At 39.8% G+C, this 576,716-nt stretch overlaps 1 protein-coding gene and 7 pseudogenes across 3 annotated transcripts; 7 read left to right on the top strand and 1 right to left on the bottom strand.

Moving 5' to 3' along the window:
- Positions 1–75,528: 75,528 nt before the first annotated feature.
- LOC149222723 (putative alkaline/neutral invertase B pseudogene) lies at positions 75,529–113,038 on the bottom strand (annotated as a pseudogene).
- Positions 86,436–87,506, top strand: LOC149222729 (glutathione gamma-glutamylcysteinyltransferase 1-like; annotated as a pseudogene).
- LOC149222728 (glutathione gamma-glutamylcysteinyltransferase 2-like) lies at positions 90,697–93,036 on the top strand (annotated as a pseudogene).
- Positions 95,729–96,643, top strand: LOC149222727 (glutathione gamma-glutamylcysteinyltransferase 1 pseudogene; annotated as a pseudogene).
- On the top strand, positions 99,986–102,325 carry LOC149222726 (glutathione gamma-glutamylcysteinyltransferase 2-like; annotated as a pseudogene).
- Positions 104,629–106,083, top strand: LOC149222725 (glutathione gamma-glutamylcysteinyltransferase 1 pseudogene; annotated as a pseudogene).
- LOC149222724 (glutathione gamma-glutamylcysteinyltransferase 1-like) lies at positions 109,659–110,726 on the top strand (annotated as a pseudogene).
- A 21,865-nt stretch (positions 113,039–134,903) lies between the features above and the next one.
- Positions 134,904–414,731, top strand: LOC149222722 (tRNA/rRNA methyltransferase (SpoU) family protein). Of its 3 annotated transcripts, XR_016249442.1 has the most exons (7): positions 134,904–135,453; positions 170,334–170,937; positions 171,627–171,765; positions 252,244–252,305; positions 276,837–276,975; positions 395,799–396,114; positions 414,383–414,425. XR_016249442.1 is itself a non-coding variant. In XM_089385603.1 (6 exons), exons 1-6 carry the CDS (start codon positions 135,090–135,092, stop codon positions 410,940–410,942), a joined length of 1,329 nt encoding a protein of 442 aa, XP_089241729.1. In that variant the 5' UTR covers positions 134,904–135,089; the 3' UTR covers positions 410,943–411,510. The 3 variants fall into 3 exon arrangements, 2 of the variants coding, with proteins under 2 accessions (XP_089241729.1, XP_089241728.1); XM_089385603.1 differs by lacking the exons at positions 395,799–396,114; positions 414,383–414,425 and adding an exon at positions 410,922–411,510; XM_089385602.1 differs by lacking the exon at positions 395,799–396,114 and having other exon boundaries at positions 134,907–135,453; positions 414,383–414,731.
- Positions 414,732–576,716: the final 161,985 nt, after the last annotated feature.

Genomic DNA, 576,716 nt, shown 5'->3' with positions numbered 1-576,716 from the left:
TAGACATGATGACAGTTACGCTAGATCTCGGCTGAGGAGATCTACGTGTCTCTGGCAACGCAGTTAATAGCATAGGATTCAGTTAGTTAGTTTCAGCACTTTTTCATTATAAATAATGCGTTGATGAACGCTGTGTAGAAGCTTTTTGCAATGTAATTTTTGAACTGTTGCTATTATCACCCCACTGTACTCTGTTTTATATATTTTGTTGCTGCTTTAATACATGAGAAGACTACTTTCCTGAGTTCATTCTTGTGACTGTTCGTTGACTGGCTGAGGTGGCAGAGGGCCCCTTCGCACTAAAGCCCTGTATAGTTTTTTTTTTATTTTATTATATTTCTGTTTTCATAATCATTAGCTTGTATATAACATGTTGTTTTGATGTTTTTAATTCACTGTTGTTTACATTTTCACTTCTGTTTTCTTATAGCTGTCAGCTGATCAATGCTTTTCTACAGGTTTTCTTAGGCAGCCCGGGCGAATTTTTTATCTTTTTGATAACTATTGACATATGAGATCATCTTGTCCTTCCTGCTAATTTTCATTTTCTGAAGTTTAATTCCAGCACTATCCTTTTTCAAATTGTGTTTTGCTTATTTATTTTCTGCTACTTAGACATCATACTACTCATTTGTTTATGGTTTCTTTCTATAGTCAAGTGACTCTATTAGTAAGGAATCAGAATATTATTTATTGTAGTGTGATTTAGTTATCATATTGCTTAAACTTGTTCATGATTGCTTCCCACAAGGTAGATTGAGCTGAAGGGTAAAGGATCAGAAGAGTTGAAGTAGTGTGATTAGTTTCCTTTATGCAATTTAATTTCTTGCCATTTAGATATCATATTGCTTAAACTTGTTCATGATTGCTTCCCACAAGGTAGATTGAGCTGAAGGGTAAAGGATCAAAAGAGTTGAAGTCGTGTGATTAGTTTCCTTTATGCAATTTAATTTCTTGCCATTTAGATATCATATTGCTTAAACTTGTTCATGATTGATTCCCACAAGGTAGATTGAGCTGAAGGGTAAAGGATCAGAAGAGTTGAAGTAGTGTGATTAGTTTCCTTTATGCAATTTAATTTCTTGCCATTTAGATATCATATTGCTTAACTTGTTCATGATTGCTTCCCACAAGGTAGATTGAGCTGAAGGGTAAAGGATCAGAAGAGTTGAAGTAGTGTGAATTAGTTGCTTTGCTTTTAGTTTGAGTTGCTTTAAGTTCAGTTTTTACTTTCTTTTTCATTCAGCAGCAAGGATACTGGGCCATTGTCATTAGTTCACTGTTTGATACATTTACTTCCTCTTAAGAATTGATTTCATTACAGTTGTTTTAAAGCTTTCTTTTTGAACACTTTTAAGTTTGGGAAAATCACTGTAGAAATCACCATTACCATCCATACTTAACTTTCATTTTCACCATCACACATTAGGGAAAGATAAATCCAAAAACAAACTAAAAAACTCAAAAACGACAAAAGACTAAGGAAATGGTTATCTTGTACATATAGTACACTTCACTTCGTCAGTTTACGAATCCCGGATTGACATTTTAAATAGAAATTTAGAACACACTAAATTGACCAAACATTTTGGCGCCGTTGCCGGGGAAGTGAAATTAGGTAGCCAATTTCTTAAAAAAAAAAACAAGAAAATTTCAAGGAAGGAAAATTGATAACCTCTCAAAGTATGCTCTCCTCTTGCACTTAGTGTGAACTGGAGGATCAGAAAAGAGAAAGTTATTGGTTTAATAGTTTCTTGGGTATGCTCTCTTCTTGCACCTAGAGTGACCTGGAAGATCAGAAAGAGAATTATTAGCCCGACTTGAAGAAAAATAAAAAAAATGACATGCATAAAGCAAGAGATTCTAGGGGAAGGTTTTTAGCTAGAGCTAAGAGTTCGATTTTTACAACTCCTTCTACCTCAAGGAATAGACAAGAGACACCTCCATCATCTCCAACCTACACTCCTAGCCCTAGGATTCCTGGAATTCAAGAGACAGTAGTTGAGTTAGGAGACTCTTCCTCACCATCCATCGAATCTGAATTAGGAAAAGATCCTTTCTTTTCTTCTACTGGGAGACACATTGTAATTGAAGAAGTAGAATCACCTGAGGAAGAAGAGGGAGAAATTCCTCCTCGTTCGCCATTAGTAGAGGAACCAGAGGACTCTGAAATCTCTGAGAAAACTACCATGACAGAAGAGGGAGTTAACGGATTTGGTAGAGGTAGAGGTAGAGGAGGGGGAGGAGGAAATAATGGAGGAGGTAGGGGTAACAATGGGGGAAATAGGGATGGAGATAACTCATTTGGATTTCCTATAGTCGAAGAGGATTCTCGAGCAACAATGAAAAATATTTCACCATCTGTCCTCCCAAACTTTCATGGGTTAAGAAATGAAGATCCTGAAACATTTCTATTTGAGTTTGAGGTCGTAGGTCGAACCTATGATTATCTGGAAGACTCTCAAAAACTCAAACTGTTTCCTTCAACATTGAAAGGAGCTGCTTTGAAATGGTTCATGGGATTACTCACTCAATCCATTAGGACTTGGAATGATATGAAACAAACATTTTTGGATAGATACATGGATTATTGTATGCCTACCAACCACAAGGATGAAGTATTTAAAATGGTACAAAAAGAAGATGAAAACTTGGAGGATTTACTTGAAAGATTCCAATATAATCTGAAAAGAGCAAAAATGAGTAACTTAGATGAGGAGACCTTGAAAACCCTTCTATTAAAAGCCATTAGAGATGAATGGATAGATATTTTGAACATGATGGGAAAAGGAGACATATCTCAACTTCCACTTCATGACATAGCAGAACTGTGTGTCCATCTCTCAAGAGGGAAATCTAAAACTGGAAAAGGGCCTAGAGATCCTTCTCTCATCAGAGCAAACAAATCTGCAACTGGATCAGTAAGTAGAGCTGAGATTGGCAATATGCTTGATGAATTCAAAACTGATATCTTAGGGAGTCTTAGTGAGCAACTAGACACTCTTAAGATCCACAATAAGCAGAAAGCAGAAGCTGAAGCTTTAGCCATCTTTTGCCCAAAATGTAGAAAAAAACATGCTCTCAGGGAATGTCCCTTGGATGAAAAAGTTGTAGAAACATGTGCGATTTGTTCAGAGAATCATGAGACCAAGGATTGTCCTTCAATTCCTGGGCTCAAAGCTGTCTTTCAAGAAGATCCAAACACAGTTGAGTCTCTCTATTTTGTTGCAAGGAGACCTTGGCAAGGGCAACAAAATCAAGGGTTTAACAACTCTATGAACGTTCAACCCCCACCAAATTGGAATCCTTGGCAACAACCTTGGTCCCAACCTCAAAATCGTTTTCAATCATGGGGACAAGGTATGCAAAATCCTGATGGGAGATTTGCTCAATTTTATCAATATCCTCCATCTTTTCAAAACCAACAAGCTCCACAACTTCCAAATCAAAACCCACAACTATCATTGCCATTTCAACAACAACAACCCTCTCAACAAAACCCAAATTCTCAACTCTTTCTTCCATTCCAACAGAAGTCAAATCAACTTCCTTCTCAGCCATTGCCAAACCCCAATAATAAAAACCCTCAAAATGCTTACATGATAGAAGGTCAACAATTTCCTGCCTATATGATTGTTTCTCTCAATGATGTACAACTCAGATCTGGTAGAGTTCTAGATAAACCTTCTATAGATGCCCAAAATCAAAGCATTTATGAGGAAGAATATCTTGAAGCCAATAAGGGTTCTGAAGCATCTCTTCAAAACCCAAACACTCAGAAAGGAAAAGAAAAAGAACTAACCCCTACAACTCCTATAGTTGAGCAACCTGCATCTTCATCCACACCTCCTTTTCCTGAAAGATTACAAATTGACAAAGGGGTGGAAAAACAAATCTTGTTGCCTGAGTATGATTTTCTAGATGAATTGAAGAATGTCTGTATCAAGATTCCCTTGTTACAAGCCATTAAAGAGATTCCTATTCTAGCAAAAACAATAAAGGAGTTGAGTCTTAAAAGACCAGGAAGGAAACATAGAGACACAAGAAGAATCCACCTGGTAGGGAAAATTGCAGACATCATGATGGGAAAAATTACTATGCAGAAGTATGTAGATCCCGGTAGTCCAATTGTCAAAACACATATCAATGGGGTTGAAATTCCAAATACTTTGATTGGTTTAGGGGCTGCTATCAACATTATGAGTAGACAGACTATGGAACAGCTGAAACTTCCTAATCTTCTCTTTACACCTACTTTACTGCAACTTGCAGATCGATCAATTATTAAACCAGATGGTGTATTAGAAGACATTTCAGTCTCCTTAGACTCTTGGGAATATCCAGTGGATTTCATGATTTTAACTCCCAAGAGTAATTTAGGAGGACATCCTCTCATCTTAGGAAAACCTTGGCTAGCCACAACCGATGCTTTCATCAGTTGTAGGTTCGGGGATATGTATATTTCTGATGGTAATTCGACAAAGAAATTCAATCTGTATCCTCCAACAAAATAAATTACAGAAATAGGAGATAATGAGTGGATTGATGATGAAGATACTATACAACCTGTCTTTACCATTTCTGAAGTTAGTGAAGATAGTCAAATTCTGAACACATTAGAAAATTTTGAAACATCTTCAGAATATGACCACACACAATTTCAGTTAGATTCCGACATTGAGTATCTATCATCTAGACAAATGTCTCTTTTCTCTATGGAAGAATTTGGTAGTTCCGCCATTGAGATCTTTCCAGGAAAAACATTGAATATCAACAAAAATTTGGAAAGATCACAACAAGAAGAACTAACCAAAATCTTGCAAAAGCATTCTACTGCATTTTCATGGGAGTATACCGATATGAAAGGTATTGACCCTAAGACTTGCATTCATCACATTTACATTGAGGAAAACAGTAGACCAATCAGACAACCTCAGAGAAGGATGAATCCAAACCTTAGGGAGATAGTGAAAGAAGAGCTCCAAAAGTTACTTAATGTAAACTTCATTTATCCAATTTCAGATAGCCGATGGGTTTCTCCTTTGGTTATAGTACCTAAAAAGAATGGTAAATGGAGGGTATGCATTGATTACAGAGAATTGAACAAAGCAACTTTGAAGGATCACTTTCCTTTACCCTTTATCGATCAGGTATTAGATCCTTTAGCAGGCAAAAAGTATTTTTCATTTTTGGATGGTTTTAGTGGTTACAATCAGATTCAGGTAGCACCTGAAGATCAGGACAAGACCACATTTACCTGTCCATGGGGAACTTTTACTTATCGAGTACTTCCTTTTGGATTATGTAATGCACCCCCAACATTTCAAAGGGCAGTACTAGGAATATTTTCCGATCTAATCCATGATTGTGTAGAGGTTTATATGGATGATTTTACAGTTTATGGTAATTCGTTTGAAGAGGCATTAGAGAATTTGGAAAAAGTCCTTATAAGATGTAAAGAAACAAACCTATCATTAAGTCATGAAAAATGCTTTATGATGTTTACTGAATGGATTGTTTTAGGACATCATATTTCAGGAGATGGGATTAAAGTTGATAGATCAAAAGTTGAATTCATCTCCAAGTTGCCTATTCCAAATTGTCAAAAAGATGTTAGAAGTTTTCTTGGATTTACTGTATACTATAGAAGATTTATTGAAAACTTCACCAAAATAGCATCTCCACTCTTCAAATTACTTACAAAAGATTGTGAATTCAAATGGGATCCTGATTGTCAATCTGCATTTGAAACTTTGAAAACAAGAATATCTGAAGCACCCATTTTGAGAGGTCCAAATTGAAAACTTCCTTTCCATATTTCCACAGATGCTTCAGATACAGCTCTAGGAGCTGTGTTGGGACAAAAGGATTTAGTTCCTTATGCCATTTACTACACCAGTAAAAATTTGACTCCCACTGAGTTAAACTATACTGTGACTGAGAAAGAGTTCTTAGCTGTTGTTCATGCAATCAATAAGTTTAGACACTATATAACCGGCTATGAAACTTTTGTCCATACTGATCATTCTGCAATTAGATATCTCATGAATAAACCTGTTACTAATGGCAAAGTTACAAGATGGCTCTTACTTTTACAAGAATTCAATATTACTGTGTTGGATAGACCAGGGAAACAAAATACAGTAGCTGATTTCTTGTCTAGAATCCAAAATACTAACGAAGATTCTCTTGTAGAGGATAAGTTTCCAGATGAATATTTGTTTGCAGTAACTACTAAGACTCCTTGGTATGCAGATATTGCTAACTATTTGGTTACAGGGAAGCTACCTCCACATCTATTTCCTGGTGAAAAAGAAAAATTATTCAGGAGAGGTCAAGTTATTCATGGATTTCTAATGAATTGTTTAAAACAGGGCTAGATTGTGTGATCAGAAGATGTGTTCGGGAAGATGAAATGCCTGACATCCTCAAGGCATGTCATGATGAACCATGCAGTGGATACTTTGCTGACAAAAGGACGGCCTATAAAATCCTTTCTTTAGGATATTATTGGCCTTCCTTTTTCAAAGATTCAAAACAATATGTCAGAAGGTGTGACAGCTGCCAAAGAGTTGGGAGACCGACTCTTTCAAATGAAATGCCATTACAACCACAGGTACTCATCGAACCCTTTGAAAAATGGGCTTTAGATTTCATTGGACCCATTAATCCACCATCTAAACAAAAGAAGTATATATTGGTATGCACTGATTGTGTCACTAAATGGGTAGAAGCCAAAGCATTGCCTTCTGCCACTGAAAATTCAATTGTTCAATTTCTTTTTGAGGTTATTTTTACTCGTTTTTGTGTCCCAAGAGAAATTGTGACAGATCAGGGAAGTCAATTTACATCTAACTTGATGGAAAAGCTGATGGAAGAATATAAAATCAAGCACAGAAAATCTACTCCTTACCATCCGCAAGCAAATGGCCAAGTGGAGTCTACAAACAAAGTTCTTGAAAGCATCATCACCAAAACTGTTCATCTACACAGAAAAGATTGGGCAGAAAGGCTTCCTGAAGCCTTATGGGCCTACAGAACTACATGGAGGAACACAAGAGGACATTCTCCCTATGAACTTGTTTATGGGAAAGAGGTCCTGCTCCCCATTTAGTTTCAAGTCAAGACTTTCAAGATGGCAGTCCAGTTGGGGATGAATCTATCAGAAGCCCAAAAGCACAGAATGGAGCAGCTGAATGAGCTAGATGAGATCAGACAAGATGCGATTTTAAGGACTGATCTAGTTCAAAATCAAAGAGCTAAGTGGCATGACAGATACATCAAAGAGAGAAAGTTTCAAGAGGGAGATTGGGCGTTACTGTTTGATTCCAAGTTTAAAGACTTCAAAGGAAAATTTTAGACTCATTGGCTTGGGCCATATGAGATTGACAAAGTCTTTAACAATGGAGCGGTAAGAATCAAGACTATTGATGAATTTCAAACTCCTCTCATTGTGAATGGCCACCGATTGAAAATTTATCATAAGCCACTCTCACAAGAGGAATTTGTCAAAATGTTCCAGGAGAATTCTGCAATAAGGCTGGTGGAGAAGAATCCTTCTCCCCCATCAGCCTAGTCTTTGTTTCTTTCAGTGAAAAAAAAAAAAAAAAAAAAACGTATAAGCCTGAAACCAATCATAGATTGGTGATCTTATACAGAAAATGTAGAGTGAAAATCAGGGACACCTGACACTCTATATTTTCCAAAAAAAAAATCTTCTCTCCTTCTCTTTCCATCTTCACTCCATCTCATTTGCCATTTCACTTCACCTCCATCTCATTCTCATTTCCATTTCACTTCACTCCACTTCATTTTCATTTCATTCCACTCATTCCATTTCATTTCATCAATAAAAGTCCCTTTCAGGACTATTTTCATTCAGTTAGTTCTTCTCTAACTATCTTTGTGCAGTTAAGGGGGTGCTGTCTCAGTTTTCGCAGCTGGAAACCGTTTCCGCAGCCAGAAGCAGTTTCCGCAGCCAGAAGCAGTTTCCGCAGCCAGAAACAATTTCCGTAGCCAACATCACTCTGTTTTCAAATTTACAGTCAACTGTTAGTACAATAATCATGAAATGCAGGTGTAATTGAGCTAAAGACATGGGACATCTCCAAGACATCAAGGAAGAGCAATTGGTTAGAAGCCTTGAGCAAGAAATGACAAAGTTTCCAAAGGTATGATCAAAAATCCTTATCAAATAACAATTCAAGTCATAATTACGCATAGTTATCAAACCATAACAAGTTCTACTATGTGCAATGATTTGATACGATAGCTCCACTACCACTCCTATTCCACAATATCACTCCACACACCTTGCATTCATTTCTCCAACGGTCTCATGATTATTCCGAGTTTAAACTCAAGACTGACTGCACTTCCATTTATTACCCGTACTCTTGAGACGTGACCTATTGTGTTACGGTTCTTCTTAGCCGTAATTTCCGCAACCGTTTGTTGAGACGTGTAAAAATTTCATACACAGTCATCTGATTCAAAAAAACCCGACGTTACTCCATTCGTTTACCACTCCACTAATACCATACTCCTCGCATGCATCCGCATTTTGTTTTGAACTTGTTTACTGCTGCTCACCCTCTGTTCCTCCGGTAATTCAGGTACTTCCATTCCCTGTTCTCCATTTTCGACTGCAGCCACTACAGTTTGTTCTAAACCCCGACTGTAGTCACTACAGTTGTTCTAAACCCCGATTGTAGCCACTACAGTCTATCCTAAATCCTGTAACCGAGCCATTTTTTTCTGAACCCTCACACGCAGAAGAACTCTCAGTTGGAATTTAAAACAGAGGATGGGAAAATTACTGAGAGCCGAGCCGGAAGGACCGAAATACTTGGAAGGTTATCCTCAAACTAAGGAATTGCTTAAGAAAGCCAGATGGCTATGATTTATCCAAAAGTTTAAAGGCCATAACAAGGAGGTGACCAAAGCTTTTGCACGGTCTTTTGACGGAAAAACAGTGGAGATTGGAGACTTGAAGTTCACAGTGACTGAGGCCACCGTAGCAGCTGCCACAGGCCTACCTCAAGAAGGTGAAAGGTGGTTTAAAAATAGAAGTGTGGACGATAAGATATGGAGAATCATGCTACAAAACCAAGGTATGGATACCACCGTATTTACAAGAGGCATCCCTGTTCATGCACTAAAAGAGGAACGGTCTAGTCTACTGTTAGTCATCCAGAAATTTATCACGTGTGAAGGTCGTTTTGGTTCTATGTATATGTATCATGCTAGACTGATGATGAATTTCCTAGAGGGTCAGATTCTTAATTTGCCTCATTTTCTGCTATTGAGTCTGAAAAAGATGAGTGTTACAGTTCAAAAACACATAGGCAACATTGAACCTCATCTCTACCATCATGGACTCATAAAAATTCTTATTGAGGACTAGTTGAAGAAAACTAAAGATACTTGGGAGCAATTCTTGACAAGAAACTACTTCCAAGAGCCATCTGAGGCCTCTGGAAGCAGTCCACCAAAGATTCCAAGGAAAAGTAGGAGGAAAGAAAAGAACATTACAGTCCAAGACCCCCCTACAATAGAAACTCAAGAAACTGTCCAAAAAGAAGAAGAAGATAGAGCTAAAAATAAGAAACAGAAGAAAGAAAAAGGCAAAAGAACCATTCAAGAAGTCTATCCATCCCCTGAGCAATCCATAGAGGAGGATTATCAACCACTATCAGAAAGACTAGTACATCTTCAGGCTGCTGCTATAGCAAAGAAAAAGAAAAAAGGAAAACGGAGTGCACAAGAAAAGAGTACTAGTCCATACTTAAGGAGGAGCACTAGGCTAAAAGGAAAGGTGAATAAAACCCAAGGAAAACAACCTCACTTTATTGATTTAGGTGAAGAGACACTTGAGAAATCTCCAGCTCAGCCAAGCATTGAACCAAGTCCTCCACATGATGAAAGCCCTTTTTGGCCGGAAAGAGAGAGCAGTCCTCCTCCTCCACCAGATTTTGAGCTTAGTCCGAAAAATACACCTGAGGTAGATCCTAATCAGCAAGAGGTATATAACTACCTGGAATCCCTAGAACAATCAGTTGCAGGACCGAGTACCACTCTACCACTAGATGCACAAGTTCAGTCTTTGAAACAGGAAGTATTTGAATTAGAAGTCCTAAATAGGCATATCAAACAGGAAAATGAAGCACTCAAAGAGCAGAGCAAGGTAGACAAGATTGTCCATGATAACACTATGCTCCATATAGGACTGTGGCAAAAGAAAAACAGGAAACTAAAGAAAAAGTGCAAAAAGTTAAGCAGAGCATTGATTAATCTCAAGTTCAAATGTCTAGTCAGGAAACCCAGGATGATGTTAGCATCAAAGAAGAAGAAAAGAGGGCTAGATGTCCTAGCAGAAGCCTCAGAACATATGGATTAGAGGGAAATAACTAAATTTTGGTTGCATGAGGACATGCAACACCTTCACAGTGGGGGTATGTTGAGCCTCAAACCTGCACCTTCCTATACACCCTCTCAGCCTTCTTTTTCCACTTACTTCATCCATCAAGCTGTTAAATCATTGCATTATAGTCTAAAAAGAGCTTCTGACATGGTTTTCTAACTATGCTTATGACTGTTGTTTGGTTTAGATTTTTGTTCAGGTAGCTGCGGAAACTTGTCAGTTTCCGCAGCCAGCACAGGTTTCCGCAGCCAGCACAGGATTCCGCAGCCATTTTGTTAAAGGCTATGCTACAGGTGTCCTATGAAGAAACGAGCCACATGGGCAAGCTACAGGTGACGGGTACATGGAATGTGTCCCTTCAGATCAGCCAAATCATCCATAGAAGGTCACGGTCAATAAGGGTCAAAGGCAAAGCCAACCAAGGAATTTAGTGGTGGCACGTCTCTGTTTTGAGCACGTGAAAGTTTACGTGGCACAGTTCTCAGCCCACGGAGACATCGGCACACCTGGAGATCATCCCTGTAACCTGAATCCAACAGCTACCACTCCGAAGATTTAATAGACATGATGACCGTTACGCTAGATCTTGGCTGAGGAGATCTACGTGTCTCTGGCAACGCAGTTCATAGCATAGGATTCAGCTAGTTAGTTTCAGCACTTTTTCATTATAAATAACGCGTTGATGAATGCTGTGTAGAAGCTTTTTGCGATGTAATTTTTGAACTGTTGCTATTATCACCCCACTGTACTTTGTTTTATATATTTTGCTGCTGCTTTAATACATGAGAAGACTACTTTCCTGAGTTCATTCTTGTGACTGTTCATTGACTGGCTGAGGTGGCAGAGGGCCCCTGCGCACTAAAGCCCTGTATAGTTTTCATTTGATTTTATTATATTTCTGTTTTCATAATCATTAGCTTGTATACAACATGTTGTTTTGATGTTTTTAATTCACTGATGTTTACATTTTCACTTCTGTTTTCTTATAGCTGTCAGCTGATCAATGCTTTTCTACAGGTTTTCTTAGGCAGCCCAGGCGAATTTTTTATCTTTTTGATAACTATTGACATATGAGATCATCTTGTCCTTCCTACTAATTTTCATTTTCTGAAGTTTAATTCCAGCACTGTCCTTTTTCAAATTGTGTTTTGCTTATTTATTTTCTGCTACTTAGACATCATACTACTCATTTGTTTATGGTTTCTTTCTATAGTCAAGTGACTCTATTAGTAAGGAATCGGAATATTATTTATTGTAGTGTGATTTAGTTATCATATTGCTTAAACTTGTTCATGATTGCTTCCCACAAGGTAGATTGAGTTGAAGGGTAAAGGATCAGAAGAGTTGAAGTAGTGTGATTAGTTTCCTTTATGCAATTTAATTTCTTGCCATTTAGATATCATATTGCTTAAACTTGTTCATGATTGCCTCCCACAAGGTAGATTGAGCTGAAGAGTAAAGGATCAAAAGAGTTGAAGTAGTGTGATTAGTTTCCTTTATGCAATTTAATTTCTTGCCATTTAGATATCATATTGCTTAACTTGTTCATGATTGCTTCCCACAAGGTAGATTGAGCTGAAGGGTAAAGGATCAGAAGAGTTGAAGTAGTGTGAATTAGTTTCTTTGCTTTTAGTTTGAGTTGCTTTAAGTTCAATTTTTACTTTCTTTTTCATTCAGCAGCAAGGATACTGGGCCATTGTCATTAGTTCACTGTTTGATACATTTACTTCCTCTTAAGAATTGATTTCATTACAGTTGTTTTAAAGCTTTCTTTTTGAACACTTTTAAGTTTGGGAAAATCACTGTAGAAATCACCATTACCATCCATACTTAACTTTCATTTTCACCATCACACATTAGGGAAAGATAAATCCAAAAACAAACTAAAAAGCTCAAAAACGAAAAAAGACTAAGGAAATGGTTATCTTGTACATATAGTACACTTCACTTCGTCAGTTTACGAATCCCGGATTGACATTTTAAATAGCAATTTAGAACACACTAAATTGACCAAACAAAGGCTATGTCGGAAATTGAAAGAAACCGCAAATAGGGAGGCCCAGAGCACTACTCCTGAGGTAGTCACTATAGCCACACAAACAGAAATATGTGAGGCAGGGCAACAGAAACCTAGATTGAACCTATTTCTACTCAGCCAGTAGACACCCAAACAAATTTGCATGCAGACTTAATGGATACAGTAGTTCAGATGGAGGGTTGGTCCTCCCATAATAAAAGAACTCAGACCGAGAGTATACCCTCTCATAGCACAGGCACCCAGACAGAAGAAATAATCAATAACGCTCCATCATGCAGTGATCATATTCTTTCAGAATTACAAGAGGAGCTGGCACAAGCCCAGCTTGCTTTAGAGCAATGTCAGATGGAGACAGTTCCTCTACAAAGGTATCAGGAGTTGCAGAAGCAATGCAGAGAATTGACCATAACTGAGAATGAAAATTTTGATAAGTTCAGCAGGAGGAAGAAAAGCAGAGGAAAATAAAAGCCAAGCTAGATAAGGTCGTGGGCCAGGTCGATGCTATATGCTCTTTATACTCTGATGTCTTATCTTGCAGGTCTCCTGCAACAAATTATGGTCTGTTTTTATTAGAAAGATATTTGATGTTGAAGATTAAAGTTGTTAAGGCTGACAAGTCAGTTGAATTGAAGACAACTGACGAATTCATAAATTGCTGTAAGGAGCATGGGACAAAGGTCCAACGTCTCCTCTGTGAATTCTATTTGCACAATTTTGTATTAGAAGGGGAGGTGGATAATAATCCTAGTCCTTTTGTTGGGGATATTCAGTTCCAGGCGTTTGTTTCTTTTGCAGTAAACCAACTCAAGTGGTTTAAGGCTTATAACGCCTTTCAAAGAAAAGAACATGGAATGGATGTGTGGGTAAGAATTAAACCTACACACCCCTTGCAACTTTTTATTAAACACAAAAGGCTCATGACATAGGAGGGTGTAACTAAGATTATGGGGCCTATACATAAAGAAATCATGCAAACGAGAAGGGAGTATTTCCTATCCATTCAAGAAATATCCTTGATTGCATCCAAGCGGAGATGGACAATCTCAACCAATAGTGTCAAGGACAGAGAACTGTTTAATTACAGGAATTTTAAAGTTGTCGCAGGTCATTTTGTCACTTACAACAATATTATCTTGAGGGAAGGACCATATTGGTTGGGATGTCGATTTAGGAGTCCTATTATTTGGTACCCACCTGAAGGATGTCGTTCTGATTATGAGTTGCCTGAAGGTCATGAAGGGATAGCTTTTGTAGATTTAATACAAAATCACAGTTTTAGGTCAGATAAAGAAAAAGTCTTTCCTGCTTACTCTTTAACTACATTACATAATAACTATTTATGTTCACGAGGACGTGAAACAAGGTAAGTAGGGGAGAATGTTGGGTTGTGCAACAGGTATAAATTTACCCTTGATTACACTATCTTTTTCCTCCTTTTTATGCATTTTGTGCCATGACATAATAAGGTTTTGATAATATTTCGATAGAAAATGAATGCAACTGCTTTTGATGCGATTTGACTAACAAAACTAACTTTCGTTGTTTATTATGCAGAAATTGGCGAAGGGAACAATTGTTGTTCAAAAGATTGAACAACAAAGGCTAAACAGAGGAAACAGTGCGCGTCTTGTGCGGTCAAATCGAGAAGCAGATCAGGAGGATCAGCGCAAGATAGAAAGACTATCTGATAATAGCATTTAGTTGCGAATTCCTCAGGATCTCCTGATCCTGAGGAATCGCATTTATCTCTTTTCCTCTTTGGCTATAAGAAGGGAAAGATGCATAGAATAAGGGAGAACTTTTCACCTTTTTACTTCAGTTGTAATTTTAATATACAGAGCGTTATTCTAAAAGACATTGTGCTGTAATGACATTTGGATTTGATGAATAATATATAATTCGCGTTGCTGTTCATTTACGAGATTCTGAAGTAATCAAGCAGTATTCGCTGGCGGCTTGGGCCCAGTCACTGGTGGATTTCACTGTTGTTCCCTGTTTTATAGTTTACCTTTCTGTAGTTTAATTACTCTGTTTTATAGTTTTATGATTGATTTACTTTCACTAGTGTTGAGTTTGTATGTTCATTGCATTGGTTCTTATTCCTGTTGATTATTTCATTTATTTAATATCATGGATTGAGTTGATTAAGAATCATTTCTTGTTAATTGAATGCTAGAGTTTTATTGATTATATCAGATGTATTCCTTTTATGTAGAAGCCTAGATTCAGCTAAAAGAGCTCTGTTATCACTACGATGCACTCAGTTGATGTAATTGCAGTTAGAACTTTCGGTTAAGATTGGATTGTGATCTCGCTTAAGATTGAGTTTTGATGTTTGAATGAGTTAATTTCCTTGAAGTTACAAATTGGTAGTTTATGGTTTGATCCGTTTACTCTTGTATTGAAATCAATAAGTTATTTTAAAGCATTACTCTCTGTAGATTCAACGATTTACATCACTTGCACATATTGTGTACACTCTTGAAACAAAAAGACTTACCCAGGTTGATAATTAATGTGAGGCATTTAAGAGTTCTAAAAGACACTTTATTTGCCCCCAACAAAAGTCTTCCCCTTGGATATCCCCAGCAAAGATCTACTCATTGACAAATTGTAGATGGCATCTTCTAATGGGAAAACCAACAGAAAAAGAAGATCGATCATTCAAAAACAAATTAGACACATTCAGTGAGGCCTTCGAAACTGTGATCAATATGGAGAAATCTCAAATTTTCTTTTTTAACACTCCTTGCGCCATTTAGCTCCACATCTCATGTATTCTTGGTTTCGAAAAGAGCTCCCTTTCATCCAAATACCTTATTTCCCCCCTGACAAGAAATCCTCTCTGAGTGAAAGCATGGGAGGATCTCCTTTTGAATTTCGAAGCCAAGCTATCCAATTGGACATTCAGGGTCTTAAAATTTGCTCGGCACTTTACGTTGTTGTAATTCTTGCTCTAATCTTAGTCAACATGCCTATTGTCTGCCCTAGCTACTCCCAAATCTATTCTCATCAAATTGCGCAATATTCAAAGAAATTTTCTTTGGGGAGGAGCCTCTTTGGAAAAAAAGTGGGCTCTTGTCGCCTGGGATAAAGTATGTCACCCAAAATCTATGGGAGGTATAGGGATCACACACCTAGAAATTCTAAGTAAAGCCCTTAATGCTAAAACCTGGTGGCATTGGCTCAAAAACCCCTTAGCGCTTTGGAGCAGAATGTGGATTAATAAATACACTCTTGAACTTTCCCCCTCTCAAATCATCAGGTTGTTAGTAGAGCTAAAAGGTTCGCACTTGTGGAATGAGGTCTGGAGTAACAAAGCATTGATCCAAGATCATTGTTTCTGGGAAATTTGTAATGGCCAATCGGCTCTCTTTTGGGAAGACACTTGGAATTAGTGGCCCAAGATTTCAACCCTTCCAAACTCCTTACCTTATAGGTATCATCTCCATTAGCAGGACCCAATAAATGTATCTCATTATTGGCATCCAGAAACTCAGGCAACACATTGGCGGACATGGAAAAATCTCACTCTAAACAAGGGAGCAGTCTTCACTGATCATTCTCAACTTCTCAAACAAGATTTGGATTCAAGAAAAATAAAAATAAACTCATACCTGGATGTGTTCAAATGGGGCTATAGCCTAACTGGAACCTTCAATCTAAAATAGGCCTGAATTTTTTTATCTTCGGCTCCACTAGAGACAAAAACCTCAATATGGAATCATCTGTGGAAGTTCAAGAACTGCCTAAAATCTCAATTTTCCAATGGATTCTCCTAAAAGGTAGAATACTCACATGGGAAAAACTCCAAAGGCGAGTTTTTATTGGCCCATCCTTCTGTTATTTGTGCAAATATCAAGTAGAAGATATGAATCACCTCTTTCTCAATTGTGCCTTCTCCTCTGCAATCTGGGCTCAACTAGCAACCATTTTCAAACACTCCAACATAATGCCACCCTCAATCAGAAGCACTCTAGAAAATTGTATGGATCAACCTTTTCACATCCAAATCAACAACAGGGCATGACATCTACTTCCAGGCTTCATTGTTTGGAACATTTGGAAAGAGAAAAATGCAAGAATCTTCAAAGATCAATCAACGTCCATGGGAGATCTATGGAATCAAATAATATTGCAGCTCCAAGAGACAATGGCTTCTTTCCATTAGAGTCCCCAAGACTGGGATTTCCCTCAGGAGGAGAAATCCATTTTGTCCTCCTTGGTCCTCACTCCTAATCTCATCCCTACCCCTAACACTCTGGCAACCCATGTAGCTCGTAGCCCTAAGTTCCGGTATCCTCCCCCATATGGCTTCACAAATTTGAATTTTGATGGGGCTTCCAGAGGTAATCCAGGGCCGAAAAGTTATGGAGGGGCTCTTAGAGGTAGTGATGAAAAAAATCTCTATATTTATGCAAGAAAAGTAGGCATTACTTCCAACAATGAGGCTGAACTCTGGGGCCTCCAACAGGGCTTACAAGTGGCTTTGAAAGCAGGACTGCAACCAACTTCTTATTGAAGGTGATATACTTCTCATTATATCCATCTTGAATAGAAACCAAAATGGAACTTCAACTTCTAAAGTTTACAGAAGCTGTAGAATTGAATCTCACATTCAAAAAGTCGTTACCCTCATGCAAAATATTCAAGCTCTGGTTCTCTCTCATGTTCGTTGCTCAGGGAATAAACAAGTTGATCACCTAGAAAACTATGCTCTAGATTCGTATAGTCCAGCTTTTGAAATTTCTTGGACTCAATCTATTCCTAATCAATTGTAGACAAATTGTGAGGTCTTAGCCTCTCACGGTTTCTCCCCCACAGTGGGTGAGCAACCTCTGTGAAATCATGGAAATCAAGAATACAAGCCATCGAGCCTGCTATTTGGCCCTTCACATCAGTGCACACAAGTCATAGAATATGGCCATCACAATGGCATTAAGGAGGAAAATTTCCCACACCTTCCTTTTTCTAGATAATGATTGCTCTGATAGTCTGTGTAGCAATCTACCCATGGCAAGAATCATGAATGGCTCGCGCAACCCAATTCTATGGAGTCAACGTGTTTATAACCAGAAGGGAGAAATGGCCAACTGAAGGTACTTGACCAACCTTATAATCATAGAATCGAAAGTCACAAGTGGCTCAATCGAAAGGAAGTGGCTCTGGTCAATAGGTAGTGAAGGTGCAGATGAAAAAGGAGGGACGTTGAATGTTCAAATCGCGCAGGGAGTTAAATCAACAGTGTCAAGAAATCGAATTCACTCCACCTTTGACATTGACAAGCAAGAAAAGTTTCAAGTATTATTCTCTTCCAGGACCGACATCTAGGCTTATTCCTCAATGTCCAAAACTTATGAATTTTGCAGTAGCCATAGTTATGGAGTTTAATTCACTCATTCTCAAATGCATACAGATAGTTTTGACTTAAGGAAAAATATTAAGGCATTAGATTTGTGTTATTGGTCGGGTTTCCCATCGGTCCAACCATTAAGACATAGTTGTATTGGTTTTAACATCTTCCTAATATAATACTCAGTGGAACATTCACAATATATATATATATATATATATATATATAACAAGACATTTAACCATGGATATTTACCCCCATTTGTAAATAGGTTTTGTTACAATATCATGGGTCATTACCATGGCTTATCAATACCACTTTCCCAAAAGCCATAACTCATTTCAAAATCAAAATATCTTATTTTAATTTTATTTTATAACATTTGCATACCTACCCTAGGTAGGTTAATTTTTAATTTTATTTTTTATTTTTGGTCACAAAAAACTTTGACTATCAATTAGTTTTGAAAATTTTAAATAGATTCTATGAAGTTTATTAAGCTCTTATTATATTAAATTTTTATATTATTTTTTCATATTATATTAATTTAACATTATATTAAAGTATGTTTCATTTTTAAATGTGTTATTATTGTAACCAATGTACTTAATTATTTTATTGAACTCTATGGTCTCACATCATTATTGAACTATGGAGTCTCACTCACTATTGAACTCTGTTGTCTCCTTTGAGGTCTTTGTGGCTCGTAACTATGTCGTGTATTAATCCTAGTCTTTGTGGTTTTAACCTTGTGGTATTCAGGAAACAATTTTTCGGGTCTGTGGTGAAATCAATTCAAATTCAAATTTTACTCTGTGATGATACATACTTTGCGGTCATTGTGTTTCACACATTGAACTTTGTGGTATGCGGTGATAATTTATATTTGCAGTGTGTTCTGAGGCCGAAGCGATTATTGAACTAAAGTCTTTATGGTGCGAGCCAACAATGCATATGTTCCTAGTATATACACATATATTTGGCTTACAAACACTATATATTCTACCACATTGACACATAGCTCTCTACAATTGTGAAGTATGCAACATATACAAATATCTCTCTATGGTTCTCTCTCTACGGTGCAACATCCAAGGATTCATTCGGGCTTGGGGCTAGTCTCTTTTGGGTGTTGGGTTGGTTTCTCTCGAGTTTGTGATAACATTTATATGGTCTCTGCTAATTCTGCAAACTTGATGGCACTCAATATAACTCTGCTAGGAGCATATGTTCCCTCTTTCCTTCTTATTGTTAATTTTAGTTTATTGAAATTATGAGTACTTCTCCTGATATTTCTAAGCCCCCCTCTAGCAAAGGGAGGCCAAGCAAAATTTCCCTGGAGAGTCTTTATGAGTACATTTAATCTTTAGAAAAACAAAGAGAAGGAAGTCTTTATTAGCACACTGAATATCTAGAAAAACGATGGGAAGAAAGAGAAAACTAATTTAAATTAGAATTATTTACAATGCTTGACAACAACCACAAATCGTTAGCAAAACAAAAAATAGCGCTTGAGACTAAACTGCAAGGAATGAAAGATAGGCTACAAGAAATACAACACAAAAAACAATTAATGGTTGAAGAAAATGACACCTTGAGAGACAAGATTAAAAATCTAGAAGAAAACTAAATAATAACTTAGCCCTAAATAACACAGAAAATAAATTAGATTCAAACCCATAAAAGAGGAAATTAACAAACTAATTGAACTTGACCATGACTGTCATAAAAGAGCCTTAAACCTTGTAATTGTAGGTATAGAAGAGAAAAACAATGAGGACACATCAGAAATAGTAAAAGAACAATTGAAAATGAAATCTGAAATTTAAACAACTTATCTCACAGAAGCAAAAAGGATGGGAAAGATACTTGAGCATAAACACAGACTGATCAGTGTTAAGGTAAGTTGTAATGACCATAAATTAGATATACTTAGGAAATCCCCAAGCCTAAAAGGATCAAGAAATCTTTATAAATGAATATCTTATTCTAGAAGACCAAGTTGAACTTAGGAAAGAGGTCCAAAAGGTCGAGGCAAGAAAAGAAAGGAAATGGGAAATCATTAGGAATAGGAAAGCTATCATTAGAGATAGAGTCCAAAATAAGAGTGATAAATAAGGATTAGGATCACTCTCGATCCTCTTCTGAAACTATCATGGTTTTCCATGGTGTAAAGGTCATATGTTAAGTTGGATCCTGAGTGATATCGATCTTATTTTCTTAGTTGAAACTTGGGAGCATGATGAATCTAGGTGATCAAGTGCTCAAAAATTATGCTAAAAAATCAAAGTGTCAAAATATTGTTAAACTCGGCTTGAAATCGAAGAGCTCATCATTCTAAATCCAACGGTGCGAATGACACTCAAATCTAAGCTCGTTTGCAGAAGTTAGAGCAAGTTAAAGTTCAAGTTTGACTTGTCTACATGGCAGGATTGGATGACATGGCAAATCCCTTCAACAAATGAGGAGGCGTCAAGTGGTAGTCCGCCATTGGCCCCCACATTTCACAAATCACAAGTCGTAGGGAGAAAAGGTGTTACAAATCGTCCCTCGACAGGTTCAGGGTTGCGATGTGATCGAATATCGCATATCACAAACATGTCAGAATCGGCCTCGATAGGTACCAGGTTACAATGCAATGCGATGGATCACGGATTGCAATCGCATATCGCAGGTAAACACAAGTTTCACTTAAGACTGTTATTGGTTCTCCCCTCATTGTGAAATATGATAAGTCTCAGACGCGAGATGTTATGAGCCGCAATTTAATATATCGTTGGGTCCGTCGATATCGCAATTGCAACATCCCCGCCATGTTAACAAGACCTTCAGCCCACTAAACTTCGTCGATTACGATTTGTGATACAGACAACAGGTTATGGCCCATGGCGTGGTGAAATATTCACTTGGTTAGTGGATTTTGGAGCAAAAATGTGGGTTTTTGCTGGTTTTGGAGCAATTTGTGGAACAAATAGTGGGAGAACTATGAGAAGTCATAACTTCTTTAGTTCTTATCTAAATGGGATGCAAAAAGAGGCTAGATAGCCATTTTTTAGTATTATGAACTCATTGAGATAGGTTTCAGAGGCATTTGAGCATTGTAAACACACTTTTGTTATAATTTTGAGCATAATAGAGAGGCCCAAGAATTGGAAGCTGGACCAAGGAGACGTAGCCTAGGAGGGGTGAACTCCTCATCAAATATTTGTGTTGTGTGTTATATTTTGATGTTCTTTGTTGTTATTTTGTTGTTGTTCAACATATGTTTTATGTTAAATTGTTTATAACATTTACATAAGAAATTCTCATTGGAATCAGTTAATTAAGCAAACATGGTGAATCCCTAAGCACTTGATAAGAAAATGATAAGAATCTTGGGTTTTATTCTTAATGGGGAATTAGCACGAGATTACTAATTTGCTCCATTTTAGATCAAGTTGGTATCAGAGCACTGGTTTTTTCTTATTATATTAGCTTGTGCAAAGAAGGAGTATTGTTTGCTAGTTTTGTGTCATGCTATCAATGTTAAAACTCAAAAGAGGAGAAGAGAAGATGGTTGAAAGCCTTATAGTTGGCTCAAGGGGAAGAAGAGAAGTGTTTCCAAATTCCTCTACACCAGTACATCCTCAAGTTGCAGAAGTTGTAGCTGAGTCTTCAGAGACCATGTCTTGTGAAGGAGAACCTATCATGAGAGAAGATGAGAAGGCCTCCAGAAAGGATTTCTTTGAGATGACATACATGGTGAAGGTCCTCTATGAAGCGAGGAATAGCATATTGCAAGGAGGAAGTTCCAAACCTCCCAAAGGAGAAGGCTCTTCAGGAGGAGGTAATGGAAAAGTGGGTAATGGGAATGGAGACAAGCCTCCACCCTCTCCACCATCTTCTTCATCTTCTACTTCACAAGCATATTCACACTCTTCCACTGATACAACCCTTACTCATACTCATCATCATTTTGCAAAAGGAACTGGTAAATCACCTTTTCTAAAGCTTGATGTTAAATTCAAGTTGCCTATGTACAATGGAGAAGTTAATGCAGAAAAGTTGGATAACTGGATTCGTCAGTTGGAGGTGTACTATAGAATTCAAAACCTTCAAGAGGATGATATCAAAATTCAGTTGGCTTCATTGAGAATGGAGGGTGCAACACTCATTTGGTGGGAAGAAAGGACTCAAGACGAGATCAAAAGCATGGTAAGATCTCTATTACTTGGTTTGATTTCATTGCTGCTATAAAAAGATAATTCTACCCTTTAGTCCATATGCAAAAATCTATCATGAATTGGAAAAATCTTAGACAGTTAAAAGGTCTAAAATGTGCAAGAGTATACTCAAGAGTTTAGGAGAAGAGCTATTATGCTAGGAGTAGACTTGCAGTCACAAGATACTTTGCTAAAATATATAGGAGGTTTGCATAGCTATCTTCGACACACCATTATTATGTTTAATCCCACGAATCTTAATGAGGTTTGTGTTCAAGCTACACATCTCGAAGCAAGAGGGCAAAATGTACAAGAAGAAGGTAAGAAGAAGCCATTCCAAAGTGGTGAAAAAGGAAATAATTTTAAAGGAAAGAAGAATAAAAATGCTTCTGTTAAGGAAGAAGGGGAGAAACCCATGTGCAAGAATTTTTCCAAAGAGGGCCATGATGAAGCGCGTTGCTGGAAGCTTCATCCTGAATTAAGACCAAATAAATTTAACAATAAAGGGAAACATAATACCAACGTTGTTGTTGACTTGGGTTCTAACTCAGGTGATGAAACCAAGATTGCAACCATAGTCACTAAGGGAAAAGTCATGGAAAAAGCAAGCAAAGAGAAAGTTGCGGCAAGCACCAGCACAACAAATAACTCCAACAATGTTTCGAATGAGGAAAATAGAATTGAGTTGTTTTGCATCCGAGTTATTTCCAAACACACCAAGATTGATACGTTGTTTGAAACTGGATCCTAGGCAAATTTAATTTCTGCGGATTTGGTCAAGAAATTGAATCTGGAAACCACGCCTCATCATAAACTGTATATGTTGGGTTGGATAACCAAGGATGCCAATCTTCAAGTCACGCTTCAATGTGTTTTCAGGTTTGCAATTACTGCCAATTTCATTGATGAAGTCAAATTAGATGTGGTGCCGCTGGATATTTCTGGAATTGTGTCTATATGACAGGAAAGCCGTTTTCCATAGATTTGAGAACAAATATCATTTGTTCAAATATGAAGTGGAGTATATTGTGAGAGCCCATCGTAGAAAGTTTAATATGTTTTTAGCAAGCGCAGGGCAAATGAAGCGACTGGTCAATTCTAGCAAGAGATTTGTGCTCCTTATGATCAAGCAAAAGAATGACACAGAGCGTGAATCCTTTGTAGGCTGTGACGTGAAGTTGAAAGCTGAATTAGTTGATGTGGTCAATCAATATGGATATGTCTTTCAAGAACCAAATGGATTGCCACCAAAAAGGGGAATTCATCACAAAATTCAGCTACAACAAGACTGTCCACTCCCAAATATCGGTATGTATCGAATGTCAATTCTGGAAAAGTTTAGAAATTAAGAAACAAGTTGAGGAATTGTTAGATAAAGCTATAATTCATCCCTCTACTTTGCCATGTTGTTTACCAATTGTTTTGGTACCCAAGAAATATGGAACCTAGAGCATGTGTGTAGATTATCAATCTTTGAACAAAATTACCATAAAGAATAGATACCCACTCCCAGAATAGATGATTTGCTAAATCAGTTGAAAAATGCAAAATATTTCACTAAATTAGACTTGAGAAGTGGATATCTTCAAATTAGAATAGCTAAGGATGATAATTGGAAGACTCCTTATAAAACCAAACATGGATTGTTTGAGTGGCTGGTTATGCCTTTTGGTCTTTGCAACACTCAAACCACATTCATGAGAGTTATGAATGATGTTTTAAGATCCTTTCTTGATGTATTTGTAATTTTATTTGGATGATATTTTGATATTCAACAAATCACGAGAAGAACATGTCAAGCATGTGAGGAAAGTGTTGGATGTCTTGAAAAAAGAACAGTTATTTCTGAAGATGTCTATATGTGAATTTGGGAAAACTTCGTTAGTGTATTTGGGCCACATAGTTGGAGGAGGTAAGTTGAAGATTGACCCCTCTAAAGTTTCGGTCATTGTGAATTGGCCAATACCCAAATCAATCACAGAAGTAAGGAGTTTTCTGGGAGCAGCACAATACTGGAGGAAGTTCATTGCCAATTTCTCTTAAATAGCATCTCCACTACATGCTTTGACCAACGTGAAGGTCGTCTTCCAGTGGGGAGGAAAACAACCAAAAACATTTGATGCTTTAAAACAAAAGATCATCTCAGCCCCAGTTTTAGCATTGTCGGATTTGAAACAACCATTTGAAATACAAATAGGTGCAAGTGACTATGCCATGGGTGTAGTTCTTTTACAACATGGTAAGCCCATTTCATTTCATTCTGAGATTTTTAATGGTACTGTTATTAACTATCCTAAATATGATAAATATCTTTACGCATTGGTGCAAAATGTGAAGAAATGGAAGCATTACTTGATGGGAAAAGAAACCATTATTCACATTGATCATCAACCTTTGCAATATCTGCAATCTCAAACAAAATTGCAGTAATCAAGGCACTTTCATTGGATGGGATTCTTACAACAATTCCACTTGGTAATCAGGTATAAGACATGTATTTATAATAGAGTTGTTGATATGCTTTCTAGACCGGTTGTTGATGTAGCCATTTTACTCAAGAATCATTTTGTTTTGCCTTAAAGTTATGTTGAAAAATACACAAATGATGTTGACTTTCAAGAGGTATCTTCAAACTTGAGTCAAGGCCACCAAGTTGAGGAATTAGACTACCATGTACATGATAATTTGTTGTATCATTTGGAAAACTTTGTGTTCCACAGGGAGAGAGAGTAAATGTCAGAAGGGGAGCACGCACTTCTCTTATTGTTGGACATTCCGGTGTAAGTAAAACAATGGCAAATCTTCAGAGGTATTTTTATTGGCCTCGTATGTTTGAAAGTATGTCACATTTTATCAGAGGTTGTTCATTGTGTGCAGTCAGTAAGCCTAGTAATAGGAAACTAAGATTGTACACACCACTTCCAGTTCCTTTGCGTCCATGGGAGAGTGTTTCTATGGATTTTGTATGAGGTCTTCCTTTATCAAGGAAAGTTCATGATTATTTGTACGTATTTGTGGATAGGTTCAACAAGATGTGCATATTAATGCCTTGTAAGAAAAAAAATTACAGCTAAACAAACAACTCAACTTTTCTTTCAAAATATATGGGTTTATTTTGGATTACCTTCTTCTATTGTAAGTGATCGTGATTCCCGATTTGTTGGGAATTTTTGGTCAAGTTTATGGAACTTGATGGACACCAAGTTGAAGAAAAGTACAGCCTTCCATCCACAAACAGATGGTCAAACTGAAGTGGTTAATAGGACAGTTAATCATTTTCTAAGAGGATATTGCAGCAAACATCCTAAGATGTGGGATGAGCAGTTTCATTATATTCAACATGCTTACAACTGAACAAAACACTCTTCTACTCTAACTTCGCATTTTGAGGCATGTCTACATGATTCCTCAAAATGCCACTAGGAGAAGTTATAACTTCTTCAGTTCTTATTCAAATGGGATGCAAAAAGAGGCTTGATAGCCATTTTTGAGTATTTTGAAATCACTGAGACAATTTTCAGAGGCATTTGAGCATTTTAAACACACTTTTGCTGTAATTTTGAGCATAATAGAGAGGCCCAAGCATTGGAAGCTAGACCAAGGAGCCCAGGAGGGGTGAACTCCTCATCAAATATTTGTGTTGTGTGTTGTATTTTGATGTTCTTTGTTGTTATTTATTGTTGTTCAAGATATGTTTTATGCTAAATTGTTTATAACATTTACATAAGAAACTCTCATGGCAATCAATTAATTAAGCAAACATGGTGAATCCTTAAGCACTTGATAAGCAAATGATAAGCATCTTGGATTTTATTCTGAATGGGGAATTAGCACAGCATTACTAATTTTCTCCATTTCAGATCACTAGGGTCCCTCACCTTGATGGATTCATTCTCCGATCAACTTGGAATAGGAAATCCTCTCGTAGGGTTTTTGGTGGTATAGATTGTTATATAATGAACATTGTTTCTTATCACATTTGTCTTCATAAAATCAACCTCTTCAATTGGTACATTTGGATCGAGATCTCTGATTCTACCACCAATAGGATTTTTCTTACAATCTGTTATTTCGCTCCTATCAACTCTACCTCCTATAAGAAAAACAACTTGGATAAGAACTACCCTTTCAATACCTTAGAACAAGACATCCACAACCTAAGGAATGAAGGTAATATCCTTTTTCTTGGGGACTTCAATGCTAGAACTACTACTAACCAAGTTATTATATTAAGTAACAACTCTAAGCTTGACCCCTTATGGCTTGATGAATATGGTGACTTAGCTAATAGATTCAAAAGAAACTTTGAAGATATAACTGAGAACCTATTCGGTACCGAGCTCCTCAAGCTTTGTAGTTCCCAAGACATCATAATTTGTAATGAAATTAACAAATTGCCTTCCTCCGACCAGATGACTTGTATCCATGGGCTTGACAGTAGTGTTGTAGACTATGTGATATCTGACACCCATGTTCTTAATCATATTGCAAACTTTGAGTTGCTTAACAATTACAAGCCTAACTCTAACCACAGCCTATGTCCTTAACTCTCAATCTTGTCATGCATACCAGCCACAAGCAAGAGAACTATGAAACTCAAATTCACACTTGTTTTGGTAAGAGTAATATAGACCTCTTCCTAAAGGATTTAAAGAGCGATTTATGATTCCTGACAATTTATAATAATAAAATTGATCAAATCTATTACAATTTTACTACTACCCTTTCCACTACCATTAACAAATTCTCTATCGAGGTGTCATATAAAAAGAATAACAAAACTTCCAATCCTTGGTATGATAAAAACTGTAAAATTGCCAGGAAAGTGATCAGAGATGCTCCTAACGAAATTGTAAAGCTCAAAAATATAAGTATATACAAAGATCTTATCAAAAGGAAGAAGAGGTCATATATTAATAAGAGACAAGAGCATCTTCTTCACCTTTCTAAAGTTGCGCCCAGAAAGTTTTGGCAAAATGTGCTTGTTCGTAAAACAAAAGATAATCATTTGATCCCCTTAGAGAATTTGGACATCTATATTAAGAAGTTGTATGACTCCACAAACACCGCAGACATCATCTTAAACACTACTATTAAGGAGGATATCTTTTCTTTAGAAGATGTGGAGCTTGGGATTAAAAAGCTCACTAATGGGAAAGATAAAGATATTGAAGGATACCAAGCTAAAATCTTCAAAATGGGAAGGTTTATCCTCATCCCTCATCTCCACAAGCTTCTCAATTTGGCGTTAAAGCATGGTTTCCCTAAGCTTTGGACGCAAAGTCTTATTGTGCCTATCTTTAAAAGTGGGGACAAAAACATTCCCTCTAACTACAGGACCATTATGATTAGCCACATTTTAGCCAAACTATATGGGCTCATTTTGGAAAAGAATATTAGCCTCTAGCTTGAAAGCCATGGTAAAAGAGCTAAAGGGAAAGTTGGTTTTAAGATACATCACTCGACTATCAACCATCTTGTCACTCTTAGGATCATTGTCGAGGAGTGTCACAATAGTAAAACTGATATGTTCTATTGTTTTGTTGACTTTAGAAAATATTTTGACATTGTTCCTTGAGATAAGATTAACACCAATGAAGGGTTGTCTAAAGAAATTAAATGCAATATCAGGGTTAAGCAAGGATGTCCCCTATCGCCTACCCTTTTTGGCATTTACATCGATAAGCTAGAGAAGTGTTCAGAAACTGTGGATCGCAATGGTCACGAGCTTGTTGGTATAGTCATTACTCTTCTCCTTTATGCTGGCGATATCGTTCTTCGTTCCAGAAGCCATGATGACCTCGATAAGAAACTTAAGACTCTTCATGATTACTATTCCAAGATGGGTATGACAGTTAATACTGACAAGACTAAAGTTATGATAATTAAATACAAAAAGATCAACCATGGTAATTTTGTCTATGATAACAATTACTTGGAGCAGGTTTCTTCTTACAAATATTTAGGTATTGACATTCATCATCAACTCAACTAGAATTATAGCATTGAGAAAAGGATTATTAGAGGCTGGAAAGCTTATTATGAGCTTGAAAACAATTGTAAGTCGACTAATATTTGGATTTGGAGTAAAAAAAGGTTCCTCTTTGAGACTCTCACCACCCTTGTTATTTTATATGGATGTGAAGTTTGGGGTTGCAATATATCCAAAGAGTCGTGGAGAAAGATCGAGATGATTCAAAAGCAATTTATAACCTACAACCTCAAGATCAAAGGAAATATTCCCTATCATATCCTCTTGATCGAAGTTGGCCTGCCCACTTTGAAAGCATGGCTATGTTTAGGTATTTGATGTATAAGAAGAAGCTTTACAACATGGAATCCAAGAGGCTTCCCAAAATTACTTCTAACTCTAGCCAAAACTCCCACCTCTACCTCAAGCGTGGATGGCATAAGGATGCCCAGTCTTGGCTCAATCACTAGGGGATAAAGGAGGATGTTATCCTACAGAAAAATAGTATCAAAAATATTATTACCTCCAAATTTAAGGATAAATTGTGAGATGATAAGGAACTAGAGGGAAAAAGGAAGCTAAGGTATTATAAGGAGATGATAAACCCCACCCTTGCTAACCAAAATTATCTCTTTGTCTTGACCAATACTAAGAAAAAACAAAACATTGTTAGGATAAGAATTGATTCTCATGAGCTTTGAAGTGAAACTGGGTGGTGGTCTATTCCCAAAATTGCCAGGGACGAAAGAATCTGTCACTTGTGCGATAATAAGAAGGTGGAAGATGAAAAACACTTTCGCTTAGATTTCCTGACTCTTACTCACATACGCTCTCATTTACAAAACATTTACCACACTTCCAATCTTCTTGATTTGTTAAGTCAGCCTAACTATAGTGATATTGGAATGCTCCTTTCCCTTTTTTTAACCATGGAAATAAAATTTTAAAGAGTCACAATTAATTTCTTTCTTTCTTAAGGTGCGATAGATTGCATTGGTCTTAGTGAACGTTAATCATCATCATGATCATATAAAATTATCAATAAAATTATTATTATTATTTAAAATTATCAATTACTTTTTGCATAAGAGGCAGTTACTAAACAACAATGTTGCATATTATGCTTGTTTTAAATTGGAAAATTTAAAATTTAAACTACTTTATCCAATATTGATATTTATCATTATAATTTTTTTTCACAAGTGGGAAAACCTATCATAACTCAGTTGTCAAACCAGTAGTGAGGATAGCCATCTTTAGTTGTTATCTACAAATGCAGGCTGACTCATCACCGTTATTGAAGGAAAACCATGCCCCCTGGAATACCATGTTGGTGGTCCATAAGGGGGCCTTTAAGCTTTAGGTCGTTAACCTGTTTCCTTACATCCGAGAAAAACGAGCTCTCAACCAAACAAAAACAGTTTTAAAACATACTCCACGCCTAATATTTATCATTATATTTATAATAACTAAAATATTATTTTATTTACCAATTTATTATTATATTATATTTATAATAATCTAGTTTTAATTTAAAGTATTACATTATTTAACTAAACACCAAAAAAAAAAAATTAAGATATATATATATATATATTATTATTATTTTAGAATTTAATTGGATTTATTATAGATACTCACTTCGCTTTTTGTAACTATACGTATTTTTAAGATAAATTCTTAGCATGAAATAACTCTGGTAAGGGAATATTTAATTGAGTTTGACTCTTAAATATATTGTTCAACCTTTTGTGGGGATTTATAACAAATGGTTGTATGCAAATTTATTTATTTTATATTTTCATCATTTTGATTAATAGAGTGTTAATAAAATTGAAAAAACATAGAAAAATAACTTTATTGGTGTATATTTAAATTAAATAAATTTATATGGTTTTATTTTATTATTATCTCGCAAATATGTTTTAATTTTAATGTGATGTGATATGGTTTTTTTTTTTTAATTAAAGTTGTTTTTATTAATTAGAAAGATTTTTATAATGTTTATATTTTTTCAAAGATCGGTTGGTCTTATTGTTACCAGATTTATTGGTTATTAGATAAATCTTTAAATAAATAGGTAAATGTCTAAATGTTTTAAATAGCCAAAGCTTAACAAAATATACATACTAAAAGGTGTTCAAAATTAAGATACATCTAACAAACATTATGCACCCGAGGAATTAACTGGAGGTAGGTGATCAGGACCAGATCCCGGAGATGGAGGCGGTCTGAAATCACAATGAACGTGTTTTTCCATGTGAGCAAGCTTTCCTTCATGACGCTCCATATTTTCTTGCAATCTCCCTTGTCCTCTCTGAATACTCGCCATGTGGTCTTACATGTGCCATTGGTTGTGTTGTAGATCATTCATGAAGCTAATAATAGTATTGTGATCCTCATGTCAATCCTCACCAAGTTGTTGCAACAGATGAGTAACTTTATTATGTTGATTTTCTAAATATTCCAAGGAAGGGGGATGAATAACGTTCCTTGGTGTTTGAGAGGGATGGCAGTCGAACGCCTTGCCATGGTCACAACCACCCAACTCATCTTCGCCCAGATGGCCAGTTTCCCCCATACCCCTCATGGCCTGCCCATGGTGACGAGGCATGGCTAATTCCCCAACAATTCTACAAACCCATAATAAAACCTTTACGCCTGTGGTCGCATTGCCAGTAACTTTGGAACCACACATCCTTCTTTCCAGAATATCACACAACAATGTGAAATGGGAGTCAATGACGAGGACACAATGGCGTGTCTAGAAAACTAGGACAAAACACCTCTGCCTAGAGCTTTGGATCGCATCGACAAGCAACCAACAACAACTTACAAGCTCCCCACATTGAGGTTGGGTCACATAATTAGCACTTCTTAAGATGACTCTGGACTCCCTAGACTGTCATCCAACTAATCCAGGTGTAGAAAATTTCCAAGCTTGAAATGAACCACTCCCTTAGAGAATTACAATAAGACCCCTTTGGGAATACCCAACCTTGAGGTAGTTGGCTTGGGGGATGAGCTTCCCTAGCTTACCCCTAGTGAACCCCCACCAAAAATAGAAGAATAACCCAAACTTAACACAGGCAATTATGAACCCTCACTGATAGAGGAAATCGCCAGTACTGAGAGGACATAAAAATAGTAACCCAACAAAGAAAGTGAAGTTTCTTACTGGAAAAATCAAAACCAAGCCTAGCAGGCCAAGATACATGCACCAAACCTCACATTGTTGAACCACCTCCCAAACTCCACATAGTGAAGTCGAGCAAGTGTCTAAAATACCAACGTCTGAAATGAGGTGTCTGCTTTCTCACATAATGCCTAGTAGTGCATCACTAAGACCTGATTGTGCCTCGTACAACACACATTTGAACTCCACAATGGGCATAACTCCATGTGCAGGGATTGCAGATGTTCCCCTTACAAGCTACACTCCCATACCACCTGCGAACTCACAAAATGTGATAACAATCCAGACTAAAAACCATATCATTTTACCTCCCACCAACTCCATCAACTTAACACAAACATGCTTAATTGCAACGCGCGTGTGCATGCATGAAGGCTGACACGCCACCCCTACAAATTGTGAGGCAGGTCGGTGGGATAGTGGTCACCCTCATCGATCCCAAGGTTCCTCGCGTCTTTCACCCCCATCAGGGAAATGTGATGTGATATATTATCACAAATGAAAATTGGTGAGAATATAAAATATTATTTGGTTTGCAATTCTCAATCAATGTGTTATGGTATGGTGCAATGTGTTGTAGAGATGGAAAGTTTGAGAAGATGCAATATATTGCAAGGGTAAAAAAAAATTATACTTTATGATATGACATAACGTTCAAAAGATTGGATTAATGCCATATGTTTAAGCCAAAAACATTTTAGGTATGCTACACACACTTATCTTCATGTACCCCCTTTAAAAATGTTATGTTCCTTTATGTATTGTACAAAACAAAACTTTGGTGTTGTGCGCTATTTAGTAGAGATAAAAAGTTTAAAGAGATTTGATATATTGCAACATAATTCTTTTCAAAATTTTCCCTTTGTTGTGATGAAGGAAAGTGCAATTTTTATTGCACATAAAAAGAATTTGACATGATGTGTTATGTCATGAAAAAAGAAAGTTTTAAGTGATACACTATGTCATGATGTCGTACAAAAAGAAAAACTTTGGCACAATTTGTTATGTCACACGAAATGAAATTTTTGGTTGGTGCAATATGGCACTATTAGGCATAGTTTACATCTATGTGAAATGCCATGAATAGAGAAAATTTATTTTAATGTCTATCATGTCACACCAAAACTTTGAAATATAAAGGCACATAACACAGAGTTTCATAATGCACATATGACAAAATGTTATTAAATCAACTTGTTACACCCAAGCTTAAAATAAATGTGATACACATGAAACGAAAGGTTCTTTTAGTGTGATATGTATAATCCAAAAGTGTTTTTTACAAGAAACTATGGAAAAGACAAAATTCCTTTCGAACAATCAATATAAGACAAAAACTTAACACCAAATACTTTTTAAATACAATACATATTGTATTACACACGATATTTTACACTCAAAATTAGTTTGATCATGAAATATCACATCATGTCTTATTTGTACCACATATCACATTTTCTCAAACATTACTTTAATGTGAGTAAAGAATATTCTTAAACTTTCCTTCATATAATCACCACATTCTTAGTTTACTTAACCAATTTCAAAAAAACAACTTCTAAACCTTTTCACCATATAATAACATATATCTTACACCTTCCTAAATAATTAATAATTTATATCATCATTTTTAATTTAATTCTTTTATTTCTTTCTTAAAAAAAATAACTTTCCTTCCTACAATCACCGTGTTCTTAATTTACTCAACCCATTTCAAAAAACAATTATAGACATTTTCAACTCAGCAGTGCTTAATTTACTCAAAACCCATTTCAAACCACAATTATGGACCTTTTCAACTCAACATATATTTTAGGTCTTATTCGTGATCTTTCCACAATAATCTGAATTCAACCAATCATAAACATATTTAGTGAGTTTGAACTCCCATCGTTGCTAAAACCAAGAATTAATATATTTGGGTCTATTTATATTTTTGGCAAAAGATTTATTTTTTGAGAGCGGGGAGGGTGCTTTGGTTATTTCTTGTGTGTGGCCTCAGTGCGTAGATTCTAGGTTTTGTTTTGGCCTAGACCAATAACCTTGAATCCCAATGCTCATCCTTCAATGTCCACGCTCCTCTATTTCGATGTCCCTGTCATTTAAAATAACTTTTTCACAATTTATTTTTTACTCGGATCCATAACAGTAAAATCAACATAGCGAAAATTGAATATGGATTAAGTGATAATGGGTGGTTTTTTAGACTGCGGGGTCTTGTGGACGTCATTAAAAAAATTAATTTTTCATTCATTTACTACATGTTTATGTTGTTCTTGGACCCGTGATTTGGTTTGCGCTCCTCTTGTTCTCGGCTTATAATATTTCAACATAATTAAAAATTTGGGGATGAATTCTTTGGGGAACATCTCCATAAGCCATTACTATTATGTTAGATTGCCTTATTAATGCTTATTATCCATTGCTTTCTTAGTGCTTATTATTCTTGATGTAGGTAGTAGGATATTGCATTGAGTTTTTGGTCAAACCCATATTAGTTTGGGGTTGATAAAAAGAAAGTAAAATTTCCATAGTTTAATTTTACATATTGAAATTTAATATTTTTGGATAATATTTTAATTTATTTTTCTGCAATCTGATTGGCTATGGGATCGAACATGTTATTGCTCAATGTATAGATTAATGAACTAAAGGTACAAAAGTCCCATGATGGATTAGTGATCCTTTGTTGATAGTAAAATACAATTGCAGTCCACACATGAAATGACAAATAATGCTTTTATCCTATACGAACATTATACCTTAATGTAAAATAAAAGCAACAACAAAAGAATGGACAGAAACATATGCTTTTCCAAGGAATGCTAACTCTAAGTCATTTATGTCTATAAATTTCAGGTCTACGCTTTTCCACGGAATGCTAACTCTAAGTTCTGCAAACATGGCGAGCTAAATGAAACGTAACTCTGTTTTAATTTTAAGAGGAGATAAATAAACCAGAGCCACATGGTGGCATGTTATTGCGTATTTGTATACATGAACTTTGTGCATATAGTTTTAGTTTTTTAGTTTATTTGAATGAAATGATGTGTGAAAATAAAATTATTTGAAATAAAATAACTTCACTGAAAATGTATATATTTAAAATTTTGATTATGTTGTTATTTTAAAATTTCAATTATATTTTTATATTAAAATGAAATGATAAATTCAAAGAAGTTTTTAACTATAATTGAGTTAGAAATGTTGTTATTTTTTAAATAATGATAAATTTAATGTATATTAAATATATATTAAAAAGTAAAACTATATTAATTATTATAAGATAATGTGATGATTAATATGGTTATTTAAGATATTTTACTTTACTTTGAAATTATTTACGAGTATAAGTTTTTTCAATAATAAATATTAGATATATATCTATATTTAACAAGAGTCATGTGGTGGTATGTCATTGTTTATTTGAATACATGAATTATGTGCATTTAGTTATTTGGTTGAAATGATATGTGTGAACGTAAAATTATTTGAATTAAAAAGGCTTGATTGAAAATTTATATATTTAAAATTTCAATTATATTTTTATTTTAAGAGTGTCTATAACTTTATAATAATTGTCCTCGATCAGGGTGCGAAACAGTTGGTGGTTCACCTTGGGATCGAGGTAATGATTAATGAGTTTAGATTTGGGGTGTGTGGGCGGCCCTCCCTAAGCCCACACACGCTCCCTGTAATCAAACACTGGCAGGGTAGTATCCTCGCGATAGTTTAAGACTTGAGTGGCGGCAAGGTAAGGTTCCAGGTGGTGAGTGTGGTTATATGCATGCCAATAGAAGTAAGATACCTCATTTGGTATTCCAAGAACAAGAGTAGTATATCTTACCCGTCCGAGGTGTTGGTAAAGAGGGCATGAGCGAATGCAAAGGGTAACTACGACGAGGATCTCATGACAGGGATGTGGTGTGTTTCTTAGGCTTACCTTATCTGTGAAATGAGGGCTTCGATTCTGAATTGTGAATGGATGTTGCATTGGACTGTTGTGATGTTAGATAATAACAAATTCTCTGAGTTTGTTATGTCAATTTCAATTTTCTATGGCACGTTGCTTGCTAGAATGGGAATGTATCAAAAATTCTGGGTAGTCATGAAATCGTTAAATGTGAAACTTGCTTGGGGAGTTTGTTCTCTTTGGATTTCATTGTCAAGCTCAGCCCAGGGAAGCTTAATGGTGGAGGGCACTGATTATGGCCTCTTTGGCAAAGTAGAGGTCTTAGATTATAATGGGTTGGATGTGGTCTTAATGGTGGTACCCGACGATATTCACAGTCTCTGTTTTGGGAAAAAGAAAAGGAATGCATGCTGGGCAAAGGAAGGAAATAAGTGGAGGTTGGTAACTTCACTGACATTATTTCGCTGGGAAACTACATTTAATGGTCTGTTTGTCTGCATGCAATCTCCAGGTCTGCCTAAACTGCCTTTCCCTTCGGCTCCTACACGGTGGGTCTTACCTTTGGTGTGGGGACGAGCGGTCTCGCAGTTCATGGGTGGTCCTGCAAACGACAGTGCCAGCATGGTGAAGGTTGTGTCAAGGAATGGAGTGAATGGGCATGGAGGTCGTGGTAAGAGGATACCAAGAGGAAAAGGGAAGGAATCGTGGCCATCGACGAGCAAGCCAATGCGGCCACGAGGCAGGAAATCTGATGCAGAAAATTTGCAAAACACTCTGCATGCTTACAGTGTCGGGACCCCGACACAAATAAAGAAAATGATCACGACTTGGGAGAATGAATTGAATTCCAAGGTCGAGACAGGGGTCCAGGCTGAGGAATGGATGGACATGATTCCCGACCCTAGTCATACCAGAGGTCGGCTTATCATTTTCAAGCAATCGGTGCACCTCTATTGGCTCATGAAATGCCTCATGGCGAGAGAAACCACAACCACGCTTAACACATTTGGAACTCCAAAGCCAGAACCGAGCCTTGCTGACATCTAGAAGGAAATTCGTGCAGTGCAGATACATTTGTACCATCAAAATGTCCGCCTAGGGCGTTTGGAGAAACAATTGCAGAGTTTGGCTCAAATTGAGATGTCGGGGTCAAGTGCTAAAGACCCCACTCCAATAGAGTTGTTTGATGACTAACTGCTGGAATGATTTCATTTGATAATTTTGGTTTTGTTGTTAAACATGTTGGATAGCATTTACATTTATAGTCTTTTTTTTAAGTGGTCTACAGACTATAAGGCCTATAAAACCTAGCTGGATAGATTAAAACTTTTTATGTTTTGGATGGCATACAATGCAGTCCGGTGGCCAACGGACATGGTTTCCTTTGGGCAAGTTGAGGCCACCAAGCATATCTCATGGATTTTACATGTATGTTTTATGAATGAATGAATGGAAAGGTACTGCCAATCTTACATATTAAAAAAAAAATAACCTTTAAAATAATTGATTTTAAATAACACAACATACTCTACCTATTTGTATTTTCACTATCGTACTCAATTCATTTCCCAATCGATCATATATTTACTTATTGTTGCTAGGTTTGATCTAGGAGATGCTCCCAATTTGAATTCCAACAATGTTACTCTTTAATCTTATTGACCTAATTCTGTAATCATTTATTGGACATAAATAAAATTATCTTAAACTTAAAACCCTAACCACCCTAGGAAATGTCTCTACTATTTTGACCCTGTCAGTTTAGTATTCCTGCCTGACATTCCCCATCTCTGCTAATTCCATCTACTCATGTTTCATTCTCGTGCCATAGTTTCATGCTTCAACTCTACCCACAACTCAATGCTCTCCTCATAAACACTCAATATGACTTGAACTTAGAAATTGTAGACTCACGTACATCTTACCTCTCCAACATTATCCATAGCCTTCTGTTGATGGTGTTGGACCCACCAACATTCAGGGGATATCCTCGGTATGAAGTCCCAACTAGACCTCACACTGTTTGGTGTAGGAGTCCCATCTAGTATGATGGACTGGTTTCCATTATCTTAAAGTTTTGCCTTAGCTCTTGCTTGTCAACACATGAGAGTGATCTGCTTTATCTTTGAACTGCGAGGTTCACGTGCCTGGTGAGTGCTAGTTTTACTTGTGTCAAGGTTCTTTCACCGCAGAGGGAGAGAGTGGGAGTGAGTCTCCAGTCGAAAGGGAAGATTCCCAACTCTGTCAGAGACACACAACACAACAGGACATGTGCAGCTTCTGGCGGATTAGTTCACACGTATGCGGCAGTTACAACACACAAGAAGGGATAGCACGTACAACACTCAATGGAGTAGTCTGCGCGAGTGCGACAGTCATTATAACAAGTTTATGGGAAAGGTTTTGTCTGATGTCCGGTGAGGAAGGCCACATGGGAAAGACAACGTTAACAACTTATACAACACATTTTCATAATTCAACTGTTTTAACACAGGTTAAAGCAACATGCATTACAAGTGTTCAAAGATTAGTCTTACAAATAGTTACAATACATCTGTGAAAACGTGTTGGCCTGTTATCATGCTTCTGAATTAAGCGAAAGTTCCAAGACACATCGGTACAACCTACATCACTAACCCTGATAGCGGGGCGATGGAGCCACTACTCGCTCCTCAAAGAAAAGACTATAGACTCTCAAGGCTATGTGGGAGGAGACAAGGAGAAAAATTCCATTGCATGTACAAATGAGGGGTATTTATAGCCAAGGGTAAAATTGGCCCTTGTGACTGTTTGACTTCCCTCATGAATGTTTCACTTACATGACTCTTCAACTTTACATAACTCTTCAGATTTACATGTGGATCTCTTGGACTTCCACGTTACATTACATTGATTACAACAGTGTGGCCCACAGTAGTGATGTGGCCGAGATGACTCATGACATGACTCGACACGACAGAGCTGGTGTGTTCATGCTACTAGTGTTGTGCATGTCGAGTTGTAGTGTTGTTGAGTGATGGATGTCCTCTTGGTGTATCATAACTTTACCACTGCATGGAAAGGTGTGAGAAGTCTTCGATGGTCTTGGTGTTTGCTAAATGTTGCATGTGCACGTCTCTCCTTCGCTTTTACTTTGACATGCTTCATGTGTTCGTCCGTTCGCGAACAAATCTCCTCACATGCTCTACTTGTTCATCTCGTTCGTCGTTGTGTCATGTCTCATCCATGTACCTGTATCTACTATCACTCATGATGAGACAACATCAAATACATAAACCTCCTAGTCTACCATGATGCATTGTCATTCTCTTTCGGATGTAGCTGACCGAGAACAAGGCTCTGAAACTACGCAAGGAAGATTTCAAGCTGGGATGCGGGCTCTGGGCACTGCTAGTTAAAATTGCACAGAATTCACTGAGAGACTGAGATGGACAATCCGGATCAGCAGTGACTGTCCACAGGATCTGGCTCGGCTGGAGGGAAGATATGCACAATTTTTTCAGGGAGGCATTGCAGCCAGCAGAGGGGGAATGGCAGTAAAAACTGCATAATTTCTCCACGGGGATGGCAGCAGGCTGCATGAGTGTTGTTGGAAAAAACTACACAATGTTGGGAGTTTGGCCTGTTGGACATCCTTGCACAGTTTCTGAGCTAAGCGGGATGCTGGGCAGGGGGGCACTGCTCATGAAAACTGTGCAGCTTTCCGGGCGAGCAGCAGGTCGGCTGACTGGCTAGAAAAACTGCGCAATTTTTAGAGGGAGACAGTGACGGACACAAGGTGTATGTCCAGCATGTCTGCAAGTTTCTTCAGTCAGCAGAGCGGGCATGATTTTCAAATTTTGCGCAATTTTTTAGGTGAGTGAGTCTTGGGATCACTTCCCAGTCAAACTCTCTGGTTGACCAACTGGAGGCTTGGTTGATGTGCGCTCAATGCATATTGAAATGGCTTGCTAAACAACTTTTGCATTATTCTAGATGAGAGTAAGTCTGGTCGATTCCATGATTGTGCAGTGCAGGATGCCTGGGGGACAACCTCAAGCTCTTACAATTCTAGGCAGAAGTACATGATCACTAAGCGTTGAAACTGCGCAATGCCGCTCAACGGATGTCTAGTTGTTGGAGGATGGTATAATCGACAAGGCTTCGATAAAATGACCAAGTGTGTGAATGAGTGACTTCGTACATGCATGACCTTGTGAACACACACTCAACATGACTTGACGACCAAACACCTCGAACCAACGAGACAACATACACTCAGTGTGACTGACCGATGGTGTGAGCAACAAGCGCAACACTTGTGATAGATCATCAAACGACTGTGATGACGCTTGCATGACAGTGCATACATCTTCGTGTGTGAGTGTGACGGATGTTTACATAGCAGATACAACTTGTACACACGAAGCGGGACCTTGTGCATGGCCATAATATGGTTGCAAGCATGGCATTGTGACCAACATGCTAAAAGATGTCTGTTAACATTCAAGCGAGGAGGGTGCAAAGACTCAACACGAGCTCACGAGATGAGCCCGAGTTCTTTCGAACATCAACTAAAAACCCAAGGAAGGCTCTAAAATTGGATGCAGGCCAAAATTTGGAGGGCGTTGCAACCGCTACAACACTTGGCGACACATTGGTTGAACTCCAACTTCTCTGTTTTGGTTCATTGACAGCACAGGGCCTTGGTCTTTCAAGGAGTATTGAATCATTGTGCGGGTTACTTTGGCTTCCCCACTTACCCCATGGACATACATGGTTCACCTTTCTCCAACTCAGTCAAACACAACAACAAGTTTCAGCTTGATCACAGTGTTTCAAAATCGGGAAGGGTAGTTTGGCTCGCGAGTTAAAAAAATTTCAGAGTATAAGTTTTCATCTCTAGTGTTGCTCCACTACCAGCAGGCCTGGACAATACCCCAGTGGAGTCACACAGGAAAACATGCATTGCTCCACTACCAGCAAGCCTTGTCAGTACCCCAGTGGAGTTGCATGCTTCACCTTTCTGCACAGGAAGCCTTTCTCTTCTTTCGCCTTTGTATTTTTTAAGAGGACTGTGCATAGGCACTTTTTTTTTGGGGGGGCGAAAGAGGGATCCTGACTTATTGAGAGTAGCAAGGGTTGTTCCTTCAGAGAAGCATGTAAGACCTCTAACATAGGTTTGCTCATTTAGATTTTCCCCTTCTTCGTTTCTACTAGTTGGATGAGCTTGAACACATAGAGCAGAAGGTTGAGTGCATGCATCGGGTTTCACAGTGTGGACATAGGTTGGTGGTTGGACCCAAGATTCCCTTGCAGACGGCTAGTATTTTCTGTCAAGACTTCATTGGTTGAAGGTTACAACCAAGCACAGAGAAGATAGGTGCAGGACAGGCCAAGTGTCGTAGTGTCACAAGACTCTTTTAGATCTTAGCCACATACTCATTCAAAAGCCAGAACTCAGTAAACGAAAGCAATTATTTACAAAACCAAAAATAGAAGGATACTAAACAGACCAAACAAAATGAGACAAAAAAAGTAAGCAAAGCGAAAAAACAACAATCAGTAAACAGAGTATGTACATGGCGCAGGGCACGGCCCGGCCTATTGAAAACAAAGTTTGAGATTTTGGTCGTTGACAAGAAGTTTGTCAACCCTCCTGTCAAGTTATTGCAGATGGTACATGTGTGAGCCAAGCTTCTCTTGAACCAGCATCAAACTATCAGGTTCCGCTACTAGAATCTGGTGGTATCTAGAAAGATCATCAAGCAAAGACAACATTCCTACTCCAGATACTATGTGTAACATAGGTTCTGATGATGGCACGGGGTAGTTGTTTTGGTTCCGGGAGCGGTTCAAGTTTCGGAAATCAATGCATAAGCGGATTCCCCCAGGTTTATTACATACAAAACTTAAATTAGGAACCCTTGTGAAATAAAAAACTCTGTAATTGATCCAAGCATCCAACAACTCAGTAAGTTTTTTTTGTATAAGGGTTTCAAGCGATAGATGTATTTTACCCAGTTTTTTCTGCAATGGCTTGACTCTCTCTTTTATTGGAATCTCATGTTGGATTATTCGCATGTCGTATGTACTCAGGCCATCATATGTCCATGCGAACACATCTTGGTACTATTTGAACAAGCACACAGAAACTTCTCACTCCTGCGGTGTGCAACATGTACCGAGACTAACAAACTTTGGATCGTGGTCTATTCCCAGGTTCATCTGTATGTTCATCATGGTGGAACTATGGGTTTATTGTTTCTTGACCCTTGAAAGCAGTTCTGCAAATCATAGAGCCTTTTTATATAAACCACACCCTTGGGGATGAGGTTGCCTTTCTTGACATCAACTGCAGCTTGCAGGGACTACTCGTGCTCATCTTCATCGGTTGTTGCATCCTTGAAGGCATCAACGTTGTCCATGAAGTGCAGTATATGTTGATCATTATCAAAAATGTGTAGATTAGTTATGTTATCATGGATGGAATTCTTGTACAAAATTTCAACAATGAATCTATCCCTAAGTGGTGGCATGCTAGCATCTGCATTTGCTAAGGTATCGGGCGCTGCATTACGCTTTCTTGGCACAACAATGATATTGAATTCTTGGAAGTTAGAGATTAGTTGTCATACCTCCTTCTGGTAACTTTTGAGATGAAGTGATAAACAATGCATGGTGTTACGTACTTGTCGTACCATGATTTCTGCATCACCTACCAATTTGAATGCGACCACGTTGAGGCTAATGGCCTTTTGCAAGCCCAACATGAGTGCTTCGTATTCAGAAATTTTGTTCGTGCACTTGAACTCCAATCGATTTTTTATTTCAGGTGTTTCCTTTTCTTTGGGTCAATCAAGACACACCCAGCTCTAGAGCCATCATGTGTCTTTGATCAGTCAAAGTACATGGTCCATAGCTAATCTGTACATGGACCGTTCGATGCGCTTGTACTAATGCTACTGCTACTGCTACTAATGTTACAATGTGTTGTACAGGTTTCATTTCCATCAATTGGGCAAGGAAGGATACCCAACTTCATGTTTGGTGGGGTTGAAGATGGCTGTGCGAGATAACACCCCAGCGTTTTTCCAAGAGGCAATTGTCGAACATGAGCTCTGCGAAGGCCAACGATTTGTTCTCATCATTGATAGGAGTGACGTTATGCATCATGTATCTCTCTGATAACACCTGGATTTGATTTATTTTTCCCTTATACGGAAGTCACAAGTGTTACCAGTCTGTAGCAAAGTACCCATTCAATTTGATAAACCAGTCTCTGCTGAGTAGTAAGCCATATGCTTGCGGTATGTCCACAACAACAATTTTTATGCACTGGTGAACTTGGTCGTCATGATATAGTCGAATGATCACATCCCAAAGTTAACCAATGGATGGTACGCATGTTCGATCGAGTTAGATGATCTACGCGGATGTCTTTCTCCATTGCGCATTGATCATCTTGGCAATGGAGAGTGGCATGATGCTGGCTGAAACACCTGAATAAAACAAATAGTTGTGAACATTACAGTTAAAGATTTCAAATGAAAGCGAAAATGGAGGCAAAACACAATTTGCTTCTTCCATTCGGAGTGTGTTGAGCATAGTTGTGAGTGATCCGAGAGATGTGCTTTCTCCCTTGATGGTAGAGATTACGTTGTCTGTAGATGTTTTCCCCAGTGCATGCAACAGAATATCCTTCTGACCTTGGATCTTAGACAACTCGAAAAAACTTATGTTTGTGCGATTTTTTTTCATGTCTTCCACAATATTGTAATCCAAAGTGGGTAGACTCACTGAGATGTCCGGGGTGAGACTGGTGTTCATGTTGTCATTCAGAGTGTTCTGCATTTTGCTGCTCATGGACGTACTCTTGTCCGCCGCTGTCTTCCCGGGCTTGCTTTGTGTTTCCTGCTTTCGAACAGCTGGTGTATCAAACTTCCTCATCAGTTCAAGACTTGCTCACATTTCCCCAATTGGAGGGGGATCCCCTTGACTTCTAAGATTATAGCAACCAATTTTTTTGGGGGTTGCTTCTTGGTGTTTGTCTTATGCGCTGCTTGCGAGCACTGATACATGTTGATCACCTGCCTAGTGCTTGATGTCTCATCAAGCGCAACATCTTCGTCATCATCTGTATCTCCCAGTTGTCCCTGTGTACTGCTCACTACGTCTAGTGCGTGGTTGCATACTGAGCCTGCAACTCGTTTCCAATCCAAACAAGACCCTTTTGGGTGATCATCTTCATGGAATGAGCAAAATTTGTTGTTCGCGCACTGTTCTATCTGGAACACTAAGCTAGAGCTTTGCGCAGTTTCAGTCGGGAAGTGATTGTTGCCTAATGAAATGCTTCCTTGTCTTTATCTGGGTGACCGACTGCTCGCAGATGTGTCAATTGTCCGTTGTTTAAGCTCAGATGCTTCCATTGTCAAATTCTCGACAAGACGAGTAAGGGTTTCAATGTCACTTGTTTCCTTGCCTTTACCCTTGCTCATCGCAGCCTGAGGCTTCCTTCTCGCATATCTAGAGTCCTTCACTGGTTCATCATCCTTGATGACTCCAATCACATGGAGGTCCTTCTCTACAGCGATTGCCTCTTCGCAGTTTCCTAATAATGTTGGTTTCACAACTCGCTTGACGAACTGCACAATGTTGGTTGGTAGTGCGGACATGTAGTAGTCGATAGTGATGGAGTCATGAGGCTTCATGTCTGTTGCAAACTTATTCAATATGCATAGAAACCTCTGATTGAAATCTTTTACCTTTTCTTTCCCCTCCATCTTCAGGATTCCCAACACTTTGAGCAACATCGCTGGGGTCTTGTCATCAACAAACTTTTCCAGAAACATGTGTTTTTGATCTGATAATCACCCTATGAGTGACCTCAATTTGAAAATTTATTAACAATAGGTATTACAGACTCATGTGCTAGTGTGTGTGTTCTGTGTTATTGAAACAACGGATCAATCAGATTGCCAATACACAGAAAATAAGTGGAAAGACAGCAGAGAAACACAGTAAGCAACACAAAGACACAAGAATTTTTAATAAGGAGCTCACCCTATTCTCGAGGGCTACATCTCCAGTCCAGCTCTCAGTGGTGGCCTTGTTTTATTGTGTCTTTAAGCAGAGTATTACACATACAGGGACTCAATGCGAGTTCTCCTTAAGTAGGTTTGCTTGGTAGGGTGGTTCTTGGATTCCCCAAGCCACTCAGAGTACAAAGACTCTTGTTCGTCCTACCAACTCTGTGACCCTTGGTCTACAGTGGAAAGAGCCAACTGTGATGCTCAATCCAGACAGATTCCTCTATGTGAAGGCTTGAATCTTCAAGCTCTCTAGTGCTCGATGCTGCCTATGGTTAGCTCAGCCCTCTGTCTCCTCTTCTTGGCTTTACTGCTCTTTATGTTCACTGTCTCTCTTAGTTACTTGGACTCCTCTCAATTCAGGTTTCTAATTAACTCTTCTCTTCTCTCTTTGTCTGTTTCCTTTTTTCCTGACTATCTCTGTTCATGGCTTTAGTCATTCAATCCCTATGCCTATTCGGTTCCTCTCCCGCCTGCAGCGATTCACCTTCTACAGCTGTGCTTGGAATTCCTTGTTCGGCGTCGGCACGAACGCTCAGGCAATGGCCATGTGTCTCCATCTAACTGGTGCCAGCACACTCCGTCGGTTCGTTTCTTCCGTTACGTCGTGTATGCATTCTTTCTCCACCATGGTAGTCAAACAGACTCCAAATCTCTTTAGAACTCGACTTAATCCCTTGTCAATTCTGCTTCCTCCATCGGGCGCAATCTCAGCCGTCTGATCTGGGCTCCTCCATATCCAACGTCATACGCACGTCGAGCGCGATTGACTTGCTTGACCGATAGCGTGCGATCAACGGCGGTTTTTCTCTCACCTCCGCTGCCATGCGTCGATCACTGAGTGGGATCGCTCCGCTCTCCTCCAAAACCTCTTACCGTTCAAGGGCGCCCCGATCAATACCACCAGTTTTCCAGAGCACGGGTCCCGCCTTTGTCCTTTAGTGCTTTTTTATTTCTTTGCCCACGGTTCTCAGTCTCCCATCGCGACCGAGTGCTTAAGGCTCTTCCACTTTGGCCTTGTTTGCCCAGCGATGCGCGATTAGCACTAATCGCGCATCAAAATCACCTCCTTTTCCCGATCCGGGGCTCCCAGGGGCTGCTTTGACCTCCTACGCAGTCTCCATGGGCCTCGGTCAGCATGCTTTGACCGAGGTCCTCATCGTTCTATGTTGGCGGCCATTGCCACTAGTTCAAGGCGTCTTTGATCGCTGTTTTGGAATTTTCAAGGATTTGTTCAACTTGATACAGTCAAGGTTCTCGACAGTCTTTTGTGGATCCAATTCGGATCACGGCCTTCTCACTGAAAAAGCTTTTGGACCACCAAAAGTTGGTTTTCTTCAAGCATCGACTAAGTGAGGAAACTACTGTCTCACTTGTCCAATCTCAATCCACTTCGCACTGCTCGGCTTCGAACCTTTAAGCCCAATCCTGAGGTATTCCACTTGTCCACTGCGCGTCGTCCTTACCTTCTTATCCAGCACTGTATCTTCCTGCAATTCATTAAGATATTCAGGTAGCAGGTCGTCAACAGAAGGTAATTGACTCTGCTCTTCGAGGTCCTCAATCATTGAAGGTTCAAACAACCTCAAACAGTCTGCATTTATGACTGAATAGATGTGCATGTAAGCTAGTAGCTCAAGGCGGAAGGAATTTTCACCAACCTTCTCAAGTATCCTGAAGGGTCGATACCTGATAGGTTTTAGCTTTTGACCTTCACCTTGTATCCTCTCCTTTCTAATATACGGCCAGACTTGGTCTCCAACTTGAAAACTATGCTCCATCTGATGCTTATCATTCCTAGCCTTGTACTTGGCCTGGCTCTTTTCCAGTTGTTCCTGTACTGCCTGGTGGATCTCCTGGATCTGTTCAATGAACCTAGTTGCCTTGTCCACATCACTGTGTCTATCAACCATGGTATCTTTACCAAAGACAAAATCCAAAGGAGACCTCGGTACGAAACCAAAGCAGGTCTCAAAAGGAGATCTCTGTGTAGAAGAGTGTTTGGCTTTATTGTAAGCATGCTGCACATAACACAAGTGTTCATCCCAAAGCTTAGGGTGTTTGCTGAAATATCCTCTCAGTAACTGGATCACTGTCCTGTTAACTACTTCTGTCTGGCCATCTATTTCTGGGTGAAAAGTTATGCTTTTCTTTAACTTGGTGTCCATTAGTTCCCATAGACTTGACCAAAACTTCCCCACAAATCGAGTGTCTCGATCAGATACAACAGAAGTGGGTAATCCGAAATGAACCCATACATGTTCAGATAATAATTTTGCAGTTTGTTCAGCTGTAATCTGTTTACTATAGGGTATCAAAATACACATTTTGTTGAATCTATCCACAACAACATACAGATAATCATGAACTTTCCTAGATTTGGGCAATCCTCCAACAAAATCCATGGAAATGCTTTCCCAAGGGTGAGAAGGAACTGGTAATGGAGTGTATAAGCCTAGTTTTCTGTTGCTGGGCTTGCTTTTTGCACACATAGCACACCCCTTTACATATCTAGAAACTGTTTCATTCATTTTCAGCCAATAACAGAACCTTTGCAGTTGTGCAACTGTTTTACTTACCCCAAAGTGACCTAATATCAGAGAAGTGTGGGCTTCCCTAATTATCTTTACTCTCTCAGTTTGTGGAATGCAGAGTTTCCCACAATGATATAAGAGTTGGTCCTTCACATGATAGTCCAATTCTTCTACTCTTTTGCCTTGACTCAAAGTTGCATATACATCTTGAAATTCCATGTCCTGAGCATAATGTTCTATGTAGCTTTCATGCAGCACAAAATTATGCTTAAGTATGGTAGATGCATTTATAATGGGTCTCGATAACATATCTGCAACCTTGTTACATATGCCCTTTTTATATTTGATGACTAAATGGAACTGTTGTAGAAAACCCATCCATCTGTAATGTCTTGATTGTTGCAACTTAGTTTGGGAGTGTAGATATTGAAGTGGCTGATGATCAGTGTGTATTATTGTTTCTTTGCCCATTAAGTAATGTTTCCACTTTTTCACACTCTGAACTAATGCATACAATTCTTTATCATAGGTAGGATAGTTAATTACTGCAGGATTAAAAGTCTTAGAATGATAACATATGGGTTTACCATGTTGTGTCAACACTGCTCCCATGGCATAGTCACTGGCATCAGTTTGGATCTCAAATGGTCTTTGTAGATCTGGAAGTGCTAGTACAGGTGTTGTACTAATCTTTTCTTTCAAGGTGTCGAAGGATTTCTGTTGTTTGCCTCCCCACTGGAAAACCTTGTTCAATCCTGTCAAAGCATGTAAGGGAGCTGCAATTGACGAAAATTTTGAAATGAAATTCCTCCAATATTGTGCTGCTCCTAAGAAGCTTCTCACTTCTGTAGTAGACTGGGGTTTAGGCCAGTTTACAATGACTGCCACTTTAGAGGGATCTATTTTCAATTTACCTCCCCCTACTATGTGACCCAAATAATTTAGAGAGGTTTTTCCAAATTCACATTTGGAGAGTTTAACATAAAGTTTTTCTCTTCCTAAAACATCTAATGTCTGTTTCACATGCTTTAAATGTTCTTCCCATGTTTTACTAAAAATCAGAATGTCATCCAGATACACAATAACAAAATCATCAAGAAAAGGTCTAAGTACATCATTCATTAATATCATGAAAGTAGCAGGAGCATTAGTTAGGCCAATGGCATAGCCAGCCATTCATACAATCCCTGCTTTGTTTTGAAAGAAGTCTTCCATGAATCTTGCTCTGTAACTCTAACCTAATGGTATCCACTGTGCAAATCCAGCTTGGTGAAATAAACAGCTTCCTTCAATTGATCTAAAAGATCATCTATGCGAGGAAGGGGATAACGATTTTTTATTGTTATCTTATTCAGTGCTCGGTAGTCAATGCACATTCTCCACGAGCCATCTTTCTTTCTCACCAAGATGATGGGTGACCCACATGGTGATGTGCTAGGCCTGATGAACCCTTTCTCGAGAAACTCCTGCACCTGCTTCTTGATTTCAGCATTCTCTAAAGCAGACAACCTTTTATACCTGTGGCTGCAATGATTGTTTCATCTCCCAAGTCTAACCCCAAATCTTTCTGAATAGCTACAGCAGTCTTCTTCTTCTTGCCCTCGGACTTCTTAGGTCTCAGTTCTAGATGCAGAATCCAACAGTGCTCATCATCATGCCCCTCCTTTTTACAATGAGTGCATGAAGCTTTGCCTTTTTGTGCAGTGTTAGCCTTCCTTTCTTTCCACTTCTGCTTCCTCTTCTCCTTGCTCTTGCTTACAGTGGGTTGGGATGGTCCCCCAACTTCTGGATTTCCATTCTTTCCTCTGGCTTCTAGATGAGTAGCTTGCACAGATACCTCATCTATACTAGTGGGATTAAACATGAGGATGGTATGCCTCATGTAGCTGTGTAGACTACCAATGTACTTCAAAAGAGTCTCTAGTGAGTCTAATGAGATACCCAACATCAATGCTCTCTTTCTGAACTCTTGAGTATACCCTTGTACACTTTGCCCTTTCAACTGTCGAAGAGTTTTCCAACTCATCATGGCTTGTTGCATGTATGCCAATGGATAGAACTACTTTTTGATGGCAGCAACAAATTCACTCCAGACAGAGATGGTCTTACCATGCTTCTGCATATCAGCTTGGGTTCTGCCTTCCAACCAAACCAAGGTAGTGCCTCCTAGGCGTAGGCTTTCCAGCTGAATCTTACTCTTGATTGAGTCTATGTTTTGTACCCTGCAATACACATCAATTTGTCTTATCCAATTGTCCAACTTTTCAGCATTTAGCTCTCCATCATATATAGGAAAATCAAATTTAACATCTAACTTAATCAAAGATGCTTTCTTATTATGCATAGGGCTATTAGGAGGTGTGAGAAAGCTTTCCTCTTTCCCCTTTCCTTTGGAGTGGTCATGGAAATGAGACTCATCTTTTTCTTTATCTTGTTTAGAGCCTGATGAATCTTCATCCCTATGCTTTCTAAAGTCCCTATACATTTCTTCTACCATAGAATTTATAGCTAGGAAACTTTCTATGAATTGAGGGTCTGGCCCTATAGAACCTTCCTCTGACATTGTCTTCCGAGAATAGACTCTCCCAATTTCAGGATTAGTTTCCACCAACTCTCCTTCTCCTAACTTGAGCTTTGATCTAGTGAGCATTCACAGCTAAACCAACACAAGCTTGTCTAACCTTACGGCCTAGAGCTTTGATACCACTTGATCTGATAATCACCCTATGAGTGACCTCAGTTTGAAAATTTATTAACAATAGGTATTACAGACTCATGTGCTGGTGTGTGTATTTTGTGTTATTGAAACAACGGATCGATCAGATTGCCAATACACAGAAAATAAGTGGAAAGACAGCAGAGAAACACAGTAAGCAACACAAAGACACAAGAATTTTTAATAAGGAGTTCACCCTATTCTCGAGGGCTACATCTCTGGTCCAACTCTTAGTGGTGGCCTTGTTTTATTGTGTCTTTAAGCAGAGTATTACACATACAGGGACTCAATGTGAGTTCTCCTGAACTACGTTTTCTTGGCAGGGTGGTTCTTGGATTCCCCAAGCCACTCGGAGTACACAGACTCTTGTTCGTCCTACCAGCTATGTGACCCTTGGTCTACAATGGAAAAAGCCAACTGTGATGCTCGATCCAGACAAATTCCTCTATGGGAAGGCTTGAATATTCAATCTCTCTAGTGCTCGATGCTGCCTGTGGTCAGCTCGGCCCTCTGTCTCCTCTGCTTGGCTTTACTGCTTTCTGTGTTCACTGTCTCTCTTAGTTGCTTGGACTCCTCTCAATTCGGGTTTCCAATTAACTCTTCTCTTCTCTCTTTGTCTGTCTCCTTTTTTCCTGACTGTCTCTATTCATGGCTTTAGTCATTCGATCCCTATGCCTATTCGGTTCCTCTCCCGCCTGCAGCGATTCACCTTCTGCAGCTGCGCTTGGAATTCCTTGTTCGGCATCAGCATGAACGCTCAGGCAGTGGCCATGTGTCTCCATCTAACTGGTGCCAGCACGCTCCGTCGGTTTGTTTCTTCCATTACGTCATGTATGTGTTCTTTCTCCACCGTGGCGGTCAAACGGACTCCAAATCTCTTTAGAACTTAGCTTAATCCCCTGTCGATTCTGCTTCCTCCATCGGGCGCAATCTCAGCCGTCTGATCTGGGCTCCTCCAGATCCAACGTCATACGCACGTCGAGCGCGATTGACTTGCTTGACCGATAGAGCGCGATCAACAGTGGTTTTTCTCTCACCTCCGCTGCCACGCGTTGATTGCTGAGTGGGATCACTTCGCTCTCCTCCAAAACCTCTTACCGTTCAAGGGCGCCCTGATCAATACCACCGGTTTTCTAGAGCGTGGGTCCCGCCTTTTTCCTTTAGCACTTTTTTGTTTCTCCGCCCGCGGTTCTGCGGCTCCCAACGCGATCGAGTGCTTAAGGCTCTTCCACTTTGGCCCTGTTTGCCCAGTGATGTGCGATTAGCACTAAGCGTTAATCACACATCACAATCGCCTCCTTTTCCCGATCTAGGGCTCCCAGGGGTTGCTTTGACCTCCTATGCAATCTCCATGGGCCTCGGTCAGCGCGCTTTGACCGAGGTCCTCGTCGTTCTACATTGGCGGCCATTGCCACTGGTTCAAGGTGTCTTTGATCGTTGTTTTGGAATTTTCAAGGATTTGTTCAACTCGATATAGTCAAGGTTCTTGACAGTCTTTTGTGGATCCAATTCGGATCAGTTTTAGCGTACCCCAATTATGGATGGAGTTGACAAGGAGGCAAAGATACCATACTGTTGCGCGACCATCCAAGGTACACGAGAACAGTCTGCATGCAACGTCATCATACCGTACGTCGAGTGTCTACAGCTACAGGTATAAGTTGTCCAAGTGATCTTTTGTCTTCACTGCTCTGTCACGGTCATACTTTGTGAGCATTCTCTTCGAACGCTTTGGAATCTTGTGCAAAGCACCCGTGAGAGCCAATGGTCCCTGAGTCATCCATTCCAAGTTTTGGTCAGCCATGTCTTCTTCTTCTTCATCATCCTCCTCCTCTTCTTCAGAATCTGATGATTACGGCTCTAAGTCTATTAGTTCGTCTTCGCCTCTGCCTCCTATACTGGAATCTGAGCCCAAGATCACAAGGGTGTCTCGTTCTCCCTATTGGAAGACTGGAGGTTCCTCTCCTTCTCAACATCTTTTGCCAGACCTTTAAGTTTGGAAAGAAATTCTTCTTCCGCTGATGATACAACAACTCCCGTGGGAGTGGTTTTTGGCTTTCTTGAGGTGTATGGAAGATGTTATATTCCTAGGATCAGTCTAACTGCTTTCACAAATTGACAGGTGATGGGACGGACGAAGCAAAGGTTCTGATACAAAATTTCGTGTTCACGTCTGGGAGGTGAGGAGTAACCAACTTTAGAGTCGCATGTAGGTGAGAGGGAGTGCGAGCTACTGCCTTATCCAGATGATTGATGAGTGGGGGTGAGAGGACATTCAAACATAAACAATTTGCGGCCCTCCTTCTACCCTAGAAATATTGACGGTGCTGGACCTGCCAACATTCTGGGGATCTCCCCAGTATGAAGTCCCAACTAGACCTCACACCTTTTGGTGTAGAAGTCCCATCTGGTATGATGGTCTGGTTTCCATCAGCTTAAAGTTTTGCCTTAGCTCTTGCTTGTCAACACATGAGAGTGATCTTCTTTGTCTTCGAACAACGAGGTTCGCATGCCTAGTGAGTGATAGTGTTACTTGTGTCAAGGTTCTTTCACTGTAGAGGGAGAGAGTGGAAGTGAGTCTCTAGTCAAAAGGGAAGAGTCCCAACTCTGTCAGAGACACACAACACAATAGGACATGTGCAACTTCTGGCGGAGTAATCTACACAGATGTAGCAGTCACAACACACAAGAAGGGATAACACGTACAACACTCAATAGAGTAGTCCATGTGAGTGTGATAGTTGTTATAACGATTTTATGGGAAAGGTTGTGTCTGATGTCTTGTGAGGCAACCCACACAGGCCAGACAACGTTAACAACTTATACAACACATTTTCATAAACATATGTGTGTTCAAATATTAGACTTACAAACAGTTACAATACATGTGTGAAAACGTGTTGGCCTATTATCAGGCTTCTAAATTAAGCAAAAGTTCCAAGAAACATCGGTACACCGTACATCACTAACCCCAATAGCGGGGCATTGGAGCCACTTCTCGCTCCTCAAAGAAAAGGCTATAGACTCTCAAGGCTATGTGGGAGGAGCCAAGGTAAAAAAGTTTGTTTCACGTACAAATGAGGGGTATTTATAGCCAAGGGTAAAACTATCCCTTGTGACTGTTCGACTTCCCTCATGACTGTTTGAATTACATGACTCTTCAACTTTACATGACTCTTCAGATTTACATGTGGGTCTCTTGGATTTCCACGTTACATTACATTGATTACAACAGTGTGGCCCACAGTAGTGATGTGGCTGAGACGACTCATGACATGACTCGACACGACAGAGTTCGTGTGTTCATGCTGCTGTTGGTGTGCATGTCGAGCTGCAGTGGTGCTGAGTGACGGATGTCCTCTTGGTGTATCATAGCTTCATCTCCACATGGCAAGGTGTGCGAAGTCTTCGATGGTCTTGGTGTTCGCTTGATGTTGCATGTGCATGTCACTCCTTCGCTTGTACTTTTGCATGCTTCATGTGTCTGTGCATTCACGAACAAATATCCTTGCATGAATTCCTCGTTCGTCCATTCGCAAAACAATCTCCTCGCATGCATTCCTCGTTTGTCCATTCATGAACAAATATCCTTGCATGCTCTCCTTGTTCATCTCGTTCATCGTCGCCTCATGTCTCATCCATGTACCTATATATTTAATCACTCATGATGAAACAACATCAAATCCATAAATATCCTAGTTTACCATGATGTATTGTCATCCGCTTTTGGATGCAAGTGACCGGGAGAGAGGACAAGGCTCTGAAACTGCGCAAGGCAGAGTTCAAGCCGGGATGCGGGCTCCAAGCACTGCCAGTGAAAATTACACAGAGGTCACTGGGAGACTAAGATGGACAATCTGGATCAACAGTGACTGTCCACGGGATCTGGCTCATCTGGACGGCAGTTCTGCACAATTTTTTCAAGGAGGCAGTGCAGGCAGCAGAAGTGGGAGTGGTAGCAAAAACTGCGTAATTTCTCGAGGGGGTTAGAAGCAAGCTACAGGAGTGCTGCTAGCAAAAAACTGCGCAATTCTAGGAGGCTGGCCTGTTGGACATCCTTGTGTAGTTTTTGATCTGAGTGGGATTTTGGGCAGTTGGGGAACTACTCATGAAAACTACATAGCTTTTTAGGTGAGCAGCAGGTGGGCTGACTAGGTGACTGGCTAGAAAAACTACACAATTTTTAGAGGGAGATAGTGATGGACACAGAGTGTCTGTCTGGCATGTTTGCGCAGTTTCTTCAGTCATCGAAGCGGGCATACTTTGTAGTTTTTTGTGCAATTTTTTAGGGGAGTGAGTCTCAGAGTCACTGCCTGATAAAACTCTTTGGTTGACCAGCTGGAGGCTTGGTTGATGTGATTGTGGGAAACGCAGATTGAAATGGCTTGCTAAGAAACTTATGCGTTGTTCTAGATGACAGTCAGTCTGGTTGATTCCAGGATTGCACAGTGCAGGCTGCCTGGGGGACAGCCTCAACTTTGCACAATTCTAGGCAGTAGTACATGACCATTGAGGGTTGAAACAGCGCAATGCAGCTCAACATATGTTCAGCTGTTGGAGGATGGTTCGGTCGATAGGGCTTCGAAAAAATGACCAAGTGTGTGAACAAGTGACTTCTTACATGCATGACCTTGCGAACACACACTCAACATGGCTTGACGACCAGACACCTCGAACCAACAAGACAGCATACACTCAATTTGGCTGACTGACGGTGTGAGCGACAAGCGCAACACTTGTGATAGATCGTCAAACAACCGCGATGACGCTTACACGACAGTGCATAAAACTTCATGTGTGAGTGCGACAGATGTTTACATAGCGGATACAACTTGTACAAACGAAGTGGGACCTTGTGCATGGCCAAAATATGGTTGCAAGCATGGCATTGTGACCAACATGCTAAAATATGTTCGTTGAACGGTCAAGTGAGGAGGGTGCAAAGACTCAACATGAGCTCACAGGATGAGCCCGAGTACTTGCAAACATCAAGGAAAACCCCAAGGAATGCTCTGAAATTGGATGCAAGCCAAAATTTGGAGGGTGTTGCAGCTGCTACAACACCATCCTAACAAAAATTTCACCATTTCCATCAATTTGCTACATCTCGTGTCCAACAACCTCGCAGGCTCCCTGGTGCCCAAACTTTGGTCCACAAACCCTCAATCCCATTAAAGCTTGCCTAGTCAAGAATTCCATTAGGAAAGAATTTACTATGAGTGTGGGATTTGGACGATTGAATTGAGTTCCTAGGCATCGATGGAGGCACGTGAAACCAAGGTTGGCAAGTTCAATACAAGGGGAACAAATGGGACTATGAAAAAATTTAAGTTTTTTATGGTTCCACATTATCTTATCCTGGTTGGATTTGCATTGTTGAGGAGTATGACCTTGTGCACTACCTAGTGGTAACACTTGTTGGTTTCTGAAGAAGTTGAAACCCTAAATAATTTACATGCCCATCTGTAGATTTGAGTGCCCAACACATAGCTCATGGCTCTAGGAGAGCTCGATTTCATTCCTTTTTGTGTATGTATATGATAAAGGGGGTGTATCATTTTTACTATGAAATCACTATCTTGGCTTATATATGAGCTATCAAAGAAAGAACTACGATGTACAACATTGTGTAGCTACATCTTATATCTTGTCGTGGTAGGGGAGCTTGTGTCATTTGTTATGTGTGTGCACATAGTGCCATTATTTATCATCTGTAAACAAGGGTGCATCATATTATTATTGCTATGATTTTGATTATCTATTTCTCATGTTGTAATCTTATCAAATCAAAGCATCATCGACCCCCTTATCGAGTTGCTGTCCACGTGGAGGATATTAGCTTTTGATCTTTATCCTTGTGAGCATTGTGGAAATATTTTCATCTTTTCACCTTGTATTTGGAAGAGGGAATATTATTAGTGATTGGTAGTCAAACTTCAAGTTTTGAAGGCCTATCAATCAAGCATAAATAAGCAAGTCAAAGCCACAGCCAGAATCAAAGCCAGTAGTCAGAGTTAATGCCACAATCATGATTCAATTTTGTAGTCTTCTTGAAACCACCATTTAGTATAAAACTTGCAATTTTTGCTAGACATTAGTTTGTGGTCATCTTCAAATTTCCATTTACAAAGCACTTCTAATTAGCAAAAAACACCAACTTCTAGATAAATTTGGACACGTTCTTGGAATTATTGAGCCTTACAGTCGAGTACTCTTCAGAGAAAAAATAATATATATCACCTGAAATGGGATACAGGCAGAAAGCAAGACGCTTTGAGACACCAATATCGAGCCCACTAGAATGTTGGGCTTATAATTTTATGTATTTCGATGGGATTTTACATCAGGCGATAAAACTTTAAGAGTCCCATGTTCATATAACATGATGACCATTTTGCGACAGACACAGGTAGTTGGGTGAATAACTTTTTCTTGTCCTCCAATTCTTGTAACCAACCACCTATAAATAAAAATAAATGCAATGTACTCCTTAATGGGAAAAATTAGTAGCTTTGCGAAAATATCCACTTTAAAGTTATAATATATTCTTTCAATATATTAATGTTAGGAAGACAACTGGTTCACAATTTACTTATCATTATGTAACCTAGGAAAATAATACAAGGACCTCCTCTAATAACTTAGGCAATGTCTTTACCTTATACCTTACATTATGATAAGAATATAAAGCCACAGCCTCTAACTATGATAATTTTACACCAATCAAAATTAGAAATTACCACATACATAGATAATAACTTTGACCTTAAACCTTCCTCAATGGGGGTGACAAATCGATGGATATATGGCCTGATAGGTCGGCATACAATGCATGCCTGGCATCTACGCACTCAAGGCCAAATGTTTAAGTTTCATTATGGTGGTAGAAGATAGGTGTTAATGCCAGGCATGTGAGCTCTTTGTTCGCAGACGTCAGTATTATAAATTCGGTATCCCTTGAGGTTCCACACAGTGAATTGCCATGGGCAATGAAGGTTCGTCGTATTGTGTATTGGAGGGTCAAGATCTAGAGAGCCGAGCAGCATGGATGGCTCTGGGATGGCGAGGGGGAGGAGGAATGGTTTGAGTTGGCTTGCAGCATGCCTCCTCTTTGGGGCGGCCCATGGAATCCTACGACATTGCTCACAGTCAAGGATAAGCTCTACGATCGGAGTGCTTGCCTCCTCATCTCTAGTTTCTTGTCTTGGAGGGAGGAATTGGCTCGGTCGTGGCTCTCTTTCTACTAGGAATTGGGAGAGGGGAAATCTCAGAATAACTCTGGGGGTGTTGACGTTCTGGTGCTCAATCTCTGGGTCTCTGGCTACTCCCTGGGGTCAAATTTTTTAGCATCTCTCACTTCTCTCCTCTCGAGCAAGGTCTTTGTGCAGAGGTTGGGAAGTGGCATAAAATACAAAAGGCACTTGATAGCCCACGTCCTTGGGTTTGTGGTGATAATATCTGGTATCGGTTTTCCCTCTCCCTTGCCTATTCGTATTTGGTTTTTCTTGCCTTTGAGCACCCTCTGCAAGTTCAATGAGAAGCCTTGGGGGCTCGGGCCCGTGCACACGGTTCAGGTTAGCCATTTTTGGGTCGATAGTATGCCCCATCAGAGGGGTCATCCGTGGCGTGGGGGAGGGGCTTCTCACCCTGAAGGTTGTCAAGCCAATGATTTTGACAATCAATCCTCTTTAGATACAAGTCAGGACTCTGTGGAAGTAGTGGACAATTCGTCAGTGCGCTCGCTAGGATGAATTGTTTCTCTGGCCACCCTACACTCAATCACTAATCAACTGTACATTATACAACTGAATATCGACATTATCAAGGATCAGAGCTACGAGGACCGAAATGAGCTAGTGGCCTACATCAACAATGTACATCATGTTCAAACTAAAATCTTTGGCAATCTAGAAATTATGCATCGCCACCACTGCGGCACCAACGAGCATCTTCGCTCCCTAGGGGCACGAGTTGAGCACATCGACTTCCATATGCATGAACAGGCTGTCATATTTTTTCCACCAAAACAACCTCCTTGAGAGGTGTCTTTTCTTGGTTATGTATTTCAATTTTGATGTTAGTATGGTATGGCCTTTAGGCCTAACATAAATAAATGTAAATGGTGATTATAATTAGTTTCTCCCTGGCTCTCAAGTGAAAAAACAAAAAAACAAAAAACAAAACAAAAAACAAACAAAAAAAAACTTTGACCTTAAACCTCAAAAATATTTTTGTATAAGAGACGATCAATCAAGACATTCACAAAAAAAAGAATGACAAAGAAGAAATTAAGGAAAAGAAAACTATACTCAAAAGAAAAATTGCATAAGAATAACAGACTTGTCCTTTCTATAAAAAAATACATGCACAATGAGATTATACCTTTATTTACTTATATGAGGTTAGTGAAAGCCAAAGTGAAGAACCTTCCACTTGATTTGGTAATCACAAATAGATAATGATATCTCAGAAACAATGGTGTCTACGAAAATGTGAAACAAGAGACCCAGGTTGAGAAAATAAGAAAATTCTCTAAATTGTTATCAAAATCAAATTCTATTTGTACAAATAGGTCACTTGGAGTGACACATAGCTAAAGTACAAAGAAGAAAGTTGGGTTCGTTATTACGTGAGGAAGTAAGGAACCCGACCCTAACTAGTCAGAGGTCGGGCCTCTAGCTTTGTTGACTGTGCTAAAGGGAGGAATAAACTCTGACCCTGACCCAAATTCAAGTGAATATCAGTATGTGGGAGAAAGGGAAAAGGTAAAGAAAGGTCGACCTCTTGGCCTCATTTAGGTGGACCCTACGGCGGTGAACCAAGGTGCGGGAACTTTGATTTAGGGAGGTAATTAGATGGTTTTTCAATTGTTATGTCACTACTTGCATAGTGACATAGAGGATCGCCTCTAGCCTATTAATCTAGAACGTGCCGTGAAATTTTTTCGAATTTGCTAAGTTAACTTTTGCTTTTGATCTTTTTATAATTGGTGACAATGTTGTATCCCCAACTACTGATTTCGAGGATGAACATATTCTATATGACATCATATGGTTACCATTAAATATTGCAAACCCTGTTGTATGTTGACAAATATACATTTCAAAATGGTTGTCAGATGTCCCAAACACATAATGGAATTAAAGATAACCATTAAAGTCCATTCTGGAGTTGGTAGAAGAAAGTTTCGTTACGTCTTCGTCCAAGTTATGAGAACGCGCTGAAGGATTGAAAGTGGTTCCAATCTATTGTTCAAATAAGCTTGAGAACTTGTTCAAGTCCCGAAGGACTAAGGCATAATACAATGTTGCACAGTTGGCAGTAGATTAGTTTCCTATGAGTTGAGGTAAATCATGAACGAAGGTAGCATGCATAGCGGAATGTATTTGTGAAGTGAGGCTAGAAGAAGCCATATTGAAATTATCACATTGTGTCAATTCCATGCGCAAAGAGAAAGCAAGAGGAGGAACAAAAGAAGCTTTGCATGCAATATAAGTGACTTTGTGGATTTGTAAGACTTCTCTCTGAATATCATATTGATGTATAATTTGGTTTAAGGGGAAAAGATAGTGCACGTGTGTTTTTTTTGTTCTTTAGTCCTAGTCTGGTGAGATCTAGAGGAGATTTTCATCCTAACAACTGCAGGTAAATTGGTGTTAACCTCCCATGCCACCGTTGGTTCTATAAGTTCCAGCATCGAGTAAGAAACATGTCTTTACAATGTTATGTAACTTGAGGGAGATGCTTAATTTTTCCATGAAAACTTGGGAGGAAAGGTGGGAGAAAATTTTGGTGGGTGGACTTCAAATAGTTGGAGATTCGTGGGGAAAAAACTCGAAGTTCCGACTTTGGTAGGGCCAGTCGGCTCCAAAAAGCATTCAACTTGTTAGTTACAGAAGAGCACAAGGAACCCGATCCCGACTCTTCGGAGGTCAGACCATTGGATATTAAGTCACAATGGAGGTGTGAAGATAGGTTCTGACCTCTGACCATACATCAGGAAAAAAACCCCCCGACCAGCTCTAGTGGGGGCCCACATTGATATGCATATGTGATAATCGTTGGTTTGGAATTTTAAGGAGGTTTTTCTTAAACGATAATGTATTAATACGTTTTTTTATTTGTGGTCATATCAAACTAAATGTAGGGAAGTCTTTAGTTAATTATTATTGATTTTTTTTCATTATTATAATAATAATTCATAGTTATTATTTATTAAAATTAATTTCAATGTATTGAAAGTATAGTAATTATGCATTATTTCTGGGGGAAGTGGGAGTGCTCTCTGATCTCTGCAAGTAGGGTTTCATTCTTCTAGCATGTTACAGAGGACATTGTAGCAGGAAAGAACAAGGAGCCTAAAATTTCATTCTTCACTAAGCTCACTAACTACAATGCCTTTCACTCTTCCAAAACAGCTAAATCTAAGAGAAAAGAAAAGAAAACAAATGGAAAAGATGTGGAAGAAAATTCTGCAAATGGGACCATCCCAAAAAAAGCTTCAACCTCGCGGGAAAGAATGGTAGCAGATCTTGAAAATACCCAGTTGGACCAGCCCCAAAGAATAAAGTCAAAAACCAATAACAACTGCAACCCCAAAGCCAAAAAAATCTCGGTGCTGGAAATCCAGGACCCAGATGTAGCAACCTACAGAGATTACATGCAAGAGCATGTAGTCATCTGCAAATTCATGGGAATCTAGCCCACTAAAAAATCCTTGAACTAGTGGATTCAAACAAAATGGAAACCAAAAGGAGTGTTCAGGTTGTGTTGGGTCCCTATAATACTAGTAATTACCCCACTACTATTGTAGTTGCATCCATTATTAATATTGTTGTGCCCCTATTATCCCCATATTGTTATTACTGTGCCCCATAGAATCCCTCTATTGTTATTTTTGTGGCTTTATATTATTATTGTTAGGTCGGCTGGGTTATATTGTGACTCCTTAGACTCCTATATATAGAAAGGAGGTTTTGTCATTTGAATCATCCAAGAGTTGTTCATTTATGTAATGTAAAGGAGGTTGCCCCCTCTAAGAGGCTAAATTCTAAGGCATTGATCTATCTTTTCTATCTTTTCTTGAGCTGGTTTCATAACATTTGGTATCAGAGCTTTGGATTCTAGGGTTTCGTTGCTCCAAACAGGTCATCGTGGCATTTTTGCTATAACTTTTTTTCTGCGACATTTCAGAAGTTGCAAAAAAATACCATTTGAGAAGAAATCACGCTGAACCTCAGGTTCAAATTTCAGAGCTTTTCGCGCTATATTTGCAGAGATATGATCTAAGAAAGTTGGTCTTTTTGCAGACTCCTGAATTACATTCCAAATAGGTGACCTGGGGAAAATCATCATAACTTTCTCTCTAGGGATTGGATTGAAATTTCGTAAGAAGGTACAGAAAGAGGACGGACTTTAGTTTCTTGTATGCATTTTTCAGATCCAAAGGTCGAAACAGTGACTTGTGGCACGTCGTACAAATTCGCTCTACTGAACTAGTCTATAATCAAGTCACTGTGGGAGATTTCGCATAACTCTTCCTTGGAGAATCCAATTTGGGTCAGACTTGTGGCATTGGAAAGAGGACACAGAGGGCTACTACAGGTCACCAATTCAGAACTATATGATCGGAAAGTACATAGATACATCAGAGGCAATATCGAGCTCCTACAAAGTGAAAAAAAGTGTGTAGATTTTCTTAAATTTTTGCTTAAGCTTGGTTTGAAAATTTATTTTGAAGGAATTCAAAGGGCATAGTAGAGCATTATTATCGATAACTAATGCCCCGAGGAAAGAAAATTCAAACACCTAGTAAGGAACCTGAAAGCTCTAGCATGACTCATGAAGAAGAGGAAGAAATGCTACATGATATATCAAAATTACAAGAACAAGTGCAACAAATGTCACTGTCACAAAAGCTAATAGAAGCTAAGATAAATGGCATGGAAGCTAAGATGAATGGCATGGAAGCTAAGATGGACAACTTGAAGATAGATTTGAACACAAATTTGAAGACAGGCATGGCAGATTTGAAGACAGATTTGATAAATTTTCTACAAGAAATACTTACCAATGGTGAAAAGGTAGTAAAGGAAACTCATGATGCGAACAAAAGAAATGTTAATCATGATTTCTTAGACTCTAATGTGGGATCGAAAACCCACCATATTCCAAAATCGATATGAGGAAGTTTGATGCAAGGATCCCGCAACATGGATATTACAAATGGAGCAATTTTTCGATCTCAATAATGTGAAAAACACACAAAAGGTACGTATTGCAAATTTATATTTGGAACCAAATCAGTTTGTATGGTATCAATGGCTTTGCTCTCATAAACAAATTATCACTTGGGCAATTTTTATGGAAGAATTGATAGTACATTATGAGGATACAAAAAGCAACACTTTTTTTAGCCAATCGATAAGTCTCAAACAAAAGGGTTCAATAACGGAGCACAATGAGGAGTTCCAAAAATTGAACATAAGGGTAAAAGATATTCCAGAGGAGCATAGGATTGATGTGTTCATAGGGACTTTAAAGGATAATATCCAACATGATGTTCGCCTTTGGGAACCTAATTCATTAGAGAAGGCATTCAGGTTAGCAAGAAAAATGGAAAGCAAAATTATGGCAACCAGGAAGCATACCACTCACAACTATAAAGATGGAAGTGTGGTTGCTCCTAGTCTTCCACAACCTATAAGGTTGACACCACAAAAATTGGAAGAAAAAAGAGCAAAAGGGCTTTGTTACATTTGTGATAAAAAAATACACTAAAGGTCATAAGTGTGCTAAGAAGAAATTATTCTACATAGATTGTGAAGAGGAAGAAGAAAAGGAGCAAGAAAGGTCAAAAGAAGAGGATATACTCCAGAAACAAAGCCTAGATAAAGAAGAAATGAATCCGACCATATCTTGTAATGCATTGGCGGGAATTACCACTCCTCAAACCATCAAGATAGAAGGACAAATCAAGAAGAAAAAGGTACTAGTGTTGATTGATTCAGAAAGTACCCACAATTTTATTCATTGTAAGGTAGCAAAAGAATTGAATTACTTCTTATACCCAACACCAGAGTGTCAAGTGATGGTTGCAAATGGAGGAACAATAAATTTCTCTGGAAAGTGCCATAATATCAAGCTATCAATGGGAGAATATGTATTGACTAGCCCAATGCTTTCCATTCCAATGGGAGGTGCTGATGTTGTACTAGGAGTACAATGGCTACAATCCTTGGGTACAATAGCTTTCAATTTTCAAGAACTTTTCATGAAATTTTTTGTGGAAGGAAAGGAAGTTGAATTAAGGGGTATTGCAGGGAAACCAGGAAAGATAATTAGCTCTAATGGTATGACAAATCTTCTAAAAAAGTAACAAAGGGGTGTAATTGCACAATTATGTTCGCTAGATGTTTCCACATTGCAATCATCTATTTCTCCAGATCTCCAAAAAGTCTTGGACAATCATTCCAAGGTATTTGAGACTCCCAAAGGTCTCCCACCTATTCGTGATCATGATCATGCTATTCATTTGATTCCAGGAAGTGTTCCTCCAAACATCAGGTCGTACAGATATCCCTATGCCCAAAAGAGTGAAATTGAACGTATGGTTGCAGAAATGCTAGAGGCTGGTATAATTCAACCGAGTCAAAGTTCTTTCTCTGCTCCAGTAGTATTAGTGCACAAGAAGGATGGATCATGGCGCGTGTGTCCGGATTATAGGGAGCTCAACAAGCTCACTATTAAAGATAAGTTTCCCATTCCTGTCATTGATGAATTACTGGATGAATTGCATGGATCAATTTACTTCACCAAGTTGGATCTTCGTTCAAGATATCATCAAATCAGAATGAAGACTGAAGACATTCTGAAAACATCATTTAGAACTCATGAGGGTCATTATGAATTTTTGGTCATGCCTTTTGGCCTTACCAATGCACCTTCAACATTTCAAGGTTTGATGAATTCCATTTTCAAACCATTCCTTAGAAAATTTGTGTTAGTATTTTTTGATGATATACTAATCTACAGCAAATCTTGGAAGGATCATGTTGAACATGTTGACAGGGTGCTACAACTATTGGAGGAGAAACAATTATATGCAAAAAGATCCAAATGTTTCTTTTGAGTACAAGAGGTGGAATATCTAGGTCATATTGTATCTCATGAAGGAGTTAAGGTAGACCCTAGCAAAATTAAAGCCATTAAGGAATGGAAAATCCCCACATCCATAAAGCGTCTGCGAGGATTTATCGGGTTGACAGGGTATTATCACAAGTTTGTTAAGAATTATGGGAGAATAGCAGCACCTCTAACAACATTATTGAAGAAAGATGCATTTTCATGGACTCCAGAAGCAACAAAGGCCTTCGAACATCTTAAAGAGGCAATGTGCCAAGCACTGGTCTTAGCTACACCAGACTTCACAAAAACCTTTATTGTGGAATGCGATGCTTCAGGAAATGGAATTGGTGTTGTTTTAATGCAAGATGAAAGACCCATTGCTTTTGAAAGTCGTCCAATCAAGGGAAAGTTTTTACACAAAGCTATTTATGAGAAGGAAATGTTGGCAATACTCCATGCACTTAAGAAATGGCGACCCTACCTAATGGGAAGACACTTCAAGGTAAAAACGGATCATGATAACCTTAAATACTTTTTAGAACAAAGATTATCCTCTGAAGAGCAACAAAAGTGGGTCACAAAGATGTTGGGTTATGACTTTGAAATCATCTACAAAAAAGGGAAGCAAAATGTGGTGGCATATGCACTCTCAAGAAAGGATGAGGATGTGGAAGCATTGTTGTGCGCCATTTCTATTATCCAACCAAATTGGATAAATGAAGCAAGGGAGGAATGGAAGAATGACGAAGAAGTATGGGCACTTATTCGAAAGTTACAACAAGATTCCAGTACGTCTGATACATTTAGCTGGCAAAATGATTCTTTATGGTACAAAGATCGCTTATACCTCTGTAAGAATTCCCAACTAAAATAAAAGATTCTTATGGAATTGCACACTTCTCCCTTAGGAGGGCACTCAGGATTTTTAAAAACTTACCACAGGGTTAAGAAGGAATTTTTTTGGGATGGCCTTAAATCGGATATTCAAAAATTTGTGGCGGAATGTTTGGTTTGCCAACAAAATAAAGTTGAAACAATTAAGACACCGGGTCTATTACAACCTTTATCCATTCCAAGCCAATGTTGGGAGGAGGTTTCAATGGATTTTATCACAGGTTTATGCAAGTCTGAGAGAAAGAGTGTCATCATGGTGGTAGTTGACAGACTTACCAAGTATGCACACTTTTGTGCATTATCACATCCATTTAAAGCTAGTACGGTTTCTACTGCATTTATGGAAACAATTCAAAAGCTACATGGAAACCCAAAGATTATTGTAAGTGACAGAGATCCCATTTTCACTGGAAATTTTTGGACAGAATTATTTTCTTTTCTTGGTACTCAGTTAGCTCATAGCTCATCTTATCATCCTCAATCTGATGGGAAAACTGAGATAGTAAACAAATGTTTGGAAGGATATCTTCGTTGCTTTGTATCTGATAAACAGACACAATGGGTCAAATGGTTACCTCTGGCTGAATGGTGGTATAACACTTCCTTCCATACAGCAACAAAAATGACCCCATTTATGGCACTTTATGGATATCAGCCACCATCCATCACATCATATTTAAGAGAAAATTCTAAGGTTCAAGCAATAAAACATCACATCGAACATCAACAACAAGTCCTCCAACTCTTAAAGGATAACCTCGTGTTGGCACATAATAGAATGAAACAACAGGCAGATCAACATCGCAGCGAAATAAGTTTTGATGTAGGTGATTGGGTATTCCTACGGCTACAACCATATAAGCAAATGTCCCTCAAGCAAGCTAAGAAGGATAATAAATTATCACCAAAGTATTATGGTTCATACAAGGTGTTGCAAAAGATTGGTACTATGGCATACAAATTGGAGCTTCCTGCAACTTCTCGATTGCACCCAGTTTTCCATGTTTCATGTTTAAAGAAGGTTACAGGCGACAAGCTCCCAGTTCAAACAATATTGCCAGAACTTGATGAGGAAGGAAAAATTATATTGGAACCGGAAGCAGTCACAGAAACAGGAACTCGACAGCTACGAAATCGATCAATCTCAAAGTATCTTATCAAGTGGAAGAATTTATCCGCTGAAGATTCCACATGGGAGGATGAGAATTTTATACAGAAGCATCCAGAACTACTCAAGTGTTGAGGACAACACTTTTTTGAAGGAGAGGGGCATGTTGGGTCCCTATAATACTAGTAATTACCCCATTACTATTGTAGTTGCATCCCTTATTAATATCGTTGTGCCCCTATTATCCCCATATTGTTATTACTGTGCCCCATAGAATCCCTCTATTGTTATTTTTGTGGCTTTATATTATTATTGTTAGGTCGGTTGGGTTATATTGTGACTCCTTAGACTCGTATATATAGAAAGGAGGTTTTGTCATTTGAATCATCCAAGAATTGTTCATTTATGTAACGTAAAGGAGGTTGCCCCCTCGAAGAGGCTAAATTCTAAGGCGTTGATCTATCTTTTCTATCTTTTCTTGAGTTGGTTTCATGATAGGTTGCAACTGGGATCAAAAGGATTCTTCACAATCATTTTTGACCTCCTTGAAGACAGAGATCGAATTTTTGAAGGAGGCCCTTACTTCTTCAACTCGGATGGGCTCTACATGAGATACTGGAAGGAAAATTTCACCCCAGAAAATGAAGATTTCACTAGAGTCTCGGTTTGGGTTAGGCTCTACTCGCTGCCAACTGACTATTGGTCACCATCAGTGCTTAAAGGCATTAGGGATGAACTAGGGGAATACATAAAAATGTTAGAGGGAACCAAAAATGGCTATTATGTCTCTTACGCAAGAATATGTGTCTACATGGATGTCTCAAGTGCCCTACCAGAGACAATAAAGCTATTCTTCAGAGATGAGGTTTGGCTCCAAAATATTGACTATGAGAATATACCATTTAGATGCAGAAAATTCCATGAACACGAACACCTATTCAGATAATCTCCCTAAAACAAGGCTCAACAAAACAAGGCTTAAGATAAATAAATCAGATGAGCAAGGTTTCACGAGAGTAGGACAAAAAAACAGGCACAACATGAAGCCACAAGGAAAACAAGATCAACACCAAGTAGCCAGTAAATCAAATGTGAAGCCCTACAGAAATACCAAGAAGACCCAATCTAAGATGGAAAGAATGAGGAAGAAAATACGAGGGGAATCCAAAACACAACAAATCAGACGCAAGTGGAGAATCATTCAGAACATTTCAAAATATAGTAGGATTATATATCGGAAGACATCGATATGGAACCAACAACGATAGAAACTTCCCCTGAAGAAAATGCAATAGAGGAAGCCCTTGAAGGAGTTGATCTTATCTCCATAGAAGAAGAATGGAAAAAATATTTTGGCAGTTATACCAGCAGAGCATATACAGAGAATAGAAGGAGCATACATTCTACAAGAAGAAATAAAACAGGGCACACTCCAAAAATTACCAGATGACCCAGCAAACAAAGGAATACTGGAAAACATGACAGTAGAGCAGCACAACCCCAAAGGACCCAATAGAAAAAGAGGAAGGAAAACCACAGGGCAGCTCCTCCAGGAACTCGGAGCAAGACTTCTCAATGAGGGAAAGGTAAAAGCTCTCACTCTTACCCCACATATTTATCAATGAATTGTATTTCATGGAATATAAGAGGCCTAAATGGTCCAGGAAAAAAAAGTCTTAAAAAATAAACTCATTACATACAAACATGACATTGTTCTCATTTAAGAGACTAATATTGCTATGGAGAACCTCAACATCCTCCAAAAGAATTTCTTCAAAAATTATAGATACACATCTAATTCCGCAATGGGAACTGTTGGCGAGCTTTTGATACTATGGAAAATCTCACTTTATGAGTTATCTTCCTCCGTAGCAACGAGGCACTCCATCACCATTGTTCTAAATATCATTGGTTCCAATGAAATCATATGTGTTACTAATATTTACCTTCCACATAGGGTAGCTGAAATAATTCAAATGCTTCAGACTGTCAGAAAATCATGGAGACCATTCCTCTACTATTCAAAATTATTGTATGGGATTTCAATATGATCCTAAACCTTGAGGGAAAAAAAGGGGGGATTTGCAAGTTGGATAAAGACTTAGAAGTGTTCCAATGAACAATTGATGAGTTAAGTCTGATAGATATCCCCACAACCAATGGAACCTTCACCTGGAACAACAGATTGCATCTAGACACGATTGTTTCCTACTATCATAATCCATTTACATGACCTCCTGGGAAATGGAGGCTCGCATCCTCCCCCAAATGAGTTTATACCATTAGCCAATTTCTTTGAAAGTACAAATTTCCTCTGGCCCCAAAAACTGACCCTTCCGATTTGAATCATTCTAGCTCAAGCACCCCTTTACTAAAAATATGAAGGATTGGTAGAAAGGCCTAATGCCCCAATCAGGTACCAAAATGTATCAATTCTAGCAAGAATTAATCTCATCAAAAACAAAATTAAAATCTGGAACAAAGAGGTCTTCGACAACATATTTAAATACAAAAAAGATCTAGAACAGAGAATGGAAAATCTCCAACAAAGAATCATCAACAATGGAATCAATGATCAAATGAAGCAAGAAGAACTAAGCCTCCACAATAATTGGGAAGAAAGAGTCTTATAGGAGAAAAAATTATGGCAACAAAAGTTTTGAATCAATTGTCGTAAGTGCGGAGAACGCAACTCCTCCTCCTTCCATCGTTCCATGATTCAGCATAGGAGACACAACGGAATCCTAGGCCTTAAACCCATAGAAGGGAGTATGGTTCATAACCATGAGGATATAGAAAATGAACTAAATGAGTACTTCAACAATCTTTTAGAAGATCCCAGGGTTGATAGAGCTAGAGAAATAAGGGAAATCACCAACAACATCCCTGTAATCCTCAATCAGACCATAACAGAATGCTTCTGAGAAAAGTAACGATGCAAGAAGTATAGGAGGTCGTAATGTCAATGCCCAACGGGAAAGCCTCTGGACCTTATGGTTTCACAATTGACTTCTATAAAGCCTGTTGGCCATTCATAAAAGAGGATGTTCATGCTCTGGTGGAAGACTTCAAAGTTAACAAATCTATTCTAAAAGCCCTCAATGATGCTTTCCTCACTCTCATTCCCAAAGAGGAAGGTGTCGACACTTCAAATAGGTTATGTCCTATTTCCCTGTGTAATGTAATCTGCAAAATCATCTCAAAGGTCCTTGCCAACAGAATCAAGGTTGTGTTTCCCCTCTTTATATCCTCAAACTAGTCGGGATATGTGGAGGGAAGACAAATAATGGACAGCATAATCCTCTCCCATGAAATGATTCACTCACTAAAATTTAAAAAGAAACCTGGTATGATGATGCAGATCGACATGTCGAAGGCCTTTGACAAAATACGTTGGGACTACATGAAGGAAGATCTAAAGGATTTTGGTTTCAATCAGGACTACATCAAATGGATTATGGAAATGGTCTCAGGGGCCTTCTTCTCCATTCTGTGGCTCCCCCTTCATGCCTTTCTAACCCTCCAGAGGCATAAGAGAGGGAGACCCCCTGTTGCCCTTCCTCTTTGTTATCATGGCCGAAGTTCTCAGTCGATCCCTAAAGGCTGTAAATATTAACAACCCCCTTGTTGGCCTCAATCTTCATGACAATGCCCCCCCCCCCCCGCCCCCCCCGCCCTGCCCCCCCGCCTTCAACCCATCAACAATTTGTAGATGACACCCTGCTAATGGGCTTACCTACTGTTAAGGAAGTTACATATTTCAAAGAAATTCTCATCGGGTTTTCAGAGGCCTTGGGTACCTCCATTAACCTCAAGAAATCCAAATTTTTCTTCTTCAATACTCCTATAGACATTCAAAGAAATGTAACCCGACAATTGGGCTTTCAAAGATGTTATATCCCGTTTAGATATCTGGGGGCCCCTCTAATTGATAAACCTTCAAAATATCCAACTGGGAGGACCTTCTAAACAAACTTGGCAAAATGTTGGCCAATTGGACTTTTTGCTCCCTCAACTTGGAAGGGAGGCTGGTCCTGGTCAAATCAGTGTTGCAATTCATTCCTCTATATATGTTCTTTACTCTAGCGCCCCTAAATCAATCACCAATACCATCAGATGCATCCAAAAAAACTTTTTATGGAGGGACATAGACACTAAAAATAAATGGGCTCTTGTAGCCTCGGAAAATGTGTGCAGACCAAAAAATGTTGGAGGTTTGGGTTTGAGGGATCTAGAAATTCTTGGAAAAACCCTAGGGGCCAAAACTTGGCGGTGTTGGAAAGACAACCCACAAACACCATGGGGCCTCATCTAGAAGGAAAAATATGTGTAAAATCATTCAAATGACGATCTCATCAGGCTCACCGACGACATCAAAGGTTCGACGATATGGAATCAACCTTAGGAAAATAAGGTTGTCAGTCACAAGCATAGCTTCTGGGAGATTGAAAATGGAGAAAAAACTCTTTTCTAGGAAGATGCATGGCAACAACTACCTGACCTAAACAGGGAACAATTCACCCAACTTCACAATGCAATGAAAGGAAAAGGAAAACACAGGGTGGCCCATTACTGGAAGCCCAACAACAGAAGGGAAAAATGGCGAGAATGTCTAGAAGAGAGAGAATGGGAACCTCTGCTTGTTGGATTTGATTGGAGCACTTTTGCTAACACAATTCAAGAAAGACAAATTCAATTCGACAAAGGGGAAGACAAGATCAGATGGGGAAAACATTGCAAGCCATTTCAGACTCAAGGAATCTTATGGCTATATGGAAAACCATGATCAAATTCAGCCTAAAAAAAATGGAAAACTTTGTGGGGTAGAAAAATGTGGCCAAGAATCAACCTCTTTCTGTGGCTAACCATGCATAGGAAGATCCTAACCTAGGACAATTTAAGTAGAAGAGGATTCAACGGACCCTCAAGATTCCCTCTCTATGAAAAGAGTGAAGAAACAACAAACCACCTCCTGAACAAATGTGACTATTCCAACAAATTATCTCTAGGAGTGGGCAGAGATGGTTTCTAGAGCTTCTACCAAGGACAAGGTTTCCATCCTCAATACTCTTGAAAATTAGAAAACCTCCCTCTCCTCACACCCCATGGTTGACAGGGCCTGGAATATCATCCTGGGTATCATATGTTGGGTTGTTTGGAAAGAAGGAAATGCTCAAATTTTCAGAGATGAAAAAAAAGCCAAAAGAGGACATCCTCACCTTCATAAAACAAATAATTCAGGAATTTGTAGCCATCTCTAAACTTTTCGATCTTCAATGATCCTCCTCGCCATGTTGATTAGAGGATCCTTAATCTCCTCGAGCTACATTCCCCCCCCCCCAAAACATTCTAACTCTAGCGACAACAAACCAGGAGGTGCCCTACCACTAACACCCTCCTGACAAAGATGTCCTCAAATTAAATTATAATGGAGCAGCGAAAGGAAATCCTGGAGCTGCAAGTTTTGGGGGAGTCTTCAGAAACTCACAAGGGGATATAATATGGCTTTACGCGAGCAATCTGGGTACAACTACCAACAATGTTGTTGAAATCCAAGCTCTAAAGCATATTCTGCACATTGCCAAATCCCAGAGATTCTAGCCGCTCATAGTGGAAAGAGACTCAACTCTCGCCACCTAGGCCTGTAGGAAGCTTCAGCAAGGAACGACGGTCACCAAGGTAACAGACAACTGGAAGCTCAAAAAAACCTTGCATTGCATCAACCGACACATTGGAGAGCTAAGTGGCTCCACTTCTAGGTTGTAAGAAGGAACGAAAACAACTTGGCTGACAGACTCGTGAATGAAGGAACAACTGGCAGCATAATAATTTGCTCCCTTGCATGGAGGGACCTAGAGGAGTGACATCTCCGTCAGGACTGTGAAACAATAAATAACATTGATACAAGGAGTATGGGTCTCTCTCAATAACGAGATCGCATGTCATTCTCCAAAAAAGGAATGGTACATTTCCCGCATCACCTCATTATGATTTCCTCAGACTACAGTCATCCCAATTCTTCGCATGAAGTAGGATTTAACTAGTTTTCAGTGTTCCCTCAGAGCTGACACCATTTAGACGCTTCGACCAGTACCGATACTTTCTCCCTCATGACAATGTTGTACCTACTACTGGAAACATTCAATGGCTTTTTCATGCGAGCCCTCCCCACCTTGCTCGCCCACTCCACCTATGAATACCCATCCAGCTCGCTCTTCCCTTCTATTATTTTCGCCCTAGCACTATCGCTCTCATTACCTTTGTCCAGAACTCACCCCTTGACCCCCTTTCCTTCCAAAGTATGGCCTCTTGGTGCAGCTCTGACCTTGTTCCCTGGCGCAACCTTGATCGCAGCCGAAATAACTCCAGGTGGGACAACCCAAGAAAGCAACCTAGCACCAGGGCGAAGGCTCCGGCAAGACGAGACGCTCTTAATTGCGTAGTTTCAGTCAACCCTGGAACTCAAGATCTTATTCATAACCTGGAGCTTTATGCACGTAACAAAAGATGGAGAGTCACCACAGAAGCAGTTGATGCTGAATTTGAATGGATTCCTGACCTGGGCCTCACCCGTGCCAGGGAAAATTTGTACAGTGGCACCATTGAACTTTCTTGGCAGCTCAAGATAATTCTCGGGTTAACATTACAAGAACAATCAGAAAACATGAAAGTTGTGGAGGATAAGTTAGATACTCTGAGTGATAAATTCACTGTCTATATGGAATGACTCCACCATTGTCACTTTGTCATGAGGGACTCACCTTATTATGCTCCGCTCAAGCACCGCATGGCTACAATGCATGTCAGTGGAGGGGTCTTTCTGAGCATCAAGAAAGAAACTCCAAGAGCCTCCACTAGTCACCAGGCCACGATAGATGCTCACGCCGACAACGCTTCGGAGAAACCCATTACTCTAGAGGACGAGCCCTTGGAAGACACTTCTTAATAGTAAATTGTTTGATGCTTTTTCCAAGTTTTTGGAAGGTTCCTTTTATCTACAGCACCCTTGACATCAATGCCACTCTCGGCATTTTGGTTTTTTCAATCATACCCAATTCTCGCCCTTTCGGTTCAAGGGGATTTTTTAAGAACAAATTGCAACTCTCCTTCTATCCTCCATCTATCTTCTCAGCTCAAAAGAAAGAGTTCTTTTGTATGCCCTTATAAAAGAAATTTCAGGGGATGTAAGAGAGACCTTTTTTGTAATTATTGTAAAAGGAAAGACAGGCTCGAGTACTTGAGCATCCCACTCACGCCATCCCACTCTAATTGTAAATACCATCTTTCGTATTAATAGATATTATCTTACTTAAAAAAAATCAATGTGTTGAACATTTATAAAAGAAGAAGACAAGGATGGGACTACGAGGGAATTCCCTCCGACCACAAGTCACGTCGGCTCCAAATATAGGTTTTCTTGTTAGTTACGAAAGAGCGCGAGGAACTTGACTTCGACTAGTCAGAGGTTTCGACCTCCAACCATGCGTCACGTTAAAACCACTGACCAGCTCCAACAGGGGCCCACGTTGATATATGCAAATGTACTAATACAATTTTTTTATGTGTTCATATCAAAATAAATATATGGAAGTTTTTAATTAATAATTATTGAATTATATTTTTTTTTCAGTGTTACAATAATAATTAATAGTTGTTACTTATTAAAATTAATTTCAATGTATTGAACCATAATAAAACAATAAGATGAGGATGAGACTACGAGGGAACTCCCTCCCAACCACAAGTAGTGTCTGATCTCCCAGACCGCTCTCGTAAGAACTTATGACCTCATAAATTTCATCATTTATGAACACTACAATTATAGGTATCACCGAGTTAAATGAAAATTCCATTAAATCCAATGCTTATGTACTAATTATACTATGCATTTCAAATTCCATTTGCTACTCCTATTAATTGACATGTTCCAAAATCACATTAAAAAAGTTGTGGATCTCCACACTTTACATTTAAACATATTTGAAATTAATATTAACAAAAAAGGAAATGCAACAATTGACAAGTTGTGGATCTCTTTCAGTTTGGTGAGATTTTAAGGGTGAAATCTTTTCCACAATGGTGTATTTGTTAAATTTCAACAAAGTTTATCATCCAACCATTTTTTTAATATTTTAATTATTAAATTTAAATAAATTTTAAAACATAAATTTAATTTATAAACTATTTTAATTAGTAAAATAATTAAAATATAAATTTATATAATTTATAGTCAAAATTTTAGATATATAAAAAGAGATAAAATTTTATATATGTAAAACGAGAATATGGTTAATTATGATGATAGTGGTTAACGTCCACTGAGACCAAATTGGTCTATCGGACCTATAATTTTCTTAGTTTTTAATTGTCTGGCTCCTCGTCTTTCTTGGCAAGATTGGTGTTGTAGCTTTCTTTTTTTTCTCTACGGTCTTCCAACTTCATGTATCTTGCTGTTCTCCTTCATCTCTTCTGGTTCTTGGGACATTGGTGTCTTAGCTTCGCGATCTATTGTGTTCGTCCTCTTGAAGATAGACAGAGAAGAAGTTTGGTCTGGGAGATCTGCGTTGCTGTTAAATAAAGATTTATTTTGTGCAGTATCCGAATCCTCATAACTGTTGATGCTTGAGGGGTTGTCGAGTTCACTTTTTTGTTGTTGGGCGGGGCTTTCTTCCTGCTTGTCTTGAGAGTTGTTTCTTTCTTGTGATTCAGAGTTTTCTCTAGAGTATTCTTCTTTGATGAAAATGTAGTTTTCTTTTTGTGCTCCTTCCCACCATGTAGATCTGTGGTGGTTTTTTCTAGCAGAATTTCTCTGGGAGGCATTTGGGCAATTTTTGGCTAGATGGTCCGTCTCAAAGCAAGATCGACATCTGAAGAGGACACTTTCATAATCGAGTTTCTGGTTCCACACATAGTCTTTACTTGTTAGGTTTATTTCAGCTGGGAATCTGGCACTGAAGGTTTATTTCAGTTGGGAATCCGACCCATATAAAAAAGGATATTATTAAATATTTTATTAAGATTTTTTTAGTCTAAATATTTTAGAATATTAAAATTTAATTATTAAATGATAAATTAATATTTTTCGGGATAAGCATGAAATATTGTTAAATAGGTCAAGTAAAACAAAACTAATAATTAAAAGTAATGAATGAAAGGTTAGTTTTATAACATTATTAGAACTTTCAAGTGACTAATTTAGAGAAGTTGCAAAAACTAAAGTAAGATGCAATTTTGATTATTAATTTAAAAGTAAAGGTAATGATATTTTTATGTTAAAGTTTTAAAAGATTTCAAAAATAATAATTTACTAACAACTAATTAAAAAGAAATAAAAAGTCTTTATTAAAAGCTTGAAATAAATATCTTTTATTAAAAAAATTAAAAAAAATATTAATTTTTCAATAAATATATTGTTAATAATTTTTTTAATAAAAAATTGTTTTATTTTAAATAATTTCATTTTCACATATATTATTTCAACTAATTAAAACTAAATTCACATAATTCATATATGTAAATAAGAAGTGACATGTCACCAAATAGCTCTTGTTTATATGCACAACATACTATCAAAGAAAATTATCACAATTAAGTCGACTCATACAAAGGTCAGTCTCTTGGTTGAAACGAACAAACCAATGTGGCCAAATCCCCTGACCTTTGGTGACGCCAGTCAATGGTCGGGTATGAAAGCGGTCAAGGACATCATATAAAATAGCACGGTGATAGCAAGAGTCAAAAGTCTGACCTCTGACCTTCAAATCAGAGTCAACCCCGACCCCTAATTTTGCAATTATGTGATTCAAAGGGAGGATATAGAAGGAGGATTTCGTTTCACAGGAAGAGCCATTTCCATAGTTTGAGAAGAGGGTAACAAAGAATATGGGTAAATAATAGGGCTTGGTATAATTCTGAGAAATAAATTGTGGGGATTGTTGTCAACTGGTAAGAATCAGTTCATATGCCAAGTAATGAACTTTGGTTGTCAATACATCTTTTTCTTGAGGCGATCAACCATACAACAAATATCAACACAAAGGAGTGTGGGAAACGTGTCAAAGCCCTCTGAAAGGCATAATGTCAGCATAAGCCTCATTCCTCGTTAAGAGTTAGGAATATCTGCTAGTGAATGATCTCCAGTAGACTTTGTGTATGCACGCAATAGGATGATCCACCAAAATTCAGAATCAAGAGGAGAAACTTTCCCTATTGCACTCTCCTGAAAATCTGCAATCATCGTATCAGTATTGTGAACTGGATCATGAAGTACTTTGAAACTAGCAGGCATGACCCCTTCTCCTAATGTGAAATGATCTATCTGTTTCTCCCATGCTTGAATTCGAAGAGTCTTCAAGAGGAAATTCTTTACTATACCTGGTTCACCATTGATCAAAAATGCCAAAGCACTTGGAATAAAGGCCCTCACAAATCCTTGATATTGTGGCAAGGAATCAGATACATGCTTGAAACCGAATCACTAATAGCCATCAAACTCACCCATAATTAAAAGGGAAAACAAGTATTCATCATTGAAATGTTTGGTTTTCACAACTTAAAAATATTGGTTAGCTCTTAAAACTAAACATAGATGATTGATCAATGCTACAAAATCAACAATCAAGCCAAATTTCATGAACCACCACCAAAGTTGGAATTCAATCTACAAGAAGACAAAGGACAAATAATGACTCCTCGAAGGGTAGCAAGGAGAAAGGACCAAGAAGGACGAAGTAGGAATTCCATCACCAGGAAGGCAGAAGGCCAATAACAGCCCCTCAATATTAGTAAGGATTTGTGATGTCTATGTTTTAGTGCCCTTAACCATTTTGTACAAACTTTGTCCCATGTGAGTGGCACTTGACATCCTTTTCATTGACATATTATGATAAATGGACGAAACAATTATTTTTTAGAAATTAAGAATGAAATATCCAGACATCATGAAAAATTGGTATATCTTTAAATATTATGTAGTAAAAAATGCATACACATCTGTAATTTTTTCCTATATCATCTCGAGCCAAAATAACAATGGAAACATCAGCGAAAAATGAAACTAACAAATTCTTCCAAGGACACTTGTAATCACATTTCTTCTTGAGAAGGGTAAAAAGTTAAAAGAGTAATATGAGTGCATAGTCAGAATAAATTTCACGGGAAACATGTATGAAACTTTGAACTCTAGAACAGCAGTGCAAAATTAGAGTAGATTTTCTCCTAGGCTAGTTATTAAATTTCGGCGAATAATGAGAAGATTTTATTAGAAAATATTAGTACAAGAACCTACTTAAAATTAGTTAAAATTTTGACCAAAAAATAGTTGAACAAACTCATGGTAGAAGGCAAAAAGTATGATCCAATTATATTAGAAAAGAAGGAATTAAGATATTGACAAGAATCACGTAAATTGTCCCATGAATAATGCTCGGCAAAAATCAGATACAAATTAAATTGAATAATGCATTTATACTTAGGAAGGCCTTGCAAATAGAAAACAAATTCTTGTACCTTATTATAATTTAGTAATTCCTCTGAATGATCCATGGCAGCAATGGTTCCTACTGGTTTCTGTTAAGCTCCATCTCCCATAACGGCCGCTGACTATCTGGAATCTGTCTTCCGCCGAATTAGCTCCCTTTGCCGCCAATTTATTATGGAAACCGTCTGCCAACCGATTCCATTAATTTAGGAAACTATGTGCAGTTAAATTAATTTCTGGTTAGGAGCTTCTGAAGTGGTCCATTACTCCATCTGGAGTTGTCTACCATGATCTGTGGAACATCTGACACAAAGCCAACAGAAGCTTAATGGAAGCTTGGCTATATATGTTTCTGTTTGGTCCCCAAGTTTGCATCTCAATCCCCTTCAGCTTTACACCATCAAGTTGAGAGAGCAGAGCTTGGAAGTGCCTTCCAGATTATCTGTGTTCTTTTATTTTCTGCTTGCGTGAGGTGTGATCGCTGATATTGTTCGATTGTGGACAGCTTGCTTGCTGTTCGTTTTTCATGCATCGCCTTTGCGAATGCTGCCTTTTCGATATTGGTATTTGTGATGGAATATAATATAGTTGTATACCTTCATTATTAAACTATAGAAGTGCCCAATCAGAAATATGTTATTGGGATTTTGTTCTACAAATTCTATCCCCGAGTCCTCGGGCCCAATGTCATTATTATTCATGCGTATCATCCATCTGATTTTTTTTTTTAATTTTAAGGCAAGGTCGTAGCTTCAGGCAGGTGAAGGGTACCTTGTGAATCGAAGGCCCGACTCCATGTTTATTAACAGATTTGTAGGAGGAGCTATACAAAGACGCAGACATTGTACGCAGTTGAGATCCCAAGTTGAGTGCTCGTCTTCTTCTTGAAAATTGCATTGACTTAGTTTGAGCTACGTTTATTCTCTGGGCCGCTTTCACTTCAAGAGCTAGGAATGTTGTGTGTTGAAAAGACAGAAGGGAAGGTTTGAACTCAGATAAACAGTAGCAAAGTGTGAGCAGCATCAATGGCCGGAGGTATTTTTCTTGGGCATTAAAGTTTTATTTTAGATTCTTTTTAATGAATTCCGCATATTTAAGAATCGTTGTTTATGCTATTATTTGGTATCAGGGCCTTAATTTATCTCTGCCTTGATGTGTATAAATTTATAACTGTGCTCTATTTAATTTGCGTAAAGCAGTGCTTTAATTTTAATTTTAATTTTATTTATCTTGTGAGGAATTATTACCGTCATTTACCGTAATGCTGACGTTTATGGCAGTCATTTACCGTAATGCTGACGTTTATGGCAGTTTTTACGAGAAACAGTTATATGGAGTTTGTTTAAAATGTCATTTTGACTTACTCCTTTCACGAAACATTATTTTTACTCTGGTTAAGATTTGTTTATAATTTTATAAGTAAATTTTTATGTGTTTCGTCAGTGCGGTAATTGTTTCCGTTTTTTATATATTTTTTAAGTTGCTTCATATTAAACTGTGTATACGCCATTTACTCAGCATGAAATGTGAAGTATTGTGTATAGTTTTGTTTATGCAATTTATGTAAAAAATAATGTTTAGTGATCCATATCATTTTAATTAATTAGAGAATAGCCACAGCATCTCTAATTAAATAAAATTATATATTATGATTGGTTAGGATCACATAAAGATTATTTAGACATTAAATTGTAATTAATTATACTAAATATAATAAATTTTATCCCACAGGAATTTTTATTATATTTATGTAATTAATTAGGATAAAATTTCATAACTTACCCACAGGAGTTATGAATTAATAGTTTTATCATAAAGTTCAAAACTATGAATAATTTAAAAATTGAATCTGCTTGAATTAAAAATTTAGCCCACAGGCAATTTTTATGTCATTAGATTCAATTTTGAGCATGATTTACATTGGTAAAACATGAAATTTATTTAAGCCTCAATTTTAACATAAGCATGTGATTTTTCAATTTTGATGCAGTTGCACAACCTGCAAATTTCTCTGAAATTCGTTGTGATATCCCTTAACTTAAGGGAGATAACTATAAGGTCTGGAAGGAAAGGATTCTCCTTCATTTGGGGTGGATGGACATAGACTATGCTATTAGGAAAGATGAACCACCAGCACTCACTAATACCAGCACTGCAGTAGACATCACGCTTTATGAATGATGGGAGCGATCTAATCGCCTAAGCATGATGTTCATTAAGACTAAAATTTCAGCTGGTATTTGTGGTTCTGTTGATTAGCATGAAAAGGTCCAAGACTTGCTAAGGGCCATTGATGATCAATTCGTCACTTCAGACAAGGCACTAGCAAGCACCCTAATCATGAAGTTCTCATCCCTAAGGCTCACCAGTGTGAAAGGTGTGCGCAAGCACATCATGCAGATGAGGGACACTGTGGCTCAATTGAAGAAACTCGAGGTTGAAATATCGGAGTCTTTCCTGATGCACTACATCCTGAACACCCTTCCACACCAATACGGACCTTTCAAAATCTCATACAACACACATAAGGATAAATGGTCAATTAATGAACTCATGACCATGTGTGTTCAAGAGGAAGAGAGACTGGTGATGGAACTGAGAGAAAGTGCAATGCTGGCAACGTGTGGAAAGGGAAAATCTCAAGCCAATCGGAAAGGGAAAGGTAAAGTACCTCCCCAAGCTGATATCAAGAAGGATTCCAAGTGTTTCTTCTGTAAAAAGAAGGGACACATGAAGAAGGAATGCGCCAAATTTCAGAAATGGCTTGCGGAAAAAGGTAATGCAATCTCGTTTGTTTGTTATGAATCTAATATGGTTAATGTCAATATTAACACATGGTGGATTGATTCTGGATCAACAATTCACATTTCGAATTCCTTGCAGGGTTTGCAAAACCTAAGGAAGCCGGTGGGAAGTGAGCAAAGCATCTTATCAGGAAACAAGATGGGCTCGCATGTGGAAGCTATAGGAACATGTTATTTAACTTTAAGTAGTGGCTTTGTTTTAGAATTAGAAAAGACCTTTTATGTTCCAAGTTTTTCTAGAAACTTGATTTCAATTTCAAGGCTTGTACCTTTTGGATATTCCTTTAACTTTTCAGAAAAATCCTTCAGTCTATTTTATAAATCTGATTATGTTGGGAATGGTATTTTGTCTAATGGTCTTTACTGCATTAATTTACAAAACAATGTCACTTATGATTCAATGCATGTTCACACTGGCACTAAAAGATGTGTTATTAATGAAGATTCCTCTAAATTATGGCACCGGAGACTAGGTCATATCTCCATAGAAAGAATTAAAAGATTGGTAAATGAAGGGGTACTTAATACTTTGGATTTTACTGATTTTGAGCCTTGTGTGGACTGCATAAAGGGAAAGCAGACCAACAAGTCAAAGAAAGGTGCAAATAGGAGTTCAAACATATTAGAGATCATACATACTGATATATGTAGTCCAGACATGGATTCACATGGTCAGAAATACTTCATCTCCTTTATAGATGATTACTCACGATATATGTATCTCTACATGCTTCATAAAAAGAGAAAAGCATTAGATGCCTTTAAGATCTTTAAGTCTGAAGTAGAGAAACAATGCGGCAAGCAAACTAAGATCGTGAGATTAGATAGAGGTGGAGAATATTATGGTAGATACACAGAAGATGGACAAGCACCTCGACCATTCGCTAAATTTCTTCAAGAGCATGGGATTGTTGCCCAATACACCATGCCTGGTTCACCTGACCAGAATGGTGTAGCAGAAAGAAGAAACCGAACATTATTGGACATGGTGCGGAGTATGCCTAGCAGCTCCAATCTTCCTAAATCCTTGTGGACTGAAGCACTTAAGACAGCAGTGTATATATTAAACTGAGTTCCAACCAAGGTTGTTCATAAAACGCCATTTGAATTATGGAAAGGTTGGAAACCGAGTTTGCGACATATGCGCGTTTGGGGATGCCCGTCTGAAGTGAGAATATATAATCCATAAGAGAAGAAGCTGGACCCAAGGACCATTAGTGGGTATTTCATTGGATATGCTAAAAGGTCTAAAGGTTACAGATTTTATTGTCCATCTCACAGCACTAGGATTGTGGAATCAAGAAATGCAAAGTTTCTTGAAAATGACTTGATCAGTGGGAGCGATCAAACCAGGAACATAGTTTTTCAGAAGGATCATTCAGAATCTCAACCTTCCACCTCAAGTCATAGATTGGTTACTGTTCATAGCACCCCTCAAGTTCAAACTGGTGTTGAACAACCAATTGTTGAAGTTCCACAAGCTGCTGATGACATTCTAGTAGATCAGGTAGTTCAAGAGTTGCCAAGAACTTTTGAACAACAAGTTGAACCACATACTTCTCAGGAAGATGATGGTACAACATTAAGAATATCTACTAGACCAAAGATATCAGCAATTCCTGATGATTATGTTGTGTATTTGCAAGAATCTGACTACAACATTGGAGCCGAAAAATGATCCTGAGTCCTTTTCACAAGCCATGAGTTGTAAAGAATCAGAATTATGGTACGATGCCATAATAGAAGAGATGAATTCCATAAAGAGTAACAAAGTCTGGGATCTTGTTGATTTGCCTAATGGTGCAAAAGCCATTGGATGTAAATGGGTCTTTAAGACAAAGAAAGACTCATTGGGCAACATTGAGAGATACAAGGCAAGACTTGTTGCTAAGGGATTCACTCAGAAAGAAGGAATCGACTACACAGAGACTTTTTCTCCTATATCTAAGAAAGATTCCTTGCGCGTTATTATGGCATTAGTAGCCCATTTCGACTTGGAGTTACAACAAATGGATGTGAAAACGACTTTTCTCAATGGAGATCTAGAGGAGGAGGTTTACATGAAACAACCTGAAGGATTCCCCTCTAGTGATGGTGAGTAATTGGTTTGCAAGCTCAAGAAGTCATTATATGGTTTAAAACAAGCATCCCACCAATGGTATTTGAAATTCCATAACGTAATTTCTTCTTTCGGTTTTGTAGAAAACATTATGGATCAATGTATATACCTAAAAGTTAGTGGGAGTAAAATTTGTTTTCTTGTTTTATATGTGGATGAAATTTTGCTAGCAACCAATGATAAAGGTTTGTTACATGAGGTGAAACAATTCCTCTCTAAAAATTTTGATATGAAGGATATGGGTGAGGCATCTTATGTCATTGGCATTAAGATCCATAGAGACAGATTTCGAGGCATCTTGGGTCTGTCTCAGGAAACCTATATTAATAAAATTTTAGAGAGATTTCGGATGAAGGATTGTTCACCAAGTGTAGCTCCCATTGTGAAGGGTGATAGGTTCAATTTGAACCAATGCCCGAAGAACGACTTTGAAAGGGAACAAGGAAGAAAATTCCATATGCTTCTGCTATCGGAAGCCTAATGTATGCTCAAGTCTGCACAAGACCTGACATTGCATTTGTTGTGGGAATGTTGGGACGATATCAGAGTGATCCAGTTTAGACCACTGGAGAGCTGCAAAGAAAGTAATGAGGCAACTTCAAGGAACCAAAGACTACATGCTTATGTATAGACGGAGAGACAACTTGGAAGTAATTGGCTACTCAGATTCTGACTTTGCTGGATGTGTTGATTCACGCAAATCAACATCAAGATACATTTTTATGATGGCCGGTGGAGCTGTATCATGGAGGAGTGCCAAGCAGACCTTGATTGCCACTTCCACTATGGAATCCGAGTTCATCTCCTGTTTTGAGGCTACTTTACATGGTGTATGGCTTAAGAGTTTCATTTCTGGGCTTAGAATTATGGATTCTATCTCTAAGCCATTGAGAATATATTGCGACAATTCGACTGTTGTTTTTATGGCTAAAAACAACAAAAGTGGGAGTCGAAATAAACACATCAACATTAAGTATTTAGCTATAAGGGAACGTGTTAAAGAAAAGAAAGTGGTCATTGAGCACGTCAACACTGAGTTGATGATCGTTGATCCTTTGACTAAGGGCATGCCACCGTTTAAATTCAAGGATCATGTAATAAATATGGGACTTGGTTCCATTATGTATTTTCTCATTGTATGGACAATGTTATTTTAATGAAATTCTTAATTATTGTGATGTTTTTCTCATATTTATGTGCACCTTAATTTGATTAGAGAAAATTCATCTGTGTAGGACCAAGAATAAACATAGGGTTTATTCATTAAGAAATTGTTGCGACATAAATTATAATAAGAATAAATACATAGTAATACATGGAAGATAATACTCGTCATTAGAGGACTTATCACCATGATTCATGTATCTATTACTTGATACAGATTATCAATGGGTTTTAAGATCAGACATTAAGATTGGAAGTATGGACCAAGTGGGAGACTGTTAAGCTCCATCTCCCATAATGGCCGTTGACTATCTAGAATCTGTCTGCCACCAAATTAGCTCCCTTTGCCGCCGATTTATTATGGAAACCGTCTGCCAACCGATTCCATTAATTTAGGAAACTATGTGCAATTAAATTAATTTCTGGTTAGGAGCTTCTGAAGTGGTCCATTACTCCATTTGGAGTTGTTTACCATGATCTGTGGAACACCTAACACATAGCCAACAGAAGCTTGATGGAAGCTTGGCTATATATGTTTCGTTTGGTCCCCAAGTTTGCATCTCAATCCCCTTCAGTTTTAGACCATCAAGTTGAGAGAGCAGAGCTTGGAAGTGCCTTCCAGATTATCTGTGTTCTTTTATTTTATGCTTGCGTGAGGTGTGATCGCTGATACTGTTCGATTGTGGATAGCTTGCTTGTTGTTCGTTTTTCATGCATCGCCTTTGCGAATGTTGCCTTTTCGATACCGGTATTTGTGATGGCATATAATATAGTTGTATACCTTCGTTATTAAACTATAGAAGTGCCCAATCAGAAATTTGTTATTGGGATTTTGTTCTACAAATTCTATCCCCGAGTCCCCGTGCCCAATGTCATTATTATTCATGCGTATCATCCATCTGGTTTTTTAATTTTAAGGCAAGGTCGTAACTTCAAGCGGGTGAAGGGTACCTTGTGAATCGAAGGCCCGACTCCATGTTTATTGACAGATTTGTAGGAGGAGCTATACAAAGACGCGGACATTGTAAGCAGTTGAGATCCCAAGTTGAGTGCTCGCCTTCTTCTTAAAAATTGCATTGACTTAGTTTGAGCTACGTTTATTCTCTGGGCCGCTTTCACTTCAAGAGCCAAGAACATTGTGTGTTGAAAAGACAGAAGGGAAGGTTTGAACTCAGATAAACAGTAGCAAAGTGTGAGCAGCATCAATGGCCGGAGGTATTTTTCTTGGGCATTAAAGTTTTATTTTAGATTCTTTTTAATGAATTCCGCATGTTAGACTCCGTCTCATGTCAGAGATTGATTCTTCTTCAAAACCCTGTTTTGAAGAAGAAATCATTAAATGTGTTGTTTTAGATTATGTAGTTTATCTCCAGCTCTTCAAAAGGCAGCAGCGACTTCAAGCTCCTATCCCTGCACAAACAAAAGAAACAAAACATCATCAGCAATCATGTCCATTTGTTTGATCTGGTCTAGAAGTTGTCTTCAGTTGTCATTTGGTTATATAGCTCTCCATACATTTGGTTGCTCAAATCTGGTTACTTAGCAAAGGAATTGCTGGAATGAAAGGCATACTTTAGTCCATCATTGGATGCAAGCAATCAAGCCCTGCTCCCTCATGTATAAAAATAAGGAGAAAAGGTCACCATAGCAATAAACAATCCTGTCAGTAAATTGATGTGGCATTCTGTGATGTTTAAGGAGAAAATGCATTACATAAATCAGTTTGTTGATGGGCCTGTTGGCATTATGTTTTCTGGTATGACTGTACGTTACAGATGTTGTACTTGATGGCAACTCCAGTGGTAAGGTTCTCAGTTTGTTGAAAATTAAGAAGGACGCAGGCAATCGGTTCAGAAAGTGCGTCCCCGCAGGTATACCATGCAGAACCCGCGTCCAGGGACGCCGGCCAGCCGTTCAGGGGGTGCGTCTACCCAGTGCACACATTTCAAGGCAGAGAAAAGCACGTGGGGGTTTCTTGTGTGATATCTAGCCGACGGTTTTGTGTTTCTATGGTGTCGGCTCGTGGTATTGTTCCATGTTTTGGGGAGGAGCTTGCCTATATAAAGCAAAGGAGTTCATTTGGATTGAGCAATGGTCTTGGGTTGAATATCTTATTTGGTGAGATCTAGTCCAGATATAAGAGGGCGAATCTTCTAATGGACTGTGATCTCTATGGCGCATGATCATATCTGTAGATCTGACTGATTGGGTTTGTCCTAAAGCCTTCATATCATTTATATCAGAAGGGTCGCAGGTTCAGTGAAGGGAAAGTGCGCCGGGACGCAGGTACTGTAAAGAGCAAGTGCGCCGAGACGCAGCACAGTAGAGAGAGACCTGCGTGGGGACGCAGGGCGATCAAGGTTCAGGTGCGTCTCTGAATCAGAAGGACGCGGCGCGATAGCGTTTTCAGGTGCGTCTCTGTAGAGAAAGACGCGGCGCGATAATATCTTTGGGTGCATCCCTGAAGCAACAGAACGCAGAGCAGTCAAAGGAACAGTGCGTGGGCACGCAGCAGAGCAGAAGGATATCTGCGTGTGGACGCAGAGTAGTAGAAGGTTAACGGCGTCTGGTCGCAGGCCACAGAAAGAAAAACTGCGTCTTTGTTTTAAGATGTTCTGTTGATTGAATTTCTCTGTTGATAAGGTGTTCTGGGTTGGTTCTGTCATTGCTGATCTGATATCTGTAGTGGTCTATATCTGTTATGTACTTGTTGATCATCTGATGCTTTATAAAAAGAAGTAGGGGGTTGTAGCTCCCTTCCAGGAGTAGACTGGAAAACGAGAAAGAGAGAGAGTTGTAGCTCTCTGCAGGTTGCAGCCTGCGTACTGGTAAAGGACTGCACCAGTACAAAATCATTGTAAAAGAAGTTTCTAAATTGAAAGAAGATAGAGACATATTGCAGCAGGTGGTTTTCACCCACATTGGGTTTCCACCTTACATCTTGTGTTCTTTGGTGTGACTATCTGTTTTTTCATGCTCATTATTTTATGGTACTGACATGCAAAAATAATTCAAAGATCAAATAAGGAAGATTTATTAAATTGCTTGATAATACTGATTCACCCCCCCTCTCAGTATTATTTCCAACAGGGCCAATACAGGACTGCAATAAAACAATTGTGTATATCTCTAACTGATTGATTCAAGGCACCTTTTGAGCAAAACATTGGCAAAGAGCTGGGATGTCTATGCGCGGAGTGCGGTAGTTGAGTATGCGCAACAATGTGGAGGAGGGAGTTTCAGCTCAAGATTTGGTGCATGGGAGAGTTGTGCAAATGCTTGATAATGGCGTACTCAAATGATGGAATGAACTCATTTGTGGGGCTCTACAAAATGGGACCATGGAGGGATTCTTTGAACTCATTTCATATTTCCAAACACAATCTGAACCTGCCTACTGTGGATTGGCTACTCTTGCAGTTGTTCTCAATGCTCGTGCAATTGATCCTGGAAGAAAATGGAAGGGCATGCCTTGAAGTCGCATACTTTAGTTCATGTTTTTTGAGGCGCTGAATCGATGCTGGACTGTTGTGAACCTTTGGAAAAGGTGAAAGTTGAGGGCATGCCTAGTTAATTGTTCTGGAGCTAAGGTTGAAGCTTTCCGCTCCAATCAAAGTTCTATTGATGAATTCCGGAGATTTGTAGCAAAATGTGCTTCTTCTGAAGATTTGCCATGTGATTACATCATATCATAGAGCTCCACTAAAGCAGACAGGATCTGGCCATTTTTCACCGATTGGTGGATACCATGCTGGAAAAGACATGGCACTTGTTTTAGATGTCGCTCGATTCAAGTATCCTCCCCATTGGGTTCCACTTTCACTTCTTTGGGAGGCAATGAATACCATAGACGAAACGATTCAAAAATACAGGGGGTTTATGCTAATCTTGAAGCACCGGCAGGGTCCATCCTTACTTTATACTTTGGTTCTGCAGCTTCTGAAAGCAGAAGGTTTTGACAGTGTAGAAAAAATCCTTTCTGTAGTTTTTTAATCATTACCTGCAAATCTTACAGATTTCATCAAGTGGATTAACGAAGTTAGAGGGTTGGACAGCTCTGCGAAAACTATAGATTAGGAAGAAGCTGAGCGAATTGCTATCAAGGGAGAATTATTGCAACAAATAAAGGAAACAGAAATTTACAAGGTTGCGGATAAGTGGTCTTCATCTGCAACCTCGTGTCTTCATCTGCAACCTCGTGCTGCGCTTTATCATGGTCTACTGAAGATAATTCGTTGGAGATAATTGAAAATGTTTGCTGCCAAAGGGAAGTCACCCAATGTGAACTGATTGGTGTATCAAAAGAGTGTTTTTGTAATAAAGCTTGTATGCTAATGAGCAAGTATAATGCAGTGGATGTATGTATATTGTTATTGAGATGTATTAAGCAGAGATAAAGCTTTATCATGCAAGGAGCGTTGTTAAAGTCTGCGCACAAGACATATGGCATATCTTTTCTCGGGTTTGAGCATTGACTTGACAACAAAGATATGGAGTGTGAAAGCAACATACGTGTCTACATGATCTCAAGGACGTGTCTACATGATTTCAAGAAGCACACGAAGGAAATCCATGCCGTCAAGTGGAGCCCCACTGGTCCGTGTACAAATAATCCTAATGAACAATTAAATATTGGCCAGACTCTTCAATCAGGGGATCCTTATTGCAGTGTAATCGATACTGTAACCACTCAGAGCAAACTTCATAAACTGAAGGGTGTTGAGACTGCTGTTGTTGATTATGTAGCTGCGATTGGAACAAAGTCAAAGGATCCTTTACAAAAGGTAAAAATACGGGTACGCTGCAGCCGAAATCCAATCATTGGTGACAAATTCAGTAGCCGCCATGGACAAAGGGGTGTTTGCTCACAGTTATGGCCTGATGTTGATATGCCGTTTTCAGCAGTTACAGGAATGCGTCCAGATCTTATAATTAATCCACATGCGTTTCCATCTAGAATGACTATTGGAACATTTTTGGAGTCTATAGCTGCTAAGGGTGGTAGTCTCCAGGGAAAGTTTGTTGACACAACTCCATTTGCAAGGTCGAGGTTCTCTACAGTGGCACCCTTGGTACAGAGCTTACTTGGGAAATATTCATTGGTCCAGTTTACTATCAACGACTTTTGTCATATGGTTTCAGATAAATTTCAGGTCCGTTCCTTGGGTTCTATTAATCCAGTTACTAGACAACCAATTTCAGGAAGCAATTTCCTACAGCCAAGATCTTGTAGCAAATACACAGTTTTCGCTTCAATTATTCACAAGATATGTATGCGCTGATATTGGAAACTATATAGTGCTATTCAAAGGCAGAGTCAAGTCAAACCCAAATTAAACCCAGATTACCAACCGCAACAGAAAAATAGGAACCAATTTCCTATTTCAAGGCCTCAGAAATCAAAAAGATCTGCGCTCCATGTTTATTAGTTATCAGAGGATTTTTTGAGGGACATTGTATTATTTTAGAATAGAAGGCTGTGCTCTTTTCTATTATTGTAAATTGCAGTTCAAACAACGCCCTGATTGTGGGGTCGATCTGTTGTTTTTGTTTTAGAATAGTTTATAAAAATAATCATTTTGTAATAAAAAAAGGAGTTGGAGAGTTAGTAAGTAAGAGAAGAGAGAAGAGAATTAGAAGAAAATTCTGAATGCTGGAGGAGAACAGAGCTTTCAGTGTATAGTTTTTGATAGATTTTTTTAATGAAATTTCACAGCTCTGACTTCTGAGATTCCTGTGGTATGATAAGTTAGCATTAGTTTTCCTCTTGTTTCATATGTAATCTGTTATGTTCCATTTCACTACATGATCATTTCTAACTGAACAAATGAAGTGTTTAGGTAAGAATTCATGCCTGCCATGCTCTGCCTATAAGTTTGTTCATGTTTAATGTTTTCTACTATTTAAGGAGGATTCAAAGTCATTGTTTGCCCTCCTTAGCTCCTCACCAGTCTTGCCATCCCATTTAAAATCTAGATTTGATGCTAAATTTCTTGCCTACCTTGCCTCAGTCGGTATTCTGTGTTGTTCATTATATTTCTCTGTTCAAGCTGTGATTTTGCCCGTACAGCCCAGAAAAACCCCGTTATTTAATTAAAAAACCCCAAAATCAATCTTTCTAATCAGTTTACTAGCCTAATATCAGTGTTACCCGTTTGGTCATCTCATCAATTGAAGATCTACCGAGACTAACCGGAGAGAGCCTTCTCCTGCCCCGTAGGGCTAGCTACGGGGCTGAATGGTTTGATGTTGCCTTGAGGTTTACCTTTCTCAGCCTGAGGTGAAATCTCAAGCGCTAACATACTGGCGACCATACTGGGGAGAACATTCGACTTGTTGATTGTCTTGTCCCAGTACATGCAATCAAGGTGCAGATCTGATGCTGATGGTGGACAGCAGTCAGACACATATGCAGGCTGAACCATTCACCTGGCGACTCCAATTCGATCCAAACATTCCAACGCTTGCTGATCCATTCATGCAATGGAAGAGTATGTGGCAAACCCTACCCTGTGTGAAGCTGTAGAAGAAATAAGAAAGAAGTTAGCAGATACTGAATTCGATGAAGATGTTTTCAGTGCCTTGCTACAATGCTCGAAATCTCTTAAGGTCTTCAAAACTAAATTGTATGAGTTAATTGTTGAAAGAATCGAAAAGGAGATTCAGTGTCTCGATGAGAAAATTCAGTCATATGATTTCCAAGACCCTAAAAAGTTCTTGGAAATCCTTCCTCATTCGAAAAAAGATATCATAGAATTGCCTACAGTCGTTTACATTGACAATGTGCAGCTAGAAGTATGCATTGCAGAGTTGGGGCAGCCAACAGAGTCTGGCTTCCGTGATCCTATTGCGGCATACATGGACACATTTTTCAGTTTGATTGACAGATCAGGCTGTCTTTTCCGTGACCAGGGTCATTACTTACATGAAGGGCTCCCAACAATTGCATCTGTGTCCTGGCGGAAGCATTCTCGAGCGGCATCATTTTCAGGTTTACTTGAATGGCTAATCTGGCATTTTAGTATTACCTAATCTAGTGTTTGTACAGCAAAGTAGGGTAGCTTTGTAAATAAATAAGCACCCATAAGGGCAGCATCTTGTTTTAGTTTGCTTGAAGATTGTTTGAGTTCAGTTTCAGTTTGAAAATAAGTCAAGAGTTGTGTTGATGATGACTCCATTGCCCAATGGGTGGAGGCACTGTCTGCTCTCCCAAAGTTCTACGGTTCTTGGCACCTCCACGGAGCGGCAGCTGCCATCCCAAGTGGAGCCGATGTTAGACTCCGTCTCATGTCAAAGATTGATTCTTCTTCAAAACCCTGTTTTGAAGAAGAAATCATTAAATGTGTTGTTTTAGATTATGTAGTTTATATCCAGCTCTTCAAAAGGCAGCAGCGACTTCAAGCTCCTATCCCTGCAAAAAAACAAAAGAAACAAAACATCATCAGCAATCATGTCCATTTGTTTGATCTGGTCTAGAAGTTGTCTTCAGTTCTCATTTGGTTATATAGCTCTCCATACATTTGGTTGCTCAAATCTGGTTACTTAGCAAAGGAATTGCTGGAATGAAAGGCATACTTTAGTCCATCATTGGATGCAAGCAATCAAGCCCTGCTCCCTCATGTATAAAAATAAGGAGAAAAGGTCACCATAGCAATAAACAATCCTGTCAGTAAATTGATGTGGCATTCTGTGATGTTTAAGGAGAAAATGCATTACATAAATCAGTTTGTTGATGGGCCAATACAGGACTGCAATAAAACAATTGTGTATATCTCTAACTGATTGATTCAAGGCACCTTTTGAGCAAAACATTGGCAAAGAGCTGGGATGTCTATGCGCGGAGTGCGGTAGTTGAGTATGCGCAACAATGTGGAGGAGGGAGTTTCAGCTCAAGATTTGGTGCATGGGAGAGTTGTGCAAATGCTTGATAATGGCATACTCAAATGATGGAATGAACTCATTTGTGGGGCTCTACAAAATGGGACCATGGAGGGATTCTTTGAACTCATTTCATATTTCCAAACACAATCTGAACCTGCCTACTGTGGATTGGCTACTCTTGCAGTTGTTCTCAATGCTCTTGCAATTGATCCTGGAAGAAAATGGAAGGGCATGCCTTGAAGTCGCATACTTTAGTTCATGTTTTTTGAGGCGCTGAATCGATGCTGGACTGTTGTGAACCTTTGGAAAAGGTGAAAGTTGAGGGCATGCCTAGTTAATTGTTCTGGAGCTAAGGTTGAAGCTTTCCGCTCCAATCAAAGTTCTATTGATGAATTCCGGAGATTTGTAGCAAAGTGTGCTTCTTCTGAAGATTTGCCATGTGATTACATCATATCATAGAGCTCCACTAAAGCAGACAGGATCTGGCCATTTTTCACCGATTGGTGGATACCATGCTGGAAAAGACATGGCACTTGTTTTAGATGTCGCTCGATTCAAGTATCCTCCCCACTGGGTTCCACTTTCACTTCTTTGGGAGGCAATGAATACCATAGACGAAACGATTCAAAAATACAGGGGGTTTATGCTAATCTTGAAGCACCGGCAGGGTCCGTCCTTACTTTATACTTTGGTTCTGCAGCTTCTGAAAGCAGAAGGTTTTGACAGTGTAGGAAAAATCCTCACTGTAGTTTTTTAATCATTACCTGCAAATCTTACAGATTTCATCAAGTGGATTAACGAAGTTAGAAGGTTGGACAACTCTGCGAAAACTATAGATTAGGAAGAAGCTGAGCGAATTGCTATCAAGGGAGAATTATTGCAACGAATAAAGGAAACAGAAATTTACAAGGTTGTGGATAAGTGGTCTTCATCTGCAACCTCGTGTCTTCATCTGCAACCTCGTGCTGCGCTTTATCATGGTCTACTGAAGATAATTCGTTGGAAATAATTGAAAATGTTTGCTGCCAAAGGGAAGTCACCCAATGTGAACTGATTGGTGTATCAAAAGAGTGTTTTTGTAATAAAGCTTGTATGCTAGTGAGCAAGTATAATGCAGTGGATGTATGTATATTGTTATTGAGATGTATTAAGCAGAAATAAAGCTTTATCATGCAAGGAGCGTTGTTAAAGTCTGCGCACAAGACATATGGCATATCTTTTCTCGGGTTTGAGCATTGACTTGACAACAAAGATATGGAGTGGGAAAGCAACATACGTGTCTTCATGATCTCAAGGACGTGTCTACATGATTTCAAGAAGCACACGAAGGAAATCCATGACGTCAAGTGGAGCCCCACTGGTCCGTGTATAAATAATCCTAATGAACAATTAAATATTGGCCAGACTCTTCAATCAGGGGATCCTTATTGCAGTGTAATCGATACTGTAACCACTCAGAGCAAACTTCATAAACTGAAGGGTGCTGAGACTGCTGTTGTAGATTATGTAGCTGCGATTGGAACAAAGTCAAAGGATCCTTTACAAAAGGTAAAAATATGGGTACGCTGCAGCCGAAATCCAATCATTGGTGACAAATTCAGTAGCCGCCATGGACAAAGGGGTGTTTGCTCACAGTTATGGCCTGATGTTGATATTCCGTTTTCAGCAGTTACAGGAATGCGTCCAGATCTTATAATTAATCCACATGCGTTTCCATCTAGAACGACTATTGGAACATTTTTGGAGTCTATAGCTGCTAAGGGTGGTAGTCTCCAGGGAAAGTTTGTTGATGCAACTCCATTTGCAAGATCGAGGTTCTCTACAGTGGCACCCTTGGTACAGAGCTTTCTTGGGAAATATTCATTGGTCCAGTTTACTATCAACGACTTTCGTCATATGGTTTCAGATAAATTTCAGGTCCGTTCCTTGGGTTCTATTAATCTAGTTACTAGACAACCAATTTCAGGAAGCAATTTCCTACAGCCAAGATCTTGTAGCAAATACACAGTTTTCGCTTCAATTATTCACAAGATATGTATGCGCTGATATTGGAAACTATATAGCGCTATTCAAAGGCAGAGTCAAGTCAAACCCAAATTAAACCCAGATTACCAACCGCAACAGAAAAATAGGAACCAATTTCCTATTTCAAGGCCTCAGAAATAAAAAAGATCTGCGCTCCATGTTTATTAGTTATCAGAGGATTTTTTGAGGGACATTGTATTATTTTAGAATAGAAGGCTGTGCTCTTTTCTATTATTGTAAATTGCAGTTCAAACAGCGCCCTGATTGTGGGGTCGATCTGTTGTTTTTGTTTTAGAATAGTTTATAAAAATAATCATTTTGTAATAAAAAAAGGAGTTGGAGAGTTAGTAAGTAAGAGAAGAGAGAAGAGAATTAGAAGAAAATTCTAAGTGCTGGAGGAGAACAGAGCTTTCAGTGTACAGTTTTTGATAGAGTTTTTTAATGAAATTTCACAGCTCTGACTTCTGAGATTCTTGTGGCATGATAAGTTAGCATTAGTTTTCCTCTTGTTTCATATGTAATCTGTTATGTTCCATTTCACTACATGATCATTTCTAACTGAACAAATGAAGTGTTTAGGTAAGAATTCATGCCTGCCATGCTCTGCCTATAAGTTTGTTCATGTTTAATGTTTTCTACTGTTTAAGGAGGATTCAAAGTCATTGTTTGCCCTCCTTAGCTCCTCACCAGTCTTGCCATCCCATTTAAAATCTAGATTTGATGCTAAATTTCTTGCCTACCTTGCCTCAGTCGGTATTCTGTGTTGTTCATTATATTTCTCTGTTCAAGCTGTGATTTTGCCCGTACAGCCCAGAAAAACCCCGTTATTTAATTAAAAAACCCCAAGATCAATCTTTTTAATCAGTTTACTAGCCTAATATCAGTGTTACCCGTTTGGTCATCTCATCAATTGAAGATCTACCGAGACTGACCGGAGAGAGCCTTCTCCTGCCCCGTAGGGCTAGCTACGGGGCTGAATGGTTTGATGTTGCCTTGAGGTTTACCTTTCTCAGCCTGAGGTGAAATCTCAAGCGCTAACATACTGGCGACCATACTGGGGAGAACATTCGACTTGTTGATTGTCTTGTCCCAGTACATGCAATCAAGGTGCAGATCTGATGCTGATGGTGGACAGCAGTCAGACACATATGCAGGCTGAACCATTCACCTGGCGACTCCAATTCGATCCAAACATTCCAACGCTTGCTGATCCATTCATGCAATGGAAGAGTATGTGGCAAACCCTACCCTGTGTGAAGCTGTAGAAGAAATAAGAAAGAAGTTAGCAGATATTGAATTCGATGAAGATGTTTTCAGTGCCTTGCTACAATGCTCGAAATCTCTTAAGGTCTTCAAAACTAAATTGTATGAGTTAATTGTTGAAAGAATCGAAAAGGAGATTCAGTGTCTCGATGAGCAAATTCAGTCATATGATTTCCAAGACCCTAAAAAGTTCTTGGAAATCCTTCCTCATTCGAAAAAAGATATCATAGAATTGCCTACAGTCGTTTACATTGACAATGTGCAGCTAGAAGTATGTATTGCAGAGTTGGGGCAGCCAACAGAGTCTGGCTTCCGTGATCCTATTGCGGCATACATGGACACATTTTTCAGTTTGATTGACAGATCAGGCTGTCTTTTCCGTGACCAGGGTCATTACTTACATGAAGGGCTCCCAACAATTGCATCTGTGTCCTGGCGGAAGCATTCTCGAGCGGCATCATTTTCAGGTTTACTTCAATGGCTAATCTGGCATTTTAGTATTACCTGATCTAGTGTTTGTACAGCAAAGTAGGGTAGCTTTGTAAATAAATAAGCAACCATAAGGGCAGCATCTTATTTTAGTTTGCTTGAAGATTGTTTGAGTTCAGTTTCAGTTTGAAAATAAGTCAAGAGTTGTGTTGATGATGACTCCATTGCCCAATGGGTGGAGGCACTGTCTGCTCTCCCAAAGTTCTGCGGTTCTTGGCACCTCCACGGAGCGGCAGCTGCCATCCCAAGTGGAGCCGATGTTAGACTCCGTCTCATGTCAGAGATTGATTCTTCTTCAAAACCCTGTTTTGAAGAAGAAATCATTAAATGTGTTGTTTTAGATTATGTAGTTTATCTCCAGCTCTTCAAAAGGCAGCAGCGACTTCAAGCTCCTATCCCTGCAAAAAAACAAAAGAAACAAAACATCATCAGCAATCATGTCCATTTTTTTGATCTGGTCTAGAAGTTGTCTTCAGTTGTCATTTGGTTATATAGCTCTCCATACATTTGGTTTCTCAAATCTGGTTACTTAGCAAAGGAATTGCTGGAATGAAAGGCATACTTTAGTCCATCATTGGATGCAAGCAATCAAGCCCTGCTCCCTCATGTATAAAAATAAGGAGAAAAGGTCACCATAGCAATAAACAATCCTGTCAGTAAATTGATGTGGCATTCTGTGATGTTTAAGGAGAAAATGCATTACATAAATCAGTTTGTTGATGGGCCAATACAGGACTGCAATAAAACAATTGTGTATATCTCTAACTGATTGATTCAAGGCACCTTTGGATTAAAACATTGGCAAAGAGCTGGGATGTCTATGCACAGAGTGCGGTAGTTGAGTATGCGCAACAATGTGGAGGAGGGAGTTTCAGCTCAAGATTTGGTGCATGGGAGAGTTGTGCAAATGCTTGATAATGGCGTACTCAAATGATGGAATGAACTCATTTGTGGGGCTCTACAAAATGGGACCATGGAGGGATTCTTTGAACTCATTTCATATTTCCAAACACAATCTGAACCTGCCTACTGTGGATTGGCTACTCTTGCAGTTGTTCTCAATGCTCGTGCAATTGATCCTGGAAGAAAATGGAAGGGCATGCCTTGAAGTCGCATACTTTAGTTCATGTTTTTTGAGGCGCTGAATCGATGCTGGACTGTTGTGAACCTTTGGAAAAGGTGAAAGTTGAGGGCATGCCTAGTTAATTGTTCTGGAGCTAAGGTTGAAGCTTTCCGCTCCAATCAAAGTTCTATTGATGAATTCCGGATATTTGTAGCAAAATGTGCTTCTTCTGAAGATTTGCCATGTGATTACATCATATCATAGAGCTCCACTAAAGCAGACAGGATCTGGCCATTTTTCACCGATTGGTGGATACCATGCTGGAAAAACATGGCACTTGTTTTAGATGTCGCTCGATTCAAGTATCCTCCCCATTGGGTTCCACTTTCACTTCTTTGGGAGGCAATGAATACCATAGACGAAACGATTCAAAAATACAGGGGGTTTATGCTAATCTTGAAGCACCGGCAGGGTCCGTCCTTACTTTATACTTTGGTTCTGCAGCTTCTGAAAGCAGAAGGTTTTGACAGTGTAGGAAAAATCCTCTCTGTAGTTTTTTAATCATTACCTGCAAATCTTACAGATTTCATCAAGTGGATTAACGAAGTTAGAAGGTTGGACAACTCTGCGAAAACTATAGATTAGGAAGAAGCTGAGCGAATTGCTATCAAGGGAGAATTATTGCAACGAATAAAGGAAACAGAAATTTACAAGGTTGCGGATAAGTGGTCTTCATCTGCAACCTCGTGTCTTCATCTGCAACCTCGTGCTGCGCTTTATCATGGTCTACTGAAGATAATTCGTTGGAAATAATTGAAAATGTTTGTTGCCAAAGGGAAGTCACCCAATGTGAACTGATTGGTGTATCAAAAGAGTGTTTTTGTAATAAAGCTTGTATGCTAGTGAGCAAGTATAATGCAGTGGATGTATGTATATTGTTATTGAGATGTATTAAGCAGAAATAAAGCTTTATCATGCAAGGAGCGTTGTTAAAGTCTGCGCACAAGACATATGGCATATCTTTTCTCGGGTTTGAGCATTGACTTGACAACAAAGATATGGAGTGGGAAAGCAACATACGTGTCTACATGATCTCAAGGACGTGTCTACATGATTTCAAGAAGCACACGAAGGAAATCCATGCCGTCAAGTGGAGCCCCACTGGTCCATGTATAAATAATCCTAATGAACAATTAAATATTGGCCAGACTCTTCAATCAGGGGATCCTTATTGCAGTGTAATCGATATTGTAACCACTCAGAGCAAACTTCATAAACTGAAGGGTGCTGAGACTGCTGTTGTTGATTATGTAGCTGCGATTGGAACAAAGTCAAAGGATCCTTTACAAAAGGTAAAAATACGGGTACGCTGCAGCCGAAATCCAATCATTGGTGACAAATTCAGTAGCCGCCATGGACAAAGGGGTGTTTGCTCAAAGTTATGGCCTGATGTTGATATGCCGTTTTCAGCAGTTACAGGAATGCGTCCAGATCTTATAATTAATCCACATGCGTTTCCATCTAGAACGACTATTGGAACACTTTTGGAGTCTATAGCTGCTAAGGGTGGTAGTCTCCAGGGAAAGTTTGTTGATGCAACTCCATTTGCAAGATCGAGGTTCTCTACAGTGGCACCCTTGGTACAGAGCTTACTTGTGAAATATTCATTGGTCCAGTTTACTATCAACGACTTTCGTCATATGGTTTCAGATAAATTTCAGGTCCGTTCCTTGGGTTCTATTAATCTAGTTACTAGACAACCAATTTCAGGAAGCAATTTCCTACAACCAAGATCTTGTAGCAAATACACAGTTTTCGCTTCAATTATTCACAAGATATGTATGCGCTGATATTGGAAACTATATAGCGCTATTCAAAGGCAGAGTCAAGTCAAACCCAAATTAAACCCAGATTACCAACCGCAACAGAAAAATAGGAACCAATTTCCTATTTCAAGGCCTCAGAAATCAAAAAGATCTGCGCTCCATGTTTATTAGTTATCAGAGGATTTTTTGAGGGACATTGTATTATTTTAGAATAGAAGGCTGTGCTCTTTTCTATTATTGTAAATTGCAGTTCAAACAGCGCCCTGATTGTGGGGTCGATCTGTTGTTTTTGTTTTAGAATAGTTTATAAAAATAATCATTTTGTAATAAAAAAAGGAGTTGGAGAGTTAGTAAGTAAGAGAAGAGAGAAGAGAATTAGAAGAAAATTCTAAGTGCTGGAGGAGAACAGAGCTTTCAGTGTACAGTTTTTGACAGAGTTTTTTAATGAAATTTCACAGCTCTGACTTCTGAGATTCCTGTGGCATGATAAGTTAGCATTAGTTTTCCTCTTGTTTCATATGTAATCTGTTATGTTCCATTTCACTACATGATCATTTCTAACTGAACAAATGAAGTGTTTAGGTAAGAATTCATGCCTGCCATGCTCTGCCTATAAGTTTGTTCATGTTTAATGTTTTCTACTGTTTAAGGAGGATTCAAAGTCATTGTTTGCCCTCCTTAGCTCCTCACCAGTCTTGCCATCCCATTTAAAATCTAGATTTGATGCTAAATTTCTTGCCTACCTTGCCTCAGTCGGTATTCTATGTTGTTCATTATATTTCTCCGTTCAAGCTGTGATTTTGCCCGTACAGCCCAGAAAAACCCCGTTATTTAATTAAAAAACCCCAAAATCAATCTTTCTAATCAGTTTACTAGCCTAATATCAGTGTTACCCGTTTGGTCATCTCATCAATTGAAGATCTACCGAGATTGACCGGAGAGAGCCTTCTCCTGCCCCGTAGGGCTAGCTACGGGGCTGAATGGTTTGATGTTGCCTTGAGGTTTACCTTTCTCAGCCTGAGGTGAAATCTCAAGCGCTAACATACTGGCGACCATACTGGGGAGAACATTCAACTTGTTGATTGTCTTGTCCCAGTACATGCAATCAAGGTGCAGATCTGATGCTGATGGTGGACAGCAGTCAGACACATATGCAGGCTGAACCATTCACCTGGCGACTCCAATTCGATCCAGACATTCCAACGCTTGCTGATCCATTCATGCAATGGAAGGGTATGTGGCAAACCCTACCCTGTGTGAAGCTGTAGAAGAAATAAGAAAGAAGTTAGCAGATACTGAATTTGATGAAGATGTTTTCAGTGCCTTGCTTCAATGCTCGAAATCTCTTAAGGTCTTCAAAACTAAATTGTATGAGTTAATTGTTGAAAGAATCGAAAAGGAGATTCAGTGTCTCGATGAGCAAATTCGGTCATATGATTTCCAAGACCCTAAAAAGTTCTTGGAAATCCTTCCTCATTCGAAAAAAGATATCATAGAATTGCCTACAGTCGTTTGCATTGACAATGTGCAGCTGGAATTATGTATTGCAGAGTTGGGGCAGCCAACAGAGTCTGGCTTCCGTGATCCTATTGCGGCATACATGGACACATTTTTCAGTTTGATTGACAGATCAGGCTGTCTTTTCCGTGACCAGGGTCATTACTTACATGAAGGGCTACCAACAATTGCATCTGTGTCCTGGCGGAAGCATTCTCGAGCGGCATCATTTTCAGGTTTACTTGAATGGCTAATCTGGCATTTTAGTATTACTTGATCTAGTGTTTGTACAGCAAAGTAGGGTAGCTTTGTAAATAAATAAGCACCCATAAGGGCAGCATCTTGTTTTAGTTTGCTTGAAGATTGTTTGAGTTCAGTTTCAGTTTGAAAATAAGTCAAGAGTTGCGTTGATGATGACTCCATTGCCCAATGGGTGGAGGCACTGTCTGCTCTCCCAAAGTTCTGCGGTTCTTGGCACCTCCATGGAGCGGCAGCTGCCATCCCAAGTGGAGCCGATGTTAGACTCTGTCTCATGTCAGAGATTGATTCTTCTTCAAAACCCTGTTTTGAAGAAGAAATCATTAAATGTGTTGTTTTAGATTATGTAGTTTATCTCCAGCTCTTCAAAAGGCAGCAGCGACTTCAAGCTCCTATCCCTGCAAAAAAACAAAAGAAACAAAACATCATCAGCAATCATGTCCATTTGTTTGATCTGGTCTAGAAGTTGTCTTCAGTTGTCATTTGGTTATATAGCTCTCCATACATTTGGTTGCTCAAATCTGGTTACTTAGCAAAGGAATTGTTGGAATGAAAGGCATACTTTAGTCCATCATTGGATGCAAGCAATCAAGCCCTGCTCCCTCATGTATAAAAATAAGGAGAAAAGGTCACCATAGCAATGAACAATCCTGTCAGTAAATTGATGTGGCATTTTGTGATGTGTAAGGAGAAAATGCATTACATAAATCAGTTTGTTGATGGGCCAATACAGGACTGCAATAAAACAATTGTGTATATCTCTAACTGATTGATTCAAGGCACCTTTTGAGCAAAACATTGGCAAAGAGCTGGGATGTCTGTGCGCGGAGTGCGGTAGTTGAGTATGCGCAACAATGTGGAGGAGGGAGTTTCAGCTCAAGATTTGGTGCATGGGAGAGTTGTGCAAATGCTTGATAATGGCGTACTCAAATGATGAAATGAACTCATTTGTGGGGCTCTACAAAATGGGACCATGGAGGGATTCTTTGAACTCATTTCATACTTCCAAACACAATCTGAACCTGCCTACTGTGGATTGGCTACTCTTGCAGTTGTTCTCAATGCTCTTGCAATTGATCCTGGAAAAAAATGGAAGGGCATGCCTTGAAGTCGCATACTTTAGTTCATGTTTTTTGAGGCGCTGAATCGATGCTGGACTGTTGTGAACCTTTGGAAAAGGTGAAAGTTGAGGGCATGCCTAGCTAATTGTTCTGGAGCTAAGGTTGAAGCTTTCCGCTCCAATCAAAGTTCTATTGATGAATTCCGGAGATTTGTAGCAAAGTGTGCTTCTTCTGAAGATTTGCCATGTGATTACATCATATCATAGAGCTCCACTAAAGCAGACAGGATCTGGCCATTTTTCACCGATTGGTGGATACCATGCTGGAAAAGACATGGCACTTGTTTTAGATGTCGCTCGATTCAAGTATCCTCCCCACTGGGTTCCACTTTCACTTCTTTGGGAGGCAATGAATACCATAGACGAAACGATTCAAAAATACAGGGGGTTTATGCTAATCTTGAAGCACCGGCAGGGTCCGTCCTTACTTTATACTTTGGTTCTGCAGCTTCTGAAAGCAGAAGTTTTTGACAGTGTAGGAAAAATCCTCTCTGTAGTTTTTTAATCATTACCTGCAAATCTTACAGATTTCATCAAGTGGATTAACGAAGTTAGAAGGTTGGACAACTCTGCGAAAACTATAGATTAGGAAGAAGCTGAGCGAATTGCTATCAAGGGAGAATTATTGCAACGAATAAAGGAAACAGAAATTTACAAGGTTGCGGATAAGTGGTCTTCATCTGCAACCTCGTGTCTTCATCTGCAACCTCGTGCTGCGCTTTATCATGGTCGACTGAAGATAATTCGTTGGAAATAATTGAAAATGTTTGCTGCCAAAGGGAAGTCACCCAATGTGAACTGATTGGTGTATCAAAAGAGTGTTTTTGTAATAAAGCTTGTATGCTAGTGAGCAAGTATAATGCAGTGGATGTATGTATATTGTTATTGAGATGTATTAAGCAGAAATAAAGCTTTATCATGCAAGGAGCGTTGTTAAAGTTTGCGCACAAGACATATGGCATATCTTTTCTCGGGTTTGAGCATTGACTTGACAACAAAGATATGGAGTGGGAAAGCAACATACGTGTCTACATGATCTCAAGGACGTGTCTACATGATTTCAAGAATCACACGAAGGAAATCCATGCCGTCAAGTGGAGCCCCACTGGTCCATGTATAAATAATCCTAATGAACAATTAAATATTGGCCAGACTCTTCAATCAGGGGTTCCTTATTGCAGTGTAATCGATACTGTAACCACTCAGAGCAAACTTCATAAACTGAAGGGTGCTGAGACTGTTGTTGTTGATTATGTAGCTGCGATTGGAACAAAGTCAAAGGATCCTTTACAAAAGGTAAAAATACGGGTACGCTGCAGCCGAAATCCAATCATTGGTGACAAATTCAGTAGCCGCCATGGACAAAGGGGTGTTTGCTCACAGTTATGGCCTGATGTTGATATGCCGTTTTCAGCAGTTACAGGAACGCGTCCAGATCTTATAATTAATCCACATGCGTTTCCATCTAGAACGACTATTGGAACATTTTTGGAGTCTATAGCTGCTAAGGGTGGTAGTCTTCAGGGAAAGTTTGTTGATGCAACTCCATTTGCAAGATCGAGGTTCTCTACAGTGGCACCCTTGGTACAGAGCTTACTTGTGAAATATTCATTGGTCCAGTTTACTATCAACGACTTTCGTCATATGGTTTCAGATAAATTTCAGGTCCGTTCCTTGGGTTCTATTAATCCAGTTACTAGACAACCAATTTCAGGAAGCAATTTCCTACAGCCAAGATCTTGTAGCAAATACACAGTTTTCGCTTCAATTATTCACAAGATATGTATGCGCTGATATTGGAAACTATATAGCGCTATTCAAAGGCAGAGTCAAGTCAAACCCAAATTAAACCCAGATTACCAACCGCAACAGAAAAATAGGAACCAATTTCCTATTTCAAGGCCTCAGAAATCAAAAAGATCTGCGCTCCATGTTTATTAGTTATCAGAGGATTTTTTGAGGGACATTGTATTATTTTAGAATAGAAGGCTGTGCTCTTTTCTATTATTGTAAATTGCACTTCAAACAGCGCCTTGATTGTGGGGTCGATTTGTTGTTTTTGTTTTAGAATAGTTTATAAAAATAATCATTTTGTAATAAAAAAGGAGTTGGAGAGTTAGTAAGTAAGAGAAGAGAGAAGAGAATTAGAAGAAAATTCTGAGTGCTGGAGGAGAACAGAGCTTTCAGTGTACAGTTTTTGACAGAGTTTTTTAATGAAATTTCATAGCTCTGACTTCTGAGATTCCTGTGGCATGATAAGTTAGCATTAGTTTTCCTCTTGTTTCATATGTAATTTGTTATGTTCCATTTCACTACATGATCATTTCTAACTGAACAAATGAAGTGTTTAGGTAAGAATTCATGCCTGCCATGCTCTGCCTATAAGTTTTTTCATGTTTAATGTTTTCTACTGTTTAAGGAGGATTCAAAGTCATTGTTTGCCCTCCTTAGCTCCTCACCAGTCTTGCCATCCCATTTAAAATCTAGATTTGATGCTAAATTTCTTGCCTACCTTGCCTCAGTCGGTATTCTGTGTTGTTCATTATATTTCTCTGTTCAAGCTGTGATTTTGCCCGTACAGCCCAGAAAAACCCCGTTATTTAATTAAAAAACCCCAAAATCAATCTTTCTAATCAGTTTACTAGCCTAATATCAGTGTTACCCGTTTGGTCATCTCATTAATTGAAGATCTACCGAGACTGACCGGAGAGAGCCTTCTCCTGCCCCGTAGGGCTAGCTACAGGGCTGAATGGTTTGATGTTGCCTTGAGGTTTACCTTTCTCAGCCTGAGGTGAAATCTCAAGCGCTAACATACTGGCGACCATACTGGGGAGAACATTCGACTTGTTGATTGTCTTGTCCCAGTACATGCAATCAAGGTGCAGATCTGATGCTGATGGTGGACAACAGTCAGACACATATGCAGGCTGAACCATTCACCTGGCGACTCCAATTCGATCCAAACATTCCAACGCTTGCTGATCCATTCATGCAATGGAAGAGTATGTGGCAAACCCTACCCTGTGTGAAGCTGTAGAATAAATAAGAAAGAAGTTAGCAGATACTGAATTCGATGAAGATGTTTTCAGTGCCTTGCTACAATGCTCGAAATCTCTTAAGGTCTTCAAAACTAAATTGTATGAGTTAATTGTTGAAAGAATCGAAAAGGAGATTCAGTGTCTCGATGAGCAAATTCGGTCATATGATTTCCAAGACCCTAAAAAGTTCTTGGAAATCCTTCCTCATTCGAAAAAAGATATCATAGAATTGCCTACAGTCGTTTACATTGACAATGTGCAGCTGGAAGTATGTATTGCAGAGTTGGGGCAGCCAACAGAGTCTGGCTTCCGTGATCCTATTGCGGCATACATGGACACATTTTTCAGTTTGATTGACAGATCAGGCTGTCTTTTCCGTGACCAGGGTCATTACTTACATGAAGGGCTCCCAACAATTGCATCTGTGTCCTGGCGGAAGCATTCTCGAGCGGCATCATTTTCAGGTTTACTTGAATGGCTAATCTGGCATTTTAGTATTACCTGATCTAGTGTTTGTACAACAAAGTAGGGTAGCTTTGTAAATAAATAAGCAGCCATAAGGGCAGCATCTTGTTTTAGTTTGCTTGAAGATTGTTTGAGTTCAGTTTCAGTTTGAAAATAAGTCAAGAGTTGCGTTGATGATGACTCCATTGCCCAATGGGTGGAGGCACTATCTGCTCTCCCAATGTTCTGCGGTTCTTGGCACCTCCACGGAGCGGCAGCTGCCATCCCAAGTGGAGCCGATGTTAGACTCCGTCTCATGTCAGAGATTGATTCTTCTTCAAAACCCTGTTTTGAAGAAGAAATCATTAAATGTGTTGTTTTAGATTATGTAGTTTATCTCCAGCTCTTCAAAAGGCAGCAGCGACTTCAAGCTCCTATCCCTGCAAAAAACAAAAGAAACGAAACATCATCAGCAATCATGTCCATTTGTTTGATCTGGTCTAGAAGTTGTCTTCAGTTGTCATTTGGTTATATAGCTCTCCATACATTTGGTTGCTCAAATCTGGTTACTTAGCAAAGGAATTGCTGGAATGAAAGGCATACTTTAGTCCATCATTGGATGCAAGCAATCAAGCCCTGCTCCCTCATGTATAAAAATAAGGAGAAAAGGTCACCATAGCAATAAACAATCCTGTCAGTAAATTGATGTGGCATTCTGTGATGTTTAAGGAGAAAATGCATTACATAAATCAGTTTGTTGATGGGCCAATACAGGACTGCAATAAAACAATTGTGTATATCTCTAACTGATTGATTCAAGGCACCTTTTGAGCAAAACATTGGGAAAGAGCTGGGATGTCTATGCGCGGAGTGCGGTAGTTGAGTATGCGCAACAATGTGGAGGAGGGAGTTTCAGCTCAAGATTTGGTGCATGGGAGAGTTGTGCAAATGCTTGATAATGGCGTACTCAAATGATGGAATGAACTCATTTGTGGGGCTCTACAAAATGGGACCATGGAGGGATTCTTTGAACTCATTTCATATTTCCAAACACAATCTGAACCTGCCTACTGTGGATTGGCTACTCTTGCAGTTGTTCTCAATGCTCGTGCAATTGATCCTGGAAGAAAATGGAAGGGCATGCCTTGAAGTCGCATACTTTAGTTCATGTTTTTTGAGGCGCTGAATCGATGCTGGACTGTTGTGAACCTTTGGAAAAGGTGAAAGTTGAGGGCATGCCTAGTTAATTGTTCTGGAGCTAAGGTTGAAGCTTTCCGCTCCAATCAAAGTTCTATTGATGAATTCCGGAGATTTGTAGCAAAATGTGCTTCTTCTGAAGATTTTCCATGTGATTACATCATATCATAGAGCTCCACTAAAGCAGACAGGATCTGGCCATTTTTCACCGATTGGTGGATACCATGCTGGAAAAGACATGGCACTTGTTTTAGATGTCGCTCGATTCAAGTATCCTCCCCACTGGGTTCCACTTTCACTTCTTTGGGAGGCAATGAATACCATAGACGAAACGATTCAAAAATACAGGGGGTTTATGCTAATCTTGAAGCACCGGCAGGGTCCGTCCTTACTTTATACTTTGGTTCTGCAGCTTCTGAAAGCAGAAGGTTTTGACAGTGTAGGAAAAATCCTCTCTGTAGTTTTTTAATCATTACCTGCAAATCTTACAGATTTCATCAAGTGGATTAACGAAGTTAGAAGGTTGGACAACTCTGCGAAAACTATAGATTAGGAAGAAGCTGAGCGAATTGCTATCAAGGGAGAATTATTGCAACGAATAAAGGAAACAGAAATTTACAAGGTTGCGGATAAGTGGTCTTCATCTGCAACCTCGTGTCTTCATCTGCAACCTCGTGCTGCGCTTTATCATGGTCTACTGAAGATAATTTGTTGGAAATAATTGAAAATGGTTGCTGCCAAAGGGAAGTCACCCAATGTGAACTGATTGGTGTATCAAAAGAGTGTTTTTGTAATAAAGCTTGTATGCTAGTGAGCAAGTATAATGCAGTGGATGTATGTATATTGTTATTGAGATGTATTAAGCAGAAATAAAGCTTTATCATGCAAGGAGCGTTGTTAAAGTCTGCGCACAAGACATATGGCATATCTTTTCTCGGGTTTGAGCATTGACTTGACAACAAAGATATGGAGTGGGAAAGCAACATACGTGTCTACATGATCTCAAGGACGTGTCTACATGATTTCAAGAAGCACACGAAGGAAATCCATGCCGTCAAGTGGAGCCCCACTGGTCCGTGTACAAATAATCCTAATGAACAATTAAATATTGGCCAGACTCTTCAATCAGGGGATCCTTATTGCAGTGTAATCGATACTGTAACCACTCAGAGCAAACTTCATAAACTGAAGGGTGCTGAGACTGCTGTTGTTGATTATGTAGCTGCGATTGGAACAAAGTCAAAGGATCCTTTACAAAAGGTAAAAATACGGGTACGCTGCAGCCGAAATCCAATCATTGGTGACAAATTCAGTAGCCGCCATGGACAAAGGGGTGTTTGCTCACAGTTATGGCCTGATGTTGATATGTCGTTTTCAGCAGTTACAGGAATGCGTCCAGATCTTATAATTAATCCACATGCGTTTCCATCTAGAACGACTATTGGAACGTTTTTGGAGTCTATAGCTGCTAAGGGTGGTAGTCTCCAGGGAAAGTTTGTTGATGCAACTCCATTTGCAAGATCGAGGTTCTCTACAGTGGCACCCTTGGTACAGAGCTTACTTGTGAAATATTCATTGGTCCAGTTTACTATCAACGACTTTCGTCATATGGTTTCAGATAAATTTCAGGTCCGTTCCTTGGGTTCTATTAATCCAGTTACTAGACAACCAATTTCAGGAAGCAATTTCCTACAGCCAAGATCTTGTAGCAAATACACAGTTTTCGCTTCAATTATTCACAAGATATGTATGCGCTGATATTGGAAACTATATAGCGCTATTCAAAGGCAGAGTCAAGTCAAACCCAAATTAAACCCAGATTACCAACCGCAACAGAAAAATAGGAACCAATTTCCTATTTCAAGGCCTCAGAAATCAAAAATATCTGCGCTCCATGTTTATTAGTTATCAGAGGATTTTTTGAGGGACATTGTATTATTTTAGAATAGAAGGCTGTGCTCTTTTCTATTATTGTAAATTGCAGTTCAAACAGCGCCCTGATTGTGGGGTCGATTTGTTGTTTTTGTTTTAGAATAGTTTATAAAAATAATCATTTTGTAATAAAAAAGGAGTTGGAGAGTTAGTAAGTAAGAGAAGAGAGAAGAGAATTAGAAGAAAATTCTGAGTGTTGGAGGAGAACAAAGCTTTCAGTGTACAGTTTTTGACAGAGTTTTTTAATGAAATTTCACAGCTCTAACTTCTGAGATTCCTGTGGCATGATAAGTTAGCATTAGTTTTCCTCTTGTTTCATATGTAATCTGTTATGTTCCATTTCACTACATGATCATTTCTAACTGAACAAATGAAGTGTTTAGGTAAGAATTCATGCCTACCATGCTCTGCCTATAAGTTTGTTCATGTTTAATGTTTTCTACTGTTTAAGGAGGATTCAAAGTCATTGTTTTCCCTCCTTAGCTCCTCACCAGTCTTGCCATCCCATTTAAAATCTAGATTTGATGCTAAATTTCTTGCCTACCTTGCCTTAGTCGGTATTCTGTGTTGTTCATTATATTTCTCTGTTCAAGCTGTAATTTTTCCCGTACAGCCCAGAAAAACCCCGTTATTTAATTAAAAAACCCCAAAATCAATCTTTCTAATAAGTTTACTAGCCTAATATCAGTGTTACCCGTTTGGTCATCTCATTAATTGAAGATCTACCGAGACTGACCGGAGAGAGCCTTCTCCTGCCCCGTAGGGCTAGCTACGGGGCTGAATGGTTTGATGTTGCCTTGAGGTTTACCTTTCTCAGCCTGAGGTGAAATCTCAAGCGCTAACATACTGGCGACCATACTGGGGAGAACATTCGACTTGTTGATTGTCTTGTCCCAGTACATGCAATCAAGGTGCAGATCTGATGCTGATGGTGGACAGAAGTCAGACACATATGCAGGCTGAACCATTCACCTGGCGACTCCAATTCGATCCAAACATTCCAACGCTTGCTGATCCATTCATGCAATGGAAGAGTATGTGGCAAACCCTACCCTGTGTGAAGTTGTAGAAGAAATAAGAAAGAAGTTAGCAGATACTGAATTCGATGAAGATGTTTTCAGTGCCTTGCTACAATGCTCGAAATCTTTTAAGGTCTTCAAAACTAAATTGTATGAGTTAATTGTTGAAAGAATCGAAAAGGAGATTCAGTGTCTCGATGAGCAAATTCGGTCATATGATTTCCAAGACCCTAAAAAGTTCTTGGAAATCCTTCCTCATTCGAAAAAAGATATCATAGAATTGCCTACAGTCGTTTACATTGACAATGTGCAGCTGGAAGTATGTATTGCAGAGTTGGGGCAGCCAACAGAGTCTGGCTTCCGTGATCCTATTGCGGCATACATGGACACATTTTTCAGTTTGATTGACAGATCAGGCTGTCTTTTCCGTGACCAGGGTCATTACTTACATGAAGGGCTCCCAACAATTGCATCTGTGTCCTGGCGGAAGCATTCTCGAGCGGCATCATTTTCAGGTTTACTTGAATGGCTAATTTGGCATTTTAGTATTACCTGATCTAGTGTTTGTACAGCAAAGTAGGGTAGCTTTGTAAATAAATAAGCAGCCATAAGGGCAGCATCTTGTTTTAGTTTGCTTGAAGATTGTTTGAGTTCAGTTTCAGTTTGAAAATAAGTCAAGAGTTGCGTTGATGATGACTCCATTTCCCAATGGGTGGAGGCACTGTCTGCTCTCCCAAAGTTCTGCGGTTCTTGGCACCTCCACGGATCGGCAGCTACCATCCTAAGTGGAGCCGATGTTAGACTCCGTCTCATGTCAGAGATTGATTCTTCTTCAAAACCCTGTTTTGAAGAAGAAATCATTAAATGTGTTGTTTTAGATTATGTAGTTTATCTCCAGCTCTTCAAAAGGCAGCAGCGACTTCAAGCTCCTATCCCTGCAAAAAACAAAAGAAACAAAACATCATCAGCGATCATGTCCATTTGTTTGATCTGGTCTAGAAGTTGTCTTCAGTTGTCATTTGGTTATATAGCTCTCCATACATTTGGTTGCTCAAATCTGGTTACTTAGCAAAGGAATTGCTGGAATGAAAGGCATACTTTAGTCCATCATTGGATGCAAGCAATCAAGCCCTGCTCCCTCATGTATAAAAATAAGGAGAAAAGGTCACCATAGCAATAAACAATCCTGTCAGTAAATTGATGTGGCATTCTGTGATGTTTAAGGAGAAAATGCATTACATAAATCAGTTTGTTGATGGGCCAATACAGGACTTCAATAAAACAATTGTGTATATCTCTAACTGATTGATTCAAGGCACCTTTTGAGCAAAACATTGGCAAAGAGCTGGGATGTCTATGCGCGGAGTGCGGTAGTTGAGTATGCGCAACAATGTGGAGGAGGGAGTTTCAGCTCAAGATTTGGTGCATGGGAGAGTTGTGCAAATGCTTGATAATGGCGTACTCAAATGATGGAATGAACTCATTTGTGGGGCTCTACAAAATGGGACCATGGAGGGATTCTTTGAACTCATTTCATATTTCCAAACACAATCTGAACCTGCCTACTGTGGATTGGCTACTCTTGCAGTTGTTCTCAATGCTCGTGCAATTGATCCTGGAAGAAAATGGAAGGGCATGCCTTGAAGTCGCATACTTTAGTTCATGTTTTTTGAGGCGCTGAATCGATGCTGGACTGTTGTGAACCTTTGGAAAAGGTGAAAGTTGAGGGCATGCATAGTTAATTGTTCTGGAGCTAAGGTTGAAGCTTTCCGCTCCAATCAAAGTTCTATTGATGAATTCCGGAGATTTGTAGCAAAATGTGCTTCTTCTGAAGATTTGCCATGTGATTACATCATATCATAGAGCTCCACTAAAGCAGACAGGATCTGGCCATTTTTCACCGATTGGTGGATACCATGCTGGAAAAGACATGGCACTTGTTTTAGATGTCGCTCGATTCAAGTATCCTCCCCACTGGGTTCCACTTTCACTTCTTTGGGAGGCAATGAATACCATAGACGAAACGATTCAAAAATACAGGGGGTTTATGCTAATCTTGAAGCACCGGCAGGGTCCGTCCTTACTTTATACTTTGGTTCTGCAGCTTCTGAAAGCAGAAGGTTTTGACAGTGTAGGAAAAATCCTCTCTGTAGTTTTTTAATCATTACCTGCAAATCTTACAGATTTCATCAAGTGGATTAACGAAGTTAGAAGGTTGGACAACTCTGCGAAAACTATAGATTAGGAAGAAGCTGAGCGAATTGCTATCAAGGGAGAATTATTGCAACGAATAAAGGAAACATAAATTTACAAGGTTGCGGATAAGTGGTCTTCATCTGCAACCTCGTGTCTTCATCTGCAACCTCGTGCTGCGCTTTATCATGGTCTACTGAAGATAATTCGTTGGAAATAATTGAAAATGTTTGCTGCCAAAGGGAAGTCACCCAATGTGAACTGATTGGTGTATCAAAAGAGTGTTTTTGTAATAAAGCTTGTATGCTAGTGAGCAAGTATAATGCAGTGGATGTATGTATATTGTTATTGAGATGTATTAAGCAGAAATAAAGCTTTATCATGCAAGGAGCGTTGTTAAAGTCTACGCACAAGACAAATGGCATATCTTTTCTCGGGTTTGAGCATTGACTTGACAACAAAGATATGGAGTGTGAAAGCAACATACGTGTCTACATGATCTCAAGGACGTGTCTACATGATTTCAAGAAGCACACGAAGGAAATCCATGCCGTCAAGTGGAGCCCCACTGGTCCGTGTATAAATAATCCTAATGAACAATTAAATATTGGCCAGACTCTTCAATCAGGGGATCCTTATTGCAGTGTAATCGATACTGTAACCACTCAGAGCAAACTTCATAAACTGAAGGGTGCTGAGACTGCTGTTGTTGATTATGTAGCTGCGATTGGAACAAAGTCAAAGGATCCTTTACAAAAGGTAAAAATACGGGTACGCTGCACCCGAAATCCAATCATTGGTGACAAATTCAGTAGCCGCCATGGACAAAGGGGTGTTTGCTCACAGTTATGGCCTAATGTTGATATGCCGTTTTCAGCAGTTACAGGAATGCGTCCAGATCTTATAATTAATCCACATGCGTTTCCATCTAGAACGACTATTGGAACATTTTTGGAGTCTATAGCTGCTAAGGGTGGTAGTCTCCAGGGAAAGTTTGTTGATGCAACTCCATTTGCAAGATCGAGGTTCTCTACAGTGGCACCCTTGGTACAGAGCTTACTTGTGAAATATTCATTGGTCCAGTTTACTATCAACGACTTTCGTCATATGGTTTCAGATAAATTTCAGGTCCGTTCCTTGGGTTCTATTAATCCAGTTACTAGACAACCAATTTCAGGAAGCAATTTCCTACAGCCAAGATCTTGTAGCAAATACACAGTTTTCGCTTCAATTATTCCCAAGATATGTATGCGCTGATATTGGAAACTATATAGCGCTATTCAAAGGCAGAGTCAAGTCAAACCCAAATTAAACCCAGATTACCAACCGCAACAGAAAAATAGGAACCAATTTCCTATTTCAAGGCCTCAGAAATCAAAAATATCTGCGCTCCATGTTTATTAGTTATCAGAGGATTTTTTGAGGGACATTGTATTATTTTAGAATAGAAGGCTGTGCTCTTTTCTATTATTGTAAATTGCAGTTCAAACAGCGCCCTGATTATGGGGTCGATCTGTTGTTTTTGTTTTAGAATAGTTTATAAAAATAATCATTTTGTAATAAAAAAAGGAGTTGGAGAGTTAGTAAGTAAGAGAAGAGAGAAGAGAATTAGAAGAAAATTCTGAGTGCTGGAGGAGAACAGAGCTTTCAGTGTACAGTTTTTGACAGAGTTTTTTAATGAAATTTCACAGCTCTGACTTCTGAGATTCCTGTGGCATGATAAGTTAGCATTAGTTTTCCTCTTGTTTCATATGTAATCTGTTATGTTCCATTTCACTACATGATCATTTCTAACTGAACAAATGAAGTGTTTAGGTAAGAATTCATGCCTGCCATGCTCTGCCTATAAGTTTGTTCATGTTTAATGTTTTCTACTGTTTAAAGAGGATCAAAGTCATTGTTTGCCCTCCTTAGCTCCTCACCAGTCTTGCCATCCCATTTAAAATCTAGATTTGATGCTAAATTTCTTGCCTACCTTGCCTCAGTCGGTATTCTGTGTTGTTCATTATATTTCTCTGTTCAAGCTGTGATTTTGCCCGTACAGCCCAGAAAAACCCCGTTATTTAATTAAAAAACCCCAAAATCAATCTTTCTAATCAGTTTACTAGCCTAATATCAGTGTTACCCGTTTGGTCATCTCATCAATTGAAGATCTACCGAGACTGACCGGAGAGAGCCTTCTCCTGCCCCGTAGGGCTAGCTACGGGGCTGAATGGTTTGATGTTGCCTTGAGGTTTACCTTTCTCAGCCTGAGGTGAAATCTCAAGCGCTAACACCGCATATTTAAGAATCGTTGTTTATGCTATTAGTTTCCCTCTAAGATATACCAATGATCGTCACAGAGTATCCCAAGCATCAACAATCGTATGATGTGGTTCAAAGGAAGTATGATTTGATCGAGTTGTGTTTGCAAATGATCTTTTGCCTAGTGAAAGCATACCTTCAAAGTGTGTGCATGCATTCCTGGAATGTAGGTGTGGAGACAATGTAGAAAGTTCACTGAGAGACCTTTCATCATAAGATCTCTGACGCCCAATATTTAGAGGCCTTGGCTTCTCAAGAAGCTTTGAGAAATAAGAAGCACCGTTGTCATTCAGAATGTAGAGAGTCTCTGCAGTCTTCATTCTTGTTTCCTGAGAAATTTCTAATGGAAGTGTCGAAACGCTCAACCTGTCTTTAGGCATGTATGCACCTTTCTTTACTTCAAAGCAAACTGACAAACAAGCGAATTCAGAAAAATGAAAACCAAAAATAGAATCAAACAGTAACCATAAGACTTAATCTGAAAACAACGAAATTTACTCTAATAATAGGAAAATTTAAATTTTAGACTCATGGAATAAGTTTTAGTGAATTAATACAACACATGTGGCCTCAATACATAACTCTAAACGGAAATAAAATTAGTCTCAAACAAAGCAAACAAATTTTACATGTAAATTTCAAATCAGCGTTGGCAACAAAAAATTTGCTTGACAATGAAAGAAAAAATTCCCAAATAAGAAAAATTACTTTCGTAATAGGAACGCTTGACTTAGTGAAATAAATCTAGTCGGTTCAGGAGTACACTGGTTCCAAAGAAACAAGACAGAAAATGAAGTAGAATAAACCTCACAGAGAAAAATTTGAGGTCGCACGCAACTTTATTGAATAACAATGGAATTTATCTCAAAGAAACAAATTCATCCTTATATAAAATTGTCATATAAGAAACAAAGTTGTCCAAGGAAAAGCAAATTTTCTTAAAGCAAATGTTTCAGGAAACAAAATTTACTTCAAAAGAGGACCAGTCCTAGCACAAAATTGATGATGTTAGCAAATATAAGTGTCATTTAGCTTAAATAAAAATTGAAAATTATTGACTTTCAACACATGCTTCACAGGTAAAAATTAAGCACGACGAACCTTATTCAGGGACCTCTAGCTGCAGTCAAATGCTATAAATATTTGACCACTAGCTTCAAGAAAGGTCAAGGCTAAGGAAAATCTTAAGTAGCACCACAAATATTTGAGGCAAATCACTTCTTTTGGAAACCAATATTCGATCAACGGATTGTTCTAAAGAACCAACAATCATAGAACTTCTGAACTGAACAAAACCTGCAGCATGTACTACTTATTCAGAATAAAGATTCATTGGAGAAATAAACTTTACCAAATGAAACAATGGAAAAAACTGTTGCATTTCTACTAGGAGGAGCTAGCCTAATACTGGTTGAAAACCCTCTCTGGAAGAAATAAAATTAGCAAAATTCGAAACCAATATTCATAGTTCGGCGGAAATTTTACAAATTTAAATCGTTCATGGTTAAAGGTAGTGGCCATCAACTAGAAGCCACCAAAGCATGAGCATGAGGGTTGGCCTTTGTTAGTTTCTACATGGTCAACACACATACATATCTTCCACTAGGAAACAAATGAGGATTTCAGATAGAATGTGTATAGCATCTAAGCTAGTTGAAGAACATACAAAAATGAGTTGTCATCGAGCTTAGCTCTCTGCACCCAATACCCAAAAGATGGACACCACAGACCTTAAATCTCAGCTCCCTCATCTCTGTTACAACCAAACCTGTCACGCCCCCGAGCCTACAGTAGTCTTTCAACCGCGCTTGGCGAGGTGCGGCACCACCGAACACTTTCTTTTCACCAATACTTATGTTCGTGGACTACGCCTAACCACTTATCCTACTTAGTTTGTGTTTCGCAACCAAGTATTATTAATGTTTCCTTTATACCAATGAACACCCATACACATTCATTAACATTAGCAATTATACATGAAGAACACAATTGCACAGTATAAAGGGAGGGGCAACTCCCTGAACAATGAGTTTGCCCGATAATATATTATACAGTCTTTCAATATTACAAAGCTTTACAAGTATACTTGGAAACACCAAGTTTCATACTTAGCCAAATTTACAATCTTCGGCAAACTCGGTTGCCCAGCTCGTCGGCGCCTCCGCACGGTCGCCGCATGACTCACCAACCCTTCGTTCACCTCGTCGCACGATCGTGTTGTTTGCCCAACTTGGGTGCGCCTCCAAGTCACCACACACGGGCGCCTCTGCACGAGTCGCACCTATGTTCACAATCTCAACACTTCACCAAAAGTCACACCGTGCACACTTGCACGACGGGCGGGCGCTCACCCGAGTCACCTAAGAACCCGTGCCAAGTCGTTGCACAAACCGGGCACCACACCCGTGCACGCCTCACTTCAACCGACATGCGACCTCTACCCACGCCCTTCACCCAAAACCAAGAAACGACACTATTTCCGTGCGGCCTTGCCCAAGAACAGGCACATCACCAAAATCTGCACCTCTTTATCTTGCTGCGTCCACCTCTTAGATCTGCACATTTTTCTTCTTCATGAGCGAAGTTCTTGTTGAGCGATGGTGCGATGGTTCCAAATGCCATCCACACATCTCCAATATATATGAGCGTAGGGCGAGGTCCAGCTACCCAACCAACCTGCCCATGCCCTCAAACTTCATCGTAAATGTGAGTCGGCCATCCTCCAAATGCTTTCAACCATCGTTGGCCTTGCACCATTTGTTGGTCAGTCTGTGGGTTGAGCCAACCGCTCCCCACGCCTATATAACTTGTCCACCCAACCTTTCATGCACTTAACATCTTCACACGTTTTGGTTGAGTTCGCATCTTCAAGCTGGAACGTGACTAAGGACTGCAGGTCCTTACTAAACCAGTCCAAAATGCCTGAATGACAAGCTTCTCTGCAAAAAAAACCAAATGGGTATGCCCATTTATGTAGTAAGAAACCCACGAGAAAATATGGGCTGCTCTGCCAAGAAATTCCCCAGAATTAGCGATGGAAAACACATTGAAAAAAACATATAGAGTCTAGATTTTAATGGGCGCTCCACTCTATAAAACATAGTGATCGATAATGTTGAAAATGTTTGGTTGTAGTCAAGGGTTAAATTTGACAGGTCCCCTTGCCCATCAAGGAAAAAAACTTATGACGATTTTATTTTTAAATTACCCTTCACATAATTTTTAATATTTACTTTTACTGGTCATTGGGCATCATTAACGGGTTTAATAAGTAGTTTATTGGTCATATTTATTTTTACCGGTCATTGGTCATATTTATTTTTACCGGTCATTGGTCATCAATATCGAGTTTAATAAGTAGTTTATTGATCCTCAGTTCTTGCAAGGTGATTTGATCCCTTCGTTGTTAAACCCCAAGCTCCTATCCAATGTTCAGCCATCTTGAAATCGATTTAATAGTTTAATGTACTACATAGTTTTATTTCAGTGTTAGCACTGATATTGTTGCACCATGCCCACGCTCATTTTAGTTAAGGTATAATGGACTGAACTACTCTCATGTATAATATAAATAATGATACTAATTATTGTTTTTATTTTTGTTTTTATTTTTATTTTTATTTTTTTATTTTTTTTCAGACTATTGTTTATACACAATGAGATTTATTACGTTCATTTTAGTTAAAGTATAATAGACTGAACTACTCTCATGTATAACATAAATAATGACATTAATTATTGTTATATTTTGTTAATTTTCAAACTATTGTTTATACACACTAAGATTTATCACTCTCATTTTAGTTAAGGTATAATAGATTGAACTCGTCTCATGTATAACATAAATAATGACACTAGTTATTGTTATATTTTTTTTAATTTCAAACTATTGTTTATACACACTGAGATTTATTTGGTAGTGTAATTATTTACTAGTTATGGGAATGTAAGTAGTGCTTTTTCCCCAAAAACTAACTATGATGAGGTGTACTTAGTATGATATAATACTAAAGAAATCTTATTAGTTGCTATGAATGAATGTGCAGTGATATGTTATATATATAATTATATTTCTTTAATTTTTAACTTAAGTGTTGCACGCTCCTTTCCCATAAGTAATTAATGTCTATACAGAGTACAACCGTATGAACAGTTGCTGGGATCATGATCTAGGTTTTCTTGGTCTTTTAGTTTGTTAAGAAATTTTTCTAATGAATTCATCTTAGAATAAAATTAGGGTTTTTATTTTTGAATTTATTTTATTTTCTATTTTCTGAGAGTGCTAAAAAAATAAATTAAAATCACATGTAAGAAAAATATAAAATTAATTAAAAACAAGATTGATTTAATCCATTTCTTCCTTTCTGGTAACAATGGAAATAAAAACGATGGAGCTTCGACGATCTTGTAAATGAAGACAAGGGGATTCAAACTTGAATCTAGATTGAACCTGCGCATAAACACCACAATGCTCATGCTCTGGTTAATGAAATTCCGTGGAATGGGAACTTAATAGCAGAGCGCTCACGGTTTCTTCGTTGCTTAAGTTTAAGCAGGTGTCAAGCCCATCACAAGGTGCTGTCGGTTTTCTTTGTTTTTTATGTGGGCACAAACCTGCTACCGGTCAAAGGCTTTCTGACACAGTTTCTGTCATAATTGATCCAAGTGGATCTTCAGACACCATGGCATGAATGCTCAAAAATCAAATTCTTTGAAATGACTTCGAACTAGGACCAGATCGAAGAGCTCATCTTCCTAATCGTGGAGGTGCAAACGGTTCGTCAATCTGAGTCTGGATGATGAAGTTATAGTGAAATGAAGGTCAGCTTGTTCCTTAAGAAAATGAGGAATTTCCTTTGAAAAGGAGTCTTAAGCCTTTAAGGCCAAATTGCAATCGGAGGTTGCATATGGGTGGATTTAAGCTTTGGGCCATGGAACCCCCGATCACCGATCTCTGATCAAATCGGATCGGCGGATTGGAGGCAATCACAATTGGAGGACTTACATGTATATCGACGCTTTATAGTTATACGATCGACGTCGGCAAAACCCAAAGGGTGAGGACTGGGACCCCTGCGATTAGCGATCGTCGATATCGGCGATCGGCGTCGGCATATATCGGCGAAGGACCTGAGTCGCAGCGATAACGATATAGTGACGCAATCTCAGCCATCGGATCGGAAACCAATCAACGGCCAAGATTTAATCGGGAGATCAGCGGGTGATGCGAATAGCGGGATGCGATTTAATCTAGACCGTCCAATCATCTAATCGGTGACATCGACTATCGACAATCGGTGCCTTGCGATCCTGACTTGCCTCGAACCCGATAAGTTTATAGGCTCAATTTTATAAATTTTGAAATTCGAACTGTTAGATTTTCAATGATTTTCAGTGTTTTTTCGAGTTTTGTCATATCGTTGTAAAACGATAAAAGGCCTATTTTTTATGGTTGTTGCAACGGTCGATGCTTCTAAGAAAACGACTTCTATTCTGAATAGAAACGACCCCGATTTAGATGTGGCTTTGTCCCAAAATGTGTTATAAAACACGATGGGTAACAGAGAGCAAGGGGCGACGTGCCAGAGGAGGAGAGCCTATGCTAGAGAGCTCAAAAGCCTGCTAATGGTGCCCAGAGCATGGATGCAGAGAGCCGGGGAAGGCGAAAGACTGTGTAAACAGTGGGCGAGAGCAGTATGATGGCAAGCCCGAGAGGCTGCGTGGAAAGGCTGCAAGGAAGAAGCCCAAGAGTCTGTGTGCCAGAGAGAGCTTGAAGCTAGCACAACACTTGAACCCCAGAAAGCCACAAAGTCATTTAATCTATAGCGCAGATAGCCATAGAGGCACAACGCTTGAAATTCAGGCAGATCCAGAGCGGCAACAACATAGCCAGTACGCTATGAAGCCAGATAGCCGAGAGCTACAGAAGCTGAGAGCCAGAGCAGTTCTTCCTCTTCTTGTGATCGATTCATCTCTTTGATCGATTCTTCTTGATCTTGGATCAATGCCTCTTTGATTGATTCTTGTGATCGTTTCATCTGTTGATTAATGCTTCCTTGATGGATTCTTCTTTGATCGCTTATTCTTCTTGCATATTGATGCTGTGAGATCAGTGTTTCAGCAAGCTTCAGCACTTTGACAGTTGCTTCAGAGCAGCGCTTCTTCATATGGCCATTCATAGTGAGGTCGTGACAGATTGGGAGCAGACTGTGCCTATGCATTGATGATGTGAACAAATGTTCACTATGGATCATTTTATCCACTTCTTCATTCATATCTTCAGATGGCCCATGGTTGGTGTGAGGTATATGATTATTTCATATATTTCTTCTTTTACATTATGTTGTAGATCCTAGATTGATATTGATGCAGGATCTTCTTTATTTTCATGTTGTCATGATTCCTTGCTTCATGTTATGAGGAATCTTCATATGATGTACTTTATGCTTTGAGATCCCTTATTATCTGTTTCTGGGGATACTCTTGTTGTCTTTGCACATGTGTTTTTCTTTGACATCCCTTTTGTGCCATGTTGGCGGGATGCGCACCATGCATGTTTTGTGTCATGCTGATAGGAGTTTTGACTGAGAGTTCTAGTTGTGGAATATCTCTTAGAGTCACTCCTGCATGAGGGCCTTCTTCCTTATATGATCGAGACAACAAATTCTTGTGTACATCACTTTTATTGGCAGCACCTAATGCAGTGGCCTACACCACCTTGATTGGGGCCCGGAGACGTAGTCCCTCCTGGATGAACTCCGTTAACAATGGCTTTTGTTTCCATGTGTTGATGATTATATTGTTCCTCTTCTTTTCCGCATGCACTTGTATTTCTTAATGTTCTTTTAAAAAGCAATTTTAACACATCACGAAAGTAAAAGGTCTTGGTAAGGTCCTTCTTCACACCCGGACCTGGATCAAGTGGTATCAGAGTAGGTCTTAACGTTGATGTGAATTACAGCGTGAACAATGGAACGTGCAATGGCAGAGGATGAGAGATTAATGTACGAGAGCATGCTCGACATTTCCAAGAAAGTGGAAATTGTGTATTAAACTCTACAGAAAGAAACAAAGGACAAGAAGTGGTTACAACTTCAGTTGAAAGCCACAGAAGAGGCCATGGAGGAACTGAAGCAAGACAAACATAATCTTCAAACAGAGAATGATGAATTGAAGATGCGCCTAAATGAAGAGAAGGAGGAAAAACAAATTTTGCTACTACAGCTGCAAGCAAAGGACGAGACCTTGGAAAAGCTGCAGCGAGACCCATGTGAGGTAAAAACTAGTTCTCCATCTTCATGTATATCTCCTGATGATGATTTCGTTGTGTTTGAAAATCATCCCACAAGAATTGGCTCCAAACTGCTGAAGAGAATGGGGTATGAAGGAAAAGGCTTGGGTGTTAATGGCCAAGACATTGTCAATCCCATCAAAGTAGAGGAATTACCCCATCAGGTAGGACTTGGGTATGTCATGAAAGAAGTTGGGGAATGCGATCCACTAACAACGAATGATGAGCAACCCTCATCAGTTCTTTCCAAATCGAAAGAGAAGGTAAAAGATGTTGACTTCCTTTTGATTTAATCTTCTGATAGTATGATGTCTGTTGGAGATTTGGAGATCCCAATTACAGGAACAAACATGAGGCTCCTTACAAAGACAAGGCACAAGGAGAAAGAGCTTGGTGCTAACAACCAAGGCATGACCCAACCTTTGGAGGTTATGCATGAACCTCGATTTGCAGGCTCGAGATACACTAGAGGAGAATGCTCAAAGGTGTCAGATTTGTCTGAGACTTCATCAAGGAAAGAGAATGATGGGAAGACATCCCCATCATCACATGGCAGTTTCCATTGCAGGGAGAGAGCTGAGGCAAGCTCTCATTGCCATACTGACATCAGAAACAACAAAGGAAGGTATAATCACTTTTGATCTTCGAATTTTCATTATGACCATGTTGTTAATAATGAACAAAGACAAAGGCATCGAAAAACATGTACTTTTTGTGGTTTACCTAACCATACCTTTTCTAAGTGTTGGAAAAGAATGGCAACACTCATGAGGCATCAAAACCCTCTCGACAACATGAAAAGAAATAGGTTAAGCAGATATGGAGAAAGAAAACATACTGCAATCATTACGACAAACATGGCCATCAGAGAGCCACTTACTGGAAGCTCCATCTAGAGTAGTGCCTTAAAGACAAAGCATCGGTGCATGAACCAGGAAGAGCAGTTGTTCGACAAGCAAAACCACCACAAGGAGGTGACCCCTTCACATTGATAAGTGAAAAATGGTTTTTTTGACTTGTTGTCGTTTCTTAGTCATTCTTTGTAAATCATTTGTTGCATTTTTAAACTGTAAAAGTGATGATGAGTTTGCATCACTTGGTCAACAACAATGATGTCGGGTCATGTTTTGAGTCGTATTTTGAGTCGCATGTAAAACTCTGAAAGTGATGTTATGTTTCCATCACTTGTCAAAACAATCATGTTTGGCCTTATGTATGTAAATCATGCGTTGCAGTGATGATGTGTTTTCCATCACTTTTTGAAGCAACCATGATGGGTTGGTCTTGTTGTCATATCTAGAGTATTACGTCCATCTTATTGTAAACTTTACCACCAAGTATGAGTTATAAACTCATGGAAAGTATGGGACGTTTGGGTTTGGTCATGTTATTCAAAGCATGTAAGTGAAAATCCATGTACTACAGGTTGCAGATGTAGCAGGTGTCGGTTTGTCGCTTAAGGCTCCGAAGAACAAAGGTGAAGGAGATGGAAGCGAGAACTTTCAAGACATTTGTGATGCAGACAGGGTACAGAGGAAGATGCAGATTATTTTTTATGCTTTTGGAGGACCAAAATCTCCTCAGTGGGGAGGATTGATCCAGGTGAATCTTCAGACACCATGGCATGAATGCTAAAAAATAAAATTCTTTGAAATGACTTCGAACCAGGACCAGATCATCTTCCTGATCGTGGAGGTGTGAATGGTTCGTCAATCCGAGTCTAGATGATGAAGTTATCGCGAAATGAAGGTCAGCGTGTTCCTTAAGAAAATGAGGAATTTCCTTTGAAAAGGAGTCTTAAGTCTTAAAGGCCAAATCGCAATTGGAGGTTGCATATGGGTGGATTTAAGCTTTGGGCCATGGAACCCCCGATCGTCGATCTTTGATCAAATTGGATTGGCGGATCAGAGGCAATCACAATTGGAGGACTTACATGTATATCAGCGCTTTACAATTATATGATCGATGATCAAATCACCGATCGGCGTCGGCAAAACACAAAGGGCGAGGACTGGGACCCATGCGATATATCAGCGATCGGAATGATCAGTGATCGACCTCGACATATATCGGCAAAGGACCCGAGCCGCAACGATAGTGATATAGCGACGCAATCCCAGTCGTCAGATCCAGAAACTGATCAACGACCAGGATTTAATCGGGAGATCAGCAACGGTCCAGATCTAATCGACGACATCGGCGATCAGTGCCTCGCGATCCTGATTTGCGAGATATCCTGGACCCAATAAGTTTATAGGCTCAATTTTATAAATTTTGAAATTCGAACTGTCGAATTTTTCAATGATTTTCAGTGTTTTTTCGGGTTTTGTCATATCGTTGTAAAACGATAAAAGGCCTATTTTTTTATAGTTGTTACAATGACCGATGCTTCTAAGCAAATGGCTTCTATTCTGAACAAAAACGACCCCGATTTAGATCTGGCCTTGTCCCAAAACGTGTTATAAAACACGATGGGTAACAGACAGCAGGGGGCAACGTGCCATAGGAGGAGAGCCTGTGCTAGAGAGCCCAAAAGCTTGCTAATGGTGCCCAGATCATGGATGCAGAGAACTAGGGAAGGTGAAAGACTGTGTAAACAGTGGGAAAAAGCAATATGATGGCAAGCCCGAGAGGCTGCATGGAAAGGTTGCGAGGAAGAAGCCCGAGAGTCTACGTGCCAGAGAGAGCTTGAAGCTAGCACAACGCTTGAAATCTAGAAAGCCATAGAGCTATTTAATCTATAGTGCAGATAGCCATAGAGGCACAATGCTTGAAATTCAGGTAGTTCCAGAACGGAAACGACATAGCTAGTACGCTATGAAGCCAGATAGCCAAGAGCTACAGAAGCCGAGAGCCAGAGCAGTTCTTCCTCTTCTTGTGATCGATTCTTCTTGATCTTGGATCAATGCCTCTTTGATTGATTCTTGTGATCGTTTCATCTGTTGATTAATGCTTCCTTGATGGATTCTTCTTTGATTGCTTATTCTTCTTGCATATTGATGCTGTGAGATTTGTGTTTTGAGCAAGCTTCAGCACTTTGATAGTTGCTTCAGAGCAGCACTTCTTCATCTGGAAATTCATAGTGAGGCCATGATAGATTAGGAGCAGATTGTGCCTGTACATTGATGATGTGAACAGATGTTCACTGTGGATCGTTTTATCCACTTCTTCGTTCATATCTTCAGATGGCCCATGGTTGGTGTGAGGTATATGATTATTTCATATATTTCTTCTTTTACATTATGCTGCAGATCCTAGATTGATATTGATGCAGGATCTTCTTTATTTTCATGTTGTCATGATTCCTTGCTTCATGTTATGAGGAATCTTCATATGATGTACTTTATGCTTTTAGATCCCTTATTGTATATTTTTGGGGATACTCTTGTTGTCTTTGTGCATGTGTTTTTCTTTGACATCCCTTTTGTGCCATGTTGGCGGGATGCGCACCATGCATGTTTTATGTCATACTGATAGGAGTTTTGATTGAGAGTTCTAGTTGTGAAATATCTCTCAGAGCCACTCCTGCATGAGGGACTTCTTCCTTGTATGATCGAGACAACGAACTCTTGTGTACATAACTTTTATTGGCAGCACCTAATGCAGCAGCCTACACCACCTTGATTGGGGCCCGGAGACGTAGTCCCTCCTGGACGAACTCAGTTAACAACGACTTTTGTTTCCATGTGCTGATGATTATATTATTCCTCTTCTTTTCCGCATGCACTTGTATTCCTTAATGTTCTTTTAAAAAGAAATTTTAACACATCACGAAAGTAAAAGGTCTCGGTAAGGTCCTTCTTCACACCTAGACCTGGATCAATAACCCTAACACCTTGTTAACGTGACCCCTTTGCAAGCGAAAGGCTTTTTGCGTGCTACTCGTCGCGGTTTCAAGATTGGGGTTTCGAGTGCTACCCGCGACAATTCCAAGGAGTCTCCACGACTGTTTTCACGGGGTTTGACCCGGAGTACTCGCATTGTTCCAAGGAATTGTCTGCTGTTTGACTCCCTTCAAGCTGTTTTCAAGAGGGTTTGGTCGTTTTGAATGGAGGAGGGTTACGAGGACGAGCTAGTGGACTATTCTTCGAACAATCTCTCTCACACCGAAATTTTCATGGCATCTCGCCCGCTGTCCCAAGTTGGTCTTAGACCGACTACTCTCACCCCACCGGAAGAGAAGGTAAGCGAAAGTGGGTCAGAGATGGCTGATATGGAAGTGTCTCTATAGGGGCTGGACCTCTCTCAACCAGGCACGGTGGTTACAGACGGGTTTATAAGCCTTGTTGAAGGCTCCAACTCTCCTTTCCTATCAATACCGTCGCCATCAGATCTATTAACCTGGAGCGAACAAAACCAAAAAGCGGTTGGCCTCCATAACATAGAGCCTTTTCCTAGTATTGGAACAGATGGACTAGATCTTGGCACCAGTCACCCAGAAAATGCATGATCAACAGTGCACATCCCTGCCAACAGGACCGAACCCTACCCAGAAGCATTCACAAATTTTGATCCTGAAAGCAGCGCTCTGCCCTCAGGTTATTTTGAAGGCATAGTGCACGAGGAAGTGGAAGGGGACGAGACTCGGGCCTCGGACTCAGAAGGCAACCTGGTGAGGTTTGAACGACAACACCCCTCTGACCAAGATCCAAAAGTGAAGTTTGGTAAGCAGTCCAAGCTCTCCAAAACAAGGGAAAGGGGCCGGCTGCTCGTCTTCGGAGAAGGAATTGGCATGGATAAAGCAGCATTAACAGAGAGTACAGTCTTGGTGGGTCGTGTCTGGGGTAGAAACTATTCGTCGGGTCGTCTAAAGAGATGGACAATGGAGGTCTGGGGGAATGTTCTCAAGCAGCGTCCCGCAGTTTTGGCCATGTCCAGGGGGTGGTTTGCTCTAATTTTCTCAAAGTCGAATGATGTGAACTGGGTGCTGACTCGATACTGGCATTTGGAGATGACCCCGGTCCTCCTCAAACGCTGGACAACTCTGTTCGACCTGGAGAAGGAGAGTCTAGGCGCAAGGTCGATTTGGGTTCGACTGCCTAGTCTCCCACTGCAATTTTGGTCTGAGGACATTTTTCGGGTGATTGGTGATGATTTGGGCACATACCTTGATCATGACAGATCATACATGGACTCGGGGGTCCTGGTAATGGCTCGAATACTTGTTTACCTGGACATAAGGGAGGGCCTGGTTGAAAGCTATCACTTTCAGATGGGAGCTACCACCCCTTAGTAGGAATTGGACTATGAGGGAATCCCCTTTAGGTGTCGGAGATGCCATGAGGTCGACCACCTCTACAAGTCATGCCCTCTAGTCATTGGGCGCAGACCAAGCTCCCCAAAACTCCTTACTGCTGCTTGCACTCAAATGGATTTGGGGATGGAGGACCTCAACGCTTTACATGGTAGCTCAAGGAAGAGTCTGGATGGGTCAACTTCTGTGTACACCGAACCAAAAAACTAGAACACGGAAGCCCCAATTACGAGAGCGCGCTCCAAGGAGATCTTGGGTTTTTCGGGTACCTCTTCTCCCCTTCATGCTCATTTTATGAATGATTGTATGTTAACTGTTTTTGCTCATACAAATGGTAATTCGAATTTTGCTTCTAATTCTGTTAAGTTGAGCACTGTCACCTGCCCTGTGGTTTCCGCCCCTACGCCATTTCTGCGCTCACCCTGCACTACAATCCATAAAAATCACTCTTGTTACCCCTCTGGGGATTCGGCCTCCGGTTCTGCTCACCACTACAACTTATGCTCCAATCCACCCTCCCTCCATGCCTTTGGATTGGATGAGGACCCGCCTCCACCCCTTCCCCCCAAGGCCCCCCGGGGTAGACAATCTCATATTTCAAAAGCAATCAAAAGGGCCAGCCTCGAGGTGGCCTCAGGTATTCAATCTCCCATAGATCAGGTCCTTAGAGCAAAGGGGAACCCTGCAAAAGTGGACCCATTAAAGGCCTCTCTTTCAACTGCAGGGGTTTGGCCAGCCCAGACAAAAAATTGGCACTAAAAAGACTGTGTTCTTCAGAAAAATTGGATTTCCTTATGCTGCAAGAAACTTTAGGTGATGGTCCCTCTGTTCACAAAACTCTCAAACCCTTCCTGCCTGATTGGGAGTTTTTTTCTTGGATGTGAGAGGGCGTTCAGGGGGTTGTGCCCTAGGTTTCAACAAAAAAACAACCAGGATCTCAAATGCCTGGGGTGGAAAAGTGTCCCTGGGCGCGGACTTCATTTCCACCGCCCTCAACCTCCCCTTGAGAATTATTAATATTTACGGCCCTTGTCAGAACCGAGAAGCTTTCTGGGAGAACCTGTTACAGGTGGACTTTATGCAAGCCGAGAACCTGATCATTGGGGGAGACCTAAATTTCTCACTTGGGCTGGCTGAGTCATGGGGTCATAGGGCCCAATCAGATGTATTAATGGGATTTTTTGAGAATCTGTTGGATGTCCATGACCTTATAAGTATCGATTCAGCTCACATTATGCCAACCTGGAGGAACTGTAGAACAGGGGTGGATGCCCTGGCTCGACGTTTAGATCGATTTCTAATCAAATCCCCCTTAATTAATCGACTGGATCGAATCCGCCAATGGGTTGGTTCGGGGGGCTGCTCAGACCACTCCCCGATTTTCCTCGAATTTGAGGATGCAAATCTCAAACCGGGCTCCCCCTTCAAATTCAATGCTGCATGGCTCAGCGAAGAAGATTTCCATGTCTTGGTAAAAAAGAACTGGACTCACTATAATTCGGATGCTTGTCCCCCACTAGTGTCAGTCATATAAAATAACCTCACCCGTCTAAAAGAAAAAACCATTGGATGGATCAAGGCAAAGCAGAAAAGGGATGAGGAGGAACTTGTTAGGATTGAAACAACCTAAACAATTATGCCTCCCTTCAAACAAAGGACCAGCTTATAAATCTGGAAAAAGAAAGGATCAAGCTGTTGCGAAGAACCGAGGAGACCTGGCGCCTAAAGAGCAGAGCTTTATGGCTAAAGTCGGGTGATGAAAACACAAAATTTTTCCAACAGTTTGCAAGAGGCAAGAAAGTGATTAATACAATCTGGGAGCTAAAAGACCAGAATGGAAGAGAGGCCAGTACCTTTGCACAACTTGCAGACATGGGAGTTCAACATTTCTCATCCATCTTTAAAAGCATGAGGGAGGCAAACATAGCCAAGATCCTTCGGGTTGCGGAGGCAATGCCTCGATTTGTTGACGATGAAGAAAGGGTGGCACTAAATCTTCCAATCTCTTTAGGGGAAATGGAAGCAACATTAAAAAGTTCTAGCAAAGACAAAAGCCCGAGACTGGATGGTTGGCCCATCGAATTTTACATCACTTTCTTTGAACTCATCAGACAAGACCTTCTGTTGGCCATTGAAGACTGCAGAACATCTGGGAGGATGTCAGAGGCTTTCAACTCTACCTTCATTACCCTCATCCCCAAGGTGGACAAGCCTCAAACCTTTGATGACTTTAGACCCATCTCCCTCTGCAATTGTATATATAAGCTTACTTCCAAGATCATCGCCCTTCGTATCAAGCCAATCCTCTCCAGGATGATCTCAAAAGAATAATTTTCTTTTCTCAGCCACCGTCAAATTCATGAAGCCATAGGCACCACTCAAGAAACGCTTCACTCAATTAAAACCCTCTCCAAGAAAGCAACCATTCTTAAAATAGATTTATCCAAGGCTTTTGACAGAGTGAACTGGACCTATTTACAGCTCATGCTCACGCATATAGGGTTTCCTCATCAATTTATCAGATGGATTGGGTGTTGTTTCACTTCTGTTTCTTTCAGTGTCCTAATTAATGGGGCGACTTCAGACTTTTTCCATGCCAAGAGGGGACTCAGACAAGGGTGCCCTCTCTCCCCGATGTTATTCCTGTTGATCATGGAAGGCCTCAGCAGACTCTTAAAATCAGCAAGAACAAATGGCACCCTGGGAGGGGTGGAAATCAATGATAGGACTGTTATCTCTCATCTTTTATTTGTTGATGATGTTCTTATTTTCCTAAATGGTTCTTATCGTGATACCTCTTGTTTCAAGTCAATTCTATCTCTGTTTTGCAAAGCCATAGGTATGGAGCTGAATTACGAAAAATCAACAATCATATTTAGCTCATGCCTCCCAAATGAACAACGATTTGCCTCCCAGCATTTCGGCTTCATCAGGCAGGACTTGGACTTAGGTCTGAAATATCTGGGCTTCGGACTAAAGCCAAATGGGTACCATATTGTAGATTGGTCGTGGATGCTTGCAAAAATCGAATCCCAAATAAACATTTGGCAACAGAAATGGATCTCTTGGGCAGGCAGGCTCACCCTTATAAAATCAGTTCTTGAGGCAATTCCAGTCTACTGGATGTCACTGGCATGGATACCTAAAGGTATTCTTTGTAGAATCCAACAGATATGCTGCAGATTCCTCTGGCGTGGTCAAAATGCCGGCAAAACTTTTGCTTGGGTCAAATGGGAAAGGATAGCAAAGCCCAAAAAATGGGGTGGCTGGGGGCTAAAGGAACCTTTGGACTTCGCAAAGGCCCTCAGAGAAAAAATGGGATGGCAAATCATTACCACTAACAGCCTTTGGAAGGAAGTGGTCTACAACAAGTACATCCACCCCATATCAATTCCAGACTGGATCCGCAGTCCCAGCCACAACATCATGGGGGCCTCGAACATTTGGAAAGCCATTACCCACTCCTTTGATATCATAAAACAAGGATTAGCCTGGAAAGTGGGGGATGGTACCCAGATCAGAATTGGCTCTGATGCCTGGGCAGGAAGTGGAAATGCTCACATTCTTCCTAGAGAAATGCAATAGGACCTATTGGCGGTGGGGATCTCACAACTCGCACACATCTCGGCTGAGGGGCACCTGGCATGGCCAAATTTGCAATGGCTAGCCTTTGAGAATGTGGGAATAAATGAAAGATGGAGTAGGGAGTGGATGTGGTTTGTGGGGGCCCTAGAGGAAGCTAATATCCGGATCACTGATAGGGAGGACAAACTTATATGGGCAAAGGATCCACCAGCAGATATTCCCCAAAGGCAAGCTTTGCTGTGATCATGGAGTCATGGGAAATAGGGGAACCCAGGGAGTGGTGGAAGCAAATCTGGAAGCTGAAAGCCCCCCACAAAGCTTGACTTTTCATGTGGGGCATACTCTCAAACAAAATCCCCACAGAGCAAAATCTCAAAAAGTGGAGCTTCCAAGGCCCTTCTCGTTGCTGCCTGTGCAAAGCAGACATGGAAGATACAAATCACCTTTTCCTTCATTTCTCGATTTCGACCGAAATCTGGAACATCATCACTTCGACACTCTCAATTCAAACATGCTGGGCAGGACAGAATGTAAAAGAGGCTTGGCAGGCTTGGTGGTCGAGTACTGCCAAGCAGAAATTAAAAAACCTGCCTCTCATTATATCATGGGGTATATGGATCATCCAGAATCAAAGAATATTTCAGGATAAAAATATCTTGGGGGCGGCGACATGCAATCATATGTTGGCCATTTTCAACTCGATCCTAGAGGATCTGATTCAGCGCCCCATTAGAGTCATCATCCCAGAAATCATAGACAGAAGTCAGCCGTGGGCATTTTTTGATGGTTCGGCCCAGTCAGAGGGCTGTGGAGGGGGGGTTGTTCTTCATTTAAATGACTTTGTTTTATTCAAAATAAAAGTGGGCCTAGGGAGAGGCACAAACAATTATGCAGAACTAAACAACCTTAGACATCTCCTCCTCTTTGCTAGAGAACAACAATGCCACAGAATTCAGATTTTTGGGGACTCACAACTCATCATAAATTGGATCAATGGGACCTATAACTGTCACTTGCACACACTCAGAGACTTGGTGGAGGATGCTATATACTTAAAATCTCAGTTTGAGTTATTTGTCTGCTCTCATATCTACAGGGAAAGGAATGAAGTCGCTGATCTTCTTTCCAAAGAGGCCGCGCAACTGACCAGAGGACATTGGTTGATTCAGGAGTTCAGGGACGAGACCTTTTTCCAGATCTACCACAGACCCTTCATCGAAGGGGCAGGACATCCTCAGGACTGATCTATGTGATCATCCTTTTTTGCTTTTTTGCTTATTTTTGTTTATATTGCAGCTGTTAGTTTAAAGTTTACAGACTTCTGGACTGGTTTACTTTTGACCCTTCAAGTTTAATGAAGGATGATATGTAAATATTATTTTTGTGCTCATGACTTTTGGACTGATACTTTTCTGGATAGTAGTGAAAGCATTTCTCATATGCTGGCATACAACATGTAATTTTCTTATCTATTAATGAAAATTACGCTTTTCCTCAGAAAAAAAAAATGGAAATAAATTAAACTATTGTCAATGAAATATTAAAATTTTAATTATACACACTAAAACATAAAGATTTACCTGCTAATTTTACAAACAGATTTCCAATGATAAATCTAGCTGCTACATTGCAGCTCCAATGCTTAACTACAATCCATAAATCAGATGTTAGAAATATTGCAAAGGACAAACGAATTTCCCATGATAAATCCAACTATTGCAGTGGAGCTCCAGCTCTCAACTACAATCTAAAAATCAGATGTTGGAAATATTGCAAACGACTATACACCGATAACAAGAAATTGAAGTAAAATACTTGCCTGTGTGCAGATTAGACCCTCAAACTCTGCATAGTCAGAGACTCAGAAGCAGCCACACCACGAGGACGGGTCTAGCGTTTACATTGTACACCACTAGTGTAGTTTCGGTAGAGCTCGGGACTCGCTACCTTCACAATACATAGTGTTTAAGTTGTTTAAGTGACTCAAGTTTCTTGTGTTTTTGACATTACTATGGCGTGTATATCATCTATGGCATTCCTATTTCTTTTTGTGGTTCTCTGCGCACTGTGCGCTCTAAATGGTGTTGACTGCAGGGATGGAAAATTGTTGAAGGAAGAGCATTTTCTTTCCCTGCAAAGTCATGGTCGTGGCAAAGGCACTGGTAATGGTGGAGCTAGTTGTAATTCCTTGGGCTCTGGCTCTAGTTCTAATGGTCATCAATCGGTTTCAAAAAGCGGTTCCTCAACCTCTGCAAATTGTAATGCCTCCAGCTCCCATGGTTCTTTGGTAATGGAAATGCTTCACCTTCTACTTCTTCTAGTGCTTGGGGTTCAGGGTCTGGTTCTTGTGGCAGTCAGGGATGCTAGACTGATATTATCTGGGTCTATTTTGGAGTTGATCAGGGTCAATATGAAATGTTTCGTCGAAATTGTTCAAGGTACTATATCATTAATACATATTAATGTGAATTAATATATGACCAACTTTCCCTCTTGTGGTAGACTCCCAATAATGCCAACACAATCTGTATGCATATTCAAAATTTCCATGTAAATCTTATAATTAATACAACAAACGTACAGTCAATATTTTCAACACAAAGATCCTTCGCAGAATCACAACCCATGTAAACAATAAATTAGACGTGATTGGTGAAACACACATATATATAAATTATATATATGTAAAAAAAAAATTGAAACTTGTCATTTTATTACATGCCAGTCATTATGACACTTTTTAAAATTATTAGTCAATTCAAAATGACGTGTTTATTTTAAAATAAGTTGTATTTAATGAGTAAAAAAAGGTATAAACAAGTATAAACAGGTATATGGACGTCAATTTTAAAGCGTGGTTGCAATCTAACCTCCATTTATTTGGCCTTGCCTTCAACAATGGTGGATGGAAAAAGTTACGGATGTAGAACCTGTACTGATAATGGATTTCTCATGGGATTTCATGATTAGAGTTGTACAATTAGGATTAGCATGTGGCAGGTGATTTTTCGTGCATAGACCACAATCCCTCATATACAAAAATGCTTAAGTCATTAGTCTCATCAAAACCATGCAATCGAAGAGCCTTGCGCCATTGCTTACCGCGCAGGTATAACATATTTGATATTACATTGACTTTGAATTAGTTAGACAATTGACTAAAAATTAAATCAGTATCCCTAAAATTAACTTTAGAAAAATAATTATAATTATTTTTTAAAAACAATTGCCTTATTTATCGTTGCTTTCATTGGTTATGAGCTAAATCTTTTATTGTGTCATGATTATACTCTGTATAGACATGTGTGCATAGGCATAACCTGTTATAAAACATCCTCCACGCCTTGAGACCACAAAACTAAGTTTTGAAACCATTCGGAAATCCAACTTAACGAAGTAAAAGAACTCCATCACACCATGACTATCCGAAAATGGAAAGGCAAGGTTGAAAACCACTGTCACACTTGGAAAGACCACTGTTGATAGCAACAAGAGAATCAAATACACACATGCATGTACCATGCATGCCAAAACTAGCAAGGAAATCACACATGCAACTCGATACCTACAAGTAATCGCATTGTAGCCGTTTAATCCCGCTCTTTTTTGCTTGATATTTTCTTCCCTTTGCTTTCTTGTCCTTCCTTTGCCTTCCTTTCTCCAATGCTAGAGTGCTCCAAGAATCTTCTAAGTGTGCAAGAGTATGTGATAGAGAGAGCTCCAAAACTAAACTAACAAAAGGTTAAACTAACAAAAAGTCGTGAATTGATCCTCATAAGCATTTTTATCAATGAGGCCTCTATTTTTTCATTTTCCATTATTTTTCCTTCATTTTCCTCCTCACATGCAACCTGTGACCTTTCACCTTCTTTTTCTCCTAATTTCCTTTAGTTTCATAAATAAATGCCAAATAATTCCTCTTTTCCTTTCCAAAGCCTTTGCCATTGCCTTTGCCAATTTCCCTTAGCCATAATAAACAAAATGAACACCCACACTAGAATGTTTTGCCTAACATTGAACTTGGAATAAGTGTCCCATGACCTTGGTCTTATTTTTCCTTTATTAACTTTATTACATGGATTATTAACTTGGGGTTGTTACACTAACCATGGTCAACCATGCATAACATGGTCAACCATAGCTAACCATAGACAACATGGACAAGCATGGTTATCATGGTCAAGTGGGTCAAACCATGCTCAACATGATCAACATAGTTAAACATGGTCAACCATGTCAACCATGTTGAAAGATGGTCAACCTTAGTCAACCATGATCAACCATGGCTAGCTTTTGTCAACCATAATCGCCCATAGACATCATGGTCAACCATGTTAAACCATGTTCAACATGGCCAACTGTAGCCAACCATAGTCTACCACAGTCAATCTCAGTCAACCATTAGAAACCATCGTCATCTTTGGTCAATGATCACTATAATCAACCAAGGTTAACCTTAGTAAACTATGGTCAACAGTAGTTAGCCATGGTCAACCATAGACAACCATGATCATCTATGGCCAACTACAATTTAATTTGACTACGGTTGACTATGGTCACTATGGTCAGCCATGGTCACCATAGTCAACCATGGACAACCATAGTCACCATGGTTAACCCATGCTCAACCATGCTTGACATGGCTAACCATGGTCAACCATGGCCATCCATTGTCAATATGGTCAATTATAATCTATCACAAACAACTATGGTCAAAATGGTCAAACTATAACCACCCATGATCAACATAGTCAAACCCTATTCAACATGCCAAACCATTGTCAATCATGGTCAAACATGGATAACCATGGTCAAACATAGTCAACTATAGCTAAATGTGGACAGCCATGGCTCCGATAGTGAGTGATATATTAAACATGATAAACCCTCTTCAACCATAATTTTATCATTGTACCAAAGGTTCTCTCTAACCCAATATGGAAGGGATGTTGTAATGTCTTGTCCTATTTAACCTTTTTACTCAATCAAATTACATAAAAATAAAAATATATATATATATATATATATATATATATATATATATATATATATATATATATATTAGGTAAAGTAATCAAATTATTGTTGGGGTTTTTGTGTTATGTAAAGATTTTGACTTCGATTTTTGACAATCTATGGTTTTTTCCCATGATATTCTTCTTTAATTGTAGCATATTCAAAGGCATTATACAATTCCAATGAATTTTCCACATATAAAAATAACCAAGCACCAATTTCTGTGTCGAATTTGAGATCTGAATTCTTTTATGTGAGAGCTATATATAAATAGAAAATTCATAGAGTGACTTTGTCCAAGTGTCAATTTGACATGTCATTAATAGGTTTATAGAATATTTTTAGTAGATTGCACGATGTGGATCATGTTTTTTGAAATGCATTTCACATTTTTGTAAATAAAATTGTTATGTACTTTGTTATCTGTTCTTTGTTTGCGCTAGGAAGTGTAGGTTCCTCTCTACCTTGTATATTGTTTTCCTTGATCAATATGTTAACTTAGACAGGGCTAAAAATTCCATATTTTTAGTGAGATCAAGATCATAAATATATCGAAAATGGAAAGCTCTGATTGGTGAGAACGTATTGAAACGAGAGCATTGCCCTGAATCGTTTATCTGTAATCCAGATCCGACGATCCTCATCACTATAACTTTTGGTAATCCTGACAGTGATGTCAGCACCCCTTTTAACCCAAAATTAGTTGAACCCTCTAATTTGGCTTCGCCATCCTTCAACTTCTAATCCTCCATGTGGTGTTAAAGGGACATCATGACCTAATCCTCTTCATTATAATTTATAACAACTTTAATACATATGGGTCCATTGTGGTTATGAATTTGAAGTAGTAATAGCGCAACCGCATGGTGGAAGGAGACAATGCTATTGTGGTGGATCATGTATATCAACAATCACTTATGTTAAATATATCACACAATATTATTGATACATATCCGGTTTTATGGTTGACAACGAAAGGTGGAACCCTAATACACTAAATGTTACACACCAAACCATTGCCAGTATATACAGCTAAAAAGAAAAACGCTCCTCAATCGATAAATACTCGAAAATAAGCCGGTCGGAAAACGAGTTCATCATTTTTATTATCCACAACGAGGTAGCGTTACCCAACGTGTCACGGTCGATATTGATTTCAGAAGAGCGATCGGATATAATATGTATATGAAAAATCAATTTTATCTTTGCGGTCTCCCCTCTTCCTTTCTCTTATATTTGCCTACGGCCATGCCACTATCATAGGGAGGAATACAGGCGGGAACCAATGGGTATCATGAAAGCTGCTTGCTGCTGTATGTCTCCCCTATATTTAAGCACCCACAGGAGAATAAGAGTTGATAAGTTGGCTACTTGTACTTGGGGTGGAAGGAGGAATTGCAACACAGTTCAACACCAGCACAAAGTATTGCAGAAATTGAAATGCTGGAAAATACACTGTCAAATACATTGGACAAGAAGTAGGGAGGCAGTTGTATTTTGTTTGCCTACGCCCTCATCCTCAAGTGAAGACTATCACTATTACTATGAGTCTGAGAGTTCATTGCACGAAGAGTCTGATGGAGAAAGTATTGGAATTGAAGGTGAAACGAACACATGTACTGCACAAGGAAGTCAATATCGGGCTCAGGGTAGGCCTAAGCTTTTACTCAGTCTTCATTGCATTGGGTCTTTCCCGTACTCTTTTAAAATGCAAAGTTTTCCGTGGAAAATAAAGTGGCACTTAGATATTGTTATATGCATTGTTAGAGAAACGAAAATGCAGGACTGCAAAAGTAAAAGGCATTGTCTACTTATTATACATTTTGGATTTGTCTACTTATTATACATTTTGGATTTGGATGTTTTGGGTGGAATTTGGTAAAATAATTTTGCAGAAGTAAAAGGCATTGTCTATTTATTATACATTTTGGATGTTTTGGTCCGAATTTGATGGATGTTTTGGGTGGAATTTGGTAAAATAATTTTGCAGAAGTAAAAGGCATCGTCTATTATTATAGATTTTTGGATGTTTTGGTCCGAATTTGATGAAATAATTTGTAGTCATGATTTTTTGTGGTGTAAAATAAGTTTGAATATATAAAATAGACACTAGGATTGTGTAAAGTTTACAACTAAAACCCCTAATTCCAAATCATGTCTACCCATTCCCGGCAAAATCCACCCAAAGATATGTCAAAAAAAAACCTACTATGGCAAAAATAAATACCATAATTAGAAACTGGCATCAATGAACGTGGATGACATTGGGATTAGACCGGAGAAACCCACCAGGGCAAAAATTCCACGACCAGAAGTTATTGCCTACCGGATTATAAAAACCATACAGGTAATCACATCATGTGAGGCCTTTCGTTTCAATTTCTCATTCAAGAACGATACGAACAGACACCATATCGGTGCGAGCATTAACAGTTAATCATTTTCCATCAATGAATATACGCACTTGCAAATATTCCGAGTGAATAGATATTTTCAACATCCCCACGTGGAATATTTTCAACACTCCCACTCTGAAATATTTGCAATGTAAGTGTTGCAGACAAATGTTCTGACCGAAGTTTTCCATTCACGGTAGAATTTGGGTACAAGTCTTGACCATGTCAAACATTCCAAATATGAGCACGAATTGAAGAATACATTCATCTTCACATCTCCATGCTCAAACCCAGACATCAAACCATTCGAGGGATTTCGGGCCCCACTTCCATGCCTTGCAAAGTCTTTGATCAGCATCACTGCTCCTGCCTGAGACCAAAGATTGATGCAATGGAGCTTTCGGCCACGACATGCAACTCTCCCACTCAGCCATAGCTACCTTCTCGTGGGATTTCATTCTGCTCCGGAGAACTGCAGCTTTTCCATCAAATCGCCAAGTGCAACTAAATGGGTCTAATGTCCACCGTTCTTGCCCAAATACTAGCAAAATTGATAATCCCAATTTGGGGTTGATTATAATCTCCTTGCTCGGGCAATAATATCACCCTTTCATGGGCAATAATATCACCCACTCCACCATCATTATTGCCACTATAACTGCCTAAATTGTACATAATGATGAAAGCTCTAATCCACAAGGTACAGTACAAGGGGCAATCTCTAGGGAGGTCACCAATATCACCTCAACAACCTATTCTTTGCACTTTAGGCTGGCTATCCTCCAGATCAAGTGGGGTATCCCTAATAGGATTAATAAGACCAGGCAATGAGGCACAAGGTGAAGTTGAGAGTAGCCTTAGTAAAATGGGGTTTTGGAGCTTTTAAGGTTTTATAGAATAAATGATGGAGGGGCACAAAGATTAGTGCCAGATCCAACTAGGGGCAATGAGGTCAGGAAGAAGCTCTCAAAAGATTGGACTATTTCTTCAAGGAATTAGTTTTTGAGACTAGAATCAAGAGGAAGCATAATCCCTTACCCAATTAAGTTCAACAATGAAGTCAAGGTCTATAAGAAGGGAATCTTTAATAGGAAAACTTTCACAATTTAAAATCAACTATGACTTGACGAAACTACTTAATATTTCAGCCAAGGAATCATGAAGAAAAACAAAGCATGGTACCAAATAAACACCAAATTGACAAAGGAATGAGGACAAATCTTAGGCTTCTTCCTTACAAGTGATCAAGTTATCCTTCAATGGATTGATCTTGAAAGGCTTGTAGAAAACTTGAACATGCCACCATTAATTCTTATGAAGCAAATACAAACAAGCGAGAGAAGCTTTGAGAATTGATAACATCCATCCACAAAGAAAAAAACCCTTTACTCCATAAATGCTCCAAGAAAGATATGTCAATTACGTTGTAATGAGAGAGAGCTCCCAACTATCCAACCATGAGTGAAAATGAGGACCTACATCTCTTTGTATAGAGTGATGCTAACATACTTTTACAATAAAATAATAATATCTCATGTGCTTCTTTAGATATAGGTTAAGAAACTCAAAACTACAACCAAGAAATCTAAAATAACATAAAAGTTGTCGAGCCACATGTATAATAAACAAGATGAAATAATTGTTGAGAAATCTAGAGGGCTATATTTAGGATGATTTCTCTTAAACTTGATAACTGCTGGTGATGTCTTTTTACCCTTTCTTACTTACTAGCTTCTTCTCTTATTATTATGTTATTCTTATCATCAAACAACTACCAAAACAAGAAGATCAACAGTACATAGGAACACAGGATACAAGCCGCAAGCCAGGGCCAAAACCTCTCCACTTGAGAGGAAAACCCACAAATCTCTTCTTTTCTTATAGATTCTTCAAATGACGAATTCCAAGGCCTCTAGACTAGGACCAATACCCTTCCAAGACCAAGTCCGACCTTCTAGATGATGTGCTTCCTTTGTCTAAGTCAAACCCAGTCAAATCTCTTCTAGCTGCACAACTTCGACCCCTCAGCTACAAAATCTTGGCCTCTATTGCAGGTCTGAAAATTCCGGCCCCTGCAACAACTGCTGCCTCCATATGTGTGAGCAAATCTAGGGTTTTCAAGGCTTCCTTTGACCTTTGTGTTGATTTGGGGTAGCATCGGGTGTGCTCTAGCCACGAAAATTGGTGGAGAGGCTAAGGCACATGAGATCTCCAATACCCAGAAAGGGTTTGGGCAAATTCTAAATAGTTTAAGAGATATTAAAATAATTAATATTTTTAATGGAGTCCCTAAGTCTAAACTTAGGGAAAATAAAATATTAATGTGAATTAATATAAAACTGTGTTAAAATGGTCCAAAAGGCATGGATCAAGCCAGATCTAATCTTAGCCGTTGATTAGGGACTTAATCTCGGCCGTTGATTTGTCAACGAGAAAAGTATAAGAGGAGGCTTGAGGGTCACTTGGAGAACACACTAAGTTGATCAAGATTTCGACTTTCTGGGGTTGGGTTTGCTGAGGAAGTCGAGAGAGTGATCAGAGTTGTAGCTGAGGGGCAATGAATATAGAAGCATAGAGGTAGAGATAGCACTAGGAGGATCAACGTAGTAGCTGAGAGTGAGGGGCGCAGAACCAGCCAGGGGTTCATGCAGAGCCAGCCAGGGCTCACGTAGAGGTAGCCAAGAGCTGCGCAGTGCCTCAGAGGGCCAACGTGGGTCATGCAAAGGGTCAAAGGGCTGACGCAGTGCCTCCAGAGGTTGACGCAGGCCAAGCCAGAGTGACGTTGGGCAAACGCTGGGCCAGAAAGGGCTGACGCTATCCCTAGAGGTTGACGCTGGGGTTTCGTGGGGCAGATTGGAGCTGTGAAGCTGCCGGAGTGATTATCCGGGTTTCAGCCAGAACATCTATCTTCAACTGAGAGGTACTACTGCCGAGATTATTCTCTGTTGGATGAGCCAATTTTGGCACCCAGATTATATTCAGAAACTACATAATAATAAAACCCTCAGATAGCTGCACCGGTTTTCCCGCATTGGGTTTTTCCAGGGACATTGGTCCAAAAACAACGGTGTCACTTGTGTGCTTGTTTTGTTTCCTTCAGTTGATGATCTGTAATGTGTTGAGCATGTACTTGTATTTATTTCCAGTATTTACATGGTAAATAACTTGTTAATTAACAGAACAAGTAGGTAGGAATAAATAAAAAAAGTGCATGAAGGGTTTCTAAGAGTTAGACTTAGAAATTCCAACACTTTGCTTGAGTTTCTCCTTCTTCTAGGGCTTGAGGATGACCTAATAGACCTTCCTTCGACCTTCTTTCTGCAACTTCTCCAAGTTCGATCTTGCAACAACAAAACCCTAGCCTCCTTCCTTCGCACGTGTGAAAAGAGAGAGAAATAACCCAAAACACTTGTCCTTCTTCCTTCTTTTCTTGCCTTCTTCTTCTTCTCCTTCGCTTGGATGATGAGAGGATGATTGATGTCCATAGGAGGTCGAATTCCCTCCTATATATAGGCTTCCAAGGTGGACGAAATACCCTAATTGAGGCCGACTTTTTAGTTGCCAGGCCGACATGGTCTTGGAGGGTATTTTGACTCTTTTAAATACAAAAATAATTCTTTTTACAAGTTACAATGTGCTCGATGGGGTCTTCTTCATATGACAACGACTTTATTGACTTCTTGATCATAGGACAAACCTTAGAAGCACTCAATGGGTGCTTGACCTCTAAAATAATATACCTTGAGCGTGAAACCCATGCTTCAAAAATAACAATAATAATTTTCTTTCATTTTACAATATACAAGAATCAAAAGTACATTTCATATTTATGAAGACCAAACCTAGTTACACATTTTTCAACACTCCCTCTTAATTATGGAGGTATTCATAAATGGTACATGGACATTCTCAAACTAAAGAGATCTCATAAAAAGAGTCGGATTGGTAAGCCATCTCTTTGCATCATTCCAACCAACATTATCACATAGCAAGTTGACTAACAACTCTATTACTTCATAAGATCAAAGCACGATGATGGCGAGACCAATCACTGATAGACACTATCATTATTGTCTCTCAAGGCACTTACCCCACCCGGTTGTTCACAGGGTATGTCCTTCGAGGACAATTCTTATCTTGGAATATCAAATCCTCAAGGAATTTCCTCTACGACTGCTCTTGTCTTGGATGCCCTACCTCATCCTCAAAGAGTATCGGATGCTAGATGCTTACCCAATCATCCATTCTTTCTTTAGGGAGTGAATACAAGAATGATGTGTATATCTCTCCCTCTCAACTAGGGAGGATATATCAACCAGTCCAAGCTTGTCTCTCAAATACACAAGCTTCTTATTAGGAAGAGATTTTGTCAAGATGTCAGCTACCTGTTCATCAATGGAGATATATCGTAGCTGCAACACTCCATCCTGCACCAACTTTCAAATGTAGTGATACTTGTTATTTATGTGCTTTGTCTTTCCATGAAACATTGGGTCTTCAGACAACCTTATACAACTGGTGTTGTCACAATGTATCATCGTAGGGTCCATCAGTCCTTCAAACAAGTCAGATAACAACTTCCTCAACCAGACAACTTCTCTGCTTACTTCACAGGCTGCAATATATTCAGCCTCAACACTACTCAAAGCAACCAATTCTTGTTTTTTACCATCCAGGAGATCATGGAGGATCCCCATCTAAAACATCCTCCTGTAGTGCTTCTCCCGTCCATCTCACTGCCTCCCCAATAGAATCTGTATATCCAATCAAGTGGACATCATTCCTCTTATCATACTTTAGGCAGTAGTGGATTGTTCCTTGTAGATATCTCAGTATATGCTTGGCTACTATCTAATGATCATGCTTGGGCTCTACCTGGAACTGACTGAGAACATTCATTGCAAAACAAATGTCTGGTCGAGTATTTACCAAATACATCAATGAGCCAATCAATTGTCTATACCTTGTTGGATCCACCGGGCTTGATTCAAAGCTTCTTAGCTTCTTCAAGTTTGTGATCATAGGGGTTGTCATAGGTTTGCAATCCATCATGTCAAACCTCTTCAACATCTCGATCACATACTTTCCTTGACCTAGATAAATCTCATAAGGTCCTTTCCAAACTTCGAAACCCAAATAATAATGCATCAACCCTAGATCCTTCATATCGAATTTTGCTGCTAGTTGCTTCTTGCACTCTTGAATACGACCTTCTACACCTGTCATGAGAAGATCATCCACATATAGAAGAATGATTACAGGCTCATCCTTCACAACCTTGATGTAGAGGTTCGAATCAACAGAACTCTTCAAGAAGCCCAATCTTTGTAGGTATGCATCCATCCTTGCATACCATGCCCTTGGTGCCTGCTTAAGGCCATACAATGCCTTCTTCAACATGCAAACATAAGTCTCTCTATCTTTTACTTCAAATCCCAAAGGTTGTTCTATATAGAATTGTTCATCGATAGTGTCATTCAAGAATGCTCTCTTGACGTCCATATGATGGATGTTCCATCCCATTGATGCTGCCAAAGAGACCAACGAACATATAGTTGTATACCTTGCTGTAGGTGCAAATGTGTTGAAAAGTGTAACTAGGTTTGGTCTTCATAATGACATGTGTAATTGTGATTTTATGTAATTGATGAAAAGAAGAAAATAAAATTGTTTTTGTAGTACTTGAATCATGGGTTTCATGATCAAGGAATTTTATTTTAGTGAAGGTTCCCATTGTGAATCTTTAGGTTTTGTCATCTAGTCATAAAAGTCAAATTGAGTCAATGTCATGTATGAAGGACCCTTCTTGGGCATGTTACAATAGATATAAGTCATTGAAAGAGTCAAAGAGACCCTCCAAGACGAAGCTCAAGATCCTCCAAGAAGTCAGCGTCAAGATGATCTCCAAAAGACATGTCGGCCTAGTCTACAAGTCAAGTCGGCTTATATTCATGAGAATATCACTATAAATAGGCTGCTCGACTCTCATTTGAAGACAAGATTTTCGGTGAAGGCAATCTAAGTAAGAAAGGTGCGAAGAAGTTCGATCAATGGGTCAATAGCAACCCTACATCCAAGCGAAGGAAAGAGATCAAGTTCGAAGGGAAGATCGAAGAGATTACAGGTCTATTTTTGGGCAAAGTCTGTCACACGTGCGAGGAAAGGTTACGACAGATACATTTGCAGAAAAGCCAAAATTGCAGAACTTGAGAATCCAAGTTAAGGCAAGAAAACTATCTATGCTTCATGCTGAGTTAACATAGAGATCCTCTCTAGTTAAGCAAAGAAGTAAAGGAAATTTTTTATCCTTTATTAATCACACATGCGAGAAAGGAGAAAGGAGAGTCTACTGCAGCATGCCAAAGACTACATTCAAGGAGGCCGAAAAGTTCAGATCTGAGTTGGAGAAGTGAAGGCTAAACATTGAAGAAGAAATTGCAACTGAATCAAAGAGTTAACTTTGACTTGAAGAAAGTTGACTTGGTCTTGGAGAGGTCATTTTGGTCAAGGGTCTAGGTCATGGTCTCAGTATTAGTCAATTGAAGTCTCTATAAGAAGAATAATTTGTTCAAGTTTTCCTCTCAAGTGGGAGAGGTTTTGACCTTGGCTGATAGCCTATATTTTGTGTCTCTTGTCTTTTTATGGTTTATGCTTGGTAGTTGTTTGATGAAGAATAAAATTATAATAACATAAGTAAAAAAAGATCCTAATCAAGAAGTAAAAAGCATTCACAAGCATTTACTAATAGAAGAGAAATCACTTAACCTTGATGCCCTAGATTTCTCAACATGGTTCCAGAGCTAAGGTGACTAAATCAAGGAACGGCATCTTATCAAGGGACACTCAAGGATCAAATATCAAGGAAGGCATCAAAGTGAAGATCATCTTGAAATCAAAGGAAGCATGATAACCCTAGTCTACAAAGAAGTATTGGGATTATCATCAAGGAAAGAAGGCCAAAACCCCACACTCACTCAAGTTGAAGAGATCTACAAATCAAGGAAGCTAGATCCAAAGACGTTGTCATAAAGATTCTAAGGCGATCTCTCTCTCAAGCAAGACCCCTAACATTGAAGACATCATCAAGAAGTCATCATTAATCTTCATCAACGAAGTCTCCACCATCAAAGGATCCTAAGGGATTTCCCTCTTTGTGAGTTCAAGGATCACTATTGAAGAAAACTATCTTCATCAAGGAGAAGTTTCTTTATATCATCATCAACATCAAGGAAGCAACAAGGAGAAGGAGCATCCTATCAAGTAAGTATATTTATGTCCACATTTGAATCTTTCAAAATGTCTTTTTGCAAGGAAAGCAACAAATTGGTTGGGGCTTCAAACTATCTTGCATGGAAGAAAATGACAGATTTGAATCTCATTGAAAATGAGTTTATGGAATATGTCAAAGGATCTATCACTAAACCAAGAAACGAGGATGCTCAAGCTCTTGCAAAGTATATGAAAGGGGAATTTAGGGCTCAAAGGATTATCATAGAATCTATCAAGGATCCCCTCATCCCATATGTATCCAAACTCAAAACTTCAAAAGAAATATATGACAAACTGGTAGAGTTGTATTCCATAAGCACTGCTGGAGAAGTCATCTCATTAAGGCAAGAACTCTACAAGTTGAAGATGTCAAGGGAAGATGGAATAGCCTCATACTTTATGAGGATATCTGAAATCCAGGATCAACTACAAGATTTGGGAGAAGTCATGTTTGATAGAGAAATGACTACAGTTGTATTAAATGCACTACCGGAAGAGTGGGGTAACTTTACTTCAAGTATCTATGGGAAGAAAGAAGCTACTCCATTCCAGGATCTATGGTCACTATGCAAAATTGAAGAATCTAGACTAAAGGCCAAATTTGATGTGGGAGCAGGTGAGCAAAATCAAGCATATGCTGCTATGACTAAAAAGAAAGGGAAAATTTGGAAAGTTTGGTCCTCAGAAAAAGAAGAAGAACATGGCTAAAATACAATGCTATGGGTGTCAAGAATATGGGCACTATAGGAGAGATTGTCCTAAGCTCAAGAAGGACAATAACAAAAGAGGAAGAGAAGAAGCCCACATCACCAAGGAAGTGGAAGCTGAAAAGAAGAAGTCCAAGAAGGAGGAAGTAATAGATCTCCACTATTGAGATAGTGTTCCTCACCTGTTTCTTTTCTTGTTTCCAAGTTTTCCTGTTGTAAAGTAGGAGCATGATAGGATGCATCATGGCATAATAGAAGCATTGAAAGCAAGAGCTCAGGATATTATCATAGAGAAGCATGAAAGATGGTTAGAATCTATGAAAGTCAAGGATATAGCTCTTGGGAATCTCATTGGAAACATAAGTGACAAGGTCATCTAGTTCAAGGTTCATCATACATCTGTCAAAAGGAAACATCTGCTGATGGGGATACTTTAGATCCTCAATATTCTTTGATGGAATATTCATTGAAAGGTTCACCGATCATGAGGGGAAGCAAGTGTTTCATTAAGAATTCCAAACTTGTGGAATTCATGGGATGATGGTATGATGACATAAAAGTGAAGCAGATCAAGGGATTGAAGCTCTTTCAATCAAGGAAGTTGTTGTAGGAAGTCTGGATGACCCAAAGGAAAAATGAGGTATGTGTGCTTACATTTGATATTGTGGAAGTCATGTCATATGGTTGTAGATATCATGAACCGATGCTCTATTTTAAGAGCATGATCAAAAGAAAGGATCTCCTCCCTCAAAGGGATGCAAGAATGCATGTGTCACACATTCACTAGATGAAATCAACATAATATGTCCTCATATGAAGTATGAGGTGGTTGACTACCATTGAGGAACTCTGATTAGAAGCTCATCGGAATGAAATGTGTGAAGAAAGGAAGGAAGAGATCATGGAATATGCAACCATGGTAAAGGCAATCAACATCCGAAAGACCAAGAAGATTTGACTAGGATATCTCCATGGAAGATATGAAGACTCTGATGGAGTCTGAAAAAGAAAGAGACCCTTGACAATATATATCTTTGGGAGATGTGTCGATATGTATGCAGGATGCTGATGCAAACTAGAAGATGTCATGATGAAAGACCATCACAAAGGTAATGTTGATTTTAATGTTCATTCCTTTATTTTTGAACAAATATTTGGATGGGTTTATGCAGGGCTGCCGAGGGAAGATCTATGGATGTCTTTCACTGTCGATGCACATGTAGTAGGATGAAATTTCCTTAAGTAAACATGGCATGAAGAAAGCAACATGGCATGAAAGAAGGCCAAATATGGATTGATGGATCACTTTCCGATGATGACATGGTTGACTCATGGATGAAAGTGATGGATGGTTGGTGCCCTATGTAGAAGTCCTAAACATGAAGACTCCTAGATAACGAAAAGAAGTTCATGACATCATGAGGAAGAGTTCTTCAAGCAGCTGGTTGTCCCATCATCTCCACCTGAGGAGCTACTGTAGGTCCCTAATTAAGAGGGAGCCTGGAAACAAGTTTCTTACTTGGAAGAAACTTGGAAATTCCTAAGCCAAGAGGGAGCTTAGGTACATTCCTTCTGTAAGTCTTGTTGAAATTTCTAAGTCTGTCACGTCAGAAATCCCTACTGCATTATCTGGTTTAATTTCTCCTACTTGTTTATTCCATTAACAAGTTATTTATAAATATAAATACTGAGTCTGAAATAAACACAAATGCTGCCTTAACTCATATACAAACAAATAACTGAAATAGCTGAGACAAACACATAAGGGACACCGTTATTTTTGGATAAACGTCCTCGGAAAAACCCAATGTGGGAAGACCGGTGCAACAGATATGAGGGTTTTATTATTATGCAGTTTCTGAATACAACTAGGGTGCCAGAAATGGCTCACCCAATAGAGAATGCCCTTAGCAGAATTACCTCTCCTCGGAGACAAATATTCTGGCTGATCAGTCACCGGATGATCGATCCCACAACAACTATGACAGCTTCCACTGCTCTGCGTCACTCTGCTAGGGACTGCGTCACCCTCTTAGCTCAGCAACACTCAGTTTGACCCACGAAAATCTCCCAGCGGTGCCTCTTGGCCTTGCGTCAGCTTTGCTAGCCTCTGCGCAGCTACTGATGCCTTTGAGTCAACCCCTTGGCTCTTTGCGTCAGCTCTCTGGCCCTTTGCGTCACCCACACTGGCCTCCTCAGCCTCTGCGTAAGTCCCAGTTGCCTCTGCGTCAGCCTCTCTAGGCTCTGCACTGTCTCTCTGGAACTATCTCCGCCTCTCTACTATGTATTCAATAACACAAAATTGTCTAGGGAACCCAACTGGGAAAGAATTATGTTTGTATTTAAAAGAGTCAAAATACCCTCCAAGACCAAGTCAACTTGGCATCTAAGAAGTCAGCCTCAATTAGGGTATTTCGTCCACCTTGGAAGCCTATATATAGAAGGAAACTTGACCTCCTATGGACAGCAATCATCCTCTCATCATCCAAGCAAAGGAGAAAAAGAAGAAGGCAAGAAAAGAAGGAAGAAGGATGGAGGACAAGTGTTTTGGGTTATTTCTCTCTCTCTTTTCACACGTGCGAAGGAAGGAGGCTAGGGTTTTGTTGCTGCAAGATCAAACTTGGAGAAGTTGCAAAAGGAAGGTTGAAGGAAGGTCTACTAGATCATACTCAAGCCCTAGAATAAGGAGAAACTTAAGTGAAGGTCAAAGGAAGCCTTGAAAACCCTAGATTTGCTCACACATGTGTAGGCAACAACTATACAAGGGTTGAAAATTCCATACTTGCAATAGAGGCCAAAATTCTGTAGCTGGGGTGGTCAAAGTTATGCAGTTGGAATAAATTTGATTGGGTTTGACTTAGACAAAGGAAGCACATCATCTGGAAGGTTAGACTTGGTCTTGGAAGGGTATTGGTCTTGATCTAGAGGTTTTGGAATTCTTCATTTGAAGAATCTATAAGAAGAGAAGAGATTTGTGGGTTTTCTTCTCAAGTGGAGAGGTTTTGGACTTGGAATGCAGCCTATATCTTGTGTTCCTATGTACTGTTGATCTTTTTGTTTTGGTAGTTGTTTGATGATGAGAATACCATAATAATAAAAGAAGAAGCTATTAAGTAAGAAAAGGTAAAAATACATCACAAGCAGTTATCAAGTTTAAAAGAAATCATCCTAACTATAGCCCTATAGATTTCTCAACATCATATCAAAGCTAAGGTTGGCAAAGGGCATGATGAAGATCATAGCATCCGTGAAGAAGTCCTTAAAGAAGTGTTCTATGGTAGCAAGTCATCTCAAGGAAGGTATCAAGGCATTGTGGAATCTCCTATTATCCATCAAGGACAATATGACCAAGACTTCTACAAAGGACGAAGGGTTATTCTCAGCACTTACTAGCACATTTGAAGATGAGAATATTTGGGTAATCGACAGTGGAGCATCAAGGCATATGACAGGTAAACACAAGCAACTAAAGACCTTATCAAGAGGAAAATCTTCTTACTCCGTTGAGCTTGGTGACAAGAAGAGCTATCCTGTAAGGGGAATTGGATCAACCTCGCTGGAGCTAGAGAATGGAGGGAATATTCATCTCAACAACATCCTATTTGTTCTAGGTTTGCAAAAGAATCTACTTTCTATTTCATGTCTAGAAGATAAATATAAAAGTGACTCTATCTCCCTTATCTTCTAGACATGAAACAAAAAGTAGATTCTTTTGCAAACCTGGAACAAATAGGATGTTGTTGAGATGAATATTCCCTCCATTCTCTAGCTTCAACGAGGTTCATCCAATTCCCCTTATAGGATAGTTCTTCTTGTCACCAAGCTCAACGAAGTAAGAAGATTTTCCTCTTGATAAGGTCTTTAGTTGCTTGTTTTCACCCTGTCATATGCCTTGATGCTCCATTGTCGATTACACAAATATTCTCATCTTCAAATGTGCTAGTAAGTGCTGAGAATAACCCTTCATCCTTCGTAGAAGTCTTGGTCATATTTTCCTTGATAGGTAATAAGAGATTCCACAATGCCTTGATACCTTTCTTGAGATGACTTGCTACCATAGAACACTTCTTTAAGGACTTCTTCACGGATGCTATGATCTTCATCACGCCCTTTGCCAACCTTAGCTTTGATATGATGTTGAGAAATCTATAGGGCTATATTTAGGATGATTTCTTTTAAACTTGATAATTGCTTGTGATGTATTTTTACCTTTTCTTACTTAATAGCTTCTTCTTTTATTATTATGTTATTCTCATCATCAAACAACTACCAAAACAAGAAGATCAACAGTACATAGGAACACAAGATATAGGCTGCATTCTAGGTCCAAAACCTCTCCACTTGAGAAGAAAACCCACAAATCTCTTCTCTTCTTATAGATTCTTCAAATGAAGAATTCCAAAACCTCTAGACCAAGACCAATACCCTTCCAAGACCAAGTCCAACCTTCCAGATGATGTGCTTCCTTTGTCTAAGTCAAACCCAATCAAATCTATTCCAACTGCACAACTTCGACCACCCCAGCTACAGAATTTCGGCCTCTATTGCAGGTATGGAATTTTCAGCCCTTGTAATATTTGCTGCCTCCACATGTGTGAGCAAATCTAGGGTTTCCAAGGCTTCCTTTGACCTTCACTTGAGTTTCTCCTTATTCTAGGGCTTGAGTATGATCTAGTAGACCTTCCTTCTACCTTCTTTTTGCAACTTCTCCAAGTTTGATCTTGCAACAACAAAACCTTAGCCTCCTTCCTTCGCACGTGTGAAAAGAGAGAGAGAAATAACCCAAAACACTTGTCCTCCATCCTTCTTTCTTCTTTTCTTGCCTTCTTTTTCTCCTTTGCTTGGATGATGAGAGGATGATTGATGTCCATAGGAGGTCGAGTTCCCTTCTATATATAGGCTTCCAAGGTGGACGAAATACCCTAATTGAGGCTAACTTCTTAGATGCCAAGTCGACTTGGTCTTGGAGGGTATTTTGACTCTTTTAAATACAAACATAATTCTTTCCTAGTTGGGTTCCCTAGACAATTCTGTGTTATTGAATACATAGTAGAGAGGCAGAGATAGTTCCAGAGAGACAGTGCAGAGCCTAGAGAGGTTGACACAGAGGCAACTGGGACTTATGCAGAGGCTGAGGAGGCCAGTGTGGGTGACGCAGAGGGCCAGAGAGCTGACACAAAGAGCCAAGGGGCTAACTCAAAGGCATCAGTAGCTGTGCAAAGGCTAGCAAAGCTGACGCAAGGCCAAGAGGCACCGCTGGGAGATTTTCGTGGGTCAGACTGAGTGTTGTTGAGCTAAGAGGGTGACGCAGTCCCTAGCAGAGTGACGCAGAGCAGTGGAAGCTGTCATAGTTGTTGTGGGATCGATCATCCGGTGACTGATCAGCCAGAATATTTGTCTCCGAGGAGAGGTAATTCTGCCAAGGGCATTCTCTGTTGGGTGAGCCATTTTTGGCACCCTAGTTGTATTCAGATTTTGCATAATAATAAAACCCTCATATCTGTTACACCGATTTTCCCACATTAGGTTTTTCCGAGGACGTTTGTCCAAAAATAACGGTGTCCCTTATGTGTTTGTCTCAGCTATTTCAGTTATTGGTTTGTATATGAGTTAAGGCAGCATTTGTGTTTATTTCAGACTCAGTATTTATATTTATAAATAACTTGTTAATGGAATAAACAAGTAGGAGAAATTAAACCAGATAATGTAGTAGGGATTTCTGACGTGACAGACTTAGAAATTTCAACAATTCTTACGGAAGGAATGTACCTAAGCTCCCTCTTGGCTTAGGAATTTCCAAGTAAGAAACTTGTTTCCAGGCTCCCTCTTAATTAGGGACCTACAGTAGCTCCTCAGGTGGAGATGATGGGACAACCAGCTGCTTGAAGAACTCCTACTCACGATGTCATGAACTTCTTTTCGTTATCTAGGAGTCTTCATGTTTAGGACTTCTACATAGGGCACCAACCATCCATCACTTTCATCCATGAGTCAACCATGTCATCATCGGAAAGTGATCCATCGGTCCATATTTGGCCTTCTTTCATGCCATGTTGCTTTCTTCATGCCATGTTTACTTAAGGAAATTTCATCCTACTACATGTGCATCGACAGTGGAAGACATCCATAGATCTTCCCTCGGCAGCCCTGCATAAACCCATCCAAATATTTGTTCAAAAATAAAGGAATGAACATTAAAATCAACATTACCTTTGTGATGGTCTTTCATCATGACATCTTATAGTTTGCATCAGCATCCTGCATACATATCGACACATTAATAACTATAAAAGGCAAAATTGAGCAAAATCGAATATTCCAATTAGCCATGGCTAGTTAGGAATGTTACAGTCTCCCCCGGCAAAATGTTGCTTGTCCTCAAGCAATTGAAGTGATGGATGCTGCAAAATTTTCTCACTCTCCCAAGTGGCATCCTCATCCGGTACATTCTTCCACCTCACCAAGAATTCGCGGACCGTCCTGCTCTGCGGTTGCCTCTCCCTAGTATCAATAATAGCCTTTGGCTACAACACCAAATGCCCCTCATCATCCGTGGGTGGTAGCTCATCTGTCACTGTCACTTGCTGCCCCAATGCCTTCTTCAGGCATGATACATGAAAAACATTATGAATCTTGCTGCCTTGGGGCAGCTCCAACTCATATGCAACCTGTCCAATCCTGCATATCACCCTGTATGGCCCATAAAAGCGGGGCTTGAGCTTCTCAGCCCCCTTCTGCTTCAGTGACGACTGTCAGTATGGCTGTAATCGTAGGTAGACCAAGTCCCCTACCTCAAACTGTCTCTCCACCTGACCCCTGTCAGCATACAGCTTCTGCTGGTTCTGTGCTGTAGCCATATTGTCCTTGAGAGCTCGGAGAATATCCTGACTCTCTTGGATCCAAATCTTGGCTCTCGGAACCTTGCTAGCACCAAACATCACGTCAGCAAAAGATAAAGGATGATATCCATACAAAGCATAGAATGGTGACATAACAATGGACATGTGATGTGTAGTGTTGTAGCAGTATTCCCCGAGATGCAGCAACTTCAGCCATGCTCGCTGCTGCCCACTAACATAGTTACGCAAGTAGCCCTCCAGCCATTTGTTAACTATCTCTGTCTGCCTGTCCGTATGTGGTTGATAATTGGTACTCGGTGTCAACTCCATCCCCACCAACCGGAAAAGATCCTACCAAAACCCGCCCATGAAACGACTGTCCCTATCACTGGTGATGGTCTTAGGAAGACCATGTAGCCTGAAGACCTCTCTGAAGAACAGCTCGGCCACCTGCGCTGCTGTGTAGTGTGCGGGTATGGCGAAAAAATGTGCGTACTTTGTCAGTTGATCAACGATCACAAAGATACAATCCTTGCCCTGTACCATGGGCAACCCTGTGATGAAGTCCATCGAAATACACTCCCATTTCCCCTCCGGAATGAGAAGAGGCTGCAATAATCTTGCGGGATGGCTCATCTCCCCCTTGTTCCTCTGGCAAATGTCCCCGACCAACTGAATACCCCCTTCCTCGTCAGATCTGTCAGGGGTGCAGCAAGCTGTGAGAAACTCTTGACGAACTTCTGGTAGTAAGTACAAATGCCAATGAATCCTTGAAGTTCTGTTACGTTCCTCGGCTCCGGCCAATCTCTGATGGCCCCGATCTTCTCCTCGTGGACTCTCACTCCATCCACCCCTATGATGTGTCCCAAGTACAACATCTTCGTCAACCCAAACTCACACTTGGAGAGCTTGGCATAAAATTGTTGCTCCTCCAAGATGCGCAACACTGTCTCAATGTGCTGGAGATGCTCCTCCCAAGTCCTGTTGTAAATGAGGATATCATCAAAGAACACCAACACAAACTTCCTTAAGTGATTGTGAAAGATGTGATTCATGCAGGATTGGAATGTAGCTGGGGCATTGGTTAGCTCGAAGGGCATCACCAAAAACTCAAAGTGCCCATAGTGACACCTGAAGGCGGTCTTGGGAATGTCCTGCTCCCTCACGCGAATTTGATGGTACCCAGATCTCAAATCAATCTTTGAGAAGAATCGTGCTCCTCTCAACTCATCCATCAACTCATCGATCTTGGGTATGGGGTACTTGTTCTTCAGTGTCTTCTTGTTCAGGGCCTTGTAGTCAATGCACATCCTCAACGTGCCGTCCTTCTTTACCAACACCACAGAAGAAGCAAAAGGACTCGTGCTCGGTTGAATGTGCCCAAGAGCCAGCAACTCTTGAATGGCCCGCTCAATCTCATCCTGATAGGCCTTTGGATGCCTATAGGGGGTAGTAATCATTGCCTGTATGCCCTGCTCAAGCTCAATGGTGTGCTCAAACCCTTGGTTCGGTGGCTGTCCTGGCGGAATCTCCCCAAACACTGTGGCATACCGGTCAAGGATGGACTGTATCTCCGAGTGCACCGCCTATCCTGTAGTCCCTGCCTCTGATGCACGCAGCTCCACTGCACACTCTACGTCTCCCTTCCGGAAGACTGCCTCCATCCGATGAGTCGAAACAGTTTGAGGCGGATATGTGTGCTGTCCTCGTATCTTCTCATGCCTCCTTGTCTTCTCATCATCCCACTCCATCTCTAGGGCCTTCCAATTTGTCGTGACCTTCCCTAGAGTGATAAGCCACTGAACACCTAGTACTATGTTGGTGTCCGGAATATTGACCACGAAAAAGTGGTCAGTTAGTGTGTAGGTGCCCATCGTCACTGATAACTCTGGGACATGACGAGCACACACCATGGTCTGATCTCCTTGGACCAAAACTGAAAATCCGTCGAAGCTCTTTGTCTGTATACCTCTCCGCTCAACCATCTGTGCATCGATGAAGTTGTGGGTTGCCCCACTGTAAACCAAAACTGATACTCGCTGGCCACGTACTGTCCCCCGTATGCGTAGCGTCAAATACTTGGGAACTCCTCGCAGTGCTACAAGGGCCCCTCCGGTGGGTGCAAAAGCTACACCACCTGCTGGTGGTGGTGGAGGTGGCAAAGGATCCCGCGCGGCATGACTATCTCCTGCCTCCACATCATCCTCCTCATCCTCTTCCTCGCTGCTCTCAGAGAAGACCTCAATAAAATGTGCTTTGCTAGCAGCACATCTATGTCCCGGTGCCCACGGCTCCTGACAGGTAAAGCACAATCGCTTCTTCTTCAGCTCCTTCCTGGCATCATCATCAATCTATGCTCGTCCTGGATTCTCCTTTGGAGGCGGAATCCTCACATCCTTCCCCTTAGGCTGGAAAGTTTGTCTCTGGGGGTAAGGTGTCCGGGTCTTGGGTAAGGCATCCTGTAGGTCCTGGGTCCTGCTAATAGCATCCTGGAGTGTGGTTGGTCTAGTGGATCTGACTAGACCCTGAAGTGGCTCTGCTAACCCCTCAACATACATGTAGATCCTCCGTGCTGCAGATAGATCTGACACCATCACTGAAACCCTTAAGAAGTCTGCAATGTAGGTCTATGGACTCCCGGTCTGTTTGAGCCTCATCAGCTCAACAAAGTGTTGTTTCGAATCCCTTTGGTCAAACCTCTCCATCAATCTCCTGGTGAACTCGGCATATGTCATCACTGTGGAGTGTCCGAATGTAACCAACCCATGGAACCACCAGTCCTGGGCCTCACCATCCAAATGTAATGTCGCCACCTTGATGGCCTCTGTCTCCGACATCTGGTTAAGCTGGAAATAGATGTCCAGCTTCTCCACCCAAGACCTTGCCAAACTATTTGATGAACCATCAAACGTAGGCAAGTGGAATCTATTAGTTGTGCAGTGGGTGTCTCCATCACGATAATGCCGATATCCTCTATGATGGTCGCGGGGTCTACTATCCCGCTGGAGCTGAACAAAGTCTCTGAATGAGAGAGCATCCCTGAACTCCTGCCCATAGGCCTGGTACTCTGCAAAATAATCGCCCATATGATCGGGCTCTGCCTCCTGCTGGGCTCCGGCCCTGTGTCTGCTCCTAGGAAAGTGGGCATGGTAGAGTGGGTAGGGGCATGTGAGGCCATCTGCTGAGTAGTATCACGCTGAGTGGCACCCTGCTCTGGAAAATGGTGGGATGTACCCGATCCCTCACCAACCTGGAAAACCCGTGGGTTCTCACGCTGTCTAGCCTCTACTGCCGTGAATCTCTGCCCCATCACCTCGATTTGCCTTGACAGGTCTCGTACTGATTTGAGGAGCATGTCCGCAAATCTCTTCCTGTCCTCATCTGCCATCGGATCCTCCTGTCCTGCGTCCACCATAGGCTCCTCCTGTTCTGTGTTCACCACCCGAACATAGTCTCCCTCTCCGTAGGTGTTCTCCAACCTATGCTCAGTATCTCTGTATTTCCTACCTCTGTAACAGATTTAGGGCTTCTCCCTCGGTGTCATAGACTGCTAGCTCCACAGGCTAAGCCAGATCTGTGCTCTGATACCACTGTAATATCCCCTTTCAGGGATATCCTTCAAACCCAAGCAAACTCCAACCAAATAATACACAAGTGGTATAGTAGTCGGGAAGCTCAAAGAGATAAAAATAACATTAGTGCAATATACAATAATGTAAACATGGAATATAAGCAGATACTCAAGAAATGAAGAGAGAAATGCTAAGCCATTTTATTATACTGAGTAATGGAAAGAGTACAGGAGGTGATCAGAAAGATAGCGCCTCAACTTGCACAAGGCAAGTGAAGAAATACACTCAGAATGGTAATGAAATCGTCTCTCTCTGAACTGCGTCCAAGTTGCCGGAGAACTGCTGTGCTGCTGCTACTACTGGTATCAAGTGAGGATTTGGGGTTGCCCCCCTCCTCAGAAAATGCTGAAACTCTGGAATCAGCCTCTGCTCAATAAACCTAGAAAAACCCAGAAAGCTTTCCTAAAATAGCTTACCCCCGAAAATCACCCCCTTGAGGACCTACGCTGTCCATCAAGGCTCTGCGCTGCCACTGAATAGAACCCTCCAAAACTCTGCCAAAATCCTCCAATATGTAAGGGCTGATCCCTTGCTCAATCTCCCAGCTCAAATCCTCCACATAAACCCAATCCGGAGCTACTACTTAAAGAGACCGCGTCCTCCTCTCTCAAGACTGCATAGTCATCAAATGCTCAGCTCCTCAACTCCAAAAATCGATCCCCTTGCAAAACACTGATGTAACTACCTTGCTCGAGCAGGCACTCGAAGTCCCTGGGGCTAAGGGTGAGATCTCCGAACGGAGACACTCGATGCACTAAACAGTGCTGCAGACAGGCTAAACAGCCAGCGTGCTCTAAGTCGAAGTGACTAGCTCAAATGCAACATAATCCAATGCCAAAATGAGGAGGCTCCTCTCTCCTTTATAGCGTTAGCCTCTCTCAAAACCCTAAGGCCCACCTCCTCCAACGTAGCCTCTCTCTTGCCACGTGTTCCTCTCCATCTGCGCAGTCCCTCCAAGTGTCTACGTGGGCCCCTTCTCTACGTGGTCCTTTGGCCCCCTTGGCTCCCCTTTTAAGTCACAACGTTGTGCTACTAGGGAGTGACTTTATTCAAAAAGTGAGTTATGTCCCCCTTTCCTCACCCTTTTATTTATTAATAACTATAGAAGGCAAAATTGAGCAAAATCGAATATTCCAATTAGCCATGGCTAATTAGGAATATTACAGTTCCTAAGTCTAAACTTAGGAAATCTGGTTAATTAAAGGGTATTAATTAAATCATGGTGAGAATCTTCTAGAAGAAGACATGGATTGATTTCTAGTTAATCTTAGCTATTGATTATGTTTTAATCTTGGTCATTGGTGCTCCAACAAAAGATTATAAGAATAAGTCGATAAGTAGATGGAAAATACACCAGGGCAGATACTCAGTTGCTCAAGCAGATCGATTTTTCTCAGTGGCTGAAGCTTGGCAAGAGAAAATCAAGTTAGAGAGTGAGTTGCAAGTTGGAGAGAGAGGGCATCAGCATAGTTTGAGAGTGCAGGACAAATCTGAAGGGGGAAGCACAAAGGAGGGATGCAAATCATCAACGTAGAAGGGTTGACGCAGGGGCTATGCAGAGGGTGATGCAAAAAGGCCAACGAAAGAGGCAAGAGGTCTTCTTCGGTGTCAGAGAAACGCTGTGGAGTGTGAGAAATTCACCAGTAAATTTCTCTCAGTGATTCTTCCTCTATTTTGTCTTGTATAGAAATTATTGTTGAAAATTAATAAAAGAAACCCTCATCTGCTGCACCGGTTTTCCCACATTGGGTTGTTTCGAGGATAGTTGTCCAAAAATAACTGTGTCACTATGGTTATATATGTGCTACTATTTTCGTTGTATTTACTTTCCGCATAATTTTATTTGTGAAGGCTGTAATGTATGTATTTTGATATTTTCCGTACAAAATTGCAAATAATTTCTTTAAGTAATTTAACAAATAGAAGAGATATTATCAATTACTGTAGTAGGATTCAGGATCACCGAATTTTCACATGGTATCAAAGCACTAGTAAAGTAGGAAGAGCTCGGTTGCAGATGAAAGAAGGATTTCAAAAAGCATTGCCTAGGTAGCACTTCGAAACCCCAGAGAGGCTGCGCAGTCCATTTGCTAGGTAAGCAAATTTTTCGTGGGAAAATAATTCTCTGAGTGAGTCGATAGAGAATAAAAGTTATAGGATCGCGATTTGTCAGAGGTAGAGGGATTAGTGCAACAGTTTCCATGCATAGCAACAAATTCAGTGTTGGGAAGGAAATAACACAAAAAATTATGGATAATCAAGAAGCCTTAGAATTATCTTCCAGATTGGAAGATGAGTTTGCGTGTATGTCAGGATCGGCTTTAGCTGGTGTCTGGTATATTGATAGCGGAGCTTCAACTCACATGACTGGAGTAAGAGAATATTTCTTGAGCTATCAAGAGGAGCAAATGGACTTCTAGATCACTATGGGCAACAAAAGTAAGTGTACTCCAGTAGGGAGAGGCACCATAGATTTTCAGTCGGAAGCAGGAACCAGTACTAGCGCCACGAACGTAATGCATGTGCCAGAAGGTATGAACCTAATTTTAGTGTCCCAGTTGCAGGGCAAGGGATACGATGTATACTTTGTGGGAAAGAAACTATATGTCAAGCATCCTACCTGGAAGAAGGTGAGACAGATTGGAGCTTGAAGCAATAGGCTATATAGATTGTAGATCGATTCTCCAATGGCACTGATAGGTAATGATAACAATAGTAGGAAGGAGTTGAATGAACTATGGCACAGGAGATGGGACACTTGCACCATGGAGCACTCAGGATGCTCAGAGAGACTATAACAAGAGTTCTAGTTCAGCACCGAGCACGATGATCTATGCCGAGGATGTGTACTTGGAAAGTACGCAAAAGCAGCATTTCCCAGAAGTGACAACAGAGCCAATGGCATGTTGCAATTGATACACTCAGATATTTTTGGCCCTATGTTCACTAGAGCTCTTAGTGGTGGCGAGTATGTTGAATTTGCTAAGTCTATCTATTAGAAAATTAATCTGTATTCTGCTGGTTTATTTCTTCTACTTGTTTAAATTCGAACAAGTTATTTAATACATTTAAATATCGAAATAAACACAATACAGTCACAACATCTACAGATCATCAACTGAAAGAAAACAAACACACAAGTGACACCGTTATTTTTGGACAAATGTCCCTGGAAAAACCCAATGCGGGAAAACCGGTGCAACTATTCAGAGGGTTTGTTATTATGCAGTATTTCCTTGAGTACAACTGTTTGCCTAACCAACTCACCCGACAGAGAAAAATACTCGACAGCAATACATCTATATTCGGAAACTGGTATTCAAAAAACTTGTCCCACGAAACCCTCTCCGGCACAATTGAAGCTTAGCGTTGGCCCTTCTGGCCTTTGCATCAGCCTCCTGCTGACCTGCGTCAGCCCTAGGACCCTCTGCATCAACCCTTTGAGGCACTGCGCAACCTCTGGGACCCTCTGCGTCACTCCAACGACCTTTGTGTGGATGACGCAGTTCCTCTAGCCTCTGCACTGTCTCTGCTGGGCTTGAACTGGCTACTGCTCTTGCTCTCCCTACTTCTGTGTTAGTCTCTCAGTACTGTCTTTGCCTCTCTGCCTCGTACTCACTGCCCCTCGCTGCTGATCATTGATTCAACTTTGCTTAGCAACCCCACTCTAGCAAAATGAATGACTAATCACTCTGGTGTGTTCTCCAATTGACCCTCAAGACTATTCACATACTTTTCTCGTTGGTCCTTCAATGACCGAGATTAAATCTATAATCAACGGCTAAGGTTAGATTTGGTTTGATCCATGACTTTTGGAACCTTCTAACCCATTTTTATATTAATGCTCATTAATATTTTATTTTTCCTAAATTTAGACTTAGGAACTCTTAAAAATATTAATTATTTTAATATCTCCCAAACCCGGTACAATCTGTCAAAACCATTTCTGGGTCTTGGAGATTTCATGTGCTTTAGCCTCTCCACCAATTTTCATGGCTAGAGCACATCCGATGCTACCCCAAATCAACAAAGTACTTCGTCGTCTTCATTGATGACCATTCCAGAAAAACCTGGATCTACTTCTTAAAGACCAAGGATGAGGTCTTTGATTGGTTTCAAGACTTCAAGGCTCTCGTAGAAAACATGACAGGGAAAAAGATCAAGGTACTACGTTCAGATAATGGTGGAGAATACACGGATAAAGACTTGACAGATTTCTGCACAAAGGAAGGTATCAAAAGGGAGTGGACAACTCCCTACAATCCGCAACAGAATGGAGTAGTGGAGCAGAAGAACATAACTATAATCGGGGCAGAAAAGGCCATGTTGTATGATCAGGATTTGCCTAGATTCCAATGGGCAGAAGCATGCAACACAACAATGTACATTCAAAACAAGACACCTCACAGAGCTTTAGGGAAGTAAATGCCAGAGGGAGTCTTCACTGGGAAGAAACCTGAGGTAAGTCATTTGAGGATATTTGGGAATGTGTTCTATTGTTGCATTTCAGATGAGAAGCGTAGTAGGTTTGATCAGACTGTAGAAAAGGGGTATCTCGTGGGATATAGCGAGACCTAAAAGGCATACAAAATCTATGTTCTTAGTTGCAGGAAGATTGTAGTGAGGCGAGATGTAATGTTCATGGGAGATAGACCCTTCATAAAATATCGAGAGATGCCTGTAGGAGATCAGTCATCAGATGTTCCTTTAGTGTAGTAATAACAGGGACCGCAGGTAGAACAAGTAGGGGGACAGTCACAGGATTCGAGTATAGTGACTAGTACCAACATCTCCTCAGGGGCAGGAGATCCAGGAAGTTCTCAACAGACAGAGTTGCAAGTACGGGTAGAGGAACATATTGAATCTCCCACCACCATTGGTAGGACCAGTAGGGAAGTGCGTCAGACCTTGAAGGACGCAAAAGAGTTTTTCGGAGCTCCTAGAACCGACAAGAGGCAGTGCAGGAAACCTGACAGATACCAGGCCTTGGTGGCTCAGGTTGCAGAACCCTCCAGTTTTCAAGAAGCCACACAACATCAGATGTGGGTGGATCCCATGGTAGAAGAATACAGTTCTATCATAACAAATGATGTTTGGGAGGTGGTGCCTAGACCAGAGGATAGATCAGTTGTAGGTTCCAGATGGATCTACAAGATCATGTACGCTACAGATGGCAGTGTAGAGAAGTATAAGGCTAGATTCGTGGCAAAGGGATATGCACAAGACTTTTGCCCCAGTGGCCATATATACCTCTATCAGATCCGTCATATCCCTAGCAATGCAGAAGGGATGGGAAATTCACTAGATGGACGTCAGGACAACATTCTTGAATGGGGTGATAGAAGAAGAGGTGTACATAGAGCAGCCTGAAGGCTTCGAAACTCATGAGAAGTGCACTCATGTATGCAGATTGATAGTTACTTGCAACAGTTTGGATTCATCAAGAGTGATGCAGATCCCAATCTCTACTATCTGATGGTGGAGAATGAGCCTCTCATTCTTGTTTTATCTGTAGATGATCTGTCTTTGACAGAATCATGGAGGTTCATAGAGGACTGCAAAAGGAACCTTGCAGCAGAATTCGACATGAAGGATAGGGCGCTGATGCACTATTTTTTGGGGTTGGAAGTATGAAAGAAGAATGGGGAAATCTTCCTTGGGCAAGGGAGATATGCTACAGAAATTCTAAAGAGGTTCAAAATGTAGGATTGCAGATCCATGGCAACACCCATGATTACCAACTAGAAAAAGATAGATGCCTTAGGGGACAGGGAAGTCGACCCCACCTTGTATAGACAACTAATTTGGTCACTCATGTATTTGGTCAACACCAGGCCAGGCATTTGCTTCGCTGTCAATACCAGCAATCAAAGCCAGTGATCAAAGCGAGCGATGCAAGCAATTAATCTCAGCAATCCCAGCCCCCTGCCCTTCAAGTTCATAGTTCCAGCGCGAGAGTGCCTGCAAATGCTCGGCAATCCTCGGTAGAGCTTATTCATGATTTCGTGCCGAACCTGGTGAACGAACAAATAGGTGGTCTTTCCGGAAATGTTAAGCAAAAGTCTTCCCCTCGCATCTCGGTCACTCTTAATTCTTCGTCATTTCGTAATCCACTTAGTCAGTTCATGGTGGAATCGAAAAGGGTATATTGGGCAGCGGCTAGGTACATTCTCAAATATGTTTGGGGAACAGTCATGCTCGGGTTGAAATATACTCGAGGAGATGATGTTAGGTATAGCGGATTCATAGATGCAAATTGGGTAGGTATCTCAGTGGACAGGAAAAGTACTCCAGTTACTACTTCAACGTTGGATCAAGAATGATCTCTTAGTGTAGCAAGAAGTAGAAGTCAGTAGCATTGAGCTCAACAGAGGTCAATAGCACTGAGCTCAGCAGAATTCAGTAGCACTGAGCTCAGCTAAAGCAGAATATATGGCGGCTAGCACAACTACGTGCGAAGCCATATGGCTTAGGAAATTGTTGGTGAGTTTCTTCACGAAGAAAATGGGAGTGACCAGTGTTTACTGTGATAATCAGAGTTGCATAAAACTCTCTGAGAATCCAGTATTTCATGATAGGTCGAAGCACATTGATATCAAATGTCATTTCATCAGGGATTGTGTTCAACGTGGGGCAGTTCAGCTATAGTATGTCCCCACAGGCGATCAGGTAGCAGACATACTCACAAAAGCTCTAGGGAGAGCTAAGTTCATCTAGTTCAGAGAACAAATGGGTATGGTGGAGAATCCATTTCAATAGATTCTCAGCAACAGCAGTTGAGAGGGAGTTGCAGTGCAAATGCAGTAGTTGATAGCAGTTCAACAGGGTTAGCAGCAGCACAGATGCAACACATATCAGAGTTACGCAGTTGTTGGTGGGCAGCAACAGCCAGACATCAACAACGTGACAGGAGATGATGCAGAGATAGAGTGATGCTTCAGTGGGTTGCAACACTAGAACACATTCCTCGCTAAGAGGGAGTGTTGATTTTTGTAGCATTGAATGTGTTCTAGCCACAAAATTTTGTGGAGAGGCTAGAATACATGTATCCTCCAAAACACATAAATCGTTTCTAGAAATTCCACTTAGAGACGACTTAATTAAAATAATTAACTTTTTTTTAATGGTTCCTAAGTCTAAACTTAGGAAATCTAGTTAATTAAAGGGTATTAATTAAGTCATGGTGAGAATCTTCTAGAAGAAGACATGGATTGATTTCTAGTTAATCTTAGCCATCGATTATGTTTTAATCTTGACCGTTAGTGCTCCAACAGAAGATTATAAGAAGAAGGCGATAGGTAGATGGAAAATACACCAGGGCAAATACTCAATTTCTCAAGCAGATTGATTTTTCTTAGTGGCTGAAGCTCGGCAAGAGAAAATCGAGTCAGAGATGGAAAATAAACCAGGGCAAATACTCAATTTCTCAAGCAAATCGATTTTTCTCAGTGGCTGAAGCTCGGCAAGAGAAAATCGAGTCAGAGAGTGAGTTGCAGGTGGGAGAGAGAGGGCATCAACATAGTTTGAGAGTGCAGGAAAAATCTGGAGGGGGAAGCACAGAGGAGGGACGCAAATCATCAGTGCAGAAGGGTTGACGCAGGGCCTACACAGAGGGTGACATAGAATGGCCAGTGAAAGAGGCAGGAAGTCCTCTTTGGGGTCAGAAAAACGCTGTGGAGTGTGAGAAATTCACTAGTAAATTTCTCTCAGTGATTCTTCCCCTATTTTTTCTTGTACATAGATTATTGCTGAAGATTAATAAAAGAAACCCTCATCTGCTGCACCAGTTTTCCCACATTGGGTTTTCCCAAGGACATTTGTCGAAAACTAATCGTGTCACTATGGTTATATATGTGCTAGTATTTTCCTTGTATTTACTTTTCGCAAAATTTTATTTGTGAAGGCTGCAATGTATGTATTTTGATATTTGCTGTAGAAAATTGCAAATCATTTGTTGAAGTAATTTAACAAATAGAAAAAATATTATCAATTACTATAGTAGGATTCGAGATCATCAAATTTTCACATAATTCCAGTGTTGCGAAAATCGTGATTTTATCGCGATAACATCGAAAAATCACGAATTTTTCATTTTCCCGATAATATCGCACGATTAATTCAATGAAAAAATCGGGATTAAATCTCGATTTTTTCAAAAAATCCCAATTTTTTGGGAAAAAACTCTTCATTTTTTTTTTTTTTTTTCTTAAATTTTGTCGATTTTTTGATGTTGAGGAGGAAATAGGAGGAGGAGGTGACACAACCTACCTAGGCTACCCTTGTCACCAGTAGAGGATGTGGTCTACCACCTGTAGCTCCTAGTTCTTCAGCTTCTAGAGCACAACAGAGCCCACCGCCAACTCCACCAGCATCTACATCTAGAGGGAAAGCTATTGCATTTTCTCGCAAGAGGGGCAGAGAAAATCAATATATTAGTTATTTGGTTCATTTCATTGTAGATGACATTATGGCTCATGATATGAGATACATTATTATATTTTTTGTTGATATTTTGAGGCTGAGTTGGGACTCAGGAGTCAGGCCTGACTATTCAGGACATGATTCACTGTTATGTGTGATGTAGCACTAGAAATGATATTACACATCTTATATATTAGTTATTTTATCATATTTATGTGTCAATGTATTTATTTTATGTTGTAGATGCTTTAGATATTAAAAAAATTGAAAAAAAAGAATATTTTTGTATTTCACGATTTTTTCCCGATTTTTTCCCCTCGCCAAATTAATCCCGATAACGATTTTCGCAACACTGCATAATTCCCTTTAGTATTTTGCTCAGATTTTCTTGCTGTTTGGATTGCCAGTTGGGCTTCCATAGATGTACTCAGATTTCACTGCTGCATAATAATTAAAACCCTCACTGTTGCACCGGTTTTCCCAATTTGGGTTCTTCCGAGGACATTTGTCCAAAAATAACTGTGTAAATTTATGTGTGTGTGCTAGCATTTCTTCCAGTGTTTATTTTTCCGCAATTTTTTTGTGTGTAGGTTGCAATGTGAGTTATTCAGTATTTGCTGTAGGAAACAGTAAATAAATTGTTAATTAAAAACAACAATTAGGTGAATAATTTCCAGTTGTTGCAATAGGATTCCGTTTCAGAATTTTCATAGAGTGAGGTCTTTCAACATCAAGACCCGATCACTCCCCAAGGAAGGATTGAGTGAGGTCTTTCAACATCAAGACCCAATCACTCCCCAAGGAAGGGTTGAGTGAGGTCTTTCTGCATCAAGGCCCAAAATGCTCCCAGGAGGATTGAGTGAGTCCCTGCTAGTACTCCCCAACAGGGTTGAATTAGTATCATAGCATCTTGGCCTAGTGAGAGGCCTTTGAATTTGAGGACTGATTACTCTGAGAGAGTATGTCGTGAGGGTTATGGTGAACTTGACTAGTCTATGGTGACTAGTAGATGCTAATGATAAGCCATGGGTCAGGTACCAGCTAGGATATGGCAAATAGGGGATGTCGATGGTTAGATGATGATGATGCTGATGTCAGAAATGCCTACTAGTTGATGTTGACAATGTGTTAGAGATTCCAACTAGTGGATGCTGACGAGATCATGTTGATGATGTCAGAGATGCTGACAAGGTTGATGATGATTTGTTGTAACCTTTTCATAGAGAAATTCTGTCAACATGAGAACATCTAGATAGTCATTATGAATACCTCCCTAGTTAAGAGGGAGTGTTGATTTTTGTAACTATGGTTAGTCTTCATAATCTATTTGATGTATTTGTAAGCATGTTCTTCATGCTAGAGTCAAAAAGGAAATATTAAAATGACATGCTTTTCATGTCAGTTGTAAAAGAGGAAAAATTGAATTTTTAAAGGTTAAATTTTTGGCTCCAAAATAAAGTCGGTCTCCTCCTAGTCAAGACGGCCTCTCAAATGTTCAAGTCAGCTCAGTTGTAGGACACACCCATTCGGCCAACAAAAAGTATATATATAAGAGGCATTCGACCTCTCCAATGTTACTTGGGAGCGGGAGCGGGAGCGAAAACGGGAGCGGGAGCGACCATTTTCAGAAGCTCCGGTTTGGGAGCGAATCCGGGAGCGATTTTTTAAAAATATATATATTTTTTATATTTTTTAATTTTTGATAATATATGTCAACAAAAACATGTAGAATGATGAATTAGACATAAAAAACATAAAAAAACATAGATTGATCATTGAACCATATCACATCAATCATCTAGAAATTATAATCGTCATCAACCATGTCCACAAGTTAGTAAAATACATATTACAACTGCAACATATTGAGTCTTATAAATCATGATTCATCAAATTCAATCTTAAAGTTTCAACTTCAAGCTTTCAGAATTGAAAATTCAATAACATTTATCATCATTGATCACCAAAGTTGTACTTGTAAGCTAAGTTTAACCATTACAAGAAGTAATATCGAAGATATTTCTAAGTCCTAACTTCTAACTGTTAACATGATATGAAATGTTAAAAATTTATAAAATGAAACATGAATAATGAGATGAAATGAAACAACTTTAGTCTTTCACAAGGCATCATATTCATAATTCACAATCATTACCAATGAGTTATAATTGCCAAGGCCCAACTTCAAACTTCAAATTTTCATTGTCACATTGATATAATGTTTACAAAAAATATCATTATGATATGAAAGAGTCAAGAGTCAAGAGTCAAGGACTCAAAACTCAACAGTTATGAAAACTAAAGTCTAATAGAAACTAAAAAAGACAAGTAAACTGTAAATCTACATGTGGCCCTTGCCACGAGAGTCTCCAGGAGTATAAGCAGGTCGTGGTGGTCTTCTAGGAGTCTCCCGCACAGACCGACGACCAGAACTAGAACCTCCACGCGAGGGTGTAGATGGAGGTGGCGACAGCAAAGGAACAAGACTCGGACCTCGAGCACTGCTACTGGATGGTGGAGGTGGAGGTGGAGGTGGCATGGCTGCTGCAGCTGCTTCATTTTCATCCCTTACAAGTTCCTCTTCTAGTTCTTCAATATGTACAATGCCATCCTCCAAATTGTCATCCTCTGGGTGATTGTCCCAAATTTTATATGTGGGATCCTCATTAGCCCGATCACAGTAATGACTCAACAACCTCAAGTTGTAGTGCACATAAACCAAGCTTTCTGCTCGGTTTTCATTGAGTCTGTTTCTTTTCACATTATGTATATAGCTGTAGGTGCTCCAACACCTCTCTGCAGAAGAAGAATTTACAACCTGTGAAAGAACTTTTTTTGCCAATTTTGGCAAAAGTCCGTGGCCACCATATGTTTCCCACCATGTGAGAGATTCAAATTTATCTTTGTCGTCCATTGCATGGAAGTTACCATACAAACCAGTGCCACTGAAGTATCTGCCTATTTCAAGGCGCACAGCTGCACATTCCTCCCTGTCAGGTACCAACTTTTCTAATGCTTCCAAATATCCTTTAGTTACCTCTGGATCTAAATGGGGTTTGGTCCTAACCCCACCCCCTGCTGCAGGTTGGCCCAACCAAGATGTAGAGTAGTATTTTGGCATAAGGATATACGCCAAGCAATGTAGTGGAAGGTTAAGCCTATTCCACCGTTCACACACACAATCATGAATCAGTTTGTACAAGTTGGGATCTCTATTATGAACAATGTCTTTTATTTCCCCCAACATGGTATCCATTTGCTCATACACCTCGCCAATCACTGGTTTGTCTGTATCTGCAAACCGAATCATGTGATAAATTGGCTTGGTGAAATCCAATACCTGCCTCACACTTGTCCAAAACTGCCCATCAAGAGCGGCCTCCTCCACCATTTCAAAACCTGCCATGTTAGCTACATTTGTAGCCCTTTCCTTTAACACCTGCCAATGTGGACTTGATACCATGCTAGCTAATGCCTCTCTTACCTTCAAAAGGCGCCTGAAGGTGAGGTAATAGCTACCAAATCTAGTCTTCGCAATCTTCAGCAACTCCAATCTCGAGTGACTGCGGAAAAGGCCATGGGTATTGCTATGATTTGTAATAAATTTTATCATTTGTTTGCCTTTCTTGTACAAATTACCAATCCATTGGTATTGTTCATTTTTGTTTTTGACAATATCATGCAACAGAAGGTTCAATGTGTGAACCAAACATCCAGACCAAAATATGTTGGGGTATTTATCCTCAATAATTGCTCCCGCTGCCTTACAATTAGGAGCATTATCAGTGATGACTTGGATGACATTGTATGGGCCAATACGCTCAATTGTTTCATGTAATGCTTCTGCAATGTTGATGGCGGTCTTGAACTTGTCTGAGTAATCATGTGCAGCTAGAAAGATGGGACCACTAACAAACACAGCAAGAACACTTATCAATGGCTTGCCTTTTACATTTGTCCATCCATCAGATACAATGGACACCCCATGGTCAGTCCAAGAACTTGTCATTTTATTCAAAGAATGTGATATTTTTGCTTTTTCATGATCAAGGCCAACGGTTCTTTCCTTGTCATACCCAGGGCTCTTGTATCCTTTAGGGGCATCATTTATGGCAGAAACCATTTCGTGCCAATAAGGTGAGCGAAGAACATTGAATGGTATCCCACATGCATAGAGAAACCTGTAAACTTTTGAATCCACATCATTCCTACACCCCTCATCAAGGAAATCTGATATGGTTCTACGCCTTAAAGATGATGACCTTGTGCCTCCATGTCCATATCCACTGCCTTGGGAGGATGCTGAAGGAGTTCTTTGTGATTGTGAGCTTGGTTCAAAGAAACCCCTTGATTTTTTTGTTCTGTATTGGGCTTCCTCCTCTTCCCTTATGTATTTGGCTCTCTCCGCTGTTGACACCGCTGTACAAGTTTTGATTCCTATTTGTTTCTCTCCATCCCATGGCCTTTTCCCGCAGAGGTGTCTTCTAGCACGGGTGTATGAACCTGTGTAATCAGTGTTGCAATGGGGGCAATGAAATTTAGTGGTTCCACCCCCTCTCCCTATTTCAACCCTGTTAACATATTTCCACAATGGAGTTTGGTCTTGTTTAGTTTTTTGAGGGTCATGTTCACCCTCCTCCAGCTCCTCCTCACCGGGGTTTTCACCCATTTGACTTTCTCCGGCTTCTTCATCCCCCTCTTCAGTTTGAGGCTGGCCCCTCTGTTTCCTACTCTCCAGCACCATAATAACCATAAAAAGGACCAGGAAGAGGAAAATGCCAAGAAATATAGCCAAGTCCATGGTGTTTGATGTTTGTAGGGTTTTGATTCTTGAATTTGCAAATTAATTTAATTTATTGGGATTAATTAATTTAATTTATTAATTTGATTTAAATACATGATTTTTAAATTCAATAAACTAAATTAAATTAACTAAATTACTATCTAACCAGCTAAACTAACTAAATTACTAAGTTACTTACCTCTGCAGGCTTGCTCCTCGCTCCTTGGCACTTGCTCCTCGCTCCTTTGCTCTTGCTCCAGCTCCAAACTTAAGCTCAATGAAGTAACAATGAATATTTTTTTGGTCCATTGGCCTTTTAAAACCATTTTTTTTTTTTTTTTTTTTTTTTTTTTTTTTTTTTTTTTTTTTTAATTTAATTTTTTTTGGGTCCGCGGAATTTTTTTCCGCCGACCCGCTCCCGGAGCGATTTTTAATGCCCGGGAGCGATTGCTCCCCGATCGCTCCCGGGCATTAAAAATCGCTCCGGGAGCGCCGGAGCGATCGCTCCCTAAATCGCTTCCGAGCAGACCAGGGAGCGCAAATTTTTTTAAGGGAGCGCGCTCCCGAGCCGCTCCCGCCCGGAGTGCGATTCGGGAGCAGGTTCGAGGGGGTGGGGGCGCTCCTCCGCAACATAGGACCTCTCACAAGCACCAATTCGGATCTCTCTCTGAGGCATAGAAGCTCACATATCTGAGGCATGGTAAATCAGATATCTGAGGCTGATAGTACAAATTTCTGAGTGAAGAAGGATAGAACAGAGCATGGGCCAGTTGACTTGACTAGGAGGATGGACCAGGTTTGACCTAGTTGTTGACTTAGATGTATCTCTGTTGAAGTGAAGAATTCTCTATTGAAAAGGTTGCTGGATTTTTCCTCATGAGGGTTTTTCCCAGGGTAAATCATTGTGTTCTTTGTGTTGATGTCTTCTGTGTAATTTGCTTAATGATGAAATCATGGATAAGAATGTGCAAAAGAATTAAATTATCAGAATAGAACACCCTTTTAAATCAACAACAGGTCCAAGTTCCTATCTCAGGGACAGATCACTCCAATGTTCAGAGATTTTAGGCATCACAGCCCTGGAAATCCTTGAACAGCAACTCATGCTCCACACATTGATCAGAAGACCTATGCTCCACAACTCAGATACCATGTTGAATTTTCAGTACATGCTAGGCAGATCTGCACTCCTAAAACAGAACAGGACCTACAGCTAAGTCTGAAACTGCTTAAACAACTCTCAAAATGACAGATCTGCTTTCACTAAAATTATGTCAATTTGAAAATTGCAGAAACAGCATCTCACTTAGTTAAGTCAAAACTGCAGATATATGAGTACTAAATCTACATTCACAGGAAACTGGAAAATAGAACAGCAAGCTAAATCTGTTGCACTCAATCACTTTACTCTTTATCGACTGAGAAAGAAATTACAGTGCTTTTAGCTCAAAGCTTCATCTGTCTAACAATCTCATTGAAGTGTCCTGCTTGTTTTATAAAATGAGAGAAGAGAGATGTTAAATTGAATCTAGATACATGCAGTGGAGCACCACACTTGACAGTCATACCCTAACCCTAATTACCTAGAATAGTGTGCCCATATGCATGGATGATCTCCTAGATTGGCACGCCTACTGAAGTAAACTGGATGCATGAACTCATGCACCCTACTCACCTTGGGAACTATGCCCTCATAGAATAAACAAATTCAACATGTAATGTACCATCTTTAACATTGGGATCTGTACTCTCCACAAATAACTCATGCATGTGCTTCCTTGCATTGGGATCAGTGCCATCTAAAGATACCACATGCATGCATGGAAGCAGGAATCTTACTACTGCCTACTAAAGATTTCAGCAACCTCATTAATGCACACTCTACCAAATTGCAACAATTTCTGCACAGGCTGGAATAGATCTGCTGGAATGCACTGATGCTGAAGGAGAATCACCTCAGAGCAACAGGTGAAATAACAAATTTTCCTCCTTTGGTTTGTTTGATTTGTCTGACAAAAATTCTGAGCTTATAGTTTACATCCTTAAATTCTTCAATTATTTCTCGTCCTTATTTTGCTGTCTCTTTTCTCTATACACCATGTTTTTCTTGAGGAGGCAATTGCCATTGAACTGGCCTTGCCTTATGCCTCCTTTATGTTTCATATTGTGAGGATGAGAAATAATGTTTGTCATTAGACTGTTCCACTTGACTCAGAATTTGAGATGAGGAAGTGTCCTTGTTGCTTGTCCTATTGGTGCTCCAAGTTTTGGTTTCTTTATTGTTTTGTCCAACTTCCAGTGAGTTTGCCTTGGCTTCTGCTTTTCTGTATATGCAGTTGTGAGGGTGAAAAATATTTATCATCATATTCCAGGAGTTCCACTTAATTAGTAGATGAACACTAGAAAATACTGTTCTTAACTTCTTACTTGTTGCGTACCTATTTTGGCTCTAAATCAGGGTTTCATTATCTTTCAAATGCAGAGATATCTGAATCACAGAATTCGGAAGCTGCAGCAGGGTTGAGACAGGTTAGGGATGATGATAGCTTTTATGATATATGTTTGGGAGAGTTGGATATGGATTCCTCCAATTTTAGTATGGGCTTGATAAATAAAGGTCTGCCAAGTATGGATGGAAGAAGCAAAAGGATACTGCTTTTAGAAGGCCACATCAACAATTCTGGAGTTAAGAGTAAAAATTTACAGAAAAGGGTCAATGAGCCAAGTAAACTCATGAAGATGGAAAGATTCTCAGATATTCGGGAATCTGGTTCTGGCTGTTGTTTTATTAATTCACAGGATTTGTCAGGAAGCACAAATAGAAAAGGCTGCTGGTTCCCGTACATGGACAAATTTAAATCAGGAGATGTAATAGTGTCTAGCTCAGAGGTACTTCAATCCCTTGATCCTTATATTGCTGAAACACGCAAAAAGAAGATCAGGGAAGTGGTAATGAACAGAACATATTCGATCTGTCTGGTAGTGGAGGGATTAACAGATTTGGGCAACATATCTGCTGTTTTTCGTACAGCAGATGCACTGGGGTTTCAATCAGTTCATGTTATCACAAATGACAGCACAAAAAGGTCTGAATCAAATTCAGGACAATATCTCGAGGAGCACAATTTGTACTTCCTTCCATTCAACTTTTGTCCTTAGATAATACATTTGCATATTTTATCAGCTTTTTAGCATGGTGTTATCTTTTAAATGATTTAGATTTGGTGTGACATTGGTTGCTTTATCCCCAGGACTTGCATCGGACCTCATCTGCAGCCTCCTGGGGTTTTTTTGAACCCGCAACTCCATGTTAATACAAACCCAATCATCTCACTGCTTGCTGCCAAACCACACTCTTTGCAAAAATAGAATTTCCAAATCTCCTTTCTGTACACATTAGAGCTTTCGTAGTCTATTAAATTATCCAAGAGTGGCTCATTCCTGATTGGGACATTTTATGCCCAGGAATAGATGTTGAAAAATAGCAAGTTGTTCACATGGAAAAGGTAGTTAAAATATTGGAATAAATCACTGCCATTTTTCTAAATAATGGGCAAAGTAAGGGTTGGCTAGAAGACTGATGTCACAAATTCACCAGATGGTTATACCAGTAAAACTTAATATTAGTAGGTGGTGGGATCACTTCAAGTAAAAATGAAAGCAACTTAGTAGCTTAAGTGTTGTTTTCATCCTGAGATGCTGTTTGCATTTTTTCAACTCATTGACACGTGTTTTATGAGCATTACTATTACATATAAGGATGGAATCATGACAGATACAAGCAGAGTCGGAATGTGAGCATGGGATCAGAAAAGTGGTTGGATATTGAACAATGGGATAGCACACGGGAATGCTTTGAAGTATTGCGATCACGAGGTTACAGAATTGCAGTTACACATGTTGGAAGTGACACAGTAAGTGAAACCGTGATTTTCCTTCATAATTTTGTTCTTTCGGATGTTGGGATTGGCTTTCTAGGCAATCCTTTGCTTTCTATGAGTAAATTTAATTGTATTATAAAGAGGAAGTTTGTAATATTCCAAATTGAAATTTACAACAAATAACAGATGCATGAACTAAAATACAACAACAAAAATCTGAACAAGAGCACAAATCAGAAAACCCCAAAATCTGGGCAATAGTCCTGAGCCATTTTATTAATTATGCATGGAGAATCAAGTACAAGAGGGTGAAATCCATAGAACGTGGGCTTACTACAACAAGAAATGCAAACTCCAAGTTAGAATGCGTAAGATCAGGTGCTGGAATTGGCCCAAATCTATAGCTCGAACTTGCCCAGAAACTCCATTGCGGGCTGCTGAATGGAACTGATCGTCCCGCTCAAAATAATGACCGGAATGCTCTGAAATTGCAGCCGCAAACTCCTTTTCTTAAAACCCGAAATACCTAGAAAAGATTTGGCCTATTTCCAAGCCAAAGTTGAACCCACAAAATGGTGCAAATTCCCCAGTTAACTAGCAATTTACGCTGCTATAAGAATTAGGATTTCAGGCTCGAATATCACCCGGAAAATTTTGTAAAACTAGTCAGAGACTCCTCTCAATAAACCCACAAAACCCAGAAAGGGTTTGGGCTGAATCCACCAACCCCCGGTGACCACCAACAAGTGAAAATTGCCCAATTTGGCCAAAAAACGCCCCACAAAACTGATACTGCTGAACTAAGCCCAAATCCACCACTAGAAATCTCTACCAACTTTGGCTAAATTCTCTCCTGAAGAATACCTCCAATCTTAGACCCTTATCTCTCCTCAACCTCTATTCCTCTAGCCCCCGTGCACTTCCAGAAATGTAGAATTTCGGCCCCAGGAATTCTCTCAACTCAGCCCTGCTAATCACCACAAAATCTCCAATTAGATTAGGAGAAAAACCCTTGCAAATCCTCCAAGCCACTTTTGCTACCATTTAATAAAATAATAATTTGCCGCTATTCTCCGATAAAATAATACTAGCCACCTTTCTCCAATAATATTTTCCCCTTTTTAATTAATATTAATAAAATTGGGCAAAACTCCTTAGTGACTCTCATGCTCACAAAATTGGGGATATTACAAAGTTAATATTTTGCACAAAATGGGAGAAAAGAAAACCCAACACTACATTATTTAATCTAATTGTTTTCTTCTTTTGATGCTGATTTTGTAAATGATCTCCTTTATTCTTGCTTGGTATCTTTTTGATACTGGCTATCCTTACGATGGTATTGTTTTGAAACATGATCATGCATGAAGTCTACTGAAGGCTCATCTGTATTTCTTTAGAAACTTTACCAGTCCCACATTTATTTTTGTTTTTGAAAAAAATAGCATACATGACATCTGAAAATTATGGCTTGACCTCATAACTTAGATTGCAGTAATAAAAGTTTCTCATGAAGAGTGAATCAAACTGTTACTCCAGAGTATACTCTATGCCCAAAAAACATGTATGCAACAAACTGAAGTAGCAGTTCAAAGGTCAAGGTTGTATTTGGTAGTTTGAGAAGTTTCATAGGTAATTTTTATCTGGTAATTAGGACAGAAATTCAGATAAAATGAATTTCTTCAAGCACATTCAAGGGTATGAATTTTAAACCATGAAGGAAATAAAAGAGATGCTTATGCTGTAGGTAGCTCTTATAGATCTGTTTCTCTAAGTCATTGGAGAGCAGTAGAATCTGGCCATAATCTCAGGGACTGCTGTTCTGTGTTAAACAACCTATGAACTTTTTTTTTTAAAGAATTTTGTAACTGCTAGCTTTGGATATAACTTGTAATGGTTAAAGGTGTTGGAGGCTTCAGTTACCTTATTTTCTAAACAGGGTGGTACTGTATATATTTATATTATTGTGGCAAAGGTTGCTTTACAGTCGTGACATGTACAAGGAGTGGAGTCTGGACAAGATACAACAACCTATGTGATGGTGGATAGCTTGAGGAGCTTAGGAGGGGTGGAACATGCAGATGTCTCTCTAGATGCGAACTATACCAATGCAATCTATTGAATCAAAATTGATTGCATTAACTTTAAATTCTAAAAGAAAGAGCGTGAAAGTTTGAAACAATGGCGAGAACATTAGCATGACCTTATTTGATGTAGCAAATATCATGTTGGTGTTGAAATTTCTAAGTCTATCCGTTAGAAATTTAATCTGTATTCTTCTGGTATATTTCTTCTACTTGTTAATTCTGAACAAGTTATTTAAAAAATATAAATAACAAAATAAACACAATATAGTCTCCACATCTACAGATTAACAGTTGAAAGAAAACACACAAGTGACACAGTTATTTTTGGACAACTCGTCCCTATAAAAACCCAATGCGGGAAAACCAGTGCAACAATTTTAAGGGTTTATTATTATGCAGTGTTTCCTTGAGTACAACTAGGTGCCAAACTAGCTCACCCGACAGAGAAAAATAACCGATAGTAATACCTCTTTATTCGGAAATAGGTATTCAGAAAACCTGTAATATGGAACCCTTTCCAGCAACTCTGAAGCACTACGTCAGGCTTCTGCTGTTCTGCGTCAGCCTCAGAACCTTTTGCGTTGCCCTCTGAGGCACTGTGCAGCCTCTGGGACCCTCTGCGTCACTTTTGCTACCCTCTGCGTCACTCTTGCTGCCCTCTGCGTGGATGATGCAGGCCCTATGGCCTCTATGCTATCTCCGCTGGGCTCTACGTGGCCTGCTTTGGCTTCTGCGTCTGCCTCTTTGCCTTTGCGCTAGTCTCTCGACACTATCTCTGCCTCTTTGTCCAGTACTCATTGCCCTTCGTTGCTGATCACTGATTCGACTTTACTTAGCGAACTCCGCTCTAGTAAATCGAATGACTGATCACTCTGGTGTATCTTCCAACTGACCCTCAAGCCTCCTCTTATACTTTTCTTGTTGGTCCTTCAACAACCGAGATTAAATCTCTAATCAACGGCTAAGATTAGATTTGGATTGATCCATGACTTTTGGAACCTTTTAACCCAATTTTATATTAATGCCCATTAATATTTTATTTTTCCCAAGTTTAGACTTAGGAACTCCATTAAAAATATTAATTATTTTAATATCTCCCAAACTGGTTAGAATCTGCCCAAACCATTTCTGGGTCTTGGAGATATCATGTACTTTAACCTCTCCACCAATTTTCATGGCTTGAGCACATCCGATACTACCCAAAATCAACACTCCCTCTTAGCGAGGACTGTGCTCTAGTAATACTCCACACTGAGCATCACTCTGATTATACGGCACCGATACCTGTGCTGATGCTAGGCCTCCCCGCCCAACATCCTCTGCACTGTTGCATCCTGTACTGCTGTCCATGGCTCTGCCACTGCCACTGCTGCATCCGTAAGGCAGCTCCCTCTACATCCGCGCTGTTGCTGGTCCTTTCTCCCAACACTGCATCTGCATTGCAACCCCCTCTCAACATGCGACATCGTGCTACTACACTGCAACTCAGTTACTGAGAAGTAAGTAACTGATCCACCCAACTACTGACATCCCTATCAGGCTAGACACACTCCCGATGCTGAAGCTCTCTCTGCCGCTTCATCCGCATCCGTCTCTACTGACTTCCGCCAGTCCTACTACTCTCTCTTCGGGGCTCCCGTAGCAAGGTATAATCCAAGAAGTTTGGGTACCTCAAGGATCCTGCCCCTCATCGCCTGTAGTCTTCTTGACTACAACTCGATGTCTTCCCACCTTTTCTATAGAGGTACATGAGCACTCATGGCATAATCCTCATCCTCCTCTACCTCCTTTTCCGCCTTCGTTGGCGCTGCCTTGGAGTCAGACGCCTCTCCCTTAGTCTTCTTCCTCAAACACTGGTTCGCATAATGACCTAGTTCGCCATAGTTGAAGCACTTAACCTTGGAGAGGTCCTTTTTCTTCCTCTTCTCTTGCTTCCCTGCAGATGCCAAAGCTGCATCCTCTTCCTCTTCTCCTGCTTCCCTGCAGATGCCAGAGCTGCATCCTCTTCCTCTTCTCCTGCTTCCATGCAGATGCCAGAGATGCATCCTCTTCCTCTTCCTTCTTGATCCAGACTCCTTTGCTGCTCTACTTCTTATCTTGCTCAACTGTCTCATATCTTCTTGGTGAAGAGCCACCCACAATTCTTCCCAATCTGGAAGATTCACCCTGCTGAGTATGCTCTGGACAAATGTCTCCCACTCCTCGGAGACTGCATTTAGTGCGGTCCTCACCATCAACTCCTGATCTGGCGTGACCCCTATGGAAGTCAGTTGGTTCCGGATCTCCTTCAACCGATCGAGGAAGTGATCTATTTGCTCCCCTTTCTACATCTGGTATGACCACAACTGATTCTCAAGTAACATCTTCCTCTGCACGAAAGTATGCTTGTTAAATTGGCAATTAGGGCCAAACTTCATGTGGGTCATCTTATTCATGGCTAATAATATTTTTATTAGATTCCTCTCGTCGAGAGGTGTAGGATTGATCTAAAGATCATCTGATTTCGATAAGTATTTATGGAGATATGAATTTATTTCGATTATGGAATTATTATCAAGCCGACCTACAACTCATGTAGGCTCAGAAGCCCAACAGTCGCATCTATTCAAACACCAACGTTGTGTATAAATACAGGAGGATTTTCCTCATTTGGACTCACTCATCTCATCACATCTCTCTCTCTCTACTGCGCAGAAAAGAGTCTCTTCTCTACTGCGCAGAAAAGGGTCTCTCTCTCACAAATGTTAAGCCAGAAGCTGCTGAAACTGAAGCTGCAATTGTAGATCCAAACTTTGACCAGCGTGGACCATCAAACCTCCTCTTCTGATCTGTGTTGTAGGTTCATCTGAACCTCCTTTGAAGGTTGCAACTTTTGGTGGTGGAATCAAGTTGATCCGACAGACGGTTTGCGAGATATCGACTGCCCTAGTTTGAAGGAAGCTGCTGAAATTGAAGCTGCAACTGCAGATCCAAAGTTTGACTAGTGTGGACCATCAAACCTCCTCTTCTGATCTGTGCTGTAGGTTCATCTGAATCTCCTTTGAAGGCTGCAACTTTTGGTGGTGTAATCAAGCCGATCCGACGGTCGGTTTGTGAGATATCGACTGCCCTAGTTTTGATGATGAAGCTGCTAATGCAGATGCTGCTGATTTAGGGTTTGCTACTGCTGATATAAATCATATTTATTGTACTATTTCTCTCTGCTGAATTATTGAAGATAAAAGAAGATTTGATCAAGGGGTTTCCCCACACATTGTGGGGTTTGTCCCTGGCTAGCCGCCACATCTTGTGTCTCTTGTCTTGGCTTGTTTTCTATCGATCGTTTAATGTTCTATCTGCACTTTTCTTTATGTACATGTGATTGCTAATCTGTAGAATATAACAAGAAAAAGAAGTAAATTGTTATAAGCATAGAACATACCATAACTTAACGGTATCAGAGCTGAGGTGAAGACAAAGCTCGAGCAAGAGCAAGAGCAATCACCGAAGAGAAGATTGGCAAGGTTATCCTAAAAGAACTATGGGATCCTCAACACTCTTTCCTGCCAAAGACAAGCTCCGTGAGAAAGCTGACTATCACGGATGGAAGATGGCTATCGATCTAACCCTAGAAGATCAAGGAGTGCTGGACCATGTAAGAGGCAATATTGTTGAGTCTCCATCAAATGCATCCGTTGTTGCCTGGAACAAATGGAAAAACGGAGAAGTCAAAACAAAGAAGATCATCCGGGACTCTATCGACAAGCACTTGGTGGCCTACATCTCTGAACTGGACACCTCCAAGGAATCTACGATAGACTGGTGAGTTTATTTAAAGTTAATGATGCAAATAAGTTTTGTTTCTTAGAAATAAGCTGAGGGAAATCAAGAAGGGTAAAGATGAGAGTATGCAAGCATACTTCTTAAGAATCATTGAGATCAAGAACGATCTCCTATCTATTGGGGAGACTATTACTAACAGAGAAATGGCACTCACGACTCTTGGAGGATTACCATCTGAATGGTACGTGTTCAGGACTACTCTTCTGAACAATAATATAATTCCTGGTTTTGAGGAATTAATGGCTAGATGCATTCAAGAAGAAACAAGGGTAGAAGAGCAAGAAATGCCCATGCCTAAAGGTCCTCTTGTTGCCTTTTCTTCTTATGCTAAGAAAAGAAATAATTTCGGGACTAAATCAAAAGGAAAGGTTGGACCTAAGGGTGGAAGAAAAGGATGATGTTACATCTGCGATAAAGCAGGTCACTATGCAAGGGAGTGCCCTCATAGAAAGGACTCACACCGGGATGATGATCAAAATCCCTCTGATGGCAATCAAAGGAATGACAAATTCAATAGCAAAGGTAAGAGGAGAGCTGGGAATCAAGGAAGAGGACAACCATTCAAGAAGGCTAGAAATTCCAGGATGTATTAAAAGCACCTGACCTCAAAAATAACCTGGTGTCCATCTCGGTAAATGGAAGACAAAGGCTACAGGGTAACTTTCAGCGATGGCAAGGTACGTATATGGAAAAATAATGTTAAATATGCCTTTACTCTTGGGTTTCGTGTTGATTCATTATATCAGGCCGATGGAAGTCCGCTAGGTGTCATGTCTTATGACACATCTCTTCAGTCCGAACTTTGGCATCGGAGGTTTGGCCCCCTTCATTATAAAGCTCTACTCGGTGTAAGACAAATGGTGACAGGGATGCCCGAATTCCGAGTAGAGAAAGAAGGTGTATGTCCAGGATGTGCCGAAGGAAAGCTCAAAAGGGGACCATTCCCCTCAAGCCAAAGCAAGACCTCTGATATATTACAATTGGTTCACTCAAGCATATCTGAGGCTGGCATGAAGAGGGAGACTACTACACCACATACTCATGAGCAGAATGGTGTGGCGGAAAAGAAGAATCGTACGATTGTGGAAGCTCTCTCTATGGGTAGATGATGTAACAATGCCTGATGTGGAGGAACCCATGGATCCTATTTATCCACCTGAGCCTTCCTCTTCTAGGAAGAGGCCTTCATGGCTTAGGGGGATACTTGATGATGCTGAAGGACATGCTGCACCCCAAGGAACCTTCCGTGAAAGTAAGAAACCTAACAGGTATCAGGGATACCTGACCATCATGAGCACGATCATAAAAAATGAGCCTTCATCATTCTCAGATGCCGTCAAGCATCAAGTATGGAAGGATGTTATGACCAAAGAATATGAGTCTATTATGGAGAATGATGTCTGGGAAGTAGTTCCCAGACCCCAGGACAAGACAATTGTTACTTCAAAATGGCTTTACAAGATAAAGCTGCAGCAGATGGAAGTACGGAATAGTATAAGGCTTGTTTTGTTGCTCATGGTTTCTCCCAGAAGGAAGGTATAGACTATGATGTGATATTTGCACCTGTTGCCAAATATACGACCATCCGCTTGATCATAGCCCTTGTGGCTTCACAAGGATGGAACCTACATCAGATGGATGTCAAGACCGCGTTCTTGCATGGTTCGATCAAAGAAGAGGTCTATGTGGAGCAACCCGAAGGATTTGAGATTTATGATTGAAAATCTCATGTATGCAGGTTGAAGAAGATTCTCTATGGGCTGAAGCAAGCACCCCGAGCATGGTATGAGAGGATCAATAGCTACTTGATGAAGCTGGGATTCACTAGGAGTGAAGCCAATCCTAACCCTTACCTTAAGGTTGAAGATGACAAGCCTCTCATACTGGTGTTGTATGTGGATGACCTCTTTCTAACAGGTGCATACCCTCTCATTCACAAATGTAAGAGGGAGTTGGCTTTTGAATTTGAAATGAAGAACCAAGGACTTGAAGTGTGGCAGAAGCCAAGGGAAATTTTCCTATCTCAAGGAAAATATGTGGTGAAGATTCTGAAAAGATTTGGTATGATGGACTGCAAGCCTATGACTACCTCGAGGATCTTAACTTTCAGAAGTTATATGGTAGTGATGTCGGACCAAATTTGGGAAATGCCTCTGAGTTTCAAAAACTCATTCGCGTTGATGTTCTTGGTGAACCTTCGTCCGAACATATGTTTTGCAGTTAGCATTGTGAGCTCATATTTGGTTGAGCCTCACTAGATTGGTGCCAAGAATCTTCTGAGATGTCTTCAGGACACAATCTCTCATGGATTGAGATACACTGTTGGAAATATGAAATTGCATGATTATTCGAATGTTGATTAGGCAGGTAGTGTGGAGGATCACTGGAGCACTTTTAGTGTTGTTTCTCTTTGGATTCTGCTTTGATATAATGGATGAGAAGGAAGCAGAAGTCGGTTGCCATAAGCACCGCCGAGACCAGATACATATCTACGAGTATGATCTTGTATGAAGCTGCCTGGTTGGGGAAGCTCTTCAGTGAGCTGTTTGAACACATACCATTGTGATTCTCTGTAACAACCAGAGGTGGGATTCGATTATTGAGGAATCCCGTATTCGTTGATTGCTCCAGCAGATAGACATCATCTAGGATATGGTAAGTCGATGAGCAAGGAGGCTCCATCGCATTAAGATGATGTACAGGTCGATACACCTTGTCAAAGCCCCGAGGAAAGATCTAATTTGTGATTTTCCCAAACGACTTGGAGTTGTCAAGAAACCCTTGTACAAGGGTCCTGCATGTTGCATACATTGAGCTCTGGGAGCTTTGAGGGCTTGCGGTTCTTACTGGAGCAACATACAACCATAGGGTGACTCACCCTCCCCTGGTGGTGCGCACTGGAACAAGATGATTCGCTCTCTTGTGGGACAAGATGATTCACTCTCTTGTGGAACAGGATGATTCGCTCTCCTGTGTAGCAAGATTGATGTGTTCTCCTGTGAGGCGTGGATTGATGTGTTCTCCATGGCGATTGTAGCAGGATTGATGTGTTCTCCTGTGAGGCCTGGATTAATGTGTTCTCCATGGCGATTGTAGCAGGATTGATGTGTTCTCCTGTGAGGCCTGGATTGATGTGTTCTCCATGGCGATTAAAGCAGGATTGATGTGTTCTCCTGTGAGGCTTGGATTGATGTGTTCTCCATGGCGATTGTAGCAGGATTGATGTGTTCTCCTGTGAGGACATGATTGATTAGTTCTCCCGTCGAGGCATCCTACCCATGCAATCTGGGACTCATGGGAAGTATCTCTCATCTGATCAATGAGTAGGGAAATGAAGTTAGGGACCATAGTAGTATCGATGGACGCATCGTTGTATCTACCATACTCCCTACGCTAGAATGACCTCCATTGATCTGGGATCAATGATACTGGTATGGGACCAGTGGTAGGAGTGGTACATTCTATGACACTGACTTCGGGTCAGTTGAGACTGGTCTGGGAACAATGGTATGCACTTTGAGTCAGTGGAGGATGTTACTGGTCTGGGACCAGTGGTAGGAGTTGTACATACTATGACACTGACTTCAGGTCGGTTGAGACTGGTCTGGGACCAGTGGTACATACTCTGAGGTTGACTTTAAGTCACTATGATACATCCTCGATCATTTCTTCTTCTGCATAATTCGGACAAAAGCAGAGCATAACAAAACAAAAGCAAAGCAGAGCAAAGCAGTACAGATCAGTACAGGGCAGAACAAGACAAAGCAGAACAGGCAGAATAGAGCAGAGCAAGGCAAGGGTTAGGCTGTACAGGGCAGTGCATTTGATGGATGAATAGTAGCGACCGACAGACAGATTGCAGCTGAAGTTCTCCCTAGTTGAGAGGGAGTGTTAAATTGGCAACTAGGGCCAAACTTCATGTGGGTCATCTTATTCATGGCTAATAATATTTTTATTAGATTCCTCTCATCGAGAGATGTAGGATCGATCTAAAGATCATCCGATTCTGATAAGTATTTATGGGGATATGAATTTATTTTGATTATGGAATTATTATCAAGCTGACCTACAACTCATGTAGGCTCATAAGCACAACAGTCGCATCTATTCAAACACCAACGCTGTGTATAAATAAAGGAGGACTTTTCCTCATTTGGACTCACTCATCTCATCACATCTCTCTCTCTCTCTCTCTCTACTGCGCAGAAAAGAGTCTCTTCTCTATTGCGCAGAAAAGGGTCTCTCTCTCACACCTGTGAAGCCGGAAGTTGCTGAAACTGAAGCTGCAACTGCAGATCCAAACTTTGACTAGCATAGACCATCAAACCTCCTCTTCTGATCTGCGCTGTAGGTTCATATGAACCTCCTTTGAAGGCTGCAACTTTTGCTGGTGGAATCAAGTCGATCCGACGGACGGTTTGCGAGATATCGATTGCCCTAGTTTGAAGGAAGCTGCTGAAACTGAAGCTGCAACCGCAGATCCAAAGTGTGACCAACGTGGACCATCAAACCTCCTCTTTTGATCTGCTATGTAGGTTCATCTGAACCTCCTTTGAAGGCTGCAACTTTTGGTGGTGGAATCAAGCCGTTCCGACGGTCGGTTTGTGAGATATCGACTGCCCTAGTTTTGATGATGAAGCCGCTAATGCTGATGCTGCTGATCTAAGGTTTGCTACTACTGATATAAATCAAATTTATTGTACTATTTCTCTCTGCTGAATTATTGAATATAAAAGAAGATTTGATCAAAGGGTTTCCCCACACATTGTGGGGTTTGTCCCTGGCTAGCCGCCACATCTTGTGTCTCTTGTCTTGGCTTGTTTTCTGTCGATCGTTTAATGTTCTATCTGCATTTATGTACATGTGATTGCTAATCTGTGGAATATAATAAGAAAAAGAAGTAAACTGTTATAAGCATAGAACATACCATAACTCTACAATGCTGGTGCAACTTCTTCAAGGGGTCCCACATTTCCTTTGTCGTCTCCTTCTTGACAACATGTTGGACCACATGATCCTTGACCTGATCTGAAAATGAGATCTTAGACTAAGATTAAGGTTTTACAGACTCATGTGCATGGATTTGCCTATATTACTTGGTGCAACGGATCGATAAAATTGTGAATAATATAGACAATGAAGTAGTTAAAGAAACATAACAGGTACACACATAACACAACAAATAATCACGGAGTTCACCCAAAACTCTTGGGCTACGTCTCCTGGTCCAGCGTTCAGTGGTGACTTATCTATTATGTCTTCAAGAGCAGAGTTTTACAAGGTGAGCTCAATTTGAGTCTCAACACAACAGATACAAAACAACAGGGATTTACTTGGATCCCCCAAGTCTTTCTGAGTACACAGACTCTCCCCACTGACTCTCTGTCTCTATTTTCCTCGGTCTCAACACTGCTTCTCTCTGTCTCTGTCATTCTGTGGCTTTTAAGCCAATCGCTGCTGTCTGTTCGTTTCCTCTTCTGGGCTCTCTGGCTCCTGGCTTCTGTCCGCTCAAACTCCCCCTAAGCGTTAAACAATCATGTTTGAACGTTTCTGGGTATCGTAGCCACTTGTTCTGTAACGGAAGGGACCCTTGACGCCTTTGAAATCCCAAAAATGGTCATTCTCTGTTTACACAGAGAAATACATGTAAAAATGTGAAAATCCACCAAAACGCCTCTTTCTGGACTTGAAACATTATTAACTCTGCCCTAGACTCTTATCGGGTCTGCCTTTAAATCGCTATCGCAAGTCGCTTAGTCGCAGGTTCCATTGTATTTACAAAATACATTAAACACTGAAAATCCCGACGAATGCTTTATGGCGGACTTCAAATAATATACAACTGCATTTATAAACCCTATCAGGTCCGGTTTCATCGCATCGGCGCATTTCCTTTGTAATTCGTTCATTTAACGAAAACGTGAAATACAAAGAAAAACCTTGTTTTCCGGAACTCAAAATATATGTATTTTCATTTATAAACCCCATCGGGTCCGGCTATATCGTCTTATCGCATATTGGATTGGCTTCCGATTGTCGATTGCGCCGATCGGCCTTATCGGCTATCAGCGCATCACATGGTCGCTGGCCTTATCGACATCACCCCTTTATATTGCTCCGATGCGATATTATCGCAATCACATATCACATAGTCCCTGGGTTGTTTAGTAAGCGCTCCTTTGTATGTTGGTTATGCGATATAGCGTGGATAGATCTGGACCGTCGGATTTGCACGCTTGATCGATGGTCCTTGTCTAATCGTGCTTGACTGCCATCGCAATTTCCATAATGCCGCGCCCGATTGTCTCTGCTTGCCACCGCAGATTGTCATATGCCGATTGGATCTGGATCGTTGATCGGCCAGATCCGATGGCTCCTGTGCATCGCTGTCCAAGCCTCCGATAAATCTGTTTTTGGCCATTTCTTCATGTTTTTCAGGCTTGATAGTGTAATCCGCCTTTTGTAAGGTTTTTCCTTATGCGATAGTTTTTTTGATTTTGAAGACTTAGAGGGTGTTTTGGATCCATTTTGGATCATGCCTTCCCACTGAAAGAGCTTTTGGACCACCAAAAGTTGGTTTTTAAGCATCGATCAAGTGAGGATACAACTTTCTCACTTGTCCAATCTCTATCCATCTTGCACTGCTTGGTTTTGAACCTTTGAGTCTGATTCTCAGGTACTCAACATCCCCTCTGCTCGTGGTTCTCACCTTCCTGTCTAGAACTGTGTCTTCTTGCAACTCATTGAGATATTCAGGCAATAGATCATCAATAGAAGGCAAATGACCTTGCTCTTCGGGATCTTCAATCAATGAAGGTTCATACAGCCTCAAGTTCTCTGCATTAATGACTGAATAGATATGCATATAAGTTGGCAAATCAAGGCGAAAAGCGTTTTCACCAATTTTCTCAAGTATCTTGAAAGGCCCATACCTTATTGGTTTCAACTTCTTACCTTCACCTTGGATTCTGTCTTTACTGATGTACAGCTAGACTTGATCACGAACTTGGAAGCTATGCTCAATTTGATGCTTGTCATGCTTTTCCTTATACTTGGCTTCTTTCCAGCTGTTCCTGCACTGCCTGGTGAATTTCTTGGATCTGTTCAATGAACTTGGTTGCTTTGTCCACATCACCGCGTCCATCAACTACTATGTCTTTTCCAAAGACAAAATCCAAGGGAGACTTTGGTGTAAAACCAAAACAAGTCTCAAAAGGAGATCTCTGAGTAGAAGAGTGCTTGGCACGGTTGTAAGCATGTTGCACATAACATAAATGCTCATCCCAAAGCTTGGGATGCTTGCTGCAATAGCCCCTGGGCAACTGGATCATTGTCCTGTTGACCACTTCTGTTTGGCCATCTATTTGTGGATGAAATGTTGTGCTCTTCTTCAATCTAGTGTCCATCAATTCCCACAGACTTGACCAAAACTTCCCAACAAATCGGGAATCTCGATCAGATACAATGGAAGTGGGTAACCCAAAATGAACCCATACATGCTGGTAGAACAACTTCGCTGTTTGTTCAGCTATAACCTGCTTGTTACAAGGTATCAGAATACACATTTTGCTGAACCTGTCCACAATAACATATAAATAATCATGACCTTTTCTAGATTTTGGCAATCCCCCAACAAAGTCCATGGAAACACTTTCCCAAGGACGAGAAGGAACTAGAAGTGGAGTGTACAAGCCTAATTTTCTATTACTGGGCTTGCTTTTAGCACACATGGTACACCCTTTTATATATCTAGAAACCGTTTCATGTATTCTTGGCCAATAATAGAACCTTTGCAGCTGTGCAACTGTTTTACTTACACCAAAATAACCTGATATTAGAGAAGTATGTGCTTCTCGGATTATGTTAACTCTTTCAGTTTGTGGAATGCATAACTTTCCCAAATGATACAAGAGTTGGTCCTTAACATAATAATCCAATTCTTCTACTTGTTTGCCATGACTTAAGGTTGCATATACATCTTTAAAATCTACATCTTGAGCATATTGTTCAATGTAGCTTTCATGCATTACTGAGTTATGCTTAAGTATAGTAGATGCATTTATGATTGGTCTTGATAACATATCTGCAACCTTATTGTGTATGCCTTTCTTATATCTGATGACAAGATGAAACTGCTGTAGAAAACCCATCCACCTATAGTGTCTTGAATCTTGATTGCTGCAGTTTAGTTTGTGAGTGCAAATATTGAAGTGGTTGATGATCTGTATGTATAATTGTTTCTTTGCCCATTAGGTAATGTTTCCACTTTTTCACACTCTGTACTAATGCATACAATTCTTTATCATATGTGGGATAATTAACTACTGTAGAAGTAAATGTCTCAGAGTGATAACATATGGGTTTACCATGTTGTATCAACATTGCTCCCATGGCATAGTCATTGGCATCTGTTTCAATCTCAAATGGTCGTTGAAGATCTGGCAATGCTAGTATTGATGCTGTACTAATTTTTTCTTTCAAGGTGTCAAAGGCTTTTCGCTGTTTGCCTCCCCACTGAAACACCTTGTTCAATCCTGTTAAAGCATGTAAGGGAGTTGCAATCAAGGAAAAGTTAGCAATAAACTTTCTCCAATATTGTGCTGCTCCTAGGAAACTCCTAACTTCTGTAGCATATTTGGGCTTAGGCCAATTTACAATGACTTCAACCTTAGAGGGATCTATCTTCAATTCACCACCCCCTACAACCCAAATAATTTAAAGATGTTTTGCCAAATTCACATTTTGATAACTTTACATAGAGGTTTTCGCTTTTCAAAACATCTAAAGTCTGCTTTACATGCTTCAAATGTTCTTCCCATGTTTTACTGAAAACAAGAATGTCATCTAAATATACAATTACAAAATCATCAATAAAAGGCCTGAATACATCATTCATAACTCTCATGAAAGTGGCAAGAGCATTAGTTAAGCCAAAAGGCGTAACCAACCATTCATATAGCCCTTGCTTTGTTTTGAAAGTAGTCTTCCATGCATCTTGTTCTGCAACTCTGACCTGATGATAGCCACTACGCAAGTCCAACTTGGAAAAGTAAACGACTTCTTTCAACTGATCTAATAGATCATCTATGCGAGGAAGAGGATAACGATTCTTGATCGTTATTTTATTCAGTGCTCTGTAATCAATGCACATCCTCTACGAACCATATTTTTTTTCTCACCAACACAATTGGAGATCCACATGGTGATGTGCTTGGTATTATGAACCCTTTATCGAGCAGCTCCTGTATTTGCTTCTTGATCTCTGCATTCTCTAAAGCGGATAACCTGTACATTTCAATGTTAGGTAATGGAGCATCTTGCTGCAAATGAATATCATGTACTATTTCCCTTTTGGGTGGCAGACCGTTAGGTTCTTGAAATAGGATATCATATTTTGAAACAACTTTATCTAAATCAGCTTTCTGTTTAGCATCACAGCCTTCAAATACATTGGTTTTATCAGGGGTCTTTTCCTTTACAACCATTAGTAAAACTTGCTTGCATGAATTTACAATTCTTTTCATCTGCCCTGAGTTTATGAGAGAATAGTTATTTTTGAGTTTATGAGCTCTTATAATGTATTCTATTCCATCTTTAGTGAGTTTATACTTATTTTCAGCTCTATAGAAAATGGCTTTTCTATCATACAAGTAAGGACTTCCTAAAACAATACCACATATATCCAAGAGAACTATATCTAACTCAACCTCATCTACAAATGTTGACTCCATAGCAAACCTAAGTTTACATTGTCTAGTCACTTGTAGCTTTGCTTTATCACATACCCAACCTAATGGATATGGCCTCTTGTGAGGTGTTGTTAGTAAGCCCAACTTCTTTACAATTGTTTCAGAAATCAAGTTTACTTGTGAACCACTATCAAATAAAGTATCAATCTTTTGGTGCTTGGAAATAACTCTAATATGAAAAAGCTCATGTCTTTTCCTCTCATTATCTTCATTATCAATAGATTGAGCAGAATTACTTGTAGATGCTTTAGAATTTTTACCTTTTATACCTGTGGCTGCGACTGTTGTTTCATCACCTGAGTCTGACCCCAAATCTTTCTAAATAGCAGCAACAATCTTCTTTTTTTTACCACCAAACTTCTTGGGTTTCAACTCCGGATGCAAAGACCAGCAGTGTTCATCATCGTGTCCATTCTTTTTGCAGTGAGTGCACGAAGGTTTATCTTTCTGTATAGCGTTTGCCTTCCTCTCCTTCCATTTCTGCTTCTTCTTTTCCTTGTTCTTGCTTGCAGAGGGCTTTGATGATCCTTCAATCTCTGGGTTCACATTCTTGCCTCTAGCCTCTAGATGTGTAACCTGAACTGATACATCATTTAGGCTAGTGGGTTAAACATGAGAATGGTGTGCCTCAAATAGCTATGCAGACCACCTATATACTTCAACAAAGTTTCAGGTGAGTCTAGAGAAATGCCTAGAGTTAAAGCTCTTTTTCTAAATTCTTGGGTATAGCTTTGTACACTCTGCCCCTTTAATTGGTGAAGAGTTTGCCAACTCATCATTGCTTGCTGCATATAAGCTAGTGGATAGAATTGTTTTTTAATCGCAGAAACAAATTCATTCCAGGTAGAAAGAATTTTACCATGTTTCTTCAGATCAGCTTGTGTCTTGCCTTCCCACCACACTAGTGCAGTTCCTCCAAGGCGAAGGCTAGTCAGCTGAATCTTTCTCCTCTCTGAATCAATGTTCTGCACCCTGCAATATACATCAATCTGTCTAATCTAGTTATCTAGCTTTTCTGCATTTAATTCTCCATCATAGATTGGCAAATCAAATTTCACATCTAATTTAATCACAAATGTTTTCTTCTTTTTCTTTTCAGGGCTAGGAGATGAGGATGATGGAGGTGATGGTGGAGGAGATGATGGAGGAAGCTTTTCCCCTTTCCCTTTGCCCTCTGGGGCATCTAGAGAAGGTTCCTCTGCTCCTTTGTCTTGTTTGGAGGTTGAAGTACTTTCACCTTGACCTTTCTTAAATTCTCGATACATCTCTTCCACCATGGCTCTCATGGTCATGAAACTGTCCATGAATTGAGATTCTGATTCCAATGGGGTTTGTTTTGCCATTCTCCTCCTAGGATAGACTCTTCCAATTTCTGGATTAGCCTCAACAAGTTCTTCTCCTAGTTTGAGCTTTGACCTAGTTAGCATACAAAAAAATCCAGCACAAGCTTGTCTAACCTTAGAAAACCTAAAGCTCTGATACCACTTGATCTGAAAATGAGATCTTAGACTACGATTAAGGTATTACAGACTCATGTGCATGGATTTGCCTATATTACTTAGTGCAACGGATCGATAAGATTGCGAATAATATAAAGAATGAAGCAGTTGAAGAAACATAACAGGTACACACATAATACAACAAATAATCAAGGAGTTCACCCAAAACTCTTGGGCTATGTCTCCTGGTCCAACCTTCAATGGTGACCTCTCTATTATGTCTTCAAGAGCAGAGTTTTACAAGGTGAGCTCAATTTGAGTCTCAACACAACAGATACAAAACAACAGGGCTTTACTTGGATCCCCCAAGTCTTTCTGAGTACACAGACTCTCCCCACTGACTCTCTGTCTCTGTTTTCCTCTGTCTCAGCAATGCATCTCTCTGTCTCTGTCATTCTGTGGCTTTTAAGCCAATCGCTACTGTCTGTTCGTTTCCTCTTCTGGGCTCTCTGGCTCCCGACCTCTGTCTGCTCAAACTCCCCCTGAGCATTAAACAATCATGATTGAACGTTTCTGGGTATCGTGGCCACCTGTTCTGTAACGGAAGGGACCATCGGTGCCTTTGAAATCCCAAAAATGGTCGTTCTACGTTTACACAGAGAAATACACGTAAAACTGTGAAAATCCGCCAAAATGCCTCTTTCCGGACTTGAAACATTATTAACTTTGCCCTAGACTCTTATCGGGTCCGTGTTTAAATCGCTACCGCAAGTCACTTAGTCGCGGGTTCCATTGTATTTACAAAATACATTAAACACTAAAAATCCTGACGAATGCTTTATGGCGGACTTCAAATAATATACAACTGCATTTATAAACCCTATCGGGTTCGGTTTCATCGCATCGACGCATTTCCTTTTTCCGGAACTCAAAATATATTTATTTTCATTTATAAACCCCATCGGGTCTGGCTATATCGCATTATCTCATATTGGATTGGCTTCCGATCACTGATTGCGCTGATCGGCCTTATCGACTATCGGCACATCACATGGTCGCTGGCCTTATCGGCATCACCCCTTTATATTGCTCCGATGCGATATTGCGATGCGATATTATCACAATCGCATATCGCATAGTCCCCAGGCCATTTGGTAAGTGCTCCTTTGTATGTTGGCAATACGATATAGCGTGGATAGATCTGGACCATCGGATTTGTGCGCTTGATTGACGGTCCTCGTCTAATCGCGCTTGACCGCCATCGCAATTTCCATAATGCCTCACTCGATTGCCTCTGTGTGCCACTGCCGATTGCGATATGCCGATCGGATCTGGACCGTTGATCGTCTAGATCCGACAGCTCTTGTGCATCGTTGTCCAAGCCTCTGATAACTTTGTTTTTGGCCATTTCTTCATGTTTTTCAGGCCGATAGTGTAATCCGCCTTTTGTAAGGTTTTTCCTTATGCGATAGTTTTTTGATTTTGAAGACTTAGAGGGTGTTTTGGATCCATTTTGGATCATGACCCCATCAAGGATGATGCATTTCGCCTTGGCCATTGCCTCCTCATACTTCTCATTATCGCCCGGGTCAACTGGGATCGCCACTGTTCTCAAGGCGAAGGCCTTGATGCGATGTCTATCTAGAATGGACATGATCCTGGCCTTCCAGACCACAAAGTTGGATGCCCTGTCTAGCCTGTCCTGACCCCTCAGCCCATTCATGGCCCTCTCTCTGCTCTTTTTGTCAACTCCTCCGAGTCTCTATACTTCCCTCCAGAAGTTCTCTCTTCGACTTCTGCTGAGTCTCTCTACTTCCCGCTTGGAAGTTCTCTACTAGACTTCCTCTGAGTCATGATTTCCCTTCTCGAAATCCTCTTGCCAATCATCAAGTTGTACCTCTCTGATCTTCTGTGCACCTGCAACACTAATCCAGATTTCTTGGCTAGAAATCCGCCTCGGTGGCGACTCCCTCTACCTTGGTTTTGCCCTGTTAGGTACTGTTATGCCCACTGTACCCCACCAACGTCACTCCCGCAAACTGCCCACATCTTCCTATGCCCCAGCAACTAAAGGACTGAGCCTCTAGGCTCTACGCAATCCCGACACTGGAAAAAATGCTCCCTCAGCCAACTGCGTCAACCCTCCTAGTCTCTACGTGAGCCTTTTTCTACCCTCCTTAGCCTCTGCGCTGGCCTTTCTGTAGCCCGAACTAATGATGCAGTCTCTCTGTATCAACCCTTCTTCTGTCGCTTTCTGCAAGTTTCAGCTTCTGTCACTTGGGACAACTGATTCTGCTGCAAATGCTCTGCTTCAGCTGATGCTTTCAGCTCTCTTGTGATTTGCAACCATGCTCTGATACCATGTTGAAATTTCTAAGTCTATCCATTAGAAATTTAATCTGTATTCTTCTGGTTTATTTCTTCTACTTGTTAATTCTGAACAAGTTATTTAAAACATAAATAATGAAATAAACACAATACAGTATCAACATCTACAAATCAACAGCTGAAAGAAAACAAACACACAAGTGACACCGTTATTTTTGGACAACTCGTCCCCGAAAAAACCCAATATCGGAAAACCGGTGCAACAATTCTGAGGGTTCATTATTATGCAGTATTTCCTTGAGTACAACTGGGTGCGAAATTGGCTCACGCCGATAGTAATACCTCTTTATTCGGAAACAGGTATTCAGAAAACTTGTCCCACGAAACCATCTCTAGCAACTCTGAAGCACTGCGTCAGCCTTCTGCTACTCTGCGTCAACCTCAGAACCTTCTGCGTCAACCCTCTGAGGCTCTGCATCAGCCTTTGGGACCTTCTGTGTCACTCTTGCTGCCCTCTGCGTGGATGACGTAGGCCCTTTGGCCTCTGTGCTGTCTGTACTGGGCTCTGCGTGGCCTGCTTTGGCTTCTGCATCTGCTTCTTTTCCTTTGCACTGGTCTCTCGGCACTATCTCTGCCTCTTTGTCCAATACTCACTGCACCTCGCTGCTGATCACTGATTCGACTTTACTTAGCAAACCCCGCTCTAGTAAATCGAATCACTGATCACTTTGGTGTATCTTCCAACTGACCCTCAAGCCTCCTCTTATACTTTTCCGTTGGTCCTTCAACGATCGAGATTAAATCTCTAATCAATGACTAAGATTAGATTTGGCTTGATCCATGACTTTTGGAACCTTCTAACCTAGTTTTATATTATACCCATTTATAAGTTATTTTTCTGTAGTTTAGATTTAGGAACTCCATTAAAAATATTAATTATTTTAATATCTCCCAAACTGGTTAAAATTTGCCCAAACCATTTCTGGGTCTTGGAGACCTCATGTGCTTTAGCCTCTCCACCAATTTTCATGGCTAGAGCACATCCGATGCTATCCCAAATCAATATTTGGAGGGTTCAGTTGCCTTATTTTGTAAACATAGTGGTACTATATATATATATATATATATATATGTTTCTCCAGATACAGATTATACCAAGGCAATCTATTGAATCAAAATTTACTACATTAATTTCAAATTCTAAAAGAAAGATGTAATATTCCTATTAGGAAAATTAACAGTGATACTCAAGCAAAATAGACATGCAACACGAAAATTTCAAACAACAATAGACACCCACAAATGTGCCAAAAACTGTGCTACACTGAGCCATTTTATTATCAAGAGGAGAGTACAATAAGTGTATGGAATATGTTCACTTGGGCTTGACAAAGTAAGCTAGATAGATCCTAGGTGAGAAAATATGTTGCCCAGATGCTGGAAAGTGCCTCCCCTTCAATGCTCTACGCTGGCCCTAGAAATCTATGCCCCTGGCTAGGAAGAGACCCTATTTGAGCCCTCTAGGGTACTCATAAAATTCTACTATATTAATCTTGGCCTCTCCTCAACAAACCCATAAAAACCCATAAAGGGTTGGTCCTTGTTCCAACCTTCTAAAATTACCCCAAATTTGTGTGAGCCCCCTCTACAGCTGGGTAATAGAGACTGCCTGAAATACAGCTGCCAAAGGCCTCCAAAATTAGTTGAGAACTCCTCCAAGAATTATCCTTATGCCCCCATGTAAATCCTCAACCCCCAACTCCGGGCCAAGCCCTCACAACCAAGGTGCTCTTCTAATGACTTGATCCGAATTGAATCCTTGAAAATTATCAGAGTTCTATGACTGTTTCGAATTATGTCAGACTCCAAAATCTTGTGAACAACGAGCTATCAGGAAGGACCTCTGGATAGTGGCAGTTGTAGCCAGCACGGAACAACGAGGACCCTTGGTCAAAGCGCGCTGACCGTTGTCCTATGGAGACTGCGCAATGGCACAAATTAGCAATTTGGGAGTCCAGATCAGAGAAAAACCTCGGAGGATAAAAACCTCAGAGAAGGAAAAGCCTTAGAAAAGGAAAAGCCTCGACACCTGGTCATGTGAAAAATAGGGAAAACTGTGCGGAAATACCCAAACCGTCAGAAGGCGGGTCCCGTGCCCAAAACCGGCGGGATATCGCAAGCACTTTAAGCGGTAAGCGGGTTTGGCAGGGGACCACGCGATGCCATACACTGAATGACGCGTGTCCGATGGATGAGAGAGAAAACCGCTCTCATCGCAGGGTAACGGTCGAGCAGCTCACCCGTGCGATAAAAGTGATGACCGTAGGATCTGGAGGCCCCAGATCAACGACGGAGAATCCACCCGATGGAGGACTGGATTCGGCGGAAGAATAGGCTGAGGCATATGAAATTTTGGGTCCAACATGACCGCTGAGTTGGTGGATGAATCATTTCACAGAATAACCGAAATAACAACCGTTCGAGGAAGAGCTGGCGCTCAGTTCGTAAGGAGAAAAGTGGCCACCTCTCTGTGAAACGTTGCATAATGGCGATGACACAGAAGCAGGGAATTCTAGCGGACGGAGGCAGGCGATCCGAAGAGCCGGAAGAGGAAGCGAACAGTCAAGGGACGGATTGGCTTTAAGCCACGAACAGACAGAGAACAGAGAGGAGATAGAATAGAGAGTGAAGCAAGAAGTAGAGAACAAAGAAGTCAAGCTGACCTGCAGAGCTAAGGCAACATCGAGCAGACAAAACCGAGAAGGCTTGAGAGGTTCAAGCAATCCCTGTGAGGATATCGGTCGGGAACTGAGTACCAGATTGGACTCATCCCATTAAGACCAGTTGAGGTCGAGACTCGGTAAGGGGGAGTCTGTGTACTCTAGTGGCTTGGGGAATCCAAGTACCACCCTACTAAGCATCATTTGTTACAGGAGACTCAAATTGAGCTCCTCATTGTAAAAACTCTGCTTAAAGACACAATAGAAAAGGCCACCACTGAAAGCTGGACCAGGAGACGTAGCCCAGGAGGATTGGGTGAACTCCTTATTAAATTGTTGTGTTTTTGCATTTGCTTGCTGTGTTTCTCTTACTGTTTTCCAATGCCTGTGTATTTCGCAATCTTATCGATCCGTTGCTTAAAATAACATAGGCATATCCCAGCGCATGAGTCTGTAATACCTACATTAATTAACTGAGATCATTCATAAGTGATTTCAGATCATGACTGCGTAGGCCCAATCAAACCACTTCTACGCTGACCCAAGAAGAAGAAATTTGACCTGTATGTAATCCACTCAGCCAACCCCTCAAGCCATTACAAAAACATTGCTAGGTGCCAAGATATTATTTCTCTAAATCTTCAGAATCGACACTATCATGAAGCTCACTCCCCACAAGAATGTGTGGTCACTTACTACACCCAACTTGCTCTTCAACAACTAAAATTTCACTGTGGAATCCCTCCGGAGAAACTCCAAGAATGTAGCAAAGCTCCCCTAGGGTGGCACTTAGAGTCCATCGAAGTAGGAGTTGAGATCTCCCCTCGGAAATCTCGTGTGCTAAACAACACTCTGTTGACCCAGCGAAACAACTTGAGCAAACAATGGTTCAGATATCAAGTGAGTAAAAGTCCCCCAAAATGAGTGTTCTCCCTTCTATTATAATTTTCCATTGAGCTTTCTTCCTAAGCTTCTAGATTCCCTTTTAATATTATTATATTGGTGGGGGCCACTTTCCACTAAGTGAAGTTTGCCGCCTTTTTCTAATAAAATAGAATTTGCTGCCATTTCCTAATAAAATAATAATTGCGGCGAAATAATATTTGCCTCCCTTTTTTCTAATAAAATAATTTTTGCTCCCTTTTTACTAATAACATCAAAATTGGCCAAGACTCCTTAGCAATTTCCATATTCTCAAAATTGGGGATATTACAGTCTTCCCGCCAAAAATTGCTTGTCCTCAAGCAATTTAGAGTTTGTTTATTGATATCAGGGTCCCAAAGATGCCTGCTGAATGCTTCCAAACATAAGTAGTGTATTTCCCCGGTCCTATTAAATTCTGCCCAGCTGTAGCTCCTTGCTATGCTACAAAATAATTCACCATAGTGTAGACCTTCTTCCACAAATGTTTCCGGATCCCAAGTGCGCCTAGAGGATACTCCAACATCATTGTTATATTCTCTCATTCTGTGGGGCTTTATACCTTCTCCTTTAAGGATAGTAACAACACCTTCCACTTCCGAAATACTCTTGTCAGATTCATTCTCACCCTCACTTTCATCCTTCTCTTCCTCCTCATTTTCACCTTTATTGGCATCTCCATCTTCATTACTTATGTCACCTTCATCATCAATATCAACAAGATATATGCAAAACTGATTGCTCTGATTGCTGGTATATGAGGGTGCTTCTTAACAATGATAGGATGATAAGCCCCTCCTTTGACAGTAGGGTCATTGGCTACAAACCAACATAGGTTTTTATTAACTGGCCCTATTCCTGTCAGAATCCCTTCAGAGGGTATTGATACCTCATACAACTCGTGTCCCCAATCGTCACATTCATTATTAAAGTTAGCTATAATGGGCAGTAGGTCCTCAATACAAACCACGAGATCCTTGTCATCAACACTGACATCAGTTTCTGCATATGATATGGCATCCGATGTATGACTCCATCCAAACCTAATCAAGAAGGGTGAACCACTGGCAACCTCAATAATATCTGATGCCTCACTAATGAGAGATTGGTCAAACAAGTATCCCTTTTTGTGGGTGGAAACTTCATTCTTGTCCATTGTTCCTTCTCAACCTTTCCCCCATACACAGTGTTGACCTTGCCGCCTACACCTGCCTACAGTTAGTGAGAAAAGCTTTTAACCCCACAAGGTGTGGTTGGTGGCAAGGAACCTAGAGAAGGGGCTGTCGCACTAATCCCGACTCTCTCCATTTAAGCTATCTCCTAGGTTAGCTAAGGGGGGTGGTCCCTAAAGGAAAATTAAGTTAAAGATGTGAGTTTCTAGGAGAGTGTTATAGCGTTATGTGATATCAGAAATATGACATCAAATAATTATGACAACCATCAATACATAAGATGAGCATTCAACATTGCCTTCAAATAATATTGCTCTAAAATGAAACTATATTTGCTTAAAGTAAATGAAATGCTTCCAAAATAGAAAGCAAGAATAACCCTGAAAAGTGAAACAAAAGAGTGTTAGCACAAGATATTGCAAGATACAAAAAATGCTTTTGAGATAAACAAATCTATGAATCAAAGCATGTGAAACTATCTTGCCATAGTTCAAACAATTAGTAATCTACTTTGGAAGGAAAAACATAAATGCTAAACCAAGATAACAATATGAAATTAGATTTGCAACATGAAAATGAAAGCACTTTAAAATGAACTAATATATATATATATATATATATATATCAATGTTGCACTAATCGTTATCGAGATATTATCGACGTGGGGAAAAATTCGGAAAAAATCGGGAAAAAATCGTAACATACAAAAATATTCATTTTTTTGCAATTTTTTTTAATATCTAAAACATCTACAACATAAAATAAATACATTGACACATAAATATGATAAAAGAACTAATATATAAGATGTTTAATATCATTTCTAGTGCCACATCACACATAACAATGAATCATGTCCTGAATAGTAAGTCCTGACTCATGACTCCCAATTCAGCCTCAAAATATCAACAAAAAATATAATAATGTATCTCATATCATGAATCATAATGTCATATACAATGAAATGAACCAAATAACTAAAGTCTAATACTACTAATTTCCTTTGCCCCTTTAGATGTAGATGTCCGTGGAGTTGGCAGTAGACTCTGCTGTGCTCTAGAAGCTGAAGAACTAGGAGTTATAGGAGGTAGACCACGTCCTTTACTTGTGATAGGGGTAGCTTGGGTCACCTCCTCCTCCTCGTAATATATATATATATATAATTTTTTTTTTTTCCATGATTTTTTCCCAAAAAATCACGATTTTTTCATAAAAATCGGCCAAAAAAAACTCCGATTTTATCTTCTTTTTGAAAAAATCGCGATAAAATGATTTTATTGCGATTTTTTGGCGATTAGTGCAACACTGATATATATATATATCATCCACAAGCATAATGACCATCAAGATGACACATTCAAATGAAATTGCAAAGGGGTAAGCCAATTTTCAAGTACAAAAGAATTACTTGTTGCAAAATTGAAAGAAATACAATACTTGCCTTTAAAATGCTTTTTGAAATAGAATTTGCATATGAAAACTCAAACTATCAAGATAGAAAAAATTTGAATACTTTGCAAGTAAAGTAATTGTGATGAAATAGTTCTCTTGGTTAATTTTATTAGTTAGCTCTAAAACAAGATTTCAATTTGAACTCTTGATCCTCAGACCTCACTCTCGCCCAAAGCTTTGGGTCTCATAGTGAGGAATCCATAGAGGTAGAGGGTCCTTAAAATGTCTATTCAACCAAATTAATTTGGAGGTTAATTTTAGTGAGGCTTGGGGCCTGTTACCCACCATTTTGTGGGTGATATCACTAGGAGAAATTTTTTCCTCCAAGATGGTCCTCAACCAGCAGCCAATAGCCCCTTGCAGCCTCCAACTAGCTCATTATGCCATTTCTCCTCCACCTGAGGCAACCATGTGGTCCCTCGCCCATCTGCCATGATCGTATGTTTGAAGGTGGGCCTCCCGAACCTAAAGGTATGCCCTGTCATTTGGTAATTGAGTATTGCAGTTTGCTTATCACGGGACACTTCTGGGGATGGATTAATAAGGGGATTCGGGGGAAAGAATGGATTAGGTTTGTGCCCTTGTCCCCTAGACCCCTTTTGGATATTAACCTTGTATTTTAGTTCCGCGGGATGTCTTTTACTGACCATTTGGCTTTAGGGATGGTATTTCATGGGAAGCCTTTATTTTGGTTGTGTGGTCTCACTCCCTTATCCACTTATATTACCCCTTTTCCTATCATTATCACCCCATTCATCATTTCTCTCACCTAGGTCCACATTCCTCCACTGGGTCCACATAGGGTTAGCTTGCCCCTTCCCTTTGCCCACTCCTTGGGTCATGGCCTAGAATGAAGCCCGGAGGTTGATGCAACTAAAAAGAAAGATAAAAGCATATTTGGCCATATTCAACAGAAAAATGTACCACAAAATCCAAAAGATGGTCGAGACAAACACATTTAAAACGTGGGCAAAAGCCGATACATGAGCTCTACCCCATCATCATGGCCATCACCCTGGTTCCTACATGTTCTATGAACCTCCTTCGTCATATAGGAAACCATGATTGTCCCAACCCCTGGTGGGCAATGAACCACCCTACCTTTAAAAGGGGTATTCGTGGCTAGAACAAATCCGATGTTACAAAAACTAACACTCCCTCTTAGTGAGGAATGTGTTTTAGCGTTGTTGCTTCATGTAGCAACACTCTGTCTCTGCATCATCTCTTGTTACACTGTTGATGTCTGGCTGTTGCCCACCAACCGTTGCGCAACTCTGATATCTGTTGCATCTATGCTGCTACTGACCTTGCTGAACTGCTGCCAACACTGCATCTGCACTGCAACTCCCTCTCCATTTGTTGCTGCTGCAACATCTGCAACATCCAATATAGTCTGTCCCTGCTACTGAAGTGGGTTCTCCAGCATACCCATATGTTCTCTAAAATAGACGAACTTAGCTCTCTTTAGAGCTTTCGCGAGTATATCTGCAACTTGCTCTTCTGTGGGAACATACTGTAGTTGGACTGCTCCTCGTTGTACACAATCTCTGATGAAGTGATACTGAATATCGATGTGCTTCGACCTATCATGAAACACTGGATTCTCAGAGAGCTTTATGCAACTTTGATTATCACAATAGACATTGGTCGCTTCCATCCTCTGCCTAAACAAGCTTACTAGCAGTTTCCGAAGCCATATAGCTTCGCACATAGCTGTGTTAGCTACCATATACTTTGCTTCTATAGAGCTCAGTGCTACTGACTTCTGCTTTCTACTACACCAAGAAACCATCCCTGATCCAACATTGAAGCAGTACCCGGAGGAACTTTTCTTGTCCATTGAACTGCCTGTCCAATTTGCATCTGAGAACCCATAAAGTCTGATGCCATCCTCTTGAGTATATTTCAACCCATACTCGATTGTGCCTTAAATGTACCTCAGAATATGCCTTGCTACTGTCCAATGTACCCTTTTTGGTTCCACCATAAACTAAGGGTATTGAACTGTGAAGCAAATATCTGGCCTTGTGTTGACCAGATACATGAGAGACCCAATGAGCTTTTTATGCAAGGTGGGGTTGGCATCCTTGTCATTTGATGCATCTATCTTCTTCCAATTGGTAATCATGGGTCTCCAATCCTGCATTCTGAACCTCTTCAGAATATCTGTAGCGTATCTTCCTTGCCGAAGGAAGACCTCCCCATCCTTCTGCGACACCTCCAATCCTAGGAAATAGTGCATCGATCCCAAATCCTTCATGTCAAATTCTGCTGCCAGTTTCCTCTTGCAATTTTATATGAGCCCTCTTGATCTTGTCAAGAAAAGATCATCCACATACAAAACTAGAATGAGGGGCTCATCCTCTACCATCTAATAGTAAAGGTTGGGATATGTGTCACTCTTGATGAACCCCATCTCCTGCAAGTAGGTGTCAATTCTACCATACCATGCCCTAGGAGCCTGCTTGAGCTTGTATAGAGCCTTCTTCAATTTGAACACGTGTGCGCCTCTCTTGAGTCTCAAAGCCCTCTGGATGTGTTGTGTACACTTCCTCCTCTATCGCTCCATTCAGGAAGGCTTCCTTGACATCTATCTGGTGAATTTGCCATCCCATCTGAGCTGTTAGAGTTATCACTGATCGAATAGAAGTGTATCTGGAAATTGGGGCGAAGGTTTCCTCATAATCTATCCCTTCCTTTTGTGCATACCCTTTTGCCACGAACCTAGCCTTGTACTTTTCCACACTGTCGTCTATCGCATACTTGATCTTATAGATCCACCTTGAACCTACAACTGATCTGTCTTCTGGCCTGGGCACTACCTCCCAAACATCATTTGTCATGATAGAGCTATACTCTTCTACCATGGCATCTATCCACACCTGATGCTGTGCAGCCTCTTGAAAGCTAGAAGGTTCTGCAACCTGAGCTACTAATGCTTGGTATCTGTCAGGCTGTCTACGTTGTCTCTTGCTCGTCCTAGGAGTTCCAATAAACTCCTCTGCATCCTTTAATGTCTTACGAACCTCTTTGCTGGCTCGATTACCAGTCGTGGGAGGTTTTGCCAGCTCCTCCTCATCTTGTCTCTGCTGCTCCATCTCTTGGGAACTCCCCGAATTTCGTGCGCTTGAGGAAATATTGGTACTGGTCACAGTACTTGATCCTTGTGGCTGTCCTCCTGCTTGTCCCACTGGTTTCTCCTGTGGCTGCCCCTGCTGCTGGACTAAAGGAGCTTCTGCTGATTGATTCTGATAACTTGCAGGCATCTCACGAGACCTCTTGAAAGCTCGGTCCTCCATGAACTTCACATCTCGCCTTACTACTATATTCCTACTACTAAGAATGTAGATTCTGAATGCCTTTGGTGTTTTGGTGTACCCAACGAAAAACCCCTTCTTTGCAGTATGATCCAGTTTGGTCCTTTTATCATTTGGTACATGACAATAAGCAATGTTGCCAAAAATTCTGAGGTAGCTGACTTCAGGCTTCTTCCCTATGAAGACTCCTTCTGGTGTTTTCTTCCCCAATGCTCTATGAGGAGTCCTATTCTAAATATACACTGTCATGTTACATGCTTCTACCCACAGAAATCTGGGTAGATCCTGGTCATATAACATAGCCTTTGCAACTCCAACAATGGTTTTGTTTTTTCGCTCCGCTACACCATTCTGTTGTGGATTATATGGAGTTGTCCTTCTCTCTTGTTGCCTTTCTTCACACAGAAATTTGTGAAGTCTTTATCAATGTACTTTCCACCATTATCTGAGCAAAGTACCTTGATCTTCTTCCCTGTTGCATTCTCCACAGGAGGTTTAAACTCTCCGAAACGATCAAAAACCTCATCCTTGGTCTTCAAGAATTTGATCTAGGTTTTCCTGGAATGATCATCAATAAAGGTGATGAAATATTCGGCATCGCTGAGAGCTCTAGTGGACATCGGGCCACAAATATCTGAGTGTATATGTCCTAAAACGCCATTAGCTCTGTTGTCACTCCTTGGAAAATCTGCCTTAGCATACTTCCCGTGTACGCAACCTCTGCACACATCATTGTGTTCAGTTCCTAGTTCAGGAATCCCTGTTATGGTTTCTTTGAGCATCCTGAGTGCTCCATGATGTAGATGTCCCATTCTTTTGTGCCACAATTCATTCAAAATCCTTCCCATTGCCACTGTCACTGCTTATCAGTGCCATTGGAGAATTGATTTGTAATCGGTACAACCTGTTACGTCAAACTCCAATCTGTCTTACCTTCTTCCAGCTCGGGTGTTTGACATACACTTTATTCCCTACGAAGTGACATCGTACCCTTTCTTATGTAATTGTTAGTTTTTGGTAGCATTAGATGTGCTTTAGCCATGAAAATGGGTGGAAAGACTAAGTCACATGAGTTCTAAAGAACCCAGAAACCATTTGGTGAAATTCCACCCTGATTGTATTTTATTAAAGTAATTAATATTTTTAATGGGGTTCCTAAGTCTAAACTTAGAAAAATTAAAGTAGTAATGGGTATTAATCAAAATATGGGTGAGAATGTTCTAGAAAGCGGATCCAATCAAGTTTTTAATCTTATCCGTTGATTAGAGACTTAATCTCGGTTGTTAAAGTCTCAATGAGAAAAGTATAAGAAGGAGGCTTGGGGTTCATTTAGAAACACACGAAGAGAACGAATTGATCTGGAGTTCGATTTCTGGGGCTAGGAAGCTGAGAATTTGAACTAAGTGATCATTCTGCAGCAAAGGGGCAGGGATAATTCGGGAGTACTGGGCAGAGGGGCATAGAGACGCTAGTGGAGGTAGCGCAGTAGCTAGGAGGACTGACACAGGGCCAATCTGGGCTCACGCAGGTCTGACGTAGAGCCAGAAGGGCCAGTGTAGAAGCAAGAGCTTCCCTCACGCAGGTTTGATGTAGAGCCAGAAGGGCCAGCGTAGAAGCAAGAGCTTCCCTCACGCAGAAAGTTGGAACTGCCGGAATAGGCGGGAGGGTTGACGCAGAAGGCAGAAGAGACAGGGCAGAGCTTACGCATGACCTAAGCAGGGCCAACACAGAGATAGTCGAGGTTAGCCAATTTTGCTGCCGAATTAGCCAGAATCTGTTGGGTGAAGTGAGGTAAAACTCACTCAATTTTCTGCTAGTATAGTTTCTCTGTCACTGGTTTGTCGGCAGGTCAATCAACATTGTATTCAGAATCACTGCTTAATAATAGAAAACTCTCAAAACTGTTGCACTGGTTTTCCCGCATTGGGTTTTTCCGCGGACTATTTTGTCCAAAATTAATTGTCCTATCTATCTTGTTCTTTGCTCAGTTTTCTGTTTCATGTAATCAAATTTAAAGTAGTTTAGGCTGCAACAATAATTTAGTTCAGTATTCAAAAAATAACTTGATAAAGTATATAAGTAGGAGAAGTAAATTCAGTTTTTGCTGGAGAAGGGGTTCCTTGGACTAGAAATTTTCACGTGGTATCTGAGCATTGATTTTGAAACAGGAAGAGTAAATCCAACGCTGAGCACAGAGGCCAATAGCTGCATTTGGCAGCAATTTGAATCCCCTTGAAGGGATTGCGCAGTCCTTGCCAGAAAGTAAAGATGCCGAGGAAATCTCTCTTTGAGAGAATAGACAAAAAGGTACAATTTCCAATTCGTGAGCTTGCAGAGGCAGAGGGAGTGACGCAAAGCCTCAACGCAATGCTTGAAGGGCGCAGTTTTTTTCAGGGCAGAAATCCGTTGGAAAAGAGCGAAGACACATAGAAGGGGAATTTTCTCCTCAGAGAACTTTTCTTGCCAAAAGTTCGAATTTCTCACTTGTCGGGCTGCAGTGCTAAGCAGTGACTAGAGGAGTTAGTTCGACAGTTTGGGTGAGATGGCATTGCATGGGCTAAGAGATCAGGACAGGTTGGAAGGAGGTTCCAACTATGTCATATGGAAGACCAAAATCTTAGCTGTTCTGGAAGAGTACAATCTCGAAGCCTACGTCGAGAGTGTTGTGGTTGTTCTCGCAGACATGATCAAAGGAAGAAGTACAAGGCCGAGCAGGGGAAGGTGAAGAAGTTCATACTCGATGGAGTTCGAGATCATGTGGTCTCACACTTGCAGGGCAAAGATATAGCCCAAGAAATGTGGGAAGCTTTGTCTTCACTGTATGAAGGTTCTTTCAAACAATAGAAGATGTACTTAGAACAAAAGTTGCAGCGGACATTGATGTAGAGGGGAGAAGGGGTTAAATCCTATCTTAGACATCTTAAGGGCACCAGAGACCAGCTTGCTGCAATGGGGTCTACTCCTCAGTCTACAGCGATGGTAAGGACGACCCTGAATGGAGTCTTAGATGAATGGCAAGTCTTCGTCCAAAGTATATTGGGCGGGGAAAGACTACCTTCATGGGAGGAGATGTGGGCAGCTCTTCAACAGGAGGAATTAAGGAGGGACCTAGTTAAGGTCAACCTCAATGGCAACAGTGAGAGTGGCACGAAGACCAAGGAGGAGGAGGAGAACGTAGCTCTAGTATTAAAGGGACAGCAGAAGCAGAAGCAAAAAAATGACATTTCGAAGGTGAAATGTTTCAGATGTGGCGAGATGGGCCACTTTGCATCCCAATGTCCTTTGAAGCAAAAGGATAAGGATGAGAAACATGATCCTAAGGCTGCTCCAACAAAAATTGACGAAGATGAGTTTGCTGTGAGTGCCCATTCATCTCCAAGAGGGAAATGGGGTGATATTGAGCTGTAGACGAGAGGACTACATGTGGGCAGGATCTTTGAGGAGTCCACCTCTTGCATCAATTCCTTTCTACGGGAGCCCAAGAATCAATAGTAGTGAGATGGACTTAGTTTCAGATGATGCAGTGGATTGTTTGGAGAGACAGATGTAGTGGCTTGAGACCAGAGACTGATGAACGTAGAGCAAGGTTGGTAGTAGTGCAGAAGTCAGCAACAGAGCAGAAGATTTAGAGGGTCAAAGACTAGTAGTAGTCAGATTCCGACATTCACATGGTATTATATTGGACATAGTAAGTTCAGAAATTTCGGATGCTTTTTCATTGCTGAGCAGCAGCGGTTGGAAAATGATGCAGTGCAGAGCTAGCAGTGGCAGTGTTAACAACAGATGCAAAGGGAGATGTAATACAGATGTAGCAGTGGCAGTGGCAGTGTCATGGGCAGCAGTACAGTAGCAACAACAACATAGTGTTGGTGGCATCAATAGTGTAGAGAGGAGATGCTTCAGAGACAGGCCAACATGCAGTTGGATGTTGTTGCTAGAGCACATTCCTTGCTAAGAGGGAGTGTTAGTTTTTGGTAGCATCAGATGTGCTTTAGCTATGAAAATTGGTGGAGAGGCTAAGTCACATGAGTTCTAAAGAACCCAGAAATTGTTTGGTGAAATTCCACCTGGATTGTATTTTATTAAAATAATTAATATTTTTAATGGGGTTCCTAAGTCTAAACTTAGGAAAATTAAAGTATTAATGGGTATTAATCGAAATATGGGTGAGAATGTTCTAGAAAGCGGAATGAGTCAAGTTTTTAATCTTAGTCGTTGATTAGAGATTTAATCTCGGTCGTTGAAGTCTCAACGAAAAAAGTATAAGAAGGAGGCTTGGGGTTTGTTTAGAAATACACGGAAATAATGAATTGATCTAGAGTTTGATTTCTGGGGCTTGGAAGCTGAGAATTCGAACTAAGTGATCATTCTGCAGCAGAGGGGTAGGGATAGTTCGGGAGTACTAGGCAGAGAAGCAGAGAGACGCTAGTGGAGGTAGTGCAGCAGCTGGGAGGACTACCGCTGGGCCAATTTGGGACCACGTAGGCCTGTCATAGATTCGGAAGGGCCAGTGCAGAAGCAGGAGCTTCCCTCATGCAGAAAGTTGGAACTGCTGGGGAATTGCTGGAACAGCTGGGAGGGTTGATGTAGAAGGCAGAAGAGACAATGCAGAGTTGACGCAAATCCTGTAAGGTTGATGTAAGGCCTACGCAGGGCCAGCGCAAAGATAGCTGGGGTTAGCCAGTTTTTCTGCTGGATCAGCCGAAATCTGCCGGGTGAAGTGAGGTAAAACTCACTCAGTTTTTTGCCATTATATTTTCTTTGTCAATGGCTTGCCGAGAGGGCAACCAACATTGTATTCAAAATTATTGCTTAATAATAGAAAACCCTCAGAGTTGCTGTATTGGTTTTCCTGCATTGGGTTTTTCCGGGGACTATTTTGTCCAAAAATAATTGTGTCCTTTGTATCTTGTTCTTTTCTCATTTTTCTGTTTCATGTAATCAAATTTAAAGTAGTGTAGTTTGCAGAAGTAATCAACTTCAGTGTTCAGAAAAACTTGATAAAGTATATTAAATCAAGTAGGAGAAGTAAATTTAATTTTTGTTGCAGTAGGGGTTCCTTGGACTAGGAATTTTCACAGTAACTAGGATATTGAAATTAGGTTCATACCCAATCCTTGCACATGTAATACATCTGAGACATTGGTGCTTGCTCTTGACTCCCCCTGAAAATCTATGAAACCTCTCCTTGCTGGAGTACACTTCATTTTATTTCCCATAGTAATCTGGAAATCCATCTGCTCCTCTTTGTAGCTAGAGAAATATTCTCTAACCCCAGCCATGTGCGCTGAAGCTCCATTGTCTATGTACTAGACACCTTGTGAAGCTGATCCTGCTAAGCAAGCAAATTCGTCTTCCAATCTGGTAGACAAATCTGAAGTCCCTTGAATGTTACTTCTGTTCATGGCTATACTGGAACAAATTTAGTGTGCTATTTCTCTTTTCCTCCCTACGCGGATTCTGTTTTGCAGCCTAAAGAAAAACTTTCTGCGTCCAACCAGTATTCTGCTCAGCGAAAATTTGAGCTGCCACTACTCCCTTTGATTGCTGGAATTACTAATCTGGGCAATTCGATTTTCCTGCTTCCTTCCAACTCAAAATCTCAAACTGCTACCCTAGTAACTCGAACCGCCTAATCTGGGCTTTGTGCAGTCTCTCTGGGAATTTCGGTCTACTTCTCCCTTTGAACAACGAAATTCCTTTATCTGCTTCTGAGCTTCCTAACTGATCAATTAAGCTCCGATACCATCTGAAATTTTATCTATTGCAGCTATTGGAGATTATTCTTCTAACTCAGAAATTAATTCTACAGTTTATTTACTACAACAAATAACGAATAAAATCACAGCTGCAATTTTCACCATAAAAATACTGCGGAAAATAAAATACTGGAAACTGTGAAATTCTAGCACACAGTAAAATTGACACAACTTTTTTTGGACAATTGTCCCCGGAAAAACCCAGCTTGGGAAAACTGGTGCAACAAATGAGGGTTTTATTATTAATGTTCAACAAAAATTATGAGGACAATAATTTATGCTTGACTGGAAATCTAATATGAAGAAAACACTGGAAAAAATATTGTGAGAATTTTCTCTCACCCCACAACTATTTTCTGCCTTTGAAATAGCTTTCCCAACCTCAATGTTGAGATGTGTGCGTCAGCGTCTGCGCAGTCCCTATGCTGGCCCTCTGAAGATTTCGACCTACCTTCCTTTGACTCTTCCAGGAACTGGAAACTTTCTCTTGGAATGTTGTTTCTCTCCTCTTCCACCTACTACTCAACCTCTGGCTCTATTTTCTCCGTTGAGCTGCTGCTACTGAGAAAATTGAATTTCCTGGGCAACTGAGTATCTGCACTGGCTGATCTCCATCACCACATTGACTTTCTTTTATAATGCACTATTGGAGCACCAACGATCAAGATTAAAACTTAACCAATGGCTAGGATCATTTTTGGGTCGATTTGTGTGATCTTCAAGATGATTCACGCCTTATCTCAATTAATACTGATTAATTAACCATATTCTGAGCCCTTTGACTGATCAGTCACGCACTGATACCATATGAAAATTCCAATACCGGAATCCTATTGCAACAACTAGTATTATTTCTTCTTACTGATAATTTAATTATTCAGTTTATTGCTATGGAAACATCGAAATAAACACATTGCAACCTTCACAAATAAAACTGCGGAAAAATAAATAGCGTTGGAACTGAGAAATGCTAGCACACACACATAAAAATAACATCGTTATATTTGGACAAAAGTCCCCGGAAAAACCCAATGTGGAAAGAGCAGTGCAACAGATGAGGGTTTTATTTTATTAAGCAACAGTGAAATTTGAGTACATCTATGGATGCCCAACTGGCAATCCAAACAGCAAGAATATCTGGGCAAAATTATTGAATGGAATTACCCTTCCTCCACAAGCAATCTCGGCACAACCTGCCTTCAGAAAACTTGGTCTCCTGAAGCCTCTGTGCTGCTCTGCGCAATCTCTTTGACGTCAAGCCTCCAACCAGTCTTTAATGAAGTCGTTCTACCCATCTCTGCTAAGGAAATCGCCTCTCCGACACTCTAGAACCTTGGCCTTGCCTTTGGATCCGAGAACGAATTTCTCTCCAGGAAATTGAACTGCCAATCTGAAGCAACTGCGCAGTCCTCTGCATTGCGTCACTGGGAATAACTCGGCCCTCTTGCTGTTGCCTCCCCGGATCGAGAAAATATCCTCCGGACATACTGTCCCTGCCCCTCACTCACTGCTTTGATCTTTGCCTCTTCAGCTGTTGACTGCTGCTACTATGGAAATCGATCTGCGAAGTAAATTGAATTTATGGTGTTCTCAATTGTCTTCTCCAAGCGCCCATCGACTTCCTCTTATAATCCATTGTTGGAGCACCAACGACCAAGATTAAAACTTAATTGATGGCTAGGATCATCTTGGAATCGATCTGTGTGAGTTTCTAGATGATTTTCACCTTGACTTAATTAATATTGATTAATTAACCATTTTCATAAGTTTAGACTTTAAAACATTAAAACAATTGGTTAATAATTTAATTAAGTCACTTCTAGGTGAATTTACATAAACTATTTCTAGGGCTTGGAGATCTCATGTATTCTAGCCTCTCCACCAAATTTCATGGCTAGAACACATCCGATGTTACAAAAACTAACAAAGGCCTTGGCCTCTCTCCTAACCCTCTCAAGCTGCTTGTTTAGCCTTTGTTGTGGGCTTCTTTTACCCTTGGCTGCCCTCCTCTTCCTCCTTTTCCCTTTGATCTCCTCCTTTCGGCCTGCCTCAAACCTAATTAAGCCTCGACTTGCTCTCTTTCCCTCTCCACCCTCCTCTCTTGCCCTTTCAGCCCCTTTGTCCTCCCTTCCAGCCCTTCTCCACCTCAATGCTAGCCTTCTAGGGCCTAGCGTTTCCCTTCCTTGATCCTCATTTGCCCTCATGTCATCCTTGTGGGTTATTTCGATTTTTTGAAGCTTATCATTAGTGAGTTTTGCAGAAAAGTTGGTGAAAACTGGTGCTTTTAGGTTTTGGAGAAAATTTGGGTGGGAAAGTGGGCAAGTTTCGTCTAGGCCTAGGGCCCTTGGCTTGACCTCTAAACCCTTACATATCTCTGTTTTTCTACAAGAGTCATATCTTTTCTTAACAGTGATAACAAACATATCTAAGTGGCATAAAATCAATTCATAAACTATCTAACATATTGGCAAGTCACTTAAGCAATTTGGGCATTAATCTATAAGTTTTGGTCACTATCATCTCTGCATAATAGATCTGGTATAACAGTGACATTTGCATCATTGAAAGGCTAATTAATCTAAAAACTTGTGTTGGCAAAGTTAATTTTACACTTGGGTCTCTATTGCTCATATCTAGCAAACGTATGCATCTCATTTGTCACCTAAAAGATCTATAAAACTTAAGTAATCTACTGCTTTCATAAGGTTTGCTTACTGTTGTCTTAAAGGGTTTAATAATTGCTCATTTGAATGTGATTGGATACAAGTAACAAATGAAATTTCCTTGCTCATACTCTATAGATAATAATTGTTTTTGGTTTTATGTGCTATTGTGAAGAAGGTAATTAACAAGTTGGTTTCTAATTGTTTCAAGTGCACTAACAATTTTTTGTTGTGAGTTGACTGAAGTTTTCATAAGATCACATCTAATAAATTCACTCACTAAAGCACTCGAATCTCAAGTTGCGTTGTGTTTATTGGTTTAAGTTCCGCTAGGCATCTTGATCTAATTGTTTCTATTAGTTGGCATCGGAGTAACTTGTTCCTTTAAGTTTTTGAAATTATTGGCATTGAGAAATCTAATTGGCATTTTTGTGTTGAGCATCGAATTTTCTAAGGAACATTTCTAATCTCAAAAGGGAATCATTGGGTAATTGCTCTAAGTAGATAAGTAATATGATTCTCCTTTGCCATCATTGGTTTGTGGTTGTTTGACATTTACCTTGTCTAAATTTCTGGGAAGATTTCTAATTGTTTCAAGGAATCATCATTGGAATATCTTGAGTAATTGTCACTGGCATCTTGTATTGAAAACTGTTGGTTAATTGTTGTTAAAATTGGCAACTAGGGCCAAACTCCATGTGGATCACCTTATTTATGGCTTCTGATATTTTTCCTAGATTCCTCTAATCGAGAGGTGTAGGATTGAACTAAAGATCATCCGATTCCGATAAGTATTTATGGAGATATGAATTTATTTTTATTATGGACAAATTGTCAAGGTCGGCTAGCAAACTTATGTAGGCTCAAAAGCCCAACAGTGATGTCTATTCAACCTCAATATTTGCATATAAATACAAGGAGCATTCTCTTCATTTGGACAATTCAATTCACTCATCTTCTCTCTCTCTCCTACGCATAAAAGGAGCCGCTCTCTCTCTCTCTCTCACACACACGTGTCGCTGAAATGAAGACATCCTAGGGCAAGGAAGACGCAGAAAGGACGCTAGGGCAACAGGTCATCTCTTTGACCAGCATTGACCAAGCGTTGACCTTCCTGAAGTGCGGATTGGGTGTGGTGGATGTGGTTGCCTCTCCTAGGTAGGGCGCAATTTTTGGCACGAAAATCGAGGTGATCTGACCTCTAGTTTGACCGGTGTTGACTACCCTAGTTTAGGGCTGCAAGTTGACTTTAGAAATCTGCAACTTGACTGAACTTTTAAGGCTGTTCAAGGGCTGTTTCTTCAGGCTATTCAAGGACAAGTTGACCGGAAATTGACCAAGTATTTTAGAGGTCAATTTCAGCTAGTTTGACCAAGTTTGACTTTGCTGATCTAGGGTTTGCTGTTGCTGATATAAAATTACAGAATTCAGATTTTGTACTATTTCTCTTTGTTGAACTATTGAAGATAAAAGAAGATTTGATCAAAGGGTTTCCCCGCATTGGGGTTTGTCCCTGGGTAGCTGCCACATTTTGTGTCTCTTGTCTTGGCTTGTTTTCTGTTGATCATTTAATATTCTATCTGCACTTTACTTAATGTATATGTGATTGCTAATCCGTGGCTAATAAGAAGAAAAATAAGTAAATTTCTCTAAGCATAGAGCATACCATAATCGAACATGGTATCAGAGGTGAGGTGAAGACAAAGCCCAAGCAAGAGAAAGAGCAAGAGAAATCACCAAAGAGAAGGTTGGCAAGGCTATCTTAAAGAAATCATGGGGTCCTCAACACACTTCCCTGCTGAAGACAAACTCCGTGAGAAGTCTGACTATCACAGATGGAAGATGTCTCTCAATCTAACATTCGAAGAGCAGGGAGTGTTGGACCGTGTGAGAGGCGGGATTGTTGAGCCTCCATCAAATGCATCCGTTGCTGCTAGGAACAAATGGACCAAGGGAGAAGTCAAAGCAAGGAAGATCATTCGGGACTCTATCGACAAGTGCTTGGTAGGCATATGTTTCCGAGCTGAACACCTCCAAAAAAATCTACGATAGATTGGTGAGTTTATTTAAAGTTAATGATGCAAATCAAATCTTGTTTCTTAGAAATAAGTTGAAGGAAATTAAGAAGGGAAAAGATGAGAGTATGCAAGCATATTTCTTAAGGATCATCGAGATCAAAAACGATCTCCTATCTATTGGGGAAGTAATTCCTGACAGGGAAATGACACTTACAACTCTTGGAGGACTTCCATCTTAATGGTATATATTTAGGACTACTGTTCTCAACAATAACGTAATTCCTGGATTTGAGGAATTAATGGCCAGATGCATTCAATAAGAAATGAGGATGGAAGAGCAAGAAATGCCCATACTTAAAGGTCGTCCCTCTGCCTTTTCTTCTCATACTAAAAGAAGAAACAATTTCGGGGCTAAATTCAAAGGAACGGCTGGACCAAAGGGTTGTAGAAAAGGACGATGTTACAATTGCAATAAAATGGGTCACTATGCAAGGGAGTGCCTTGATAAAAGGGACTCACACCGGGACGATGATCAAAATCCCTCTCAAGGAAATCAAAGGAAAGGCAGGTCAAATGGCAGAGGTAAAAGAAGTGTCGAAAATCAAGGAAGAGGACAACCATTCAAGAAGGCATGAAATTCCAGGTATGAATCTAACACTGTTAACAATAAGTAAGATGAATATTATCTACCAGCAGCTCTATCTACTACTGCTCCTTCGGACTCGCTGGGAAATTGGTTTATTGATAGTGGTGCTTCAAGGCACTTCATTGGTTACAAAGAAGCTCTCTATAATCTGATAGAGAAGGAAACCAACCTGGAAATTTTTCTTGGAGATAATTCAAAATATCCCGTGAAAGGCGTAGGAAATGTCACTCTTCAATTGAATCAGGGTAATACCATCCACTTACAAGATGTATTATATGTACCTGATCTCAAAAAGAACCTGGTGTCCATTTCGGCAATGGAAGACAAAGGCTACAAGGTGGCCTTTAGCGATGGCAAGGTACGTGTATGGAAAAAGAACTTTAAAGATGCTTTTACTCTTGGGTTTCGAGTTGATTCATTATATCAGGTCGGTGGAAGTTCGCTAGGTGTCATGTCTTGTGACACATCTCTTCAATCCGAACTATGGCATCGGAGGTTTGCTCACCTTCATTATAAAGCTCTACCTGATGTAAGAAAAATGGTGACCAGGATGCCCGAGTTCAGATTAGAGAAAGAAGGTGTATGTCCAGGATGTGCCGAAGGGAAGCTCAAAAGGGGACCATTCCCCTCAAGCCAAAGCAAGACCTCTGATATATTGTAGTTGGTTCACTCAGACATATCCAATATGATGCCTGTGAACTCCTTGGGAGGATATTTATATTACCTCACTTTTACAGATGATTATTCTCGCAAGACTTGGATATACTTCTTGAAAAGGAAGGATGAAGTGTTATCCTGGTTTCGGCACTTCAAAGCCTTGATTGAGAATCAAACCGAAAAGAAGATCAAGATCTTAAGGACTGATACTGGGACTGAATCTGAATCCAATGAGTTTCATGACTTTTGCAAAGAGGCTGGCATTAAGAGGGAAACTACTACACCATATACTCCTGAATAGAATGGTGTGGCAGAAAGTAAGAATCGTACAATTGTGGAAGTTGTCCGTGCTATGCTCCATGATCAAAGACTTCCGAAGTTTCTATGGGCCGAAGCTGCAAATACGTCGTATATGTACAAAACCGATGCCCTCATCAAGCATTGGGTTCCAAGGCTCCCGAAGAAATGTTCACCAGTAAGAAACCTGACGTATCTTATTTTAGAATTTTTGGAAACCCTGTATATTTTCATGTGCTTAAAGAAAAAGAAATAAATTGGGTGCATCTGGAGAGAAAGGAATCTTCGTGGGCTATAGCAAAAATACTAAGGGCTAAAGAATCTATGTAGTTGGTCAAAAGGAAGTCGAGATTAGTCATGATGTCACCTTTGACGAAGATATGGCTCTTAGCAAGGTAGACAATCTTCCTAGTTTAAGGGGATCTAAAGAAGTTGACACTAGGGAACCGAAGGAAAAAGAAGATGAGACTATGCCTGATTTGGAAGAACCTATGGATCCTATTGATCCTCCTCCGCAAGAGCCTTCCTCTTCTAGGAAGAGAGGCCTTCATGGCTTAGGGGGACATTTGATGACGCTGAAGGACACATTGCACCTCAAGGAACCTTCCGTGAAAGTAAGAAGCCGAACAGGTATCAGGGATACCTGACCATCATGAGCACGATCATCCAAAATGAGCCTTCTTCATTCACAGATGCCGTCAAGCATCTAGTATGGAAGGATGCTAAGACCGAGGAATATGAGTCTATTACGAAAAACGATGTCTGGGATGTGGTCCCCAGACCCTAGGACAAAGCAGTGGTCACTTCAAAATGGCTTTACAAGATAAAGCATGCAGTTGATGGAAGTGCGGAAAAGTATAAGGCTCGTTTTGTTGCTCATGGATTCTCCCAGAAGGAAGGGATAGACTATGACGAGATATTTGCACGTGTTGCCCGATATACCACCATCCGCTCGATCATAGCCCTTGCTGCTTCGCAAGGATGGAACCTACATCATATGGATGTCAAGACTGCGTTCTTGCATGGTTCGATCAAAGAAGAGGTCTGTGGAGCAACCCGAAGGATTTGAGATTTATGATCGAGAATCTCATGTGTGCAGGTTGAAGAAGGCCCTCTATGGGCTAAAGCAAGCACCCTGAGCATGGTATGAGAGGATCGATAGCTACTTGATGAAGTTGGGATTCACTAGGAGTGGAGCCGACCCTAACCTTTACTTTAAGGTTATAGATGACAAGCCTCTCATGCTGGTGCTATATGTTGACGACCTCTTTCTAACAAGTGCAAACCCTCTCATTCACGAATGTAAGGGGGAGCTGGCTTTTGAGTTCGAGATGAAAGACCTAGGACTTATGCACTATTTCTCAGGACTGGAAGTCTGACAGAAACCATGGGAGATTTTCCTATCTCAAGGAAAATATGTGGTGAAGATATTGGAGAGATTCGGCATGGTGGACTGCAAGGCCGTAACTACCCCGATGGAGCTTGACTTCAAGAAGTTAAGCGGTAGTGTTGCCGGACCTGTTTTACGAAATGCTACCGAGTATCGTCAACTCATCGGAGCATTAATGTTCTTGGTGAACTCCCATTCGGATATATGGTTTGCAGTCAACACATTGAGTCAACATATGGTTGAGCGTCACCACTCACATTGGATTGGTGCCAAGAATTTGTTGAGATATCTTCGTGGCACAATCACTTATGGGTTGAGATACACTACCGGAGATGTGAGACTACTTGGGTATATTGATGCTGATTGGGCAGGCAGTGTGATGGACCGAAAAAAAACTTCCGGGTGCTGTTTCTCTTTGGGATCTGCCTTGATATCTTGGATGAGAAGGAAGCAGAAGTCGGTGGCTTTGAGCACCGCCGAGGCAGAGTACATCGCTGTTAGCATGGCCTCCTGTGAGGCAGTCTGGTTGCGAAAGCTCTTCAGTGAGTTGTTTGGATTTACATTGGATACCACAGTGATTCTGTGTGACAACCAGAGCGGGATCCGTTTATCAGAAAATCCCGTATTTCATGATCGCTCCAAGCATATTGATATCAAGTACCACTATATTCGAGACATGGTGTAGCGAGGAGCAATAAGGCTCCAACATATCGGTACAGATGAACAGGTCACTGACATTTTGACAAAGCCCCTAGGAAAGGTCAAATTCCTGACTTTCCGAGAACGACTTGGTGTGATTCAGAGACCCTCTTATGAGGGTCGAGTATGATGTATTGAGCTCTGGGAGCTCCAGGGGGGCGCGGGGTACTTCTTGGAGCGACATGTGACCACAGGGTGATTCACCATCCCTTGGTGGTGCATTATGTACAGGGTAAAGGTTCAACCTTCCCCCGTGACACCCCGTGTCGGTTGTGGAACAGGATGATTAGTTCTCCTGTGGGCCATGATGATTCGTTCTCTGTGGCGACTGTGGAGCAGGATGATTAGTTCTCCTATAGGCCAGGATGATTAGTTCTTCGTGGCATCCACTAGACAGGATGATTCGTTCTCCTGTGGACAGGATGATTAGTTCTCCTGTCCAGGGATCCTAACCATGCAGTCTGGGACTCATGGGAAGTACCTCTCATTTGATCAATGAGCAGGGAAATGAGGATAGGGACCATAGTAGCACTATTGATGGATGCATCGTTGTATCTACAGTACTCCCTATGCTAGGATGACCTCCATTGATCTGGGATTAGTGAGAGTGGTTCACACTCTGAGATTGACTTTGGGTCAGTGTAGGATGGCATGATACATCCTTGATCATTTCTTCTTCTTCATAGTTCGAGCAAAGCAGCGTAGAGCAAAGCAGAGCAGAGCAGAGTGGGGTCAAGCTGTACAGGACAGTGCATTTGATGGATGGACAACAACGACGGTCTGACGGATTGCAGATGAAGTTCTCCCTAGTTGAGAGGGAGTGTTAAAATTGGCAACTAGGGCCAAACTCCATGTGGATCACCTTATTTATGGATTCTGATATTTTTCCTAGATCCCTCTCATCGAGAGGTGTAGGATTGATCTAAAGATCATCTAATTCCGATAAGTATTTATGGAGATATGAATTTATTTTGATTATGGACAAATTGTCAAGGTCGGCTAGCAAACTTATGTAGGCTCAGAAGCCCAATAGTCATGTCTATTCAACCTCAACGTTTGCATATAAATACAAAGAGCATTCTCCTCATTTGGACAATTCAATTCACTCATCTTCTTTCTCTCTTCTACGCATAAAAGGAGCCTCTCTCTCTCTCTCTCACACGTGTGGCTGAAAGGAAGATGTCCTAGGGCGAGGAAGATGCAGAAAGGAGGACGCTAGCGCAACATGTCATCTCTTTGACTGGCGTTGACTAAGCGTTGACCTTCCTGAAGTGCGGATTGGGTGTGGTTGCCTCTCCTAGGGAGGCCGCAATTTTTAGCATGACAATCGAGGTGATCTGACCTCTGGTTTGACCGGTGTTGACTGCCATAGTTTAGGGTTGCAAGTTGACTGAACTTTTGGGGCTATTCAAGGGCTGTTTCTTCAGGCTGTTCAAGGACATGTTGATCGGAAATTGACCAAGTATTTTAGAGGTCAATTTCAGCGAGTTTGACCAAGTTTGACTTTGCTGATCTAGGGTTTGCTGCTGCTGATATAAAATTACAGAATTCAGATTTTGTACTATTTCTCTCTGCTGAACTATTGAAGATAAAAGAAGATTTGATCAAAGGGTTTCCCTGCATTGGGGTTTGTCCCTGGCTAGCCGCCACATCTTGCGTCTCTTGTCTTGGCTTGTTTTCAGTTGATCATTTAATGTTCTATCTGCACTTTACTTAATGTATATGTGATTTCTAATCTGTGGCTAATAAGAAGAAAAATAAGTAAACTGCTCTAAGCATAGAACATACCATAATCGAACAATTGTTAAGTGGATAAGTGCTCTAAGTTCCCTCAATTGCTATCATTGTTATTAGTTAATATCTTGTGGAGGATAATTTCATCTTAAGCACTTGAAAGGATCTCTTCTTCATGTTTGGCACTTATTAAACTAGCACTTTCTTGTGATTAAGATTGTATCTTATTGATAAGTACTTGTTGATATAACTTGAGGTCAAAATCATAGCTAAGTACTTAAAAAACATTTAACCAATCTTACCTTAAGAATCACTCAATCCATCGTGCATGGAATTCTAAGTCTAGTTACATTAATAATTTACCTCCAAGCATAAGCTTAGTTGATAGACATTTAGGGCCACCCTTTCTCAATTTAGCTTGAGGGCATTATCACCTTTTTAGTGGTTAACACAGTGACCTTGAAGTCGTCAGAGCCACAGTCTCTACAGCGCCGGAGGCACCAGGTGGTTGGAACACAGGACGAGGTAACGTTAATCAAGCCCTTGCTTGCTTCCTTTGGCTTCGATCCCACAACCTACTCTAGAGACTAGTTCCAACACAATTAAGAGGAAGGCTACATTTAGAATAGGCATTTAACTTAAAATCAACCAAGATTTGCATTTCACCTAGCTTGTGGGACTTACACTTCATCTAGGTTAGTGAAACATCCAAGCAGCGATTGTTCATCCGGTTACTTGTCATTTAATTGGTAATAAGCAAGAAGTTGACTCCGTTAGACATTGTTCTCACATTCAAATCTAATCTAATCTTTAAGTCTTGCTAAAATTAACTAAGCAGCTAGGCCATTCAATCGTGTCTCCCAGACTCGCTGGTTGCCAACTTGTCCTTCATCTTCACATTTCCATAGTGACTACCCCCCATACCCTGCTGTTGGGAGACAGCTAGAACGGAGAAGTCGGGGATCAGAGTGATAACCCTCGATCTGAGTTGTTGTCGCAATGCCTGTACAATTTAAGTGACACCAGGATGCTAGTTGGATGGCCTCCTAGTTTAGACAAGTGTATTGGACTTCTTGTGGTTGATGGAGGGCAATGTGTAGGTGTCCATAGTAGTCCTAGAGCAGCAGACAAGAAGGACTTTGGAAATTTGCGTGATTGGGTGAAGGGTTGATACCCTATGTGGCACCTTGATGGACTAAGGTGATCACTAGGAGAGGTAGTTTGGAGCTCAGGTTTGGCTAGCTAGAGGAGCTGTTTATGACAACCTGTGTTCATCATCGGAAAAGTGACATTTGATGGTGATAGCTAGCAGCCCTCCTGCCCTATGTTAGTCTTCATTGGAGTAGCGCAGGAAGACTATAGTGGAAAGAAGACCCTGAGTAGTTGAGGAGCAACAATGGGCAGTTGTGAGTTGTTCAAAAATGGAGTTGTGAACAACTCAACAGGAGTCTCGATGTGTTGATGCGTTGATGGATAAACAATCAACATGAGAACAAATTAGATAGCCGAGATTTAGTGGCTAGATGGACTTGTAGCATTGGTAGAGGCAGGTGCTACGAATTGGGAGTGAAGGACCCATAGGTGTACATGATATGAAAAAGAAGTTGTGATCATGCACTACATCATCTAGACTGTTAGATTATCTTGTATTTGTATTATTGTACCATTGGATATTTGAGGGCCATTATCCCTGGTACGGGAGCCCTAGACTGTTGTATTATTCAGTTGGATTAATATAACGAAGATTGGGTTATTGTACAATATTGTGTAAAAAGTTGTGTATATTTTGTGCACTAGTAGATTTATTGTTGTTTATATTCCGTTGTGCAAAGTAGCTTCGTTGTGATTCTTGGTTTGGTAGCGTCAATGATCTAAGATTCTATCCTAGACACCAGGATCGTGGAAAAACAATAGAGGGATATCTGGACAATATGTGTACGTGATCCATACTCTTATAGTAGGTCATGTATCTCCCTATTGTCACTGTAGGGTGTGTGTGATCCTTGTCTTTTCATGTAATATTCCTAATTAACCATGGCTAATTGGAATATTCGATTTTTGCTCGATTTTTGCCTTCTATAGTTAGTTATGAATAAAAAGGTGAGTGAAGGGTGACATAACTCACTTTTAGAATAAAGTCACTCACTAGTAGCACAACGTTGTGACTTAAAGGGGAGCCAAGGGGGGCCAAAGGGGGATGCAGAGATGGAGCCCACGCAGACACTTGGAGGGACTGCACAGAAGGAAAGAAACACGTGGCAAGAGAGGAATTACGTTGGAGGAGGTGGGCCTTGGGATTGAGAGAGGCAAACGCTATAAAGGAGAGAGGAGCCTCCTCATTTTGGCATTCGATTATGAGCATTTGAGCTAGTCACTTCGACTTAGAGCACGCTGGTTGTTTAGCTGGTCTGCAACACTGTTTTGAGCTAGTCACTTCGACTTAGAGCACGCTGGTTGTTTAGCTGGTCTGCAACACTGTTTTGAGCTAGTCACTTCGACTTAGAGCACGCTGGTTGTTTAGCTGGTCTGCAGCACTGTTTAGTGCATCGAGTGTCTCCGTTCGGAGATCTCACCCTTAGCCCCAGGGGACTTCGAGTGCCTGCTCGAGCAAGGTATTTCCATCAGTGTTTTTGCAGTAGTTTCATCAGCGTTTTGGCAGGAGGGTTGAGCATCTTGGATGACTGCACAGTCTTGAGAGGGATGATGCAGTTTCTTCTGGCAGGAGTCTCGGATTGGGATTTTGCAGGAGGATTTGTGCTGGGCAATTGAGCAGGGGACTAGCCCTTGTATATTGGTGGATTTTGGCAAAGTTTCAGGCAGAGTTCTGGAGGATTTTCTTCAGTGGTAGCGTAGAGCATTGAGGGACTGCGCAGATCCCCAAGGGGGGTATTTTCGGGGGTCGGCCGTTTCAGAAAATATTTCTGGGTTTTTCTGGGTTTATTGAGTAGAGGCGGATTCCAGAGTTCCAACGTTTTCTGAGGAGGGGAACAGCCCCAAATCCTCATTTGATTCCAGTAGCAGTGGCAGCACTGCACTTCTCGAGCAGCTTGGACGCAGTTCAGAGAGGAGCCATTTCTTTGCTATTCTAAGTGTATTTCTTCACTTGCCTTGAGCAAGTCGAGGTGCCATCTTTCTGATCACATCCTATACTCATTCCATTACTGAACATAATAAAATGGCTTAGCATTTCTCGCTGCATTTCTTGAGTATCTGTTTATATTTCACATATATATTATTGTTTGTTGTACTACTGTTATTATATCTCTGTGAGTTTCTCGGCTACTATACCACTTGTGCATTTTTCTGGTTGGGATTTTGCTGGGGTTTGAGGAATATTCCTGGAAAGGGATATTACAGTGGTATCAGAGCATAGATCTGGCTCAGCCTGTGGAGCTAGCAGTCTATGACACCGAGGGAGAAACCCTACATCTGTTACAGAGGTAGGAAATACAGAGACAGTGAGCGTAGGTTGGAGAACACCTATGGAGAGGGAGACTGTGTTTGGGTAGAGGACACAGAACAGGAGGAGCCTGTGGTGGACGCAGAGCAGAAGGATCAGATGGCAGACGAGGATGGGAAGAGATTTGCGGATATGCTCCTCAAATCAGTGCAGGATCTGTCGAGGCAGATTGAGGTGATGGGGCAGAGATTCACGGCAATAGAGGCTAGACAGCGTGAGAGCCCACGAGTCTTCCAGGTCGGTGAGGGATCGGGTGCATCCCACCATTTGCCAGAGCAGCGTGATACTACGCAGCAGGTGGCCTCGCATGTCCCTACACGCTCTACCATGCCCACTTTCTTAGGAGTAGACACGGGTGCCGGAGCCCAGTAGGAGGCAGAGCCCGGTAATATGGGCGATTATTTTGCAGAGCACCAAGCCTATGGGCAAGAGTTCAGGGAAGCCCTCTCATTCAGAGGCTTTGTTTAGCTCCAACGGGATAGTAGACCCTGCGACCATCACAAAGGGTATTGACATTATCATGATGGTGACACCCACCGTGCAGCTAGTAGATTTCACTTGCCTACGTTTGATGGCTCATCAAACAATTCGGCAAAGTCTTGGGTGGAGAGCTAGACATCTATTTCCAGCTTAACCAGATGTTGGAGACAGAGGCCATCAAGGTGGCGACATTACATTTGGATGGTGAGGCCCAGGATTGGTGGTTTCATGGGATGGTTACACTCGGACACTCCACAGTGACGACATATGCCAAGTTCACTAGGAGATTGATAGAGAGGTTTGACCGGAGGGATCCAGAGCAACACTTTGTTGAGCTGACGAGGCTCAAACAGACCGGGAGCCCAGAGACCTACATTGCAGATTTCTTGAGGGTTTCAGTGATGGTGCCAGATCTATCCACGACACGGAGGATCTATATGTACGTTGAGGGGTTAGCAGAGCCACTTCGGGGTTTAGTCCGATCCACTAGACCAGCCACACTCCAGGATGCTATTAGCAGGACCCGGGACTTACAGGATGTCTTACCCAGGACCCGGACACCTTACCCCTAGAGACAGGCTTTCCAGCCTAAGGGGAAGGATGTGAGGATTCCGCCTCCAAAGGGGAATCCAGGACGTGCACAGATTGACGATGATGCCAGGAGGGAGCTGAAGAAGAAGCGGTTGTGCTTTACCTGTCAGGAGCCGTGGGCACCGGGACATAGATGTGTTGTTGGCAAAGCACATTTTATTGAGGTCTTCTCCGAGAGCAGCGGGGAAGAGGATGAGGAGGATGATGTGGAGGCAGGAGATAGTCATGCCATGCAGGGTTCTTTGCCACCTCCACCGCCAGCAGCAGGTGGGGCAACTTTCGCACCTACTAGAGGGGCCCTTGCAGCATTGCGAGGAGTTCCCAAGTACTTGACGCTACGTGTACGGGGGACAGTGCGTGGGCAGCGAGTATCAGTCTTGGTTGACAGTGGGGCAACCAACAACTTCATTGATGCACAGATGGTTGAGCGGAGAGGTATACAGACAGAGAGCTTCGATGGGTTTTCAGTTTTGGTCCCAAGAGATCAGACCATGATGTGTGCTCGTTATGTTCCAGAGCTATCAGTGACGATGGGCACCTACACATTGACTGACCACTTTTTCGTGGTCGATATTCCGAACACCAATGTGATACTGGGTTTTCAGTGGCTTATCACTCTAGGGAAGGTCACGATAGATTGGAAGACCCTAGAGATGGAGTGGGATGATGAGAAGACAAGGAGGCATGAGAAGATACGGGGACAACACACATATCCGCCTCAGACTGTTTCGGCTCATCGGATGGAGGCAGTCTTCCGGAAGGGAGACATAGAGTGGGCAGTGGAGCTGCGTGCATCAGAGGCAGGGACTACAGGGCAGACGGTACATCCAGAGATACAGTCCATCCTTGACCGGTATGCCATAGTGTTTGGGGAGATTCCGCCAGGACAGCCACCGGACCGGGGGTTTGAGCACACCATTGAGCTTGAGCAGGGTATACAGGCAGTGATCACTACCCCCTATAGGCATCCCAAGGCCTATTGGGATGAGATTGAGCGGGCCATTCAGGAGTTGCTGGCTCTTGGGCACATTCGGCCGAGCATGAGTCCTTTTGCTTCTTCCGTGGTGTTGGTGAAGAAGAAGGACGAGACATTGAGGATGTGCATTGACTACAGGGCCCTGCACAAGAAGACACTGAAGAACAGGTACCCCATACCCAAGATCGATGAGTTGATGGATGAGTTGAGAGGGGCATGGTTCTTCTCAAAGATTGATTTGAGATCTGGGTACCATCAGATTCGCGTGAGGGAATAGGACATTCCCAAGACTGCCTTCAGGTGTCACTATGGGCACTTTGAGTTCTTGGTGATGCCCTTTGGGCTAACCAACACCCCCGCTACATTTCAGTCCTGCATGAATCACATCTTCTGCAGTCACTTGAGGAAGTTTGTGTTGGTATTCTTTGATGATATCCTCATTTACAACAGGACTTGGGAGGAGCATCTCCAGCACATTGAGACAGTGTTGCGTATCTTGTAGGAGTAGCAGTTCTATGCCAAGCTCTCCAAGTGTGAGTTTGGGTTGACGAAGATGTTATATTTGGGACACATCATAGGGGTGGATGGAGTGAGAGTCCACGAGGAGAAGATCAGGGTCATCAGAGAATGGCCGGAGTCGAGGAACGTGACAGAACTCCGAGGATTCATTGGCATTTGTACTTACTACCGGAAGTTCATCAAGAGTTTCTCACAGCTTGTTGCACCCCTGTCAGATCTGACGAGGAAGGGGGCATTCAGTTGGTCGGATACAGCGCAGTGAGCCTTTGACAGGCTCAAGGAGGTTATGAGCAACTGCCCAGTGCTTGCATTGCCAGATTTTACACAGCCATTTGTTTTGGAGTGTGATGCGTCGGGAGAGGGGATCAGCGCAGTATTGATGCAGGGAGGTCACCCTATAGCCTATGAGAGCCGGAAGCTCCTTCTGCACAAGAGGTTGTATTCTATATACAACAAGGAGATGCTGGCCGTCATGCATGCATTGGCCAAGTTCCGACAGTATTTAGTGGGGAACAGGTTCAGGGTGAAGACTGATCACAACAACCTCAGGTTCTTTTTGGAGCAGAAGCAGCTACAGGAGAGGCAGCAGAAGTGGATCAGTAAGATCCAAGCATATGACTTTGACATTGAGTATGTCAAGGGTAAGAACAACGTGGTAGCAGATGCCCTTTCATGTAGACCAGCCACGTTGTCTCTTATGAGCTTGGACGCAGACTGGAGGGCTCGACTCTTAGTTGAGTACTCCAAGGACAAATTTGCAAGTGAGGTTCTGGATGGGTAGGTGGCGGATGATGGGTACAGGGTGGTCAATGAGATCATCTACCACAGGGACTGGATCTTCTTGACTGAGGGGTCTCAGCTCAAGAAGAAGATACTTCAGGCATCACATGATGCACCATTGGCCGGGCATCAGGGGTTTACCAAAACCTACAGGGCCATTAGAGAGAGGTTCTCATGGAAGGGCCTCAAGGAGGACGTACTCCAGCATGTCTGGGAGTGCGATGTTTGCCAGAGGAACAAGGGGGAGATGAGCCATCCTGCAAGATTGTTGCAGCCTCTTCCCATTTCGGAGGGGAAATGGGAGTGTATTTCGATGGACTTCATCACAGGGCTTCCCGTGGTACAGGGCAAGGATTGCATCTTTGTCGTCGTTGATCGACTGACAAAGTACGCACATTTTTTTGCCATATCCGCACACTACACGGTAGCGCAGGTGGCTGAGATGTTCTTCAGAGAGGTGTTTAGGCTACATGGTCTTCCTAAGACCATCACCAGTGACAGGGACAACCGTTTCATGGGCGGGTTTTGGCAGGAGCTTTTTTGGCTAGTGGGGACAGAGTTGACACGGAGTACCAGTTATCACCCACAGACAGACGGACAGATAGAGATAGTTAACAAGTGGTTGGAGGGCTACTTGTGTAACTATGTTAGTGGACAGCAGAGAGCATGGCTGAAGTGGCTGCATCTGGGGGAGTACTGCTACAACACTACACATCACATGTCCATCGGTACGTCACCATTCTATGCTTTGTTTGGATATCATCCTTTATCTTTTGCTGACGTGATGTTTGGTGCTAGCAAGGCTCTGAGAGCCAAGATTTGGATCCAAGAGAGTTAGGATATTCTCCGAGCTCTCAAGGATAATATGGCTACAGCGCAGAACCAACAAAAGTTGTATGCTAACAGGGGTCGGGTGGAGAGACAGTTTGAGGTAGGGGACTTGGTCTACCTACGACTACAGCCATATCGACATTCGTCACTGAAGCGGAAGGGGGCTGAGAAGCTCAAGTCCCGCTTTTATGGGCCATACAGGGTGATATGCAGGATTGGACAGGTTGCGTATGAGTTGGAGCTGCCCCAAGGCAGCAAAATTCATAACGTTTTTCATGTATCGTGCCTGAAAAAGGTGTTAGGATAGCATGTGACAGTGACAGATGAGCTACCACCCATGGATGATGAGGGGCATTTGGTGTTGCAGCCAGAGGCTATTATTGATACCAGGGAGAGGCAGGCGCGGAGCAGGACGGTCCGGGAATTCTTGGTGAGATGGAAGAATTTACCGGATGAGGATGCCACTTGGGAGAGTGAGAAAATTTTGCAGCATCCATCACTTCAGTTGCTTGAGGACAAGCAACATTTTGCCGGGGGAGACTGTAATATTCCTAATTAGCCATTGCTAATTGGAATATTTGATTTTTGCTCGATTTTTGCCTTCTATAGTTAGTTATGAATAAAAAGGTGAGTGAAGGGTGACATAACTCACTTTTAGAATAAAGTCACTCCCTAGTAGCACAATGTTGTGACTTAAAGGGGAGCCAAGGGGGTCAAAGGGGGACGCAGAGATGGAGCCCACGTAGACACTTGGAGGGACTGCGTAGAAGGAAAGAAACACGTGGCAAGAGAGGAATGACGTTGGAGGAGGTGGGCCTTGGGATTGAGAGAGGCAAACGCTATAAAAGAGAGAGGAACCTCCTTATTTTGGCATTCGATTATGAGCATTTGAGCTAGTCACTTCGACTTAGAGCACGCTGGCTGTTTAGCTGGTCTGCAACACTGTTTAGTGCATCAAGTGTCTCCGTTCGGAGATCTCACCCTTAGCCCCAGGGGACTTCGAGTGCCTGCTCGGGCAAGGTATTTCCATCAGTGTTTTGGCAGGAGGATTGAGCATCTTGGATGACTGCGCAGTCTTGAGAGGGATGACGCAATTTTTTCTGGCAGGAGTCTTAGATTGGGGTTTTGCAGGAGGATTTGTGCTAGGCAATTGAGCAGGGGACCAACCCTTGCATATTGGTGGCTTTTGGCAGAGTTTCAGGCAGAGTTCTAGAGGATTTTCTTCAGTGGCAACACAGAGCATTGAGGGACTGCGCAGATCCCTAAGGGGGGTGATTTTCGGGGGTCGGCCGTTTTAGAAAAACTTTCTAGGTTTATTGAGTAGAGACGGATTCCAGAGTTCCAATGTTTTCTGAGGAGGGGAACAACCCCAAATCTTCATTTGATTCCAGCAGGAGTAGCAGCACTGCAGTTCTCTAGCAGCTTGGACACAGTTCAGAGAGGAGCTATTTTTTTACTATTCTGAGTGTATTTCTTCACTTGCCTTGAGCAAGTCGAGATTCCATCTTTCTGATCACCTCTTGTACTCATTCCATTACTTAGCATAATAAAATGGCTTAGCATTTCTTGCTGCATTTCTTGAGTATCTGTTTATATTTCACATCTATATTATTGTTTGTCGTACTACTGTTATTATATCTTTGTGAGTTTCTCGCCTACTATACCACTTGTGCATTTTTCTGGTTGGGATTTTGCTGGGGTTTGAGGAATATTCCTGGAAAGGGATATTACATTTCATGACAAGTCAAGTATCTCCCCCTATCAGGATTAACAGATTATACCCTAGTTGGCATCGTATCCACAAGCCAAACTTGATGGGATTGTCCCTCCCCATCTAGCCATTGGGTCAAGGAAGCTTGGGGCGTATGATCCTTACCTTTGGTAAGTTGGTATCTCACTCAAGATCGGATTATGATGCAGGTGTTCTACCGCATGACTCTTAAGGGTCACTGCTAGGAAGATCAGTAGGCAATAGGATGGATGTGATCCTTACCTCTTATAGCAAGTGGTATCTCTCCCATTAATTGCATAATGGGATGGTTATGATCCTTTCTCAGTAAGTTGTATTTCGCCTATTGCTCTATATAGGGTGGCATATGTAGCTCCCCTATGATTCTTCTTCTTTATATTTGAGAATGATTCAGCAAATAACGTTGTGTCGAGATGATCAGAAATGAAACATTATTTGATGACGAGATATTTGCGATAATCACATGATACAGTTGGAATTTCTCTGTATCTTAGAGGGAGTGTTAATTTAGCAGCTCAATAACAAATTCCAATTATTGGGATAGATTCCTATTTCTGAGAGGACCAAAATTGACCTTGGAAGAACTGAATTTGGATAAGGAAAAGTGTTATTTTGAAGTCAAGCCCACATGTAAACAAATTGTTAAGGTCGTCTTAAGGACAAATTGCCCCTCCAAAGTTGCATATAAATACAAGTGACTTCAAGCTCATTTGGACATCATCACAACACAACATATCTTCTCTCTTTCAATCTGATTGGTTCATACAACTCTGAGGTAACATCTTCTCTCCACACGTGCGAGGGTTTTCTGGGCATCTTTGACTTTTGTGTTGACTTTCTAAAACAAATACTTTGACCAACGTTGACTTCAATTTGACTTTGATCTTTCTTGGGAAAATTCTGTTTGAGTGGGCCACATCTTTTGGCACAAAAATCGAAGCATCTGGAGCACCTTGACTTGTGTTGACCGCAGGGATAAATTGTAGACTTTGACACCAAAAATTCTCTCCTTTGACTGAGTTTGACTAGATTTTCTTTGACTATTTTGGGCTGACTTTGACCAGCATTTGAGGCCAAGTTTGTGGACTATTGACCGAGCTCTTGATGGACAAATTTGACTATTGACTTGATTGGTTAGGGCACGTTGACTGTTGTTGACTTTTTAAAATTACAGACTTTATAACAGTTGACCAGATTTGACTTCATCATCGGCATATTGGATCTTCATTGGCTAATTTGTTGGATAAGTCAAAGCCTTGACTTTGACTCTTGTTTATGGATTTGGCTCATTGTACTCTTTGTTTAACATTTGAAGACAATCTAATAGAAGAAGAATTTTCAAAGGGATTTCCCCCTTGTGGGTTTTTTCCCTGGTCTTTGACCAAATTGGTGTCTCTTGTTGATGCTCTTGATTGTCTCTTATTGTCATTGCATTTACTATTCTATCTTCAATTACTATTTATTATTGGAAGAATTAATTGTTATTGAAAAGATTGTGTATTGAAGACTTGAATTGGGCGAAGGTAATTGACATTGAATAGAAAAGTGTAAAACTTAACAATCCAACCTACAATCCATACAATGTAATGTTCCTAAGTAGGAATATAAGTGATATTCTAGACAAATAAACAGTGCAACGACATAAAATTAAAAACATGCATTATACACCCATAAAACACTGTAAATCTAGAACCGCTGAGCCATATACTATAAAATCTGAGAGCATAGGTACAATATAAATGAGATGGTGCACTTGGGCTTGTCTCAAGGACAAGCTGGACCAAACCCAGGTGATGGAATAGCTTAGCTAAAGTATGCCCATTTGCTGCACCACTCTACACTGCACTGGCCTAGTAAAACTATTGTCCTGCTGAACTTCGACCTGCTGGAATGTGCCCAAAAACTGCCCAGAAAATTATATCCTTTCAACCTTAGACTCTTTGGACAAAACCTAGAAAAACCAAGAAGGAAATTTCTCTGGTTTTGACTTTGGATTTTTGACCTCCTTGGAGCCTCTCCCTAGCTGTTGTTGCCAAATTCGACTTGCAGGAAACAACCTGCAAATCCACCTGAAAACACCCCTAGAATGTTGGGTTCACCTGTGATGACTGAGTTGTTGTTCCCCGGATGATCCTTTGCCCAGATGGCTGCTCTCCTAAGCACCACGAATTTGCTGCCAGAGACCTCTACGCAATCCATCTGCCCAGAAATTCGTACTGCTATAATCCCTGACTGGCTGGCTGTAAAACTCAGTGAAAATGTCCTTAACCAATAGCCTTTCCAGCTCCCGGAACTCCCAACAAGCTTTGGACCTGTCGGCTGGTTCAATCTACTTCTGCATGTTTTTGGCTACCCAGAAAATACGCAGTCTCCTCCTCTGTGTGGCTGGATGAAGTGGATGTCAATGCTAGAACCCCTGAAATGTTTGTGAAATAGCCTCCCTAGGGTGGGCATGGATAGTCCCTTGAAGTAGAGGTTGAATCTCCCCCGTGGAAGATTTGTGGCTAAACAGTCAGTAGAATCGCTAAGCAAGAGAGCGTATAAAGGTAAGTTTGTTTGTTAGATGATCAAGATGATGCAAAATGAGAGCTCCTTCCTCTTTTATCACCTTGAGTCCCCCTAGCTTGTTTTGGTGTTAATTTAGGGTAGCATCGGATGTGATCTAGCCACGAAATTTGGTGGAGAAGTTGGGGCACATGAGATCTCCAATACCCAGAAAGGGTTTGGGCAAATTCTAAACAGATCAAGAGATATTAAAATAATTAATATTTTTAATGGAGTCCCTAAGTTTAAACTTAGGGAAAATAAAATATTAATGAGTATTAATATGAATCTGTGTTAGAGTGGTCCAAAAGACATGGATCAAGCCAGATCTAATCTTAGCCATTGATTAGGGACTTAATCTCGGTCGTTGAATCGTCAACAGGAAAAGTATAAGAGGAGGCTTGAGGGTCACTTGGAGATTACACCAGATGATCAGTCATTCTATTCTCTAGAGCGGGGTTTGCTAAGAGAGATAGAATCAGTGATCGGGAGAGCAGCTAAGGGGCATTGAGTACAGAGGAACATAGAAGGCAAAGATTGTGTCGGGAGAGTAGCGTGGCAGCTAAGGAGGGTGACGCAAAGCCAGCAAGGGCTCACACAGAGGCAGGTAAGTGTTGCGCAGAGCACCAGAAGGGGCTAGCGTAGCTGACGCAAAGGCTCCCAGAGCTGACGCAGGACAAGAAAGGCTGACGCAGGGCCAGCATGAGACAGAGGGGCTGACAGAATCTAGATTGGGCAGACGCTGGGGTTGCAGGAGCAATTTTGTACTGAGGAGCTGCCGGAAGGGTTTTCCAGGGTTTCTGCCAGGAGATTTCTCTCAAACTGTGAGGTATAGCTGCTAAGGAAATTCTCTGTTGGGTAGGCCAGTTACGACATCCATATTGTACTCTAATATTGCTTAATAAGAAAACCCTTAGATAGCTGCATCGGTTTTCCCGCATTGGGTTTTTCCGGGGACATTTGTCCAAAAATAATGGTGTCATGTGGTGTGTTTGTTCTTGTTTCTTTTAGTTGTTAATCTGTAATATGTTAAGATGCACTAGTGTTTATTTTCAGTATTTACTTTGTAAATAACTTGTTAAAGAAAAATTAACAAGTAGGTAGGAATAAATCAGAAAAAGTGCATGAAGGGTTTCTAAATTAAGTAAACTTAGAAACTTCAACATGGCATCAGAGGGAGGTTGCAGATCACAGGAGGACTAAAAGACATCAGTCAAGCGGAGCAATAGCAGCAGAAAACAACTCTCTCGAGGTGACAAAAGTTGTTTCTAGCAGCACAAAAGCCAAGGAAGTGTGACACAGTGCTGGCCAGAGCCACGCAGAAGAAGCCGGGAACTGCGCAAAGCCTCAGAGAGGCCAGTGTTGCTGATGTAGAGGGCTAGAGGGCTGACGCAGGGCATCCTAAGGCTGACGCAGACCCATCCAAGGTGACGCAGAGGCAGCGTGAGGCAGAGGGGTTGATGCAGTTCACAGAGAGGTAGTTGCTGGGGTCTAGAAGGCCGCAAAAATATTGCAAAGTGGAGTTGGTGAGGTATTGTAGTCATAACAATACCTGACTGAGCAGGGCCAGAGGAGTTGTTACCGAGGGTTTCTAGCCGAGGAACCTGGATCAGCAGTGCAATTGCACAAGACGATCAAAGTAGGGGGCATCTTGACAAGCGGCAGAACGATTTCCAACAGGGAAATCAGGACTCAGAGGAGTTGAACAGAGGACTTCCAGGAGGGAAGTAGAGGAGTGTCATGTCACTACACAGGGTAACAGACCAAGATAGACTGGACGGAGCATCGAATTTCGCAGTTTGGAAGGCCAAAATCTTATCAGTGCTTGACAGGAATCGTGTCGAGAACTTCGCCTTGAAGTTTATAGCCATCCCAGTTGACCCCAATGGTAATAACAAGTACGAGGAGGCAATGGCAAGGGCCAAGTGCATTATCCTTGACGGGGTCAAGGATCATGTGGTACCACATATAGCTGAGAAGGAAATGACAGTTGAGATGTGGGAGGTTGTCAAGAACCTATACCAGCATACTTCTATGCAAAGAAGAATGCTGCTCGAGAACCAGATGATGTTGTATCAGATGAAGAAGGGTCAAATGATTGACCCCTTCCTCGAAGGACTGAATGAGATTCGATATCAGTTGATTGCTATAGGAGCGACACCGGATCAGGAGCTTATGCTGAGGACAGCCCTGAATGTTGTCATAGAAGAGTGGGAAGTGTTTGTCCAGAGCATCCTAGGCAGAGGGACTCTCCTACCTTGGGATGAGATGTGGGCAACTCTTCGCCAGGAAGAGATCAGACGACAATTAAACACAGGTAGCAGTAGCAAAGGGATCGAGGTCAAGCAGGAGGAGGAGGATGTGGCCCTAGCATCTGAGGGAAAGCAAGAGAAGCATAAGAAGAAAGATCTCTCCAAGATCAAGTGCTTCCGCTATGGGGAGATGGGTCACTATGAGACCCAGTGCCCAAGGAAGAAGAGTAAGGGAGAGTCTTCCGAGACTAAGGCAACGCCAACACGGGCAGAGAAGGAAGTTTTGACAGACGATGATTGTGCCATGAGTGCACATACGCCAATTGAGTGGAGGTGGGGAGACATCGAGCTGTAGTCAGGTGGACTACAGGTTATGAGGGGCATGATCCTCAAGGTACCCAGCCTATTGGATTAGACCTTGCTATGGGAGCCCCGACGAGGTGTAGTAGGACTAGCTGAGTGGGTAGAGATAGATGCGGATGGAGCGACAGAGAGAGCTACAGTGCAGGAGTCCCAAGACAGCGCAGAGCTAGCAGGTTGTAGTAGTGCGAGAGGCATAGGAGTGTTGCACCAGTGCAGGAAGGCACAACGAGGTGTGCAACGGTGCGAGATGCAGGGAGTTGTTGCAGCAGCGCAGAGGTCAGAGAGAGGGAGCACTTGTCAGCGACAGAGGGAGCTTCAGCATCAGTGGGTGTTTCTAGCCCAACAGGGAGGTCAGTTGGGAGATCAGTTACTTACTTCTCAATCACTGAGTTGTAGTGCAGCAGTGGGTAGCACGATGCAGCATGATGAGAGGAGGTGCATTGCGGATGGAATGCTGGGAGAAAGGAATAGTAGCAACACGGAAGCAGAGGGAGCTGTCGTACAGATGCAGTAGTGGCAAAGGCAGAACCATGGGCAGCAGTGCAGGAGGCAGCAGTGCAGAGGATGTTGGGCAGGAAGGCCTAGCATCAGCACAGGTATCGATGCCGGATGATCAGAGTAATACTTAGTGAGGAGTATTGCTAGAGCACAGTACTCGCTAAGAGGGAGTGTTGATTTGGGGTAGCATCAGATGTGCTCTAGCCACGAAATTTGGTGGAGGGGTTGGGGCACATGAGATCTCCAATAGCCGAAAGGGTTTGGGCAGATTCTAAACAGATCAGGAGACATTAAAATACTTAATATTTTTAATGGAGTCCCTAAGTTTAAACTTAGGGAAAAATAAAATATTAATGAGTATTAATATGAATCTGTGTTAGAGTGGTCCAAAAGACATGGATCAAGCCAGATCTAATCTTAGCTGTTGATGAGGGACTTAATCTCGGCCATTGAATCGTCAACATGAAAAGTATAAGAGGAGGCTTGAGGGTCACTTGGTTTGCTAAGAGAGATAGAATCAGTGATCGGGAGAGCAGCTGAGGGGCATTGAGTACAGAGGAATAGAGAAGGCAGAGATTGTGCCAGGAGTGCAATGCAGCAGCCAAGGAGGGTGAAACAGAGCCATCAAGGGCTCACACAGAGGCAGCCAAGTGCTGCGCAGAGCACCAGAGGGGGCCAGCGTAGCTGACGCAGAGGCTCCCAGAGTTGACGCAGGGCCTTCTGGGGCTAACGCAGGGCCAACGTGAGACAGAGGGGTTGACGCAGTCCAGATTGGGCAGACACTGGGGTTGCAGGAGTAGTTTTGCGCTGAGGAGCTACTAGAAGGGTTTTCCGGGGTTTCAGCCAGGATATTTCTCTCAAATTGTAAGGTATAGCTGCTAAGGAAGTTCTCTGTTGGGTAGGCCAGTGACGACACCTAGATTGTACTCTGATATTGCTTAATATGAAAACCCTCAGATAGTTGCACCGATTTTCCCGCATTGGGTTTTTCCGGGGACATTGGTCCAAAAATAATGGTGTCATGTGGTGTGTTTGTTCTTGTTTTTTTTAGTTGTTGATCTGTAATATGTTGAGCATGCAATGGTGTTTATTTTCAATATTTACTTTGTAAATAACTTGTTAAAGAAAAATTAACAAGTAGGTAGGAATAAGTCAGCAAAAGTGCATGAGTGGTTTCTAAATTAAGTAAACTTGGAAACTTTAAGTAAACTTCGAAACTTCAACATTTGGGCCCCTCCTTCCACTAATTTGATTCCCTCTAAGGCATGCCTTGGCCAAGTTCAAATTATTCATATGGGTGACCCCCACATTCCACTAGCTGCCAAAAATAAAGTCGAATTGCCTATAGTTCCTAAGTTTTGCGTGTGGGGTTCTCCTAAGCCAAAAATGATGCCAAAATTGTGTAACTTCACCCTGTGACTAATACATTTGAGAAAGGACATGATAGTCCTCCCCTCCCAAATGTTGCTTGCCCTCAAGCAACTTCAAAGTCAGGTGCTCCAGTATGTGTTCACTCTCCCAGGTGGCATCCTGATCCGACAAGTTCTTCTAGCATACCAATAACTCCTTGATGGTCTTGCTCCTCAGTCTCCTCTCCCTGCTCTCCAGAATGGCCTCTAGTTCCAACACCAAATGGCCCTCATCATCCAATGGGGGTAGATCAGCTGTTGCGGTCACCTATTGTCCCAACACCTTCTTCAGGCATGAGACATGAAATACATTATGGATTCTACTCCCTGGAGGCAGCTCTAGCTCATAAGCCACCTCCCCAACCCACCTAGTCACCTGGTAGGGCCCATAGAAGCGTGGTTGTAGCTTCTCGGCCCCCTTTTGTTTCAATGTAGACTGTCTATAAGGCTGCAATCGGAGGTATACTAAGTCCCCCTCCTCAAAGTGCCTCTCTATCCTGTGTCGATCTGCATATAGTTTTTGCTGATTTTGGGCTGTCGCTAAATTATCCTTGAGAGCTTTGAGGATATCTTGGCTCTCTTGGACCCAGTCTTTGGCCTTTGGGACCCGGCTGTCTTCGAAAATAACACTAGCAAAAGTTAGTGTAGCATAACCATAGAGAGCACGGAAAGGTGTCATACCGATAGAGATGTGGTGTGTGGTGTTGTAGCAGAAATTGCCCAAGTGCAACCACTGAATCCACGTCCTTTGCTGACCTGTCACATAATTCCTCAAGTACCCCTCCAACCACTGGTTGACCCTCTCCGTTTGATCGTCCGTTTGAGGGTGATAAGTGGTGCTAGGAGTGAGCTCCGTCCCAACCAACCTGAAGAGCTCCTACCAAAAGCCACCCATAAATCTACTGTCTTTGTCGCTCACAATGTTCTTGGGGAGCCCATGTAGCCTAAAAACCTCCCGGAAGAACAACTCAGCAACCTGTGCAGCTGTGTATCTAGTGGGGATGGCAAAGTAGTGGGCAAATTTGGTCGACCTGTTGACCACTACATATATGCAATCCTTCCCCTATACCACGGGGAGCCTAGTGATGAAATCCATCGAAATACTTTCCCATTTCCCCTTCGGAATGGGAAATGGTTGTAGTAGCCCTGCAGGGTGAGTCAGCGCCCTCTTGTTCCGTTGGCAGGCCTAACACTCCCTTATGTGCTGCAACACGTCTTCCTTGAGGCGTTTCCACGTGAACCTCTCCTGAACAGCCATGTAAGTCTTCCGGAACCCTTGGTGTCCAGACAGTGGTGAATTGTGAGCTGTCTGGAGTACCCTCTCCCTCAACTGCGAGTTGGGCACCAAGTAAATGCGCCCCTTGTAATAGATGACCTCATCCATCACACGGTAACACTCATCTGCATGTGTCCCCTCTAGCACCTCCCAGGCCTTCCTATCCTTGGAGTACTCTACCAACAGCTGAGCCTTCCAATCCTGGCAGATGCTCATGAGAGATAACCCAGCTGGTCTCCTGGATAGAGCATCGGCCACCACATTGTGCTTGCCCCGCACATACTCAATGTCAAAATCGTAGGCTGTTGGAATTTCTAAGTCTATTTGTTAGAAATACTTCATGTACTTTCTGATTTATTTATTCCTACTTTTTCTGTTAATTAACAAGCTATTTACCATGTAAATCTTGAAAATAAATACAAGTACATGCTCAACACATACAGCTCATCAACTGAAGGAAAAACAAGCACATAAGTGACACTGTTATTTTTGGACTAATGTCCCCGGAAAAACCCAATGCGGGAAAACCAGTGCAGCTATCTGAGGGTTTTATTATTAAGCAATTTCAGAATACAATCTGGGTGCCAGAAATGGCTCACCCAACAGAGAATGCTTTCAATAATAGTACCTCTCAGTCAGAGACATATATTCCGGCTAAAAACCCCGGATGTACAATCCCACAACTCTCAGCTCCAATCTGCCCCATGAAATTTCCTAGCGTCAGCCTCTAGGGTCTGCGTCAGCCTCTTTGGCATAGAGTTAGCCTAGCGCCACCCCAACTAGCCCTGCGTCAACCTCTGGAGCCTCTGCGTCACCCACACTAGCTCTCTCTGGCACTGCGCAGCTCCTGGCTGCCTCTGCGTGGCCTCTACCTATTTCTATGTGGCCTCTAGCTAGCTATGTGTCAACCCTCTCCCGGCTTCTGCGCTGATGCTTTTGGTACCCTCTATGCCTCTCTACTTCTGTATTCACTGCCCCTCAGCTGCAACTCTGATCACTCCTTCGATTTCCTCAGCAAGCCCTGCCCCTCAGAAAATCGAATTCTTGATCAACTCGGTGTGTTCTCCAACTGACCCTCAAGCCTCCTCTTATACTTTTCTTGTTGACTATTCAACGACCGAGATGAAGTCCCTAATCAACGACTAAGATTAACTCTGGTTTGATCCATGACTTTTGGACCCTTCTAACATAGTTTTATATTAATTGACATTAATATTTTATTTTCCCTAAGTTTAGACTTAGGAACTCCATTAAAAATATTAATTATTTTAATATCTCCCAAACTGTTTAGAATCTGTCCAAACCATTTCCGGGTATTGGAGATCTCATGTGCTTTAGCCTCTCCACCAATTTTTGTGGCTAGAGCACATCTGATGCTACCCCAAATCAACACTCCCTCTTAGCGAGGAATGTGCTCTCGTAATACTCCTCACTGAGCATCACCGTGATCATCCAGCATCGGTCCTGGTGCTGATGCTAGACCTGCTGCCCAACATCACTGCTGCAACCCATGGCCCTGCCACTACCATTGTTGGATCCGTACGACAGCTCCCTCTCATCATGCTGCCCATAGCACTGCCACTGCTAATTGCTGCATTGTAACTCAGTTACTAAGAAGTAATTGATCTCCCAACTCTGACATCTCTGTCAGGCTAGAGACACCCTCGATGTTGAAACTCCCTCTATCACTGACAAGTGCCCCTTCTCTGACCTCTGCGCTGCTACAACTCCATGCATCTCGCACTGCTGCCTCACGTTGTCCTGGGAATCCTGCACTGTAACTCCCTTTGTCGCTCCATCTGCTTCCGTCTCTACTGACATCTGCCAGTACTGCTACTCCTCTTTGGGGCTCCCGTAGAAAGGTATAATGCAAGAGGCTGGGTACCTCGAGGATCTTGCCCCTCATCGCCTGTAGTCCATCCGTCTACAACTTGATGTCTCCCACTTCCTCTCAAGTGGCGTGTGAGTACTCATGGCATAGTCATCATCTGTCTCCACTTCCTTCTCCGCCCTTGCTAGCGCAGCCTTGGTCTCGAAAGCTTCTCCCTTGCTCTTCTTCCTCGGACACTGGCTCGCATAGTGACGCAGTTTCCCACAGTGGAAGCATTTGACCTTGGAGAGGTCCTTCTTCTAACGTTTCTTCTAATGTTTTTGTTGCTTCTCGCCTTGGTCAGCCTTCTGATCTCTTCTTGGTGAAAAGCCACCCACAGTTCCAATCTGGAAGGGTCGACGTGCCCAATATGCTCTGGATAAACACCTCCCAGTCTTCTGAGACTGCGTTCAGGGTTGTCCTCACCATCAATTCTTGATCCAGCATGACCCCTATGGAAGTCAGTTGATCCCGAATCTCCTTCAATCAACCGAGGAAGGTGTCGATCTGTTCTCCCTTCTACATCTGGTATGACCGCAGTTGATTTTCTAGTAGCATCTTCCTCTGCACGGAAGTATGCTAATACAATTTCGTCAGGGCCTCCCACATCACATTTGCCGTTTCCTTTTCGACAATATGTGGTACTACATGCTCCTTGACCCCGTCAAGGATGATGCTCTTGGCCCTCGCCATTGCCTCCTCGTACTTGTCTTTCTCAACCGGGTCAACTGGGATCACACAGGAACAAGATCCTGGCCTTCCAGACTACGAATTTTGAGACTCTGTCCAGTCTGTCTTGATCTCTTGCCCCGTTCACACCCATCTCGATGCTCCTCTTTGGAGTCTTTCGAGTCTCTCTACTTCCCTCTTGGAAGTTCTCGGTGTGACTCCCTCTGAGCCTCGATTTCCCTCCTGGAAACCCCTCTGCTAATGTCGAGATGCCCCTACTTTGATCATTAGTACAACTGCACCACTAATCCGGATTTTCTTGGCTAGAAATCCTTAGTAGCAACTCCCTCCTCCTTGATCTTGTCCTGTTAGGTACTGTTCTGACCACAATACCCCACCAGCTTCACTCCGCAACTTCTCCACAACCTCCTATGCCCCAACAAACTGAAGGTTAGAGCCTATATACTCTGCACAATTCCAGCACCAACAAAATCTGCACCTCTTGGCCACGGGCGTCAATCCTTCCTGACTGAGAAAGATGACCGGGCACTATGTAGGTCAGGTCTGCTTCTTTCTGCCATTGCGTTGATCCTTCTCTTGGCTCAAACTTGAGGACGCAGGCACTGTGTCACCCCTTCCTTGCTGGTTTTCCGCTAGGAACAGCTTCTGTCACTCGGGACATCTGTTTCTGTTGCTGTTGCTCTGCTCGGTTGATGCCCTCAGTTCCCCTGTGATTTGCAACCTTGCTCTGATACCATGTTGGAATTTCTAAGTCTATCTATTAGAAATCCTTCATGTACTTTCTGATTTATTTCTTCCTACTTGTTCTGTTAACTAACAAGTTATTTACCATGTAAATACTGAAAATAAATACAAGTACATGCTCAACACATACATATCATCAACTGAAGGAAAAACGAGCACACAAGTGACACTGTTATTTTTGGACTAATGCCCCGGGAAAAACACAATGTGGGAAAACCGATGCAGCTATCTAAGGGTTTTATTATTAAGCAGTTTTAGAATACAATCTACGTGCCAAAAACGGCTCACCCAACAGAGAATGCTCTCGGCAGTAGTACCTCTCAGTCGGAGACAGATATTCTGACTAAAAACCCTGGATGTACAATCCCACAGCTCTTAGCTCCAATTTGCCCCATGAAATCTCCCAACGTCAGTCTCTAGGGTTTGCGTCAGCCTCTCTGGCCCATTTTCAGCCCAACGTCACCCCAACTAGCCCTTTGTCAGCCTTTGGAGCCTCTACGGCAAGCACACTGGCGCTCTTTGGCACTGCACAGCTCCTGGCTGCCTCTGCGTGGCCTCTACACTGCGCAGCTCCTGGTTGCCTCTGCATGGCCTATTACTGGATCTACGTCAATCCTCTTCCGGTTTCTGCGCTGACTGATGCAACCTAAGCTGTACATACCCACAGTATGCATATAAATGCATGTCATATTCATGTCCCAGGAATTTCAATCACATACTTAGGAAAAACTCTCTTAAATCAAGGTTTAATACTCTTTCAAATAAACTCTATGCGGAAACATTTCATTCAATTAACCAAAGTGTAAACCTTTATAAACCTTTGAGCGGAACCTTATGAAATTCTTCCATAAGCTTTGGTTAATTATTATTATCTGTGCATATCAATAATACCCTTTTAACTTGGATTTTAGTTTAAACCCAACATTAACCATAATATATTTATTCCACTTTATTTCTATTATAAATCTTGTATAATAGAAATTATACATAAACCATTTAACCCTTCATTAATTTACCATTCTGTCGATTCACACGACTTTGCACATTTACCAATGCCCAACCTGCACTTCAAATCTCCATCGTTAATTCTCTTCCTTCAGATCCAATAGTGATCACGCTCTAACTTGCACGGCGGATAAAATTCTGGAAGCACGCGAGAAAAGTTGTTTTGATTGTGCTATGTGGCGCCTCCATGGTTTATCGTGCGCTCTCAAGGAATTTCTGCTTACCACTTTATTTCCACGCGATATACCACTTAACCCATTTACTGCTGGAACTCAAAGAAGTTAAACTTCTTTTGAATAGCTCATCAGGTCCGCCCAGCTTGTTAACCCGTGCTCACATTCGAGAGTGATTACCATCAGATTATCACCAGAACGAAAGGTCATGATGAACCGACGAATAAGCTTTGGTTAATAGATGCATCGGGTCCATCTGCTGTGGATAACTCGCACACTAGTTCAAACCCGACCACCGTAGGATCTCCTCCGATCGACGATCACATATACATGAATAATATTTCATTACATAGTTCAGATCTATATAATGATTGGCATCATATGTTCATGTAATGATTAATTAACAAGAATCTCCAACTTATAACAATTCGGAAATTCAACACCACTCGCACTCCTGCACGATATCCTCTTTCTCTGAACTTCTTCGGTGTATTTCTCACACGCCTAGTTCACATGTAAAACTGTCTACAGTCTCGATTGCGCACTATTGATTGTGCACTATCCTCTGTGTAAATTTGCTCAAGTTCACCTGCACATCTGTATTCTACAGAAATATTCCACAATTTACACACTATTTGTAGTTCAATCACTTAGTGTACACTATATAATTCAGAATCGAATCTCTGTATATATATAAACAAATATTTACAAAAGGTTTCTTTTCTCAGGCTTGATTTCTAATCAGTGGCCTCTTCACCTACTCTCTGGCCCGTAGGCTCACAATTCAAACCTTTACTATCTATCTAAATTTTGAATCTCACTCTCTCTCTAACTAACTAACTCTTTCTATGCCTTTTAGGCTTACATTTATACAAAAAGTTCTGTGAACCAATTCCGGTTCAGATTCTTAATAATTTCAACTAAACCCTAAGAATATTCTCAATCCCAGAAATCATAAACTAATTCCTAATTTAAGATCTACAATTAATTTCCAAATCTATCAATCCCTATGAACTCTCAACTATCCTGATTCTTTCATGTTCCCCTTCATTCGAGAACATTTATAGTATGCCTCTCAATACTTAATTAGATCCTATTCTCATAAAATCACTCAAAAACATTAGAATTACATTAATTCGATGCATAGGAACCCAACTAACTTAAAAAAACACAAGACCCCTAAATTCTACTAAATGTACAAATTTTTGGAACTGTGATGCTCCTGCATCAGACTCCCAAGGTAGAAAACATTCATGATCTCCAGATCATGTGTCTTCATATGCCAATAAAAAAAACCTCCAAGGTCCCAAACCTTAGTTTGTAACTGCCCAAATGCCTTGCACCTTTGCTGCTGCTGTATATCTGTTGTCTTCTGGTTCATCTTCCTCTCTTCAATCAGTTTCAAATTCTGATTGATCACTCCTCCTGCTGTCATTTTCCTCAACCTGGACTGTTTCATCATCAACTGCCATAATTCTTCAATCTCCATCTCCAGCACATCCTTGGGCTGGTACATACTCTGTCATTTACTGCTATCTCTTTCTCTCTGCTTTAGGTTGTTGTTGCTGTCCACTAACTTCGGCACCTTCACATTCTGCGTCTCTTCAAGCTCTTTCTCTTTCATGGCTACCTCTTCTTGCATCAAGTCTTGACTTTCCAACATTCTAATATCTTCGTTCCATGGATTAAATACTTCCATAGAATCTTCTTCTTTCTTCTTTACTTGGCTGCTCTCTTGTACCAAATATTCTCCAGCATCTGCAACAAAACCTACAATCATAAAAAAATTGTTAAAATAAAAAACATAAGGCTTTTGTGCCTCTTCTTCCTTTGGCAACAATTCAGCTTGGATCCCTATGAACTCTCAACTATCCTGATTCTTTCATGTTCCCCTTCATTCGAGAACATTTATAGTATGCCTCTCAATACTTAATTAGATCCTATTCTCATAAAATCACTCAAAAATTTTAGAATTACATTAATTCGATGCATAGGAACCCAACTAACTTAAAAAAACACAAGACCCCTAAATTCTACTAAATGTACAAATTTTTGGAACTGTGATGCTCCTGCATCAGACTCCCAAGGTAGAAAACATTCATGATTTCCAGATCATGTGTCTTCATATGCCAATAAAAAAAACCTCCAAGGTCCCAAACCTTAGTTTGTAACTGCCCAAATGCCTTGCACCTTTGCTGCTGCTATATATCTCTTGTCTTCTGGTTCATCTTCCTCTCTTTAATCAGTTTCAAATTCTGATTGATCACTCCTCCTGCTGTCATTTTCCTCAACCTGGACTGTTTCATCATCAACTGCCATAATTCTTCAATCTCCATCTCCAGCACATCCTTGGGCTGGTACATACTCTGCCATTTACTGCTATCTCTTTCTCTCTGCTTCAGGTTGTTGTTGCTGTCCACTAACTTCGGCACCTTCACATTCTGCGTCTCTTCAAGCTCTTTTTCTTTCATGGCTACCTTTTCTTGCATCAAGTCTTGACTTTCCAACATTCTAATATCTTCGTTCCATGGATTAAATACTTCCTAGAATCTTCTTCTTTCTTCTTTACTTGGTTGCTCTCTTGTACCAAATATTCTCCAGCATCTGCAACAAAACCTACAATCATAAAAAAATTGTTAAAATAAAAAACATAAGGCTTTTGTGCCTCTTCTTCCTTTGGCAACAATTCAGCTTGCCGCTCTAATTTTTCCTCCTCTGTCAGCACATCATTATGTTGATTCAACGTCTCTAAAGAATTCTCGAAAGGATTTTTGAGACTGTTAGCAAGTCTCTCTTCCACACCATCTGCTTTAATGATGTCTTCCTGCTCTTGTCCACTGTAGTGAACTTCTTCATTCTCATTCAGCTTTGATTTTACAACCTGAACACTTACTCTTTGGTTTTCTAGCCTTTTCTCCAAAAGACTTAACTCATGCCATAAATTTTCCATCTCACTTGGGATTTCTCCTAAAAGCTCTGTACAATCCTCACTATCTTCTTCTTTGTCACAAGTATAATTTCTTGGTGACACTACTTCTTCATTCTCGATCAGAATAAAATTCTGATCCTCCATCTTTGTGATAGTTTTTTATGTCTGTCCATCACTCTTCCTTTGGCCTTTTAAGAAAATCAATTTCTCTTTGTCCTTACCAATAACAAATTCCTTATCATAAGATATAACTGTCTCATCTCTATTGAAGATATTTCCTTCACTAAGCAAGGAATTTATGAACTCCTTCTGTTGTAATAACTCAACTTGATCTTCATTTGAAAGAAAGTCATCATCATACTTTGCTTGGCAACTTTCAGCTTTACTCCAGATAGTTCCATAGGATGGTTTGTCTTCTGCAATATCTGCATTCACACACAACTTGCCAGTTTTAAAACCACAAGACCTCATGATCTCACTTGATGATTCAATCACCAAGTCCTCTACATGACTCATAAATATTTCGATGGTCTTCTCTTCAATCTCCTCAAGTCCTTCACTTGGTTGATTGATATCCTTCCCTAATTCTTCCTGCTTTTGGTCATCATCATGAGTCAAACTTCCTCTGCTTCCAGTCTTTGCAATATGCTGAAAAGTAAAACTTTTCCCCAACTGTGTACGAGTATTTACATGAGACCTATCTATCTCATCTTCTTTCATAACAGAATTGAGATTCTGCCTGTCTTCTTCCTCCTTTACGACAATATCAACATATTGTCCTTTGTCACATGTTTCACCTGCAAACATACACAAATTATCAGATTTAAAATCATGTGACCTTTTGGTCTCACTTGAAGTTTCAGTGTTCAAGTCTTCCTCCAAATACTCATTTATTCTGAGTAATTCTTCCTTCAGTCGAGCATTCATCATTTGCTCTTTCCTCTTTTGTAGTTTATGCCACCTTATCTTTCTTCTCATAAGAAAACCACACCTCTGGTCTTTCTCATTCCTCTGTAACAGTTCCATCAGTACTTCAAGATGGACTATTATCTCAGCCTTCTCCCTCTCATATTCTTCATCATTCATCTGTCTCCATATGCCATTTGCTTTGGCATCTTCTTTCTTCACTTTGTGGCTTTTCTCTGAACCTCTACAATGACTATCAGTAGTCATCTTCTTCTCCATCTCTATGAGTTCTCACCCACTCACTATGAGTTGCACAAGTCTCTGCAACAACAAGTCCTCCCTGCTGCATGATACCTCACTAAGCTTCTCTCCTCTGAGCTCAGTCTTTTGGCATCTCTCTGGTTCTCTCCTCTGGAACCATATGAGCACTCCATTCTCTAGGCTTCAACTCATCTGCACTTTTGAGAACACAACTGTCCTCTTGTATTTCAAACCAAATGAAATACTAGGTTTTGGCCACTCTCTCTCAGAATCCCTTATTGGCTTCCTTCAAACTGCTCTTCAGGCTGTGATCTTCTTGTTGAGATTCTTCACTAATTACTGTTACCTGCATATCAATGATATTTAAACAAAGATCATTCCCAAGGTTTCAAAATCTTGCTGCTGCCAAATTTCTATGGCCACTTTTAAAATGCTTCTACTCAGCTTCCTTCTGAGAACACTCTTGTCCTCTCTGTCCAACCTTCAGTCGGATTCCTCAGGTTCACTGCCACTTTTTTTTTCTAGTCTTCCATTCACTTTGTTCTTTAGAACACATACAACTTTCCTTGTCTGTTTACTTCTATCAATCTTTACTCTGTCTTAAACCTACAAAACTCAAACCAGAGTTAAATAAAACAATACCTGTATGATTTCACAAGCAGTCTCCATCTACTCTTCACATTTGAGTGAATCTCCATTTTCATCAAGAAAACAAACATTGTTGTGCCTTCGTTATGCTTCTGCAATCTCTTTTTAAGAGTATCACTTACTCTCATCTTATGTCATGCCTTCTACTTATCAGATTCAAATAACCTAATCTCCTCTTTGCAATCACACTTGCATTCTGCACAATTCTGCTTTAATTAAAAAGAGCTTTGACCATGCTCTAATACCAAATGATGCAGCCTAAGCCGCACATACCCATAGTATGCATATAAATGCATGTCATATTCATGTCCCAGGAATTTCAATCACATACTTAGGAAAAACTCTCTTAAATCAAGGTTTAATGCTCTTTCAAATAAACTCTATGCGGAAACATTTCATTCAATTATCCAAAGTCTAAACCTTTATAAACCTTCGAGCAGAACCTTATAAAATTCTTCCATAATCTTTGGTTAATTATTATTATTATCTGTGCATATCAATAATACCCTTTTAACTTGGATTTTAGTTTAAACCCAACATTAACCATAATATATTTATTCCGCTTTATTTCTATTATAACTCTTGTATAATAGAAATTATACATAAACCATTTAACCCTTCATTAATTTACCATTCTGTCGATTCACACGACTTTGCACATTTACTGATGCCCAACCTGCACTTCAAATCTCCACCGTTAATTCTCTTCCTTCAGATCCAGCAGTGATCATGCCATATCGCGCTCTAACTAGCACGACGGATAAAATTTCGGAAGCACGCGAGAAAATTTGTTTTGATTGTGGTATGTGGCGCCTCCACGGTTTATCGTGCGCTCTCAAGGAATTTCCGCTTACCACTTTATTTCCACGCGATATACCGCTTAACCCATTTCCCGCTGGAACTCAAAGAAGTTAAACTTCTTTTGAATAACTCATCGGGTCTGCCCAGTGTGTTAACTCGTGCTCACATTTGAGAGCGATTACCGTTGGATTATCACCAGAATGAATGGTCATGATGAACCGACAAATAAACTTTGGTTAATAGATGCATCGGGTCCGTCAGCCGTGGATAACTCGCATACTAGTTCGAACCCGACCACCGTAGGATCTCCTCCGATTGACGATCACATATACATGAACGATATTTCATTACATAGTTTCAGATCTATATAATATTTGGCATCATATGTTCATGTAATGATTCATTATCAGGAATCTCCAGCTTATAACAATTCGGAAATTCAACACCACTCGCACTCCTGCACGCTATCCTCTTTCTCTGAACTTCTTCGATGTATTTCTCACACGTCTAGATCACATGTAGAATTGTCTACAGTCTCGATTGCACACTATTGATTGTGCACTGTCCTCTATGTAAATTTGCTCAAGTTCACCTACACATCTGTATTCTACAGAAATATTCCACAATTTACACATCTTTTGTAGTTCAATCACTTAGTGTAAACTATATAATTCAGAATCGAATCTCTGTATATATATATAAACAAATATTTAGAAAAGGTTTCTTTTCTCAGGCCTGATTTCTAATCAGTGGCCTCTTCACCTACTCTCTGGCTTGTAGGCTCACAATCCAAACCTTTAATAACTATCTAAATTTTGAATCTCACTCTCTCTCTAACTAACTAACTCTTTCTATGCCTTTTAGGCTTACATTTATACAAAAGGTTTTGTGAACCAATTCTGGTTCAGATCCTTAATAATTTCAACTAAACCCTAAGAATCCTCTCAATCCCAGAAATCATGAACTAATTCCTAATTTAAGATCTACAATTAATTTCCAAATCTATCAATCCCTATGAACTCTCAACTATCTTGATTCTCTCATGTTCCCCTTCATTCGAGAACATTTACAATATGCCTCTCAATACTTAATTAGATCCTATTCTCATAAAATCACTCAAAAACATTAGAATTACATTAATTTGATGCATAGGAAACCAACTTCCTTAAAAAACACAAGACCCCTAAATTCTACTAAATGTACAAATTTTTGGAACCATGATGCTCCTGGTACCCTCTCTGCCTCTCTGCTTCTGTATTCACTGCCCCTTTGCTGCAACTCTGGTCACTCCTTCGATTTCCTTAGCAAGCCTTGCCCCAAAAAATCGAATTATTGGGCAACTCGGTGTGTTCTCCAAGTGACTCTCAAGCCTCCTCTTATACTTTTCTCGTTGACAATTCAACGACTGAGATTAAGTCGCTAATAAATGGCTAAGATTAACTCTGGCTTGATCCATGACTTTTGGACCCTTCTAACACACTTTTATATTAATTCACATTAATATTTTATTTTCCCTAAGTTTAGACTTAGGGACTCCATTAAAAATATTAATTATTTTAATATCTCCCAAACTTTTTAACATCTGCCCAAACCATTTCTGGGTATTGGAGATATCATGTGCTTTAGCCTCTCCACCAATTTTTGTGGCTAGAGCACATCCGATGCTACCCAAATCAACATAGGCTTGCACCTTGCTGACCCATCTCTACTGCTTGTCATTGAGGCCTTGCGGCCCCATGAAATGTCGAAGACTGTTGTGATTAGTCTTCACTTGGAATCTGTTGCACACCAAGTACTAGCGGAATTTGGCCAATGCATGCATAATGGTCAGCATCTCCTTGTCATATATGGAATATGACATCTCATGGGGTACGAGCTTCCGTCTCTTGAAAACTGTGGGATGCCCCTCCTCTGACAATACAGCTCCAACTCCTATCCTTGATGCATCACACTCCACCGTGACTGGCTGGGAAAAGTCCGGGAGTGCCAGAACACGACAACTGCTCATCACCTCCTTGTGGTGATTGAAGGCAGCTTGTGCTCCATCAGTCCATGCAAAGGCCCCTTTCTTGGTCAAGTCGGTCAAGGGTGCTGCCAGCTGTGAGAACCCTTTGACAAACTTCTTGTAGTAAGTGAAAATACCCAAGAAGCCTCTTAGCGTAGTCACATCTCGGGGTGTTGTCCAATCCCGGATGGCCTGAATCTTCTCCTTGTGAACCTTCACCTCGTTTGCTCCAATGGTATGCTCGAGATAAAGCATCTCCGTCAATCCAAACTCGCACTTGGGGAGCTTGGCATAAAACTGTTGCTCCTCTAGAATGCATAGTACCTCCAAGTGTTGGAGGTGCTCTTCCCACGTCCAGCTATAGATCAGGATGTCATCAAAAAATACTAGCATGAACTTCCTCAGCTAGACCCGAAAGATATGGTTCATGCAAGATTGAAATGTGGCGGGAGCGTTGGTTAGTCCAAATGGCATGACCAGAAACTCAAAGTGCCCATAGTGGCACCAGAACGCTGTCTTTGGGATGTCCTGATCCCGAACTCCGATCTGGTGGTACCCTGAATGCAGATAAATCTTAGAGAAGTACTTGGCTCCTTTAAGCCCATCCATTATCTCATATATGCGGGGAATGGGGTATCGGTTCCTAAGAGTCTTCTGGTTAAGGGCTTGGTAGTCGATACACATCCTGAGGGTCCCATCCTTCTTCTTCACCAGCATTATGGAAGAAGTGAAAGGACTGGAACTAGGCCTGATATGGCCCAATGCAAGAAGCTCCTACATGGCGTTCTCTATCTCGTCCTTCTAGGCTTTGGGGTGCCTGTAAGGAGTAGTGATGACTGCCTATATACCCGGCTCCAACTCAGTGGTGTACTCAAACCCTCTATCTGGTGGTTGCCCTGGTGGAATGTCTCTGAACACTACTGCGTACCTGTCCACTAGAGCCTGTATGTCTGCTGGTGGTGATTGTGCCTATCCCCCAACCTCTGAGATCCTGAACTCGACTGCCCATGCAATGTCCCCATGTCGAAGATCTACCTCCATCTTGTGGGCCGAAACTGTCTGAGGCGAATAACACTGCATGCCTCTCAAGACTACTAGTTTGTCATCTGGCCCCATGAAATCCATCTCAGGTTTCCTCCAATCTGTCGTTACTCGCTCAAGGGAATACAACCACTAGATACCCATCACCACGTTGGTGTCTCGCACATCAACCACAAAGAAGTGGTCTATCATTGAGTAGTTTCCCATAACTACTGTCAAGGAGGGCACGTATCTGGTACACTGGATGGTACGGTCACCTGGACTAGGACAGAGAACCCCTCAAACTTTGTTGTGGTAAGGCCCCTCCTCTGGACCAGTTGTGCATCTTTGAAGTTGTGGGTAGCCCCATTGTCCACTAGTACCGACACCCTCTGTCCCTGTACTGTACCTCCGATCCTTAGTGTCAAAAACTTAGGAATCCCGCATAAATAATCAAGGACTCATCCTGATGGGGCAAGAGATGCCCCTCCTTGTGGAGGTGGTGGTGGTGGCCCTCTGTCCCCCGGACTCTCTCCATTTGTCCCACCACAATCCCGCTCCACGTCATCCTCCTGGTCACTATTAGAAAAGACCTCAATGTAATGTGCTCTACCCGCTATGCACCTATGGCCAGGTTCCCAAGGCTCTCTGCATGTGAAGCACAACTTCCTCCTCCAGAGGTCCTTCCGTGTCTCTTCATCTAGCTACCCCCTCCCCTGTGTGGTCCTCGGTGGTGGGGGTCTAGTCTCATGCCCCTTCTATGGAAAAGGGGTCCGTGCAAGAAATGGCGCTTTGGTCTTGGGGATGGTCCCCTGTAAATCTCTGGCACACACCGCCGCTTCCTGTAGCGTAGAGGGTCTACGTGACTTCACCAGTCCATGTGAAGGCTCAAACAAGCCCTTAATGAAGGTGTATACCCTCCTTGCCTCGAACAGATCCGAGACCATCACTGACACACACATAAAATCTTAGAAGTATTGCTCTGAGTTGCCTGTTTGGCGTAGTTGTGTCAGCTCCCTGAAAGATGCCTCCGGATCCCTCTGATCAAATTGCTCCCCCACCCTCATGGTGAAGTCCTCATAAGAAATTATTTGGGCATGCCCCAAAGTGGTCAGGCTGTGAAACCACCAGTCATGGGCTTCCCCCTCCAAGTGTAGTGCTGCCATCTTAATGGCTTCTTGCTCTGTCATCGAGTTGAGTTGAAAGTATGTGTCCATCTTTTCAACCTAAGCCCTGGTTGTGTAATAGCGCCATCAAATGTAGGGAAATACATCCTCCCTATAGTTCTCTGCAACTCATAGTTTTGGGTCCCTTGTCCTTCATACCCCTTGTTCCTCTCACTCTTCTTGAGCTTGCAGTAATCTCTGAAGGAGAGGGCTTCTTTGAAATCTTCCTCCATCACCTGCCACTCTATGAAGTAATCCCCCATCTGGGGAGTGTCTTCCTCCCTTGCTAGTTCGATTTGTGCCATTGGCACGAAAGAGGGTAGTGTAACCCTAGTTGGCACACTAATTGAAGGGTGCCTGCTGCTGGTGAGGGGTGATCGAAAGGCTAAAAAGCCGTTTCTCCACACAAAAACCCTCTAGGTGTGGCCCTGTCTCTGTTCTGTGATTTGATCTCCTCCAGCATGTCTTTTTGCCCCTTGGCCAAGTCACTCAGAGCCCTCAAGAGGCTATCGAAATCCATCTCCTCCCTACTCTTAGTCTCCGCCATTTCCTCTTCTTCAGCCACTACTTGCCCTCTTTCCTCCATATCTAGTGTAATTTCTAGCTCCTTTCTCTGCTCATGTACCTCTACCTCCAGTAAATGATGTTCTCTTGGTCTCCTCCTCTCATATGAAACCAACCCCACAGCTGAGCCAAGAACTAGGCTGTGATACCACTGTAATGTTCATAAGTAGGAATATAAGTGATATTCTAGACAAATAAATAGTGCAGCAACATAAAATTAAAAACATGCATTATACACCCATAAAACACTGTAAATCTGGAACTGCTGAGCCATATATTATAAAATCTGAGAGCATAGGTACAATATAAATGAGATGGTGCACCTAGGCTTGTCTCAAGAAAAAGCTGGACTAAACTCAGGTGATGGAATAGCTGAGCTGAAGGTTGCTCAGTTGCTGCACCACTCTGCACTGTGTTGGCCTAGTAAAACTGTTGTCTTGCTGAAATTCGACCTGCTGGAATGTGCCCAAAAACTGCCTAGAAAATTATTTCTTTTCAGCCTTAGACTTCTTGGACAAAACCCAGAAAAACCTAGAAGGGAATTTCTCTAGTTTTGACTTTGGATTTTCGGCCTCCTTGGAGCCTCTCCCTAGCTGCTGCCAAATTCGACTTACAGGAAACAGCCTGCAAATCCATCTGAAACACCCCTAGAATTCTGGGTTCACCTGTGATGACTGACTCCTTGCTCCCCGGATGATGCTTGGCCCGAATGGCTGCTCTCCTAAGCACCACAAATTTGCTGCCAGAGGCCTCTGCGGAATCCCTCTGCCCAGAAATTCGTACTGTTGTAATCCCTGACTGGCTGGCTGCAAAACTCAGTGAAAATGTCCTCAACCAACAGCCTTTCCAGCTCCTGGAACTCCCAGCAAGCTATGGACCTCCTGGCTGGTTCAATCTACTTCTGCGTGTTTCTGGCTGCCCAAAAAATAGGCAGTCTCCTCCTCTGCGTGGCTGGATGAAGTGGATGTCAATGTTGGAACCCCTGAAATCTCTGTGGAACAACCTCCCTAGGGCGGGCATGGATAGTCCCCGGAAGTAGAGGTTGAATCTCCCTTGTGGAAGATCCGTGGCTAAACAGCGGGTAGACTCGCTAAGCTGCAGAACGTACAAAGGTAAGTTTGTTTGTCAAATGATCAAGATGATGCAAAATGAGAGCTTCTTCCTGTTTTATCACCTTGGGTCCCCTTAGCCCCGTGGCTAAACATCTGGTAGACTCGCTAAGCAGCAGAGCGTACAGAGGTAGGTTTGTTTGTGAAATGATCAAGATGATGCAAAATGAGAGCTCCTGCCTCTTTTATCACCTTGGGTCCCCTTAACCTCTTGTGGGCTCCTCCTTCCACTAATTTGATTCCCTCCAACGCATGCCTTGGCCAAGTTCGAATTATTCATGTGGGTGGCCCCCACATTCCACTAGCTGCCAGAAATAGTCGAATTGCCTATAGTTCCTAAGTTCTGTGTGTGGGGTCCTCCTCCTAAGCCAAAAATGATGCCAAAATTGTGTAGCTGCACCTCGTGACTAATAAATTTGAGAAGGGACATGACATACTATAATGCCCTTTAGGCTTAAACATTAAATGAAAGCATTTGAATACAAAAATGGTTAATGTACCTCATATTTAATGCATATTTAATGACCCACCTTCATCGGATGAGCAGGCTAGATGAAATAAATCCCTGATCGGAGCATGGATGGGCGACATTTGAGGCTAGCTATTTGTGTATCATCATAGGGCTGCTAGCTAGCAAGTTGAAACAATAGGGGGCAAAAATTCTCCTAGGGGTTACCCACTTAGGTGGGTAACAAGAACCACTAAGCTATCTCCAATGTGCAAGTCCATCATGGATGATCTCCCATGTGTGAATCCATCATGGATGACCTAGGGGTTGAACATACACCATTTTGAAGCACCCCAAAACATGGTGTAAACACTTTTGGAGTATCTTGAAAGATCACAACTCCTATGCCTTGACCAATAACTATAGCTCCTTTATGACCTGCATCTGTACTTGTATAGATTTTGCCTATATGGTGTTATTGCATACCTCCTATGACGAACCCGTAGTCTCCAAAACCTTGCCATCAAAACCATCATCACCGTCATCAAATCCATTTCCAGCTTCCTGAAACCCTTCTCCAATTCCAATTCGATCCAAAAAATACCCCTATCATGCGGATATGAGGCCATACTCCTGTGCTTTGACCAATGATTGCGGCATTTGTATCGCCCATGTCTATTACATGGATTGTGTTTCTATGGTGCTGCTAGGTCCCTCCTCCAGTACTTGAAGTGCACCCTCCCATGTCATTAGTCTCCTCCATTACTTTTTTTGACAAGTTAATGATAATTAGCTTGATAACACGTGATTTCTTTGATTCTAATAATGATATGTTTTATCATCTTTGCACTTTCCTAATGTTAGTCTTGGGTTCTTCTATTTAGCCAAATATGCTCTAGGTAGACATGGGCTTTCTCTGCTCGCAACAAGACCAATGCCCTACTCCAGATGATAATGGCTTCTGTGTTTTCCGTTCACTAGCATGCCTTACAAGATAGAGCAAACATCATGTTCATTCTGTATGCATCCTTGACATTTAATAGTAGTTATAAGCTCCTTGACTTGCACATGAATTCAAAGTGCTACATAGAAAATGGCATGGTGAAGGGAATCAAAATGGTGTTTTCTTTCCAAAAAACTTGAAAGGTTTGGTTCAGAGAATATTTTTGCCAATCCCATGCTCACTAAGTCTCTTTTATTGAACTTATACTTGTTGGATAAATGTTGAATATGGAGTAAGCATAATGCCCACTCTGTATCCATCCTTGACACTAAATAGTAGTCATAAGTTCCCAGACTTGCATATGAATTCAAAGTGATATGTAGGAAATGACATAGTGAAAGGAAACAAAATGGTGATTTCTTTCCTAAAAAATTAAAAGGTTTCCTTCAGAGAATATTTTACCAATCCATTCCCACTTAGTGGCTTTAATTGAATTTATACTTGTTGGATAAAAGTTGAAGATGGTTTCTTTTTCCTTCCCCGTTATATCTGTAGTATCAGACTTCAGAATAGAAATGACACTAATGATATGAATTTTACTGCTCCTAAGTTTTGTTGTATGTTGCACAGGTTTCTGTTCATGATATGGATTGGACATTACCAACAGCAATTGTCTTAGGAAACGAACACAGGTAAGCAATTTTGAATGATTTCCCTTGTTTTCAGATATCATGCGAAATCTTAATTTCAAAACGTGTTTCTTTTGTTTGGTCAATAGTTCTTCTCATCACATGTTGATACTTGTCTTTTGAAACCGCTCCTCAATTGCATGAAACAATAATCTATTCTATTTGTTTGCTAGTTAAGGTTGATCAAAGTGATAAACAAAAAGGAACTTATGCATAATGTAACATGTTATTTTATCAAGGAAGATGACTTTATGTACGATTCTTTGGACATACAATCATAACTCTCAAAAAATACAAGATCATTTTTAACTGCCAATTAGCTCACATATGCTTTTTTTACTAATGTGAATTTCACATTAAATTTATAACTAGTCTAAACACAAATCTATGTACAAACTAAAGTTAACAATGCTAAGGAATCGGGCGATGGCCATAATGACAGAGATAGAACTTATGCTAGTTTTTTTCCCATGTGCTTAATGTGTATACCTCAACAATCTTTTGCATTTTGATCTTCTTTTGTTTTTTTTTTTGTGACCATCATATACTTTTTCTTGTTTTGTTAGCTACATCAACCTCCCAGGGCCAAGTTTTGAGCCCTTACTATGTATGAGGATGTATGGTGTCAAATCCCAGAGAACCAATGGTCAGTTGAACCCGAAGAAGGGAGGGGGAATATAGGGCTTGTAATGTGAAACGGAAAGTGGTATGCATGGAATAGGGACAGATGGGACTATGTTATCTCAATCAGGGTTGTGAAAATTTGGATGCCCAAATATTTCCTGCAACAACTGATTACGTTTCTCTTATTTGTTAATTACTGAACCAAATTATTGATTGTTTCCTACAGTAAACATTGAAACGAATACATTGCAGCCTTCACCATTTAAACAAAATACGAAAACAAGAAACTGAACAAGAAAGAAATACACAACAAATCTACATAGTTGTTTTTGGACATATGTCCCCAGAAAAACCCAATGCGAGAAAACTGGTGCAACAACTCCGAGGGTTTTATTATTAAGCAGTAGCAATTTCTGAATACAATCTCTGGATTCCTTCCTAGCAATCCAATTACAGAGAATATCACTGATAGAGAGATAAGTGAGGTTACCTCACACTATCACTTGAAATGCTGGCTGATCTAGCCACTGAATGAACTGCCCCTGGTTGCCTTTGCGCAATCACTGCGTCACACCCTCTGGGGACAGTGTCACCCCTTCAGCTGATCGATTTGCTGCGCAGGAACATCGATTTGCACCTCTCGGTCTCACACCTCGGTTTCTGGCTTCTGCAATTGATTCCTTTAGCAAATTTTCTGATTCCCTCTTGGCTTCTGCGCTGCCTCTATGTGGCCCTGCGTGGCTCTGCGTCAGCCTCTCTGGCTCTACGCTGCCTCTGCTAGATCTCTCTCTGCCTTCTCTGCTAAGTATTCTTTGATTGGGAAAGATTTCCCTTCAGATACTATCCCTGACCCTCACTACACAAGATCACTATCGAAAATCTCTCCGACAGTTGCTTTGCTTCAGAAAATCGAACTTCTTTCGAACTACAACTCTATATCACCCCACCTCCCTCCTGGAGATGCCCATCTGTAGTTCTTTCGAACTACAACTCTAGATCACCCCACCTCCCTCCTCGAGATGCCTGGGCTGTCATGGCGAGCTCCTCCTCCTCAATAGTCACGGCTGCAACCTTCAGATCATGCTTCTCATCTTTGTCCTTCTTCTTGAGAGGACACGGTGTTGTGTAGTGACCAAGTTCACCACACCTGAAGCATTTGAGTTTCAAAACATCTTGTTGAAATTTCTAAGTCTGACACGTTAGAAATCCCTACTGCATTATTTGGTTTATTTTCTCCTACTTGTTCTTTTCATTAACAAGTTATTTATAAATATAAATACTAAAAATAGACACAAATGCAGCCTTAACTCATATGCAAATCAACAATTGAAATAATTGAGACAAACACACAAGGGACACCGTTATTTTTGGACAATCGTCCCCGGAAAAACCCAATGCGGGAAAACCGGTGCAACAGATATGAGGGTTTTATTATTATGTAGTTTTTTAATACAACTAGGGTGCCAGAAATGGCTCACCCAACAGAGAATGCTCTCGGCGGCAGTACATCTCCTCGGAGACAGATATTCTAACTGATTAATCACCAAATGTACGATCCCACAACAACAATTGCAGCTTCTTAGCTGGACAGCGAAAGCTGCTCCAAGCTTCTCTGCTGCTTTGCGTCACTTTGTAAGGATTGCGTCACCCTTCTTGGCTCACCAACACTCAGTCTGCCCCACGAAAATTCTTCTGGCACTGCCTCTTGGCCCTGCGTTAGCTTTGCTAGCCTCTGCGTAGCTACTGAAGCCTCTGCATCAGCTCTCAGACCCTCTGCGTCACCCACACTGACCTCTTCAGCCTCTGCGTAGCTCCTAGTTGCCTGTACATCAGCCTCTCCAAGCTCTGCATTGCCTCTCTGGCACTATCTCTGCCTCTCTACTATGTATTTTCAACCTCATGTTGCACTACCCCTCGCTGCAACAAATCACTAGCTCGATTCTCTCAGCAAAACCCCGCTCCAGAAAATCGAACTGACTGATCAATTTTGGTGTATCTCCAACTGAACCTCAAGTCTCCTCTTATACTTTTCCTGTTGAGTCTTCAATGGCCAAGATTAAGTCCCTAATCAACAACTAATATTAGATTTGGCTTGATCCATGTCATTTAGAACATTCTCAGCCAGTGTTATATTAATACCCATTAATATTTTAATTTTCCAAAGTTTAGACTTAGGAACCCCATTAAAAATATTAATTATTTTAATATCTCTCCAACCGGGTGGAATTTCTCCAATCCATTTTTGAGTTTTGGAGATCTTATGTGTCTTAGCCTCTCCACCAATTTTCATGACTAGAGCACATTCGATGCTACCACAAATAAACACATCTTTCTTCTTCTTTCGTTGCTCCTGTTGCCCCTTGGATGCGAGCGCTGCATTCTCTTCCTCCTCCTTGGGCTTCGACCCACTGCTGCTGCTTCCGTCAAGTTTACACTTGACCAAGTCCCTCTTCAACTCCTCTTCCTTAAGAGTTGCCCACATTTCATCCCAGTTTCGCAAAGTTGCCCTGCTCAAGATGCTTTGGACAAAGACTTGCCACTCCTCAGATACTGAATTTAGAGCTGGTCTTTCCATCTCGGAACCTTAAGGTGTTGACCCCACAACTGCCAACTCATCCTGGGTCTCCTGAAGCTTTGCAAGGAACAGATCAATGCGTTCCCCCTTCTGCATCTGCATAGATCTCATCTTCTGCTCCAAATGCATATTTTGTTGCTTGAAAGATCCCTGATATAGTGTCGACAATGCATCCCACATCTCCTTGGTAGTGTTTCTGCTAGTGATGTGACAAACTATATGATCCTTCACTCCGTCGAGGATCATTCTTTTGGTCTTCGCCATTTCGCCCTTATACTTCTTGAGCGGACCTGGATCCGTGGGCTCAGTTACCACGTTGTCGACATAGACCTTGAGAAAATGCTCATCCAGAAGGAACGACATCCTTGCCTTCTAGATCAAATAGTTGGATGCACCATCTAACCGATCCTGATCTCTCAATCCACTGGCTGCCATCTCTACCACTTCGAAAAAGTTGAATGACCTCCTCTCTCTTGCTGCTGCTCGGCAAATGAGAATTCAAATTCCCTGGCTAAGAATTCTCTGAGGAAAAAAATTCCCTCTAAGTGTCCCACCTTTCTTCTGACGTCTTTTTGCCTAGCAACTACCTGCAAAAAACTGCGTCCCACTAGAAAACCCCTCTTCACTAAAGCTTCTGTTGCATTGCTCCCTTTGTCGTTGATAGATTTCGATTTGGAAATCCTACCTCTCTGTTGACTCACTTAGGGAGAGATTTACCACGACAATCTAGCCCTCTTGGCTTGAACTGCGCAAACCCTCTGGGAATTTGATTTGCTGCCTCTGCAGGAATTTCAAACTGCCTTCCTCCTTTAGCGTTGAGCTCTTCCAACACTGATCTCTTGTTTCACCTGCAGCTCTGATACCATGTGAAAATTTGGATGCCCAAATTTCTACTGCAGCAACTGATTATGTTTCCCTTATTTGTTAATTATTGAACCAAATTATTTATTGTTTCCTACAGTAAACACTGAAACGAATACACTGCAACCTTCACCATTTATAAAATACGGAAACAAGAAACTGAACAAGAAAGAAATACACAACACATCTACACAGTTATTTTTGGACAAATGTCCCTGGAAAAACCCAATGCAGGAAAACCGGTGCAGCAACTCTGAGGGTTTTATTATTAAGCAGTAGTAATTTCTGAATACAATCTTTGGATGCCTTCCCGACAATCCAATTATAGAGAATATCACTAATAGAGAGATAAGTGAGGTTACCTCACACTATCACTGGAAATCCTGGCTGATCCAGCCACTGAATGAATTGCTCTTGGTTGCCTCTGCACAGTCACAGCGTCAGCCCAGCGTCACACCCTCTAGGGACAGTGTCACCCCTTCAGCTGATCGATTTGCTGCCTAAGAACTTCGATTTCACCTCCTGATCTCACACCTCAGCTTCCAGATTCTGGAATTGATTCCTTCAACAAATATTTGGATTCCCTCTTGGCTTCTGCGCTGCCTTCGCGTGGCTCTGTGTCATCCTCTCTGGCTCTGCGTTGCCTCTGCTGGATCTCTCTTTGCCTTCTCTGCTGAATATTCTCCGATCGGGAAAGATTTCCCTTCAGATATTATCCCTACCCCTCACTGCACAGGATCACTATCGAAAATCTCTATGACAGCTGCTCTGCTTCAGAAAATTGAACTTCTGATCTCTCCTCTGTCTGTTCTCCAAGTGCCCCTCAAGCCTCTTCTTATATCTTTCTGTTGGACAACCAACGACCCATATTAACTTCTAATCAATGGCTTAGATCATTTTGGCTTGATCCTCGTCTTCTTCTAGAAGTTACACCCACATTTTAGATTAATACCCATTAATTATTTTAATTTCCTAAGTTTAGACTTGGGGTCCCATTAAAAATAATTAATTATTTTTAATTAATTAATCCTTCTCTGTTGCCTTCTACTTAGGAACAACTCTGTCTCTTGGGACAACTGTTTCTGTTGCAAATTTTCTGATTTAGCTGGAGCCTTCAACTCTCTTGTGATCTGCAATGCTCACATACCATGTTGAAATTTCTAAGTTTAACTTGTCAGAAATTCTTCCTACATTATCTGGTTTATTTCACCTATTTGTTTATTTCTTAACAAGTTATTTAACCATATAAATATTGAAAATAAACGCAAATGCAGTCTCAACCATCTACAGATCATCAACTAAAAATAACAAACAAACACACAAGGGACACCGCTATTTTTGGACAATCGTGCCTGGAAAAACCCAACTTGGGAAAACTGGTGCAACAGTTCTGATGGTTTTATTATTAAGTAGCTTTCTTGAGTACAACTAGGGTGCCAAACTGGCTCACCCAACAGAGAAATTTATCTTGCAGTAATACCTCTCTTCGGAAGCAGATATTCAGCAAGTATGCTCTACAAAAATCTCTTTGACGCTTCTCTGAAGCTTTGTGTCAGCCCTCCTGGCCTTTGCGTCACTCAGAAACACCATGCGTCAGTGTTCTGCTGCTCTGCACTGGCTCTCTGGCCTTTTGCGTCACCCAAGCAGGCACTGCTAGCCTCTACGCAGTCACTCTGGCCCTCTGCGTGGCTCCTGTTGACACTGCATAGCCTCCTCAATCTCTGTGCTAGTCCTTCGGCACTATCTCTGCCTCTCTGCTATGCACTCACTGCCCCTCTTCAACTCAGATCACTTGTTTGAATTTTCTCAGCAAACCCCTCTCTAGAAAATCAAATTGACTAATCAATCTTGGTGCATCTCCAACTGACCCTCAAGCGTCCTCTTATACTTTTTCTGTTGAGTCTTCAACGGTCGAGATTAAATCTCTAATCAACGACTAAGATTAGATTTGGCTTGATCCATGTCATTTAGAACATTCTCACCCAGTTTTATATTAATACCCATCAGTATTTTAATTTTGCTAAGTTTAGACTTCAAAACTCCATTAAAAATATTAATTATTTTAATATCTCTCTAACTGGGTGGAATTTCCCCAAATCATTTTTGGGTCTTAGAGATCTCATGTGCTTTAGCCTCTCCACCAATTTTCATGGCTAGAGCACATCCGATACTACCCCAAATCAACACTCCCTCTTAGTGAGGAATGTGCTCTAGTAATGCTCCACCACTAAACATCACCCTAATCATCCGACATCAGTACCTGTGATGATGTTTGGCCTGCTGCCCAACATCCTCTGCACTGTTGCCTCTTGTATTGCTAACCATGGCTCTGCCATTTCCACTGCTACATCTGTATTGCAGCTCCCTCTGCATCTGTGTTGTTGCTAGTCCTTCATCCCAACACTGCATCTGCACTGCAACTCTCTCTCATCATGTTGCATTGTGCTGTCCATAGCACTACCACTGCTAATTGCTGCACTGCAACTCAGTTACTGAGAAGTAAGTAATTGATCTACCCAACTACTGACATCCTTGTCAGGCTAGAAGCCCCTTGATGCTGAAGCTACCTCTGCTGCTATTTTGTGCTCCCTTTGTGCCTCTCGCACTGCTGCAACACCTTTGTGCCTCTCGCACTGCTGCAACCACCTCTGTGCCTTTCTGCACTGCTGCAACCACCTTTGTGCCTCTCGCACTGCTGCAACCCTCACTGCACTGCCAAAGACCACTGCACTCTAGCACTGCCTTGTCGCTCCATCTGCATCTTTCTTCTAGAATCTACCGACATCCATCATCCTCTACTGTCACTCAGGGCTCCCGTAGCCAGATATGATCCAAGAGTTTGGGTACCTCAAGGATCCTTCCCCTACATCTTCTGTAGTCCTCCTGACTACAGCTTGATGTCTCCCCACCTCTTCTCTAGAGGTGAATGAGCACTCATGGCACAGTCGTCATCCTTCTCGAATTCTTTCTTTGCCTTAGTTGGAGTTGCCTTGGAGTAAGAAGCCTCTCCCTTATTCTTCTTCCTGGTACACTGGGTTGCATAATGACTCAGCTCCCCAAAATGGAAGCACTTTATCTTGGAGATGTCCTTCTTCTTTGTCTTCCCCTGTTGTCTCGCAGATGCCAGAGCTGTATCCTTTTCCTCTTTCTTGATTCGACCTCCTTTGTTGCTACTTCTTGCCTTGGTTAGTCATCTGATCTCTTCTTGGCGAAGAGCTGCCCACATCTCTTCCCATCCTGGAAGATTAGCTCTGCCCAAAATGATTTGGACAAATGTCTCCCAATCCTCGGAGACTGCATTCAGGGTGGTCCTCACCATGAACTCCTGATCCGGCGTGGCCCCTGTGGAAGTAACTTGGTACCGAATCTCCTGCAACCTGCTCAGGTATAGATTTATTTGCTCCCTCTTCTGCATTTGATATGACCATCGTTGATTCTCCAGTAGCATCTTTCTCTACACGGAAGTGCCCTGATACAATGTCATCAAGGTATCCCACATCTTCTTTGTTGTGTTCTCGGAAATATGCTAAACTACATGATCCTTGACCCCATCAAGGATTATGCATTTTGCCTTGGCCATTGCATCCTCATACCTTTCATTATCAGCCGGGTCAACTGGTGTTGATTTGGGGTAGTATCGGATGTGCTCTAGCCACGAAAATTGGTGGTGAGGCTAAGACACATGAGATCTCCAATACCCAGAAGGAGTTTGGGCAGATTCTAAACAGTTTGGGAGATATTAAAATAATTAATATTTTTAATGGAGTCCCTAAGTCTAAACTTAGGGAAAATAAAATATTAATGTAAATTAATATAAAATTGTGTTAGAATGGTCCAAAAGTCATGGATCAAGCCAGATCTAATCTTAGTCATTGATTAGGGACTTAATCTCAACCGTTGATTTGTCAATGAGAAAAGTATAAGAGGAGACTTGAGGGTCACTTGGAGAACACACCAAGAGATCAAGATTTCGACTCTCTGGGGCTGGGTTTGCTGAGAAAGTTGAGAGAGTGATCAGAGTTGCAGCTAAGGGGTAGTGAATACAGAAGCAGAGAGGCAGAGATAGTAGAGGGACGCAGAACTAACCAACGGTTCACGCAGAGGCAGCCAGGAGATGCGCAGTGCCTTAGAGGGCTAGCGTGGGTAACACAGAGGGCTAGAGGGCTGACGCAATGCCTCCAGAGGCTGACGCAGGCCAAGTCAGAGTGACGTTGGGCTAACACTGGGCCAGAGAGAGGCTAACGCAGTCCCTAGAGGCTGACGTTGGGGTCTCGTGGGGCATTTTGGAGTTGTGGAGTTGCCGGAGTGTTTATCCGGGGTTTCAACTGGAATATCTGCTTTCAAGTAGAGAGGTACTACTGTCGAGATTTTTCTTTGTTGGGTGAGCCAGATTTAGCACCGAAATTGTATTCTGAAACTGCTTAATAAATCAAACCCTCAGATAGCTACACTGATTTTTGCGCATTGGGTTTTTCTGGGGACATTAGTCCAAAAACAACAGTGTCACTTGTGTGCTTGTTTCTATTTCCTTCAGTTGATGATCTGTAATGTGTTGAGCATGTACTTGTATTTATTTCCAGCGTTTACATGGTAAATAACTTGTTAATTAACAGAACAAGTAGGTAGGAATAAATCAGTAAAATGCATGAAGGGTTTCTAACATGTCAGACGTAGAAATTCCAACAACTGGGATAGCCATGGTTCTCAAGGTGAAGCCCTTGATGTGATGTCTATCCAGAACAAACAGGATCCTGGCCTTCCAGATGACAAAGTTGGAAACTATAATGATCCTTAATAGATATACAAGTGATAGCAAGCAAATAATACATGCAACAAATTACAAAACCGAAATATTTAGCAAACACCCATATAAAAGCTGCAAATGGAGAACTTCTGAGCCATTTTATTATATTTTTGCAAGTCAAATACAATAGATAATGGAATGGTGCACCTGGGTTTGTCTGAAAGGACAAGTAGGTCCAAAACCAGGTAGGAAAATGGCTGAGTTGAAGGCTTCCCAGCTGCTGCACCAATCTGCACTGTGGTGCCTAGAAATTTCTACTTTGTTGAAGTTCGAATGGCTGAAAGGTGCACTGAAATTGCCCGGAAATTTATATGCTTTTAAGCCAGGACTCCTTGGCCAAAACCCGTAAAAACCCAGAAATGGATTGGTCCGATTTGGACTTCCCAAAATTGACCCCAAAAGGCACTATTCAATACCCAACATTTCTACATTGTCTTCTACAAAGATATGGCTTAAAACTCCAACTTCGGTGCTCAGAAAATTATGAAACTTTATATTTGGGATCCTTGTCAAAACCTAGAAAAATCCAGAAAGAATTTTCGCTGGTTTAGACTTATGATTTTCGACCCCCTTGGAGCCTCACCTCAACTATAGTTGCCAATTTCGACTTGCTAGAAACTACCTGTAAATCCACCTGAAAACTTCTCCAAAATGTTGAGTTCACCCGTGCTATCCAATCCCTAAATCCTTGGATGATCTCTTGGCCCAACTCCGCTGCTCCCAAGTACCACAAAAATCTGTTGTGTTGCCTTTGCGTTGTCCCCCAGCCCAACAGTTTGAATTGCTGGAATTCTAGCTTAGCTGGCTGTAAAACCCAACAAGAACGCTGGTCTAATGTTGCTACCTCAGCTCCCCAACTCCCTCTGCGTGTTTCGTGGCTGCCCAGAAATACACATTCCTTGCTCTGCGCTAGTTAGTGGTGCTATGTCAGTGCCCCAGAACTCCTAAAATCCTTGTATAACTGCCTCTCTAGGGCGGGCACAGATGGTCCCCCGAAGTAGAGGTTGAATCACCCGCTTGAGAGATTCGTGGCTAAACAGTCAGTTGACTTAGCTATACAACAGAGTGAACAGTCAAGTGATTTTGTTTGCAAGATGTATGAATGAATCCAAAATGAGAGTTTCTCCTTCCTTATAACCCCTTGGGCCTCCCTAGCCTCATGTGGGCCTCTCCATCCACCTATTCGACTTTCTCTCCAAGCTATTCGAATGGGCCAATTCGAACTCCCATGTGGGTGGCCCCCACTTTCCACTAGCAACCAAACAAAGTCGAATTTCCTCCTAAGTCCCTAAGTCGAAAATGATGGGTTCTCTTCCTTAGCCAAAATTGCGTAGCAGCACCCTGTTACAAATGTATTTGAGAAGGGACATGACAGTCCTCCCCTCCCACATGTTGCTTGCCCTCAAGTAACCTCAAAGTTGGGTGCTTCAAAATGTGCTCACCCTCCTTTGTGGCATCCTCATCTGGAAAGCTCCTCCAATGCACCAAAAATCGCTTGTCCTCAAGCAATGCCTGAATAAGCATCCCCTCTAATTGTTTCTCTCCACTTTCACTACAAAATGTGCCAGGGTCCTAGATGTGCCACTGGATCGTGCCTGACCTCTGCACTGTCCTGATATGAAAGAATCCTGAAATACCAAGATCCCAGGCAATCCTGTCCAACATGAAGCTCCCCTCACTCCACTCACTATCTTGCCCAGTGAAAGTACCAAAAGTCCCCTGCTCCATCAATGACTCACTAAAGCCCAATGGAAGATCTGTATGATCTCCCCTTGTAGTAGTCGACGCATCCCTAAAGGTTATTGAGTTGTGAAGAGTTGTGATGCCCCAGTCCCCTGCTAGTCCTAGAGTGGTGCCACCATGCTGACGCTGCACTACTCTGACTATGTGATACTCCCCATTGTGCATAGTTAGTATCCTCCTCTCCTGGAACTCAATGGTGGAATACTAAAAGAGGTGAGACACATCCTGCTTGGGCATCTCCATGGCACCAAGGCCTACCCATCCAAATCTAACTCCGAACTGATGCAACAACAGAGAATGTCTGCCTCCCCATATGATGAAACCCTCTGTGAACCCCCATGTGTCATCCCAAGAGCGAACTATATCACGCTCTGCCATGACTTCGCTCATGACGAGTGATATATCGATCCACTGAATCCCTGCATCCCATAGCCATACCTGCTGCGGCATAGCCCTATCAACTGATGGAATCCCTCTGGCCCTCGTCTCTAGTCCCTGCATATGATCACTATATAGGCTCCATATATCGTGGGCTAATCTGATGCGTACTAAGTTTCCCGGTGCCTGCCACTATGTAGTACTGATGATTGCTGGAAGCCACGTGTGCCAAAGAGCTACCCCCTGAATGCAACCAAAAGATGGGTATCTGATACTCGTAATCGTCTCAGGGCATGTGGATCCCTCCTGTCCCTGCTAACCATCTCCCTTGGGTCTGCCATCCGTCCTCTCGATAATGTGCCAATATAAGGTCTGAAGCCCGGACACATACTGGGGAACTACCTCAGTCATACCCGGTATCCTCTGCTCATGCATGGTCCTGACATGCCCTAAGAAAAGAGTGACACATGTCTCCCTCGTAACTAACTCCCTAGACATAGGCTTGGTGATGAATGATATGCCACCCCTGCAAATGATCACCTCATCCCGCAACCTGTGGTTGTCAACTGAGGGTGAGTTCCTCGTCCTCCGCTGCTCATGCCTAGAGTGCAGAAAGTTGACAACAAAATTGTCTACGCCCGTGAGGGATGTAGAGGAGGGTCAGGCGTGTGAAACCCCGTGGATACCATTGAGTATCGCTCATTACTGTCCCCGTCAATCCTGGGTGAACTACACCCAAAGGTATGTCTAGTGTTTCCGTCCAAGGGCTCCCTAGATGCAACACTCCAAGACCTCGTTGTGTGGCACTATACACCCCTGCATACCATCGATCATCCTAGTACTCCTAGACATGCCACTGTACACCACAGCCTACCCCTGTACACCGCTGGATACCCTCGGCTATGGCTATGTCATCTTGTATTGGCCTGTGTCCGGCTTGTGTCACTGTACCTGTCACTCCCTGCATGTACTCAATGCGATGTGAGGCACTCCCACTCCACAACACAGTCCAACATACTATGACACACCACCCTGCATCTCCATGCTCCTCTGCAGGCTCCTGCTCCTCGCTCCATAGCCCCGCACACCACTGGATGCTATGGCCTAATGTTGTGTCTGTATACATCAGACTGTATCCCTCTACACAACATTGGACGCTATGACATACTCTGTGTAGACTTGTGTACCAGTGCCCACTGTTGTACCACCCTGTAACATATAGTATTCTGCATGGACCAAAATAACGACCTCTCTGCTAGTACACCCTCCATGATGTGGGCTACATCCCCCCATCTGCTCTGAAGGACTTGAGCGGCCCGACTCCTGACATGCTAACGGAAATGACACTATTATGCCTATCCTCAATAGTCCCTACGTCCCATATGCTAGTAAGATATCCCTCTCTCCATACAATGCCCTGTCTAATAGCCTGTCAATGCCACCTCCTCCTACCAGCTCCTGCCATAGTAAGCTAGTCACCCTGTGACTCCACGCACCGTCAATATGCAAAGAAAACTCATGAAATCTGTCTGCTCGCCTGTCAAACCATCCTGTCACTAGTGTTGACTAGGGCTTTGATGGAGATCTGAAAATTTGGGTGTGCTCAAGCGTCAAATCCGTCCCGTAGCTACTACCATCACCTACCAGTGCTATGATGTGATGGAAAATCCCACCTGGATCCCAAAAATAGTCCAGCCCTCAAGTCCCTCTAGTAATCCATGGCCTCTGCTGACATGTGGCCATGGATGTATCCAACCGCCTAACTTGCTCCATCGAGTACCAGCTTAGTACCTCTCGCCATCCAATCCCAAAGGAGAGATCAAATGTGTAATCCTCTATGGAAGGAACAAGCCCCCCAAGTTGATGTGGTATCATGCTCAGCTCAGTCCTGCTAACCTGTCCACCCCCTCGGGTACGTCTAGACAACTCAGCCTCCCTCAATCCAACGCATAAGGGTGGCTTGATAACGCTATAGACCCCGCCATTGGGCCTTTGAAGTGCACTGTGTTGAAAACCCAATGTGTGACCTCTATGTTTCCCCTGATCAATGGCTAGCCCAAAGGATGGTTGCACATCCTCCTCCATCACGGGCTCGAGATCAGCCTTTGACTGCTCCTCCATAGTGTTGAAGTTTCTAAGTTTACTTAATTTAGAAATCCTTCATGCACTTTTCCTAATTTATTCCTACCTACTTGTTAATTTTTCTTTAACAAGTTATTTACAAGGTAAATACTGAAAATAAACACCAGTGCATGCTCAACATATTACAGTCTACAGACCAGCAACTAAAAGAAACAAGAACAAACACACCACATGACACCATTATTTTTGGACCAGTGTCCCCGAAAAAACCCAATGCAGGAAAACTGATGCAGCTATTTGAGGGTTTCCTTATTAAGCAATATCATAGTACAATCTAGGTGTCGTAACTAGCCTACCCAACAGAGAATTTCCTTAGCAGCTATACCTCACAATTTGAGAGAAATCTCTTGGTTGAAACCCCGGAAAACCCTTCCGGCAGCTCCTCAGCACAAAATTGCTCCTGCAACCCCAGCATGTGCCCAATTTGGACTGCGTCAGCCCCTCTCTGTCTCATGTTGGCCCCGCGTCAGCCTTTCTTGGCCTGCATCAGCCCCAGGAGGCCCTGCGTCAGCTCTGGAATCCTCTGTGTCAGCTACGCTGGCCCCTTTGGTGCTCTGTGCAACACTTGGCTGCCACTTTGTGGCCCTGCGTGAGCTCGTGCAGGCTTTGCGTCACCCTCCTTGGCTGCTACGCTGCTCTCCCAGCAGAATCTCTGCCTTCTCTGTTCCTCTGTACTCAATGCCCCTCAGCTGCTCTCCCGATCACTGATTCTATCTCTCTTAGCAAACCCCGCTCTAGAGAATAGAATGATTGATCATCTGGTGTGTTCTCCAAGTGACCCTCAAGCCTCCTCTTCTACTTTTCCTGTTGACATCTCAACGACCGAGCTTAAGTCCCTAATCAACGACTAAGATTAGATCTGGCTTGATCCATGTCTTTTGGACTAGTCTAACACAGATTCATATTAATACACATTAATATTTTATTTTCCCTAAGTTTAGACTTAGGGACTCCATTAAAAATATTAAGTATTTTAATATCTCTTGATTTGTTTAGAATCTACCGAAACCCTTTTTGGGTATTGGAGATCTCATGTGCCCCAACCTCTCCACTAAATTTCGTGGCTAGAGCACATCTGATGCTACCCTAAATCAACACTCCCTCTTAGCGAGGACTGTGCTCTAGCAATACTCCTCACTGAGTATTACTCTGATCATTTAGCATCGGTACCTGTGCTGATGTTAGGCCTTCCGGCCCAACATCCTCTGCACTGCTGCATCTTGTACTGCTGCCCATGGTTTTGCCACTGCCACTGCTGCATTTGTACAATAGCTCCCTCTGCATCCATGCTACTGCTAGTCCTTCCTTCCAACACTGCACTTCTTCTTTTCATGGTGCATCGTGCTGCTCACTGGTGCACTGCAACTCAGTTACTGAGAAGTAAGTAACTGATCTCCCAACTTTGACCTCCCTGTTAGGCTAGAGACCCTCCTGATGCTGAAGCTCCCTCTGCCGTTGACAAGTGCTTCCTCTCTGAACTTTGTGCTGCTACGACAACTCCCTGCATCTCGCACTGTTGCACACCTCTCTGTGTTGTCCTGCACTGGTGCAACATTCTTGTGCCTCTCGCACTACTGCAGGTTGCTAGCTCTACATTGTAGCTCTCTCTGTCGCTCCATCCGCATCCATCTCTACCCACTCAGCTCGTCCTGCTACTCCTCGTCAAGGCTCCTGTAGCAAGGTCTAATCCAAGAGGCTGGGTACCTCAAGGATCCTGCCCCTCATCGCCTGTAGTTTGCTTGACTATAGCTCGATGTCTCCCCACTTCTGCTCAAGTGGTGTATGTGCACTCATGGCACAGTCATCGTCTGTCAAAACTTCCTTCTCCGCCCGTGCTGGTGCTACCTTAGTCTCGGAAGACTCTCCCTTACTCTTCTTCCTTGGGCACTGGGTCGCATAATGACCCATCTACCCACAGTGGAAGCACTTGATCTTGGAGAGATCTTTCTTCTTTCGCTTCTCCTGCTTTCCCTCAGATGTTAGGGCCATATCCTCCTCCTCCTCCTTGACCTTGATCCCTTTGCTGTTGCTACCTATCTTCGTCTGTTGTCTAATCTCTTTCTGGCAAAGAGCTGCGCACATCTCCTCCCAAGGTGGGAGAGTCCCTCTACCCAGGATACTCTGGACAAACACTTCCCAATCTTCTGAGATAGCATTCAGGGTTGTCCTCACCATAAGCTCCTGATCCGGTGTCGCTCCTATAGCAGTCAACTGGTTTCGGATCACATTTAGTCCTCCGAGGAAGGTGTCAATTGATTGACCCTTCTTCATCTGATATGACCTCATCTGGTTCTCGAGCAACATTCTTCTCTGCACAGAAGTATGCTGGTACAGGTTCTTGAGAGCCTCCCACATCTTAAATGCCGTTTCCTTTTCGGCTATATGTGGTACCACATGATCCTTGACCCCGTTAAGGATAATGCACTTGGCCCTCACCATCGCCTCTTCGTACTTGTCGTTATCATTGGGGTCGACTGGGACAGTTATAACCTTCAAGGCGATGTTCTTGACACATTTCCTATCAAGCACTGATAAGATTCTGGCTTTCCAGACTGCGAAGTTCGATGCTCCGTCTAGTCTATCCTTGTCTCTTACCCCGTGTAGTGCCATGACACTCCTCTACTTCCCTCCTGGAATTTCTCTGTTCGACTCCTCTGAGTCTCTACTTCCCGTCTGGATGTTCTCTTTTGGCTCCCTCTGAGTCTTGATTTCCCTCCTGGAAATCCTTCTGCCGCTTGTTGAGATGTCCCCTACTCTGATTGTCTTGTGCAACTACACTGCTGATCCAGGTTCCTCGGCTAGAAACCCTCGGTAATAACTCCTCTGGCCCTGCTCTGTCAGGTATTGTTCTGACTACAGTACCTCACCAACTCCACTCTGCAATATTTCTGCAGCCTTCTAGACTCCAGCAACTGCCTCTCTGTGAACTGCGTCAGCCCCTCTCTGCCTCACTCTGGCACTGCATCAGCCTTGGGATGCCCTGCGTCAGCCCTCTAGCCCTCTGTACCAGCAACACTGGCCTTTCTGAGGCTTTGCGTAGCTCCCGACTTCTTCTGCGTGGCTCTGGCTGGCTTTGCGTCACACTTCTTGGCCTCTCCGCTGCTAGAAACAACTTTTGTCACCTCGAGACAACTGTTTTCTGCTGCTATTGCTCCGCTTGGCTAATGTCTCTTAGTCCTCCTGTGATCTGCAATCACGCTCTGATACCATGTTGAAGTTTCTAAGTTTACTTAATTTAGAAACCCTTCATGCACTTTTCCTGATTTATTCCTACCTACTTGTTAATTTTTTTTTAACAAGTTATTTACAAGGTAAATACTAAAAATAAACACCAGTGCATGCTCAACCTATTACAGATCAACAACTAAAAGAAACAAGAACAAACACACCACATGACACCATTATTTTTGGATCAATGTCCCCGGAAAAACCCAATGCAGGAAAATCGGTGCAGCTATCTGAGGGTTTTCTTATTAAGCAATATCATAGTACAATCTGGGTGCCGTAACTGGCCTACCCAACAGAGAATTTCCTTAGTAGCTATACCTCACAATTTGAGAGAAATCTCCTGGCTGAAACCCCAGAAAACCCTTCTGGCAGCTCCTCAGCATAAAATTGCTCCTACAACCCCAGCGTCTACCCAATCTGGATTGCATCAGCCCCTCTCTGTCTCACGTTGGCCCTCTGTAAGCCTTTCTTGGCCTGTGTTAGCCCCAGGAGGCCCTGCGTCAGCTACGCTGGCCCCTCTGGTGCTCTGCGCAACACTTGGCTACCTCTGCGTGAGCCCTTGCAGGCTTTGCGTCACCCTCTTTGGCTGTTGCGCTGCTCTCCCGGCACAATCTCTGCCTTCTCTGTTCCTCTGAAGTCAATGGCCCTCAGTTGCTCTCCCGATCCTTGATTCTATTTCTCTTAGCAAACCCCGCTCTAAAGAATAGAATGATTGATCATCTGGTGTGTTCTCCAAGTGAACCTCAAGCCTCCTCTTCTACTTTTCCTGTTGACATCTCAACGACCGAGATTAAGTCCCTAATCAACGACTAAGATTAGATCTGGCTTGATCCATGTTTTTTGGACCACTCTAACACAGATTCATATTAATACACATTAATATTTTATTTTCCCTAAGTTTAGACTTAGGGACTCCATTAAAAATATTATTTATTTTAATATCTCTTGATCTATTTAGAATCTGCCCAACCCCTTTCTGGGTATTGGAGATCTCATGTGCCCCAACCTCTCCACCAAATTTCATGGCTAGAGCACATTCGATGCTACCCCAAATCAACACATAGACAACCCGTTATGCACGATATGCTCACTAGTCAGTTGTAGGCATCTGTCGTCTAGAAACTCTGTCATAGATCTGGAGGCCTCTGTACCTATCAGCTCCTCAACAACAGTGGAGCTGTCTTCCGACACCTCACCAACTTGTGGTGCATTTTTATCACCTGAGAACTCGGTAACCTCGAATACCTCATCAATGGATGACACCTCATTAATGGGTGTATGCTCAACTATCTCTTTGCCAACCATGGCCCCTTCAACTACTCTTTCGTCTTTTTTCTTAATACTTCTCATCATCCCTGCAAAATCCCACTGAATCTCCATTGGTTTGTGCATACCCCTTAGTTCACAAAATTCCGAAAAAGAGAGGGACGCCTGAATGCCATGACCCAATGATTGGTATGCCCTCCAGTTTTCCCCCAATAACTCCACATCAGTTGCAATCATGTCCAGATTCCCAACTGAGGAATGAATCAATTTATTCCTCACATCAATCATCAATTGTTGTATCCTCACCACCTCATTCCAGGTGACCACCATGTTGTTTGATTCTAATCTTTCCCACAGGATGAGCCAAAATTATGGCTCTGATACCACTGTAATGATCCTTAATAGGAATACAAGTGATAACAAGCAAATAATACATGCAGTAAATTACAAAAACGAAATATTCAGCAAACACCCATATAAAAGCTGCAAATGGAGAACTTCTGAGCCATTTTATTATATTTTTGCAAGTCAAATACAATAGATGATGGAATGGTGCACCTGGGCTTGCCTGAAAGGACAAGTAGGACCAATCCCAGGTAGGAATATCGCTGAGCTGAAGGCTTCCCAACTGCTTCACCAATCTGCACTGTGTTGCCTAGAAACCTCTGCTTTGTTGAAGTTCGAATGGTTGGAAGGTGCACCGAAACTGCCCAGAAATTTATATGCTTTTAACTCGGACTCCTTGGCCAAAACCCACAAAAACCCAGAAATGGTTTGGCCTGATTTGGACTTCCCAAAATCGACTGCCAAAGGCACTATTCAATCCCCAACAATTCTACACTCTCTGCTGCAAAGATATGGCTTAAAACCCCACCTTCGGTGCTCAGAAAATTATGAAACTTTATATTTGGGATCCTTGTCAAAAACCTAGAAAGGATTTTGTCTGGTTTAGACTTTTGATTTTTGACCCCCTTGGAGCCTCACCTCAGCTATAGTTGCCAATTTCGAGTTGCTAGAAACTGCCTGTAAATCCACCTGAAAACTTCTCCAAAATCTTGAGTTCACCCGTGCTATCCAATCCCTAAATCCTTGGATGATCTCTTGGCCCAACTCCGCTGCTCCCAAGTACCACGAAAATCTGTTGTGTTGCCTTTGCGTTGTCCCCCAACCCAACAGTTGGAATCGCTGGAATGCTAGCTCAGCTGGCTGTAAAACCCAGCAAGAACACTGGTCTAATGTTGCTACCTCAGCTCCCCAACTCCCGAACAAGCAATCAGATCTTTGCTTGCCTCAATCTCCCTCTGTGTGTTTCCTGGCTGCCCAGAAATACACACTCCTTGCTTTGCGCTGGTTAGTGGTGCTATGTCACTGCCTCAAAACTCTTGAAATCCTTGTATAACTGCCTCTCTAGGGCGGGCATGGATGGTCCCCCGAAGTAGAGGTTGAATCTCCCGTTTGAGAGATTTGTGACTAAACAGCCAGGCGACTCAGCTAAACAGCAGAGTGAACAGTGAAGTGATTTTGTTTGCAAGATGTATGAATGAATCCAAAATGAGAGTTGCTCCTTCCTTATAACCCCTTGGGTCTCCCTAGCCTCATGTGGGCCCCTCCATCCACCTATTCGACTTTCCCCTTCAAGCTATTCGAATGGCCCAATTCGAACTCCCATGTGGGTGGCCCCCACATTCCACTAGGAACCAAACAAAGTTCAATTGCCTCCTAAGTCCCTAGGTCAAAAATGATGGGTTATCTTCCTTAGCCAAAATTGTGCAAAATTGTGTAGCAGCACTCGGTTACAAATGTATTTGAGAAGGGACATGATAGAAACCCCGTCCAACCTATACTGATCGCTCAGTCTTCATTGCCATCTTCGCTCTTCTCCTGGACTCCCTTTGAGTCTCGACGTCCCTTCTTGAAGTTCTCTCCTGGACTCCCTCTGAGTCTCGATTTCCCTCCTGGAAATCCTCCTGCCAACTGTGAAACTGCTCCCCTTCGATCCTTTATGCACCTGCAACACGTATCTAGATTTCTTGGCTAGAAATCCCTCAAGGCAGTGACTCCTGCTACCTTGGTTCTATCCCGTTAGGTATTGTTCTGCTTCAACAACAACAACACCCCACCAGCGTCCCAAGCCACAATGCCCATAGCTTCCTAGGCCCCAACAGTTGAAGAAATTAACCCTCTTAGCTCTGCGTAATCCCGACAAGGCTAAAACGCTCCTTTGGCCAACTGCATCAAGCCTACCTCACTGAATAGGATGACGTGGCTCTTCGTGGGCCTCTTCTGCCTCTTCCTGCCTCTGCGCTAGCCCTTTCTCTGGATTGAAATGATGACGCGACCCTCTGTGTCACTCCTTCTCTGTTGCCTTTTGCTTAGGAACAACTCTGTCTCTTGGGACAGTTGTTTCTGTTGCAAATTTTCTAATTTAGCTAGTGCCTTCAGCTCTCCCATGATCTGCAATGCTCTGATACCATGTTGAAATTTCTAAGTTTAACCTGTCAGAAATTCTTTCTGCATTATCTGGTTTATTTCACCTACGTGTTTATTTCTTAACAAGTTATTTAACCATATAAATACTGAAAATAAACACAAATGCAGTCTCAACCATCTACAGATCATCAACTGAAAATAATAGACAAACACACAAGGGACACCGTTATTTTTGGACAATCGTCCTTGGAAAAACCCAACTTGGGAAAATCGATGCAGTAGTTCTAAGGGTTTTATTATTAATTATCTTTCTTGAGTACAAGTAGCGTGCCAAACTAGCTCACCCAGTAGAGAACTCTATTTGGCAGCAATACCTCTCTTTGGAAGCAAATATTCAACAAGTCCACTCCACGAAAATCTCTTCGACGCTTCTCTAAAGCTCTGCGTCAGCCCTCCTGGCCTCTGCATCACTCAGAAACCCCCTGCGTTAGCCTTTTGTTGCTATGCGCTAGCGCTCTGGCCTTCTGCGTCACCCATGCAAGCCCTACTAGCCTCTGCACAGTCACTCTAACCCTCTGCATGGCTCCTGCTGGCACTGCGTAGCCTCCTCAATCTCTGCGTTGGTCCTTCAACACTATCTCTGTCTCTCTGCTATGCACTCACTGCCCCTCGTTGCAACTGGGATCACTTGTTCGAATTTTCTCAGCAAACCCCGCTCCATAAAATCAAACTGACTGATCAATCTTGGTGTATTTCCAGCTGACCCTCAAGCCTCCTCTTATACTTTTTCTGTTGAGTCTTCAACGACCAATATTAAATCTCTAATCAACGGCTAAGATTAGATTTGGCTTGATCCATGTCATTTAGAACATTCTCACCCAGTTTTATATTAATACCCATTAATATTTTAATTTTCCTAAGTTTAGACTTAGGAACTCCATTAAAAATATTAATTATTTTAATATCTCTCTAGCCGGGTGGAATTTCCCCAAACCATTTCTAGGTCTTGGAGATCTCATGTGCTTAAGCCTCTCCACCAATTTTCATGGTTAGAGCACATCTGATGCTACCCCAAATCAACACTTGCTACGAGAGCCCAAGATTCAGTAGTAGCGAGATGAACTTAGTGTCAGACGATGCAGTGGATTGTTTGGAGGACAAATGTAGTAGTTGGGGACCAAAGATTGATCAGCGCAGAGCAGGGTTGGCCGCAATGCAGGAGTCAGTGGCAACGCAGAAGATTCAAAGGGTCAAAATCAGCAGCACTTAGATTCCAACATTCATTGTATTATGCTGAACACAGTTAAGTTCAACTAATTTTGGATGTTTTAGAGTTGCTTCTCTCAGCAACTGAGTTGCAGTACGGATGCAGTGTTTAGCAGTGGCAGTGCTAGTAGCATAACAGATGCAGCATTTGAGAGGGACTTGTAGTATAGATGCAGTAGTGGCAATGGCAGTGTCATTGGCAGCAGTATAGTAGCAGCAGCAGCACAATGTTGGTGGCAGCAATAGTGCAGAAAGGAGGTGCTTCAAAATAGAGTAGCATGCAGGTGGACATTGTCGCTATAGCACTTTCCTCGCTAAGAGTGAGTGTTAGTTTTTGATAGCATCGAAAGTGCTCTAGCCTTGAAAATTGGTAGAGAGGCTAATCCACATGATTTCTAAAGAACCCAAAAACTGTTTGGTGAAATTCCACCCGGATTATATTTTATTAAAATAATTAATATTTTTAATGGAGTTCCTAAGTCTAAACTTAGGGAAATTAAAATATTAATGGATATTAATCAAAATATGGGCGAGAATGATCTAGAAGGCAGATCAAGTCATGTTTTAGTCTTAGCTGTTGATTTGAGACTTAATCTCGGTCGTTGAAGACTCAACAGAAAAAAAAGTATAAAATGGAGGCTTGGGGTTCATTTGGAAACACACACACAAAGATTGGGGAAATCGATTTTCTGAGGTGAGAAGTTCTCAGGAGGAAAATTGATTGGGGAGATCTTGCAGCAAATGGGCAGTGAGAATCTGGGAGAAGGAATTTCCGGAGAATTTTGACAGAGAGGCGAAAAGAGCTTACAGAGAGGCAGTGCAGTAGCCGAGAGAGTTGACGTTGGGTCAGTCTTGGCCCACACAACCTTGATGTAGAGCCAAAAGGGCCAACGCATAACATAAAAGTTGCTTGTCACGCAGAAGCCGGAACTGTCGAGAACATCTGGAACTACCGGAACAGTCGAGATAGTTGACACAGAGAGCAGAAGAGGTGACACAGGGCTGATGCAGAGCTTGAAACGCTGACGCAGGGCCAACGCAAAAGTAGCTGGGGTTACCTAGTCTTGTGCCGGATCAGTCGAAATTCTACCTGGTGAAGTGAGGTAAAACCCACTCAGATTTTCCACTAGTATTTTTCTCTGTGAATGATTGCTTGATGAACATCCTAAATTTGTATTCAGATATTTCTCCTACATAATTATAAACCCTCAGAGTTGTTGCACCGGTTTTCTTGCATTGGATTTTTCCAAGGACTATTGTGTCCAAAAATAAGTGTGTCCTATGTATCTTGTTCTTTGCTCTGTTTTTTGTTTCATGAGATCAAATATTTAATTAGTGTAGGCTACAGAAGTAATTTACTTCAGTATTCAGAAGAATAACTTGATGAATGTAATTTAAAAATCAAGTAGGTGAAGTAGATTCAGATTTGTTGCAGTAGGGGTTCCTTTAGTGTAGGAATTTTCATACAAGTGCCATGGTCGAAGGGACTAGCTATGATGGCCTCCTCATCCTGAGCGTATATATGTGGGGAGGGAGCCATTGTGGATGCATGAGATACAAACTCGACCTTTGTTTTCCCACCCATCTTGTGCGCCTTTTACTTTTTCTTGATTTTTCTTTGTATTATTGCTCATAGCTCATAGGGTTAGAGCTTTCTTTGTATGTTGTATGTCAGTTATTACCCCTTTAATGGAAAAGCAATTCATTTCCCACTAAGAGTTGGGACATGCAAGGGTTTCTTCTCATAATATGAAGAGCAACATGTGCTTAGGAACCAAGTGATGGGTATGATGAGTGAGGTAGAGCTTATGCTAGGCTTTTGCCCACATGTTAATGTGTATGTTTTGGAAAGCTTTTGCATTTTCATCTTCTTTTGTTTTGCTTGCGGCTATCATATGTTTTTTCTTGTTCTTTTAGTTGCATCAACCTCTTAGGGCCAAGTTCCGGGTCTTACCTAGGTATGAGGATGTATGGTGCCAAATCCCAAAGAACCAATGATTAGTTGAACCCGAATGGAGTTAGAATATGGAGTTTGTAATGTAGGATGAAAATTGGTAAGTATGGAATAGGGAGAGATGAGGCTACGCTCTCTCAATCGGGGCTTCCCAAGTAGTGCCCCTCCTATACCCATTGAGCCATTAGGGGAGGTCTCACTAGACTAGGATGAAAACTTAACCCCCCATTTAAACTGAGGGAACAAGATGACGGTCAAACTCCTCTTGCTTCCAAGTTAACCCATAATCCATATCAAATGCCAAAATTACAAACAAGCGCAAGCACCCAAATGCAAAATTAATAAAGTACCTTTATATCGGAAGCCCACCTTCCTACATGTGCTCTTGCCAAATGGATGAGGAAACATATGACTGATGCAGGTGGTGGAGATATGAATGGCACATCGGCATCGGCTACTAGTGGCTGTCAAGGGCTGCTGGCTGCTGGCTGCTGGCTGGAAGAGATTATGGGAGAAAAATTTCTCCTATGGGGTCATCCACTTTTGGTGGGCAACAAGCTGCACTTTCAAAAGGTCAAAAGAAAATTAGTGATGGTGCCACTCCCAGACGCAAATTGTTGCTGCTTCTGGAATTGCACATGCTCTTCTGGTGACTTTGCTGAAAATAGAATTAGAGCTTAGGCCACTCTCTATATGCAGGTGACTGCCTCCATGGGCTTTCTTTATTTATACTATGTCTGCAGCTTTGTTTGCTTAAATGCAGGATTTAAGGATAAATTACAGGTTTCTGGTCTTATAAGGGTGGAGGCCAGAGCAAGACCGAGAAACATAGCTGTAAAACCTCCTAACCTAGCTTCTGGACTCAAAATAAGGCCACTTTCCTTTTCTGGCAAAAAAATAGTAAGAGGAAACCCAGAAGGGATCCAGTTTTAGTTGGCATTGCAAGAAGTGAATCAAGTGGCTGCTGATAAATTCAAAACAATCCTAGTCAAGGTTGAAATAAATGACTGGGAATATACAAAAATTGAGTGAGACCCTGTCAATAGAAAATTAAATTGAAAACTGTTCATATGATGAAACTCTGAACCTGGAGCCATAAGCCTTCTCACAAAACAGAGTGTTTTGTTTCTGTTATGTTATTGGAATAACTAGAAAGAGTTTAAATTTTGTTATTGTTAATATCCTTCAACGTTTGACATTAGCCGTTACCGTGCTCTTATTTATAGTCAAGTCTAATGCACAGGAGTACATTTGTATATGCAGGGGCATAACTGGAGAAGCGTTAGAATTTTCAGATATAAAGTGCAGCATTCCAATGACAGGCATGGTTGATTCTTTCAATGTTTCAGTTGCTGCTGGCATCTTTATGCACACTGCAGTTCACGACAGGATATCTTGCATGGTGTGCTTTCACCTTTTCAATACAAACAAGATTTTTCTGTGCTTCTGCTGTATTTCTTTTTTATTTGTTTGATAAAGTGAAACGATTGAGGCATTCGAGATAATTGGTTATGTGCATATAGATGTATGCATACAGATTTTTAAATCTTGTATCGTATTTGGTTGAGGGAAGAGAGGGAGCTATGATTTCATATTTATGCAATTGTCAATAATATAAATAGACAAACATATCTTATAATGAACTAATTGATTCAAATTAGAAAAAAAAAGTATTCATGTACTGCACAAGTAGCCATGTTAAAAATGACAAATAGAAAGAAACAAATTTTAGATTCATAGTTACCATACTTGACTCATACTCTCTGAGGCAGGTGACTGATGGTACATTGGCATGCTTGGCACAATTGTACTAAGCATTTTTGGCATTGTGCAAAAACTCAAAAGAAACATTTTTAATGCAGAAAAAAGCACTTATGACCATGGCAAATATTGACATATGATACTTGGCACACTCAGCAAGTACTCGCAAAGATTCTCAAGTATGGCAAGTATTGACTGACTAATACCTAATCAATATGAATATAGCAAGTATGCAGCATGTACTCATCTAAATGTCATACTTGGCATGCTTAGAAGAACTTACCTTTTTAAAAATAAAAGTAGATGTTACTTTCCAAACCATCACTTTATGTGAGAAAGCTGTAAGACCCTAGGGATAAATGAAGAAGGGCTACCCAATGCTAACACGGTGGTTTCTTCACTCTCTTTAAGCTGGATTTCCTTCGGCACAAGGGGGAATCTCTAGAAACAGTTGAGTCCAATTTATGATGGTGACTGGTAAGGGGTTTTAGACTTAGTAACAAATTTAGACTTAGCCATAGGGTCTTGTCACTTGTGAGCCCATTATCTTGGAATTACATTTCATCTCACCTAGAGCCTTATTAAAAATTATCCATGGGTGATTTTATTAGAAAAGCCCTTGAGGGTTATTTAGCCTAAGAACACTTTGGTTACTGTTACCGCTCAATCTAGTAGGGGCCCTAAGAGGAGTACCCAACAGACAACTACTAAGACCAAATGGGGAAACAATAGGACAAGGATCCACTGTCACCTCAGTTGATGCCCCTTGCTCTTTACGAACTTTAATAGATGGGAGGAGTCTCGGTATGGAGGAAATCACTTGAATGATAGGATCAATGGCAAGGTATAACGTGATTTCCAAGGCCCATTCAAAGGAGAGGCTCAATTAATGGTTCAAATGCTTAAAGAAAAGTTGAAAGGCCCCAAGAAAGACCTATGAAGGATGACCTTAGGCTGAGAAATACTCAATAATTATGAATGCCTAAGATCAAAGCTTCTAAGATCCCTCAGTTGTGATTGATGTGTTTATACTAGGGTTCAAAGTGAGGCAAGGATGGCTCATTCAATAGAAAGATTCAATTAAAGTGTGAGCTTTGGGAGAAGCTAGGGTGACTTTCCATGAAAAACCCCTTGAGAGAAATACTATAAGAGACCAAGGGTTGAGAGATATATCGTGGTAAAGGCTCATCCAATGATCACTTATAGTTAACAGAAAACATTTTGAATGATGAACTACAAAGTGCACACCTTCAAGAAATCCCCAAGTCAAAGCAGCTTCAAGGGTTCCCTCTTGGTGTGATAGTTAGGGCATCAATTTATTTGAAATTCCATCGTCGGAATTCGTTCAAAACTAGAAGATGCCTAGAGGAGACATAAATGAAGAAACTTGTCTGGACGGAATCCTAAAATTCCTCCTCCCTAAAATATCGCACCAAGCCCTAGAAAATTTCCTTCTCCTTAGGGGACAAAGAAAAGAGGAAGAAAAGAGGTGAAAGAATGATATTTCGTTAAGTTAATGTGATCAACAAGGATCTAGGACCAATCACTGGCTATTGGGAAGATTTGAGTCAAACAGATCAAGATTTAGGAGCTTTGCTCTTCAAGGAGGCCTAAAGAAGTAGCTCTGCTATCTGTGGATGCGGCTTCACAACAACTTTATACTTTTATATTCGATACACAATATTTGATGGAGTTTTAAGGTAAAAGGTGCACAACCTAACCCTAGGAAAATTTGTTCTTCTTGCCAAGATGAATAACATATGCAACGCGTGAAAATTTCATCTATTGTAGCAATTGGAAATTATTCTTCTAATTGTTAATTTAATTTAATAATTTATTTGCCCACAAAAACAACGAATAATTCTCTACTGCAATTTTCACACATAAACTGCAGAAGAAAAATAGAAATAGAAACTGAGAAAATCTAGCACACACATATAAAAATGACACTGTTATTTTTGGACAAATGTCCTAGGAAAAACCCAACTTGGAAAAACCGGCGCAACAACTAAGGGTTTTATTATTTGCAGCGGTGAGAAATTTTGAGTACAATAATCTAGAAGCTGAATTTGGCAATCCTCCATAGAAAAATATTGGCAAAATTCTAGTGAGGAGTTTTCCTCACGCCACAAGTAAAATCGGGCTCTGAATATAGCTCAAAGTGAGTCGTCCAAACTTCCTATGCGCAAGCCTGCGTCACCCTAGCGCAATCCCTTCCCATGCATAGCCTGAATCAGCTGCTCCTGTCGCCGTCATGTCTGCCACTCGCTGAGAAACTCTCTCTCTGCCCTTCTAGAACCCTTTCTGGGCCTCTAGAACTAAAACTCTGCTTCTCTCTAGCAAAATCGAATTGCCCTCTAGAGGCTTCTCCGAGCCCTTGCATCAACCTCACTGTGGTTCTTCTGCCTCTCTGCAAATGCACTTGATGGATTTGAAAGACTTCCTCAAGCCTCACTGTCCCTGCCCCTCGCTGTCTTTGCTTCCTCACTAAAGCTTGAACTCTCCGGCAACTTACCACTGCGACTCTGGAAAATCGAATTCTCCAAGTGTCTCTAGTGTATTCTCCAAGTGCCCATCGAGTTTTCTTATAATCCTTTGTCAGAGCACCAACGACCAAGATTAAAACTTAATCAAGGGCTAGGATCATCTTGAAGTCGACCCGTGTGAGTTTCTAGACTATTCTCACCTTGACTTAAGTCATTCTGATTAATTAACCAGTTTTCCTAAGTTTAGACTTATGAAATATTAAAAAAATAGGTTAATAATCTAATTAAGTCATCTCTAGGTGGAATTTCCAGAAACAATTTCTGGGTTTTGGAGATCTCATGCATTCTAGCCTCTCCACCAAATTTCGTGGCTAGAACATATCCAATGCTACAAAAACCAACACTCCCTCTTAGCAAGGACTGTGTTCTAGTGTTGCACACCCTGCTACAACTCTGTCTCTATATCATCCTTTGTCACGTTGTTGATGTCTAGCCATACTACCAACCAACCACTGCGCAACTCTCATGTTGCATCTGTGCTGCTGCTGACAATGCCATACTGCTGCCAACTCTGCATTTGCACTGCAACTCCCTCTCATCTGTTGTTGTTGCTACTGCAACTGAGAAGCATCCAAAATACTATAACAGATGTGTTCAGTATGATGCATCTGTCTCTTGAGTCTTAACTGCTACTAGCTTTTACACTGTCACTGAAGAATCTGCGTTGCTGCTAACTTTGCACTGAGCCACTTGCTTTGCTGTCAACACTACACTGCTGTAATGTTCCAAACTAAGGAAAATAGTGCTATGCAAAGCAAATAATAAAAACAACACCATAAAATTGAAACATTCAGTGCACACCCATAAAAAGTCCAGGAATATCCAACCGTTGAGCCATTTTATTATAATTTGGGAGAAAAGTACAATAATGTGGAAGTGGTGCACCTGGGCTTGCCTCAATGGCAAGCGTGATCAAACCTAGGTGGTAATATGTCAAGCCCAGATGGCACAATAATTGCTGCAATGATGCCCTACGCTGCCCCTGTGAAACTGTGATATTTGTTGCAAGGATGCTGCTGGAAACCCCACCTCCTGTGCTCAGAAAATTACGAAAAATTAACCTCGGCCTCTCCATCAAATACAGATAATAACACACGAAGGAATTGGCCAAATGTTGACCTCGGAATCTTAGCCCAAATTCCCCTTAGCTCCTCTAGCTGCTGGCTGCGTTGGGACCCTTGTTTGACCCCTTAGATCTACCCAGAAAATTCTATAAAATTAGGAGTATGATCCTTGCCCAAATCCCAGAAAAGGTTTCCGTTGGTTCCAATCTTCAAAAATTGTCCCTTCACATCTTGGCCCTCCAATTTCGAATTTTGTTGCTGTGACTGATCATGTCAATCTCTGCTCTCCCAACTCCAACAATCCTCCTCAAATGGCCCTCTAAGTGATCTCCTACTTCTCCCGGCTAGCTGTAGCTCTACAATTCGTTCCTCCGACTCCCACGTGAGTCGAGTGATGGTTCTCTGCACAGGCCCAAGTCAGTGTAAATCGAACTGCTCCAATGCAGCAACCCCCTACTCCAAAACTCTCGGAAGGTTGATCATCCACTGTAGCTTCAATGCCCAACTGCCCCGGCAGTTGTTGCCTAGATGAACCCACAAGCAACACCTGCGTGTTCCCCTTCTGCATCCTCCAAAAACACGCACTGGATGAGACAAATGTTGAACAATATGACTGTGAAACTCCACCGACTCTCCTCAAAGGTAGTACGAATTGCCTTCCTAGGGTGGCACTCAGATTCCACTGAAGCAAAGGTTGAGATCTTCGCTCGGAGACACTCGTGTGCTAAACAACACAGTAACTCAGCCAAACAGCTCGAGCAACTAAGTTGAGTTTAATATGTCAAAAGATACCAAATGAGGCTGAGTCTCCCCTATTTATAATTCGTGGGCCTCTTTTCCCATGTGGGCCCCCTCCAACTAGCAATTCAACTTTCCCTCCTTAGCCATTCGAACTTCCCTCTAAGGTGGTGCATATTTCCTCATGCGGGTGGCCCCCACACTATGCCAGCAAAACATTGCGGCCCCTTTTTCCTTCCTAAGTCTTTTCCAAAAATCACATGGGTCCCATGGCCTCCAAAATTGTCAGAATTGTAGAATAAATAAACCTGTAACAATTTAATTTCGGAAGGGACATTACAGTCCTCCCCTCCCAAATGTTGCTTGTCCCCAAGCAACTTCAATGTCGGATGCTCACGTATGTGTTCACCCTCCTAGGTCGCATCCTCATCTGGCAAATTACTCCAATGCACCAAAAATCGATTGTCCTCTAGCGATGCATGAACAAACGCCTCCTTTGTCTGCTGATCACCCCTATCACCATCAGTAATACCGGGGTCCCAAACTTGCCGTTGAGTCATCCTAGGTCCCTGCACTATCCTGACATGAAGGAATCCCTCAATACTAGGATCCCAATCCATCCTGTCCCACCTAAAGCTCCCCTCACTACGCTCACTATCATATCCAGTGTAAATACCACAAGTCCCGCACGCCATCGGTGACTCGCTAAGGCCTAAAGGAAGACCTGAGTGACCTCCCCTGTTGCAGCTGGTTGACCCCTAATGGTCGTTGAGTTGTCTAGTACTGTGATGTCTGGGTCCCTTGCTAGCCATAGAAGGGTGCCACCATGTTGTCGCTGCACCACTCTGGCTCTTTATAACTGCCCATCATGCGTACACTATATCCTCCTCTCCTGGAAGGCTGGAACTCGATGGTGGAATATTGATAGAGGCGAGACACATCCTGCCTCGACATCTCCATGATGCCAAAGTCTACTCATCTAGATCTAACTCTGAATCGGTGCAACCACAAAGAAAGCCTGCCTCGCCTTTTGATGAAGGTCACTATGTACCCCCATGTGCCAATCCCAGAGTGAACTAGACCACTCTCTGCCATGACTTCGACCATCACGAGATAGAGTGATCTATCAATCAACTGAATCCCTGCATCCCCTAGTTGGACCTGCTGCAACATAGCTCTGACAACTACAGGAATCCATCCATGCCTCATCTCTAGTCCCTGCATGTGATCAATATATAGGCTCCATATATTGTGGGATAATCTGATGCATGCTAATTTGCCCTGTGCCTGCCACTGTGTAGTACCGATGATCGCTGGAAGCCATGTGTGCCAAAGAGATACCCCCTAAATGCAACCAAAATATGGGTATCTGATACTCGTAATCGACTCAGGGTCTGTGGATCCCTCTTGTCCCTGCCAACCATCTACCTTGGGTCTGTCATCTGCCCTCTCGATAATGTGGCAATATAAGGTCTAGAGTCCAGACACATACTGGGAAACTACCTCAGTCATACTCGATATCCTCTGCTCATGCTTGGTCCTAACATGCCCTGAGAAAAGAGTGACACATGTCTCCCTCGTGACTAGCTCCCTAGACGTAGGCTCAGTGATGAATGATATGCCACCCCTGCAGATGATCACCTCATCCCCCAACTTGTGGCTGTCAACTGACGCACCAACCCAATGCCACTGCTGAAAAGTCTCCCCCCTAGTGCGCTGAGTGTCACCCAAATATCTCGGGTGAGCTCCTCATCCCCCACTGCTCATGCCCAGAGTGCAGAAAGTCGACAACAAAATCAACTGCGCTTGTGAGGGATGTAGAAGAGGGTTAGGCGTGTAAGTCCCCTCGGATACCATCAAGTATCACTTGTTTGTGTCCCCGTCGATCCTGGGTGAACTACGCCCAAAGGTATGCCCGATGTTTCCGTCCAAGGGTCTCCCTAGAGGCAACACTCCAAGACCTCGTTGTGCAGCACTATACACCCCTGCATACCACTGATCATCCCAGTACTCCTGGACATGCCACTGTACACCGTGGCTTACCCCTGTACACCGCTAGATACCTTCAGCTATGGCTATGCCATGTTGTACCGTCTTGTGTCTCGCCTGTGTCACTGTACCTGTCACTCCCTGCATGTACTCAATTTGATTTGAGGCACTCCCACTGCACAATGAAATTCAACATACTACGACACACCCCCATGCGTCTCCATGCCCATCTGCAGACCACTTCTCTACACTAGATGCTCCTACCCATCCCCGAATGAGATGGCCTAAAGCTGTGTCCATATGTGTCGGCCCGCATCCAACTCGTATCATCACCTCCATTGTCGCATCACCATGCTCTTCGATGAGGGGACCTCCCCTCCAAGTCCTCCCTAAGGGACCTGTTGTCGCGCAAAGTGTCTATGTTAATTTTAGGTATGTTATGTGCTTAGAGAAATTTATTTCAATTTTCACAGTTAGCTTAATATCTTTTCTAGATTAGCAATCACATCAGCGTTAAAGTAAATTGCAGATAGAACATAAACATAAATCGCAGAAGACAAGCCAAGAAAAGAGGACACAAGATGTGGCACTAGCCAGGGACAAACCCTAATGTGGGGAACCCCTTGATCAATTCTTCTTATATGTTCTTCAATAGTTCAGTAGAGAGAGAGAGAGAGAGATAGTATGTTTACAACAGAAGTCAACACATTGACTTATCTAGATAAGAGCATAGATCATCTCTAAGAAAATGATACATGAGATCAGTTGAAGACATGCTGCTTCAACTGATTCTCTAAGGTGACTCCTTCACCTATCGTTGTGTTGCATTTCATCATCATGCTGCACCTCACTGTGCTGCACCCATCATCACTATGCTGCATCTCATCATGCTTCATTAATCATGACTGTACCCATCATTGTACTGCATTATGTGCCATTGCTGCACCATGTTGCCATACTGACCTATGTGCTGGCTGCATCTTTCTTGCTTGTTGTCCTTTGCATGCTTGCTATTGTATGCTAGTTGTCCCTTGCATGCTAGCTGTAACATTTCATGCTTGGTGTATTTGCTGCTAAGTACCATACAACTGTCCCAATGTTAGTTAGTTGTCCCTTGCATGCTGTTCTCCTTCGAAGACAGATGCTTTGGTTGTTCCGGCAGTTCCGGCAATTCCCGACAGTTCCAACAGTTCCCGGCAGTTCCGGTAATTCCGGCTGTTCTCGGCAGTTCCGGCTGTTTTCGGCAGTTCCAGCAATTCCGACAGTTCTGATAGTTTCGACAGTTCCCGACAGTTCCAGTTTTTCCGGCAGTTCTGACAGTTCCCGGTAGTTCCATCTTCTGCCCTCTGTGTCAGCTTTCCCGACAGTTCCGGCAGTTCCAGCTTTTTTCGGCAGTTCCGGCAGTTCCTGGCAGTTCTGGCAGTTTCGGCAGTTCCGGCTTTTCCCAGCAGTTCTGGTAGTTCCGGCAGTTCCCAGCAGTTCTGGCTTCTTCCCTCTGGATTAGGGCAGCGTTATCCCTTGGGATCTCTCCTCTTACTAAAACCCAAAGACAAGTAGAGAGGAAGAGATCCCAAGCGTGTTGAAATGACTTGAAGGCCACCTCTATTTATACTAAAACGTTGAGCACAAGTGGGGTTTATTTGGTTGTTGGCCGACCTTGATGAATTGTCCCATAACACAAATAAATTCATATCTCCATGAATACTTATTGGAATCGAATGATATTTAGATCAATCCTACACCTCTCGATGAGAGGGATCCAAGAAAAATATCAGCTTCCATTAATAAGATGACCCACATGGAGTTTGGCCCTAGTTGCCAATTTTAACACTCCCTCTTAACAAGGGAGAACTCCATCCGCTGATCCATATGTTCGACTGTACTATCTTTGCCATTAGTGCCCTGCACTGCTCTGCTCTGCTGAGCTCTACTTTGTTCTGCTCTGCTCTACTGAACCATGAAGAAGAAGAATTGATCGAGAATGTCTCATACCATTCTCTACTGACCCGAAGTCAGTTTCATCTGAAGAGAGTGTGTCACATCACTCTTACTAGCCCAAAGTCAGTTTTATTGATCCCAGATCAATATCACAAGAGAGTGTCTCAAACCACTCATACTGATCCTAGATCAATGGAGGTCATCCTAGCATAGGGAGTACGGTAGATACATCGATGCGTCCATCGATAGTACTACTATGGTCCCTAACCCCATTTCCCTGCTCATTGATCAGATGAGAGGTACTTCCCATGAGTCCCAGACTGCATGGGTAGAATGCCTCGACAAAAGAACTAATCATCCTGTCCACAGGGAACGAATCATCCTGCCCCAAAGTCGCCATGGGAGAACTAATCATCCCAGCTCACAGGAGAACTAATCACCCTGTTTCACAGTTGCCACGGGAGAACTAATCATCCCGACCCACAGGAGAACTAATCATCCTGTTCCACAGTTTCCACGGGGGAACTAATCATCCTGTTTCACAGTTGCCACGGGAGAACTAATCATCTTGTTTCACAGTTGCCACGGGAGAACTAATCATCCCGGCCCACAGGAGAACTAATCATCATGTTCCACAATTGCCACGGGAGAACTAATCATCATGTTCCACAATTGCCACGGGATATCACAGGCGAAGGTTGAACCTATCATCCTGTACATAGCGCACCACTAGGGGAGGGTGAGTCACCCTATGGTCGTATGTTGCTCCAGTAAATACCCCAAGCCCCCCAGAGCTCCTAGAGCTCAATGCATGCAAAATGTAGGACCCTTATAAGAAGGTCTCTCAACGACTCCAAGTCGTTCGGGAAAGTCACGGATTTGACCTTTCCTTGGGGCTTTGACAAAATGTCTGCGACCTGTACCTCAGTCTCAATGTGATGGAGCATCCTCGCTCATCGACTTACCATATCCCAGATAAGGAAGTATCTGATGTCTATCTGCTGGAGCAATCATCAAATATGGGATTCCTCAATAATTGAATCCCCCCTCTAGTTGTGAGAGAGAATCATAGTGGTATTCATCATGTGTACAAACAGCTCACGCTTCTGCAACCATGCAGCTTCACATGAGATCATACTCGTAGCTATGTATTCGGTCTCGGTGGTGCTTATAGCAACCGACTTCTGCTTCCTGCTCATCCATGATATCGAAGCAGAATCCAAAGAGAACTAGCACTGAGAAGTGCTCTAGTGATCCTCCACACTGCCTGCCCAGTGAGCATTTGAATAATCATGCAATTTCATATTTTCGGCAGTGTATCTCAATCCATGAGAGATTGTGCCCCGAAGATATCTCAGAAGATTCTTGGCACCAATCCAGTGAGGCTCAACCAAATATGAGCTCACCATGCTAACTGCAAAACATATGTCCGGATGGAAGTTCACCAAGAACATCAACGCGAATGAGTTTATGAAACTCAAGAGGCATTTCCCAAATCTGGTTTGACATCACTACCATATAACTTCTGAAAGTTAAGATCCTCGAGGTAGTCACAGGCTTGCAGTTTATCATTCTACATCCAAAATCCAACTCCCTCTTACTTCTACAAGTGAGAGGGTCTGCACTTGTTTGAAATAGGTCGTCCTCAGAAGGTGTCGGTATGAGAGGTCTATCATCCACAACCTTCAAACAATGGTTTGGATCAACTTCACTCTTAGTGAATCTCAGCTTCATCATACAGCTATCAATCCTCTCATACTACGCCCGGGGTGTTTTGCTTCAAGCCATAGAGGGCTTTCTTCCACCTATATACATGAGATTCCCGATCATGAATCTCAAACTCCTCGGGTTGTTCCAAACCTGTGGACCTGCTGCATGAGGGGAATGGTCCCCTTATAATATTTTCCTTCAGTACATCTCAGACATGTACCTTCATGCTCTTCTTGAATTCAGGCATCCCTATCACCATTTGACTCACATCGGGTAGAGCCCCATAGGTAGACCTCCGGTGTTATAGATGCGATATGTCAATTGACATGATCCCCAATGGACCATCCTACAACTTGATACAAATTGCCAACCCTGAACCCATGAGAAAAAACATCTTTGAAAATTCTATTTTTTAACATGTACCTTTCCATCGATGAATGCCACCCTAAAACCTTTGACTTCCATTTCCAAGATGGACACCATGTTCTTCTTGCGATCAGGTACATAAAAGAGATTCTGTAAATGAATTGAGTTACCCTCATTCAATTGAGGGGTAACATTCCCTACACCCTTTCCGAGATAGGTGGCATCGGCTCCAAGTATAATCCCACGATTGTTTCCATCTCTACCAAATTAGAGAGTGCACCCTTCTATCCAATGAAGTGCCTTGAAGCACTACAATCAATAAGCTAGATTCCCAAAGAATCTGAAGGAGAGGGCCAATACAAGATAACACTTCTTTATCTTATCAAAAACAACATTTGATTCTTCATACCTGGGGTTCCTTACTTTCTTTGAAGAGTCGGCCATTTTCTTGATGACCTACATTGCATGTCATTCCTTTGATCATTGAAGATGTCCCTGGAATGATTGTTATCTTCATCAAAAGATGTGTCTCTGCCATTTAGACACTCCTTCGCATAATGGCCGAACTTATTGCAACCAAGGCATCTGCCTTTCCTTCCACCCTTAGATCCGGACTTCTCAATGAAGTGATCTTTAGGTAGGCCATCAGAAACTTCTGCTGTGCCATTCTGATCATATTCTCTGCTTCGACTTCACCCTCGGTGAATTTGAAGAGGGATGAGGAATCCACTGATCCTTTTGTCCTTTCCCAATTGTCTTTGGTGATTGCTCTTTCACTCTTGCTTGGGCATTATCTTCACCTCAGCTCTGATACCATGTTAATTTTAGGTATGTTCTATGCTTAGAGCAATTTATTTCAATTTTCACAGTTAGCTCAATATCTTTTCCAGATTAGCAATCACATCAGCATTAAAGTAACTGCAAATAGAACATAAACATAAATCGCAGAAGACAAGAGGACACAAGATGTGGCGTTAGCCAGGAAGAAACCCCAATGTGGGGAAACCCTTTATCAATTATTCTTATATGTTCTTCAATAGTTCAACAGAGAGAGAGAGAGATAGTACGTTTACAACAGAAGTCAACACATTGACTTATCTAGATAAGAGCATAGATCATCTCTAAGAAGATGATACATGAGACCAGTTGAAGACACGCTGCTTCAACTGAATCACCAAGGTGACTCCTTCACCTATCGTTGTGCTGCATTTCGTCATCATGCTGCACTTCTCCGTGCTGCACCATGTTGCACCCATCATCACTATGCTGCATCTCATCATGCTTCATTAATCATGACTGTACCCATCACTGTACTGCATTATGTGCCATTGCTGCACCATGTTGCCATACTGACCTATGTGCTAGCTGCATCTTTCTTGCTTGTTGTCCTTTGCATGCTTGTTGTTGTATGCTAGTTGTCCCTTGCATGCTAGCTGTAACATTGCATGCTTGGTGTATTTGCTGCTAAGTACCATACAACTGTCCAATGTTACTTGGGAGCGGGAGCGGAAGCGGGAGCGGGAGCGACCATTTTCAGAAGCTCCCGGTTTGGGAGCGAATCCGGGAGTGATTTTTTAAAAATATATATATTTTTTATATTTTTTAATTTTTGATACATATATGTCAACAAAAACATGTAGAATGATGAAATAGACATAAAAAACATAAAAAAACATAAATTGATCATTGAACCATATCACATCAATCATCTAGAAATTATAATCGTCATCAACCATGTCCACAAGTTAGTAAAATACATATTACAACTGCAACATATTGAGTCTTATAAATCATGATTCATCAAATTCAATATTAAAGTTTCAACTTCAAGCTTTCAGAATTGAAAATTCAATAACATTTATCATCATTGATCACCAAAGTTGTACTTGTAAGCCAAGTTTAACCATTACAAGAAGTAATATCGAAGATATTTCTAAGTCCTAACTTCTAACTGTTAACATGATATGAAATGTTAAAAATTTATAAAATGAAACATGAATAATGAGATGAAATGAAACAACTTTAGTCTTTCACAAAGCATCATATTCATAATTCACAATCATTACCAATGAGTTATAATTGCCAAGGCCCAACTTCAAACTTCAAATTTTCATTGTCACAGTGATATAATGTTTACAAAAAATATCATAATGTCATAATGATATGAAAGAGTCAAGAGTCAAGAGTCAAGGACTCAAAACTCAACAGTTATGAAAACCAAAGTCTAATAGAAACTAAAAAAGACAAGTAAACTGTAAATCTACAAGTGGCCCTTGCCACGAGAGTCTCCAAGAGTATAAGTAGGTCGTGGTGGTCTTCTAGGAGTCTCCCGCACAGACCGACGACCAGAACTAGAGCCTCCACGCGAGGGTGTCGATGGAGGTGGCGACAACAATGGAACAAGACTCGGGCCCCGAGCACTGCTACTAGTACTGGATGGTGGAGGTGGAGGTGGCATGGCTGCTGCAGCTGCTTCATTTTCATCCCTTACAAGCTCCTCTTCTAGTTCTTCAATATGTACAATGCCATCCTCCAAATTGTCGTCCTCAGGGTGATTGTCCCAAATTTTATATGTGGGATCTTCATTAGCCCGATCACAGTAATGGCTCAACAACCTCAAGTTGTAGTGCACATAAACCAAGCTTTTTGCTCGGTTTTCGTTGAGTCTGTTTCTTTTCACATTATGTATATAACTGTAGGTGCTCCAACACCTCTCTGCAGAAGAAGAATTTAAAACCTGTGAAAGAACTTTTTTTGCCAATTTTGGCAAAAGTCCGTGGCCACCATATGTTTCCCACCATGTGAGAGTATCAAATTTATCTCTGTCGTCCATTGCATGGAAGTTACCATACAAACCACTGCCACTGAGGTATTTGCCTATTTCAAGGTGCACAGCTACACATTCCTCCCTGTTAGGTATCAATTTTTCTAATGCTTCCAAATATCCTCTAGTTACCTCTTGATCTAAGTGGGGTTTGGTCCTAACCCCACCCCCTGCTGCAGGTTTGCCCAACCAAGATGAAGAGTAGTATTTTGGCGTAAGGATATACGCCAAGCAATGTAGTGGAACATTAAGCTTATTCCACCGTTCACACACACAATCATGAATTAGTTTGTACAAGTTGGGATCTCTATTATGAACAATATCTTTTATTTGCCCCAACATGGTATCCATTTGCTCATACACCTCGCCAATCACTGGTTTGTCTGTATCTGCAAACCGAATCATGTGATAAATTGGCTTGGTGAAATCCAATACCTGCCTCACACTTGTCCAAAACTGCCCATCAAGAGCGGCCTCCTCCACCATTTCAAAACCTCCCATGTCAGCTGCATTTGTAGCCCTTTCCTTTAATACCTACCAATGTGGACTTGATACCATGCTAGCTAATGCCTCTCTTACCTTCACAAGGCGCCTGAAGGTGAGGTAATAGCTACCAAATCTTCTCTTCGCAATCTTCAGCAACTCCAATCTCGAGTGATTGCGGAAAAGGCCATGGGTATTGCTATGATTTGTAATAAATTTTATCATTTGTTTGCCTTTCTTGTACAAATCACCAATCCTTTTGTATTGTGCATTTTTGTTTTTGACAATATCATGCAACAAAAGGTTCAATGTGTGAACCAAACATCCAGACCAAAATATGTTCGGGTATTTATCCTCAATAATTGCTCCCGCTGCCTTACAATTAGGAGCATTATCAGTGATGACTTGGATGACATTGTATGGGCAAATACGCTCAATTGTTTCAAGTAATGCTTCTGCAATGTTGACAGCGGTCTTGAACTTGTCTGAGTAATCATGTGCAGCTAGAAAGATGGGACCACTAACAGACACAACAAGAACACTTATCAATGGCTTGCCTTTTACATTTGTCCATCCATCAGATACAATGGACACCCCATAGTCAGTCCAAGAACTTGTCATTTTATTCAAAGAATGTGATATTTTTGCTTTTTCATGATCAAGGCCAACGGTTCTTGCCTTGTCATACCCAGGGCTCTTGTATCCTTTAGGGGCATCATTTATGGCAGAAACCATTTCGTGCCAATAAGGTGAGCGTAGAACATTGAATGGTATCCCACATGCATAGAGAAACCTGTAAACTTTTGAATCCACATCATTCCTACACCCCTCATCAAGGAAATCTGATATGGTTCTATGGCGTAAAGATGATGACCCTTTGCCTCCATGTCCATATCCACTGCCTTGGGAGGATGCTGAAGGAGTTCTTTGTGAGCTTGGTTCAAAGAAACCCCTTGATCTTTTTGTTCTGTATTGGGCTTCCTCCTCTTCCTTTATGTATTTGGCTCTATCTGCTGTTGACACCGCTGCACAAGTTTTGATTCCTATTTGTTTCTCTCCATCCCATGGCCTTTTCCCGCAGAGGTGTCTTCTAGCACGGGTGTATGAACCTGTGTAATCAGTGTTGCAATGGGGGCAATGAAATTTAGTGGTTCCACCCCCTCTCCCTGTTTCAGCCCTTTGAACATATTTCCACAGTGGAGTTTGGTCTTGTTTAGTTTTTTGAGGGTAATGCTCACCCTCCTCCACCTCCTCCTCACTGGGGTTTTCACCCATTTGACTTCCTCCGGCTTCTTCATCCACCTCTTCAGTTTCAGGCCCCCTCCGTTTTCTACTCTCCACCACCATAATAACCATAAAAGGGACCAGGAAGAGGAAAATGCCAATAAATATCCCCAGGTCCATGGTGTTTGATGTTTGTAGGGTTTGAGTCTTGAATCTGCAAATTAATTTAGTTTATTGGGATTAATTCATTTAATTTATTAATTTAATTTAAATACATGATCTTTAAACTCAAACAGCTAAATTAAACTAACCAAATTAACTACCTAACCAGCTAAACTAACTAAATGATTAAGTTACTTACCTCTGCAGGCTTGCTCCTCGCTCCTTGGCACTTGCTCCTCACTCCTCAGCTCTGGCTCCTCGCTCCTCAGCTCTTGCTCCTTGCTCCTTTGCTCTTGCTCCAGCTCTCAATCTCTTGCTCAATGAAGTTGAAATGAAATTTTTTTGGCCCATTGGGCTTATAAAATAAAAAAAAAATTCTAAATTTTTTTGAAATTTCGGGTCCGGCGGATTTTTTTTCCGCCGACCCGCTCCCGGCCCAGCTGAAATCGCTCACGGAGCGTTTTTTAATGCCCGGGAGCGATCAGGGAGCGATCGCTCCCCGATCGCTCCCGGGCATTAAAAATCGCTCCGGGAGCTCGGGAGCGATCGCTCCCTAAGTCGCTCCCTGATAGACCAGGGAGCGCAAATTTTTTTAAGGGAGCGCGCTCTCGAAAATCGCTCCCGTTCGGGAGCGATTTTGGGAGCGCGCTCCCGCCCGGAGCGCGGTTCGGGAGCAGGCGAGAGCGCGGTTCGGGAGCGGGTTTGAGGGGGGGGCGCTCCCCCGCAACATAACAACTGTCCCAATGTTAGTTAGTTGTCCCTTGCATGCTGTTCTCTTTCGGAGACAGATGCTCTGGCTGTTCTGGTAGTTCCACTCGAAGACAGTTTTATTATAATAATTAATTATTTTTAATGGGACCTTTAGTCTAAACTTAGGAAATTAAAAAAATTAATGGGTATTAATCTAACTATGGGTGTAACTTCTAGAAGAAGATGAGGATCAAGCATAAATGATCTTAGTCATTGATTAGCTTCTAATTTGGGTCGTTGAATGTCAATGAGGAGATTATTTAAGGAGGCTTGAGGGTCATTTGGAAAACGCACAGAAAGTTGATCAGTCAGATCGAATTGTTGAAGCTAGAGGCAGCGTAGTGATTTGTAGTGATCACGCAAAGAGGGGTAGAGGGAGTTTTGGTTGGAGGATCTTTTCTAGAGCCAAGACTACTTAGTAGAGAGGCAGAGAGACACACAAAGGATGCAACGCAGAGGCCAGAGAGGGTGACACAGACCCAGGAAGGGCTCATGCAAGCCCCACGCAAAGTAGCGCAAAGCCTCCCACGCAAAATTCTAAATTTACTAGGAGATTGGCGTTTCTGAGCCTGGAGGGTTGGAATCAGCTCCAGAAGGCAAATCGATTTCCAGCAGAGCTGACACAGGGCCTGAGAGGCTGACACTGGGCCCATGCAAGAGCAACGCAGAAGTAATCGAGGACTCGTTGGTTCAGCTGTCGGATCAGCCGGGACTTGCAGTGTAGAGTGAGGTAATCTCACTAATTTCTTCTGTCGAGTGATATTCTCTGTAACTAGATTGCTAGGAAGGCATCCAAAAGTTGTATTAAAAAATACTTCAGCTTAATAATAAAAACCCTCAGATCTATTGCACCGGTTTTCTCGCATTGGGTTTTTCTGGGGACGTTTGTCCAAAAACAACTGTGTCATTTGTGTTGTATATTTCTCTATTGTTCAGTTTCTTGTTTCGACATATTATTTAAATGGTGTAGGCTGCAGTGTATGTATTTCGATGTTTTCCGTAGGAAACTGTAAATAACTTGTTCATGTAAATCTAACAAGTAGGAGAAATATCATCAGTTGCTGCAGTAGGGATTCCGGGTTTAAGGAATCTTCACATGGTATCAGAGCAGTGCAGGTGAAGCAAGAAGAACAGTGCTAGAGAACCCAACGCTGAGCAGAGAAGGTGATTGAATAAGCTGCAGGACGCAGTAGTTCGAATCCCCAGAGGGTTTGCACAGTCCAGGCCAAGAGGGCTGAATTTTTCAAGGAAGTCTCTCTCTGAGTGAGTCGACAGAGAGGAAGGGCTTCCAAATCGAAATCTTGTCGTGGCAGAGGGGGTAGCGTTGAGCCTCAGCATGAGGAAGAGTTGGTGGGACGCAGTTTTTCAATAAACAGATTGATGGGTTGAAAGACGTTAGAAGAGAGAGGAGGAGCACAGTGAGGGAATTTTTCCTCAGTAGACTTCTTGCCAAGAAGTCCATTTTCTTATTACCTGAGCAGCAATAGTAAGAAGCAGAGAGGAGGAGTTTGCCATGACAGATAAGATACCTTCAGGAGGGAGGTGGGCTAATTTGGAGTTGTAGTTCGAAAGAGCTACAGATGGACAGGATCCTTGAGGAGTCCACCTCTCGGATCAATTCCTTGCTACGGGAGCCCAGATCAGGAGTAGCAGGATGGACCAGTGTCGGTTGGTGCAAGGGAGTGTTGGAGTGACAGATGCAGTGGCTAGAATGCCAAGTCTAAGCAGTGTAGTGCAGAGTTGCAACAATGTAGTAGCCGCAGCAAAGTATTGGCTCCAGAGGGATAGCGTGGGACTAGCAGAAGTCAGATCTTTAGCATTGAGATGCATCTATGTTGAACACTTGTTCAGTAATTTGGGATGTTTTTCCGTTGTTGGTGCAGTAGAAGCAGTAGTTTGTAGTGGTAGTGTCAACAGTAGCACGGATGTAGAAATTCAGAGGGAGCTGTAGTACAAATGCAGTGTTGACAGTGGCAGGGTCAGCAGCAGTACAGATGGAGCATTTGTGCAGTAGTTGGTGGCTAGCATGTCAAGCATCAGCAGTGCAGAGGAAGATGTTATGAAGTCAAGGTGATGCCTCAATGGGAGGCATTGCTAGAGCACATTCCTTGCTAAGAGGGAGTGTTGATTTCTAGTAGCATCGGATGTGCTCTAAGTTTCAAATTTTGTAGGGAGGCTTAGGAACATGTATTCCAAAGAACCCATAAAGTGTTTTGGGAAATTCCACTCGGAGACAGTTTTATTAAAATAATTAATTATTTTTAATGGGACCTTAAGTCTAAACATAGAAAATTAAAATAATTAATGGGTATTAATCTAACTGTGGGTGTAACTTCCAGAGGAAGACGAGGATCAAGCATAAATGATCTTAGCCATTGATTAGCTTCTAATCTGGTACGTTGAATGTCAATGACGAGATTATTTAAGGAGGCTTGAGGGTCATTTGGAAAACGCACAGAGAGTTGGTCAGTCAAATAGAATTGTTGAAGCTAGTGGTAACGCAGTGACTTGTAGTGATCACACAGAGAGGAGCAAAGGGAGTTTTGGCTGGAGGATCTTCTCTAGAGCCAAGAATACTCAGCAGAGAGGTAGATAGACACATAGAGGAGGCAACGCAGAGGCCAGAGAGGGTGACGCAAAGCCAGGAAGGGCTCAAGCAGGTCCCATGTAGAGCCTCCCACCTAGAAGTTTGAATTTGCTTGGAGGCTGACGTTTCTAATCCGGGAGGGTTGGAAATAGCCCCAGAAGGCAAATCAATCTCTAGCAGAGTTGATGCAGGGCCTTAGAGGATGACGTTGGGCCCATTCAGGGGCAGTGCAGAAGTAGCTGGGGTTTCGTTGGTTCAGTTGCCGGATTAGTGGGGACTTGTAGTGTAGAGTGAGGTAATCTCACTAATTTCTTCTACCGAGTGATATTCTTTGTAACTAGATTGCCGAGAAGGCATCCAGAAGTTGTATTCAGAAATACTTCAACTTAATAATAAAAACCCTCAAATCTGCTCCACCGGTTTTCCCGCATTCGGTTTTTCTAGGGACGTTTGTCCAAAAACAACCGTGTTATTTGTGTTGTATCTTTCTCTATTGTTCAGTTCCTTGTTTCGGCATATTATTTAAATGGTGTAGGTTGCAGTGTATGTATTTCGATGTTTGCCGTAGGAAACTGTAAATAACTTGTTCATGTAATTCTAACAAGTAGGATAAATATCATTAGTTGCTGCAATAGGGATTCCGGGTTTAAGGAATCTTCACAAAGGTTACGCAGTTCATCGCCCACCAGGGGTTGGGACAATCATGGGTTCCTTAATGATCCAGGGGGGCTCACATAGGGGCCCTAGGAACGAAGGTGATTGCCATGATAAGGGGTAGAGCTCCTATTTGGCATTTGCCCATGTAATATTCCTAGGGAGCTTTTACAGTGAATAAGAAAGCATACATAGACAAAAAGCCACAAAAATTTAACACATGCATAAGACCATGAATATGCACCAAGCACTGCACTGCGGAGCCATTTTATTATATATTATGGTAGGAGTACAATATGCAACCTGGGCTTGCCAAATGCAAACTAAACAAATCCCAGATGAAAAAACAAGGTGCCTGGGTGATGGGAAGTAGTTGCTCTATGCTCTGCGCTGCCGTGGAAAATCCGCACTGCTAGCTTGAAAGGTACCCATGTTTGAGCCCTCTAAACTGCTCAGAAAATTCCGCCAAATTAATATTGGCCTCTTGTCAATAAACCCAGAAAGACCTAAAAAGGATTGGGCCTAGTTTTATCGACCACCCAGAACCCAAAATTTGAACTCACTCCTTCCAACTACCTGCCAAATAACTCCTCAAGTTTGCGGCACCGAAATTCCTCCAAAAATTCTGCAAAATTAGGAGCAGAACCCTTGAGGCTAGTCTAGCAAAACCCAAAAATGATTTGGTCTAATTCCGAACTCCCGGAATTACCCAAATCTGGTGCTTCTCCAATTGCTGGCCCAACACCCAGTTCAGAAATCTCTGCTAAATCCCTGCTCCCAAAATCCTCCACTGAATTGGAAATACTGACAATATTTCTCCCGAAAGAGAGGTGAGAGTCCAACCTTCAAATCCTGCTAACTCTATGTGATTTTATTGTTGCAAGCTGAGCCCGGAAAATGCCTACGGATGCCTTAGGAAGGCAAATTCGTCCCACACTGAAGAAAGTACCTCTGGCCCCGAAAATCACTCCATAGTTTGGTACTCCCCCAAGGAAATTTTTTGTAAATCCCCAAAGGGAAATTCCCCGTGAATCTCATCCCCCAAGCACCACGAATTGGCTTTTGTGTCTCTGTCAAGTGGTAGGAAAATCGATCCAAATGAATCCAGCTCGAAAATGTTGATTTGGGGTAGCATCGGATGTGCTCTTCATGAAAATTGGTGGAGAGGCTAAAGCACATGAGATCTCCAAGACCCAGAAATGGTTTGGTCAGATTCCAACCGATTTGGGAGATATTAAAATAATTAATATTTTTAATGGAGTTCCTAAGTCTAAACTTTGGAAAAATAAAATATTAATGAGTATTAATATAAAAGTGGGTTAGAAGGGTCCAAAAGTCATGTATCAAGTCAGATCTAATCTTAGCCGTTGATTAGAGATTTAATCTCGGCAGTTGATGGACCAACGAGAAAAGTATAAGAGGAGGCTTGAGGGTCAGTTGAAGAACACACCGAGAGAGATCAAGAACTTGATTTTCAGGGGCAGGGTTTGCTGAGGAAATTGAGTGAGTGATTAGAGTTGTAGTTGAGGGGTAGTGAATACATATCAGAGAGGCAGAGTTAGTACCAGGAGGATCAATGCAGAGCCGGAAGAGGGACGCAGAGCTAGCTAGAGGCGATGCAGAGGTAGCCAGGAGTTGCGCAAAGCCAGAGAGGTCCAGTGTGTGAGACGTAGAGGGTCCAGGGGCTAACGCAGAGGCTCTAGAAGCCGACACAGAGCCCAAAGAGGCTGACGCAGGGCCTAAAGGCAGTGCTGGGAGCATTTCAGGGACAGACTGAGATTTGGACAGCCGGATAGGGTGACACAGTCCCTATCAGAGTGACGCAGAGCAGCAGAAGCTGCATTGTTGCTGTGGGATCGTCATCCGGTGTCTTCCCTGGAATATTTGTCTTCGGCTGAGAGGTACTACTGCCAAGGGCATTCTCTGTTGGGTGAGCCATTTCTAGCACCCAGGTTGTATTCTGAAACCAGTGTTCCACGGGGACGCGTCCCCCAGGGTCGGGTGCGCGCACCCCTCGCACCCGGGATGGGGAGTCTCTTGGGGGTGCGTTTCCCCACGCACCCTTTTTGGGGAGGCTCGGGGAGACGCAAGGGGGTGCGTTTCGCCAGTGTCGGAGTCTAGACTCCCCATGACTCCCCAAAAAGGGTGCTTCTGGGCGTCCCCCTTCAGTGTGGGAGTCTAGACTCCCCAAAAAGGGTGCACCTGGGCGTCCCCCCTTTAGATTTGTCTAATAAGACTTAAAAATTAAAAATTAAAAATAAAAAATTAAAAATAAAAAATTCAAAAATCAAAACCATTAATTTTTTTTTTTTTAACTAAATTAAAACTAAAAGCCTAAACCTAAAAGTCATGAAAGGCAAAACACTCATTTCATTAGTCGCCTTGCATTGCTCCAGCGCGCTGTTTGCAACTTTGCCTGAACGTTGAAACGTTGAGCTGAGGGACGGACCACGGTGAGCCGAGTCATTGCTGTTGAGAGAGCGTGCTGCGTCCCCTTGCAGGCTTGCTGTTGGCAGTTGCTCAGGCGGCCCGCTGCTATTGTTTAAAAGTTTGACCACGACTTTCAAGTTTTAGCTGCAGCCCAACATCCTCGGACCTCCAGTCTTTTTCTGTCAACCCTCTGCCCCTACGCTGTGCGGCTCCACCTCCAGGTAGACATTAAAGCCTGAAATGATAAATCTGAATTGATTTAAATTTCAAAACTCCCAGGTTACGATGATTGATATGGAACATTGCTGGAGAAGCCACGGAGTGTGTCAATCTTCTTTATGTTTTAAGTTTTTCACTTATTGATGCTACATACTTTAATTAGAACAGAGGGGGACTATCCAAAGTCTCATACCCCTGCGTGCGACTTCAGAAAATTTAGGAAGAGGCAGGGTAGATGTTACTTGTAAGCCACATAGAGACAGGCAAACCATGATGTCCTCGCAGAATTTCTAACTGGGTACATGTTCCTTGTAAGCCACATAGAGGCTGGAGCAAACCGTGTCACGTTTTGTTGCTGCCAGTGCCTTGTATGTATAATTTGAAACGCAGACAGCATACAGAAAATCAAAAAAATAGTGTTGTAGCCTGTATATAGTATTAATGTTGTAGTTTAAAAAAAAATTAAAAATGTTGTAACGTGTTACATACAGCCTGCGGCCCTGCTGTAGTTTTTAAAATTTTTATTTTTATTTTTAAATTTGATATCATTTGTTTAAAGTTTTTAGTTTTAAACTAATTCAAATTATCTAATTCGGTGATAAATTTATACCCTCGGATCTGTGTTATATGGCCCAGCCAGTCACACATTTATGATGGAACAGGAATGGTAATGCACCCGTGGATGTTCAGTTAACCACTGATAAAAGCTCGGACTGCAGTCCTATCTGTGGTACATCGAATTTGTGATAAAAAAAGGGGCTCAGATTTATTAGCTCGGGTAGACTGCCTGAAAGCTGGGAGTGTTGACATCTGTTGCTACTCAGAACAGTTCGGACAGTCATCTAACTTGAGGACAGTCCTGTAGTGACAGTCACTTGTAGAGCAAGCATTTGACTATGGAGCTAGGACATGCAACAGGTTTATGAAGTTCGGACTTGGTGCAGGTTACAAACCTTCCCCCAACTTTTAAATTTTAATAATTTTTAAATATAAACTTTAATGAAAACTTCAAAATGCTTCAAAACACAGTCACTCAAATTTAATTTTTATTTTTTGTTTATGTTTTTGTTTTTAAATTTTAATAATTTAAATTTAATTCTACTATATTTGCATTGTAAATTTTAATTTACATGATGAATTTTTATTTTTTTTAACTCTTTCTGCAGGGCAGAAAAACAATTTTTTTTTTGCAAAATAAATTAAAACAGTGACACAACAAGCTGCAAGCCTGCAAGTGTAAAATCATTGATTACAACATGAGCAACCACAGTGACACTGATGGTGATACTGATAGTGATTATGATGTTCAAACAGAAAGTCCTCTTGGATCTGAAATCCCATCAACAATGAATGAAACCCATGGTAGCAGTGCAGCGAGTGTTTCTCCCAGTGCCACTGCAACTGCAACCCCGTCAAAGGCATTGGTTGAATATGCAAAAGGGACGTTTAACCCAATCAAACCTCTTTTGTTATATGTTGCCAAAATGGCTGACTCTTCAACTCAACCAAAACCAGGAAAACAAAGAGGTGGGACACGCCATTGGAAATGCAATGTTTGTGGTCATTCTTGAGTTGGGAGTTATAGTCGGATCAAGATGCATCTTTTGGGTGTAGGTGGCAATGTGGTTCATATATGTTCAAAATTAACCATATTGCAAAAATCAGAGCTCTTGAGGATGCAAATGGCAGCAGATGCAAAGGGCAACTTCTCAAGTAAAAATGTCATGGCCCAAGCTCACCAAAATATTGATGAAGCCACAAGCTCCAAAAGAAAAATGAAAAATATGCCTCCACCATCTGCTGTTGGGACTAAGGGTTCTCGTTCTTGTGCAGTGGGACCAACTCTTACAGGAATGTATGGTAAGTTGAACCGTAATGATACAGATGATGCCATTGGAATTTTTTTTTGCCAATGGCATTCCTTTCCATCTTAGTCGTTCTCCTTACTACAAGGAGATGGTGAAGGGAATTGCAGCAACAGGACCCTCATATGTGCCCCCAGGTGAACATAAGTTGAGGACAGTGATATTAGAAAGGCAAGTGGCCAATATTAATATGCAAAAGGAAAATATGAGGCAGACATGGGTGAGGGAAGGTTGTTTTATCGTTATGGATGGGTGGACAGACATTGCCAAACGTCCACTTATCAACATCATAGTTACTTGCCGAGAGGGGCCTTTCTTTCTTAGAGCTATTGATTGTTCTGGAAAGCGCAAAGATGCAACTTTCCAATTTGAGCTTCTTCGTGATGCTATAGAGGAGGTTGGATCTACAAATGTTGTACAGGTTGTGACAGATGCAGCAGCAGTGTGTAGATCAACAGGATTAATTATTCAAAGTAAATATAGGCATATTTTTTGGACCCCTTGTTGTGTGCATCCGCTCAATAATGCATTGAAAGACATTGGAAAAATTGAGTGGGTATCTAACTTGGTGATAGCTGCAAGAAATGTGCAGATCTTTATTTGCAATCACCATACCTCTTTAGCCATGTACAGGTCTCATGCGAGGAAGGAATTCCTCAAGCCTACTGATACCAGATATGGTAGTTATTTTTTTTTATTAGAGAGGATGTTGGAGGTGCAGTCAACATTGCAGGTCATGGTTGTAACTCCAGATTGGAACAGATGGGCAGAATCCAAGACAGAGGAAGGAAAGAAAATCAGGATTCAGATATTGGATAATGATTGGTGGACAGATTGTGGTTATTTGGTGTCACTTTTATGTCCTGTAGTTGAGGTCATTCGCTACACTGACACATATTTTCCTACTCTTGGAGAAATATATGAGAATTTTGATACTATGTTGGATCAAGTAAGGGTGGCCATTCGTGAGAAAGATCCTTCCTTAGAGTTCTATACGACCCAAATTCGACCCATTATACAACATATGTGGGATCGAATGAATACACTTTTGCACATATGCACTCAACCCAAAATGGTATGTGGCAAGGACTGATAGAATTCTTCCCATTGAAGATCCAGAGGTCAAAAAGGGATTTCGAGCTGCCATTACAAAGATGTATAGTTCAGAAGAAGGGAGAACAATTAGGAGACAGTGGATGCAATTTGCAAGTCTCAGTGGTCCCTTCAACAAGCATGATGCAAGGGAGATCGCAATGATTTAGGCCAGACTGCCCCCATTGGTTGGTGGACCATGCATGGGGATGATGCTCCAGAGATCCAACACCTTGCTATTCGCTTATTGTCTCAGATTGCTAGTTCCTCTGCAGCAGAGAGGAATTGGTCCACATATAGCTTCATCCACTCTATCAAGAGGAATAGACTTTCCTCTAGGAGAGCAGAGAAGCTAGTTGCAGTGCACAATTCTCTACGTCTTGCACATAGGAAGACACCAAAGTATCGGAAGGGACCGACAACACAATGGGATGTGGATCCAGAGGATAGTGCACAGATAGATGAGGAGGATGGACCAGATGAGCTGCGACATGGTTTGGTTGGAGTTTCATTGGTTACTCAAGAGAGTGACTCTGACTCAGATACTGACATTCCCATTGATGGTCCTGATGACTTCATGCAACAGATAGATGTAGATGACCAATCATTGAGAATGAGTCCTTGATGCTGATTTATCATTTTATTTTTAGTGCTCACTATCCATTTTTCATTTTTGAGTTGCGACACTAGATATTGATGACTTGACTCTTCACTCTTAACTATTTTTGAGTTTGAACTTTGAAACTTTGAGTTATATAAATTTAGTGTTCAAACTTTGAAACTATACTATATAGTATATACTAGTATGTTTTGCTTTCAATTTAGATTCTAGAATGATGAATGATGAATTTAGTTTTTAAATCAATGTAGATTACTAGATTGTAGAATGATGAATCATTGAATCAATGAATGATGAATGGTATCGATCAATGTATTTCAGTGTTTGAATATTTTATTATTGATTTTTATTTTTGTTTTTCGAATCTCATGGTATGTATGAATAATAATGAATTCAATAATGAGACTTGTCACTTGAGTATGTCATATGAATGATGTATCATGTATGTATCAAAATGAATGATGAGGATGGATCAATGATTCAAATTTCAATTGTCTATTTAATATTTTTATGCTTTCATTATTGAACAGTGAACGATGAATATGAACTTGAATTATATATATATATATATATACCTCGACCACTCCCTGCACCCCTGAAATTTCCCTAAAATTTGAGGGTACTCTCACACGTCCCCCCTGTGCGTCTTCTCGCACCCGCGTCTCCCCGCACCGGAGTCTTGGTGGAACATTGTCTGAAACTACATAATAATAAAACTCTCTGAATAGCTGCACCGGTTTTCCTGCATTGGGTTTTTCAGGGGACATTAGTCCAAAAACAACGGTGTCACTTGTGTGCGTGTTTACTTTCAGTTGATGATCTGTATGTGTTGATATTGTACTTGTATTTATTTTCAGTATTTACATGGTAAATAACTTGTTAAGTAATTGAACAAGTAGGAAGAAATAAATCAGATAGTACAGGAAGAATTTCTAATGGATTAAACTTAGAAATTCCAACATGGTATCAGAGCGTGGTTGCAGGTCACAGGATAACTGAAGGCATCAGCTGAGCAAAGAAGTAGTAGCAGAAAACAGTTGTCCCGAGTGACAAAAGTTGTTCCTAGCAGAAAGCAGCAAGGAAGGGGTGACACAGAGTGCCTCCGTCATCAGTTCGATCTAGGAGGAGGATCAGCGCAGTGGTAGAGAGGAGCAAACCTGACCTACGCAGTGCCTGGTCATCTTTCTCAGCTAGGAAGGATTGACGTTGTGGCCAGGAGGTGCAGATTTTGCCGGTGCCAGGATTGCGCAGAGCCTAGAGGCTCAGTTCTTCAAGTTTCTGAGGTATAGGGGGTTGTGGATAATTTGCAGAGCAAAGCTAGTGGGGTACTGTGGTCAGAACAGTACCTAATAGGGCAAGACCAAGGAGGAGGGATTTCCAGAAAGGAAATCGAGACTCAGAGGGAGTCGAACCGAGGACTTCCAGGAGGGAAGTAAAGAGTCTCAGAGGAGTCAGAAGAAGAGTAGCAAGATGGCAGTCAATGGGCTGAGAGATCAGGATAGACTAGACGGAGCTTCCAACTTCATAGTCTGGAAGGTCAGGATCTTGTCCATTCTAGACAGGTATTGCATATGGGACTTCGCCTTGAAAACGATAGCAATCCCAATTGACCCAGCTAAAATTGAGAAGTACGAGGCGGCAATGGCCAGGGCAAAGTGCATCATCCTTGATGGGGTCAAGGATCATGTGGTGCTACATATTGTGGAGGAGGACACGGCAAATGAGATGTGGGAGGCCCTGAAGAAATTGTACCAGCATACTTCCGTGCAGACGAAGATGTTACTTGAAAATCAGTTGCGGTCATACTAGATCTAGAAGGGAGAGCAGACAGATGTCTTTCTCGCTGGATTGAAGGAGATCCATGATCAGCTAACTTCCATAGGGGCCACGCTGGATCAGGAATTGATGGTGAGGACCGCATTGAACGTGGTCTCAGAGGATTGGGAGGTAATTGTCAAGAGCATATTGGGTAGGTCGAGCCTTCCAGATTGGGAGGAACTGTGGGCGGCTCTTCGTCAAGAAGAGATCAGACAGGTGACCAAGGCGGGGAGTAGCAGAAAAGGGGTCAGAATCAAGAAGGAGGAAGAAGAAGATGCGGCTCTCGCATCTGTGGGAAAGCAAGAGAAGAGAAAGAAGAAGGACCTCTCCAAGGTCAAATGCTTCCATTGTGGGGAACTGGGTCACTATGCGAACCAGTGTCCGAGGAAGAAGAGTAAGGGAGAGGCTTCTAAGACCAAAGTAGCGCCAGTGAGGGTGGAGAAAGAAGTGGAGACAGATGACGATTGTGCCATGAGTGCTCATGCACCACTTGAGAGGAAGTGGGGAGACATCGAGTTGTGGTCAGCCGGACTATAGACGATCAGGGGTAGGATCCTTGAGGTACCCAACCTCTTGGATTATGCCTTGCTACAGGAGCCTCGAAGAGAAGTAGCAGGACTAGCGGATGTCGGTAGAGACGGATGCAGATGGAGTGACAGAGGGTGCTACAGTGCAAGAGTCCCGAGACAGCGTGAGGCAACAGTGCAAGATGCATGGAGTTGTTGCAGCAACGCAGAGGTTAGTAGAGGGAGCACTTGTCAGCGATAGAGGGAGCTTCAACATCAGGAGAGTCTCTAGCCCGACAGGGATGTCAGAGTTGTGTGGATGAGTTACTTCCTTCTCAATAACTGGGTTGCAATGCAGCAGTTAGCAGTGATAGTGCTATGGGGAGCACGATGTAGCGTGAGGAGAAGGGGATGTAGTGTAGATGTAGCAGTGGCAGTGGCAAGGCCATGGGCAGTAGCACGGATGCAGAGGGAGCTGTCGTACAGATGCAACAGTGGCAGTGACAGGGTCATGGGTAGCCGTACGAGATGTAGCAGTGTAGATGATATTGGGCAGGGAGTCCTAGCATCAGCATAGAGACTGGTGCTGGATGATCAGGGTAATACTCAGTGAAGAGTATTACTAGAGCACAGTCCTTGCTAAGAGGGAGTGTTGATTTGGGGTAGCATCGGATGTGCTCTAGCCATGAAAATTGCTAGAGAGGCTAAAGCACATGAGATCTCCAAGACCCATAAATGGTTTGGGCAGATTCTAACTGGTTTGGGAGATATTAAAATAATTAATATTTTTAATGGAGTTGCTAATTCTAAACTTAGGAAAAATAAAATATTGATGGATATTATTATAAAATTGGGTTAGAAGGGTCCAAAAGTCATGGATCAAGTCAAATCTAATCTTAGCTGTTCATTAGAGATTTAATTTCGGTCATTGATGGACCAACGAAAAAAGTATAAGAGGAGGCTTGAGGGTCAGTTGGAGAACATAGTGAGAGAGATCAAGAACTCGATTTTTAGGGGCAGGGTTTGCTGAGGAAATTGAGTGAGTCATCAGAGTTGCAGCTGAGGAGCAGTGAATACATATCTGAGAGGCAGAGTTAGTACTAGGAGGATTAGCATAGAGCCGGGAGAGGGACGCAGAGCCAACTAGAGGCCACGCAGAGGTAGCCAAGAGCTGCCCAGAGCTAGAGAGGGCCAACGTGTGAGACACAGAGGGTCCAAGGGCTGACACAGAGACTCCAGAAGCTGATGCAGAGCCCAGAGAGGCTGATGTTGGGAGCATTTCATGGGACAGGCTGAGAGCTGGAGAGCCGGATAGGGTGACGCAGTCCTTATTAGAGTGATGCAGAGCAGCAGAAGTTGCATTGTTGTTGTGGGATTGTTCATCCAGTGTCTTAGCTGGAATATCTGTCTCCGACTGAGAGATACTATTGCCGAGGGCATTTTCTATTGGGTGAGCCATTTCTGGCACCTAGGTTGTATTCTGAAACTGCATAATAATAAAACCCTCTCAATAGATGCACCGGTTTTCTCGCATTGGGTTTTTCCGGGGACATTAGTCCAAAAACAATGGTGTCACTTGTGTGCTTGTTTACTTTCAGTTGATGATCTGTATGTGTTGATATTGTACTTGTATTTATTTTCAGTATTCACATGGTAAATAACTTGTTAAGTAATTGAACAAGTACAAAGAAATAAATCAGATAGTACAGGAAGAATTTCTAACGGGTTAAACTTAGAAATTCCAACATGGTATTAGAGCGTGGTTGCAGATCACTGGATAACTGAAGGCATCAGCTGAGCAAAGAAGTAGCAGCAGAAAACAATTGTCCTGAGTGACAGAAGTTGTTCCTAGTAGAAAGCAGCAAGGAAGGGGTGACGCAGAGTGCCTGCGTCATCAGTTCAAGCTAGGAGGAGGATTAGTGCAGTGGCAGAGAGGAGCAGACTTGACCTACGCAGTGCCCGGTCATCTTTCTCAGCTAGGAAGGATTGATGCTATGGCCAGGAGGTGCAGATTTTGTTCGTGCCGGGATTGTGCAGAGCCTAGAGGTTTAGTTCTTCAAGTCGCTGAGGTTACGGGGTTGCCATAATTTGCAAAGCGAAACTGATGGGGTATTGTGGTCAGAACAGTGCCTAACAGGGAAAGACCAAGGAGGGATTTCCAGAAAGGAAATTGAGATTGAGAGGGAGTCGAATTGAGGACTTCAAGGAGGGAAGTAAAGAGACTCAGAGGAGTTGGAAGAAGGGCAGCAAGATGGCAGTGAATGGACTGAGAGATCTGGATAGACTAGACAGAGCTTCCAACTTCGTAGTCTGGAAGGCAAGGATCTTGTCCATTCTAGATAGGGATCGCATCAAGCACTTCGCCTTGAAACGATAGCAATCCCAGTTGACCCAGCTGAAAATGAGAAGTACGAGGAGGTAATGGCCACGGAAAAGTGCATCATCCTTGATGGGGTCAAGGATCATGTGGTGTTGCATATTGCCGAGAAGGACACAACAAATGAGATATGGAAGGCCTTGAAGAAATTGTACCAGCATACTTCCCTGCAGAGGAAGATGTTACATGAAAATTAGTTACGGTCATACCAGATGCAAAAGGGAGAGCAGATAGATGTCTTCCTCGGTGGATTGAAGGAGATCTGTGATCATCTAACTTCCATAGGGGCCACACTGGATCAGGAACTGATGGTGAGGACCGCATTGAACATAGTTTTAGAGGATTGGGAGGTAATTGTCCAGAGCATACTGGGCAGGTCAGGCCTTCTAGATTGGGAGGAACTGTGGGCGGCTCTTCGTCGAGAAGAGATCAGGTAGGTGACCAAGGCAGGGAGTAGCGGAAAAGGGGTCAGAATCAAGGAGGAAGAAGAAGATGAGGCTCCTGCATTTGTGGGAAAGCGGGAGAAGAGAAAGAAGATGGACCTCTCCAAGGTCAAATGCTTCCATTGTGGGGAACTAGGTCACTATGCGAACCAGTGTTCGAGGATGAAGAGTAAGGGAGAGGCTTCTGAGACCAAGGTAGCGCCAACGAGGGTGGAGAAAGAAGTGGAGACAAATGACGACTGTGCCATGCGTGCTCATGCACCACTTGAGAGGAAGTGCGGAGACATCGAGCTGTAGTCAAAGAGACTACAGATGATCGGGGGCAGGATCCTTGATGTACCGAAACTTTTGGATTATAACTTGCTACGGGAGCCTTGAAGAGAAGTAGCAGGACTGGCAGATGTCAATAGAGACGGATGCAGATGGAGTGACAGAGGGTGCTACAGTGCAGGAGTCCCGAGACAGCGTGAGGCAACAGTGCGAGATGCATGGAGTTGTTGCAGCAGCGCAGAGGTTAGTAGAGGGAGCACTTGTCAGCGACAGAGGGAGCTTCAACATCGGGAGAGTCTCTAACCTGACAAGGATGTTAGAGTTGGGTGGATCAGTTACTTCCTTCTCAGTTACTGTGTTGCAGTGCAGCAATTAGCAGTGGTAGTGCTATGGGCAGCACGATGCAGTGTGAGGAGAAGGGATGCAGTGCAGATGCAGCAGTGGCAACGGCAGGGCCATGGGCAACAGCATGGATGCTGAGGGAGCTACCGTACAGATGTAGCAGTGGCAGTGACAGGGCCATGGGTAGCAGAACAGGATGCAGCAGTGCAGAGGGTGTTGGGCAGGGAGGCCTAGCATCAGCACAAGGACCGGTGCTAGATGATCAGGGTGATACTCAGTGAGGAGTATTACTAGAGCGCAGTTCTCGCTAAGAGGGAGTGTTGATTTGGGGTAGCATCGGATGTGTTCTAGCCATGAAAATTGGTGGAGAGGCTAAAGACCATGAGATCTCCAAGACCCAGAAATGGTTTGGTCAGATTCTAACCGGTTTGGGAGATATTAAAATAATTAATATTTTTAATGGAGTTCCTAAGTCTAAACTTAGGAAAAATAAAATATTAATGGGTATTAATATAAAACTAGGTTTGAAGGGCCCCAAAGTCATGGATCAAGCCAAATCTAATCTTAGCCGTTTATTAGAGATTTAATTTTGGTCGTTGATGGACAAACGAGAAAAGTATAAGAGGAGGTTTGAGGGTTAGTTAGAGAACACACCGAGAGAGATCAAGAGCTCGATTTTCATGGGCAGGGTTTGCTGAGGAAATTGAGTGAGTGATCAGAGTTGCAGCTGAGGGGTAGTGAATACATATCTGAGAGGCAGAGTTAGTACCAGGAGGATCAACGCAGAGCCGGGAGAGGGACACAGAGCCAGCTAGAGGCCACGTAGAGGCAACCAGAAGTTGCGCAGAGCCAAAGAGGGCCAGCATGTGAGATGTAGAGGGTCCAGGGGTTGACGCAGAGGCTCCAGAAGTTAACGTAGAGCCCAAAGAGGCTGACGCTGGGCCTAAAGGTAGTGTTGGGAGCATTTCGCGGGACAGACTGAGAGCTGGAGCGTCGGATAGGGTGACGCAATCCCTATCAGAGTGATGTAGAGCAGTAGAAGCTGCATTGTTGTTGTGGGATCGTTCATCCGGTGTCTTAACCAGAATATCTGTCTCCGACTGAGAGGTACTACTACCGAGGGCATTCTCTATCGCGTAAGCCATTTTTGGCACCTAGGTTGTATTCTGAAACTGCATAATAATACAACCCTTTGAATAGTTGCATCGGTTTTCCTGCATTTGGTTTTTCCGGGGACATTAGTCCAAAAAAACAGTGTCACTTGTGTGCTTGTTTATTTTCAGTTGATGATCTGTATGTGTTGATACTGTACTTGTATTTATTTTCAGTATTTACATGGTAAATAACTTGTTAAGTAATTGAACAAGTAGGAAGAAATAAATCAAATAGTACAAGAAGAATTTCTAATGAGTTAAACTTAGAAATTCCAACAGAAAAATCCCTGTCCAAACTCTAGTCTAACAATAAGAAAATCTCTTGCAAACCCCAGAGTCTCTAATCCACGCTTGCTCCCACATTGTGTTTTTCAGAAATACCTCTGCGGCTAAGAAATGTGTACTACTAAACAAACTCCTGCAATGATGCCCAAAGGAAACTTTGAATTGAGCTCAAATTACCTCACTAGGGAGACACTCGAAGTTCTCCGAAGTGAGGGTGGAATTCCTGCTCAGAAATTCCTTGTGCTAAACAGCTCGGTTGTCTTAGCAAAGCAGCTCAAGAGAACAATTGTTAGATTGTCAAATGATTAAAGATGCCCAAAAGTGAGACCCCCAAGCTCTATTTATAATTCTTGGCCCTTCTCTCCTTGTGGTCCCCACTCTCTCTCCCCTAATTCACACTCCCTTCTCTTTCCTTTCTCCTCCAAGAGTGTGAGTTCCCTCCTTGGTTCAATTTTCTCCTTGTGGTCCGCACATTCCACTAGCGCTGCAATATTCCCTTTTCCTCCTAAGTCCCGGTGCCGAAATTACGTCCTCTCCCCAAACTCATCTCTAATGCCGAAAGTCAAAATTGGGGATATTACATTCATCCCCGCCAAAAATTGCTTTTCCTCAAGCAATGCCTGAACAAGCGCCTCCTTTGTTTGCTGATCACCACTATCACCATCAGTAATACCTCATCAAAAGATCTCTCTAGCAACAATGTTCTGACAACATATTGTGAATCATCATGCTTGGCTGCACACAAGTACGTACCCCTACACTCCTTTGCATAGCATTGAACTCCGTGCATCACTAGATACCAACGCTTAATGCTATGCCCCCATGTACCCTAGCTAATCTCATATGTAGCCATACATCCACCACATTGCTAGTATGCCCGCCACGAAGTGAACTACACCTCGTCATCTGCTCTGGTAAATCTGAGCGGCCTAACTCCACACCTGCTAGAGAGGATATCTCAGTGGCGCCGATCCTCGGTTACTCTTGTACCTAATATGTTGATTTGGGGTAGCATCAAATGTGCTCTAGGCTTCAAATTTTGCAGGGAGGCTTAGGCACATGTATTCCAAAGAACCCAAAAACTGTTTTGGGAAATTCCACCCATAAATGATTTTATTAAAATAATTAATATTTTTAATGGAGTTCCTAAGTCTAAACTTAGGAAAATTAAAATATTAATGGGTATTAATCAAATTGTGGGTGTAACTTCTAGAAGAAGACGAAGATCAAGCCAAAACGGTCTGAACCTTCAATTAGGAATTAATCTAGGCCGTTGGTTGTTTGACAGAAAGATATAAGAAGGGGCTTGAGGGTCATTTGGAAAATACACCGAGAGAACAAGAGATCGAATTTTTGAAGTGAGAAGTTCTCAGGAGGAAATTTTGATAGAGTAGATTTCTTACAGTTTAGAGGCAGGGATAGCATCTGGAGAGAGAGATTTTCTCAGCCAAAGAATCATCAGCAGAGAGAGGCAGAGAGTGATCCAATAGCCCAAATGCAGAGGCTGACGCAGGGCCACGCAAAGGTAGCGCAGAGGGTGAGAGAGAGTCTGAGATTTTGCTAGGGAGAGTCAGTTTCAGAAGCCGGAAGCCGAGGTGTGAGACCAAGAGGCTGAGAGCAGATATTTTGGGTAACAAATCGATCAGCAGACTGTGTAACGCAGAGCCTATAGAGGTTGACGCAGAGACTGCGTGAGGATTGAGCAGAGCAGCATAGGGCCTACCAGAGGCACTTCCTTTAGTATCCGGATCAGTCGGGATTTTCTCAGTGATTGTGTGAGGTAATCTCACAAATCTTTCTGCCAGTGTTTCTCTCTGCAATTGAATATCCTGAGAGGTATTCAGAGATGTATTCAGAATTTGCTACTACTTAATAATAATAAACCCTCAGAACTGTTGCACCGGTTTTCCCACATTGGATTTTTTCGGGGACATTTGTCCAAAAATAATGGTGTCTATTGTGTTGTATTTTCTTTCTTGCTCAGTATCTTGTTTCCGCTTATAATTTAATTAAGTGAAGGTTGTAGTAGTATTTACTTCGATATTTACCGTAGAACACAATAAATAACTTGTATGGATTAACAAGTAGGAGAAGTAACATTAGTTTGCTGTAATAGGGATTCCTGTTGTGGAATTTTCACATGGTATCGGAGCTGCAGGTGAAGCAAGAAGAGCAGAGCTGGTAGATCAAGCGCTGAGTAGAAGAAGGGAGTTTGAAAAAGCTGCAGGAGGTAGCAGTTCGAAACCCCAGAGGGCTGACGCAATTCTTAGTCGAAGGGCATATTTTTGAGGCCGTCTCTCTCCGAGTGAGTTGACGGAGAAGAGAACTCCTAGTTCGAATTTTTTGTCGGGGCAGAGGGAGCAGCGCTGAAGCCTCAGCGTGAGAGGTAGTGGGATGCAGATTTTTCAGCAAGCAAATTGCTCGGCTGAAAGATGTCAGAAGATAGAAGAGAAGCACATTGAGGGGACATTTCCTCAAGCATACTTCCTGCCGAGAAGTCCGTTTTCTCATTGGCTAAGCAACAGTAGTGAGAAGTAGAGAGGATGTTTTCGACATTTTTGGCAGATATGGCAACTAGTGGCTTGAGGGATCAAGACAATTTGGACGGAGCATCCAACTACGTCATCTGGAAGGCTAGAATGTCTTTCCTTCTAGATGAGCATGCCCTCAAGACGTACGTCAAAAACATGGTGGCTGAACTTGCGGATGCAGATCCGTTGAAGAAGTACAGAGCTGAGATGGCGAAGGCCAAGAGGATGATCTTGGATGGAGTCAAGGATCATGTGGTGTGTCACGTTGCTAGTAGAGCAACTGCTAAGGAGATGTGGGATGCTTTGGCCATGTTATATCAGGGATCTTCCGAGCAGTGGAAGATGTACTTAGAGCAGAAGCTGAGATCTGCTTCAGATCCAGAAGGCAGATCGTGTGGATCCATTCCTCACGAAGTTGACGGAAACCCGTGATGAGTTGTTTGCTACAGGGCATACACCTCAGATTCAGAGTTAGTTAGACTGACCCTCAATTCTGTCTCAGATGAGTGGCAAGTCTTTGTCTAGAGTATCCTGGGTAGAGCAACATTGCCGAATTGGGATGAGATGTGGGCAGCTCTAAAACAAGAGGAGCTGAGGAGAGACTTGGTCAAGGTCAAACTTGACGGAAGCAACAACAGCAGTGGGTCGAAGCCCAAGGAGGAGGAGGATAATGCAACCCTTGCATCCAAGGGGCAGCAGGGGCAACAAAGACGAAAGAAGCATGTCTTGAAGGTGAAGTGTTTCAGATGTGGTGAGATAGGCCACTATACATCCCAATGTCCTTTGAAGAAAAAGGACAAGGATGAGAAGCACGATCCTAAGGTTGCAATCGCGAAGATTGAATAGGAGGAGTTTGCCATGACAGCCGAGATACCTCCAGGAGGGAGGTGGGCTAATTTGGAGTTGTAGTTCGAAAGAGCTACAGATGGGCAGGATCCTTGAGGAGTCCACCTCTTGGATCAATACCTTGCTATAGGAGCCCAGTTTTGTAGCAGTAGGATGGACTAGTGTCGGATGGCTCCGAGGAGTGTTAGGGAGACAACCACAGTGGCTAGGAGTGCTAGAATCTGAGCAGCGCAGAGTAGAGTTGGCAGCAGTGCAGATGGCATATAGTAGAGGCTAGTAGCAGCGCAGAGTAGAGTTGGCAGCAATGCAGATGGCATAGAGTAGAGGCTAGTAGTAGCGCAGTAGATTCAGAGTGTCAGCGCAGAACTAGCAGCAGTCAGTTCCAACATTCACGTGGTATCATACTGAACATAGTTAGTTCAGTAATTTTGGATGGTTTTTTCAGTTGCTTCTCTCAGCAACTGAGTTGCAGTACAGATGCAATGTTAGCAGTAGCAGTGCTAGCAGCATAGCAGATGCAACATTTGAGAGGGAGTTGTAGTACAAATGTAGGATTGGCAGTGGTAGTGTCAAAGGCATCAGTACAGTTGCAGCAATAGCGCAGTAGTTGGTGGACAGCATGTCAGACATCAATAGCGCAGAGGACGATTCTTCAGAGTCAGAGCAGTATCCAGCAGTAGTATATTGCTAGAGCACATTCCTTGCTAGGAGGGAGTGTTGATTTGGGGTAGCATCGGATGTGCTCTAGGCCTCAAATTTTGCAGGGAGGCGTAGGCCCATGTATTCCAAAGAACCTAGGAAGCGTTTTGGGAAATTCCACCTAGAAAAGATTTTATTAAAATAATTAATATTTTTAATGGAGTTCCTAAGTCTAAACTTAGGAAAATTAAAATATTAATGGGTATTAATCAAATTGTAGGTGTAACTTCTAGAAGAAGACAGAGATCAAACCAAAACAATTTGAACCTTTGATTAGGAGTTAATCTAGGTCATTGGTTGTCCAACAGAAAGATATAAGAAGAGGCTTGAGGGTCATTTGGAAATACACCGAGAGATCAAGAGATCGAATTTTTGAAGTGAGAAGTTCTTAGGAGGAAATTCTGATGGAGTAGATTTCTTATAGTTGAGGGGCAGGGATAGCATCCGGAAAGAGAGAGATTTTCTCAGCCAGAGAATCATCAATAGAGAGAGGCAAAGAGTGATCTAGTAGCCCAAATGCAGAGGCTGACGCAGGGCCACGAAGGGCCATGTAGAGGTAGCTCAAAGGGTGAGAGAGAGTCCGAGATTTTGCTGGGAGAGTCAATTTCAAAAACCTGGAGTCGGGGAGGCTGAGAGCAAAGATTCTGGGCAGCAAATCGATCAACAGATTGTGTGATGCAGAGCCTAGAGAGGTTGATGCAGAGTAGTGTAGGGCCTGCCAGAGGCACTTCATTCAATATCTGGATCAGCCGGGGTTTTCTCAGTGATTGTGTGAGGTAATCTCACAAATCTTTTTGCCAGTATTTCTCTCTGAAACTAAATATCTCGAGAGGTATTCAGAATTTGCTACTGCTTAATAATAATAAACCCTCAGAACTGTTGCACTGGTTTTCTCGCATTGGGTTTTTCCGGGGACATTTGTCCAAAAATAATGGTGTCTATTGTGTTGTATTTTCTTTCTTGCTCAGTATCTTGTTTCTGCTTATAATTTATTTAAGTGAAAGTTGCAGTAGTATTTACTTCGATATTTACTGTAGAACACAATAAATAACTTGTATGGATTAACAAGTAGGAGAAGTAACATCAGCTTACTGCAGTTGGGATTCCTGTTGTGGAATATTCACACAATATCCCAATGGGAGAACATCATCTCCATACATTGCCTGGTCCGGTGGCCTACCGTGCCACCTCCTCCCACCAGCTCCTGCCAAAGAATGCTAATCACCTTGCGACCCCATGCGCAACCAACATGCCAATACAATCCATGGAGCCTGCTCACAAACCACCTGTCTGCTAGTGTCCACTGGAACTCCCCTAAGGAATGCCTGTGCTCAGTCACTGGGTCGACTACCTCATCAATGCCATAGCCACCTTGCATGTTTGATATCGGATAGGGAGCCCCACCTGGATCCCAGTGCCAAAATGGGCCTCCAATTCCCTCGGTGTCTAAGAGCTCCCACTGAGCTTTACTCTAGACTATGCCCATCTCCATGAGTCCAACCCACTCCACCAGGTACCAACTCAGAATCTCTCGCCATGCAACCCCAAGAGAGGGATCGAATGCCCAAACCCCCGCACATTGAACGACCCTGACATGCAGATGTTGCACCTTGTGCAACTTCGATCGTCTCATCCCACTATCCAGGTCAACACATGAGATCTGACTAGGTAGCTCTGTCTCCCTCTCTCCAATGGGCAAAGGTGACCCAATAGCACTACTAACCTGGTCATCCACTCTAGTATGTCTAGACAACTTCGCCTCTATCAATCCAATGCGTAGGGGTAAGATGATAACGTTGTAGATCCTGTGTTGGAATCCCAACGTGTAGTCTCTATGTTGCCCCTCATCAATGGCTAGCCCAAAGGATGGTTGCACATCCTCCTCCATCATGGGCTCAACATGAGCCTCCAACTGCTCCTCCATAGACAACCCAACATGCAAGACATGCTCATCAGTTAGTTGTAGGTGGCTTTCATTCCGAAGCTATATCATAGACCGGTATGCTTCATCAATAGATGTGTGCTCAACTGCCTCCTCCAATCTGTCTACTGGGGCTACCAAAGGAAACTCCAACAGAGGTGACTCCTGTGTCACACTATGTGTATCCTCGTGCTCCTCCTGCATGCCATTAGCCTCATGCTCAACCGGTTGGAACGTATCTAGATGAACTCCCTCCTCCATGGGTATGTTCTCTCTCATCTCAATCTCTACCTCTACCTCCCATCTTCGTCTCTGCAGTAATACTACTAGAATTTTGTTCCACAATCATGCTCCTCTTATGTTCTACATTTACGGGTCGACAACCATTGTTTCTTCTTGTTTCCCTTGCTGACAACCACTCTTCGAGCTGCCCCACCAGTCTCTCGATGCTCCTAGTAACATTTTCAAATTTCTCCTGCTAAGACATTTTTGGGCACAAGTTCAATCTGGAGAATAATGTGGGACTAGTGTTTTAGCCTCTGGAATTCTAGTCCACAATAGCACTTGAGCATTTGTGTGATTTAGACCCACAACTAGCCAAAATCATGCTCTAATACCACAGTAATATTCCTAGGGAACTTTTACAGTAAATAACAAAGCATACATAGACAAAAATCCACAAAAATTTAACACATGCATAAGACCATGAATATGCACCAAGAACTGCGCTGCTGAGCCATTTTATTATATATCATGGTAGGAGTACAATAGGCAAGAACAAGTGCACCTAGGCTTGCCAAATGCAAGCTAAACAAATCCCAGGTGAGAAAACAAGGTGCTCGGATGATGGGAAGTCGCTGCTCCTCTATGCTCTGCACTGCCCTGGAAAATCTACATTGCTGTCTTGAAAGGTACCCATGTTTGAGCCCTCTAGACTGCTCAGAAAATTTTGCCAAATTAATCTTGGCCTCTCCTCAATAAACCCAAAAAGACCTAAAAAGAATTGGGCCTAGTTTTACCGACCAACCGAAACCCAAAATTTGAGCTCACTCCTTCCAACTAGTTGCCAAATAAATCCTCAGGTTTGCATCATCGAAACTCCTCCAAAAATTTTGCAAAATTAGAAGTAGATTCCTTGAGGCTAGTCGAACAAAACTCAAAAATGATTTGGTCTAATTCTGACCTCCCAAAATTACCCAAATCTAGTGCTTCTCCTCCAATTGTTGGCCCAACACCCAGTTCAGAAATCTCTGCTAAATCCCTACTCCAAAAATCCTCCACTGAGTTGGAAATCCCGACAATATTTCTCCCGAAAGAGAGGTGAGAGGCCAACCTTCAAATCTAGCTAACTCTATGTGATTTTATTGCTGCAAGCTAAGCCCCGAAAATGCTTGTGCAGGCCTTAGGAAGGAAAATTCGTCCAACACTGAAGCAAGTACCTCTGGCCCTAAAAATCACTCCATAGTTTTGTACTCCCCCAAGGAAATTTCCTGTAAATTCCCGAAGGGAAATTCCCCGAGAATCTCCTCCCCCAAGCACCACGAATTGGCTTCTGTGTCCCTGTCAAGAGGTAGGAAAATCGATCCAAATGATAGCCTCCAATCCAGCCCGAAAATCACTGTCCAAACTCTAGTCTAACAATAAGAAAATCTCCTGCAAACCCCAGAGTCTCTAATCCACGCTTGCTCCCACAATGTGCTTCCTGGAAATACCTCTGCGCCCAAGAAATGCGTACTGCTAAACAAACTCCTGCAATGATGCCCAAAGGAAACTCTGAATTGAGCTCCCCAAATTACCTCACTAGGGAGACACTCAAATTTCTCCGAAATGAGAGTGGAACTCCCGCTCGGAAATTCCTTGTGCTAAACAACACGGTTGTCTTGGCTAAGCAGCTCAAGAGAACAATTGTTAGATTGTCAAATGATCAAAGATGCCCAAAAGTGAGACCCCCAAGCTCTATTTATAATTCGTGGCCCCTTCTCTCCTTGTGGTCCCCACTCTCTCTCTCTCCTAATTCGCACTCCCTTCTCTTTCCTCTCTCCTCCAAGAGTGTGAGTTCCCTCCTTGGGTCGAATTTATCTTTCTTGTGGTCCCGACATTCCAATAGAGCCACAATATTCCCTTTTTCTCCTAAGTCCCGATGCCGGAATTGCGTCCTCTTTCCAAACTCATCTCTAATGCTGAAAATCAAAATTAGGGTTATTACAACCCACGTGCTAAATTTGTATGTTCGGCCCATCTTTTGCATTTTATGGTACATTTCCTGTTGTAAGTGGCCAAATTATGTTTTTTTCTTTTTCGCTGCATCGACCTTCTGGGCAATGTTCCAGGCCCGACCCAAAGTGTGGACAAGGGGAGGGGGAGGCTAACTCCTTGTGGACCCTATTGTCGCTCAGATTGTATAGACACCGTGACAACGGCTCAAGGCAGGGGTTGTCACTCTGATCCCCACCCACTTTGTTCTAATTGTCTCCCAACAACAGGCTATGGGGGGGAGCCCCTATGGAAATTTGAAGGTGGACAACAAGTTGGCGACCAACAAGCCTGGGAGACACGACTGAGTGGCCTAGCTACTCGGTTAAATTTAGCACGACTCAAAGATTAGATTAGATTAAAATATGAGACTAGTGCCTTATGGAGTCAAAATTCTTACTTATTATTATTTAGGACCAAGTAACCGGATGGACAACCGCTGCCTATATGCTTCACTAACCTATATGAGATGCAAGGATCTTGATTACTTTTAAATTATATGCCTAGTCTAAATGAAACCTCTCTCTTAATTATTTTGAGACCAGTCTTTAGAATAGGTTGTGGGATGGAAGCCAACGGGAAGCAAGCAGAGGCTTGATTAACGATACCTCCCCCTGTGTTCCAACCACCTAGTGCCTCTGGCACTGTAGAGACTATGGCTCTAATGTTTGCAAGGTCATTGTGTTAACCGCTAGAAAGGTGTTGAATCCGTCAAGCTAGGTGAGAAAGGGTGGCCCTAGAGGTCTATCAACCGAGCTTTTGCTTGGAGGTAAATTATTAATGCAACTAGGCCTATAATGCTTATGCAAAAGTTATGAGTGAATTCTTGCTTTAAGATTGATTTAATGTTTAAGTACTTAAGTTGTGATTAATCTTCAATAGTACTTACCAATACATGAAAAGACAATCTTATTACCAAGAGTGTGTCAAGTTATCAAGTGCCAATGTCAAATCCACAGGATTAATAATTTGTCAATGATTGAGATGCCAAATACTCAAGATGTTCCAATGATTATCAACAATCAACAATAATGCCAAGATTATGCTCTTTAGACAATGCCAATACTGAAAGATGCTCAAGAATAAAACTTAAGATGCCAATTGCTTAAGATAGTCAACACAATGTGTTTAGCAATTATCAATGGTTCTTTAGCGATGTTTGATTAGATGCTTAAGCCAATTAGGTCAATGAAACTTCAATGCTTAAAGTAACTTAAACAATTCAACAAGACTAGAGGATTTAGAGCTTAGATATTTGAGTGATTTTAGTGCAAATTTTAATAATTCTTATAGCTAATCACAAGACAAGCAAATGTTAGATTCCAAATAACCAATGATTTCAATAGCTATTAAACTCGACCTGATAAGGTGGTCAAAGTCAGCCCAAAACAATCCTGAAAACTGTGGTCAAACTTGGTCAACTCTGCGATCAGGTTTTTGGTCAACCTTGCGGTCAGGGCTATGGTCAACCTTGTGGTCAAAGTGTCCAAAAATTCTCGGTTCCTGTGCCAAACCGTACAGCTTGCAAAAACTGAAATTTTCCCACAAAAATCGTAGTCAAAGGATGAGTTAGAGTGCTCAGTCAACACTGGTCAAACCCCCACAACAGTCCTGAAATTCAACCCATGCAATTTTCCTAGAAAATTTGTCCTTTTTCCACACGTGTGAGAGTCAAAAGATTTGCCGAATAGTTGTATGAACCAATGAGAGAAGGAGAGAGAAGAAATGAGTGTGATGATGATGCCAAATGAGGTTGATTTGCTCCTGTATTTATACAAGTCGTTGAGGGTGAAGAGTCACGTCCATTGGGCTTTATGAGCCTATTGTCGCACAGATTGTTTGGGCAACGTGACAATGCTCAGACCGGGGGTTGTCACCCTGATCCCCGATCTCTCCGTTTAAGCCGTCTCCCGAGGCTAAGGGGGGTAGACCCTATGGGATAAAAGAAGACCAACTGCGGACCAGTTGGGTTGGGAGACACAGCAAAACAATTTAGCACCTGATTGATTTTAGAAATTAATGTACCAGTGCCTTATGGAGTTAATGATTAAATGATTATTTATTAAATGTTGCAGAAATATGAACCTTGTAAAACAATCATTTATCATCAAATAACCCAAGCAAAGATTAATTTTGCCAGATGCGAGATAACCAATAAATGCACAATGCCTTAACAATGATCCAACAATTAAACTTCAAAAAATCAAATGCTTTAAATGACCATAAAATTTAAATGCTGACCAGTTCACACAATGATCCACCACTTTTCAAAAGTTAATCTTTAAACAAACATTTAAGCGTATTTAACTATAGAGAAGTGGAATATAAATACCACAAAAGACAAAAATGAATTTTCAATTTTTTAGTTAATCCTTTTCAAATTTTTTTTTTTTTTTTCAACCCTAAAGTCTTTCTTTATTGCACAAGAAAAAGATTACAAGAGAGCTTTCTTCAGCACAAGACTCACAGATCGAATGATCTCAAATGACCCCTAACACCCTATTTAAAGGAAAAATTCCCAATGGCTAGTTCGAGTGATCCATGTCAAACTAATCTCGACCGTCAATGAGGATCAAAATCCCTTTCAATATCATTCGTCGAAATTTTAAATGCATTTTAATATATTAAAAATTGAAATTTTGCATTTATTTTTTCAAAATTTTGACTTATTTTATTATTTTTATTTTTGGATCCTCGAACTTAGCCTTTGGAAAAATCACCTAGGACCTAGGACTTAGGACTTATGAGGGGATAAAACATTTTCTAACCCTCAAGACACTTTATATCATGACTTTTACAATTTTACATCTTAAGGGGGAAAACCCATTTGACATAGACCCTCATAGACCACCCAGTTCTGCGACACAAATATAATCTAGCAGATCAAGCAATTTGTAATAACCTAACCAAATAGTTAGAATTATTTCCAAATTACTTTTACATAGACTCGAAGCACACTAGGATTCCCCTAAGATTCTAATGACAAAATTCATTCCGGCTTTGGGGTTAGGCTGAAGGAAAACTCTGCCGATCATGGATCGGTGAGACAAAAAACCTTCCGGAACATAGATTATCACTAGAAAATTAGGTTTGCCTAGGCAATTTACATACATGACTCAAATCTGCTAAGATTATTTACAATTTACACATGCAGACTGGGTTTACAACATAACATGATTGGGTCGACGATCGCTGTTGAATGGCATGGACATATCGATCAAGCACTATCCCTTTTGCGAAAAAAGGGGGTGTACTGCTATGGGTAGTTGACACATAGTGGTCAACAGAGCCTACATGATGATGTGGCCGACTTGAACAATTTGCACGTGTAGGCATAAATTAAAAAACACACTTCTGCTTGTCTAAATTGGATGATCTTTATATGAATTTTGGTCCTCTCGAAAAGAGGAATTTAATGCAATCAAATGACTTGTCCCAAGGTGGAATTTGGCCCTAGTTGCCAATTTTAACACTCCCTCTCAACTAGGGAGAATTCCACCTACTAATCCATCCATCATCATCAATCATCATGCCACCTTGTCATCATGTACGATCTCTGAATCTTATTGCATCTCTGCTCTGTTGAACACTGATATGAATAATGAAGAAGAATCGATCGAGAGTGAGTCACAAGACCTTACTCTTGAATGTCCACGACTTTGGGTATAGGTTAAAGTCTTAAAATCACTAATGCTACCAGACCAAGAATATCAACCATAAACTACTTTGCACAACGGAAATATGTTAAAATTGGCAACTAGGGCCAAATTCCATGTGGGTCATCTTATCTATGGCAGCTAATATTTTTCTTGGATCCCTCTCAATGAGAGATGTAGGATTGATCTAAAGATCATCCGATTCCGATAAGTATTCATGGAGTTACGAATTTATTTGTGTTATAAGACAATTCGTCAAGGTTGGCCAACAACCAAATAAACCGCACATGTGCTCAATGTTTTAGTATAAAAGGAGATGACTTGAGAGTCATTTCACACACACTTCACTCTTGATTTCTCTCCACTTGTTTTGGGTTTTAGTGTGAGAGAAATCTAGGAGGAAGTAGCCCTAAGACGCAGGAGGAAAGGAGGCTTAACAATCTGCCCTAGCCGCAGTCCTAGCACAGCCCTAGCTTCTACGCATAACCTAGAGGACACAGTCAAGGAGGAGGGATACTACAAGCCCTAGATGCGGCTATAGAGGAGGCCTTAAGAAGCTGTACCTAACCGCAGTCAAGGAGGGATAATACATGTTGATTTGGGGTAGCATCGGATGTGCTCTAGCCACAAAAATTGGTGGAGAGGCTAAGGCACATGAGATCTCCAATACCCAGAAAGGGTTTGGGGAGATTCTAAACAATTTGGGAGATATTAAAATAATTAATATTTTTAATGGAGTCCCTACGTCTAAACTTAGGAAAATTAAAAGATTAATGTGAATTAATATAAAATTGTGTTAGAATGGTCCAAAAGTCATGGATCAAGTCAAATCTAATCTTAGCTGTTGATTAGGGAGTTAATCTCGGCTGTTGATTTGTCAATGAGAAAAGTATAAGAGGAGGCTTGAGGGTCACTTGGAGAACACACCAAGAGATCAAGATTTCGACTTTCTGGGGCTGGGTTTGCTGAGAAAGTTTCCAGCTGAGAGGCAGTGAATACAGAAGCAGAGTGGTAGAGATAGCACCAAGAGGATTAGCGCAGTAGCCAGAGAGAGGGACACTGAAGCAGCCAAGGGTTCATACAGAGCCAGCGATGGCTAACGCAGAGCTAGCCAAGAGCTATGCAGTGCCTCAGAGGGCCAGCGTGGGTGACGCAGAGGGCCAGAGGACTAACGCAGTGACTCCAGAGGCTGACGAAGGCCAAGCTAGAGTGACGCTGGGCTAACGTTGGGCCAGAGAGAGGTTGACGTTGGGGTTTTGTGGGGCAGATTGGAGCTGTGGAGCTGCTTGAGTGTTTAACCAGGGTTTCATTCGGAATATCTGCTTCCGAGTAGAGAGGTGCTACTGCCTAGATTTTTCTCTATTGGGTGAGCTGGATTTGGCACCCAGATTGTATTCTGAAACTACTTAATAAATCAAAGCCTCATATACCGGCACCAGTTTTACCGCATTGGGTTTTTCCGGGGACATTAGTCCAAAAACAACGGTGTCACTTGTGTGCTTGTTTTTATTTCCTTCAGCCGATGATCTGTAATGTGTTGAGCATGTACGTGTATTTATTTCCAGTATTTACATAGTAAATAACTTGTTAATTAACAAAACAAGTAGGTAGGAATAAATCAGAAAGTACATGAAGGATTTCTAATGGGTTAGACTTAGAAACTCCAACATTGTATCAGAGTGTGGTTGCAGATCGCAGGAGAACTGAGGACATTAGCCGAACCATTCTAACACAGTTTCATATTAATACACATTAATATTTTATTTTCCCTAAGTTTAGACTTAGGGACTCCATTAAAAATATTAATTATTTTAATATCTCCTGAACTGTTTAGAATCTACCCAAACCCTTTCTGGGTATTGGAGATCTCATGTGCCCCAACCTCTCCACCAAATTTTGTGGCTAGAGCACATCCAATGCTACCCCAATACTCCTCACTGAGTATTACTCTGATCATCCGGCATCGGTACCTGTGCTGATACTATGCCTTCCTGCCCAACATCCTTTGCATTGCTGCATCCTGTACTGCTGCACATGGTTCTGCCACTGCCATTGTTGCATCTGTACGATAGCTCCCTCTGCATCCGTGTTGCTGCTGGTCCTTTCTCCCAGTACTGAATCCGCACTGCACCTCCTCTCATCATGTTGCATCGTGCTACCCACTGCTGCACTGCAACTCAGTTACTGTGAAGTAAGTAACTAATCTCCTAATCTGACCTCCTTGTTTGGCTAGAGGCACCCATTGATGCTGAAGCTCCCTCTGCTGCTAACAAGTGCTCCCTCTCTGACCTCTGTGCTACTGCAACAACTCCTTGCATCTCGCACCGTTGCACACCTCTCTATGTCATCCTGCACTGGTGCAACACTCCTGTGCCTCTCGCACTGCTGCAGCCTGCTAGCCTCGTGCTGTATTGGGAATCCTACACTGTAGCTCTCTCTTCCGCTTTATCTGCATCCATCTCTACCCACATTAGCCAGTCCTGCTACTCCTCGTCGGGGCTCTCAAAGAAAGGTCTAATCCAAGAGACTGGGTACTTTGAGGATCCTGCCCCTCATCGCCTGTAGTCTGCCTGACTACAGCTCGATGTCTCCTCACTTCTTCTGAAGTGGTGTGTGTGCACTCATGGCACAGTGATCATTTGTCAACACTTCCTTCTCTGCCCATGCTGGCGCTGCCTTAGTCTCAGAAGACTCTCCCTTACTCTTCTTCCTTGGACACTGCGTTGCATAATAACCCAACTCCCCACAGTGGAAGCACTTGAACTTGGAGAGATCCTTCTTCTTCCTCTTTTCTTGCTTTCCCTCAGATGCTAGGGCAACATCTTCCTCCTCCTGCTTGACTTTGATCCCCTTGCTGCTGCTACCCATCTTCGACTGCCATTTGATCTCTTATTGGCGAAGAGCCGCCCACATCTCGTCCCAAGGTGGGAGAGTCCCTCTTTCCAGTATACTCTAGACAAACACCTCCCAATCATTTGAGACAGCATTCAAGGATATCCTCACCATTAGCTCCTGATCCGGCGTGGCTTCTATCGCAATCAAATGATCTCGGATCTTGTTCAGTCCTCCGATGAAAGTGTTAATCGGTTCTCCTTTCTTTATCTGATACAACCTCAACTGGTTCTCAAGTAACATTCTTCTCTGCACAAAAGTATGCTAGTACAATTTCTTGAGAGCTTCCCACATCTCAAATGTCGTTTCCTTCTCGGCTATGTGTGGTACTACATGATCCTTGACCCCGTCAAGGATGATGCTCTTGGCCCTTGCCATTGCCTCCTTGTACTTGTCGTTATCATTGGGTTCGACTGGGATAGCTATAACCTTCAAGGCGAAGTTCTTGACACGATTTCTGTCAAGTACGGATAAGATTCTGGCCTTCCAGACTGTGAAGTTTGATGCTCCGTCCAGTCTATCCTGGTTTCTTACTCCGTGTAGTGCCATGATGCTCCTCTACTTCCCTCCTGGAGGTTCTCTGTTCGACTCCTCTGAATCTTTACTTCTCATCTCGAAGTTCTCTTCTGGACTTCCTCTGAGTCCTGATTTCGCTCCTGGAAATCCTTCTGCCGCTGTTGAGATGCCCCCTACTCTGATTGCCTTGTGCAACCACACCACTGATCTGTGTTCCTCGGCTAGAAACCCTCGGTAGCAACTCCTCTGGCCTTGCTCTATCAGGTACTGTTCTGACTACATTACCTCACCAGCTCCACTCTGTAATATTCCTGCAGCCGTCTAAACCCCAACAACTTGAAGGTGAGAGCTCCTAGGCTTTTTGTGCAATCCCGACACTAGCAACCCAGCCTCCTTAGCCAACTGCGTCAGCCTTCCTTCCCAGCTACTGCGTTGTAATATTCCTAATTAGCTAAGTCACTTGACACGGGGATTCGGGACACGTAGGATTCGAGATTTGTGGTGTCGGATTCGGACACGCTGACCCCCCAGAACAGGACAAGTTAGGACACGTTATATATTATTTTATTAAAAATATCTATATATATATATATATATTTAAAAAATATACATATGTATTAAAAATTAGATATTATCATATTTCTTACACAAATTTTAATTAATGATACAAATTTATTGATTTCAAACATAGATCTTCATCTATAGCTATTAACATGCATAGTACATACAAAATTCAAATAAATGTCAGTGGTACTGGTCACATAAATGATAAATCTATTAAAAATTTAAATCATGATTCATAATTCATAACTGAAAGACAACTTACAACTACAAGATAGTAAGATAAACACACTGACAACTGTAGTTTTCTCATTAAGTCATCAAATCAAAATGTGTTACATAGGTAGTGTTGGTGCAATGCCAATGGCAAATAGAAATATAAAATATAAAACAACTACAGGTATACAAGCCTCAAGGCATCAGTCAGTATCAGAATCATCATCATGGTCCTCACTGCTCTCCTCTACATCCTCCTACTCCGCTGTATCCATAGTTGCCTCTGCATCGACTGATATGGAGGTTGACCCCTCTAAGTCATCAAATCTAATAGGCTCTAGCACTGGATCATTGAGATCCATGTTGGCCAATGCCAACTCAACAATGGTGTCCAAACCCATATCATCAGGAACAGTGTTACTTGGGAGCGAGAGCGAAAGCGGGGAGCGGGATCGAAAACGGGAGCGGGAGCGACATATTCAGAAGCTCTTGGTTTGGTGCTCTTGATTAAATACGAGTTCCATACCCTAATACATGACAAAATTCAATGGAAACATTGCAATCCCCCAATCCTAAAATCCTAAAAAATTGATAAGTCTGCTGGATTTTGAATGAAATCTAAAATTCTACTTTCTCCATATGAAATCCAATGAGGCCGGAACCACTCTCAAACATCCTGAGTCATTTCATGGTAATGTTAAAAATTTAAGGATGAAAATGAAGATTAAGGAGAATGTCACTTTTACTTTAAGAATTTAATATTACCATGAATAGCATATCAATACTAGGGCCTAGACTTGATCATGAAGCTGCCAAAATGCTTTACTCCTTGCTCCAACAGCACAAATCACTTGCCAACAGCACAAATCACTTGCCAAATGACAATTTTAATGAGCAAACACGCCCCTTTCATTCCCGCGCTGAGCTTAGCGAGTCCTGGAAACCGGACATGTGTCCTAAAATCGCGACCCGCCCTCGGACACGACGTGTCCTATGATTTGGACACAAATCCGGACCAAATTGTGTCGGATTCGCCGGATTTGGGATTCGCAGGGGGTTTAGGACGAATCCGTTGACTTAGCTAATTAGCCATGGCTAATTGGAATATCCGATTTTGCTCAATTTTGCCTTATATAGTTATTTATAAATAAAAGGGTGAGAAAAGGGGGACATAACTCACTTTTGAATAAAGTCACTCCCTAGTAGCACAACTTTGTAACTTAAAAGGGAGCCAAGGGGGCCAAAGGACCACGTAGAGAAGGGGGCCCACATAGACACTTGGAGGGATTGCGCAGATGGAGAGGAGCACGTGGCAAGAGAGGGGCTACGTTGGAGGAGGTGGGCCTTAGGGTTTTGAGAGGGGCCGATGCTATAAAGGAGAGAGGAGCCTTCTCATTTTGGTATTGGATTATGTTTCATTTGAGCTAGTCACTTCGACTTAGAGCACGTTAGCTGCTTAGCCTGTTTGCAACATTGTTTAGTGCATCGAGTGTCTCTGTTCGGAGGTCTCACCCTTAGCCCTGGGGGACTTCGAGTGCCTGCTTGGGCAAGGTAGTTTCATTAGTCTTTTGCAGGAGGATCGATTTTTGGAGTTGAGGAGGAGCTGAGCATTTGATGACTGCGCAGTCTTGAGAGAGGAGGATGCAGTCTCTTTTGGTAGGAGCTTCGGATTGGGTTTTATGTGGAGGATTTGAGCTGGGAGATTGAGCAATGGATCAACCCTTGCATATTGGAGGATTTTGGCAGAATTTCGGGCAGAGCTTTGGAGGGTTCTATTCAGTGGCAGCGCAGAGCCTTAAGGGACAGCGTAAAAGGGGGTGATTTTTGGGGGTCAACTATTTTAGGAAAGCTTTCTGGGCTTTTCTGGGTTTATTGAGCAGAGACTGATTCCAAAGTTTCAACGTTTTCTAAGGAGGGGAACAACCCCAAATCCTCATTTGATTCCAGTAGTAGCAGCAACACAACGGTTCTCCGGCAGCTGGGATGCAGTTTAGCGAGAGGCCATTCCCTTACCATTCTGAGTGTATTTCTTCACTTGCCTTGTGCAAGTCGAGGTGCTATTTTTCTGATCACCTCCTGTACTCTTTCCATTACTCAGTATAATAAAATGGCTTAGCATTTCTCTCTACATTTCTTGAGTATCTGCTTATATTCCATGTTTACATTATTGTATATTGCACTGCTGTTATTTTTATCTCTTTGAGCTTCCCGACTACTATATCACTTGTGTATTATTTGGTTGGAGTTTGCCTGGGGTTTGAGGGATATCCCTGAAAGGGGATATTACATGCATGGCTCTGCATGAGGCTCCCTTTTCCTCCTTAGCTTTTGCACTGCCTCTTCTCGGCTCACCCTTGATGATGTAGGCACTGTGTCACTTGTTCCTGCTTTGCTAGAAACAACTTTTGTCACCTCGGGACAGTTGTTTTCTGCTGCTATTGCTCTGCTCGGTTGATGTCCTTAGTCCTCCTTTGATCTGCAATCACGCTTTGATACCATGTTGAAGTTTCTAAGTTTACTTAGTTAGAAACCCTCCATGCACTTTATCTGATTTATTCCTACTTACTTGTTATTTTACTTCACAATTTATTTACAATGTAAATAATGAAAATAAACACTAGTGCATGCTCAACATATTTCTGATTAGCAACTAAAAGAAACAGAAGCAAACACGCCATATGACACCATTATTTTTGGACTAATGTCTGCGGAAAAACGCAATGTGGGAAAACCAATGCAGCTATCTGAGGGTTTTCTTATTAAGCAATATCAGAATACAATCTGGGTGCCGAAACTGGCCTACCCAATAGTGAATTTCCTTGGCAATAATACCTCTCAGTTTCTGACCCTGGATAATCCTTTCGGCAGCTACTCAGCACAAATCTGCTCCAGAAACCCCAACGTCAGCCTCTCTCTAGATTGAATCAGGCCCTCTCTGCCTCACGCTGGCCTTCTGTCACCACAAATGGGTCTGCGTCAGCCCTGGGATGCCCTGCGTCAACCCTCTGGCCCTCTGTGTTAGCAACGCTGGCCTCTCTGAGGCTCTGCGCAGCTCCCGGCTGCCTCTGCGTGGCCCTGCATGAGCCCTGGCTGGCTCTGCATCACTCTCCCTGGCTACTGCGCTGCTCTCCCGACACTATCTCTGCCTCTCTGTCTCTCTGTACTCAAATTCCCCTCAGCTGCATCTCCTGATCACTAATTCTATCTCTCTTAGCAAACCCTGCTCTAGAGAATAGAATGACTGATCACTCTGGTGTATTCTCCAAGTGACCCTCAAGCCTCCTCTTATACTTTTCCTATTGACATATCAATGACCGAGATTAAGTCCCTAATCAACGGCTAAGATTAGATCTGGCTTGATCCATGTCTTTTGGACCATTCTAACACAGTTTCATATTAATACACATTAATATTTTATTTTCCCTAAGTTTAGACTTAGGGACTCCATTAAAAATATTAATTATTTTAATATCTCTTAAACTGTTTAGAATCTGCCCAAACCCTTTCTGGGTATTGGAGATTTCATGTGCCTCAACCTCTCCACCAAATTTCGTGGCTAGAGCACATCCGATGCTACCCCAAATTGACACTCCCTCTTAGCGAGGACTGTGCTCTAGCAATACTCCTCACTAAGTATTACTTTGAATATCCGGCATCGGTACCTGTGCTGATACTATGCCTTCCTGCCCAACATCCTTTGCATTGCTGCATCCTGTACTGCTGCCCATGGTTCTGCCACTGCCATTGTTGCATCTGTACGATAGCTCCCTCTGCATCCGTGTTGCTGCTGGTCCTTTCTCCCAGTACTGCATCCGCACTGCACCTCCTCTCATCAAGTTGCATCGTGCTGCCCACTGCTGCACTGCAATTCAGTTACTGAGAAGTAAGTAACTGATCTCCCAATCTGACCTCCCTATTGGGCTAGAGACACCCACTGAGGCTGAAGTTCCCTCTGCCATTGACAAGTGCTCCATCTCTGACCTCTGCGCTACTGCAACAACTCCCTGCATCTCGCACTGTTGCACACCTCTCTGTGCCATCCTGCACTGATGCAACACTCTTGTGCCTCTCGCACTGCTGCAGCCTGCCAATCTCACGCTATCTCGGGAATCCTGCACTGGAGCTCTCTCTGCCACTTCATCTGCATCTGTCTCTACCCACATCAGCCAGTCCTGCTACTCCTCGTTGGGGCTCCCATAGAAAGGTCTAATCCAAGAGGCTAGGTACCTCGAGGATACTACCCCTCATCGCCTGTAGTCTGCCTGATTACAACTCGATGTCTCCCCACTTCTTCTCAAGTGGTGCGTGTGCACTCATGGCACAGTTATCGTCTGTCAACACTTCCTTCTCTTCCCACGCTGGCATTGCCTTAGTCTCGGTAGACTCTCCCTTACTCTTCTTCCTTGGACACTAGGTCGCATAATGACCCAGCTCCCCACAGTGGAAGCACTTGATCTTGGAGAGATCCTTCTTCTTCTTCTTTTCCTACTTTCCCTTAGATGCTAGGGCAACATCTTCCTCCTCCTGCTTGACTTTGATCCCCTTGCTGCTGCTACCCATCTTCGACTACCCTTTGATCTCTTCCTGGCGAAGAGCCACCCACATCTCGTCCCAAGGTGGGAAAGTCGCTCTGCCGAGTATACTCTGGACAAACACCTCCTAGTCTTCTGAGACAACATTTAGGGTTGTCCTCACCATTAGCTCCTGATCCGACGCGGCTTCTATAGCAGTCAACTGATCTCGGATCTCGTTCAGTCCTCCAAGGAAGGTGTCAATCGGTTCTCCCTTCTTCATCTGATACGACCTCAACTGATTCTCAAGTAATATTCTTCTCTACACAAAAGTATGCTAGTACAATTTCTTAAGAGCCTCCCACATCTCAAATGCCATTTCCTTCTCGGCTATGTGTGGTACTACATGATCCTTGATAACGTCAAGGTTGATGCTCTTGGCCCTCGCCATTGCCTTCTCGTAGTTGTCGTTATCATTGTGGTCGACTGGGATAGTTATAACCTTCAAGGCGAAGTTCTTGACATGATTTCTGTCATGTACGGATAATATTCTAGCCTTCCAGACTACGAAGTTCAATGCTCCATCCAGTCTATCCTAGTCTCTTACTCTGTGTAGTGCCATGATGCTCCTCTACTTCCCTCCTGGAAGTTCTCTGTTCAACTCCTCTAAGTCTCTACTTCCCATCTGGAAGTTCTCTTCTGGACTCCCTCTAAGTTCTGATTTCGCTCCTAGAAATCCATCTGCCGCTATTGAGATGCCCCCTACTTTGATTGTCTTGTGCAACCGCACCATTGATCTGGGTTCCTCAGCTAGAAACCCTCGGTAGCAACTCGTCTGGCCCTGTTCTGCCAGGTATTGTTCTCACTATAGTACCTCACCAGCTCCACTCTGCAATATTCATGCAGCGTTCTAAACCCCAACAACGTGAAGGTGAGAGCTCCTAGGCTCTGCGCAATCCCGGCACCAGCAACCTGGTCTCTTCAGCCAACTGCGTTAGCCTTCCAAACTACTGCGTGGCTCTACGTGAGGCTACCTTTGCCTCCTTAGCTTCTGCACTGCCTCTTCTCGGCTCACCCTTGATGATGCAGGCACTGCGTCACCCTTCCCTTGTTGCTGATCTGCTAGAAACAACCTCTGTCACCTCGGGACAACTGTTTTCTGTTGCTATTGCTCCGCTCAGATGATATCCTTAGTCCTCTTGTGATCTGCAATCACGCTCTGATACGAGTTGAAGTTTCTAAGTTTACTTAGTTAGAAACTCTCCATGCACTTTATCTGATTTATTCCTACCTACTTGTTATTTTACTTAACAAGTTATTTACAATGTAAATACTGAAAATAAACACTAGTGCATGCTCAACATATTACAGATCAGCAACTAAAAGAAACAGAAACAAACACGCCATATGACACCATTATTTTTGGACTAATGTCCTCAGAAAAACCCAATGTGGGAAAATCGGTGCAGCTATTTAAGGGTTTTCTTATTAAGCAATATTAGAGTACAATCTGGGTGCTGAAACTGGCCTACCCAACAGAGAATTTCCTTAGCAGTAATACCTCTCAGTTTCTGACAAATCTTTTGGCTAAAACCTCGAATAATCCTTCTGGCAGCTACTCAGCACAAATCTTCCCCAGAAACCCCAGCGTCAGCCTCTCTTTGGACTGTGTCAGCCCCTCTCTTCCTCACGCTGGCCCTGCATCACCCTGGATGGGTCTGCGTCAGCCTTGGGATGCCCTGCATCAGCCCTTTAGCCCTCTGCGTTAGCAACGCTAGCTTCTTTGAGGCTCTGCGCAGCTCTCCACTGCTTCTGCATCAGCAACACTGGCCTCTCTGAGGCGCTGCGCATCTCCCGGCTGCCTTTGCGTGGTCCTGCGTGAGCCCTGGCTGGCTCTGCATCACTTTCCTTGGCTACTACGCTACTCTCTTGGTACTATCTCTGTTTCTTTGTCTCTTTGTACTCAAATGCCCCTTCGCTGCATCTCCTGATCACTAATTCTATATCTCTTAGCAAACCCCGCTCTAGAGAATAGAATGACTAATCACTCTGGTGTATTCTCCAAGTGACCCTCAAGCCTCCTCTTATACTTTTCCTATTGAAATATCAACGGTCGAGATTAAGTCCCTAATCAACGGCTAAGATTAGATCTGGCTTGATCCATGTCTTTTGGACCATTCTAACATAGTTTCATATTAATACACATTAATATTTTATTTTCCCTAAGTTTAGACTTACGGACTCCATTAAAAATATTAATTATTCTAATATCTCTTAAACTGTTTAGAATTTTCCCAAACTCTTTCTGGGTATTGGAGATCTCATGCGCCCCAACCTCTCCACCAAATTTCGTGGCTAGAGCACATCTGATGCTACCCCAAATCAACATAGATAACTTCCAGACGGGAAGTAGACTCAGCAAGAGTCGAACCAAGAACTTCCAAGTAGGAAGTAGAGAAACTCAACAGGAGTCGAACAGAGAACTTCCAGACGGGAAGTAGACTCAACAGGAGTAGAATAGAGAACTTCCAGACGGGAAGTAGACTCAGCAAGAGTCAAACAAAGAACTTCTAGACGGGAAGTAGAGAGACTTGGAGGAGCCAACAAGAAGAGCAGAGAGATGGCCATGAATGGGCTAAGGGATCAGGGCAGGTTGGATGAAGCATCCAGCTTTATCATCTGGAAGGCCAGGATCCTTTTGTTCTGTGTGCTATGAGTGCACACACAACACTTCAGAAGAAGTGGGGAGACATCGAGTTGTAGTTAGGCGGACTACAAGTGATGAGGGGCAAGATCCTCGAGGTACCCAACCTCTTGGATTAGACCTTGCTACTGGAGATGTCAGTAGAGACGGATGCAGATGGAGCGACAGAGAGAGTTACAGTGCAGCATTCCCAGGACAGCGAGAGGCATGGGAGTGTTGCACCAATGCAGGATGGCATAGAGAGGTGTGTAACAGTGTGAGATGCATGGAGTTGTTGCAGCAACGCAGAGGTCAGAGAGGGAGCACTTGTCAGTGACAAAGAGAGCTTCAACATCAAGAGTGTTTCTATCCTGACGGAGATGTCAGAGTTGGGAGATCAGTTACTTACTTCTCAGTAACTGAGTTGCAGTGCAGCAGTTAGCAGTGGTAATGTTATGGGCAGCATGATGAGAGGGGTTGCAGTGTAGATGCAGCAGTGGCAGTGGCAGGGCCATGGGCAACAACACGGATGCAGAGGGAGTTGTAGTACGAATGCAGTAGTGGCAGTGGTAGGGCCATGGGTAGCAGTACAGGATGCAGCAGTGCAGAGGATGTTGGGCAGCAGGCCTAGCATCAGCATAGGGACCGATGCCGGATGATCAGAGTGATGCTCAGTGAGGAGTATTACTAGAACACAGTCCTCGCTAAGAGGGAGTGTTGATTTGGGGTAGCATCGGATGTGCTCTAGCCACGAAAATTGGTGGAGAGGCTAAGGCACATGAGATCTCCAATAGTTTGGGAGATATTAAAATAATTAATATTTTTAATGGAGTCCCTAAGTCTAAACTTAGGAAAATTAAAATATTAATGTGAATTAATATAACACTGTTAGAATGGTCCAAAAGTCATGGATCAAGTCAGATCTAATCTTAGTCGTTGATTAGGGACTTAATCTCGGCCGTTGATTTGTCATCGAGAAAAGTATAAGAGGAGGCTTGAGAGTTACTTGGAGAACACACCAAGAGATCAAGATTTCGACTTTCTGGGGCTGGGTTTGCTGAGAAAGTTGAGAGAGTGATCGGAGTTGCAGCTGAGGGGTAGTGAATATAGAAGTAGAGAGGCAGAGATAGCACCGAGAGGATTAGCGCAATAGCTGGAGAGGGATGCAGAAGCAGCTAAGGGTTTATGCAGAGCCAACCAAGGCTCATGCAAAGGCAACCAAGAGTTGTGCAGTGCCTCAGAGGGCCAGCGTGGGTGACGCAGAGGGCTAGAGGACTGACGCAGTGACTCCAAAGGCTGATGCGGGCCAAGCCAGAGGGCTAATGCTGGGCCAGAGAGAGGTTGACGTTGGGGTTTCGTGGGGCAGGTTGGAGTTGTGGAGCTGTCGGAGTGTTTATCCGGGGTTTTAGCCAGAATATCTGCTTCCGAGTAGAGAGGTGCTACTACCTAGATTTTTCTCTGGTGGGTGCGCCGGATTTGGCACCCAAATTGTATTTTGAAACTACTTAATAAATCAAACCCTCAGATAGCTGCACCGGTTTTCCTGCATTGGGTTTTTCCGGGGACATTAGTCCAAAAACAACGGTGTCACTTGTGTGCTTGTTTCTGTTTCCTTCAGTTGATGATCTGTAATGTGTTGAGCATGTACTTGTATTTATTTCCAGTATTTACATGGTAAATAACTTGTTAATTAACAGAACAAGTAGGTAGGGATAGATTAGAAAGTACATGAAGGGTTTCTAACGGGTTAGACTTAGAAAGTCCAACACTACAATCCCTAGATATAGCTATAGAGGAGGCCTTAACAAGCTATACCTAGCCGCAGTCAAGGAGGGTTACAACATGCCCTAGCCGCAGTAATGAAGTCAGGCCAGCGAGGGGTTGTAGGGACGTTATTCAGGTGACCGAGTGCTGGAAGGAGGGTCGAAGTACCTTGCTGAGGGCTGCCATAATTTGGGACTGTTCTGGGCAAGAAAACACAGGGATATCTCTTGTAACAGCTGAGTAAAGGGACCTTCTGTTGTGACTAGGCCACAGGCCTATAGGTGCTGTTTTGAGGGTCAAACATAGAGCTGTAGGTGCCTCCTCAAACAGCAAGGTCACATAACTTGAAGAGGAAAGGAGGCCGTATAAGTTAAGGTGTTTTGGGCATGACTGTTGGGTTGTGGGAGCCCTAACCAGTGACCAAAACACTGCCCATAAACAGAAGTGCAGAAGTATGGTTACTTGTGTTGGGTCATTGGAGAGGTCTCTTCATTTATGAGGAGATTCTATATACTGTCACAAGAAGTTCTTACCAGCAGCTTAGATTACAGTGGGACAATAGTGCTAGTAGTACAATGGCATAGTGCAATGATGGCACAACGGGACAGCAGCAACAACAAGGTGACCCATGAAGTTTGAATGCATACTAATGTGATAGTGCAGCAAGATGCATGGGCAGCATAAGAGCAGCAATGACATGTGGCAGCAAAAGCACATTGGAACAGTAGTATCAATACTAAATAGTGGGACAGCAGCATGGTAAGTGGTACAGCCGGACATGGTGCTTGTTGGAGCTTGGTACTTGGGACAGCAAGCTATGACATGGCACAACAATGCTAAACAGTGGGACAACAGCAAATGCAATCATGGTGGAGCATGGTAGATGGGACAGCAAGGACATGGTGCTTGCATAGGACAGCAAGCAATCATGGTGCAACAGTATGATGTGTACAACATGGTAATGAGGTCCAACATAGTGATGATGGGTGCAGCATGATGCAACACAGTGAGGTGCAGCATGATGACGAGGTGCAACACTATGATGGGTGATGGAGTCACCTGGGAGAATCAATTGAAGCAACATGTCTTCAACTGAGTTCAGCTACCTCATGTATCATCTACTTAGAGATGATCTATGCTCTTATTTAAGATAAGTCAAAGTGTTGACTTCTGTTGTAAATGTACTATCTCTCTCTCTCTCTCTCTGCTGAACTATTGAAGAACATATAAGAAGAATTGATCAAGGGTTTCCCCACATTGAGGTTTGTCCCTGGCTAGTGCCACATCTTGTGTCCTCTTGTCTTGGCTTGTCTTCTGCGATCTATATTTATGTTCTATCTGCAATTTACTTTAATGCTGATGTGATTGCTAATCTGGGAAAGATATTGAGCTAACTGTGAAAATTGAAATAAATTGCTCTAAGCATAGAACATACCTAAAATTAACAAAATATAAAGTAGTAAATCACATATGCACGAATATACACGCTTTTTAACAAAATTGTACAATATTTACAATCCCAATCTTCGTTATATTAAACCAAATCAGAATAATACAACAGTCTATGGTGTACAAGATACAATGACAAACTTCGTTGCGAAACTTCGATGTCGTATCTTGTCCTGTCGGTCCTTCGCTCCTGTACTACTTACTAGTAGTGCCTTATTCCATCAAGGCCACTACACATTGAGACCCCAAGAGGGCTGCCACCTAACAATGTTGCAAGTCACTTTTGATGCATGTACATGGGCTCATCAAACTGCTCTCTAGGTTGGCCAATACCCGAGCTCCAATTTGCCTTCTAGTAGCCTCTTTCGTCCATCAAAGAGCTACTCATAAGGCTGCAATATTCACCAAATCACACACCAACAACGTCCTTCTTATTTGCTTCTCTAGGGCTACTTTAGGTAGCCAACACACTGCCCTCTAATCAGATCAATGGTACCCAGTCACGTCACTGCGGAATATGCACTGATGAAGACACTCGATCACCCAATCTCGCCTCCAAATTGGCCCCCACAGGCTACAAGTCAATCTGATCCAAATCTATTCACCAAACTATGACTCAACACACTTCAACACTATTGTTCTATCCCTGTTTTTTGTTGTTGTCACCACAGTGACTAGTTAGGGCACCAAACAGTGTTGTAACAACCCATAATCAGTCACAAAACAACCCTCAAAAACTGCAGTCTGCCCTTGCTTGAATCCTCTTCCTCCACGTTGTTGATTAGGGCTAAAACCAATCCCAAAATAGCCCCCACCCAATTGCTTTTCTGTGGGGTTAGGGCCTGCAGCCTACCACAGGTAACTCCCAGCTCCCACGGCCTGCTAAGACAGAGTTCCCAACCACCATATGACTTCCAAAACATGCCTCAAATAGACCCCTATTTCCTCAGCCCTCTAGCAAGGGTACTCGGCCTACCTTCCAACCATTGGTCACCTTGAAACAGGGCCTAAAACATCCCTCTTTCACCCACGCTGGACTGCCTCTCCTTACTACGGCTAATGTTGAAATTTGGTACTGGAGGACAGGTGGTTCCCTAAGGCTTTGATCTTTGGCCTAGGGAAAAGTGTCCAAAAGAATTTAATTTTTCTCCTAAAGTGACTTTATAATTTTTATAAAGTCAAATCTAATTTAAAAGTGACTTTAAGTGATAAAGTTACTAAAGTCTAATTTTAAAGTGACTTTAATAAAGTCAATGTAAAATTAGAAAGGAAAAGTGACTTTGAAAATAAATGACTAAGTGGGTCTTTATTAAAGTGGGGTGAATTAAAAAATAGAAAGTGAGATTTAAATGAGCATTTAATCTCAGCCCTAGATCTCAATCTATTTTAGCCATTGGATTTAGGAATCACCCAAAAGTCACTTAGGGTTAGATTTAAAGGAGGAAAAGGAGAAAAAGGTCATTCATTCTTTTATGAGCAGATTGGGAGAATGGGAGCAAGAGAGCAAGGGAGATTTCTGGACAGGGAGGAGAAGGAGGCAGCAGCTTGGCACACATTCCAAGGCAGCGTTCCAGCAAATTCGTACAACTGAGTTAGCATATAGTGAAAGGCAGATTTTTGGGCACAATTTTCAAGGAGACCGTACAACAGTTTGCACAGAAATCAAGGAGCAGAAATCTGAGTTTGCTGGCACGATTTTCCAGGAGGCCATACAACAGATTTTCAAGGAGGCTGTACAACGGTTTTCGGCACAGAAATCGAGGAAATCGTACAGTAGAATTTTTGGCTGCTTGCATGATTTTCTAGGTAGGCCGTACAACAGAATTTAAGGCTGAAAATTGGCACAGAAATCGAGGAGGACATACAACATTTATTGCTGTTCAGATTTTGCTGTTTGCAAGTTTTTCCAGTTGGCTGAGGCACGGAAAATGAGATAAGTTGTAAAAGTTTGCTTGCTGATTTTTTGCTGAATATTTTTTCACTGTAAAAGGAATTTTCCAGAAATAAGAAAGAGCTCTCGAATTGGTTTTCCCCAAGAGTTGTAGGGGGTTTTTCCAGGGTCACCTTGACCAAAAATCACTGTGTTTAAATGTGTTGAATGGCTGTTTATATGTGCTGATTTTTATATTTCTGCATTTTCCAGCATTCTGTAAAATTTCCAGAATTTGTGTTTTCAGCAAAATTTATTTTTCAGTTGTTGAATGTATGGATATGGGAAAGGGCATTTAACTATTTTGGAGAAATAAGGTGACACTGAAAACCGGGGTGGGAAATGAGAAATTTCTACAATTCAGAAAATCCTCTTCTCCAACGAGTTGTTCACCAATGTATGGGTTGCACAAGATGGATGCTAAAATGAATCTCATTCACCCTTTATTTATAGCCAATAAAGGGGCTCCAATGAATTCATGAAGGGACATGTCTCTTGGACGAATTCACTTCAAGCCTACATGACTTGACTATCCATAATTATTTGTCACCTTCAAAAATTCATAACTTCGTTTCTAGAGCTCTGATTTGAGTGATCTTTGGAGCATTGGAATCGGCTCGCCAAGCTCTATCACCTCAAATTTTCCCAAGCTCAAATTCATCATGGTTTTGACCCAAATCCCGATGGGTGCAAAACCCCATGCTTGGGTTCCAAGCCCACAAGTGACCCTTGTGGTGCTTTCCCTCCAAACCCTAAACCCTAGGGCTTGGAGTACCTCCCAAGCTACACAAATCAACACTCCCTCTTAGTGAGGGAGGTACTTCCAAGGCTAGGGAGTCTCTCGTCATCATCATCATTTCTCGCAACACTTGCCCAACTCATGGTGCTCACAATCGTAGCAATCCATGTACGGTGAACTATGCCCTTCTCGGAAGTGTCGTTGTCACTGCTGGAAGCACCCTGCTTCTTCTTCTTATCATGTAACGTCTTCCACTCTCTCCATGATTCCTTCTTGGCAGTTGTAGGAGCACCCTTGCTCCCCATTGATCACGCACTCTTCTTGGACTGCATAGTCTCCTTCGAAATCTGCAAGCTCCCTCTCAAACTAGACTACCTATAAGTCTCTGCAACCTGAACCTTCTTAGGAAGGTGTACCTTCTTCTCGGGAACCTGTACCTACTCTGAAGCCTGCGCCTGCACCTGCACCTTCTCCACCTACATCTTTCCATGATCCACTGGCTTGCCCGTCAACCTGTAGAGACCATGCTCTCTAACTCCGAGTACAATCCCATCGGACTTAGAGCCTTTGGGCCCGAGTCTTGCCTTCCCATCCTGGAACAAGACCTCAAATCCATTCCTCTTGATCATCGAGACATAAATCACACTATATCTGAGTCCTGGTATAAACAGTACATCCTGGACCCGCATCACATGTCCTGTCTTCATCCTGAATGGCACAACATCCAATCCTCGGATCTCCAACTGACTCTTGTCACCCAACACCATGTGCAACTTTGAGTCCCATTCAGCTAGTCTCAAAAACCTCATGTGACCTTGTCAAATGCTTCGTCGCACCACTGTCAATGTACCATTTGTCCTCAATGACAACACCCTACGAGAAATGGAAATCATAGCAAAGTCCTCCTCTTCCAATATCCTGGAGAGATCATCTATCTCAGCTGAAGTGGCAACACCGACGACCTTCTTTCCTTTCTTCTTCTCATCATTTCCATTATTATTCATCGGACATCTCGACGAAAAATGACCCATCTCGCCTGTTGTCGCACAGATTGTTTGGGCAGTGCGACAATGCTCAGACTGGGGGCTGCCACCCTGATCCCCGAACTCTTCGTTTAAGCTGTCTCCCGAGGCTAAGGGGGGTAGGCCCTATGGAATAAAGGAAGACCAACTGTGGACCAGTTGGGTTGGAGACACAGCAAGGCAATTTAGCACCTGATTGTTTTTATAAATTAATGTACCAATGCCTTATGGAGTTAATGATTAAATGATTATTTATTAAATGTTGTAGAAATATGAACCATGTAAAACAATCATTTATCGTCAAATATCCCAGGCAATATAAGCTATTCAATAAACTCACATGCTTAATTAATGATCCAGCAATTAAATTGCTAAAGATTGAATGCTTTAAACACCATACAATTTAAATGCTAACCAATTACCAATTTCATATAGCTAACTTTAATCAACATTTAAGTGCATTTAAATATAGAAAAGTGGAACATAAATACCACGAAAGATACCAAAACAATTTTCAATTTTTAGTTAATTTTTTCAAATTTTTTTAATTTTTATAAAATTCTAAAAATAAAACAAAACTAAAATCCTAAATAAAAATAAAATCTAATCTAAACTAAAGCCTAATCTAAAATCTAAAAAAAGAACTTTTAGATGCCTTTTTTATATATATTTTAAATTTTTTTATTATGATATAAAGTTCTAAACTTAAAATCAACATAGAACAAAACTAAAATTAAAATTTAATCTAAACTAAAATTTAACATACCTAAAGCTAAGACTAAAACCTAACCATATTACATAAATAACAATGAAGAAAAAAAAGAGACAACAAATTTTGTTTTTTTTTGTTTTTAATATATGTTAACGCACACTATACCAAAAAAGAAAAATATCGAAATCTATTCTAACCTAAGCTGAATTTAAATGATATCAAAAGAGAACGCTATGCTAACCCTAAGCAAACTCACACATACTCAAAAAAGGAACCCATGTTTGTTTTGCTTGCTGTTTGCAGGTGCGAGAAAGCTTGAGAGTAGCATGGAGAAACGCAAATGGCAGATTTGCTGAGGAGAGCTGAAGGGTGAATGGCAAGCGTGGAGATTGGAGCTAGCTGCAAATAGAAAACGCAGGTAGCATATGAAGAGCAGACAGAACACAGAGGATGCAGGCGGCTATGGGAAGAAGGGAAATTTTCGTAGATGGAGAAAGGGTTGGGATTTACGCAGACGCTGAAGAAGACTGCGCAGATGGATGGGTAGACAGCTGAGGGAAATATCTGCAGGTTGGAGCGAAGAGCAAAAACGAGTTTGCTGCGTGAGGGTGAGGAAAAGACGCAGATCGATGGATGAGAATGGAGCAGATTTGCAGCAATGGACAGTGTGGAAATGACAAAGACAAAGACGCAGTTTTGGGCAGCGTTTGGAGAAGCCAGAAGAGGCAACACGTAGGTGAATCGAAGGGCTGGAAGAAATGCGTGGAGGAAAGCTGAGGTTTCTGCTTGCAAATTGGATGCAGGGATTTGAGGAGATGAACGCAGGGGGTATGGCAACAATCTAGCCTGCCAAAAAAAAAATTCCTGAGACAAAAAATAAACCCCGAGCAACAAAACAACTTTGATAAACCCTCAAATTTCTTCAGAAAATTTGGAAATCTGTTGAAGATTATCCCTGCAAGAAATGATGTTGAGCCCAGATCTTACCCTCCAGGGCCTAGATCTGGCTTCAAAATCAAATTTCGACTTCAGATCTGCAACCTGCAACCTGAAAATAATGAAAACAACAGCCAGAACCTGAAAATGCAAAAAATAAATGAAATCCTAAAAACCCTAAGAACCAGCTAAATGATTACAATATTTACAAACTGAAGTCTCTAGGTAGCCAGATTTATCAGTATGCCACAAAAAATATTTTCAGAATTTCAGATTTACTATGAGATACTTCAGAAAACCTCTCATGCATTCAAAAGATAAACTTAAATGATAAACCCCGGGTCAAAACTGGCTGGGCTCTTTCAAAAAAATGCTTTTCGGGAGTTGGCTGGTTCAGTCGAGAACTTCCCCAAACGCCCGTTGATCTTTACAATCTAGATTTCCTGCACAGCTCACTTCAACTATCAATAAAGATGGAAAAGATAGTAGTAAAATCCAAATCCAATAGAGATACCTGCCATTATTTTTAGAAATTCTATTACCATTCAAACCCTAGTGAGTAAACAAGATACTTGTGTTCAACATCACTCTTCATCAAGCTATTACCAATGGCTGAAAATAAATTTATGCAAAAAATGAAACAGCTTACAACATTTCAGAAGAGTAACATCAACAAGATTTCAACCCCAAAATCTTTCTTTATTGCACAAAAAAAAGATTACAAGAGAGCTTTCTTCAACACAAGACTTACAAATCGAATGATCTCAAATGACCCCTAATACCCTATTTAAAGGAAAAATTCCCAACGGCTAGTTCGAGTGATCCATGTCAAACTAATCTCGACCGTCGATGAGGATCAAAATCCCTTTTAATCTCATCCGTCGAAATTTTAAATGCATTCTAATATATTAAAAAATTAAAACTTTGCATTTATTTTCTCAAAACTTTGACTTATTATTATTATTATTATTTTAATTATTTTAAATTTTAATTTATTTATTTTTATTATTTTTTATTATTTATATTTTCTATGATTTTTATATTTTTTAATTTTTAATTTATATTTAATTTTTAATTTTTTCAATTTTCAATTTTATTATTTTTATTGGATCCTCGAACTTAGCCTTTGGAAAAATCACCTAGGACCTAGGACTTATGAGGGGATAAAACATTTTCTAACCCTCAAGACACTTTACATCATGACTTTTACAATTTTACATCTCAAGGGGGAAAACCCATTTGACATAGATTCTCATACACCACCCAGTTCTGCGACACAAATATAATCTAGCAGATCAAGCAATTTGTAATAACCTAACCAAATAGTTAGAATTATTTCCAAATTACTTTTACATAGACTCGAAGCACACTAGGATTCCCCTAAGATTTTAATGACAAAATTCATTCCGGCTTTGGGGTTAGGTTGAAGGAAAACTCTGCCGATCATGGATCGGTGAGACAAAAAACCTTTTGGAATGTAGATTATCACTAGAAAATTAGGTTTGCCTAGGCAGTTTACATACATGACTCAGATATGCTAATATTATTTACAATTTACACATGCAGACTGGGTTTACAACATAACATGATTGAGTCGACGATGACTGTCGAATGGCACGGACATATCGATCAAGCGCTATCCCTTTTGCGAAAAAAGGGGGTGTACTGCTATGGGTAGTTGACACGTAGTGGTCAACATCTGGCTCTACTTGGGGACACGTTGCACTGTAGGAATGTGAGAATCTAGAATCTGCACCCACGCAACACACAACCAAAAATAAGTAGTGTCCATCCAAAAATCATCATATAACATTAAGCACATGAAAGATATTAGCTCTTCATTTATTAACTATCTAGTAACATGAAAAGTAAATCTAATCCTAAAACAGAAATAAAATGCTGAAATGACAAGGAATAAGGTTAGGAATACAATACAGAGGATGCCCCATGGCATCAGATATCATCTTTGAAGAACAGCTTGAGCATTTGGCCATTTGCAAGCAAATCAAGTGGTTCGCCATCCAATCCGCTCAAGTGGAATGAGTTTGGTCCAGCAATGTCTCGGATGATGTACGGTCCCAGCCACAAACTGTCGAACTTCTTATGTTTTCCTTGTTTTTCATTCTTGCGATCCCAAAGAAGTACCATATCTCCAACCTGCGAAGATCTAGATCGAGAGGATTTATCAAAGTTTTTCTTAATGTTATATTGATTTTTACATATAGCATCAAAAGCTGTCCTTCGAGCTTCATCTAACTCCACAATCTGATCTATTCTATTTTGAACAACATCTTTATTAGTAGAAAAATGCTGAAGGAGTTGATAAGCTGGCAATTTCAGGTGCATAGGTAAGGTTACATCCAAGCCATAAACTAATTCAAAGGGAGATTTACCAGTAGCTTTCTTTTTAGTGATCCTATCCGCCCATAAAGCATACTTGATTTTGCTATCCCATGATCTCTTATTATCTCCTACTATCTTCTTGATAATGGTTATGAGATTCTTGTTACTTGATTCAACCAGACCATTACCCTGAGGATAGTAATTTGATGAATGAGATAAGACAATGCCATACTTAAAACAGAAAGATGAAAACTCTGAGGAACTAAAATCTTTGGCATTGTCAGTAGTGATCTTAGTAGGGACACCAAATCTAGTAATGATATTATTTTCAATGAAATCCATAATAACCTTCTCAGTGGCATTCTTAGCAGGAATGGCTTCAACCCATTTAGTGAAATAATCAATAGCAGTCAAAATCCATGAGTAGCCATTGCTAGAATTTTCATGGAACTTCCCGATGAAGTCCAGATCCCAATGCTGAAAAGGTGCCTCTACAATGACAGGTTGTAGGGGCAGGGCAGCAAGCTTCTGTTTCCCAGTGAAGAGTTTACAGGCTTGACAAGTTTTAACAAACTTATGCACATCAGAAAAAATTGAAGGCCAATAGTAACCAGCTCTCAGAATTTTGTGGGCGATAGTTCTAGCAGCATAATGACCACCACAAAATCCTGAATGAAACTCAAAAATTAATTTCTTGGACTCAATTTCATCAACACACTAAGTACTATGCCCTTAGGATTTCTCCATCCAAGGCCATCCTTCATGAGGCAATACTTAGTGGCTTTTAATCTAAGAGCCTATAATATCCCCTTTCAAGGATATCCTTCAAACCCAAGCAACTCCAACCAAATAATACACAAGTGATATAGTAGCTGGGAAGCTCAAAGAGAAAAAAATAACAGCAGTGCAATATACAATACTGTAAACATGGAATATAAGCAGGTACTCAAGAAATGCTAAGCCATTTTATTATACTGAGTAATGGAAAGAGTACAGGAGGTGATCAGAAAGATAGCACCTCGACTTGCACAAGGCAAGTGAAGAAATACACTCAGAATGGTAGGGGAATGGCCTCTCTCTGAATTGCGTCCAAGCTGTTGGAGAACTACTGTGCTGCTGCTATTGTTGGAATCAAATGAGGATTTGGGGCTGTTCCCCTCCTCAGAAAATGTTGAAACTCTAGAATCAGCCTCTGCTCAATAAACCCAGAAAAGCCCAGAAAGCTTTTCTAAAATAGCTGACCTCCGAAAATCACCCCCTTGAGAATCTATGCTATCCCTCAAGGCTCTGTGCTGCCACTGAATAGAACCCTCCAAAACTCTTCCCGAAACTCTGCCAAAATCCTCCAAGATGCAAGGGTTGATCCCTTGCTCAATCTCCCAGCTCAAATCCTCAACATAAACCCAATCCGGAACTCCTGCCCCAAGAAACTGCGTCCTCCTCTCTCAAGACTGCGGAGTCATCAAAATGCTCATTTCCTCCTCAAATCCAAGATCGATCCTCCTGCAAAAGACTGATGAAACTACCTTGCCCGAGTAGGCACTCGAAGTCCCCCGGGGCTAAGGGTGAGATCTCCGAACAGAGACACTCGATGCACTAAATAGTGCTGCAGACATGCTAAACAACCAACGTGCTCTAAGTCGAAGTGACTAGCTCAAATGGAACATAATCGAATGCCAAAATGAGGAGGCTCCCCTCTCCTTTATAGCGTTGGCCCCTCTCAAAATCCTAAGGCCCACCTCCTCCAACGTAGTCTCTCTCTTGTCACGTGCTCCTTTCCATCTGCGCAGTCCTTCCAAGTGTCTACGTGGGCCCCCTTCTCTACGTGGTCCTTTGGTCCCCTTGGCTCCCTTTTTAAGTTACAACGTTGTGCTACTAGGGAGTGACTTTATTCAAAGTGAGTTATGTCCCCCTTTTCTCACCCTTTTATTTATAAATAACTATAGAAGGCAAAATTGAGCAAAATCGAATATTCCAATTAGCCATGCCTAATTAGGAATATTACAGTCTCCCCCGGCAAAATGTTGCTTGTCCTCAAGCAACTGAAGTGATGGATGCTGCAAAATTTTCTCACTTTCCCAAGTGGCATCCTCATCCGGTAAATTCTTCCACCTCACCAAGAATTCCCTGACTGTCCTACTCCACAGTTGCCTCTCCCTGGTATCAATAATAGCCTCTGGCTGCAACACCAAATGCCCCTCATCATCTGTGGGTGGTAGCTCATCTGTCATTGTCACCTGCTGCCCCAATGCCTTCTTTAGGCATGATACATGAAAAACGTTATGAATCTTGCTGCCTTGGGGTAGCTCCAACTCATACGCAACCTGACCAATCCTGCGTATCACCCTGTATGGCCCATAAAAGCGGGGTTTGAGCTTCTCAACCCCCTTTTGCTTCAGTGACGACTGTCGGTATGGCTGTAATCGTAGGTAGACCAAGTCCCCTACCTCAAACTATCTCTCCACCCGACCCCTGTCAGCGTACAACTTCTGTTGGTTCTGTGTTGTAGCCATATTATCCTTGAGAGCTTGGAGAATATCCTGACTCTTTTGGATCCCAATCTTGGCTCTCAGAGCCTTGCTAGCACCAAACATCACGTCAGCAAAAGATAAAGGATGATATCCATACAAAGCATAGAATGGTGACATACTAATGGACATGTGATGTGTAGTGTTATAGCAGTACTCCCCCAGATGCAACCACTTCAACCATGCTCATTGCTGCCCACTGACATAGTTACACAAGTAGCCCTCCAGCCACTTGTTAACTATCTCTATCTGTCCATTCATCTGTGGGTGATAACTGGTACTCGATGTCAACTCCGTCCCCACCAACCAGAAAAGCTCCTGCCAAAACCCGCCCATGAAACCGCTGTCCCTGTCACTGGTGATGGTCTTAGGAAGACCATGTAGCCTGAAGACTTCTCTGAAGAACAGCTCGGCGACCTGTGCTGCTGTGTAGTGTGCGGATATAGCGAAAAAATGTGCGTACTTTGTCAGTCGATCAATGACGACAAAGATACAATTCTTGCCCTGTACCATGGTAAACCCTGTGATGAAGTCCATCGAAATACACTTCCATTTCCCTTCTGGAATGGGAAGAGGCTACAATAATCCTGCGGGATGGCTCATCTCCCTCTTGTTCCTCTGGCAAATATCGCACTCCCAGATATGCTGGAGTACGTCCTGCTTGAGGCCCTTCCATGAGAACTTCTCTCTAATGGCCCTGTAGGTTTTGGTAAACCCTTGATTGCCGGCCAATGGTGAATCATGTGATGCCTGAAGTATCTTCTTCTTGAGCTGAGATCCCTTAGTCAAGAAGATCCGGTCCCTGTAGTAAATGATCTCATCGATCACCTTGTACCTGTCATCCACCACCTGCCCATCTAGAACCTCACATGCAAATTTGTCCTTGGAGTACTCTACTAAGAGTCGAGCCCTCCAGTTTGTATCCAAGCTCATAAGAGACAACGTGGCCGGTCTACGTGAAAGGGCATCTGCTACCACGTTGTTCTTACTCTTGACATACTCAATGTCGAAGTCATACACTTGGATCTTATTGATCCACTTCTGCTGCCTCTCCTATAGTTGTTTCTGCTCCAAAAAGAACCTGAGGCTATTGTGATCAGTCCTCACCCTGAACCTGTTACCCACTAAATACTACCGGAACTTGGCCAATGCATGCATAATGGCCAGCATCTCCTTGTCATATATAGAATACAACTTCTCGTGCGGAAGGAGCTTCCGGCGCTCAAAGGCTATAGGGTGACCTCCCTACATCAACATTGCGTCGATCCCCTCTCCCGAAGCATCACACTCCAAAACAAATGGCTGCGAAAAATCCGACAATGCAAACACTATGCAGCTGCTCATAACCTCCTTGAGCCTGTCAAAGGCTCGCTGCATTGTATCCGACCAACTGAATGCCCCCTTCCTCATCAGATCTGTCAGGGGTGCAGCAAGCTGTGAGAAACTCTTGATGAACTTCCGGTAGTAAGTACAAATGCCAATGAATCCCCGAAGTTCTGTCACGTTCCTCGGCTCCGGCCAATCTCTGATGGCCCTGATCTTCTCCTCGTGGACTCTCACTTCGTCCACCCCTATGATGTGTCCCAAGTACAACATCTCCGTCAACCCAAACTCACACTTGGAGAGCTTGGCATAGAACTGCTGCTCCTCCAAGATGCGCAACACTGTCTCAATGTGCTGGAGATGTTCCTCCCAAGTCCTGCTGTAAATGAGGATATCATCAAAGAACACTAATACAAACTTCCATAAGTGACTGCGGAAGATGTGATTCATGCAGGACTAGAATGTAGCTGGGGCATTGGTTAGCCTGAAGGACATCATCAAAAACTCAAAGTGCCCATAGTGACACCTGAAGGTGGTCTTGGGAATGTCCTGCTCCCTCACGCGAATCTGATGGGACCCAGATCTCAAATCAATCTTTGAGAAGAACCGTGCTCCTCTCAACTCATCCATCAACTCATCGATCCTGGGTATGGGGTATCTGTTTTTCAGTGTCTTCTTGTTCAGGGACCTGTAGTCAATGCACATCCTCAATGTGCCGTCCTTCTTCTTCACCAACACCACAGAAGAAGCAAAAGGACTCGTGCTCGGCCGAATGTGCCCAAGAGCCAGCAACTCCTGAATGGCTTGCTCAATCTCATCCCGGTAGGCCTTGGGATGCCTATAGGGGGTAGTAATCACTGCCTGTATGCCCTGCTCAAGCTCAATGGTGTGCTCAAACCCCTGGTCCGGTGGCTGTCCCGGCGGAATCTCCCCAAACACTGTGGCATACTGGTCAAGGATGGACTGTATCTCTAGGTGCACCGTCTGCCCTGTAGTCCCTGCCTCTGATGCACGCAGCTCCACTGCCCACTCTACGTCTCCCTTCCGGAAGACTGCCTCCATCCGATGAGCCGAAACAGTTTGAGGCGGATATGTGTGCTGTCCCCGTATCTTCTCATGCCTCCCTATCTTCTCATCATCCCACTCCATCTCTAGGGCCTTCCAATCTGTCGTGACCTTCCCTAGAGTGATAAGCCACTGAACACCCAGTATCATGTTGGTGTCCGGAATATTGACCACGAAAAATTGATCAGTCAGTGTGTAGGTGCCCATCGTCACTGATAATTCCGGGACATAAAGAGCACACATCATGGTCTGATCTCCTGGGACTAAAACTGAAAATCCATCGAAGCTCTCTGTCTGTATCCCTCTCCGCTCAACCATCTGTGCGTCAATGAAGTTGTGGGCTGCCCCACTGTCAACCAAAACTGATACTCGCTGGCCACGTACTGCCCCCCGTACGCGTAGCGTCAAACACTTGGGAACTCCTCTCAATGTTGCAAGGGCCCCTCCGGTAGGTGCAAAAACTGCACCACCTGCTGGTGGTGGTGGAGGTGGCAAAGGATCCTGCGTGGCATGACTATCTCCTGCCTCCACATCATCCTCCTCATCCTCTTCGCCGCTGCTCTCGGAGAAGACCTCAATAAAATGTGCTTTGCCAGCAGCGCATCTATGTCCCGGTGCCCATGGCTCTTGACAGGTAACGCACAACCGCTTCTTCTTCAGCTCCCTCCTGGCATCATCATCAATCTGTGCTTGTCCTGGATTCCCCTTTGGAGGCGGAATCCTCACATCCTTCCCCTTAGGCTGGAAAGCCTATCGCTGGGGGTAAGGTGTCCGAGTCCTGGGTAAGGCATCCCGTAAGTCCCGGGTCCTACTAATAGCATCCTGGAGTGTGGTTGGTGTAGTGGATCTGACTAGACCCCGAAGTGGCTCTGCTAACCCCTCAACATACATGTAGATCCTCTGTGTCGCGGATAGATCTGGCACTATCACTGAAAGAAATCCTCAAGAAGTCTGCAATGTAGGTTTCTGGGCTCCCGGTCTGTTTGAGCCTCGTCAGCTCAACAAAGTGCTGTTCCGGATCCCTCCGGTCAAACCTGTCTATCAATCTCCTGGTGAACTTGGCATATGTCGTCACTGTGGAGTGTTCGAGTGTAACCAATCCATGGAACCACCAGTCCTGGGCCTCGCCATCCAAATGTAATGTCGCCACCTTGATGGCCTCTGTCTCCGACATCTGGTTAAGCTGGAAGTAGATGTCTAGCTTCTCCACCCAAGACTTTGTCGAACTGTTTGATGAACCATCAAACGTAGGCAAGTGGAATCTACCAGCTGTGCAGTGGGTGTCTCCATCATGATAATGTCGGTATCCTCTGTGATGGTCGCGGGGTCTACTATCCTGTTGGAGCTCAACAAAGTCTCTAAATGAGAGAACATTCATGAACTCTTGCCCATAGGCCTGGTACTCTGCAAAATAATTGCCCATATGACTGGGCTCTGCATCCTGCTGGGCTCCGGCCCCCGTGTCTGCTCCTAGGAAAGTGGGCATGGTAGAGCGTGTAGGGGCATGTGAGGCCATCTGCTGAGTAGTATCACGCTGAGTGGCACCCTGCTCTAGGAAATGGTGGGATGTACCTGATCCCTCACCAACCTGGAAAACCCGTGGGTTCTCACGCTGTCTAGCCTCCATTGCCATGAATCTTTGCCCCATCACCTCAATCTGCCTCGATAGATCCTGCACTGATTTGAGGAGCATGTCCGCAAATCTCTTCCCGTCCTCATCTGCCATCGGATCCTCCTGCTCTGTGTCCACCACAGGCTCCTCCTATTCTGTGTTCACCCCAGGCTCCTCCTATTCTGTGTCCACCACCCGAACACAGTCTCCCTCTCCGTAGGTGTTCTCCAACCTACGCTTAATATCTCTGTATTTCCTACCTCTGTAACAGATGTAGGGCTTCTCCCTCGGTGTTATGGACTGCTAACTCCACAGGCTGAGCCAAATCTATGCTCCGATACCACTGTAATATCCCCTTTCAGGGATATCCTTCAAACCCAAGCAACTCCAACCAAATAATATACAAGTGATATAGTAGCCGGGAAGCTCAAAGAGAAAAAAATAACAGCAGTGCAATATACAACACTGTAAACATGGAATATAAGCAGATACTCAAGAAATGCCGAGAGAAATGCTAAGCCATTTTATTATACTGAGTAATGGAAAGAGTACAGGAGGTGATCAGAAAGATAGCACCTCGACTTGCACAAGGCAAGTGAAGAAATACACTCAGAATGGTAAGGGAATGGCCTCTCTCTGAACTGCGTCCAAGCTGCCGGAGAACTGCTGTGCTGCTACTACTACTGGAATCAAATGAGGATTTGGGGCTGTTCCCCTCCTCAGAAAATGTTGAAACTCTGGAATCAGCCTCTGCTCAATAAACCCAGAAAAGCCCAGAAAGCTTTTCTAAAATTGCTGATCCCTGAAAATCACGCCCTTGAGGATCTACGCTATCCCTCAAGGCTCTGCGCTGCCACTGAATAGAACCCTCCAAAACTCTGCCTGAAACTATGCCAAAATCCTCCAAGATGCAAGGGCTGATCCCCTACTCAATCTCCCAGCTCAAATCCTCCACATAAACCCAATTCGGAACTCCTACCCCAAGAAAGTATGTCCTCTCTCAAGATTGCGCAGTCATCAAAATGCTCAGTTCCTCCTCAACTCCAAGATCGATCCTCCTGCAAAATATTGATGAAACTACCTCGCCTGAGCAGGCACTCGAAGTCCCCTGGGGCTAAGGGTGAGATCTCCGAACGGAGACACTCGATGCACTAAACAGTGCTGCAGACAAGCTAAACAGCCAGCGTGCTCTAAGTTGAAGTGACTAGCTCAAATGCAACATAATCGAATGCCAAAATGAGGAGGCTCCCCTCTCCTTTATAATGTTGGCCCCTCTCAAAACCATAAGGCCCACCTCCTCCAACGTAGCCTCTCTCTTGCCACGTGCTCCTCTCCATCTGCGCAGTCCCTCCAAGTGTCTATGTGGGCCCCCTTCTCTACGTGGTCCTTTGGCCCCCTTGGCTCCCTTTTTAAGTTACAATGTTGTGCTACTAGGGAGTGACTTTATTCAAAGTGAGTTATGTCCCCCTTTTCCCACCCTTTTATTTATAAATAACTATAGAAGGCAAAATTGAGCAAAATCGAATATTCCAATTAGCCATGGCTAATTAGGAATATTACAGAGCCCTTCTATTATGAGCGACTAAATGGTTAGGACATGTAAGATTCATGAAGTAATAAACAATGTCATTCATCAATTAATAAACATTGTCCTTGTACCACTCATGCTCTCCTAATATTTGCAACTCAGGCGAAGATAGATCGCTAAGACAATACAAACCAAGAGTCTTTTCATTACCTTCGGTTAACATTTGAGCCAAGCCTTGGCCTTCAACTAGCTTGGTGGGTCTGATCTCCAAATCATATTCTTGTATTTTAGTAACCCACCTAGCGCAAGTCCCTAAGCAATCAGTTTGAGTTAATATGTCTTTAACAGCAGAATGTGGGACAAAAGCAATGATTTTAGAATAACCCACATAAGTTTTGAAATGCTTAAGAGACTTGACCAGGGCATAGGCTTTCTTTTCCATGGTATTGTTCTTTATTCAGAATTTTGAAGCGCTCTACTCATGAAAGCAATAGGTTGCTCGTGACCATCTTTATTCTTTTGTAACAGGACACCAACAATGGTATCTTCGGAAGCAAAAGAAAAAATCATGAAATCCTTGGAATAATCAGGACTAACTAAGACAGGGGCTCTCGCAATAGCGCATTTGATTTCCTGAAAGGCCTTTTTGTCGTCTTCTTGCCAAACAAATTTTACATCTTTCTTTAGAAGACTTTGAATAGGCTTCGCTACTTCTGCGTAATTTGGAATAAACCTTCTAAGAAAATTTGTTTTTCCAAAGAAGGACTGAAGGGATTTAAGATTATGAGGAAGAGGAATCTTTTGGATTGCTTCAATTCTTTCAGGATCAATCTTGATTCCATTTTTAGAAATGATATGGCCAAGTAATTTCCCTTCGGTTTCTCCAAAAACAGACTTAGTTGGATTCAAAGAAATCTCGTATTCTCTACATCTATCGAAAACCTGCCTTAGATGATTTATATGACTGATACCATCTTTAGAAAATACAGTAAGATCATCTTGGTAAATTTCAATAAATTTCTCGATTAACCCCTTGAAGGCATAATCCATAGCCCTTTGAAATGTAGCCCCAGCATTGGTTAATCCAAACGGCATTCTAATGTATTCAAAAGTATCCCATGGTGTGGTGAATGTGGTTTTGTGACAATCTTCCTTTCTAACCCATACCTGATTATACCCAGAAAAACCATCTAGCAATGACATCATTCCGGAACCGGTTACTCTTTGCAACAAAGTCTCCATGTTTGGCAAAGGGTAATTATCTTTCTTACATGCTAGATTAAGATTTCGAAAATCGACACAAAGCCTTATCGTACCGTTCTTTTTCCTAACAATCACCAGATTGGAACACCATGTTGAATGCCTTGTTTGAGCAATAATTCCTGCGGCAAGCATTTTTGAAAGCTCTTTCTGAACCATAGGGGCTAATTTAGGATGAATCTGCCTAAGCTTTTGGTGAAAGGGTTTAGCATTTTCATCTTTTAAGGGGATAGTATGTTCCATGACATCTTCCCTATAGCCTTTTAATTCATCATAAGAAAATGCTAAAACATCTCGATATTCACGAAGTAAATTAGTTAACTTTTTCCTTTCCTCCACACTAGTACCTCTACCAATTTTAACAATCTTTGTGTTTGCAGGAGTACCAATGTTTATCTCGAGGTATTTGCCTGGGTCCATTTTATTTTCCTCTCTCAACTTCGTGGCATCATGAAGATCAAAGTGTTTCTCTAAGGCAACCACATTCCTAGGAGTAGGATTTATGATATGCTCATGATCAACAGATCCATCCTCCTCAGAATCTATCTGAAAATCTTCAAACTCATCCAGATTATCAAGAAAACGAATGACTTGCTTTTCATCATTAAAGACTTGCCAATGCTTTGAGTTATCTGGAATAGATGGTCTAAATATAACTTCCATTTTGATCTTATCCTCAATTAGCTCATCAGATAACTGGAAGGTAGTAGCAGCTACGGCAAGTTCATCCGCCAAACTATTATGCTCTCTTGGGATAGCTTCAAGGTCAAGGGCATCAAAATGTTCCATAGTATCCCACACAGCATTTCGATAATTCCTTAATCTTTGATTTTTACATGTAAACTTATTTTTAAGCTGCATGATAATTAAATCAGAATCCCCCTTAATGCTAAGCAACTTAATTCTCAAAGATTTTGCCAATTCAAGACCCAACAGTAAAGCCTCATATTCAGCAACATTGTTGGTTGCTTCAAACTCCAATCGATAGGCAAACTTGAAAATATGACCAAGGGGAGACTTTGACACTATTCCTGCACCTTTACCATGTCTAGATGACGCACAATCAAAATACATGTACCAAACTTTATCATTGAGATTCTTAATCTTATCATCAGGAGGGATTATGAAATTAGACATGATAGCGTAATTCCCAATGTCAGATTGTTCTTTAATTATCTCGTTGTGAGGTCTCTTAGGATCTTCAACATGAAATTTTCTTTCAGGTTCTCTATTAAGTCTCAAAAAACCATTACCTCTAGGAGAAGGAATCACAACATATGATCAATTCATTCGAATACTTCCTCCTAGATCAGAGGCCCACTTTCTGGATAAAAGCATACCCCAGGCATTAGGAACATCAACAACAACAATATCCATAACAATCATGATGTGTGGGTAAACTGATAGATGAACTTGTAAATCTTTGATCAAACCATGCACTTCAATCTTCTTAGAATCCATGGCACATATATTATAGTAGGGTCTAGAAAATCTTAAGTTAAGTTGTTCCATGACCCTTTAGTCATGACACAAGCTGATGCACCAGAATCCAACATGAAATTATTCAATTTATATCTATTAACCAACAAGGTGATCTTTGTTATCCGCATCTAAGCTTTGCAAATATATGGGAGCATCGTGATAGTCAACTTCGTGGGTCTTCTGTTGAGAAATATTTACTTGAGGACCTTGAATAGCTTTTAGTAACTTATCTCTTTGGGAAGGGATTTTAGCAATTTCGGAGATAGGAACCCAGATTTTCGCATTGTTAAACCAACTTCCCAAATCGACATCTAATCCAGAATTTAAACTAGGGTTAAAAGTTTGAGGGGGAATTTGATTCCCGCTCTGATCTTTATCCCTTCTCTGATAGGTTAAACCTTTATCTCTAGCGATTTCCATGATTTGCTCAAGAGAGGGTTTTTCACCATATAACTTAGCCAAAATGTCATCTTCATTTTCAAGGTTGTTTATACTAAAAGCTATCGCGGGACTCATAATGTCATGACTATTTTCCTTGATCTCCATCCAATCATCCATAGACAAAGGAAACTTGTTACCCACTACATTTATTTGATCACCTGTCACAAACATTCCATTATCTAAAATACTTCTAATGATGGGACAAGTAGCCTCTTCATGGAGAGCATCACAAACCCGACAGTAAGGCAGAGCATTATCGACCAAATTAGTAAGCGGATTAGGAGGTCTCTGCTCACTAGATTGACCCTTCTTTTGCCAATTGTTATTTCTGTTATTATTATTTCTAGGTTGGAAATTTTGCGTTTGTGCTCTTTCCATTTGAACCAGCCTGTTCTGCAAAGTAGCTATCTCCTTATTATGATTAATTTCCATGCTTTCGATCTTTTGGAGCAATTTCTGAACAAGCTCGCTATCAGGCTCTTGAATCGCTTTTCCTTTAGGTTCTTTTAGTTTCGTAGCAGCCCTATCGAAACCTGGGATCTTAGACTTCCCAGATGCCGCCTTGTCCTTTTCAAGCTCTATTGCTAAGTCTTGGCAATCCCTATAATCATTAAGTTTAACACACCTCAATTCATAAGAGGGCTCAGGGCTAATGGCGTCAATGTAAAAATCTCTAAGAGATTTGTCGGTAGGTTTATAATCTTGAGGTAATTCTTTAATAATATCATTAAACCTTTTGTTAAATTCTTCAACGGTTTCATTCTCTCTCTTTTTTATTATGCTAATAGCTTTCACGAGGTGTCTTCCTTCTCTCTTATCTCCATACTTTTCCTTAAAGGCATTAATGATCGATTGTAAGGAATTAAATGAATTCCGAGGCTTTTCTGAAAACCAGTCATGAGCATCGCCCTCCAAGGTTATAATAAAAAGAGTCATTCTAACATCTTCATGATCGAAATCAGCAGACCTTGCGTACTTAGCCATCCATATACTAAAAGCTTTCAGATGTGAATTAGCACTAATCGCATTATCTCCATGAAAGCTAGGCAACTTATCTATCCCAAGTGTTGGAAGATCATTGGGATAACCTTGAATGTTAGAAAAATCGCAAGGGGCATACATATCCATGATGTCGTGCCCAACCGGGCTAGTAAAAAGCAAGTGGATATCAGAGAGGGCTTCTTGTCCGAGGTTAACAAGAAGTGTACAAGAAGAGAGTTTGTGTAATCGTACCTTGAGAGCCTTTTCAGAATCAGGAGTAGGATTGCACAAACTGCTTGGATTTCTTCTAGTATACACTCTTGCAGATAATATATGATGTGGAGTCGCCACGCAGACAGAAAGTGAAACACGGAAAAGCTCGAAAGGAAAGGACCATGGACAGAAAAAACTCTATCCCCGACAACGGCACCAAAAAATGTTGTCGCACAGATTGTCTGCGCAGCGTGACAACGCTCAAACCGGGGGTTGTGACCCTGATCCCCGATCTCTCCGTTTAAGCTATCTCCCGAGGCTAAGGGGGGTAGGCCCTATGGGATAAAGGAAGACCAACTGTGGACCAGTTGGGTTGGGAGACATAGCAAGGCAATTTAGCACCTGATTGTCTTTAGAAATTAATGTACCAGTGCTTTATGGAGTTAATGATTAAATGATTATTTATTAAATGTTGCAGAAATATGAACCATGTAAAACAATCATTTATCATCAAATATCCCAAGCAATATAAGCTATTCAATAAACTCACAATGCTTAATTAATGATCCAACGATTAAATTTCTAAAGATTGAATGCTTTAAACACCATACAATTTAAATGCTAACCAATTACCACTTTCATATAGCTAACTTTAATAAACATTTAAGTGCATTTAAATATAGAGAAATGGAACATAAATACCATGAAAGATACCAAAACAATTTTCAATTTTTAGTTAATTTTTTCAAAAAAATTTAATTTTTATATTTTTATAAAATTCTAAAAATAAAACAAAACTAAAATCCTAAATAAAAATAAAATCTAATCTAAACTAAAGTCTAATCTAAAATCTAAAAAAAGAACTTTTAGATGCCTTTTTTTATATATATTTTTTACTTTTTTTATTATGATATAAAGTTCTAAACTTAAAATCAACATAGAACAAAACTAAAATTAAAATTTAATCTAAAATAAAATTTAACATACCTAAAGCTAAGACTAAAACCTAACCATATTACATAAATAACAATGAAGAAAAAAAAAGAGACAACGAATTTTGTTTTTTTTTTAATATATGTTAACACACACTACACCAAAAAAGAAAAATATCGAAATCTATTCTAACCTAAGCTGAATTTAAATGATATAAAAAGAGAACGCTATGCTAACCCTAAGCAAACTCACGCATACACAAAAAAGGAACCCACGTTTGTTTTGCTTGCTGTTTACAGGTGCGAGAAAGCTTGATGGCAGCGTGGAGAAACGCAGATGGCAGATTCGCTGAGGCGCTAAAGGGTGAATGGCAAGCGTGGAGGTTGGAGCTGGCTGCAAATAGAAAACGCAGGTAGCATATGAAGAGCGGACAGAACGCAGAGGACGCAGGCGGCTATGGGAAGAATGGAAATTTTCGTAGATGGAGAAAGGGTTGGGATTTACGCAGACGCTGAAGAAGACTGCGTAGATGGACGGGTAGACAGCTGAGGGAAATATCTGCAAGTTGGAGCAAAGAGCGAAAACAAGTTTGCTGCGTGAGGGTGAGGAAAAGGCATAGATCGATGGATGAGAATGGAGCAGATTTGCAGCAATGGACAGCGTGGAAATGACAGAGACAAAGACGCAGTTTTGGGCAGCGTTTGGAGAAGCCAGAAGAGGCAGCATGCAGGTGAATTGAAGGGCTGGAAGAAATGCGTGGAGGAAAGTTGAGGTTTCTGCTTGCAGATTGGACGCAGGGATCTGAGGAGATGAACGCAGGGGGTATGGCAGCAATCCAGCCTGCCCAAAAAAAAAAAAATTTCCTGAGACAAAAAATAAACCCCGAGTAGCAAAACAACTTTGATAAACTCTCAAATTTCTTCAAAAAATTTGGAATTCTGTTGAAGATTATCCCTACAAGAAATGATGTTGAGGTCAGATATTACCCTCCACGGCCTAGATCTGGCCTCAAAATCAAATTTCGACTTCAGATTTGCAACCTGCAACCTGAAAATAATGAAAACAATAGCTAGAACCTGAAAATGCAAAAAATAAATGAAACCCTAAAAACCCTAAGAACCAGCTAAATGATTACAGTATTTACAAACTGAAGGCTCTAGGTAGCCAGGTTTAGCAGTATGCCACAAAAAATATTTTCAGAATTTCAGATTTACTATGAGATACTTGAGAAAACCTCTCATGCATTCAAAAGATAAGCTTAAATGATAAACCCAAGATCAAAACTAGCTGGGCTCTTTCAAGAAAATGCTTTTCGGGAGTTGGCTGGTTCAGCCGAGAACTTCCCCAAACGCCTGTTGATCTTTACAATCTAGATTTCCTGCACAACTCACTTCAACTATCAATAAAGGGGGAAAAATAGTAGTAAAATGCAAATCCAATGGAGATCCCTGTCATTATTTTCAGAAATTCTATTACCATTCAAACCCTAGTGAGTAAACAAGATACCTGTGTTCAACATCACTCTTCATCAAGCTATTACCAATGGCTGAAAATAAATTTATGCAGAAAATGAAACAGCTTACAACATTTCAGAAGAGTAACACTAGCAAGATTTCAACCCCAAAGTCTTTCTTTGTTGCACAAGAAAAAGATTACAAGAGAACTTTCTTCAACACAAGACTCACAGATCGAATGATCTCAAATGACCCCTACCACCCTATTTAAAGGAAAGATTCTCAACGGCTAGTTCGAGTGATCCATGTCAAACTAATTTCGATCGTCGATGAGGATCAAAAAGCCCTTTTAATCTCATCTGTCGAAATTTTAAATGCATTTTAATATATTAAAAAATTTAAACTTTGCATTTATTTTCTCAAAACTTTGACTTATTATTATTATTATTTTATTTTTTTAAATTTTTATTTTTAAATTTTTTTATTATTTATATTTTCTATTATTTTTATATTTTTTAATTTTTATTTAATTTTATATTTTTTTAATTTTTAATTTTATTATTATTTTTATTGGATCCTCGAACTTAGCCTTTGGAAAAATCACCTAGGACCTAGGACTTATGAGGGGATAAAACATTTTCTAACCCTCAAGACACTTTACATCATGACTTTTACAATTTTACATCGCAAGCGGGGAAACCCATTTGATATAGATCCTCATGGACCACCCAGTTCTGCGACACAAATATAATCTAGCAGATCAAGCAATTTGTAATAACCTAACCAAATAATTAGAATTATTTCCAAATTACTTTTACATAGACTCGAAGCACACTAGGATTCCTCTAAGATTCTAATGACAAAATTCATTCCAGCTTTGGGGTTAGGCTGAAGGAAAACTCTGCCGATCATGGATCGGTGAGACAAAAAACCTTCCGGAATGTAGATTATCACTAGAAAATAAGGTTTGCCTAGGCAGTTTACATACATGACTCAGATCTGCTAAGATTATTTATAATTTACACATGCAGATTGGGTTTACAACATAACATGATCGGGTCGACGATGACTGTCGAATGGCATGGACATATCGATCAAGCACTATCCCTTTTGCAGAAAAAGGGGGTGTACTGCTATGGGTAGTTGACACGTAGTGGTGAACATCGCCACAGTTGAAACAATTGACTTTACTCAAGTCTTTCTTTTGCTTACTCTTCATTCGCATTGCAAGTGCCATGTCATCATCTGAAGCCTTCTTCTTTGGATTAAGATCCTCGTCTCGCAACTCTTCTTGAAAGAAGTCATCCCACAACCTATCCCAATTTGGCAGATTCTCACAGGCAATGATCCCTTTGATGAAGGGCTTCCAATCCTCGGTGAACCCCTTCAAGGCAATCCTAACCATATCTCCATTTGAGGTAGACACACCAATGGCAACAAGCTCATCTTTGACCTGAGACAATCTCGTCAGATACGAGGTCACACTTTCACCCTTTATCATCTTGGTGGACTTCAACTTATCCTCCAATACCAGTACCCGATTCTCGTTCTTATTCTGGAACAAATTATGAAGAGCCATCCACATCTCATGTGCATTGTTCTTCCCGGACAAATGAGGTATTAGGGCATCCTTCACACCATCTACGATCAATCTCGTCCTCGCATCCAAATCTTCATATATTTCCAACTCCTTAGGGTCGGTTGGATTCTTGATCTCTTTCTCAGCGAACTCCCAGAGCCTGTTGACTTGTAAGACCAACTTGATCCTTTCCTTCCAAGGACTATAGTTGGACAACCCCTCCAACCTGTCCTCATATTGGAGACCTGCCTGCAACTTCAACATTGTAGTGAGCCCTTCACTTACAATGTGACCAACTCCCTCTCACGTTGTACTTCGTTGTGCACAACTCTGATTTACTTACTTCCAAAGTAGCTCAGACATCCTCTGATACCATGTTGAATTTCCATGACCTTGGGTCTAGGTTAGAGTCTTAAAATCACTGACACTACCAAACCAAGAATCTCAACCATAAACTACTTTGCACAACGGAAATATAAAGCAGTAAATCACATATGCACAAATATACACGATTTTTAACAAAATTGTACAATATGTACAATCCCAATCTTCGTTATATTAAACCAAATCTAAATAATACAACAATCTATGGTATACAAGATACAATGAAAAACTTTGTTGCGCAACTTGGTTGTCGTATCTTGTCTTGCCGGTCCTTCGCTCCCATATTGCTCACTAGTAGTGCCTTAGTCCATCAAGGCCACTACACATTGAGACTCCAAGAGGGTTGCCACCTAACAATGTTGCAAGTCACTTCTGCTGCATGTACATGGGCTCATCAAACTGCTCTCTAGGCTAGCCAATACCTGAGCTCCAATTTGCCTTCTAGTAGCCTCTTTCATCCATCAAAGAGCTACTCATAAGGTTGCAATCTTCACCCAATCACGCACCAACAATGTCCTTCTTGTCTACTGCTCTAGGGCTACTTTGGGTAGCCAACACACTGCCCTCTAATCAGATCAATGGTACCCAATCACGTCACTGCGGAATCTGCACCAATGAAGACACACGATCACCCAATCTCGCCTCCAAATTGGCTCCCACAGGTTGCAAGTCAATCTGATCCAAATCTAGTCACCAAACTGTGACCCAACACACTTCAACACTGTTGTTCTATCCCTGTCTTTTGTTGTTGTCACCACAGTGACTGGTTAGGGCACCAAACAGTGTTGTAACAACCCAAAATCAGTCATCAAAACAACCCTCAAAAACTGTGGTATGCCCTTGCTTGAATCCTCTGCCTCCACGTTGTTGATTAGGGCTAAAACCAACCCCAAAATAGTCCCACGCAATTGCTTTTCTATGGGGTTAGGGCCTGCGCCTACCACAGATAACTCCCAGCGCTCACGGCTTTACTAAGACAGAGCTCCGAACCACCATATGACTTCCAAAACAACCCTCAAACAGACCCGTATTTCCTCAACCCTCTAGCAAGGAATTCGGCCTACCTTCCAGCCCTTGGTCACCCTGAAACAGGCCCTAAAACAACCCTCTTTCACCCGTGCTAGACTGCCTCTCCTCGCTGTAGCTAATTCAGAAATTCCTCTCCTCCAACGAGTTGTTCACCAATGTATGTGTTGCACAAGATGGGTGCTAAAATGGATCTCATTCACCCTTTATTTATAGCCAATAAATGGGCTCCAACGAATTCATGAAGGTACATGTCTGTTGGACGAATTCACTTCAAGCCTACATGACTTGACTGTCCATAATTATTTGTCACCTTTAAAAATTCATAACTTTGTTTCTAGAGCTTTGATTTGAGTGATCTTTGGAGCGTTGGAATTGACTCGCCTCAAATTTTCCCAAGCTTAAATTCATCATGGTTATGACCCAAATCCCGATGGGTGCGAAACCCCATGCTTGGGTTCCAAGCCCATAAGTGACCCTTGTGGCGCTTTTCCCTCCAAACCCTAAATCCTAGGGCTTGGAGTACCTCCCAAGCTACACAAATCAACACTTACCACTCTCCACTGACAAAAGTCAATCGAGAGGTAGAACCTCAATCAAACTTGATCCCAGATCAAGTTGTTGAACACCATGCATCCTAGACATAGGGAGTATGGAAGTACATGATGCGTCCATCGGTAGTGCTATGATCCCTATCCACATTTCCCAACTCATTGGCTAGATGAGAGTTACTTCCCATGAGTCTTGGACTACATGGGTAGGATGTATGTTGGGGCATCGGCAGGAAAAGGTGAACCACTCATCCTGCTCATATGCCATAGGAGAAGGTGAAACACTCATCCTATGCATATGTCAATCGTAGGGGAAGGTGAACCACTCACCCTACACACGTGTAATCAATCGTAGGGGAAGGTGAACCACTCACTTTGCACACATATCAACCATCATGGGGTACACAGGGGAAGGTGAACCACTCACCCTGTACACAGTGCACTAATAGGGGAAGGTGAACCAATCACCCTATGGTCTCTCATAGCTCCAAGAAGTAACCCAAGCCCTCAGGAGCTCCTAGAGCTCAATTTCCAACTCAAGCGGGACCCTCATGGGAGGGTCTTTCCACGACTCCAAGTCTCTCTCAGAAGGCTAAGAATTTGACCTTCCCTGAGGGCTTTGTGAGGATGTTTGTGACCTACTCATCAATCCTGATGTGTTGGAGTCTTGTTGCTCCCCATTGTACTGTATCCCAGATAATGTGGTACCTGATAGTAATGTGCTTGGAGCGGTCATGGAACACGGGATTCTCTGAAAGGCAAATCCCACTCTGGTTGTCGAAGTAGATCACGGTGGTATCCAGTGCATGCTCAAATAGCTCACTAAAGAGATTTCTCAACCAAATAGCTTCACAACAGGCCGTACTAACAACAATGTATTCGGCCTCGGTGATGCTTAGAGCAACTAAGTTTTGTGTCCTACTCATCCAAGAAATTGACGCAAACCCTAATGAGAAGCAACATCCAGACGTGCTTTTACGATTCACCACATTGCGAGCCCAACCAACATTAGTATATCCATGTAGCCTCAGATTCCTGGTAGTGTATCTCAGTCCATAGTTGATTGTGCCACGAAGATATCTCAAAAGATTCTTAGCAGCAATACAATGTATGTGATCAAGCTCGACCATAAATTGACTCAATGTAATGTTCCTAACTAGGATGAACAGTGATAAACAAAGCAATAAACAAATCCAACACCAGAAAATGAGAAACTATCAACAAACACCCATAAAAACACTACAAACAAGAACCATCTGAGCCATATTATTAATTCTTCTGGAAGCAAGTATAATAGTGTTGGAATGGTGCACCTGGGCTTGTCCATTTGCACCTGGGCTTGTCTCAATGGACAAGCATGACAAAACCCAGGTGAGTAAACCACAGCCCAATGGCTGCACAAATGTTGCTTCAAAGATGTTTTTCGCTGCCCAGAAATGGCGCTACCTGCTGGAAAGGATGTGCTGGAAACTCCACTTCTCCTGCTCAGAAAATGCTGCAACTTTAGCTCCTAGTTCCTCAACCAAAACCCAAAAAGGGTTTGGCCTAGTTCTGACCCCCAAAATTCGGCCTCCAAGAACCACTTCCTCCTCCTCACGCTAGAAAGTATGGCCTGCCTGTAGTTGGCTGGAAATGTTCCCCAAATCACACCCAAGTGCTGAGATGCTCCCCACTATGGTTTCCCTTACTTCTCCCAGCCAACTCCACCTCTACAACTCCAACTCCCACGTGTTTCCAGTGATGGCTCTCTGCGCATGCCCATGTGACTGTAAATTGAACTACTCCAAATGCAGCAATCTCCAGCTCCAAAACTTTCCCAAAAGGTTGATCCTCCACTATAGCTCCAATGCCCAAACTCCCCTCGGCAATTGTTTCTCGGACGAACCGACAAACAACATCTGTGTGTTCCCCTTCTGCGTCCTCCAGAAACACACACTGGCTAAGACAAAGGCTAAGTGATGTGATTGTGAAACCCCACTGGCTCTCTTCCAAGGTAATATGAATTGCCTTCCAAGGGTGGCACTCGAAGTCCCCCGAAGAAAGGTTTGAGTCTTCCACCTAGAAAACTTGATGCTAAACAACTGGTAACTCGGCTAAGTAGCCCAAGCAACACAAATGAGTTTGATAGACAAATGATGCCTTGATTTGGGGAGTTCCTCCTCCTTATAACTTCGTGAGCCTTCCTTCCCCATGTGGGCCCCTCTCCCTAGCCATTCGATTTCCCCTCCAAGGCAATTCAAATTTCCCAAGTGCGTTTTCCCCATGTGGGTGGCCCCTACCTTCCACTAGTGGTATAATTCAGCCTTTTTTCTCCTAAGTTCCTAAGTAAAAACTGCATGGGTTCCTCATTCACCAAAAATTATGCAAATTGTGGGAGACTAAAACCTGTTACAAATATATTTGGGAAGGGACATTACAGTCCTGCCCTCCCAAATGTTGCTTGCCTTCAAGCAATTTCAGCACTAGATGCTCCAAAATGTGTTCACCTTCCCATGTGGCATCCTTATCTGGTAGATTCTTCCATTGCACCAAAAACTCCCTGATGGTTCTACTCCTTAGCTTCCTCTCCCGAATCTCCAAGATGACCTCTGGTTCCAAAACTAGATGTCCTTCACCATCCAGAGGGGGTAACTCTACAGCGGTTGTCACTTGTTGTCCCAACACCTTCGTAAGGCATGAGACATGGAAGATGTTGTGAATCCTGCTCCCTTGGGGAAGCTCCAGCTCGTAAGTGTTGATTTGGGGTAGCATCGGATGTGCTCTAGCCATGAAAATTGGTGGAGAGGCTAAAGCACATGAGATCTCCAAGACCCAGAAATGGTTTGGGCAGATTTTAACCTATTTGGGAGATATTAAAATAATTAATATTTTTAATGGAGTTCCTAAGTCTAAACTTAGGGAAAATAAAATATTAATGGGTATTAATATAAAACTAGGTTAGAAGGGTCCAAAATTCATGGATCAAGCCAAACCTAATCTTAGCCGTTGATTAGAGATTTAATCTCGATCGTTGATGGACCAACGAAAAAAGTATAAGAAGAGGCTTGAGGGTCAATTGGAGAACACACTGAGGGAGACCAGTCAGTTTGATTTCTGGAGCGGGGTTAGCTGAGAAATTCGAACTAGTGGTCTGGAGAGCAGCAGGAGGCAGCAAGTACGAAACAGAGAGTCAGGAGCAGCACCAGAAGACCAGCGTAGAGGTTGGAGAGGCAGACACAAAGGCAGCAGCAGACTACGTAGTCACTGGAGGGCCTGTGTGGGTGGTGTCGAGAGGCCCAGTGCTGACGCAGAGTGCCTAGGAGCTACGCAGAGGTCAACCAGGCTGACACTGAGACTGGGAGAAGTGCTGGAGAATTTTTCTCTCTGCTGGGTAGACTAGTTTGGCACCCTGTTGTACTGAAGAATTGCTGAATAATAAAATCCTTCCTTGCTGCACCGGTTTTTCCACTTTGGGCTTTCTTGGGGACTGTTGTCCAAAATATTTGTGTCGATGTGTTGATTCTTGTGCATGTGTTTGTTTTTGTATTATGGTGTGATATTTGCAGCATAATTTATTTTAATGTTTATTGAAGGAATTTCATAAATAACTTATTAGAAAATAAGTAGGTAAAGTAAATCAGTTCTTGCAGTGATAGAATTTTCACATGGTATCAGAACAAGTAATCAGAGACAGGAAGGGAAAATCAATTATGGGTTGGGACCATGATGCAGAGGCATCTACGTCAAGAGACTCGCACAGATTTTCAGAAAATTGCACAAGAGAAAGAGATTTCGATTTCTCTATGTTGGCTTCCAGACTGAAAGAAGAAGTGGCTTGTATGACTAGCTCTGCATCATCAGAGGTATGGTATATAGATAGTGGAGCCCGTTGACCACTACGTGTCAACTACCCATAGCAGTACACCCCCTTTTCTTCGCAAAAGGGATATCGCTTGATCGACGTGTCCATGCCATTCGACAGTCATTGTCGACCTGATCATGTTATGTTGTAAACCCAGTCTGCATGTGTAAATTGTAAATAATCTTAGCAGATTTGAGTCATGTATGTAAATTGCCTAGGTGGACCTAATTTTCTAGTGATAATTTACGTTCCGGAAGGTTTTTTGTCTCACCGATCCATGATCGACAAAGTTTTCCTTCAGGCTAACCCCAAAGCTGGAATGAATTTTGTCATTAGAATCTTAGGGGAATCCTAGTGCGTTGATCTGCTAGATTATATTTGGTCGCAGAACTAGGTGGTCTATGAGGGTCTATGTCAAATGGGTTTTTTCCCTTGAGATGTAAAATTGTAAAAGTCATGATGTAAAGTGTTTTGAGGGTTAGAAAATGTTTTAACCCCTCATGAGTCCTAAGTCCTAGGTCCTAAGTGATTTTTCCAAAGGCACAGATTGTCACGACAACGCTCAGACCGGGGGCTATCACCCTGATCCCCGATCTTTTCGTTTAAGCCGTCTCCCGAGGCTAAGGGGGGTAGACTCTATGGGATAAAGGATGACCAACTGTGGACCAGTTGGGTTGGGAGACACAGCAAGGCAAATTAGCACTTGATTGATTTTAGAAGTTAATGTACCAGTGCCTTATGGAGTTAATGATTAAATAATTGTTTATCAAGAGCTGCAGAAATATGGGATAAAGGATGACCAACTGTGGATCAGTTGGGTTGGGAGACACAGCAAGGCAAATTAGCACTTGATTGATTTTAGAAGTTAATGTACCAGTGCCTTATGGAGTTAATGATTAAATAATTGTTTATCAAGAGCTGCAGAAATATGAACTTTATAATTCCATGATTAACAATCATTTATAAGCAAAATGCAAGATATTCAACAAACGCATTACGCCTTAACAATAATCCAGCAATTAAACTTCGAAAAAAATCAAATACTTTAAATGATCATAAAATGTAAATGCTGACCAGTTACCATTTTCACATAGCTAACTTTAAATAAACATTTAAGTGCATTTAGCTATACCACAACAAAAAAAAGACTTTAAAAGGAATTTCCGATTTTAAATTAGTCTTTTTTCATAATTTTTTTTTTTTTAATCTTTGGTATATATATATATTTAATATTTTAATAAAATTTTAAGTCTAAAAAATTAAACAAAACTAAAATCCTAAATAAAATATAATCTAAACTAAAGTCTAAAAAATAAAAAGAAACTTTTTGATTTTTATGAATTTTTTATCTTTTATTGATTTTTTGATTTATTCTAAAGTAAAATAAAACTAAACCGAACTATAACAAAAATGAAAACTAAATCTAAATTCTAAAACTCAGACCTAAATATAAATCAAATAAAAATCTAAACTAGATCTAAAAATCTAAACTATAGAACAAAACCCTAAATAAGGACTAACTTTTTTATGCTTTTGATTTTTTAAATTTTTGTTTATTATATATTTCTTTTTATGATTTTTATATTTTATGATTTTTGATTTATTAAAAATAAATAAATAAATAAAACAAAACTAAATTCTAAATAAACTAAATGAAACTTTAAAATTTTTAAACTAAACTAAATAAATATATACAATTAAAAAATGAAATCAAAAACTAAAAGCTAGGCTAGAATTATAACTAAAATGAAAATTAAATCTAAATCTTAAAATAAAACTCAGACTTAAATAAAATTAAACCTACAATCTAAACTTACCATGCGTATCAACCTGAAAAAATCTAAACCGTCATTTAAAAAATCGAAATTTATTTTCCCATGGTCGTATCATTTCACAGTTTTTTACGTTGTGTGTGGGCGTTTTGCAGATCTGGATGAGACGCAAATGAGTTGCGTGGGAGCTAGTTGCAGGTAGTATGACGGAGGTCCAAGAACCGTGCAGCAGACAGAGGGTTAACACGTAGGAGCGTATGCGATGTGAGGGAGATGAACACGCAGGTGGAAGAGGGAAAGCGTGAGAGTTCAAGGAGGAAACGACGGGCAGTGAGGACGTGAGGAGCTGAAGCTTCAATTTTTTGTTTGTAGGGAATGGATAGCAGTGTTGAGGCAACTGTGTGAAGTGTGCAGATGCACTGGCAGCAATGGACGCAGGGATTTGAGGGTGGCTACAACAAAGTGTAAAATTTCAACTTTCAAGCCCTCAAGAAAAAAGTCGATTTAGGATAAAGAGTCAGCCCTCAAAAATGCTTTCGGCTAGCTAAGAAAAGGCTTAGAATTTTTTGAAATGAACTAGAGGTAACAAATGACGAATTCTTCCTCGAGAATTTATGGAGAAAAATGGCCCATACCACCTGCAGAATGAGGGTTGGATAAAAATAAAAATAAAAATATGCGCTCAAATGTCTTACGGCTGCCTTCAAAACCCTTAAGAAAATTTTATATGCCACAAATAGCTTGCAAACAGTAATAAATCCTTCCGTATGAGGCTAGATCAGCCTTTAAAAAAAAAAACTTTGCGGCCATCAGAAAATACGATCAATGTGGACTCAAACCCTAGTTGTGAAGGCTAAAAACCCTTGCTTCGTCAAATCTACAATGAAAGCCCCAAAATTTTATTAAGATCTGCACCTGCAACCTACAATGGCAAAAATAGAAAACCTGGAAGTAAAATGTGCCAAAAACAAAATTGAAAACCCTAAAACCAGCTAAAAATTTACAATATTTACAAATTTAGACTCTTAAGCAGCTAGATTTGTCAATAATCCACAATAATATTTTCAGAATTTAATTTTAATGTGAGATACTTCAGAAAACCCTTCATGCATTCATAAAAAATTTCAAATGATAAGCCCGGGATCAAGAACTGGCTGAGCTCTTTCAGAAAACACAATCCGGGAGTTGGCTGATTCAGCCGAGAACTTTCCCTAATGCCCGGTAAACTTAAAACTAAGATTTCTTGCACAGCTTAAAATCAACTATTAACATAGAGGGAAAAAACAATAGTGAAATCCAGATCAAATGGAGATACCTGCCATTATATTTCAGAATCTAAACTATCATTCAAACCCCAGAGATCAAACAAGATACCTGTGTCTGAATCAATCTTCATCAAGCTATTATCGATGACTGAAAATAAAATTATGCAGAAAAATAAAAGATCTTACAACATTTCCAGAAGAGTAACACCATCAAGATTTTTACCCCAAATTCTTTCTTTATTGCACAAAAATGACTACAAGAGAGCTTTCTTTAGCACCAGACTCTTAGATCAAATCTGATCTCAAATGACCCTTAGCACCCTATTTAAAGGAAAAATTCCCAACGGCTAGTTCGAGTGATCCATGTCAAACTAATCTCGACCATCGATGAGGATCAAAAACCCTTTTAATCTCATCCGTCGAAATTTTAAATGCATTTTAATATATTAAAAAATTAAAACTTTGCATTTATTTTCTTAAAACTTTTGACTTATTATTATTATTATTATTAGTATTTTTTTTTTAAATTTTTTATTGTTGGATTTTCGAACTTAGCCTTTGGAAAAATCACCTAGGACCTAGGACTTAGGACTCATGAGGGGATTAAAACATTTTCTAACCCTAAAGACACTTTACATCATGACTTTTACAATTTTACATCTCAAGGGAAAAAAACCCATTTGACATAGACCCTCATAGACCACCCAGTTCTGCGACCAAATATAATCTAGCAGATCAACGCACTAGGATTCCCCTAAGATTCTAATGACAAAATTCATTCCGGCTTTGAGGTTAGGCTGAAGAAAAACTTTGCCGAACATGGATTGGTGAAACAAAAAACCTTCCGGAACGTAGATTATCACTAGAAAATTAGGTCCACCTAGGCAATTTACATACATGACTCAGATCTGCTAAGATTATTTACAATTTACACATGCAGACTGGGTTTACAACATAACATGATCAGGTCGACGATGACTGTCGAATGGCACAGACACGTCGATCAAGCGCTATCCCTTTTGCGAAGAAAAGGGGGTGTACTGCTATGGGTAGTTGACATGTAGTGGTCAACATCTGGCTCTACTTGGGGACACGTTGCACTGTAGGAACGTGAGAATCCAGAATCTGCATCCATGCAACACACAACAAAATATAAGTAGCGTCCGTAAATCATCATATAACATTAAGCACATGAAAGATATAAGCTCTTCATTTATTAACTATCTAGAAAAGTAAATCTAATCCTAAAACAGAAATGAAAATGCTGAAAAAACAAAGAGTAAGGTTAGAAATACAGAGGATGTCCCATGGCATTAGATGTGTTCGATATAGTGTATACTGAGCATTTGCCTGCTTTCAGGCAAATCTGTCAGCTGCTTGTCGGATGTGCCATGTCCAATTTTGCATATGGTAGGACTTTTCCCTATCCGAAAATCAAGTTGCTCGTGGCCATCTGATTCATCAAATCTTCTTCTCGTTCTCTTTCTTTTGCGTTTCTTCTTCGTGGCAAGGTGTATGACTGATGACATGGAACTTTCTGCTTCACAGCTCTCAGATGAAGTATGTAAGATATGCATGACATGTCTTTCTTCAACCTGCATTTGCCCTGTCAAGGATAATGGACCAATCTCACAGGTGCCATGAGTTATAACTTGATCTTCAATGACTGGTGGATTAACCGTGTGAGCATCAACCTGATTATTAATTTCCCTTTTATCCAGGTCACCTTCAATTATCCACTTTTTAGTGGAACAAAGGACCTCATAATATGACGGAGCTTGTTGTAATAGATAAGGAGGCTCCTGATTTATTGACGTTCCTCGGTTTCTTTCATCCTCTGACCATTGTTGAAATTTCTGAACCTGTATTTTAATGGCATGTATCTGACTAGAGTGTTCAACCTTCATAGCACTGATTTCCCTAGCATGGTCTTCTTCCATATCTTTTATTACTTTATCGTTCTTTTCCTTTATGGTCATCAAGCAATACTGCATAGAGTTTATCTCTTCCTTATGTTTTGCTTGCATGGTAGCCAACTGATTATTATGAATTATTATGATGGAACGTCATGATAGTCATTTCTTCATCCATAGTTTATAATTTGTTTTGCATAGAAGTAATTTCCCTATCATGATTAGCTTTCATGGTCGTCATATCTTCCTCTAAGCCTGATAACTTGCTTTGCATAAACTAATTTTTGTCTCATGATTAGTCTTCATAGCCTCAATTTCCTTAGCATGCTGATTTTGCATGATCTCTATCTCCCTATTACGTTTTTCCAGGTGGATGCATAAAGTTCTCACATCATTGGCATAATTAGTTTGATTGATCTCCATATTTTTTACCAGCCGCATTAGGTCTTGTATAATTCTCTTATGATCTTCCTTTTCATTGTCAACACTGATTTTATAATTTGTCCCTGCTTTTCCACTATCATGGATTTGATCTGCAATGGTACAGGTGGATGGCACATTCTGATATGAAGAATTGTCTTGAAATCTTTCATCGACAGCTGGACCTTTTATAAGATTACTTTCATTCTGTTGCACAATTTTAGGGGCACAAGGCGAGCTATCTGGATCACCATATCTATCTTTAAAAGCATTGACAATGTCTTGTAAAGAAGTGAAAGAATCCTTAGGACAATTGTTAAACCAATTCAAAGCATCACCCTCTAAAGAAAGGACAAAAAGACGCATTTTGACATCTTCATGATTATACTGAGGGGGTCTACAATATATGATCATTATACGAGTAAACAAGCCTAGATGCTTTTTAACAGCGACTGAATCACCACTTGAGAACAAAGGTAATTTAGAAATGGCCACTTCCGGAAAATCATGGAGATCATCAGTGAAATGACATGGTTTAAACGAATAATCCATGATGAATAACGAGGGACCAAATGGATGATAGAAAGAGATCTCTGCTCAAGAAAATCAATAGATGAAAGAAGTGGAGTCGCCACTTGAACAATGAATCTAATTCTAGGATCCAAAAAGCAACAAACAAGCTGATATGAGAGAGGCTTCTTGTCTGGGAAAAATAAATGAAAAGAAATGGAGTCGCCACCCAAACAAGAAACGAACTGAAGAGTAGTTGCTGATATGACGAAAGATAAGGTGATGAAAAGATCCAAATGATGCCAAAAAAATGTTGAATCTGCTAGCTCAAATGAGAGATGAGAAAGATGAAAGAATGATGAGAAATGAGAAGATGAATGTCGTTGAAACGCTAGGGACAGAAAAACTCTATCCCCGGCAACGGCGCCAAAAAATGTTGTCGCACAGATTGTCACGACAACGCTCAGATCGGGGATCAGGGTGATAGCCCCTGGTCTGAGCGTTGTCATGACAATCTGTGCGACAACAGAGCCTCTTGGCATATGACGAGAATCCGGGAATGTTTCTCAGATTATCGGGTAGAGAAGATGAACTTTCAGATCACCATGGGGAACAAGGCAAAGTGTACTCCAGTAGGGTGGGGTACCATATTTTTTCAAATAGAATCGGGAGAGCGGTTTTGTGCTACCAATGTGCTGCATGTACCAGGATTGGGGATGAACTTACTTTCCGTGTTGCAACATCAAGGAAAAGATTATGACGTCTTCTTCATCAAGGAGAAAGTATACATCAAACACTCGAGCTGGAAAAAGAAAGTGCAAATCAGGATCAAAAGTAACAGGTTGTATAGACTACAACTAGAATCACCAATGGCACTAATAGGCAATCATAGAGACAAAGATTTGAATGAACTATGGCACAGAAGAATGGGACATTTGCACCATGGGGCTCTGAGAATTCTCAGGAGCACTGTAATAGGAGTTCTGGATCTTAGTACGGAACGAGATGATGTATGCAGAGGATACGCTCTAGGAAAGTATGCCAAAGCATCATTTCCTAGAAGTAAAAAGCGGGCCAAGAGTGTATTGGGATTGATACACTCAGATATCTGCAGACCTATGTCCACTAAAGCTCTTAGTGGTGCTGAGTACTTTCTTACCTTCATTGATGACCACTCAAGGAAAACTTGGATTTATTTTCTAAAAACCAAGGACGAGGTTTTCTGTTGATTCAAAGAGTTCAAGGCTTTGGTGGAGAATCTAACTAGGAAGAAAATACAAGTTTTGCGCTCAGATAATGGTGGAGAGGATGTCGATAAAGAGTTCACTGATTTTTGCGCTAAGGAGGGCATCAGAAGAGAGTGGACAACTTCTTACAATCTGGAGCAGAATGGAGTAGCAGAAAGGAAGAACAAGACTATTGTAGAAGCATCTAGGGCCATGATGTATGATCAAGATATGCCAAAGTTCCTGTGGCCGGAAGCATGCAACACAGCGGTCTATGTTCAGAACATGACTTCTCATTAGGCTTTGGGCAAGATTACTCCAGAAAAAGTTTTCACAGGGAAAATCCCTGAAGTCAGTCATTTAAGGATATTTGGGAGTTTAGCATATTGCCGCGTACCTGAGGAAAAGAGGAAAAAGTTGGATCAAACTGCAGAAAAAGGGTATCTAGTGGGATATATCGAGAACGCTAAGGCATGCAAAATCTATCTTCCAGGGAGCCAGAAGGTAGTGGTTCGACGAGATGTGAAGTTCATGAAAGACAGGGCTTTCAGAAAATCTCGTGAAATGCCTTATGAGGAGTAGTCAAAAGAGGAGTCGTTTGTTAAATCTCTTCAACCAACGAAAGTAATAAATTCTTCCTTGGGTTAGGAAGATTCACAGGATGAGGAGGAGCTAACAGAAGCACTTGCTGGCAGAGGAAGAACTAGCAAGGAACTTAGGCAGATTTTGTGAGATGCAGAGGACTTCATTGATGCACCAAGAAACAATAAGAGGGAGCGAAAACAGCCAAATAGATATCAGGCATTAGTAGCTCAGGATGGGGAGCCTGCTAGTTTCTAGGAGGCAGCTCAACATCAGGTTTGGCTAGATGCAATGGTAGAGGAGTACAACTCCATAATGGTGAACGATCTTTGGGAGGTAGTGCCAAGGCCTCAAGACAGATCAGTGGTAGGTTCGAGATGGATCTACAAGTTCAAATACGTTGCAGATGGCAGTGTAGAGAAATATAAAGCCAGGTTTGTGGCTAAGGGGTATGCTCAGAAGGAAGGAATTGACTACGAAGAGACCTTTCCTCTGGTAGCCAGGCATACATCTATTAAAATCGTGATATCTCTTGCAGCACAGATGAGGTGGAAGATTCATCAGATGGATGCCAAAACGGCATTTCTGAACAGGGTGATAGAAGAAGAGGTATACATTAAACAACCAGAGAGATTTGAGACACATGAGAAGAAGTCTCATGTATGCAGGTTGAAGAAAGCCTTGTATGGGCTAAAGCAAGCACCTAGAGCATGGTATGGTCAAATCGATGGTTACTTGTAGAAGATGGGATTTGTCAAGACTAACACGGATCCAAATCTCTACCATCTGGTTGTAGAGAATGAGCCGCTAATCTTAGTACTGTATGTGGATGATCTCTTTCTGACATGATCATCTAGGTTCATCGGGGACTGCAAGAAGAATCTAGCCACAGAATTCGATATGAAGGATTTGGGACGAATGCATTATTTTCTAGGGTTGTAAGTTTGGTAGCAAAAGGGAGAGATCTTCCTTGGGCAAGGGGGATATGCTACAGAAATCTTGAAGAGATTCAGGATGCAGCACTGTAGACCCATGGCTACTCCAATGATCACCAACTGGAAGAAAATTGTTGCATCAGAAGACAAGGATGTTGATCTCACCTTATACAGGCAACTCATACGGTCCCTGATATATTTGGTCAATACCAGGCCAGACATTTGTTACGTTGTCAACACCCTCAGTTAGTTTATGGTGGAACAGAAGAAGGTGCACTAGGCAACAGCCAAACATGTTCTCATGTATTTACAGGGAACAGTCGATTATGGACTCTTGTACACCAGGAGTAAGGATATCAGATTGAGTGGATTTACTAATGCAGATTGGGCAGGAAGTTCAGTGTTTCGGAAAAGTACCTTTGGGTACTATTTCAACATTGGATTAGGGATGAGCTCCTGGTGCAGTAGGAAACAGAAGTTTGTGGCTCTGAGCTCATCAGAGTCAAAATATATGGCAGCGAGCACAGCGTCCTATGAGGCCATATGGCTCAGAAAACTGCCTGTGAACCTATTTTGAAGAAACATGGAGGCGACCAGGATCATGTGTGATAATCAGAGTTGCATCAAGCTCTCTGAGAATCCAGTGTTTCATGATCGGTCAAAGCATATTGATATTCGGTGTCACTTTGTCAGAGACTATGTCCAACAAGGAGTTGTACAGTTGAGCTACACTTCTACAAGAGAACAAGTGGCAGACATTCTCACCAAGGCCCTTGGAAGAACAAAGTTTGATTATTTCAGGGAAAAGATGGGGATGATAAAGAATCCATTTCAATAGCAGAAATGGGGGTGATGTTGCAGTGCGATAACGGTCAGGAGTAGCACGGTGCAACGTGGCAGAGGGACTTGTAGTGCAAATGCAGAGTTGGAAGAAAGGACCGGCAACAACACGGATGCAGAGGGAGTTGCCATACAGATGCAGCAGTGGCAGTGGCAGGAACATGGGTAGCCGTACAGGATGCAACAATGCAGAGGATGTTGGCAGGGAGGCCTAGCGTTAGCATAGGGACCGATGCTGGATGATCAGGGTGATAGTCAGTGAGGAGTATTACTAGAGCACAGTCCTTGCTAAGAGGGAGTGCTGATTTGGGGTAGCATCGAATGTGCTCTAGCCATGAAAATTGGTGGAGAGGCTAAAGCTCATGAGATATCCAAGACCCATAAATGGTTTGGGCATATTCTATCCGGTTTGGGAGATATTAAAATAATTAATATTTTTAATGGAGTTCCTAAGTCTAAACTTAGGAAAAATAAAATATTAATGGGTATTAATATAAAACTAGGCTAGAAGGGTGCAAAAGTCATGGATCAAGTAAAATCTAATCTTAGCCGTTGATTAGAGATTTAATTTCGGTCGTTGATGGACCAACGAAAAAAGTATAAGAAGAGGCTTGAAGGTTAGTTGGAGAACACACTAAGGGAGACCAGTTGTTGATTTTGGGTAGCATCGGATATGCTCTAGCCACGAAATTTGGTGGAGAGGTTGGGGCACATGAGATCTCCAATACCCAGAAAGGGTTTGGGCAGATTCTAAACAGATCAGGAGATATTAAAATAATTAATATTTTTAATGGAGTCCCTAAGTCTAAACTTAGGGAAAATAAAATATTAATGTGTATTAATATGAATCTGTGTTAGAATGGTCCAAAAGACATGGATCGGGCCAGATCTAATATTAGTCATTGATTAGGGACTTAATCTCGGCCATTAATATGTCAATAGGAAAAGTATAAGAGGAGGCTTGAGGGTCACTTGGAGAACACACCAGAGTGATCAGTCATTCTATTCTCTAGAGTGGGGTTTGCTAAGAGAGATAGAATCACTGATTGAGAGATGCAGCTGAGGGGCATTTGAGTACAGAGAGACAGAGAGGTAGAGAGTGTCGGGAGAGCAGTGCAGTAGCCAAGGAGAGTGACGCAGAGGCAGCCAGAGCTCACACAGGGCCAAGCAAAGGCAACCTAGAGCTGCGCAGAGCCTCAGAGAGGCCAGCGTGACTGATGCGGAGCCTTCCAGGGCTGACGCAGACCCATCCGAGGTGACGCAGGACCAGCGTGAGGCAGAGAGGGGCTGATGCAGTCTAGAGAGAGGCTGACGCTGGGGTTTCTAGGGTAGATTGGTGCTGAGTAGCTGCCGACAGGATTATCCGGGGTTTCAACTAGTAGATTTATCAAAAACTAAGAGGTGTTACTGCCAAGGAAATTCTCTGTTGGGTAGGCCAGTTTCGGCACCCAGATTGTACTTTGATATTGCTTAATAAGAAAACCCTCAGCTGCACCGTTTTTCCCACATTGGGTTTTTCTGGGGACATTAGTCCAAAAATAATGGTGTCATATGGTGTGTTTGTTTATGTTTCTTTTAGTTGCTGATTTGAAATATGTTGAGCATGCACTAGTGTTTATTTTCAGTATTTACATTGTAAATAACTTGTTAAGGAAAATAACAAGTAGGTAGGAATAAATCAGATAAAGTGCATGGAGGGTTTCTAATTAAGTAAACTTAGAAATTTTAACACTAGTCAGTTTGATTTTTGGAGCGGGGTTAGCTAAGAAATTCGAACTAGTGGTCTAGAGAGCAGCAGGAGGCAGCAAGTACGGAACAGAGCGTCGAGAGCAACACCAGAAGACTAGTGCACAGGCAGCAACAGACTGTGCAGTCACTGGAGGGCCTGCGTGGGTGACGCAGAGAGGCCCACTGTTGATGCAGAGAGGTAGGGGTTGACACAAAGTGTCTGGGAGCTACGAAGAGGTCAGCCAGGCTGACACTGAGACTGGAGAAATGCTGGAGAATTTTTCTCTCTGTTGGGTAAGCCAGTTTGGCACCCTGTTGTACTGAATAATTGTTGAATAATAAAATCCTCCCTTGTTGCACCGGTTTTCCCACATTGGGTTTTTCCGGGGACTGTTGTCCAAAATATCTGTGTCGATGTGTTGATTCTTGTGCATGTGTTTGTTTTTGTATCACTGTGTGATATATGCATCAGAATTTATTTTAATGTTTATTGAAGGAATTTCATAAATAACTTATTGGAAAATAAGTAGGTAAAGTAAATAAGTTGTTGCAGTGATAGAATTTTCACAATAGCCCACCTCTCCAACTCTCTTGACCACCGTGTACGGCCCATAGAAACACAATTGTAGCTTCTCGGCCCCTTTTTGCTTCAAGGTAGACTTTCTATATCATTGTAGTCGAAGATACGCCAAGTCCCCTTCCTCAAAATGTCTCTCAGTCCGGTGCCTGTCAGTTTACATCTTCTTCTGATTTTGTGTTGTCACTAAGTTGTCCTTGAGAGCCTTGAGAATGTCTTGGCTCTCCGGGATCCAATCTTTGGCCTTTGGGGCCCGGCTGTCTCCAAAAAAAATGTCAACAAAAGACAATGCATCATAACCATACAAGGCACAGAAAGGAGTCATACCAATAAGCATGTGATGGGTGGTGTTGTAGCAGTATTCACCCAAGTGCAGCCATCGAATCCAGGCCCTTTGTTGCTCGGTCACGTAGTTCCTGAGGTACCCCTCCAACCACTGGTTAACTCGCTCAGTCTGGCCATCTGTCTGAGGGTGATAGCTCGTGCTCGGGGTGAGCTCAGTACCCACCAACCTGAAGAGCTCTTGCCAGAACCCTCCCATAAACCGGCTATATCTGTCGCTCACTATGTTCTTCGGAAGTCCATGCAAACAAAATACCTCTCTGAAGAACAACTCTGCAACCTGTGAGGCTGAATACCGGATCGAAATGGCGAAGAAATGGGCATATTTGTTCAGCCGATCAACCACCACATAGATACAATCCTTGCCCTGCACTAAGGGGAGCCTGGTGATGAAGTCCATGGAGATACTCTCCCATTTCCCCTCAAGAATGGGGAGTGGTTGCAACAGTCCTGCTAGATGGGTCAACTCCCCTTTATTCCTCTGCATGCGTCACACTCTTGTACATGCCTCAACACATCCCCCTTGAGTTCCTTCCATGTGCAACGCTCCCGAACTACCATGTATGTCTTCCTGAAACCCTGATGCCCTGACAATGGTGAGTCATGGGCTATGTGGAGTACTCTCTCCCTCAACTGCAAGTTGGGCACCAAAAATATGCGCCCCTTATAGTATATGACTTCGTCCATCGCCCGATAACGCTCGTCTGCGTGTACCCCCTCGAAGATCTTGCAGGCCCAACTGTATTTGGAATACTCTACCAACAACTGGGCCTTCCAATCATGGCAAATGCTCATGAGTGAGAGGCTTGCAAGTCTTTGGGATAGAGCATCGGCCGCTACATTGTGCTTCCCCCGCACATACTCTATGTCAAAGTCATAGGCCTGCACCTTGCTTACCCATCTCTGTTGTCTATCATTAAGGCCTTGCTGCCCCATGAAGTGGCAAAGACTGTTGTGATCGGTCTTCACCCGAAATCTGTTACCGACCAAATACTACTGGAATTTGGCCAAGGCATGCATGATGGATAACATCTCTTTGTCGTATATAGAATATGACTTCTCATGGGTAAGAGCTTCCGACTCTTGAAAGCAATGGGATGCCCTTCTTGAGATAATGTTGCTCGAATCCCCTTTCCTAATGCATCACACTCCACAGTGAATGGCTAATAGAAGTCTAGAAGTGCCAACACTGGATAACTACTCATCACCTCCTTGAGGCGATCAAAAGCCAACTGTGCCCCATTTGTCCATGCGAAAGCCCCTTTCTTGGTCAAGTCCGTGAGGGGCGCTGGCAACTGCGAAAACCCTTTGACAAACTTCTGGTAATAGGTGCAGATGCCCAAGAATCCCCTCAACGTTGTTACATCTCGGGGTACCGGCCAGTCTCGGATAGCTCGTATCTTCTCCTCATGCACCTTCACCCCATTTGCACCAATAATGTGCCCCAAGTAGAGCATCTCAGTCAGGCCAAACTCACATTTGGATAGTTTGGCATAAAATTGTTGTTCCTCCAAAATACGCAGCACCTCCTCCAGGTGTTGGAGATGCTCCTCCCAAGTCCTGTTGTATATTAGTATGTCATCAAAAAACACCAATACAAACCTCCTCAACTGCCTCCGGAACAGATGGTTCATACATGGCTGGAAGGTGATCGAGATGTTGGTCAAGCCAAAGGGCATGACCAAAAACTCGAAGTGCCCATAATGGCATCGGAAGGCCTTCTTGGGGATGTCCTGATCCCTCACCCTGATTTGATGGTACCTCGAACGCAGATATATCTTAGATAAGTACTTGGCTCCTCTAAGCTCATCCATCAACTCATCGATGCGAGGTATGGGGTACCGGTTCTTCAATGTCTTCCTGTTGAGCGCCCGGTAATCGATGCACATGCGCAAGGTTCCATCCTTCTTCACCAGCACTATTGAAGAAGTAAAGGGACTAGAACTCGGCCTGATGTGGCCCAACGCCAACAACTCTTTGATGGCCGCTCAATCTCGTTCTTATAGCCCTTGGGGTACCTATAAGGAGTGGTACTCACCGCTTGCACACCCGGCTCCAACCCGATGGTGTGCTTGAATCCCCTGTCTGGTGGTTGCCCTGGTGGAATGTCCCCAAATACCAATGAGTATCTGTCTAATAGTGCCTATATATCCGGGGGTGGTGACTAGGTCTGTCCCCCAGCGTCTAAGATCCTTAGATCCATTGCCCATGCTATGTCTTTGTGCCACAAATCTGCCTCCATCCTATGCGCTAAGACAGTCTGTGGTGAGTACAAATGCATGCCTCTGAGGACCACCAGCTTACCATCTAGCCCGGTGAACTCCATCTCCAACTTCTTCCAATCAGTGGTAACTTGTCCAAGGGAGTATAGCCACTGGACACCCATTACTACATTGGTGTCTGGCACATCTACCACAAAGAAATGGTCTGTTATTGAGTAGTTACCCATGGTCACGGTCAAGGCGGGAACATACCGACTACATTGCATAGTCCAGTCACCCGCCACCAGAACTGAAAAGCCCTCAAACTTTATTGTGGTGATGTCCTTCCTCTGAACCAACTGAACATCAATGAAGTTGTGGGTAGCCCCACTGTCAATTAAGATTGAGACACGCTGCCCCTATATTGTACCTCGAATCCTCAATGTGAGAAATTTGGGGACCCCGCATAAAGAATCAAGGACCCCCCCAGATGGAGCAAAAGATGTTCCCCCCTATGGAGGTGGTGGTGGTGGTCCGCTCTCTACTGGACTCTCACCATCTCCCACATCATACTCCAGCTCCACATCGTCCTCCTAATCGCTATCTAAGAAGACCTCGATATAGTGGCCTTTGCCAGCTGTGCATCGATGGCTTGGTGCCCAGGGCTCTTGAAAGGTAAAACACAACTTCCTCCTCCTGAGGTCCCTCATGGTCTCATCATCCAACTACCCATGTCCCTGGGCTACTCTCTGTGGTGGTGGCCTAGTATCACTTCCCTTCTAAGGGTAGGGAGTGCGTGCGGGGAAAGGTGCTCGTGTCTTGGGAATGACCCCCTATAAATCTCTAGCACATGTCACAGCTTCATGCAGCATAGAGGGTCTGCGTGACTTTACTAGTCCCCACAGTGGCTCAAGCAGGTCCTCTATAAAGGTGTACACCCTCCTAGCATCTAATAGGTCCGACACCATCATTGAGACTCTCAGAAACTCTGATATGCATTGCTCTGGGTTACTCGTTTGTTTGAGTTGGGTTAGCTCCCTGAAGTGAGCCTTCGGATCCCTCTGATCAAATTGCTCTACCACCCTCCTGGTGAAATCTTCATAGGAAGTCACATTGGCATGCCCCAAGGTAGCCAAGCTATGAAACCACGAATCGTGGGCTTCCCCTTCCATGTGTAGCATGGCCGTCTTGATGGCTCCCACCTCTGTCATTTGATTGAGCTGGAAATAAGTGTCCATCTTCTCTACCCATGCCCGAGTTGTGCACTTGGTAGTGCCATCATATGTGGGGAAGTACATCGTCCCAATAGTATGTTGCAACTCATTGTTCTGCGTACCTTGTCCCCCATAGTTCTTGCCCTTCTCATTCTGCTTGAGCTTGCAGAAATCTTTAAAAGAGAGTGCCTCCCTGAAGTCTGCTCTCATGGATTACCACTCCCTAAAGTGCTCCCCCATAGGTGAAGGATCATCGACCCCCGCTAGTTCATTCTGCGCCGGAGGCACAAAGGAGGGTAATGTGGCTCGATTTGGCCCACTCGTTGTGCAGTGGGTGAAGGATGGTTGAATTGTTGAGAGGCCCTCAAAGTCTCTCCAAATAGAAACTCTCGATGAGTGCTTCTCTCCCAGTTCTGCATATTGATCTCCTCTAACATCTCCTTCTGCCCCTTCGCTAAGTCACTTAGAGCCTTCAAGAGGCTGTCAAAGGCCATCTCCTCCCTGCTCTTGGGCTCTCCGATGCTTTCTGCTACCACTGCCTTCCCTCAGTTCTCCGTGTTGGGAGTGATCTCCAATTCCCTTTCTCTACTTCGGTACCTCTGCCTCCTGTACGTAATATTATGTCCGTCCACCTCACTTATAGGAAATTCCCCCACAGCTGAGCCAAGATTTAGGCTTTGATACCACTATAATGTTCCTAACTAGGATGAACAGTGATATACAAAACAATAAACAAATCCAACACCAGAAAATGAGAAACTATCAACAAACACCCATAAAAACACTGCAAATAAGAACCATTTGAGCCATATTACTAATTCTTCTGGAAGCATGTACAATGGTGTTGGAATGGTGCACCTGAGCTTGTCTCAATGGACAAGTGTGACAAAACCCAGGGGAGTAAAAAACAACCCAATGGCTGCACAACTGCTGCTCCAAAGATGTTTTGTGCTGCCCAGAAACTACGCTACCTGTTGGAAAGGATGTGCTGGAAACTCCACTTCCCATGCTCAGAAAATGTTGTAACTTTAGCTCCTGGTTCCTCAACCAAAACCCAGAAAGGATTTGGCCTAGTTCTGGCCGCCAAAATTTGGCCTCCAAGCACCATGTCCTCCTCCTCACACTGGAAAGTACGACTTGCCTGTAGCTGGCTGGAAATGTTCCCCAAATCACCCCTCAAGTGTTGAGATGCTCCCACTAAGGTTTCCTTTACTTCTCCCGGCCAACTCCACCTCTACAACTCCTTCCTCCAACTCCCACGTGTGCCCAGTGATGGCCATCTGCGCAGGCCTAGGTGACTGTAAATCGAATTGCTCCAATGCGGCAATCTCCTGCTCCAAAACTCTCCCAAAATGCTGATCCTCCACTGTAGCTCCATTGCCCAAACTCCCCCTGGCAATTGCTCCCCGGATGAACCCACAAATAACATCTACGTGTTCCACTTCTGTCCTCTAGAAACATGCACTGGCTAATAAAAAGGCTGAGTGATGTGACTATGAAACTCAACTAGCTCTCCTCCAAGGTAGTATGAATTGCCTTCCTAGGGTGGCACTCGAAGTCCCCTAAAGAAAGGTTTGAGTCTCTCGCCTGGAAAACTCGATGCTAAACAACTAGTACCTCGGCTACGCAGCTCGAGCAACACAAATGAGTTTGATAGAAAATGATGCCTTGAGTCGGGGAGTTCCTCCTTCTTATAACTTCATGAGCCTTCCTTCCCCATGTGGGCCCCTCTCCCTAGCCATTCGATTTCCTCTCCAAGGCAATTCGAATTGCCCAAGAGATCAGGAGGTTGATTAAGGCGGGGAGTAGCGGTAAGGGAGCTCTAGTCAAGAAAGAGGAGGAGGAGGATGCGGCTCTAACATCTATGAGACAACAAGGGAAAAGGAAGAAGAAGGACATCTCCAAAGTCAAGTGCTTCAATTGTGGGGAGCTGGGACATTATGTATCTTAGTGGCCCGGGAAGAAAGGTAAGGGAGAAGCTTCTAATTCAAAGGCAGCTCCAGCTAAGGCGGAGAAAGATGTCGAGACTGATGACGATTGTGCCATGAGTGCTCATACGCCTCTAGAGAAGAGGTGGGGAGACATCGAGTTGTAGTTAGGAGGACTACATGCTGGGGCAGGATCCTTGAGGTGCTCAAACTCTTGGATCACATCCGGCTACAGGAGCCCTTAACGACAGTAGCATGATGGCAAGTGTCGGGTGGAGCAAAGTGTGGTGGAGTAGCAAGGTAGGGCTAGAGTGCAGAGTTCTGTAGCAGTGCAGTAGAGGTTGCAGCAGTACGAGAGGCAAAAAGAGGTTGCAGCAGCGGAATGGCAGCAAAGGGAACACATGTTAACAGCAGAGGCAGCTTCAGCATCACAAGGCTTCCAGACTGACTGGGATGTCAGTGGTTGGGAGAAGTCAATTACTTACTTCTCGATAACTGAGTTGCAATGCAGCAGTTAGCAGTGGCAGTGCTATGGGCAGCGTGATGCAGCATGTTGAGAGGGAATTGTAGTACAGATGTAGCAGTGGTAGTGGCAGTGTCATGGGCAACAGTACACGAAGAAGCAGTGCAGTGGATGTGAGGCAACATGCCAAGCATCAGCACAGGTACTGGTGCAGAGGATCAGTGTGATGTTTCCATGGTGAAGCATTACTAGAGCACATTCCTCACTAAGAGGGAGTGTTGATTTCTGGTAGCATAGGATGTGCTCTAGCCATGAAAATTGGTGGAGAGGCGAAGGCACATGAGATCTCCAAGACCCATAAATCGTTTGGGGAAATTCCACCCGGATGGAGAGATATTAAAATAATTAAAATTTGTAATAAGACCCTAAGTCTAAACTTAGGAAAATTAAAATATTAATGTGTATTAATGTAATATGGGTGATAAACTTTTAAATAACGGGGATCAAGCCAGATCTAATCTTAGCTGTTGATTAGGGACTTAATCTCGGTTGTTGAATCGTCAATAGGAAAAGTATAAGAGGAGGCTTGAGGGTCAGTTGGAGATACACCAAGAAACTTGAGAGATCAGTCAGTTCAATTTTCTGGGGCGTGGTTTGCTGAGGAAATCGAACAAGTGATTAGTTGCAGTGAGGGGCAGCTCGGCAAGAGGCCGAGGAATACATATCAAAGAGGCGGCAAAGTGTCGGAAGAGGCAATGCAGAGCCTAGGAAGGTTGACGCAGAGGCAACCAGGGTTGACGCAGAAGCTAAGGAGGTTGACGCGCAGGAGGGCCAAGAGGTTGACGCATTTGACACAAAGGACTTCAGAGGTTGCGTTGAGGTGATCCAGTGGGACAGACTAAGAGCTAATTGTCTGACGCTAAGCCAGAGAGGGTGACGCAGTCCCTAAGAGGGTGATGTAGTCCCAGAGAGTGTGTGGAGTAGCTTTCATTGTCCAACACAAGGAATAGCCAGATTTGTTGTGGGATCTTTCATCCAGTTGTTGATCAGACGGAATATCCATCTCCGGATAGAGGTATTGTTGCCAAGGAAATTCTATAAAGGGTGAGCCATTTTTGGCATCCTAGTTGTATTCAAAATCTGCTTAATAATAAAGCCCTCTATATGTTGCACTGGTTTTCCTGCATTGCGTTTTTCCGGGGACGGTTGTCCAAAAATAACAGTGTCCCTTGTGTTGTCTTAGTTTATTTCAGTTGTTGATTTATATGTTTGTGAATGTTGCAATTGTGTTTATTTCGATATTTATGCATATAAATAACTTGTTAATGTAAAGAACAAGTAGGAGATAATAAACCAAATATTGCAGTAGGGGTTTTTGATGTGTTAGATTCAGAAATTTTCACAATATAGAGAGTTGATGTATTCTAGAGACAATACAATGCCCCCAAGCTAGCATTGCACCTTCTTGATGGAGGTTGCCTTGTTAATGGGAGGTTTTAATGATGAAGAGGACTTGAGATCCCTCTGGAGTGGATGTTTCAATTCCCTAAATGATGTGGTCATTCCCTAGCCTCATGGCATCCCCTTCATGTGGCTTGGATTGATGACATGGGCCTTATTTGATGATGACTTCTTGTTGAGGAGGCCTTTGCTTGGTGATAGGACACCTTTTGATGAGGAGATGTGGCTTTTGAGTGAAGAGCATCTTTTTGAGTCATCCATGGCACATTTTGATGAAGAAATACATTTTTAGAGGATGATGTCAGCCTTTGAGTTCTTTTGATCACACATGTGGGTTACAAAGAGGCTTTTAAGTTTTATCATTGAGATAGCTATCTTTTTAGGTCAATTTGTGACCTACTTGTAATCATATATTATATTATTTTTAGGGCTCTTAGTCTAATTTAACCTAGATCAACTTGATTGCCCTCACATAAATAGAGGGGAGTCGATTTAGAGTTGGCTAATTATCACACATTTGTGAAGAAGAGTGCATGCTTGTCTATTCTCTCTTGGTTGCTATGGAGCATTAAATGGGAAAATTTTCTTGGGGAGGATATTGTGGTTGGATGGATTCTTCTCATAGATGATAAATGGTGATTTTGTGCAATGATATTGTATCTTCTTCCATCTTGTATTTGTTGTAGAACTAGGGTTTCATTTTAATTTTCATCCATATATGTTGAATCTTTTATGGCTCTAACATCTTTTACAAGATTATCATCGAGTTTCCATTAGGGAACCTTAGTATAGCTTCCTAGTTCTTTGTCTCCAATTTGATTGAAAGTCGCTAGGTTTGTTAGTGGAGAAACCTCATTGTAACTTTTTCTATCTCTTATGAGTCTATTCCATCAGTCCTCCACCATAGACCTTGCCTAGACTCCATTACCCCCTTGGTTGAGTAAGGCATTAGTCCATCTATGTGTCGACCATCTTAAAATGACAAAATTTAAAACCCTAAATTTTATTTTTTATTTTTTCTAGGGTAAACTAGGGTTGGTTTACAACAAAATCTACATTTTATAGCATAAGTTACCTTGGACTTTATAGTTTTAGGGTGATGCCTTGCATGTATTTAATTGAAAAAGCATAAATACCTTTTTCATGCATTTTTCAGCAATTAGTTGGAGTTCATGTCTCGGGTTTTATTTATTTTTATGTGTTTTCATCTATTGAAATTTGTTGTAATATTTTTGTCCTTTAAATAGCCTTTTGTTTCCACGTGTCTATCATCATTTTAGGCTAGTTTTGTTCATTACCGCTATAAATTTTGTATGTTGTATTTGTATTGCTAGAAACACTAGTTTATAACAACAATTGGTAATTTAAAGATAGAATGTGCTTGGGAACTTATTTGAGCCTCTCTAGGACTTACAAAGCCATCTAGATTCAGCCATAGGGTCTTTGAACTTGTTATCTTAGAATTACATTTCATCTCACCTAAAGCCTTACTTATTAAAAATTATCCTTGGGTGATTTTATCAGCAAAACCCTTAGTGTAAAAACCTTCTCAAAGTAAATTGTTAACAGAATTGACAATTACAACAGCCATTAATGTAAAGACCAGCACAAAGTAAATTATTAAATTCTACGAAATTGACAATTACAGCAGCCATTAATTTTTTTTACATAATTTACACAATTACAATCGAGAATTTACACAATTACAATATATGCATAATTCATCAATTTAGTTAACATTTTCATACCTGGTTCCCCAGTTTGATGTCAATTCCTTGCTGATGTAGCTCCAATTACTTCCGATACCAAATGACTAAATCCTCCCAGCCAAGCTGAGCACAACCTTGGTACTCAGCTCCAAAATACTTCTTAATTAGAGTATTTTAGTCCCCTGTGCCCAAAAGCCTCGAGAATAATTGTTTGGTGACTTCTTACTCAGTCCTGAAATTTCGACTCAGATACTCCATTCAGAATTCAATCTCCCACTCTAAATATCATTTTCCTTTCCTCCACCGATCCCCCTTCTACCTCAAGGTGTTTGGAATAAATACTCTTCATAGGCGATCACCGCCTTCTTCCACTGCCTTCATTTATATTTTATTCGACCTTATTTGACAGGTAAGGCTTTCATATGTAATGTGAGATGGGATGTGTTTTTAGTTTGATATGATTGACGTAGTTACATTTAAATGATTTTTTTTACTTTTATAAAGTTTAATTTATAATAATAAAATCAATATATATATATATATATATATATATATATTAACAATAATATGACTTATAACTCAACTCTATAATGAGTAACATTTACCTTAGAAGGATTGAATTTAACAGCTTGATAAGTACAAAGTATTTAATATGTATATTTGAGTGTAGAATCTCTTTTCTCAATAATTTAGTATTTAGTCCCTTTTCATTTAATTAAATATTTTTCCTACTAAGTATACTAGTGCGAGGCATGCGATGTGTGCATATGTAGCTATCATATGCATACATCGTATGTATGCTAATACTCTTTTGCTTATAGATCGAAATGGGTCATTACATACTTCCTTCCTTCAAAAAACTTTGTCCCGAAGTTAGGGCTATATATAATATATCAGTGATTGCTTTAGTGATTAGTGCGATCAAATAAAGGTTGCATTTTAAGATTGAAATTTTTGTTTGAACATTTAAAGTTTTTTATAAACTAAATAGTCATTCTTTACTCTAACTAGATTCCCAAGCTATTCTAAGATCACCCTATCCTTCCTAATCTCTTCTGCTCCCTTCCTATCCATCCTCTACTGGAGTGTGCTATGGCGTCAGCTATACTGACTAACTATTCATAGGCTCTCAAGGTGTCAGCATCAATTATATCGACTTGATTTCCCAGTAGGCATCTGGCAGTCATCATCACACGTCTGGGGGAGCGTGACTCACACAGTTTTCCCATGACTCTAGGTTTTGGAGGATAAATAGTGGGCAATACCTCCACCCCTCTTAGTGGGACTAGGATTAACACCCTATTATGGAATCTCATTGAGTCTCAATTATTCTTGGGGCTTTTGTCATTACGTAGTCATTTGGTAATGATGATATTTGCAATGTAAACACTTGTCCATATATTATAACATATGCATAAATATAAATAGTTTCTGTATAGCTCATACATGTTGTTATCTACAGTATAACATACTTGGTCATGTCCTGCTCATGTTATTGGCTTTCATAATCAAATTGTAATCATTATTTTATTTCTATCTCATTAATCATATCGATATGCATAAATGAAACAAAATTATAGATATCTTAATTCATAATTTAGATTTTATAGCAAGGTTAATCAAATATTGAACTTCATCTTGGTATTCATAATTTAATAAGGTTAATCTAAATAATATATTTCATCTTGGTATCCACGTACCAGTGGAATTAAGCAGATAATATATATCATATTTCAGTAACATAAAAAATAATAATAATAAAAAATTAAAAAAAAAAATTACTTTTATGTGATATTCCCAAAGTGGTTTTGAGTATCTGATTTAGAGTAAAGTAAATATATACAAAATATAGCTTAAGGTTCTTCAAAATTGACACAAGTTGGGGTATTTTTGACATATGATTTCTGTGTCTTCCTAAGTAGTCGATCCAGGGCTATACTTGTCCCACTGGACCTTAACTTGGTCTACCAGATAATCTCTGAGCTGTCGAACCCTACGTTCCAGTATATGTAATGGTTCGACCGAAATGATTCCTTTGTCTAATACCTGCAGTTCCTTCCATTGAATGTTATGAGATTTGTCAGCTATGTAATGCCTTAATACAAATACATGAAACACATTATGAACTTTATGCAAGTGAGGTAGCAATGCAAGACGATAGGCAATAGGTCCAACTCTTTCCATGACTTTAAATGGTTTGATAAATCGGGGTGACAACTTTGTCCCTTTTCCGAATTGGATAGTGCTTTATTTGGTTTGATGCGGACAAAAACTTGATCTCCTACTTCATATTTTCTATCAATTCTGTGGGCATCAGCATAACTATTTTGTCTATTCTGTGCTTCTTTTAACAGTTGTCTAATTTGTTTTACCTGTTCCTCCATCTCTTGGATTAATTCTGGCTCTACTATCACCCTATCTTCTAACATGTCCCAACTTAACGGTGTTCTGCAAGGTCTGCCGTATAATGCTTCAAATGAAAGCATTCCGATTGAACTGTGGTAATTGTTATTGTATGCAAATTCGACCAAGGATAAGTACTTTTCCCAATGTGATTGCTGATCCATAACGTACATCCTCAACATATTTTCTAGTACTTGATTTACCCTTTCTGTTTGCCTATCAATCTGAGAATGATAAGCTGTACTCAAATTTAGTTGAGTTCCTAAGGCTGACTGCATGCAAGTCCAAAATCTTGAAGTGAATCATGAGTCTCTATCTGATATGATTTTCTTAGGTACTCCATGAAATTTGGTAATTTCATTTATGAATACTCGAGCTATGTCAGCAACTTCATAAGTATCTCTTACAGGAATTAAATGGACGCTTTTCGTTAATTTATCCACTATCACCAGAATAGCATTGTGTCTTTGAGGAGTAAGAGGTAGTCCACTGATAAAATCCATAGAAATGATCTTCCATTTGGTCATAGGAATGTCATGAGATTGTAAGAGACTTGCTAGATGACAATGATCAACTTTTACTTGTTAACATTCCAAGCATTTTGCAACGAATTGAACGATATCGCGCTTCATGCTCGTCCAGAAGAAGAGTTTCTTGGTATCAGTATACATTTTCTTTACTCCGGAATGTGCACAATATATTGCTCTGTGGGCTTCCTTTGGGATGGTGTCTCAGAGATCCTTATTATTAGGAATATACATCATTTTATAAAATTGCAAGCTTCCATCACCTTCTAGTCCATATCCTTCAAATTTAGGTTCTTTTGTCTTTTTACTATCAAGACTAGATCTTACCTTTAAATACTAGCTATCTTCTATGAGATGTTCTAGTACTCGTTTCCTTAAGTCTACTTTGATAGGTATGAGAGAAAATATTCGAGGTCTTTTGCTTAAAGCATCTGCCACTACATTCTCTTTTCCTTTAATGTATGATATTTCAAAGTTATATTCACTTAGGAATTCACTCCATCGTCTTTGTCTAGCATTCAAGTCTCTTTGGGTGAACAAATACTGTAGACTTTGATGGTCACTTTTAAGCATAAAGCTGCGCCCTATTAGATAGTGTCTCCATATCTTTAAAGCTAGTACTACATCGGCTAACTCTAAGTCGTGAGTGGCGTAGAGTTCTTCATGAGACTTTAATTTCCTTGAGGCATATGCTATTACTCCTCTATTCTGCATTAACACTGCACCTAATCTTTGCTTGGATGCATTAGTACATACAGTAAAATTTTTGTCCATATCCGGGACTCTTTAAGATTGGTGTACTAGTTAGCAGTGTTTTGAGTACAGAGAATGCTTTATTACATTCCTGAGTCCCTTCATACTTAACACCTTTACGTTGAAGAGTTGTAATTGGCTTTGCGATTTTAGAAAATGCTTCCACAAATCTTCAGTAATAACTGGCTAAGCCCATAAAGCTTTGTACTTTATGTGCATTTTTTGTTATTGGCCATTCCATGATTGCCTTTACCTTCTCAGGGTCTACTGAGATCCCTTCACCTAATATGATATGACCTAAGTAATGATTTTTTTTCTGAAAGAAAGAACACTTGGATAACTTTCCATATAACTGGTGTTTTTTGAGGGAAAATAATACTATCCGTAACTGGGCTTCGTGCTCTTTCTTGTTCTTGGAATAGATAAGAATATCATCTAAGAAAACTTGTACAAATTGATCAAGATATTTGCGAAAAACGTTGTTCATAAGGTTCATGAATACTGCTGGTGCATTAGTCAACCCAAATGGTACCACTGTGAATTCATAATGTCCAAAGCGTGTCTGGAATGTTGTCTTAGAAATATCGCTTTCCGAAATCCTTAACTGATGATAGCCTGAAGGAATGAGTTTCGGGTTCATAAAATGGTTGGTTTCATTTCATCTCTTCATTTCCTTTCCTAAAGTTCTTTTGGAGAGTCATGAGAATCTTTGACATATCTCTCTTTCATGGAATATTCGAAAGAAATCTTTGACAAGATGGGTATATCTAGGGAGATATAATTTGTCTTAAAGCAACTACTCCCTGCTCTTTCTTCTGGGAAAAACCACAACTATTTCAAGCAAGCAGAGTGGGCCTAATACTATAGATAGAGAGTTCAAAAAGGCCAGTGTCAAAACCTTCTCAAAGTAAATTGTTAACAGAATTGACAATTACAACAATGATTAATGTAAAGACCAGCACAAAGTAAATTATTAAATTCTACAGAATTGACAATTACAACGGCCATTAATTTTTTTTACATAATTTACACAACTACAGTCAAGAATTTACACAATTACAATATATGCATAATTCATCAATTTAATTCACATTTTCATATCTGGTTCCCTGGTTTGATGTCAATTCCTCGCTGATGTAGCTTCAATTATTTCTGATACCAAATGACTAAATCCTCCCAGCCAAGCTGAGCGCGGCCTTGGTACTCAGCGCCAAAATACTTCTTTAGTTAGAGTAATTTAGTCCCCCGTGCCCAAAAGCCTCAAGAATAATTGCTTGGTGACTTCTTGCTCAGTCCTGAAATTTCTACTCAGATACTCTGTTCAGAATTCAATATCCCACTCTAAATATCCCTTGCTTTTCCTCCACCAATCCCCCTTCTACCTCAGGGTGTTTGGAATAAATACTATTCGCAGGCAGTCACTACCTTCATTTATATTTTGTTCGACCTTATTTGACAGGTAAGGCTTTCATATGTAATGTGAGATGGGATGTGTTTTTAGTTTGATATGATTGACATAGTTACATTTAAATGATTTTTTTTTACATTTAAAAAGTTTAATTTATAATAATAAAATCAATATATATATTAACAATAATATGACTTATAACCTAAGTCACATGACACAAGGACACGAGACACGGAGGACACGTAAATACGAGTATTCAATACGAAATGCAGCGACCTGGAAACAGGACACGGGGGACACGTTTTATATATATTTAATAATATATATATATATATATATACCGAAATATAGTTTTTTATCCATATTAAATTGCAGGTTGCAGCTTATCTAATCAAATTAAAATATAATTACTTCTCAAAGTTCATAGTTCACTTTAAAAAAATAAATAGAATCAAAATTTACAACTTACAAGCACATAAGAAACTAAGTAGTAAGTACTTACTACTAATTATAAATTTAGAACTTAGATATTAAAACCATAAAATGCAGATTTTCCATTAAGTCATCAAAATCAAAATGTATCACTGTTCAGTGTTTACAATGTACATAGATAGATCATAGTAGATACTGACTCCTGAGAGAATGCCAATGGAAAATACAAAAGAGTAGATACTAGATACAAAATAAGTAGGAATATCATAGCTCGGTACTGGTCCATGAGTCATGACTCATCACTCTATCAATAGTCCATGTCCTCTATGTCATAGTCACCATCACTGCCACTGCCATTTGACTGTACTCCATCCTCCTCCTCTATGCCCAATCCAAGATCCGCTGCTGTGGAGGATGACCCCTCAAGATGCTGTGTCTCATCATCAAAAGTCACTGGCTCTAGCACTGGGTCATTAAGATCCATGTTGGCTAATGCCAACTCAATACTGTCATCCAAGCCCATATCATCAGGAAACACATCCCACATCTTTGTTTTTCCCTTCAACCACTCCTGTCTCTGCCTGTAAATAAGACAAAGGTTGGTGTGCACATACACCATTGTCTCCGTCCTGGATTGCTCAAGCCTGCTCTTTTTCAAACTATATAGATTCCCGTAAGTGCTCCAATTCCTCTCACAACAAGAAGATGAAGTAATTTGAGAGAGGACCCTCAAGGCTAATTGTTGTAGAATAGGGCATGCTGCCCCATGAGTTGCCCACCATGCATAGGCACTTTTGACCCCCCTATCTCCAAGTACATCATACGCCCCAAATCTCCTGGTGCCAGTGGAGAACTATACAAAGCCTTCCTCCACCTCAAGAAAAGATGTGTTATCCTGAAATATCCTTCTGAATGCTATCTTCCTCCCCTGTGAAATCTCTCCATCCATGTGAGGAGGGTATCTGTGTGAGGTCCCACCATGGAGCCACTCTTGACTGTAGTACTTGGGATTCAAAGAGTGAGCTAAGCAATGCAAAGGTGTGCAATTCTTATCCCACCTAGAGATAAGAATATCCTGTATGGTGGACCATAGGCTCTCTGCTGATGTCTCATATGCAGGGCACTCATTCTCCATAACAATAGTCTTCACAGACTCAATCATGGAATCCCAACCCTCATAAACCTCTCCTAAGATGGGCTGGTCCGTGTCTGCAAACCGCAAGAAAGAAATGATAGGGTTCATGATCTTTATGATAAGATCCACCCTTTCCCACCAACCATCATCTAACACTATGTCCTTTACCTTTTTTGAAGCTGTTTGATCCGTCTTTCTCCAAAAAGACCAAAGATCTGAAATAACCATGGCCCCAAGAGCGGCCTTCACCTCCTTCAACCTCTTAAGCATGATGAATGAGGAAGCAAACCGAGTATCTGCAATCTTCAACAAGGATAGATGTGTGTACTCTTTATATATTGTGAGGGCATTGGTATGGTTTTGCACAAAATTTCGGATATGGCGTGCATCCTCAATAAGATTGCCAATCCATGTCACATCTGAAGCAATAGATTTGAGTGCTAAATTCAACGAGTGAACAATGCATGGTGTCCAAAATATTTGTGGATATTTAGTTTCCACAATCAAGCCAGCTGCTTTGCAAACAGGTGCATTATCTGTGATGATTTGCACACAACTTTCAATGCCTACTTCTTCAATAACTTTAATAAACAGCTCACCCATATATTGTGCATCCTTGTATTGTCCAAGAGAATCAATTGCTTTCAAGAAAACCGGTCCATTTTGAGAATATACCATGAAATTGATGAGAGGATGGCGTGCTGTATCTGTCCATCCATCAGAGACAATACTGACACCAGATGAGATCCATGATGATTTAATAGGTTGTAGAATTTTATCCACCTCCTTCCTTGCCTTCACCAACAATGTGGTTCTAAGTTTTTCTGAACTTGGAGGCACATACTCAATTGGAGCCCTATCAACTAGAGCTCGACACATCTCAATAAACATAGGAGACCGTGCAACATTAAAAGAAATGAAGTTGAGATAGAAAAGGAATGCCAATGTAAGATCAACCTCATCTCGCTGCTCACGCCGAAAAATCTTGTCCATTGGACCACCATAAGTTTGGGCTGCCCTATTTTTTGTTGGCTGAATTTTTTTTCTCCCAAATCTACTACTATTAGAATTCCTCAAGAATGGAAGAGGATCTTCATTTTTACTAGTTTTCCTGCTTGCTGCCACCACATTCCTAGAGCCAGCTGCATCCTCCCTTTCCAAATCCATTTTTTCTTTAGGACTGATCTTTTTGCATGCTCCAATTCCACAAGGAAGGCCCAACAAATGGCCCTTAACTCGAAAGTAAGTGCTCTTAAATTCACCCTTGCAGAAATTACAAGACCAATGCACATTCCCTCCCGGACCAGTCTTTGGCACTTGCTTCTTGGTTACATACTTCCAGAGAGGGTATTTTTTTAGCTGTGCTTGTTGTCTTGCTGCAACAACATCATATGTTAATGTTGGCTGAGAAACACCTACAACTTCACTTGAAGCACTTGGGGCACTATGACCAAGAGAAGGTGAAACAGAAACTGAAACACTTGGAGGGGGGGACCACGAAAAGCACTGCCCTTCCTTTGACCTCTGCCGGCTGCCTTGGATGATTGAGCCATTAATCTTCTCACTGTTATAAAGTCCACACACCTTCACCTACAAAAAAAACAATTAAAGTCACAATTAAAGTCTTGTTGTTTCTTACTGTTTGTAAATTGTCACAAACCGCAATAATTATGCACTGTCAAAGGTCACAATAATCTGTCACTGTCATATATGTGTTTCACTATTTTAAGAATTTTTCAATTTTAATTCAATATGCAGTTTGTTACAAATTTTTGGGGTGTCTTTGATGTGTCTTTGGGGTGTCTTTGATTGTTGGGGTGTCTTTGATCATTCGCTTCAGCAATATGTTCACTAGATTCTCTTCTAAGTTCAAGTTATGCACAGATCAAAGACTGAAATTAATCCAACAGAGGAGAAGTGAATTATTAGGCACAATACAGTGGTTTTATAACAGTTTGGAAGAGGGTGAAGTTCTCACTTTCTATAGGCCGAGTTCAGTTCACTATCAGGCTGAATTTTGTGTTTCCAGTGGAGCAGAAAGAGTCCTCATCAGAGCATAGTACTGCTGTAATATTTCTGCTGCAGCAGACTCACCTGTAATTGAAGGGTGAAGTTGTTTATTGAGGGAGCTGAATCTGATTTTAATTTCCAGGCAGAAATTAATGGCATTTTTCTTTCATCAGCTGTGGCGAATTTCCAGGTGTTGCCCTCCCCTTTGCCTTGTAAAAATTGAAGAACAGTCCCAATAATGAATTCAGATTTTGCCTCATATTCTGGGCTGGAGTTATTTCCTTAGTTTACTCTTGAAATGTTTTGACTAATTTTCTGAACTATTTGTTGAGGGTATTCTCCGGATTTTTGCATGCCAAATGTTTAAACATTTTTGGAAACATTGCTTGAAGACTGTTCAACAGTTAGAACACTTGGCAATACTCTAATGAGAGGCTGATTTCAACTCTGAATGTTCAAACTGTGTCAGGTGGCAGCATTGATCTAGATATCAAATAAACTTGAGTTTATTCAACTAGTTTAACTTCTGAAGGATAAATGTTAACCAACATTTAAGCTTAGCGTTGGTTGAAAGCACTAAAGTGTTATGCTAAGCCTGTCACTGGTAGTGGTCAGCTACAAGATACTAACACTCCTTTACTTTTTAAGATTGGAGTTCCTCAAATGACATGAAATTTATATACCCACAACAATACACAGCAGGTCAAGCAGAGGATGACTATTGATAGTTTATATAGTGCGCACATGTGCCCAACAGACTTCAAGGTAAACTGACATATCTTATAAAAGACCCAGAAATTAGCAAATAGCGCTTCTCTCCTTTTTCTTATCAGAACAAGGCAAGCCGCAACATCTATAAGTTCATTAACACATAGTCGTATGAATAGAGATTACAAGCATAAATATCATAGACGTGAATAATGTTACAGGAAAGCCACTATGGATTGCAATTTCACGCTGTTCGTTTGACAAAAAAAAAGGAATGCGCAGATAAAACACGGGTTCGGCTTACTGGTTTACGGGCCGGTCTTGAACGCTGCACACTGGCACACTCTGCTCGACTTCAAATAGCTCCAGACTTCAAATATAATGGCAAATGATAGACAAACACTCTCGCAGCTCCACACGACAGCTCCAGACAACCGAAAATAACCCGGAATAGACCAACGCGTAGGCTTTAAACCATGTTTTTTTTGCGATACGTATTCAAACCGTCGAAATACGTTAGGGCAACGTATTCTATGTACAAAATACGCGTATTCAAAATTTATGACACGAAGGAAAACGTCGAATACGTATTCGAATTTTTATGACACGTTAAAAATCGTATTGGACACGTATTAGGGCCGTTTTCGTGTCCAATACGTAAAATACGGGACACTGGACCCTAGGGGACGTGTCCTGTGACTTAGCTTATAACCCAACTCTATAATGAGTAACATTTATATTAGAAGGATTGAATTTGTAAATTTTATTTAACAGCTTTATAAGTACAAAGTATTTAATATGTATATTTGAGTGCAGAATCTCTTTTCTCAATAATTTACTATTTAGTCTCTTTTCATTTAATTAAATATTTTTCCTACTAAGTATACTAATGTGAGGCATGCGATGTGTGCATATGTGGCTATCATATGCATACATCGTATGTATGCTAATACTCTTTTGCTTATAGATCGAAATGGGCCATTACACTTAGGGGGTATTTAGTATACGAACACTCAGGTTACCTAATCCCTAAGATCTATTGGGGAAGCCTCTCTTGTGGGGATAATCTCTGACCACATAATAACAGGGAAAAAGTTTCTAAGGTGATAGTGGTGATTGATCCCATAATTATCGGTGTTTCTCATAATCTAGAGTGTCTAGCGAGGCTTTGCACTAGGGTGCTAGATTTTATGGTAAGAATCACATTTACAAGGCTAATAGAATAAGTGTTCCTTTAAGCCATGTGTCCTAATATATCCATCTCCATGATGCTCAAACACTAACCTGGGACACAAGAATGTCCATCTAGACAGGGAGTAACAACCTGTTAAAAATGTAAGTAGTGTTGGTCTTCATAATGTAATAAAATGTAACTTTTATCATTGACATATTTATTATTTTCATTATTCTTATTCTTATTTTTTTCAAAATCATGTTCTTCATGCTTATAGAGTCAATTGAGTCAAAGAATATTTATGATGAGTCAAAAGAAATGTATTTGAGACAAGTCCCATTTGGACTTTTTGTAAAGAAAAGAAAAAGAATTTTTATTTCGAGTGTAAGTCCACCAAAATGGTCAAAATCGGCCCTCCTTGGAACAAGTCGGCTTGGGCCTCCAAGAGCCACTTATTTGACCCTCATGTACAACTATATATAAGAGGAAGTTCAACTCATTTGGAGATCATTCATTCACACACAAGGAAGTACATCTGAAGCATGCGAAAGAGGACAAAAAGTAAACTCAAAGGAGAGAGAATTGAAGTCAAAGAAGAGATAATTTTGCTTGACCGAATTTCAAACTTGAAGGACGAATTGTGTTATGAAACCAGTTCACAAAAAGATAGAAAAGATAGTTGAACGCCTTAGAATTCAGCCTCTTTGAGGGGGCAACCTCCTTTACATTACACAAATGAACAATTCTTGGATGATACAAATGACAAGACCTCCTTTCTATATATAGGAGTCTAACGGGTCATAATATAATCAAAGCCGACATAACAATAATAATGTAAGGGCACAGTAATAACAATAGTGGGCTTCTATGGGGCACAATAATAACAATATGGGGACTACATGGGTACAACAATATAATAAGGGGGTTGTACTAATAACAATAAGGGGTTACACTAGTAGTATAGGGGCCTAACATGCCCCTCTCCTTCAAAAAGTGTTGTCCTCAACGCTTGAGTAGTTCTTGATGCTTCTGTATAAAATTCTTGTCTTCCCATGTGGAATGTTCAGCGGGTAAGTTCTTCCACTTGATGAGATACTCTGAAATTTATCAATTTCCTAGTTGTCAGGTTCTTGTTTCTGTGATTGCTCCAGGTTCCAATATGATTTTTCCTTCCTCTTCAAGTTCTGACAATATTGTTTGAATTGGGATATTCTGCAACTTTTGAATGAGCGGCCACACTTCTTTGTCCTTCTTCCATTCATCCCTTGCTTCATTTATCCAATCTGGTTGGATAATAGAAATAGCACAAAACAATGCTTCCACATTCTCATTCTTTCTTGAGAGTGCATCTGCAACAAAAATTTTCTTCCCTTTTCTGTAGATGATATCGAAGTCATGACCCAACATATTTGTGACCCATTTTTTCTGTTCTTCTAAAGATAATATTTGTTCTAAAAAGTATTTAAGACTATCATGATCCATTTTTACCTTGAAGTGTCTTCCCATTGGATAAAGTCGCCATTTCTTAAATGCATGTAGTATTGCCAACATTTCCTTCTCATAAATAGCTTGCTTGAGATGTAGCCGTAAAAATACCCAATCACCTACATCAAAACTTTTTTCACTGCGATGTTGATCTACCTGTTGTTTCATTCGATTCTGCACCAAAGTGGCATTATCCTTTAAAAGTTGGAGAACTTGTTGTTGATGCTTGATGTGATCTTTCACTGCTTGAACCTTTTTCTTCTTAATATGCCCTTCTATCTTGAGAGTTTGAGGAGTGGTAATTTCTTCCAATGCATTACAAGATATGGTCGGATTCATTTCTTGATGCTCGATGTGATCTTTCAAAATTCCGGAGATTGCAAAATGCCTAACTTCCTCACATCATATCTCCGAAAATGTAGGGAGACAAGTTCTGAAATTCGAACCCAAGGTTCAATGCGATTTCTTCTTAAATGGGTTTTTGTTTTCACTTCTGAAATGTCGCAGAAAAGAAGTTATAGCGAAAATGCCACGATGACCTATTTGGAGCAGCAAAATCCTAGAATCCAAAGCTCTGATACCAAATGTTATGAAACCAGCTCACAAAAAGATAGAAGAGAGTTGAACACCTTAGAATTCGGCCTCTTCGAGGGGGCAACCTCCTTTACATTACACAAATGAACAATTCTTGGATGATACAAATGACAAGACCTCCTTTTTATATATAGGAGTCTAAGGGGTCATAATATAATCAAAGCCGACATAACAATAATAATGTAAGGGCACAATAATAACAATAGGGGGCTTCTATGGGGCACAGTGATAACAATATGGGGACTACATAATAATAAAGGGTTACACTAGTAGTATAGGGGCCTAACAAATTGTTTTTTGTGCTACTATAGGGCTGAAATTTCAAGGGTCAAAATTACAGGGCTGAGATTTCAGTTCACCAGATTTGGGACATTTTGACCCTGTTTGACTTTGACATTGGAGGTGACTTGGAGGAGGGTTTGACTTGACATTTTGGTGGCAATTTTGGTCTTGGATATCTCATTTTTGTCTGATTCTATAAGAGAAGGATTTTTGTTGGGGTTTCCCCCTTCTGGGGTTTTGCCCTGGCTTGGAGCCTAATTTCTGGTGTCTCTTGTCTCTTGTGCATTATGTTTTCTATATTTTGCTATTGTGTAATTGCTTAATGACAAAACTAAACAAGAAAATACTAAGAAAATAATGCATATCAGTCACAAGTAATTACCATGATAAGAAATTCTATATTATATCTGAATTTCAATATGGTATCAGAGCTATGGTGGAGATAGGAAGCACTAGTGAAGAAACCCTAAGTAGGGCTAAATATGAAATCAAGAACACAAGGAGGAGTAGTCTGAACCTTTGATAGCCTGTGTTGATACATTGAAAAAGATACAAATCTATGATGCAATTTGAATCTGTGGTGATGCTTTGGAAGTAATGTAAATTATCTGTGGTGAATCAGTGATTAGTAGAAGATTCAATCTTCTACATCTAATTCTCTGTAATTTTGGTGAGTATTCAAGCTACATGTCTGAGATTGAAATCCAAATTCTCTGAAGCATCTAATTTTGGGAGAAGAGTTTTGTTAGAAAATCGGAAAGGTAGAAAGATTTTCTTTTGTTGATAATTACTTGTGATATCTTTATGTTCTTTTTAACTTTCTTATGTTCTTTTATCTTTGTTTCATCAAGCAATTACCAAAAGCAAAATACAAAGATCAAAGACACCAGATGTAGGCACTCTCAGTCAGGGCTAAAACCCATATATAGGGGAAAACCGAGTCAAAACTGTTCCTTCAGTAGGTTCAAAATGAGAAAGACCAAGACATTAGACCAAAGACCTTCCTCCTCCACCAAGTCAGCCTTCCAGCAACCTTCAATAGTCTCTTCTTGTTCAACAACTACATTCCAGCATCAAACCAAAAATTTCAGTTCCCCATAATTTCATCCCAGCTTCATATTTTCGGCCTCCCAGCTATTGTAGAATTTTGGCCCCCTTGCAACACTCCAAAACTTCGCACATGTGGGACGAGAGAAAATTTTGATTTTCTTGGTTAGATAATGTCTTCCTTCTCCTTTACTATTCTTTTCCTTCTTTCTTCTTGAATTTCACACTTTTCTACTTCCAGCTACTGCAATTTGAACTTGTTGAGTGACTCCTCTAAATGAAGTCGAGTTGCTCCAATATATAGTGAGTTTGTGAGGTCGAAATCCCTTGTTTGAGGCCGACTTGGTGAATGCCTAACTGACCTATTTTACAATAAAATAAATTTCTTTCTTGACAAATAAATCCCAAGAAGGGTTCTTTACATTATGACATGGACAAGGACACTTGACATAAACCCTAGAAGCTTGCAATGGAGGCTTTGACCTATAAACAATTGACCCAAGCATGAAACCCATGCTTTAATAAGTCAATTTCTTTAATAATAAAATTTATTTTTCTTTCTTTTGATAAATATATTACATCATGACTCAAATACAATTATGAAGACTGACACTAGTTACATTCTTCAACACTCCCTCTTAACTAGGGAGGTATTCATAATTACAAATATATAGAGGTACATGGAAGATCTCCAAAATGAACTACGAAGAGTTCTAGCACACTCAGTGTTGCGGACTAGATACCTGACCAGGGTAATCTATCCGGGTGGGACTAAGATGGACTCAAGCTTTCAGCCAGTCTAGGTACCATCAGGCTTACTTGCTAACCATCAACCTAGGGATCTAGGTGTGTATCCAAGGTCGAATCTCCATGACCAACGCCACCCTCCCTCTTCAGGATCTAGACATCAACACATAGGCCGACCATATGTCCTCCCAAGTATCTTCCATTAGATGCGTCATCTCTCCCTAATAAAGTAAACCAGATATATCCATTTGTCCAAGCATGCTTTCAAAATGTTCAACCTTCTTGTGGAGAGATTTACCTATACAAACATAAACCCCAATCAGTAATAAACTTTCAAATATAAGTAAACACAAACCTTAGGGGTCTTCAATCATTTTGATGTTGTTTTCATCATCAAGTTATCCATATGCAATTTGTCAAAAGTTTTCTCTTTCTTTTATTTCTTCAGCAATACCAAACACATTCTCAAATCTTTTCAAGTCTTTTTATTGTTCGGTTTTATTCTTACTTCAAGGTAGTCATTGTCATAATATGCCCTCCCTCTCAGTTGGGGAGATGTACTCTTTCTTCTATTCAGGCTCCCTCTCAACTTGGGGAGATCAACAGCTTCATAACATTGAAGAAACTTTATTCTTTCAAGGCTTCATCTTTCTTATGGCATCAAGGTCATCTTGATCATCATCATTCTTATAGCTTCCTTTCATCATGCTCATTATTATAAACATCTTCAATCACGAACATCTTCAACATCTTGAAGATCATGTACCTACAAAACTTTCATAGCAAGTACAACAAAACATATAGAAGCATGAAGTTAACTATATTATAACATTATAATGGAAGCATCAAAACATTCAAACTTTTAGACATTTAAACCTAGTTAGGTTCATAATCGACAAGAGACATATCCTTTACATACTAGACTTCAACTTCTTGCTACGGTTTTGTCACAAACCCTAGACTTCATCAACAACTCAATCAAGATATCAATCTCATTAGAGCACTTATACATCTAGAGATATACGATAGACTCTACTAGGATTTATTGCAAACCCTAGATTTTCATCAAAATATAAACAATCGAAAACAATATAATCATATCTTAGAACATCAATCTCTACTAGGGTTTTGTCATAAACCCTAGATTTCACAAACTAAAACATGAGCATCAACAATTAAGTTAGCATACTCACATATATCTAGGATTTCATAACTATGCACTAGCATCTTACAATAATATATACTAGGTAAACTCAAGACACAAACATTAATACATCAAAGTTAGATATATAACAATTTTGACCAGACTAGGGTTTCAATCAGACAGATGAATATACACCTAGGGTTTCATTCCTAGGATCTTGCTATAAATGTTACAGGGTTTTGTTCATAAACCCTAATTCACCAAACCCTAAAGATCTAGGGTTTCAATACATAACTTAGACATTAATAACAAACCCTAAAGAACTAGGGTTTCTATCATAACAATACCAAAACCCTAAACATCAAAAGAATAGGATTTTTAGACTTTATCAACAACCCTAAGAGGACTAGGGTTTCAACATTATTGACATACCCTTAGCATCAAGAGGCTAGGGTTTTATAGTGAACCCTAAAGGTTAGGGTTTCACAAGAATGATCAAAATGATAGTATGACGAGGGTAGATTCAATCTAATGATTAATCACCCTAACAAGAATCTTTAAGATTCAAAGCCCTTAGTCATAATGATGTTAGTAATGTAAAGAAAATTTTAAAAGAGAATGATCGTACCTTTTACATGAAGAGAACTTTAAAGTTTATAGTCTAAGACATACCTTGAGTTGTTTCTTAAAAAACCTTGTAATACATCAAATCTTGACGGGTTTTCCTTTGCAACAAAATTTCTTTCATGCTTCAAGTTTATCCTTTGAAGTCTCCTCCATATCCTTTGAGTATTCAGTAAGTCTTTGGAAAAATGGTGAGGGCTCCCTTTTAATCCAATCTCGAGGGATACCTATAACTTATCAAAATAATTTAAAAAATGTTCTAACAAGACATGTTAGACCTACAAATTCTAGAAATTAAAACATAAAGGAAAATAATTCAAAACTTTAAAATAGAAGACTAAGAGGGATATGTGAGAGAGAAGACTTAGTAGTATAATTCCTTGACTTCTGATTCTTCAGTCTTGTTCTTCTTAGGTGGAGCTTCATCAGTAACATTTGTTTGATCCTTATCTCTCTTCTTATTCTTCGGATTCTCGGGACATTGATTTTTGTAGTGGCCCATCTTATGACAATTGTAGCATTCAATCTTGGATAGGTCAACTTTCTTCTTCGGTCCTTTGAACTTCTTGAAGGTTCACTTCTTGTGATGAGAAGAATAGGCATTAGAGATGTTTTCTTCTTCATCCTCCTTGTTGGTTACTAACGATACTCGAACTTCTTCTTGACTACATGCATTCCACATTTGTTCAAATGATGGAGTATCCTTCCAACTTTTAAGTCCTAAAGCAAAAGCACTTCAAGATTTTGGTAGTCCTAGAAGAGCAGTTTCTGGCACAACTTCATCTATTACTTGGAGTTCATCTCTGATTCGAGATATCCTTATAAAGTAGGATGATACAGTTTCATCTTTCGTCATCTTAATAGTCCTTAATTCATTCTTGAGGCTTGCTATTTGACCAATGTTCTTGATGGTGAATAATTTGGTGAGAGCCTCATACATTTCTTGAGTGGAATTTATGTTGGATATGTATGGAATTAGGTTTTCCTTAACTCCATCCACTATTAGGTTCATAGCCAATATTTTTGTTTCTCTAAACTTTGTTTCTCTACTTCACTTGATTCATTTGTAGGCTTCTTGATTTTTCCTTGAACAAGATTCAAAACCTTGTTCTTTTTCGAGAATGAGATCTATCCTCTTTTTCCAGGCCCTGTAGTTAGAGGCTCCTTCTAGTTTGTTTTCTCCCTTCATTGAGTTTGACATAGTTCCTATAGATAGTAGGCTTGTCTCTTTATATGATCCTCTTTAATGACCTTTCCTTGATCTCCTTTTCTTCAATAGATCTTCAACTTGCCTTTTTCTTCCTTCTTCACCTTAGCTCTGATACCATGTTAGAACATCGGAAAGGCAGAAAGATTTTCTTTTGTTGATAATTACTTGGGATATATTTATGTTCTTATTAACGTTCTTATGTTCTTCTTTTATCTTTGTTTCATCAAGCAATTACAAAAAAAAAAAACATAAATATCAAAGACACCAGATGTAGGCACTCAACTAGGGCTAAAACCCCTATATAGGGCAAAACCCACTCATAACTCTTCCTTCAGTAGATTCAAAATGAAAAAGACCAAGACCTTAGATCAAATACCTTCCTCCTCCACTAATTTAGCCTTCCAGTGACCTTCAATAGTATCTTCTTGTTTAACAGCTATAGTCCAGCATCAACCCAAAAATTTCGGCCCTAGCTTCCCCAGAATTTCGGCCCAACTTCATATTTTCAGCTTCTCAGTTACTGCAGAATTTCAGCCCCCTTGCAACGCTCAAGAACATTGCACATGTGACACGAGAGAGAAAATTTCGATTTTTTTGGCTGGATAATGTCCTCCTTATCCTTTGTTATTATTTTCCTTCTTTCTTCTTGAATTTCGTACTTTTCTACTTCCAACTACTGCAATTCGAACTTCTTCAATGACTCCAAATGAAATCGAGTTGCTCCTATATATAGTGAGTTTGTGAGATGGAATTCCCTTGTTTGAGGCCGACTTGGTGGAGGAGGCCTAATTGACCTATTTTACAATAAAATATATTTCTTTCTCGACAAATAAATCCCAAGAAGGGTTCTTTACATTATGACATGGACAAGGACATTTGACATAAACCTTAGAATCCCGCAATGGAGGCTTTGACCTATAAACAATTGGCCCAAACATGAAACCCATGCTTTAATAATTCAATTTATTTAATAATAAAATCTATTTGTCTTTCTTTTGATAAATACATTACATCATGACTCAAATACCATTATGAAGACCAACACTAGTTACATTCTTCAACAAGTTTTATATACAGACTACATCAAGAGTTCTCAAGTGCTTATAATTACAAAAGACAAGTATACGTGGCAGATCTGAACCTGTGACAAATCCAAATTTTCTATAGTGTCATCTAAATCTTCTCTAGCACTATGGTATAGTAAATTTTCTGTGACACTGGGACTTAATCTCTGTGGCATCCAGGGTTCATAACACAATTTACTTATCTGAAGCACTCCATATCCAAGACAAAGGACTATGGAAGGACGAAAAACAAAACTATAATTAATCTTTGCTCAAGTGGAGTAGAAGTTTATTTCTGTTGCAGCGAGTGAAGTACTATGCAAATTCCATTGCATAGATACCTGCATTACTTTGTTACATGCAAAGGAAAAAACTCATATGCGAAGAACCGAAGTATACTCTTTCTCCAAATGCTATATCTCTGTGTAATCCTGTGGAGTGGCCTCAAAAGATAGTGAAGAAAGACTTGAAGAAAGTTATAGGAAAATGCAGGCCACAAGAAGTCTACTATATCAATAATAATGCAAGTTACAAGAGGATAATTTTTTTGTGGCATTCAAACTTACTATGGCTATATGATATCTGAACTCACTATGGCATCATATTGTACCATATCTCTGAAATCCAAGTTGTCATCACTATAAAATCCGATTTACTTGTGGATAAAAGGATAAGACCTTGTAACTGATTTTGATAACAAAGTAAGGACGTGTGATATATCCCCTTGAAAAGAAAAATTATGACTTGAAGGTATCTGAATTTGCTCCTTTGACAAGAGGTATGAACCATCCATAGCATTCAAATTATCTATGTGGCAAGTATCAAATTCAGAGGCATTATGTTGGCACTAAGAATATTACAAATGATAAATTCTAGGCATACAAATTCAAGCAGATCAAAGTGACATACTATTTTGTGTTTTGAATCTTGGAGAAAGGTCCAAACCTTATGAGATATTACCTGTGAAATTAAGATCCGAATCAGTGAATAAGTGTGCTAGAAGAATCGAAGTTTGTGGTTAGAGGGCCGAGAGTCTGTGCATAAAGACCGCATCCTCAGTAATACATCAAGGTACATAATGAACATAAACTATATGGATCATCTCTGTGGCACAAACCTGTAAAGTAACCATGACATAGAGATATAAAAGAAAGATGAATCCCATCAATGAAGCTGACTTGAACTCTGAAAGGAATGATTTAAAGGATTCAAAGTGTATGCATAGATTGAAACTTCCCTTTGTAAGATGTCTATATTCTGTGATCCAAGCTATATCTGGAAACCAAGACAAAGGAAATTACAAGTAGCCCAAGGAAAACTCTATGATTTGTATCCTAGTTTGATGGTTGAAGATTTGAGGCATCTTTGTTGGAAAAAGATCATTTATGTTGCAAAGGACTGAATCACTATAAGTAAGGACAGGTAAAATTGAAAAGGTACGTATAAATTTTGTGATCTATATCAAGTATATTGAACATGATACCAATACTATTAGGTCATGATGAAGTCACTTCTAGGAATCAAGAGTAAATATAGTGACAGGGTTTGCATAGATACATTAGAAATCGTGACTTAACTAATATGTTAGCATTAAGATTCTTTCCTTGCATATGGAGACTAGGTTTTTGTGATTAATAAATAAAATGATTTCCATCTTATAGAAAACTTGACAATAACATCTCTAGGGTTTTGCAACTAACTTTCTAGTATGCTTGTAGAGTTTTCAAATGATAGATCTTGAAGATTTTGGAGAATCTAGGGTTTGTAAACCCTAGCAAATGATTGAGTTAGAAAATCCCAGGAATAAAAACTCTAACTAATTGTCTCCGTTGTAAAAAGAAAACCTAGCTCTTGAAGAATGACAGGAATGACATCATACTGATGTAAAGACAAGGTTGATGAAAAGGTCCAAGATTAAGAGGGAGTTTACTCTCCTCAAAGAGATAAGTATTCTACATCTCCTTTTCATCACTATTGCTATTTTTATGCACTTTGGCTTTTGTTCTTTCATAGTCTTCTAATAAAGGTTGCAAGTCAAGAAAAGATATATCTATAGTTTGACTAATAGATGGAAGAATTGGAAAAACGTAGCAAAGCATGAAGACAAGAAGAAAGCAGTTTGAAGTATGCATCAATGAAGTGAATTAGATGGAAATTTAATAAAAGAAGTTTACCTACCTTAGCTGGAAAGAAGGAACTGTAAGATCTTGGACAGGATACTATACTAATTGAAGCTTGACAGAAAACCCACAGAAGTTTGTAATCAAAAGCATAGATGACAGATCTATGGCAATACCCTTTCGCAAGAAATTAAAGAATTGTGAAATGGTTGATGTTGATAGAGATACTACTGATGGATGGAACTGGTATGGTTTCTTGGGAAAACATGAAGTTGAACTCTATTGCAATTCAAAGGAAGAAGATGTGAAGGATTATGAAGAAGTTTGGCTCCAAAAGGCGTTTGATGAACTATTGGATGACACGTATGAAGATTGTCAGAAAACTAGGAAGGTCGAAGCTCATTATGATGTGATGTAGATGGGAGCCGAGAAACTACAATAGATCTCCATGGAAGAACAGGTAGTTGATGAATAAATGAAGTTCCTTTCTATGAAAGGTAGTGTATTTTTGAGAAAAACTTAGGCTTGTGGTTATCTCCTCCCTGGTTGAGAGGGAGTGAGGGTGGACATCATATTCTCCATGTGTCATGTACTATGGCCAGGACTAATAGTCATAAGCCTAGTAAAAGCACTAGTAGGGAGAATGGTGGGTTGGATAAGCATCTGGGACCAATATTCTTTGAGGATTTGTACTTTGACCCGAACTAACCGTTGTATGTCAAGTACATTAATCCAAGATAAGAATAGTCCTAAAGGCTGATATTTCCTGGTGTCAAATATTGTGACAATGGATTAGGAAATGGTCCTGTGAGGACATACTTGGTGAACACTTGGGTGGGGTATGTGCCTAGAGAGGCGGTGGTGTCCAAATTTATATCTCTCAGCATTATGCTCTAATCTAGTAGGGAGAAAGAGCTTGTTAGTCAAGGCCTTGCTATTTTGACAATGTTGGCTATGATGATGCAAATCATCACTGATGCTTATCAATCCAAATCCTTTCTTATATGAATATTTCAACTTGAGATTGCCCTGTTGAGCCATTATGAATATCTCCCTAATTAAGGAGTGTTGAAAATGTAACTAGTGTCGGTCCTCATAATGTAATAAAATGTAATTTTTATCATTGACATATTTATTATATTCATTATTATTATTCTAATTTTTGGTTGAAAGCATGCTCTTCATGCTTATAGAGTAAATTGAGTCAAAGAGTATTTATTATTAGTCAAAAGAAATGTATTGAGACAAGTACCATTTGGACTTTTTGTAAAGAGAATAAAAATAATTTTTATTTCAAGTCCACCAAAATGGTCAAAGTTGGCCCTTCTTGGAACAAGTCAACCCGGGCCTCCAAAAGCCACCTATTCAACCCTCCTGGACAGCTATATATAAGAGGCAATTTGACTCATTTGGAGATCATTCATTCACACACAATGAAGTACATATAAAGAATGTGAAATATGACAAAAAGTAGAAGTCAAAGGAGGGAGAATTGAAGTCAAAGAAGAGATAATTTCGCTTGACCGAATTTCAGACTTGAAGGATGAATTTTTTTTCTGTGCTATTGCAGGTCTGAAATTTTAGGGGTTTAAATTTCAGAAGTTGACTAGATTTGGGATAGTCTGACCCTGTTTGACTTTGACATTGGAGGAAGCTTGGAGGAGGGTTTGACTTGACATTTTGGTGGCAGTTTTGGTGTTGGATATCTCATGCAGACTTAGTCTGTATATCTTCAGACTTGGGTAGTCCTGTACTTCCTTCCAGGTTTACTTGGTAAATTGTTGTATGTACATCATACAGAACTAAGCTTATTGTTGAGCCAAATCTTGTGTACTATCTATATGATGTGATGTTGATGTGATGGTTTTATGTTTTTGATTATGCACTGAATGTTTAAGTGAATTAATCTAACCAGTTGTAAAAAAAAGGAAATATTGATTCACCTCCTTCTTAGTATTTCCAATAAAAACTTTCTAAAGGATGTAAAATTCACAATGTCTTCCATGTTTCATGAATCAAGAAGTCCTTAGGGAAACATGTAGTCACCTCCATTGAGCTCCCACCATTGGACAAGGAAGGAGAACTAATTTTGGTCCCAAAGGAGAGTTTGGAGAGAAAGGAGCGGAAGTTGAGGAACAGAATCATAAAGGAGTACCTAAAGTGGAAGGATCTACCTATTAAGGACGCCACATGGGAAGGTGAACAGGTGCTCAAACATCCAAAGTTAAAGTTGCTTGAGGGCAAGTGAACTTAGGCAGGGAGCACTGTAATTTCCCCAACCACTTAGGAGACATAAGACGAGGTTCTGCTAGACTAATAAAGTTCCTATAAGCTAAGGCAGGGGAAAAATCTTAATAAGGGAACATGATTCGCCTAAGAAACTAAGGGGTGAAAAGGAAGACATATCTTAGGTTAATGAACGATCACTTTCATTTTATAAAGTGAAAAGTTCCTAAAGCGACTTAATAAAATTAAAAATGTAATATGGCGGCGAAAGTGGCCACTTAATTATAAAAAAAGAAAAGTGAAGAGTTTTTTCTCATTTTATGACTTGCATTTTGAGAAAAGAATATTTTTGAGGGTTTTTGGAAGAAAAGCTTAGGGTTTGAGAAACCATAGTTGTCCTTTCTTATTTTGGTGTTGAAATTATACACCCTAATTGGTTTAGAGAGTGGAATCACTGAGATTTTACCATTGCACTACGTCTCGAAGAAAATTTGCAAAAGATAGTGGAGGTACAAGGTTCTACTAGTCGATTTTGTCTTCTAATATTGGGTTTTCCTCATACCTTTTGGCAGGAAGTATTTGTTGGAGTTTGAAAGCCCAAGACAAGCCACATTTCTGAGGGTCGAAGTTCTTATACCTGAGCAGATTTGTGGGTCGATTCTCTTTGTGGAATAACAGCAGGAGTTTTCAGTCAAAGGCTGAGTCCTTTACTTCATTGCTGGACGATTTACTCTGAGTTTTTGGATTGAGCATCAAAGATAAAGAAGGGGTCGTATTACATGTGCATTGGTGGAGCAAGCTTCCTTCTTTTTTGCTGGCCGTACCCTCTTCTTCCTTGCTGCTGTATCTTATTTGCTGAACGTATGCACCTGAAGTTAATAGCTAAGCCTGTGGTTTGAAGATCTCTGTCCAGCGTAAAAGACTGGCTGAGTTTGCATTCACTGAAGGCTGAGTTTTCCCTAGCAACACGAGTTAGAAGAGAGCTGAGTTTGATACCCGTCTGCTGGCCATATTGTTACCTTCCATGCTGAGTATCATTGCTGGTGTAGCGACGACTTCCTCCCCTTGCTAGCTGAATGAGTTTAAGACTGATATGCCGTCACTGTTAGGACAGGGCAGTCAAGAGAATAGGCACGAGTTTATACTGAGTAATGCCCAGTACCTTCAACCAGTTTCCTAGTAATTTAAGTGGGTTGAGTTGCATCTATTGAAGCTTGTATATCTGAATCTATATGGCTGGTTTTATCTCTACGTGTGACTGATATTTTGGGGCTGCTCTCTGAACGAGGCTCCAGGTTCCTCTATTCTCATTAATCACTGTGTATTTATAAATTAAATTGAAAAGAGAACTGCTCATGTTTGATTTTACTATGATATTCGCATTGTACCAGCACTACATATATTTCTGAGCACTATATAAATCAGTTTGAGTTATCTGAATGCTTCATTTGATGTATATGGGTTACAGGGTACATCTATTTGAGAAAAAAAATTGAAAGAATAACCTACAGCACTTTCTGAACCAACTGTTTGTCGAAATACCACAATAAACCAGACTCTATAAACTCAGAAATTTTGTGGGTTTTTCAAGAAATTCGGGGAAGGGAATTTTACAGAATTAAAAGAGAAGTGAAAACAAATTTGTCACTGCTCAAAACTGACTATAAAGGAATAATAGGAATATAAAATGTATCTCCTTATCCATTATGCCAAATGAACCTGGCATATTACAAACAAAATTATTCCCACGCCCATACTTCAAATACGTAGACAAACACGCAAACGGGTGCACTAATATTGCTTGAAATATTGTTCAAGCTTGTAACCTATATTGGGATTTATGGGTGTTTGGTGCATCAACCATACTAATGAAGATCCATTTTTTCATAAAAATAATTTAAAAACATATTTATCACCTGCCATTTATGCAGAATAAGAGAACACCATGGTTTGTGCTTGAAAAACATTAAGTGCATAAAACAAGTTGAACATTGAAGTTTGAATCCGTACTTGTGTGCCCTTTGAAGTATTTCACAAGACCTGTAGGAGTATCTAAATTTAGGGTCACAAATCAGTACTCAAACATCAAGAGAGTCTCACCAAGATTTCCTTAGCACATGATTCCATCAGTATTTAGCCATGGTCATTTACATCAATAAAGAATTCTTCGGCAGAAAATTCTCTTCCATTCTATTCCTCCTGTCAAGTGAGGATTACATACACTATATTGAAACTATTTTGTAGATTAATTTTGAAATCGCTCAATTAAGAGATTTTGTGTGCTTTATAAAGCTGAGAACATTATAGTATTTAACCTTCCATCCTTGCATTTGTCTCCAGACTCCATACCCATCTTAAAACTTGTGCATAACTAAAAGTTTTATATCAAAAGAACCAAGATAATGGCCTGATTCCTTCTTCCATTAGTTGGATTTTCCTTTATGCTAAATAAGAATTTCTTGTTGGTGCTCTTTTGTCTTGGGCAAAATGATGTAGCTCTTATGATATTCTAATCTTTATCTAGTTTTCTTTGTATCATTTTGAAATCTATCACCTTTTGTTGAAAAAGTTTTTAATATTTATTAACAAGTCTTTATGTTTGATACGACTTTTCCAAAATTTGGAGTCAGGGTTCCTACAATCCCTTCGGAAATACATATGCAAAAATAGTTGTTCATTCAACAATCTCACTCGGTAATGTGCTTGTTTTGATTATGTAATCTTCTTGTTATTTTTTGTTGTAGATCTATAATGATAGAAATTTGCAAGAGAAGGCAAACTTTCAGATCGATGAAATTATCCATTAAGGATAGATGGCACTAGCAAATATCGGAACATGCTTTAGTATTTCGAAGGAAAGGAGGATTCAACAGTAGAGAACTATGTGATTTCACTGTACCTTGAATTCAAATCAATTTCATTTAGCTTGGAACAAGATCATACGCAATAGAAATTCACGAGTCATCCTTTTAAGATGTTATTATCCCTTGAGTGCTTATCCAACCTTTCTTTCCACACGTCTTAAAAAAAAACAAATTCTTTTAAATTCTCTAATAAGTTAGGTTTCAGTTGACAGAAAGCTGTTAGTGTTTTCCGTAATGTGAGGACAAGTGAAGTAGAGTATTTGATAAAATAACTCGTATATATTCCTGAGGACAATTAATTTTTCAACCAATTACTCAAATCAAACCGGAAAACTTTTCTAGATGCGTCGGTAAATGCACTGCATTAACAACTAACACTTCTGGTTAGTTGACTACAGCTCAGCATAACCTGGATCATTAGTGTACAGGATTGCCATTAAGTTGGGACCAGGCCAAGATAAACTGGGGTATGTCTCCCAATGGATTACCCTTATTTGGCACTGGACAGGATTTTGGGGAATGGTTGTATGCTATGTCAGACTGAGCTTTTCCTGGTATACAATCTCAGTGTAAGGATCAGCATGCAACTTAGGAGTTCCTGGAATGAATACATTTCTCATTTTCACTTGCTTCGGAAAAAATAAAATAAAATAGCTTTTCTCAGAAATTCTCAACAGGAAAGGCTTTCATTGAGGCTATAGCACTTAAATTATCCATATCAGTCTACAGTTTCTTCTATGGAACAATATGGAGTATGTTTCATTTGCAATTTTGATTCATTATATTCTGAATTTTTCATTGAATGGCATAATTCTGGATCCTGGGATTTTTGGATGTAAATTGAATTTCTAATCCAGAAATAACTTTTATTTTGAGAAATGTTGAAGGATTGAGGTTACTGGTATGGAACTTTGGAACCACTTTCTACCATAGCTACATTCGATTTGATGTTAGTTTTGTTTGAAAGTAACTCTTGTGTATTTCTCTAAAAGCATTGAATCTTGTATGTTGAATAAGATGATACCTTATGGATGCTAGAAATGTTTTGCAATGTCCCTGTACGCTGTAGGATGGAAATTTGAGTTGTAGCTATGGGAGCTGACTATGGGTCATCTTTGAAGATTAGAAATATACTAACTGTACTAACATTTCCTAGCACTTGTCTGTAGGGTTCACATGGTGACTTGAGACCAAAAGAACGCCAAATCTTAACTGCAGAGTTCTATTTACGTCACAAGAAGAATGTGACCAATATCATGGATCGCATTGTTTATAATGGAATGCTCAGGCATATTTGTCTTTAAATTAAACATGGGAGAGCTGCTTGGAATGTAATTTATAGCATTCTTATCCGAGAGCACAATTAGTTTTTTATTGGGTCCTCAATATCTTGATTTGGAAAATATGATTTATATACCACGAGTTATTGCTAAAGTATTCTTTGTAAAATGTAGCATAGGGTTGTTTTGCATATTGAACATGTACTTGCACTAAATATTATTGATTGTTCTTTTGATATGCCTGATGATTGGTGTGACCTTTGGAAAATGTGGTTCATAATACGTGAGTCTCAAGAAAATCTTGTTTACTAATACTAGGACCAAGACAATGTAGACATGCAGTATACAGTTTCTCTAGGGAAGATATTTAATAATGTACCACAATGCATGCATATAAGTATTTTTTTGTTGACAACTTGTTCTATTAAATATGAGAAACCAAAAAAGAAAAGCATTTCCATATTGGATTGGAACTAGCACAGGAAAATATTAAAAGTCAGAATTTGACTACAATTGGTAACATTGTGCTACATTGAAGCTAATGCACAAGAATTCTTAATGGTGTCATCTTATTGCTTCTGTTAGGATTTCACAAACCTATTAAGCAAGGTGTCCAATTAGGTTTGTTGCTCCTACATGAGCCATGTTACCCACCAAAAAGTGAGTAACCTATAGGAGATTTTTTTTTTCTTCCTTGGACATCCAGCAGCCCTATTAATCAGCACTTGACATGATGCCATGGACCCTCAACATATATGCTATGGTCAGATTTCTTTCTCCCATCAAGAATTCCTCCTTGAAGGAAGGCGAGTCATCCATTGGCAGGTACTTTTACTATTTTGCAATCATGTTCTTTTGCTTATTGTTATGGGGCATACTAATATGAATCAAGGGGTGATCTAGATAATTGACTATATTATGGTTCCCTCACTTCACTTGGGTGATTAGTCTTTGATCCTGATCCAATGGGACCTCCTATGAGGCCTTAACGTTGTAGGAAGTGTAAAATTTTCATGATTCCAATAAACTAGAATTTAATCTTCTATCTACTGGATATTATTTGTCTTCTATAAATTACTTTACGACAAATAACGATTAAATCACTATTGCAACCTTCATAAATAAAAATATTGCGGAAGATAAAATACGGAACTGAGATATATGCAATAGTGATTTAATTGTTATTTGTCATAAAGTAATTTACAGAAGACAAATAATCCCCATTAGATAGAAGATTAAATTTTGGTTTATTGCAATCATGGAAATTTCACCTAGTTTCAGAGCAAATATCAGATCAGAAAGGCTCTAGAGTGAAGTGAGCAAGGGTTGTGCAATTCAGAGGGAGATTTGAAGCACAGAAAACCAAATATGTGCAGGCCTAGCCAAGCAATGTGAATCACAAAGATGGGAATTTGATTTCCAATCCAAGGACGTGATCTCAAGGAAAAAATGATTTGTCTCAGTTGCAACAATAGGCAGTGAGGTTTCCAGAAAGGGTTTCCGGTGAGTAGATCTAGGGAAAAGATTTGCAACATAAGGTTCTTGCAGTAGTAGATCAACACAGGGAAAGGAAGAGAAAGCATATGAAGATTTATACCTAGGACTTCTCCAGCATATTTGAGTTTCTCAAATTTTCTAGATATGGCCACAAAAAGATTTAGAGACCAGGATGTTATGGATTTTTCTTCCAGATTGGAAAATGAATTCACTCAGATAGCTTGCCTCCCTAGCTCAACTTCCTAGGGTGTTTTCTATATAGATAGTGGAGCATCAGCACATATGATAGGAGTTAGAGACTACTTCTCTAGTATATGTTTTCAATTGGTTAATGCTTTGTCCTTGATTAATGGATTTAATGAATGAAGATATCTTGGTAATTTGCACACACCAGTCGAAGCAAAACTATATTCATAATGGGTATGACAAGTCCAACCAATGTAATAGCACAAGTGCTTGAACATAAAAACTAGAACTCAAGTGAATAGAGTGATAACAAGGAGATGAAATGATGAAGACATATATGGATTATCTTCTTTCTTTTTACTCACTCATATGGCAAAGAGAAGAAATAAGAATGTGTGTGCATGCACGCGCGTGAGAGAGAGAGAGAGGAGTTACTCCAAATCTAGATTGCCACTGAAAATAGATGAGAACACCACCCTCTAATGTTATAAAAAAAATGAAATTCATAGCACATTGATCTTCTTGAATTAGGACCAAGTGATGTGCCTTCCTCCTCTATTGTAGAATTCATGCATGAAAAAATAGTCAAACTAAAAGAGTCTCCAAGGTAAGACATATTTCTCCAAGCCCTAAATAGATGTTTGCTTGACACATAACAAATCTTGAAATAGAAGCATGATTGGGGATGAATTAACCTTAAAAATAGATGATATGTTGGACTAGAAGTCATTCAACTTAAAATAGAATTTAAAACCACTCCCTTAAGTAGAGAGAACTCCTCATGCAACCAATAGATAAGATTGGATCAACATAAGGAAAGAATGGCCCCTCCTTAAAGAATGCACCCTAGTTAAAGATAGATTTCTTGGAGTATAAGTCAATATGCAAAATTAGATCTGGGTGAATCTATGAGATGTCCAACATTTTAACGAAATGTGGATATGAAAAATTGGCATCTTGCATATCTTTTAAATTAATCCCTTGAAACTAATATACATACAATAAAAAAACAATTTGTAGGGAATTCTTTTCTAACATTTTTTTCTCAAATAATATTATTGTCATTTAATGTGTCAAATTTGTATTTGATATATGATACACATTAATGCAGATTTTATCATGGAAACCCAAACTAGGAAACCTAACAAGTTTTTTTCCAATATGTTCTTCTTTAAAATATTACAATATAATATATATCTTGTGGCATCCATTAACTACCAATTCATTTACCATGGATTATAATACAACCATAATTTCTTAACCAAAACTACAAAACCATGGGCAAAACTACCATGTGCTACAAAACCACTTCTAGCAAAAACCATGTGTTGAAAACCTCCAAAAATAGATGCCAAAAACTACCAAAAAAAATTCCAATAGTGCTGCCCCCTAACCCACACACAAGCCCCTTGCAACCCCCTGTTACCCTTGGTGCAAGGTACAACACATGGGGGTAGTTGTGCAAACAATATAACACACACCCAACAATATTGCTTGTTACAATTAGAAAATGGAAAAAGAAAGAATGTTAAATCAACATATTTTTTCCCATTTCAACTCGAGATGAGAAACCTAGGTCCTAAAAACAAGACTCAACCACCATTAAACCTTCTATCCTTCCATTAAATTTAAATAAAAATATAAATGTGTAATTTGTGCACCTCTCCTTTTAATGGGATACCACAAAACACCTTTCAATTTTCACAAATAAAATAAAATAGAAAGATTCTTTTACAAAATATCCACTTTTCACACTTTAACGATTACAAATGCATAATCATCATTCATAGCTTTCAAATCATAATTGAAAAAGCAAAGCTTGAATTATGTTCTTCATATTTCTCTAGTTTAATAGGCGCATGCTTTAACCTTTAATTCTTCCTATATTTTAATTATTGATCAAGTGCATTGCTATTTTACATGTCAAATATTTAGACAAATGGAAGGGAGACAAAATATCTCATATGTACAACCAATTAAGCAATCCAACATAGCCTTTTAAGAATTCTCACATGCATTCACACAAATCTTTTACAAGTTCTGGAATTTACAAAACGAGCTATGAATAGAAATACCTTAGTCATGTGTTGTAGAGTAGAGTGTTAGCACATGGGCATAAGCTTTATTTCTAACTTTGTTTCTCAATGGTTTTGGTACATTTGCCCTCAGCGCTACTTCTATATTATAAATAGTTGTTTTTATTGTGATTTCAAAGTATTGAGAATAAATTATTGTCTTATATTACTAAAGATTATGCCAATCAATAGATTGAAGTATTCATGATATTCATCTTGCGCTTAAGTCATTTCTCTCTTGGCTATTGTCATAATGCAATTCATCTTTTCCGATATAGAATTTTTCATGTGGCCATAAGCGAAAATCTTCTTTGCATATTCCTAAACTTCTTTGCATCATTTGAATGCCTCATGGCTTGGGTACATGCTTTTTACTTTTTAACAAGGTGTGAATAAATAAATAACAAATTGATCACATTCATATGAGATATTAAACCACACTAGTGGTTGTTCTGAATTAGGTGACTTGTTTCTTAGCTACTACATAGAAGCACTATCATGGACATTAGACAATGGAGCACCAATTTTATATGGTAGCATTCTATGTCCACAACTCATCTTTTAGAGAATCCTATTAAGAACCTAACATTGTTTTGATATGAAAAGAAGAATTATTAAACCCAACAATAACAAAGCAAGATCAAAAAAAGAAAATAATGATAATGCACACAAGCTCAATCATGTTCATTAGAAAGGTATATATTTACATATGAATGAGAGTTGTCTTACAAAACAACCAACTCCTATAATCTCTCAACAAACAACCCTTAAATTCATTCACGGATGATTATCTTAATCTCAAATTATCTCTATGAAATATGAGCACACTAATAATTTAAACATAAAATATAATGTAAACTAAGGACAGTCCAAATGAATCATCGGGACACACAACATAAATAGGTTCTAAAAATAAGACATTAGAATTATAAAGAGAAATGTACTGAGTTTCTATCCTCCTCCTCTTTCCAAATCAAAATCTTACAAAATTCAATGCACAATTGTTCAAATGCATGTCCAAAGATAGCATAAATTCAATAATATAATCAGAATATAGTTATAAATTAGACTTTAAAAACAACAAAGGAGAACTTGGTGATGCTTGAATGATATAGAATAAGGAATCTAAAACATTGACATTGATATAATACATTCCGCCTCTTATGTCACCAATAATTAGTATCTCAATATAAACTAATTGCACTAATTTCATAAAAAGTACCTACAAAATTCTATGTGATATCATCTCTTCCCCCTCTTGCAAGTGAACCAAAAACATAAGCAATACATGTATGCATTCTTAAAAGAAATTTTGGTAAGCATGTAACAATCTTACCTAACTTCAAATAGACCTTTGAAGGTATTTTTTATGAAATTAGTGCATCTCACTTATATTTGCAAAGGATAAAATCAATGTGGAAATTATGTACATTTCAATATATTTCAAATTATCTTGGTTTGGCATCTTGTTTACATCTAATGAACACAACCTAAAATCAAACCACTAGAACAAAGGGAGCAATGCCCCATCCCATGAAATTTATATTATAACAATCACTACTTATCCTATGGATTATTGTAACTTACATGCTTCCATTGTTAAATCAAAGTTTAGAAAGCATGTAATGTTCTAACTTCAAACAAAGTTTTGAAGGTTTTTTATGAAACAAGTTCACCTAGTTTTATGGTGCATTAGTGTGTTTTTTTAGACCATACGTTGGTGGTGTTTTTCTAGATCAAACACATTGGTGCATTGTATTTTGACGCACTTCAAATGATATACATGTGATAAAATGTATGCAAAGGAAACCTCTACACAGGAATAATTGGAAATATTTTCACTTATGTTTTTGGTGAAAATGGTTTCCATGATGTAGCTAAGTCAATCATAGTGAAGCAGTGAACTTAAATTTGAAGGACACACCATGCATCAATGTTCTTTTTTCTTTAAATGGGTTATGTTTTTTTTCATCAATGCATTGAAAAATCAAATAAAAAATGTATGAATTTCCTATTATAAAAGTGGTTTAAATAGAACCCTAAACACTAATCTTTTGTTGTGCCAAAAGTTAGAGGGGAGACTTTTGCGAAAGATATTTTCCAAGTGAGATATTGGAGTGGGTAGAGTTTCTAAAATGATAAATTTGTAGGGGGTCACTATGAAGCACATAGAAATATAGAAATAATAAATATAGGGTATGTAACTTCATTCTCTTCATCTCAACCAAATATAAGGGTTTCAAATTCACCTTTTCAATGCTACAATCCCTAGCTTTGTTATTGCTTCCATTTTCTTTTATATTGTTGTAACCCCTACCTGTAGGAGTTTAAATCCAATGTTGAGTTCTATGGTGCGGGTTGGGAATTTTGCTTATGTTGGCCTCAATTGTTGTTTTGACTTAAATAATATTTTAATGCACGGGACCCTTATTGCATTGGATCCCAAAAATTTTCCCTCTCCAAAAAAAGGAATATTAGGTTGCGTGATGCACACTATATAATAAATACACTCCTTTACATTTCTAAAGTAGAGCACACCATTTGGACTTGTAAGTTTGAAAAAGAATAAACAATTTTGAGTTTAGCAATGTGCTTTGCACTGAGCATTGTTGAATGTATACCTCACCACTTAGACCTACCAATTTTAACAAATATTTTTGGGTTTCATGATGGTTGAATAATATGTATGAATCAGTGCACTATTAATTTAGAACACACAACTTGGACCTATCTTTTTTTGGAAGGGGATTTGTGTGTTCCATATAAAATGAAACATACCATATAATCTACTTAGTTTGATATTAGGTTGATATTATCTACTTAGTTTCTCAAACATATTTGATGTTTTTTTTTATATTTCATTGTGTAGGTACTTTATTAATAGATAGTTATTTTAGTATGTGTATGGACTAATACTAAGGAAATATAAATTCCATAAGAAGAAAAAAATGACAAAGCATGTAAATGACGATGAATTGGTCCATAGTTCATTAGGAGTGGTGTTAGAAGTTAATGAGAAGGGGAATTAAGTTTTTTATATAACTACTAAGTGATATAGTGGAAGAATTTATAAACATTATTTTCACTTATAATACAAAAAAAAATCCAATGAATCAAAGAATCAATATATTTTTAAACTATAGCAATTGTTTCTAGAGTAATGGTTAATGGGACTTGTAAGACTTGTGTAACGCTCCCTCCCATGCCCTAGATCCTTTTAGCCTAAATGGGAGGTGTTACTAATTTTTTAATCCCATTTCCATAAAGTGACCATGGATATTGAGATAAAACAAACACTTCAAGGAATCCAGAGCACAAATTGCTATGAACGCTCTCGATGGCCCTCGGTATTACAACAAGATTGTTGCAACTCCTAAGAGATCTCAACTTTAATTATCAAACTGAGGTTTGTACAAACTTAATAGGGATCATCATTATGTGTGAAACATGTAATGTGTTCTTCTTTTGTTGAGTGTATGCAAGTGAAAGCAACTAAAGAGAAATTAAGTTACACAGAGACCATTTTACTATCTATGCTACAGGAAATACTCAAAATTGCAGGAAAGAGAGAACAACAAGCAATATATATTATATTTTCTTGAAAAGGAAGAAAACCAATTCAATCATGTTGAGACAAAAGTAAATATACTCTACTATGCACTGGAAACAAACTTGTAGTTGAAAGAAAGTACTGAAACATCAAACCCTAAGTTATAGAAGAAAGGCAGTTATGCTACAGTAAGTAGGTCAAAGATTTTATGAGGTCTCCGAGCTTCCAAATTTCATCCTCGAGGTCTTTGGGAATTTGTATTATCCCGATGAAGGTTAACCATGCTTCACATGAAAATCTAAATTCTTTTTTTCAATGCAAAAAGTGGGCTGCTATAGGAGTCTTTGTTTTACTATAAGAGACAGTCCAGTGAGCAAAAAATGTGTTTTAGATGTAGTTTAAGGGAAGGAAAGTTGAGGGAAGGCTAAAGGATGGTCAATAGGTCATGTCCAAGCCTTTCTACCTAGGATGGATAAGTTTCTTCACCAAAAGAGTGTTTCCGGGGTTTCTTGTAGCTATGCAAAACAGGTATTTGTGCAATAATAGAATACAGAAATGTATGATAGAAAGTAAGGAAACAACAATCTAAACAAATTATTTTTGTGGAAAGGAATGTTAACTTCATAAAATAAATATTTCTAAACTTACTAAAACAAGATGCATAAAAATACTTGTAAACAAACTAACTCATTAACCTGCAGAAAACAATATTCAAAAGTGATATTACATAAATGACTAGCTGAACTAATGCATGGAAAATAAAAGTACAAAGAGGAGTCTTGAGCACCTAGGGTGGGCCCTAACCTAAGGAGATTCAAATCGAGGTAACAAGATAGAAACCAAAAAGGATTTTCATTGATCAGAAAATGTTCTCATACATAGGAGATTACAAGATTGGAATGTTAGGTAAAATCCTTCACTAAACTACTATTGATTTCTAACTCCAAAAATTTGACTCCTAATGGGCTTACTTGAGCACTTTTTAATACTCAAATGGATAAGGATTAGCCTCCTTGAAGATAGGGTTTCTTTCCCTCCAAAAGCCATAGAAAATAGGATCTTGTTCCCTGTGACTTCACAGCTACAAGGAGTAGTAATTTCCTTAAGCCAACTGAGTTTGGTCATATTGCAGTAGGCGACAGGTCCAATATTTTTCTCTTGGTTTGATTCCATGTGATTTGTACCAAATATCGTCAATATTCTGCACAATAAACACATTAGGCACACAAAATATGATCATCATCTATAACGTTCTTAGAAGAACTTATTAAAGCCGACAAATATGTTATTAAGTGCAGAAGGAGATTTTAAATGTGCATAGGAAAGGTTATATGGGCCTTAATTTGTACCTAATTGGGAGGCATGTGGCATTCATCTGACTGAGAGATTTTCGACGATATAAATTTTATCCTAATACGATACTTGGATCTAAAGTTAAGCTAAATTAAAGTTAGTCACTTAACTTCGCCACAAAGGCAAGAACCTCCCATGTGGCATCTACGCAGCATCCATGTGGCATTCTCACCTCACCTAGGTGGCTCCATGTAATCTCAGGACGCCAACACGACCATGCTTAGATCCATGTGGTGCCCCCCACATCACCTAGCCTCATGGGACCATGAGTTTGGCCCTTAGTGTGTGAATCCATTTATTCACATTTATCCAAATCATAAGAAAAGCTAACACTCCCACAAGTTCTCACTTGGCATAGGTCTCGGACTCCGAGACCTCCAAACTAGCTCCTCTTGACATGCGTGTGTGGCGCTCTATACTTGCGATCCTACACACACACAAGATGACCTAGATACCCGAATGCATCTCCCCCACTCCAATTAAGTCTGACCCTGTGCCACTTTTCATTATGAGGGAGCCACCTTGGGTTTCCATTGGAATATGGTTTGCAATGCGATTTAGCCTCGAACACCACAACACACCACCCATGGTGGGCCCCACATTGGATATGGGCTATCCAATTCATTTAACGTTTGCATCAAACTCTGTTTGGCCCATCCATAATCAGTACCACATCGAATTATAGCTTATCATTTCTCCCAAATATTCAGACTCGTGGACATCTCTAGACTACATGTGTCCACCCCGAATACAAAGGTGATTTCTACCTTATCTATCTAGAACATCTTATTGGGTTTTCTTTAATTGTTTCAGGGATTTAACCATGGTTTTCTTGAGAGTCTGGTTCTACCTAAAACATGCACAATCACATGAATATATCGCTAAGTCAAGTACAACAATTTTAAGTGCTTACCATTAATAAAATACACTCACTAAGAGGCAAGTCGAATTATTAACAAACCTAATAATTATCCAATCCATGGCTACAACACTATATGATTTTAGACACACCAATATAGATTCCTTTGGCATGTATATAAATATAAGATTTCTTATTCCTTCTATCACTCCATGAGTAAGGAAAGCAATAATCAGTCATGCACAACAAAGATCCATGCAATTCATAACAAGCCATGCACATCTCTTCAGCAACAAAAATCTTTAATTCTCAAACACAAAGACCCTTTGATAGTTATAGCACTCAAACCATGGAATTTCACACACCATAGTTGTTTAACTAGATTCTTAAACAATTATCAACAATCATGCAAGTAGATAAAGCATATATCAATAGTTACAAGGATCCACAAGTCCCTCATACCATGAGAATAATCACATAACCTCCTCATCGCAACAAACACAAGATACACATTCCTTTATTGAAGGTGTTGATACACTTGTACCATATATTAACATCAATTATCATTCACATTACAAAATATGCATTGAGATACAAGTAGGAAACTTATATTATCAGTTAAACGACTAGCAATAGAGAGAGGGACTTCAACTCTCCTCCCAACCATAGGTCAACTACATAGCTATGTTTTCCTACAGTTAACCACTGTTGAGCTAGATCCATAGCCCGAGTGAAGTGCTCAAGGGAAATTTCACACCAGTGATACCACAACACATGGGAATGCATAGAACCTAGTGCCTCCACCTGAAAACTAGAAATCCATATAGCACATTATCACCACTCAAACACACTTTAGGTAATCCAAAGTCCACAATGTCTCCACCTAATTTATACTACATGAATACATAACCCACAATACCTCCACCAGCAATCTGGCAAGAATCCAAAGCACACCATGCCACCACCTGATAGATTTCATGGGAATCTAGAGTCCAACCTCAAGGTCTCCACCTGTTAAACACAAAGAGAAGTTCCAGAGTACCTACTGTCTCCCCCTGGGAAGTAGGAATCCAGAGTCCATTGTTACTCTACCTCCTCAACACCACAACTTCAGTATGAGCTCCCACTAAGATCTCCTAGTGCTTCACATGCACTGCTAACATGCAATATTCCTTTTTGGTGTGTTATCCCACACTTGGGTCTTCTCATTCTTTTCATAGCATCCTGCTGATATCACTCTATAGTTCCTCCTCTTTTTTTGTCACCCTCTTTTTCCATCCTTTCCTGTTGTGTCTTAACCAAGGCCAACACATCCCATGATAGTGGGATTGGATCATCCTCTTGCCCATACACATTTTTAATTCATGTACCAACTTTGCCTTCAATTCATGAGAGAGATAGGTGGTCAATTAAATTCCACTTTTGAGCATGGTTATTTCCCCAAGCAATTCCCAAGTAGTTTCTCCTCCATAGACTCTAAATTTGTGTCGTGTCTCTTAGTCCAATAATTTTTATAATTTTCACAATTATTTACAATTATACATAAAAATATTTATATGAGTGGGTAACCAAAAAGGGTTTTCATGGACCCCACCCCCTCAGAGGAACATTTCCCTTTGTGTTCTACACCCAAACAAAAAATTTACAACGAGCATATACACAACTCTCTTAATATTTACAATTGCATTTACATTTCCTTACTTGAAAAAAAAAAATGGGTATGATACCCTCATCTCATCAGCCATTCCCAAGTGGATTCATCTATTCCATATTTCCTCCACTGCACCTTGACCTACTCAATTAATCGATTACGGAGTGTGATTTTCCTCCGATCAAGAATTCTCCTCTAGATTTCACCTATATCACAAACCAATCAACAACATGTTCTTTCATTGTGGTTGGCAAGGCTAATCTGTAGGCGCCCCACTCGTTCTAAAATATGAAATGGTACACAAAACCTTCTTGCCAACTTGGAACAAGACCCAATATTTAGTGAAATTTTCCTTGGTCTGATGCAAAGATAAACATGTTTCCCCACTTGAAACTCCTTTTACATTCTTTTTTGATTTGTATGTCTCTTATGTTTGTCTTGAGCTATCTTCAATTGTCATTGGATAGAAATTACTTCATGTTCCATTTCCTTCAATATAGAAGGCCCGATATGCACCATGTCTACTAGATCAGTCCAATTGATAGGCGTGTTGCATCTTATACCATAAAGAGCCTTAAATTGGCTCATCTCTTGTGATTCTTGGCACCCATTGTTGTAGGAAAACTCTACCACAAATTAAAAACTCTTTCCAGATTCTCTTAGGATGATGCATAACTTACATTCTAAGAATTTCCTCCAGTATTCTATTAACTCTTTCATTCTATCCATCTGTTTGAAGACAGTACATTGTGCTGAAATCTAGCTTTGTCCCAAAACAAGCAAATAATGCTTTCCAAAACTTGGAGGTAAATTTGGAATCCTGATCCAAGATTATCTTCTTCAAAATAACATGCAAATTAAATATCTCTTTCATAAAAAAATTAGGCAATGTTGATTTCCTTGTAAGTGGATTTAATAGCCATGAAATGAGTCACCTTGCTCAGCTTATCTACCACCACCACGATGGCATCATATTGTGTAGATGTTCTTGATAGTCTAATGATGAATTCCATTGAAATGACTTCCCACTTCCACTCAGGAATGGGGATTAGTTATATCAATCTCATTGGGTGCTTACATACCACTTTCACCTGGTGGCATTCCAAGCACCTAGCAATATATTCAATAACATATTTTTTCATGCCTAACCAATAATATGTCTTTTTCAAGGTTGTTATCATCTTTTATAACGTAGATGATTGGAATAAGGTATTTTATGAGATTCATCCAATTTGAGCTTCTTCAAGTTTCCCATGCAAGGTAAATACCACCTACCTTTAAATTTTAGTAAATAGTCCTCTGTAAGTGAGTAATTTTTTCTCAACATTCCCTTTGGTTCCTACCGCAAGCATTATTTAACTTGATGGAAGTGATCATCCTATTGTATGCCCTCCTTAATCTTTTCTTGGATTTCAACTTCATAAGAACTTATAATTGCCACATGAGCTACATGTAGCCTTCTACTTAGTGTATCAACTACCCTATTCTCCTTGCCTTTTATGTACTTGATTTCCAAATCAAACTCGCTAAACAAGGCTATCCAGCTTACCTGCCTTGTATTTAGGTTGGGCTGATCAAATAGATACATCATCCATCCATGATATGACATTAATACAAATTTCCTTTCAAGGAGGTAATTCATCCACTTTTTTAGTGCATGGAATATAATTGTCAATTCTATATCATGAGTGACATAATTGCACTTGTGCTCATTCAAATTTCTTGATTCATAACATACCACTTGTCCTTCTTGCATTTGGACTCCAGTGAGACCTTCCTTGTAGGTGTATGTGCACACTATAAAATCCTTTTCTAGGTCTGTTATTCTCAATATTGATGCATGTGTGAGAAAAAATTTCAACTACTAAAATTTGGTTACACATTTTATTGTCCATTGGAATTTAATTCCTTTTCTTTGGAGTGATGTGATTGGGCACCCAATCTTTGAGAAATTGCAGATGAACCTTAAGTAATAACCATCCAATCCCATGAAGGATCTTACTTTTGTCACATTATGGGGAATATGCCACTCCATAATGGCCTTGATTTTACTAGGGTCTACTACCACTTCCTCTTTAGAAACTATATGCCCCAAGTATTGCACCTGTGATTGAAGGAAATCACACTTATTTAGTTTTGCATAAATATTGTTCTGTCTTGCAACGCTACTACTAAATTTTTATCATGATCCTTCATGGTTTTTGAATAAATCAATATTTTATCGACAAAAACTAGCACAAAGTTGTCCAAATATGGATTGATCACATTATTCATTAAACGCGTAAAGGTTGTTAGGGTATTTGTGAGCCCAAAACAACAAAACTACAAATTTGTAGTGTCCATACCTGGTTCTAAATGTTGGTTTGTGAATGTCCTCATCTTTAATGAAAATTGATCTTTGAGAAGACCACAACCCCCTTCAAGTGATTAAACAAATCATCAATCCTTGGCAAAGGATATTTTTTCTTTATCGTGGTTTTATTTAATTGTTTACAATCAATACATAGTCTCAAGGTTCCATCTTTCTTCTTTAAATATAACACTGGAGATCCCTAGGGTGACACGATATGTTTGATATATCCTTTGTCCAACATTTCCTTTAACTATAATTTCATCTCTACTAGATCTAGTGTACTCATATGGTATGGAGCTCTTAACACGGGCATTGTCCCTACTAATAACTCTATGGATAAATCAATTTACCTATGTGGTGGAAGCCTCAAAATCTCTTTAGGGAACACATCTTTGAATCATTTTAAAATGGGTTCTCTTCCAAGTTTTTGCCACTAATTTATGATTCGTTGGTCAATTGGGCAGTGAACAACTCACATCCCGTTCAACTACATCACTTCAGTTGTATCATTTTTATCTACCTAACTGTCAAAGGTTTTAGTTTCCCCTATAACGTCACCTTTTCTCCTCTATTGTGGAGGCATTCAATTGACTTGTTGAAGAAATCAATATTGGTTCTATGAATCGCCATCCAATCCATGTTGATTAGCACATCGTACGAGCCCAGTGGTAATAAAGTTAATATTTCATGTGTGGGCATGTTATTTATCTGTACTATGCATGAACTTGCCACATATTCAACTTATTTCTTAGTCCCTGTCGCCAATTGAACTAGCCACAACCTATCATGGGTTGTGCTCTGCAACGCACACTTTTCTGTAACTCGTGGACTTACATAACCAAAGTAGGAGCTAGGTCTAGTTAAAATTGAAATGAGTTAATTTTTTTTACTATATCTTCCATTTCACTCACTAAAGCTTGGTGATTGGCCTACTTGTTTTCCAATGTAGCATAAATATGTGGCATAGACTGAACCACATCCTTCACAGTCTTTGCTTCTTCTACATTCTACAACCTTGGACCAATTTGTTGTTGTTGAGGATAGTCTCTCTTTTAGTGTTTTTCTCCACAAGTCCAACATTATATATGTCCTCCTTTCAACCTCTCAAGTTCTCTTACAAGCGTTGTGAATTCGTCCTTATTAGTAGTAGTAGTCTTCTGCTGAAACTCACCCTTGGAAGTAGTAGAAAACTTCACATTTCCTCTTCCCGGTTGATGTCCTGAAGACTTATATCCTTTAAAACTAGGCTTGCCCCTCATATTCCAATCCATTTGAGACTCAATCCTATTCTTGGATTTTTCATAGCAATACTTCATTTACCTGACGGTATCATCTACAGTTTTAGGCTCATCAAATTATATTCTATCCCAAAATTCCAATGGAAGTCCACTAAGGTACCTTTGTATCTTTATTTCTTATCCTTGAGGTATGTCACATACCTTAACAACTCCAAGAACCTGCTTTTATATTCATTAGTTGTCAACTACCCTACTTTGTGCTCATAAAATTCCTCGACGCTATTGTCATAATACCTTTCAAATAGGTACTTTTCCCATAAATAACTCTCAAATCTTCTCCAAGACAATTTTTTTTCTTCGATATCTTTCACATTCCTCAAATATTCCCACTAGATATAAAATTTTCCCTTCATGTTAAAGGTGGATATTATTGCCTTCATATTTTCAAAGTAATCATGTGCCCTAAAATACTTCTTCATCCCTAACAACCATGCATGTGCTTCCTCGGCCTTCTTCACCTCTACATCAATGGTAGGAGACTTTCCCTTCCTAAATTCTTTTGGCATGAAGTTTTTCTTTCCTTCTATGTTGGTAATACCTCTTAGTTGCAACACTAGACATCTACTCATGACTACCTATCCTCCTCTAGATTACTTAGTGGAGTTCCACGTCTCACTATGTCCTTTCTTTCCTACCTGTGCCTATTTTTGGGCTTCCCGCTTTCTACACCATCAATTCTCAATTATTTCTTCCAGAATCCTAATGAACTCTGCCTAAACTTATAGTTGGAACCTAGTTCATATTGTTTTTATATTTGTAGGTTTGATAGGCTCTGTAGTTTGACCACATTGACTTCTTCCTACTTATCTTAAGCCCCGATAATATTTTCATTTTCAACCTTACAGCTTCTTAGTTCATCTCTTAGACTTCTAAGGGTGTCCATCCAGTTGGGGGAGCCTTCTTGTCTTCTTTTCTTAGCCGACTCTTCCCCCTAACTATGTTAAGATTTGTTAGGGCTATATTGGACCTTTTTGTTACTCATCCTTTTTCCCTTTGGTGTCCTCTTATGTGCTATTACACATGCATAACTATTAGCCAATCAAAAATACCATAAAACAACATTTACCATCACATTGGCAATCTGGCATAAGCATATGGTTGTGAGTTCATCTAAAACACCAAATTTTGAGTTAGTATAACTATCAAAATATAGTTAATATATTAGAAGCCACACCTTCATGCAACATGCAATTCACAGTCAAGATGTTGCAATCAGTATAAATTAGCACATAAGAGCAATCACTATCAATTACTACACTCTATAATAGAGTTCATGAATAATCCTTCTAGACCCATTCTATTTATTTTTTAGCCCATTCAGGTCCAATGTTGAACCATGCTTTGATACCACTCAAAACGCTCCCTCCCACCCCTTAGATCCTTCTAGCCTGAATGGGAGGTTTTACTTTGTTTTAAACCATCCTCCATGGTCATATTACGGAATGGGTTTACCAAACTCCTCCTTTAACAATGTCAACTTTGAAATGGGAGTTATAAAATGAAAACGGGAACTCTGGCCAAAAAACCCCCAAAAAACATGAAAAACGGTGCTAAAAACAATAATGGCATATATTGGAACGATGGTTTTTTTTAGGGTCAATTTTCAACATTTTTAAAAAATGGCATTAAATTCAATTTTTTGTGCAAAAAACAATTGTTTTTTAGGAAAAAAAATACACTTATGTTTTTGGTAGAATAACATTTTTTTCCTAGGTATAATTTCAACATTTTTTAGTAACGACAATAAAGATAAAATATTGGGATCTTAAACACATTAAAATTCTATGAGTTTTCATCTATGTTTTTAAACATATAATAACATGACAGTAAAGATTGCTAAAATTCTAATTTTTTTCAACCATAACATTAAAGAAACAAAAAAAATTGGAAAATTTTCAACCATAAAATTAAAAAGCCATGACATTATGAACAAAGTACATGACTAAATTAATCAAAATGTCATTACTTGTAGAGTGAATGAAATATACATTATATCTCTAAGCTATTGTTGCATTGTATATATTCTAAACAATAAAAATCATCATAATTAAAACATATAATCCAACAAACATAAAAATGACTCATAACTTCATTTAATACCATATGGAAATCAAAATTTTTATTTCAAGATACGATGCAAACATTAGTTATATAAACTATCTTAGACAACTATTCAAAATCACTCATATTTTCTCGCACACCATCAAAATTCACATCTTCAGATGAATGACTGGATGCAGATGAAGATGTTCCATATTCTTATTTTTCATCAACTAGTGCCCCATCTGAGTCCACATGCATGCCCACCATTTCAAGTTTGAAAATTCTTCTAGATTTACAACTAGTTTCAACAAACTCCCATCTCAACATTGTTCCTTTTGGTAACAACCTCTTCAGAATCTCCATCATCTTCAAGTAAAGATTTCCTCTCTTTGTTAATTTGAATTCATAAACAAGTATGTCAACATCCTCCAATTTTAAGAGGTCTGTGCGGGGACGATTTATATTTGTACCCTTTATTTTTCTCTTTCCGCCAATTTTTGTATCAACTACCATCTCTGACTTATACACACCATTAAATGGTTGTGTATTTGTGGTATACAAATGTACTTCAACACCTGCAACATCTTCATTTTCTGTAATGGCCTTTATAACCGTAGTAACCCAGAATGGATAGCCATTGGGATCTCCATTTGCTAACATTGTGATCATACAACCCTCCTTAATATCTTGTACTAAACCCCTGTAAAGGTCTTTCATGGCTTCTCTTTGTGCACGAGATCTTCTGGAACCAATATACATTTCTCTTTCCTCTACCTGTGAAGAATTAATAATACCTGGAGATTGTTGTTGTTCAACAATTTTTCTCTCCTCATGTTCATTTGACACATTTTGTGGCCAAATAAATGGATTTTTCAAAGGTATATCTTCATTTGTTGTTCTTGAAATGATATCACTTTGATTATTGAAAAAAGACCCCCACCAAACCGAATCAACAATATCAAAGTACTCATATGTATATCTAATACATTTTTAAATTTCTTCTAGGCAATCAAAATAATTTATATCTCTATTATGTTTGCGTGCATTATGAACTTCAATAACTAATTGTAATAACAATATATTTGATGCAAATATTGGATGATCTGGAATGAACTTCAAAAATGCAAAACCTGATGATGGTGCGCATTCTGCAGTAGTTGAATACTTCTTTCCCCATATTAGTGTTTTCCCATCAATTTTTTTGATACAAAATTGATGTTGGAAGATAATGTCATTAAGTTGTTCAATGCATTTCTCCTCACCATGTGATCCTAGAATAAACTTTCACATGTTAGCGGTTTCTTCCAACACATCAAAAATAGCCTCTAGCATGTATGATTTCTTAATACATTCAATTAATGATGGAAAGCTCCCAACTTCCTTCATCCTCAATGTGACTGAAAGATGACTGAACATCTGATCAATATGGTCATGAGTGTGCTCAACAAGAAGGAAACCAACCTTTTCCTTCTTAAAAATTCTCAATTCAAAAAACATGTTTAGGTATCCAAAAACAAACTGATTTTTGTTTTCACGGCAAGTGTTGTCCAATTATAGATAAAAAATTTCAGGAAGATTACAAGACCAATGAGAAAGCACATCATGAATTATGGTTCTTGTCAGATTTGCATCATTATGAATATTTGGAGCTGTGAAGTATACCCTTGGCAACATTTTCCCATTGAAGACCATACAACCAACCAAGTGATACTGAATAAAATTTTCCTCCTGTAAATTTTTGGGTGTGCGAACAAAATGTGATAGAAGTGTTTTCTTTTTGTCCATACCATCAATTATCAAACCCAAATATTTATTTGGATTATAATAACACTTCTTTCGATGCTTGTACAACTTTTTCCTTTCACTTGTTTGTTGTTCGTGATGCTATTGAATTGCTTTGACAATGGAATCTACACACATAAAAGAAATTCATTAAGAAATGTGTTTTCATAGTTGATGACCATACAATTTTAAAACTTAAAGTTATGAATTCTTACCTATTTCTGACCCTTCACATTTATCCCTTTTTTATTTAAGAGAAGAACATGTACTACAAATCTCCATCCTCTTCTTCTTAGGAATATGGACATTGTTGAATTCTTTCTTCCATATCTTCACAAAATATTGATATGTAATAAATCAACCATGTCCCTCAGCACCTTCTGCATATTCTTTGTATAAGTTGTAGATTTCTCATCTTGAGAAATTATCTGGAATATGTAATGTCTCTCTATTTGGCATACACTCTCCATGCTTTGAAAAGAAATCTTTCATCCATGACATTGCAGTATTTGATAATGGCCCAAACTGTCGTTTATGGTATGCTTCTGAATAAAATGTGGGATCCTTTTCCAAATTTTCTTGGATTCTTGACAGATGAAAATTACTTATTGAATGAAACATTTTGAATCCTTTCTACAGATAAATAAAGACCCAATATGATAGTCATAACTTGACAATGTAGATTTTATGAACCCCACTAAATATGAATTTTGCATGCCTTTATTAATTTACAAATATCTCTCCCTTTTCTCTAATGCAAACTTGAAATCCATATGTTTCAAGCAATATTTTTGACAACATTCACTTGAAATGAGAGCGCTAATAGAACTTCTTCTCGTTAGATATTCTGCTCTACTCTTTTATAACTAGAACATGTTGGATTGATACGAAAAGGTATGCTCCTACTCCTCGATACAATATTTCCCAGAAACATCTCCATCATTGGATCATCATTTTTATAAGAATTTTCATCATCATTATGAGGAATGTTATCCTCACTATGATCATCTGTGCTTTTGAAATACTGACTTGGAGGATATTCTTCATCTTTCCCTTCTTCAGTGCTACTCTCATAGTCCTTAGAATTAGGACTAAATGGAAATTTTGACTCGATGTTTATTGGATATTCTTCATCATGTGCATTGTTAGTGCTTCTCTCATAATCCATAGGATTAGGACTACGTCAAAAATGTGACTCTTTACTTACTAAAAATTCTTCATCCTGCCCTTCATCACTGCTGCTCTCATAGTCCTTAGGATTAGGACTAAGTGCTTCATCCTGTCTTTCATCACTACTGCTCTCATAGTCCTTAGGATTAGGACTAAGTGGAAACCGCGACTCTTTATTTATTTGAAAATCTTCATCGTGCTCTTCATCATTGTTGCTCTCATAGTCCATAGGATTAGGACTAAGTGGACACCATGACACTCTATTCATTTCAAATGATTCATCATGCTCTTCATCATTGTTGCTCTCATAGTCCATAGGATTAGGACTAAGTGGACATCATGACACTCTATTCATTTCAAATGATTCATCATGTTCTTCATCATTGTTGCTCTCATAGTCCATAGGATTAAGACTGAGTGGACACCGTGACACTCTATTCATTTGAAATTCTTCATCATGTTCTTCATTGCTACTACTCTCATAGTCCATAGGATTAGGAATAAGTGAACACCCTGACACTCTATTCATTTGAATTTATTCATCATGCTCTTCATTATTTCCACTTTCATAGTCCTTAAGTTTAGGACTAAGTGGAAACCATGACTCTTTATGTATTTGAAAATCTTCATCATGCTCTTCATCACTGCTGCTCTCATAGTCCATAGGATTAGGACTAAGTGGAAACCGTGACTCTTTATTTATTTGAAATTCTTCATCCTGTCTTTCATCAGTGTTGCTCTCATAGTCCTTAGGATTAGGACTAAGTGGAAGATTTGACTCTCTATTCATAGTGGAAGAATTTATGTTATATTCATCAATATGAATAGAGTTGTTACGCGACGAAGATGTTGATGCTTCACAAAATGAAACTTCACTATCAGAAGAATCCATGAATTTCGAACAGAATAGGTTGAATGATACAATTGCACTCTCTCCTCATGATAATATATATCTTAAAGAATGAAAATTTCCCTCCAAAGTTTCCCTCCAAAAATTTTGTTTCATGTATTTTTCTCCATAATTTTCTTTTGCAATTTATTGAAAAAATTTAACTAAAATTTTATTATGAAATAAATATTTTAAACTAAATCTTTAAATTAAAATTGTAAACTAAATATTTTACCTAAATTAATTTTTACTTAAACTATATAATATTTACTAGACAATTGAATATTTTTTTTAAATTTTTATTACATCTTCTAAAACAAATTAATCCCACAGTCACCGTGTTGTAAAACAATTATGTAATGTTCGCTATATCATAATTTACTATATCGCCATAACAAGAATTATATGTTAAAGTTTTTATAAAAACAAATTAATCCCACATTCACGTGCCGTAAAACAATTCCATAATGTTCATTTTATCATAGTTCCCTATATCGCCATAAAAAAATTTACATGTTAAAGTTTTTATAAAAACAAATTAGTCCCACATTAACCGTGTGGTAAAAAAATTCTGTAATTTCCGCTAAAAAAAAAGAACAAACAAACAAATTCATTATCACTATTCCTCACATCACATCAAGGTTTTTTGAGTTTCGTTAAAAGACTTGGAGCGAATTTGTGAATCAGCTACATTGCTATCAACAACATATTCAACGGAAGATTATCGCATTTGAAAGGTTAGTTTCTCTTTCATTGTGTGCAAGTTTTAAAATTCAACATGTTTAATGAAATTTAATTTTTTTTTAGAAATTAAAAATTTGGATGAGACAGATTTATCCACTACGTCCGCAGTGGGCATGGTGGGCCCAATCATGCTCCCCAGCGGCCTAATGGGCCCGTGGTGGAGGGGTGGGGGGCGAGCGCCCAGCGCCCCCCGCCTCACCCCGGCGGCCTAACGGCCAACCAGGGTGGAAAGCTGTTGGGCCGCCAGGGTGGGGCGGGGGGGTTGGCGTCAATCCCCCTACCCCACCTCGGCGGCCCAACGGCCCACCACCTGGTCTAGCCGTTGGGATGCGGGGGTGGGGTGGGGGGCAGGGTGCCCAACCTCCATCGCCCCATTCCGGCGGCCCAACAGACCCCTCGCCCCACCCATCGCAGCCCAACGACCCGCCACCCCGGCAGGAAAATGGCATCAAAGAAAATTTTTGTGAATCTTTCTGGACTGAAGACTACTAAAATTAAAGGTGGATCCTCAAAAAAAACTTTTGAACGAACCAAACCTGAGTTGATAGCTACAAATCTATCAAGTGCCTCAAACGATAAGAAGACGATTTCATACTGTAAGACATCAAAAGACGTGAGACTTCCAGAAAATGTATGGTATGTGAAAGAAAGAGAAGGCATAGATCTGCAAATATATCTATATGTTGATATCCCTAACGATAGTGGAATTTATGAGGTGCTGGGAAAGGTCATAGACATATGTTTAGTACTAGACACTGAAGTTGTTTATATACTTATAAAAGTACCCAAGTCACATGACAGGATTAAATATCAGTTATTATATTGATTGTATGACACGAGAGAGATATCTACAAAGTTGTGTAAACAAATCGTAAATGAGATTACACAAGATATCGTAAGTATTGTTATTTATATTTGTGTTTTGCGTTATGGTAACTGTCTCATTATATTTTTATAACTTACTTTCTATTGACATATGATATTTTGTTTGACAAAATTTTGTTGAAAATCTTTCAATTATGTTGGGAGGCATTCATTTCATAGAGCAATATATTATGAATGTTGTGAGCAGTTTTTACTCAGGGTCAGAATAAGATACGGCAAACAAGAAAAAAGTAGTAATTCATGATGCTACAAAACTACATCCAAGGGATCAGAAAAAAATGCCTCCAATGGATAAATCTAGCAAAGGTAGATAGGTTACATTTGAAGATGAGGAAGTTGAAACTGACACTGAAGAATATGTCATCGTTACTAAGGATGACATTGGAACTGATGTTAGAAAGGAGAAGAGCCATAAAAGAAAAAATGTAAAAATGTCCAGGAATGTCTATGTTCTAGTTACTGATGAGAATTTTAGGAGGAAAAGTAAAGTTGAACATTCTCAAGTAGTCATTACCAACAGTGAAGATCCTAGTGAAACTTCAAAAGAAAGCAAGGAAATCATTACACCAGGAGCTGATTTTGAGGATGGCATTATTAAAACAAAAACAAAATGCCATTCGACAAAGTTTGACAAAGACAAACTTAATTGATGGTGGTCGCACATTTCAGCTTAATGTGAGACAAATATATAAGGCAAGTGAATGACAATGTAAATATCAAATTAGAAAGCCACACCACCTGCATGTTCACAACTTGAAGACATTGATGTGGTACAATTCATATGCTCATGTGGTTAATTATGTGCTTCTTGTTGATCGAGTTCAAGTTACCAACAAAGAAGCATTTGATAAGTCAAAATGTTTTGAATAAAACTATTATGTGCTTGGAGGGAACCATTCTGTAGAAGCTCAAAGACAATTGATAGAGGAATATCCAAATAACCCACATTTTGAAACAATTAAATGTATCATTTATGTTGGTTTATCAGATACAGAAGAAAAGTTATTGGTATGGAATCATAATTCAGATAATGAATATAGGATGTCTATGACTTTCATCCAAAGGATTAGATTTATGCATAGTGAATTTGAAGAGAAATGTGGTGGGGATAAGATAAATGTTACTGTAGATTTCCGAAAGGAATGTTGTATGGAAATAGGCTATCAAATTGAGGAGAAAATCAATTCAAAAGGAGGCATAGTAAATAGTCATATATTCAGAGGTATTGATAACATTTTCCAGTTGGAATTTAGAACTGGAGAGGTATGGGAATTGATTAATGAGATTTTTAGCATGTGGGAGAACATTGGCATTAAAAAACAGAAGGTCAAAAAGTCTAAACCATTGATATGTAGCAATAGTAAATTAGGTCCTGAAATGAAGCAACTTCCAGAAGATATGACTATCACACCTTGGAGAGAAATGCAAAGAGTGAAGGATGAAAAACTTGTCAAAGAAATATTAGGTCATGTGAGATCAAGGGAATTATCATTGGAGTAAATGTTTGAAGAATTTCAAAAGTAAGTTTGTTGAATTATTTTTACCTACTTTTAGATTATAATTTTCTTTTTAATATAACTATTGTTCTTGGTGGTATTTGTTATACATATCATTATATTAACTTTTTTTACTTTATCTATTTAGTCACAAAGTTTACATGAAAATACAAGAACAAATGGATTGTTGAATGAAGATAGTTGGGATGATATTGTACACAACTATCCGGATTCAAGTTCTACATCAACACAAAAATACTTTTATCTTGCATTTAAAAATATATGTTGATTTATACATTCATTTTTATTCATCTGTATACTATTTTTATTTTATAACTTATACATATATTTGTTTATTGTATTAAAGATGAGGAAGGATGCAAATGGATCACTAGATAGTTTCAGAACCTTTATTGAATAAATTAAGATTGAAAGTCTGAAGAAGCAACATCTTAAGAATGTTGAACTTGATCAAAGTCTTATTCATTTCATTTGGAATGGGCTTAACACTATTCAATATCAAGTTATACAAGGTGATTGTGAAGATATTTCTAAACTCATACCTAAAAGGGATTATTTACTAGCTATTGCAGATATTCTCCATGGTTTCAAAATCACAAACATTGACTATGATAGTGACCCTTATACTTATCAAGCTCTTAGTAAAGTGGTTGCGGGATTTGTAGAAGTCGCAACATAACTGTTATGGAGATTTGTGACATTTCATTCAGACACACAATTGGAAATGTTATTGTCAAGCTTCAAGGGGAAAACAAACTCAAGGATGCAGCTTACATAGTAAGATGTTGAAAATGTATGTTTGATTAATGTTAAAAAATTCATTTGTGTACAAGTTAATTGAACTTTTACTATTTCATGTTATAGGAAAAAGTTAAATCTTCTTAATCGTGAAGATCAACCATTTATAAATGATTGTGAGTTCATCCATATTGATAGTTGGGAAAAAAATGATAACTATATTACTATGTTTTTTAATTGGGTAGATGGAAAGAGTCATAACCAAGTACTGGTTTATGATGTTGTTGTGAAAAATCTAACATATGAAGACAAAGAAGCAAAAGGAGAGATAGTTAACATTTATCAAAAAACACAATCGTTGATTAACTATCTTATAAACATATGTTCAAATGAAGGAGATTGGGTTCTGGATTTATGTTCTAGCTCAGGTAAGTTTTATTATATAGAATTGGATTTTCAATATCTTCTTTCTTAATTTATATGTCATTATACTAGTTTACTCCATTATTTATTTTGTGCTTGATAATTAGGTACAATACTAGCATGTTGCCTACAAAAAGGAAGAAATTACATTGCAATTGAAAAAAGATCCAGTGCAGTGCAAATTTATTCACCAAAGAATTAATGCTCTTCAATTTCTTCTAGATGCAATGCAAGAAATTGGGTTGAAGAAAGAGGATTTTAGTAAAACGCATGTGGCAAAAAAGGCAAAGGAACCTCAACCACCATTACATGAAATGATTGGAAAGGCATACATTGGGAGATTCGCAGACATCATAAATCCATTAGAAGAGGAAAACGAGCAAAATGAAGTAAAAAATATTGTGGGAGAAGACAATGATGAAACTCTATAGGATGAAGAGTTTGGATTACGTGATATTGTTGATTAAATTTAAGTTATGCTTGGAAATCAAGCTCAATTTTTGTAACTATTAATTAGTTATATTTGTAATGTTTTTGACTTTGACATTTTATGAGAAGAATAAGCATTCAATTAATATTTGTATGTGTTCAATATTTGTATTATGTGATTTTCACTTTAATTTTTATGTGAATCATTATTTTTTGAAAAAACAATGATTATTATTATTTTTTGGCATGAAATTCATAAAAAAACAAAAATCAAAAAACAAAACAAAACAATTATTTAAACCATTTTTGTTAAATATTTTCTATAAAATTTGTGATTTTCACATGTCATTTCTAGCAAAAAATGATCAAAATGTGTACTTTTTTAGTTATATTTATGTTAAAAATGGTTATTTTTATGTCAATTGTTAAAAATTATTGTTTTTTAGAGACAATTATTTGATGTGCATCGAAAAATTAATTAACGATACATAGAATATATAGAATATCGAAACTTTAAAATATCAATTTTCTTCTTTAATTATGCAAAAAAATAAAAATATCACTATAAAAAAATAAAAAACAAAAAAATATGAAGAAGACTACTTCAAAAATTGTTAAATTTAGAAAATAATTATTCACATTTAATACATTAGAAAATTTGAAGTAAAAAATAGGTCTTTAAAAAAAAAGGCCTAATGCAGAATCAACACTTTTTAAAATCAGCATGCAAATCACTAGCATTCTAAAAACTAATGTACATAAAAAAAAATAAAAAATAAAAAAAATAAAAAAATAAATAAAAAGAAAAAATAAAATAAAGTGTCAAAAACTATGCTAAAAAAAAATATTTGTGTATTCTGCATCACCAATTTTCAAAATCGGGTCACTTTTTTGCCACCTCTACGAAACGGGTAATCGTATCAATTCTCATTTCAAAGTTTATATTGTTCTTTCCAAAGGTTAGTGAATTAACCTTAGGTAACACCATCACGTTCAACTCACTGAGATATTTCTGGCAATATAAAGTGTATATTGATCTAATACTCTAATCAAAAGTTATGTTCAATTAAATTTAGTCACTTAACTTTGCCACATAGGCAAGAACTTGCCAAGTGGCATCCATTTGGAATCCCAACCTCAACCAGGTGGCTCCATGTCATCTCAGGATTCCAATGCGACCATGCCTAGATCCATGTTGTGCCTGCCACATCAACAACCTCATGGCCCCACGAGTCTGGCCCTTAGTTTGTGAATTGATGTATTCATGTTATATCTAAATCATAATAAAATCATGCTCACCCACAAGTTCTCACTTGGAAGATGTCACGAACTCCAAGACCTCCAGACTAGCTCCTCTCTACATGTGTGTCTGGTCCTAGCCCACATCTGAGCCTCTAGACTTGTTTCCTTGCACTCACCACTAGATTCCCTGGATACTCAGATGCATTCGCCCCACTTCGGTTAAGTTTGGCCCCGCGCAACGTTTCATTGCGAAGGCCCCACCCTATATTTCCAATGGAATCCGATTTGATATAGGGTTTGGCCTCGAACATCACAACGTAATGTTGACAGTTTTGGACATGTCAACATTCAGGGGATCTCCCCGATATGAAGTCCCAACTAGACCTCACATTGTTTGGAGTAGGAGTCCTAACAGTGGGTGGTAATGTAATTCCTTGACCGCAGAAACGCACAGAGGAAAGTATGCTAACTTTCAGTGAGAGAAAGTATGTGACCCTGTGGAGAGTCAAGTGTGATGCATGAATATTCCAACACACGAAGGGAAAAGGAAGTGAGCCCCTTGGAAGCTTGTAATAGTACGCATCTTGAAAGGAACACACGAGCGAAATGATATCACAAGCTAAAATGCAGAATAATCCACAACTTAAAGTGATGAATTAATCCAACAACACGCTTTCAACAAGATTCATACAAATTCATACAAAGTAGTCCATAAGCATATGCGTAAGTTAAATAACATACATTTCCAATACAACAACGGTAGTCCTACTATATTAACAACATATGCATGAAAGCGTGTTGCCTCTGATTTTATTATTATGAGTGAAAGTTCCATCCATACATACACCATTGACAACTACTAGCCCTAATAGTGGAACATTATTGTCAAGAACACCTGCTCCTCCAAAGAAGTATACTCGCTCTACACTATGGAGAAGCCAAAGCTCTTCACAATACTCCCAAACTCTTTTTAAGCCTAATCCTAGCCAAAAGGTTGGCTCCCAAAAGCTTGTTAGATGAGTTATGATGTTCTATTTATAACAAGAGGGGGTGATCTTCAACTCCCCTATGTGACCTTTGGACTACCCTCACGACTCTTCAAATTCTTCACAAAATAACACATTACATTACATGATGACTTTTCATATTCCAATATTGACACTTGGAATTTCACTTACAACATAATTGCAAATAATATTACATTCTCAACATGTACCCACATAAGACAAAATAGGGTAGAGACAGCCTAACAAGACACAACACTATAATTCTGGAGTTTGGAGAAAGTCTAGATCAGCAACCTCCACTTACTACTTCTCGGTCACATATTGGTGCTAAGCTTGGTACTGTGTGATGGTGTCCCCAAACTGCTTAACGCGTCTTTCAGGAAGTGGACTCTAGCCTCCATGGCATTTGGGTATATTGTCTTGGAGCCTATATCCAACTCATTCTGAAGCATGAGCAGTGTTGTCTTGATCTTGACAGAGCCACTGATGTACTTTTGCATGTTGTGTGAGTTCAGCTCCAAGTCTTCCCTAGTGGCTTCTTGTCTTAGTTACTCCAAGTACTCATCGATATCCTGCCAGACTTGGTTCTTGGGATTAGCATCGGTGAGGGAACCAATTGATGGGATCTTGTGTTTTCTCACCAAGATATCCTAACTAATGTACAACCGCACATATGAGGTATGTGTGTTGTCGATGAATGAGGCGAGTTGCTCATTGTTCTGAATCAACATTCAGACTTTTTCTTTCTCTAGCTCTGCCTATGGTTTCAGCTTCTTCACTAAGTTGGATGCATCTTGGTGTCTAACACTATCACCATTTCCTTAATGAATGCAGGTGATGCGTGACCATCCGGAAAGTAATTCCTCCACACTTGTACAATCCTCTTCTGGAACTCATCAAATGATAGATTGTACACATCTATGACCAGATCATCATCAAGGAGAACAACATCTCCTTGCTCGCTCGGGGCTAGATATGCTACTAGATGTGCTAGAGATTGAGGGATGACCTGTGGTTCTCTTGGCATCAGGTTAGTTTCTTCATTCTATGACTCTTGTTCCAACTCGATCTTTGTCACTTTGATCAATTGCTCAATTTGTTGAGCAAGCTCCCGATCCTACATTTGTTCACCTTCCTCCTCAGCTATCAGTTGTTCTAGCTCATCAACCTGTATCAATGTTGTTTCCTTTATCATCGCGCCTTTCCTTTGTTCATATTCCTACTTCTGCATCTATTCTCATTCTCTCCTCCTCAAATCTTATTCTTCCTTCAGCTTCTTCTCCGTGTCTTGAAACTTGAGTTTTTCTTCCTGCAACCTATGCTTTTCTCTCTTCCTTTGCTCTCGTCATCCTTTGCTCCATCTTTGCTTCCGCTACCAAAGTTTCCTTTGTAATAATAGTATCTTCCATTATTTTGCACCTTTTCTCTCCCTCTTAATTTTTAGCAATCTTCCTCTTTCCCTTGTCCTGCACTGGATTTTTGCCTTCTTATGTTGTTGTTGTTTTTGTTGCTTCAAGAGTTGTTGATGTCTTTAGATCAACCTTCCAAGTTCTTGATATACTGACTGTCTCATTGAGTCTAGAGGCATTGTAGCAGTACCTTCAAGGATCCTCCTCTATCTAATGAAATGTCTCATTGATCCATGGAAAGTAAAATCTCGTATTGTGGTCCTTGCAAATACCGTGGGGATCATACGGATTAAAGTTCTTGGTGTCAAACTCAAATTTCACTATGTATTTAGCTTTGACATCTGCATCCTTCAAGCTCTTAATCTTGTATAATCCGATCTGCAATGGAAGAGTGGGCCATGGCGCTTTCTTCTTCCTATGCAGTCTTGTTGACAACCTTGTAGCGAGGTTGTATGAAAATCCTTGCATGATCAGTTTGTTAGTGGCATAGCTTGGTAAGACATGGGAAGGCTTCTCCCCACCAAACACTCTAATGAAGGTGCCACCTGGTGAGGCATACCAATCTGTAATGCCTACTATCACCTCCATTGCTTCTTGAGACATGCAAGGTGGATCTTGTTGAACTATAAGCTTGTATAATGGGATCATAAAGTGGTTAGTTAGCCTTTACATCACTCCTCGATAGTTGCAGTCAGAAAGTAACTTGCAACAGATGTTCACGGCAGTCTCTTGTGGTGTCCATGTCCATCCCATGCCAGGGAACTATTGTTGTGCACAAATTGCATCTAGTAAGTATGTGGACATGTAAAACCTTGCTTTCTCATTCTTGGGCAGATTTTGAACCTTAGCTACATGGGACTTCAATGTTGGTCCAACAAATCTGACTAGTTGAATAGCCTTCCATCACTTACCAATTGGTATAGTAAGATTTCCCACCCTTCAAGGAAGGTCTTTGTGCTCTCTTGACCATATATTCTTCAAGAAAAGATGATCAAGAACTGGTAATCCTTCTTGAGGGACTTTGTCTTGTAAACATCAGTGGGTGTCTATCTAAAATTCAACGTCTCTTTCACCCAGTGATTGACAATGTCTCTTGTATTCACATAGCTATGGGTGGAAAAGAAGAGTGATTCCATGCACTTCACTGGCTCAAACAAGTGATACATTTGCTGAAATTATTCTACCCTGAAGCTGGTAAGCTTCCTTCCACTAGCACTGCTCAATGTCATAGTCTGTTCATCCATAAGTTAGGCAATCCAGCTGATGATGTCTACACACAAGAAGGAAGGATACCTGCATGCAACCTTGTATAACCCTGACTGTCAGATACTAAGATAGACCTATCAGTCCTCCAAATCTTCCCAAAAGTATTTTGCAAAAGCATCTTTGTTTTGTTTACATATCAGTGTTGTTCTCTTCTCATTGAACAGTTGAGTATCTGCATATACTGGTAAATCAACTGATACCTGCTCAAATGTTTCCCCAGTACTACTCTCAACAGTTTCCTTTGATGCATCTCTCTTGGATGCAGTTTCCTTTAATGCATCTCTCTTGGATGCCATGTTAGCTGTGACTATTGGAGAGATGCTAAAAAATTGTTATACCTTTTGGATAGAGAGGGCACTCATGGAAAGCAAATGTTAGTTAAAAATAAAAACAACTTCAAGGCAAGTTCAAGCAGCAATTCAGACACTTGATGTGAGGGATTACACATTTTTTCTTGACATGTGTGATTGAATGACTGTGGCAACTGTGCACTACACAGTCCCAATAGTCAAGGTGGAATCTTGATGATTGAAACTACGCAATGCATAGTTTATCCTGGGCTAAGGCCTCGGAGAGAATGCGCATTGCACAGTATCAGTGGTCAAGCTGAGAGGTTGGCTCCTGGAACTGCGCAATGCACAGTTGGATCTAGTCCAAGCTATGCTCTATGCATTCCAGAGGCCAAGTCAAAGGCTTGAGTCTCCAAAGTGTGCAGTGCAAGCTGTGTAAAGTGAGATCAGGGCAAGGGGACCCAGATCTTTCCAAGGGGAGTGTGAAAAATAAGCAGATCTGAAAGATAGTGTGAATATGAGTGTAGATCTAACTAAGTGTAGATGCATGCATGTGAAACAAGTGCAGCAATTGATTAAACCAAAGGAAAACGAAGCATGTGAGGAGAGTCACTGCAACGGTGGCCATTGGTGTAAAAAAAGGGAAACACATGTGACACTTGGGAAAGGAAATCTATAACTTGAAACAACACTTCTACAAGTAAAAATGCCAAAAACCATGCAGAGAAACAAGTGAAATAACACACACAAGCCAAACAACAAAAAGTGACATAAAAGGTGGCAAAAGATGATAAAAGAAAAACTCGCTCGAAAAAGCGGCGATGATCGCACCGAAGGCTCCTTGATCTCCTCGGGAATGCTAGAGCTCCAAGATTGAGTGTACAAATGATCTCTAGCAGCATCGATTAAATAGATTTGGACAAATTAGGGTTTATGACGTGCATGCCTAAAATTAAGGAAAAAATGACACTTGGCGGAAGTTTCTAAAAATAGAGCAAGTGCCTCCTTCGGGATACTAAAATAGACCCATATTTTTTGGGGATGCTCTTTTTCTTTTTTGATTTTTCTGGGGAAACTTGCCATGCACACTATCGAGGAAGACGACGAAGTTCTAGGAACTGGGCAACTTTTTGGCTCAGTGCACTGCACAGTTTCTAAGCTCAGTGAGGGTTGCACAATTTTTGGGCTTAGTGCTGGGTTTCCCCCTCACGACTATGAATTTTTTGAGCTCAAGGTTCACTGGCAGTTAGGATTGCGTAATTCCCAACAGCAAGGCTAATTGCCCTGAAGAATTGCACAGCTTTCTAGGGAAATCCAAAATTGTTGTGGGACCAAGTAAGGAGATCAGCTTGTGGGTTGGAAATTCATCTAAGTAAGCAAACACAAGCCAAGCTAGAAAGGTAAGTCTCAGTCAGAGCATGGATACCTAGATCAGTGCAAGATGAATTGTTGTGGTTTAGAAGGAAGGCTCCAAAATTGAAGCATAGGCAAAATTTTGGAGGGTGGTTGTAGCTGCTATAACACGTACCAACCATGGTGAGCCCCACATTAGATATGGCTTATCCAATGCATTTAACATATACATCAAAATCTATTTGACCCATCTAGAATTTGGTCCCACAACAACTTATCACTTATTATTTCTACCAAACATCCAAACACACAGACATGTCCAGACTACCTGCGTCCACCCAGGATACAAAGGAATTTTTTGTGTTATCTATCTGTAATGTCTTATTGGATTTTCTTCAATTGTTCATGGATTTAACAAAGGTTCTCCCAAGAGCCTACAATCACAAGAATATATCCCTAATTTGGGCACAACAATTTCAAGTGTTGACCATTAATAAATACACGCATAAAGAGGCAAGTCCAACTATTACTAGGACTAATAACCATCCAATCCATGGCTACAACACTCTATGATTTTAGCCATATCAATACCAAATTCCTCTGGAATATATGTAAATATATAAATACAAGATGCCTTATTCCCTTTATCACTCCATGAGTAAGGAAGGCAATAATTAGTCATGCACAACATATATCCATGCATTTCATAGCTAGCAATGTACAATTCTTTAGTAGGAAAAAAAATTAATTCTCAAACATGAGACCCTCTTATTGTTACAACACTCGAACCATGGAATTTCACACACCATAGTAGTTCAACTGGATTCTTAAACAATTATCAACAATCATGCAAGTAGCTAAGGATATATCAGCAATTATAAGGATCCACAAGTCCTGCATACCATGAGAATAATCGCATTATATCTTCATTGCAACAAACACAGGATACACATTCCTTCATTGAAGGTGTCGATACACCTGCATCATTCACTTTACACAATATGCACAAAGATACAAGTAAGAAAATTATATTATTAGTTAAATGACTAGAAACTGAGAGAGGGACTTCAGCTATCCTCCCAACCCTAGGATAATTGTGTTGTTGTTCTTTCTTGAACTTAACCACCCCAAGCTAGATTCATAGCCTAAGAAGTGAAGTACTTAAGGGAAATTTCACACCAATCATACCACATCACATGCGAATCCAGAGCACTTATTTCCTCCACCTGACAACTAGGAATCCAGAGAGAACATTGTCTCCACCTAAACAAACACTTTAGCAAATCCAGAGCACTCGGTGCTCCACCCAAGAATCACTACAAGAATCCAAATTTGATGAGGTCTCTACCCAATTCACATTATAAGAATGCAAAGTCCAAAGTGCCTCCACCTATAGTTGAGCAGGAATCCAAAGCACACCATGCACCCACTTGAGAGTTTTCATGAGAATCCAAATGCATCCTCAGGGTCTCCACCTATTAAATACCAAGATATGTTCCATAGAGCCCAGTGTTTCCACCTACGAAGAAGGAATCTAGAGCCTGTTGTTACTCTACTTCCTAACCACCACAAATTTGGTACGATTTCCCACTAGGATCTTCCAGTGCTTCGCATGCACTACTAACACGTAGTATTCCTTGTTGTTGCATTATCCCACACTTGTCTTCTCATACATTTTCCAGGGTCATGTTAATACTAATCTACATTTCTTCCTCTTTTCTCATATCTCTCTTTTTCCATCATTTCCTATTGCATGTTAACTAGCGCCAACAGGTCCCATGAGAGATGGATTGGTTTTTCCTCTTGCCCATATACATTTTTAATTGTTATAACAATTTTTCCTTAAATTCATTAGATAAAAAGGTGGCCAATTAAATTCCACTTCAGAGTTTGGCTATTTCCCCAAGCAATTCCCAAGAAACTTCTCCTCCATAGACTCTAAATCTGTGTCCTCTCTCTTCTCTTAGTCTAGTCATTTTTATATTTTTCACAAATATTTACAATTGTACATAAAAATATTTACATGAGGGGGCATCCAAAAGGGTTGTCACAACTTGCCATAGCAAAATTATACAATAATAAAAGAGAATCATTTCAAAAGTGCTATTGCTAAACATTATTTTTTATAACTTCTATATATTAATTCAAAAATAACCAAATTAATATTTCTAATTTATTTTCTTTCATATAATTATTAGTCAAAATTGTATTACACTTTAGAGTTTAGGAACGCAAAGAAATTAAATACATCAAAAGAAATGATATTCAAAACATACTAGTAAGGATGTCCATAAATTGTACAAGGAGATGGTTAAATAAATAAGAATATTAAATCGCAAAAGAGTTATCCCAACAACAACACACATCAAATATATGTAATCAATTTGTATTTCTAATTTTGTAATAATATTTTATAGTCATTGCACAAAATACTAGAGTTCAATTGTGCTTTTTGTAAACAATAAAATAAAATGGAACTCATTCAAAATATAAGATAAGATGACAAAATGAAAATGGTTGCTCACAAATTTGTGATTATTTGCATTTTCCTTAACATTTCATCCTTTATGTGATGTTTATATTGTAATTAATTTACAATTGTCCATTGATATTCTCTACTCATTGTTAACTTACAAATATGAGCCATATGAACATTTGATTGAAATTGGATTACATATGAGCTCTAAATATATGTCGGGGTATCAAGGGTAAATTGAATAGTTAGTGAGTATATACATTACTTTATTTTTGTTATTTTATATTTAATGGAACAAGAAAAAAAATAGTTATATCCATACTTGAGCATGGTGTATTTAACTCATAGGAAATAAAGTATGAAGTGGAGCCACCAAAAAATATTCCATGAGATGGCATGAATAATGGTTTCAAAATAATGTGTATGGTTTTATGAGACATTAATTTTTTTAAGCTAGTCATGAGATTGTAACAATTCAATTGAAAAAATCAATCATATGGCTATTGGCCTATCACTAGGGAAACCAGACCTCTAGCATCAACACATAGGTTTTGTCGAAATAAGTAATCTTACAATAATGAAATAGTTTTGTAAAATTAGAAATCTAATTCTATCGGTAAAATCGTTGACTAGCCTATCACTATAATGGAAAAGAGAAGCAGATTAGTTGCTTAAATACCAAAATATACGAACTTTCGTTCCAACCAATTATGTTGTGGGAGAGTCCATTTGAATAGCCCAGCGATTTGATTCATCTTCATAATTGTTAGGAAAGTCCATACTTACAATTTTCCTTTTCAAAGTGGACAACTTGTTGTCCTATTTCTTTAATTGCAATTGTACGACATCGATGTTGAGGAGAATATCTTATTATACGTCACTTCTTTCCACAAAAACATTCCCCATGATAGTCTTGATTTTCCCATAAATATCAATAGTATACGTGCGTTAGTTTTTCATGAGCAAATTTGTTGGAACCTAAGGTTATGTTGGTTCATCACAACTTTGGAGCTTCCAAAGGCAACCAATTGAATGATTGACTGATAGGAGGCAACTAGTCAAGTAGTCGACCAACTGAGAAGTCAAATATGTTGTCAACTAAGTGGTCAATGGGTTGGTTGAGAGGTCAACTACAAAAGGATTCAAATTAGTGGTTGAAGGGATCTACTAAAAAATGGGTTTAACTTAGGAAATCGATTTGATGCCAAATAGAATTGTGTCAACTACAACAGTCAACTAGCTCATGAAATGGTGCAGCTTTCTTAAAAATGGTTGAAACTATTAATGCTTGTTTGTGGACCGAATATTCTATAATTCATAAGTTGGTTAGATTTGAATAAGTTACCATATGTGTTGAATATTGTATCATACACAAATGAAGAATTCGATTGATATGCCAATCATGCATTATGATGTTTTTATGACAATGTGTTGTGCTTAAGTGTTGTAAAGGTGCCTTTAGACACCACCCATCATCTTGGAGAAAAATTACTCTTTGGTTTATTTATTTATATTTTGTTTTATGTCATATATTCTTAGTTTCCCTCAATCCCCAACATGGTATCAAATCCATTGCCTTTGTCCTAGACCTAAGTTGTATTCAAATCATGTTCAGTCAGATCTTATAGTGATTGACTCTCGGATAATTAATTTGTTGACTAGACTCTGTTCTAATTGATTTTGTTAACTAGAACCTTATTTAGAACAAATAAAATATATTAGAAATATGAAGATGTATACCAAGGTTGATCCTATCATATTGGATAGATAGAATTATGTTTTTTGGAAACCAGCCATGGAAACCATACAAAAGAGAAAATGGCTCTGGTATTATATCAGAACTATTATTCTAGATCCAAAGGATGACCAGATGAAGTTTTTCATTGAAAAAAACAAATATGAGGCCATGGGGGTCATTACAGCTTATATTTTTTTGGGAGATTCATTTCCATGTGAGTAGGATAGATTGTCCTCATGAGATTTAGAATAAGTTGAATTCATTATTTGAGAAATTTGATGAAATTCAGGTAATATAGTCATAGAAATATTTGATATATCTTTATTACCATTCCTTTGAAAGGATTGAGGACTATCTGACTCATGTTAAATAACTACATTTGAAGTTGGGAAATTGCAGGATGAATTTTCCAAAGAAAGACAAACAAATCATCGAACTAGTCATGATGAATCTAAGAACACCTTATGATGTGTTATGTCCCTTGATTCACACCAACTAGAGATCATGTAAGGAAGATGGTAAGGAATACACCTTTGACACCCTCTATGATTTATTGATCAAGGACCAATGGAGCGTTCTTGATGAAGGGGATCATGGTAGTAAACATTAGGCTCACTTGGTCAAAGGAAAGATCAAGTTGAATTAGAAGGAGATAGGAAGCAAGATGGAATTCCTTGACAAAAAAGATAAAGGGTAGGGTGATGTGTTGACATCAACTAGGAAGAATAGAAAGAATAATGCATCTCACTATTGTGAAAATTCGAGACATGTAAAGAAATGTTTTTGGAACAAATGTGGATATCTAAAGGAGAAGGTTAATCAACTTGAAGGAAACATGTTAGCTAAGAGAATGACTAATCATTTAGCGAACAAATTCACCTTCTTAGTTGGAACTCAAGTGTGCACACTTACACCGCATAGAATGAATGGGTAGTTGATTCTATGTGCATTCATCATATGTCAAAGGAAGCATCTCTATTTTCCTTCTTGGATGAGGCTAATGAGAAAAGTATTTATCTGGAAAATGGTTTTCTCTTGACATTGATGTTCATGGTGATGTACCTTGTCGACATGGTTGAATCATGAATGTATATCATGTGCCTAGTCTGAGCATGAATCTATTTTCAATTTCCCAACTAACATAGACTAGTAAAATCATCAAATTTTGGCATGTTCAGTTCTTTGTTAAACATATTAGGAAAGAAAAGTTGATTATTTTTAAAGGGATTCTCAACTCAAAAGATGGATTGTATAAGGTTTGTGACTTTTCCTAACAAAATGCTAAACCAACTTCTCTCATTTCATAGGTTGATGAGCAAACCAAACTCTGGCATGAACGACTCATACATCCAAATTTTTGAAGTCTAAATATAATGGAAACATAGAACATGGTTTTTATTTTACCAAATGTATTTCTACCCAATGGATTCTATAGAGGGTGTATTCTAAGCAAGTGTTATTAGACACCTTTCAACTCTACCAAATCATGGCATGCATGAAAACCACTAGAACTTGATCATAGTGACCTATGTTGCATTAATAAGCCTTCATTGGTAGGTGCAAAGTATATTTTAACTCTTAATGATGATTTCACAAGATTTAATTGGCCTTAATTCTTGAAAATTAAGATTCGTGTCTTTGAAAGATTCAAGGAATTTAGGGAAATGGCTAAAAAGAAATGTAGGCGACACATTAAATGTCTGATATCTAATATTTGAGGAGAGTTTGTGAATAAATAGTTTGAATAATGCCTTGTTTAGTTAGTATCTCTTTATAGATGTATTTCCCTCATACTCCTCAACAGAAGATTTCACAGAATGTAAGAATTGAACCCTATTCAAGATGGCTCGATGTATCTTACAAGCCAAAGATTCACTGACAAAATTTTGGGTTAAAGTTGTTTACCGTGCCAACTATCTCTTGAAGATTCTTCCAACTAGATCTATTAGTTTTATGATTGTAGTTGGGAGATGGAATCATAAGAAAACATCAATTCGAGACTTCAAAATTTTTGGATCTATTGAATAGTTGTATATCTTTGATGATTGAAAAATGAAATTGTATTCAAAGAGTCATGCTTACATGACAATGGGCTATTTTTAAGAGTCAAAATCATATTGACTATTTGATTCGATGAATAAGAAAATCATTATTAGGAGAAATGTAATTATTTATAAGAAATATTTTGGTATTAAGTTGTTGAATTCTTTTAGAATATTGCATAGTGATCCTTTTGATATTGTGGAAAACAATGGATTGGATATCTCTTTTTCAGTATCTTGACTGCTCAATCAAACTCTATTTTTGAGTTGAATAACCATCAATCATCTCTGAATGAAACCATAACTTCTCCTATTCAAATTTCTAAAATAAATATCAATTCACCTACTTCTTGTTTGCCTCGATGAGACACTAAACAATTGAAGCCACTAGACCAATGTTGGCATTGTTTCCTTACAATTAGAGACTCACATTCAGAAGCAGCATGGCAATATTACTTTGATGGCCCATGTTCATGTGGCTTTTCATCCATATTCCTATGCTAATGCACAGGGAAAACCTAATTGGGAACAATATATACAGGTTGACATGGATCATCTTTTGAAAAATCACGCTTGGTACTTAGTTCCTCAACCAAAATGGAAGAATTTCATGAAACGTAAATGGGTATATAACACCAAATTCACTTGTAAAGGTGTCATTGAGAATTATAAGGATTGTTTGGTTACAAAAGGATTTTCACAACAAGAAGGCATCGACTATACTGAAACTTTTTCCCTTGTTGCAAAAATGAATTAATTTTTACTAATTGTTTCCCTTTCTTCTCATTTGGATGCCAAATTCATCAAATGGATGTTAAAATTTCATTTCTTCTTGGTAAATTATCTAAATAAATTTATATGGAGCAACCCTGTTATCGGGAAAACTAGTGTCGATTCATAGCTGCTAGTCCCACTAAGACGGGTAGCTATCTTAGAAACAAATAGTTTAAAGTCACTTGTGTTTTCCTTTATGAGAGATAGATGAGAGAGAAGCAGAGAGTACCAACCTCAGTCTTTCGCTAGTCTCCTTTCTTGTTTCCTCTCTCCCTTGATAGAACTTTCGCCACTCATCCCGCTTCAAAGAACACCTGTAGAGTCAAAGCAGCAAAGTACCATCAAATCATAGAGATATATAACCATAAACAATATAGGATCAGATGTATATTAACCATACAAATGCATACACAAATACAAGATTCAGAGATATACAAGCATATGGAGGAAAACTCAAATAACTTTATTGATAGAAGTAGTAGAAGAGAGGATTACAACCAAGTTGTTTGATCTAGCGCCATCCTCCCAGCATGAAAGCCCTCTCCACCTCATGAAAAGCTTAGATCACCCAACAATACAATGTTTCACAGAGAAACCAACAGCACTTCCTCACAAAATACAAAATTCCAGCCTTTGGATCTCTGGGATGAGGGATCCATATATAGATATTTGCAGGTGGGTGAGTTAGCTTCTGGGATTTTGATTAGTGTCATTTCACTAATAGTTCTTGGTTCCACTTGGAGATTTCATGATATTTTACTCATCCCTGGGCGAATTCAGAGAGGCAAGTGTCAAATGAGTAGTTTCTAGAAGATTATTTGAGTTTCCACCTAGCAAACTACCTCTGCCATTTGTCTGCTCTCACTCATCGCACCCTACAGAAGGGATTTTCAGTATGCATCGAACTTTTTGCATGTGACAGGTGAGATGCATCGCACCCTCAGCATGGAGCAGTCTGTATGGTCCAGTTTTGACCAGTTCTGAGCAGCTTTTCAAGGAGAACTTCTGGGAAATGATGTAATCAGCTGACCTTGTTCCTTTACGGTATGAAACAACCATTTTAGGGGTTTAGAAGCCCTTGGTTTATGGACATATGTGATTGGGGTTGCAGTGCCCAAATATGTCTATAACAGTTGCCCCCTAAAGAATGAGGTCGTAAATCTTCTGATGTCGAGTGAAATGCTTTATCATGAGGATCCAAGGTTTTTCGAACTGGAAGGTGACCTGTAACAAGATACAATACAATACATTATCTTCATAATATTTTCATGATCTAACTGAGGCGGGCATTCCCATTCTTAGCTTTATGAATTCATTTTCATGTACATAGGACAAACAACCGTCTGTGTGGCAGACTGATGATTCTGGTAGAGCCATCATCCCTTAGCTTGGATGATTATCTGTGCAGCTGTGATGTACATTTGATGTCTTTATTTTCTTGAATATATCGTAGCCCGGATGGATGAAACTAGATCCGGGGTCTTCAATATCATTCAATCTTCACCCAAAGTACAAGTCGATCCATGTGAAAAGATGTTCTGGTGTCGAACATGGAAAGACATCGCCTGATTACCAGCTAATGATGTAAGTTTTTAACAGGCATGAGAGGAATCACCAATAATGATAATGACCCTCAAGGTACTGCAGTATAATTCATGTGGTGTGAGTACATGAGTCGATGTCGAACACCACGCAAAATCTTTCGGTTGAAGGCCATTGATGTAAACTTGTTGTTGGGAGTGAGAAACTTGCCATTGAGGCATGCAAGCTTCAAATTACTGAAAGGGTTGTTCCTAAGTCAACTTCTTGGATAATGAGTTGATGTCGACAAGAAGTGACCCGTCATAGGAGGGCCTTAATGAATCCCACATCTACGACACGAAACAGAGCAAATGATTTTGTGGAGGTGAAAACAATCTGATGATACAAGGTTTAGGGTGGTGGTCATGAAAGAATGAAACGTGAAGGTATTGCACCGGATGAGATGTTAGCTGGGTTGGTGAATTCTCTGAGCAACTTCTCTTGAACATATCGGTGACACTGAATGGATTGGTAGCGTTAACCCCAAAAATGGATGGTACAGAGGACCAATGGTGATATGACCGGTGAACGGAATAACCCAACCTGACTCAATCATGGTGATGGAGTGAAAGTGTCATGTTCAAGAGCGACCTGCTACCAATGAAGTTCTTCAAGTTTTCTTTCCAATTTTTCCCCAGTCATTACTAACCAATACCTCTTTAATTTTTTCAAGATTGGGGAGGATAACATATGCTTTTTCTATAATTTTCCCTTCGGGCAAACCTGTCTCTATGTTTTAGTGAGCCTAGCAACAGTGAAACTCGCTCTTGTCTGTAATGGACAGGTTTTTCGCTATTGTTTTAACGAGTTTAACGACAAAGATAACTCAGTCCTTTTCAATTTTAGAGAGTTTGAAAAGAGACAGAAAGGAAACTTCGATAATCCTTTTTCGTAGTATAATCCCTTAAGTCCTAAAAAGTATAAAATAATACGAAAGAGATGACTTTTCCGATCACTTTAACGAGCCGAAAAAGACAAGTGCTCGATCTTTTTGTGTAATGATCCCTCAAGTCCAAAAATATTAAAATCTAGAGGAGGGATGGCACTTCCAATCACTTTAACGAGCTGGAGAGGCCAATTGCTCGGCAATATTTTTATATTTTACGAGTCTAAAAAAAGTTTAAAAGAGACTCGTCTTTTAGGAACGAGTAATATTTTCGGGTAGCAGCTGGTTCCAGGAAAGGTTTGGAACTCTTCAATCACGGAAGTGTAAAGAAGATGGCTGACAGTATCACTCGTTGCAGTTGTTCCTCAAAAGGGTAAACAATCAAGTGGAAGCAGATGATCGACTAAAAAGTGGAGGTGATGGTAAGAACATGACCAAGGCTCAAAAGCTGATAGCAATGCGATCACAAGGGTTATTTACCGAAAGTGGGTTCATTTTTTAATGAGCTTGAACTCTATGGGAACATATGATCATAACTAGGTTTATTTTTTAACGAGCTTGAACTTTGTGGAAACATTGCTCGTGATAATGGTCAGAGATGTTCGATTCACCGTTAACACTATGTTCTCTTGACGGTCGTACTACCTGTTCAATTTCTCCATCAAACTGATTAGAAATGAAAATACATGCTTGAAATATGAGTTAAAAAACCAATACCTTACTTGAATTACGTGAACAGTAACATAAAAGTAATTTTTACCTCTCATTTTGCCAGTTCATTCAAATTTGGGATTGTTGGAGCTCTGGAAGTGTTTTCCCCCTCGATTTTCATCAGCTGATTCTGGGAGATTCTGTGGACTATTTTCAGCATCGTCTAGACCAGGTAGGAGCTAACCCTAAGCTCTTCAATTGCATTCTTTCCTTTTCTGATTCTAAGCATGCTTTCCTGTTCTTTTGGGCCTCTAGGGTTTGAACAATTCGTTCTCTCCCCATCGCACCTAGTATACATCGAAAGGTGCAATGCATACTGGGCTGGCCATTGGCCAGTCAATATGCATCCCACCCAGTACACAGCTAGGTTGCGGTGGGCGCAAGGAAGAAAGTTTAGGCACTGATTTTTCATGGAAATTTTCCCTGTTTTTTGCAAATCAGGATCCTAATTCTTCTCTTGTTTGTTTTTCAAAGATTCATTGGAGCAAGATGGTCATTACATGGTGAGAACACGAGCACAAAGAAGAGGATATGATTGCCTTACATGATCTGGGTACGATGATTGCATTGCGGAACTGTGGCTTGCTCAAGTTCTTCCGCATATCCAGTATGAGGCAACAAATCAATTTGTTGCAATATCTTCTTGATGCATGGGATCCTACCAACCAAGTGTTCCAGATTAGGGGTAAATCCATCCCTTTGACTACTAAGGATATCTACTTTTTGACCAGTTTATCGAGGCGTGGCACCCCTCTCTCACTATCAAGTTTCGCCCGTGGGGGCAAATCCATGAGGGATTATATTTGCTGATACTGTAGAGATGGATCTCAGCCAAGCAGGGACAACAAGATCAGTATTCGAGATGTCACTGACCGGTCCTTGAGGACTATCTTATTCACCTTTGGTAGATTGGCTGGTAGCACGACTCTTCACTTAGCCAACAAGTCCTATATGTAGTATGCCTTGGAATGCCTTGAACCAAAGGTATTCAACTGGTGTGATGCAGTACTTCCAGTGATAAAAGAACAGCTTACCAAGGTGAAGAACAAAAGATCCAAGAACATTGGTTATGGTTCTATTTTGACCGCTTTCGCCTTGGAGAAGATCCCACTGATACAACCCTAGTACATTTCACTCGGAGTGCCAGCGCCGACAGAACCACAGATGCAAATATGGGTCGATCTCATGGCCAGACATGTTGGTTAGTAGCAGATTTCATTCTCTGATGCCTTCTTTGAGTGGTTCAACCATCAGCAGATGGTTTATGCCAAGTATCCGTATGTCGGGATGGATTTCTGAGGTGACCTAGATTTGGTGTTGCCAGCTGGTGAGCAGTGGGGCATTATAGGTAAAATATCTGACCATATCTTTGTTTATTGCTTTTATAATGTTCTTGTGTTTTTTAAATGTTATCAAGACTAATCAAACCCATGTACTTGTGCAGATATTGGACCGGTGCGACCAGCAGTGCGCCCGAGGGTAGCAGCTGCCATTCCAGCAGGAGAGGCTGTAGGGAGGGCTATCCTTTGCAATCTGGACGTAGCCGAGACCCTTGTAGTATTGCAGGATCAGATCGAGGGTCTCACCCTTGGTATTCAGGATGTGAGGACCGATGAGTTACCTCTGAGATTACAGCGCCATACTACTGGTGTGCCGAGTCGATGGACTAGGCTCTTACGTATGATCACCCAGGCGTTGACTTGTTATCACCAGCACCATTAGTCTAGGGTGCTTTCCTGCATTTTTGAGTTTTTGGGTCATATGACCGATTTTGTCATGGATACAGAACATTTTGAAAAACTATAAACAGTTATATATATTTTTTATTTTCGGAGCTTTATTTTGGTTAAGTTATATGATCTTGATGCAAATGTTGATGAAATGCTTTTCTTTTATAAATGTTGCAAATGTCTATCTAACACGTAATTTGCTAATGAATCAGTTAATGTGTTTAAGTTTTTAGAAATGTGTTGATATTGAATAGAATCAAACTGCATTTCCAAAATCTTGACCCTTAGGAACATACGATATATAGCTGGATTCCGAACGGAATAGATGTCGGTAAGCTGTAGGATGATGAACTGTGAGTCTATCCTGACAACAAGTCGGCGCATGCCATGTGCGATGGCATCAGAGAGAAGCTCTATCAACACGCTATACTCAGTGATGTTATTCGTTGATCGACCAATACATACCCCTCTGAAACTCACTAACTCGCCGCTTGGATCAAAAATGGCCTAGGTTGCAGAAGATAGGTTCTGCGTATTTCGACTAGCTCCGTCGGAATATCCAACAAATGATTCCAATAGGTTCGACATCTGCAACAAATGCAAAAGTGGATTACCTAACCAAAACGATCACTCTTGATGAAAACAAAAATGTAACAAAAGCATATGAATAGATTACTACACTTAGTCAAGCATAGTAATGCTTAAGATACAACCTGTTTCGGGGTTGCGACAGTGGAATCCCATCATAATCTACTAGCTCGTAGGCTCCTTTTGCTAATACTCGCTTAACAATGTAAGGACCCATCCACAATGATTGGAACTTTCCTGCTCCCAATTTATCGGATTCCTGATCGTAAAGTAAGACCAGGTCACCTTCTGAGAAGACACGGGGTTTGACATTCTTGTCAAATTGTGCCTTGACTCGTTTCTTATGAGATTCATTAGCCAAGGCGGCATCACGACGGGTTTCATCTAGTTGGATTAATTCCAAGAAACGAGCCTCTTCCTCTGAAGTTCCGGGGAGAAGGTCGATTGCGAGCTTGAGAGATGAAATTTTGCACTAAACTGGTAAGACCGCTTCCAGGCCATACACCAGCTGAAAGGGTGTAAATCCAGTTGCATTTCTTACCGATGTCCAGTATTCCCACAAGGCCGAGTACAGGATTAGGTTCCAACTCCATTTACGGACTCCAATCATCCTTTGCATCATGCGCTTCAGGACTTTGTTGACTACCTCAACTTGTCCGTTAGCTTGCGGATAATACAGAGTAGAATTGTCATGGGGTAGTCCTAATTTAGCAGCCAATTCAACCATCATGTGATTGCGGAAATGTGTTCCATGATCTGTGACTATAGCTTGTGGAACACCGAATCTAGATACTACATGATTGAAAAAGAAAAGAGCAGTTGTTTCACCGTTGTTGTTTAATGTAGGCATCGCCTCGGCCCATTTTGTAAAATAGTCAACTGCGACTATGATATACCCATGCCCCCCAGCCGAGGTGGGGTTACATGTCATGAAATCTATGCCCCATTTGGCGAATGGCCCAACAACAACTACTGGATGCAGAGGTGCGGGTGGTATTCTTATTTTGCGGTTGAATATCTGACAAGCATGGCAACTTCTGACTGCGAATATGCAATCTTTGAACATTGTTGGCTAGAAGTAACCTACTCATAAAATATTTTGCACCATAGCGTAACCAGATTGATGCCCCCCACATGTGCCTAAATGGCAATCATTCAGGACTTTTTTCGGCGTCCTCATGGGTGAGGCACATTCGCAGGACTGTATCGATACCGCGACGGTATCGTGTGTCACCGACGATCATGTAGTCTTTTGCTTAGTATCGAGTACATCGTTGTTCTGAGCGAGAGGCGTTAGGCCTATATGTTTGTGTTTGGAGATAGATGATTATATCTCCATACCATAGATCACTCGATGATATCAGAAACAAAGATTCATCCACAATTGATGCTTTGGATGTTGAATCATTGGACAACAATGGGAAGTCGCATAGTAACTCCACGAACACCAAAGATTTCTTTGATTTGGATTTTACGAATTCCAGATCAAACTCTTGCAAAATGGATATCCATTTCGAATATTTTCCCCCAAGTAACTGACGTGACAAAATGTAAGTCATTGGGTTGCAATCTGACAAAATGGTAGTTTTGCGAAAGAGTATATAGTGTCGAAATATTTGTACTGCTTGAACAACTGCAAGAGCCAGCTTTTCAACATAAGAGTACTTGCTTTCTATATCATTTAAGTTTCGACTTAAATAATAGATAGGATGTTCAATTCCATTGTCTTCTTGAACTAAAACCATTGCGATGGTCGTATCTGTTGCAGCCAGATACAGGTTAAAGTCTTTTTGATAGTCAGGAGCATACATTAATGATGCTTTTATTAGGGATTCCTTTAGAGCATCAAAGGAAGCTTGCGCAACCTGATCCCAGTTGAAGGGTACTTATTTTTTTAAAATACGCGTATAACCTTTAGCAAGTTCGGCGTAATTTGGAATGAACCTCCTCAGAAAGTTTGCTTTCCTTTGGAGTTTCTGAATCTGAAGCAAATTTGAAGGTGGAGGCATATCGATGATGGCCTGCACCTTACATGGGTCGAGTCAAATTCCGTCCTTAGAAACCACGAAGCCAAGTAAATGACTAGAACCGACACAAAACACACACTTGTGGAGATTGAGTCGTATGTTGTAGTGTCGGCAATGTAGAAATATAGCTCTCAAATGTTGTGGATGATCAGTCCGCTTTTGCGAATGAGTCGGTAGATCATCGAGATATGGTTGAACAATGTTCTTGATTTCATGGAAGGCGTAATTCATATCCCTCTGAAAATTTGCCCCTGCGTTCTTTAAATTGAAAGGTAGCTTGCGGTATGCGAATGTGCCCCACGGACATATAAATGCAGTCTTTGACTGGTCTTGTGGGCGGATATTAATTTGATTGTACCCAGAAAATCCATCCATGAATGAAAAGATTCCGCATCTAGCGCATTCATCAATTATCTGGTCGATGAAGGGTGTAGGGTAGTTGTCTTTTGGACAAGCTTGATTTACATCCCTGTAATCAATGCACTCTCTAATCGATCCTTGCTTTTCATTACAGGAACAATATTTTATACCCAATCAGTTAGAGGAACTGGGTAAATGAAACTAGCATGTAAAAGTTTTTCAACTTCTGCCTTAATGGCAACGGCTTTCTTCGGGTGCACCTGCCGAAGCCATTGTCGTACCAGTTTGACATTTGGATACATCTTGATTTCGTGTTCAACTATGCTCGAGTCAATTCCTGACATTTCTTCATATGACCATACAAAAACATCTCTAAACTCGCGAAAGAGAGCACCATATATTTCCAGTTCTTAAGAAGAGCAAGATTTGCGGACATGAATATTCTCTACAACATCCGGTTTGGTCGAGATATTTATGGCGATAGTTTCTTCAATATTGGACAGATTTCGCTCTGAATCCACCATATTTATAGTATTTGATAGAAAATCAAAAACTGAAGGATGATTAAGGTCGTTGGAACAATCTTTGTGGTAATCCGGAAGATGGGAACAATGGTGTTAATCTTCCCATGGTGCCTCTCCTATCATCATTGATTGAACAATTCCTTCGTCTATAGAATGTACATGTGAACAAGGATCTGAAGAGGTACCATATTATTTAGACCTATCTATCCAAACACTTGATGAGCGTTGATTTGGGTTTGCCGCCCAGGCCAAGAAAATTGATTGCTACAATATTTCTATTGGGCTTGGAGGCAATACCTGGCGATGATCCATGCTAACATCATGTTCGGAAATCTTCGGAATCTTTTTAGATATAGAAGATACCATATTGCAGGTCTCCATCGTGGCTACTTCCACCAGATTACTCGGAGGCAGTAGAGCAAAAGTACCCATCAATGTAGGGTCTTTTAGGAGGCCTACTTCGATATTTTGAAGCGATTGAGAGCTTCCATGGATCATCAGGATGCTTCCTGTAACTTGTGAACTGTTGGGGAGAAAGTTTTGTTGGTCAACGATTGTAATTCCTCCTTGAAAAGGAAATGCAATATTTCTAAAGTATGTTGACACAACAGTGGCCATAGCATAAATCCAGGGCCTTCCCAGTAGGATGTTGTAATCAAGGTTTCCATCGATAACTTAGACATCAATTTCTACTGTTTCCCCAGTTCAACTTGCAAGTTACTTAAATCCCGTACGGGATGTATGTTCATCCATTGAATGCTTTTAATGTTGTTGACGATTGCGATAAGGGTGGTGAGCCTAACGTTTTCCAGCAACTCATTGACATAATGCATGTAGATGCCCCCTCATCAATAATTGTTCGATGAACAGTTTTGTTGAGGGCTTTCACTCGGATGAGGAAAGCAAGTTGAGCTGGTAACTGGGGTTCATATCTTTTATGATTAAAGGCCACAAGATTGGAATCCACTACGTCAATCCCACCTATTGCTGATAATAAAGCCTGCTTTTGGGAGGGACAATTTTGCAATACTTCAAGTGTCGACATAGCGGATGGTGATTGGGCCAGATCCTCCACTATATTATAATTCTGTGTTGCTCTGGCACGAGGATTAAGTGTCAATTTGTGTACTAATCCCTTTGGTAGCTTTATCGTTAGCTCAGGAATGATGGGTGGCACAACTTCAGTCGAAGTTGTTGAACTACTAGGTTGATCGGTAGCCTTGTTGTTCGACAGTTGTGGATTCTCGTAATCATTTTTCCTTGTCGATATCAAAGCATCATTTTTTTGTTTCGAAATGGACAACATAAGCACTTGGGATGGGGAAGCATTGTCACTAGCAACCAGATTGGTTTCTGGGTTTGGAAACGGGTCGGTCAATACCGCTGAGGTTTTTGAACTCTTAAAGAACTTCTTAATATCAGCTTTACGTGGACAATCTCTCATCCAATGGTATTCATCACATATGAGACATGGCCGATTAGGTTTCATTTTCCCATAAGGGTTTTCAGAAGATTTTTCAGGAGACGAATCATACTGTTTCTTCTTTTTGCCTTTATTTTTCTTCTTGCCCCCTAGTTGCTTCAGTTCTTTGCCTTTGTCGATCGACACGGCATTAACCTCTGAGGCAGGAAGTTTGTCATTTGTCTTTTTACTGGAAACTGCAAGGGATTTTCCAGACGAGGCCTTCGCAATTCGCGTACTGGAGGTACCAATCACGCCATCGCTGGTATGAGAGTCCCTGTTCGATTTAGGAGGAGGAGGAACGGAAAACTCCGGTCTCGGAGCATCAGGAATTTTGTCGTAGAGCATGCCAGACTAAGTATATACCAACTCTAGATATTGCGTGTTAGAGTCGGTCTAGTAGCCCTCCATCAGTGATCAAAACTCTTTGCATTTGCATAAGTAGGTGTCTCATCAGTGTCATTTCATTACATTCCATTAGGCATGCCATAACCCTGATGGAGGAGCTGGTGTCTTTATTCCCCTCTTGGCACTGTTGGATCAAGTTGTTTCAGTCTATAAATTCTTTCAAGGTTCCTTGTCTTGTCAAAGTCCTAGGTCTAGGGTTTAGGTCCAATTTGTCTTTGAGGTCATGTCTTTAAAGTTCAATGAATGCCCAGCAGGCCAGAGGGATGACTATCAAAGTTTTTCTTCAAAGATTTCATCTTGTACAACTAATTTTAACCTTGGATTTAAAAACCCTGTTTTTAAAGACAAGGTCTTTTTTCTCATTTTTGTAAAAATTCAAAAGTTTTAAAAGATAGCATGCAACCCTAGTCCCCTTTGCTAAGATTCCTCAGAAGCTTTCCCTACAAAAATTTTCAAGACAAAGCATCAGTTCAAACAATTTCAGGACAAAAGGAAACCATAAAGTCAGCAGCATTAAAATTTTGAAAAAGTGTCAAATTAAAAACATTAGAAAGAGGGTTTGAAGAGCAATTAATTTAAATCAAGCCTATAAAGCCCCTCTCTCCTTCTATTTGATCATCATTTGCCTCAAAGCAATAGTGAAGAGCGATTTGGAGAGAAATTGAGCAAAATTGGCAAGCTGAGCTCGCGCGTGACCTGTCAACACTTGCGCGCGACCTGTTGGGCCGGCGCGACCTATCAGGGGGGTTCATCCAGTTGAAAAATTACACTGGCACGACCTATTGAGTGTGCGCGACCTATCAACACCTGCGCGCGACCTGTTGGGAATTCATCTACAAAAACCGCCAGTAAACTCCCAAACGACCTCAAAATTCTTCAAGGTTGCAGGTAGGCCTCTGATCATCAAAGTATTTTGCTTGGTAAAGAAAAATGAGCATGGGAAATATGTTTTAATGCCATCAAGTTGAAATAAGAGATTCATGTATATTTGCTTTAAGAATGTCAAAATGCTTGTAGAACTATGGTTTGTTTTGTTGTTTCAAGGTCATCCTTGTCACCCCACTTTTTTCCCACTTCTCTTTACCACCTCCTATATCATTTCTACCTAATCTCCCTACCAAAATATCAAAAGCCCCTAAAACCCTACCCCTCATCCTAAAAATCAAGAATCAAACCCTAAACCCTACTTCCCATAACATCCTTGCAAATGAAATTGTATGATGATATGTATGTCATGATTCTTCCCCTTAACTCCCTATTTCCTTATTTCATATATTTTTCCCAATTTCCCTTCAAAGTCTCCCTTCCCTAACATTTCCCTTGTGCTATTTTTCCCCTTGAAACAGCATTACAAACAGGGAAAAACAGCAGGTCATTTGAGCAAAAGCAGCAGTACATTTCAGCCACTTTGCTCCTGAAACCATGTCAGAAACCGAAATCAACTATGAGCAAAGTGATGACCATGAGTCAACACCAGAAATTGAGATACAAAGGAGGCCTCACAGGGGTGGTAAGAGTGGACACCATAAGAGGGAGGAGCCCACCTCTTTGACCGATTTGCAGGCTTGTCCACTTGCGGTCACATGTTTCCGCTACCTCTCATGTTATGAATTTTGCGAGAGGATTTCTCAAATTCAGCATCATAGGGAATTGGCTCGCTTGTTTGTTTTGCATTTGCATAATGGGCATGTAAACCTTGCAGGGGTGGATTTTATATTGTCATCTGAAAGTATTTCTCAAGCAACAGGAATACCAAATGTGGGAGAAGAGTGGAACAAACGCAAAGTGTTGGACAGATTTCATTATGAGCCCTTCGTTAAACCTGCCTACATGAGGTCCATAACTGGTATGTTTCCTTTCAGATTTTTGAGGGATGAGTATGCTCCCATGATGAGGCTCATCATGCTCTATTTCACCTGTGAGGGCAGGTTTGCATATGTGTATTCGTACCATATTCGCTTGTTGATGCATTTCACACGGGTACGAATGATGAACATACCATGGTTCATGTGCCGGGATATTGAGAGGATGGTGCCCTTGGTGCAGAGAAGGAGCCCAGCACAGCAACATAGGAGCATTTATCATTATGGTTTGATCCAGCTTGTGGTCATGCATCAGTTGGCTCAGCAGGGTATCCCATGGGAGAATTTTATCTCTCGGGATTTTTTCACAGCATCAGCATCATCTCCCCCTGAGGTTGTTCATGAGGAGGGAGGGCCTTCACAGCAGCATGATAGTCCTGAGACCAGACATAGTCCTGAGACCAGACATGTCAGCTCTCCTCCATTGGTCACTTATCAGAGAGGCCACAGAGCCTTATTTGCATCAGCTAGGCGAGTATTATCTCCACACCAGGTGGAAGGGGTCTCGCCTTCTTCATCAGCACCACGAGTGTTATCTCCACACCAGGTGGAAGGGGCCTCATCGCCGACAGCAGCACAGGTATCAGAGAGGGGCAAACAGCCCAGGATTGATGAGGGGCCATCAGGTGTTCCAGACATAGAGATTGTTGACCTTGATATCAGTTCTCCTAGTCTAGAGTCAAAGGAGATCATTCAGCACCTAAGAGCTGAAAATGATTCATTGCAGCGAAGATTGGAAGGAGCACAATGTACGATCACATATTTAGAGCAGCGCAACAAGCAGTTGGAGGATGAGCACACTCTTGATGAGTTGTGGAGGATTCATGAGGACCGCAACTTGGCTCGAAAGAGACCCGGCGATTTGGTACCCGTTGAGCGAGAGGCTATGCTTCTCCGGGTCAATGCTCATTTGGAGAGGTTGCTGGCCAAGGCCAACCAAGATAAGGACTTGCTCAGGAACATGAAAAACCACTATTGGGCCCGAATGCACGTATGCAAGGCAAAAATGAAAGTGATTCAAGGGCGGTTGGCCAAGGCACTAAAACGACGAAAAAGGCCCGATCCCCTCCACATCTTGGCTGAGGCTTCCTTGAAGGAGCATGATATTAAATGACCTCACTACAACACAAATTTCAAAAAAAATTGAGCATTTTTGGTCACTTATGAATTTTTGGGCAAAAAACAGGTTTTTCTCCTTGATAGGTCGCGCGCCGCACGCGACCTATTCGATGGGCAACTTCATTTTGGGAAAACTCAGCATTTCTGGATTTGTCATGCAAAGATACACCTTCTCAGCAATTACCAAGAGATTTCATCAAGTTTTGAGCCTCCAGAAGGTCAAAAAACATGCAAAAATTGACTTTCTGCCACCTTTTTGACAAACAGGGAGCAGTCTTGGGAGATTGCAATTTTGGAGGGGCAAATGGCCACCAAATTCCGAAATTCTAGTTGGGTTGGAAAGTAGACATCCAGAACTTTTCAACAAGCCCACTTTTGCCTCATTTGGACACCTGGAAGTGCCTCACACGGGGCTCCAAAGAAGCGCGACCTATCAGGATTAGGGCGCGACCTATCAGGCAATTTTCATAATTTTTTACCTACAGCTCAGGAATTCGCCCAGCTTTGGCCAGTTTTGACTTGGGATGGGATTTTTCACCCTCTTTGATGTAATTAATGTATTTTCATGTTGATATGACACTTATTTACCTATTCTAGAAGATTCATTCATGAAATAGCAAACATTTAATGAATGAATTGGTTTCCTAGCTTATAGAGGCAAGTTGTTTTGACTGCCTAGATTTTAGTGCTCAATTTAGAATTGGTTTAAACAGCTCCTAGAAGGATGAGCTCGACCCCTATAGGCAAGGAAAGATGTTAGATTTCCTATATTATGTACTTTCTTGGTCATTTTCATGGTTGGACTCTTGAGGGAGAAAGCTCTATTGTATTATTCATTGTATCTCTGCAATTTTGGCAAAGGAAGAAAGACAAGGGTTTTGCAGTCCTTTTTGGAATTCCTGTGGTTACATGTATTGATGGTGTGCTTCTCTTTGTACTTGTAAGTGTTTTATGTGAAATCATTCTCTTTCTTTTTCTTCTGAAATTAGGCAAATGAAGTGTTAAAGTAGAATTCATGATTTCCATGCTCTGCTTTTAAATTTGCTTAATATCAATGTTTTCATCTGTTTAAGGAGAACTCAAGGTGATTTCTTGCTCTCCTTAGCTCCTCACCGGTCATTCCTACCCATTCACTTAATTTAAAGGCATCAATACAGTCTCCTACCTTGCCCCAAAGAACCCCCTGCAAAAACTGTGTCCAATCCTCGCACCCAAAATTGCCTTTCCCCGATTTTCCACCAAAATCCAAAAATCCCAAAACAAACTCTTTTATCAGTTTACTAGCCTAAAATCAGTGTTTCCTTATTGGTTATCTCGTTCGTTGAAGATCTTTACCGAGATAGATCGGAGAGATCCCTCTCCTGCCCCGTAGGGCTAGCTACGAGGCTAAGTGGTTTGATGTTGCCTTGAAGTTTGTCTTTCTCAGCCTGAGGTGAAATTTCAAGCGCTAACATATTGGCGACCATACTGGGGACAACAAATTGTCTGTTGATTGATGTGTTTGCTTCATAAGTCTTAGACGGAGCCTGAAGTTACGCCAGGTAGCCTTCGAAACGCTTTTTCTTTGCATAAGCGGAAGTAGATAAACGCTGCTTCAGTCAATCTCCGTGACCTTGTGAATACAGCACTTCAATTGCATTTTACCCCAGTTCATTTGTAAACTCTGAACTTTTGGATGATTAGTTAAGAGTTTTCACAGGCTGATTGGTTATTTGTTCCTTGATTTCCAAACTGGCTTCCAATTCTGGTCGTATATTCAAATTTCATTCATGTCCAGCTATTTTTGAGTATCTTGAAGACATTGATTTTGACGAGAGTTTTGAGTTGTCCTTGTTCAAAACTAAATCTGAAAGTGCACTTGATTCTCTAGTTCCTAACCCTGATTTCGCAGCTGCTCTTGAAATTTAGAGACACAATAAATTGGTTGACAATTTCATCCTAAGATCTCTTCAGTCGGATATTCACGCTACCAATCTTGCCGAGTTCATTGAAACTATATCTGGTCATATTGGATCTACTATCATGGCGCATGAGCAGTCCAATCCTCCTTTTATTTCCGTTTCTCCCATAATCACTTATCCCGCATCTACAATTGGTTCGCCTTCTACATCCCATACCACTTCTCCTCCTCATACACCTCATACTACAGCTACACCTACTCCACCTGCTACTCCTAGACCCAATCTACCTAAAGCAATGGCTGCTCAGTTTGCTCCTCTTGCCCTTCCCCAAAATCTGCATGATATGCCAGCTGATTATCAAAGTAAAATTCCCATGTTTGATGGCACTCCACAAAGTATCTTTGCTCAGCAACATATTGACAAAATGACGACTTTCTTTGATCTATATGAGATAGATGAAGAGGATGTAACTATGTGTTTGTTTGCACAAACATTTGATGGCGAAGTAAGAAAATGGTTCAGAGGTTTGACAGCTAGAAGCATTCCCACCTTGGAAGCACTTTAGAGCCAGTTTCTAGATCGATGGTGTTAGGATATTCCGACACATAGGATATAGTTAAGTTCAACTTGGTCTAGTATAGAGTTAGGTTAGAGTTAGGTAAAGTGTGTTTCTTTACCGTTGTACATTTTGTAACTTACAATCCGACGGTCACGATATGTAGTGATCCGACGGTTCACTCTCACCTCGGTATTACCGACACTTGATCCGTGGCTTGACACCCGATTGGTCCATGAGTTCTATTTAAAGCGCATGGAGGGTCATTGTTCGGGTGATCCGTACATGAGAGAAGCTTATGTAAATTTTCATTCTTTGATTAATAAATTGCCTGTAGTACCCACGTTGGGACAGGCCGTGGACTGTTTCCCTCCTTGCACTCTGAGGGTTTTAACCACGTCAAAAATACTGGTGTATTGATTTGAGATCTGGTTGTGAGCGGTGTCCTTTTGGTATTCTTTCTGTGGAACTTACCCTGTAAATTCCTACATGGTATCAGAGCTATTTGAGGGCCGCGTCCGTTGGTGATCCAAATCTGAAGCCGGTAGAACTACATGCGGCTGTCGTTTCCTAGATCTGCTGTTTCTAACTGCTTTCGGGCCGAGAGGACTGCTCTGTTGCGTTCGGAGCATCTGTTCCAGTGAGGAACCCCTTTCGTTTCACGCGAAAAGGTTTCCGGTAGCCCTAGCTGCGTCATTTTTCAGATCGGGAGGTATACAGTGTTTTTTTTTGCAGTTTACTGTTATTTTCTCTCTGCTTATTTCGGTCTCAGTTTATTTAGCCTTTTTTTTTAACCGGATCTATACCTTTCATTTCTGCGTATGCTCTTTGTCCTGCGACTCTGTGCGATCTGGGCAAATCAGAAACAGAAAGGAAGGATTTTTCTCATGCGTATGCTCTTTTCCCTGCACCTTAGTGTGATCTCGGAAAATCAGAAACATTGAGAAAAATTTCTAGTTTTTTGGCTAAAGCTAACTTCGAGCCGCAAGGTTCGTTTTTCTTTGCATATTCATGTTGGGTTTTGTGTTTTGTGTTTTGTAGGGAAAAAGAGCTTTCTCAAGGCAAGCACGCAAACCGAGGCCCCCCCCCCCCCTCTCTCTCTCTCTCTCTCTCTCAAATTTTTTGTATAGATCAATTGGTTCAAAGTTATTTTAAGAGAGTAGAGGTCTTGGGTTCAAGTCTCCATTTTGTGGGGGCGGATTTTTTCATTCCCGCACATTCGTGCACTTTGCCGGCTACTTCAACAATTATTTTTCAAAAAGCCATAACTTCTTCATCCGAAAGCCTTTTTCAGAGCCGTTTTTTTTAAAACCGCCTATTTTTTCGAGATCTATCCATTGGAACACCTACTTTCAGCATCTTCAGCTTCAGTTTTTTTTTTAAATGGAAAGCCCATGCCAAGTCATTCTTGACAGCACTAACTACTTCCAATGGGTAGCCTACATCGAAGATTTACTTAGAAGTAAAGGTCTCTTCAGAATAGCCACAGACCAAGAGAAGAAACCAAAAGATGAAGACAAGGCGGCAAAATGGGAAAATAGACAAGATCAAGCACGTGGTTTGATAGGGATGTCTATTTCTCCTGATCTTAGATTCCACATTGCGGAACTTGAGACTCCTCATGAAGCATTAGAAAAACTTGCTAAAGTTTTTGGGATTAAAAATGAAATTAGAGCCCATCAACTTGAAAATGAGCTGCTTACTTTGGATCCTAATAATTTTTCTTGCATTGAAGATTTCTTGTCCAAATTCAAGAACCTTAGATATCTCTTGGAAGGTGTTAAAGTTAAGAAAGACGATGGTAACCTTATTTATTCCATCCTTACTAAGTTGGGACCAGCCTACTCTGTATTTGTTTCCACTTTCCATTCTACAAGAGAAGCTTTCATTTGTCAAGGACAAGACTACAAGCCCCCTTCCTTTGACTCCTTTTGTGATTCCTTAATAAGAGAACAAGAAAAACTCTTACACCTTGGTCTTCTTAATCTTGGAAACTCTTCCACGAAAGCGTTAGCCGCCCAGCAGCAACCAAATTCAAAGAATCCTAAGAAGTCATATCCTCAAAAGAATGGTCCTAAACCATTTCAGCCTCAAAATGAAAGATCATTTCAGCAAAATGATAAGACCAATAAAAACAAATGGAAGAAGACTGATAGACATTGTAACTTTTGTAATCGAGATGGCCACTTAGAATCTAAATGCTTTAAGAAGATGGAAGCCTTGGAAGCCGCAATGAAGAAACATAACATCCATGTGGAGCCTACTTCAACTTCAACTTCCGGAATGGCACTTTCTGCATGTCATTGTCAATCATCTCAGTCTGGTTATGCATTAAATGTATCTTCTTCTTCTTCTCATTCTCATGAGTGGCTCATTGATTCTGGAGCCTCTTGTCACATGGCCAAAACCAAGCCATGTTTTCTTCTTTAAATGATTGTAACACCAAAAATATATATATTGGTGATGATAGATCTCTTAATGTTGTAGGGACTGGAACTGTTCATCTAGACAATGGTCAGTTTAATGATGTATTATGTGTTCCAACCTTATCCTGCAACCTTCTATCTGTCTATCAGATAACTCATTCAGGTGAAGGTAAAATTGTTGAATTTTCACCTCATGATGTTGTAATCAAGGATCTAAAAGATCCTAAACAGATTCTAGCTACTGGTCTTGCTGATGATTCCAAAAGGTTGTATAAGTTTCAAACTTTGGGTCATCCAATCTTCCCTCAGTATTTGTTGCTCATAATGATGAAGTGAGCAAACTTTGGCATGAGCGATTTGGTCACTTAAACTATCGCTCCCTTCAGCATCTATGTAAAGAAAATATGGTGACAGGTCTTCCTATGGTATCTTGCAGAGATGGTGTTTGTTCCGGATGTGTACTCGGAAAACATCATCGGGACAGTTTTGACAAACGTGCCTCTTGGCACGCCTCAGCCCCTTTACAGCTTGTGCACAGTGATTTATGTGGTCCTCTTCCTGTTGCTTCATTCTCTGGCTGCAAGTACTTCTTAACTTTCATTGATGATTTCTCCAGACGCACTTGGGTATACTTCTTAAAACTCAAGAGCGAAGTATTTACCACTTTTTTGGCCTTCAAAGCATTTGTTGAAAAACAATCTGGACATCAAATTCTTAAGCTAAGAACTGATAATGGTGGAGAATATGTTAAAAACACATTCATCAACTTTTGCACCGAAAATGGAATTCAAATGCAACATACTGTTCCATACACTCCACAACAAAATGGTGTAGCTGAAAGGAAAAATCGCACCTTAAAGGAAATGGCTAATTGTATGCTGCAATCTAAAGGACTCAGTCTTAGTTTTTGGGCCGAAGCAATTAATTGTGCAAATTATATAATCAATCGCACTCCTACTAAGGTTCTAGAGAATATCACTCCAGAAGAAGCTTGGAGTTCCATTAAACCAGATGTAAGTCACTTTCGTGTGTTTGGAAGTGAAGCATGGGCCCATATTCCAGATGAAAAGCATAAAGCTTTAGAACCTAAAAGTGAGAAATGTACTTTTGTTGGATATTTTGAAGATGTAAAAGGTTATAGACTTATTCCATTTAAGTCCAAAAATGTTATCATTAGAAGAGATGTAAAATTTGATGAAAATAAATCGGCCTGCGAGCCTAGTCCGGCGGATGTGCCACCTCTTCCTATCTCTTCTATCTTTGAAAACATTTCTTCTTCAGATGATGAAAGCGAGGATGATAATCCTCCCCCACCTTCTCAGGATCCTCAACTTCCAAGATGGGTCCGTGCTACTCGGGATGCAGCAGGTGATCTTGCCGGTGATCCTACAGATCAGCGACGTACACGTTCTCAGTTTGAAAGAGCCTCTTCTTTACTGGCTCAAGCTCCAGTAAATCATGATCCTGACACTTTTGCAGAAGCTTCAGGCCATCCACATTGGGAAGCAGCTATGAATGAAGAATATCATTCATTGATGACAAATGATACATGGGATCTTGTTCCTCTACCAAAGGGACGCAAACTTGTTAGATGTAAATGGGTTTACAGAACCAAGTATGGACCAGATGGGAAAGTTGATAAACATAAAGCTCGTCTCGTTGCTAAGGGATTTTCACAGGTTGAAGGCATTGACTACACTGAAACCTTTTCTCCTGTTGCCAAAATGAACTCCATCCGCCTTGTTCTTTCCCTTGCTGCCTCTTTAAAATGGGAAGTCCATCAGATGGATGTTAAATCTGCCTTCTTGCATGGGGACTTGCAAGAAGAAATCTATATGGAACAACCCATTGGCTTCATACAAACAGACTCCAGCCTTGTTTGTCGACTTAAGAAATCCCTTTATGGCCTCAAGCAAGCTCCTCGGGCTTGGTATGCCAAAATGGATAGCTTTCTTTTAGAATTTGGCTTTTCTAGGTGTCATTCTGACAATACTGTCTACACCAAGAAAGTGGGCAACTCTCTTATCATCCTTGTTCTTTATGTTGATGATCTTATTCTTACTGGTAGTGATCCCAACCTTATAAACCATGTGAAGTCCAGCCTTAAAAAGAAATTTGAAATGACAGACTTAGGACATTTACACTATTTTCTCGGTCTTCAAGTCTTGCAATCCCAAGAGGGTATTTTCCTTTCCCAGTCCAAGTATGCTTGTGATATTCTTCGTCATTTTCACATGGAAGACTGTAAGCCAGCCCCTTCTCCCTTTCAGTCTGGAGTCAAACTTTCAGTCTCTTGTACTTCTCCTGAAGTTGATGCTACCTTATACCGTCAACTTGTCGGAAAACTCCTGTATTTAACCCATACTCGTCCTGATCTTTCCTTTGCTGTTGGCCTTGTTGCTCGTTTTATGCAAAACCCCCGTGAAAGTCATTGGAAAGCAACTAAAAGAATACTTCGTTATGTTCGAGGTACAGTACAGTTTGGGATTCATTACAGTGCCAAAGCAGCTCCTCTGTTAGTTGGTTTCACTGATTCTGATTGGGCTGGTGACCCTGATGATCGGAAGTCTACTGCCGGTTATGTCTTCACTCTTGGTTCAGGACCTATTACATGGGCTTGTAAGAAACAGGCTGCCATTTCTCTTTCGTCAGCAAAAGCAGAGTATCGTGGTGCCGTGGAAGCTAGTAAGGAAGCCTTGTGGCTTCGTCAGATCCTATCAGAGTTTGGCTTTGAGCAGCAGCATTCAACCACACTTTGGTGTGATAATCAAAGTGCCATTTAGCTATGCAAAGATCCATTCCAGCATCAGCGCAGCAAACACATTGAACTACACATGCACTTCATCAGAAAGCTCATTCATGACCATGTTCTTGAAGTGCAATATTGTCCAACAGATGATCAGGTTGCAGACATCTTCACAAAGGCTCTCACAGAGGCGAAGTTCACTAAACTTCGATATATGCTTGGAGTTCAGGAAGTTGTCCCTAAGGGGGGATAGGCTCTAGTGCCTCCTTCCTTCTCCTATTGTGTCATATTTGTAAATCCTTCAATCCTATCCCAACTTGTTCTTAAGGGGGGATGTTAGGATATTCCGACACATAGGATATAGTTAAGTTCAACTTGGTCTAGTATAGAGTTAGGTTAGAGTTAGGTAAAGTGTGTTTCTTTACCGTTGTACATTTTGTAACTTACAATCTGACGGTCACGATATGTAGTGATCCGACGGTTCACTCTCACCTCGGTATTACCGACACTTGATCCGTGGCTTGACACCCGATTGGTCCATGAGTTCTATTTAAAGCGCATGGAGGGTCATTGTTCGGGTGATCCGTACATGAGAGAAGCTTATGTAAATTTTCATTCTTTGATTAATAAATTGCCTGTAGTACCCACGTTGGGACAGGCCGTGGACTGTTTCCCTCCTTGCACTCTGAGGGTTTTAACCACGTCAAAAATACTGGTGTATTGATTTGAGATCTGGTTGTGAGCGGTGTCCTTTTGGTATTCTTTCTGTGGAAATTACCCTGTAAATTCCTAGAGATGGGAAATCAGAAAGGATCCACTTCAGATCAATGCTGAGTACAACAATCTCAAACGTAATCATGGTGAGTCGGTCCAAGACTACATTATCAAGTTTAACACAGTTTACAATGCTATTCCAGATGATTTGAGGCCATCTAGAAAATCAGCACTTCTCAAATTCCCGGATGGTTTTGATCCGGAGATGGCTTATTCATTGTGAGATAGAGATCCGCCTACCTTGGAGGATATGCAGAAAATTGTTGTTAGTGTTGAAGCGAATTTGAATGATAAAAGAGCAAGGATGAAGGCAGAAAAGCGAGTCACAATCAAGGAGGAAGCTTCTACATCCGATCAGCTTCTTCGCAAGGTAGTAACGATGCTCGAAAATACTCATCTCAACAAGCCGGAAACGCAGATTCGTAATCCTAATTTCCGAGGTGCACAGCAGCCACAATATAGAATCAAGCAGCGTGAAACAAAGGCACAAGAGGCAGCAGTTCAGCAGCAAATTAAACCTCCTTTTCAGCAGAATTTTGTTAGCCAAGAATCAGAGGATGAAGGTGATACGGTGGGAGAGGAAAACCACTTCTTCACTCCTGATGATCTGCCCACTTATGTTACAGAAGAAGAAGAGTTGGTAAATCACTCCATCATCCCTCAGGATGAACACTATATCTTGTCAAATGATGCAGCACTTGAAGAAGAATCGGAAGAGTATCAAAGAGGGTACCTAAATGCTTTATCCGCTCAGCAGAGACAATTAAGAAACCGAGCTGTTCCCATAAATCCCATTCAGAAAAGGAAAGATACTTCAGCAAAGAATGATTTGGCTCCCCCACACACAAAAGGAAAAGACATAATTGATCCTTCAACAAGTCAATCATCATCAGCAAGTAAGATAGATCAGCCATCAAGCACACCGAAAGATAAACTTGACAAAAGAGAGGTCCCGGATAAAGAAGGTGAGAAGGTTTTAGTTTTCAGTTTGGAGAATGAAATTTCAAAGTTGAAAGTGTCCATTCCTTTGACGGAAATCATGAAGAACAACACTTACCGCAGCCAAATTTCCAAGATGCTGAATTTTGATCCAATGCTAGACACGGTGAATGTAGAAGATGATCAGCCGGAATTGATTTTTGGGCCTGCTTTAAATGGTGAGTCTCCCGAAAGTGATGTTCCTCCATTCTATATCAGTCTGTGATTGCATGAATATGTTTTACATAATGCCATGTTGGACTCGGGAGCTTCGCATAATTTGATGCCGAAAGCAATTATGGAAAAGCTGGGACTAGACATCACAAGGAAATATCATGATTTGTATTCATTTGATTCCAGCCGGGTAAAATGTATTGGTTTGATCAAGGACTTGGTGGTGAGCTTAGATCAAATCCCAGCAAAGAATGTTTTGATGGATGTGGTGGTGGCGGATATTCCTCCGCGATTCGGGATGTTACTTTCTAGATCTTGGGGAGCGAAGCTCAAAGGTACACTTTAGCTCGATTTTTCTTATGCTACGATCCCGGTTTTTGGTCAGATGAGGAAGTTATATAGGGAGCAAAAGATGAAATACATGATCACTAGTAAAGAAAATCCAGTTAATCATCCTGTAAATTATGTAAATACAGATTTAGAGTCATTTGTTTTGTTTGCGGAGAATTTTAATGAGATAGATAGTCAGTTATTTCAAGCAGAAGATATACCAGACATTTCAAAAAATTTCAGAGATTTTGAGAAAGGAAAGTGAAGAAAGGTCCGTTGTCCTGAAGCCAACAGCTGAGATCAATGGGCAGCAAACAGAAAATGCAGAGACATCACATTTTCAGCATTTAGAGGATGATGAGGATGGTCTTTGGACCATGGATTTTGATGGTGCTGTGGGCAGCGATGGTGCTGGTATAGGTGTGTGGATTCGAAGTCCATTTTCTGTCCGAAACAAAGTCCCAAGCAAGGTACGAGTATGCTCTTACAAACTGGCATTTGATTGTTCAAACAATGAGGCGGAATATGAGGCTCTCATTGCTGGTCTGAAAATCCTTCGGAAGTTGAAGGCAAAGAAGATAGCAGTATATGGCGACTCCGAGTTGGTTATAAAGCAAGTGAAAGGTGAGTTTCAGGCCAAGCATCCTCATATGCGAGCATATCGAAATGTTGTCCTAGATATCTTAAAGCTGTTTTCTGAACATACTTTGACATGTGTGCCCCGTATCCAAAATGGTGTTGCGGATGCATTGGCTAAGGCAGCAAGTAATCTAAAAATCCCCATGAATTCCAGCAATAAGTTTGAGATTTATGTGAAGCACCGTCCTACAGTCCCAGACAATCAAAGATGTTGGCAAGTTTTCCAAGATGATGAAGAAATCAAGGATTTTCTGCAAGTTGAAGGTGAGTTCAAAGACATTTCCATAGATACAGAACCTGAGGAAGTAAATCAAATGGATGTATTGCAGCTTAAGGATAATTTCATTCCTAAAGGATTAATTCCTTTGGAGGAGCTGTTTGATCAAGATGACGTGGCTCGCAAACCAACCTTGAGGCCAACGGAAGAAGGTGTCGAAGAAGTGAATCTCGGAACAGCTGAAAATCCAAAGATGGTGAAACTATCGAAAGCATTGTCGCCTAAGGTAAAGAAAGAGTATATCAGATTGTTGTCTTCATTTTCTAATGTTTTTGCATGGGATTATTCAGATTTGAAAACTTATGACACAAGTATCATTCAGCATACCATTCCCATAAAGCCAAATCAAAAGCCTTTCCGACAAAAGTTGAGAAGAATTAATCCTAAGCTACTGCCATTGATTGAGAAGGAAGTCAACAGGTTGTAAAAATCTGGAATTATAGTGCCAATCAGATTTTCCGACTGGATTTCCAACTTGGTGCCCGTGAGAAAGAAGACCGGTGAGATCCGCTTGTGTATAGACTTCAGAAATCTCAATAAGGTGTCGCTAAAGGACAATTATCCGCTGCCCAAGATGGATCATATATTGCAGCGGGTAGTTGGGGCATCAAGGATGTCTCTACTTGGTGGTTATTCCGGGTACAATCAGATTTTGGTGCATGAGGATGACCGCGACAAGACTGCATTCACTACTCCATGGGGAACATTTCATTATGCCAAGATGCCATTTGGATTGAAGAACGCAGGTGCTACCTTTCAGCGGGCGATGGACATGGCCTTTGCTAATGAGAAAGATGTCTTTCTGGTCGTTTATCTTGATGATTTAACTGTGTTTTCTAAATCTGATGAAGAGCATTTGTATCATTTGACAGTGGTGTTTGAAAAGTGCAGAAAATATGGTATCTCATTGAATCCGAAGAAGAACCTTTTTGCCATGAGGGAAGGCAAGTTGTTGGGCCACATCATTTCCAAAGATTGCATTCGTATAGATCCTGCACGTGTGGAAGCAATTCAGCAACTAGAGCAGCCCCGAAACAAGAAGGAGATTCAGTCCTTTAATGGCAAGTTGAATTTTATGCGTCGCTTCATCCCGAATCTTGCCGAACACCTCAGAGAAATCACTAACATGCTCAAAAAGGACAGCCAGCTCAAGTGGACCGAAGAGGCGGTAAAATCTTTCAATTTGGTAAAATTAATTTTATCTTCAGCCCCAACTCTAATCAGCCCGGATTACACACAAGATTTTATTTTATTTTCATTTGCTTCTGAGCATACATTGGCAGCTGTGCTCATGCAAAAACGAGATGGAGTTGAGAAGCCCATAGCCTTTTTCAGTCGTATTATAAGGGATGGAGCGCTGAAGTATAATATCATTGAAAAACAAGCATTGGCGCTGATAAAAGCTTTGAAAGATTTCCGTGTGTACATATTGAATTCTCATATTTTGGCATATGTTCCTAATGCGGCTGTTAAAGATGTTTTGATCCAAGCGGAGCCGGAAGGAAAACGGGGTAAGTGGATTGCTGCACTATTAGAGTATGATGTGGAAATCAAGCCTACCAAGCTGATCAAGGGCCAAGGTCTCGCTAAATTGATGGCTGAAACAAATCTCCATGTCCTAGACATTAATTTGATTGCTGCCTTGTCCGACGAAGATGAAGAAAATTCAGCGCTACAGGTCTCCGATATCTTTGTTTCCTCTCCTTGGTATGTTGATATAGTATATGTGCTTCAAAACCTGTCTTCACCTCCCGGAATGCCTCGAAACAAAGCAAGGACATTGAAGTTAAAGGCTGCCAAATTCTGCATCATCAAATCTGCACTATATTGGAAAGACCCCGGTGGCGTATTGCTAAATTGTTTGGTCGAGGAAGAAGCTAAGAGAGCTGTTGAGGATTTCCACAAAGGTGACTGCGGTGGCCACTTGTTTTGGAAGACTACGGCAAACAAGATCCTAAGGGCAGGTTTCTATTGGCCTTCATTGTTTTCAGATGTATATAAAGCAGTCAAAAGTTGTCATGAATGTCAAATTTTTCAAGGAAAGTAGAAATTACAGCCTTTGCCTCTCAAGCCCATTGAAGTCAGCGCACCATTTCAGCAGTGGGGCTTGGACTTCATCGGCGAAATTCATCCAGCATCTTCCAGACAGCATCGATGGATATTGACAGCCACCGATTACTTCACAAAATGGATTGAAGCCATTCCCACCCGGCAGGCCACGGACTCGGTAATTATTTCTTTCCTTGAGAATAATATATTGTCACATTTCGGCTGTCCACATAAGTTGATTACAGATAATGCAGCAGCATTTAAATCAAAGAAGATGATTGATTTTTGCTACAAATATAATATCAGTTTGGGGCATTCGTCCGCCTATCATCCGCAAGGAAATGGGCTGGCAGAATCTTCAAATAAATCCTTGGTAAACATCATAAAGAAATTGCTGGAAATCAACAAAAAGAGCTGGCACAAAAAGTTAGTAAATGCATTATGGGCTGATCGTGTAAGTCAGAAAAGGTCAATTGGGATGTCACCTTTTGAACTGGTTTAGGGGACAGATGCGCTGTTTCCTACTTCACTTAGTATTCTGGTAGCAAAGTTGCTTCAAGAAATTGGTGGTGAGGAAGATTCAATGCAAAGGCGGATTAGTCAAATGATTCATTTGCAGCAGACACGGGAGGACGTTCTTTAGAATACTCTCAAGTTGCAAGAGCGCATAAAGAAAATCTATGACAGAAAAGCAAAGCCGGATGACTTTCAGATAGATGATGTTGTTTTGAGGTGGGATGCCCGAAATGAAGACAAAGGGAAACATGGAAAGTTTGATAACTTATGGAAAGGTCCTTACAAAATTGCAGCATATCGTGGTCCAAATGCCTTTCTTCTCAAAGAAATGAACGGTGATAATTGTGTCGGAGGGTCGGTCAATGGTCGGCTGCTTAAAAGGTACCATGTCTGAGCATTTTCTGCTCTAGCCATTGTCATTGTAATTACCATTTTACTTTATATTTCACTGCAAGTGTGCACTGATCTTTCATCTTTAGTCTGGGGCCCGCGGTGAAGGCTATAATTCTGAAGATGGGGATTAGTTGGTGTGAGTTTTTATGTTGTTTTTATCAGTCCATTTTCTGTTCAAAGGTTGAGTTAGTTTGGGTCAAAGTTAGTCCAATTTTCAGTCAGTTGTTAAAGTCAATAAAGTTGTCCCGTTTTGGGTCATATATGTAAATAATCACTCCATTGCCCAATGATCGAAAGGCACTGGTCTGCTCTCCCAGAGGTCTAAGGTTCTTGGTACCTCCAAGGAGCTACCATCCCCATTGGAGCCAATGTTAGAGTCGGTCTAGTAGCCCTCCATCAGTGATCAAAACTCTTTGCATTTGCATAAGTAGGTGTCTCATCAGTGTCATTTCATTGCATTCCATTAGGCATGCCATAACCCTGATGGAGGAGCTGGTGTCTTTATTCCTCTCTTGGCACTGCTGGATCAAGTTGTTTCAGTCTATAAATTCTTTCAAGGTTCCTTGTCTTGTCAAAGTCCTAGGTCTAGGGTTTAGGTCCAGTTTGTCTTTGAGGTCATGTCTTTAAAGGTCAATGAATGCCCAGCAGGCCAGAGGGATGACTATCAAAGTTTTTCTTCAAAGATTTATTCAAAGATTTCATCTTGTACAGCTAATTTTAACCTTGGATTTAAAAACCATGTTTTTAAAGACAAGGTCTTTTTTCTCATTTTTGTACAAAATTGTAAAAATTCAAAAGTTTTCAAAGACAGCATGCAGCCCTGGCCCCCTTTGCCAACATTCCTCAGAAGCTTTCCCTACAAAAATTTTCAAGACAAAGCATCAGTTCAAACAATTTCAGGACAAAAGGAAACCATAAAGTCAGCAGCATTTAAATTTTGAAAAAGTGTCAAGTTAAAAACATTAGAAAGAGGGTTTGAAGAGAAATTAATTTAAATCAAGCCTATAAAGCCCCTCTCTCCTTCTATTTGATCATCATTTGCCTCAAAGCAATAGTGAAGAGCGATTTGGGTGATTTGGAGAGAAATTGAGCAAAATTGGCAAGCTGAGCCCGCGCGCGACCTGTCAACACTTGCGCGCGACCTGTTGGGCCGGCGCGACCTATCAGGGGGGTTCATCCAGTTGAAAAATTACACTGGCGCGACCTATCGAGCATGCGTGACCTGTTGGGAATTCATCTACAAAAACCGCCAGTAAACTCCCAAACGACCTCAAAATTCTTCAAGGTTGCAGGTAGGCCTCTGATCATCAAAGTATTTTGCTTGGTAAAGAAAAATGAGCATGGGAAATGTGTTTTAATGCCATCAAGTTGAAATGAGAGATTCATGTATATTTGCTTTAAGAATGTCAAAATGCTTGTAGAACTATGGTTTGTTTTGTTGTTTCAAGGTCATCCTTGTCACCCCACTTTTTCCCCACTTCTCTTTACCACCTCCTATATCATTTCTACCTAATCTCCCTACCAAAATATCAAAAGCCCCTAAAACCCTACCCCTAATCCTAAAAATCAAGAATCAAACCCTAAACCCTACTTCCCATCACATCCTTGCAAATGAAATTGTATGATGATATGTATGTCATGATTCTTCCCCTTAACTCCCTATTTCCTTATTTCATATGTTTTTCCCAATTTCCCTTCAAAGTCTCCCTTCCCTAACATTTCCCTTGTGCTATTTGTCCCCTTGAAACAACATTACAAACAGGGAAAAACAGTAGGTCATTTGAGCAAAAGCAGCAGTACATTTCAGCCACTTTTCTCCTGAAACCATGTCAGAAATCGAAACCGACTATGAGCAAAGTGATGACCATGAGTCAACACCAGAAATTGAGATACAAAGGAGGCCTCACAGGGGTGGTAAGAGTGGACACCATAAGAGGGAGGAGCCCACCTCTTTGACCGATTTGCAGGCTTGTCCACTTGCAGTCACATGTTTCCGCTACCTCTCATGTTATGAATTTTGCGAGAGGATTTCTCAAATTCAGCATCATAGGGAATTGGCTCGCTTGTTTGTTTTGCATTTGCATAATGGGCATGTAAACCTTGCAGGGGTGGATTTTATATTGTCATCTGAAAGTATTGCTCAAGCAACAGGAATACCAAATGTGGGAGAAGAGTGGAACAAACGCAAAGTGTTGGACAGATTTCATTATGAGCCCTTCGTTAAACCTGCCTACATGAGGTCTGTAACTGGTATGTTTCCTTTCATATTTTTGAGGGATGAGTATGCTCCCATGATGAGGCTCATCATGCTCTATTTCACCTGTGAGGGCAGGTTTGCATATGTGTATTCGTACCATATTCGCTTGTTGATGCATTTCACACGGGTACGAATGATGAACATACCATGGTTCATGTGCCAGGATATTGAGAGGATGGTGCCCTTGGTGCAGAGAAGGAGCCCAGCACAGCAACATAGGAGCATTTATCATTATGGTTTGATCCAGCTTGTGGTCATGCATCAGTTGGCTCAGCAGGGTATCCCATGGGAGAATTTTATCTCTCGGGATTTTTTCACAGCATCAGCATCATCTCCCCCTGAGGTTGTTCATGAGGAGGGAGGGCCTTCACAGCAGCATGATAGTCCTGAGACCAGACATGTCAGCTCTCCTCCATTGGTCACTTATCAGAGAGGCCACAGAGCCTTATTTGCATCAGCTAGGCGAGTATTATCTCCACACCAGGTGGAAGGGGTCTCGCCTTCTTCATCAGCACCACGAGTGTTATCTCCACACCAGGTGGAAGGGGCCTCGTCGCCGATAGTAGCACAGGTATCAAAGAGGGGCAAACAGCCCAGGATTGATGAGGGGCCATCAGGTGTTCCAGACATAGAGATTGTTGACCTTGATATCAGTTCTCCTAGTCTAGAGTCAAAGGAGATCATTCAGCACCTAAGAGCTGAAAATGATTCATTGAAGTGAAGATTGGAAGGAGCACAATGGACGATCACATATTTAGAGCAGCGCAACAAGTAGTTGGAGGATGAGCACACTCTTGATGGGTTGCGGAGGATTCATGAGGACCGCAACTTGGCTCGAAAGAGACCCGGCGATTTGGTACCCGTTGAGCGAGAGGCTATGCTTCTCCGGGTCAATGCTCATTTGGAGAGGTTGCTGGCCAAGGCCAACCAAGATAAGGACTTGCTCAGGAACATGAAAAACCACTATTGGGCCCGAATGCACGTATGCAAGGCAAAAATGAAAGTGATTCAAGGGCGGTTGGCCAAGGCACTAAAACGACGAAAGAGGCCCGATCCCCTCCACATCTTGGCTGAGGCTTCCTTAAAGGAGCATGATATTAAATCACCTCACTACAACACAAATTTCAAAAAAAAATTAGCATTTTTGGTCACTTATGAATTTTTGGGCAAAAAACAGGTTTTTCTCCTTGATAGGTCGCGCGCCGCGCGCGACCTATTCGATGGGCAACTTCATTTTGGGAAAACTCAGCATTTCTGGATTTTTCATGCAAAGATACACCTGCTCAGCAATTACCAAGAGATTTCATCAAGTTTTGAGCCTCCAGAAGGTCAAAAAACATGCAAAAATTGACTTTCTGCCACCTTTTTGACAAACAGGGAGCAGTCTTGGGAGATTGCAATTTTGGAGGGGCAAATGGCCACCAAATTCAGAAATTCTAGTTGGGTTGGAAAGTAGACATCCAGACCTTTCCAACAAGCCCAATTTTGCCTCATTTTAACACCTGGAAGTGCCTCAAATGGAGCTCCAAAGAAGCGCGACCTATCAGGCAATTTTCATAATTTTTCACCTACAGCTCAGGAATTCGCCCAGCTTTGGCCAGTTTTGACTTGGGATGGGATTTTTCACCCTCTTTGATGTAATTAATGTATTTTCATGTTGATATGACACTTATTTACCTATTCTAGAAGATTCATTCATGAAATAGCAAACATTTAATGAATGAATTGGTTTCCTAGCTTATAGAGGCAAGTTGTTTTGACTGCCTAGATTTTAGTGCTCAGTTTAGAATTGGTTGAAACAGCTCCTAGAAGGATGAGCTCGACCCCTAGAGTCAAGGAAAGATGTTAGATTGCCTATATTATGTACTTTCTTGGTCATTTTCATGGTTGGACTCTTGAGGGAGAAAGCTCTATTGTATTATTCATTGTATCTCTGCAATTTTGGCAAAGGAAGAAATACCAGGGTTTTGCAGTCCTTTTTGGGATTCCTGTGGTTACATGTATTGATGGTGTGCTTCTCTTTGTACTTGTAAGTTTTTTATGTGAAATCATCCTCTTTCTTTTTCTTCTGAAATTAGGCACATGAAGTGTTAAAGTAGAATTCATGATTTCCATGCTCTGCTTTTAAATTTGCTTAATATCAATGTTTTCATCTGTTTAAGGAGAACTCAAGGTGATTGCTTGCTCTCCTTAGCTCCTCACTGGTCATTCCTACCCATTCACTTAATTTAAAGGCATCAATACAATCTCCTACCTTGCCCCAAAGAACCCCCTGCAAAAACTGTGTCCAATCCCCGCACCCAAAATTGCCTTTCCCCGATTTTCCACCAAAATCCAAAAATCCCAAAACAAACTCTTTTATCAGTTTACTAGCCTAAAATCAGTGTTTCCTTATTGGTTATCTCTTCCGTTAAAGATCTTTACCGAGATAGATCGGAGAGAGCCCTCTCCTGGCCCGTAGGGCTAGCTACGAGGCTAAGTGGTTTGATGTTGCCTTGAAGTTTGCCTTTCTCAGCCTGAGGTGAAATTTCAAGCGCTAACATTGCGCACGAGCAATGACTTGCTCTTCAATGACAATCCTCCCTTGGCCACATATTTTGTAATATAAGGTAACATTGACTTAATAAACCACTCAGCTAACAACTGATCAGGAACATATGTCTTTACCATTCGACGACGACGCCGCCACTCATGAATATGATCAAATATGTGAGTGGCTTTCGTTTGCTTAAAATTGGTAAGAAGCTCCGTTCCTATTTCGTACCTTATGGGTAACTAAAATGGGTTAAAAAGGTGGTGGCAACGGCTCTGAAGTTATCGAATGAAGCTCTAGGCAATTCGATGTACCATTTTGCTGCCGGACCAGTTAACGTTCACTGAAAAAGGCGAAGCCTAATCAAATCATCATTGAGGGTGTTGGATGAACACCAGAGATGAAAGGTCATCACATGATTCGATGGATCTTCTCCCGGATTTCCATTGAATTTAGGAATATCTGACATAATTTTATGAGGAAACGCTGGCCACCAAGGGGCGTAAGCAATTGGATCATTTGTTAGCTGATTCAGATATGGTAATTATAAAGTTGCTACGAAAGGCAACTGTTGATTCAGGTTTGGTGAAGCATACCCAGGATAAGATGGGATCGCCTAAGCAATGGGTCTTTGCATACCAGCATAATGTATTTGATGTTGATAAATTTGATAAGGTTGATGGGTGTAACCATTGTAATATGATTGTTGGTAACCATTTTGAATATACGGTTGCCCATTTCCTGCAAAGTTTTGTTGCTCAGATCCTCGATAAGCTTGTTGGAATTGGGGTTGTTGATATTGTACCAGCCATGGCTGCGAGACCATTTGTTGTTGTCCAATACTGGATGTTTGATCAAGATGAGGGGTTATAGTACCCGTTTGAGCCTGAGTTACTTCAGTTAAGGAGCCACTAATTGGCGGTTGTGATTGAGTCGCAGAGACAAGAGGTTGTTGTATTACGACCTGAGAGACTGGAGGTTGACATACAATAGGCAGCGCTTGTACTTGCGACACCGTCACAATAGCTGGTGTAGTGGGAATGTTCGACACAGGTTGATTTTGTTGCATTGAATATACAACTCTCGACTGTTGAGGCAGTATTGGTACCCAACCACTGGATGTGATTCCAACTTGACCCGAATTCTGTTGTGAACTCTCATATGGTTGTTCTCCTGGAGGGAACAATGAAAAGGCATACTACCCCCCATATGGCGGAAATCCAGTGTTCAAAGGGAAAATTGGCCTTTGGAGACTGGACTGCCCAAATTGATACTATTGTGAAGGATCAATTTGCTGAGACTCAACATAAGAAATTCCAGATAAGGTTCCGGATGAACAAATAGGAACAAACCATACTGTCGAAACAGTCCCTGGGTGGACTCCATCTAGTGGTTGAGAACTAGTTGGGACAGATGGTACACTAGCGAACATTGTCGGAGTGGCAGCAGGAGGTTATGTTGCTACTGCATCGGATGACATAGTCCTAGATGTCGATGGTTGTTCAGACATATCGAGTCTATCCAAAATATTTCCTAGCGATTCTACAGGAACTTGCGATGAAGGGTGACTAACTTCTGTAGTAGAAGGATATAGGTGGATCCCAATTCCAAAATGCAATGGAGTACTGGATGGAAGATCCTCCACAATCTCTTCTATAGCAATCAATCCAGGTGGAAGAGGTAGACCGTCAGGTCCGTAAAATATTTCCGGTGCCGAAGAAGGTATAGACTCTACAGCGACAGATGTTGGAGGGGTGACACCTTCCGAATCAGTCCTAGATGGAGCTGGTTCAGGAATAGAAGTGTTTACCGTTACACTAGGATTAGTTCTAATGTCCTCTTGTAACTACGGAACTTCTTCTGTAGAGGCAGGGGTTCCAGAAATAATTGGAGTAACTGGAGTCTCTGATGATGTTGAAACACAAGTTTCAAATAAACTAGGAGACTTTGACCCAGTTAAACGAGATCACTTGGCCCGGAATGGTTTCGTTTCCAGAGTCAAAGATGGTTGACTCGTTAGTCTCCACGAATGACGGGGTTTTGATTGACTTTCTTCCACGATTATGGATTACTTGATCAACTCAAAATAAAAAGGGGAAAATTTTATTCCGAATTAAATGAATTTTATGACACTTTGACACAACTTTCTTTTTCAATTTTTAAGAGTCGAGAAAAAGCTAAAGATGACTCTAGTCACCTTCGATTTTTAATGAGCCTGAAGTGACAAGTGCTCAGATGGACCTTTTCTTTTAAGGAGTCTAAAAAGGAATGAAAGTGACTACTCTGGAAATCTAGACAGAGGGATTACCAAACCAATCGCAAAACTGTAGAATACTTTTTACGTATGGCAGTCAATCTTCCTGAATGTTGTGTTCAGTGCATTGCGATCGATAGGGCGGCAGACACGGCTTCCTAAGGATAAAGGATATAGCCTATTGTGGTCTCCCAATATATACTCGACGGTACGTGGGAGAACAAGTCCGTAGTAGCACTTGTCGTATCAAACAGGAGGAATCACCCAACCTATTATTAAAACGATAGTTACCAAGCTTTACGACACCGGAATACGTCTCTAGCCTACTAAATGTTGTGCGTTAGGTTCCAAAGCGTTTTTATGTTCATTGAGGTTTATTTTACAGTTGATCTTTCTTAAGAAGTTTTCCTTTAAGGTTCACTGCGTGATGTAGATATACAATTCCTAAATATGCAATCTAAGATGATAAACAGTCGTTTACTTTCTTTTTGCAATGAAAATCCTAGCTACTAAGGAAAGAGAAATGAAATTCTTTCAACATAGAGCAGAGAGCACACACTAAGATGCACTGTCCTAAATCAATTTCCGCATACAGTCTAAATGCAAATGCACATGCATGTATTTGTTTTTCAGTTTCCTTAATATGTGAATGACAAAAATAAACTAAGTACAGATCTGAGTTACTTTTCTTCAAAGCGACACTTCAACAATTTCTTTTCAAAAACAAAAGGAAGATTAAGACGACACTTTCAATTTCGACTTGAAAACTGCTTTCGACACTTCAAATAATTGATGATTCAAATCAAATACAATGGCAAAAGTGTAATCGACTATCTAAAAGAGGAAGACTTTACGACACTCTCTTCTTTGATTGAAAATGACACTTGCGACACTTTCAAATCAAAAGACGACAGTTTGATTAAGCTATTGTTTGCAAAGGAGAACTGTAAATGATGAAGAATACATAAAAAAGAAAACATTCACAATTCTTTATCAATGGAGGCTGAATAATGCAAAGGAAGAGAGTTTCAACAGTGATATATTGATCATAGACAATAAAACTCCTGAATAAAGCTGAAGACAATGAAGAAAAAACTAAAATCTGGAGGTAGAAACAGTCTCACTCAATCATCGCACCTATAACACATGGAAACAGGGATGCATCTCACCTGCAACACACGGGAGGTGTGATGCATCCAGGTTGCCAATGAGAGACAATGTGATGGTCCAGGGACGAGACTGAGCTTGGTTTTCACTCACAGTTTGCAGCTAAGTCCAGGGATTTACGCTGAGCTAATGATAGGCAGTAAACACAAAGTATGGGGGACTGATCTAATGAGGTTATTGAGCTACCACCAGGGCTTTTAGGATGTTTGCAAGTCAGTTGTTTAGTTCATAAACAAACCTAGAGATTGACTAAAGCAGCGTTGATCTACTTTGCACTTGCATAACAAATGCAGTTCAAAGTCTAGCTGGCTTAACTTCAGGCTCAGTATGTAGTTTATAAAGCAAACAAATAAAAACAAACAAACAAACTATTCACTCCCCAGTGGAGTCGCCATTTTGTTATTGGGAAAACTAGTGTCCATTCAGAGCTGCTGGTCCCACTAAGATGGGTAGCTATCTTAGAAACAAACAGTTTAAAGTCACTTGGGTTTTCCTTTATGAGAGATAGATGAGAGAGAAGCAGAGAGTACCAACCTCAGTCTTTCGCTAGTCTCCTTGCTTGTTTCCTTTCTCCCTTGATAGAACTTTCGCCACTCGTCCCGCTTCAAAGAACACCTATAGAGTCAAAGCAGCAAAGTACCATCAAATCATAGAGATCTATAACCATAAACAATATAGGATCAGATGTATATTAACCATACAAATGCATACACAAATACAAGATTCAGAGATATACAAGCATATGGAGGAAAACTCAAATAGCTTTATTGATAGAAGTAGTAGAAGAGAGGATTACAACAAAGCTGTCTAATCCAACACCATCCTCCCAGCATGAAAGCCCTCTTCATCTCATGAAAAGCTTAGATCACCCAACAATACAATGTTTCACAGAGAAACCAATAGCACTTCCTTACAAAATACAAAATTCCAGCCTTTAGATCTCTGGGATGAGGGATCCATATATAAATATTTGCAAGTGGGTGAGTCAGCTTCTGGGATTTTGATTAGTGTCATTTCACTAATAGTTCTTGGTTCCGCTTGGAGATTTCATGATCTCTTACTCATCCCTGGGTGAATTCAGAGAGGCAAGTGTCAAATGAGTAGTTTCTAGAAGATTCTTTGAGTTTCCACCTAGCAAACTTCCTCTGCCATTTGTCTTCTCTTGCTCATCGCACCCTACAGAAGGGATTTTCAGTATGCATCGCACTTTTTGCATGTGACAGGTGAGATGCATCACACCCTCAGCATGGAGCAGTCTGTATGGTCCAGTTTTGACCGGTTCTGAGCAGTTTTTCAGGGAGAACTTCTGGGAAATGATGTAATCAGCTGACCTTGTTCCTTTAGGGTATGAAACAACCCTTTTAGGGGTTTAGAAACCCTTGGTTTATGGACATATGTGATTGGGGTTGCAGTGCCCAAATATGTCTATAACAAACCCCCTGGTTTTTTGAAAGATTATAATTTTGTATGTCATTTGCAAAAGTTGTTGTATGGTTTGAATCAAGGCCCCTGTGCTTGGTGTGATAAGATTGATTGAATCTTTCTCAATAATAGGTTCAAACTCTATGAATCTCATCACAATCTTTGTGTATTACAAAATAATGGTGATACTTTGATAGTTTTTATACATATTGATGATTTGGGCATAATGGGAAATAATACTGATAAAAATCTTAGATTAAAGATTCAACTTGTTGACACTTTTCAAATGACAAATCTTGGTCTTCTACATTTCTTTCTTGGTCTTAGGGTTTTACCATCACATGAAAGTTTAATCTTAATATAAATGTTTATTAGACTAGTTAAAATTATTTAAAATGGATTGTTCTAAGTCATGTGCTACCCCCTTTGATCTAGATTGGATCATTATATAAATTTCATCTATATTGATGCTTTTAGAGTGGAAAAATGGATGAATTAGCTTATAGGATCAATTTTATCGACAAGACCCAGTTTGGAGAATTGCAGTATGAAATCTTTTGGGGCCATTGTTATGTATAAAAAAATAATAACACATAGTTACATAATAATAAATAAATGTAATAATTATCTAAAGGCGCACGATCAAAGAATCATGACCCCTCCTCAAAAGGCACCCAAGGCTATACCTAAGCTAGGTCCTTTAATGTAAAAATCAACATCATTCAACAATCAATTCATTATATATTATTATTTTTTAGTTATTTTTTAAAGAAATAGGTAGCTTGTATTGATCAATCTGGTAAACAACCTAGTACCCTTACATACATGGACTGTTCATCATCTATTGTATTCCAAAACTATTCAAAAATGAGTCGACTACTACCCTACATATGCCCAACTATACCCTTGACATGATTTATCTTGTATATTCTCAAAAATATGCCACGAGATACTATTCATTTACATAACATTTAAACAAAAAGAAAGCTTCTAACATAAATCTACATTCTTGGTGGCCCGCTGTCTACCAGAACATTTCCATTGTCCTCCACCAACTGCATTAGAATTTCTGGGTTCATTTTCTCCTCAAGCTCACCTGGAAGATTTGCACCAGGAGAGGGAGGATCATGTAGTCTAAAGACCTCCTTGAGGAAGCCTACAGTAGTCAATTCAATTGTCACTTCTATTCCATCCACCTTCGAACTGAGATTGTTAACTTTGGTGGCCAAATTTCCCACCGTCAACCGAAGTCGCTCCACATCCTCTCGTATTGCCTCTAGTTGTCGCATTATTAGAGAGAAGTTTGATCATATTTCCAACACCATCTTCTCCCCAAATATGTCCAATTTGGCAAGGTTTTCCTCCACCATGACCACATACTAAACCATCCTAAGATTTTCATGACCTTTAGCATTTGGAGAGGTCATGCTTTCAAACAGACAAAATTTCACTGTAATTCTGAGCAGCTCCATCTCTAACAATAACAATTTATGGCTAGGAATGTTTCCATTTCCTTTCCCCACTGCCATCATATCACATTGAATGTCTCTGAACCACATTTTCCTTCAAATTTCACCTAATTCCCGCAGAAAATCCTTCACCCAACGTTTGATCTCTCCATATTTACTCTGCATAGAAGGGAATGAGGTATTGGGATGAAATATTTTATGTCTTGAGGTGAATTTTCATGTTGGATAATAGCATCTATCCTTGGAGGTGACGAATTCCTTCTCCATTAACCACTTGGGGTGTACTTTTTCCATATTACCGATTTTGAGAGTCGTCGCTCCAAGAGAATTATTGGTGGCTTGATTATATTATTAATTAATACCATGACAAGCCTCAAGTCCCATTTATCCCAATTTAACTGAAGGATTAATGTATCTCCCGCCTCCATTGGATTATACCATCTAGACTTCATGGAATGATGGATTGCCTCGATCTAGGAGAAGAACACCTTCTTCAAGACATGCTCCTTTGTTGGCTTGCTCATCTACAATTTGATTATTCTCTCTTTTAATGTGGAATAAATATAAAGAATCAAATTTTTGAAATTGTCTCCTAATCTGAGTATCCAAGGGAGATGACTCTTTCTCAATGAAGTCTTTGAATTTGTGAAATTTTTGAATGATTAACATCAAATATCCCATTACAACTATTTGGTGAATACCTCTTACTAATGTTATCTTCAGGCCTTGCCAAAGATCTAATGCTCACGCCTCGTTATTGGAGGATTTCCTCAAACCCCATGCAAATTTAATCTCTATTTCTTCATCGAGGCAATAAATTACCCCTCCCGCTCTTGTCTCCCCCAATTCATTATATGTTATTTGTTAAATAAACTTGTTACATAATATATAGTATCAGGGACCGTGGATTCAAAACCTATAGTATTTTCCCATGGTATTGAAAAGATAGGGTTAAATAATAATAATAATAATAATAAGAATAAGAAGAAGAAAAATTTTGATTTTACCATTGTTGGTTTACATGCCCGTGGTTTTAGTATACCACTAGCCCATGTTATATTCTATCATATTGGGAAATAAAAAGAGTTTACAGAGATTAAAAACAATGAATTTATTATAATAAATATAATCAAAAGTTAGTATATAGTATAATTAATAATTAAAGTTAGTATAGTAATAATTAATAGTTAATATAGTAAAATATTATGGTTAATAATTAATATTAATATATATTTGCGAGAGATTTTTCGGCGAAAATCACATGAGAAACCATTTGTCGACGCGTTTCGAACCAACCAGTGTGGTTCATCGTCAGGACAAGTTGAAGAAACAGATCCAGCTTAGCAAGTTAAATAGACAGAGCAGAGCCTCCAACGGCTAAAAATACCAACAGCTACTCTTGACTAGGTACCGGGAATAAAACCCTTTTTAATAATTTAAGGAAAAAAATTGCCCTTGGGGTACCAATCCCTTAAAATAAAAATAACAATTTTATGATAATAGTTAGTTAAAAATATTAATAAATAATTAAAATATTATGTAAAAATTAAATCATGATAATAGTTAGTTAATTATTAATAAAAAAATTTATTAATAATTTATTTTTTTTACTAACTTTTATCATAAAATTATTTTTATTTAATTTATTTTGAGGGATTGGTCCCCCTAGGGTAATTTTTTCCCTTAAATATAATCTTTAATTATTTATTTTTAACTAACTATTATCATGATTTAATTTTTACATAATATTTTAATTATTTATTAATATTTTTAACTAACTATTATCATAAAATTATTATTTTTATTTTAAGGGATTGGTCCCCCTAGGGCAATTTTTTTCCTTAAATTAATAAAAAGGGTTTTATTCCCGGTACCTAGTCAAGAGTAGTTGTTGGTCTTTTTAGCCGTTGGAGGCTCTGCTCTGTCTATTTAACTTGCTAAGCTGGATCTATTTCTTCAACTTGTCCTGACGATGAACCAGACTGGTTGGTTCGAAACGCGTCGACAAATGGTTTCTCATGTGATTTTCGCCGAAAAATCTCTCGCAAACTTGTTATGGATCACAGAAGCCTCAGCTCTACAATTAATATATATTATTAATTAAATAGTTAATGGTAATTGATAGATAATAAATAATAGATTCAATTAATATAATATAGTTAAAATAATATTTATATCTAAATTCTCTCAGGGGTTTTTCAATTGGTGATTAAGTAATGTGAGTCCTAATATCCAAGTTTCAAATCCCCTCGATTGTGACCCAATTTATGAAGACAAGGACAGGTCATAGACCCCGAGAGATTTACTAAAAGTTACATGTCAAGCGAGCTGCTATGTTCCTCTGAGATACAAAAAAAAAAAACAAAAACAAAAACAAAAAAACTTTTAAAAAAATGATTAAAACTCTTAAAAAAAGGAAATTAGTACTTAAAAATAAAGTCAAAATAGATCAAAAAATGGCACCAATCACTAGGAAAATGAAAATGAGTGAGTTTAGCAATAAGTTGGCCTAGATGGATGAACACCATGATGCAATAAAAAAGGATTTAAGGGAGAAGCGCGTGCAGTTAGAAGCATAGATAAATCAAAATCATAATGTCATGGAACCTGATAAAGTAGAGCTAAAGAACTTCATCAACAAAATCATGCCTAAATAAAATATAAATTCACTATATTAGAAAATCTTATAACAAACCTTAACAAGTTGATAAACATGGCCATTACACCACAAAATTATTTAGATGCCTCAAACCCTCTGAGCTTGCTTAATACTAAGGATAAAGGTGAAGCTACAGAAGATGCGTTTAATGAGAATTATGACAATGAAAATGAATATGCAGATGTAACAAATAATGATGAATATGAAGATAATGTCAATCATGATGTGAAGAATGTAGGGACCCTCCTAAGGACTCAATTTATTTTTTTAACATTTTTCATACTCATGGTTCCATACAAGCAAGGAATATTAACAAAAAATATTATTCACCCAAAATTCAGAGAGTTATAAAACTAATCAACAATATCATATGCTCTTTTTATATTAATTCATCTATCGAATGATGACAACCAACATAAATTATTATACACATATAAGTAAATGAATGTACATATATCAATAATCAAGGATTTTTCAACTATGAAACATTCCTTCAAACCTCTACAATCAAGTAACTATTACAACCAATAATAATACATATATAAAACTTTCTAAAAGACCATTGACACTGTGCACTAAGGGGATTGATCTTAAAACTTGGATCAGTTGATTCTTGCCATTCTCTTGATGTAGTCCTTGTGCATGTGTGGAATTTTGCATCCCATCTAAACATCTCCAACTCACTGGTTGACCTCCTAGCTTTTCCTTGAGAACTCTTGTTCCCCGCAGAACCCTGAGTTGTCTTTGGGTTGTAAAGAAGACAAAAACACTAGCTAGTGGAGGAGAGCACCCAAGCTCAAGAGTTTCCCACTCACAAAGCCTCCACTTCCACTAAACTCACCACAAATCTCAATAGTCAATCTAAGTACACAATGACATTAGGATAGTCATCCAACAATAGGGTAAAGAGAGAGTCACTCTCTCATAACTTTCTCCTTATTTTATAGAAGGTCTCAATAATGACACTTTTCACATCATGCAAAATAAATTTTTTTCTCTATTTCAATATTTTAATTTTTCATCTATCCATGTGTTAGCCTCTCACCAAAGCTCTCTTGAAATTAATTTCTTAATTTCTTATTAAAAGGGTTCCTTTACCTCACCCACACATGTTTTCCTATTTCTTCTCCTAGTTTTCCTTTAATCCCAATTTATACTCCCTATTTTGTGTTCATCAACTTAGTCAACAAGTATGTCTGAGATTTTTTCCTCCAACTACTCCCTAATTTTTCTCAAGTTAAAATATTAGATGGATATTTTAGTGATATGTTCTTACCACATCAAGGTTCTCTCATGAAATTCAATTTCTCAATCTTTTTTTTTATTCTTTAATTTCATACACAGTCCCCTTTTCATAATGAGAGTAAATTGTCATTGGATTAATGTTTGTATTTTAACTCTATGTCTCATTTTCCCTTTGTTATCATAATATTTTAGATACTTAGGCGTTATTTAAATATACATTATATCATTAAGGTTTTCCAAGAGTGAGGATAGGGTTACTTATTCAGTTTAGCTTTTATAATTATTCATATTCTCCTTTTCCCCAAAGTTTACTTCTAATTTAATTTTCCTAAAACCCTATTAATTGCATTATGTGTATTAATGCTTATCATTTCATGAGCATGAACCATCATTTACCTTCCATATTTTCCTGATGCAAAGGGTTCCAAGTTGGTCCTTCCCTTCAATTACTTTCTTTCGAAATTCCAAGGGTGCCATGTCGCTTTCCCTTCAGGCATCCATGACTAAGAGGGAAAATTGGGCACAATGACGAATAACACTATCATCTCTTGTGTCACCCTCTATGGTGATAGTGTTGGGGATAGGAATCCACCTTGATGTGTGCCCCCCAATAAATCCTTGTGAGCGACCCAATCCAGGGTCCACCCTCACACCATCGTGAGCTTCAAGATGAAGCCATCCTAATACCTTCCAACCTAAGTCACAATGGGAGTGCTAGTGGGTGGAATCATGGACATTGTCCCACCCCTCCCATGAAGTTTCATCCATCTTGTACAACCCCATCACCTAAGTGTGAGTTATTTAGCCAAGAAATTGGCCTATGCTTGCAGCCAGTATCATGATCTTAGTAACCATATTAGAATATTAGTTAAAAATTGAATTATAGTATCAATAGTATGCAATTGATCAAAACACAAGTCATTGATTCATCACATGCATGTGCATCCAGGGGTCCTCCTGTCACACTGAAATAACCATCAATAACATCTAGTCATATGATTAGTCATTGATATAATTGCACATGCTAGAACATCATTATAACATAAACATCAACATAATCGATAACTGGAATTCAAGAAGATAGTCCTTAGAATATGTAAACAAGAAATCATATAATGAATTCGTCATGACAAGTACACATAATCATCAATTAGGTACATCATAGTCATCATCACAACCAATAATAACACCAATTTGGTACATCACAATCATCATCACATCTACTAATGATAATAGAAAAAATTATTGGATCCTCGACCTAAGGTCCTGAAAGAATAATGTATGTTCCATAAGGCTATATCAAGGTTAATATAATATCAAATTCATTCAACCAAAGCGGGGTACTACATACACCTCATCTTAACTATAGACTTCATCCCTAAGTCCTCAAAATAGGAAAGGAAAACGATGACGCATCTCCTTGGGACTATAATTATCCCTTTGGACCTTCACTTGGTCCACCAATCGCCACGTAAGTTGTAGAGTTAGTTGGTCCAATATGTGAATTGACTTGGCTATCACCGTGCCCTCATCAGAAACCTTCAAACAACTCAAGTCAATAACATGCGAAGGATTTTAAATATAATGATGTAATACAGACACATGGAACACATTATGCATATGTGTTAATGATTTAGTTAAATAAAACCTATATGCCACCAACCCTTTCTTCTCTATAACTTCAAATGTTTCCAAAAATTGTGGATATAACTTCACTCCCTTCCCAAACCTTATGGATCTCTTTTGAGGAATTATTCTCAAAAACACTGTATCTCCCACTTCATAACTTTGATCAGCCTGATGAGCATAAACGTATCTCTTTTTATGATCGTGTGCTTCATTTATCCTTCCCTTAATCACGATAATTTTCTCTTCCATCTCTTGTACTACTTCCAGACCTATCAATACGTGTTCATCTAGTGGATCCTAGCTAAGAAGAATTTTTCAAGACCTCCCATATAGGAACTTGAATGGTGCCATCTTGATGGAACTTTGGTAATTGTTATTGTAAGAAAAATCTACTAATGTTAAAAACTCTTCCCATATTTTTTTTTGGTCCATCACATAAATTTGTAGCATGTCGTCAATAATTTGATTAGTCCTATCTATTTGACCCTCTGTCTCGGGGTGATAAGTAATGTTGAAGTTTTACTGGCCTCCTAAGGATCTTGGAAACTAGTACAAAACCTTACAGTGAACACTGCTCCCCAATTTTATGTGATCTTCCTTTGCACTCTGTGTAGTCTCATAATCTCATCAATGAAAACTATGGCTACTTTAGATGCCTCATATGTAGTTTTAACTAATATGAAATGGGTTCTTTTGGTCAACTTGTCCTCCACTACAAATATATCATAATGTCTCCTTTCTTCTCGATTTCTTTCTACAACATATGTTGCCTCTTTTAATCGTATGTGAGATAATAAACAGCCCTAAAATAGTCCCAAATCACTCCAAAAAGCTTTGTTGTTCCTTTTCCTTACTTCGATGGTTGTAGTACCACCTTCATTGACCTTTTTCGCACTCATGTTTCAGACCTATGCTTCATCGAAATTATGTGATTTGAAGTGAGACTGAGCTGCCTATTTATAGCGGTTTCCCCCTCAAATTGACTAACTTGAAGAGGGTGAGCCGACATGTCTGTTGGAGGAGTTTATTAATTCCATGTTGAAGCTAACATCCTAGGAGATGCTTGTGCTTGTCTTGGAGGGTATTTTGACACCTTTAATGACTTATACAAATGTGTAACTTTCCCAAGAAGGGTCCTTCATACATGACATAGACTTAAATTAACTTTAATGACAAATCCTAAAGGCTCACAATGGGAGCCATCACTAAAATAAAATTCCTTTCTCATGAAACCCATGAGACAAGAATAATAATAATTTTATTTTTCTTATTTTCATCAATTACATAAAGTCACAATTACACATGTAATTATGAAGACTGAACCTAGTTACACTTTTCAACGCTCCCTCTTAACTAAGGAGGTATTCATAATGGCACTTGGTCATTCTCAATTTGAAGAATTTCTCATAAGAAGAATCGGATTGGTAACCCATCTATGTAGCATCATATAAACCATCATTTTCGTATAGCAAGGCCTTGACTAACAACTCTGTATCTCCATGAGATCTGGCCTCAATGTTGGCAAGGCCAATGATGTATAGATGCCCTCATCATTGTCTCTCTCGGAACATACCCCACACGGGTTCTCAAGGTGTGTTCCACCAGGATTATTCTTATCTTGGATTCCCAATCCTCAAAGAATATCATTTCTTTATGACTACTATTATCTTGGATTCCCTAACACATCCTGAAAGAGCACCGGATGCCATATGTTTACCCAACTCTCAATTTTGTCTTCCCAAGTGAAGACAAGAATGATGTGTATATCTCTCCCTCTTAATTAGGGAGGACATATCTATTCCAATAAAGGAATGTACTAATTCTTATGAAAGGAATGTACCTAAACTCCATCTTGTCTTAGGAATTTTGCTTCCAAGATTATACCAAGTAAGACACTTGATTATGAACTCCCTCTTAATTAGGGACCTACAACAACTCCTCAGGTGGAGATTATGGGAAAACCAGTAGCTTGAAGAACTCATAAATAATGAGTTCATACAGGTGAAAAAAAAATTAGATGATGTCATTAACTTCTTTTCATTATCTAGGAGTCTTCATGTTTGGGACTTCTTCATAGGGCACTTGGTGGGCTCCAGTATTGTAGCAATAATGCTACAACTCCTGGAGCTTCCTTCTTTAATTTTATCAACCCAGTTGTTCGTAACAAACTTGGAAGCGACGGTGCTGTATGCACAAGTACTAGCTCTTGCCGCAGCTGTCACTTGGTCAGCTGGCACAAGTCCGCTAGGGGCTCAAGCCAACTTCTATGAGCTCTTAGAAGAATCTTTTTAACTGATGGACGAAAGCTAACTCAAAGGAAGCTAATCTACTTGCAGAAAGGAACTGAAAGCCAACAAGAAACGCAAACCCTAGCAAACCCTAATTCTACCAGCTAGTCCTACTGATGCAAAGATGGGAATGCAAACTACTGAAAGAGATGCCATTACTTCTACGAAGGTGAGATGCATGTGTCTAGACTAATTCTACCTGAAGAAAACATCTTTTTGTATTTTTGAATAAGTTATTTAGAATTATCATGCATGTGCTTGTAACTGGCTTCTTACTGTGCAGAGGCGGATCATGGAGGAGAAATGCTTGGAAGAGGTCAGGAAGGTTCAGAGAGGGTCTAAGGAGTTCCTAACATCCTTCCAGAGAGTTTCACAAAGTTTGGCTGCCAAGAGACCGCGTTTATGAGCTTCTACAGGAAGTCTGCAGGGGTTCTACAGGATGTTTCAGAATTTCTACAGGATGTTCAGTAATTCCTATAGGATGTTCTACGATTGGATTTTGGATGATGGGTGAGTGGAAGAGGCTGCATGGATGGATAGGGAGGTAGGAGAGGAGTTTTTAATGGCTTAGTGACAGAGAGATGAGGTGACGAGAGGGTGTGTAAAGCTAGTTTGTCTTAGAGAGGGCAGAGGGAATGGAAGGCCAAAAACGATAGGGTGACGTGGGCAGTAGAGTAGTTGTGAGACAAGGGGTCTAACTTGGAGATGAGCAGTTGGCCTGGATGAAGCTTAGAAGGACGAGAGAGTGATGGAGTTGCACTGCACAGTGTAAACTGAACCAAATCATTCACGTCCTGCACATAATCAAAATATTACTAATCTCTCCTAATTGTTTAATGAAACCAATGAACAGCAACATTATTTCTAAAGAGAATCATGTATGGTACTGAAGCAAAGAGACATTCCAAAAAGTCTGAGCACATGGATAACTTCTACAAATGAAAATATTGCACCAAAGATTGCATGAGTACGCAAACCAATGTTTTTGGTGGGTAGCACTGTCTGCAAGTCCAGCCCCTAGAAAGAGGTGAAAATGAGAGTGCAGGCAACCCTTTTCTGGAACTTTTATCAATTCTAATTTCGTTACTCTATTCTAAACCTCTGAAGCAACTCTATCTTCTAACAATGACCTACTTAACCATACCACGAAATCTAACTCAACAAACTGCGTTTCAAATGCATGTGAAGAAAACCATATTGCTGAAAGAAAAGATATCAATACAAAAGAAGGAGGCCCTAGGCTCTCAGGTTGGGCCCAACCCCAAGAGCTATGGCTCCTTTAGAAACTCAGAACTGAGATCAAATCTGACTGCTTCCCATTAAAAAATAATAATCATAAGTCAAAAGGTCTGCCAATGATGGCTACAAAAGAGCAAAAACAGAGCTGGCAGCTCGTAGTGCAGAATGTGCAACAGTTTTCCAAAAGTCCTTTTCGAAGGCTAAAGCCTTATCATTTATACATCACGAGGCCCCAAGCTGGCCTCCTAAATCTACGGGACTTGGCTGACCAAACTGGGAGTAAACAATTGCTTCCTCAAAATCCGTTTGGCTACCTTCTAGATCTGGTTGTGGTGGCTGTTGGAGCTCGGAGTTGGGGGTGAAGATCCCGAGGAAGGCCATTTAATGTCGTGGACAACCCTCCTACGAATCCTCAACCCCATCTTGGCTGTCTCCTAGCCCTTATCTGCTCAATTTTGCTCCAACATGTGTCAAAAAACCTGAAATGAGCACGTGTTAGCCACCTAGGAATAGTGACTGCCCTTCTTCGTACAAATGACATAAACATACTAAAAAATGATGCATAAGTTATGAAAAATGAAGGATTGAGAAAGGGTAGTTAGGCCAAATGAGCCCAAAATGTTACCAAATTTGGGGCTCATCAGCACTGACCATCCATCACTTGCATCCATGAGTTAGCCATGTCATCATCGGAAAGTGATCCATCAGTTCGTATCTGGCCTTCCTTCATGCCATGTTTCCTTAAGGATCTTTCATCCTACTACATGTGCATCGGTGGTAGAGGACATCCATAGATATTTACTCGGTAGCCCTGCATAAACCCATCCAAATATTTGTTCAAAAATAAAGGAATGAACATTAAAATTCAACATTACCTTCGTGATGGTCTTTCATCATGACATCTTCTAGTTTGCATCAACATCCTGCATACATATCGACACGCATACATATCGACACATCTCCCAAAGATATATATTGTCAAGGGTCTCTTTCTTTTTCAGACTCCATCAGAGCCTTTATATTTTCCATGGAGATATCCTAGTCAAATATTCTTGGTCTTTTGAATGTTGATTTCCTTTACCATGGTTGCATATTCCATGATCTCTTCCTTCCTTTCTTCACAAATTTCATTCTCAGGAATTTCCAATCAGAATTGCTCAATTGTATTCAAGCACCTCATATTACATATGAGGACATATTATGTTAAATTTAGTGAATGTGTGACCCATGCATTTCTACATTCCTTTGAAGTAGGAGATCATTCCTTTGATTATGCCCTCAAGATAGAGAATTGATCCATGTTACCTGCAACTATATCACATAACTCTTCAATATAGACTATAAGCATACATACCTCATTTTCCTTTGGGTCATCTAGACCTCTTACAACAGCTTCCTTGATTAAAAGAACTTTAATCCCTTGATCTGCTTCTTCTTTTATGTCATCATACCATCATCCCATGAATTCCATAAGTTTGGAATTCTTGATGAAACACTTGCTTCCCCTCATGGTCGGTGAACCTTTCATTGAATATTCCATCAAAGAATCTTGAGGATCTAAAGTATCCCCATCAACAGATGTTTCCTTTTGACTTATGTATGATCAACCTTGTACTAGATGACCTTGCCACTTATGTTTTCAATGAGATTCCCAAGAGATATATCCTTGACTTCCATAGATTCTAACCATGTTTCATGCTTCTCTATGATGATGTCTCAAGCTCTTTCTTTCAATGCTTCTATGATGCCTTTATGCATCCCATTATTTTACTTAGTAAATCATGATAGCCATATCTTACAACTAGAGACTTAGGAACTTGAAAATAGCTTATGTGAGGAAGACTATCTCAATAGTGGAGATCTATTACTTCCTCCTTCTTGCATTTCTTCTTTTCAGCTTCCTCCACTTCCTCGGTGATATGGGCTTCTTCTCTTCCTCTTTTTTTATTTTCCTTATTGGTAATAGGACAATATATTTTGTAGTGTCCATATTCTTGACACCCGCAACATTGGATCTTAGCCATGTCCCTTTTCTTTTTTCGAGAATCATACGTCCCATATTTTCCTTTTCTTCTTGTCATTGTAGCATAAGCTTGATTTTTCTCACTTTCTCCCACATTAGATTTTTCCTTAAGTCTAAATTATTCAATCTTACACAGTGACCATGATCCTGGAATGTATTGGCTTCTTTATTCCCCCAAATACTTGAATTAAAGTTACCCCACTCCTCCAGTAGTGCATTTAATAAAATTGTAGTCATTTCCCTATCAAACATGACTTCTCCTAGACCTTTTAGTTGATCCCGGATCTCAAATATCCTCATAAAGTATGAGGCTATTCCATATTCCCTGGACATATTCATCTTGTAGATTTATTTCCTCAATGAGATGAATCCTCCAATAGTGCTTACAGAATACAACTCTACCAGTTTGTTATATATTTCTTCTAAAGTTTTGAGTTTAGATACTTATGGGATGAGGGGATCCTTGATAGATTCTATGAGAATCATTTGAGCCCTAACTTTCTCTTTTATATACTTTGCAAGAGCTTGAGCATCTTCCTTTATTCGTTTCATGATAGATCCTTTGAAATGTTCCATAACCTCATTTTTAATGGGATTCATATATGTCCTTTTCTTCCATTAAAAATAGTTTGAAGCCCCAACCAATTTGTTGCTTTCCTTGAAAAAGGGAATTTTGATAGATTTGGATGTGGACATAAATATACTTACTTGATAGGATGCTCCTTATCCTTCCTACCTCCTTGATGTTGATGATGATATAGAGAATAGAAAATGTTTCCTTGATGAAGGTAGTTTTCTTCAAGAGTGATCCTTGATCCCACATAGAGTGATATATCTTTGGATCCTTTGATGAAGATCAACGGTGACTCATTAGTGATGCCTTCAATGGTAAGGACCTTGATTCGTAGATCTCTTCAACTTGGCCTTCTTTTCTTGATGATGATCCCAATACTTCTTTGTAGACTCCTTCTTCGATCTAGGGTTATAATGCTTGCTTTGTATATCTTGTCTTAAAGATGGTCTTTGCTTTGATGCCTTCCTTGATATTTTATCCTTGAGTGTCCCTTGATAAGATTCCCTTCCTTGACTTTCTTACCTTAGCTCTAAAACCATGTTGAGAAATCTAAGGCATCAAGATTAGGTTATTTCTCTTAGTTAGATAAATGCTTGTGAATGTTTTTTACTTCTTGATTAGGATCTTCTTTTACTTGTGTTATTATGATGTTATTCTTCATCAAACAAATACCAATCATAAACCATAAAGAGACAAGAGACACAAAATATAGGCTATCAACCAGGGCCAAAACCTCTCACTCTTGAGGGAAAAACCCAAACAAATTCTTCTTCTTATATTGATTCCAATTGACGAATACCAAGACCAAGACCCTTGACCTATTTTCTACTCCAAGAGCAAGACACAAACAATCCTTCTGCTCCTTTATTCTTCTCGATTACTTTTAAACTTTGGCTTCCTTCTGCTTGATACCTACACCTTATTTCGGCATCCTTAAAAACCCTAGTTACAACACTCATGAGAGAGATATATGGTGATCCAATCCCTTAACCTTATTCGCTTAGATTATATAGTTATCTTCTCCAACTTGGCTTGCTAATTTGAATTCACAATTAATATTGCAGACCTTGGTTCTTCTTAGTTTCTTTCTGCAACATATGCTACCTCCTTTCTTCGCATGTGAGACAAGAAACATCCCTTAAACAATCCCAAATCACTCCAAAATACTTTGTTATTCCTTTTCCTTATTTCGCTAGTTGTAGGACCATCTTCGTTGACCTTTTTCGCACTTCTATTTTAGACCTATGCTTCACAAAAAATTTATGATCTGAAGTGAGGCTGAGTTGCCTATTTATAGTGATTTCCCCCTCAAATTAGCTGACTTGAAGAGGATGAGCCGACATGTCTGTTGGAGGAGTTTATTAATTCCATCTTAAATCTGACATGCTAGAAGATGCTTTTGCTTGTCTTGGAGGGTCTTTTGACTCCTTTAATGACTTATACAAATGTGTAACTTGCCCAATGGGCATTCATACATGACATAGACTTAAATTGAATTTTATGACAAATATTAAAGACTCACAATGGGAGCCATCACTAAAATAAAATTCCTTTCTCATGAAACCCATGAGACAAGCATGGTAGTAATTTTATTTCTCTTCTTTTCATCAATTACATAAAATCATAATTACACATGTCATTATGAAGATTGAACCTAGTCACACTTTTAACAAGTCCCGCGATGAAATCAATTCATATGATTCCCACTTAAAATATGGTATCTTATGGGGTTGTAATAACCCTGGTGGATGTCTATGCTTAGATTTTATTCACAGGCACTCTAAAAATATTGCTACAAAATTTACAATTCCCTTCTTCATCCCCTTCCAGAAGAATAGTAATTTCAAGTCTGCACTCATCTTCTTAACATCGAGGTGAGACGTATATTTCTTGATGCACTACGCTGAAAATTAGTTGGCATGTCTCTTCATTTGATAGCACGTATATCCTTCCATGGAATCTTATTATTCCATTGCTATCTAAATAATACCCCTCATAATTTGGGATCATTATTTTAACCTCACTTAAAATCTAGTTAACCTCCTTGTCCCAAGTGTAAAGACCCTCCTAAGTACCAGGCATCCCCAAATTGTAATTTAAGAAACTTCTCCCTCAATATTTTTTTGGGGGAATCACCAAAAATATTTGAGGCCTCCTACTTAAATTATTCCACCATGTTCATTGTTCCCTTTATGTAAGTAATATCAAAATCATATTCAATTGTTAACTCTGACCACCTTATTTTTCTAGCGTTTAAATAGTCTTACGTCAATATGTGTTGTATTCCACAATGATCAATCTTAATTTTAAACTTTCTTCCTAGAAAGTAGTGTCTCTAAATATTTAGTGTATATAAAATAGCCACCATATATAGATTGTGCATTGCATATTTATCCTCATGGGGTCTTATTTTTATTGACACATATGTTATTACCTTTCCATCTTGCATTAGCACACACCCAAGGACTTTCTTCGAGGTGTTGATGCAAACTAGAAGTTCCTACTCCATGTCTGGTACGTTCAAGATCAATATTGTTGTTAATAACTCTTTTACCTTCTTGAATGCTTCTTCACGGTTTTTAGTCCAAAAAAAGTCTTATTCTTCCTTTAGAGTTCAGTAATGGGGATTGTTATCTTTGAGAACTCCTCAACAAATATGCAATAATGCCCAACCATACCTATAAAACTATGTATTTTGTGAACATTGGTCTATATCAGCCACTCCATGATGACCTCGATCTTTGTAGGATCCACAACAATAGCTTCCCCTGAGATAATTTATCTAATATAATGGATCTTGGATTGATAAAATGAACACTTAGACAGCTTCCCACATAGTTGGTTCTCTCTCAGACATTGTAAAACTAGTTATAAGTGTTTGTTATGCTCGTATAGGGTCTTTCAATAGATAAAGATGAAATTGGTAATTACTTGTATAGGATTTCTATATATTCCCAAATATCTTGTTCATTAGGCTCATAAAAACACCCGAGGCATTTTTCAATCCAAAAGGTAATACTACAAACTCAAAATGCCTAATTCTTGTCTTAAAGGTTGTTTTTGGGATATCTTCTTCCTTTATTATTGACTGATGATATCTTAATCTCATACCTATCTTCAAAAACACATTTTACCCCCTAATTCGATAGAACAAGTCATTTATCCTCAGCAAAGGATATTGATTTTTTATCGTCACCTTGTTCAATTGATGATGTTCATTGCACAATCACCATAACCCATCCTTCTTTCTAAGAAACTTTACATGCACTCCCCATAGATATATGTTGGGTCGTATGAACCCAAAATCCAATAAGTATTTTAATTGGATATGCAAATCCTTTAGTTCTAGATCTGGCATACGGTATGGAACCCTTGTAATAGATTATGTGCTAGGCTTAAGATCTATCATAAATTCAATCTCCCTCTTTGGACGTATCCCAAGCAATTCTTATAGAAAGAAATCCTTGAACTCGGTAAGATTCGGATGTTTATCTAGATCCTCATAGTCACGTTCATCATTCAATGTCGCATTGGTGAACAATTGGCATCCCTTTTTTCTACATTTAATCATCTGCATTGACAAGATGATCCTAAGGGAAATCCCTTAGTTATGCCCTATCAAGGACTTCCTTTGACCTTCATCATTTGTGAATGTAGTATCTTGCTCTTGCAATCTAGAAACACCTCATGTTGTTCCAACCAATCCATTTTATGACCACATCGTATGATCCTAGGACCTTCAAATACAAGGAGAAATTTATCTAACATACCCCTAGATCCACCTCACAATCCCTCACCAACTTAACTACACTCCTTTTCAATACGCAAGACATTTCTACATGCCTAAAATCATGTTGTGAAATTGGTTCATATTTAATTTTTGACAATTAATTTAGAGAAATAAAATATTTAGTAGTTCTTGGATCTATCAAAATAATAAAACTCTTAACGGATATATTACCTATTGTCTCAAGCACAGGGAACCGGTGCTCAGCCTGATGATTTTTCACTGTCACATAAATGTGATAAGCCTTCCCCAAATCCCCCACTGTGGCTTGTGATCAAGTTGTGTTATAATTACTTGTTCTCTGATGCCAATCCCTCATGAATTTTGGACCTCTGCAAGTCCAACAACCTATAACACACCCCCTTACCTAACTAGACATGGATACTAAGTTAATCCAACTCTCAACGTGTAGTTATGAGGATGGGGTGAAAATATTATTTTAGAAATCATAACTTCAGTGCTCTGACTTATATATATGCATCTACAATTAGGTACATATTTATTATATTTCAGATAAATTTACGCAGATGTCAATGGTATTGTTTACAAATCCTTGTTAAGAAGGCACATCCTTAATTCCTAGTGTTTTATCTCAAAATCTGTCAACTATGAACAATCTGATATTTTTAATTAATGTAATAAAAATATTCCATGTTGGGTTTGACCGTTACTTAATATTTTTCTTTGCATTCTTAAGAATATAACTTCATTAGGGGGAATGCATGGTTTCATCTTCTAATGATGGCCATTGCACATGTGATGGAGATAAGGATACATTGGCCTCAATTACTCAGTTTTGTAACAACAATACAAACAATTAATTCATTGTGGTAGCAAAGTGCTAAATTCAAAACTTATCGGCAATATGTTGGACCATGACACTATTAGTTGAACATTTCATTCCTTTCCATTCCAAATATGCTCTGCCTCTTGTAAGCTATGCCCCACACATGTTCATGGTGTTTATGATACCTTGTTTAATTTATCCAACCCAAATTGGATGATGTCATCTCAAATGCCACAAACTAGCATTATCTTCTAAAGGAAGTATGTTATTTATTGCATGCTTTACAGTTGAGTATTTTTATTTTTCAAGCATATACAAATATACGCAAATTATTGCTAGCTCAGTTGCCTCATAGTCAGATTTATATGGTCAGTATTTTCATCTAGATCTTGGGACACTTGTTGATTTGTACTTCAAAACAAGCTGCTTAGATTTCCTTGACTTTCTGTCTATTTTACTGCAAAGAGGAATTTCTTATATGATCATCCATTTAAGAGCACCCAGTTTCATATTTTTGAATATGCTTTCTAAAGGTTGTCCCTTATTCTATTTGCTTTTAATTTGCAATTCGAGCCAAAATTTCATATATTCAACCCCCTATGCTTAGCAGTAGACACTTTGGAATCTAGTATTGTCGGAAGTAACTACAATCAGGGAAATTTGAAATATTCAAAAAACAAACTGGAGAAAATCGGGAAAAAGGCCACAGTCCCACATTTTTTCTTGGGAGATAGACCTTGTTGAATTCCATGGATCATTTGTGCAAGTGGAAGGATGCCACCAAAATATTGACTCATGCTTGGCATCTTGGTTAGTACTGAATATCTAAATTTATTGCAGGATCATTTTGATTAGCTTATGTAATCTTTGGAAATGCTTCAATATCCATTATTTGATGTTATTCAAGTCAAAAGGATCAATTATTCCATGTTGCAATAACAATTCTTGAGTTTCAAACTACATTCCCTATTTTATAATTGCACAAGAATTAAATCAAACCAAAGAAAAATCAAAGGACCTTGTATGTTGAGAGCAGTTCATGTATTATTTAATATTGTTACAAACATGCTATCATATAAATAATACTTTGACATCTGTTGAGGAGAGAAATATTATTAGTTTGAGCCCTACTCTATGCATCAAGATCAACATGTAGATGTTTTTTATCATAAATAAATCAACATATATGTGTAATTTCTACTCCATATTGTTTTTAACAGGTGCATGATTTCAAATTACAATTACAATGTTGGATATAAAGAGTCCATACATTTACTACACTAAGGAAATGAACTAATAAAAATATCACTAAAAATTGTCACATCTTTTTACTAGTAGATGTATTATTCAAGTTAATGATAAATATTGAGATCTCACCTTTTATCTCTTCCATTTCCTTTTTCAAATGAAAATTCACAACTTCCCAATGCTTAGTGGTACATCCCATTCAAAGGACAAGGATAAGACCCAAATGAAACTTAGACTTCAAATGTTATCTTGCCCCTTCTTTCATTGCAGAGAAAATTTGGTATTCTACCCAGTATCATTGGGGAGATCTTTCCTCTGAAGGAAAACTTTGCACGTAAATAATTGTGTCTTTATCCAATTTCCTTTTAGACTGTAGATCCTTCCAAGACATGATATCATTCTTAGTAAAAGTGAGTCCATTGAAATGCTTAGGTTAATCATGTTATCTTGTACAACAATGTGCACATCCATTCTGGGATTTTGTCCATTGCAGGTGCAATCGCGTAATATTCCCTCATGTAATCAAAGAATTGATGCCCCTTTTTAATTAGAATTAAAGGATGACATGCAAAGAAAACACAAACTAGGTTAATATGGGTTGATTATGATGTCACAGTCTTGCTTTTACTCAAGGAGTTTGACAGACTCATCATCATAGTCATGTGATTATACAAGTTGTTTTCAATAAGGCTTTTGCAGTCAATAAAGTTATGACAAGGTAATGCTCAGAGTGATTACCAAGATGCTTGACAGTGTTAGTGGCTTTAAGCTCAGTTGTTATTAAAGATGCACACATTTTTGTTCCTTGTATTTTATAAACATGTCATCAAGTCAGAAATTCAATAGCTAGAATCCAAGTGTATACTTTCCCTCAAATTGTTGGTGTATTTTTCAGGGTGCTTCTGACCGTTTCATTTTATGACATTCATCCACATGGGCCCTTAAATTGTTTTATTGCTTGGTTTAGTACTCTCACTAAAATTCAAGGATAACTAAAGATTTAATTTGATGAATCAAGAGAGAAATCAAGAGACAACTCATATATATTAGTATTGGATTTGCTAGTGTGAAAGAAACGTGTACTCTATTTTTCCAAGCTAATAAATAGCACACAATTGTGTACTTTTAAAATCACATACCAAAGTGTGAGCATTGGAAATCATGTACCACTCTTTGTTTTTAAACCTTTAGGGACGAACAAGGAAATTTCCATTCACTCTAGAACATAGGTGGACCTATATAAGTGCTAGAAAATCATCTTTGCCTTTTCTTTTAACCATGTTTTTCTACAATTCAAAGTATCCCAACTATACTCTCATTTTCGTTTCTACTTGTTTCTATAATATGGAAGGTGGTCAACCTATAAATGTTGTGCTTCCTTGTTGGTTTTCTCTTCCTTGGAATTCTAAAATAGAAAAGAACAAGCACAGGCATTACCAGTTACAACTACAAGCAAAACCCGAATGATGTAAAATACAATATGTGTTACATTGAGTTTGCGCATAGTTAAAGCCTTGATGTTATTATGTAGAAAATTATAGAATATCTAGCCAGAAGAGGAGCTTCACTATGGCCACTGCATGTTATGGAATATAGTGCTTATTCGTTTGTTTTTTAGGGATCAAACGAATATTTGTAGTTAATATATGATATTTGTGTTGTAGGCAAAGTAGTAGGTATAGTGAAGAGAGGGAAATTCCCAAAGCCCCATCCATAAATGATGTATTTATCCTCCCTCCACTATTCCCCCATCTAGATATGGACAAGGGTTACATACAAAGACACAAAATGTATCATTTTATATATAAATACATACAAACCATAAGATTTATATATAAACATATATAATCCATGGGATGAGAATGGTGTATAATCTTGAAGTATTTCTTATCAATCCATGATATTGTTGATTTGCTGACATTACTAATAGTCTGTATCAGAGATGGATGTTTCACCATATAATGAACAATCCAAACTTGTGACCCATACACAGTTATCATCATTTACCATTCATAATATCAATAATAACAACATTACAAGCTTAGAAAGACCAAGTATTCAGCACATCAACCAGAGTATTAACTTTTTTGTATAATTAACTTAAGAGAGTCACAAATTTCAGAAGAATAGGTACCAGGTCAGGGCCCATAACTCACCTCCCAACCATAAACGAGTTGTAGGTGTCACCCCCGAGCCAGATTCTAGGGCATGAGAAGGTTTCTCAAAGGACAAAACCAACCTTCTAATTGAACCAAGGATTCCCAAGGCTTCACCTCCACCTTGAGGTCATATAACCCAATGGTTCCAACCAATGCAAGGGATCCATAACTCACTGCTAAAATAGAGGAACAAGCAAGGGATTCCTTAGATATTTCCCTTACCAGGAATCCAAGGAAAGATCTCCACCCTAGCTATTAAGGGGATCTAGAGAAGTTTTTATCCACCCTCAATCCCACAAGGATTCTGGAGACTCTTATCCTAACCTAAGGGAAATTTTTCTAGTGATCCCATTGCTCAACCAGAATGATCCTCCCCTTTGTGTGCTATGAAGATGCCAACTCCCTCTCTCTTGTCAAAGGATGCCTTTAAACTCCTACGTTGATGTGCATACCCATCAGCTACAATATGGTGAATCACCTTCAGTGCAATGTCCAGATCTCTTTAATGACCATAAAATGGGGCCTCAACACACGATGATTGGTCAATAACAATGTGACATTTCCTTGTGATTCATTCGATCTCCCCTACTCATCACTACTTGCACAACCTTCTTCATACCATTTCCTCCTTCTGGTGGTTAATTTTTAGTTTTTCCCCAAATCGTCTACTTCCAATCAGTCCTGTAGTTTTTTCCAATCTAGCCCAAAACTTGTGGGCCAATCAAATGCAACCCATTTGTCCATGTTGTTCCATAATTTTTTGTTTTAATTGACCTTATCATCACTAATTAATTTTTGTGTCTACCTACCCAGCCAACCACCATAATGCCACCTGCCCCTTTGCTTGACATGTGTCAGTCTTCATGGTTGTAGTAATATATATATATATATATATATATATATATCCCCCAAGTGAAGTCCTCCTTAGCCCTGGAATTAGTGGCCCTTAGAATCGACCCATGTTTAATTTATTTAATTTACAATAAATGGAAAAGGAAATTAGGGTTGTCACAAACCCCTCCCCCTTGGGGGAACACCATCCTCAATGTTCAATGACCATATAAAATATAAAAATAAAATCTTGAATGATTAAACACAATTGATAGGGAGCTTTATATATACAGCTACTTTTGGCTTTTACATCTTACATGCACAATGGCTTACCCAACCATTCAGTAAACATTACTTTATTAGTTCATCCATCCCTCAATGGCCCTTTTATATTCCTTGGTGTTGTTGATGTGCTCAACCCAACTTAGTTTCATTCCTTTCCTCTAGAGTTTTTCCTGCCTCCAATGTCCAATGTTGTTATCCTTGTGCTCATTGTTCCTTCAGCGAACATTTCCCAGCTCATTATTTTCGGGAATACCTCCAATGTGTTTATGGTTCCAATAAACTATGCTCATGACCAAAAAGAAAATTATTTTTTGGCCTTCCCTTATTTGCATCCCAGTCCCTCAGGAAATCCGATCACCCCCCATTTTGTGCAGTCACTCACCTTCAAAGTTTAGGCATCCTTGCATCGGAAGGGCCTCAAAACCAAGGCATATATCTTCCTTAAAACTATTATACTATTCATGGCATGCTTTATGGAAACCAGTTGGCATCATTAGTGTCAGTGTCCCACAATGGCCCTGTTCGTAAAATATTTGGCTTTTTCACACTAATGTTGTTCCATCTTATGGCTAGCCTTGTTCATTGGAACTGAGCAATCCCATGTCTATTCCTGAATCATAGGCACACAAATTCCATAGGACTCATCATAAAGACAAATGTAATGAATGTAATTTATACCTTGTTAGCCATTTATCCTTGTAGCGAACTTGGAATATTCCATAATTCCTACAAAAAAATAGGTTAGTGCATAAATAAAATCATCATAAACTAAAATATATCATCAAGTAAGCTCAAAAATCCATTTTATCATAAATAATGATCATAATTTAAATATTTAGAAGATTAATAAAGCATTGGTACTTACTACTGGGTTGTGTTATATTCTCTCCACGACTAGTCGTAGTAGTTAGACTGGGGCATTAGAGGGGGGACGGAGCCCCCCCTTGTTGTGTCAGGCATAGCGGGGTGATCATAGGGGGGTGGCATCCCCCCTTGTCGTGGGGTTTGAGGGGGGTGATAGCCCCCCTGTACGGGTTTCGGGGTAGCACCCCGGGGAAAAAAAAATTGGACCCTATATTAGGTGGGCGGACCTACCTATGGTTTTGTGCATGGATTTCCTACATGGTTTTGGGCGCAATGGTTTTTGGTCCATGGTATTTTGTAGATCCATTCAAGGGAACTACGGTTATGTTCTAATCCAGGGTTAATGGATTGGGGTTTATGGATGCTTCGGCATGTATATATATGTATTGTAACATTCAAAAGAACATAATGAAAAATCAATCTAGTAGTCCCAGTTTTGGGATCCAGGGGAAAATCTTTGTGTATATTTGTTTTATGTGTTATGATCTCGCCATTGTTTATTTTCTGTTTTTTAGAATTCATATGAAATTAATTTTTGTACGAGGTTAAAACCTATGCTTATCTTGATTTGATGGCTTCTTTTTTTCCCATACACACATAGGTCCAATTTCCTATCTTGGCAAGCACCCATACAATAACATGTCCTCCACGACCAAAGTGCCAACCCAAACTGGTTGCTCCAAGGCTCTAGGTATCCTCAAAAATATTTTTCAAGGTACCAGATCAATATTCATGCTGCTCTATGGCTCCAAGTACCCTCCTGGCTAACTTCCAAGGTACCTACCCCACAGTCATGTTGGATCAGTTGCAAAAGAAACAAGGGAATATAGAGGCTCACCTCCACCCTTAATCATCAAGGGAATCCAGAGGTTTATACCTCCACCCAATGTATAAACCCAATCACAACTATGGGAACTACCAAACCAAGTAGTCTTTTGTCAACAAAAATATCTGGAATCTAGAGGTTATCCCGCCTCCACCCAGAAACAATACATAGCACACGGGCCCAGACAATCTGATACTTGCATGTCCCAAACAAGTTACAAAACATAACATACACTTAACACAATGTTACATACACATAGCATCATACCCATACATATGGCACAGTACAACGTATATATATACACGTGTACAATAATTGTACATATATACATGACTCAACACATTACACATTGTAATATAGAATCCAGAGACCACGCCATCTCTATTTATGTGAACCAGGTCATACTGCCTATTTTGTTTTTCCATGTTCACAATATTTGCATGGGAAAAATGTGAGAGTCATGTTCTCATAAATCAATAGGAATTTTTTCTAGTCAATAGATGTCATCTATGAGAAGTCATATTTCCATTGAAATGACCCCTAACAACATGTCATACAAAATGGAATTTTCATAGACATAACTCAATAAACATAATCATGTATACGATACATACGCACATGTGCAAATAATTCCAAGGTTAAGAAAACTCCCTATTTCGATTTTTTTGTCCATCATTTATATGTATTCAACCAACCTACTTGGTTGTCGTACCACATTCCACTTACCCTTTTTCTTTTCTATATGTATGTTACCATGGTTTGTTCGACTTTCCTAATAAAGATCAGTATGCAACTCATGTGTTGCCCCTTTCTCAGGAATCTGTGGCTTCCATTCTACCTCGACTAACTTGTTCCAAGACCCCAATTATGTAAATTAAAGGGCATTTATGAAATCAACATGCAATGTGAGGAGAAAAATAAAAACCAACATCGCAAAAGGAAAATAAAATCCATAATCGCAATCACCAATGAAAATCACTCACAAACAAAATGGCACTCTTGGCCATCATTCCCTGCATACATATGTGTAACAAAATAAGCTTCATTTCCATGTCTCTGCGACTGAGTCCTCCCATGTGCAAGTAAACTCAACCCATTGCCCTGTAGTTGTTCATGGCATCCGTATGATTGTTAGTATATATATATATATATATATATCGTAACCCAAAAATTACATCTATGTAAGTTTTCTTTCAATAGGATTTATGCACATTAGTCATAATTATCATCCCACATTTGCAAATGTTAGCATTCAATCTATGATCTATTCTAATAAAGTGATCAAAATCAACCTCTTTACCAAGACCACATTTACTATTTAGCTTAGCTTTTATAATACTTTTGAAATATTTTCCATTCTTACTAAGGCCAACAGTCATGGTACCTGCAATCTCATAAATTCAGTTAGGACACCACATGTCACATTAACATGCATCACATAAAGAAAATGCATCACCAATCGTACAAAAAATTTCAAGACATCTTATAATCATTCTATGTTTACTTCCATTAGCATTCAATTTCACATATAACTAATTAGCATCCATGATCATAATTCTATACCTGCCAACCAGTAATTTTCAGATGCTAAATTCCCAACCAATGTACCCCTCATCATACAAATCATGGGATCCATCCAATACATGCATACACATATGCATAAACATGTCTATACAATCAACAGAACTGTATGCAACATAAGAGACACAAGTGTTTCTACAATACCTCAAACTACGTGTCTACTCACATGCATACCTGTGCAAAAGCACATCACTTGTCCATTAATGCCAAAGTCATACACAAAATCATGCATATATTTTTGCAATGGTAAGGTTCAATATCATGTTGAAAGAATTTATGCAGTCAACATTCAATTCTGCAATCAAATATTATAGTTAATCATATTCAAAGTTAATTATAATATCTGGGGTTAGAGATCCACTCCTCTCAAAGGGTTTAGACTTTGAACCTGTTACTCAGTTAATTTTGTGACGAGGTACTAGATTTGTGCCCAAAATTCTAGGGTTACACCTTAAGTCTTTCATTCCTTATGTGATAGAGTCCATTAGGTCCAAGTGTTGAACTTGGGAGCTCTGATGCCATTTGTAACACACCCCCTTACCTTACTAGATGTGCTTAATAAGTTAATCTGACTCTCAATGTGCAGTTATGAGGATGGGGTGAAAACATTATTTTCAAAAGCATAACTTCAGTGCTCTGACTTATATTTATGCATCTACAATTAGGCACATATTTATTATGTTTCAAATAAAGATATCTAGATGTCAATGGAATTGTTTACAAATCCTTGTTAAGAAGGCACATCCTTAATTCCTAATGTTTTATCTCAAAATATGTCAACTATGAACAATCTAAGATTTGTAATTAATGTAGTAAAACTATTTGATGTTAGGTCTTGACGTTACATAAAAAAATTCTTTGCATTCTCAAGAATAGAATTGCATTAGGGGGAATGCAGGGTTTCATATTTTAATGGTTCAAATTGCACATGCAATGGAGATAAGGATAAATGTGGCCTCAATTACTCAGTTTTGTAACAGCAATACAAACAATTAATTCATTGCAGTAGCAAAGTATTAAATTCAGAACTCAGAGGCAGCATGTTGGACCACGACGTTGCTAGTTGAACTTTTCAGTCCTTTTCATTCCAAATACGCTATGCTTCTTGTAAGTTATGCCCCACACATGGTCATGGTACCTTGTTTAATTTATCCAACTCAAATTAGATGATGTCATCTCAAATGCCACAAACTAGCACTATCTACCAAATGAAGTATGTTATTTATTGTGTGCTTTAGAGGTGAGTATTTTTCTTTTTCAAGTATATAGAAATATATGTAGATTCTGGCTGGCTCAACTGCCTCATAATCAGATTTATATGGTCAATATTTTCATCTGGATCTTAGAACACTTGTTGATTTGTACTTCAAAACAAGCTGCTATGTTTTCTCTAACTTTCTATCTATTTTAGTGCAAAGAGAAATTGTTTGTATGATCAACCATTTAAGAGCACCTAGTTTCAGACTTTTGAATCTGCTTTTTGAAGGTTGTCCCTTTTTCATTTTTCTTTTAATTTCCAAATCAAGCCAACATTTCATATATTCAACCCCCTGTTCTTAGTAGTAAACACTTTGGAGTCTAGTATCATTGGAAGTAACTAGAATCAGGGAACTTTGAAATAGTCAAAATACCAACCTGAGAAAATGGGGAAAAGGGCCACAATCACATTTTTTTCTTGGGAGTTATACCTTGCAGAATTCCATGGATCATTCATGCAAGTGGAAGGATGCTACCAAAATATTGACTCATGCTTGGCATCTTTGTTAGTATTGTTAGCCCCGAGGTGTAGTGCTGCTATTTTGAAGACTAAAGGAGGGAAATGGTCTTTTCTGTTGTCATGGAGAGGTTCCCATACGGTCCACACTTCATCTGACCAACGTTATACGCTCACCCACTTCGACCAATCACCACCGTTAGATCATTTCTGCCAGATCTAACGGCTATCGTGCATATCGCTCGGGCAACAAGAGAGAGGGATACCCGCTCGATAAAGCGTTTTCCTCTCTCTCCTCCGCTGCTATGTGGTGCTCAATGAATGGAATTGGGAGGGCTTTGACCTTTACCACTTACCGCCTGATGGATGCCCGATATAAACCATTTTCGCTTGAGTAAACCACTCCCGGGAGTTATCCTTCGAGCACCTCCTCCGCCCAATAGTCGTTCAATCTACCCATCTAAGATCTAACAGCTCGGACTTATTCCGCTCCCGCCATGACTTCAAGCCTCTGGTGATTGATCTCCTCCACCCATTCCTCCCGATCCAACGGCCCCCGTACCCCACTTCCCACTAGTCACCTGGGGAGGAAATTTGTTGGCTTTGTCAGTGTTTTTGACAGTCAAACAGTTGAACTGAAATAACATAATGCATGGCCGAAAGGGGAAAAAAACAATAGCACGATGCAGCCGAACCAACAGAAATGATCATGGAACATCGTTGGCATGAGCGAACGACCCAACAGCGCGGAAAAATTACCAGAATTGGATTACCATGTTTGTTAGAAACAGAGCTCTCTGAGCTCATGTTTGTCTAGTTATGGCATCAAGTAGTTAGAAGACAAAAGGGATAGATTAAGACATCTCGAGCCTCAGAGAGTTCGAGAGTATTGTAAAAAGCCTATAAATGGATAAAAATTCGAAATAATAGGAGTTCAACTTTTGGAGACTGTAGATACTCTATTCCTCCCAGTGTCTCATCTTCATTCCAGTAATACAAGCTTCTTTTGCTGTTACATGTTCAATTTCCATCTTCTCCTTTGTTCTAAGGTTGCACTTGAATAGGTTATTCATGTTTTCTTCCGTGTCTAGTGCCAGATAACTGTCATCTTATCTCTGCATTGATAAATTAGATTTGCAAGCTTCATTTACTTCCTATAGCTCGCCATTCATAAGTGTTTATGTATGCATTTGCTGGTGTAGTCAAGATTCTCCATATATTCATTGAATCTATAAAATATTGAGCATTAGTGGTCCAAAGCCTTGTCAAGCTGAGGGTGTTCATGCATGTATTGAGTGAAAACAGAGTTGAAATAGTCATCTAACTTGATCCAAACCCCAATCCATTCCAATAGTTCAGAGAACGATATTGAATATTTATATGTTACCAGGCATCTCTGAGCTACAACCTAGGAGAGTTTCCTGGAGTGCTAACAAGTATAAAATATCGAAATTTATTGCAAGATCACATTGATTAGCTTATGTAATCTTTGGAAATGCTTCAGTATCCATTATTCGATGTTATTCAAGTCAAAAGGATCAATTATTTCATGTTTCAATAATAAGTCTTGAATTCCAAACTACATTCCTTATTTTATAATTGCATAAGAATCAAACCAAACCAAAGAAATAATCAAAGGACCTTGTCTATTGAGAGTAGTTCATGTGTTAGTTAATATTGTTACAAACATGCTATCATATAAATAATACTTTGACATTTGTTGAGGAGAGAAATATTATCAGTTTGAGCCCTACTCTTTGCATCAAGATCAACATGTAGATGATTTTGATCATAAATAAACCAACATACTTGTGTAATTGCTACTCCATACTATTTTTAACAGGTGCATGATTTTAGGTTACAATTACAATGTTGGTTGTAAAGAGTACATACAGTTACTACACTAAGGAAATGAATTAACAAAAATATCATTGAAATTTGTCACAACTTTTTTCTACTAGATGTGTAATTCAAGTTAACGATAAATATGGAGATCTCACCTTTTATCTTTACCATTTCCCTATTTCAAATGGCAATGGGAAACTTCCCAATGCTTACTAGTGCATTCCATTCAAAGTCCAAGGATAAGCCTCGAATGAAACTTAAGACTTCAAATGTTACCATGCCCCTTCTTTCGCTTCAGAGAAAATATAAGCTCAAGTGGTCTTCTACTTAGTATCTAAGACCATTTGGGAGGTATTTCTTTTGAAGGAAAACTTTGCACATAAATAACCGCATCTCGTTATCTTGTACAACGATATGCACATCCATTTTGGGATTGTGTCCATTGCAGGTGCAATAGCGTAATATTCCCTCATGCAATTAAAGCATTGATGCCCCTTTTTAATTAGACTTGAGGGACGACATGCAAAGAAAGCACAGACTAGGGTAATATGGGTTGACTATGATGTCATAGTATTGTTTTTACTCAAGGAGTTTGACAGCCTCATCATCATAGTCATGTGATTATACAAGTTGTTTTCAATAAGCCTTTTGCGATCAATAAAGCTATGACAAGGTAATGCTCAGAGTGATTACCAAGATGCTTGACAGTGGTAGTGGCTTTAAGCTTAGTGGTTGTTAAAGCTGCACACATTGTTGTTTCTTATATTTTGCAAACCTATCATCAAGTCAACACTTAAATAGCTAGAATATACTTTCCCTCAAATTGTTGGTGTATTTGTGGGGATGTTTAAGACCGTTTCATTTGATGACAGTCATCCACATGGGCCCTTAACTTGTTTTATTGCTTGGTTTAGTACTCTCACTAAAATTTAAGGATAAATAAATAATTTTACTTCAATGAATCAAGAGATAAATCAAGAGACAACTTATATATATTACTATTGGATTTGCTAGTGTGGAAGAAACAGGTACTATGTTTTTCCAAGCTAATAATTAGCACATGATTGTGTACTTTTAAAATCACATACCAAAGTGTGAGAATGGGCACTCATGTACCACTTTTCATATTTAAACCTTTAAGGATGAACAAGGAAATTTCTAGTGACTCTATGTACATGGTAGAACACAGGTGAACCTACTTAAGTGTTGGAAATCAGCTTTTCTTTTTCTTTTAGCCATGATTTACTATAATTCAAAATAGTTCAACTATAACAATGTAAACTATCAAATGAGAATTGTATTGAATACCCGTTTTTTTGAGGTAGCAAAAAATTATCCAATTTTGAAAAGTGTTGATTCAAAATAACACCATTTTTAGCATTTTCTGACACTTTAAATTTTCTTATGCATCAAGTATGAACTTTTTTTAATAATGTTAATTATTTTCATATTGATTTTGAAAAGTATTGATGCAGCATCAATGCCTTTTTTTAAATGACTTATTTTTGACACTTTAAATTTTATAATGTATTAAGTGTGAATATTTTTTTTTAAATATTGGTGATTTTCATGCGGATTTTGAAAAGCATCAACAACTTATTTTTAAGGCATATTTTTGACACTTTAAATTTTCCTATGTCTTAAGTGTGCACAATTTTTTTAAATGCTGATTATTTAACCATTTTTCAAGTTTGTTTTATTCCTCTTCTTGTTTTTCGTCCTAAGTTGTTTGTTTTTTAAGGGTTTTCCAAACATGTGTTTTTTTTTCTTTGCAATGTTTTTTTATAACTATATTTAAAAAAAAAAAAAATTGCAAAATTTAAACAAAAAAAAAAACAATAACATTAATATTTTGACGTTAAGATTTTATATATATTTACATATCATTAATTAATACTTCAATACACATAAAATAATTGTCACTAAAAAATAATAATTTTAAACACTAGACATCAAATTTACATTTTGCATATAGATATAATTAAAAAAAAAAATATATATATATATATATATATATATATATATATATATTTCAAGACATTTTCGCAAAAAAGACATGATAAATAAATAAATAAAAATAAAAACAAAATTAAAAAAATTAACAAAAAATTGTAAAAAAAAAAAGTTGGAAAAACAGTAAATTTTATATCCATAGATCATGACGTTTGAATTTTTTTTTTCCAAAAAAAAAATGATTCAGATAAAATTTGAAGTAAAAAAAAAAAAAAAATTAAAAGAAAAAACAATAAAAAAAAACAAAAAACAAAATCCTTCAAAAATCAAAATAAAAATACAATTAAAAAAAAACAACAACAACAACATTGAAAAAAAAAAACCATTAAAAATAATTTTAAAAAATCATTAAAACAAATTTTTAAAAAATATAAAAATAAAAAAATAAACAATTAAAATAAAATAAAATAAAATTTGAAAAAAATACGCATTTACAAAAATTAAAATTAATAATAATAATAATAATTGCAGCCCCATGGGCCTTGGGTGGTGTTTGGTCAATGGCCTTGCCCCACCTAGACCTTCCACCCCATGGGCCCTAGACAACGAAATCCAATTCCAAGAATCGAGTTTCGCCACCCAAGGCATGTCGGGCTGCAGGGTTGGGAAAGGGTGAGTTGTGCGGATTCTCGGAATCAGATTGCCTTGCACGGGGCCCGTGGAGCCACATTTTTTATTTTTTTATTTCTATTATTTTAATTAATTTTATTTTTTTAATCATTTTTTTATTTTTTTAAACATTTTTTTTATTTTTTATGTTTTTAATCTTATTTTAATGTATTATTTATTTATTTTGATGTTTTGTTTTTAATTATCTTATTTATTTTTTTGGTTAATTATTTTTTTCATTTTCTTTCTTTTTAATTGTAAAAAATATATATTTTATAAGTTTTTTTGCCATGTTTTTCAATTTTTGTATGTTCTAATATATATGTGTGTGTCATTATTATTTTTTAACTTTTTGTGTTTATTTTTTGTTTTTTTTGCAATGTTTTAAATTTTGTTTTCTTATGTTTTGGTTCATTTTTTTGAATTTTTTATCTTTTAATATATATTTTTATTTACTTGTAATTATTTTTTTGTGTTTTTTTAATGTTTTAATTTTTGTTTTCTTTTGTATTTTTAAATGTTATTTATTTATTTATTTTGTTAATTTTTTTGTTTTATTTTTTTATTTTTTTTGTAGGGTCCATGTTGATCCTCGACTAGCAACTGAATTTCATTATGTATCAATTTGATAGTTGATTTTAAATTTTTCATTACAATGGATCGAGTACGCGCACACAATGTGTCAATTTCATATTTGGTCTTTAAGTTTTTATTACAAATGGTTGATTTCGTCTACATTGTGTGTCAATTTGATGGTTGATTTTTAAATTTGCGTTGTAATGTGTCAAGTTGTCCAAAGCTAAGATTTTAAACTCGTTATACTTTCAGCATTTTAAAAAGAAATTACTCTTGGTATAATGACTCTTTCATTCATATGTTCATTTTTAAAGTTTTTTTAGTCATAAAAATTGTTCATAATGTCATGGTTGAAATATGTTGAAAACTTAAGGTTTTATGTAGTCGTGATTTTTTGTTTTAATCCCATGGTTGAAAAAATGTCAAATTTTAAGGTTTTTCTGAGTCTTGATATTTTATCTCTAATGTTATGGTTGAAAATAGTTATAAGTATTTTATCTTTAACACTATGGTTGAAAATTGTTGGAATTTTAAGGCTTTTCAAAGACATGATATTTTATTTTTAATGTCATGCTTGAAAATCATTGGAATTTTAAGGTTTTTCGGAGTCGTAATATTTATCCTTAACGCCATTGCGAAAAATGTTGAAAAATTACCTCGAAAAAAATGCATTATTCCAGCATCAACACTTTGTTTTGAGAGTGTTTTTTGCATACAAAAATTGGTCTTTATTGACTTTAAATGCCATTTTAAAAAATGTTGAAAATTTACCCCGAAACACCTTAAAATATATATATATATATATATATATATATATATCATTATTCCAGCATCAACACTTTTCGTTTTCGGGTTGTATTTTCATGTTTTTTTGCAAGAGTTCTTGTTTTGAGTTTATAATCCTCTTTTGATAGTTTACATTGTTCTATACTCCCATTTTCTTTTCTACTTATTTCTATAATATGGAAGGAGGTCAACTTGTAAATATTGCACTTCATTATTGGTTGTTGCTTCCTAGGAATTCCATAACAGAACTGAATAAGCATAGGTATTATGTGATGAAACCAACTCCCAAAAAGATAGAAAAGATAGATCAACAACTTAGAAATCAGCCTCTTCGAGGGGGCAATGTCCTTTACATCAAAAAAATGAACAATTCTTCTATGATACAAATGACAAGACTTCTTTTCTATATATAGGAGTCTAAGGGATCATAATATAATCAGAGTCGACATAACAATAATAATGTAAAGGCACAACAATAACAATAGTGGGTTTCTATGGGGCACAATAATAATAATATGGAGACTTGTTGTGGCCAGCAACAACCCCCCTTCTTATTTAGTTTTATCACTAATACTAAATAAGTGGGGAACCTTATTCAAAAAATTTTAAAAAATTAATTAGGGCTTGTATTTCCTTTTTGAATAAAACTTACTATCATAAACTTAGGAGAATACCCTCGAAAAATCTAAAAGACTTAAGTTTTATGATAAAGTTCCAATAAAATCACTCTCTCAATGAAGAGCGTTACATCGCAAAAAAAGGTAATGAGTGCCTTCCTACGAGCGGAATCCTAAGATTGCGAAATCACGATGCGAAATCATGCATCAAAAGACCCTCATAGCAACGCATGCCTCAAATATCACTTAAGCTAAAATGCCTCAAACCACTGATATACGATGACGCATCTCGCAAATCGCATTTCGCAGAAAACACGGTAACGGATGATTGCCACACGCAACGAGTTAGCGATATTGCGATCTATGATATTGTGAAGCAAATCGCAAAATCGCCTTATCACAGATCTACAGGGCTCATTGTTCGAAAAAACTGTTTCCATAAACCTATGCCCAGTTATGCGCGTTAATGTTAATTAATGAGTTAGTCGGCAATCATTAATGAAATATGGTTTTGATCTGATCGAAGAGCCATTTCATATAAGGTAATATATTTTATATGTTTTCGACATTTAAAGTTTTCCCGTCACCTTTTTCTTATCATTACTCTTGCCTCATTTGTAAACTGCAAGAGCGAAGAGCAGAGAAATATACATAGCAGTGTTCAGAACATTATGGGAAAGAAGGGTAAAGCTCCGAGTTCTGAAGATAAATAAATGACGCCCTTATACACGGACACCACCTATAACAAAGATGTCGGTATTACTACTTGGGAAGGCATGTACAATCTATTCAAGGAAGAAAACCCTAGAATAATGGAGGTTACAGCTACTGCTGGTTCACATGGGTCTTCTGAGGCGTCAATTACGGAACTAGCATGTTCGTTCTTGCACTGGATAGCGGCAAGGCACAAAATTCTTCCATACACGGACATGGTCAAATGGGTACTGGATAGTGCTGATATCACAATCAGACAGTTTAAGTCTCAGAGCCAAGAACTTACAAAGTCGTTCTTTCCACAAAATTTAAGGTTTATATCCTCTAACAAAAGGTGCACAAGAAGCGAAAAATAGTACCAAGGAAGCCCGGATTGAGAAACGGAGGCAGTTTTCGATGTGTGATTAACAAAACCCCTCGAGAAGGAAAGCCTCTAAACACTCAGTTGCCTGTAAGCCCGAAAATTTGTAGAAAAAAGTGTTAAAGGCGAAAGGCAAAACTTAAACTCTAAAACCAATGGTATTTATTAGGGATATCCTCAAGTGGTATGTAAATATCTACCAAATGTACAGCACCTACAGACAAGCTGGAGACAAAAGGTTCAAGAAAGAGCAGAGTCCATCAAAAGGTTAACCAAGTTGAATTGGGATTCTTACTGGACGTACTTGGTAAAACCACACAGCCAGTGCATGACTCTCAAATGTATCATTAATTCTGCCGAGAAGATGGCGCCAGCTCTTGCTGATTACGTCTTAGAATGGTAGCGATTTTCATGCTGATTTTAAAAAGTGAGTATTCTGCATCACACCGTTTTTTTAAAAGACTTGTTTTTTGGCTTTAAATTTTCTAATGTATAAAATGTAAATAATTATTTTGTAAATTTGATAATTTTTGAAGTGGTCGTTTTCTTCATATTTTCTTGTTTTTTTATTTTAATTTTAATTTTTTTTTAGTGAGGTTTTTATTGTTTTTCATTTTTAAATTAGAAGGTCGATATTTAGAATTTTCGATATTCTACATATTTATACATCCTTAATTAATTTTTCAATCCACCTGAAATAATTGCCTCTAAAAAACAAATATAAAAATATATATAAAAAAGACAAAAAAAAAATTAAAAAATGTAAAAAAAAAAATTATCTCATAAACCATAAAAGAATTTGGAAAATATATATATATATATATATATATATATAAATATAAGTACGTAAAAATTGAGAAATTAAAAAAAAAAAAAAACATTAGCAAAAACTAGGAAAAAAAAATAGAAAATTAAAAAAAAATAATTAAAAAAAACTAGTGAAATTAATATTAAAAAAAACAAAAACAAAAAATGTTTACAAAAAAAATTCACAAAACATATATATATATATATATATATATCTATATCTATATCTAAGTAAAAATAGAGAAATTAAAAAAAAAAAACAAAAACATTACTAAAAAGTGGGAAAAAATAAAAAATTAAATTAAAATAAAAATAAATAAATAAAATTAAAAATTAAAAACAAACTAGTTAAAAATAAATAAATATATATATAGAGAGAGAAAAAAAAAAAAAAAAAATTTAAAAAATTGATAAATTAATATTAAAAAAACAAAAATAAATTTAAATTATAAAAAAAACAAAAACAAAAAATGTGTATTTTTTATTCAAAAATAAATAAATTATTTTTTATTAAACATACATATTTTATTTTAAAAAATAAATAAATTTTTTTTTTTAACAATCTTTTTTTTATTAAAAAAATTATAATTTTTTTAAAAACAATTTTTATTATTATTAATTTAGAAATACAAATTATTAAACTTACATTTTATATTTAAAAAATAATAATAATAAATTAAACCTACATTTATATTTGAAAAAAAAAAAAAATTACATTTTTTTAAACCATTTTTTTTATTAAAATATATATATATATATATATATATATATATATAATTTTTTTTAAACACTTTTTTTATTAATTTAAAAATACAAATCATAAAAAGTATTTTAATTTTTTCAAAACAAATTTACTTTTTTAATTTAAAAAAAAAAAAACAAAAATAAATAAAAATTAAAAAAAAAATAAAAGTTAATGTTAGTTTTTTTTAATTAATATATATATATATATATATATATATATATATAGATATGTGGTGGCCCTTTATAATTTTGAATTATAAATATGTTTTTTAAGATGGTTTTTATTTAAAAAAAAAAAAAAAAAAAACACGGCGGACGGGTTGTTGGCCGATTCCCGGAATCGCCCAATGGCCCGCTCACCGTCCGGTGGTGGCACGGCCATGGGCTAAGATTTTATTTATTTATTTTTTATTTTAAATTATTTAATATTTTTTTTAATTATTAATATATATTTAATAAAAACAATTTTAAGAAACATATTTATAACTAAAAAATAAAAATGTTTAATTTGGGGCAGTTGTGGGCCCAATTTAATATATATATATATATATATATATATATATATATATATATATAATTGTTTAATATTTTTTTAAATTATTAAATATGTTAATTAGATATTTAATTATAAATATGTTTTTTAAAAATTATTAAATACATTTTTTTTAGTTTAATCATTTTTATTAAAATTGTTTAATACTTTTTTTTCAAATAAAAAAACAAAATTTCGTTTTAAAAACAAAATTATATTTAAAATTTATTTTTTGGTTTGTTTTTAAATAAATAATGAAAATTTAATAAATTATTTATTTTATTATTATTTTTATTTTTATTTTTTTTCAATCAAAAACACATTTTTTTTGTAAGTTTAAAATGGTTTTTAAAAAACATATATTTTTTAAATTTTTTTGAGCTTATTTTTGTCTTTTTAGTTTTTTCTAAATGTTTTTAATATTAATTTTACTAGCTTTTTTTTTTTTAAATCTAGTTTGTGTTTAATTTTTTAAATTTTTTCCTAGTTTTTGTTAATGATTTTTTAAATCTTTCTATTTTTTCTTACTTAATTATATATATATATATATATATATATATATATATATATAGTCTCTTTTTTTTCCCAAATTCTTTTATGGTTTATGAAACAGTTTTTTTGTAAACATTTTTTATTTATTTTTTGTCTTTTATATATATATATATATATATATATATATACATTTATTTTTTTAGTAATCATCATGTTTATCTTAATTTCACTAGTTTTTAATTTCTTTTTGTTAATTTTCCATTTTTTTTTAAATCTAGTTTGTTTTTAATTTTCAATTTTTTTTAGTTTTTTGTTAATGTTTTTTTTAATTTTTCTATTTTTACCTACTTAATTTTATAGTTTTTTTTAATGTGTTTTTTTTTTCTTTTCCCAAATTTTTTTATGGTTTACATATTTGTTTTTTTTTTCATTTTTTTAAATATGTTTTTTTTACTATTTATTTGTTTATAATTTGTAATTTTTTTCTAGTTTTTTAATTCTTATCTTTTATAGGTTAATTTGTTTTTTTTTTTACATTTTTATGATTGATTTTTATTTTTGATGTTTGATTTTTTTTGTTTTTTATTTTTATTTTATGTTTTTTTTTTAGTATATATATATTTTAAATTTTTATTTTATGTTTTCATTATTTTTTTGAAATTTTAATGTTTTTCAGGGTCATGATAAAATACTTTACGCTATTATTTCAAAATGTTGAAATTTTACTTTGTTATTCCAGCATCAACACTTTTCGTTTTGAGGGGTTTTTTGCACAAAATTTACCATTGAAAAAAAAATAATAATAATAAATAATAAATAAATAAATGTTATTCGAACATCAACACTTCGTTTTGAGGGTGTTTTCTGGACATTTTTTGCACAAAAAAATTGTTTTCATCGCCATTTTTAAAACATGTTGAAAATTTACCCTAGAAAAAAAAGGTGTTATTCTAGCATCAACACTTCTCGTTTTTAGCACTGTTTTTTATGTTTTTTCGGGGTTTTTTTTGCGAGAGTTCCCGTTTTGAGTTTATAGTTCCCGTTTCAAAAGTTTACATAGTTTTGAATGCTTGAATTATCATTTGGCACTTCTGTACGGTGATAGCTATTTATTTATGTTTAATATATGAGTAACTTATTATGCGATATGTTTTTCACAATTGTTTCGTCTAACTTTTTATACGAAATGGTTTATCTTTATTGAATTCTTTTCTCATAGCAGTTGAATGATGTTTATTACCAATTTCCATTTTAAATTATTTTAGATCGCATAACAGAAAGATGAAATCCCGGGTTAGTTTTAGAATTAGATATTTCTGTTTATTAGAATACAATTACATTAGATTTAGAATAAAAGAATTTTACTTAGAAATCATTAGAAATGAAATATCAATTCTCAACACACACACACATAGATTGGGAAAATGGTCCCATATCCCCAGTCAGACCCACTATACCAAATGGAAAAGTAGCTGCTAACCAAGGTCTGGACCGGGTGGGTATCCCCCTTCTTGTAGACACGATTTTCGGGGCTTCAACATATTTGGCGCTAGAATGAGGGCCCTGAACTGTGAATGGCAAGTAAATCTAAATCTAAATACCATTCTGAGAGTAAATCGCCCTCACCATCTCCCCCGACTTCTCCATCGCATTTAGAATCTGTAAATCTTGAGCAAGAAGTCAATAAAACAACAACCACTACCACAAACCCGAACATTTCAGAGAAATCTACTATTGAGCCTCCTAAAGTTGAATCTTTGATCCATAAACTTCGACGATTTTCTATATCACCCCAGAGATCTGAAAAATCTCAAGGTAGTGTGACTTCGCAATATAACCCTGCTCATCCTCTTACCAGATTAAAGAGCGAAAAATTTGGTATTGAGCCAATTGAGTTACCTCTACCTACAAGGAAGAGAGCAAGGAAATCACCTAAAGGGTCTGATAGCGAGACTCTTTCATCATCATCATCCATCTCAACCTCTCCACCGTGAAGTCAACCATCCACCCCTCCACTTCAGATTATTGTCCACCAGTCCACTAGAACTTCCACATCTCCTTCTCAATCATCTGGAACTGTAATATCCTCATCTTCCCAACTGCAAGGATCATCTTCTGCGCTTTCCTCTGTTAGTAGTTCAACAATGGCCCAAACTCCATGGAATAACCCAGGGGCAGTCTTAATGCCTACGCCCTTGAGTCAAATATCGGCCCATCCTGAAAAATGGCTGCCTAAGTTTAATCCTGAAGCAGGCATGCTAGCAGAAGAACATATAAACAACTTTATGTTATCTATAAATCTCAATGGGGTTACTAATGAAGACGTTGTCGTCCGGCTCTTTCCTTACACTTTGCAAGGAGCAGCCGGATCATGGTATTTCTCATTACCATCCAGATCTATCACTAGTTGGGATATTTTCCAAGAACAATTCTTGACTAAGTTTGGTGATGACAGGTCTACTACGACACTGATCAATGACCTGTCTAACCTTAGGGTTGAGTCAAAGGAACATATCAAAGATTTTAACTCACGTTTCAATAAACTGTTAAACAAAATTCCTACCGCTTCCAAGCCTAGCGAAGAAGTTCGAAGTGAATGGTACAAATATGCTTTGCCATCAAACATAGCAATCTTCGTTGATATGGCTAACAAAACAACTTTAGCTGACAATATGAAGGAAGCAATAGCAGTAGAGAAACGTATCATAGCCTTAGAAAATAAAAACGTCGTTTATGAACAAAAATCTAAGAAGGTTACTTTTAAAGAAGATCCCAAGAAAAAACAATTGAAAGACCCATTCAATTTAGAAGGACTGCAGAAAGTTTTGAAAACCATGTCTAAAGAAATGGTTGATATTAAGAAACAAGTAGCAGAGACTTCTTCTAAAAAGTCTTACAAGCCTTATAGAAGAAATCCTTCGACTAATTCAAAGCCTCCCAATGTTATTACAAATGTTGAATCAGAAGAAGAAGAAGAGGAAATTGCTAACGAAGAGCCTATTGATGAAGAAGAAGTTGTAGAAGTAGAGGGTATGTGGGATTTCATCCTCCCAGATGAAGAGGATCAAGAGGCATCGCCGGTTAGTACTAGAAGTAGAAATAAACTCAATCCTCCTCAACCTACTCCTAAGCCAAAGAGCGCAAGCTCAATGCTTAAGGCTAAAGTCACAGCTAAGAAAATGTCACCCAAAGCGACTCAAACAAGCCCAGTCCAAACAGATCCACCAACTCCATCTAGAACGTTGATTGTTTCTGATGAGATGGAGTATAATATCATAGAAGATATGAAAAAGACTAGGGCTAACATCACTTTTTATGAATTGAACAAGTTAAAACATCAGCAAAAGGTACTTTGAAAGAATTACATGCAGTACCAGTTGCATCTCTGCCCGCTGTTGTAATCTCTCAAGCTTCCCATGAGATGGGAAGACATCCAACTAATGTGACTAATAAAGTTGATCCAAACGATATCACTTTAATTGGAGGAAGGTCAAGATCTCATACTCCCCCATTTCTTCTTACTTATGAAGTCTTCAACAAAAATTTGCATAATTGTTTATTGGATTCTGGTGCTTCATCTAATATCTTACCTAAATCGATATGTGCAAAGTTGAATGTTCAGCCTCAGAAATTTTCCGTGCGCATAGTTCAGCTGGATCGGTCGCAAGTTGAAGTGATCGGTGAAGTAAACTAGGTTACCATAAGGTTGTCATCTAATCCAAAGGTATGTCAAATTATCGATATTTTAGTTGCAGATATTCCAAAATTTTATGGCTTAATTCTTAGTAGAGATTGGTCAAAAAAACTTCATGTATACTTTGCAACTGATTGGTCGCATATGTGGCTCCCTTACAATGGTAAACCCAATCAAATAAAGGTTGAGCAAGAAAGACATCAAAAATACATAGTAACATAATTGGAAGGAGAAAATGAACCTGTAGCATACAGCAAAAATATAACTGGCAACTATTCTGTTGATTCTTTCTTAGGAAATTTTAGTGCTCATACTTCACCTTAGAACATTCTGTTTTATCTCAAGTAGAAAATTTTTCTCAAACAGATAGTTCTAAATGTATTAATTTTATAGATAGTCCTGTAAATAAATCTTTATTTTGGAAGTTATTTTTTGACAGTTCTAAGTCTAACGAGGGAGCAAGAGCAGGATGCGTATTAATCAGTCCAGAGGGAAACAAAACTATGCTAACTTGTAGACTCGAATTCGATTGCACCAATAATACAGCAGAGTATGAGGCTTTAGTCCAAGGATTATACAAAGCAATCGGATTAGATATCAAGTATCTACAAGTCTTCGGAGATTCTGAAATTGTAATCAGACAGGTACGAAATACTATACATTGTCTATCAGGTCATTTAAAGCATTATCAATCTTTAGTACAAGATCTGACTGAACATTTTATAGCATTCAATATTACATCAATTCCCAGACTCCAAAATGCTAGTGCTGACCTCTTGGCAAACGTAGCTTCCAAGCTCATTCCCTCAGAAGACTATAGCCCTGACAGATTTTCAATCAAATTAATCTTTAGACCTTCGATTCCTAATAACATTACCAATTGGAGAATTTTCAACGATGATCCTGATATTGTAAGCTTCCTCACATCAGAGGGATCTTACACCAATCAAATAATTGATGAGGACCAACATGACAGACAATTGCAACAAGATAGCACTAATAATGCTATGCCAAAGTCAGTAGTCAAATTAGAAGACCTATATGATTTGAAAGATCGATTCAAAAGATCTACCAATTCAAAACTTCAAAGTTCAACTCTGAACTATGAATTAGTAAATCTAGGAACTGATACCAAGCCGCAGAATATCAACCTAGGTCTTGGCCTAGCTCCTGAAGAAAAATTAGTGTATGTTCGTCTCTTGAAACAATACAAAAGTGTCTTTGCCTGGAACTATGATGAACTTAAGACTTATGACACTTCTATCATTCAGCATACCATCCCAATGATAAACGATGAAAAACCTGTCCAGCAAAAGCTGAGAAAGATCCATCCTAATCTAGAAAACCAGATCAAATCTAAGCTCAATAAATTATTGAAAGCCAAAATCATTTTTCCTGTTCGACATTCTAAATGGGTTTCCAATATGGTTCCCGTAAGAAAGAAGAACGGAGACATTAGAATTTGCATTGACTTTCGAAATCTTAACAAAGCCTGCCAAAAGGATAATTTTCCTTTGCCTCCCATGGAGCAAATATTACAGGCAGTTGCAGGATCAGAATTAATGTCTTTCTTAGATGGTTTCTCCGGCTACAACCAAGTCTTGGTCCATCCCGATGATCAATTAAAGACCACATTCAGAACCAACTGGGGTACTTATGCATATCAAAATATGCCTTTTGGTCTGATCAACGTTGGTGCCACATTTCAAAGGGCCATGGACATCACATTTAAGGGATTAGTAAACAAATCAGTAGTAATCTACTTGGATGATATAACTGTATATTCCAAGAAACGAGGCAATCATCTCAGAGATTTAAAACAGATCTTCCAACGTTGCCAAAGGTATGAAATTTCACTTAACCCAAAAAGTCCTTTTTTGCATTAAGTGAAGGAAAACTTCTTGGATTTATAGTGTCAAAATCTAGAATCCATATTGATCCCCACAGAATCAAGGAGATGTCTGAAATACCCTTACCTCACAACAAGAAAGCTATGCAATATTTCCTTGGCCAGATTAATTTTGTAAAGAGATTTGTTCCAAATTTTTCAAGGATCATATCTCCCTTACAAGCAATTATTAAAAAGAATTCAATCTTCAAATGGGGCCAAGATGAATATGAAGCATTCAATCTGATTAAACAAGCAATTGTTAACGCCCCATCTTTAGCAACTCCAAATTTTTCTGATCCTTTCATTTTGTATACATTTGCCTCTAATAGATCATATGCTGCGATACTCACTCAAGCAAATCAAGACAAGGCAGAAGCCCCAATTGCATTTTTCAGTTCAAATCTACAAGGGGCTGAATTAAATTATTCAGACGTCGAGAAACAAGCTTATGTTGTTTTCAAAGCGATCAAACATTTCAGACCCTTTCTGCTTAAAACCCATACAAAAATCATAGTATCGTTTCCAGTGGTAAGAAATCTCTTAGTACAGAAAGATGTGGGTGAGAAAAGAGCCAATTGGGTTACTGCCTTACAAGAATATGATGCTGAAATTAAACCAGCAAATATTGTAAAAGGTCAAGGCTTTTGTAAAATGCTGGCTGGAGCATCGCTCATTTCCGAAATACCATCTGCAGAAATACAAACATATGAGGTAAGCCTAAACGATGTTGAATCATTATACGTTGATATCATATTTTATCTAAAGAATGGATACGCTCCTTCAAACCTCGATTATACAAAGAAAAGAGCCCTAAGGTTGAAGGCTAAGCAATATCAGCTCGTGAATGATGTACTTTTTAGGATGAATTATGATTCTGTTCTCCTTAGATGTCTCGAGAAATCTGAAGCTGAAAGTGTGTTGCAGGAACTCCACAATGGACCAGCAGGTGGACATTATGCTGGAGATGCTACCGCACATAAAATCTTGCGCACAGGGTACTATTGGCCTACACTATTCAAAGATGCGCATAACTACGTAAGGAAATGTCAAGTTTGTCAAAATGCTGCTGGAAGACAAAAGAAACCATCGTTGCCTTTGCAACCAGTCAATATTGAGCAACCTTTTGATCAATGGGGATTAGATATAATAGGTGAGATCATTCCTCACTCTTCTAAACAGCAGAGGTATATCCTTACAGCTATAGATTATTTTACTAAATGGGTAGAAGCAGTTCCTCTCAAAACAACTAATGCCGAACACATCATTGATTTCATAGATTAGTTCATAATCACCAGGTTTGGTTTACCCTATGCTTTAATGTTTGATAATGCATCGTATTTTTTTGGCAATGCTATGGCTGAATTTGCACTCAAAAGAGGTTTTAAGCTTAAATACTCTGCCAATTATTACCCACAGGGGAATGGATTAGCTGAATCAACAAATAAAAACTTAATCAGAATCATTAAGCGAACCATTGATCAAACTCATAAGAATTGGCACAAATCCTTAATATATGCTCTATGGGCAGACCGAATAACGCAGAAAGCCTCCATTGGAACTTCTCCCTTTAATTTAGTTTATGGAAAAGAAGTAGTCTTGCCAACTCATCTAGCGATTCCTTCTTTGGCCTTAGTTCAATATATTGACGAAACACCAACTTCTTCCTTACAACTAAGGCAGCTGCAAATCCTTAAGCTAGAAGAGCAACGAGAACAGGCTAAAATAACTCATGCTCATCACCAAGCATTAGTAAAAGCTTCTTTTGATTCAAACATGATATCCAGAAAGGATTTTCATATTGGAGATCTCGTTTTAAAATGGGATAAGGCTCATGAGGAAAAGGGCAAACGTACGAAATTTCAACGAATGTGGCTTGGCCCTTTCCAAATTGCAGAAATAATAGGTTCATCTACTTTTATGTTACGGGATTTAACAGGAAAAAGAGAGTCTTTACCTGTTAACGGGCAGATCCTCAAAAAATACTTTCCATAGGAGATCATTCCTCTAATTTTTGTAAATTAGTTTTTCCTTTATTTGATAATAAAACCAGTTGTAAATGGTTACGTTTGGAATTCGCAAAAATACAAGTACTTATTTTAGATTTTGTTTTTTGCTTGTATAAATAGAACTGATTTGGAAAATTGGTCATTATTATTCAAAGATACAGTCAAAGGCGATAAGCCACAATATGATACTAGTTTCAACCTTATAAATTTTGATAAAAAGTGACTTTTAGTGGGAATTTGTTTTATATCAGTCAAATGAAAGGTATCAGTAATAAAACAAAGATTCTCTGTAGAAAAGCTCTTTCCAAAAACTCTACCATTGTCGTCCAGAGCTATTCTTAAGGAAATAATGACTTCCTCCCCACCTAGTGAATTACGAGCTTCAAGGAATAATCCAGTGATACACTTTAACTTAAAGAATAAGAGGTCTCATCACGAGCCGACTTATCATGATCATAGATATTATAGCTTGCTGACTTTGCCAAAACTGCATACCATAACAGGGCAATGACTCGAGCTTTTTTTAATCAAAAGACAAAGGGTCTCATCACGAGCCAGCTTGTTTAGCAAAGTTATAAATCAAGTGAATGGCACTGTCATAATTTGGCTACCAAACCAAGGCATTGTTCTTTAAGGATTAAAAGAAAATGAAAGCAATAAGTGTGGATATGGATTTCCCTTTGAAAATCGTATATTTCTCCAAGTAGGATACAAGATCATTGCTGGGTAATAGGTAACCCTATCAAGGCTATAAACGCCTGCTGGCAGCAGAGGCTCTACCTACGACAAATGAGCATATTTAAAACTGATTTATAGAGAAGCCTTTGTTTTTATCTTTATAAACCAAGTAGTGACTGATGTAAATACAATGACTAGCTTTAGGAAGTAAATAACCAAAGTTAAACATAGAAGAAACAAACTATCATTGACAGCTAAAAGCATGATGTACTTTATCTTTCTATAATAAAGTTTGATTTTCTGGAAAAGTTTTCTGTTTTGGAAGTTTAGAAAATTCAAAAGAAAAGCAAAGATAATTGGTTCTTCCAAGTGAATCACCAATTGTTGTGGCCAGCAACAACCCCCCTTCTTATTTAGTTTTATCACTAATACTAAATAAGTGGGGACCCTTATTCAAAAAATTTAAAAAAAATAATTAGGGCTTGTATTTCCTTTTTGAATAAAACTTACTATCATAAAATTAGGAGAATACCCTCGAAAAATCTAAAAGACTTAAGTTTTATGATAAAGTTCCAATAAAATCACTCTCTCAATGAAAAGCGTCGCATCGCAAAAAAAAGATAATGGGTGCCTTCCTACAAGTGGAATCCTAAGATTGCGAAATCGCGATGCGAAATCACACATCAAAAGACCCTCATCGCATCGCATGCCTCAAATATCACTTAAGCTGAAATCCCTCAACCACCGATATGTGATGGCGCATCTCGCAAATCACATTTCGCAGAAAACACAGTAACGGATGATTGCCACACGCAACGGATTAGCGATATTGCAATCTGCGATATTGCGATCTGCGATCTACGATATTGTGATCTGTGATATTGCGAAGCAAATCGCAAAATCGCCTTATCGCAGATCTACAGGGCTCGTTGTTCGAAAAAGTTGTTTCCATAAACCGATGCCCAGTTATGCACATTAATGTTAATTAATGAGTTAGTTTGCAATCATTAATGAAATATGGTTTTGATCTGATCGAAGAGCCATTTCACGTAAGGTGATATATTTTATATGTTTTCTACATTTAAAGCTTTCCCGTCACCTTTTTCTTATCATTACTCTTGCCTCATTTGTAAACTGTAGGAGTGAAGAGCAGAGAAATATACATAGCAGTGTTTAGAACATTATGGGAAAGAAGGTTAAAGCTCCGAGTTCTGAAGATAAAGAAATGAAGCCCTTATACACAGACACCACCTATAACAAAGATTCTGGTATTACTACTTGGGAAGGCATGTACAGTCTACTCGAGGAAGAAAACCCCAGAATAATGGAGGTTACAGCTACTGCTGGTTCACATGGGTCTTCTGAGGCGTCGATTACAGAACTAGCATGTTTGTTCTTGCACTAGATAGCGGCGAGGCCCAAAATTCTTCCATACACAAACATAGTCAAATGGGTACTGGATAGTGTTGATATCACAACCAGACAGTTTAAGACTCAGAGCCAAGAACTTACGAAGACATTCTTTCCACAAAATTTAAGGTTTATATCCTCTAACAAAAGGTGCGCAAGAGGCGAAAAATAGTACCAGGGAAGCCCGGATCAAGAAATGGAGGCAGTTTCCGATGCGCGATTAGCGCCTAGTGCTAATTGTGCATCACCAGGCAAAACCCCTCAAGAAGGAAAGCCTCTAAACACTCAGTCGCCTGTAAACCCGAAAATTTGTAGAAAAAAGCGTTAAAGGCGAAAGGCAAAACTTGAACTCTAAAATCAGTGGTATTTATCAGGGATATCCTCAAGTGGTATGTAAATATCTACCAAATGTACAGCACCTACAGACAAGCTGGGGACAAAAGGCTCAAGAAAGAGCAAAGTCCATCAAAAGGTTAACCAAGTTGAATTTGGATTCTTACTGGGCGTACTTGGTAAAACCACATAGCCAGTGCGTGACTCTCAAATGTATCATTAATTCTACTGAGAAGATGGTGCCAGCTCTTGCCGATTCCGTTTTCGCAGGACAGCTAAAGTCGGAAGTCGGCCAGCGAACTCTCCTCAAGCAAATGTTGAACGCTTGTGACTACAAGGAACAAATACATAGATAGTTAATTGTCAGTTTTAGTTTTAGATTCAGTTTTAGTTTTAATTTTGCTTTATTTTTGCCTAAAATGAGGACGGTCATTTAAACCGCATCCTACATTTTTGTAATAAATTATTTTTATATTTAGTTAGTAGTATTTAAACCCTTCTCATGCATTTAGAGAAGGGTCCTGAAATTTGTCAAAAACTTGTCCTCAGAACATGCACTTTTGCACCCTCTGAGGAGGTTTTGATGAATGAATGGAACAAGATTTATTGATATCTGCATTTAATATCTACTACTGATGTTGCACTTTTGTACTCTTAGTAGATGTTGGATTAAGAAGAAATAAATCATTATTGCTGAAGCTCATGAGTAGAACTAGTTATAAATGGTACTTTTATCTCTTAACTATTTCTGCTTATTTGTTAAGGTGATATTCATGTTTAGTTATTTATATATGAATGCTTGAATGCTTGAGTTATCATTTGGCACTTCTGTACGGTGATAGCTATATATGTATGTTTAATATATGAGTAACTTATTATGTGATATGTTTTTCACAATTGTTCGTCTAAATTTTTATACGAAATGGTTTATCTTTATTGAATTCTTTTCTCATAGCAGTTGAATGATCTTTATTACCAATTGCCATTAAAAATTATTTTAGATCGCATAACAGAAAGATTAAATCCTGGGTTAGATTTAGAATTAGATATTTCTGTTTATTAGAATACAATTACATTAGATTTAGAATAAAATCATTTTACTTAGAAATCATTAGAAAGGAAATATCAATTCTCAACACACACACACATAGATTGGGAAACTGGTCCCATATCCCCAGTCGGACCCACTATACCAAATGGAAAAGGAGCTACTAACCAAGGTCCGGACCGAGTGGGTATCTCCCTTGTTGTAGACCCGATTTTCGAGGTTTCAACAGGACTACATGGGCACAACAATATAATAAGGGGGTTGCACTAATAACAATAAAGGGTTACACTAGTAGTATAGGGACCTAACATATCATCAGTTACAACTATAGGCAAAAATTGAATGTTGTAAAATACAATATGAGTTATAGTGCTCTGTGCGTAGTTAAGGTCTCGCCGTTATCAGTTAGAAAATGTTGGCATATCCATCCAAGAGAGGAGTTTCGCTACGGCCACATAACTTTATGGAATATAGAGCTTAGTTGTTTGTTTTTAAGGGCTCAAACGAATATTTATAGTTAAAATATGATATATGTGTTGTAAGTAGAGTAGTAGGTAGAGTGCATAGGGGGGAATTCCCAAAGCCCCATCAATGATGTATTTTTCCTCCCTCCACTATTCCCCCATCTGGATATGAACATGATTACATTTTAAGACACAAAATGTATCATATTATATAAAAATACATGTGAAGCATAACATTTATATATAAATATATAGAGTCCGGGGGGATGAGAATGGTTTATGAGCTTGAAGTATTTCTTATCAATCCACAGTATTGTTGATCTACTAACATTGCTAACATTTAGGATGAGAGATGGATATTTCACCATATAACAAAAAATCCAAACATGTGACTTGTACACATTTCTCATCAATTACCATTCATAACATTAACAATAACCACATTTCAAGCTTAGAAATACCATGTATTCATCACATTAACTAGAGAAATAATTTTGTTGTATAATTAACATAAGAGAGTCACAAATTTCAAAAGAATAGGTATTGGGTCAAGGACCGTAACTCACCTCCCAACCATACACGAGTTGCAATTTTTAGCCCTGAGCCATATTCTAAGGCATGAGGAGGTTTCTCAAAGGACGAAACCAACCTGCCAATTGAACCAGGGATTCCCAAGTCTTCACCTCCACTCTGAGATCATATAACCTTGTGGTTCCACACAATGCAAGGGATCTAGAAGTATGTTAAACTAGAGGAACAAGCAAGGGAGTCCTTTGAGATTTCCCTTACTATGAATCCAAGGAAATATCTCCACTTTGGCTATCAAGGGGATCTAAAGGTGGTCATCTCCACCCTCTAGGACATATGGAGTCTAGAGATTCTTATCCTAACCTGAGGAAAATTTTTCCAACACTCTCATTACTCGACTAGAATGATGCTCTCCTCTTTGCGCTATGAAGATGCCAGCTCCCTTTTTCTTTTGCAAGGCTCCCTTTAAACTTCTGCGCTGATGTGTGTGCCTTTGTAACAGCCCTAGTGAAAATTCCATGTAATAAATTTAATAAAGTAAAAAATAATAACCATAGTCATGGGACACGTATTCCAAGCTGAATGTTGGGAAAAACATCCTAGTGCAGGTGTTCATTTGGTTTATTATGGCTAAGGAAATTGGCAAAGGAAATGGAAAAGAATTTGAAAAGGCAAAGTGGCATTAATTAGCTTTTTATTTATGAAAATAATGGAAATTAGGAGAAAAGGAAGGTAAAAGGTCACAGGTTGCATGTCGAGAGGAAAATGAAGGAAAATAATGGAAAATGAAGAAAATAGAGGTCTCATTAATAAAAATGCTTTTGAGGATTAGTTGTTACATTTTGCCAGTTCAATTTTGGAGCTCTCTTTCTATTATTTCTTTCTCACACTCTTGGACACTTGAGCATTATTGGGGCACTCTAGCATTGGATCAAGGAAAGCAAAGGAAGGACCAAGAAGGCAAAAGGAAAGTTAAGATCAAGCAAGGAAGAGCAGGATCTAGCAGCTATCAGCTAAAAAAAATGTAGGATCTAGCAAATAAAAAAAATGCAGAATGGGACAGAATCTAGTAGGATCTATCAGGATCTAGCAGCTAAAAAAAATGCAGAATGGGATAGAATGATGACATGGTAGTCCAGTCAGCAAGGAGAATCTTCTTCATTTTTCACCCAATGGGGTTGTGACAAGTGTCACCTTCGGATTCGCCAGTTTGGTTGTGTGAAGGTGAAATTGCCTAGTTGGCTCCAAGGTGGAATTTGAATTTGTTTTTATTTAAATATTATTATATATTATATATAGTTATTATTTATATTATATATTTTTTAACTATATATTATATTTAATATATATATATATATATATATATATATATATATATATATATATTATATATTATATATTTAAATATTAAACATTAAATCTACATTCATTAAATCCAAACTTTATGCCAAAGTTCGAATTTCATATGGCATATATATATTATGGTAAAGTCTGAATCATATAAGTCTAAGTTTCAAATTTCATATGGCATATATTTATTATGGTAAAAGTATATGGGATGGGTGGAGGCAAGTTTTGAACCCGTAACCTCCCCCACCCAAATTCTATGCCATACCAACAAACCACCACGGCAAGCTTTGAAATACATGGCCACAAAATCATATTTATTGTTACAGTTAAGTCCAACGGCGGGGGTGGTGGGAACCAACCCTGCGGGCCAGCTCCACCCCATGTGACCACAAGTGCACGACCGAGGGCCAATGAACGGATAGCGCTTAGTGCTAATCATGTTTTATTAAACTAATTATGTTTAAAGCATTAATTAAGCCCTCTTAAAGTTCAGATTAAGTTGGCGGCACACCAAATTAGGCAAAAACTACCAGTTTTGGAGAACTTAACTGGAGTCTCTCTAGATTTAGCGGGGATTCCTAGGAAAAAAAATTGAATGCAACATAGCTTGGACAATTTTTGACCAAACTGAGCTCAGAAAGAAGTGTTCTTGGCTAATTTGGACATTCTGAACACATTGGTGCAGGTATCATGAGCCATAGAACTTTGTAAACAACATTTTTTCCACATTGAGCTAATATAGAGGCCCAAGCCATGGAAGCTAAACCAAGGAGATGTAGCCCAAGAGGGGTGAACTCCTTCATCAAAACACTGTGTTAATGTGTCTCTTTGATGGTTTGCTGCACTGTACATGTTTGTTGTTCATTATTAATTTTTGAAGCTATTTTTCTCATGAATTTCTTGTTTAACTTAAGGAAATTTACTTGTTTGTAAGCACTAACAACTAAGGAAACCTCAACACAAAAAGTAAGAAGCAAGCACATGTTTATAAATCTGTAGTTGTTATTAGCATAGAAAAACTAATCATATAAAATAAGATCAAGTTAGTATCAAAGCCCAAGGTTGAATTGCCTAATTGATTGAGTTTGTGCAATTGGGATTTTAATGGTTGCAAAATTGTGATGCTTACAAGGTTAAAGTTGCAGAGAGGAGAAGGGAAGATATTGGTTGCAACTCCTGAGGTAATTTCCAGAAGAAGGAGAGCCGCAAGGCCACAATCTCAACCACCCAAAGTTCCAATTCCAGCTGCACTTGAAACTCCTCAATTTTTTCCTTCAACTGAGATTGAAGAGGTACAATCAATACAAATTTCTGAGCCTAAATCCATAGCCATTATGTCTAGGGAAAGAAAGCATGAAGATCCCTCTTCAGAAGAGGGAGAATTCAAGAAATATTTCTATACTTTCACTGAGATGGTTAAAGTCCTCTATGAAGAGAGGAACACCAGAGTGGTTGGAGAGAGTTATAAACCTCCACATGGAGAAGGAGGCTCAGAGGACAAAAAAAATGAGAAGAAGGATTCCAAAGGGAATTGTGGAAAGCCACCTCCATCTCCACCATCCTCATCATCTTCGCCATCTCACACAACATCATCTTCCACTACCACCAATGAAACTGCCCATACTCATTCGAAAACCCAAAAAGGAAAAACGCCATTACTAAAATTGGAGATAAATTTCGAACTTCCCATGTACAATGGAGAGGTGAATGTAGAAAAGTCAGACAATTGGATTCAACAGTTGGAGGTATACTCTAGAATTCAGAACCTTCAAGAAGACAACATAAAGATCTGATTGGCTTCACTAAGGCTACAAGGAGTTGCACTAGTTTGGTGGGAAGCAAAGACTCAAGAGGAAATGAGAATCCATGGTAAGATATCCATCACTTGGGTTGAATTTGTTTCTACAAGTAAAATATAGTTTTCTCCTTTAGCCTATATGCAAAAAGCCATTATGAGTTGGAATAATTTTAGGCAGCTTAAAGGACAAACAGTCCAAGATTATACATAGGAGTTTAGGAAAAGGACTTTGTTATTAGGAGTGAATTTGAATTCCAAAGACACACTATTGAAATATATTGGGGGTTTACATTCCTATTTGAAACATACTATCCTTATGTTTAATCCAAACAATTTAGATGAGGTATGTGTGCAAGCCATGCACCTTGAATCTAGAGGAAAGAAAATTCAGGAAGAGGGTAGTAAGAGGAAGCCATGCACCTTGAATCTAGAGGAAATAAAATTCAGGAAGAGGGTAGTAAGAGGAAGCCATTCAAGGGTAAGGAGAAAGAAAAGGGTGGAAAATGGAAGGGAAAGAAGAATGCAAGTGTGAAGAAAGAAGGGGAGAAAATCACATGCAAACATTGTTCCAAAGAGGGGCATGATGAAGCCCATTGTTGGAAACTGCATCCTAAATTAAGGCCTAAGAAACAAAACAATAAGGGAAAACAAAAGACGACATCTACCACACAACATGACCTTGGTTCAGATTCTGGTGATGATACCAAGATTTCAGCTATGGTTACAAAAGGAAAAGAAATTGTTGCAAACACTAGTTCATCACATAGTCAAAACAACACTCAAAATGAAGAGTCAAGAATAGAGTTGTTTCATGTTAGAGTGATTTCAAATCATACAAAGATTGATGCATTATTTGATAGTGGGTCACAATCAAACTTGATTTCAGAAGACTTGGTTAAAAAACTAAACCTTGAAACTATACCTCATCACAAGCCATATCCATTGGGTTGGATAGTAAACAATTCAAACTTACAAGTTACAAGGAAGTGTTTATTCAAGTTCGCCATTACTGAAAACTTCATTGATGAAGTTGAGTTAGATGTAGTTCCACTTGACATCTCAGGAATTATTTTGAGGATAGAAAAGCATTATTTTATCGCCATGACAAAAAATACATATTTCTAAAGAATGGGTGGAGTACATAGTGAGAGCCCATCACAAAAAGCTGAACATTTCTTTGGTTAATGTAGGGTAGATGAAGAGACTAGTAAATGCAAGTAAAAATTTTTTGCTTCTCATGATCAAGAAAAAGAATGATATTGATTATGAATATTTTGAAGGTTGTGATGATAAATTGAAACTTGATTCGTTTGATGTGGTAAGCAAGCATGGTGAGATGTTTCAGGAACCAAAGGGGTTACCTCCCAAGAGGGGAATTCAGCATGAGATTCAGTTGCAATAGGATGTTCCACTTCCGAACATTGGCATGTATTGCATGTCTATTATGGAGAGTTTGGAAATCAAAAAGAAAATCCAAGAATTGCTGAGCAAAGGTATCATATGTCCATCTACTTCGCCATGTGGTTCACCCATTGTCTTGGTGCCAAAGAAGGATGGCACTTGGCGCATGTGTGTGGATTTCCGTGCACTAAATAAAATCACGGTAAAGAATCATTATCCACTCCCAAGAATTGATGATTTTCTTGATCAGTTGAGGTATGCAAAGTATTTCACTAAGTTAGATTTACAAAGTGGTTATCATCAAGTTAGGATAGTTGAAGAAGACATTTGGAAAACTGCATTTAAAACTAAACAAGGATTGTTTGAGTGGCTTTTTATGCCTTTCAGTCTTACAAATTCTCCAGCTACTTTCATGAGAGTAATGAATGATGTATTCAGACCATTTCAAGATGATTTTGTCATTGTCTACTTAGATAATATCCTCATATTTAGCAAGTCAAGAGATGAGCATGTCATGCATGTAAACAAAGTACTTGATGTCTTGAGAAAATAACAGTTGTTTTTAAAGATGTCAAAGTGTGAATTTGGTAAGACTTCTTTGGTGTATTTGGGACACATTGTTGGAGGAGGTGAGCTAAATATAGACCCCTATAAGGTTGAGGTCATTTTGAATTGGCCCAAGCCCAATACAGTTATAGAGGTAAGAAGCTTTTTGGGGGCAGCACGATATTGGAGAAAGTTTATTGCTAATTTTTACTCTATTGCAGCTCCATTACATGCATTGAAAAGTGTCAAGAAATTCTTCCATTGGGGAGATGTACAGCAGAAATAATTTGATGCTTTGAAGCAAAATATAAGTTCATCATCGATATTAGCACTTCTGGATCTTAGACAACCATTCGAGATTCAAATGGATGCAAGCGATTATGCCATGGGAGCAGTTTTATTGCAGCATGGTAAGCCCATTTCATTTCATTCTGAAATTTTTAATGGAGTTGTAACTAACTATCCCACATATGACAAAGAACTTTATGCATTGGTACAAAGTGTTAAGAAATGGAAGCACTATTTGATGTGAAAGGGGGCAATCATCCACACTGACCATCAACCATTGCAGTATTTATAGTCATAGTCAAAGTTGCAGCAGTCACGACATTTCAGATGGATGGGTTTTCTACAACAATTTCATTTGGTTATCAGGTATAAAAAGGGAATCTACAATAAGGTAGTTGATATGATTTCAAGGCCTATTGTAAATTCATCTGTTATACTCAAGCATAATTTTGTTTTGCATGAAAATTACATAGAACAATATGTAAATTATAGTGACTTTCAAGAAGTATATGCAAGCTTGAATCAAGGAAACCAAATAGAAGAGTTGGATTATCATGTACATAACAGTTTGTTGTATCACTTGGGCAAGTTGCGTATTCCACAGGGAGAAATAAATAGTATCATAAGAGAGGCGCCCACTTCATTGATTATTGGACACTTTGGTGTAGGCAAGACAATAGCGAATCTTCAAAGGTATTGTTATTGGCCACGGATGTTGGATAATGTTTCTCGTTTCATAAGAGGATGTTCTTTATGTACTAGAAGTAAGCCTAGTAATAGGAAACTCAGTTTATACACTCCACTTCCAGTACCTTCATGTCCATGGGAGAGTATCTCAATGGATTTTGTAGGAGGTATTCCATTGTCAAGGAAAGGTCATGATTGCTTGTATGTTGTTGTAGACAGGTTCATCAAGATGTGCATACTAACACCATGTAAAAAGAAAATTACAGCTAAACAAATAGCTCATTTTTTATTTCAAAACATTTGGGTTCATTTTGGTCTTCCTACTTCTATTGTAAGTGATCGAGATTCTAGATTTGATGGGAAATTTTGGTCAAATTTATGGGGCATGATGGACACAAAGTTGAAGAAGAGTACAACGTTTCATCCACAAATAGATGGACAAACCGAGGTGGTGAATAGAACAGTTATTCATCTTCTTAGTCTAGGATATTGAAGAAAACATCCCAAGTTGTGGGATGAATAGTTGCATTACATAAAACATTCATACAACAGGGCAGAGCATTCTTCCATAAACACATCGTCATTTGAGGCATGTTATGGATACTTTCCAAGATCACCATTGGACTTCATCTTTGAGAAATATGTTTCTATCGAAGGTCACAATGACATTGATAAAGAAAGATAGAGAAAATTCAATTGATACATCATATAGTGCAAGAACAGCATGAGAAAATTCAAAGCAGCTACAAGGCAAGGCATGACAAACACCAGATTGATCACAAATTTCAAGTTGGTGATGAATTTTGGTTATATATTAGCAAAGAGAGACTTTAAGGGGAAGGTAAAAAGTTGAAACCAATTCGTTATGGTCCTTTTAAAATTCTAGAAAAGTTTGGTAATAATGCATTCAAGCTTGATTTGCCTCCTTACATGCAAATATACTTTGTTGTTAATGTTGAGAATTTGAGATTATTTGAGCCTCCTTTGATTGATGATCAAGGAGATCATGTTCAGTTGCCATCAAAGATGATTTCTCGCCAGAATATCTAGATGAGCTTCAGTAATATCTCATCCTTGACAAAAGAAACAGAACTTCAAAGGGAGGGGATGTCGAATACCTTAGAGTGGGACGCAAGGGACAAAAGTCTTCTCAAGCCAAATGGTTGTAGACCGAAAAGGTGAGGGAGTTGTACCCTCACTTACTAAACAGTTGATAGTATCTTTTGGGGTCCAAAAGGCTTCTAGTGGGGAGGAATGATCAGGTGCTTAGTGTTTACCTCAAAAATCAAATTCCTTAGATTGGCTCGCAAATTGTATGAATATGTCCATCTACTCAAGACGATCGCAACGCAATTTGTTTCATCGAAAAAAGAGTCCAAATGAAGGAGAAAATGCCTGTTGTTAGTTTTCCTAAACAGCTAAAAAAATTGCAGAATGGAACAAAATGATGACATGGTAGTCCAATGAGCAGTCCAGTCAGTAAGGGGAATCTTCTTTAGTTTTCTCCCAATGGGGTTGTGACAAGTGTCACCTCTCGATTCGCTAGTGTGGTTATGTGAAGGTGAAATTGCCCAGTTGGCTCCAAGATGGAATTTGAATTTGTTTTTATTTAAATATTATTATATATAGTTATTATTTATATTATATAGTTTTTAACTATATATCTATATATATATATATATATATAGATAGATATATATATATATATATATATATATATATATATATATATATATATATATAGATATATATATATATATTAAACATTAAATCTACATTCATTAAATCCAAACTTTATGCCAAATTTCGAATTTCATATGGCATATATTTATTATGGTATAAGTATATGGGATGGGTGGAGGTGGGTTTTGAACCCGTAACCTCCCCCACCCGAATTCTACACCATACCAACAAACCACCACAGGAGGCTTTGAAATACATGTCCACAAAATCATATTTATTGTTGCAGTTAAGTCTGATGGTGGGGGTGATGGGAGGCAGCCTCCACCCCATGCGACCACAAGTGCGCGACCGAGGGCCAATGAACGGATAGCGCTTAGCACTAATCACATTTTATTAAACTAATTTCATTTAAAGCATTAATTAAGCCCGCTTAAAGTTTGGATTAAGTTGGCAATGGATTTGGTGGCATGCCAAATTCAGCGGAAACTGCCAGTTTTGGCGGACTTAATTGGAGTCTCTCCAGATTAGCAAGGATTCCTAAGAAAAAATTGAATGCAGCATAACTTGAGCAATGTTTGACCAAATTGAGCTCAGAAAGAAGTGTTCTTGGCTAATTTGGACATTCTGAAACACGTTGGTGCAGGTATCAGGAGCCATAGAGCTTTGTAAATAGCATTTTTGCCACATTGAGATAATATAGAGGCCCAAACTATGGAAGATGGACCAAGGAGATGTAGCCCAGGAGGGGTGAACTCCTTCATCAAAACATTGTGTTAATATGTCTCTTTGATGGTTTGCTGCATTGTACATGTTTTTTGTTCATTATTGGTTTTTGAAGCTATTTTTCTCATGAATGTCTTGTTTAACTTAAGGAAATTTACTTTTTTGTAAGCACCAACAACTAAGGAAACCTCAGCACAAAAAGCAAGAAGCAAGCACATGTTTATAAATCAGTTATAGAGTGTTATCAGAGCATGGTTCACCCCTTGTACTAGATGGGCACTGTGTTGGTCATGCATAAAAGTTGGTTGCATACATGGTCCTTATTCTTGTGGTCTATGTAATTGTTGTGTATGCATGGTGGTGGTCATGGTTGCATTTGTTTCATTGTGTGAAAGTTGATGGTGTTGATGTTGGATGTGTTTATCATGACTATAGGCTGGTTATGTATTGTTTATGCATGAGGTCATGGTATGTGGTCGGTATGGTCATGCATTGATAATGGTTTAAATGATGTTTATGTATTGTTATGATTATGTTTATACATGTATTGTGTTAATCTAGTTGATCTTGCAAACGAGATATCCTCCCCTGAACTATACTGAGGTATGTTGATTATGTTATGTTTTGGTTTTAGCTGACATGTTATACTTGCAGGAAATAATATCTAAGATAACTATCAAGATGGTAGACAATAGCGCTCGAGACTCTCCCTATGGATTAGATGAGCAGGGTGGTGTTGGGCACTCTTATAATTTAGCAGACTCATTGAGAATCTTGAAGGAAGAAATAAGAAGTTGCAAAGCAGATAATGGCATAATCATGCAGGCACAAGAGAAACAAGCAAAAGTCAATGTAGTAATCCTTTAGAGTTTGTCATAATTGCAGAGACAGAGACCACTTTGGATCAACGATGGACAGGAGAATAAGACTAATGGGGCATATGGCAGTAGATCTCATGGAGGGAACAGGTCAAATAGGGATGACACGAATAGAGATGGCAGGTTCTTGGACACTCGAGATAGGAGAGGGGATGAACGCATGTTCTATTATAGTTCTGGTTCTGACAGACACTATGATCATCATCATTATCATCCTTAGAGGAGGAGTGACAGGGGATATTTTCCAGATGAGTTCAAGAAAGAAAATCCACCTACCTTTCATGGGTATTTGAAGAAGTCGGAGGATGTAGATGCATGGCTACTTGGGATGAATAAGTTATTTGATATACATGAGTACACAAAGAACATGAAGGCCAGAATAGTTATCTTCAGTCGCAAAGGGAAAGCAAATATCTGGTGGGAAAATGTGAAACGGGTTAGAGATGTCAGAATGGAAGAGTTGAATTGGCATGAATTCAAGAGACTTTTCATGAAGAAATATTTGTTGGAGAGGTACTACGATAGCAAAGCTAAGGAATTATATGAGCTAAAGATGGGATCGATGATAGATGAGGAGTACACGACTAAGTTCCTGGAGTTATTGAGGTATGTATTGTATCTTAAAGATGAGAAGGAAAAAGTTCAAAGATTTGCCAGTGGATTTGCATTAGCATTTAGATATTGGATTGAGTATGATGAGCCTCAGTCACTTGAGGAAGTTATTTTGAAATTGAAGCATTGTTATGAAAAATCAATGTGTAAGAAAAAATCACAGCAAGGTTGGAAAGGGAAAGACAAAGCTAAAAGTAAATGGCAGTTGAAGAGGACAAGGCCTCAAGATGCAGATGAGAAAGAAAATGTTGCACCTAATAAGAAGTTCAACATAGTTAGACAGGGACATGGGTCACAGCCTGGAGGGCAGCAGAATAAGGGTGACGGTACAGGATGGTTGTAGTGTTGGACATGTGGTAAGGAGCATATTAAGAGGTATTTTCCACAAAATCAGGGTGGTAGGCCTTAGATATACAATGCACAGGAGGCGCGGACTATTGTGGATGTTAGGAAGAGAATTCTTTGTATTTATGTTGCGTTGGATAACATGGAGGCAGATCACCAGGCATTTATTATTGAGATGGAAGGTAAGCTTTGTGATCAAGTTGTTTCCATTTTGATTGACCCTAGATCTAATTATAACTATGTTAATCCTGACTTAGTGGATAAGTGTGGTTTGAAAAAAGAAGTGCATGAGTGTGGTTTGAAAAAAGAAGTGCATGCAGAATCTTGGTTAGTGTAGTTGGATACATGTATAAAGAAGAGATTTCATCATTGGGTAAGAGCTTGTGCATTCGACCTGAATAGTATGTCTACCTTAGTACATTTGAATGTATTTCCGTTGGGATCATATAGTATGTTTTTGGGTATGGATTAGTTGTATCTTCATAAGATGAAGATGGATTTTTATGACAAATCTATTGAGTGTTTGGATGACAATGGGGAATGAAGAGTTTTGCAGGGAAATAAGAAGGCAACATTTGTTATAATGGTGACAACTATGCAGGTGAAACGCAGTCACAGGAAAGGGTGTGTGTTGTTTGCAGTGCATATTTCTAGTGACAAAGGTAGGGAGGTTGAGGATGTGGAGATATTGAGTAGGTACCCGATCTTACAGCAGTTTCAGGATGTGTTTCCTGCAGATATTTCATATACATGGAAGTGGAATTTTCTATTGAGTTGGTACCAGGGGCAGCACTAGCATCGAAGGCACCATATAGGATGAGCACACCAGAGTTAGTAGAGTTGAAGTTGCAGTTGAAGGATATTCTTGACAAGGAGTACATTAGGCCAAGTGTATCGCGTTGGGGTGCATCAATATTGTTTGTGAAGAATAAGGATGGTACTCTCAGGCTATGCATTGATTACAGGAAGTTGAACAAGGTGACCATTAAGAACAGGTATTTGTTGCCAAGAATTGATGACTTGTTCGATCAATTGAAGGGAGCGTCATTGTTCTCAAAGATTGATGTGAGATCCGAATATCATTAGGTATGCATTAAAGAAGAGGACATTTACAAGATAGCTTTATGAACCAGGTACGAGCATTATGAGTTTGTTGTAGCTCCATTTGGTTTAACTAATGCTCTAGATACCTTTATGTGCTTGATGAATAGTGTGTTGCATCCTTATCTAGAAAAAAAAATTATTGTTATCATTGATGACATCTTGATATATTCTAAGAATGAGGCCAAACATTTTGAACATTTAGCAACAATGTTGAGACTGCTAAGAGAGCATCAGTTGTATGCCAAGCTTATCAAATAAAGTTTCTTTCAAACAAAGGTACATTACTTGGGACATGTGATTTCCAAGGAAGGTATAGCAGTGGATCCAGAAAAAGAAGGGATATCATGGAGTGGGAAACTCCTAGAAATGTGGATGAGGTAATATCATTCATGGGGTTAGCAAGTTACTATAGGAGGATCATTGGGAACTTCTCTCACATTTCATATCCTATCACATCATTGCAAAGGAAAGATAAGAAATTTGAATGGACATAGGAATGTGCAGCAATTTTTGAACAATTGAAGTAGTTGTTGAGCAATGCTCTAGTGCTAAATATTGCAGATCTTGACAAAGAGTTTGTGGTGTGCACATATGCCTACAAGAGAGAACTTGGTGGAGTCTTAATGCAAGAAGGACAGGTAGTGTGCTATGAGTAATGAAAACTGAATGAGCATGAGTAGAACTATCTTACACATGATCTTGATTTGGCAGCGTTCATCCATGCATTGATGATATGGAGACATTATATTCTTGGCCAGAGGTTTGCATTGATGAGTGATCAAAGTGGATTGAGATACTTGTTTGACCAACCAAATATAAATTTCAGGCAAGCTAGATTGTTGGCCATGATCAATGAGATCGACTTTGAGATTAGGTACATCAAGGATAAGGAGAACAGGGTTGAAAATGCTCTTAGCATGAGAGTACAAGTGAATCACATAAAATCTATGAGCTCCTATGGGATGAATTTACAGGATCGGATCCTACAAGCAAGTTAACAGGATGATAGGTATAAAGAGCTTAGGCACAGGTTACAGCAAAGTACAGGTGATCATGATGTAGACTATCATCTTACAGCAGATGGTTTGATCTGGTTTAGGGACAAGATCTATGTTTTGAAAGACAGTAATCTCAAGAAGAATATCTTGCAATAATTTCATGTGAAACCATATCAGGTCACCCAGGATACCAGAAGACATTGACAGTAGTGAAGAACTTTTATCATTGGCCGAATCTGAAGAAGGACGTGGCAGAATTTGTGGCTAGAAGCTTGGACTATCAGCAGGTGAAATCAGAGTGAAATCATCCAAGTGGACTTCTACAGCCGATTTTGATTCCAGAGTGTAAGTATTAGGTCATTTCCATGGACTTCATTATAGGTTTGTTGAGGACATCTAGAAAACATGATTTCATCATGCTTGTGGTGGACAAGTTGACGAAGGTAGTGCACTTCATTCTAGTGAAGTCTACTTACTCAGCTAGTGATGTGGCGTAGCTATTCATCAGATATGTGGTTAGGTTACTTGGTGTTCCAAGGAAGATTGTGTTAGACAGTGATGCTAAGTTCACTTCCAAGTTTTGGAAGGAATTGTTTGCAGGTTTGGGTACAGAGTTGGCCTTCATCACAGCTTATCATCCGCAAACAGATGGACAAATAGAGAGGGTCAACATGATATTAGAGAACATGTTGAGGATGTATGTGAAATATCAGCAGAGGGTATGGGAGGAGTACCTTCCATTGGTTGAATTCTCTTATAATAATGGTTATTCGGAGTCACTGAGGATGAGTCTGTTTCAGGCACTATATGGGTGGAGTTGTAATACTCCCATCAATTTGAGTGATCTAGTGAACAGGGTATTGATTGGACAGGACATGTTGACATAGATGGAATTGGAAATGGAAGTAATCAAGAATAATCTAAAAATAGCATGGGACAGGCAGAAAATTTATGTAGATCGGAACAAGTTGTTTAAGGAGTTTCAGATTAGGGAATAGGTGTACTTGCACATCAAGACGAAGAAGAGATCCTTAAGGATTGGATCATGTGCCAAGATGGCACCTCAATTTTGTGTACCTTTCAATATTATTGAGAGGATTGGACTAGTATCCTATCGACTTGCACTGCCTCTGATAGTGAAACTCCATGATATTTTCCATGTGTCAATACTTAAGAAATATGTTAAGGATGTTGATCATGTGATTGACTGGTTTGTATTGCAAGTGGAACCATATGGAGAATTTTAGCTGGAGCCTCAGTGTATATTGCAGAGAAAGATGTTGATGCTCTAGAACTGAGAAATCGAGCAAGTTAAAGTGTTGTGGAAGAACTTTGGACTGGATGAAGCTACATGGGAGATGGTGGATCAGATGCGGGCTATGTATCCTTCTCTATTCGTTGGTTGAGCGAGAATTTTTGGGATATGTTTTTGTGTGATGTTTTGGTATATGTATATATGTACATATGTATATGGATATAAATATCTCCATGAGTTGTGGTATAAAGCTCCAATAAGCCGTATGGATGTCATGTCATTATAGTTATCATGTTGTTATGTTGTCATGTTAGTTTGCTTCTCATTAGGTGATCAATGTAAATACTGCAATGAACTAAGTTATAAAGCTCCATGGGAAGTATTTTTTGCTTTCAACGGTCTTGTTGGTTGTAGGTGTCATTGAACACTGAGGATGGTGTTCCCCCAATGGGGAGTGTTCTATAACATCCCTGGTGAAAATTCCATGTAATAAATTTAATAAAGGAAAAGATAATAACCACGATCATGGGACATGTATTCCAAGTTGAATGTTGGACAAAACATCCTAGTGTGGGTGCTCATTTGGTTTATTATGGCAAAGGAAAAGGCATTAGCAAAGGCAATGGAAAATCCTTTGGAAAGGAAAAGTGGCATCAATTGAAATTTTATTTATGAAAATAATGGAAATTAGGAGAAAAGGAAGGTGAAAGGTCATGGGTTTAATGTGAGGAGGAAAATGAAGGAAAATAATGTAAAATGAAGAAAATAGAGGCCTAATTAATAAAAATGCTTTTGAGGATCAGTTGGTACCTTTTGTCTTTTGGAGCTCTCTCTCTATTCTCTCTCTCTCTCACTATTGGAAACTTAGAGCATTCTTGGATCACTCTAGCATTGGATCAAGGAAAGCAAAGGAAGAACTAAGAAAGCAAAAGGAAAGTAAATATCAAGCAAGTAAGAAGAGGATCTAGCAGTTATCACGAGATTATTTGCGGGTATCGATTTCCATGTGTGATTTCCTTGAAAGTTTTGGCATGCATGGTTATGCATGTGTGTTCTTGGTTCTGTTAAACTCACATGGAATGTAAACAATGAATGTTAAAGATAAGAATTATATTTCATATATTATTGACATGATATACATTTATAATACATGGTGTGGCCCTTAGACTCATATTCCAAGTGATCTCTTGGACTCCCTTTAACTTTTTAGCTTCCACACCAAGTGGTCTACAACCTACAGTGGTTTAAGGATGACCACCAACTTTGGAATGCTTAATGAAATTCTTGGAACTCTTCCAAAGCTGACAAGAATCTGAAGTCTTCTGCTAGAGAAGTGTCCCAAATTCTTTGAAGGGAGGTCTCAACCCCGTATAGATGGTTTAAGACTAACCACCAACTGAAGGCATGCGTAGGGGCATCTTTGTCTCTGACTACAACTCTGAATCTGGTATGGTAGGTTGTGGCTCCTGCTCGCTTGATGTGGCTTTTAAACTTGTAGATGACCATAACTTCCCCCCCTGTTAGATAAAAGGTGAGAAGATGAAGAGATCTCAACTGCAATACTTTTCAATATTCGAGAACAAATCCTGCTGTATGAGCGAAATATCTTCTTGGTTGTTGAATCCCATTGCCAAGAAGCAATCCATCCAAGATGAATCTTTGTTCTTGTAGGAGGCTTGTTTTTGAAGCATCTGCGTGAAGAATGAGTATGCTGACCACAATGCTTACACGGATGAATATCAAAACAATGATCTTTCATATGGCCAATTCGATGACAGTGTTGGCATTTAACAACTTTTTGTTATTGTGGAAGTGGAGCAGGATCTGAAAGAGGTGAAGATAAACCATCTTGAAGAAACCCAACACTTTGAAATTGAATGCGCATGGAATAGTCTGGAATATGAAAGGAAGTCTCCTTATCATATCCAAGACCTATTATGTGCTTGTTGTGGACAAGCTCTTCCCAAGGCCTGATGATTTTCTTGGGAAGTGCAGGCTAAATTTCTACTTCTGCACGCAATTCTGTTATTTCATTGGGTATTAAATCTGAATGAAATTCAACATTATTGACTTGCTTTTTATGGGGGTTTGTTTCAATGTTCTGAACAAAAATAGGTTCAGAAGTTGTCTTTTTTGTAACTCATCTTGTTGTAGCTATGATTCAAGTTGCAAAAATTCAATGTTTTATTTTGCATTTTGTAAATAGGTTCGAATATCGGAGAGAGTGTACTTATTGATTTGGATTGTTTTATGAGCAGTAGATAACATTAGAGTGTTTAATAACTCTAAAAAGTATCAAGTCTGGCCATGTGTGGGTAGAATACTACTCCAATGGCTATTAGAATATGAACATAAGGAAGCTTCTCCTGAAACCAAATCTTACAAAAACAAATAAATGCTCCAAAAGTATAGATCACCAACCCATAGGAATATGTGTCAACGCACACACTAGGCTTCAACACACTTATTAGTTAGATATACATACAAGGAATAGAAACCCTCTGACATTTGACACGACAAAGAGATAGGACAATTTTTCTTTTTCACGCGAGCTGCCCTACCACAAACATGCCCAAATGCCTTTGCAACTAGTTCCTTTATACTATTGTCTTCTTAACAATGACTTCTCCTTGAATTCAGTAGTGTTGTAATAATTCTAGGAAGAGGAAGATAAAACAAATAATGCCTCACCCCTCCGAAACAACTGTAAACAAAAGCACAATGGCTTTGGTTTCACCAGCACATTGTATCAACAATTGTTCCTACAACATCTCAATTCATGTCAGGTCATGATGGAGTGCCTTCTGAATTATGGGTCCAGGATGAACAAGAATTAAAATGACAGAAGAATAAATAATCTAATCAGGAGTCAGTTAAAAACTTTCGAATGATGAAACAGATGGAATGCGAAGAGTTGACTGCAAAAGTTGAGACATTGACTTCTGAGAACATGACACTCAGAAATGAAATAAATCTTATAGCAGAGGAATCTAGAAAGCTTGCTTCCGAGAATGAATCACTAAAGGTAACATTGAGGAATTTTCAAAGAGAGGATAGAGTAGGAGATTCAGAAAGAAATGGTCCTAGAGAGACACAGTCACAGTTTATGCAGCAAGGAGGAAATGGTTATCCTCAAGTTCTATCTAAAATAAGAAATTTGAATTCTAGCCAAAGAGATGGTAAAAAACAACTTGGGCATCTCTATTACTTCCTTCCCTTTGTACATGCATGCCTACCTACACTCAGACTTGCCACTCATTTCTTTTCCTTGCCTGCTCCGCTCGCGCTATAGTTCTCCAATGTTGAAGAGAGGTTCAAGGGTCGAGTCCTATCATGTTGAGCATTTTGTTGGTTTTTCCTTCAGCAAGATTTCTGTAGAAAAAAATTCAGCCCCACCCACACGCGTGCCCCCTTTCAGAGGTCTCTGCGAGAATGAAGAGCGAGAAAATCCGCAAGATTGTGAGGCTACATTGCATCTTCAAGAAATGGTGCACCTTTTCTCTGAGCTGCAACACCCCTAGCTCAGTTGGGTGTGCCCTGTCTCCAAAGTTCAATCACAACTACCTCTTTTCTTATGACTCCGACTCTGACTATTGCATGGGCCACCATGCAGGTCCTCGAGAGAAAAGATGTAATTCCCAATTACATGCTCTGGTGATGAATCGAGGTATGTTCTACATCAAACCCAATTCCGACAGGTTCGCTCTGGTTAAAAATTTGCGAAGAAGTTTAAGAATTGGGGTTCACAATGTCGGCAAGATCCTCGAGGGCATAAGAAATGGTATCACAGAGTCGGAGACGTTAAAAATACTCGTCAGATATGCGGTTGAATCAGAGAAGAATCAGGATATCTTAGTCAAGGTCGGGGTCGTGCCAATTTTAGCACAAATTCTTTCGATACTCCGTCTGAAAAATTTGTGCGAGAACAACGAAAAAAAATGGAAATATCCAGAAGTAACAACTATCACAGGGGCTAGGTGAGGGGTGTATGTTTTCTTGTTATAGTGAATGGGAAACATGTTGAGGAATATAGAGACAAAAACATGGAGTGGAAGGGTTATAACCGTGGATCAAACACAAATTCACTAGTTGCGGCTCAGATGCAACATATTTCTTCTCAAAGAGTGTAGCACAATTCTAGTTCACAACCTTATCAAGGCAGAACCACTATTGCATGCAGTGGTTGTGGGAACCATCATAGATGATAATAGGATTTAGGAATTTCTAGTGACCGTTTTTTTTTTTTTGTCAGTATTGCATGCAACAGAGTTGGCAGGGAATCAAGGAGACAGAGAATCATTAAAGCATGCAATAGACCAATGCTATTTTTTTGTTATTTCAAGACTATAGACAGTGCAAGGAAGTAGCTGACAAAGGGACAGTTCTGCACAAAATAGAGAAACACCCAAAATCACTACACCACAAAACTAGCGATTCAAATTTGAGCAAGGTAGGAATGAACCCACTCTAATACCATGTTAAACTCACATGGAATGTAAATAACGAATTTGAAAGATAAGCATTAGATTGCATATATTATTTACATGATATACATTTATAGTATATGGTGTGACCCTTGGATTCATATTCCAAGTGGTCTCTTGGATTCCCTTTGATTGTTCAGCCTCCATACCAACCCTTATAGGATTAGGTGTCCAACAGGTTCTCGTATTGTCATTGGCATGGATTTTTCTAGGTGTCATAGTGTTCTTCAGCCTTGCCTTGCCGTTTCTTGATAGCCATGGCATGATGGGGTTCTCATTTTTTTTGGTTGAGTTGGATTGTCAAATGGATTCGAAACTTAGTGAGTTGGTCTCTCAAAAGAAAGAACACATGGCCTAGTGATCCCTGAATCAGACTGTGGATTGTGGTAAATACTTGGCATAGTAAGCCCCCAACCAGATTGTGGGTTGTGCTAAAGTAATATTTTTTGTACCGCGGTGGACCTAGGAATCCTCGACCAATGAATGGCAGGATATACAATAAATCCTAGAGGTGGGTGCCCTCAATTAGGTCTAGGAATCCATGTCCAATGAATGGGGGGATATATGGTAAGGCCTCGAGGGTGGAGTCTCGATTAGGTCTAGGCATCCTCGACCATTGTATGGCATGATGTATGGTAAAGCCTAGAGACTAGGAGACAAGCAAATTCCTCATGGTGTAGGTGGAGAAATCTGGTGCCATCCATGCTTGTTTAGGGCCTAGTGATCTGGTGGAGATTGAGGTAAAGCTTGGTTCTATTGATGAGGGTGAGGTGGTTTCACCTCAGGAAACCCTGGTTGATTTCTAGTTATGAGTCCCACATTCATGCTTGGAACATGGCACGAGGGTGATTGCCTGAAAAAAAGATTTGGTTCAGCCAATTTATGGTTAGGTGGTGCGTGGAAGTCCCAAACCTGATTTCCTTTTGCACTCATTAATAAGATCTCTTTCTCTTTTGTATTTCAAGTGTAAATTTGTTGGGTTATATCTGTATTTTATGGCTATTATATCCTTTTTATTTTTGTTGGTTATATGTTGGTTATGAGTATATTTTATGACAGACTTGATGCATGGATCTCATCATGTTTTGATTAGTAATTGAAATTGCAATGAATATATGACCTAATAAATGATAATGTATCTATTGTGATAAGGCATCAATGCTTCTTAGTGGTTCTTAGATAATTATGAGACCCCTATGCTCAGATCTGCTGATATGAACTGAAGATTGTGTATTTGTGACATGTTTAACAAAATTCATGTCATGGCTAGTAGAGGTCAGATCAAGTATTTGTTCAAGTATTTGCATTAGTATAATTGTTTCAATGTTATTTTTTCATTTCTGGAAGTTTCATGAAGCTTTGGGCAGTGCCCTAAGACCTAGCCCTGAAAAATTTGCACATAATCTAGGGTCGATAGCTCAAAACTAGCTGAAAAATTCCCCAAGCATTGGCATTCCCTTGTTTTGGGAGCGACTGGAGGGTCTTATTCGCATGTCTAATTATTTATAAAAACATGATTGTGCAATAGGGAAAATTTTAACAATGGAAGTTTATTTTAAAGTTTAGAAACTTTGGCGAATAATACTAGTCCCTAATATGGAAATTGTAAAATGATTAATGCTTTTGTTTTTTTTAATATTTAGATTTCTAATTACTTTATATTTGTCTATATAAAATTTTGGTGATTTTCAAGGTAAAATAATTTTATAATATAGAATTTGGGCGAATTAGTTTTAGAAAGAATGGAAATTGGCGAATATTTTTTTTGGAAAAAACATGGAAAATTAATCCACCTGCGAATGTTATCCCCTAAGATTTGTGAATGGGTATATGCAACAAGGTCTTCTATTAATATTTTAAGTTAATAATGACATGATGACTATAAATTTTCCCCAAGACTAAATGGAATTGAAATGCAATGAGTGATGTCCACCTAGCAAGTTAATTATTAACCATGATATTAATCCTATTATTTATGTGCTTCTAGAAATGAGTATATGTCTTGCAAGGCAAGGATTTTTTATGTAGCATAATATTGATTAAGTATTACAAACATTTTATTAATTACGACTGTTATCTTATAGATAAACACACACACACACATGGCATATATAACTGACATCTTGACAAAACCATTGACTATACTCGAATATTAAGGCTATACTCTTATAATGATATGATTTAGAGGAGTAATTTCACAGGGTAAAGCATCTATATTTTACTTTACCCATATGCAAGATAGGTGTGATATGCATAGGTTTGACTCATTTTCTTTTCATGATTATTCCCATAATTTAAAGGTAGTCTCAACAAAATACCTACAATTGGGAAACATGCATATAGCAATTGGTATATATACATAGATCACAATTGGACAACACTTGGTATATACATCTTACGAAATTGGACAACAATTGAGAACCCTGCAAACAATAATTGGTATATATACATATATCACAATTATATATGTATTAACTATTTTCATAATGCCAACGAAAATATGAGGATCCTAATACATTGGTATTGTAATACCCTCATCCCACATCTACCCAATTAACCGACCAACCAGGGTAAATATGTGACAAGAGGCCACTATAATGGGATTCAACCTCCTAAGTCACCTTAAGTAAGTCGAATCAATGGAAACACACTATACAGAACTTCCACATAGTGACAAAGATCCCAGGAGTCATCCCAACCACTCAAGTAACCATTCCCTAGGTCCCACTAAGTTTTTATACCATTAAACCCCCTAAACGCTCCCTTGATATGGACAAGGGTGCATCTAGGAGGCTCTAGATGCTCCCACAGCATGGGTATGGATGTGTTTGGGGACTTTTCTCATCATACATGTGCCTGCGACTCCGAGCTTTGTGCCATTTTTTCAGGCCCAAAGCCCAGGTCACTACCCATAACTCAGTGACAGGTTTAGAAATGAATTTACACAGCAGAACAATGATGCCTTTTCAAAAACATTGATAAGGTCTATACTAGACCCCTACTAGCCATGACAAGCATTTCGTCAAACATGTCACAAATATGTAATCTATAGGTTTAAACAACATATCTGAGCATAGGGGTCTCATACTTATTTGAGAATCGCTAAGAAGCATTGTTCCCTTATATCATTAGTTGCATTATCATCTATTAGGTCATAGATACATTATTTATTCATTTACAAATCAAAACATGAGGAGAGCCATACATCATCATTGTCATAATACATGTTTATAACCAACATAATAACAACAGAAATATCAATGATACACCGGCCATAGAATCCACATATAAACCAGTACATTTACGCATAAATATCAAGGAAAGAACCTCTTATTAATTAATGCAAAATTCAACCCGGGATGGGACTACCACGTTCCACCTGACCATAGATTGGCTGAGCCAAAACTCTCTTCAACCAATCACCCCTGTGCCATATTCCAAGTATGAATGTGGAACTCAAACCAAAAGAACCAACCAGGGCATCCTGAGGCTAAACCACCTCTCCCTCATCAATAGAAACTAGGCTTTACCATGTCCACACCAGATCACTGGGCCAAAACAAACATGGATGCCACCAAATTTATCCACCTACACCATGAGGAATTTTCCTATATCCTAGTTTCTCAAGCTTTACTGCAATCCACACCAGATCACTAGGCCCTAAACCGAGACTCCACTCTCCAGGTTTTACCATACATCCCATCTGGGGATTACTAGGCTTGATGGATAGCACCCACCTCTAGGATTTACCGTATATCCCGTCATTCATTGATCGAGGATTCCTAGGCACACCGAGCCAACACAAATTTCAGCTTTACTACGACCCATAGTCTAATTCAGGGGTTACTAGGCCGTGTGTTCTTTTATTCAGAGATCCACCTCACTCATATTCAAATCCATCCAGCAATCTAGGTCAACCAAAACATGAGAACCCCATCACACCATGGTTATCCGGAAATCGCAAGGCTAGGCTGAAAACATTGTCACACCTGGAAAAACCCATTCCATAACAGCAAAGAACCACATGAAATACCATGCATGCCAAATCTAGCAAGGAAAACACACATGCAAATCGATACCTACAAAGGATCTTTTTGTTGTTGCTTGATCTTGCTCTTCCTTGCTTGATCTTTGCTTCCTCTTTGCCTCATTTGCCTTTCTTTATCCAATGTTGAGCAAACATTTTCCAACTAATCCTACCTTTTTATCAATGAGGCATCTATTTTCTTCATTTTCCATTAGTTTCCTTCATTTTCCTTCTCATATGAAACATGTGACCTTTCATCTTCCTTTTCTCCTAATCTCCATTATTTGCATAAATAAGTGTGCCAAAAATGCCACTTTGTCTTTCCAAATGTCTTAGCCATTGCCTTTGCAATTTCCTTAGCCATAATAACTGAAATGAACACCCACTAGGATGTTTTTCCCACCATTCAGCGTGGAATGTGTCCCATGACCATTTTCTTATATATTTTTTACATGGATTTTTAACCAGGGTTGTTACAAGTATTTAGCCCTATTTTTGTTTTAATCCCAATTTGATAACTTTGATTTAGTACAAGTAGGCATATCGTTGGAGTCTGGGATCCGGCTCTAGCTTTCGGTGGTCTTTGGACATCTTAGTCCTAGGCTGAACTATGAGTTTCTGATATATGCGACTTGGAGGTTGTTTCATATATCCTGTAATGTTCCCTATCTCATGAGATGAAGCAAAGAACTTTGTTTGCCTAGTTATTTCTTATAAGGTAGCAAGAAGGAAAATTAATGTAAGAGATCCATAGAAAGTTTACTCAATTTTGATATTATTAAATAAAAAGGTAAATAATAAAAAGGGTCAAAGCATTTTATTATTAAAAGGGGACAAAAAGTCACTTAAGGGGAGAAAAGTGACTTCTTCAATAAAATAATATTAACAAAAAAAGGAAAAAAAACTTGGAAAAGTCTCAATGAAAAGTTATAAAAAGAGTTTGGAGATCAATGATTGATCATTCTATCCTATCATATTCTTTTCTATTAGTGAGAAGCTAAGTGAGTTTTGTGAGTTTTGTTTTCAAGGGTTTTTGGTGAGGATCTCACATTGCTTTGGTGGATATCTTGCCACCCGAATTAGATTTCATCCATATTCGGTGAACATCACTTTCCACCCTAGTGGAACTATTTTCTCTTGTTTATCTCTTAAAATCTAACAAGATTTGTTGTAAGAAGGTGCTAGTATCGGTTGCAGGTCTGATTCTACATTTCAAGGACGCCGAGTACAAAGTTTGGGATGCCAATTCTGAAGTGGTTCTCTTTTAAGTTCTGGAACTAAGCACCAAATATCCTAGGCCGAAATTGTCTACAAGAGAAGGATGAGTTGCAAGAAGGTTTAGGAGGCCGAGTATTTATGTTTGGTGCCAAATTAGGACGCATTCAAAGAGGCTGATTACTATTCTTCATTCCAGATATAAAGGCCGAAATAAATAGCCAATGTGGATTTTTATCTTTTCATCTTGAGGCCGAGTCTTTCCTTCAAAGGGATTGATGGTTTCATGCATAATTTTCACACAAATTCCCAGTACCTTCTCAACAAGGAAATCAAGATATCCTAAGGGAGAGAGGCTGAATCATTTGTACCAACAGTTTAGCTTCAAGAGGTTGAATTTATTGCATCTCACTAGCAGGTCAAATACCTTCTATAATTGTTCCAAAATTGGAATCCCATTGGATCGAATTACTTATGTTCTAGTAAATCTATCAGTCAAGGGAGGATTGAATTTCTTATAAATTATTAATCTTTGTCTACAAGGGCCGAATAATTCAAGGAACAGAGGACAAATTATTGAAATTTAAAGCATTATTTTTTGAAGGGGTCAAACCGTATTTTGCACGAGGATATTGGTACCAAGTCAAGTAGAAAGGAGATCGAATTCCTATATTAAGTAGTTATTGAATTGTTCATGTTCCAGACTTGGAGCTTCCCTTGATGCCAAACTTTCATGTCTGTAGCAGCCTATCCAGAAGAGGCCAAGTTGGTTTCATAAGCATATTTATATAACCCAATTCAAGATCTGTTCATGGATGCTCTTTCCAATTGTATTCTTGACAGTGGCATTGTAAAATTGAGATTTGCCTCAAATTGTTCTCCTTCCAAATTGCCTACAAATCATTTGACAAAATTCATGTGTTGTTAACTAAAGTGAATTTAAACAATTTTTCACTCAAATTGTTTGTAAAAAAGTGTCAAATAGAATTTTATGATATTTTTGGAAACATTTGCTTAAAATCGTTGGAATCATTCTTTATATTATATTTAAGATCTGCCTGGTATATTACATATCCCTCTAGAGAGGTTGCTAGTTCCTTGTCTTTTAAAAAACCCTTTGAGTTAGTACAAGATCTCCTCTTTTGTTCCATAGTTAAACCTCTAAGTCAAACAAATGTTGTCGTAGGAAGCGACAATTTACATCATCTTACGAATGTAGATCAAGTTAAATATATGGTTGTTGATCCTTGCATGACCATTGAATTGTATGTGCATATGAAGCAAGGATCATAAGTTCAACTTAGCTACAAACTATTTCTCTATGAATAAAATATTTTAATAGCATGTATCATTGTTTACATGGCATATGCTATGAAGAAACAAGCTATAGGATGCAGACCCTTAATGTATGCTTGCTTCCATCAACTAGAAATGTAGCTTTTAGGACATAATAAACATCTTTGCCAACTTAAAAACATTAGATCGTCACTTAACATTGATTTTGCAACATTCATAATATCATAAGTATTACCAAGTAGACACAGAGTTGGCAAACTAGGAATGACAATGATTACACTCTAAGGTTGTATTAAGTATCCGAAAATTCTAGAGTGGCCATATATATTTTACAAAGTTCTCGCCAAAATATTGCTTCGTTAATGTTAACTCCTAATTTTTCTTAGCAATAAACAGTTTAACTTCGCTCCTTAATTCCTGCACAAAGGTCAAGTTAAGTCATTGATTAAGTGGGTGTGGGTGCTGCTATCTGACATCGCTCACCACTACACTAACTCTCTTTGAATTATCGAATTTAACTTATTTTCAACTTTTATAGCTACTCACTCTGGTGAGGGAGCACAAACCATCTAACATGTTTCTTAAATTAAACTCATGCCACTTCAACAGGTGGTCACCATGATTGGAACCAAGTGTAATTTTTCAATGCCTTTGGTTTTACAATCTTCACTTGTGGTTATTCATTGTAGGCGTTTCTATTTCGACCCCAGGTGATGTGGCATCATTGATTTTATTTTTTAATTTTTTAATTTAAATGGACAGATCCAATTTAATTGGGGCCAAGATACCTAGGATATTTTTTGTCTGAGTCTCACATCCACACCTGTGGTGCGAGGGAGAGTGTAGTGATGTGATGGAAAAAAAAATATTTAATGTTGTGGTAGTGAAATTTTGTTGGCGGCGAGGGTGGTGACACTCGTTGCTCATCTCCTTGCGAAACGAACCATCTCCCTGCAAAAAGACGTGCTGGTTGATTAGGGTTCTAGCATTGCTTGGACTTAGAAAAGCATACGATAACAAAATGCAATTGAAGTAGACACATGCAGTGAGCAGAGAGAACAACCGGGCCTCTCTGATTTGCGGGTAGCATACGAAGAACGATGCCCAATTGGATGCCACATTCTAGATTCCTTCCTAAAGTGCTTGACCCTGCAAAGCGAGGCAAAGGCCCCAATATTCTTGATTATGCTTGTTCATAACAGGCTTCATTGGCACTTTCTAGTCAAACCATCTTTACCTTTTTATCTATGCTTCATGTGAGCAAGTACATGATCAATACGAAAATCTAATCAATGGGAAAAATTGTGTCTGTTTGGTAATATTGATGTTAAATTACTTACATGAATTATCAACCAGAGCTAGTGAACTAATGAAATGTATGTGAACAGTATGTGTTAGGAGTTCTTGTCACTCAAACAATTCCTAAGTTAATTTTGAGATATTGAAATACACATGTTTCTCTATAGCTATGTAAGTAAATAAATCACTCATAAAAATGAAATCAATTCTATTGCTTTTGCTTAAAAGAAATATCACATTCTTCTTGAAATAAACTTCACACTTGCTTCATATTTAAAAATAAAATCACACACACACTTTGCTTGTAATGGATTCTGTTAAGTCCTTATACTACTAGTGTAACCCCTATTGTTATTAGTGCACCCCCCTTATTATATTTTTGTGCCCATGTAGTCTCCATATTGTTATTATTGTGCCCCATAGAATCCCACTATTGTTATTGTTGTGCCCTTACATTATTATTGTTATGTCGGCTCTGATTATATTATGACCCCTTAGACTCCTATATATAGAAAGGAGGTCTTGTCATTTGTATCATCCAAGAATTGTTCATTTGTATAATGTAAAGGAGGTTTCCCCCTCTAAGAGGCTTATTTCTAAGGCATTGATCTATATTTTCTATCTTTTTGTGAGTTGGTTTCATAACATTTGGTATCAGAGGTTTGGATTTTAGAGTTTCGTTGCTTCAAACAGGTCATCGTGGAATTTTAACTATAATGTTTTCGCTACAAAGTTTCAGAAGCTAAAACACAAACCCATTTGAGAAAAAATCGTTCTGAACCTCGGGTCAGAATTTCAGATCTTGTCTCGCTATAGTTTCAAAGATATGATCTGAGGAAGTTAGGGTTTTAGCAAGCTCCATAATTTCATCTCAAACAGGCCATCGTGGAATTTTCGCTATAATTTTTTCGACGCGGGTTCAGACTCTATAATTAAAACCCATTTGAGATGAAATCTTGGTGAAGCTCGGGTCCTAATTTTAGATCTTTCATTGCTATATTTTCGGAGATATAATCTGAGGAAACTAGGGTATTTGCAAACTCCTAAATTACATGCTAAACAGGTGACCTTGGGAAATTCGTCATAACTTTCTCTCTAAGCATCAGATTGAAATTTTGTAAGAAGTTACAAAAATAGGATGGACTAGAGGTTTTTGTGTATATTTTTTAGATCTGAAGGTTGAAACAGTGCCACATGGCACATCGTACAAGTTCGCTCTACGGAAAAATTATATAATCATGTCATCTTAGAAGATTGAGCATAACTCTTTCTTGGAGAATCCAATTTTGATTAGACTGGTAGAATTTGAAAGAGGACTTAGAGGACTACCCTAGGAAGAAATTTCAGACCTTGGATATCCACAGTTACAGAGATACAACAGATTCAGTGGCAGGCTTCTACAAAGCGAAAAAATGTGTGGAGACTTTTTAAAAGTTTGCATAAGTTGGGGTTGAAAAATTAGTTTGAAGTTCAAAGGGCATAGTGAAGCATAATTATCATTAATTATTGCCCCGAAGAAATAAAATGGAAACACCTAGTAAGCAACCAGAAATCTCTACCATGACTCATGAAGAAGAGGAAGAAATGCAACATGACATATCAAAATTACGAGACCAAGTGAAACAAATTTCATTCTCACAAATGGTAATAGAAGTTAAGATTGATGGTTTAAAGAAAGGCATGGAAGCTAAGATGAATGGTGTGGAATCTAATATGAATGGAATGCAAGTAAATATGGATGGTGTGGAAGCTAAGATGGATGTCATGGAAGCTAAGATGAATGGCATGGACACTACGATGGATGGTATACAAGAAAATTTGAAAGGAAACATGGAATATTTGAAGATAGATTTGACTAAGTTGCTATAGGAAATGCTTACTAATGGTGAAAGGGTAGTAAAGGAAACTCATGATGAGAACAAAAGAAATGTTAATCATGATTTAATAGACTCTAATTTTGGATTGAAGACCCACCATGTCCTAAAGATCGATATGAGGAAGTTTCATGGCAAGGATCCCGCAACATGGATACTACAGATGGAGCAATTTTTCGATCTCCATAATGTGCAAAACACACAAAAGGTACACATTGCAACTTTATATTTTGAACCAAATTAGTTTGTATGGTATCAATGGATTTTCTCTCGTAAAAAAATTGTCACTTGGGCAATTTTTATGGAATAAATGATAGCACATTGTGAGGATACAAAAAGCAACACTTTTTTTAGCCAGTTGATAAACCTCAAACAAAAGGGTTCAATGATGGAGCACATTGAGGACTTCCAAAAATTTAATATAAGGGTAAAAGATATTCCAGAGGAGCATAGGATTGATGTGTTCATAGGGACTTTAAAGGATAGCATCAAACATGAGGTTCGCCTTTGGGAACCTAATTCATTGGAGAAGGCATTCAGGCTGGCAAGAAAAATGGAAAGAAAAATTATGGCAACAAGGAAGCCTACCACTCACAACTATAAATATGGAAGTGTTTTTGCCCCTAGCCTTCTGCAACCTACAAGGTTGACACCACAACAATTGGAAGAAAAAAGAGAAAAAGTGATTTGTTACAGTTGTGATAGAAAATACACTAAATGTCATAAGTGTGCTGAGAAGAAATTAATTTACATAGATTGTGAAGAGGAGGAAGAAAAGGAACAAGAAACTTCAAAAGAAGAGGATATACACTAGGAACAAACCCTAGAGAAAGAAGAAATGAATCTGACCATATCTTGTAATGCATTGGTCGGAATTACCACTCCTAAAACTATCAAGATAGGACATATCAAGAAGCAAAAGGTAATAGTGTTGATTGATTCGGGAAGTACCCATAATTTTATTCATTGTAAGATAGCCAAGGAATTGAATTGCTTCCTATATCCAACACCAGAGTGTCAAGTGATGGTTGCAATTGGAGGAACCATAAATCGCTCTGGAAAGTGCCATAATATCAAGCTATCCATGGGAGAATATGTATTGAATAGCCCAATGCTTTCCATTCCAATGGGTGGTGCTGATGTTGTACTAGGATTCCAATGGCCACAATCCTTGGGTATAATAGCTTTTAAATTTCAATAACTTTTCATGAAATTTTCTTCAAAAGGAAAAGAAGTTGAATTGAGGGGTATCACAGGGAAACCGAGAAAGATAATCAGCTCTAATGGAATGACAAAGCTTCTAAAGAAAGAACAAAGAGGTGTAATTGCACAATTATGTTCGCTAGAGGTTCCCACATCCAAATCATCTATTTCTCCAGATCTTAAAAAATTATTGGACAATCATTCCAAGGTATTTGAGACTCCCAAAGGTGTCCCACCTATTCGTGATCATGATCATGCTATTCATTTGATTCCAGGAAGTTTTCCTCCAAAAATCAAGCCTTACAGATATCCATATGCCCAAAGGAGTGAAATTGAACGTATGGTTGCAGAAATGCTAGAGGTTGGTATAATTATCCAACCAAATTCGATAAACGAAGCAAGGGATGAATGGAAGAATGACGAAGCAGGGTGGGAACTCATTCAAAAGTTGTAGAAGATCCTAGTTCAAACAATATTTCCAGAACTTGACAAGGAAGGAAAAATCATATTAGAACCTGAAGCATTCATAGAACCAAGAAATCGACAGCTACGAAATCAATCAATTTTAGGGTATCTCATCAAGTGGAAGAAATTACCCACTGAAGATTCCACATGGATGGATGATAATTTTATACAGAAGAATCCATAACTACTCAAGTGTTGAGGACAACACTTTTTGAAGGAGAGAGGCATGTTAGGTCCCTATACTACTAGTGTAACCCCTATTGTTATTAGTGCAACCCCCTTATTATATTGTTAAGCCCATGTATTCTCCATATTTTTATTATTGTGCCCCATAGAAGCCCACTATTATTATTGTTGTGCCTTTACATTATTATTGTTATGTCAACTTTGATTATATTATGACCCCTTAAACTCTTATATATAGAAAGGAGGTCTTGTCATTTGTATCATCCAAGAATTGTTCATTTGTATAATGTAAAGGAGGTTGCCCCCTCAAAGAGGCTTATTTCTAAGGCGTTGATCTATCTTTTCTATCTTTTTGAGAGCTGGTTTGATAATAGATTCACACACACACTCTTGCTTTGAATGAAATTATACACACACTTGCTTTTAACTAAAATCACACTTGCTTGAAATCGAAACCTTAACACTGTAAATGAATCTACTCTTGACAAAAAGAAGGATTATCTCTGCAAATTAAAATCCTATCTATATAACTGCAATGTAAAGTTATGTTACTGATCCATGTAAACTTATGCTTTGTCCATGTGCATAAGAGATCTCACATCACTCAACAATAAAAATAAGTAGATGAACCTGCTATAAAAACAGTCTTAAACTCACATTCAAAATTAAAATTTAAACCAAAATAATCCTACAGAAAACATAGAACGAAATACCTAACTACAATTAAAAGGAAACCTTACTATTTCGACGGGGCCCTCCTACGAGAAGAAGGTATCAGTATGATGCTTTCACGGGATGATTAACCATGCATTGGAATCGTACAACAAAGAAACAAAACAAAAACAGAGATTGTATTTTCAAAAACAGATCTTTTCAAACAATAATCATCATCTTGATCAAATAGATTACAATGTTTTATAGATCTCTGAAGCAACTAGAAACTCAGAATTTCATTGCATGAATTCTGGCCATGAGATCTCAACAAATCAATTTGAGAATAAAATCAAATATGTTTTGAAGGATTTTAGGATAAAATATGAGCCCAGATATGTTCATAATGATCTTCTTGCCACAAATTTTCTAAATAACAACTTGTTCTGGCCTCTTTGTTGACTGTGCATTAAATGACAAATTGAAAAACCGTTTATCCATGTAATCTGCAAAATAAGGCTCCAAAGAACTTCGAAAATATCTGAAATGGTAATGAATTTGAGAAAATTTCTTGTAGAGAACCTAATTGGGTTCGTGCTAAACAAAACCCATATTTTCCTTTTCCGAAATTTGCTTTCATTTTCTCAAAAAATGTGTTTTAAGTCGACTATTCAAAACTACTGCATTTTTCCCTTGATTTGATGTTGGAGGTCCACACATGCGAGTTGGGTCGAATTTGAGCAATAAAAATCCATATTGGAACCTTTAGAAACAATGTCTATGTGTCGGATTTCCTTCTAGAGTGGTGCTACTACCTCAACCATGGAGATAACTATGGAAACTTGACAAAACTGCAGAAACTTGAACTTGTTAAACTTCCATTATTAAAACCATGCAAAATTCTTCTTAATTCATTAAAAATAATGGAAATAATAATAATAAACCATGTAAACATGTATGCGGGAATTTGGTGCGTTTATGAATAAATATTGTTAAAAATGATGACAATGGTTGAATGAAATGATGCATAAATGGATGGTTTCATCAACAAAATTATGACAAATTGGAGGCCCAACATTCCCTCACACCATAGATTTCGCATGTCCTCATGCAAACAAAGCATTGCAAAGTTTCATAATCCAACCGGTTCCTTGTGTTCCTTTATTCTCTCATTTCAATTAAATCCTTGACCAAAGCTCCAGGAGAGCAATATTGACCTTCTATCTCAATAAGATGCACTTTTCTCTCTCTATTTTTTCAAGATTACAGATCTGGTAACATAACTCTTTGTTCTACATTTTCTTGTTGTGCCATTAGAGTAAAAAATAAGAGTTACCCATACTCCTTTGAAATTCAAACAACTTGAAGTCTTCACATGCTAGGTTACTCATGGATGCTATAAAGGTAGAAGTGATGTTTGCTAATTTGTTCTTCTCTAATAAAACAAACATCTATGCATTACTTATTACCCCCTTTCACATTATCATATACAACTTGTGTGAAGGGCAAGGGTGCCCACAAAGTAGCACATCCAAGTACTTTTTCATTGTTGTCAAAGCCTTTGCAAATTCATGTTTTTTTTATAATAATAAAATATCTCTTTTAATAACTTGGAAACTATTTATGAAGTTCTTGTCACTACTTAATTATGCCCAATTTTTTCAATCCTTGGTAGAATGCCATATTGTGAAGAACACATGGATGGGCCTCTAAATTAGATATAAATTAAGGCCCGTGCCTCTAAATTAAATAATAATTCAATGCCTATGACCATCCTTCAGCACATTAAACCTCTCTTTCTACATTAAATAATTTATTTTTAACTTCAATATATTCATTAGGAAGGTTTATGAATAATTGGATATTTGTGCCTAATATTATGTATTTTTTGTAGAATATTATGGGAATATTGGGTAGATTATGAAGATTTGGAAGAGGAGATAATTTAGGGACTTGTTCCCTACTATATGAGGATCAATAATAAATAATTAATCAACAAGATATTATGGAATTATGACACAGATTGTGGAACTCCAATGATTGAGAAAATTTAGGAATGTGTTCCCTGCCATTTAATGCAAATTCCTAGTATTAGGGACCAGATCCACTAATCAAGGGATTTTGGTGGGGAAAAATTCCTCCAGTCATGGGGAATGATTCGTACTCATTCTTTATAAGTACCAAGTCGAATTTTCCTCTAGACATAGATTTTCATTAGTGCTCTTGTGGAGAGAACTTTTATTTCTGCAGCTCCATTGTATTTTCTTGCAAGGATGTAATTGTATTGATGAAAATAATGAAGATTGGTGTCATCTTCAGCTTCTAAATCTTGTTCTCCTCCATGTTCTATGATTTTCCTTGGGCTTGGCCATCCCAAGAGCCTCTGAGCCCTTTTGTATCTTTTTCTTCTTATTCACATGCATATCTTGTTTTTATTTCTTTCTATTTCTGCATTTAGAATTAATGATTTCTTGTTGTAGGATAGAGTTAAATGGTTGATGTAAGTTCTTTTGGGGGATCACAAGAATTATTTCATCCTTGGAAAAGCTTTGTAAGTTCACAGTAATCATTGATCTGCTTGGATTAGTCTTCTTATTCCCAAATCTAGATTTTTGGAACTCCTTTGTGGCAAAGAACAGTAAATTTCTGCTATTTTTTACATCATGCTAACTAGCTTCAATCGAGTTGATTCCACTTGCATTAAATCAAAAAAACATTCTAGTTCATAACAAAAATTACCCCACTGCATTTGCACTTGATTAGGTTAGGCATTTTTTAGATTTACCAGCTCACTAGTTCTCGAATTTGTAGATTTTCAACTAGTAATGTTTTTATATTTTTTAGCATGGGTTAACAGAGGTATTTTTGAGTGATTCCACTTGGAATGGGGACCTAAGACATCCTAGTTAATAAATAAATTTGTCTCATCCAATTTGGATTTGATTTGCTTGGTCATTCGATGAATTATAGTAAATTTGTACTTCCGGTAGGAAATCACTATAGCATCCTGTGGGAAATCCTGTTTTGAGCCCAAGTTGAGAAAAATCATCATTGAAGTTGGGATTAGGCCTCTACTTGACCTCCATGCCATCAATACCATGTTAACCCTCTTGCTTCTCACTTAGGTCAGCATTTTGATAGTTTTCAATGGTAGGATTTGATTTCCATTTCTTCTATCTTCAATCTTACATTAGATCTCATCAATGTTTTATATCATTCTACAAAGTTTTCCTCATACATGAAGTAGACAGCTAGCTCATGAAATTCTTCTTATTTGCATGATTTTTGGTAAATGTCAATGTTTCATGCAGTGCAGGTGTTTCAATAGTACATAGAAATTTCATGATCAGCAACCTCATCCCAACTTCATCCACCCATGGTCCTCACTTTCTTTCACTAAACCCTCACCAATTTCATCATTTCACGAGGAAAATTCTCCAAGATTTTTGAGCAAATCCGGTCATATCTCAACTTTGATTTTGAGTTCTGAAGTGGTCCTAGGCACTCCCTTGCCTCATTCCATCCACCAACCGCCTTTCCTAAGCTTTCCATCACCTTCAACATCCATCATTTTGCTCTCAGTTGTATCCTGTAGGATTTCAGGGGATCCTGTAAAGGCCTGTTTTGAGGCCAAATTGAGGGAAAAGCCTCTAGGAAACTAGCAAAGGGTCCTTACTTGTCCCCCAAGCCTTTTGACCATTCACCATCATCTTGAAGCCACCTACCACATCACCAAAAGATATTAGCTTTCACACTCTCACATGAAAAAAAAAGACAAAAAGAAAAACAGATTTATTTTATTCATTCTCATGCACAGCAGTAGAAGGTTTGATGGTTTGAATCTGCATTCTTAGGACAGTAGGATTTCATACATGTTAACTTAGCATTCTTTTGAAGCAAAGCCTCTTAGCAGTTAGTTAGAAAATGGTGTGTTTTAGCATTTGATTTCAGTCTCTTTCCTTGTACTTTCTTTCTTGCAATATGTTAAAGTTCCATTTCGAACATTTCATTTTCTGCAATTAGTTTAGGATTTGACTTCAATACATGTACTCCATTACATCATGACAGCAAAGGAATGATACATTGTATGTCGCACATATAATTCTAATACCTCTTAAGTTTGTACGAACCTCGGGTTGATAATTAAATTCGGTAGCCTTGGGAGTTGCAGCATTCTTGTTGCAATACAAAGGCTCATCACACATCAAGACTCTTACTACATCCATAGAATGTGTTTCCCATCCTTGTGAAATTCTTCCCATTAGCATGGTTGGAAATGATCATAAATTGCAGCCCATAATGTTTGTCTTCTTATCATCCACGCATAGAAACCTTTTTCATAGCAGCCAATCATACTTCAATGGTGTTGTAAAATAGTTTCTTCAAGAGCTCACCAACTAATGAATGATCTTCATGTGAAACATGAGTGATTTTTTTGTTAATGCAAACAGACTTCCCATTGTGAATTTCTGACAAGATGAGTTGCACATAACACAAAATAAGAGTTGTTTGTGAGGGTTGTACAACTTATCAAAACCTAAAATATGCTTCCAAGTGATTTCAAAAGTGTATGAACAAAGCCTTGTTGCAACCTTCTTCTTCCTGTGACTTTGTACTCATCATTTCTTGGCTTCCATTAAAAATCTGAAGATGAACAATATGACACATAATTGAAGTGCTCCATGTACTTTTTTATCATGTGCTACAAACATGTACTATGATGGTTCATTAAGAGAATCATCTCCATATTTTGAATTAGACTCATATGAAAGCCAAAAAGGTTAAATTGTTCATCAAGGAAGTATGAATCAATTTGTATTGCAGCAAAAAGAGAAAGTTAAACATGAGAATAGTGGGAGACAACATTATTACTAGGGCAAAAATAAGACCTTATGAAGGAAAAGATTATGCAGTCATGGGATGGGGTTCAACCATAATAAGGTTTGTAGAGTATCCAATAAGGTATGAAGGCTGGAAAAAATTATTGGGATTGATTATGCATGCAAAGTAGAATATGAATGAAGGATTGAAAAAATGGTTTGAAGAATGTGGATATGATAGGGTGAAATACATAGATCACATGTTTTACAATAGCTTTCTTATTACAATTTTCAAAAATTTCAACAGTTAAAAATTTAAGGCTAGTTTTACCTGAAGTTTTCTTGTTGGATTTGAATAATATAACATGATTTGATGGCTGATTTGGTTCAGGTACTCTGCTCCATGATGCGTTGACCATCACTTTGACCTTGCTCCACAAAATGCATCTTTTTCATGTAGCAAACTTGTTTTTTCAATTTCTCTCAAACGGTAAATCATATTCTTCTAAAATTTTCTGAGGTTGTTATCATTAATATTATGCATCTTCCCACAAAATATCTTGGCCAATGGGTGCACGAATCTCTAGAAAAATGAGAAATGGTTGTAGATGACAACAGTGAATTTCATGAAAAATACACTGGAATTTCTTGAAATTTTGTGTATTTATTTACCCTATCTCAATGCATTTATCATAAAAATTTCAGAACTAACGGATGCACGTTTGCAAGATATGGTCGAATTAATTTATGTCTTGTTTCACCATTCACGTTGTCCAACGTTGTAACAAAACCATATGCCACAAACTCATTTTAAGGAAAAAATGTGTGATTCAAAAGGGAAACAGCGTATTTTTACCTTTTTTACTGCCACATGCCTTCAGAATCCACTTTTGATGACGAAAAGTTGTTGTGAAAAAATACCAAATTTTGTATTAATTTGTGCACAGTGGTAAAAATTAAAAATTTGCCTTAAAACCCCACTGAAAAGTCCAGGAAAATTGTACTTTTTTGGAATTATGCCCAAGTTTTACTCAATTTACCATATTCTGAGAAAACCCAATAGCTCAGAATTTTTTGTTTATGCTTCAATCTCTTGCAATATTTGTGCTAAAACTGCCTCTCGAACAAGCTGCTACAACAAAAAAATGTTACAGCAATAGCTACAGAAACTGCAACTTTCTGTAGTTGTTGCAGAAAATGTCAATTCTTTTCAGAAAATGTCAAATTTTTCATAAAATTGTTTTCTCCGAGTTTGAACTACTGATTTGAATTGTGTACTGCAAGCTGAAGTAGAAACCATGAAACATAATGCATATTGACTGAAATAGGCCCAATTTTATTGATTTGCTTTGAAAATGAAATGAATGAAAATGAGTTGTAGTGGTGCCATCATGTTGTTGTTGAATGACAAAAAGTTGAACATGCTGCTACAAGAAACCAATAAAATATGTTGTTGCAAGTTTTTATTGATTCCATAAAACCATACAGTCTTTATCAAAACCAAAATTCATGGTACAATTCTTACCATGCGAATGAATGTGCTGAAGTCAAGCATGGAAAGAAATCATTGGATCACTGATCACTGATGAAAATTGTTAACGAATGTGAGACAACTCACCAATAATGTAAATGAGTGTCAAGGTACCTGATGCATCTTGACAGGGACGAATGAATGTTTTGAAGTTGAGTCACCTGCAATATCTAACAATCAAGAGACATTGTTGTATTCCCATCATTGTCAACGAGGAGGCTTGTTATTGATATATGCAAGTTCCAAAGCACTCCAAATAATCTTCGATCTTGATCCCAAGATAAGGTGTTGAGGTCGATGGGACAATATTTGTTGGAAGGTGAGCCTTAAGGAATCCCACATCAGCGAACTCGAGCATAGAACCAAAAATGATTTGAAGAACCATAATAAAATATTGAAACCATCATGAAATTGTAGAACTTATTGTGAACATTGCTCACCAGTTGCCTAATTTTCAAG

This window comes from Pinus tabuliformis, chromosome Q, assembly GCF_031772625.1.
Source record: "Pinus tabuliformis cultivar Carrire ecotype Pingquan chromosome Q, CPIR1, whole genome shotgun sequence".
Classification (NCBI taxonomy): Eukaryota; Viridiplantae; Streptophyta; class Pinopsida; order Pinales; family Pinaceae; genus Pinus; species Pinus tabuliformis.
Note: the sequence above shows the minus strand (reverse complement) of the source record. Positions and strands in the feature narration are given on the sequence as shown.

Coding starts and splice junctions, on each gene's coding strand:
- LOC149222722 (XM_089385602.1), top strand. CDS start 135,090: ATGGGTATCATGAAAGCTGCTTGCTGCTGTATGTCTCCCCTATATTTA. Junction 135,454..170,333: donor AAGTCAATATCGGGCTCAGG/GTAGGCCTAAGC, acceptor TTTCAAATGCAG/AGATATCTGAATCACAGAAT. Junction 252,306..276,836: donor GTCTTAGGAAACGAACACAG/GTAAGCAATTTT, acceptor TTGTATATGCAG/GGGCATAACTGGAGAAGCGT.